Consider the following 576,716-nt stretch of genomic DNA (forward strand, 5'->3'; position numbering starts at 1 on the left):
GTGTGTGTTGCTCGGAGATGCGACTGAGGCTTGTTTGGACTGTTTTTGCTGTTGGAGCGAATTTTTTATTTTCTCAAACCTTTTGTTTATCGAACTGTTTTAAACAAGCAATATCACACGATCATGTTGTTACAAATGTCAGTCGTCGCTTGAAATAAGATCTAATATGTTGAAATGTAAGTAAAACATGATCAAAAGTGTGGATGCTAAGACAGATTTCAGCTATGAACCAATGATCCCCTCCATCAGAGTCAGCGGTGGAGGTTCTGCAATAAACAACCGTTCATCCACATGATTAATAGCCGTGTAGAGCGGCACTGCTGCTTTTATGTGTTTTCTAGGACTTCCATGTTATGATCTTTTAGTTTGTCCCTTTCTTGACCTTGTTGAAATTAATTCTCCTGAAAAAATAAAATAAAATCAGTGTGATATGGCAAAGAAGTGAGGAGGGAAACCTAGAGAAGATATATCATACAGAAAATATAGATTGTATACAATACAAAGAAGTATACAGCTAAAGGATTTTTTTTTTAAATAACCTGTTTACTGAAGGATTTAATAAGCCCAGTCCCTGAAGATTACAGAGATTAAAATCTCATTTATATTTGATAAACTCTGACAGAACTGAACCTCTAGTCTCGAGTCTCATCATACTGGATCTGAAAATGGCAAGTCTTAAGAGTGGGCAGTGCGACTTCAGTGCAATATTTCAAGTCTAATGAAGCTTTAAGAGAGCTTTGTGAATAATAGACTGAATTAGTACGTTTTTATTCACTAAAATTCTTAGCTCTGCTTGGCACGTTCAAGAGAAATCGCAATGTCTGTAAAATATAATTTATAGTCACATGGACTACTCTTATTAATATTTTAATGCATCCTTTTTAAAAACTTATACATTGTGTGTGTGTGTGTGTGTGTGTTTGTGTGTTTGTGTGTGTGTGTGTGTGTGTGTGTGTGTGTGTGTGTTCCATTGTAGAAAGAACTTCATACATGATTGATATGTCACAATCAATGGTGAACTATACCTTTAAATCTTTGTATGCAAATATTATGATGTCCATCTCAGCCACAGAAAGCAAATTTAAAGTGCTGGCCGCTCCAATAATACCTTTCCCATTATTTATTCTTCTCTGAGTGTTGCTCTCTCAGTGGAAAGGGGCGAGACTGGAGCAGTGCCCCGTATATTACATGGCCTCGTGACGAAGCTCTTGCAGGTCTTTTCATAAATAATGCCACTCATTTCCAACATAGAACACATCGTATAAAATATTTAACACCATTTGGGAGCCGTAAAGCAGTGATGGAGAGGCAGTAAACTCCTGAGGACCCTCTCTCTACTGTTGTCATGTTCAGTTTGTGAGTTTGTAAGTGCATTATGCTGGTATAATCATTATTCCCGGCCAGGAGTTTAAAATGTTAGCCAAAAATGAAAGTTTTAATCACTCTTGCATCATTCCAACCCAATATTGTTTTCATTCTTCCATCAATAACAAAGTGAAATCATAAGCAGAAAGTCTGAACTTCTGTTGACATCTAAAGTGGATGCTGATTCATACTGCCAATCTCTTAAAATCAAAAAAGATCCATTAAAATATCATAAAAGTGGTCCATATGAAGTCATCTGAAGTCATCTGAAGTCAAACAATCACAGTTTAAGATGTAAAACCACTTTTGTTTATAATTTATTTTTATGTTTTTATTCATTTAAAATTGTACTTATTACATCAGAGTGCAGATCACTCTTTGATTTGCCTGAGCAGTTGTTACAATTAACGAACTATTAATAATTTAGAGGTTGGGAAGGTTTCGCAGAAATGCACTTCCTCCATCTCATTAACCATTGCCCATTTAACATTCAAAGATCACATTCTCTAAAGCAATAGAGAGAGAAAGAGAGAGAGCAACACTAAATTATACATTTATACATGAGCACTTGACTAACAGTGGCTTAATATTTAGTTTAGTTTTTCTCTTTTCATTATTTAAAAAAAAATTGTTTAATTGTTTTCAGTATTCAAATGAAGATAAATAATGCAAATGACAAATGCACATTTAAAAATTATTTAATATAACAAACTAAAATAGACGTAAAAATGAACACACACACACACACACACACACACACATATATATATATATATATATATATATATATATATATATATATATATATATATAAACTAAATCAGAATATTATTGCTTAATTAATTAAATATAATATTTTTGTTGTGTACTCGTGCTGCACTCCAAACCTAATGTGAACTGACTTATTGAAACCGTTCGTTTGTCTTTGCCCTGTTTTTTGTTCGTTTTCCTGTGTCTTTGGAGAGGGACGCTGTTCTGCCCGAATGTCTCTGGACTCCTGCTATGTTTAAATATGTGTCTTTGGTTGTGAAATTCAGTTAAAGAAAGCACCATCTGTTTAGCGAGCTCTTAGAGTGCTGATGTTTCGACTGAGAGCAAAGGGAGGGATCTACCGTACTCAGGTATGATTTTAAAAAAGCAGTCTCCAGATTCAGAAATAGTTATCATGCATCTGTTTTCTACCAAGGTTTTAAATATTATGCATGTAAATATTTTATTGTGTTCAAATATGGCTAAATACTTTAACCTTGAACACACAAACTAACCCCTAATCTGCATTTTTGCAATTAAAAAGGTAGCAACTGATTACATGTAATCTGGGTTACATAATCAGATTCCAAAATTAAGTATTTTGTGCCAAGCAACTAGACCATGAATGAAACAAATAATTATTCAAGTTACTAAACACTCTGTGACCTTCACTAACTGCTGATTCTGGAAGTTTGGACAAAAATATTTGAAACCCCGGAAGGCTTTGGGTAAATAATGTCATTGCTACTTTCATGTGTACTAATGTCTGTTCATATAATGTATTGTTTAATGCATTTTATGATATTGGTATAAAAATGTTAAATATTTTCTTTGCTCTTTTATGCCAATTTGGTGCATTTAAAACAAGTCTGATAAAATAGTAATCTAAAAGTAATCTAAAAAGTAGTCAGATTACATTACCTAAAATGAGTTACCTATACGTTGCTATCTACAGTTTTCATCATATAATCAGTAACAGACTACAATTTGTCAGTAATCTACTGTAAATCTAAAGATTTTAAAGTATCTGTAGATATTCGTTGTCAACGAATATTTTCAACACCACTGGCCATTTTATTTTGTTTTATTTTACCCATGTTCCAGCAAGGAACACATTGCAAACATGTTGCTAGCAAGTTTCTAACATATTCTGGTTAGTTTCTAATGTTTTAACACAGCGTGTTTCTAACATTTTAGTACGTTTATGGCATGTTTTAGCATTGCTAGCACGTGTTAGCACATTTTTCTAGAATGTTTGAACATGTTGCTTGCATGTATTTAACAGACAAATTTGACCATTTCATGTTTTTTACTGTATTATTTCTACATGTTTCATTCATCATGTTTTATCATCTTGCTACCATGCTTTAACACATTGCTGACATTTTCGAGCATATTTTGAACATATTTACTAGCACATTTGTGGCATATTTTAATATGTTAATATCATGATTTGTAGTATGATTTTGGCATGATTCAATATGTTGCTAGCATTTTTCTATCAGATTTTAACATGTTGCTATCATGTATGTAGCATGTTTTAACATTTTATAATATTTTTTTATGTTTTAATACATGCTTTACAATGTTAACATGTTTTGACATTACTATCATATATTTCTAGTGTTTTAGCTTGTTGCTAGCATTTTGGCACATTGCTGGCATATTTTAACATATTGCTAGCATTATTTATTTATTATTACATGATGCTAGAATGTTAGACAAAATATAGCACACAAAGACAGTCAAGAGTCTGAAGTATGTTGGCTTTTCCAGAGCAGAATAATTATGAAATAATTTTTTGTAACAATGTTTCATAGTGTAACCAGGTGATGGTTGAGGTGATTTAAATACTTAAATTCGCGTAGTATATATTTGCAGAGAATGTAGTGAGAGGTTCCTTTAAGAAATGAGCATGCGCGCAATGAGGAAGTCACAGAGTTATGCTGTGCGTGTCCACGATTGCTGTTCGTGTGTAATTTAAATAGCATGCAGGTACGGATATCTTTGTATAACGCTTTTATAAAAGTGTATAATTGCTGTCGACTGGAAGATTGCCTCGAATGTTGATTTATATTCAGAGGGAGTTTGGGGTGAACAATTTGATGTGTAATCCAAGGATATTTTTGACATTGCATTTTGATTTGTTCTGGGTTTTCTGTCCCAAATACTTAAATGAAACTAAATAGAAACTCCTAACCAATTATAAGGAATAAAAATACGAACCTCACTCATATTTGTTGGTCCTGTGTATCATTTTCCTGTGGCCACAATAGTATAAAATGCAAGTTTTTTTTTTTTTTTTTTAAATAATCTTTCACCATGTTCTCTTGGCCATTATCCACTGCTTATGTGGTCTGAAGGGGTTCTCAAGCATCCTGCCGTCTTCAAGTCATTAAAAACTTCAAGCTGAATTTGCATATTTGTTGCTTAATCAGAAGAATTATAAAAGGTCCAGTAAGATCTGTAAATGTCTTGGGTTTACACAGAGGTGAAGAGTGTAATTGCTTCGCCAGATACATGCAGAGGTAAACATAAGTAAGCCGTGTTTGAAATTTCATTATGTTGGCACTTTACCTAGACCTAAAGCTGAAGTGTGAGAGTAATTTGCACATGCTAACTCTATGCTGTAAATTCAAAACAGGCCTGTGAATAGAAAACAGAGCTGTTCAGTCATGACCTCGATTTGTAGGCCAATCAGGAGCGCTTGCTCAACACGAGTTGCCTTGGGAAATCTCAAATGGTGTGTTTTATTTTTGAGAGTTTTGTTATACACTCATACCTAACTTGAATTTTAAAGGTTTACATTTATAAATTGTTAGCAAGTTGCTAGATAAAGAAAACAATGGTTCTCTGATTATGCCTTTGTGGTATTTGTAGTTTATGTAGAAACTAAACTTTATTTACAGCATTAGGTCTGCATCATGAACGAATCATTCTTTTAAATTGATTCTTTTTAGTGAACTAGTTGAATCAGTTTACCAAATTGGACTTTACCTTCTGGAACAGTTCTCGGCCCGAGCAGCACGGATATACAAATTACTCAATCAAAGAAATAATGGAAATAATGTTCAGTTTCTTGAACAGACTGATCATTAAACAATTCATTTGCAAATTGGACTGATTCGATTTCAGCTGTTTTTGAGTCAACAACTCAATCCAAGTTAACATTTTCCTGAATTGCTTTTGTCTGACTCAAATTAATTCCACCAAGTCTTTTCAAGAAATTTTAGGTATTTAAAAAAAAATACCTTTAGGTTGTTTGAACTTCTTAAGAGATCACATGATAGAAAATGATAATTATCTTCTGGGCTGTACAGTAGTACTTCAAACTGAACATCTCTATTGAAATGTAAACCACTATCGACAACTACTCCTTGAAGTGCATCATTTCATCCTATCAGGAACAGAGATTTATTAGGTGAAACAAGAGGAAAGGCAAAACAATGGCATTGTGTCGTTGCTTTCAGATTCACTTGTTGTTAACTAATTGTGTTCATCCATCAAGAGCACAGTGGTTCCCTGTAGTCCATCCACTTCTCATTATAGGTGCAACTGCACATCTCTTCGCTGACCCACCACGCTGCTGCTCATTTCTGTGATTGATTAGTAGTCAAATTATCTTTAAGCCATAATGGAGACAATCAGAGTTGGTCCGTCTAAAGCTTGTTACACACAGCTCACCTAAGCAACACATTTATTTGGGCATCCATAATAACAGGTTACAGCATTTCCATTGCACATGTAAGTGCTGTGTAACTGCAATTGGAAGATTGGCTTTTTTTAATTTAGAACCAAGGAACTGATTTCAGTTCAGTTTCAGTCTCATGTCTCTCGTGTCACTCTCTTCATGATTGCTTTAGATTTCTGAGGAGCATTCAGACAAATGATGCAGTGTTCCTACAGTAGCCAAATTGGGTGTTGGCCATTATGAATTTTGGTGTAAATTCTGTTTTTTGCAAATGCAAAGTACTTGGGGTCAGAGCCACCTAGTGGTCAAACATGACAAAATGTTTAAAAATATATATATAATTTCATACAATCCCATATGAACTTACACGGCCCACTAATGGATAGGTTCAGGTATAAGGCTAGGGGTGGACATTCATACTCACTTTTTTTCTAAAAATCTATACGAATTGCATAGTACAAATTTTTATACAAAACCTCATGGTCTGCCATAGTGCATGTTCTTTATTTGGAACGTCATTGAAACTGTACTTTTTAAACTCCTTCAACAGTGGTCAACGGATCTTAACCTCAAATCAGTTTTGCGGATCAAAAGTTATCAAAGGTGCTGTATGTAATTTCTTTGACTGCACTAAAGCATAAACATACCATTGTATGTCTGCAGATATTTAGGAAAAATGCTAATTTCACATACTTGTTTTTCTGAAAAACAAAGCTACAGCCAGTTATTCTGCTTTGAACTGAGCGTTCAGTGTCTGAATGTCTGTTTTTGTTTTGGTATGTGTGACTCCGCCCACTGCCAGTTTACCCAATAGGATTTTGACACACTGGGTTGCCAGTTGGAGGGAAACACAGAGTATTGTAGCCATGGAAGCAAGCAAACAAACAGAGCTTACAGTGTAAGGCTTGTTGCTTTCCATTGTTAGATGCACTCGTTCTGCTGCATGTCCTCAATCCAGAAACCGGCGTGAGTGCTGAGTCTGAGAAAGAGGAAGGAGAAACAGCTCTCTCCAAGACACTCTCAATGCTTCACAGTCCTAAACCACTTCGTTTCAACATTTCATTTTTTTATTCATATGCTGTTTAATGTTTGATGACCGCGTTATTTAACATATCCATCTGCTTTCATTCACGATTGCTTGTTTCTGCTGCTTCTTCGCCTGTGTTCGATCCAGACTTTGACATGATGTTTAATAGCGCCTCCTACTGTATAACAGGGAAAATATGGAAAGCCAGAAAATTCCATCAGTGGCACGGAAAGAGTTAATGTAGCTGTCTTTGTGGTCCATCCTCACAAATATAAAGTTTGCTGGAAGGTCACATGACTTCTGCTCCCTGAGCATGATGTGGAACCCAATCTATCATTATATCCTCTCAAACCAGGACAGCTCCTTTGGTTGTGTCCATCACACACACACACACACACACAAATATCTCTGTGGGTATTGCTTCACCTGTACAAAAATGTCACAACAAAGTTTAAGATCCCAGGGGGGTTTGCAAGCAGCGTCAGCGAGCAACAGGAACATACATGAACATACAGGTGTCAGATCTGAGCCCATGTGGGATCTGTCAGATTGAGGAGATGTCACATCTCGCTCAGGCACTGATGCCACCTGCCACTTTAAGTCTGTGTGCCGTTCTTCAGTGTTGCTTATACATTTGGAGATATCTTTTTTTTTCTCTTCATGTCATACAGGAAGTTACCCATACTTGCTAACATTGAGTCCCAGGGGAAAGAGACTGACGCACAACCAAGGATTTCATCTTAATCTGCTTAATCTTAAAGATAGTAGAAGGATGACACATTTCTTCAGAGATTTATCTCTTGTTTTTGGTGTCACGTCTATACTGTGGCTCTTTCTCTTTGTGTGTATTTCGTCAGTATGTTGCTTGACAAGGGATTAATGACTTTATTTCCTCAAAATGGCATATTCTTGCATCATCGCAGTTTTTATCTCCTCAAACCAGACAGTAGCCGTTGTTGTGAATCTGTTGTGAACATAGATAGGACGACAATGCCAAAAGAGTCTTTTTTTAATGTTCAATTCATTCTAACCTACATAAATACAGGCTAAAATCATGCACACACTCTAAGTGTCACTGCGTATCTCACAAATATGTTTTATTGACATTTCACTTTGTTACTGGGTGAACATCGAAGGTTATTATCTGTCTATATGCCTTTGTTTTCCTCTGTCTCTCTCGTTTTGGACACCAATGGCTTGCAAGGTGGGACAATCCCCGCTTCCCACCTGCCACGCGATCAATATCCAGCTTGAGAATTAAAGGATGCTGAAGTCAGTATTGATCTTGCGCTGTAGTGTCCCTGTGCCGCAGACAGGCCCTTTTGATTCCCTGAAGCACATTAAGACCTCTGAGAGATCTTGAGAAGATGTGGGTGGGTGATCTGCAAGAAGCCATTAGGAACCAATAAGCAAAGCCATGTGAATGTGAGCCGTTTCCTGCAGATGTAATGAGTCACACACACACTATGGAGGTAAGGGAAGATGATCTCACAACGTCCGATCATGCTGAAGGTCTGCATTGGCAACATGCATTAGTAGATTTATTAGTCTCACATTCTGAATATTTCTAACCGGCTAAAATGCTTTCATCATTTATTCAAGTTTTTTTTTAACCTGAATATAGTTAATTTATTTGTTTAAAATTCATTTTATTTAAATAATTTAATATTATTCTAAAACTGTAAATGTAAAATGGATTAACAATAAAAAATTGCATGTAACAGTATATAAGGGCATGTTAGCCGTTCTGTAATTGAGTCAAATGTTGACAGTTTTGTAGTTCCAGGAGAAGTAAATGTGTCTCCAATTGTATTTGGATTGTTATTGTTTGTGACTATGTCTCTTCTGCCTTTATTTGATAAAAAAAATACAGCAAAAACAGTAATGTTGTCAAATATTATTTCTATTTTAAATAATTGTTTTCTATTTTATTATATTTAAGTTTTTTAATATAAATATTTAATTTTAATTACATTTATTATACATAATTAATGAAATTGAATTGTGCTGCTTAATATTTTGTGAATATCTATATAATTTTTAATTCTTTTATAGAATTCTTCAAAAGTTCAAAATAAAAACATATATTTGAAATTGAGCTCTTTTGTAACAATATAAAAATTGTAATGTCACTTTTGATTAGTGCATCCTTGCTGAATTAAAGTATTCATTTTTTTACAGGCAAAAAAAAAAACATATGACTTATACATAGAAGAAGGGTCCTTAGTATTTCATTCACGTGCATCATTTCTGTAGTACTGCGAGTAAGTAATTTCTAGTAAAAGTAGTAACTGCTGTAGTATGCAACTCACCCATCTTAATGTTTTAGATCATGTCAAAAACAATTTGTATTATTTTATTTATATTTTTTCTATTCCTTGTTTGCTGGAGCTTTCGTTCCACCGGAATGGAAAGCCTTCTGAAACTACAGTAAGTGCATTATTTTGAACAGACTGTACTGCTATACTGAACAGTCTTGTTTTCTGGTGTTTAAATAAACATGGCATTTATTCTGACTGAAGCGTGGTAAAACATGTGAGTTTGATATAGATGATAACATCTTGACAGTGATTGCAGCTACATTCTAATGGATTCATCCTCTTCCAGAAAATATTACCTGAAACATCTCGTAGCCAAACATTTGATTTACTCTTTTAATTCCAAACAGAATGTTTCTCAAGGGTTTGCTGTAATAAGACATAAGAGAGACATCCTGTCTAATCCACACTGAACAGAGTAACACGCAGAGCGTTCCGTTCATGAAGCGCACATCTAATTAAGCTTCAGCTCAAGTTTTTCATATTTAGAGTATATGAACATGAATGGGGTTTAGAGGGGTTTTGGTAATTAAATGTGGAAGACGCATTCGAGGGAATAGATGTTCTCTGTTGCAGGTGGGAAGATTTCTTCGCTTTTGAAATTGCTTTCATGTCTTCTTTCCGACCATGAGATTATTCAGCAGGAGTCTGAGAGGGAGTGAGTAGGTTAGCAGGAATGGATGATTTAAGGAGATCTGGCTGCTAACTTAACCCTGGATTTCCAAAGCGACTGTGTTAACCTGTGCTGAGGATACTGAGCTGGTTTTAGGAGGTGAATGGTGGTATTCTGTCCAAGAGACCCTCTTTATTCCTACAATAAATCTTCAGACACAGCACTGATGGAGAGGTTCACTAAATGCACCCACCATTAGTGCTTTTTTTTTGCATGCACTTTATGTTGCATTGATTCAGCACCTGCACCACTAAAGAAATAATGCAAACCAAGTAACAAATGGCCCACAAAATTGTGAGTGCAATTTGTAGAACGCAATTCTTATGAGTGAAATATCTCTGAATCCTGCAGCTTCTTATCAGTTTAGTAATCATGGAGATGTTAGGATTCCATTTAGAATTCTCAGAACTTAAGATTCTCTCTCTCTCTCTCTCTCTCTCTCTCTCTCTGTATCATATTTAAAGTATATTTTTAATATGTATCTTCATGTACATGTTGTCATTTGTACAACCAATCAGTATTAGAGATCTCTCACATCTCCACTGAAGGTAACAATGTAAAGCACTGATGCTCACGAGAAGGCTAATAACCAGAGACCTCAGGCAGTAAAACACAGTCCTCCACTGTAAGTGCATTGCTGTGAATACGTTTGTTGCTTGGTTTTACAAACGGAGGGCAGAAACTATTGAACAACAGCATGTCACAGATGCTGAAGATTGAGATTGTATGTGCTATAGCCGGATGCAAACGAAGCAAATACATGGTTCATACGGCTAAAATGTGAAAGTGTGTTTCAGATTAAATGAAATCTGTTTCCAGTGATTCACACTTAAGTAATGCTGATTGAGCAGATGTCCATTGTAATTTACAGTAGAAAGACCATATTTGAAATGTACTCACCATTTTACACTGAACTCTTGTGTTATGTTATCATTCTTTATCATTCTTTACTTGCCTTCTACAGCTTTCAAATATTGAAGTAATTAGGTCGCTCAAAGTTTGGATATATGTGTCATCTCCTTTGATGATTTGATATCAGTATCATGCAATCATAAGATTATTATTTATCAATTTAGACAGCATGATTGTCTAAAGGTTTTTTTTTTTAAGAAGAAGAAGAAGAAATCTATTCTGCTAACCAGTGCTACAATTATTAAATTAAATAAAAAAAAATCTATTGAGTGAGAATGCTATCCTTTTTTACGTTTAATCTTTATATATTTTTTTAAAACAGAAATCTTTTGTAACATTATAAATATCTTTACTGTCACTTTTAATCAATGTAATTCACCCTTGCAGTACAAAAATATTATATAAAAAAAATAATAATAAGAAGAAGAAAATCTTACTGTTAACCATTCAGTTATATTTACAACTTAATTGAGTCATTTACTGTTGAATTAGTGGTTCGCAGAGACAGATGTTACATTCATAACTCTTTTGATAAATAAGTGTATAAATAAGGCAAGCGATAATTGTATATTTTAAATAACACTGCATGAAATGCTCTGTGATGAGAATGAATTTTGAATTGATGTTTAGTTTAGTAGAGACAATAGATTTATGAAATTAAAAGAATTGTTAGTTTGCGCACCGATTCTCACTATTAACTTTGCCTCAATAAACTTAATTAATAGTTAGTTAGCTAGTTGTTAAGTTAAGGATTAAGGGATCTAGTGTATGGTAATGATATGTGCATTAATATGTGCTTTATAAGCACAAATAAAAAGTATGCCTAATAAAGCAATATGCTAGTAAAATGCATGTTAGTAAGCAACAAGTTAAAAGTAGAATTGTTCCTTAAAATAAAGTTTTGTCCTTAAAAGTATTATTATGTTTAATTAAAACCACATATAAACTGACCCGTTTGGTATTTCATAAGATGGCTAATTGTTATGGCTCTCCAAAGTCTCTGATTTCGTACATGCTATTCTCTCTCTGTTGATTTTCTCTCTTCAGTGGTTCTGCCGTCTCAGTCTTTCTCCATTTGGTTTTCTGTAAATTGCTTTGACAGTGTTGAAGTCAGGAGCAGGTGAGCATGCGATGGCTGCCGTTCATCTCAGGGCTGTTTTTAACACTGCAGCTGTGTTTGGCACCTCAAATAAACTTTTAGTTTTTTATGCAGCTGCTTGCAAGCCACTTACCTGCAGGGTGATTTCAAGATTGTTGGTTAAGTGAAATCACTAATAATGGAAATTGACCCAAGCTATCTGAATCTGACCCTTATATATCCCCACCAAATTTCTTTCTCAAAATGTTTATTCCATCCGAGTGTTCAGTGCCATGTGAACTCCAAATATCCATACCCCACTGAGATTTCACCATTTGTAATCAATAGTAGAATGACACTCAGAAACCTGATTTGTGTTTGACACTATCCTATAGGCTTATTATGTACTTGCAACATACTATAAAACACACACACAAAACAGTTTAGCATTGTCCTGACGAGCACCCACAATGCACTACCTTCATCTTGGTGAATTTTGCACACTTCACATTTTCTCCTAAAAATCCAGTTTTCATGCAATTTTTCAGACAAAAAATCTACAGGCCAGTGGTTTTCCATCAGAATGCATTAGGTTTAAAATCAAGACACTGCTCCTCTTGTAAGTTCTCATCCAGTGTCATTCTGACCCCTGTCCTTGCATTTAATAGCAAGACGGTTTATAGAGAATGTGGCACTCTTCGTGTCAGCTCGAGCTTGACACCGCTGGCAGAAGTAGTGTCTGCCGTGAACCGCTCTTGATTTCTGTGCTTGGTAAATGGCAGTGCTCATGAGGGAGTGATTCGACTCGAGCACAAGGCATCAAATGTAAGAGCTGGCCTGGCAGATGATTCCATCAAGGTTTAAAGGTGTCATTCTCCTTTATAATCCCATAACCCCTGCAGGGCCCTGAATGTGGCGATGCAGAGCTGACTTTTACTCTCTTACTCCACTCGTTTAGGGTACTTGTGGATATCACAGAAGCACCATTAGAGGCATTGAGCTGGCTATGTGCTTGCATAGCAGATGAGATCCAAAGAATGGTTTCGAATCTCCACAGTGGTGTATCAATGTCTATTTTTGGCACGCTGGGATTGCAGCAACTGTTTAGATCTGTGCCGCTTTCAGAGATCAATTGAATTCATCCTCTCTGACCGCTTTTGGTTTCAGGTGTACTTCTTGGCATGAATATGTGTCTAGATTTTCATTTGTCTGTTCAAGTGAGACGTTGCACAGTTGGAAACAATGATAACCATCACTCCATTTTTTTTTCATTTTGCATGCCAGTAGAACAAAATATCAATTTTGGCTGAAGGCTATTCAACACCATCTCCATTATGAAAGAACTGAGATGGTGGTGAATATATGCACTATTTAAAATAAAGGTTTTCTATTTTAATGTACCTTACTATATCATTTATGTCTGTGATCAAAGCCGAATTTTCAGCAGCATTACTCCAGTCTTCAGTGTCTCAACGACTAGCTATTATGTGATTTCAAATCATATCTACTATGAACTTCTGACTGAACTAGAAAGTAGACTCTCCCTCACTATCACACGTCTAAGTATGCCAGCATTGTGAACTCGGGTGTATGAGTCAGTAAAAGTGCTCTGACAATAGACACAATGCATGTGTGAATAGGAGCTGATTTCGTAGCTGTCAGCACTTCTAGGTCTTACTGTTTAGATGCTACAGCATCCGGACGTAGCCAACATCTTACTGAGGCAGCTGCTTGATGAGGCAAACGGATCAATAAACACTCCACTCGCTCTTTCTCACCGTCTCTCTCTCTTCTGTCTCCTTCATTCTGCCTCCGTTGCTGTTTCTATTCTAGTTTGTGAACCTGTCCACACAGGCATAACCTACAAAGAAAGTGCTTAAACCACAATTGTGAGTTATAAACAGGGGCAGACTTAACCAATAAGAAAGGTAGAGCCTTGGGGAATCATGGAGCCCCATCTGATATTGGAGAAACATGTTTGGCAAACGCTGCAGTGTGTATTTGTGTTCTGGAGAGCGTCAAATGTTTATATTTACTGAGTGTTTTGCAGCATTGAGGAATATAACCAATCACAGACACATCTGTTGATTTTCTGAATGTTTTTGTCCAGTGTTGAGCTCAGCATACTCATGAATCATCATTAAAAGTGTAGATATGATGTAAATAAGAGATCCGTTGTGCAGTGTAGAGAGCTTCATTGATTAATAGGACGTCGTGAGATTGCGATGAACTGAAGTGAGTTGCAGCTTTTAGAGACGGCTTTCCAATGCATGAACTACCATGCACTCAAATAAATGCGATGACTGCTTAATTATAGAATTAAAAAAAATATATTTACATCTGAAGGGCTTTATAAACTATAAACTATGAAAGAGAAAGTGAGCAAAATAACCAGCAACTACTAAGTTGTCCCTGGCAATAATTTTGATCAAACAGTTAAATATACGGTATGTGCATGCACTGATGTTGTAATTTCAGCCGCATCTAAGAAGGCAGCAGATGCATGGATGACGTTAGTAAATAAATAAATTAGTAAACTGTCATAAGTTCATCTGAGCACTTGAATTGGTCAACAAGATTAATTACTGAGCTTCTTCAAATCACTGTGCATCAAGACCTAATAGGTTACGTAAAAACCTGTTAGTATTGTTGTATTGAACCTGTTGTTTCAACTAGTTGCTTATTAGCATGCATATTATAAGCTTATTGGCTGTTTATTAGTATTTATAAAGCACATATTAATGCATGACTTCATTCTAGAACCCTTAATCCAACCCCATATCTAAACTCAAGAACTACCCTATTAAGCAGTAAATTAGGAGTTTATTGAGTGAAAAGTCGTAGTTTAAAGTGAATTAGTGTTCCCTATACTAAAGTGTTACCAAATATTGTAGCATAGCTTAATTAAAATTAATTTACAGCGTTTACATTCCTCAAAACTCATGCCTCAAAAGACCTGACCTTTATGGCGCTCTCATGGTGCTTTTTTGTCCCTTTTGCAGTTTTACAGTGTCTCACTTTCATTGTATGGAAAAGAGCAGCATTAACATTGTTCTAAATATGTCATTTTGTGTTGTACAGAAGAAAGAAGGACATACAAGTTTGGAACAACATGATGGTGAGCAAATGATTGTGGTATATTCATTTGTGGGTTAACTATTCCTCTCAGAGAAAGAGATAAGGAGACTTACAGTGCTTACAACATCTTTTTCAGACATGTTTCACAACGAACAGAGTTTTTTACACCACAGCATTCCGTCAAGTTCAGGATGTTGGATCTGGTTTTGTTGAAGAACGTTGTGGTTTCATCATTGACATTTTTGTGCATTCGGCTGGAAAATGCACTTGTGTCTTGATTTTGTTTTGCTTGCATTGTAAACGCCGGCCTTCTGTTGTGCAGCCATGTTTTTTTGCTTGCCCATTCCTACGGATAGGATATACTCGCTGAGTCGGCATCTTGTCAAGGTGGTTCTCAGGTTTCTTTCTGTCACAGTGGACAAATCTCCTGCCACCGTATACTTGTGACTCAGATAGCATTGCATACGCGCTTTTTCCACAAAGTTATATGTTGTGCTTCAGTAAATATATTGTTGTTAAATGCTACAATCAACATCTCAATTTGAAGATCTCAGTTTCATTTTGCTGAATTATTGAACGCATCATATATATAATATATATATTATATATATAATTCAAAGTGCTTTACATAAAAGAAAAGAAAATACATTGACATTGATTAAAACATTGATTAACCATGTCCCCCTTGTTACCTCGTTATCTTGTTTGACCTGTGTATAAAGCTGTGTGTCTCTCATTCTGTCTTTGTCGGTTGTTGTGGATGTTACCCCGTTTTCCTTCATGGATTTTTTGTTCCCCTGCTTGGTTTTGTTTTGGACTGATAGCCTGTGTTTTGTCCCCTGTGTTTGGATTACCCTTTAAATAAACTGCTGCATTTGTATCCTCTCCCTTGCCTGCTCTTTGCCTGTCTAGCATCCAATCATAACACCATTCTTCATGCAATCCAGAAAGACAGCACAGTGAGTGAAGTGACATTCAGCCAAGTGTGGTGACCCATACTCAGAATTTGTGCTCTGCATTTAACCCATCCGAAATGCACACACACAGAGCAGTGAACACACACACACACTGTGAGCACACACCCGGAGCAGTGGGCATCATTTATGCTGCGGCGCCCGGGGAGCAGTTGGGGGTTCGATGCCTTGCTCAAGGGCACCTAAGTCGTGGTATTGAAGGTGGAGAGAGAACTGTACATGCACTCCCCCCACCCACAATTCCTGCCGGCCCGGGACTCGAACTCACAACCTTTCGATTGGGAGTCCGACTCTCTAACCATTAGGCCACGACCTCCCCAGGAAGAGATTCACTGTTCCCGCGCAGTTGAAAGCTGAAAGCTTTGTTTGAGTTGTGTCTTCTACTGTACTAATTTACATTCCCTTCAGCCTGAGGCTTCTTCCTTTTACTTTGATGTAAAGGGGCTTTTACATTTGCCAAAAATAGAACTTTTTTTATATTAAAAAGCAAGCCCAGCAAGATTTAAAAAAGTAACGCAACACAATTGTTTCCATAAAAAGAAACACGATATTGCAATGCATTACTTTTAAAAGTAGCTTTCCCCAGCACTGCTGCCCAGTGATTTGATAATATTCAAGTCCGGTGATTTGTCTGGCGAGGCCAGATGTTCATCTTGGTGCTCAAAAAAGGTTTTTTAATCGTGAAACCATCTTTCATATTTTAGAACTGGTGTCTGTGATTACAGATTTAGCGATTGCAGCTCTTTCATAGCTTTAAGAACCAGTTTTAAATTGATCAAAAGTGACGGTTTTCACATTTAATATTGATTGATTCAAATAAATGATGAATTACATATATGTTGTGTCCACACACAGTCATAATCGTAAAGACTGTTGTTCTTAAAACACCAAATAATTGGGCTGTTAAAGTTACAGACGCTCCAGCTAAATTGGCTCCATGAATTGTTGTTTTTGGAAGACTGATAGGTCATTAATTTAATCTGAAAAGATGAAAGACAATTGCAATGTATCTTTTTTCACTAGTCTGCAAAAAGTAACTGTTAACTCAGTACCATGGTATATCAAAGAACCACTGATACATTTAAATGGAGATCTGAGAGCAGCTCATCATCATTGAGCACCAAAGATCACAAGCACATGGCGTCACTTCTGCAGGTGCATAATGTCTCTGTATTAAACCCATTTGGAAGCATGTTCTTATTACATGAAATTCAGTTATCATTGATGTATGAACAGACGGCTGCTCTGTGAAAGTACATAGGAAGTATTCGATTAAGTCCTGTCAGTTTCCATTTGCATGCAATGTTTTCATTAGACAGGCTGGAGCTATTTCTGCTTCTGTCTGGAGCATCAAGGTTCTAGTCCAGATTCAACCACTCTTTACAACTGAAACATAGCGAGAACATTTGTTTTGCACTTTCACATTCAGCTCGTTCACACGTTTAACAAGATTTCTGAATGTGGGGATATTACACATTTTTGAAACAAAGTTGATTGGAATTACTTCTGACTAATCCTTGTCTTACATCTAAAAGAAAACCATTTCCTTTTTTTTTTTTTTTAGGACAACAACAATAATAGTGATCAAACTTTCATATAAACAGCTTTTTCATCCTCAAGGATTTGTCAGATTAAACAAAGTTTTGCAGCAATGCTACTAGGTTAGAAACACTCAGGCACTAACTCTTTGAGTTATGACAGAAAGAGCAGCTTTAGTTAGATTCAAACTAATTTCTTATGTGACACGCAAAGGCCAAACTTAGTAGCTGTGACTGTGAGAAGCCAGACTGTAAAACACTTGTCACCCCTAGAATAGGCCCGAGTGTAATTTTGCACTTGTGACAGTGGTGGAATTTGTAAAATGCCACACAACTTGAAAAATCCCAAGATGCAAATAGATAGTTATGATCTGAAAGCAAACAAAACGCTAAAAAGATTGCAAAAGGCCCTACATTTTTAAACATATTGAAATAGAAAACTCTTATTTTAATTTGAATTCATATTTCACAATATTAATGTGTTGGTGTAGCTATTTTTCATCAAAATAAACTGGTGAGCACAAGATAGTTCTTTTAAAAACGTGAAAAAATCTTACTGACCCAAAGTTTAGTTGTGTACATCAGTGACTTTCACAAATGAACCTGGTGAAATGTAGTTTAACCACAATGTTCTCCAAAAAGTACTGTAGATAGTATGATCCAAACTACATTCACATGCTGGAAACACAATTTATGAAAACCATGTCATTTAATCTACATGTCTATCATGGACAGTTCTCAAAGCTGCAGTGTGGACCAGACTTAATGCTGATAGTCCTAAATCTAGATATGTTATACAGTCTCAGAAAAAAAAAGGTACAAAAGCTGTCACTGAGGCGGTACCTTTTCAAAAAGTAGACTTTTGTAACATTTAGGTACCATTATATACACTTTAAGTACTTATATGTACCTTTAAGGTACCAATATGGACTCTTTAGGACAGGTACAAAGGTGTGCTTATTGAAAAGGTACCACCCCAGTGACAGCTTTTGTACCTTTTTTCTAAGAGTGTTTTAAGAGATAAACAAATGAAAAAAAAAACAAAAAAACAAACAATCTACATCTATAACTTGCATTATTAAGGAGAAATTGGGTCCACTTTGCCCTGTAGATTAAAAACATTAAGAAGAAAAGCCCAATTTTTTTTTTATGAACACATCTAGCTGTTCCTGTGAAAATGAAAGCGTTATGAACCACATGGAATTTGGTCGCTTTCCCAGATGCAGCAAATCGTGTTAGCGAGAAACACATGGTGTGGTAATATTTTTCTGTTATCCTGTGATATGTCATCAACAGGATTCATTTTGCACTTCTGAATCACTGTCATGTATGACGCTGTTTTACTGTTTGAGTGATTAATTCATGAACATCAGGGCATGAATACATGCTGAAACATCTCAAACGTGTGGGCGACTGCAATAGCTCACAGCCTTTTTGAGACACACATTGTCTTGCGCATATAAGCCTTTTTTCATATTCAAACAAGGTTTGGGCCCTTAAGGTTAAAAACAGCTCTTCAGGCAAGAATCTGAGAAAACTGCTTATGTTTTTCATTTATGTCAGCTTGAATAACCGGCAACAATACAAGAGACATTTAAACAGAAATTATAACACTTTATAATAAGGTTTGATTCTTTAACATTAATTTATGTGTTAGGTATCATGAAATAACAATGAATAACATTTGTATTAATTTTGGTTACTGTTAATTTATATATACAGTATATGCTATTGTGCATTTGTTTCTTACAAACATGCAAAGTGGTGTGGATTATTGTGATGTTTTTATCAGCTGTTTGGACTCTCATTCTGACGGCACCCATTTACTGCAGAGCATCCATTGATGAGACACTGATGCATTTCTCCAAATCTGCTCCAATGAAGAAACAAACTTCTTGGATGGCCTGGGTAATTTTTCATCATAACTGAATTTTTTCGGGTGAACAATTTGTTTAAAATGTCCAAAAAAAGGTATTCCGCTGTTGTTATAAAGCATTTTATTATACATGTAAACATATTCAGCGTATTCAAAAGTCTCTCAGCTGAAAGCTTCTCTTTGTAAGTGTAAATCTTTCTACATGAGCTGTTAAGGAAACACAAACATCCACATGCTACTGCATCTGTTTGCTTCAGCACGTACAGTAGCACATTATTCTGCTTCTGTGTGCGTGACTTTAGATTAGCATTACACCAGATTATGACTAACAAATTGCAAATATTTGCAATAGTGAGATGAGTGTGAGCAAAGCAAACAATGAGTTTCTGTGTCAGCTGCAGTGTTTAAACTGAATGTCTCATTTCAATAAAACCTCGGCACTTATTTATCAGTGTTTCTGTAATAAATACACTTTTTGTCACATCTTATAAAGGATACAAATGAGTGATGGGTGACATTTAAAGGGATAGTTGACCTAAAAATAAAGTCATTTACTCACTCTCATGTCGCTCCAAACTTGCATTACTGTCTTGCCTTGGAACACAAAAAGAGATGTTTAGCAGAATGTTCACGCTGCTCTTTTACATAAAGTAAATAAAGACAAGAGCCACTGAATCTAAAAACAAAGCTCCATAAACGTGACTCATGAACTTTATTTCAAGTCACTCGTCACTTGCTCAGCAGTGGATGCTCTGCAGTAAATGGGTGCCGTCAGAATGAGAGTCCAAACAGCTGATAAAAACATCACTTATCAGCTGATAAGTAACCCACAGCACTCCAGTCCATCAATTATTGTTTTCTTTTTTTCTTTTTATGTTGCTTCCGGTCAAAATACTAATTAAAAATCTCACAAAAACAGTTGTTTACTTACTACATCAAGTAAATAAAGACTAGAACCATTGCAGCAACAAAAAAAGTAATATAAAAGTATGTTTCGTGAACAGTAGTTCAAGTCATCTGAAGCCATACAGTACTAAAATGTAAATGATTACTCACTGAAAATCTTCCCTGACGTGCACAGATCTCAAATATCATTCATATTCAAATATGTTGCTTCAGGACACCAGATTTGCCAGATTTGACATCGATGACACAAAAAAACGATGCCGCAAAGCTTAGCTGGACGGCCGTAACCTTTCATTTTCACTGTATGGAAAAGATTGACTCAGACAGGGCTGAGATTATATATTACTGGACACATTTAAAGAAATCTCTTGGAGTTTCCAGACAAATATGAGCACTCAAATCCTTAGTGTCTTCTAAATAGAATCCCAGTGTTTCTCTAATGATGCTCTGCCCTGAGGAAATGTTTTCAGTCACCATCTGGGAAGAAGTCTTGCTTGCTGAACACTGATTAGACTTCCTCTGTTCACATCTCAGACTGTTTGCTGTGCGTGATGAGAGGTCGGATGTCGAGGTCAGAGAGAGTTAATGAGGCCGAGCTGCTGAAGATGTTCAGGGATTTCGCAGAGAATGAAACAATCTGATATCCACGACTCTAATTAAAATTCAATTAACTCAGCATGCGTGAGGAACAGCTAATGCATGAGATATTGGCACACACTTTTGGCCTTTTTTTTACTTATCTTAAAGAACTCTTCAAGGTCCAATGCAAGTAAAAGGAAAAGTTTTAACAAAAAAAAAATATATATAATAATAACATTCAGATTATTTACTCAGTTTATTTATTTATTTTTTTCAAAATCATTATGCAGCTTTTTCTATACAATGATGGTTAAGTTTCTGTCGAGCCACAGAAAGGGAAAAATAATCAGAAAACGTTTTTGTTTTTTTTTGTTTTTTTTTTCCGTAAAAAAAATATCTTATGCAAAATAATTTTGAGAAAGATGTCACAAGGAAAAAAACACAAGAAAGTGCTGTGAAAGTCAAATATTACACTTGAAAAATACAGAAAAAGTGTTGAAGATGACAGAGACCAGAAAAATGATGGCGCTCAAGATGGCGATGCAAAGATTTCCACTTCTCGTACAGAAATTAAGCAATGATTCAAGAAACTATCTTCACAATCAACTCTTGAGTTTTCTACCCCACGTTCTGATCTTAAAGAAGACATGTCTGATTTCCAACAGAGAATCAGGAATGATATCGGAAATGATTTAATGATTTTCTTCAAATAAAAAATCAACCGAAAGCTTAACGAGGCGACAAAATCTCAACAATTACCATCTGAAAGAGCGGAATTTGTGGATCACCCTGAAAATGCAAGAGGATATGCAAGCAAAGTTAACTGAACTGGAAAGCCAAACGCGATTAAAGGGATGTGAAGGAAGAAATGTGACCGAAATCATCAAGTCTGAACTAAGCTCATTACAGGACACCGATCTTCAAATACAGACAGCTCACAGAGCATTTGTTCCTAAACCACCACAGGAAATATCACTGGTAATCTGCTTTCAGGAATATCAAGGATATGGTATTACGAGCCGCTTGGAACAAGAAAGAGATACACTATCAAGAACGAAAAGGATTATTGTGTGTTTGTTTGTGTTTTTACCACAGCGGAAGCCCGTGTTTCAAAAGAACTAGTTTTTCATAATAAATAGTTCAGCAGAGGTTCTGGTTTCAGATTTCATTGTTGTAGCTTTCATGTGTGCATATTAGAAGACATATACAGTAAGATATCAGGAATATAAAATAATGTCACTCGATGTCAACGGGTTGCATACAGTAATGTGGTGAAAAGGAGAAGAGAAATACTTAAAAAATGGGTTTACTTTTGTTTCATCACATGGATCAGGTAGAAAACGAGGGGAAGACAATTCCTAATTCACAAACACAAACTTTAATTTATATCTGAAATTAGAGATGAAGAAGGGAGATTTAAAATGGTTAAGGGGAAAACTGGATTTAAAAAAAGTTACATTGTTCAACATTTATGCTCCCCCTGGCAGTGATAAAAATTTTGGGGAAATATATGGTACTTTGATATGTGGAGGAGATTTAAACATCCGTCTCAGACCCAAATTAGATGTGTCTACTACAAAAAATAAAAGCGATACAACTCCACAGGCCTTAACGGTGCCAAAATTGTTACAAGAATTAGGATTACGTGATTTCTAGAGGAAATTAAACCTTAGACATAAACAATATACTTACTATTCAGCCTCTCACTCAGTAAACTCTCAGATAGATTACTTTTCTCTTTTAAATCAGACCTACATCGTGTTAATATAGTAGTAACACATAAATCAGATCATGTTGGGGTTTATTTAAAATTACACTTGGATAACATACTAAAAGATAGAATTTACTTCAGACAAGTATATAAAAGTTTGAGCAGTTTTGGCATTATAATGATAATGGACAGGTTTCACCTCGTGCCTTTATACGGGAAACTTATCTTCTTGACCTCGTTAGGGAAAAAGGAGAAACAAAAGAAGCTGGTAGATTTGCAATATAAACTTAAAGGTTTAGAAGATAGAAAAGAGGATTCACAGCTGCTGAAGCAGATTAAAAAGGTGAACGAAAAAAATTCTAATAAAATATATGAAGACGATGTAGAAAAACAGACCAAATTCACAAAACAGAGATTCTAGAGCAATGAACGCCTTTGTAAACAACAAACAAAGAATTTAGTGAAGAATATAAAACATCCATCCACAGGGAAGATAATTGGCAATATAGAAGATATCCTAAACTCTTTTGAAAATTATTACAGATCCCTTTATTCTCAACCATCCAAATAAAATGTGTCATTGATCTGACATTAAAAAAGTAAATCGAAAAAGCAGTCAAATTGCAATACCTAAAATGAGTAACCTATAGATTTCCTTACGTACTAGTTTTCATCATGTTTATGCTGCACACTTTGATTTGTAATGATCTTATACGATTGTTGAAATTGCAGAGGAATCTGTAGAAGACCGCTTCCAATGCAAACGATCAAGTTCACATTAAGTTGTTTCTTTATTTGGATTAAATGCTTTACATTTTTGAGCATATGATGCATGTGCTATTTTTGTTGGCTTTTTATAGATACCAAACAAATTTGATTAGCATTTAATAACTATTTTGGAGACATGAAGCTAGCTGGTCTGATAAAGCAAATTTATTGCATAATTTAATCATTATGAACTTCATGGCTGGTTGATGAGGGAGAGAGAAAAATGTTGAAATGTGCTGACTTTGGTTTGATTGGCACTCGGCAGTACAGTTTATTTTGGCATCGCTGATCCGTGGGAAATACTGCAAGGGGTCTGTTTCATTAACACAAGAGAGGAAAATCAATTCACAGCTGCTGTTTCTCCTGTTAATTCAGCTCTTGTTCCTGTGTAGAAACATGTCTGTACACGAATGGTTATTGTTTCTTTTAGATTCTCAGAATTATGTGCTGTGTTTTAATCCCCCTGTGTTGTTCGAACGCTGTTCGTCGTCTTTTGAGGTTTAGCCTTCCAATGGGAAATGATTCTATATAGTGGCTGGCCTCAAAACTATTTTCCATTTTCACAAACAAAATAGCATGCGTTGTGTCTTTATATTCCAACAAAGCAGCAGGGAAGAACATCAATGCATCCTCTGCGTGACAACACTCTTAGAAAAAAGAGTTCATTGGGGTTCTATATAGAACCATAGGGTTCTTTACTCAACTCCAAAGAACCTTTAATGCTAAAAAGGTTCTATAATGACAAGAAAGAACCCTTTTGGCACAAAGGTTCTTTAGGCTATTATTCATTCATATATTACATTATTTTGCAATATTTTGTATTTGTAATTAAATTACAAGCTGAATATGCAGCTGAATATTTAATTCGACATAAAGCCTCACTGAACAGACAAACTGTGAGTAATCACTCATATCCATTGCAACATATTATCTCTACAGTTAGTGGTGCAAAAATTATATGGGACAGGCATCAAAAGCCAAAGGGAATCTTTGGTGTGCACTTAAACATACGCAGTTTATTACCAAAACTTGATGAGATAAAGACACTGCTAACAGGTTCAAATCTACATCTCTTAGGCCTTACTGAAACCTGGCTTAATGGTAAAATTAATACTAGTTTTTTGGATGTTCCTGGTTATAGTTGTTTTCGAAAAGATAGAAAGACGAAGAAAGGTGGAGGGGTCCTAATCTATGTGCGCAACTCTTTGAAATGTATAGAAGTAACAATTGACTGTGATGTCCAAATAGAATACCTATGTGTTGACATTTCTCTCTCTCCCAGAATGCATTTTCTTATTCTGCTGTTGTATAACCCGCCATCCACTAATGATGTTCAATTTTGAAAATTGAAAATGAAAATTCAATTTTGTAATGAATTAGAGAAACTGTTGAAAGTAATATCACATAAATCCGAAATTATTGTCATGGGCGATTTTAACATTGACTGGTTTAACAAAAGTAAAAAGAGAAAATTAAAAATGTTAATGACCAAATTTGATTTTACGCAGCATGTGAAAGGGGCTACAAGAATTACAAAATCCAGTAAGACGCAAATCAATTTAAGTTTTACAAACAAAGAAGAACGAATTCTGAAATCTTATAACTTTTTGACTGGAATGTCAGATCATAATATGACCCTGATGGTGAGAAAATTATCTAATAAACGCTTTGTAAAACTCAAAAAGCCTAACTACAACTCACTAATAATTCCTAAAAATGATGTTCCCAAATTGGACAATGAGTTCAAAGAAATTAATTGGACTAATATGGCGTGGGATGAGGTGAACAGTTGTAGGCAAGTCATGAATAAAATAGATGGAATTGTGTCTAAATATCTAAAAAAGAGGAAAAGTGGTAAACAGAGATCCCTACCCTGGATAAATGACTCTATTAAAAAACTTATGAAGCAGCGAGACCAAATTCTAAAACAAGCAATTAAAAGCAAGCTTAATACTGATATGGTTTTATATAAAAGCCTTAGAAATTGCGTGACAAAAGATATGAGACTTGCTAAAAGCAACTTCTATATCACAGCAATTACCGAGGCAAGAGGAAATCCATCAGTAATGTGGAAAACAATTAACAACATTTTGAAACCTAAAGGAAAGCAACCCCATATGTGTGAACTTAAAATCGGGGATGAGTTTGTAAATGATAGTAAGCGTATCGCCCAGGAACTTAATGATTATTTTATTTCGTCGGTTCAGGAAGTGTCGGATTGCTATGATTTGAACAACAGGGTGGAGCATCACCAACCAAATAATTTAATTGACGCACTTTTCCTTGAACAAACAACTGAGCAAGAGGTGCTAGCTGTCAGTGAAAAAGTAAAAAATAGTCATGCCAAAGATCTTTTCAACATTGACACTTCCTTTCTAAAAAGAAATAAAGAAATACTGGTAAAACCTTTAACTCAATTGGTAAATCTCTCTTTTAAAAATGGAGAATTTCCAAATGATTGGAAACAATCCAGGGTTATACCTATATATAAATCCGGAAAGGTAGATCTACCATGTAATTATAGACCAATTAGCATTTTACCAATTTTTTCTAAGGTACTGGAAAAAATTGTAGCCAATCAGCTAATGTCTTTCATACAGTACAATAACATACTGCATCCTCTACAATTTGGATTCCGGCCCCAATATTCGACGGAAACGGCCAATTGCTATTTTATTGAACAACTTAAACTAGCAATTGACAAAGGCCAAATAGTTGGAGCAGTTTTCATGGATATAAAAAAAAGCCTTCGACGCACTTAATCATAATGTACTTTTACAGAAATTATCCCAGTTGAACTTTGACAAAACAACTTTACAGTGGTTCAAGACATATTTGAAACATAGACAACAATGTGTAATAATTAATAATGAAAAGTCATCCTTCACAACACTGAAAACAGGTGTCCCCCAGGGATCAATTCTTGGGCCTCTGCTTTTCACATTGTACATAAATGATTTACCAAACATCTGTCCGGGTGCAGGTTTCCAAATGTATGCAGAAGATACAGTCGCTTATGTGAGTGGCAAAAGTGTTGAGGCCATTACTGCGCAGTTGCAGCAACACATCAACTCAATGTCAGTATGGTTTCAAAACTCAGGACTAACCCTAAATCTGAGTAAGACTGTGTCAGTTTGTTTTGTTGTGGAAGTCATGTTAAAAAGATCACCAGAACAGCCAGGGCAAACTTGCACAGTTTTAGAATCATACGGGACTGTTTACCATTTCATGCGGCAAATACATTTGTGCATGCAATGATTTTCTCCCACCTTAGTTATTGTATAACCTCCTGGTCACAGGCAACAGCTACAACAATCAGGCCTTTAAGACTGATTTATAACAGAGCACTAAAAATATTAGATAAAACATCTGTCAGAACACACCATTGTGGAGTATTGCAGAGGTTAAACTTTTTAAATTTTGAAATTTTTATTAAATTTTGTAACTTGAAATTAATGTATAAATGTCTGCACAATCAAGCCCCTGATGTTCTTAGACGACTCATTGTCCCACTTCGATCACTTCCATCACATGAGGAGCTGCTGATGGAAATGTGAAGGTGCCTGTTAGAAAAAAGACCTTCGGTCAGTCGGCCTTTACTGTCCAGGGTGCGAAACTCTGGAACTCCTTGTCTATCGAGCTGAAACAGGACTTAGATCTGGGGGCTTTTAAAAGTGAACTAAAGTGTATTTTAAAACGAGATCAAGTGTGCAATCATTTTTAGTCTGCGCTCAAATGCACATTCTTTATGTAATGTGAGAATTAAGTAATGTTACTGTAAATGTAAATGAATTTTTTATTGTACCTTTTGTATGTATGTGAAAAGCCCTTCTAGGGACGGACATTGCAAATTAGCCTTGGCTATAAATGTTGTAGTGTGGTACAGGTTTATTGTTCACACATGTCCCTATTAAATAAAATTAAAATAAATAAATAAAATAAATAAATTATTGTTTGTAGTAACTTAATATCACATTTTAATCATGCTGATTTATGGAGAAAAACTGAAATGGCACTCTTCGTGTCATTGATTACCTACATAAAATGATATAAATATATACATTTTCTAAGCCCCATATCTTGAATTATGTGATCATTCACATGCATTCATGAATCCATTTGAATACACCGAATAATGCAGTAAAAGAACACACTCAAAATGCACACGAAAACTAATATGACTTCCTCATGTAACTTTACATTAGTCTAGATTTGTGCACTTTTTAGGTACGATTTGTTTAGTTTTTGAATATACTTGATACTGTTAAAAGCCACATAATTAAAAATATATATATAAGTTCACATATCACACCTAAACACGCGTGGAAAACGTAATTAGCACTAGCTACTAAATTAGTTTAAAATGCCTATCCATATACAGCTATGATTCGCGAACCCCAAACTGATTCAAATGATTCGCGAACCTGCTCCAAACTTCCAAACTGACTCAAATGATTCGCGAACCCGCTCCGAACTCTCGCACTGATTCAAATGATCCGCGAAGCCGCTCCGAACTCCCAAACTGACTCAAATGATTCACGAACCCGCTACGAACTCACGAGATGATTCAAATGATTCGCGATCCCGCTCCGAACTCCCTAACCGACTTAAATGATTCGCGAACCCCAAACTGACTCAAATGACTTTGACTTCAAAAGCATCTTCAAATGCTTTTGAAGACAAGAAAAAATAAACTAAATTACAATGTCACTTGCAATCGCTACTTGCACTCTCTGCTACCTGCGACACTTGCAATCGACACAAATCGTGCGTGTTGCCAATGGAGACAAGACGCTGTGGTGGTGATTAACGATTAAACCTAATTTATTTCTATAACATACAGGGTCCTGCAAGAAAAAGACCGGCAAATCCGTGGCCAGAACACCAGAATATGAACGCAATGCACAAAGTCTCTCACTAAGCGTTTTCCTCCCATAGAAAAACATAAACACTTAACATGGCTTGATGTATTAAGATGCTATATCAAATTAAATATAAAGTTCATTTTTTTAATGAATATGCATATAGTATTTTCCTCACATACCGCAAAATGTGGCATAATGGACTAAGATGATAAAGGCCAAACTCAATATGCTTCTCTACATTATTAAAATACATAACTAATATGTACAGGCAAGCAGGTGATCAGAATAAACGCAACACGCAAAGTTTCGCATTAAGCATTTTTCCAGAATAAACTGTCTCGTTTATTTCACCGTCTTTGTCCATTAAGCTACATTATGTGTTTTATTTATAATGATTTTCTATAGGAGGAAAACGTTTAATGTACAATTTAAGCTGTCCATCACTGTCACATGCAGGTCATAGTTTGTGGAGAACACTGTAGAAAGGCCTTCTGAATATATTTAAATGAAAAAATGGAACTCTCAAAGAGCCTTAAGCGAAAAGTTGATTCAGAGAACCGTAGTTTTAATGAAGAATTGACTGATAAGCAGTGTTGGGGAGTAACTAGTTACATGTAATGGCGTTACGTAATTTAATTACAAAATTATTGTAACTGTAATTAGTTACAGTTACTAAGAAAAAATGAGTAATTAAGTTACAGTTACTTATGAAATTTTTAACGATTACAAAGGGGATTACATTTGAATATTTACACGCATCCACATACAGATTTAACTGATTTCTTTCCCAAATTGCACTGACTATTCTGAGACATACCGCCCTAATAATTTCCGGGATGCGGAAACACAGTCTGGTTCATAGAATCCAGTCATAAAACCGAAATGCCTAACGCGGACGGACGGAATATGCCACATTTTGGATGACTAAATCAAAAGTAGGTCAGTACACTTGAATCAAAACATGACATCGACTAGTGTCTGTGAATATAAAGCCCCAAAAATGCAATATAGGACTCCTGCACGTTCTGCGTGTCTGTGGAAATCAGGCGCGGACTGGACACCGGGAGAACCGGGACAATTCCCGGTGGCCTGGCAGATGATTTTGCCCCACTATTTAATATCATTATTGTATAATTGCCTGCCGAATGTACTAAAGCGATCATTTGCGAATCCGCCATTTGATAATTAAATCTCTAATAAATCATGAATTGTTAGTCATGACGCGCGCGCTCTCCGCGCCTCCGCCAAACGGTTTGGATCAGTCAGAGTAATCAATGCGAGAGAGAGAGAGATAGAGAGAGAGAGAGAGAGAGACAGAGAGAGAGAGAGAGAGAGAGAGAGAGAGAGAGAGAGAGAGAGAGAGAGACAGAGAGAGAGAGAGAGAGAGAGAGAGAGAGAGAGAGAGAGAGAGAGAATAGAGTGGAGTGTGGAAGCGCACAGCTGGAGCAGAGAAGCAGAACTATACTGTTCAGGGTTTCAGGTCAGTTTCATCTGTAAAGATGCTTTTTTGTCTTTGTTTTTTTATTTATTTAATCAAGCAGCAGCACGTTGCTCATCAGTCATCACTCAAAATACTATATAAAGGACATCATTATTATCTGTTGTAATGTTACAGTAGTAATTTAGCTGAAAAATAATTCCGATTATTTTTTTATAGGTTTAGGGGGAGCTACGACAGACAACAACACAACCCTTACGAAAATTAACATTTTAATATTTAACTATAAATCCAGAGAAAATGGTTACTATTGTTTAACTGTGATAACCAAAAATGTAAAATTATTTTACAAATGTATTTATTTAAAAATAAATACAAATCCATTTGCAAAAAAAAAAAAAAAAACAAGGTTATTTTACTTTTATATAGGCTAATAAAAGCATGGTAATTTTTTGTAAGGGAAAAACATGACTCGTGTACAGTATTAGGATTTTTCTATAAAGATATTGTAGCATTGTAGAGTATTGTATTGTAAAGTATAGTTTTGTTCAATCTTGAGTATTAAAGTCATGAGAGAGATGGATGACAGGGCAAAATAAAGAGACTGAAGAGAAAAATGGAAGTGAAGGTGCAGTTCAGGAGAGAACTTTTAATTATTTTGCATGTCCCCAAATTAAAGATTTAAAATAGATAAAAAAATAGTTTTGTCCATGAATTTGTTTGTATGAGTTTGAATTTTCCAGTCTGAATTTTTTTCCCAGTCCGCCCCTCCTGTAAATTAATGGCAAAGACATGGTTTCATTTACTACACATAGGCCTACTGAAGCTCGCAGTGTTTTCAACCTCTGCTGCCTCAATATAGGAGTACACGAGCACATAAACATAATTTCTAGAACTGTTCTGTGTCACTTCATGTGCATTTTACTTATTTTGAGAAAACTATCATCATATACAGAGACAGCAGTTTAAAAAAAACACCAGTGTTTCAGGAGTTTAGTACACAGAATACGTCACATGCTTATTAGATAACTGTATTTAAGTTGATGTATATGCTTTTATTTATTATTCTTTAATTTTCACAAATTTAGAAAAGTAATCAAAAAGTACTCAAAAGTAATTAGTTACATTACTTTAATAAAGTAATTGAAAAAGTTACACTACTATTAAATTTTAAACAGGGTAACTTGTAATCTGTAACCTATTACATAACCTTCCCAACACTGCTGATAAGTACGTATTCATAGTGCCTGTTAGAAATGCTGTACCTGTGTGCAGAGCCGGCCAAGCCACTAAGCGACCCTTGCAATTGCAAAGGGCCCCGTAGCCAGCAGAGGGCCCCCTAGAGTCACTCTAAAAATAATTGTTTCTGCAAGTATTCTCGTAAACACAGTCGGTTATGTTTTAAGTGAACGTTTACAGTGGGCTGCTGCTCAGAGAAATTCGCTGTACCGGATAAATCTCTCTCTCTCTCTCTGTAAAATAGACGACGTTAAAGGGGGTGTGTTTCAAAATACGCAGTGGAGTAGACCAAACTAAACAGGGAGGGAGGGCAAAACACTCATGCAGTCCAAACATATCGGCCACGGCCGCGCGATCGACTCACTCATCCAGATGGCCAGTCCGCCCCTGAGCGCTTTGGAAAGAAAGTGTGTGTGTGTGTGTGTGTGTGTGTGTGTGTGTGTGTGTGTGTGTGTGTGTGTGTGTGAACTCACTGGGCGCGTTGACACCATAGACAGTAAAAGAAATACAGCGACCCCATCGGATTCAATGGAGACAAGTGAAGTCGTTATCTCTTTATTCCTGGGACAACTTTGCCATCGGAAAGGGTGTGTCTGCCACGGGCTGTCCACAGGCTGCGCTCCAGACTGACCACACATCGTGACATGTTACATTTCTTAAATAAAAATTGAAAAAAGAAATTATCGCGGCCGAAAAAATTATCGAGCTCATTTTTTTATAGTGCGATTAAATGATTTATCGACTATCACGACAGGCCTACTATTTACATCATTAAATTAAAGTTTACGGAAACTCGTTTTTCCTCGTCGATCATTCTCCATTCATAAACGTTATTCAAAAAGGGCGCGTCTCGTGCACGGTAAAACTCTCTCCAATATATCATATTATATATTTACATTATAATGCTTGATCTCTAGATAAAAGGCTGTGGATTTGTATAAAATGACTTTATTTTGTGTATTTGTATTTTATGTTTGTTGCTGTTTTTAAACGACTCGCTACCGTCTGCCTGTTAGATCACACACATCACAAGGAGTATGAATCGGCATCAAACGCACAATAACTGGAATTTAAAACTGTGAAGAAACAAATGATCAATAAACTGTTGGACAGATATACATTAGGATTTGTGCGCTCGACATTTCTTCGCTTTGTGCCGTGAACTTTTAAATGCGCACTTGAGCAGCGCAGCGCTGCACACTGTGACTCCATGTTGCTTTGAGCACATCATTCTGCACAAATATGGATTTTAATAGTTCTATTAAATATTACCTATTAATATTACATGTTGCCACATAAGAACAAAATAATTACTTAGGACCAGCAGCGTAAAAAAGATAATTAACATACAGCATACATAGAATAATTTAAACATAATTTAATAGACTAAATTTTTTTTAAATAACATAGTAGATATAATATGTACAGTATAGTTATAAGGTAGTCATTGCTTTTCTTTAGTCCTTACTTAAAACGGTCAAAGGGGCCTCCAACCGAATTTTGCTTAGGGCCCCCAAAGGTCTAGGGCCGGCTCTGCCTGTGTGCCTCATTTGCTTTTTTTTCTCGTTAGATTTAAAAATAAATAAATATGGAACGGACCCGAATATTCGTTCGGTGGGTTGGTATTCGATTTGAAAATTTGACATTCGAATATTATTATTATTATTTTTATTTTTTTTCACACCTGGGATCCCCCGCGAAAAGGTTCTCATTCCCCCTTGAATAAGGCCGGCGACACACTGGCTGTGTGAGCGTCTCAGCTGCGTGGCGTGTCCGTTTTTATTTCGGCTCCCATTTAACAGGTTGGAGTTTGCACACTGAGACACACGTCTCAGGCACTCGAGCCACGCAGAAAACGCATGCATGCTAGAAATAGAACCACGCTGTTCCAGCAACAGTGTTCTCTGGCTAGAGCGCAGAACAGCGGAGTTTGTATGGACCGAAGTGCATGTCTGAGCTTGTGTTTTGTTGCTTTGACATTGTGGAAAATAGAATAATAGAAACAAATTGTATTAGCATTTTTACCCGTTATTATTAATCTAAATTAATCTCGTTTTTAATTTAACTTAATTTCGTTTTGTTCTTTATTTAAATTTCGTTTTTTCTTTATTTAAATTTCGTTTCTTCTTTATTTAAATTTCGTTTTTTATTTAATTTAAATTTCGTTTTTTCTAATTTAAATTTCGTTTTTTCTAACTTAAATTTCGTTTTTTCTTTAATTTAAATTTCGTTTTTTCTAATTTAAATTTCGTTTCTTCTTTATTTAAATTTCGTTTTTTATAATTTAAATTTCGTTTTTTCTAATTTAAATTTCGTTTTTTTCTTTAATTTAAATTTCGTTTTTTCTAATTTAAATTTCGTTTCTTCTTTATTTAAATTTCGTTTTTTATTTAATTTAAATTTCGTTTTTTCTAATTTAAATTTCGTTTTTTCTAATTTAAATTTCGTTTTTTCTTTAATTTAAATTTCGTTTTTTCTAATTTAAATTTCGTTTCTTCTTTATTTAAATTTCGTTTTTTATTTAATTTAAATTTCGTTTTTTCTAATTTAAATTTCGTTTTTTCTAATTTAAATTTCGTTTTTTCTTTATTTAAATTTCGTTTTTTCTTTATTTAAATTTCGTTTATTTATTTATTTTAAATTTCGTTTTTTTCTAATTTAAATTTCGTTTTTTCTTTAATTTAAATTTCGTTTTTTCTAATTTAAATTTCGTTTCTTCTTTATTTAAATTTCGTTTTTTATAATTTAAATTTCGTTTTTTCTAATTTAAATTTCGTTTTTTTCTTTAATTTAAATTTCGTTTTTTCTAATTTAAATTTCGTTTCTTCTTTATTTAAATTTCGTTTTTTATTTAATTTAAATTTCGTTTTTTCTAATTTAAATTTCGTTTTTTCTAATTTAAATTTCGTTTTTTCTTTAATTTAAATTTCGTTTTTTCTAATTTAAATTTCGTTTCTTCTTTATTTAAATTTCGTTTTTTATTTAATTTAAATTTCGTTTTTTCTAATTTAAATTTCGTTTTTTCTAATTTAAATTTCGTTTTTTCTTTATTTAAATTTCGTTTTTTCTTTATTTAAATTTCGTTTATTTATTTATTTTAAATTTCGTTTTTTTCTAATTTAAATTTCGTTTTTTTTTCTTTAAATTTAGTTTTTTCTTTAATTTAAATTTCGTTTTTCTTTATTTAAATTTCGTTTTTTCTTTATTTAAATTTCGTTTTAAATTTCATTTTTTCTTTATTTAAATTTCCCTTTTCTTTATTTAAATCTACCCTTACTGTGCCAATTTGTTAGTCAGAAAAATATTAGACTAGCTATGTGCGGCAGTCATGGTGAGTCAAGGCGAGAGCAACACGAGTTTCTCAAAGTGGAAATATGCTCATTATTTCACTTTAGTTGAGCATAAAGACAAAAACCTTTTAGTCAAATGTAAGCTGTGTCTTTCTGGTTCGAATTTCCAATCCGTGCGCTCAGGTTTTGTAAACCGTACCCTCGGTTTTTGAATCTGTACCCACAAATTCATAATCTGCGCGCACACTTTCACAATCCGTTCCCATGGATTTGTAAACTGTAGCCTACTCACGGATTCATGCAGCAAGCTCCTACGTGTTAACATACAGTTTTAATGAATATTATTATGTGGAATGGGTCTACAGCAAAGTGTCTTAAGTGATTCTCTGAATGTTTTTCTCATACAGGTGAAACATTGTTGAAAACATGCAGCCTGTCTCTACTGTGGAGTCGCCGGCTTTCAGTCAGCTCCTTAGCATGATAACAGAGATTTCATTTTTAAACAGCATTTATATATATATATATATATATATATATATATATATATATATATATATATGTATATGTGTGTGTGTGTGTGTGTGTGTGTGTGTGTGTATGTATGTATGTATGTTTCTCGAAATTGATTCTGAATAATTCAGATTGCTTTCATTTATTTATTTCAAAATATTTTGTGTTAAGTTGTCCATTGTTGATAGTTTTCATACTTAAGCTGTGAAAGGAACATTTTTAAGGGCTCAACACGACAGCTTTTATGATGCAGAAGCCACTTTAGTTTTTGATTCTGAATATATTATTCAGGTGTTTTGTTATTTATTTCAGAAATCCTTGTGATATACAATATTCAGTTTGTGCTGGTCTGACTCAATCAAAATAGTGTTTAAAAATTACTTTCTGTTTTACTTAGTGTTTGTATAGACCATGCAACGTCAACTGGCGGCCCGCGGGCCAAATCCGGCCCCCAGAATAATACTGAATTCAGGAATAGCCTTGTGAGAGGAAAAAGTTTAGGGCTGGTCCGAATACCATTTTTTGAGCTTCGAAGCTTCGGTAGTAATTAACATATTTTTCTCTCTAATAAAGGCAGGAATCTGTGTCTGTGTGTCCGTTTGCATTTTTATTATTTCGAGAACCGTTCATCCAATCGACTTCATAAGGGAGTGCAATGTCGCATTTGGTGCAATATAGATGGACACGCTAGACGCAACACATTCAGAATTAACTAACTTTTAGTAAACTAGTCACTCAGAACAGCGCGGGCGGGAAGCGGCGCACCTCACGCGGGCAGGGCTTATGCTCCATAACGGACACTGCACTAGTGATATAAAACGCACACACACAGGTCTATTAAATTAAGCAATACTTTTAAGGTAGCCTACTTGAAAAAACGGAAACACGCCCACAGTGCGTCTTCGTGTTTACAGTGGTTGGCATCCACCAATCCTACAATGCGTCGCTGCTGCAAACAGGTTAGGCTGCACTTCAGTCAAAATTAATTAATTAAAAAAAAACAAAAGACAAAGCACCATATGGTAACGGTAACGGAGTTCATTTATTTAAAAAGGAATGCTTAACTGTATTAGTTACTGTCAAAAGTAACTGCGTTACAGTAACGCGTTACTATGTTACTGCCCAACACTGGACGTGAATATCAATTATTTGTGTGATATTGAGTTAAGTCTGTGTTTGCTGGAGTTCAGCGTGCATCAAACAGAAAGTTCAGAGCTAACATTCAGATTGTAAAATGCTGATAATTGTGTACTGTATGTGACTGACACTTAAACATAATCAGATTAAGTGTTTATTTATTTATTTATTTTTGTATTAGCCATAGTTTTGTTGTTGAAAATATACTTTATAAGTTGTTTTTTTTTTTTCAAGAAGTTATTTTCATCAAAGAAGCATTCAATTGATCATAATTGACAGTAAAAACATTTATAATGTTACTGCATGAGCTGTAAATCAGAATATTAGAATGATTTCTGAAGATAACGTGACACTGAAGACTGGAGGAATGATGCTGGAAATACAGCTGAACATCACAGAAATAATTAAGTTAATTACATTAACTTATATTCACATAGAAAACAGTTGTTTTAAATTCTAATTTGATCAAATAAATGCATGCCTTTCTGAGCATATTAGAAATTTCGTTTTAAAAACAAAACAATCTTAACAAACCAACATTTTTAAACAGTAGTGTAGCCTTTTCTTCTTCAAAAACATAGTTTTTTGATAATGTCAGTTATTATATTTTTGTTATGCTTTAAAAAAATTTAAACAGGCATGCAAATATTACAGCTAACCCATGGAGGTGTGATTTATTCACACCGTCCTCTAATTGACTGTAGTTGTAAATGAACAGGAAGCGTTGATGAAAACACTCATCACTGCCAGCATGTCCTTTCCACTTGTTCTCTATCAGCCTCTTCGTCTTCCACATTCTTTGGGTTTTGTCATCAGCCTGCATCTCTCTGGTTATCTTTCATCTGCCTCTTATGCTTGGTTCAATGATGCTGTATGACCTGCACCTGAAGAAAACTAAAGCATTTTTGCAAGAACCATCTAAGAGTCAACCTACCTTTCATAGCATGTCTCTTGTATGTAAAAGCATTCTGCAAATAAACACACTGTGGCTTTCCAGACACTCGGCGTCCTCCCACACAGCTTCTGTTTGCTTGTCGAGAGCAGCTAGTAAACAAACAGCTTGATCGTTACCTTGCAATACTACAAGCGTGGCACATTTGTACGATTTTTGAGAGTTGTGTATCTTAACATAATGACTGCACAATGAATAGAAATGCACTGAACACTTTGTTTTAGATGTGACAGGGAACTTATTATTAGATAACACAACTGCTGATCAATGTCTTCATCACTCTTTTATGTTGAATCGAATGCAATGAATATGTACTTGGAGATGAGGCGAACACACTGAAATAAAATGAAATGTGTCACACTAAGAGTAGTCAATCTTTTACAACAGCATCTGTGATGTTCTACAGCTCGAGAAAGACTCAAAGAGAGCTGCTTTTGGGTTTAAAGCTATGCTCAGACTTCCTAATTCAGTTTGAGACTGATTCATAGTTTTGATTTTTTTAATAGTATATATTATATACAGTACCCTCCAGAAGTATTGGAACAGTAAAGACAAAATTGCTTTCTTTACTGTAGAGTCAATTAATTGATTAAAAGCGACAAAACTACAGAATGTCACATTTTATTATTAGGTCTTTCACACACACATTTTACCAAATAAAAAGGACAACACTTTTAGAGTTCGTCCCACTGTTTGATGTGAGCAGAAGTATTGGAACAGTTGAATTTAAGGCAAAAGATTTAAAGCTAATATTTAGTTGCAGATCCCTTGCATGCAATCAGATCAGTGAGTCTGAACCCATAGACATCACCAGACTCTTGGTCTTATGCTTTGAAATGCTTTTCCCCAGCCTTTAATGCAGCCAATTCCAACTGTTGCTCAGTTTGGGGAGTTTCTGTCTTTAGTCTCCTCTTCAGCTGCTGAAATCGGACTTAAATCTGGAGATTGATTTGGGTAATCTAAGACTTCACAAGTCCTTGACTGAACTGGCAGAATGTTTCGGGTCATTGTCTCGATCCAATATGAAGTGCTTTCTAATGATTTTGGTGGCATTTTCTTGAATATTGGTAGCCAAGATGATTTTGTACCCTTCCAAATTCATTCTGCTACTGCCATCATACATGAAGTCATCATTAAAATGAAGAGGTCCTGTTCTGGAGACAGCCATGCATGCCCATGCCATGACAACATCTCCACCAAGCTTTACAGATGAGCTTGTGTGCTTAGGATCATTTGCAGATCCCTTTTTTCTCCTCACCTTTGCTTTCCAATCACTTAGATAAAGGTTAATCTTTGTCTTATCGGTCCATCAACTCAGTTCCACAACTCTACTGGCTCACATTTGTGAAGATTCTTGCCTTTCTATTTTTGGTGCTGATCAGAGGTTTATATCTTGCTGTGAATCTTCTGTTATTCTGTGTCAAGTTCGCCTGCATGCAGACTAGATTGACAGAGCATCACCCCAGCTTTCTGGAGCTTGTTGGTGATTTTACAGACACGTGGGGTTCATTTTCACAGCTTTTATGATTAGTTTTTCCTGTAGTTCTAATTGACTTCCTCTTTTGTTTTAGCGTCCAAATTGCTTGCTTTTCTTTCAGAGTCAGTCTCCTTTTCTTCATCCTGGTTTGTGTGTGTGTCATCGTCGAATGCAAGACTTAGAATGCAGAAGCAATGGATATATGGATAAGAAACATTGCCTGCTTTTAATATCTGAAGAATAAATGCAACAGGACACAGCTGAACACTTAGAAAGACCTGGTCCAATACTTATGCTCAAATCAGATAGGGAGATGAAACTCTAAAAGTGCCGATCTTCTTCGCTGGTAAAACACCTTTGTGTTGAATCACCCAATAATAATATGTGACATTCATATTCATCTTTTAATCATATTTACAGATTTCTTGACTCCACAGCAAACAGAACAATTTTGTCTTTCATGTTCCAAGACTTATGGAGAGAACTGTACACATATATATATATGTGTGTGTGTGTGAGTGTGTGTGCGTGTGTATTTCTCTGTGTGTGTGTGTGTGTGTGTGTGTGTGTGTGTGTTTGTAAAATGTATACATTATATTAAATGCATTTTAAATTGTAAAAATTATACGGGATTTAAATTCTTATATATTAAAAAAAAAAGGGATTTAAATTCTAATGTTAATTTTAAATAATATATACTGTATATATAAAAAAATTAAATGTAATACATTTTAAATGTAATCATTTAAATGCAATAATACATTTTAACTTAAAAAGTCAAGTTTGAATTACAATACATTAACAATATAATGATACGCATATAAATGTAATAAAAGGCAAATGTAATAATAATTTTTTAATGTAGTAAAACATTTTACATTAAAATATTAAATTTGAATAATACATAACAAAATTATACTATTTAAATTTATTCACAGTTCATATACACACACACACACACACACATATATATATATATATATTGATTCAAATTAAATTTCTAATTCTAATTTTAATTTTTACATTCAAAGTCACATTTCAACTCAAATTATCTCAGTCCAATATGATTAATATTTAATATAGACATATTGGACACATTAAAGCACAATTGTGGTGCAAAAATTTTGCTAAAAATCGAATGTATCTAATCTTTCAGTTTGAGCAGAATCACATGCATGTTCCTGGAGACAAATTTAGTTTTTAAGTCTTTTAACTTTAATGAAATTGCATCACCTTTATCATTGTTTAAAGGCTTTAACATGTTGAAAACAGCATTGATTAAAAAAATGAATTTTAGGATTATAAAAAAATCAATATCAGATTGCTAAGATTAAAAGCTCAATTAAACAGAAGTTGATTATTTCCTGACCCAGTAGATGTCAGAGTGCTGGAGCACCTGCCACACGAGTGTCTTAATTCACACTTTCTGTGATTAATCATCAGTTAATGAAAGACCTGAGCCCTGCTCAAAGCTCCCATCATCCACAGCTCTCTGCGTTTTACTACAGATGTTAATTGCTCAGCCAACACTCTGATTTATTAATAACTCCTCTCGTTCATCACAGATAGTGATATCTCTGATATCTGTCCACACACTCACAATCATTAGAGGGTACCTCCATTTAAACAAGCTCAGCATGTCTGCAAGCTCCCCTTTCAGAAAGTGCCACTGCTGTGTGTGTTTGTACTTTTCTGCCTGGCTTAAATTCACCTAAAGGTAATCTTTAAAATGGTAACAATTTAATAACATTGATAAATGTTGTTCTTTAGCAAATCAAATCAAAATTGACATTTTTCATACTGTACATTATATCATTGAGATGCCTCACTTGTTGCATTTAAAATAATTGATTTAATTTTTTTAGAAAATATATATGGAATATTAATAAGTCATGAGTCAATCAAATTGAATACTAAAATAGACCATAATTAATATAAATTATTCAAACTTCAAAATGAATTTAAGACACACACACATATATATATGCATACACTTAAAGAGACTTCATACATCTTGAGATCCGTTTGTTTAAATTTTAATGCAAAAACTACTCAGAAAAAGTCATTTTCTTCCCTCCCTGCGTCTGTAGCTGGACTGAGACTGAGCATTACAGATTGTGTCGTCCTTCATGTCAGGTCTCTGATGAGGTGAAATGATTGTGAACCAGCTCACCTGGTTAGGTAACCAACAGGCTATTCACTTTTCTTTATCAGGCTCTTTCTCCTCATTTTTCTGAGTTATTTCTCCATTTTGATTCGTTTATGAAGTACATCGGCTCCTACTCAAAGCACCTAGACACCAGCGCAGAGGGCCATTAGATGAACACACACACACACACACACACACACACACACACACACCTCATAAAACGAGTTATTGAGAGATGCTTGTATCCAGCCCTCACACACCAGAGCTTCCTGTTTGCCGGGGGACTCTGGTGTAAACAATCTTTTCCTTGAAGAACTGTATCCTACACACAGCACATGCACAGCATCTCTTCCTCTGGATGTTTAGTCTGTGATTTTCTGCTTCTGTACCTCAGGCTGATATTTTCCCCCACACACTGGCTTCCTGAAACAGCACAAAGTTTTCATATCTTTATCAACAGCCCTGCATGTTTACATGAGAGATATGTTGTGATGTTGCACTGTAGTCCATATGTTTCTGAGCAATGACCGTGCACTGTAAAAATGTATTTTCTGTTGTTCTATATTGTGTTCTGGTTAAATACATATTAATATTGTTTGGAATTGCACTGATTGGAATTTATGAAATGCTCGAAGCATTTCGAAGCAATGTCGAAATTTTAAAATGATTATTATTATTTTTTTTGACTCTTTGGTAATGAGACAACAAAAAAAGTTTGAGTTTTAACACCTTACACAACTTTGCTTCTCAATCACTGTAAATGCATCTTTGATTTAATGATGTTTAAAATATATATATATATTTTTTTTTTTCTGGTGCCATAAAATGTAAAATTCATGAAATATGCATACATTTCAAGACACAAGATTTAAGATTTGTATTCGTCACATACACAATTATATAGAGCATATATAACCAGCAGTGAAATGTGTGTCAGGTCCGCTCCATGGACAGTGCAATTATTAAAGAATAAAACACAAAAAATATAAAAATATACATAAATATAGCTATGAACGATAGCTATGTATACTGTAGACTTAAATATAGAATAGAAAAGAAAATAATAGAAAAAATAGAAAAATAATTATTTTATGCTCCCACTTTTTAATGATACTGAGTCATCTGAATTGGTTTGAAGATGAATCGTCTGCTGTTCGTGAATAGTCCAGCCTCCCAGTGCAGTATTGTCCGTGGAGTTTGTCTGACAAATGAGGATAATAGTTTGTGTGAGTCTTTGTGCTTCCAAATTTCCCATTCCTCCTATTGCTTTATTCAATCTGTCTCTCTAGCCTTGTGCTTTTACACCGTAAATCTCAGAGAAACCTGTGGGTTAAAAGACACGTCACAAAGCGTAAAAGGGTTCTTCTGCAGAACATCTGCTTATAGAAGAACACTATTGTTCTTGTAGATTATCATCTTTGATGTGCGAGCTGTTGTCAAAGAGAGAATGCATTAAAGTATAAAGACATGTAGAAATAATATTTTTTCAGCCTTTAAAGTCCATGACGAAGAATAAAACAGTGGGATTTATGTACTGTTTTGCAGCAGCTAAAGGAATAAGGATCACAGGAGAGCAATAAATCACGAGGGGTGTGATCTGTTGAAGACGTGCAGAGCTTTTTCTCGTTGGCCTTGTGCTCTATTTCAGAGCTACATTGGATTCATTGTGTTTATGGTTTATGGTCACAGCAGCAAAGAATACCAGGATAAGCTGTGTTTATGTGTGCTGCTCAATGTAGGAATACCTCACTGATCATTTGCAATCACTTGAAATAAAAAATCGACCTTACTAATATGCATTCATGGTTCATCATTGCATGTTATATATACAATTTTTTTTAATCAAAATATAATAACTTCTTCTTGTTCTTGTAATGATCCTACTAATGGAACTGTGAAACTACAGATACAGTCTGTGCCGGTGAGGAATATAACCAACAGCCGAAGAGGTAATCATTGTTTTGTGCTGCTGCTGCAGGTAATAGCTTTTCTCTTTTATTATGGAAGACAATCTGCAACTTTCCTTAGTTGTTCCTTCATACTAAAATGTTGTCTGTTAAAGAAATAGTAGATGTAGATGAGTTTGTTTCTTCATCAGATTTGGAGAAATGTAGCATTGCATCAGTGTCTCAGCTATGGATGCTCTGCAGTGAATGGGTGCCGTCAGATTGAGAGGCCAAACAGCTGATAAAAACATCACAATAATCCACACCACTCCAGTCCAATTAATATCAATTCATATCTTGTGTTTATTTATTTATTTATTTTAAATAATAATAATAAAAAAATTGTTGTTGTTTTTTTGTTATTTTAGCACATCAAGTTCAATTAAATGAAAATGATTGGTTTTGGTTTTATCACATGAGTACGATTGAACGGAACAGACATTCTTGCTGGAGAAACGAAACCTTCAGTGTAAGTTTGAATCTTCTTTCCCTCCAGGTTAAAGAGATCTTTGATCATAATAATTGCAATCTTATATGCATTTTTGGATAATTACACAAAATCATGGATGCTCAGCTGACAATAGACTGTATTAGAATTTTAATTATAGATCAATCAAACTCAGAAGTGATTTGTCAAAGGAAGCCTTAATCAAGGACAAAATTGTTTCATTAGGAAAGAGAACACAAATTGATTCAGCGCTTGTCTAATTATCAATACTGAGTTTCTCAGAGTACACTAGTGTACAAGACTGAATGTGTGGATCATATCTAATTAATGCATTTAATTAAAGTATATTTGTATTCATTTTAATGAATACAAATGTATTGTATGTTTATTGTCTTTTGTGATCCGTCAGTATTACACAACACACTCCTTTACATAATCTTTATAAAAAAATATTTCACAGAATACCATGGTGTGACCATAGTGTTATGCCAAAATAAAAACGCTTGTCATTTTTACCCCCTGTAGATGTCGCTGTGTGCTTCCCCGCGTGCATAAAAGCAGGTTGCTCCTCCAGATTCCCATAATGCCCGGTGTTTACCTCCTCTCCCCGGCTCTGACAGCAGTGATTCTGCTCACTGGCTCTTCGGGTGTCCCGCTGGAGCATCACCGTGCACCGGACAAACCCAGCACAGTCTGGAGGCTGGAGCGTGTTCATGTTTGCTCTTCATCTGAGGTGAGCGCGCATATCAACTCGCATGCACAGAGATGCTTCTCATGCACTGCAGCCTATGTTCATGGCTTTCCATGCACTGCGCATTTAAACACTTTAACATGTGTCGCGTTGCCATAATGTGTACAGTCTTTATTATTTATTATTCTTTTGTGACAGTATCTTAATGTTTCTTGGCAATTTAAACGTTATCTTAAAAAAATATTATTAATATTATTCAACTTTAAAATGCTTTATATGGTAACTTTGGTCACTGTTATTAAAATATTACATGAATTAGATATCATATTCATTAACATTTTAGAAAAGAACACTTGTTATAGTTATTGGTGTGAAATGTGGTTACATGAATGATAACAGTGCTGCATGCTAAACGTTTGTTACGTCACCTTCCTGATGAGAAGCGATATAAATGATTCGCGAAACGAATTGTTCGTTTGAGTCGGATCTTTTTAGTGAATCCTTTGTACCGGTCTGAACGACTCGTTCGCGAATGATTCGTTCAGAAACCGTGACAGGTGTTTGATTCGTAATGGGTTTTTTTATTTATTTATTATTATTTTTTTAATAATAATGTCCTGAGAACCGATGAGCGAAATGGTTGCTTTTTATCAAAGTTCGGAAAATGATTTGATTTAATAAATTACTTTTTATTAAACCGTCCACACATGAGGTTTATTAGTATTTCTTTAGTAATCGTTATTAAATAATTAATAATTGCTATTTGCACTTTGTATTTAGTAATATAACGTTACATAACTTTGAGTTAAATCATGACTAGCAAACTGAACTGGCACACATGCAGTTAAAATAAACTTCCATAAAAACAATAGAAACCATCACAGAATTTGCAATGATTTTACTCGTTATATTGGGAATTGTATTGGTTTTAAGGTCTAAATATTATTATTTATTTTTTTCAGGTATTTAAACTTTCCATGGGGAAATACACACACACAACACACACACACACACACATATATATATATATATATATATATATATATACACAAAATATTCTTATTTTTTTTACACACATAATATAGAAATATAGGAATTTCTTATTACTCAAATTGGCAGATTTCATATGTGTTAGTTCTTTTCTTTCTTTCTTTCTTTCTTTCTTTCTTTCTTTGTATTAATTTGAACTATGCTGAAAATATTATAGCAGCACAACTACAGTATAATGTCAACATTTCATTCTCACTTCATATTTGTCAGATTTGCTTCAGTTAATTTAGTCTTATCAATGTTCTTGTTGATGTTGACTGTCAAACTGAGTTATTAGAAAGTAATTCTGAATCATTTGTTGAATAGTGTGGTATGACTGCCGACAGTTAAGCACTAAGATATTTGGGTGAATGTTCACAGTAAAGTGATGTGATGCGTTTAAACTGTTGCTGTAAGATCATTTTAATATACACACCAGGTGTGCTTGTAGAAATGGGCTCTTGCTGGAGCAATAATTGAATGGTTCCCGGTCTTGTTTTTCTCTGTGTTCTGCCGTGTATTATAGGTTTTCCAATAACACATGTGTAGTGAATCACATGTAAAGCTTTGTATCCTAGCAACACGAGAAATGCATAACCACATGCGTGTATCGGTGCATGACAGCTATAGGGCTCGTCAATAAGATGATGAGAGAAATGTTTGGGTTGTTTAGACTCAGAAGTGCTCAGTGGGAAGCTGTTTGTTTGTTAGTTTTTTAATGCATATTATTGCGGAATTTGAACTTGTGTCGTGTTTTCAGGTGATACATTTATTTATTTCCAGATTCCAATGTTCCTGTTTTTATTTTTTTCTGGATTCCATTTTTTTCCCTTTGCGTTTAAATTTTTGTGTACTCCGTTTTAATGTTTAAATTCAGTTTTATTAATTAAAAAGCATGTGCAATTAATCGAAATCATGAAATTTATACAATTTAACAGCAAAGTTTTATTAAATGTATTAATTTAATTAATTGAATTTTTAGGGGCCTATGAAATAGTTTTTTTCTTTTTTTACGTATTTACCCATCCAATTTTTGTGTTTTTAATTTAATTTTATATTCTGGAATCCATTTTAATTGTTTAATTCAATTTAATTTATACTTAATCTGTACTTAATTTCAATCCATACATTCATTCCCCGAGTGTGTTATGTATTTACGTTTTTGTGGTAATCAGCCGAAGGAATAAAACATTAATTTGACTAATCTTTAAGCAAGTAATATTGACCTCTTTATTTGAGTTTCATGCACCATTATTAGACAGAAAATGGCATTTCTGTATTTTGCATTTTGAAAGAATAGGCGCATTTCTCATCGTATCCCATTAAATACACTCACATACTAGTCTCTAAATGAAGCACATTCACACAACTCAAAGGTTGGAGCGTGAAGTCAAGGGCAGAGCGTCCATTAACACTTGTGTGGCTTCTCTGTTTGTTTTGTTGGTTTATGTTGTATTGATTTGTCATTGAGAGATAGCAGGTGTCATTTAAATATCCTTTCAAGCAGAAATGCACTGTGACAAAGCTGACTCCTCTCTCTCTGCACAGAAATAGAAATGAGCGAGCGTTTCTCTTTGACTGTGATAAGGTAATCAATGAACCATAGCTGGTCACTGAGTGGAAGGTGTGTGTGTGTTTAATACTTAAAGCTTCCTGTCACTTCATTCATTCATTGCATGAATTTGCTGTTCCTCGTTTCATTGAAGAAGCTCTTATGGGAATATTTTTGACAGTTTAATTTAACATTTTATAGACTTGAATTGCTGGATGGAATCACTAATGAGTTGTCCATAATGATCAACAACCATTTAGATCAAACATGTTTATTAGATTTAACCACAGACAGAAATTTACATTTTTGTATTATAAATCTAAAACTACTGTCCAGTAGCACACTTCTGAAGCTAAATGTAAATATTTCGTGCAAAGGTAGTTACAAAAACTTAAGAAAATCAAGTCTTAAAACAGCTTGCATGCCTGAAAAATAACTTTGAAGAGTCTCAAAATAATTGTCTGATGGAGAGAAGACGTGAACACTGACCTGCTGCTGAGCAACAGCATATGTAACAATACAGCATATGCAAAAACAAAAAAAAAAAGCAAATGACATTTCAAGAAGTAACTGTTCAGTGGACCTGCTTTACTTCTTTTAATTGAAGTTTGGTTTGCTGTTGATAGCTGCAGTGATAAATTCATAAATTCTGTCAGATGCTTTAATTCTGATTCATCTGATTATTATTATTCAGCATGATTGTGACTGTGTGGATTTAATAAGACGTGAATAGTACAGAATCCCAAGGTGCATTTTTAAAAGTTGAATTTCTTTTACCTTGACTGTCTCAAAAATGTGGCCATCCTGCAAGAGATGCTAGAAAGTAATACAGCAGAATGGTCAAAGATGTCTGTCTAGTGCATGTAAAAAAAAAAAAAAAAAAAAAAAAAAAAAAAAGTGTGCAAGAAAACTTTGTATGATATTTATCATGAACATTATATTGACTATTGCTATAAAAGGAGGGAAGAAGCGCTTCCAATCATTGTGTTCTTGTTAGCAATGGCTACCTCCAAAGAAACACGTGCAGTCATCACTGCTTTGCATCAAAATGGCCTCACATGTGAGAAAACTGATACAAAGAATATTGCACCTGAAAATGACCATTTACCGGATCATCAAGAACTTCAAGGAGAGCGGTTTGACTGCAGCGAAGAAGTCTTCAGGACGTCCCAGAGTGTGCAGCAAGGACAGCAGAAGAATGGTGCAAAGTTATTTTCTCTGATGAAGCTCCCTTCCGACTGTTTGGGACATCTGGAAAATTTATTGTTCAGAGAAGAGAAGGTGAACGCTAGCATGAGTCCTGTGTTGTGCTAAGAGTGAAGCTTCCTGAGACCAATCATGTGTGCGGTTGCTTTTCAACCAAGGGAGTAGGCTCTCTCATAATTCTGCCCAAAAACACTGCCATGAATAAAGAATGGCATCAAAATGTCCTGCAAGAGCCACTTCTTCCAACGACCCATGAGCAATTTGGTGATGATCCTTGCATTTTCCAGCATGATGGAGCACCATGTCACAAAGAAAGAGTGATGAAGTTGCTCGAGATCATTACATTTAAATTTATGGTTCATTAAGGAGAGCTCCAGGCAGGAAGCACCCCACAGTACTGGAGATCTCTTAGCACCTGTGTCACCTCAAGACCTCAGGAGGGACCCACCTGATGCCACCCCAGGGAGCCACCCCCACCCTGCGAGGGAACAGATCAATTGGCCCAAGATGAGCGATAACAAAGAGTGGTACCAACTAGACCAAGACCTTGACAAAGTGCTAGAAGCCACACTAGCAGGGACGGCTGAGCAGAAAGTCAATACTCTCACAACAATAACCTATAACCTGGCAAGGGAGCGTTTTGGAATTCAGGAGAAGAAAATCAACATCAAGTCTGCACATCAGCCAAACAGAAGAGAGAGAGAAATTCATCGACTAAGGGGAGAAATCAAGACTCTCACCAAGCAGTTCAAAAGAGCCCTTGCTGATGAAAGGGAAGGCATCAAGGACCTGACGAGTCAACTCCGGGAGCGCCTCTGCAGACTCCGGAAAGCAGAAAGCACTCGGAAGAAGAGGAAAGATAGGGAGAACAAAAGATCTCAGTTCACCAAAGACCCTTTCAGATTCACCAGAACACTGTTGGGTGAAGCAAAATCTGGAAAGCTGACCAGCCCCAAAGGAGATGTGGAGGCGTTCTTGAGGGAGACCCACAATGACACCTCCAGAAACCAGGCCCTGCACGCCAACCCAAGCATCAGCAGTATAAAGATCCCAGAAAAAGAGCTCAACGTCAGTGAACCATCCTGGAGGGAAGTCCAAGAGGTGGTGAAGAAGGCCAGAACAGGGTCTGCCCCCGGCCCAAGCTGTATACCCTACAAGGTATATAAGAAATGTCCAATGCTTCTCCGGAGGCTGTGGAAGCTGTTCCGGAGGATCTGGAGAAAAGGTACCATTCCATCAGGCTGGAAGAAGGCAGAGGGCTGTTTTGTGCCAAAGGAAGAGAACTCCTCAACCATTGACCAATTCAGAACAATCTCACTGCTAAGTGTAGAAGGCAAGATATTCTTCTCTGTATTGGCCAAGAGGATGACCTCGTACATGACAGAGAATGGATACATCAACACTGCCATCCAGAAAGGTGGAATTCCAGGCTTCTCTGGATGCCTGGAACACACCGGAGTTCTCAGTCAGATGATCCGTGAGGCTAAAGCCAGCAAGGGCAACCTGACTGTTGTCTGGTTGGATTTGGCCAATGCCTATGGATCAATCCCGCACGCCCTCATCCATACAGCATTAGACCATTACCACATCCCGCAGCACATCAAAAGAATGATCACCAGCTACTTTGGTGGAATCCAGCTACGATTCAAGGCGGCCAATTTTACAACTCAGTGGCAAAGCCTGGAAAAAGGTAACTGGCTGTACAATCTCCCCTATCCTCTTCATCATGGGAATGAACCTCCTAATAACAGCTGCGGAGAAGGAAGCACGGGGTCCTAAAATGGAGTCAGGAATCCGACAACCCCCAATAAGAGGTTACATGGACGACCTTACCGTGACAACCACAACCCATGTGGAGGCGAGGTGGGTGCTACCTGTTCTGGGCCACATGGCAACGTGGGCCAGAATGAAGTTTAAGCCAAAGAAATCCAGGAGTTTGGTGATCAGGAACGGGAAGTTGACCAACAGGTTCAAGATGCATGTGCAAGGGGAAGTGATTCCATCAATAGAGGAGAATCCAATCAAGTGCCTCGGAAAGTGGTTCGATGACTCACTTACTGACAGGAATAACATAGCCAGTACGGAAAAGCAGATGGAGGAATTGCTGAGGAGGATCGAAAAATCAGGGCTCCCTGGGAAGTTTAAAGCTTGGCTCTATCAACACGGACTGTTGCCAAGAATCATGTGGTTGCTGACTGTGTATGAGGACCTGGAAGAGGAAGGACGAAGATCAAGGGCAGTGGACCTAGCTTCTCAAGGGGCCTGGACCAGATGGGATCTTCCCAAGAGGAAGATTACCTGGGCGGACCTATGGTGACTGGAACCGTTCCGAATCTCCTTCCTGCTGAGGTCAGTGTATGACACACTCCCAACCCCAACAAACTTGCACAAGTGGGGCATGAGAGAGGACCCATTGTGCAAGCTTTGTGGGGAGAGGGGCACCATGGCACACATCCTGGCCGGGTGTAAAAAAGCACTCACCCAGGGAAGGTACAGGTGGCGCCACGATAGGGTGCTCACGACACTCGCCCACACCTTAGAGCAGGAGAGGAAAAAGAAACGCCAGCCTCTTCGGAAAACAACTTCAATCCAGTTTGTAAGAGAGGGGGAAAAGCCACCAACCACAGCAACAACAAGAACCAGTCTGCTACAAAAGGCCCAGTCATGGGAAATGAAGGTCAATCTGAGAGGAAGGCTGCAATTCCCCCAGTTTGTCCAGACAACCCTGAGGCCAGATGTGGTACTGTGGTCTGAAGAGGGAAAAAAGATCATCCTCATAGAACTTACAGTCCCATTGGGAAGTGGGATGTGAACAGGCCTTTGAAAGAAAGAACGCCAAATACCAAGACCTGCTGCACGACTGCAGGGGGAAAGGATGGCAGGCTTGGCTGTTCCCGGTCGAGGTTGGCTATAGAGGATTCCCTGCTCAGTCAGTGTGGAGAATGCTAACAGCCATTGGAATAACAGGGAAGGAGAGAAAGGCAGCAGCTCGCAGGATGGGGGAGGCAGCAGAAAGAGCCTCTTGCTGGTTATGGAGCAAGAGGGAGGTGTTGAGCTGGAAGCCAGGAGGGGAAGATGGGCAGTGACTTGGCCACCACTGCCGACCCACCATCTGGAGGGTGTTGCGGATAAGGGTCGAAACACCCAATGAACGATGGGTACCGCCTGATGACATCAACCCCTCCTGGCCAAGGCTACATTCACTTAAGGTGAATGAAGGGGAGAAGCATTTTCGAATGTATTTGTAGCTTGGATCCGTGGCCAGGCAACTCCGCGGATCTCAATCCCATAGAGAACCTGTGGTCAGTCCTCATGAAGCGAGTGGACAAGCAGAAGCCCACAAATTGTGATCAACACCGAGAACTAATAAAGCAAGACTGGATCGCCATCAATCAGGATTTGGCCCAGAGGCTAATATCCAGCATGCCAGAGCCAATTGCAGAGGTTATGAAGAACAAGGGTCTACTCACTCAATATGTTGTACAATACATTATATCTTTTTTTTTGACAATAATAGCCTTTAAAACTTATGCTTATCATTGTTTTTCAGTATACCGTAAAAACGAGAAAAAATAATCTTCAAATACTTAAGCAGTAAGTGTTGCAAAACAAGCTTTTATAAAATTTGTTACTGCCAAAAGTTTTGGCCATGACTGTACACATGTAAAGTGGACAATTAACAATTTCAAATGATGTATTACACTTATATGTAAAAAAAATAATAATAATGTTATCAGGACAAAATGTAAGTGCTCCCCATTGGCGCATTTGCCAACCCCAGGCAGTTAATATTGAGTGAGTTGCATTGAAATGACAATTTATTTTATTTTTTTTTTTTTCTGTTTCGCCAATGTAAATGGTTCCAAAGTAAGAGGAGAACATTTGTGCATCTCAGAGCAACGATGGATGGTTTCGTTCAGCGCATTTTGCAGTGGATGATGAACGTTTCCTGTGAGAGTAGCCTACAATGCCGGTGTCTGTTTCTATAAAGTGGGGCAGGTCCAGCTTACGAAGACAGTCTGGCGCTTCTGACTCACAGTCTGTAAGTACATTTTCATATTTAAAGAATTTGCCACAGATGATTCAAACATGAGTTTTGAGCAGTGTAGAGTAGCTCTTGTTGTTTGTCATTTCTCCAAATGCAGACATGGTGTTATGTTTATGTGGCACGATATGCAACGTGTAAAAAGACCGTATAAGTCATTATAATCAAAGTAATTATGTCCCCACTGGATGCAACAAATGCCTCGTTTGTAATGGGATTTTATTGTTTTTGTCTTGTCGTGCTAGGACACACGTCATCAAAGTATGATGAGGGGCGTAACATTTCCGTCACACGCTTGAGGTATTCAGCCAATCACAATGCACTGGATAGCTGGCCAATCAGAGCACACCTCGCTTTTCAGATCGATGAGGTTTGTAAAAATGTATGCATTTCAGAAAGGCGGGGCATAGAGGACCAACAATAATGTAAAGTTTATGGACAAAAATGTCTTTTTTGAACCGCATTGCATTACACCAAATACACCAAATAGTAATATTTTTAGCAACATCATGTGACCCCTTTAATGAAAGCAGAGGTTTAGGCGAGATGACACTGATCTCTGAGACGAGACATTCAACTAATTAAACTCCTTAAACACATGAATCTAAAGACATCCTGCTGCTACTCTGTTCGTTTTGGCCTGATCCTGGATTGACCCTTTTTGACTGGTTAAAGTAAATGCTGGGCTGTCATTTCTAATATTTGTGAAACGGTATAGGGCTCACAGAGGTTGAGTTTGTGTCGCGTCAAAACTCACTTAGTTCATGGATTTGTGTTTTTAAGTGGGGATTCCTAATTGCAATTGAAAACATTACAGTTTGTTCCGTACTGTTGAAGATTTATGCTGTCGGTCTGATTAAATTATGCATTGTGTCTATGTGTAATCAAGACTATTTAAATCAACTGATTTGCGCAGTGTTGCATTTTTAAGGATTTATCCCAACTGTGAGCTGATATCATGCTACGCCTTCATTTAGAGCAAACTAGATATTACACAAGTGAGACTGGAATTGGCCTAGTTTTATGATGAATGTTTCCTCCTCTTCTAAAGTTTATTTTTTTCATACATTATCGCTGCCAAAGTGCAAACAAGAGTTTGAGAAAATGTTGAAAAGCTAACTAGGAAATATTGACAAAAGTGTGCCTTCTAGTGGAAGTGCTGATCCCTGATGAAACCCCATTCTTGCTACAAGTAATGCAAGAAATTCTGTCAGATGCTTTTGATCTTTCGTGGTTACTGGATATAGCTGAGAGTACATTTCAGCGATTTATTACCGAGTCATTCCATGTCAACTAAGCAACAGCTCCAACTTTTCATTTGTAATTATTTTATCTGCCAAAAGAAACACATAAATGAAGAAAAGAACCAGGATATTGAATGTCACAGATGTATATTTATGGTTTAATTCACTTTTTTTGTAGAGGAGGGTCAAAATGACATTTTTCACCTGAGATTCTGAGGCAGATTACAGGATGGTAAAAATGACTTTAGAAAGATGGCAGCAACATAATGTTATTTATACACATAGATTGGTAAGTCTATTAGTAAAATCTGTTGACTTTATCAATCTGTGTTGCATTGTGCCAAAGGTGACCGTTCAAAAAAGGGATAAAGCACTTAAAACAAGATTTTTTTATTTTTATTATTTTTTATCCAAAGTTTGCATGCCTGTAACTCAAGAAGTATATTAACTCAAAAAAAAAATTCTAAATAATGTTGACGTTTTTCAGTGGGGTATATATCACATCACTAGGCATTTAATATCCATTTAAGAGAAAACCAATGCAAAATAACACTGATTTATATGAATTGTTTTCAGGATAAATACCCACCGGGTAAATAAGCTTAATTAATCGAGAGAAGAAGATGATTCAAATACGATTTATATGCAGCTCTAACATTTTTGGCCTGAAATTTACTTTACGCACTAACTCACATTAGTATGCACGACAAGATGGCACATGAATGCGTTGGCCAAGCATTTGCATTTCTACGCTTGCACAGAGTATTTCTGGCCTTCGTTCAAGAGTATGACCGTTCAAGCAGACAAAATAAAAATAAAAATCACATAAAATCAGTGGGTGGAATAATGTGATGAGGATCCTTACTGCAGAACATATGTGGTTGGTGGATTTTTAGAAGTATTTCCCCCGCAGACCTGTCCTCTTTTTAAAGCTGCATTTTCCTCCCATGATGGTTTTGACGTCACTTCCATTACATCCAGTGAGTGTCAGAGCCGAGGGATTTCAGATGCCTTAATCTCATCCATATGAAAGCAGTGCCATGAGAGGGTTTCTTCCTTTAGTTTGAGACATGCACTATTTTGAATAATATAAACTGTTGATCTTTTAAATGTTGTTAGAGGACAGCGGGGCTTTGCCAAAGTGGGACATCTTATAAAGATGGACTTCTTATAAAGGTAAAATAAAGTGTGTATCATATATATATATATATATATATATATATATATATATATATATATATATATATATATATATATATATATATACACGTTTTAACTTCAAACCATTGCTTCTGGACAAAATATGGAGTCCATAATAATGCTTGCTCCAGTGAAAAGTCATCTGGTCTGAATCAGGAGAGAAATATGCACAGATCAAACACCATTTACGAGTTAAAACAGTTCAAAACAGCTCTAAACGAATGGAGTGGTGTGTATTACTTGTGGATTATTGTGATGTTTTTATCAGCTGTGTGGACTCTCATTTTGACGGCACCCATTCACTGCAGAGGAGCAGATGCTGAGCAAGTGATGCAATGCTACATTTCTCCAAATCCTCATCTACATCTTGGATGCCCTGATTACGAGTACATTTTCAGCAAATGTTCATTTTTGGGTGAACTATTATTTTAAATCAGATCTCTCAATAAAATATATCACATAACACCCATATCTCCTCAACAAGCTACTTGATTCCAGATATCATTCATGTTTGTGCAAGAACAGTTACATGCCAAAATATAATCGGGTTAGAGGTTTGTTCAAATCCCTTGTGAGCAGTGCTAAGAGTGATGCTTTTATAATAAATGTTACTGCTGGATTTTATTGGGAAATAATAGATCTAACGCAGTTTTAATTATATTTACCATGTTTAATTCCTCATTCTCAGCCTTCAGGGTTTCTCGTGGGTTTTTAGTGATTGTGGGGTGGTGTTGAGTTGCTGTGAGATTGCTTTCAGTGTTGTTGAAGTTCCTGACGGGTGAAAACATCACACCCTGACCTCAGTGGAACGTGTTTTGAAAGCCTCGGGCCACACATGCTGTCCTTTCCAGACACCGCTATAATGTCGAAACAATAGCCCCATTTAGCAGTCATTTGTTTTCTCTCTCGCCTGGTGTTTTATTTGTTCATCTTGTAGAAGGGCCAGTAGTGTCTCTCGTCACAATAGATTGCTGACCCTCAAGGGCAGTTAGAAAATAAGAGAGATGTAGATGGGAATTGATGTCAGCGTCACCAATCAATAGGGCCTTTTGGTAGTCTTCATCTGCCCATCAGAACAGGCTTTGCCTTTGATAAATTTACTCTTTGTCACTTATATCACTTTTATACCATTTTTAAGAAAAGTTTCCATTGAATTACTCTTGAAAATGACAAGGTTAAGTAAAAACAGTTGTGTTACCAAGACACTTACAACTTTATTCCCCCCTCAAAAACTAAAAGATGAATTTTAATACAGAAATTAATGACATCACTTGCTCAGCAATGGATGCTCTGCAGTGAATGGGTGCCGTCAGAATGAGTCCAAACAGCTGATAACAACATCATAAGTACTTCACACTGCTCCAGTCAATCAGTAAACATCTAGAGAAGACAAAAAGTGCATGTTTTGAAGAAACAAATCCATCATTACAACATTTTGACATTGTTTCTGGACAAAATAAGAGTCCACAATCTAAAATAACACTTCCTCCAGTGAAAATCCACCAAATCTCTCCTGATTCAGGTGAGATATTATAGAAAGAGGACTTGTATTTTAGCCCGAAACACAACTTCACCAGAAATTAACTGATGGACTGGAGTGGTGTAGATTACATGTGGAATATAGTGATGTTTTTGACAGCTGTTTGGACTCTCATTCTGACGGCACCCATTCATTGCACAGCATCCGTCGGTGAGCATGAAATGCAATGCTACACTTCTCCAAATCTGATGAAGAAACAAACTCATCTACATTTTGGGTGGCCTGGCTGTTTAATCAGGGATCTCTCCCTGAAGAGGGCCTGATCATTTATGTGTTTTAGTCATTCATCCGCAATAATCCTTATCAGGGTCTCAGAGAATCACTTCCTGTCGTCTCAAGCGAGAGCTCCATGCTCTAATTGGCCTCCCAGTGTTTATTGCAGAGGCGGTGTGATTGAGCAACAGAGCGATGGCTATCCCACTGGTCTTTAAGCCACAGCTCCTGGAAACCCGAGCGGTCAGGTAGCGCCATTATATTCACTTCACGAAATTCATTAGAGTTCATCCTCGGCCGGAATTGAATCGTGCAATTTATCTCATACTCATTCGGACATCTATCTAAAGTTTCACAAGTCACAGTGTTCATGCTTGATGAGATTGGATGAACATCACAACCTTTTTTATTTATTTTTTCAAGGCACAATGTCACAGACTTGAAATAATAAGCTTTGTGTGCATGAAATGGCAATCTGCATAAATCTCTCCACCGATGCAGATGTCTTTGCACACAAGTCGTTCTGATTTGTTTGCATTGGCACTGTGGAAATAATATGTTTGTGTGCAGATAAAGACGTTTATCCTGCATTGGGCTTTAATGGCTCGCTCTCGTTCAGCGTCATGCTCCAGTCAGTCTGTGTACGCTCTTCTGAAACGCCTTTCAGATCCTCTTCAACTTGAACATAGATACACTTTTCTATTGCGTGAAATGGGACTGTGGAAAGTGACTGTTGTCGATCTCTGGAGAGATATAAATATAGCAACATTAAAAGACTCATTCTGTCGAACCCTGAAGGAGAAGTTGTGCACGTGTGGGTGCCTTTGCTATTTTGAACAATGTCATTTGAATCACAGGCCTATATCTTCATACTTGGAAATGAATGTCTTGACTGACCTGAGTTAAAAAAAAAAAAGTGTTTTGCATATTTTAGCAATCATCATAAATTAGATATAATTTGAAAATCTTACTAATTCATAAATAATTTCGAAAAAAGGAATTTAAAAAAAAAAAAATTTTAACCACTGTTTTCAGTTTGGTTCAGTTCTGGTGGCTTGGCACAACAAACTAACACAAAAAAACCTCCTGTTCACTAGAAAAAACCCCCCATGGATTATCATATGTCTACTTTAGGTTAAACTGCTGTTACTTGTCTGTATGCTAACATTATCTTTGCCTGTATGTTGATATTATCAATACATTGCTTATGTCATTAGTGAGCTGGTGTTGATTCTTGTTGTTGTTGCTATGCATAGCGTAACTTTTAAGTGGATGCTGAATTTATTTATTTTTTGTTTTGGGATAGAAATACATGTTTTAGGTATAGCATAAATTTAAATGTTGTTTAGAGCATGAATGCATTATGTATAGATTATTCTTTTTTTATATTTTTAGGGTGACAATGTTACATCAATCCAGGGACTGCAGATGTAAAATAGCTTTCTGGCTAATTCTGACACATTGTGCATTTATGTATTATTGATATGCATTGTCCCCGTCAAATAAAACCTGAATATTAAAAATAATAAAAATGACTTCTGAGAGAAGTGTTATTTTTCTTATTTTTTTTGTTCAATCCAAAATAGGATTGATTGTCCATTTTATTGAACCGTATGAACACATGAGCCATTTTTCAGTATGCGTTCTTGTCTGTACTTGTCTGTGTTTTTGTGACTTGTGAAAAGCCATCATTTGTTGCCCAAGTACTGTTTCCAATTCAAAGTCAACATCTAGCCAAGTACAGTTCAAACCCCTTCTTGTGTTCTTGCTCTGCACCTTTTATCGATGATTAATCAAGAGCACTGTGTCTGAAATTGCATACTTCTCTATTATATAGCATGTGAAAAAGTAGTGTTTTTTTTGTGTGTGTGTGTGTGTGTGTGTGTGTGTGTGTGTGTGTGTGTGTTTTTGAAGTATGTGAGGCGAGTAGTATGTCCGAGACTTTGTGTTCCATCATGAGTCTAATTTCTTAAAGTACTAGTTCATCCAAAATTGAAAATTCTGCCTTCCTTTATTCATCCTCATGTGTCTCCAAAGCTGTGTTTTTCTAAGAATGTTGTTTCGGATCAGTCTTGCGATGTTGGATGGAAGAACAGTGTGTGCCTCCAGTGGTTCAGATCACAGTGAAAAACTGAAAAGTTATCTGAGTTATCCAGCAAGCTTTAGAGATAAAGGTCGAAACACCAGCTTGTGGAAAATCTAGAGGCAGAGTGCTGAAACCATACGATTCCCTGACTGAGGTTTAGGGATTTCAGGTAGGCATTGGTTTATTTATAAGGAAAGCCAAATGAAAGAGTTCGAGCTCTGTGGGGACAGGTGCCGTTATTACCATTTCTTACTTTTTAACAAAGTCTGTTTATGAGTTATATGAGCATGTGTCATTTTTCTGCTCTATAATTAATATCTTTATTGTATTTTTTTTAATCTTTAAAGCTTTGCTAATATGTCAGCTTATCATAAGCTTATCATAAACAAAATAAGTTTTTTTCGGTTTAAGACACGGTGACATCAGCCCGCAGAGTTCATTTCAGTTCGAAAATTGAATTAGCAGCCTGCTCCCAACATGATTGAGAGGCTGTCTGAACTCCCCCACCCATAAACAACACATATTTCTCATGGACAGTAAATCAATGTGAATATAAGTCACTGAGGGATCCAGACCATTATTTTGGTGATGAATTCTGAATGCAGTGACATGAAGCAACTATGATGACAAACACCTGGTTTTCTCCCTCGGCCTGCTTCTTTTAACATCTTGTCACGTGATGTGGAACAAAACTGAATCAACACAACTGTGATAATCTTTCAGCTAAGCTTCTGAAGCTCAGTGCTCTTCAAAACACCTGGAAAATCAAATGTAGACAGATAGGAGGTTATCTTTAGCCCCTGCAGACCGAACAGCTGGCTTCATTATCACATTCACAGGGGACTTTTATCAGCCCAGTGTTCATGTGAAGTGAGAGACAAATAAATATATATATATATATATATAAATATACAGTCGTGGCCAAAAGTTTTGAGAATTACATAAATATTAGTTTTCAAAAGGTTTGCTGCTAAACTGCTTTTAGATCTTTGTTTCAGTTGTTTCTGTGATGTACTGAAATATAATTACAAGCACTTCATACTTTTCAAAGGCTTTTATCGACAATTACATGACATTTATGCAAAGAGTCAGTATTTGCAGTGTTGGCCCTTCTTTTTCAGGACCTCTGCAATTCGACTGGGCATGCTCTCGATCAACTTCTGGGCCAAATCCTGACTGATAGCAACCCATTCTTTCATAATCACTTCTTGGAGTTTGTCAGAATTAGTGGGTTTTTGTTTGTCCACCCGCCTCTTGAGGATTGACCACAAGTTCTCAATGGGATTAAGATCTGGGGAGTTTCCAGGCCATGGACCCCAAATTTCAACATTCTGGTCCCAGAGCCACTTAGTTATCACTTTTGCCTTATGGCATGGTGCTCCATCATGCTGGAAAATGCATTGTTCTTCACCAAACTGTTGTTGGATTGTTGGAAGAAGTTGCTGTTGGAGGGTGTTTTGGTACCATTCTTTATTCATGGCTGTGTTTTTGGGCAAAATTGTGAGTGAGCCCACTCCCTTGGATGAGAAGCAACCCCACACATGAATGGTGTCAGGATGCTTTACTGTTGGCATGACACAGGACTGATGGTAGCGCTCCCCTTTTCTTGTCCGGACAAGCCTTTTTCCAGATGCCCCAAACAATCGGAAAGGGGCTTCATCGGAGAATATGACTTTTCCCCAGTCCTCAACAGTCCATTCACTATACTTTCTGCAGAAGATCAATCTGTCCCTGATGTTTTTTTTGGAGAGAAGTGGCTTCTTTGCTGCCCTTCTTGACACCAGGCCATCTTCCAGAAGTCTTGGCCTCACTGTGCGTGCAGATGCGCTCACACCTGCCTGCTGCCATTCCTGAGCAAGCTCTGCACTGGTGCCACTCCGATCCCGCAGCTGAATCCTCTTTAGGAGACGATCCTGGCGCTTGCTGGACTTTCTTGGACACCCTGAAGCCATCTTTACAAGAATTGAACCTCTTTCCTTGAAGTTCTTGATGATCCTCTAAATTGTTGATTTAGGTGCAATCTTAGTAGCCACAATATCCTTGCCTGTGAAACCATTTTTATGCAACGCAATGATGGCTGCACGCGTTTCTTTGCAGGTCACCATGTTTAACAATGGAAGAACAATGATTTCAAGCATCACCCTCTTTTTAACATGTCAAGTCTGCCATTCTAACCCAATCAGCCTGACATAATGATCTCCAGCCTTGTGCTCGTCAACATTCTCACCTGAGTTAACAAGACGATTACTGAAATGATCTCAGCAGGTCCTTTAATGACAGCAATGAAATGCAGTGGAAAGGTTTTTTTGGGATTAAGTTAATTTTCATGGCAAAGAAGGACTATACAATTCATCTGATCACTCTTCATAACATTCTGGAGTACATGAAAATTGCTATTATAAAAACTTAAGCAGCAACTTTTCCAATTTCCAATATTTATGTAATTCTCAAAACTTTTGGCCACGACAAAAGAAAATGCTTAATCCTGTGTTCTGAAGTTTTGTGAACTCCCCCCTTTTAATGGTTTTGGATTCCATGTTTTCCCATTTTTAATTTTCTGGTCTCTGTTTTAATGGTTGAATTACATTTGGTATGTTATCAAAAAGCAATTCTAATTAATTGAAATCACGAATCAAATGAAGATTAAAAAAATATATATAAAAAAAATAATAAGTAGGTTAAACATTCATTCACACGCAGAACATGCAGGATTCATATTTATTTTTTCAATGTAATATTCAAAGGCATATTCATATTGCAATTTGATTTTAATGTACCCACCTATTTGTAATTTATTTATTCAAAATTTGACAAATTCTGTGACATTCCGCGTTATGCAATTAATTATTCCATCGGTGTTTTCCACATTGCAGAATTCATAGGGCCCTAAATGTAGCATCATTTGGGTTCGAACAACATGAGGATGATTGAATTGTGACACAATTTATTTCTTAATTTTTTTTCCTTAAAGGCAGAGTAGGCGAGGTTAGTAATAGCTTTGAAAACATAAGATCCCACCCTCCCTGCAAATCACTCTCCAAAGCCACGGCTCCATCAAAACACATGCATGTGCACCGACAGAGCAGAGGCTAACCGGTAACCAGAGGTGGGTAGTAACGAGTTACATTTACTTGGTTACATTTACTTGAGTAATTTTTTGGGTAACTAATACTTTTCGGAGTATATTTAAAGATGGGTACTTTATACTCTTACTTTAGTAAATTTTTGGGGGAAAATCTGTACTTTTACTTCGTTACTGTGGGCGACGCTCCTCTTGTTACTTTACTTGTTACAAGCGGGAACCCAGTGTGCCTGTAGCTTTCTCTATTTCAGTTTTATCACGTGATAGAAAGTCTAAGGCCATCTCAAGCCGAAGGGCAAACTCATCTAATCTGCAGCCTATTATGCATCAAACTAAAATTGATGTAAAGACACAAAGCACAGCCATCAAGTTAGCATCTTTAAACATTAGCTCACTAAAAAATAAATCATTTCTAATCAATGACTTTATAACCACAAACAATCTGGATTTTATGTTTCTAAACGAAACATGGCTAGAAGACAGCTGCAATGCAACAGTCCTTAATGAAGCAGCCCCTCCTAACTTCACTTACATGAGTGTCTGCAGGACTGTTAGGAGAGGTGGGGGTGTAGCTGATATATTTAAAGATGTCTATCAATGCAAGCAAGTGTCATTTGGTCAGTACTTGTCTTTTGAATATCTAGGGATTGTGCTGAAAGGTGCTCCACGCATTCTGTTTATTATTATTTACAGGCCTCCAAAATACTCTCCAGCCTTTGTTGAAGAGGTCACAGAAATGTTATCAATGATTTCCTCAGAGTTTGACTGTTTTGCTATTGCAGGGGATTTTAATATTCACATAGATAATTCAGAAAACAAAACTACAAAAGAAATGAAAACGGTTCTAAACACTTTTGACTTGACTCAGCATGTGCATGGACCCACACACAAAGGTGGACACACTCTAGACTTAATCATCAGTAGGGGTCTAAACATTTCATCCATTGTTATTAAGGACATAGCACTATCGGATCACTTCTGTATTTTCTTTGATATTTTGATGTCTACTACTACTGAATCTAGATCGGTCTCTGTCAGAAGGAGATGCATTAACGAGAACACAAGTGTACTATTTATGGAGGCTATATCTTTAACACCAAGCATTTCTGCAGACTCTGTTGATACTCTCCTTGATTCATTCAACTCAAAAGTTTAGAATGTTATTGATGATATTGCTCCAATAATAATCAGTAAGAAAACAAACAGACAGAAATCAGTTTGGAGAAGATCAACAGCAGTTCAGACTATGAAAAGACAATGCAGAAAATCAGAGTGGATGTGGCGGAAGACAAAACTTGAAATTCACTATAGCATCTACAAAGACAGCCTTCATGCTTTTAATGTGAAACTAGCCACAGCTAGACAGAATTTCTTCTCAAGCCTTATAAACAGTAACTTAAATAACACTCGTACTCTTTTTGCCACTGTTGAGAGACTGACAACCCCCCCAAGTCAGATTCCCAGTGAAATGCTATCAGACAGCAAATGCAATGAGTTTGCATCCTTCTTTTCTGAGAAGATCATCAATATCAGGAAGGCGATTAGCACATCCTCAAGTAATGCAGAGGTCAGACAGATTAGGCCACAATATCAAAAAGATACTATGTCTATTTTTAAAGCAATTGATAGCAAAATTCTGGAAGACATAGTGCAGCACCTAAAATCGTCAACCTGCTGTCTTGACACACTTCCCACATCTTTTTTCAAAAGTGTGCTTAACTGCTTAGAAGCAGATCTTTTAGAAGTGGTGAACGCCTCACTTCTTTCTGGGACATTTCCAAACTCCTTAAAAACTGCAGTTGTTAAGCCCCTCCTGAAAAAGAGCAATCTTGATAACACCATTTTGAGCAATTTTAGACCAATATCTAATCTTCCTTTTATAGGTAAAATTATAGAAAAGGTAGTTTTTAATCAGCTGAACAAATACTTAAACTCAAATGGATACCTGGACAATTTTCAATCTGGTTTTCGACCGCATCACAGCACAGAGACAGCACTCATTAAGATAATAAATGATATTCGCTTAAATTGTGACTCTGGCAAAATATCGGTGCTGGTATTGCTAGATCTCAGTGCAGCGTTTGACACTGTCGATTATAACATACTACTAGAGAGACTGGAAAACTGGGTCGGGCTTTCTGGGATGGTACTCAAATGGTTCAGGTCATACTTAGAAGGGAGAGGTTATTATTGAGTCTAGGAGAGCATAAGTCTAAGTGGACGTCCATGACATGCGGAGTCCCACAAGGCTCAATTCTCGCACTGCTCTTGTTTAGCCTGTATATGCTTCCACTAAGTCAAATAATGAGAAAGAACCAAATTGCCTATCACAGCTATGCTGATTATACCCAGATTTACCTAGCCTTATCTCCAAATGACTACAGCCCAATTGACTCCCTCTGCCAATGCATTGATGAAATTAATAGTTGGATGTGCCAGAACTTTCTTTAGTTAAACAAGGAAAAAACTGAAGTCATTACATTTGGAAACAAAGATGAAGTGTTCAAGGTGAATGCATACCTTAACTCTAGGGGTCAAACGACTAAAAATCAAGTCAGGAATCTTGGTGTGATTCTGGAGACAGACCTTAGTTTCAATAGTCATGTCAAAGCAGTAACTAAATCAGCATACTATCATTTAAAAAACATTGCAAGAATTAGATCTTTTGTTTCCAGCCAAGACTTGGAGAAACTTGTTCATGCCTTCATCACCAGCAGGGTGGACTATTGTAATGGGCTCCTCACCGGCCTTCCCAAAAAGACCATTAGACAGCTGCAGCTCATCAAGAACACTGCTGCCAGGATTCTGACTAGAACCAGAAAATCTGAGCATATTACACCAGTCCTCAGGTCCTTACACTGGCTTCCAGTTACATTTAGGATTGATTTTTACCTTTTACTTTTACTCGTATATAAGTCACTAAATGACCTAGGACCGAAATATATTGCAGATATGCTCACTGAATATAAACCTAACAGAGCACTCAGATCATTAGGATCGAGTCAGTTAGAAATACCAAGGGTTCACACAAAACAAGGGGAGTCCTCCTTTAGTTACTATGCCGCCCGCAGTTGGAATCAGCTTCCAGAAGAGATCAGATGTGCTAAAACAGTAGTCACATTTAAATCTAGACTTAAAACTCATCTGTTTAGCTGTGCATTTATTGAATGAGCACTGTGCAATGTCCGAACTGATTGCAATATATATTTTCACTGTTTTTTTATTTCTTTTTATGTAAAATCATTTTCTAACTGTTTTAAATTAATTTTAAATAAGTACAGTTTTAATAATTTTAAAAGTTTTAAAATTGATTGTTTTATTCTTGTTATTATTTTTCTTCATTATTATTTTACTTTCTTTTATGTAAAGCACTTTGAATTACCATTGTGTACAAAATGTGCTATATAAATAAACTTGCCTTGCCTTTATCTTAATGCAATAAATGTTATAAATGCTTCAGTTTATTCCAAACGCGCCGTCTACTTTTCTCTGGGCAATGAGCGATGCCCATTCGCGAATGATTCATTCTTTTGAGTCAATTCTGTTCAAAGGCTTGATCAAACCAATTGGCAAACGAGTGAATTGGTTCATGAATCAGTTTGAATGAGTCGTTCAGTTCCCTGCCGCACGCGCTGAGAGTCTGAAGTGGTTCACTCGGAGTTGTAACGTTTAAGAACAGAAAGAGCGTTGAAAACGTGGCTGGAACTGCACTGAATTGAAAGCAAATCTACAAAGGCTATTATCTGCTATCGATGGAGATCCTTATTAGATGAACACCGCGTGTGCTGTCTACTGTTTAACAGGTAATAACTTGGGCTACATTCGATTACAGTACACGATACCACTGTGACATTAGTTTGTTGTACGTGTGTGGCTCATAAAAGAGGGGAGTCAAGTTGAATGCAGCTTCCAAAAGACAAAAAATAGCAGATTAAGATTTTATTAATTTTAATAAAATCACACGCATTATAACCAATCACACATGATTCTTTGGGGCTTATTAAAGCATTGGCCAATCAGAGGTGTTCAGATGAGTCATCGCTCAAATGCCGGTGCTTCCTTCACTCGCTCACTGACTGAATACCTCTTTCTGGCGAATTCTCTCGTCAGAAACAACAAAGTGCAGATGTGTGTACGAATCTTTAATTAAGATATTGATTTCACAGTGTTAACAGTTTAAGTGATTTTAATGGGAGTTTCTGAGAGTGATTGAAATCTAGACTGTCAGTGAAAATGATCTTTAATAATGTAAATGTTATTTGCTCTCTTTCTGAACAATGAAAGATTAGTAGCAATATTTATATCACATTAACTTTCAATGTTAAATTCACATTTAATATAAAGTCAGTCGTATTAAAAATATGTTATGGCATGACACCTGTTACTTAAGTAAACAGACTGGGTTTTATAATAAATTACATAAATTGGAGTAAAGGCTGATGAAATATATACATTTATACACACACACATACATTACATACATTTTATCTATATATCTAAATAAAAATAGGCTCAGTATATATGACCCAAAGTAACTAGTAACTAACTACTTGAGTAGATTTTTATCCGATACTCTTTTACTCTTACTCAAGTAACTATTCAAGACTAGTACTTTTACTTTTACTTGAGTAAATATTTCTAGAAGTACTTTTACTTTTACTTGAGTACAGTTTTTGGGTACTCTACCCACCGCTGCCGGTAACACGATGAGAGGCGTCAGATGACCTCACGTCTCATTCACCGGGGGATAAAACTTTACAGTACCAAGCACTAATATTACAGTAATAATGCCTTCCATCTCTGTGCTCTGTATTTCTGTGTATTTTAGTATGCCACTTATCAAACTCCTGCAGCTAAACATTATCTATTAGTGGCATCAAGTTAGATTTAGTTTTTTTTTACAAAACAGTATTTTGATTTTCAGTCTTCAATCCTTGATTGAAAAAAACAGGTCAATTTGGCAAAAAAATTGCTCTTGCATATCCACAGACTCTTATTACTTATGCAAAATCTGTTAGTCTGACACGTTTTAAATGTATTCACCCCTCACCCATATGTGAGGATTTATTGGATGCATGTGTGGTCATCTGTAATGGCCTCGTATGGCTGGTACTGTTGTCTCCGAGGGGCTAACTAATAGCGGCTGGGATCAGAGCTGAGGGACGGGGGATTGGGGTGATTTAGAGACGTCTCATTTTGCTCTGCTCTCCACAATGACTCCCTAAACTTTCTTGGATTAAATGGCTTGGGTTAAAAGCCCTGAAAAAGTAATTTAGCTATTTTCTGCAGGCCGTGTGTTCTTGGGTCAGGAAGAATGTTCTTGTCAAACCATTTTTATTATGGCAGCTGTTTTCTGTATTATTTAAACTTGGCTTGCGCACATTGCTGGAGATTTTATTTTGAATCTATACAGTGCCAGTGAACTAAGCAAACTTTGTGTGCAAAATTAAAACCACCTTCCTAATTTTGTCTAGGTCCCCCTGGTACTGCCAAAACAGCTCTGGAGCGTTGAGGATGGGGTCCAGCAGGTTGTGAGGTGGGGACTCCTTGGATTCGATTTGAGCCCTTAGAGATCTGGAGAATTTGGAGGCCAAGACAACACCTTGAACACTTTGTCATGCTCCATCTTTAAAAGTTTGGGATCAGTCTTTTTATTTTTCTTTCTTTTCTTTTAAACATCAAGGATGTGTGAAATTGATAAATAGTAAAGACTTATATTGTCTTGATTTTAACCACTTTCTATTCAGCAGAGAAATATTAAGCAGCAAAACTGTTTCCAACAATGAAAATAAATCAGCATGTTAGAATGATTTCTGAAGATCATGTGACCCTGACGACTGGAGGAATGATGCTGAAATTCTGTTTACATCACCAAAAATAAATTATATTTTAAAGCACATTAAAATAGAAAAACTATATATTTTTTACATTATAATAATATTTCACAGTATTACTATTTTTACTCTATTTCTGATCAAATAAATGCAGCCAATCATACTGAGCAGAAGAGACTTTAAAAACATATATATATATATATGTACATACATGCATGTATACTAATCTACTTATATACTTGGATGTCTCTGGAAAACATGCAGATTTAAAACGGTACAACACATTGAATTTACTGTGCTTTCAACCCACACAGCCTCTTTTCCATCTGCATTAAAATATGCTGTTGACTCTACAGTCTATTATTAAATGTATAGTTTATATATGTTACAGTATGCAAACGGTTAACTGCAGCAGCTGTAGTGGTCCATTTAACCTGCTATAGGGTGGCAGGCACACTAAAGGTAAATTGAAGGGCTGGAGCCGTTCCTTGTAAATCAACACACAGTAATCAATGTTGAACCTTTAGATTTGATCCTTGGCATAAATGAACAGTGATTGCATAGTAGCTTCACAGGCGTGTGTGGAAAATATTAGCTGCTCTGCTAAGATCTTACCTTAGCATTGTCTCATTAAACTAGTGTCAGTCTGATATTAATGTGAGTGTAATTAGGGCCATGGCTAGATTCTCTTAAGTCGTAAATGATCGACACCAGAATGTGCATAGTTACTGTTTTTTTTTCTGATGCAAGTTTTTCAGGCCCAATACATTTTGATTAACAGGCTTGCATAAAAATGAAAATCCTGGAGCCTCTTTAAATGCACTTAGAAAACATAAGCATGGCCATTAATGCCTTTCTCATTATTTTGCCTGTAATAAATCCATGGCGTATGTGTTAGCAGGCTATCGAACCCCATTACATTACAGCCCTCAGTGCTAATTAATTAGCATTTCCTTGGGAGAATTTGTTTGTTGGGGCACACCCGGTGTGCATTTTCTCCCCTCCTGAGTCACATGTGCATAACTTTGGGATTCATTTGCTCAAGTGCTTATTTTCAAAGAGAAGTGTTGTTTTTTTCTTGCCTCTGGCTTATTATGAAGTATGCATATAAAACTCACCAGCGCTGAAGCTCCAGGAAGTTTTTCACAGTGAAACGTGAGAGAAGCGTTTGAAAGACAAGTGTAATATCCCAGCAGACTCAGCAGTGCTTCACACTAGTAAATTGTGAATAGTTTTTCCTGACACTGAGCTTGTTCAGCAAGCAGGCTGAAACTTATTTCAAATCTTCGTTTATGAAATTTCTCAAGTTTCTGAAATTGCATTTCCACATCACTTGTAATTGTGATTGTCTTTCCTATCCAATTTGTCTAAGCGTTTTGTCTAATATCTGCTGTTTTTGCTGTGTAGTATTCAGTACTTGATTGCAATCTTAACCATACTTTAACTGATGTATTTTTAATTAAGCTCATATGATAATTTTAAGCGATTGGGGAAATAAATTAATCGTCAGACTGACAGACAGCTACATTCATTAAAGGAGTATCATTTGTGTCAGTGGCATTTAATGAAGTGCACTTAACACAGAAATTAAGTGTTTGCAAGCTTAAGAATATTGTGAAATCATTATGAATGCATTCTATAAAAAACGTTATGTGTTAATGATGTATTTATATTTAAAATATTTCTTTAAACATGTATTAACACCAAAACTTGAACATATTGGATTTTCCTGTTCTCACTTGAATCAAGTATTAATTTGAATCAAAACAGAATAATTCATGTGTCTGTGAGTTGTAATTCTCTTGTTAATGATATGAGGCATAACCTTGAAATCAGGGAGAGTTTTAGCTTGAAATGGCATTTAATATCAAAATGGCATGAAAAATGCAATTATTAATCAATTAATAAATGTTTGTCTAATAGAATGGTTCAAACATTTACTTGTAATTGATAAATATTTAAAGGCATCATGTTGAGAAGGCTACGTGTTTTATTTCAGGTAACATTTCGATTAATGTTCAGTTCAACTGCATGATAACATTTTACTACAATCTTACTGTACAAATTAGAAATGACTAGCTAATGTGAAATTAAAGTATTAAATGCATACAGTGCTATAATATGAAAGCTTGTTTCCGCCACTTGAATAAAAAATGAACTTTTTTTTCTTTTTGAGAATTGCGAGTTTACATCATTCTGACCTTTTCCTCAGAATTACTTGATAAAAAAAATCAAGTTTATATATCGCAATTCCGACTTTTTTTTCAAAATAAAATTTCTCACAGCTGTGAGTTTATGTCCTGCAATTCTGACTTTTTTCTTGCAACTGAAGGCTTATATTAATATTACTTTTTCTCAGAATTGTTAGAAAAAACTTAAAAGTCAGAATTGCATGATCTAAAGTTGCAATTGCATGTTATGCATGTCTGAATTGCAATATATAAACCCACAATTCTGAGAACTAAAGTCAGAATTAAATTGTAATAATTTTTTTATAGGCCTATATATATATATATATATTCAGTGGTGAAATGGGTTTCCATGGTAAATATGACCTTTGGTTCAGGTGGGAAGGAATAAAAAAGCCCAGTTGTCCTTTGATAATAGATGTTAATTTCTCATATCTGCACTATATGGTGTTTTAAAACATCCAAAGAGTTGAGAAGCGATAGTAAATTGCTTCTTGCTGCATGATTCATTCATAATGCTGAATTGTGTGTGGGTTATTTCAGGAAGCCCCTGTCCTCTAGTTCAGTTTTTTCTTCAACACATCTATGCACAGAGTATTACAATATGCAGAATAATTACTCCTGCTGCCAACAGATATACTATCAACACACACACACACACACATGCAGATTAGCCCACTATATGTGTGAACACTAAAGAAGCTCTTTTGTGCTAATATAGGCCAGCATTGTGAGTTTGTGTGTTATAGTGAAGACAGCACATTAATTATGCTCTACCTTTACCTCTATTTAGTGTTGTAGCCAATTGGAGCTGAAGAATAAAGTCCTGTGTCGGGCATGCAAATTGCTGATTAAAACCGTATTATAAGGAAATGCACAGAGACTTCAATTATCTATTGTATTAAATATAGCCATTATTAATGTTCTTCAACAGATGTTGCACAAATTATCCCTAATGTCTATTCAAGTTTAGAGGTATTGCTCATTTGCGTTGTATCCAATAATCTGTTGATGATCAATGCACTGTGTCGTACAATCCCTCATTCCGACCGCATTTCATTGCTGTATGTGTCACGCTTTCTGGCAGGTCATTTATATAAAAGTTGTCGATGACAAGTAATGCTACTTTTTACTATTAACACAAAAAATGTTTCTGCCGAACAGAACAAGCAGTTTAATTGCATGCTGTCATTGTTTACCAGCCTCCGGTTTCCTCTCCGGCTAAAAATAAGTTGTTCTAAGAATTATTCAAGAAAGTTGGCTGTTGAATAACCTCAAGTGTTATTACCTGAATTACTACAGGAGAGAGGAGAGACATTTCCCCTAGTGTATAATAAAGTATTTCCCAAGCGATATTTACAGTCCAGAATATCAGAGAGATTTGCATAGCAATGTGTTAAATTGCACAACAACATCCTGCATTTTTCCCACATTTACCAGTTTTTATGGTTTTATATTTTGGCACATCTAAGAATGTTGTCTTGATGATGTCTCTGTAGTATCTGATTACATGTATTCTGGATTACATAATCATATTCCAAAAATTAAGTGCTTGTAATTAGATTAGATGACATGTGAAAAAACTACAGCTACTTTTTTGATTAGATGGTTAAATATTGTTCACACAATAATACATTAATTAATGTGTGTTTTCTGAATATTTCAACATTGCATCACCTGATGAAGCTATACTTACACAGAAAATTAAGACTACTAGTGTTAATTGTGACAGCTGTTTTTAATTTGGTATTACTTGTTTTGCACATTTTCATCATATTTTCATCTTGCTGTATAATGTTTACAATTATAAAAACTAATATTATGCTCAATTTTAATCCCAATGATTGCTGTCATTTGGGAAATTTATTTTTACATTTGATCAGAAGTTGCTCTTTCACTAATAAGCACAAATCAATAAAATACCAACTCGAATGCATGGCTTATTTCACCTCATCTAAGATTGTTTAACAGGATATCAATCAGAGACTGAATAAACACCAGACTTCAGATATACACTCGCCCTGTCTACGTTATGAAAAAACGTGTGTAACAAAGACCTACTCTCAAATATTATAACAGAGAAATTCCTAATAGTAATTCCATTCATTCCAGATTGTTTTTTTTTTGTCTTTTAAAACAACTTCACGAAGACTTGCATTTTTATTATTATTATTATTATTATTATTATTATTATTATTATTATTAACAAGTTAGGGTTAAAAGTAATCAGAAAGTAGTCAGATTACTTTACCTAAAATGTGCACTGTAATGGATTACATTACTAACTGCAGCTTTGTCATGTAATTTGTAATCGGTAACGAATTACCATTTTCTACAAGCACTGTCCGCTCTGCTGTAATCAGTAATCGACAGGCTCAATCAGTCTCAAATGTTTGGCTCGTTTCAATTAGACAGTGTTTGATTGCTTTTTCAATGCAGTTCACGTTCAAGAGGATTACAATTAAAGTTGTCAGTCAGGAGCCAAACAGCTTTGTTTACTGAGATTAACATTAGGGTCCTGTCTGAGCCCGTGTTAGACAAACCATTCTGAACATGAATCTGTGCTTGTGGGTGTCTCGGAAGCTTAATGGCATTAAGGGTATCAGGCTAAAAACAAGAGGGACACAAACCAGCCGGACAGTGTAAGGTATTAGTAACATGCTCTGAATAGTTCTCTCTTTTACACAAGCAGATGACCAAACAGCTGTTCTTATGACTCACAATGACATGCAGCGTTTGACAGGAGAAAGACTGATGTGTGCTTCCACAACATGCTTGTTCATTTGGCCAAGAGAACGGAAAGACATCAATCATTTGTTTAAGTTCTGAGCACAAAGAAAGGCATGTTGTCTGAATCTAGAAAGTGTAGACCCATAAATGCAAATCGTAAAGGTCAACTTACCATACAATTTTGCATAGTTAAAATAACAAAAACAATTTGAGTCAGTTTGGGGATCGCGAATCATTTGAGTCAGTTTGGCAGTTCGGAGCGTGAATCATTGAGTCAGTTCGGGAGTTCGGAGCGTGAATCATTTGAGTCAGTTCGGGAGTTCGGAGCTGATTCGCGAATCATTTGAGTCAGTTTGGGGATGGCGAATCATTTGAGTCAGTTCGGGAGTTCGGAGCGTGAATCATTTGAGTCTCTTCGGGAGCTCGGAGCGGAATCGCGAATCATTTGATTCAGTTTGGGGTTCGCAAATCATTTGAGTCAGTTCAGGAGTTCAAGGCGGGTTCGCGAATCATTTGAGTCAGTTTAGGAGTTCGGAGCGTGAATCATTTGAGTCATTTCGGGAGTTCGGAGCGTGAATTATGTGAGTCATTTCGGGAGTCAGAAGCTAGTTCGCGAATCATTTGAGACAGTTTGGGGTTCGCGAATCATTTGAGTCAGTTTGGCAGTTCGGAGCGTGAATCATTTGAGTCTGTTCGGGAGCTCTGAGCGTGAATCATTTGAGTCAGTTCGGGAGTTCGGAGTTCGAAGCGGGATCGCGAATCATTTGAGTCAGTTTGGGGATCGCGAATCATTTGAGTCAGTTCGGGAGTTCGGAGCGGGATCGCGAATCATTTGAGTCAGTTTGGGGATCGCGAATCATTTGAGTCAGTTCGGGAGTTCGGAGCGGGATCGCGAATCATTTGAGTCAGTGTGGGAGTCAGGCGGGCAGGAAGTCGACCGGAAGTTGAAGTCGGCCGCGTGCCGCCATCTTGTAGCAGAGCTTCACTTGCGTTAGCCTCCCATTGACTCCCATTCATTTTGGCGTCACTTTGACAGCGAATAACTTTACATTTGAGCCGTTTAAAGACTCCATTTGTCCATTATTTATTTCTAAAGATACACGAGAAATTACTGTACAGACAGGAGGAGAAGCTCGCAGGCAATCGGGGAGACGTCAAGAGAGAAGCCCATAGATACAAGCCCTGGCGTTACATTTTAAAATACTATACAAAATAATTAATCAGAATACTTACTCCTGCTCACTCACGCCAAAGAACCCCCCGCTCAAGCTCGCCGTCTCTGCAAGATTAACCATGGCAGTTTGCACGCACAGAAGATTACTAAGATTACTAGAAGATTTACATCTGTCAGACAGGTTGCTGACGTCATCAAGCTTAGTTTGAGTCTGCATGTCAGAAACATAAGTGCTAAAAAACGCTAAAAATGGGCTTCACTTGTCTCAATTTAGTTCCAATGGGGTCGCTGTGTCCATTTCTTTACTGTCTATGGTGGGAGTTCGTAGCGTGAATCATTTGAGTCAGTTTGGCGGTTCGGAGCGGGATCGCGAATCATTTGTGTGTGTGTGCAAAAACAAATGCTACTTGGTAAAATGGCCAATATTAATATCATATTTTGCACTGTGTTTGTCATGTTTGATCCAGTTTTATACTAAATTTTAGTATAACCTTCCTATTCAGTTATTCTTTTACATTTATATTTCATTTTTGGACTTTTTTGGTTGTTAATTTTGAGTGTCGTCCCAATATTTAAATTCTCTCAGGTAAGTTAATTATTTTCATGTAATGACCGAAAAAAAAGTATTTGATTTTAGAATTTTATTTAAATAAGTAATAAAGCAATAAACATAAAAACATGGTACAAAATAATGTAGATATCATAGACTATTAAAATGCTGTATTAAAAATGCATACTCCTTTTGAGATTTGAGAAAATATCATTTGTATGCACAGAGCAGAACTCATGAAACCTGAACAATTAATATCCAAATATCGATTATTAATCCAATTAAATAGTATTTTAAAAAAAGAAATGAAATGGTACCAATACATTGTGCATCTCTTTAAGAAATCGGCTTCTGTGTTGGGTCCACATTTAATATCCAGTGTAATGTCTGGTTTCAGAAGCTTTAAACCAACAAATGTCTTGTCTCCAGCGCTTCCTGTCACTGCTGTCTTTTTTCGTCAGACTTTTAGCTGTTTCAACAACAGAAAGCAAGCCAAGATTTCATTTGTGTGCACAAAGAGAAACTCATAAAAAGATGTCAGCCCGGCAGAATGCATTTCTGGTTTGTTGACAGCTGATCTCCTTCTTCAAAGTGTCTTAGTCGTGCTGCACTTTTCTGTAAAGGTGCATGGCACATGTAACCAATGTATGAAACGCTTTTGCTCATTTAAAGTGAAATAAAGAATAAGGTCACCACTGCGTCCATTAGTGCTTGTCTTTATTCACGGCTCATAGGTAGCGCCAGCCTCTTTTGGAGTGCAGGCTCCGGCTTGCCAGCAGTAATTTATTGTCAGGGGTATAAATAGGATGTCAGGATTGTTGAGGCAGGTGGTTTAATCTGCAAACTCAGCTCGCTGATCCCGGCGTGCTACAGAGGTTGCCTGGAGTCTCAGTATCTCCAGTGAAAGCTGGAGAAAGTGGTCCACAGGAAGGGGGCTGAGTGTGTCATGTGGCTCTCCTAGTTAGTTTGCATGTCATTTTTCAGTCGTGAGAATATGTCTCGCTATTCCCACAATTTAGTGCACCAAATCATTTTTTATTTTTTAAATCTCGTTAAATTATTCAGGTGATTCTGACTAGTTCAGACCCATTCATCTGTAAAGAACTGTTCTATGAATACTGCAGGCTTTCTTCATAAAGCGTCAGCACATGAATGTGATAACTGCTTGTCAGTGTTGGATGATACAGTTTGGTGGCTACTGATGAGTTGTCAGTTTGTCTGTGCTAAACTCTCTGTGTAGTCACCATTAATTGATTGCCGTGCCTGTTGTATACCTGAATCTCACTTTGAAGTTGTTACTATTGCTATAACAGATGTGTGAATGACAAAACTGGAGCACAGTCTGTAGGTTGTTTCAAAGTAACTTTTCAAAGATACTGTGTGCTTATTGAAGTTATGAACAACATCTGCAACTCATTGTACTTCCAGAACACATTTCCAAATGAATGTTAAGCAGGAAGAAATGGAGCAGATTTAATTAGGGGTTCATTGATTTTAAAGTTGAATATTTCTTTTTTCTTTCTTTTTTTTTTCTTTTTAATAAATAATAGTTTTAAATGCTACAAGTGAGTTGTATCGGAGGATGAAAGCATGGTTTGGGGTTCGCAAGTAGGTATGCATTATTTTATCGGACTGATATCGGAATCAGCCGATAATGGCTTAAAATGCAAATATCGGTATTGACCGAAATTAAAAATTATACAATAAAAGGATTAACTCCCACATGCTCAGGCTGTGGAAGTGATTGGATCACATCAGTAGTGTTTTTGTTAAAAACTAACCAAAATTAAAAATAATTTGTTTCTAATTTCTGCACAGGAGAGACTTGGTGTGGTTTCAAAACAAAAGGAAATATATCAGCATCGACTGTCGGCCAAAATTAGTTGAAATATATCGGCAAAATCCAATATCATGCATGAAGAAAAAAATTATATTATCCCATGATCAATATCTTTGAAGTTCAATCTACTAAAGATAACATTGTTAAATGTTGCAAAACTATAAGTGTTTTTAAAGATAAACTTTAGGTGGATGCTACTTGATGCCAACAAACAAACAAAAGTATTAATATCTGCAAGTAACCAATATGGTACCAATATGTTGTTTAGATTGGTTGTTTGTTGTTGTGAAAATCAGGCGTCCCATCCAAAGTGAATATATTTGGAAGCCAGGCCTTGCAAAGGGTATCCAGAGTAAAAAAAACAGATCCTATTGGTGAGAGCTAATGATTGAGCAACATAAATCAAGCCTATCATATGTGCCTAAGTCTCCACCTACTCGCTGTGCAAGTGTTTGTGAATGAGGGTGGCTGGCCGGTGCTTTCCAGCAGAGCACTGGCTGCTAATCACACTGGGAGCAGCCAGCAGCAAAGAGAGGGCCAGGAGAGCATCACAGACTACAGAGGAGTTGTTTATCTTGGGAGGCAGGGCCTCTCTCCATCATCCTGCCAATAAAGACAGTAGAGTCGAGCACGTTCCTCAGCAAGATAAGGTGCCCAGACACTGCCGGCCCTGACAGCCTACAGCTTAGACAGGACACCAGGAGGAAGGTGAGGTGCTTGGCCTTTTGCTACTGCAGTTTTCTACCTATGCTGATGTTTACACATGGAAAGTGCTGGCTAATGTAATCTGGATTACGTAAGAAGATACCAAGTACTCGTAATTGCATTTTAAACTGCATAATCAGATTACGGTTACATTTTATGGATTACATGATTACATTATTATTCACACAATGGCAGCAAATTATTCAGAATTTATAGATTTATTTTCCCTAATTCGTCTTTTTTTCTCTCTTTTACAGTTTCATTTCTAAACATTCTGATATCCTATCATTTAACTTTGATAACTCTGGATGTGTAATGTCATTGCTGTTTTCATGTTCATTATTCATGTTTGTTCAAGTAATGTAAGGATTACTAAACTTTTTTTTTTTTTTTTTCAGCCAAACCCATTTGACTTAAAATATTTAGTTTTTTTATAAGTTTTTTTTTAAGTGTTCAATTGTTTTGTTTTTATTTTAAAATAATGTATTTACATTTTTATGATTTAAATAATTCTGTTTTTATCAACTCAATAAAACCCACTGATCGATTCAATTTAATTTGCAGTTCTTACATTAACCTCAGTTTTGAAAACCCTGGAGCAATGTCATTTGTCATGCATTTCATGATGTTTACATCAGCAAATGAAATGTATATCATTAAAACGAGTAACCTAGATTACGTTAATTTACTACAAAATCTTGTCGTGTAATTTGTAATCAGTAACGAACTCAAATTTGTAAGTAATCTACCCTGCTCTGCACATGGCTCACGTCTAGTGAAATAATGTTTGTTAGTCGCTGCATTGGTAATGTAATGGGTGTCTTTATTTCAGTACCTTGGAGAAAGGACGAGTCCGTCTCTGCAGATTTGGTCTTGCTAAATTTGACTGTTTTGTTATGTTTCTTGACAGCAATTTTTTGGAACGGTTGTGCTTTTTGCATCTTAGACAGTGATTTGGCTCTGTGTTAGCCCAACCATGACAGTCTCCTTAAAGCACAGACATCTGGAAAATATCTGGGTCAGCCAGACTCTCTTCATAAATAAAAAGAGAAATATTATTTTATTATACAGAGGTGTGAGAGTGAATAATGTGCAGATCATTGAAAAGATTTTCTTCAGTTCCCAATCAGCTCCTCTCAGTGTTCAGATCATGTTATCAGTCTCCTCTTTTGGGAATGTTGTCCATCAGGAGATGAGTCCTTGCTTAAGAGTTATCCAGAGTACAGTAGGCTGATTTAGTGTCTTTGTCTGTTGATCTTGTGCTCATCTGTTGTCTTGTATGTTAAGTAGAAGATCCAAATATTATGATACTAAAGATGCAGTGGCCGCTTTCTTTCTTACATCGCCCTGGGCCGACATCAGAAAAGAATTGGAATATATGGAATATTATGCACTCATTGGCCACTTTATTAGGTTCACCTTGCTAGTACTGGGTTGGACTGCCTTTTACTGCCTTAATTCTTCGTGGCAGAGATTCAACAAGGTGTTGGAAACATTCCTCAGAGATTTTGCTCCATATTGACATGATAGCATCATGCAGTTTCTGCAGATTTGTCGGCTGCACATCCATGATGTGAATCTCCTGTTCCAGCACATCCCAAAACTGCTCTATTGGATTGAGATCTGGTGACTGTGGAGGTCATCTGAGTAAAGGGAACTCATTCAAGAGTCATGTTCAAGAAACCAGTCTGAGATGATTTGAGCTTTGTGACATGGTGCATTATCCTGCTGGAAGTGTGGTGGCTTCTGCCAGTGCTGTAAGAAATCAATCTTCCAGTCTTGGGGTTTTGATGCCAGAAGATAGACTTTATTCATCAGATGAAGCCGAGAGACACTCTGCAGAGTAAATTTCCTGAATACTTTTTGTCTGTATTCTCTTAAATACAGGTTTGTTTGTTTTTTCCCTAGACGAGTTCAATAGATTTCATTCATAATTGTTATGGGATCACGATGCGGTCATAAGGCCTTAGTGTTATGTTCTGTGGAAATAAGGGCCCTATTGTGTGCCATCATGTGCTTCACCATATGTCTGCACATTCCATTCTCATACAGATTCCCGAATGCGATTACACATGATTCCAATATTAGAATAATGTAACATAAATGGCTATATTCTCATTGATTATACATGAAAAATTTATATTTTGATTAATACAAATCTACCACAAAAGTCGCCATCAGAAGATGGGAACACTGTAGTCATAAAAGGATGGATATGGTCAGTAACAATACTCAGGCTGTCTGTGGTGTTTAAATGATGCTCAAATGGTACTAAGGGGCCCAAAGTGTGCCAAGAAAATATCCCCCACACCATTACACCAGCACCATCCTGAACCATTGAGGCAAGGCAGGATGGATCCATGCGTTCACGTTCTTCACGCCAAATTCTGACCCTATCATCTGAATGTCGCAGCAGAAATTGAGACTCGTCAGACCAGGCAATGTTTTTCCAATCTTCTATTGTCCAGTTTTGGTGAGCCTGTGTGAATTGTAGCCTGTTTCCTGTTCCTGTTCCTGTCTGGTGTGGTCTTCTGCTGCTGTAGCTCATCTGTTTCAGGGTTCGATGTGTTGTGTGTTCAGAGATGGTATTCTTCATACTTTGGTTGTAACGAGTTATTTGAGTCACTGTTTTCTTTCTATCATCTCTAACCAGTCTGTCCATTCTCCTCTGACCTCTGACATCAACAAGACATTTTCATCCACACAACTGCTGCTTACTAGATATTTTCTCTTTTTCGGACCATTCTCTGTAAAACCTAAATCCCCTTTCTTCCTCATTCTGATACTCGGTTTGAACTTCAGCAAGTCGTCCTCACCACATCTAGATGCCTAAATGCATTGAGTTGCTGCCATGTGATTGGCTGATTAGCAATTTATGTTACCAAGCAATTGAACAGGTGCACATAATAAACTGGCTGGTGAGTGTATATGATATTATTGTTATTGTTGTGCTGTTGTTGGGAAAGTTGTGGCCTAGTGGTTGTTAGAGAGTTTGACCTTGAGCAAGGCACTGAACCCCCAACTGCTCCCTGGGTGCCGCAGCATAAATGGCTGTGGTGTGGCTAAGTGTGTGTTCATTATGTGTGTGTGTGTGTGTGTGTGTGTTTACTGCTGTGTGTGTGCACTTTGGACGGGTTAAATGCAGAGCACGAATTCTGAGTATGGGTCACCATACTTGACTGTATGTCACGTCACTTTCCCTTTTTTTTCACTTTCACTTATCCGTAATATTATTTCTAGTATTATTATTATTATTACTAATACTAGTTAATTATTCATCATTGTTATTGCTATATTGGTATTAATATCATTATTATTATTATTATAAAGAATAAGAAAGATGGCAAAGGCAAACTGACATATTTGACATTTCATTCATTCTGCAATCGTCAGAAATCATGAAATCACACAGTATTCTATTCTATTCTATTCTACTAATGACAGATATACAATAAATAAATAAATGCATGTATGCATGCATGAATAAACAAATAAATAAATCTTCTAAAGATATCAAACTCTTCAGTGCCTGTGTTTTGGCGTTCATGATGAATCCCAGAGTTGCAGTGAACTCTTTTGGCATTGGATGCAAATTTATCCTCGGTAAATTAACGGCTGCAACAGCTAATCTGAGAAATCTGTTGCCCTGTCCTGCTGAAGTTTCATTTATTCATTTTTGTATATACCGATAAGACATAACAGTGCTGGCTTGTGCATCTATAGTGAGACTGCTTTCATTATTGGTTTTTTATTTACTGCTTATATGTCACTTGAGTGTTTTTTCCCACAGGAAATTAACTTAGTCACAGTGTTATGGGACAATAGTGGGCAGAAATGGCTGATCCAATTGCACTCACCCAGAGTGAGTGAAAGTGCTGGAAAAATCATCTCGGACGCCTCACAGGCATAGACATAACAGAGCCATCTCACGTTAATTTGGTAATAAACATGTAATGCACAACACTATCTATACATTGATTTATTTAACACACATAACTTGTTTTACATTTTCTTTACACAAATACTATCTATTGTCTACATTGTGTATTTTTTTGCACAACAAATTTATCCTATGTGTAAAAACACATGGAAATAAAGATCTTTCTGAATATGATTCTGATCTTGGATGGCCTTAAAGTGAATATATATATTTTTTCAATTTCATTTTTCTTTTTTTGGGGGGGTGGGGGGGTGAGCTATTCCTTTAAAAAGGCCATTTTACTAGCAGACAGCAAATGCATCATCTTTAAAGCGAATGTACGTTTCAAAGCACGGCCAAGCTGTTTCTGTGACCTTCCTAAAGTTAGGCAGCTCTTGCACCTGCTGTCTGGCTTGATTCCTGAGGGAACATCTGCACAGCTGGAGGGATATAAATTGCAACAGAGGTTATTGTTCTAGCAGTATTTAACCTGAAAAGCTTCAGTTTTCAGGCAGCTTATATCTTTTAGCAGTGTTATTGTTATGCCCTAGATGTCCAGGCCATTGGGGAATATTTGATTTCATTTATTGCACTGCTATTTCAGGTAATAATTTCAGTGTTGCCATGGCACCTTGTGGGGGAACGGGGCCATCGTGAATGCACCTCGTGAATGTTTCCTTTTCACCGGAGCGAAAGCCATAATTCATGTTTTTCACAGAGTGAAGGAGTAAAATGAATAATAAATGGAAGAAGTGCGCAATGTAATTTCCCTCTGCCCCTCATCTGGCCAGCAGAGGTTTAGATGGAGCGGCTAACAGGTCAGCATCCTTCGCCGGTCATTTACATTCGTAAGCACGTCACCGGGGATGAAGCTAATGACCTTAGGTGCCGCAATCAGCATTGATGGTGGTGCCCTGCAATATGAAGGATTTGGTATTCACTGTGTCCGCCCGAAAACAATGAATTATTAATGCAGAGATTCAAGCAAACGCTCTATTCTCTGAAGACACAGGAAGGACAGCTATGGGGTAAATGGTGGAGAGAGAATTGAATATAGAGGCGTCATGAAACCGGTCAGGGGTGAGAACTTTAACTTTGCCTCACAGTTAGCCCACCTATATTCATTGGAGAGTTTTTTTAGTTTTTTTTGAGTTTCTGCTTTGCATCAAACTTCTGAGAGACGCAGGTTTATTTTTCTTGCCGCTTTTAAAGTTCAGCATGCATAATTTGGGTCTGGTGGTGCGTTTGATCGATTGCTCCACACTGAAGTCTACCCCGGTGTGGTTTTTCAAGTTTGTTTTCTTGTCCGGCTTCGATTGAGATGTATTTATTTTCTCCGTTGCAGTTAAGATTGTTGCCAGGTTCTCAACCTGCCAGAATCTGCAGATGAGCCATCAGAGACAGCTGTGAATGATTTCTCCATATCGGCACATTTTCCTGCCCAACATGTGTCCACAGCTGTAAAATGAAGCACCTTTGGCTTTCTGCCTGGATATTCATAACCCGTCACATCTAGAGGAAGCGGGGCATTTTAGTGCCAGTTCTCCATTCGCCAGTCTTAAGATTTCACTGAAACCAAAACTTAAATATCAAATTGGAATGCAAATTTATTTGAGGGGTTATTATGTAGTGATTTGTTGACTTATTTAATACTTTTATTCAGCATGGACCAAAAGTGACAGTAAAGATGTTTATAATGTCTATTTAAAATAAACACCGTTTATTTGAACATTCTATTGAGTAAAGAATCCTGAAAATGTATAAAATTTTCACTAAAACATTGAGAACAATCATAAATCTTTCTTGATCATATCAGAATGATTTCTGAAGATCATGTGACACTGAAGCCTGGAGTAATGATGCTGAAATTACAGATTTGATCACAGAAATAAAGTACATTTTACAATATATTCACATAGAAAACCGCTATTTTGAATCGTAATAATATTTCAGAATTTAACTGTATTTTTGATTAAATAAATGCAGCTTGGTGAGCAGAAGAAACTTGATTGATTTTTACATTCTTATAACCTTCATTTAAACAAAAACAAGACACTGTTAAATCTCAAAATATATGTATTTTTCCAGTGCTTTCTTCCATCTGTCCAGTCTGGACCTTCCTAACAGATGAAAGCGAACAGATGCCCCGGCTAGTTTTGGAGGCCAGGGGATAATTGATTTGCTGGTTACCCTCCATTGAGAGCTAATGTTTCCTAAAATGGCTTTCATAGAGCCATGTCCCCTGTGGGGGGCCTTTACGTGAAGCATGTCACGGCACAAACGCCATCACTCAGGAAAGCAGATATGATCAACACGTCTGGAGTCCCACAGGGCTGGATTCAGTTGACCGCAGTTCAATGAAAGATGGAGGCTAATTTACTGTCCGAGTGGCAGAACTGGTGACTTGGCCAGTGTTGTAGTTTCCGATTCAATTATAATTGAAAAGGATTGGTAAAAATATATATATATATATATTTAACTGCATTTGTAGATCCTACTGGCTGTGAAATGTTCTCCTTTTCAAAATGAAATCTCCTAATTTGCTGCGCTAGAAACATTACTGATTATGATCAATGTTAAAGTTGAGCTGCTTTATATGTTTTGAACCTTTCAGGAGTCTTCAATGAATAAAAAGTTAAATAGAACAGCATTTATTCAAAACAGTTTTTTTTTTTTTGTGAACTACCGTTCAAAAGTTTGGGGTTGGTACTTTTTTTTTTTTTTTTTTACAAAAAGTGATAAGTAAAGATTTTCTAAAGATTTCATGTTATGATTTCTGAAGGATGAAACACTGGAGTAATGATGCTGAAAATACAGTTTTGATAACCGGAATAAATTATATTTTATATTTGCATTTATAATCTTACTGATCCCCAACATCTGAATTAGCAATCATTCCTTATAAATGAGTTTTTCAATTCGGATTGACTTCAGCATGTTCTAAAATCCTAATTAGTTTGATTTAGTTTGCGCTGCTGTTACAGTCTTAGCATTATCTTTGATTACTGCTATAGTCTCAGGAGTCATATTACTGCAGGCTGAATATCTCCCTCTTCACCATCAGTTTTGTTTTCATCTGGTTCTTCAGTCCTGTTTTGTAGTCATGTTAATTGGCTAATATTTGTTCTTTTAATAGAAACACAAAACAAAACCCATTTAACAACACAAATGGTGTTGACTTTATGGTTGTGGCCGGACTGAAAATCACATTCATTTAAGCTCCTGAAGATAGTTATGCTTGTGCGAAACCCGCTTTACAATATTTGTGGTTTTTTTTTAAGAAAGGTATGCAGCTTCAGATTTTTCTGTAATTTAATGCAAAGTGGAATGAATTATGGTAATCCTCACTTGAACACTGAACATTGGCTCTGAACTGTATGTGTTGAGATCAGGTCAGTCTCTAGAGACGTCTTTCCTTCCACACAGTTGGAAAGCACATTGCAGGTGATAATCGGCGCTCTAAACAATATTCTGATACTCCGCGTGACCTTTCTGTCACTGTGCTGTGTTGTTTCTATGACAGTGACATATGAGGATAATAACTGCAGATAAAAAGGCCGTTTTGGAGGCACTTTCACATCAGAGGCCAAGCCGCGGGTTGTTTGGTAACAATGCTGCAGAGAATCGAGCACCAGTTCTGTTAAAATAATGCTCATCATTATAATGATTTGTTCTGGAGGCAAATCACTTTTCATCAATGTACAACCCGAATTCCGGAAAAGTTGGGACGTTTTTAAAATTTTAATAAAATGAAAACTAAAAGACTTTCAAATCACATGAGCCAATATTTTATTCACAATAGAACATAGATAACATAGCAAATGTTTAAACTGAGAAAGTTTACAATTTTATGCACAAAATGAGCTCATTTCAATTTTGATTTCTGCTACAGGTCTCAAAATAGTTGGGACGGGGCATGTTTACCATGGTGTAGCATCTCCTTTTCTTTTCAAAACAGTTTGAAGACGTCTGGGCATTGAGGCTATGAGTTGCTGGAGTTTTGCTGTTGGAATTTGGTCCCATTCTTGCCTTATATAGATTTCCAGCTGCTGAAGAGTTCGTGGTCGTCTTTGACGTATTTTTCGTTTAATGATGCGCCAAATGTTCTCTATAGGTGAAAGATCTGGACTGCAGGCAGGCCAGGTTAGCACCCGGACTCTTCTACGACGAAGCCATGCTGTTGTTATAGCTGCAGTATGTGGTTTTGCATTGTCCTGCTGAAATAAACAAGGCCTTCCCTGAAATAGACGTTGTTTGGAGGGAAGCATATGTTGCTCTAAAACCTTTATATACCTTTCAGCATTCACAGAGCCTTCCAAAACATGCAAGCTGCCCATACCGTATGCACTTATGCACCCCCATACCATCAGAGATGCTGGCTTTTGAACTGAACGCTGATAACATGCTGGAAGGTCTCCCTCCTCTTTAGCCCGGAGGACACGGCGTCCGTGATTTCCAACAAGAATGTCAAATTTGGACTCGTCTGACCATAAAACACTATTCCACTTTGAAATAGTCCATTTTAAATGAGCCTTGGCCCACAGGACACGACGGCGCTTCTGGAACATGTTCACATATGGCTTCCTTTTTGCATGATAGAGCTTTAGTTGGCATCTGCTGATGGCACGGCGGATTGTGTTTACCGACAGTGGTTTCTGAAAGTATTCCTGGGCCCATTTAGTAATGTCATTGACACAATCATGCCGATGAGTGATGCAGTGTCGTCTGAGAGCCCGAAGACCACGGGCATCCAATAAAGGTCTCCGGCCTTGTCCCTTACGCACAGAGATTTCTCCAGTTTCTCTGAATCTTTTGATGATGTTATGCACTGTAGATGATGAGATTTGCAAAGCCTTTGCAATTTGACGTTGAGGAACATTGTTTTTAAAGTTTTCCACAATTTTTTTACGCAGTCTTTCACAGATTGGAGAGCCTCTGCCCATCTTTACTTCTGAGAGACTCTGCTTCTCTAAGACAAAGCTTTTACAGCTAATCATGTTACAGACCTGATATCAATTAACTTAATTAATCACTAGATGTTCTCCCAGCTGAATCTTTTCAAAACTGCTTGCTTTTTTAGCCATTTGTTGCCCCCGTGCCAACTTTTTTGAGACCTGTAGCAGGCATTAAATTTTAAATGAGCTAATTAAGTGGATAAAAGTGTAAAATTTCTCAGTTTAAACATTTACTATGTTATCTATGTTCTATTGTGAATAAAATATTGGCTCATGTGACTTGAAATTCCTTTAGTTTTCATTTTATTAAAATTAAAAAAAACATCCCAACTTTTCCGGAATTCGGGTTGTAGCATTCATACATGTTTTTTTTTTCAAATGCAATATAAAGAATTGCACCTCTAACTACCATGTAATGTTTGAATAGGCCCAGTTTATTCAGAAGATTAAACCTTATAATGTCAAGTGTTTTTGTTTGGATTCTGCTGTATGTTAGCTGATCTTCACAAGCAGTGGATCTGGTGGTTGTTTTGAGCTGTACCTCATGTCGTGGGGGAGATGAATAGGGTTAGATGGGCTGATTGGTAATCTCCTCATCTCCTGACAGCGCTGTGTTGACTGTCTGATAAGGCCGTGTTGATCAGAGGAGGTCCACCGATCCGATGCCATCTGTGGAGTCTCAGGAATAAAAATAAGAAATCACACAGTCTCATAGTTTGAAAAGTGGTAAAAATAACTATTTTGAAGAATTTCCTCGCCACTGTTTTTCACACAACAAACTATAAAGTGACTTTCAAGCTTGAAAGGAAAAAAGAAAAGTCATGTGGGATTTAAATATGACTCACGCACTATATTTCATGTCTTCTAAAAGTCAAATATCAGCTTTTTGCAAAGAACCAATTGGAATTTAAAGGGATAGTGCACCCAAAAATGAAAACTGTGTTATCATTTAATCCCAAAGTATAGGCCTGCTTAATTTTTGTACATGTACGCTATCATAGAACAAAGTATTCTACGTTTGATTAGTATCGTCTTAGTATAAAGCATTTCTGGCTTCTGTTAAAGGCCATTAAGAGTTTATTTATTTTCCTAGTGAAAGAATTAGTTGTGTGATATAAATAGTTCTAGAAGTTCTCCAAACGTTAGCCAGAAGTGTGTGCTCTTAACCGGGATCCCCTCTCAATTAAAAAAAAAAAGTTTGTGTGGCTTAGCCACTTGCATCAGTATGCTGTTTTTCCAATTTTTCAAATACGTAACTTTGTTTGGGAGAAATCAGGAGGAAGTGCACAGGCACGTCCTTCATCCTGAGGCTTATCATTTCACTTTTGGTGTGAAAGGGCCATTACAGTTTCCAAAAATATCAATTTTGGGTTTTTCGTTCATAAAAATAAATAAGCAAGCCCAATCAAGGTGACAAAAAGTGACACAAAAGTAATGTAATGAATTACTTTTCATAAAAAGTAACTTGAGTTACACAATTAGTCACTTTTATGTTTTTTATGAAGAAATGCAATGCATTACTTTTCAAAGTAACTTTCCCCAACACTGGTGAACAGTCCCTTTAAGTCATTGATCATCTTCCCTGTGGTGTAGCTTTCAAATCTAAAGGAAAAGCTTTTCATTGAACGCCTTAATGTGGCATCAGAAGACTTGAAATTGCATGCAAGCTTTTTGTTTGTCGTATTTTATGCAACTTTATAGCACTTTGGCACTGAATTATTTTGTAGAATGGTTAACAGAGATTTGGCCACTCTTCAAAATCTCCCTCTTTTTGTGTTGCGAGGAAGAAAGACAATTCTGACTGGTTTGGAAGGACATGAGGGTGAGGAAATAATGACAGTGTTTTCATTCTTGGGTGAACCAATCCTTAAAAATCCCAGAATTCCACTGTAAACACGACTCTTTCACTCATTTTAGCCTGCAGTTCTTTCTGATCCTTTTTGAAGCTTGCAATTTGAAAGCCATTTAATTCGTTCTCATGCCATTGTAAGCCTATCCCATAAAACACAAATGCAAGCACCACTTAGAGACATTACTTCCAGCAACACTTTCCTGAAATGAATGTTTGCGCAAAGCTAAAAGCTGTCTTTTCTTCACATTACAGAGGAAAAGTCATTGAAAAAGCTTCCAGCCTTGCAGTTAAAAGCCTCAAATGTCTGTTCTCTTTGGTTCTGGAGACCAAGCAGGCATTTGAGAGTTGGTCTTTATGCAGCATTTGGTACGTCTGGCCCACATTTTATGGTGTCTGCTCAGACCGTGAATGTGTAGTATGATAATTTGCCTCTCTCGGTGGAGAACAGGAGATTGTCTTCAGCTCCCGAGCCAGGATTTCTTCAGGACAGAGAGAATAAGCATTTAACAGACTTGGCCCAAAGTTCAACTTCTCTGCATTTTCTGTCTTGGCACTGCAAATAGGGAGAGCGTTCAGTTGAAGAAGATGGCAACGGTCACTTTTTAGACGTTTACAAGTGATAGATTTAATAGACGATTCATTTATCTCTGTGCTCCATGTGTATTGCGTTTGTCTGGTGAGTTATTGAACATTGTATGTAGAGATGGTCCCTTGTCATGTCCAGAAAACTTGATCTCAAATGAGCTGTATTACTGGGAAATATAAGACATTAATCTATTCAGACAACTAATCAGTTTTCTTGCTTCTAATAATGGAGGGCAAAGCGTTTGTGTATTCATAGCAGTAGCAGTGCATCAGGATGACAATTATCAGTGCATGAATCAAACCCACTCTGACTGCAGTCAATTTCTGTCTTTTTATATACAGTATATATATATATATATATATATATTTTTTATTATATACCATATGTGGGAAGTGAAATAACATACTCTTCTTTTTTCTCTTGCTTACAGTCAGCTACGGTTGCTACCCTCTGGAAGACACATTTTGTTGGCCGTATACTTCTTTATCTAGTTTTGGAAAAGTAATCATTGTAAAATTAACTGTCATTCCTCTTGATTCATAAATTGCTCTAATTTCTTTCTTTCTTTGTGTAGCAGGCAGACTTGGACGCAGTCTTTCTGAGCCACACACAATTTGGTATGCATCCTGGGCTGTGTTTATCCATTTGTGGTATGACGTTGGAAGGGCTTGCTAATATTCAGGTGGGTAAACTATTGATTTAATGGAGGAATATCCACGAAAAGACTTGTTGGCTATATAGTGTTCCCCTTTGTTTTAGTTGTAGGGGTCAAGAGCTGGTAATATCTCCGCATGATTACAGCGAGCTGACTGGGACCGCTACTGGGCTTCCCCTTCCTGTTTGGTCTTTGTCTTTGTGTTTCGAGTACCTTCCATAGACAGTAAAAGAAATGGACACAGCGACCCCATTGGAACTCAATTGAGACAAGTGAAGCCCATTTTTAGTGATTTTTAGCACTTCCGTTTCTGACGCGCAGACTCAAACTAAGCTTGATGACGTCAGCAACCTGTCTGACAGATGTAAATCTTCTAGTAGCTGTGCGTGAAAACTGCCATGGTTAATCTTGCAGAGACGGCGAGCTTGAGCGGGGAGTTCTTTGGCGTGAGTGAGCAGGAGTAAGTATTCTGATTAATTATTTTGTATAGTATTTTAAAATGTAACGCCAGGGCTTGTATCTATGGGCTTCTCTCTTGACGTCTCCCCGATTGCCTGCGAGCTTCTCCTCCTGTCTGTACGGTAATTTCTCTACTGTGCGACAGAGAGTCGAGTGGTTATGACGCAATCGTTAGCCTATTTTTACAAAAACTACGGGGCCATAATGTAACATAGAAGGTAATGGAGCCCTTTATACATTGTCGTCTATCTTTAGAAATAAATAATGGACAAACGGAGTCTTTAAACGCCTCAGATGTAAAGTTATTCGCTGTCAAAGTGACGCCAAAATGAATGGGAGTCAATGGGATGCTAACGCAAGTGAAGTTCTGCTACAAGATGGCGGCACGCGGCCGACTTCCTTCCCGCCTGGTACCTTCGCACTGTTGCGCGTGGCCGCGACGTTCCGCCTTGCCTCATTCGCGCCTGCTTGACCAGTCTACATCCAGTGAACTTGACGTCTGGAGATTGTGAGACCCGAGTTTAGTCCGCGTGGCCGTTTGGTCACCTTCACACTGTTTCAACTGGGAGAATGTGTTTGTGGGGTTGTATGGTATACTTGGGTTGTTGTGTGAATGAATTCATAGCTTGATGCAAGTTGTGTGAGTGTGTTCGTTTATTATTGGAAGTGTGTGTGCGTGAGAAATAAGTATTAATGGTTGTGATGTTAATTTGTATATTTTTTGTTGGATTGGCTAGGAAGGAGTGCTGACCACTCTAGGTCCAAGTTAATGGGTACCCTTGTTCACTGAGTGATTTAATTCTTCTTAATTTTCCGTCACCTGAATGCACGTGTGCTTGTGGTGCAGTATGTCAGTGTACGTTTGAAGTGTGTAATGAAGTGGAGTTGGGTAGGTTTGTTCTTTCTCCTCGCCATCTGACAAGTTACTTTTTGGATTGTATGATTTTGTTTATTTTCTTTTAGTTTTGATTTGAGCCATATTAACCCCTTGTGTACTGAAGTGTGTGTGGAGTTTTAGTTAGCCATAATAAAGTGTTATTATTTTCTATATTCACGTCTCTGCTCTATCTTTGTGGGAACGAACCTGTGTCCTTACTGGACCATTATTTCCCTGGGTGAAATTCCCAGGGTGGTGTAGTCGGTGTTGTAATTAATTGAGTCTTGAACAACGAAACCCACCACTTGGGTGCCACATTTTGAATGTTACTGTTACTTTTCTAAAATAAAGCAGCCTTGATTCTCGAGTTTCTGCTGAATTAAAAAAAAAATGTTTTGAATGTTAATAACCAAACCGTTTCTGGTCCCCTTTGACTTCCATAGTATTTTTATTTGCATTGCATTGCACTGGGGAGCCTTGCCTATATTGAAATCTCATAGGTACAAATTTCTGCTCTACGTATACATCAGACACTCTTATTGGCAGTTTTCTCTTTTGTTTTGTTTGTGGGCACTTGCATTATTCTCAATGAAAATACTTTAATGTTGATGGTTTCCTCAATATTCTATTATGCTGCAATTTTTTTTTCTTTTTTTTTATAATAAATGTCTCGCTTTGACTTAAGCGACTTCTCTGACCTTAGCTAGACAGCACTTTTGGAAATCATTGGCATGAAATGCGCTAATGATTCGCCATGGTTTTGAGACACAGCCATTGTGGGATCATTAGTGCTTCCATAACAAGAACCTGTAAGTGGAAATCCCAGCTTCTGTTCCACAGTAGATGGCATGTGAAGTGATTTATTAAATTGTGTATTTATTGTCTTCCCTATGCAGTTGTACTGAACGTGGGTCAATATGTGTTATGTCTCATTTATTCAAGCAATTCCAGTGTTGTTGACTAAATATACCCTCATTTGAAATGTATCTTTTGCTTGATGTGAGGGAAGATGATGTCTGTTTCATGCTGGCCAGTGCCATTACTGAATCATTTTCATTGGACCACTAACTGAAATCTAACCTCCAAATGCATTTTTAATGTCCATTTTGCCCAAATGCGGTTTTATATGCCTCATGGGTTCAAACACATTGCTAACAGCCCTGCAAGCTACAGTCGAGTTTGAGGAATAGACCTTATATAGTGTTGTTCATCACGAGGAAGGATTTTTTGCTAACGTTTTTCTGTCAGATGTGATGGCTGCATCCATTCAAGTTCCTCTCCCTCCAGGCTCAACCTCAGACTAAAGACTGAACCATACCCGCTTGTTTTACACACTTGACTACACTTAGCCACAAGATCAAATGCACAGATTTATTAGAGCACCGATAAAGGTGCTGCAAGCAATTTCAACTAGACTTCCACTACACTTAGCCACTACGAAAAGGAATGTAACATTTATGGCTCTGTTCACTAATGATCTAGTTTTAATTAGCAAGTTTTTTTTTTTACTGGCATGAAAATATGCCCCATCTACTTCTTTAAATGCACATTTTAGATCTTGCTTTGAACAGTTCATCCATGCATGTGTTTAATTTTTAGGCTGTGTGTTCTACAAAGCTTTTTTAACCAGCTGAAAATGCAAGGCACCCTGCTGAGATCTAAAAGTTGTGCATCATACCTGACTCTTAGATGAACTCTTTACAGTTGGTTTTGTGACTGTAAGTTCCTGCCCGTTTACATGTGGGTCAGAAATACTAACCTCAGTGAGCGGCTATTCTTGGGAGTCTCTGCTTTTCATAATCCATAAAAAGTTAATGTCTTAAATATTTTAACTGATATAACAGTCTTAATTATCATTTTATAAAGTCTTGAATTTTGGGACAAGAATTGCAATATGGCCTAATGATTATAACACTTCAGAAGCCTGTGATGTAAGGAAATTAATGGTTTCGCTGTGGGTTTAAAGTCAAATAGCTGTTCTGTTGCACATTCTTCAAGCTTGTGGTTTCAGAGCAGTTTGCAGTCATTGAATAATGTGCAATTTTGCCAAACGATTGCTCTGATCAAGTATTGATGAATTTGATTTTTTAATTATTGTAATGTGCTGTGGATGGCTGTTAAATTGCATCTTTTTGAATGAGTAGCTGGGTGTGATAAAGCAGAGACACTGGAAAGTCCTAATGTATTCAGGCTTGTTTATAATCAAGTCCCATATTATGCATAAAATCTATTTTGGTTACACGATAAATTTGGATTTTAATTCAGTGTAAACTCTTGTAGCTTCTTGTCATGGGAAGGAAAGACTAAGAACTGTGTTGAATATATTCACAGTATATAGACTTTTAGTATTGGTGCAATAAACTTGTTTTAAAAACAGACATTATTAGGTGAACCCAATACTAAATCATGGAGTTATTAGTTATTATTTTGAAAATGGATATGACCAGGTTGTGTATATAAAGATGTCGAACTTCTCATTCAAGGCTCACTCATTCATAAGCTGTTTTTAATTTATGCAAGGATTTCTTGTGTAAAACATATTTTAATAGAATTTATCCAAATTTTATCCAAAGCGACTTACAGATTACGAAAAGAGCAATGATATATAAGTGCTATAACAAGTCTCAGTTAGGTTAACACAGTACATATTGCATGGGATTTTAAATAATATAATATAAAGAAAACCGATAGAATAAAAAAAAGAATAGAGCAAGCTAGTGTTAGAGGTCTTTACACATGCACACACACATACAATTGCATAATTAATGAAAAGAAAATAGAATACAAAAAGATTAGAAAGGTAGTTAGATTTTTTTTAAAGAATAGAATTAGAATAGTGAGTGTTAAAGTTAGAGGGTCAAATAAAGATGGAAGAGATGTGTTTTAAGCCGATTTTTGAAGATGGCTAAGGACTCAGCTGTCCGGATTGAATTGGGGAGGTCATTCCACCAGGAGGTAACATTTAATTTAAAAGTCCGTAAAAGTGACTTTGTGCTTCTTTGGGATGGCACAATCAAGCGACGTTCACTTGCAGAACGCAAGCTTCTAGATGGCACATAAGTCTGAAGTAACAAATTTAGATAAAGGGGTGCAGAGCCAGTGGTAGTTTTGAAGGCAAACATCAATGCCATGAAATTTTATATGAGCAGCTATTGGAAGCCAGTGCAAATTGATAAACAGAGGTGTGACGTGTTTTCTTTTTGGCTCATTAAAAATTAATCTTGCTGCCGCGTTCTGAATTAATTGTAATGGTTTCATGGAATTGGCTGGAAGACCTGCCAAGAGAGCATTGCAATAGTCCAGCCTGGACAGAACAAGAGCTTGAACAAGGAGTTGTGCAGCATGATCCGAAAGAAAGGGCTTGATCTTCTTGAAGTTGAATAAAGCAAATCTGCAGGATCGGACAGTTTTAGCAATGTGGTCTGAGAAAGTCAGCTGATCATCAATCATAACTCCAAGGATTCTAGCTGTTTTTGAAGGAGTTATGGTTGATGTGCCTAACTTGATGGTGAAATTGTGATGAAACGATGGGTTGGCTGGAATCACAAGCAGTTCTGTCTTGGCAAGGTTGAGTTGAAGGTGATGTTCCATCATCCAGGAAGAAATGTCTGTTAGACAAGCTGAGATGCGAATAGCTACCGTCGGATCATCAGGATGGAATGAGAGGTAGAGTTGAGTGTCATCAGCATAGCAGTGGTATGAAAAGCCATGTTTCTGAATGACAGAACCTAATGATACCATGTAGACAGAGAAGAGAAGTGGTCCAAGAACTGAGCCCTGAGGCACCCCAGTAGTTAGATGTTGTGACTTGGACACCTCACCTCTCCAAGATACTTTGAAGGACCTATCTGATAGGTAAGACTCAAACCATTGAAGTGTGGTTCCTGAGATGCCTTTTGCCAGTAAGGTTGATAGGAGGATCTGGTGGTTAACCGTGTCAAAAGCAGCGGACAGATCAAGCAGGATAAGTACTGAAGATTTGGATTCCCGCTCTTGCCAGTCTTAGAGCTTCAACAACTGGGCAGTCTCAGTTGAATGTCCACTTCTGAAGCCAGATTGGTTACTGTCAAGGAGGTTGTTGTGTGTGTGAAATGTAGAGACTTGGTTGAACACAGCTCGTTCAAGTGTTTTTGCAATGAAAGGAAGAAGGGAAACTGGTCTGTAGTTCTCTAAAAGAGATGGGTTGAGGTTGGGTTTCTTAAATAGTGGAGTTATACGTGCCTGTCTAAATGATGAGGGAAAAACACCAGTGTGGAGGGATGTGTTGTTGATGTGAGTGAGTGCAGGTACAACTGCAGGAGAAATGGCTTGTAGGAGATGAGATGGATTAGGATCAAGCGGGCAAGTTGTAGGGTGATTAGAAAGGATGAGTTTTGAGACTTCTGCCTCAGAGAGTGAAGAGAAGGATGTAAATGAGTGTAAGATTGCTGGTGATATGAGCTTGACTGATTGTGGTGTGGAAAATTGTGCACTAATGTGTTTAATTTTATCAATGAAAAACGTTGCAAAGTCGTCAGCTATTAGAGATGAAGCAGGAGGGGGAGGAGGAGGACAAAGAAGTGAGGAAAATGTTTTAAAAACAAGCGAGAGTTAGATGAATTGTTAATTTTGTTATGGTAGTATGTCATTTTAGCAGTGGAGACATTAGCAGAGAAAGAAGATAGGAGTGACTGATACACATTAAGGTCAGTAGTATTTCTGGATTTGCACCACACCCTTTCAGCAGCTCTAAGCTTAGAACGGTGTTCGCGTAGAACATCAGATAAACAAGGGGCAGAAGGGGTGTTACGGGCTGGCCTGGAAGACAAGGGGCAAACAGTGTCTAAACAAGATGTAAGAGTGGAGCAGAAAGTATCAGTAGCACTGTTAGCATCAAAAGATTCAAACAGTTTAGGGGAAGGAAGTGAAGATGAAACCATTGCAGGTAGCCGGGAGGGTAAAAGAGTATGCGAAGGTTACGTCAAAAGATGACATGTGGAGGGGTAAGTGAAGTGTCAGGAACCATGTTGAGGTTAAGAGTGAGGAGGAAGTGATCCGACGTGTGCAGTGGAGTAACCAGAACATGATCAGTAGAGCAGTGTCGTGTATAAATAAGGTCCAGTTGGTTGCCTGATTTGTGAGTAGCAGTAGTTGACACTCGGTTGAGATCAAAAGAGGCAAGCAGAGTGTGGAAATCAGCAAACAGAGGTTTATCTAGATGGATGTTGAAATCTCCAAGCATAACTAGGGGAGTACCATCCTCAGAAAAGGTTGAGAGCAACACATCTAATTCATCCAAAAAGTTACCCAGTGGTCCTGGGGGTCGATAGACAACTACAAAATGTATTTTAAAAGGGTAGGTAACAGTAACTGAATGAGATTCAAAGGAGCTGTTGATACCCAAAGATGGTAAAGAATTAAATTTCCAATCATTAGAGATGAGCAGTCCAGTACCTCCACCTCTTCCAGTCAAACGGGGGGAGTGGGAAAATGAGAAATTATTGGAGAGTGCTGCAGGTGTAGCAGTGTCCTCTGGTTTGATCCAGGTCTCTGTTAGGGCCATGAGATTAAGCTATGAATGACTAATAATAGAAGTAATGAAATCGGCTTTGTTTACAGCAGACTGGCAATTCCAGAGACCAATAGAAAAAGAAAGTAGTGTATTAGCAGATATAGGCAAAGTGTGCAGGTTGTTAAGATTGCGCTGTCTACATTGTGTGATGTGTGGTTTCCGAGTGGTAGTGAGAGTAGGGATCTGGAAACACATAGTAATTTGATTATAAACAAAAAACAACTGAAACAGGAATGAAACAAGGAGTAGGAAAAAGAGATTAATCGAAACAATACTTATATTCCCTGCCGATGTCCCTGCCTGGTGGAGTCGCACGGTAGAGTCGATGGTCTTTACAGTCTCCGAACCTTCAACAAGTTAGTTTGTCTTTAACTTTAACTGCAATATTTCATGGTTTAAATGTAAGTTGCTTGTGCTATTGGAAAATAAAAACAGATCAGCTTGGTTTTATGTGCCTTATGACAATTTACTTTTGAGTGTAATTTACCATCAGGGAGCCAGATTCATAAAAATCCTTTACAAATAAATTCTTATAACAAAGTGCACTTCTTGAAAAATTCCGCAAGTTCTCTATTATTTTCTTTAGAACATCTTATGTTTAGATGAAAATGACAGGTGTTGTCTGATTGTATGGCAGTTTTGGCCAAAAATCAACCTAATAAACAATCTGCAGTTTATGTAATAATCAAAATGGCTTGCAAACAAGTCTGTTTAAGATGGAGCGGCTTGTTTTATTCATTTACACTCTGTCTTTGTACTCCGAAATGCATCCTGTACAGTATATTTGTGTCAATGGACGCTCTTATAATACTGCGAAAAATCATGATTTAATTATAAAATAAAAAAATGCTATTTAACTCTTGATTGATGAGTATACAGTACTTTCATAAGTTGCTGTATGTTATTGATCAGTGGCGTGACTTCAGAGTGCTCCTGAGCACTTATAATATGTATTAGGCTACATGTAGTTAGCGTTATGTTGCAATGCTTAATATTTTAAAAAACCCAATAAATTAAATAAACATCTTACCTTTAGGCAGAGCTGGGCAGATTACTTACAGATTATATTCTGTTACTGATTCCAAATGACATGACAGAAATTATAGTCAGTAACGTAATCCATTACATTACACATTTTTGATTTTTTTTTTGATCTCATTCGTTTATCACATTGATTTATATATATAAAAAATATATATATATTGTTCCATATTGATATATAAATGCAAAGAGAATGAAAATATATTCCATTAATTTGTTGTTAAACAGGAATTGCATTAAATATCGCATTGCATTAGGGTTTCCTTAACTGCGGTTAGTAAGTTTAATGAAAAGCTTATAATTAATGAAATCATAAAATATATAAAATAAAAATAAACCATTTTAAAACCAGTTAAAATAAAACACTTGCAAAAAAAATGAAAAAAAGATTTGTTTTCCTACATGTCATGTGACCATTAACCAACGACAGAGAACCAAGAACATGTTAATGTGTTGCTTAATTATTAACTTATTACCTTAAAATCTCAGGGCTTCTTCAAATAGCCTTGGGATGAGAATGCGTTAAAATATCAGGTGAAAGAAGAAAAAAAAGTTAATGAATGAAAAAGAATGTGAATTTGTGCATTTTAATGTGTTTAAAGACAAAAGCCTTCCAAAGACATAGTAATAACCCACTGGGTTATAAATCAAATAAAAATGAATAGTATTTGATGCGATGTTGAAATGTTCAGAGAACACTTTATTAAACTGAAATGATTTTTATAAATCCAGTGTTTCAAATGCTGTGATGTTTCATTTTTCTGTGTAATTAAAGCCATCTGACTAGTCAGTGGCGCAAAAAGTGTGTATGCGCTATATGCGCCGCACCATGGGGGGCGCCAAAGCGATGGTTAATTTTTTTTTTAATAATAAAAAATAACAATTTATATTAAAAGTTATATATAGTTATATAGAAAAGCAGATGGCATGTCAAGGGATGAGACAGCAGCTAAATAAGTGAATGGTGAAAGGCAACAGGTAGGATTTAAAATGTGACGTCTATGCTTGGAGGCTTGTTATTCCTGTTAACAGACTAGCTAGAGTTTGCTAACACTAAGAATGTAGCGGACAGAATATGTAGCTAGCTTAGAATATGCAAAACTGGAAAATGAGCTGACATTTATTCCATCATCACCCGGGTGCTGATAGCGCGCAGTGAGAAGATTTGTGCATGCGCTCATCTGAAGCGCGCAAACCCGCGCCTCAGAACGCGTGCAAAAATAAACTCTGTCTGAAGTATTGTATTTAAATGGACAAATTCAGACATAAATTATGTCAAAATGTCCATCTTGGTACGTAGCCCTACTGGATCAGTGCATTCTCTTAAAGTGACAGTCTTTATATTAATCGAACAGCAACAACAAATAAACCACTCACTGCTCTTGATTAAAAAGCTTTTGTAACTTTTATAAAGAACAATCTTTAATTTATACAGTCAAATATGCTATGCTGTTTTACATTTAATTACTTTATTCAATTTCCGTACCTAATAACTATAATACTAGACCTCCCTAAAAAAAAATCTATTTTTTTTCTTTACTCTATTGTATTTATTTTTGCTGTTGCTCGTAGTTAGATTTTTTTTTTAATTATAGTTTCTCCATAAACCTAGCACATACCGAAATGTACCGAAACGTGACTCTTGAACCGTGAAACAAACCGAACTGTGAAAATTTGAACTGTGCCACCCCTAATAATATATATATATTATACAATTATTTATTTAGAAGTGGGGGGGGGGGGTGCAAAATGTTTTGCTGCATACCCCTCTTACACTGGATAGTTGCGCCCCTGTGACTAGTGACTGATCTCTGTGTGAAACTAAAAGAGCTTCTGAAGATATATAAGCAATGAGCTACAGTATTTCAGAAAGGGAGATTTAAAAGAAGAAAAATAAAAGAGCTAGTGAGAAACCATAAATTATTCATAATTTATAGCTATTGTGTGAATGATATTTCATCAATAAAAAAGTAACTATAATCTGATTATGAGTATTTTAAAATGTATTATAATCAAAATAAAAGTATACTTAATTTTTGGAATCGATTGATTATGTAAGAATACATGTGATCAGTAAATAGCAGTTAAGATTAAGAATAATTAGATTTTGTGAATCCAGTTCCAAATGGGAAAAGATCTCCAGAACACCATTTGGCAACACAAATTGTGCAATGCCCCTCACATTAAGCTACAGACGCCAAAATATTAGGCACAGAATGATAATGCTTCCTCACAGTTATTATGACAGGAGCTGTTTTACTGAAAGACTGAGACTGGCCGTTATTTGAGTGACACGTTGACCTGCGCAGACACGAAAAAGCAGCTAGATAATTCCATTGTCACAAGGTACAAAAAATATAAAATTGCAAAATGCAGTTTCAGTCCCAGTGAATAAGCTCGGCTCATCCGCTGTCAGTTTAGGACTCCGGCTGTTCTTGAATCAGATGATTCCCAGGCAACTTTAACCATTAAACTGCTGTGCATTATGGATGTTTTGGATTTATTTGGATATTTGTTTCTGGCTGAATTTAGATTGCCTTCTCCAAGATGTTTACCGTGCTGATGGAAAGCCATCTGTGGTTCTATGCTCACAAGGCTGTTTCATAGAGATACCTCAGTCATTTTAACATCCAAACACAGCTAAGCCTGTATTGTCTTCTTAACAGGGTGCCGTCACCAGGAGATTGAGCGTCTGCTGAACACATGATGTTCAAGGACTACAGATCTGCTCGAGCTGTAGGTGAGTTGATATGCATTCTTCTGTCTGCTTGATGTACCATCAGAGACCCTTTAAGCTTCTAGATCTCACGGCAGAGAAAGGATTTGTTGGCTAGATCTCTGCTGCACACCTGATAAGGCTGTCAATGTGTCCCCACGAGAGGCTGCTTCTCAATAATAAGAGCTTTCTTTGGCATTTATTCTGTCACGGACAGGTGGAAACGTCTGCTGGATCACCTCCATCACTTTTCGCTTCTAGTTTGCGCTTTCTAAATGAGAGGAAGTTTAGATTGCAATCTTTTTATCAAGTTGTGAGAGATGAAGCTTGTAAGATGAGGCTGATGCTGTTTCACATGGGTTTTGTGAGCCAAGAGGAAAGTATAGGGTCTAGTCTGATATTAGAGCGTATAAATAGCCAGGGTTTCTGTATGAAATGCCAGATGGACATTTTGTTCAATGTCTTGTGTAAACACTATCTTTTAAAGATTTTTCTGTGAGGTAAAAGCTTTGTGCTTGTTAAACTGACTTGTTTAGTTGTTGTTTTTTTTTAAAAATGCTAAATACTTTCCAAACCATCTTAACTCTGTTTTGACATCTGACATTCAGCGTGACAGACAGGTCTTCAATCGCACAGAGGAGTGAGTGTTAGAAATCAAATCCTGACAGGAGGATTGAGCCAAAGGCTTTAATTTCTCTAAGGTGTGTGGAAGATGAGCGTGTCCTTTCTTATTAGGCTCTGTGTGGGCCGTGCCGGTCGGCTGGTTTCTGTTGAATCACACGACTCTGCCCTCCACACAGCTGTATGGGGCAGAGAGCTTCATTTACAATACGTTCCTCTTATCTAGCCCAGCGCACAGCAACAGAGTTGACTGATGACTTCCTCCTTTCCACAATCAAGGACCGCCGATCCAGGAGTGCTTTTAGTGCTCGCTCATAAGGTAATGGCAACTAAATGCCAGTCACAAAAAGAGAACTGACAGCACAGACTGAAATCTGAGGTCTGAAATCTGAGTTATATTTATTGCACATACTGTGAACATTCTGGTTCGTGTTATTGCATATCATCGTAATATTTTCGTAAGTTTTTGAAAACATCTGTCCTTTTTCTGCTGATATGGGCTGATGGATATTGTTAGCCAATAGCTAAGTACCGATTTATGCAATCTTTCATCCATTTGACTCCTTTTAATCAGTTTTGGATGGACAAAAGTCATTTTCAGTCAAAGTCAGCTTTGCATCGCATAAATAAAATTAATTTTCAAATATTTTATAATTTAAACAGTTATTTTAAATTGTAATAATATTCCACAATATTGCTGTATTTTGGTCAAATAAATGCAGCCTTGTTGAGCATAACAAACTTATTTAAAAATGAATAAATAAATGAATAAACTTGCTGACCCCAAACTTTTGAACAATATTTGAGCAATATTCTGTGTAACTAAATTATTTTTGACAGTCTTTCACCTCGGTGCCACTGCGAACGGTTCTGGCAACTTCGAAAGAACTTTGTCTTTCACACCAATATATTACTAATTCAGTGAGGTTGCCTGTAAGCTGAATGCACATACTGTAGCTCAGCTTTCTGCTCTCACAGCTCTGTTGCTTTATTATAAATGGACATTTTGCTATTGCCTTATACTTAAATAATGGAGATGCCAGAGGCTGAAGAGTTCGACTTCACACCTAGTTAATTGGTTTTGTGTGAAGAATTGCAGGACTCGTGTTGGCTGTGAGGTGAAGGGTGCTGAAGGTGAAACGCCTGCATCAATCAGTCACCATAATGAATCTGGAGGTCTCATTGAACTGTGTCATACAACACAAGCAGAACAATTACAAATTTTAGATTTGGTTTGCATTATTCTGTTGCATCTTTGAAGGCCTGCAGTTAGTTAACTGCTTCTTCCATCCAGATGTAGGTGAGTGACTTTCTTCAGCAGAACAGTAAAGACGATTTTTAGCTGAAACTGTGGTCTTTGGTGATTCATAAAATATAAGTCTTGAGAATTAAAAAATCATATCAAGAAACACAAAATTAGTGGCTCCTGACGATATATCGAGGTCTTACTGGGGAAGTCGTGGCCTGGTGGTTAGAGAATCGGACTCCCAATCGAAGGGTTGTGGGTTCGAGTCCCGGGCCGGCAGGAATTGTGGGTGGGGGGAGTGCATGTACAGTTCTCTCACTGCCCTCAATACCACGACTGAGGTGCTCTTGAGCAAGGCACTGAACCCCCAACTGCTCCCCCCAACTGCTCCCCGGGCGCCGCAGCATAAATGGCTGCCCACTGCTCCGGGTGTGTGTTCACAGTGTGTGTGTGTGTTCACTGCTCTGTGTGTGTGCACTTCGGATGGGTTAAATGCAGAGCACAAATTCTGAGTATGGGTCACCATACTTGGCCGAATGTCACTTCACTTCACTTCACTTCACTTATGAAGAGAAATGATCGGTCTGTGCAAGAAACTGAACTCTATTTGCAATATTATTACCTGTAATCCAGAGATTTAGACAATAGGACAATATGATTATTTTCTGTGAAATGGTTCTTTAGGACAGTTCGTTTCAATGAACTGGTTCAATTCACTAGTTCATTTTAGGTAATCACGCAATGATGTCACGTTTACGCAATTCAGTTATTAAAGCACCTAATAATGATATGTAATGTGGATGTTTTACGTGTCTAAAGCATATAAAGTGAATAAACTAGTCTTCATCGGCTCACCATAAACAATACGAAACCATAAAAACCTTAATTTGGCCCTTCATTCATGTGTTTGGTTCACTCATGTGATTATCCTCGGCTCGTCGGTCCGAGTCAAACTGTTTCTTCAGTTCAGTGACTGTTGGAGGAACTGAAGCACCGAATGGTTCATTGATCACAGGATCATATATGGCACTATTTTGGCTCATTTCCAGTTGGAGTGACTGTCAGGCACCTGTAAGTGAGTTTTGGTTGAGTAACTTGTAGATCTGTGCTCCTCAAGCTGTGATCTGCAAACCCAACAAGTTCACTAAAAAGAACCGGTTCAAAAGAATGTCTCATTCATGAACCAGAGTTCACTCCGGACTGTTTGTCTGAGGCTCTGGATTTCAGGTAATAATAAACTTGAGAACGAATACTCTAAATTAAATCAGTTTCCAACCACATGATTTGAAAATGACGCTGGATTTGCAGGGGACTGAGATTAAAAAGCAATGCTTTGCTTCTATACTATATCAATGTCAAACTTAAACTTACTTTCCTTTTTTTCATTCGTCTTTTAAATATATATATATATATATATATATATATATATATATATATATATATATATATATATATATATATATATATATAAGAACATTCAACTAGGAGTAGAATTGAGTATTTAGGGAAATTATGAACCTGATATATTCAGTTGCCAGTTTGATATGGATGTACACATTTCGGTAAGAAAATGGAAAAGAGGTTTTTATGATGACAGTTCATTTGTTTGTTTGTTTTTAACCTTTGTATGTAGTTTAATAACCCAGTCATTTTTGCTTTTTATTTATGTTTTACATTTATGCCTTTTGACAGACACTTTTATTCAGCTTAGAGTGCATCAGTCCATGCAATCCCTGGGAATCAAACCCATGACCTTGGCGTTGTAGTGTCACGCTTCACTGTTGGAGCTGCTTGAATGCCTGATTGCCTGTATTTTGTATGATTTCTATGCAGTAAATTGTTCTGAACATAGTTGAAATTCTCTCTTTGTCTGATTTTCAAGGCCTTCAGGATTTATATTTAGGTGCATCGCTCTTGTGATATGAGTTGGGCCAAATGATGGGCAGAATTCCAGTTTAGCGCTTGGGATTTTAATTGCATTCGTGACCCAATGATTGAGGCTTTAGCCATTTTTTTTCTTTATTGCAGCAGATTTTTCCCCAATTTTTTTCTCAGTGAAAGGAAGACATCCTAATGCAAAGAAATGTATGGTTTCCTTTTAATTTGACCATTAAGGCAATATGTTCCAGAACATCGGACATATAGAAAATTGCATTTTAGGTAATTAACTCCCATCTAATGGAAAAAAAAAATTTTTGGCCAATAAAATAAATAAATAATTGTTTAAAAGTAAAAAAGGAGTATAGTCAGTCCCTCAACTAGGCATGAATTAAATAAGAGTGCAGACCAGCTTTTATTCATTCTCTGTGAGGTGAGAGGAAACTTTAGACACTGTTTTTATTGTGTTCAAGTTATTAAAACATGAATGTGTGTGACTAACCGGAAATGTGTGATGAACAAACACCTTTCAAAAGACCAGAGGAAACCCATCTGTGTCACACAAGTCACATCATTGTGGGGAATCAGGATGAAAATGCATCTTACTGTATTTGCTGTTTTTCAGCCAAAGGCAAACTGCTCCAGCCAGGGGCATTGCTGGCGTCCATGAGAGAAGAGATCTAGCTCACCTTTGTGAAGGTGAATCATCTGTCAAACACCTACAGCTTCATTACCACCATATAAATGATAGCCACAGATGTGAACGGGGCAGGATGGTTATATCTTCTTTGCTGTCCCTTTCCTAAAGTTTGAATTTTAACAGAAATGCTGGATGCTGTCAAATTATTAGTGTTAACTGTACCTGTTGGCTGTTTAATATTTGATGTAGTACACTGAAATTTGAAGGAAAATGTCTCTTCGATTAGAGTAAATGAAAGGAAAGTGCACTGCTCAAACAGACTTTGATTGCTCTTTTATTGCGTTAATTTACAGATAAGAGCCGTGACATGCAAGAAAGCTCTTATGTGCTACCCTCCCTTTAAAGAACTGTTGTTTTTCACTTAAGCTTCATAACATTATAGTAACATATCAAAGTCCAGGTTTCCAGTGCTTTTAATGTGTCACTTTGAAGCTGTGATATGTAATTGCCTCGTAGCACAAATGACTCCGGCACAGCTTTTGAATATTTCTACGCCACCAAAACAGCGCCATGCACATTTATTTCCCTAATTGCATGAAAACTGTTTAAAATAAGTGCCGAAAACATAAGAATGCTCACTTTACCTCTGAAAAATCTTCTTGGCAGCTGTTTGTATCCCCTTCAGCTTTGGAATATTCAGAGCTAATTGTTAAAAAAAAGCTAAATAAACAGTTCATAATGAATATGACAATGTTTGCATCCATGCACATCAAAAGAATTCCAAAGGAAACCGGCTGATGCCAAAAATGATGGCTAGTGTTGACATCCATGAAAACCTTGGGCAAGGTGCCAAAACAAGCTAATTATATTTGCATCTAACTTCTAAGTATATAAATAGACTCCTGAGCAGTACACTTGATCTACTGTAGATATTTCAACCCCATTATTTACATTCTAGAATTTGCTTCAGTATGCTATGCACACAAATTCTATAAAGTTTTGATATTCTCTTTCCCCTGAGGATCTTGGTCTGCAGCGTTCATCAGGTTTGAGATAAATACAGCAGCTGTAGCAGGCTGCGGTTTCCACCCACACTCTTATCATGCTTTTATGAGACCGTTGTAATATCAAATGTTGTGCTCACCACACTGCTCTCCTAACCACGAAGCATGGTAGAACTGTGAATTCCTGCCGAATGTGTTAAGACCTCTGTTAAATGTTCTTAGCTCTGAAAGTAACCCTGACTATGCCATGCAGCTCTGGCCAGAGATATGGAGCTGTAAACATGGAGGTGTTAAAGTTCATCTGAGATTCTGGCAAGCCAAAGGATTATTTAACCCTTGTACATCAATTTAGTAAAAGTTATACAGAGAGGTCCTTATGCTGTGTTCACACCAAGCGTGATTTGAGCATCTGCGTGTCAGTTGCGTGGCGGCTGCATCGTGTTTTCTGTGTCTTTACACACCAGAATCGTGCCTGACGCGGCACTGGTGCTGCTGCTACTGTAGATGACATAGAGGGAGGCCGCCGACAGACCAGGCTCTTATCTTCATGACAACAATATCTATACTTCATGTTAAGCATATATATAAAGCCTACTGATAAAGGACGGCAAAATAGATTGTTTGACAGGTGCAATATGTGAAAATCGATAATTATTTATTTATTTTTTTAATTACATTTATATCTGAATTTAAGTCAACCTATAGACTTTCAAACATCAAAATGTCATTAATTAATATGTATTTGTGTACAAAATGACATAAACATTTTCCTATTCTTTTTTGCCTGGAAAAGCTTCCAACACGCTTGCGTGTCACGTGAAAAATAGGCGTCGGTTCTATTTCTAGCATGCACGCGTTTTCGCGCGACTCACGCAGGCAGTCTGCAAGCTCTAACCTGTTAACATGGGAGCCGAATTAAAAACGGAAACGCCACGCAGCTGAGATGCGAATTCGCCTCATTTGCGTGTTTAGTTCGCGTGAATGATGCAAATTGACGCGCGAATTGAGCGTTTCGAGCGATACGTGCATTAAGCACGAATTGTGCTTTTTGTGCATTTAAGCATTTGACGCGAATTCGCGTCTGCTGCCCGAGTTAAAAAAATTTGAACTTTGGCGTCAATTCGCGTCGCGTTAACCAGTCAGGAGCCTGCTAGGAGTCACTCATTCAACATGGAGGAATGACTGATGTTGTCAGTGAGCAGTCAACCGGAGCTATATGACAGAAGTTCATATTTCTATAGAGACAGGAATAAAAAGGACCTGTATATATAAAACATATTAATAGATTAATTGAATAAAGGCCAAAGATAAGAAACGTTTCGTTTTACCCCAAATTATATTTTATCTTGAACCACTAAAGAAACTTCAGAGCCAGCGGTGTCAGAAGGTCTAGCCGAGGTGAGGCTGCTCTCGGCGGACACATGATCACGGAGCTCCCGCTGATCGCATGGAGCTCATCACCAAAATCGGCGAAACACATTTTTTAAATATACGCTGTCATTATAAATAAACCGCATATTTGAGTTTAAAACAACTACATTCTCGCCTGAAATATTTTTAAACCACATTTCATGACACGATAAAAGTAATATTTTGAAAATTATCCGAATAAAAATGGTGGTTGAAAATGCTGCGTGAACTCAGCTGGCAGAAGCCCACCATGACGCGAATTCATGTCTGTTGTGAAGTTAATTTCACACGCGAATGAAGCGAATTTCACGCGCGAATGATCTCAAAATGTTCAAGCGTTCGACGCAAATTTCACGCTCTTTTCGCGTTTGGTGTGAACACAGCATTAGAGGAAAAAAAATTTAAAAAGTCAGTTACAAAAAAACTGGCATAAAATATTAGAATAATAATTTTGAAACCTTCTCAACATGGGAAAAAGCTGTTAACAAAGAATGCATGATTTTATGTGTAATTGACTGAGATTAAATATAACATTTTTAATGGGTTTCAGTGGGGGTTATTTTTTTTCCTTACGGTCCTGTGTAGGCCATAAAGTTCTAATCAAAATACCCACTTCTGCCAAATTTTATGCTGTTTGCATTAACACAGCCAGAATTATCAATGGCGGTCATGTGTGCTGCTCATAACACTTTGTTGCACTCAAATTGTTCTTAGAAAATTGAAAACCACATTCAAGAACAGCAGCTCAGGTGTTATTCAGATCATATGTTCCAGTTGGCAACATTGCTTAGTGGTTATTTTATGTCATTTTAATGTTAAAAAAAGGGGGGGGGGGTTGGGGTAAAAGTAAATCTGGTCAAATTTGAAGACATGGCTCACCAAAAATTAAAATTCTGTCATTACATGCTTTGGTATCCCTTTACATTCCAATGAAATGTGCTTCCTTTGAATCCTGGATATGCATTTGTTCTGACAGAACAACAGATTAGTTTAGCAGTTGTACATACTTGTGTGTCATTTAAGAGGCTTTGGTGTTTTTAGTGTAGAGCCTGTTGTAGTTTATATGGCAATTAACCTTTCTTGCTCTACTCCCTCTACTGGTACACATCCTCACACAACCAATATACAGATGCACTTTACAGTGTTAAAAAACGCATATAAGGATCCCTTATTATACACAGATATGTGTTATTGCATGTAGGCTATTTTAACATGGCAACTAGAGTTTTCTGCAAAATATATGTAAGTGTATATATATATATATATATATATATATATATATATATACACACACACACAAACACGCAGGTATTTTAGAAGGGCAGTAAGTAAGGCTAATAAGCTATATTTTGCATTTTACCAAATAAATAAAAATAATACCAAGTCCTAATAACTTACCAACTTGTCGGCGTTTTAAAGCCTCGATAGACACATTTCACCTTGCATTTCAGTCTATGACAGACAGCGATAAAAATGAGCGTTTTTTTGAATGGGTTTCTCGCGCACAGCAAATCAATGTGAGTAACGGTCGACTGCTTTCAAAAGAGTCAACCGTCAATAACTGACAATCAAGCGCGAGATGTCGTTCGCGTTCAAGGTTAATTATAAAAAAGCGTAGTGGTTTCGTAGCATCGCTGACTGTGTAGTCGTTATGTTGAGCGTGAATGTGGTTCCTCTCTCTCTCTCTCTCTCTCTTTCTGTGCTCTGCTCACTTTAAAGCCGTTATAAGCGCAGCGGACCCACAGACCCCAGCAGCAAAGCTCCTAGCGCGGAATAACGGAATAAACGTTCACTATCAGAGCTCTACGGGACTTTAACTGGCGTCTTTTTCAACCGAATCCTCAGGACGATGTTCCTTGTGCAGTACACAGGTATGATGTCTTCAGTTTAACTTTATTTGATAGATTAGAGACAATAAATGCGATAAGTCCCGTGTACGAGGTCTATAGTAGCTACAGAATAGGGAGCCGCCCGGTAAGAACGGACACACGGATAGAAAAATGAATGAAAACTCTGATAAGAATCAGCATAGCATACGGAACACACCGGGGTTCCCTCACGAATCACTTTAGTGACTGGAATACCATTGCGCTTCACTTTGAATACACATCTTAGCGATGCCGTTATATCAGCCGGATCATAAAACCTAGTGAGCTGTCTACAAAGACAACACGGGCGCGTGCAGCCTTTGAGAGAGCCATAGCCGCGAGTTTACTCGGACTGCCCCACAAATGCTGTTTAGATTAGCATTGGGTGAGATTGAGACACATTAGAGCGCAGTCACTGACAGCTCCGGTGATTAAAACTGTTATGCTATAATGACATTGCAATTAACTATATTTGCTTGCCTGTGTTCCTGCGTGTGGTTACTGTTCCCTGCAACATCTTGCCACATGCTCGTGTAATGCATCGAGCCATTACTGTGGGAAGTGGAAACCTGATCTACATGTCCACTGGAGTGAATTGCCATATACAAATATTTTGGCTTGATGTTTGCTGACCAGTGTCATTTATTACTTGATTTGTAAGGAATTATTCCAAGTTAGAGCTCAGAATAGCTACTGTAAGGTAAGTTGTCTGTTTCAACGTTACAAAGCATGACTCAAATCTTAGTAGATGTAAAGGTGCTGACAAGATCAATGATTGCACAAGTTAGTCTTGATATGTAGCATATAGTGAGAAAATAAGGAAAAATCATAGACTGAGGGTAGAATAAACTTTGTTTATTCAAATACTCTTGGGTCCTTGGGTGACACTTTAATACAGTTCAATACAATTATATGAATTAATTTATTAGGTGTCATGAATTTAAGTATATTTTTACAGCATTCACTAATCTTAATGATCAGATATTAAAATTGCTAGTTTGTGTTAATGTTAAAATGTTAAATATGTGTTCATTAACAAGATGAACTCTGTTCTTACTTTGTTTACTATTGTGTTCACTAATGTTAACAAAGTATACAACTTTATAGCGAGTGTTATATTACAGTGTTATATACTGTAAATATCTGGTAAAAAGTATCCAGCACCATATTTGAAATTATCATAACAAAGAAAATTCGGTAACACTATAAAATAAGGTTCAGTTAGTTAATATAAGTTAATGTATTAACTAACATGGATGAACATTAAACCATACATTTATTACAGTGTTTATTAATCTTTGTTCATGTTGATTAATGAAAATACAGTCTTTCATTTTTAGTTCAGTGTTAATGTACAGTGCATTAACTAATATTAACAAGCACAATTTAGTAAATGTTGACATTAACATGAACTATGATTAATAAATGTTGTAGAAGTATTGCTCATTCTTAGTTCATGTTAATTAAAGAAGTTAACTAATGTTAACCAATGAACCTTATTGATACCGAACATTCCCAAGCATATTACTTACATGCGATTTATTATGATGCTTGTGTCCTTGATAGATGTCTTTTTTGATTGCATGAATACCTCATTATCAGAGAGAGAACTGAAACTATTGTCAATCTATCTTTTTACTCAATGACACAGCAGAGCTTAATTGTCAAAATAATAAAAAATGAATGCATCAATCAAGGGTGCATGTGATTATATTGTGTGTGGAAAAGATACTAATATATTTATATAGTTAGTTCTCTTTTCCTCCCCTATATGCCTATTTACTGGGAAAGGCGTCTGGCATTTGTCAGAGTAAACCTATTCACCCTAACCCTCAAGTGTGATGGAAAAAGCCTCTTATTGCTCTGTGACAGCCATGAACTTTCTCACACGTAGCTCTTTTGGTGGATAGGGAGTGGCCATTTAAATTGCACATAATGGATAGTCTCTGGGCTTTCATAAAAGCAGAAGCTGCAAAATGAAAAAAGGGGAGGGCGGCACTGAAGAAGTGTAAAATGCATTTGTGACAGAGGTTACTTATGTAAAATGAAGCAAGAAAAGGCTTTTTTTTCTTAATCGAAAAAGACTCGAGTGATATAAATAGTTTGTGGACAGATGTCTGTGGTTTGGTGATTCAGTGACTGTCCCATAAGAGTTTCCAAGAGGATTTAATACACAGAAAAATACTTAATAAATAAATGACAATCCAGCACTGTATAAATCTGATAAACTCTAAAGTACTACAGTAGTTGTGATTGTTTGGTTCAACATCTGTGATTAAAATGCCACACGTCCTTGTCCAATAGATTGAAATTCTAATAAATTAGAACTGTAATGTAATGGACTCTCAGATTAGTTTCAATGTTAAGAGAAAAGTAAAAGATAAAGCAGCTGAAGTATGATGTTTTCGGAGATATTGTAAACAATTGGGTTAAATGGAGTAGTTTTGAAAAGGTGGCCCAGAATTATAGATTGGTCTTTCAAGGATGTTAAAATTGTTTCAGTCTTAAATATTACCATGGACACATAAATAATAGAGTGCTCTGGCAAACTTGTTGCTTTGTACAACCAATGTTTGCCATTTATTTTCAACCCTTGTGGGATCTTCGGTCATTTCTGACCAGATAATTTTACATTTTGAATTTTTAAAAGTCGTAGCTTCACCAGAATGGTACGGAACTTGATGACATCAAAAATGACAGACCACACACCAACACACCACCTATTACACACACACACACACACCTATGAACTGATGTGACTGGAACACTGAAACTATGTAAAATCAAATCAATAATTCAACAAAATTACAGTAAAAAAGTGGACAGCAAGGAAGGGGTTACACTCTGAAACATCAAGAGTGTAAAACAGATACATCCCCTCACATACACTTACTTAAACACACTCCCAGAAACACACATACAGAATTATACATACGGAAATGAATTGGTATGCTATAACCAAATAGCCAAAATGAGTCAAAAGACTGAAATAAGAGGAGAAAATCAGATCAGACCCAGAGGGATTAAGATATGATAAAGCATTCATGGTAATTTGTTAAATTTTTGTAGAATTTTAATGTGTTTGTGTAACAAAATGTTTTCTGTGTTCAGGTTTGTATGTAATAATAATGCTAAAAACCTAAACTTCAAATCAACATTTAGCTAAACCATTTTAAAATAAAAACCTTGACAAAAAGTAGTCTTTGAGAATGCCTTAATATACATTTAAATCCACAACCTAATAAAAGTAAACATTTATGTATAAAAACAACTAGGTAATTCACAAGCCTCTCTATAGAGTCCTATACAGGGGTTTCTTTTTTCTTTATGCTCTATTCTGCCTTCAAAAAAAAAAAGGATTTTAAAGGCCTAGTCTCTATTTTAATCTGAAATACTGCATTAACTGAATAATCATTTAAATATATATATATATATATATATATATATATATATATTTATAGATATATATATATATTTATATATATATATATATATATATATAAAACTATTTTCAATGGAATAACTGATCATAATTATTGCATACATTTTAATGAGTACCATAAAAGTTGCTAAAAATACAAATATTATTGAACAAAATATATATTAGATTGATTTTACAGAAGAAAAGAAAAGATACATTTCAGGTGTCCAGTCATGTTTGACCGTGAAAACCATGAGTGTGACCTTCAAATGAGGAGCACACAAGGCTTAATTGGAGGTTTTTATTTCTGGATGCTCTCTGTGAAGTGTTTGCTATAATACTTTGTGTGAATCATCTTGGTTTGTCCTTGTGCGTCTTTATAGAATCTTCCTGTATAGAGCAGATACATGTTTACCAGACAGCATTTAATCATTTTCCTTGAAGATAAGTGGTATTAAAACTGTAGAGAGCATGCCAATAGTGCATTTAAAAAAGTGCATTTTGGTCTAGATATTTTGAAAAACATTAGTTGAAGTTTTTTATTTTTAATGAGCAAAAATGAGTTAAAGCAATTTTTAACGATATGATCTGCAACAACAATAAAGTTGAGAAAAGTTTAACGTTTATGCTAATTTGCTGCAACATACCAGTGGAAGTGAAGAGAGTGGAGCTCACACGATCCATCTTCTGTGAGATACTGTAGTTGAGGGTAGGCAAGACTTCACTCTTTGATTTCACTCTTCTATATAATTTGTCTCTGAATAGAGTGATACAATAAAATAAAAAAATGATGTATGGAAAAGCTTGTCAGAAATTGTTGGAATTCTGAGTGAGTTTGATTTGTTCATTGTTAATCAATCACCGTTCATGATATAATGCATTATTCACTGCTGCAGGTTTATGTACAAGTGTTTTCCCGTCCAGAAACTGATGACTTGTCAAAATAAATTGACATCAGTGACATTATATATACAGCCAGTTGCACAGCCCACTACTAGCATTAGGCTATCTAGATGCCTAGCAATCAACAATACAGTGAACATTTCTCTCTGTGGAATAATAAATCCAGATGGTCTGAATTATCGTTATACTGCATAATTGACGCAAATACATAATCATATTGTGAATATGTAATCATATTGTGAATATGTAATCATATTGTAAATGCATAATCATATTATTTTCCAAGGAAAACAGGAACTTCAGGATCTTCTATTTTCAAAGTCGCTTGATGATTGAAAACAGTATGATTTATTATTTGTATTTTTGCCATAATTGAGTTTGTTGTACTCATGGTTCTCCACATGGCAGTTACTCCAGCTGTTTGCACAGATCTGCGTCTTTCTGTGCTTTGCTAATTAAAAGCCATGGTATTTTGTGCTAAGGAACGGTGTACCTAATGATTGACACGGCAACAAATGCTCCTGTGTTTTGGATAATGAAGTGCCACTGCCACATTGTGCTGAGTCCTGCTGGGCAAGCGTTTTCAGCACTATTTTTATTTAGTGTATTTTCCCTTTCATTACAAGAAACCTATATAAATTTAAGTTAGATCTGATTTAATAGTGTTAAACTGGCCACTTTTTTACTTTAAGCAAAATGAAAATTATCCTGAAGGATCACACGAAGACATAGTTTTGAAACTTGTTTAAATGACATCCATAGAAGTGCTCCAGCCATCTCAAATCCTAATGAGAAATGCATATGAGATTTTTTATTTCTTTTTTCTTTTTTTAAGCCTAATTGTTGTTTATGAGGCCCTTTGCGTATGTGTTTGGCTCTCTCCTCTCAGACGTGCCAGAGCACAACAAGGCGGTTGGGTCTCTCTCCATCTGCTAATGCTAAACATTCTGTCCCAACACATTTTAATTGTCCAACAATTCATTCTTGCTAAATCTGTTCCTTCTGTAATCATGTATTGGTAACATTTAATTGGTAGTTCATTTGTATACCGTGTCATTGTTTTCTACACCACTTTAAAATGTGAATTTGAGTTTGCATTCTGTATTGGATGTGATGCAACAAAAAGATATGTCTAATGCACTATACAAATCATGAAGAAATTACTCTTATGAGCCATTTCTTTTAGTGAACAGTATAGACCAGTTATGAATAGTACTGTTACTGGTTTGAGTCTATCAGTGCAGTTAATGAATCAATATTTGACTCACATGCTGAACAGCTAGTTATGTTAAAGATACACAATTATGACATATTTAATAGCAGAGCCCCTGTCCATCCTGGACTTTATAGAGGAATCATTTGAATATTTTTTTTACTCAAATTGGATGTTTGTAAATTTGTGAAGGACCACTTTGATCATTCAGGCAGTGGGTCAAAAAAACCCTTATATAAACAAACAGGCTCCAGGGCTCTCAAGCAGGGGAGAGGGTTCAGGTTTAAGTGTCTGTGACAGCCGATCCTCTCACTCAAATGTTTCCAGAAGTGGAAGTGTGATAGTAAGCAAGAAGATTCAGCTCAAACCCCCAGCTACTAACAAGGTCTTATCATTTCTAGTTTAAGGAAGCGGGCATAATGGCCGAGAGGATCCGCTCTCCCCTTGCAGTAATAAATAATGGCCTTGAATCTGGCAGAAGTTGTGTTCAGAGGGCCTAAAAAAACGAATAAAGTGAGACCGCAAGAACAAGCTCACTGTTCATTATTGACAACCATCTTTTGGAACACAGGAGGCATCTAATTTAACCTCTTGGTTCAGAAACAGGAGCAAGATACCATGTTTCTGTGTGGCTCAAGGTTTTCCTCACTGAGCTCTGGCAGCAGAGCATGCTGGAGGGCCAAACGCAGCCACTGGAGAAGCACTAAGCCTCGGTCTGCCTCCCAGTTTGTGATGGCGCAGATTGGTGGCTTAAGGGTCTCTGCTGAGATGACAGAGCCAAAATGGTGAGCTCTTCTTCTGAGGCACTAGTAATATTTTTACATCGCTGCTTTAACACACAACGGTGTGAGAGATAAAGCGAACCCAAGTTTTTGTTGTCACTATTGCATTTTTTTTCTTCTTCCTTGCCTGCGCTGCCAGGAAAAACAATTGGAAGCAGCACGGCATATACCATGATGGATCGTCCAGAAGATGCAGGATACTACATCTCTCAAGTGTGCCTGTGTTTGCTAGGGCCCCTGAGAATGTGCCAAGATGCAACCGCTAGCTCACTGTAGATAATGGAAAAAATCACGTTCCTACTATTTTTCATCTAATACTATAAATCTGCACTGAAATTGCTTTTTCGTTTAAGCCTGAGTCACTAGGTAACTCATATAATGCACGTCCTCAAGTAATGAACTTTCCTTTTCATGCACTTCTCACTGGAACCTTCCTTCACCTCGTGCCCTTGTTTCACTGAACTCTGAAGAACTGTGGATTTTCCTTTTTTTTTTCTGTTTTCAGTGTGGATCAGTTAGTCTAGTTTACTCCAGTTCTGACTCAGTGATTTTCCGCTTTCAATGTGGTTTTTGGGTTGGAGCTCATCAGCTGCTATTTTTGCATAAACTCACAAACCACTAAGAACACCTCCTTTCATTAGGACTCTAAAACACTTTAAAGAAAGCTCAATTGCAACCAACAATTTGTAGAATGAATGAACGGCTCAGTGTATGATTTGAGGTCAGGCATCAAAGAAAAAGGCTGTAACTGTTACAGGGCTCCAGACTAACATTTGAGAGCAGTGGCACCAGCACCAGCCACTAAGTTCTACAGATGGTGCGCCAGGAGCACATTTGGTAGCGCTGGGGGTGGTGTGTGGGGGTATTTAAAATAAAGATAATTTAATCATAAGATTACTATTGTTTTGCATTAATAAGTGCAGTTACTAATAATATTTCATGTTCATTTCTTGTTTATTTTTTATACAGATTTGAAAGTAAAGCACTAAATTTGAGTTAAGATGCATACAAAACAGTAACAGGTGCAAAACCTACTTTTTATATACAGAAAATGTATATATTCCACTCTTATTAAATGTACCATTATTCTTCTAGCATACGGAACTGACTAACTTCAGTGATTATGTGTAATTTATTAGCAAATTGAAGAAAAGTTTTGAATTTTCTTACCTCATACACAAATTTTTTTTACAATTCTGACAAAATCTGATTTCTTGATGATTTGATATTTTATAGTGATTTTATCATTTCAAAATATAGAGGAAAAAGTATAAATGAATGACTAATAAGTGAATAAGTGCTCCTCTGCTGCTGTCTACTGGTTACAATTTCAATTTTACATAAGTGTTTGTTTACCACAAAGAATATTTTGAATGTTATTATAAAAATAACATTCAAACTGGATCATTTTAGAGCATTAAAGTGCTGTGAAATGCTTTAAAGTCATTGAAAAGTGCTCGAATTTCTCTCTCAAAAGGTTTTACAAACCCTGAAATGAATGATATAATGCCTTCGACTATTTCTACCACAACATCACGGTTACAGTTACCGTCACTGCTTCTGGTTTCCTGACATATGTCAGTGCTGTTTATAACAGAGAATTCTGTGCAGAATTTGAATGATTGTCACTAGATCTCGCAGTAACCTTATCATTGTGCAGCAAATTCAAACTCTTCTCACTGGATCTCGCAGCACTGTTGCATCTGTGCTGTAACAGTGACATAAAATCAGCTTTGGCTCCCGAGTAAAGCTGTTCTGAGCTTGGACAAGTTTGCTTGCGGTACGCTCCACGCTGCGCTGCTGAAATGTAACGCGGTATAGTTTCACTTTTGTTTTGTCTGCCGTTTGATGTTTCTTAAATGCAACAGAAATAGCGGTGGTTGCACCAGTGCGACCGCTCACAAATTTAGTCGCACCGGCAGAAAAAATGGTCGCAGTCTGGAGCCCTGTGTTACTTGTCGAGCGTTGCCACCAACCAGCCTCCATGGAGCTAAATCAAGATTGCTCAACCCTTTTTTTTTTTCTTTTTCATAAAAACTGAGTTTTGTCTGTTTCCAGTCCCGAGGATTGGCTTTGCACATTAAAAGACAACATATCACAAGGTGGGATGATTTACCTCTGGTTTTGTCACTAACTTTATTGCTATCTCTATTTTTACCGTAGGAATGCATGCTGTGGCTTTGACCCAGTAAATCTCACTACGCTTGTAAGGGAGGTCAGCGTTGGCTTACAGCTTGAGATATCTCATTAAATTTTTGTATGTGTTTTGACCTTTTCTCAACCTTCATGCTCCACAGTGCTACAAATCTGCACACTTTCAAAACCACATTCTGTTTATTTAGCGAGTTAAGCTCTTTAGTTTGTTCACAGGGGAAATTTAATGGAATATAATTGTTTACGTTTGATACTAAGCATTTTGTGCTTCTGTTTGTCTTTTTATCTGAAAAGTTCACAAGACCTTTAGAGGTGAACCAGGGTTTGACCGTAGTCACTCAATTTGTAGTGTCCCAAAGAATCGGTTGCTTTCAAAATTAATTTGACAAAACTTCAGCTTCATTATTCATCCCTGTTCCTTTATCAAACTACTAAAACACTTTAAATGTTACTTTATAAAGACTGTGTAAAACAAGATTACCAGATTGTTTTAATATCATGGCCTCGTTCTGTATATGCAGTTCTATTGATAGTAACAAAACCTCTTGAGGGTACAGAGTAACCAAAAACATCTCTACCTCATGTTAAGAACATTCACCTATATATGATGTCTAATATCATTTAGGAATGGGGTATTGTTTGCTATGAACATCTGCCTCTTCATGAAGTTTAATTAATTGAATTTTGATTTTGGCAATAAAATACACTCCAGCTCTCAGTATTCTCGCAGTGTTAAAATGCCTCGGCGAGACTTAAAACAGCCAGCTTGCTCTCATATTCATGCAGTGGTATGTGGCTATTCACAGTCAGTAGCTTCACACCAGCAGGAAGAAGGTGGCAGCACCAGTGTTTTAGAGGGGACACACCTGGTGTTAAGATGTGCAGCGGCTGTGATTGGTTTACTTTGGCCTGCCAGTTTGGCTCTCGCACAAGCCAGGACCACCGCTGGCCCTAAAGATAATCCATCTCTCAGCACCTGTCAGCTGGCTCCCCTGTGCCCCTGTACCCACATGGCCGTGTTGATGGGGATTCAGCATGCATCTGGGTTACATTACTGAGGGCCACTCAACTGAATCCACTGCAGGTGTAAGCAGCCCCTCTTTGATAAATGTAGAATGTCAATGGCGTTCTTGAGCTAATGACAAAATGACTGACCTCATCATCCAGGAGTTGAACGCACATGATGGGTGCTTTTCTTGGGGCACTGAAACGGTGACCACTGAGGTCAGTGACGAGCAGGAAACTAAGGAGCTGCCAACGATTGACTGAACATCATGGCACTGAACATTACAGCCATTACAGAAAGAAAGTAATTGGATCCACAAATCAGCAGATGGGTACAGGTTTATAGTGGCACACAGCTTTATTGCCTTATATTTCAGGGCTTGGAAGGAGAACGTCACAGCTGTTTTGACATTGTGAGTAGCTTTTGACAGTGGACAGCACACTCATACTTCTTAGCCCTCAAGGGCCTTGTTGGCTAGAAGATGGAATTTCACCTTAGTCAACATAAAGGGCATGAATGGCACAACTGTGTTCTGATTTGATTCGAAGTGTGGATTTCTTTTGTCTATACATGAATTGAACAGATCAGTGAAGTTCTTAGGGGCCATTCACAGAGAACACATTTTGCCATTTTAAAGTGATACTTTTCCATCGGTTTTCTATGTAAACGTGCTAGATGGACGTGTATGAACGTTGCACTCACATCATGTGTCTTTCACATGAGCGTTGCATTTTTAAGATGCCATGTCAAGATAAAAGAATTTCAACTTTTACATGCCGTGTCACTCATCAATGTCAGTTCCAAAACAGTGGACCAATTAAAAGACCCTGGAGGTGGAGCAAGCATTGCTATGTTTAAAGTAGCACGTTGGCATGGAAACTGTTTTATTTGATGGCAACATGCAGAAGGGACTATTCTGCACTGTGCTTTAAAAAAAAACATTCAACACACATTCTGTGTGAATGGCTCCTTAGCATTAAATATTTTGATATTTTATTCTACTTTTTTATTCTAATGTTTTTCTGATTGTTTGATCCTTTAGTTTCATGAAAAATGGTGACTATATGACTATGAAGATTTTGGGAAGGAGTCAAAACAAAAGTGATCTTGGTGATGTCAGCCAGGAAAGAAAGTTATTTTAGAGGTGAAGTAAGTTATCCCAAAGACTATTTTTCCCATTAGAGCATACGGAGCCATTTGTAAATGTAATGGCTTCCGGTATCATCCGCCTCCGGCTATTTTTAGCTGTACAAAATAGTTCATTTTGCTGCTTGATATTGCAGACTGGTGTTTCTTACCATAAAAATTTAATCTGTTGTCTTAATTCTAAACATATTGGTTTGTAGCACAAACAATTTTACTATTAATTGCACTTTGTTATTCTTGTTATTTTACCGCGGTTACAGCTGGTTGCTATAGAAACAGTTAAGATTCTCAGACGCACACTTAGGACTGCACATGCTTTTTTAAACACTGTTTGAGCAGAAGATACAACATTTACGAGACAGTGGTTGTCAGATTTCATTGGTGATTTCAAATATGAAATTTAATTGTTAGCTCAAAGAATAGTTTTGGAGAATTTGATGTTTCCCATTCAAAGAGATAGGAACTGCATTTGTATGCCCGAGAGGCATTTCAAAGATGGCCGCCGAGTGACATGACTTGTCTTAAAAGGACTTTGGTTTTGCTCACAGAGAGGTCTTCGATTTGAGTCTCCGCTGAGGCAGGGGCCCTTTCTGTGGAGTTTGCAAATTCTTCTCGTGTTAGCATGGGTTTACTCCGGGCACTTAGAAAAAGGATCTGTGCAATGTAGGACAATCCATTTGAAGTATAAATAAATGTTTGAATTGTTTTGGGAATAATTTGCATCAACCATGAGTATAAGCACTATAAGTAACTACAGTTTTGATTTGATATTGATTCAGTAGTGTTAGCTGATGGCATTAGCTTGGTTTGGTATGAATAAGGATTAATTTTCCCTCTGTAAATGCGCTGCTGTACGAGGTGATTCATGTATTCCACATTGAGTACTGAGATATGCCATTTCCTGGAGGTAATTTTTTCTCCTGTTCTTGGTGTTATTTGTGTGTTTGTTTATAGCAGAGCAGTGAGTCTCCTCCATACACTCAGCCAGGGAAAGTAGGAAGGGTTAGGGGAAGGTCAGTAATGTGACTTAAAAGCAGAAACACGTCAGCACACCATCTTCAGTCAATTTTTATAACTCTTGCATCTCTCTCTCTCTCTCTCTCTCTTTGCCCCTGCCCTTTCTCTCTTGTTGCCCCTTGTTCTGCACCATTGTCACTGAGATAAAGGGAAAAGGTAGATTAATTGTTTTCTACAGGTAAGAGAGGCATCTCTGACGGTCTGCTTATTTCAATCACGGCGAGGTCCCATATGCTCTGCAAAATCTGTTCCTCTTCTCCGCGAGTGTTAGCGTGTTCAGTGAAGCGACACTGCATTAAGACAGGCCTGGGCTGGCTTCCAGGAATACCGCGGTACCACCAGCTGATCCTCAGCATCCACAACACATTCATCTTGTATGTGGAGCTGTGTCTAAAATACCTTCCCCGGTGAGACTTTCTGTGCCCTTGGCCATAGGGTTTGTTCCTTATGTAATTAAAAGTCAGAGAAAAAGAATGAATCCCAAGACCATCTTTACGAGTTCCACAAACATTCAGCTTCTGTGTTTATGCTTTTGTCCCTGAAGAAAGATTGAGGTAATGTTGGTGCCAGTGCACTTTAGAATTCTTTAATAAATATTTTTGTTACTTTCTTTCTTTGAAGCTTTTATTTCAAGATAGCCAGATTTGCAAAGTCTATGGGAAGGTGAAGCCCAACCCAGTCAGTATTTCCTGGTTTCTGCTTATTTTGAAGCATCTTGCCTGTGAATGTATAGTAGTCAACTGGAAATACTCAAAAAAAGAAAAATAAAGGATTTCTTGCTTCAAGATTCTCATCCTAAAGAAATTATGTTCTCTCAATGAAATGAGCATGTCACACTTACTTGTGAGTTTAATCCTAAAAATCCAATCCTGTGAAGTCAGTGTTTGTTGTTTGGCCTAAGCGCAGTGATTTATCATGGGTTGGTTGAATTACGGAGCTGTTCTTTGACAATTGTCGCCAACTCACACTGACAGATGTCTGAGGTTGATGAGGTTGTCTGGTGGGTTTGTCAGATCGGAGGGGTGAGAAGACGGATGAAAACATCACATAGAGAAATGCTTAGTGAATTTAGTCAGGTTTTCTCTGTGTGTGAATCTTAAACACTAGTTTAAAACTTCAATATAGAGCAATCTGAATGAAGCTCTTGTTTGTTTTCACATATTTTTACAGAGCAGAATTTCATGTAGCAGAATGCATGTGTAGCAGTACCTATCATATCCATATCTTGACTGATTTTTCTGGTAGTACTTAGCCAGTTTTTGCAGATTTATTTATTTATTTTCTTTAAGTCTAAGTGAATCAGGGAGTGCATTAAAGATACTGTCTTTACACTTTGGTCTGATTAGTTCTTAACTACATGGATCTGTTGCACCCGAGACCATTTTCCATCATGGTTGGGTAACATTTAGTCAGTAATGGACACTGTAATTATGTGTTTTAGGAGTGGGACATTAACATAAATAAGCCATGTTTTTCCTTTAATGAAAAAATTGTAGAAGAGCCAGTTTAAAACGGGAAGACTTGGAGGTGAAAGTAAGGGTAAACATTTTTTTTTCTCAGGCTTCTGTGTGATTGACATTGCTCGTATCTCTGGGGTGTCATTAGCTGTGTCATTGACTGATCCATTTTTCCTTTCACCTGCTGTGTAGGTTGGGATATCTTGTGGATGCTGAACAAGTTGCCTGTGGAGTTGAGTGCCTCAATCAATTCAGTTCTTTTTGTCTAGTCGGGAACTGTTGCTCACTAGATGCCTGTGAGCTTCTTGCTATTGTTATCCATGTATCTATGTGTGGAGAAATTTGCCAGAAAAGTTGCCGTTTTAATCTCTCACTAATTGTATTTTCTTAGTAATACCTGCTAACCATGTTTCTTAAAAAAAAAAAAAGAAAAAAAAAAAAAAATATATATATATATATATATTATCTTACACTGAAATTCAAAGTACTTGGTCACTAGAAGATTTTGAATTTTCGTCTTCTAATGTTTTTTTTTTTTTTTTTTTCAAGCATGTCACCATATTCTGTTACAGCAAATATACAAAACAATGAACTTTAAAAAAGCATCATATGACCCCTTTAAAGAAATGGCTTGTAGTTTTTGCATCAACCACAGCTGCCACTTGTCATTGACCAATCAGAGATCGTTCACACCCAATCAAATCGTTTACAATATCTTTTATGCAGGGTTTAATACATGCCATTGGACCCAAACTTAATGTAATTTTATTGTTTTCTTTTAATATGGTTATTTTTATTAGCCTCTTCTTCCTTGCAACACACAATATTTATACAATAACTGCGTCATATGAGCAGGTGTTAATGCCATGTTTGTCTGTTACTACGGCAAGAAAAAGTTTTTGCGTACTTTGAAGAATACTCTTTAAAGTCATTAGTTTGTGAATAAGGTTTGTTTTTGCATGTATACAATGAAGGCAACTCAAACAAAGATGTTTTGACTTACCCCGACCTTTTATATATTTTCCCTTATTCAATTCATACTGCAGTTCTTCACACCATGCCGCTGTTGATTCAGTAGCAGCGCAGTGCCGCTGCTTAATTGTGTTTCAGAAAAAACTGATATGAGTATAACCTAGTCTCTAGAATATCATTTGTTGATTTATTTATTTTATTTATTTCACAAGTCTTCATGTGCTCGCTGTCCTGCGGTAACCAGAATGCAACAAATAACCTCTGAACAATTGATCTCACAGTTTGCATCTTGGGGGGAGGCAGATGACCTTCAGGCGTTTCTCTGTGTGTACGTGTGGGCGACTTCAAGCGCAAGCAGACTGTTTGTGAATATAAACTGCTGAAGCAATGACAGCCCCACATCAATCTCTCTGCCTCCAGTCAAATGTTTGCTTTAGCTCACTTTGAGGGATTAAAATCTAATAGTAGTGAGCGGCGAAGCCCCTGAAGATATTTCCTTCATTCTCATCAGCCTGGAAACCATGTGAGGGGGCTACTAAACAGACAGCAGTAGATAGGAGTGTGTTTCTTGGTTGGATGTCCATCCCCCACTGCACGCACAGCTGCCCACTCCTCGCACTGAAGAAAAAGAAGAATGAGGAAGGAAACGAGCAAGCTATGTCAGTACTCAAGTGACGTTGACCCATGCCATGTGCATTAGTCTTCCTGTTCTGTTTACTTTGGATGGGTAATTATAGTTGTGAGGCCTGGCAGTGTTGCAGTGTTGTTTTCCGTTCACTTTTTATACCGTGTCTTAATCATCTTGTAACGCCAGATAATTAATAGCGGGTCAGCAGGGGAGCCTGTGGTTGTCATGTTAATGGATCGGATTCAGATTGTTCAGATTTTGTGAATTGAAATTCGACAACTGATTGTCTATTGACTGATGACTAGTATAGAAATAAAAATGTGTCTAGTAACAAAATAATTGCATTATCTTTTATCCTGGATCAACGTATGTGCAGTTGTTTGTTGGTGCCATGACCCAGTTGTTTTTTTCGCTGTTGTCGTGTTGTAGTAAACTAGAAATGTTTTTCTAGTGCATTTTTTTTTATCACAGTCAGCTGTGCATCAAATAAATTATTGAGTCAGATTAGTTATTGAAGGTTTTAGTTTTGAGCAGGATTGGCTTGCTTTTATGGATGTATTGTTTAGAATCACCCAATACAGTGGCAATGCAGTTTTCTCTTGCAGGAAAATCTAGTCTTTGGCTACAAACTTGTTTGCTTCACCTTTGATGTGCAAAAGTTGGCATTTTGTCCAAAGGTATAAGACTCACAGTCAGATTTAAGGGATATACCATGCATCTATTGGTCAGCGCAGGGTGTGATGCTTAAAAAGCCCTTAGGCACACTTAAAAAGGTCCTTCACGATCTGTCACATATAGGCACAAAGCCAGACCTTCATTAACTCACAGCAGTGAAGCCAGATTGAGGAAAAGGATTTAGGTCCACTGTTCATTCAAGGTCCAGTCTACTGAATGTTATAGAAGTAAAGGAGTTTTGTTTTGCTGAGAGAAGAAAAGAGCCAAGTGCACAAGTGCATTAGTGTTGCTTAGCGGTTGCCAAACTACTGTATGTGCTTTTCATTGTGAAAACAAAACTCAAAATGCTCCTTAAAACCTCTTGTATGAGTGGGAGGTATGACCAAAATCTTATATCAAGTTATGAGTCAGACTTTATACAGTAATGCTATATTTCACAATATAGTTATTTTTGCAAAAACATTCAAGAAGAAATAATAATATATAAAATAATATAAATAATATAATACATATCAATGTGGTGTAATACAAATTTGTGCACCTTCCAGTAAAAAAAGAAAAAAAAAAAGTTAGATGTTGTTATCATTTTTGTAATAATTTTGCTTTTTAATGTGAACTTGAAAGATTGCAAACCAAAAGATCAGCTTGTTTATAACAGATCACTGATATACAGTATCTGGCCGTTACCAAAAACAGCTTCATGTTATGTAAGACATCAGTTGAACACTGTTGAATTCTATATTAATGAGACGAGTTATGTTGCTCAGAAACTGTAAACAACTAAACTCACATTCATTATGTTAATGACAAGTTCTACCTCATCTGGATTTGTTTGTGACATTTCTCACTGTGTTTTTGCATTATTCCACGATTCATCATTGCTCTTGTATATAATTTCAGTGAGAGTATTAACCGGTTACTGCATTCACACTGCTCCCTTTTTGTTTTTCCCTCAGAAGAAAGACTTTTATGAAACATTAACTTACCACAAACACTTCTTATTCAGGAAATCTGATTCCAGACTGATTTAAACAATTTATATTGGTTAGAGGTATAGATGCTGTTCCATTTATATTATAATTACCATTACATATAAATGTGATCATCCTCCTCATGCCAATTTCATTTCATAGCAATCAAGTTTGTAATACTTCTCAATGGCCATCTCAAGATTTGCTAAGAACTTCTCAATGCAGTAACTGAAAAATCACATTATTTTCTATATAGAGCCAAAGGTGTGTTGTGTCAATGTGAAAGTGTTGTCTTCCCCGTCTGTCATCACAGTTACGCCGCTCATGCCCTGCAGATGCTGTATGTGTGAAACAGACTTCAAATGAGATAATGCTGAAAAAAGCAATAAAACATCACAGACTGTTTTTGATTGGCTGATGAATCTTCACACTTTGGATGCTGCTAACTTTGCTTATGAAACCTTTTCACTCGAAATGTTCCTGTTGCAACACTTATTTGTCTTTTTGCTGTAATTTTCCGTGACTTTAACCAAAGCGCCCCACTATGTATGCAGAAAACACGTCATCGTGGATTGAGACTAGAAGGTGACGGGCTAGTCGGTATTTCATTAAACAGATTTCCTGTTTACTTGATGAACTTTCTGTGGCATCTTCTATTTTTACAAAATTTTTGTCATTGAATCAGAATCAGAATCAGAATGAGCTTTATTGCCAGGTATGTTCACACATACGAGGAATTTGTTTTCGTGACAGAGCTCCGCAGTGCAACATAACAGCGACAGAACAAAAAACACAATAAGGAATAGTACAGTTCTTGAATAGATGGGAGGGTTGTACCGATAATTCGCTCAGCAGTCCGGACTACCCTCTGTAGTCTTCTGAGGTCCGATTTAGAAGCTGAGCTGAACCAGACAGTTACTGAAGTGCAGAGGATGGATTCGATGATGGTGGAGTAGAACTGTTTCAGCAGATCCTGTGGCAGGTTAAACTTCCTCAGCTGGCGAAGGAAGTACAACCTCTGCTGGGCCTTTTTCACAATGGAGTCAATGTGAATGTCCCACTTCAGGTCCTGAGAGATAGTGGTGCCCAGGAACCTGAATGACTCCACTGCAGTCACAGTGCTGTTCATGATGGTGAGTGGGGGGAGTGCAGGGGGGTTTCTCCTGAAGTCCACGATCATCTCCACTGTTTTGAGCGTGTTAAGCTCCAGGTTGTTGAGACTGCACCAGACAGCCAGCTCTTTAACCTCCTGTCTGTAAGCAGACTCGTCACCGTCCTGAATGAGGGCGATGAGTGTGGTGTCATCTGCAAACTTCAGGAGCTTGACAGAGGGGTCCTTAGATGTGCAGTCATTAGTGTACAGGGAGAAGAGCAGTGGGGAGAGGACACAGCCCTGGGGAGCTCCGGTGCTGATTGTACGGGTGCTGGATGTGTATTTTCCCAGTCTCACTAGCTGCTGCCTGTCTGTCAGGAAGCTGTTGATCCACTGACAGACGGAGGTGGGCACGGAGAGCTGAGTTAGTTTGGGCAGGAGGAGGTTTGGCATGATCGTGTTGAAGGCAGAGCTGAAGTCCACAAACAGGATCCTCACATAGGTTCCCGGTCTGTCTAGGTGTTGCAGAACATAATGCAGTCCGATGTTAATTATTCTATTAATTAATATTAATTATTAATTATTGCTAATTATTCTATTTTAGCCTCATTGTCACTACTGAGGAGCAGGAAACGAGGACTTGACGCTAACTGCTACCGTTTCCTTCTTTTGTCACAACAGGCTCCAGGGCCCAAGGCAGACTTTTGTCCATTGGCTTTATCTTCAAATTGAGTTATCTTGTCTGAATCCGGTCATTGCACTTTTGGCTCTTAAACAAAAAGAGAAGCTTATTCTGATTGGGCCCAGCTGGAAACAGTTCTTCTTCAGTAGTCAACAATAATACATTAGGTTTCTATTCTTAAGCTGATGGCCAAATGAAATCTTTTCTCTTGATTTCCGTCATTTAGCCGACTCATAATGCTTATAACCACCTGTGGTGTTGATGTGCTGAGTTTTCTAGGATTTATGCTATCTCATGGATTCACCCATTCATTTGAATGGCCTTTACCAGGCAGATTGGCAGGCAATTTCAATTCTGCTTTTGTAATTGACTCTAATGATGGAGTCCTGAAATAGATGTGTTTTATAGTCAGAGTTAAGTAATATTCCATGACATAGACTGAGGATAAGCTTGTCTTACTGTTCCCGAAATAGAAAGTTAGAGTTCCAGGAGGCCCAGAACCAGCACTGGGGAAATCGATTAAAAGCCCTTTGTAAACTATATTTTAATGCAGTATTTATTTCCTCATAGAGCATCTATTGCAAAGGTGGATGTCCGCCTGGTGTTACGATACAATATCAGTGTAATCCTGTTCCATGAGTCATGTCATATGTTCATTTGCGTTTATTTACTGATGCATTTGCTGGGTGTCTATTTCCCACGGTGATTGTCTGCTAAATCATTTTTTTATTTTTTATTTTTTTTACCATCGTATGAGAGATAAAAAACCTGTAAGACTAGCTGTCAGCACCATTTAAAAGTCGGTTTTTCTTTTTTTATTTCCTTTATTAATGTGACGGATATATTAATTTTGTTACAAAAGATTTGTTTCTAAAATAAGTGCAGTTCACCCAACTTTAAAATTTCTATTCATCAAAGAATCCTGAAAAAAGGATTGCATTATCAATAACATAATAATAATAATAATAATAATGCATTGTATTTGATGGTGCCTTTCTAAACACCTAAGGTCAACTTACAGAGTGTGCCAGAAATACAAAGTTCAACAGCACAACTTCATACATGCATAATAAATATGGTTGAGGCTTAATAAGAACAGCTCATAAAAGAGCCTGGGTAAAGAGTTTTAAGACTAGATTAAAAAGTATGCAGACTGTCATTGTTGTGTACTTTCAGAGTGAGTTCATAGGTAAAGGACTGCAAAACTAAAAGTTCTTTCTCCCAGGGTGCTTAAGTTTATACGTGGCGATGCAAGATAAATCGAGAATGAGGATCTGAGAGTGTGCGAAGGAGTGTAGATGTGGAGAAGGTCAACTAAGAATGGAGGGGCAAGGTTGTGAAGTGCCTTAAATGTGAGAAGCAAAATTTAAAAATCAATGCGATACTTTACTGGTAGCCGGCTTAGACATGGAGAACTGGAAAATGTGCTCAAAAGATGAAATCCTTGAAAGAGCACGAGCTGCCGAGTTCTGAACTTACTGGAGTTTATGGAGAAGTTTAGAAGCAAGGCCAGTAAGGAGAGCATTAAAATAATCTATACATGAGGTAACCAGTGCATGAATAAGAACTGCAGTATTATTCGTTGTGAGATTATTAATATTACACAGGTGGAATTATGCAAATAAATTCAGCCTTGTTGAAGAGAAGAGACTTGGGTAACACTTTACAATAATGTGTCATTTGTTATCATTAGTTAATGTATTAACTCACATGAACTAACAATGAACAATACATTTGTTAAAGTATTTATTTATAGTTTTATTCATTGTTTGTTCATGGTATTTCTCACTTTCCTTTGATAGCACAACTTTTGATTTTACTAATGCATTAGTAAATGTTGAAATTAACAGTGTTACAAAGACTTCTTTGAAAAACATTTTAAGTAAATCAATCAAGGAAAAATGCAGAGTCCAGGAAAAAAAAACTATTTTATAAGCCTCATTTTAATTAATTCCTCCCCTGATCTGACAAGGTAATGTAAGTCTAAGATATAGAATAATTATGGAAAATTGCACACATATTCAATAAAATAAGTGCATCTGATAGAGCGGAGTGCATCTGTGGCAGACCTTGTTGAGTGAATATGTTGACTATGTTATACAAGTTGTCTAAAGAGTTTTCGAAGTTGTGAATGCGGGCTTCAGTCTGTTCATGGGAGCATCGACTGTGTGGGTGGATTTGTTGTAATTTAACAGGGATTAACCTTTCTAGCATTGCCTACTGAAGAGAAATGTGCAAACCTCAGCCCAGCTGTTAGCATACATTGTGATAAGAGGATTTTTAGAGACATGTGGTGAAGTTCTTGCCCTAACAATGTAAGCCATTTTGAATTTAGATTTATTCCTTCATTTGATTTTGGGCGAGGTGTGTTTTCAGCTAACGGTTGTCTTGATATTACATCCTCATCTCTGATTTACACTTCGATAGTTTCACGCTGTATAATGCAGTTGATTTGAATTGCAGTTTTAGCACGTGCTTATGTGAATCAAATCATTCATATTGTCTCATACGCTACATAAATGAAAAGTGAAGTTAAGAAAACGTCTTCACACGTTGAATGATTTTTGCAAGACTTCTCAAATTATTTTAAACAATTAGCTTGTTGTTTATTGCGTGTACAAAGGTGGACATAAGAGATGAACATGACACATTGGCTTACATCAGTGCTGTTGGTACAATGATACTTTAACTAAGTTTGTTTCGCACTAATGCAATTGTGATGTCTGAAGGGGCCCGGTCTACCATTATATGTTATTAGTGTGATCTTATGGACTGTTGTCTTGGATTCATTTCAGAGAATTGCTCAATTGTAATCCATAGCCAGACTAATTGCCCCCATCCTTTATGGTCTTAATGGCCTGTGTGACCTTATTGTTTCCTCTGTCTGAAAGGTTTGTTTGCTGGGGTCTAAAGAGAGGCTTTCAAGTGGGACCACTGGGTAGAGATTATATGTGGCACATGTTAACTCACTTTAATATATTTATATTATCTGCACTTAAGTTCATGAAGCAAAAATGAGTGAAACGTCAGAAATGGAGATCTGAACACAGTCCAATGTTAATCATACAACCCAGTGTTACTGTCGCTCTTCATTAGTGATGCATTGCTCTGTGAGATTCTGGAGGAATAAATGTGTTCTCCAAGAAATAGCAGCCCACCAATTACCGAGCATGCTTCCGGATCTGAACCACTCAGACAGAAAGAGCTGAAAATGGATCCTTGTTCTGATTCGTGTTCTCTAAGGAATGCATAGTGTTTTGTGGTACACATATTGCATCAAACTTCATGAGGAATCTTATTCATCTTATTCATGAATACATCTTACAGTAGTATTGTTAAATTGTGATTATTGAGAATCCAGAAAAATTAGGCGTTTTTGCCAGCAGCAGTACCATTACTTGAAACTCAAGTCATCTGCAGTGCATACAATAGAGATTGTGTAAAAGCAGTTTTAGGCCCCAATCACACAGAATGCTTTTTTTTTTTTGCAGTGAGAGGCGCCTTTTTTAATTGCATTCTATTGGCAGTAAGTTTTTTGCGTGCTGTTTATGAAACCTCGCGTTTTTGACATTTGTTTGCGCACTGTACTGAACATGAACTGCTTGGTTGAAACCAGGCTTATATAGGTCTAATCATTATGACTCAACATCTTTTAAATGCTCTGATTTCTGAATGCTAGCGCTCGGGATTTGTGGCACATCGCCTCTCTCGAGCTGGATTGGGGGAAGATTGCTTCAAATTAGAATTAGCGATAAACATTTCACACAGGTATAAGAGAGTACGAGTTAGCCCTATACAATAGTTCTTATCAAATCTTGATTGGATCTCAATCTGTTCCGTAAACAGAACATAGCTTTTAATATCAAATCCTACCAAAATCTTTTAATGAAACAGATGATACTTTTCCATTGTTGCCTTCTTTAGTTCTTGCCCTCTTTTTCTTCTTCTTCTGCTTTTGCATCTTTTTCCTCCTTGTATTCTTGTCCTCTTTCGTCTTGTTCTCCTTCATCATCAGCTTCACCGTTGTGATTTTTTTTTTCTTCTCACGTGTCTTGTTCCTTTTTTTCTTATATGCTTTTGTCCTTTTTCATCTTTTACTTCATCTTCATTATTGTTCCTCTTCTTGGTTTTCATCTTTTTCTTTCTGTTCTTCAACATCATCATCAACATCTGTTACTTTTGCGATTATTAATTAAAATTAAAAATCTAAGTAACATCAGTGAAGTTAATAGCTGGGTTTCCAACCAAAGTTTTTTGGCTTCACTTCCATCACTTGTTTCTAATGTGGTACTTCAAAATGTGCATAAAACATAGCTACTGTAATATGTGTATATTTATTATATTACTATTATTATATTTATTATGAGTGTTTCCTTAAAAACACAATTATGTGAGTAATGATTAGTAATGATTTAATATTTGGTCCATAACCACATGATTTTGCAGAAGTTGTCAGTTCTTAGTATACAGAAACAAAGTCTACAGCCCACGTTCACTTAAAACTTTAACACTATTCGTTTTCTGCCTTTTTCTTCCCTATTTCCTGCAATTAATAATCAGTGAAGTCTTGTGATTGTATATTTTAGAAAAATAATATAATAAATAAATAAATAAATAAATAAACTCTCTCCTTGGTTGCTTTATTCTTATGTGCTTTTCAGAAGCGATGCTGCCCATTTTTTCCCCTAGATTAAAGCATTTTTATCAGAAAGACTTTCTCTGCTCTTTATGTTGGGTTCTTTTCCAAAGTGTGAGTATGAAGCTGAAAAACACAATCTCTTCCCAGTGTTGTATAAGTAAGTTAGTGTAATCTCACTATGAAGTCTTCATCTCTTCTGCTGTTTTGTTTTATCGTTTTCTATCCAGTTGATTTGTCATTTCTCTATAAATCCTTGTCAGTCTGTTCTGTTGGACGCGATCATAGTCAGTCCTCTGGACCAGCTAGCTGTGTCTCTCTGACATGTGGCGCTGTGAAAGAGTAAAGCTGATTAGGCCCAAACCAAAGATTCATTAGTTGTATTTAATGAAATAGAAATGAGTAGTGGGGATATTTGAATATATTAACCTTCACAGCTTCCCTGGAGGCCGGAGGGAAACGACTGTACAGAAGGGGCGAGGATTTATTTTTCCTTAGCCACTGATATGATAAGTTGATTTCATTATTGTTGCATGGGATGTGTAGACTTTTAACCCTGCCCACAGGAAGCAGCTGGTTGCACAGCATGATGTGGGCAAATGAAGTAAGTTTTCATGAAATGCACTACGGCATTGTGAATTATTGGTTTTAGCTGTCATTTTAACTTCTAGAGACAAATACAAGCACATAGCTTTATACTTCTCTGTGTGATTGCTTGGCGATGCTATCCGCAGGCTCAGCGTTCATCAGTATGCAGGTCAGGTGAAGTATAATCGCAGTGCCTCTCTGTCTCTGAATCCTCTTCAGTACAGGAAGAAGAGAAAGCGGTTAGTGGCGATGGGGGGAGAATTGCACGCTCAGGATTTTCCACATTACCTGGACCAATGCATATTCTTGTCTGTCTGTTCAGGGAGTCTCACAGTCTTGCTGTCTCATCCTGTTCTTGCCGCACATTCACTTCAGTGTAATCCTGATCCTCCCGACACACTGCCACGAGCTCACCTTAACTCGCCGTGGATCATCAGACATCAGGAGCTCTGGATGAAGAGGACTCTCCTTACCTCTCCACAGGCTCCTTCTCTTCATGGATGTTAAAAGGCTTTACACTTCCAGGTTAAGCGATTCAACTTAAGGAGGCAATAAACTCAAGAAGTGCCCGTAATAAAAGTTTCAGACATCATTCAGAATAGTGTAAGGTAGCACTGTGGAAGCACTGAAGAAGAACTGTGAACACTGTGAACGCCTGCTGCCTTTGTGGTGTAAAGACAGTAACTTACAGTGACTTGTCTGGCATAGTCTGAAGATTAGCACAACAGTGCAGTGTGAGAAATATCCATTTTTTTAGTGAGCAAATGTCAGATTTTCTAGTGGGAATACATTAACTTTTACTGGACCCCACTGGAGCAGTTGTCTTTTGGCGATCTGCATAACATTGACCTTCATTAGGGGCTGATTTAGGGAAGTGAGTTGTGTGCAGTTTGAAATGAAGATGTGTAATTGAATGGTGTTTCTGCATGGACTGTGCTGTGCTCGTGCTATACGCTGTGGGCTCAGGTGTGTTTGACAGGTACATGTGAGCTCTGGGCACAGCCTCAGGGGTGAACCTGTGTGTGCAATCACATGACCAAACACACAACCAATTCAACAGCCATTCCTGGCACATAAACCTCAACATCTGGTGAACTATCTACCTAGACGCCATTCCTGCTGCATTTGAAAATGCTGTTCCATTATTTGAATACTAGTGGTCAACTACTATTATTTTGTGTTTTAGAGTGTCTTATGCTGAACAAGACTGCATTTATTAGATTTTATATAATAATTAACTATTAAATATGTTTTATATTTAATGTTTAAAATTACATTCAGTAAGATTTTTATGTTTTTGAAATATTAAATATGGCAAAACATTATTGTTGATTATTATTAAAACTGTTTTCTAGTTTAATTTTGAAATGTAATTTATTTCTGTGATGCGCAGATGAATTTTCAGCATCGTTACTTCAGTCTTCAGTGTCACATGATCTTCAGAAACCACTGTAATATGCTCAGTTATTGTCAGTTATTATTGATGCTTAGTTTTTTAATAATGATGTTTTTTAATGAAAAAATACAGAATAAAGAAAAAAAAATAATAAAAAAAATTAAACATTTTGTAATATTAATAAGTTAATATTATAAATTTAAATTGCCTTGCTGAATAACATTTATATATATATATAATTGTACTTTCCCGAAACATTTGAATGGTAGGTTATCAGGGTTTGCACACTAAGCAGCTGGACTACTTTTAGTTTTAGTGATAATATGAAATGTTTCTTGAGCAGCAAATCAAATTAGAAAGGTTTCTGATATTTATAATATTTTTAAATAAAACAGTTCTTCTATTGTAGAAATAGCTAACGGTATCACTGTTTTACTGTATCTTTAATTAGATTTAATTTAAAATCTTTCCCATGCCTACATTTTAAAATATTCAAATAGAAAACCGTTATTTCACAATATGATTGTTTTTACTAAATATATTTTTCATCAAATAAACGTATCATCGGTGAGCATAGGAAACTTCCAAACCTTTGACCAGTCGTGTATGTCTGTATTTGTTCATGACGCAAGCAATTTCTCTGTCTCTGTGTGTTTCTTTCCTCTTGTGAACGTCCTGTTCTCCTGAGCGTGTGTTGAGGAGGGGAAATTACTAATACTACGGTCCAGTCTGTGTGCTGCGAGTCTGATGGTGGATGGTTTCGTTCCAGGCCCCCTGCAGACACCCGCTGGGTTTTAAAATCTAAAGATGACAAGTCTTCCAGCTGAGACGCTCAAGCTCAGCTATTAGACCGGTGTTGAGAAAAACAACAGCTCACATAGAAACCGGTGTGGGTTCAGCACACTGGAAGAGTGATTAAAACACTGCACTGTAAGAGCAACCGTTTGTTTCATCATGTTGGGAAATGTATTGACGCATACAATGAAATCTTGTTGATCCAAAACATCATATCACTGTAAAGACACTCTCATGGATATTTTACACTTTTAGGTAAATAGTGTTCATTATATTCCTCAAGGATTACTTAAAAATGTACAAAGCTTTCCACAAAACAATGAAAAAATGTTTCTTGAGCAGCAAATCAGCACATTAGAATGATTTCTGAAGATCATGTGACACTGAAGTCTGGGGTAATAATGCATTACAAGATCAAATGACATTTGAGAACACTGAAATAAATGAATTTTTAAAATAACTAGTTAGTTGATTAGTTAGTAGTAGTCTTGTAATACGTAGGAGTAATGATCATTATTGCAAAATACTCTGTTTTGCCGGTCTAATTACCTATTAAATATGTTCTCATTGTAAGTGATGTCCACTTTGTGCAACATTGCAGTATTGACAGTATTGAAATGTGCCAGCTTGACACTGGACACTTGTCATGCTGTGTCTAATGAGAAGAAGGTGCATCATAAAGTGGTATGTTTTTGTTTTGTCGTCTGCTGGTGTTTTCATGTTTGATTGAAGTTCAGCAGAGCACAGATGGTTATTCAGGGTCTAATGTCTAAACGGTTGTTAAGAAGCTGTACACTGTGCCAACAAAAAGCCACAGTGCGTTGGGCTGTCATCAGACAGAGAAGTTGTGCTTGACCCGTAATGAGCGCTGAAACTTTTGGGAATGTAATTAACTGGAGAAGATTAGCAGTCTGACGTCAGTATTTCAGCCTCTATGGGCTCCTCTGTGCATCCACACATAGAGATCCATCTGTGCTGCTAGCCCAAGTTTGTGTTTATTTGTGTGTTCATGCAAGTTTTTAAAGCCGTCCCTCCACCCGCCGGAGCAGTCTTTCATGTGTGCACCAGGGCCAGGTGTAGGAAACACACACTGTACGCCATTGATGAGAGCGCCCTTTGAGCTTCGCCACTCACCAAACAGCCAATAAAGGGACTGCTGTGCTGGACACGCTCTGCTAAAAGCACGTTTACATCAATGTTTACACGCCGTGCATGCCTCCAGCACCTTTAATTGATGTGTTCACATCTCGGCCGTGATTCACACTTCTATGAGGGAACTGTTTTCACCCTCAGAGGTCAGAGGCAAGGACAGTCTACCCGCAGCAACCACTGGTTTAGAAACTGGCCATCTGGTTCAACTAGGGCTGTGACGGTGGCTGATTTTTACCACCGCGGTAGTCATGGACCAACAACCGCCGGTGGCGCGGTGTTTGAAAAAAAAAAAAAAATTATATATATATTAGTGTCAAAATTTGCTCATTAACCAAGGCGATAATTTTTTTCCAGTTTAACTTATTCAAATTATTTTACGTAGGGGCGGGGATGGCCACCCACTCACAACTGCTGCTTCTGTCACTTTTTCTCATGACAAGAAGTGAATTTATTCAGTCGCAGACTCGCAGAATGACTGAACAGGAAACGTTTCAGACACGCGCTCCACTTCACTTTATTATCAGGTGCAAGTTAAGCGAGCGCGGACGGTCCTGTGCTCAAAGGCGGTGCGCGCTTCCTTTGTGCGTATCCTTTCATATCAAACTGTGAAATAAACTATGTGCAAGCAGTGTCGTGGTCAGTTAATTCATGGAATTACCAAAAAAGGTGATTAAAGCTGACTTAAACTGTGCATGCATGTTATATATTTTATATATATTATATACAGGATATATTTATATGCACGTCTAGAAATCAGCCCAGCACTGTCTCAATCATCTAACACATCCTATTTAACTTGTCAGTTAGTGTTTATTTGAGCACTTCTGTCAGTGAACGCTGCCTGCAAAACACTAAAATAAATATCAAAGAAATAATGTTTATTTAGGCTACAAGAAAGTAGCCTAAATAAGAAAGTTAAATACACCCTAACGGACGCGAGCGACGCAACACGAGAAAATACTCATTATAATCAGTGATGCTACACTGGATGCAGCACAACACGACATGATAAATCCCCGTCCGGTCTGTGATGTAGGCTACTGACACTGAGTTCAAATGTCCTGTATAGACACTAGCAGTGTTGGGAAGGTTACTTTGGAAATGTAATAGGTTACAGATTACAAGTTACCTTCTTTAAAATGTAATAGTAGTGTAACTTTTTCAATTACTTTATTAAAGTAATGTAACTAATTACTTTTGAGTACTTTTTGATTACTTTTCTAAATTTGTGAAAATTAAAGAATAATAAATAAAAGCATATACATCAACTTAAATACAGTTATCTAATAAGCATGTGACGTATTCTGTGTACTAAACTCCTGAAACACTGGTGTTTTTTTGAAACTGCTGTCTCTGTATATGATGATAGTTTTCTCAAAATAAGTAAAATGCACATGAAGTGACACAGAACAGTTCTAGAAATTATGTTTATGTGCTCGTGTACTCCTATATTGAGGCAGCAGAGGTTGAAAACACTGCGAGCTTCAGTAGGCCTATGTGTAGTAAATGAAACCATGTCTTTGCCATTAATTTACAGGAGGGAAGGACTGGGAAAAAAATTCAGACTGGAAAATTCTAACTCATACAAACAAATTCATGGACAAAACTATTTTTTTGTATGGACCTGACATAAAAGAAAAGGTTTAAATCTTTAATTTGGGGACATGCAAAATAATTAAAAGTTCTCTCCTGAACTGCACCTTCACTTCCATTTTTCTCTTCTGTCTCTTTATTTTGCCGTTATCCATCTCTCTCATGACTTTAATACTCAAGATTGAACAAAACTATACTTTACAATAAAATACTATACAATGCTACAATATCTTTATAGAAAAATCCTAATACTGTACACGAGTCATGTTTTTCCCTTACAAAAGTTAAACATGCTTTTATTAGAAAAATAAACTTTTTTTTTTATAATTTATTTTTTATTTTTAAATAAATACATTTGTAAAATAATTTTACATTTTTGGTTACCACAGTTAAACAATAGTAACCATTTTCTCTGGATTTATAGTTAAATATTAAAATGTTAATTTTCGTAAGGGTTGTGTTGTTGTCTGTCGTAGCTCCCCCTAAACCTATTAAAAAAAATCGGATTTTTTTTCAGCTAAATTACTACTGTAACATTACAACTGATAATAATGATGTCCTTTATATAGTATTTTGAGTGATGACTGATGAGCAACGTGCTGCTGCTTGATTAAAAAAACAAAGACAAAAAAGCATCTTTACAGATGAAACTGACCTGAAACCCTGAACAGTATAGTTCTGCTTCTCTGCTCCAGCTTTGCGCTTCCACACTCCACTCTATTCTCTCTCTCTCTCTCTCTCTCTCTCTCTCTCTCTCTCTCTCTCTCTCTCTCTCTGTCTCTCTCTCTCTCTGTCTCTCTCTCTCTGTCTCTCTCTCTCTCTCTCTCTCTCTCTCTCTCTCTCTCTCTCTCTCTCTCTCGCATTGATTACTCTGAGTCTGATCCAAACCGTTTGGCGGAGGCGCGGAGAGCGCGCGAGTCACGACTAACACTTCATGACTTATTAGAGATTTAATTATCAAATGGCGGATTCACAAATGATCGCTTTAGTACATTCGGCAGGCAATTATACAATAATGATATTAAATAGCGGGCCAAATCGGCTGCCAGGCCACCGGGAATTGTCCCGGTTCTCCCGGTGTCCAGTCCGTGCCTGATTTCCAACACGCAGAACGTGCAGGAGTCATATATTGCATTTGTGGGGCTTACTATTCACAGACACTAGTCGATGTCATGTTTTGATTCAAGTGTACAGACCTACTTTTGATTTAGTCATCCAAAATGTAGTATATTCCGTCCGCATTAGGCATTCCGTTTTTATGACTGGATTCTACGAACCAGACTGTGTTTCCGCATCCCGGAAATTATTAGGGTGGTATGTCTCAGAATAGTCAGTGCAATTTGGGAAAGATATCAGTTAAATCTGTATGTGTGTAAATATTCAAATGTAATCCCCTTTGTTATCGTTAAAAATTTCATAAGTAACTGTAATTTAATTACTCATTTTTTCTTAGTAACTGTAACTAATTACAGTTACAATAATTTTGTAATTAAATTACGTAACGCCGTTACATGTAACTAGTTACTCCCCAACACTGGACACTAGACAGACTAAACCTGTCGCAACGCGGTTGTTGCGTCTGGTTTACTTTTCCGCCACCAAGCAAGCTCAGTAACTCCTCATCTGCACGTGCTCTCTTTGAAATAGGAATCGTTGCCATATTTCTTTTTACCATCTTTTATTTATCGCTGTCTCGTTTGTATTTGGCCAGTTTGAAGAAAGCCTCACCAAACCTTACCAGCCAGCGTTTGCGATCACGAGAACTTGTGTAAACGCTGATGGGTGACATGAATGCAGATGACTCCAGATCGGTGAGGTGGTATTTGCTTTCCCAACAAGATCCATTGCCCAACACTAAATTAATTTGTTGAATGTATAAACTGTTTTTTCCCGCGCTCAAATCTGCCAATCTAAAGGAAATGCTGTGTTTGAGGTAATTTGTTAATTACCATAGACTTAGAATTTGCAACTATTACAGTTATTACACTTATATACAAAACTTTGTATTATGTTTGTGACATCACGTGCACTACCGCCGGTGGCAGTAGACAACCGCGGTAGCAACCGACCACCGCGGTGACGCGGTTGTCACGGCAACCGTCACAGCCCTAGGTTCAACATAGTTTTATATGTGTGGGATATTTGGATTTAAGCTTACTTTTTTAGGTTTCTGCATATCTACTGTACTAATATATTGCACTACCAGAAGTAAATTGCCACTGTATCACCATTTTCCAGGACTATATAAACTCTAAACTTAAAAATAAGCCTGAACTTGTGTGCAGAGATATGGTGCAGTTTAGCTTTGTAGTGTGCAAACCCGATTAGAAATTCATTTGTCACTTCATATAAACCACAGAATAGCTGCGGAACAAGTGCATAAAGGATTTAGTTGTGGAATAGTAGCAGGATGTTAATACTTTATGATTTTGCTTTGGGATTTGAGCAAGGCACAAGGATTAGGGCCTTTTTGTGTCCTTTTCTTCTGTTTGTCCTTTCGTTTGTAACCTAAGGTATTGATTTTGTCAGGATACTGCAGTATCAGAGCCTGATATCGTACCAAAGCCAAACTTCTGGTATTGATCCAGCTCTAAGACACAGAATAATTCCTCACACGACTGACGACCTTTCTGTGAGCTGGGTCAGTCAGGCACATTTTTTATTCATCCGGCCAACATTGCAGTTGATCTCACGCAGTCAACGTGTATATTTGTTAATACGTTAGATATTCGGCTAGGAATAGCCACACGTCCTATTCGTCGTACACCTCTGATCTACATTCCAACGCCCATCCTGAGTGTCTCTTGTAGACCTTGTGACGAATTATCATCACCACTCTCAGGGGCATAAGTGGAATAGTGCTTGCTTAAAGCTAATTTTGGATCTGGTTCTCTGAGCTGTCCACATTCAGTGCAACAATAGGGAGGCAAGGACCAACTGGCAGTCAACCTTGAGAAATTACAGCCCTCCCTACTCATCATTATTTATTTCACAACATCTGCTGGCCAGCACGATGCTGCCCGTTGTGAATCTGACCGCTTCAGTGCATCAAGAATGTAACCCTTGTACAATTATATTAGTGCATTGTTGGCTAAGCAGCACAATGTGACCTCTGTATGGACTGCAACTGAGTGCCTTCTTCCCCAGGGCAGCTGTTCAAGTACATACTCCCAAGACTCAGATGGGTTGCTGGAGAGCCAACACAGATATTTCTAGGGCTTTAGTTTTCAAAACCAAACAGTGTTGGGGAAAATGACTTTTAAAAGTAGTGCATTACGATATTGCGATACCACCTAAAAAAAGTTATAAATAAATACTTAGTTATTTTTTATGGAAAGTAATGTGTTATGTTACCTTTGCATTACTTTACTTGTCATTAGGGTTGCTTGTTTGTTTTTAAAATACATATTCAGTTTTTGGCAAATGTAAAAACCCTTTCATGCCAAAAGTGAAATGAATAATCCTCAAGCTGAAGGAAATGTGCAAACTCAAAGAAACATTCAGGATTGCATGGAGAATATGATGCAAGAGAAGAAAGTTCAACACTTTCTTCTCAATAACCCCCCAAAAAGTTGTTTATCTAGTCTCTTTTGCTTATTATTATGGTTGATTTGGATCACTGAAGGTCATCAACAAAGACACTAGTTAATTTTTTATGTTGACATTTAATTGTTGCAGGTTTGCTTCATATTCCAAGTTAGCATTTCAAAGTTTTTATTCATTTTGAGGAATACTGAATCTGTTTTTTTGTGAGATGAGTAAATGCATGTTAGTCTAGATCTACAGTAGCATCATGTTCACACAGCGCACACAATGCATCTGAACTCACTCCTGATCTCTCTCAACATGAGGACAGGAGAGCTGTCAGTCAATTCATGAGAAAACAAATAACTGGCTTTGCTTATCTGAAAAAGGAACTTGGATATTTTCCCACAAACTAAAAAAGTAATGCATTGCTTTACTAGTTACTTTAAAAATAAAATAATCTGAAAATATGTAAAGATGGAAATCTAAGGTCAGTGTGTAGCATTATTAAATTGTGACATTGAATCCCTTCAGTGCAGAATTCGGGTGCCTTAGTGGCATGTTATCCCATTTTTGCCATGTCAGAGAGAATGAAAAAAAGCAGGAAAATTCCGGATACATTTGTTAGGGTCGGTGACATTGATGCTCTGCGACATACATTTGCCCCCCTCTCTTTCTCTCAGGCAGACAGACAGACAGAGTCTGATCTCTCAGTTAAGTTGTTTTTATACGCTTTCAGAAGATTAATGGCTCGCCCTGTGCCCTGCAGACCAGCAGGAAGAGGCTCCTCCATTCCCTGGACTCTGCTGTTTGAATGGACTTGATGGAAGCATTTCTGCTTTTGAATAAATCATTTATGAGGCATTGCCTCAGCTGGTATTAATAACATCTGTTTTGTAAAAAGGAAGATGGCTGTGAAGGAACAGCACATTAGAACATTGAAAGCAGCTGCAGCCGAGTGAAACCAGGACTCGGAAACTTTGAGGATCTTTAACAGCTCTGTTTCCAGTAAGGAGCTACATGTGTTCTCCTGCATGCTTTAGCACTCGGCTGTAGAGCGGTCTCGAAAGGCTTCTGGCCTTCTGTAGCACTAGACTTCTCGCTCAGTGTAACAGAAGTTTAATGTCGTTTTAGACCTTTGGGAACTGAAAGCCTGAATTACTGCTGTTTTGGAGGAGGCAGTTGTTCAGTTCAGTTGATTAAATTGCCAGCAGGTTTTAGGAGGTTGTGATGCAAGTATCTTAACAAGCTTCCCCACTGTTCACTTAGTTTAATGAGAGAGAGTTCATGAAGACCAATCACTTACTAATTATCTAATTTATTGTTCTTATTTAAAGAAGTGGTGTATAGTTCTTCAGGCTTATCCTTTGATTAGGTGCTTGCTCAAGGTTCATGGCTCAATCCCTGGGATTTAAACCTATTTTATCTTAACCTCTTACAAGCCCAGATTTTTTTGTGAATATTTTTTTTTAAAATATTGATACTATATCCGGATTCTTTGAAAAGCATGTTACAAAGTACAGCTTTTATTTGAAATAGAAATATTTTGTAACATTGCAAATTTCTTTTTATCAGTTTAATGCGTCCTCGTTCAATAAAAGTATTCTTTTTTTATTTATTTATGTGTGTGTGTGTGTGTGTGTACATACCATTTCATTCTAATTTGTAAAGATGGTTGTGAAATGATTAATCACAGATTCAATGTATTCTCTTAACCGATTACAATTTGTTAGAGAAATTGTTGCTATTTTTGTATGCGATATACAGAAAGCCAGAGAACTGACTGTGGGCTGTCCAGAAACTCATCGTCTCAGGGAATAAACTTCACCTTGCTTTCATCATTCTTAAGTTTGGTCCGGCATGCTGTCTCCATTCTAACCCTGAGATCTGTAGTGAAACTCTCACCTTGAGCCTTTGGTTTACCTCCTCAGCACTTAAAAGACCTGAATGGCATGATTCCATAGTACAGGTTCTCTGAGACCTTTCTCAGTTCCTGCAGGCGTCCTTCAGGCAGCATCCCAACAGAGAGACCGGTCCTGCCGACTTTGCCTTTGATACGGTGAGCCTGAGAATATGCAGCTTCTCTCCAACCCCTGATGTGTACACAGCAGCATGCACAGACCACAGTACACCGACTGTCATCGCGAATCAGTTTCATCACCAGAACACCAGAGATGTTATTATCTGCACTGCTGCATTGATCCAACTAATTTGCCAGCATCTTTGGCATGTGTTGTGCTCATAACACAGCTCACCACACCAGGAGGTGCTAAATCCAAGACTGTAGGAGTGTGATTTGTGTTCATTCATGCGATACAACAGAACTTCTGGCATCCGTTGTGTTGAAAAGCCTAAGAGTGCACGACAAGACACATTCCACTGCTTTACTAATGCAGTCTTTAGCTTGAGAGATGAGACCTCAGTCAGCCCTGCTGGTGTTGTCATTACTATTATTGATTCTCATTTATTCCAGCTGTGAATACTGCGGCGTCGCCCATTGGCTGGTGTTAAACGACTCAAATGCTTCACAGCTGAGGCGACTGTCAACTTCAGCTCAGCGTGGATGGGATCAATGAAGCACTGAGAGAAAGATGAGCTGGCATGAGAGACTGGACATGTGATGTTCCAGAGGAAATGAGATTGACTTAATTTGCCTTTTGTTTGTTTTTTTGCGGCGAGGAAACGTTCCTCATCTGGACTCTTTCATGAGGGCAATTAAGTTTAATTTACATTTCCTGTAGAGTACAGAATCATTTTCCGGTATGTTTAGTCTGTCATCTTGTTTGTTGTATCTTGGAAATTAGTTTTTCGTCTTATTTCATGTCATGCATCCTGTGTTTTGGAATCCATATCTGATTTCTTTCAGCAGCTCTTGTAGTCGTTCGCACCCGTATCTTATGCCGGCTGTCCTTTTGTGTTCAACCTCCAAATCCCCTTCTGCCTCCAGCCTGCTGTTGTTTGTTTTCACAGGCATCATGGGAGTGATATTCTTCCTTAATATTTTCTCATAAGAGGAGAAGTGGGTTTCTGACCAGATGTTAAACACCGTTTTAGCAGCTCATCCATCTATTTACAAATAGAGGACCTGGGGATAAAGTGCTGACTTACCCATGTGGTCGTTCTCCCCAGCCCTTAGAAGGTTTAAAAGACTTTTTCTTAATAAATCTGCTCAGTTTGTTTCTTTATGCTCATTCTCCATCTCTCTATCGCTGGAGACCCTCAGAATGAATTGATCTCTAAACCAAGCCTAATTAAACAGGCTGGTATAAATATAGCATCTGCTCTCAGTTTAAAAGGATCTGGTTTACAAGAATGATTGAAAAGTTTTTCATGCCTGAAAAGAAGTTCAGCAGCGAAAGTCCAGTCAGATGGAGAGACAGGGTGGGATGTGGACACGGTGTGTGCCGAATTGATGCACTTGATCTGGACAAGCCATCCTGTGGTCCAGAGTGTTATTATGAACTCCATAAGACCGTAGGGTCTTACATTTACTTAAATGTACATGCAGAGATTATTTGCTGCATTAACTGTGGTCCGAGCTGCTCTGAGATGCTGAAAACACAGACTCTTGAGCTGCTCGTGTGTAAATGAACACAGTGCTACCTTTCACTCTGAAACATGCATTACAACAGTCTATACTTTTAGTAATTAAATCTCAGCATTTTGCATTATGATAAATGCACTAAGCCATGTCAGGATGCCAGTCCACATAATTAATGGGTGATGAAAATATGAATAATAATACAAGTACATTTTAAACAATTAATAAAACAATTGAATAGGCACAACATTCAGCTTCCTCTATGGGAAACAAACATCAATAATACTTGGCATTGTGATAGTTTCGCTGATAGCCTACCACAAGATGTTATAAAGGTATCATGACAGCTTCTGATACAGTTCACAGTAACTTGTGCAACATCCCCGTGAGGGGAAACACAAAGAATTGCTTTATTTGATGTATCCACTCAAGTCAGAGGTTTTGGTCCCTGATGCGCTCTGAGTCTTTGTGTGAAATTGTAAGGGAGACCGTAAACGGAATAAAGAAGGAAACGTTCTCCTCTTTACACAGTGACATTTCCCTGTTGCATTGTGGGTAGAAGAGCGCAAAGGCGATTATTTTCCTCCTTCAAACAGTTTGTCATGTCTTGTTTATAAGCACACACCGGTCCTCTCCCAAACCAAGACCTGGAGGCCCGATGGGGAGTCGCGAACACATTGTGTATAAATCACAGTGGGACATTTTAATGGTAATGTGATTGAGAAGCGAAGAATGAGCTGTTTCATCACGCCACACCTGATGTGAAGCCTCTGGATGCTGTGAGACTTTTAAAATTCCTCTGTAAACACATTAGCGCATCACTTGTCTTGGGTTACAGATAGAGACACATCCATCAAATCAGTTGCATCTACACATCCATGAATGCATGAGTCTCGTTCGGTGTCAGAGACCGCCGGCTGCCTGCGCGTACCCAACTCAGAATTACTCGAGATTCTGCATGCTAGAAAGTCAACCGCCCCCCGTCACATCTATCGCTCCTCATCTTCCACTTCATCTCTCTCTCCCTCTCTTTCAAAGATAAGAGAGTGTTGTGCAAGTCCTCCTGCTGCTGCGCTGAGACTGTGATCTGCATCCGTCTTTCTCCTCTGTGGACGTCAGGAGCAGGAACAGTAATACTCATTTAAATCTCATCAGCAGCTCTATTGAAGCATTTCCATCAGCAGCAAGAGAACAGTGTCAGAGCCAGAAAGCAACCTAATTCCTTTTCTGTCTGCCTGTCCTAATCAATTATTTTTGGGATGCTGCTTGCGATCAGGTATTCAGATCTTCAGACTGAATTTAGCTTCTCCTACCTTTCACTCTTACTCAGCAGAACTGGATGTTCTTTCATTTATTAACTTTTCCCTTCTTTTTCCAGAATATATATATCCCTTGCCCGCACTGTTAGTGTTTATGCGCCCCGCTCTGTCATGGATGGTAATTTCCTCTTGGTGCGTACAAAAAAAAAGAAAAGAAAAAAAGTCCAACACGGGCAGAAGAAACATTTATAAGATATATATATATATATATATATATATATATATATATATATATATATATATATATATGTATATGCATTATGCGCCTGGAGAGCTGTCGGGGGTCATTTACAATGCATAATTATAATAATTATAACAGCTGAAGAAGTGTTAAAAGATTTTTGATCTTGTAATGTTTTTGAAAGCCTTTTCTGCTCACCAAGGTTGCATTTATTTGATCAAAAACATTATTTAGATTTAAAATAACTTTTACTTATACTAAGAAAACATAGAAAATAACGTTTCCTTTTTTACTATGTTCTTGTTTCGATGCTGAATATTCAGCATCATTCCTCCAGTCTTCAGTGTCACATGATCTCTCAGAAATCATTCTAATATGATGATTTACTGCTCATCAAAGTTGAAAGTTTTAAGTTTTTGGGTAAACTGTTATTGGTTTTGAACATAAAGCATTTATTTGAAATAGAAATATTTTAAATATTATACAGTAAGTGTATTTTCTGTCACTTTCTTTTCACTTTTTATCAATGCATCCTTGTTGAGTCTTATTCACCACAAACTTTTGAACAGTGGTAAATTATACTTTTTCTACAATTAATTTGCTTTGTGACTCCTAAGTGTTCATGGTGACTTTTTGACTTTCATAATTTTTTTTTAAATCAATCTGTGAACACCTACTGTATGAGTGATGATGCAAATCAATGTCTGAATCAAAAGCAACCGATCAGAGAAAACCGATCAGAGTAACTGAATCTAACTCCCTAAATCTGTGACTGAAATCATCACCAAAATGTCATATTCAGTATTAGCAGCTGATGTCACTGACAGGCTTGATCTGGACTGAATAAATCATTACAGAACATCCTCATCTTATTTCATTTACAGCTCGTTACATGCCAAGGACTTCTCGCTCCTGCAGTCACACATGCAGCATCAGCCGGAGCGAGAGAGAGTTTGGATGGGCTGTTCGGCACTGTTTAAATTAGTCTACAGCCACACATATTTTTTTCTGTCTCTTCTCATTCTTTCATTCTGCAGCGCTGCTCTTCTGTCACAGATTTCATATCCAACTTTACTTTTTTGCTTTTTTTACACTTTGCCTCCTCCTCCGATTAGATCCTGTTTGGTATCTCATGCACATAAGCAGTGTGATGTTGGAAAGGTTTCGCGCTGCAGAGGGCAGATGTGGCAGATTATGGTGCTATGAGTTTTGAACCATGCTCTCTGAACTCAGAAGTCTGTTTTTGTGTCTCTCTCTGTATCTCTCTCCTCATATGGGATATGCAATGACAGCCCCCCAGCCCCACACTTCTGTATCCTTCAGGCAAATAATGCAGAGCAAAACTATGTAAACCGAAAGGCTTTATGAATATTTCATGAAAACAGCCCAGCATGCATATCTCAGACATCACTCTGTATTCCAGACAGCACGTAATCCACGCTGCTGAAGTTACCAACATACTAGAAACTTTTAAGAACTTATTTTGTAAGATGGACACTGAAAAACTACATTTAAAGAATTGAAAATGTTTGCTCTCATTATAATCTATTTATTATATCATATTGTTGAATGTTTAATCTGTATCTGCCATGTAATAGCTGGGAAAAGCTGATAATGCAATCGATTTAAATCATACATCTTTAGGATATTTGCAATCTTGTCATTTTTATTATCGAACCCATCTCTTGGTGGATAGTTTTGTCTTTTTTGTTGTCTTTCTCATCATGTCTAGAATGAAAATAGAGGGAGTCCTTAGGTATTGATTGCAGTCTCAAGTACATTTCCTAATTTGGCATCAGAACCTGCAGTCGATTTCTGTAATGGAATTCACAAAGGGGTTAATAAAGAATGAGTGTGTGTGTGTGTGTGTGTGTGTGTGTGTGTGTGTGTGTGTGTGTGTGTGTGTGTGTGTGCGTGCATGGATAATCCTGTCTTTGTGGCTTTCAGAGCAGAAATATGCAGTCTTTGAAATGAAGCTGCACCATTAAATTAGTCTTAAAGGGCCATTTCTGTCCTCACTTTATGAATCATTCTCTAGCAGGCCAGACAGAAACATAGGAAACTTTTTAATCAGTTCTCACTCACTTTAGCTTCGTTTAGTCACTGTTTCGGTCTGTTAGCGCTCTGACTGTTCCTTGACCATACACAGCTAATGCATAGTGCACATTAAAACACCAGGAGCGCTCTTAAGAAAAGGGAAAATAATTCTGAGCAAATTTCTCTGCTGCTTAAATAGGCTCACATTTAAGGAGGGTTATTATTTAGTAATTATAAGCTGATTTATCCCTGATTTTTCCCTCATGAGAATCAGAGGAAAAAATCTTGTTGAGGACCTTTGGCGCAGATTATGTGAAGTGAAGTGACATTCAGCCAAGTATGGTTACCATACTCAGAATTCGTGCTCTGCATTTAACCCATCCAAAGTGCACAGACAGCAGTGAACACACACACACACACACACACACACACTGTGAACACACACCCAGAGCAGTGGGCAGACATTTATGCTGCGGCGCCCGGGGAGCAGTTGGGGGTTTCTATGCCTTGCTCAAGGGCACCTAAGTCGTGGTATTGAAGGTGGAGAGAGAACTGTACATGCACTCCCCGACCCACAATTCCTGCCAGCCCGGGACTCGAACTCACAACCTTTCGATTGCGAGTCCGACTCTCTAACCATTAGGCCCCAATCATATTTAACGTTTGATATTTTAAGATTTTAAATCAGGATGATGACAGATATGAGTACGTCAACAAAACATGCTGCTATAGTGGCCCGTCAGATAGAGGAGATGGAGAAACTGCTTGTGGAAGTTTCGCAATAATGCCACTGTCTGAATAATGTGTTGAAAATGTACCACAACCGTAAGGCCAAAGACTGTAGATAGCTGCTAGCATGCTTGCTTACATATGTAAACATTAGTTTCTGAAAGGTCTGTGATGATCTGCTGCGTGAAATCACGAGAGGTGCTCCATCAGGGATGATGATCTTAATAAAATCTTGTAGTGTGTGATGCATCTCGATTTTCAGATCTTGTAGTGTGTGCGTGTTTAAGATTTAATAAAGAAAATCTGCAGAGATTCTCCTCATGTGTGTGCTACAACCAGATTTCATAATGGTTAGGATTGTTAAACTCCTGTAATCTGAACTCGGCTTAAGATATGCATGAGGCTTTGTAGTAACTAGTAAACATCTAAGATGTAGTAGAACAAGGGTTTTTACATTTTTGTTGCCAAGGGGCCTTAAATATGTGAGGCACCTCCTTCTTTAAATGCAATGACAGGCACATGATTTAAAGACCCATTTTTAAACAACATATATAACAAATAGACACTGTAATCAGAAGTTTTTATTATTTATTTTTTTAATATTTTTATGTTTTCAAGTAGGACATATTAAAAAAATATATAATTTTTTTATTTAATTATTTAAAGGGTACATAACATACACAGTTTCACCTAATCTCATGTTAATCTTGTGTACCTATAGAGTAGTACTGCATCCTTCATATATCCAAAAAGTCTTTGGTTTCTTTTTCTTCGATTCTTTCCGGAAAACCAAGCTCCTGGAGGCGTGCCGTGAGCCGAGCTATAATACTGGTTTCATGTTGTTTCCATTAACATATATTCACTTATGTGCTGATTTCCAACAAAAGACAGAAATCTGATGCAGTTGTACTTACATGAATGGGGTCTTTTATCACAGGGACAGCTCCATGTGCAAATCCAGTGTCGACTTGGGCCTCGTTTATAAAACATTCGTCACTCAAATGACCAGAACACACAAAGGCACTTGATACACTCCGCTGCCCCGGAAAATCAAACTGCATCCACTGTTCATGTAACGCTGGGTTCTTGGGGAAGCTGAACACGGTAAACTTTCCCTCACATCCAAAAACAAACTTATTTGGAGGCATTCTCGAACAAATACTATGCAGCGCTGCCGACGATTTTGAAGCGCGTTGATGTGCGCGGTCTCGCTCTCCTCTGGTCAATGTGTGTGCACGGGCACGCTTTCCCGAAAGAAATGCTCATATAAGTAGTTCCACCATCATCTACGTCATTAGATCCACGATCGGAAAAAAAACAGCCGAAACTTGTACCAATCCGGAAGTAAGATTTTAATTCTTCAGGCCATCCTTAAAAATATTTTGGTTTGCAGTAACAGTAATTTTTTTTAAAAAAAGGGTCGGTAGGTCGGTCTATTTTTTTTTTTCAAGTTTCAATGTAAAAACAAAAAGTAACTTTTTGTGATCTGATGACGTCGGTATGAATTTAAACAAATTAGCATATCGTGACGTCACTGACTGGGTCTTCAACCCGTGCCCTCGGGCGCATCATTGCAAACCTCATTTTGATGCAGGCTATATAGACCACAAACAAATTTAAATCTTTGTCAAAAACATGTTTAATGCATGAATTTCAGGTGAGGAAAAAAATGAGGTACTGTTTTACTTGCATCCACCGCTACGTATTAATACAACCAACAAATGAGAGAACGTTTACTTTGCTTTCTTGGGTTGTCACTTTTGTGAAAAAAATCCTGTTTGATTTGAGTGACGAGTGTTCATTAAATCGATTGTAAAATCGATTTTGCATGTCTAAAGTTTTATACGGCAAATAACACCAAATATAGGTAAATCCACGGACAACAGGCAGGAGGAATGTAAAGATTCAGTATATTGGTAAAGACCAATATTTCTGATGATTTATTGGCGTGAAGTTACGTGCAAAATGACAAACAGGAGTGCAACATTTTCGTGGACTGCCATAATGCAAAACATTTACTGCAGGCTTCAACATGGCTGTGTTTACGATTAAATTTCAACAACAACAACAAAAATCACATAGGCGATTTTCTTAGGCTATCAAAAAAAATATTTTTTCGAATATTCGTCGAATTTAAAATAAAAATCCACATTCGAATGCGCATATGAATTTTATGTGTGCATTAAGGAAGCTGCCTTATGAGCCCCGGTACGTGTTCCATTCCATCTCGCCGCGCACAGCTGTGTCTACACAACTTTCAAAGGCGGACGAGCTCGACACGCAGTATCTGCTTTCTCATCTTTCACCTCGTGTACACGCACGAGATGCGATGACAATATATGTGAATAAAAAAAATAAAAAAAATCAATGTGGAGAAGATCTTGTTTACATCAAAACTGAAACCAAGCCGTTCACACAGAACGCATATTTCGCGCATCTCATGTTTTTAAATGAAAAAATGTATCCTGTGTGACTGGTTTTCCGCCCTTTTTATTTATTTAAAAATGCATGCATACATGATGCTGTTTTGTTTATAGTTCTTTAAGCAACTTAATTAATAATAATTGGTTCATAAACATTATTTTAAATATTGTGTTTTTTTCACAGTCATGTATTCTAATGCTTTGAATTAACATGCAGTAATATTTTGCTCGATGCGTTATCTTGAGCCTCAGAAGAGAAGCAAAAAGCTTTTCTTCACCCTAACTGAAATTATGCATTTAAAATTCGAACACAATTCGAATTTTGATCATATTTAAGTAAAAAATTTGAATTTAGTTTTTTTCAGCTATTTTGACAGCCCTAGGCGATTCAAGCCCGAAACTGAATGAGACTGAATACCGGCTGAATTCACATTTCTGTTGTAAAAAGAGAAACATCGTGCAGAAGTATTATTTTCTGTTATGCGTGTTTGTCCGAAGCTGCAGTTGCTGTGTGACGCCTGTTCAAAAACAAACAAAAAACCTGGACGCGCTCCGAGAAAAGTTCGTTAAAATCATTTTCTTATTTTCGTTTTCGAAACTTGTGTTGGTTGATTCGTGCAATAGATTTTCGAACATAAAGTGACAGTCGACACGGTCACGGTTTTAGACTAGAGAGGAGAATGGATGGGAAAAGATCTAGGCACAGTTTTTCCAGAACTTCGTGCCAAGTTAAAGCGGTGTCGAGCTATTTTAATGCATTTTTTTAGATGTATTATGGTGCCCGAACCCGTATGACTTTGAACAGTGACCGCGAACATTTAATTTACTGCAGCCGCAGCCATCATTACCAAGCGCGAACCGTTGACTCTGACAGTGAGTGAGAGTATGAGACGAAGCGAACGAACAGGCCACAGTGTGACATCCGTGTAAACACAGATGACGTCAAGGTTTTTTTTTTAATTAAAGAAGATAGCCTTCATTTATATGTAGGCCAAGGCAATTTATATATTTACAATACTTACTTAAATATGATTAATAGTATATTTATTGCGTTTGTATTAGTTGTTTGAAGAGTAAAAAAATAATTGGTCGGTCTTAACGCAAATTTACAATCGGCAAGTCGGTCGGACTAAAAGCAAAAGCAAAAAAAAAAAATTGAGTCGGTGCTAAATTGACAGGGTCGGTCAGGTTACGGCAAACAAGAATATTTTTAAGGATGGCCTCAGTCATTCTTCTAAATTATCTTTTACAAGTTTGGCCATGTTTAGCATGAGAATCCATCTCTTTAACACTGTGAACAACTCTGAATACACGAAACACCATTGTACCCCCCTTTAAATTGATGAACGAATATATACATTCAACATGTTCCAAAAATTAAATATGGCTTTTATATTTTTATTATTGCTTTTTATATTTGTGTATATATAAATATAAAATTTTCAAGTAGAGCCATCAGTAGACTGAAATAACTAATTAATCACATGCTTTCTGACCTGTCTATAAAATAATGTTAGTAATAATAATTATACATTTTGTAAATACATTTAGTTATATAACATTACATTTTACATTTAATAAAACACTCATATCTTCCCATAAATAAAAACACCAAAAAAATTGGTCATATTCCACATCTGTCAGGCAGATTTTCCGTCTTCCTTGACTAGAATAGGTATCTATATAAACTCTTGAGACTATGGTCACAGAACATGCAGACTTAACCTTGATCTGTTCTTTCCCTCTGCAGGTCTGAATCCGCTGTCCTTTGACCCTGCCACAAACAACGAACCCCTGCAATTCAACAGCTCCAATGGTCCTCTGGGCTCTGACTGTCCTCTGGAAAACGGAACAGAAAACAGCAAAAAGAGGAAGAGACCCAACCTTCCTCCAGGTACACTTAATGATTTCCTCTCGCCTCAGACCACGCTCTTCAGTCGTTAACTGCACTCACATCATTATTTCTGCCATTGCGCTTTTCCTGACCTTTGAATGTGGGAGGTGAATACCTGGAGGTCCTGCATTCTGAGAGACGCTCGCTTCAAATCATTGCCTTCATTAAAACCTCAGAACCGAAACCTCGGGTTATTTCCTCTTTTCTAGTAGCTTTGATCTCATAATTTGACATAAACATTGAGGTTAACAGAATACAATCTAATTAAAATATGCATTCTTTTTCCTGTTTAGCATTTTAAAATCTTTATTTATGACCACATGACTCAAGGCTGGTGGATTTCATATGACAATCACCTGCATAATGATGGTTCAACTATTTTTTTTTTATGTGGGTTTTGAATCTGCAACCTTCTGGGTCTGTCAGCCGCTTAATAATTGTACATTTCAGCCATCACGTGTTTCCGGACATGTTGTTCTATGTAAATATTGTCTCCATTTGAAGTCTGCCACTCTTGCTCTGATCTCCAGGCCCTTGATGGTCACTGCCGCCATTCATGACTTGAAGTGACTCTGATTAGGGATAAATGGCAGCAAGTGATGGTGAGCAGAGCTTCTCGTTGTCGTATATGCTCAGAGAATTGATGCAAATGGAAGTGAAATGGGCTCATATTGTGTTCTGGTCATGGTGAAGAGCTGCTTGTGCAGATCAAAGCTAGCCAGCGAGCTTTAGATCAAAGCGTCCTAGTGCTAATCTAATCTGCCCATTTCAGAACACTTTTTACTTTAGTGCAAGGACGTCATTTGAGAAAGGCTTAGATGAGCTGCATTCACCATACATCGAATATTTAGACACTGCGGAGTCCGGCTGCTGAAATGGATGAAATTAAAATGTTATATTGTTCTGCTGAGGTTGAAGAAGAGCTTTTAAGATATTGTAGTACTGTGGTGCTCATTCAGATGACATGGGTTTGAATCCAACATTCTGTAAAACGTTGTAGGACATCGTAGTCTCAATTTGATTTTAATCTGGCTCGCAACATTCCCTGATCTTGCCTCTTGCTTTCTTATTACTCTCTCTAGCCTCCTCTAAATAAAATGAAAAGACTAAAAACAGGACACTCTAGTAAGTCATGAGTCACGGCTTTATAGAAAGCTGAGGTGCTCATTCAGACAATTTGAGTTCTAATCTGGCTCGCAGTATTCCCAGATCTTGTTCCTCTTATGATTCTCCTTAAAATAAAAATAGCAAAATGATAAAAAAATAGGACGTTATAGAATGTTGGAGCCATGGCTTAAGAAAAGCCATTCCCTGATCTTTCTCCTCTTATTACTTTCTCTACTGCCCTTTAAATGAAAAAAATGCATTTGCATTTTCAGCAAGCCTTTCTGCTGTTTTTGTTCAGACCAATTGGAAAATCGATCCATATTTTTACGAAGCAAATTTTTACGCAGGATCGACAATAAGCTAATGCAAATGCGTTATAAAAATCGAAACATTTAAGACACTAAGATATATTAATGTTATTAGATTAATATCATACTTGTTTGATAATAATAGTTTAAATTAATGTAATTGATACTTTTGATCCTTTTCTTAAAACTAGTTTAAAGGCTGAAATGTAAAGTTTATAATTTTATAAAACTTTCTGTTTTTGTGAAAACCTGTATCTGAACTGTAAATCAAGCATTTTACAGTTATTTAACGGTTTAATATGTTACCATAGAAGTGGTTTAAAAAGGAAGGTGCTCTTGCAGTTTGAGTTTTAATCTGGCTTGCAACATCTCCTATTATTGCTGTTATTATTATTATCATCATTATATTGTCCTCTAAATAAAAGCACCAAAAGTACCAAAAATAAGACTTTTGTAGTATGAGAACACTAATATTAGTTCAACTCATTGGGAAGCATGCAGTTTGCTTCTCAGTTACACAGTGCAATTAGCACCTGTCTGATTTGTTATCCTGGCTGAATCACATGACTGTTGTCTCGAATCTTACATTGCCTTACAATCGCTTCGCAGCTGCTCTAAATAGTTGTACTGTACATGTCTGCTTAGCAACTGGGAGCTGCCTAATGGGGTTTCTTTTTGAACAGTGCCAGCAGTTTTCCTTCCCGGCCTGTCATTATGCCATGCTCTTATCCACCGTGACCGTGCCTGATCAATCCGCTCCCTGATGGAAACACATCTAAATGATGAAAATATGCAGCATCTGGAGCATAATGCATTCAGCCGCTCTGATGTCCTCTGGCAACACAAGACAGAGTCGCTCCTCTGAGGAGTGGAGCTAATGCAGGGGCGTGGACTAATTACCAGCCATGCAGATTTACTCTCGTTAAAGCACTATAATGGATAGATTCATCTCATTAGCGCTGGCACTCCATTAGACGTCCAACCCCCACCACTAGTGTTGATGTTACTGGATAACGAATGCACTGCAGAGAGCGAGTGGGTGAGAATCAACACGCTCGTACAGGACAGTAAGCCGGTTGTTTAAAGCACGACCTGAACTCTTCGTCGCTGTAATCGGGAGATATTTAACTGGTACCCCGTAGCTGATTCAAGTGTTTAATGAACTAAATAGTTTCAATTGATTTGATACTGTCAAAACCTCCTAGGGTTGTGAATACATCCGATGTTGTTGTTTTTTTGTGAAAAAAAATGACACCGCAATTTAATAGCTAAATATAACCCATCAAAAAAGGTTGGGAACCACACTAAATGATAACCCAATGCTACCTCTATTCTGTGATGCAACTACTTACCTCTGATATATATCAGTGGGTAATAAACCAGCTCTGTGTAGCAATTTATTCTCTTTTCAGTATTGCTAATGACTTGCCACAATGGAAGACATTTCCTTCTCCAGCAGTATGTGGTACAGGTTTGAGTCTGTTAGTCACCGCTGCTTTATACAGTAGCTGAGAACGGCTGTCAGATGCAGAGGTTTATATGTGCTGCTGCTGCTGGAGACACTCAAGTCATGGTGTTGTCAGGTGCTTTCACACACACAGACACACACAGACACACACAGACACACACACACACACACACACACACACACTGTTCTTGCAGTTGTATTAGCAGTGTTAAATTCAGAAGAGAAAGAGCATGAGCCAGTTAAGCAAATTTGCACTGAACAGATTCTAATTATCTGTCCTTCTTAATTAGTGTTGTTCAGGTTGATTAAAATAGCTAGGAAAAAGAGAATGTGTGTGTGTGTGTGGTCTTTTTGCAATTTTTATCCATAAACATCTGCAGGTAATTGTGAGTAGAATAACAGAGTAGGGCTGTCACTTTTAGTTCGAAAATCGATTGCACAATCGATCGGACCAACCAAAAAAAGAAAGTTTCGAAAATGAAAATAGGGAATCGATTTTAACCAAATATGTACACTTTTAATTTTAAAAGAATTAAACAATTAAAAAATATAGATGTAACAAGACTCACAAACAAGCAGAAAAAGAAAATAAAGTATTCCGAAAGTGCAGTATGCGTTGCGAAAGCTAGACAGAAAATACCAGCAGTTTTACTCGCCTATAAGACCCAGTGACGTCGAAAGCAACCTCTTATGCTGCGTTCACACCAAACGCGAATAGAGCGTCTGTCGCGAATGATTTCAATGTAAAGTCAATGTAAAGACACGTTTAGACGCGTCTGGAGGTCTCGCGGCACAGTAGAGGCGAATTCGGCTCATTCGCGCATCTAGTTACAGGAGACTCTGAGTTATGAAAAGGACCATTGCAAGCTGACAGCGACCGGCTTTTGTGATGGAAAATTGGCAGTAATACCCCCACCTTGCGCAGCTGTACCTGAGTGTCCCTGGGACATCAGCGCGGTCGGAGCGTGTCTTCTCAACAGCTGGACATATAGTGAATAAAAAACGCTCTGATCTGGACCCCGAAAATGTTGATCGACTTGTTTTCCTGTCCAATAAATTTGTAATGGCCCTAGCCTTTTTGCGCATTTCATTATGCCTGCCTAGTGCCGCCTAGCCTAAGTTTCGGTTACGTTCAATAATAAACACACATGGCCTGTTCTCAAGTCCATTTAAAGTTTCATTTTGTGAAGAGTTGTTTGAAATGGATTGAATCATTATTTAAAATAATCTTGGAGATTTTTGAATTGCCTAAATCATAAATGCAGCCGGGTTGAAGCCTGCAGTGATGTTTTTCTTTTGTTATGGCAGTCGTCCCCTCTGCATATATATTTTTTCGAGAATGTTGCACTCCCGTTGCTGTTTGTTATTCTGCACGAAACTTCATGCCAATAAATAAGAAATATCGCTGACTTGTGCATTTCCAGCGCTCTCTTTACGTCCATCCGTTATTTGACGTTGAAAAAGGAAACGTCTTTTTTTAGACATGGAAAATCGATTTTACAATCGATTCAATGAACACTTATGTCTTAAAAATTGAAAATGATTTTTTCACAAAAGTGACAGCCCTATAACAGAGAATATTATCTGGAACAGTGTAATTTTAGTAGTATTTTAGTATTATTTATTATTTATATTGTAATTCATCTTGTATGGTATTTATTAATAATTAATCTGGATTTATCTGGAAATGATGCATTTTGGTCCCTAATTATTTTAGAAAACAAAAACGACCACAATAAATAACTGATATATATAAAGTACAGACCAAAAGTTTGGAAACATTACTATTTTTAATGTTTTTGAAAGAAGTTACAGCCTGCATTTATTTGATCAAAAATACAAAAAAACAGTAATATTGTGAAATATTATTATAACTTAAAATAATAGTTTTCTATTTGAATATACTTAAAAATAATAATGTATTCCTGTGAAGCAAAGCTGAATTTTCAGCATCATTACTCCAGCCTTCAGTGTTACATGTAACATCAGTCTATCACATGATCATTTAGAAATCATTCCAATATTCTGATTTATTATGAGTGTTGAAACAGTTCTGCTGTCTAATATATTTGATCAATAAAATGTTAAAAAGAACTACTATATTTTCTTTACTATCACTTTTTATTCATTTAACACATTCTTGCTGAATAAAAGTATTGATTTTATCTAAAAAAAAAAAGAAAGAAAATAAAAATGACTGACCCCAAATAACTGACCAGTAGTGTATATTGTTATTACAAAATATTTATATTTTAAAAACATAGCTTTTTTTTTTTTTTAAAGGATCATGTGATAATGATCCTAAACATTCAGCTTTGCATCACAGAAATAAATGATAATTTAAAATATAATAAATTTAAAAACAATTATTTTAAATTGTAATAATATATCACAATATTAAATTTTTTTCTGTATTTTTGATCAAATAAATGCAGGCTTGATGAGCAGAAGAAACTTCTTTCAAAAACATTAAAAATAGTAATGTTTCCAAACTTTTGGTCTGTACTGTATATATATATATATATATATATATATATATATATATATATATATATATATATATATATATATATATATATATATATATATATATATATATATATAAATGTGTGTGTGTACAATTATTTTATTGCAATTTACATATCAATCAAAAATATTCTTAAATATGACAGGCCAACCTTTTGACCTTTAGTAATATTTTTTAGTTGTTTAGAATTTAAATTGGGATATAAATATTTGCTTATATCACCCACTCCTACATTATGCACGAGCTGCTTGGCCACAGCTCTGATAAACTGAAATGTTTTGACTGTAAAAGATTTCATGCCTCAGAGATCTTTTTAGGAATATATTGAAAATTCTTTTTTTTTTTTTACCTCAAAGTATTTTCTTCAGGCCAGTAGACATAAATCAGGGGTTATATTAGGAGGCAAATGTTTTTATTTTTATGTTTGAGGATGTAGCAAGTGGCATGATATATGCAGTGAGTCACGCTGCTTTGCTGTAACCCTTCGGCACCATTAGCCCACAGTAAGTGGTGCTTGAGAAGTGCACAGTGAACCTCTATTGATTGCTGTTGAGGAGGGGAGGTGCAGATGAGCTGCTGCTTCTCACCCAAACATGATTGAGACAAAAGACAAGGGAAGCAGCACTACAGTCAGTAACGTGTGTGGGAGTCGTGCTCGGCAAAGGTTAGCAGCCCCTATTGTTCTGGCTTATTGTTCCAGTTTGTGTGTGTGTGTGTGTGTGTGTGTGTGTGTGTGTGTGTGTGTGCGTGTGTGCGTGCGTGTCCGTTGTGGATGAGAACAGATCTCTCTGTCTGTGATTTTACTGATGGGCTGTCTTGAGTGCCTGTGCGGAGGTGTTTGTGGGTAGGATGGGCATCTGTGTGTGTGTGTGTGTGTGTGTGTGTGTGGATGCTGGTGTTGTTGGTTTATCAGAGAGGTGTTCACAGCACCACTGATGACCCCCACTGTTGTCTCTCAGCAGTTTTGTCTTGTGTTTACAAAAGTAATTATAGTAATGTAGATATATTTTAAGATATATGTTTATGACAGTGAAACTGAACGTGAAGTGACTTAGCTAAGTATGGTGTCCCGTACTTGGAATTTGTGCTCTGCATTTTTCCCCTTCTAAGTGCATACACCCTAAGCAATATTTTTTTTAGTTTCGCACATTTTTGCACACTCCTCCGGCTGTGTGTGTGTGTGCACTTGGATAGGTGAAATTCTAATTCTAAGCATAAAGCCTACTAAATATTGTTATATTCAAGCTTAAAAGAAGAAATGCAATAAAGTTGATTCAGGATATATTCTCTGAAAACATCTTATAACATTTTGCAAATGGCAAATTTGAGGACAAGGACTAATAGATTTGATCACACCGTAACTATGACACTCTCCAGCTGTTGACAGTACAGCTATTCTAACAAACCATTCAATTATAGATATACAGCATTACTGTTGATTCTGATATTTTCACCATATAGGCCATAATGGGGTCTCCCGCAGAGGAAGCTGTGTGTGTGACTCAGTTCAGATGAGTTCTAGCACGAGCCGCTCACTGACAGCAGTTCAATCAATCAGTCTGGTTCCTGAAGCTCACACACTGCATCTCAAGACGTTCTGCCCGCAGGGAGCGCCAGTATTGATCTCAAACGCCGCTGTCATTTCTTTTCTGCATGTTTGTTTGGCTTGTTTATGTAGTGGTGGGTGATTGGGACGTGATGAAAGTCTGTGTGTCTGAAGGAATCCCACCCTGTGGTGACGGGGACTCTGCTCTCAGCTGTCTCTGTTCAGCGTGCCACATGAAAGAAGTCAATGATTCAATCTACATAACAAGCCTTTATCAGGACATCAATCAGCGCTGTCCTTTGCATCACATTTAATCTTGTTTTGATGTGTACGCATTACATGTACGTCTGATTCGTGATGTCTTCCCAGCAGTTAACACAGTGTTTATGGTGGCTAATGTAAATCTAATAAAAGTTACTGCAGTAGGAGCAAATAATGATCAATTAGAAAAAGAAATGTTGCTATTGGGACACGTCAAGATGCTCCAAAGGTGAACTTTAGCCACTTTTCATTAGTCAAAAAGATTATAAAGGATTAAATTCAATCACACGTTTACGGCCCAATGGTCATTTTATTAATTCTCAAATTTGTTTTATTTCTCTTATTAATCAGAATGGATTAAATCAGATAAATACATTTATTTTAATCATAATAGTGTCCTTTAAAATGTAAACTTTCTTTATTTTTATTTTTATTTTTTTGCTAATCCTGATATTCTTTTGCCTTAAAACTTTGTTTTAATTTTTTTTCTGGATTTTATCATTTAATACAAATGTATTATTAAAACAGTGATATTCAAATTAATGCACAAAACTGTAACAATTTAATTCATCTTTTAAACATAATCAATTTCAATTTAAACAACCCTCTTTTTGGGAAACAAAGTGCTGCACAACAGAGGTTAACTTTTCAAATTATGTGAACATTCTGTGAATGAAAAACCGTAATATTTTCTGATATTCCTAAAAAAACACAGTTATTAATATTAACCTGTATAAATATTATTATTATATTTATAATATAAATATTATTTAATATAAATATTAAAAAAACCTTCACTCTTGATCAATGTGAATGATTTATGCTGGAATATGAGCAGTCATTTATTCTGTCATCATCCGGGTGCTGAAGGCGCGCGCACACAGATGAGACCTGGACAGCACACGTTAATATGTATTTAAACTAAACTCATTGAAGCTTTGTCAGTTTAAACCAAAGACTGTATAAAAACAAGAGCCAGAGGACGCGAGCTCGCGCGCGCAGTGAGAAGATTTGTGCATGCGCTCATCCGAAGCGCGCAAACCCGCGCATCAGAACGCGCGCAAATATTAAGCTCTCTCTGAAGTATTGTGTTTAAATGGACAAATTCAGAGAAAAATTATGTCAAAATGCCCGTCTTGGTAAGTATCCTACAGCAGACATAGCCGTCTTTATATTAATAGAAACAGCAACAAAGAAATCACTCACTGCTCCTGATTAAAAAGCTTTTATAACTTTAATAAAGAATTATCTATAATTTATATAGTCCAATATGCAATGCTGTTTTACATTTGATTACTTTATTCAATTTCTGTACCTAAAAACTTATGCTAGACCTGCCAAAAAAAAACAAAAACTGAAAATCACTGTTTATTGTTTGTATCTTTACTCTATTGTATTTATGTGTGCTGCTGCTTGTAATTGGATAGAATATTCTTCTTCTTTTTTTTTATTAGAAAGTATAGTTTTTCCATAAACATAGGACATACTGAACTGTACCGAAAACCGTGACTCTAAAACCGTGAAACAAACCGAATCATTAAAAGGTTGAACCATGCCACCCCTAGTATTTGATGATAGTTTTTCTCAAATTATACGGTGAGATGGTGGTGAAGTGATTCTCAGAGCAGCTCTGGAGATGACGCATACCTGGTCATGTCTTCATATCGTGAGAAAACACCAGGAGCGTCACGCGTGCTTCAGTTTGTGTGTAGTAAACGGAACTGCTTTATTCATTCAAACAAAGACATGCAGAACATGCAACTTTATATTTAAGACTTTCTGTGGTTTAATATACAATAAATTCGTACTCCCTCCTCGTTTTCCGCATTGCCGAACTCATAAGACCCTACATGCTCAGTTTTATGTTGACTTTAAATCTTCATTCAAGGCCAAGAGTCAATTAGTCATGGCAGCTCTTCAGAAGTGTGAAGTCTTTATGGAAATACTTCACGTGGGTGTTGTGGATTGATAGCGTTCCATTGCCACCTCTTCCTGTAACTATTCTAACTGTAGTACTTTGAGCACATTCATGCAGATAGCATTGATGTCTCGCTTTCATTATTATATAGTAGTTGTCTATCATCGTAAGATCATTTTTTTCTTGCATGTAAATCAGTAACATGTAATGTTTTCCAGCACTCGTCAGTATCAGAGTATCAGAATAAACGTCATCAGCACCGACCTGATGCCTGATGTCTAGATCATATGGGATTTCCTTTTATCCTCATCTGACTTTTCTGCTGCACTACACTTGCATTTCAGACGCATTCATCAATGGTACTTTAATGAGAGTCCTTCTATCTCTTCCGTTCTTTGATTCTCAGGTTTTCATAATCTCGCAGGGTAAAATAACTAATCTAGATATTCTGGAATGTGTGCATCTGTGATCTGAGAGAGCTCAACAAGTTATGTCTGACAGAATTAAATGCTTTTCTGACTTTCTCCTTATCTGTCCAGTAGGCGCTTTCTGTATATATAAAATCTAGTAGCATATTATTTTTCTCCTTATAAACACTTCTGCAGCTTTATAACTATTTGAAAAGACAATTTTTGACCTGAGCTTGAGAAAAATGAGAGCGATTGAGCTGCTAGACTGGGACCAAAAGCCTCTGGCTATTGTAGGTCTTTTATAGATTGAAATTGCAGCGATCAGATTTGACTGTCTGTTTCCTATTGAAGTTGTTAAGCTGCAGTTTTGTCCTAATACTATTCATTAAGTGTACATGGATGGCGGCAGCTCTTCCACTTCTCTGTGATGCTATCAGAAGTCCATTAGCATTCCTCTTTCTGATAGGCTGATGGGTTTCAATGGCCTTAGTCAAGGACTTCCTACTAAAGTGCTTTGCATTTGCAGACCATTTGGTTCCCAAAAGCAAGAATATCCGCAAGCTTTTGCAACTCCCATCCCCACCACTGATAAAGCTTCTGATCAAGTCTAATTGGAGACAACATTTTGAAAAAGTTAGTTTAATTGATGGCATACATTGATTTGAGCAGGTTTCTCTTCCGTAGTGAGCCTCTCAGGATGTGAACCCTCAACTCTTCAATATGTGTGTGAGTCGAGCAGATTTCAGGTGGGCTTTAACTAGAGTTGATTAACTAGCATGCTGGGTTTACTATAGATCTGATGCGTGTCCGTATTCAGTGTCAAGGCTCAATCTATTGATGGGGATGTGCAGTGACGCTGCTGTCAATTACTCCTGCATCCAGATTTTCAGTAGATTGCTTCAATTGAACTAGGGGTTGACATTTTATTGATCGTGAAAGTATAGAGGACAGGAAATGATAGAGAGAAATCAGGCATAGAGAGACTGGTGCACAGCAAAGTCATTCAACCCCAACCCCCCAGTAATTGTGGGGAAGCTGTAGCTTATTGGTTAGAAATTCAGACTTGTAATCCTTAGGTTGGGTAGTTTGAGTCTCGGGCAAGCAGGGATTGTAGGTTGGGGCTCTTTAGAAATGTGGGAACCCTTCTACACAAACAAAGAAAAGAGAACTCTCAGAACAACCCAATAAAAACACAAATGTTCATTTTCTGATTGCTCTCCTTCGATGTGGCAATGGCACTCTTTTTCTTTTACAGACGCAATGATCTGTGAGAGTGAATTGTACAGCTGAGCAAATGGTAAATGTCATCCTCATCTGTAATATCTGTGCCCCATCTCTTGCCTGGCAAAGGATTATTCCATTTGCATCAGTCATCATTGCACATCCAGACGTCTCATCAGCATGCAGCTTGAGGCCTACACATACATATTAAATAATCGTTCTGTACAGCTGGCGAACAGACTCTCATCTAGAACCGTGAATTGCCACTGGTTAGGAATTAGAACACTTGTGCTAACATGTAGCGCTGAAATGTCTTTTTATCACTCTGTCTGGCAGAATTTCTGCTTACATTTGGAGTGTGATTTTTTTTTTTTCCATTACCGTGAGATTGCTGTTTTTGCCTCCCATGTATTTAATTTTTATGCATGCAAACTGAGATGCACAGGCTGCTTGGCTCTGTATTAGTTCCTTTATAGACTCTGAGCCGCTGCTGTGAAATCGCATGTCTGCTAGGTGTCCTGGACCAGAGCAAACTCATTAGCCCATTTTTAAGATGCCCTCCTTCTCTGAGAATTTCTCAGGAGTGAGTCTCAACGGCCGCTGACTGATGGGCCTGGATGCAGGGGTTCAACTGTCCAGTCACTTTCTCAATAGCTGCTGTCACATGTGGCCCCTATTTTGGACAAGTGAATTGCAAGCTAGGATTGCTTTCCTCTTTCTGTCAGAGCTTTGCCGAGTGTCGCTGCTAACCCGCATTGGGCAGACACCTCACACGGGCTGTCATGACAGCTACTAGACTCTCACCTGTGAGGAATCATCCGTTTCCAGTCAGACACATCGAGAAGGAAACGATGGATCACCCTTCACTGACTGCCTCGGCCTTCGGAGCTCATGCTCATTAATGTGTGTCTTCCTGTCCACTTGCAGCTGCGCTCAGCTTGTCACACCAGCTTGTGTCCCTCTTCACATTCCTCACTAGTACATACTGTGTTACTGTAATCCCCTGCATTGGTGAAGTATATAATGGGGGGGGTGGGTGTCAATCCTATGCTGAAATGCATGACGTCTGATCTATTTTCAACTGTTTCTGGCAAGAATCCACCCACTTAAACAGGAAGTTGTTTAATTGGAATATAGTGCATACAGTTGTGACAAATATTTTGCTTTATTTTGTGTGCAGTATGCATCAGTATTATGTAGTTTTTGATTTAGTACTTATTTCTATTTTATCTTTAGTTTATCTTTTCAATTTAGGTTTCTTTATTTTCTGATTTATTATGTACTAGGCCTATGTGGGTTTTTTTTTTTCATTTCTTTCAGTTTTATTTATTCATAAATTAAGTTATTTTAGTTTAGTGTTTTAGGGCTGTCAAAATGTTTTTATTCAAAGCGGGTGGTTTGTAAGGTTTAACCCTCTCGAGTCGATTAACGCGGATACGCATTTTGAGTCATTTTCTCCCGATAACCCCGAAAAGAACTTAAATTACACTTTCAGTTTTAATCGTACATATAAGAGCAATACATCAATCTAAATCTGTAAAGGGTCTACTTTTTTTGCAGGCCTTTGTCTTCTCAGGTGTAAATCACAATGATATTCATGGTAGTTGACGCCTACTCGCATATGACTTTTACCAACAAAAAGTGTCTTAGAAAATTTAAATCAATATATTGTTTTCTGTGAGTGAGTAAACAAGATGATTTTCACATCATTTAGAAAGAAAAATTCTAGGCTACAAGCTCCAGTTCTCAAAAGTCCCGGGAACCATTGTTCTTTATGTGTTTTTTTGCCTTATTCAAGTGTTTTAACATTTTTAGTTTTTCACTAACCACGCGTAATATTTTTTTTCTCAAAAACACAATCATGAACATACATGCATTTCATATATTATTACAGCCCAGTTTGTGCTGATTACAGTGAGATTAGACTTTACCCATTTAGATATTTATAAGAAACTGAAAAAAGCACAAATGTCAGGGCATGACAAAACTTCTCCAGGCCCCAAAAATACCCTTAGACTCCAGAGGGTTAAAGTTAAATAGTACACCATGCACTAAAAACAAAAACTAATTTGAGACTATTTTCATTTTACTCACTTTTGGAGTCCTGAAAATTTTATTTTAACGTAGTTTCATATTTTCCCAGCTATATTTGTTTTTAGGTCTTCAAGCATAAAGTGAAAAAGGTAAAAATGGCCATAAATTTACAACATCAACCATGTCAACTTCAACCACAAGTGTCTTATATCACTTTTTTTTTTTTGTATTTTCGTTTTACCTACTAATGCAGGCTAGTCCTAGGTCATTCACCCAATCAGAAGCATTGATCCAACTGACTTGAAAACTGTAATACAGTGTCTTTGTCAAAGGTGCCATCATTGTGTATCTGGAAAAACATGGCCACTCTTTTTCTTGCACATGTGCATTTAAAAATCTCAAAGCACTTGAACCCAAGTCAATGTCTAGTCAAATAGTTGTTCACTTCTTCCAGGTGACTACTGAAGCTACAATGCAGATATCTAGCCGTAATACTAGTATATAAAGCTAGTTACAGCACCCCAGACACATCAACATTTAATTAGTTTCTTTAAAAATGCTTATTGATCCACTATGGTGGGAACAGTGAGGCAGAACATTAAAGTGTTATCAAAAAACTTCAATTGGTTTGTAAATCATGTTCCCAGCGCTGAGAAAAAGAGGGGAGAGAAATGTCTCTGAGAGCACATAGGACCAAATCTCTGGATCAGGCTGGATTGTGCAGTTTTGGGCCGGGATCGGTGGTGTGTATTGTGGGATAAGCCACATGTGGCAGCAGGAGTCCTGGATCCGTTGAGTACAGTTGTGTATGTGTACTAAGGAAGATTTGCTGTTTATTTCCAAAGATAATGGTTTACATAGCCATGATGAGACCATTATATCTCAGCCATTGTTCATCCTTTCAGATGATCATGACAAATGTGTCACACACCAGCTCTCGTTAGTTTTAATTGGCAATTGCACTGCGGTTCACCTTCAACCAGATGTAGTGTCTTTGTCGATGATTGTGCACGATCTCTGGGAGGGGCCACAGACCCCACCGGCGGGAAGCTGTTTGAGAATGTAGGAAGACAGACTCCCTGTCTGACCTTCCCAACTTCAGATGCTATTTGCAGGCCTCCCTTAATGATTCATGGCACTAGAGGTGTTGTTTGTTCCCAGACAGGATATCTAGCCTGTTTTTCCCAGCTGTGTTTCTCTCCTCCTGCCCATTATCTATCAGCTTGGAAGCTTCATCCTCTTTGCGTTTGTCTGGACGTTTCCTCTAAGGCCACACCTCCCTGTCTCTCATGTCTGCTCTCACTGTCCCATATCCTAGTGCTCTGTTTTTGCCTCTCTGAATCATTCTGCAGATGAATAAAACATAACGAAAGACTTTAATGGAACACACGTGTGTGTGTGTGTGTGTGTGTGTGTGTGTGTGTGTGTGTGAGTGTGTGTGTGTGTGTGTGTGTGTGTGTGTGTGTGTGTGTGTGTGTGTGTGTGTGTGTGTGTGTGTGTGTGTGTGTGTGTGTGTGTGTGTGTGTGTGTGTTATTATGCTCTGCGTTGTGTGTTGGGCAGAACTCATGGTTGCTGAGTGAGTGAGAGAATTGTAATGTAAATCGCTGCCCATTGTAAACACTGTTCTGTCTAGTTCAATATACTGTCTCCCAAATAAAATATCCCTAATATTTAGACTGAATTTATCTTCATGGGTTTTTAATGAATAGCTGAGCAGTTATGGGTACTACAGTGATGCTCACAATGAGCTGTTCAAACAGTGGGATGGATGGATGGATGGATGGATGGATAAATTGATGGATGGATGGATGGATGGATAAATGGACAGATGGATGGATAAATGGATGGATGGATAGATGGATGGATGGATAAATGGATGGATGGATGGATGGATGGACAGTTAGATGGATAAATGGATGGATGGACGGATGGATGGACAGTTAGATGGATAAATGGATGGATAAATGGATGGATGGACGGATGGATGGATAAATGGATGGATGGATGGACAGTTAGATGGATAAATGGATGGATAAATGGATGGATGGATTGATGGATGGACGGATGGATAAATGGATGGATGGGTGGTTGGGTGGGTGGGTGCTTTGACAGATGGATGATAGATTGATCGATCACCACAAAAAGCTATTGTCCCCCTGCTGATTTTCTAGGCTGTAAAGTCGTGAATGCACATACCTTTGAGGAGATCAAAGAAACAGAGCGGTGTATCTAACATCGCTCCTCTTTGAACAGGATGTTGCCATAGCAGTGGCATGACAGCATCTCTGTTAGCATTCCCACCTTTGTGCCTGTTCAGTCCCTCAGGCATTCAAGTATTACAATTTCCTTTTCTTTCCCCTCCTTTCAGAGGTCTGCAATTCAACCTTCAATGTGTCCCAGAAGGGATTTGTGTGGCACAAAAGGGACTCGAGTCTCTGAAAAGACACGTAAACATGCTGGTCAAGTGCTGCTCAAAACAGATGTTTCTTTTGCCTCTCATCACTTAAGTAAAAACATGTAACAGTTACCTTAATCAAATGCTCCACTGTAGAAATGTTGTGGCTATTCATAACTTAATTATTTTTTTTTTGTATTTACTGGAAACTTAAAATGTGTGGTCAGCAAGCAAGGCCCAAGTTTATGATAGTCGACTAATATATATTTGTATTATGCAACAGTTTGTTCTGGTCCTCAAATTTAATTTGGCTGAGAGGAATTCCCAGAGGGTCTGTGTTTGCTAGCAGTGGTTTATTGAAAACAAAACATCTTTTTGTTTGTTGTAAGTTGTACGTATGAGGTCTTTAACACTTTCTTCTGATTTGAGCTACCTATTAGATATCAGTCTGTCAGTAAGTCACAGCGCTGGACCTGAAAACCTGTCATGCCTGAGAGAGATGGGCGATTAGAGATGTGTCAACCATCCAACTATCCTCATTCCTCATTTAAGAATCGCTGTCTCTCTCTCAGGCTCTCTGCTGGTCTCATCACGTGACTCTGATATGAGCCACGCTTGGCTCCATTCCTCAAAATCAGGTGGACTGAAAAAGCTTTGCTCTTCTGTTTCTGCTGGAAACGCTGTATGCTTTTATCTCTGTGAGCCGATGAGTGGCTAGAGAGGGTGGAATGTCAGTCAGGGTTGTGTCGCATCTCCGTCAAGCTTAATTTTAAGTGATGTGGCAGAACTAGGTCTGAGCCCTTTGCCTCCGACAGCCACTTGACCGATCTCTGCGTCAAATGCCCCATCATTGCTCAATAGCTCTCGCAAGAGCGCCTTTGTCATTCACAGGCAGAGGCTCTGCGATCTGCATCTCTGCTTTTATACTTTCCCTCGTGTGCAGATATCCTCAAACTCAGCTGGACAGACCATTAACACACGCTAATGAGTGTTTGTCACCGCATCCTCGAGCTCCTGGAACGGCTATCTGTCCACGGTGAAGAAAGGGATCATTGACTCCAGCGCTGATGGACAGATAGCGTGCTGAGACGACCCTTATCTCTGCTGCTTGATGGGGACTGAGAGAACTAAAGTTACCTGCCTTTTTTTTTTTTTTTTTTAGGGTCCACTGAAATAATTTTTTCTCAAATTCTGTGTCTCTGTTAAAAAAAAGATTCAATTTAAATAGATTAATTACATCTGAATAATAAAAAAAAAACATTAAAAAAACTTAACTTAATAATTTCTTTCTTTCTTTCTTTCTTTCCCAAAAATCTACTTTGTGTGTTATAATTCTTCTGGATTTAAAATTTAATACATATTTATGTGTCCAAAAAATAAATAAGAAATAAAATGAAAATTAAACGGTTTTGTCACTAATTGCACTAATTTGTCTTTGATTCTGGGTTTTCTAAAGAATTGTACTTCTCTCAAGCAAAGAGGGTTTGGTCTGTGTGGTGAATGAGACGGAGGAGACACGTGATTCTTGAGGACAGATAAGATGAGCTGGAGGTTACGGAGTTGCTGACATTTCCTTAACGCAGCTCACCTCTTCCTTTATAATTGGCTGCTATTGATAAGATCCTGGTGGCAGCAGCTCTCAGATGGCGATAATCCCAGCTTCAGAACATCAGTCGATAGAACAAGCTGCAGGAAACTGGAAGTGGACACATTTCCTGCCATCATCACCAGAGCTGAGACTGACAAACGGATCTTTTGGTCAGCGTAAGGGCGGCCTTTAGAACTTGATATTGATAACAAGCATGGAGCTTGTGCTCGACTAAAGGCTAAAGACTCTTCAAATACCAGAATAGATTTTCTGTCTTGAAGTGCAACTCTCTGCTTCATTCAGCTCAGTACACAAACCCTCTTTCATTTCTGCCCACCCCAGTTTAGCCTACTCTAGAACTCTGGAACCCCAAAACACTGTATTCAGCACAAACTGGGCTACAATAATATGTTAATAGCATGTATGTAGATGATGATGTACATGACACGTTTATGCGTGGTTAGTGAAAAACAAAAAAATTTAAGTCACTGAAATAATGTCATAAAACACATACAGAACATTTGACCAGAGGGTTAAAGAAGATTTGACATGCAACATTCAAAAACAAGTTATGCTTGACCCACCAGCATATATATATATATATATATATATATATATATATATATATATAATTTATTTTATCAATGTACACTACTGTTCCCGTCTTCAGTGTTACCCGATCCTTCAGAAATCATTTTAATATGCTGATTGTTGCTCAAGAAATATTAATTTTTATCGATGTGTAAAGAATCAATAGTTGTGATTTCTTTATATTTTTGTGGAAACCATTATTTAGGATTCTTAGATTAATTAAAAGTTCAAAAGACTTTTGAGCAATTTAATGCACATAAATTTCCTTTAATTATATTGATATATATTTTTTTAAATGCATACACACTTACATACACACATTTTCAATGATAATACATAGTAAATTATGCAGTTATAGTTTACATCAGTAACATCTCTACTGTACATTCTTAAGAAAAATGTGCTGGAAAAAAATTGCATATATTGATTTGTTTATAAACTACTTTGTAACAAATGCCTCCAAGAGTGTCACAATCTCTCTATCCATTTTAAGACACCTTGTTGACACATTTAAGTGAGAATTCACATCAGCAATGTTCAATACTTACATAACTGTTCATCAAAATCTTTAGTGACAGTTCTGTCATCTCTCACATGAGAAACTCTCACATTGATTTTGATCACCTCTCACATTTTCTTCATTGTTTTATTCTAAAAAGTGTGGTTACTTTGACATATTGGCATCATCCAATCAGCAGCCGGAAATAAAGTGTCTCTGTGAAATGAGCTGTAATAGCTGTGTAACAGATAGCTGTTGTTTTCATGTAACAAGATGATAAGCTTTCAGCACTGACCTTTATTCGTCATTTTTCATCATTAAAAAGATGAAAAGAATAGGACTTATTGTGCTGCTTTTCAGTGGCTACAGTATTTTCATCTCTTGTTCTCTCTCTCTCTCTCTCTCTCTCTCTCTCTCTCTCTCTCTCTCTCTCTCTCTCTCTCTCTCTCTCTCTCTCTCTCTCTCTCTCTCTCTCTCTCTCTCTCTCTCTCTCTCTCTCTCTCTCTCTCTCTCTCTCTCTCTCTCTCTCTCTCTCTCTCTCTCTCTCTCTCTCTGATGCTTTCCAGGCTCCACACTCAGTTAAGAGGTATTTTTGCATCCACTTTCTTTTGTCTGTTTTTCTTTTTCATTTCCTTCAGATGTTCCATGGGCTTAATTTATTTTTTTTTTTTTTTTTTTTTTTAAATAGATCCACCTCAAATTATTATCACTTTCTATCCTTACCCTATCTGATGACTGCATGATGACTGATGGTTTGTTTCCTTCTCAAGCGGAGTCATTGTCAGTGCATACGTTCTACGAATCATCTTATGTCAGGAAAACATTAGCCAAGCAGGCTTGTGTTGTTGTGAAGAGTGTGTACATTTGTCTGCAGCAAACAGTTGCTGTGGTGTAATGGTGCAAGGAGCAGCCATTCGCTCTGACACAATGCGTTTCTATCAAAACATCTCATCCGACACATTAAACCAACCCAGCTTAATGGATCTGCTGTTTCATCACACTATTGTCTCTGTCAATGACCGCCACATGTGTTCAATCACAACAATCACAAGTGATTTTTTTATCTTTTAATTTATAGCAAAATGTTCTTTGAGGAACTACTTTAGATTCCTCAAAGAACCTCTCAATGAACTGTTCTTAAAGAATACTCTTGCAGCGTGTATTCAAGCGGTGTGGCGCAATGCATTAAAATACTATTGAACCGATTATTATAAGTGATATACACTGGATGCAGTGCGGTGATGCGACAAATCCCAGACAGTAAACTACTGCCTAGTTCTATTTATGACGTACTGACACAAAGTTCATGGTTGAGTTCTGTAAGCTTCTGTGTGGAACCCAAAATAGGTGTTCTATGGACGTTAAAGGCTCTTCATGGAACCATTGTAAGTAGTGAGTCAGTAAGCACCTGATGTTATTTGCCAAGAATGAAGGTGTCACTTTTCATCTTCTTCCTTCGGGTTTAAGTGATATGTCTTTAAAAAGCACGATGGGAGGGCACATCCTTTGAAGGGATTTATACCAAGGCCAATTCTAAATTAAACCAGAAAGTTAATTGAACGTGGAATGACCTAATTTCCATATTAACACTTACTGTCAACCCAAATTGCCACTATACACTTTAAATGGTGAAATAATTTAGCATGTCCAAGATTTGATGGGTTACGCCATGATGATGTTTGTTTTATTAAATTCCTGTCATTGAATGCATAATATATGGGCTGTCATATGATTAGAAGAAGTCTTGTGTCAAGACAGGAAGCAGGTGCTCTAATTAGAGGCTTCAGATATGTGTTGACATTTGTTTCAAGTGCAAAGTTTGAAAGAGCCTCCTGACAGGTGCAACTTCAAAATGAAAAAAAAAAAACCCACGAATTAAGTAGTGTTTCTTTCTCCAAGGAACATGCCAACAGACTGCCAAAAAACAATCATAAAAACAATAATGCCTTTTTTTCTCCTGGTTCCTGATTTGCATACAATGCTGCCTTTTGTTGAATTTGCTCACTTGTGCCTGTGTCATTGTACTCTTTCACATTCATTCACCTTTGTATGTTTTGCCACTTTTTTATTAGTAGCTGTCAGCACTTTGATTGCTCCCAGTGATTTAAATAGTTTAAATCTGTTTAACCAAAGAAGAGTCACTCAATCATTTGTTCAGTGACCCTGGCTGTTAACCTAAAATGACTAATTAACTGCAAGCAAATAGCCTTTCTTTGTGCAAGGTAAGCTTGTAGGCAACCATTTTTTTTCTGCCGGTGCATTAGCTGTGCAGTCCGGACCGTTTATCAGCTCAGAACAGGTTTACTCGGGAACCAGTGTTGCAATAAGTTGCAGAGGAGCACTTATTGGCTTAGTCATTCATCTACTTTTTGCTTTATATATTGAAATGATAAAATCACTCGTTTGATCAAAAAATAAAAATTTGTCAACGTGTTGCTTTTTTTTGTGTGTGTATGATGTAAGAAAAATAATAGAAATAGGCATGGTTACTGATTTATGCAAATAATGTCCTAATAGCCAAATATTGGCAGACTTATTAGTTTTGTCTATACATCTGTCTGTCACTAGTCTATTAATCAGAATATATGTTGAAGAGTGAGTGTGTGAACCACTGCGCCAGAACAGATTTTTGACATTCACTAGCAAAGACAAACTTCCTTGAAGCAAACCAGACCCGTAATGAAAGGATTTGTTTCTTTAAATCTCCTGCATATGGAATACATTAAAGCATATATTCTGTCTGCTGCTTTCTATTATTTCTCTCATCATTCTCCATGTCTGTCTCTTCTATATTTCATGGCCTTTTACTTTGTTTAAGGCCTTTTTCAGAGAATGTGAATAAGAATTTGTTCTATCTGTATTTTTGTACATATCAAGTTGCACTATGCCTGTTATGAGTTTCACTGCACAGACTTTAACATTTAAACTAATTGGAGTTTTATTTGAGATTATCTTTGTGTACAGAGCAAAGGCATTTAAATCATATGCAAACATTGTAAGCAAATACTTCCTACGTTAGAGACAATTAAAAATCAGTTAGTTCAGAGATTCTTCTGCGTGCAGTATTTGGCTTGAACTTGTCAAAACAGCACACCTTTTATAGTCAGTTTCACAAAAAAGTGTGCAAACAGTAAAATGCATTATACAAATAAAAAAATATGCTGATCATCAGCACTTGCTCCACTAAAATGCAGCAATTTGTTGCCGTCTGGTATAAATTTCTGTGGTAATCCGTCAAGCACAGAACAAAGAAATTGAAAGCCAGTTGGCTGACATGGAAGCAGTCTGTGCCCTCTAGTGCTAAACAGTTTGAGCTGCCAGCAGGATCAAACATCTTATTAATTCTCTCATTTCTTAGGGTTTCTATGAGTCTATTCACTCTTTAGAGGGTTTCGTTCAATACGCTTGACAGCAGTACTTTTCTGGAGTCTTAAACCTTAAAATTACTTACAGTTTATTTCTTGGAAATACATTATGGAAGGTTTTTGCCAGATATGAAACTTTCTAAGGCAATTTCAGTACACTCGTTACTAGCAATAATATCATTATTGTTTATTTCCGTTTACTGAATTTGATTTTTTTTATTCAATTTAATTACAAATGTAAATAATACTGAAGAATAAAGGGACTGAAATGATGTGTGATCCATGTGTGATTTTATTTTTATTTTATTTATTTATTTATTGAGATATATAGCTTTAAATGCAAGATATTTTCATATTGTTTGTTACATGTCTTGTGTATTGAACTTGCCACATACCAGTGACTTTACAGGCTATTCAAACTATTAGGACATAAAAGAAAAAAAAATCCATTATCAAGTAAGTTTCTTAAATAATGAATTGTCCCTCTTAATTGATATAACTAGTCATATCATATATAGGGCTGTCACTTTTAGTTCGAAAATCGATTGCACATTCGATCGGACCAACCAAAAAAAAGTTTCGAAAATGAAAATAGGGAATCGATTTTAACCAAATATGTACACTATTAATTTTAAAATAATTAAACAATTAAAAAATATAGATGTAACAAGGCTCACAAACAAGCAGAAAAAGTATTCCGAAAGTGCAGTATGCGTTGCGAAAGCTAGACAGAAAATACCAGCAGTTTTACTCGCCTATAAGACCCAGTGACGTCGAAAGCAACCTCTTATGCTGCGTTCACACCAAACGCGAATAGAGCGTCTGTCGCGAATGATTTCAATGTAAAGTCAATGTAAAGACACGTTTAGACGCGTCTGGAGGTCTCGCGGCACAGTAGAGGCGAATTCGGCTCATTCGCGCATCTAGTTACAGGAGACTCTGAGTTATGAAAAGGACCATTGCAAGCTGACAGCGACCGGCTTTTGTGATGGAAAATTGGCAGTAATACCCCCACCTTGCGCAGCTGTACCTGAGTGTCCCTGGGACATCAGTTGTTTGAAATGGATTGAATCATTGTTTAAAATAATCTTAGATATTTTTGAATTGCCTAAATCATAAATGCAGCCGGGTTGAAGCCTGCAGTGATGTTTTTCTTTTGTTATGGCAGTCGTCCCCTCTGCATATATATTTTTTCGAGAATGTTGCACTCCCGTTGCTGTTTGTTATTCTGCACGAAACTTCATGCCAATAAATAAGAAATATCGCTGACTTGTGCGTTTCCAGTGCTCTTTTTACGTTCGTCCGTTATTTGGCGTTGAAAAAGGAAACGTCTTTTTTTTTTAGACATGGAAAATCGATTTTACAATCGATTCAGTGAACACTTATGTCTTAAAAATCAAAAATGATTTTTTCACAAAAGTGACAGCCCTAATCATATACCATATACCTACTTTCTACAAAATGACCAAGCATCATCATCACCAGCATCTGGTTTCAGTGCAAGCAATGCATTTGAGAATTCAGGTTTCTCCACAGAGGCCCTCCATTTCCTCCTCGGGAATAATTAAGCTCTGTTAATTAATTTGGTGTGATTAATTAAAGTTAATAGGGGAAAGACTGCAGAAAGAGGAGCACCTCTGGTGGGTAAACAAACAGCATGACAGTGTGTCAGTAAACTCTTAACTCATTTCCCGCCCCACTCATTTGTTCATTAACTAAGCATTAACATCCTCATCTGCCAGTTCTGATTCTGCACAGAAAAAGGAAAACAAGTGTTTTTCCTCTCCACAGATGAACCCATTTAGGATCTGCATTCATGTGTCTGTGACATATGTTATTGGTTTTGAATGTAGACAGATAAAGGATAAATAGAGGATGTGTCTGGTGCATTTAGATTCAGAGATTTTCATGCATTCTTCGATGCTCCAACCTACTTCCCTATCCCTTCCATTGAGTATTCCGGTTTACTCTGAAACGCATTCCCATTACAAAAGTAAAATGGGTTGGAAATGGTGTTTCATTTCAGGGCAATGGCCCTTCTCTGTGTGAATATGTCAGACATCTCTGAACAGTAACAAAGGCACATCCCCTGGGCAAGCTGGAGGGAAAAACGGTATATATGTATATACAGTTTTGAGAAATAAAAATAAATAAAACGTGGACATGAAATCCCTATAAATCCCCCAAAAAGTAGCAGTGTGTATTTTTATTTATTTCTTTTTTTACAAACACAGCGGATACATTCAACTCAGAGAAGAAAGTACATGGATTGGATTTTGTGTTGCATTATTAATTCATATTGATTTCTGTCAGCTATAACTGAGAGAGTCAAGAGTGAAGTGTGGCACTAATAGTCTTTCATAAATACGCAGTCATATATTTTTTAAATAATGCATGGATAAACACATATACGACACGCGTCACATGAGACCATTCAGTGAAACGTTTGCGTCTTTAAAAAAAAAAACTTCATGCTGGTCGAAGTCCACTAGCTGCAACGACTGATAAGAATAATCAAGACGAAACAGTTATTTCAATAAAACACTTTTAAAATATGAGCTGTCAAACAGAGAATTCTGGGAATGTCAGTTTACATTTTTTCATTGTACATTTTAAGATGACTTGTTCTTTTTCCACTTCCAAAAACTGTATATTTTGCCAGTATTTTACCTTAAAATTACAGTCCAGTACAGTTTTTCACTATATAGAGTAAGAGAGCTTACCATTATCCAAAAAAGAGGTTTTTACAATAGTATAGGTCTTTTACCATTAAAATTGCTTCTTCTATTTTTTCCACAGTGTAGTCTTTCCATTTCACTGCTGTAACACAATGTCTAACTCTTAACATGTATATCTGAACTCCTCCTGACTCGTCACTTTCTGTGCAGCACTTTTAATGTTGAGTCAATAAATGGCTCTTTTTTTTTCTTTGTAACAAACTTCACAAAGAAATGAAAGTCACATTTTAATTAGGTCTTGTCCTAGAACGCTGTTCAGGTTGGAAAAAACGTATCTCTTTTTGAACCCTTTATGCAGACATCGGTACGAGTAAAGAGGTTGTTTCTGTCCGTAACAATTCCAGATCAAACACCGACCAGTTAAAGGAAACGACACACTGTTCATTTAGTCAAACGAGCTTCAATCTCACATGGATTTGGTCTTTAGGCAGCATGGACTATTACTTCAAAGATGGCCATGAGCTCTGCTGTGCCTGTAATTACATAATTAATGCAGAAGTATTTGAAGTCATTATAAATCAAGCAATCATTCTGCTCTCCAACAGATCTTGAGATTTTAACCGCTGTCCAGCCATGCACAGCCAGACCCACTGTTGAACCATTTATATGGCTTTAAATGTGGTTTTAGGGTTTTATATATACATTGTACTAGGTGCTTGAAGTACTTATTGGACTTTTTGAAACTTAAGTCCTGGAAAACCCTTGAAAACAGCCATATTTTTGAGAAGGTACTTGGAAAAGTACTTGAATTTTTAAAGGGCAGTATATATGAAATAAGTGTTGTTATTTTTTTTATCCTATATAAAACAATATTTTAACGCAAAATAAATGATGCAGTGCATCTGATATAAATACAGAGCCGTTTCTCCTGACTTTAATCAGCGCACGAGATCTCGCAATATTACTGCTTGAGGTGAAAAGTGGTCTCGCGATATTAGTATAAGTTGTGTTTGTGGTGAAACTTTGGATGGTGCTTGCATTATATTGTTCGGTCTTAAATTGCATGTGCTGTTCATTTGGGTTTCATTTGGGAATGCAAATAAAGTCACGTTTTGTGTTGCACTGTTATCATTTACAAGTGTGGAGTGCATCTCCATCTCAGCAACTCAGGACACAAACTCTTCCTGTAGCTTAACATTCTTTTGCGAAAACAGTGCATGTTATCTCACTAGATTTGTAAGGTAAATCATTTATAAACCTATGCCAACACAGGAGAATTCATCAACATATTTCTAAGTACGCGATTTGTTGTACATCGCGATTACAAATTAAAGTTCAAACCCTCGCTCTGAGATTGCAGGTGGGCAAATATTAAAATTACATGGATATGTAGGCCTATTTTATCAGGATTGTTCAATAAAACCATGTAATAACTTGGTTTTGATACTTTATTTGAAACAGTAATTATTGCCTCATCGTTAGTTTATATATAAATAGTTGTACTAATGGTTACCAAAATAATGATTAGTCACGGCCCTTGATTAGTTAAAACATTTCAAAATACAACTGTATTGTTTTGATTTGTGTGACTCTTCATTTGTGCCATTTTGTTTGATAAGTGGATCCTCTGATTTTAGTCCTGATGAAAAGTCCTGAATTTTCATTTGTATGAACCCTATATATATATATATATATATATATATATATATATATATATATATATATATATATATATATGTGTGTGTATATATATATATATATATATATATATATATATATATATATATATATATATATATATATATATATATATATATATATATATATATATATATATGTGTGTGTGTGTGTGTGTGTGCAGAGGTGGGTAGTAACGAGTTACATTTACTTCGTTACATTTACTTGAGTAATTTTTTGGGGTAACTAATACTTTTCGGAGTATATTTAAAGATGAGTACTTTATACTCTTACTTGAGTAAATTTTTGGGGAAAAATCTGTACTTTTACTTCGTTACTGTGGGCGACGCTCCTCTCGTTACTTTATCTTAATGCAATAAATGTTATAAATGCTTCAGTTCCAAACGCGCCGTCTACTTTTCTCTGTGCAATGAGCGATGCCCATTCGCGAATGATTCATTCTTTTGAGTCAACTCTGTTCAAAGGCTTGATCAAACCAATTGGCTAACGAGTGAATTGGTTCATGAATCAGTTTGAATGATTCGTTCAGTTCCCTGCCGCATGAGGTGAGTGTCTGAAGCGGTTCACTCAGAGTTGTAACGTTTAAGAACAGAAAGAGCGTTGAAAACGTGGCTATGGAACTGCACTGAATTGAAAGCAAATATGCAAAGGCTATTATTAGCTACGTGTGTGGCTTATAACAGAGGGGAGTCAAGTTGAATGCAGCTTCCAAAAGACAAAAAATAGCCGATTAAGATTTTATTAATTTTAATACAATCACACCAGTGCGAGTATGTTGAGCAAGTCTTATCTTCAGCTGCTAAATTAAGATCTGTGATCGCTTGCTGGCGCTGAGCCAGAGATAGATGCGTTTATACAGCACTGCGCATTATAACCAATCACACATGATTCTTTTGAGCTTATTAAAGCATTGGCCAATCAGAGGTGTTCAGATGAGTCATCGCTCAAATGCCGGTGCTTCCTTCACTCGCTCACTGACTGAATACCTCTTTCTGGCGAATTCTCTCGTCAGAAACAACAAAGTGCAGATGTGTGTACGAATCTTTAATTAAGATATTGATTTCACAGTGTTAACAGTTTCAGTGATTTTAATGGGAGTTTCTGAGAGTGATTTAAATCTAGACTGTCAGTGAAAATGATCTTTAATAATGTAAATGTTATTTGCTCTCTTTCTGAACAATGAAAGATTAGTAGCAATATTTATATCACATTAACTTTCAATGTTAAATTCACATTTAATATAAAGTCAGTCGTATTAAAAATATGTTATGGCATGACACCTGTTACTTTAGTAAACAGACAGGGTTTTATAATAAATTACATAAATTGGAGTAAAGGCTGATGAAATATATACATTTATACACACACACATATATTACATACATTTTATCTATATATCTAAATAAAAATAGGCTCAGTATATATGACCCAAAGTAACTAGTAACTAACTACTTGAGTAGATTTTTTATCTGATACTCTTTTACTCTTACTCAAGTAACTATTCAAGACTAGTACTTTTACTTTTACTTGAGTAAATATTTCTAGAAGTACTTTTACTTTTACTTGAGTACAGTTTTTGGGTACTCTACCCACCTCTGTGTGTGTGTATATATATATACACATATACACATATATATATATAGTTGTATATGTGTATATAGACGGTTTCAACGGTAACAACATAAACAAATGTTACTGCGCATGCGCGCTTTTGCGGACCTAACTTAACTTCCGGTAGACTTCCAAATAGAATCAATAACAACAGCCAAGTCCCTCTAGAGTAGATATTTTTTTATAACAAACAAAATATGTTTGCTGCGTGGATCAGGAGGGCTTAATGAAAATGCTAATTCATTCTTTGCCAGCAGGAGATGTTTTAAAGCATAGACATAAAGCGTGAGAAATAGAGGTTTCCCCAGTAACAGCTGTAAACAAAGCAGAGCTGGTACGCTCACACGCTGCTTTATCAGGCATATAACACGCAAGTCTTCCTTCAGAAATACAGCGATATAAAAACACCCGTGCCTCGTTTTGATATTTAAACATATAAATGTACGGAATTGTTATGATTAAACGTGCAGTACATAACGTTACTCATGTTTATTCAACGAAGCCTTTTTGAAAATCGATCAGTTTTAAAATTGTGGCGAGTCTCCAAAAATAAATAAATGTATGGGAAACACATCCCACAGCACAACCTCCTGAGCCCAACTTCAGTCTACTCATCACCTTGACTTTAACTGCGTTTGTAGACGGCACCGCTAGGCAGAAGACCGATATACACAACACAGACCGGAAGTTAACTTAGGTCCAGGCGCGTGCGCCCGATGAAACAGTCTATATATATATATATATATATATATATATATATATATATATATATGTGTGTGTGTGTGTGTGTGTGTGTGTGTGTGTGTGTGTATATGTGAAGAGTTTGGTTCCAAAATGTGATAAACTCCATTTCCGTCAAAATCAGTATTGTATCTGGTTAATATTGAAAAGTCCATTTTTAATTTTACGCAAAATGCGATATTCGCAGAGTTATTAGGTCATGTTTTCTCCCTTTTTTTTCCAAACCGTGACAATTCCAGTCTCCATTTTTTTTGTAGAATGCAATATATTCGCTCAACCAATCACAGCACACCATTCCACGCACTCTAGACAGTAATGGTGCTCTGATCACTGACAAGCTATGCTATATCACGCTCATTAAATGAATCACATTCGATTATGAACGCGATATTATGTAGCTTGTCAGTGTTAGAGTTTTAATTAATGCCATTTATGTTTTTGTTAATACAGCACATAGCACTAGTCAACTAAATGAATGTAACATGGCAAAGATGAATTTGGAAGTTGAATGTAAGGGAAATATCATTTTGGAATTTCTGTGGTCTAATGTGATATTGTTCATGTTCATGATGAAATTTTATTTTATTGCTGTAATTAATTTATATCATTAACAAGCTGACCCGCTGATTCATTTTGAAAGCAATGACTGATGGATGTATTTTTAGTCCTGTGCCTGTTTATAAGACTAGTATTGACCAAGATTAGAGGCTGTCAGATGTGGATCAACTTACTCTGTTGTGTATTTTCACCAGTTTCAATATGAAAAATTACTTTCATATTGATTTCAATGGATTTATTGCCTTTTGGGGAGAAAAAAAAAAAGTAATAAATCTTGGAAAATCAAAACCTGGATTTGGTTATTATAACCTAAAAATGCTATGTGAAAGTTTGAAACAGAAAAAAGGGGTTTTCATCTTGCCACAACACATTTTTACTCAAATTAATCAGAATGGATTTATTGTGTTTTGGAACCAAACTCTTCATATATATATATATATATATATATATATATATATATATATATATATTAGGGCTGTGAATCTTTGGCAAGGCAGCGATTCGATTCGATTCAAGAACAATTTTTGCAAATTTAGAACGATTCAATTCGATTCAATTCACAATTAAATTCGATTCGATTATAACGATTCGATTCTGCATTCTTTAAGTGCATTCACGGGATTATTTAAATGCTTCTACTAAATTCTTTAAATGCTTAGTCAGGGGGCAAATTACAGTAGCATTTATGGTTAGAGAACCATAGGTTATAAAGAAAAAAACCTTTTGTCCATTGTTAAATGCTAGTTTAATGATACGACATGGCATACGTAAAAATGTATGTAAGCCAAGTTTTTAAAAAAAGAGCTTAAAGAGTATTATGTATAAGCTAACATTTTGTCACACCAGGGGCATAGCCATAATTTCAGAAGTGACAGAAATGTCAAATACAATCATTTTATGTATGTAGCCCATATAATATTAATAATAATAATTATTATTATTTTTTATTTTTTTACAAGGAATTATCTTCTTTTTTAATTACTTTTAATTAGCTGTAATAAATCAAATACACTGCTGGACAATAATCAATCATTTGTAATCGATATTTTTTTCCTAATGGCAATTTTATGATTGTTTTATATACTAGGCTACATTTAATTAGCAATTATTTAAATTTTCTGCACAGAATAAGGTAGAAAATATACTTTATAGTTTCTGTACTGTAATAAATGTCAATTAGCACTGCATCATTCATAAATTGTTTGTGGGTTTTTTTTAGTTTCATCAGTTCATTCTGCTTTTATTCAGTTTAGCTGCAGATATAGCCTGGCACGTCTATGAGAGCAAGATCGCTTCTCTTTCAGTGTGAAAACGTCTTCATCTCTATTGAACTTTTCCTCTCCATCAGCGAATGATTCTGAGAGAAAACGCGCCAGATGTCTGTTTGCTAATGAAACAAACGCTAGGCTACTTTCATGCATATTATCAGATAAATCTTGCGTTCTTATTTCAAGGTCGTTGTTAATGCTGTGGTTAATTTTAAAAGTTTCCTTCGTATATTGGGTTCATCCGCATTGTTTAAAAACATTTATCATTCAATGGATCTGTGCGTATGATTTAGACACTTACATTTCTGCTCCATCCATGCAATAAACACAGCTGTTGACGGCTCCGGTAACTCCGTCGGTAAGATGCAGAGAGCCATTGACAAACTACAGAAAAGTAAAACTACTTCACGTTAGCATTACTGGCCACGAGTCCTATAGATCGCACGTCAGCTGCGTCAGAGACGAACGGAGCGCGAGCGCAATCCTGTGACAGTCTCAGTCGGTAAACAGTGGAGCGCGTGAAGGACAGATAAGAGGATTCACGAACACTCTTCAAGGTCTCCATTAATTCGTGCGTGTAGTAATTTAATGTGTATACATTTTGAAAGTATTGAATCGCTATAGAAATCGCGATTCATTCGATTCTTAGCATTTTGAATCGATTGCGGTCCAAGATCGGTGATTCACGATCATGTTTCAAGATCGATGCATATGAATCGACAGGGTTTGTAATCGATGCATCGAGAGAATCGATACACCCCTAATATATATTATATATATATTTTTTTTTTTATTGTTTATTTACAATAATAATAGGTGCAGGATGGCAAGCCGGGAGTGGTGGAGGAAGTACTTAAGTTCAGTACTTAAGTATATATTTTGCAGGGTAGTTGTACTTTTACTTAAGTAAAAGTATAATTACTACATCAACATCTTACTTAAGTAAAAGTCATAAGTACATACTTTTAAATTTACTTTAAAGTATTTTTTTAAGTAAAAGTACAATCAGTTGTCTCAATGTCTGGGCTGTTCAATTGTAACAATCACAAACAATATCTATTGTGTACTGGAAAGAGTTGTTGTGCAATACTGACACTGTAAAAATCTGGTTATTTACTTATTACTCATTAAATAATAATTAAGCTAAGCCAATTATGACATACAATTTATTTTATTTTTACTATACTATTAAGAGCAGTAAAAAAAACTCAAAAGTACACAGGTGAGTGTTATTCTGAACACTTTAATCAAATTTGTATGACCAGTTTATTCTGCTCAACAACAGTTGCTTTAGTCCTTTACCTTGGCCTGCATGGGGAAAACGTAGCTAAAACTGCATTTGAGGCTTATACTCCATTGATTACAGAAAATCCAAAAGCATTAGGCTAATAATGTAGAACACATTAGAATGAGAAAAAAAAATGAGTGAGTGCTTCTCTTAAAACATGCAAGCAATATTGCTATTTAGAACTCTGATCAACCTAACATTAACAGGACAAAAAAAACAGAACCTATGTGAAAAACAATGAAGTCAATATAAAGACAGATGTTACGATTGATGAGCAGAAGAAACTTCTGTCAAAAACATTAAAAATAGTAATGTGTCCAAACTTTTGGCCTGTACTGTGTGTGTGTATATATATATATATATATATATATATAGAGATATGTTTGCAAATTCTAAAAAATGTCATGATATTGACGAAAAACAACTGTCATAGTGCAAAATTGTTCACAATCGAATCAAACCAAGATATAGTTTTGCCTGCATGCTTACTTGTGAATGTCAACTAAATACCCAATGTTGAATGGTAAAGAAGCTAGGGGCCGACGCCGTATAAAAAGTTTGAACATTTTTTCATCAAGTCAAAACAAACAGCTATTTTAGCCAACTACGAATGTACAGATATAGCAGTAGTTTGCTCATCTCCAAAAATGTAACGTACTAGCAAGCTATCGTCCCTGCTGTGCTAATAACCAGCTAAAGAAGTTGCCCTGTTAGGGTACCACTCACTTACGTCAAACAAATATTATACTGGTGTGATATTTTTGTTATGTTGACATCCGTTTTTCTATAACAGTCATAGCACCATGTCATAGCAAGTTTGTAACTTAAATATTAATAACTAGCATTGCATGTCTTACCTCTATATGTTTCTTCAAATTTGAAGGGGAGTTTTTAAATGCCAACAGTTCTTGCGTTGAGGTAGGCACTTGACACATTGAAAACGCCAGGAGTCATTCTTTAAACCTTTAAATTCAAATAACTTGCTTAAATAAGGCCAGGGATGTCTCTCAGAATCAGAGCTGCAGGGCACAGGCTAAAGCTCAGTCGACGTTGTTGGCTCTTCGTCCATGTTTGATATTTGGTGTCCACCGTGTCCTTTTCCTCGATTTACATCAGTTCCGCTTGTGTTGTTTCAAAACGCACGCTGAGCGTGTGAGTTCTTTGACCAATCAGATCTCCGATCTGTTTCAACGTGCATTGGCCAGCAACACCAAAACGTCAGTCGACCAACATTTTTTTTATGCAAGATTCGGAAGGATGTAATGACACGCAAAAATCTACTTGAGTAAAAGTATAAGTATGCATTATTTTTGTTTTACTTAAGTAAAGTATAGATACGTAAAAATTTACTTAAGTACAGTAACGAAGTTCAAATACTTCGTTACATTCCACCACTGCAAGCCGGTGCGTGGAGGCTGGTGCTCACGGTGCTCTTCAGTGCTCAATCCAAGTGAAAGTGGTTGTCCAAATGTGCTCCAAAGTGGTTGGGCTGTCGGTCACTCACTGCTTTCTGGAGAGAAATGAGAGAAAGGGTTAATCCAGCTTGCCTTCGGCTCGAGACAAGTGTCTGTCTTGTCTGCTCAGCATGTGCTGCTAAAGAGCCTTGTTCTGATGAGATGCAGCTGTGACCGATCAGCCAGCAGTAAGGACGTGCAGGTGTATGCCGTTGGTTGCCAGGGCGACGCTGATTCCTCCTAGGACGCTCGTCACAATTTATGCTTTTAGCAGACGCTTTTATCATTCAGGCTATCAATTTTTACCTATCATGTGTTCCCGGGGGGAATCGAACCCCCAACCTTACGCTTGATAACGCAATGCTCTACCAATTGAGCTACAGGAACACTATATATATATATATTACTGAGTCTGCGTTCTTACAGTATGAACGATGCACAATAGGAATCAGTGACTGGACCTGAGAGCGCGAGACGATGATGATCCTGTGTTTGAGCTGCTGATATGAGATTCAGAGCAGCTTATCGGGATGGCTGACCCTTGTGTTTGAGCATTAGCTGAAGTGCTGCTGCTTTCATGTCATTCTCACAGTGTCACACTGGGGTTTGCTCAGGCACATCGCAGTCTCTCCAGATCCCTGCAGTTCAGAGCAGCACGGCATGGATATTAATGTAATACACGTCAGTGTGTGTGAGTTCATCAAGTTTGCTCACTAGTGTTATGAATTAATGTGCAAAGCCAAGTGGTGCTTTTGACTGTTATCAGTTTTAAGATGCGCACACTAAAATAACAGCAAAGTGCTTAAAAACAGTCTGCAATAAATGTTATAATGATAATAGGTTTTTAATCATATACATGCAGTAATAATAATCTTCCAATTAATACAGTGTAATTCATTAGCGAATTGAAGGTCTTTTTATTAATACAGAAATTATCTTATCTGTAGGCATTTGAGCTTCTTTAGTGCACCGCTACATTTTGGAAATACCCAAGACAGAGTGAGGTTTTGGCCAATATCAGCATAACTCCTGATCACTTTGTGATTAATTTGCCTTTATAAGGAACGATGCAAACTATGAAAACATACAAATTTAAAATAGGGAAGAAAAATTTTTTAATTTAGAACATTTAATTGTTATTTTTTCATTATATTATTTTTTGTTTAGCTTATCCCCTGTGACTTGAAAAAAAATCAGAAATGTTTCTTGAGCAGTAAATCATCATATTATTCTGATTTCTGATGATCATGTGACACTGAAGACTGGAGGAATGATGCTGAAAATACAGCTGCACATCACAGAAATAACCAACATTTTACTATATATACAGTTCAATTAATATGTATAATATTTCACAATATTAATGTTTTAAAGTGTTTTTGACCAAGTAAATGCAGCCTTGGTGGCCATAATTGACTTGTGTGTGTTTATTTTTCTTGTTTTCTTGACTTAATTTTCTAACAGTCTGAACCTGTTACTCACTGTTTCTCTGGTCAGCTGCTAAATATTTAGTCTGCATCTGTCAAGCATACATTTATATCCATTTATATCCCATCTTCTATATGTTGGCTGACAATACATTTGACCAAATGAGTCACTGTAGTCTCTTCTACAGCCAGCTGTAGGCTCTTTCTGAAGTGTCTGAAAACACGGATGTGGAAGTGCTCGATCACTAGAGCTCTTTTAACTTCAGTAAAACACTGATCAACCGTGATGCAGCCGTATAAAACAGACATGGCTTTTGTTACCTCCAGACCAAAAGAAAACTGCTTGTGTTTTGTTGAGATCACATGACAATGCATGACTTCTCAAGGCTTCCATATCTCAACGTTCTCAGCAGTCGAGCATGTAGATGTTGTACCGGGGTGGTCTGCACACCTGAGTGCATGTCTCGAGAGCAAGGTGAAATGTTAGGTAATCATGAGTCTCTATTGATGGCTGCTGTCTATTAAACTCCTCAGGTCTTAGAGCTCAGATGTGCTGCTCCAGCAGTGCTGTCAGACCTCGTTTCCTTCTCAAATGGCTCAAATAGTGCACATCCTCAATCGTGCATTTGGGGAATGAATGTGGAGCAGTGAGGGAAATGTCACCGCCACTGAGCTGGAGCGCCAAACTAATTATTCCCTAAATCCAGCCAGGAGAAATACAGAGAAATAAATAATTTGTGTAAACACACAGACGTGAGATCACAGCGCTAGTCGCATCGTTAGAAAGACCTTGTTGCTGTCATGTTTGTGAGCGTCTGGCTGGAACGGGTCCGGGGCGTTTGACCCACGACAGGAGTTAATTTGAATCCACTTCCCTAGTTACACCGTCCACATTATAACAAGTCTCTTTTAAAGGCCGAAACCGTGAGCTGCGCCCAAAGCCGCTTGCACAGGAGCCAGAGAAAGCGAGCCAAGAGTCAACAATGTCTGTTTCAACTTAACAGACTCACTTTTGCTGGTGTAAAACAATACTCAGAGGGGAACAAAAGCATCCTCACTTTGTGATGTTTCTCTCATTGCTGTTTTGCTCTTAAACTCCATTCAAGGCCTAGAATTGTGAACGTGAATTAAATTATATCTGATAGTAGAATAGTATGGCCTTGAGTGCTTTTTAGATTTGATAAACGGTTAGTGTCTAAATATATTGTCAGATGTAATTTATTTCTGTGATGCACAGCTGAATTTTCAACATCATTACTCCAGTCTTCAGTGTCACATGACCTTTAGAAACCATTGTAATGTTCAAGAAAGTTAAATTTTTTCTGTTATTATCAGAGTTGAAGTTGTGCTGCTTATTATTTTTGTGGAAACCATTCTATATATTTTTCAGGATTCTTTGGCGAATGGAAGAAATCCAAAACATTTCTGGAACCAAAATTTTGAATAGTAGTAAATACATAGTATAGAGTGATAAACATAGTGGATATTCTATATTTTGTGTGTTTCAACTAAACTGGACTCTGGACCGATTGACTGATCAGCAAGTCGATACTGATTTACACATAAACAAAACACAAGTGCTGTACTACAAATCACTTTAATCAGATGGAAACCTCAGACATTTCATTTGCGTTCAGTAGGAAAATCGAAAGTGTTGAAAGTGTAATTACTCATTCATTAAGACATGGGCAATCCATAGATGTATGAATGAAGACTGCATTCAATAAGGCTCTGGAGATGCATGAGCACTCTCATTGAAGTGTTTGTTTTGTGAAATGATTACGCTTATCGCTTGATAGCCTTTCGTATGGTCTCAGCAGGAGGGCTCTCAACATGTTTGATGTGTAAAGCTGGAACACCTGATATCTAGTGTTTCAGAGAGATCTCGATCTCAAGGACTGGCTGTCTCGGACCTACACGGCCTGAACCCTGTAAGAGTGATCCATGGGATCAGATGGAGGTGTTTTCTGCTTGGCGTTTGACACTTGAGTTTAAAGCAACGATATTTTGTTGTTAGCTGGCTTAACTTGTCTTTTCAAGGTGATCCAAAAGGCTGATTGAAATCGTGATGGTTTGACATAATGAGGTTTGCAATTGTGGTGCTTCCCTAAAGAGTTTGTTCAAATACTAGTCTGCCGTCTCCGGCCTAAAAAATATCTCCAGAGAGGATTCAGTCTTGATTATGAAGTGAGAAAGTAATCTACACATGGCTTTCCAATGAGAAAGATGCAACGTTGTATTTTAGAACATACTTATCTGATTGTGTTTGATCAACACAATACTTGACAGTTTAGCAATTGCTTTGGGGCTAAATTATGCAGTGTAGAACAAATCAGAATATCATGATAAATGTCAGATTAAGAGCTGTTTAGACAGTTAATGTTTTGTGATGATACATTGCACATATGTTCACTTTCACAAGAGGAATAAATATGGACAGGTATGCTATTAAAATAATCTATATATATATATTGATCTAGATTATTTTAATACTATGAATTTTGTTCTTATTTTACAGTTTTTTTTCGATTGCTAAATGACAGTGAGCACAACTGAAGCTACATGTGCAAAAACTCTAACTACAGTCTGCACTAGCAACAGTCACCTGAGCTAAACAGTTCACATCAGCTGCAAAACGCATTCCAAGCAACACAACTCTTAACACATGGCTCAAAACAGACTTAGTGCAGCCAAACACTACACACAACCCTCACTGAGATAACACACAACGGCACTCAGAACACACCGAGAGGAGAAACACTACACACAACCCTCGCTGAGATAACACACACCGTCACTCAGAACACACCGAGAGGAGAAACACCACACACAACCCTCACTGAGATAACACACACCGTCACTCAGAACACACCGAGAGGAGAAACACCACACACAACCCTCACTGACATAACACACACCGTCACTCAGAACACACCGAGAGGAGAAACACCACACACAACCCTCACTGAGATAACACACACCGTCACTCAGAATACACCGAGAGGAGAAACACCACACACAACCCTCACTGAGATAACACACACCGTCACTCAGAACACACAGAGAGGAGAAACACCACACACAACCCTCACTGAGATAACACACACCGTCACTCAGAACACACCGAGAGGAGAAACACCACACACAACCCTCGCTGAGATAACACACACCGTCACTCAGAATACACCGAGAGGAGAAACACCACACACAACCCTCACTGAGATAACACACACCGTCACTCAGAACACACCGAGAGGAGAAACACCACACACAACCCTCACTGAGATAACACACACCGTCACTCAGAACACACCGAGAGGAGAAACACCACACACAACCCTCGCTGAGATAACACACACCGTCACTCAGAACACACCGAGAGGAGAAACACCACACACAACCCTCGCTGAGATAACACACACCGTCACTCAGAACACACCGAGAGGAGAAACACCACACACAACCCTCACTGAGATAACACACACCGTCACTCGGAACACACCGAGAGGAGAAACACTACACACAACCCTCACTGAGATAACACACACAGTCACTCAGAACACACCGAGAGGAAAACACTACACACGACCCTCACTGAGATAACACACACCGTCACTCAGAACACACCAAGAGGAAAACACTACACACGACCCTCACTGAGATAACACACACCGTCACTCAGAACACACCGAGAGGAGAAACACTACACACGACCCTCACTGAGATAACACACACCGTCACTCAGAACACACCGAGAGGAAAACACTACACACAACCCTCACTGAGATAACACACACCGTCACTCAGAACACACCGAGAGGAAAACACTACACACGACCCTCACTGAGATAACACACACCGTCACTCAGAACACACCAAGAGGAAAACACTACACACGACCCTCACTGAGATAACACACACCGTCACTCAGAACACACCGAGAGGAGAAACACTACACACGACCCTCACTGAGATAACACACACCGTCACTCAGAACACACCGAGAGGAAAACACTACACACAACCCTCACTGAGATAACACACACCGTCACTCAGAACACACCGAGAGGAAAACACTACACACAACCCTCACTGAGATAACACACACCGTCACTCAGAACACACCGAGAGGAAAACACCACACACGACCCTCGCTGAGATAACACACACAGTCACTCAGAACACACCGAGAGGAGAAACACTACACACGACCCTCGCTGAGATAACACACACCGCCACTCAGAACACACCGAGAGGAGAAACACCACACACGACCCTCGCTCAGATAACACACACCGTCACTCAGAACACACCGAGAGGAGAAACACCACACACAACCCTCGCTGAGATAACACACACCGTCACTCAGAACACACCGAGAGGAGAAACACCACACACACAATCCTCGCTGAGATAACACACACCGTCACTCAGAACACACCGAGAGGAGAAACACTACACACACAACCCTCACTGAGATAACAAACACCGTCACTCAGAACACACCGAGAGGAGAAACACTACACACAACCCTCACTGAGATAACACACACCGTCACTCAGAACACACCGAGAGGAGAAACACTACACACAACCCTCACTGAGATAACACACACAGTCACTCGGAACACACCGAGAGGAGAAACACTACACACGACCCTCGCTGAGATAACACACACAGTCACTCAGAACACACCGAGAGGAGAAACACCACACACAACCCTCGCTGAGATAACACACACCGTCACTCAGAACACACCGAGAGGAAAAACACCACACACGACCCTCACTGAGATAACACACACCGTCACTCGGAATACACCGAGAGGAGAAACACTACACACAACCCTCGCTGAGATAACACACACCGTCACTCAGAACACACCGAGAGGAGAAACACCACACACAACCCTCACTGAGATAACACACACTGTCACTCAGAACACACCGAGAGGAGAAACACTACACACAACCCTCACTGAGATAACACACACCGTCACTCAGAACACACCGAGAGGAGAAACACTACACACTAGAGCCCGACCAATATATCGGCCGGCCGATATTATCGGCCGATATAAGCTAATTGCATTTAAATCTGCATCGGCATTTATAACGGCCGATGAAACATGAGAAACAGAGTCTCATGCTTCACTCATGTTATGAGTGTTGCATAGTGTGCCCACCAGAGGGAGCTCTGCAGCTCCAGAGTTAACAACAGCGCCAGAAGTCCACTACAGAAGAAAGCGATCAACTGTTTTGATGGTGAGTCTGTCGTTCGTCATGTGAAATGATTGTAGATTTAGTTCATACCCTGTATATAAAAACTGTGTGGTAGTTCTAGCTAACGGTCCTATCATTATTACTTCTAAATATTCTGTAACATCACTTACAGCCGCTAATGCATTGCTATATTAGATTAGCCACAAAGCTAATACCATGTTTATCAGTGGAAGAGCGCGAACGTTAATAGGAGGTCAAACTATAACGTTAGCGTTTAACTTATTCTTATTCTATTGCGGTGTGTTTCCCACATAATGACCGCGTAATTGGGCCTTTCACACAGTACGCGGTATGCACGGCGCTTGCCGCTGGGCTCAGCGTTGCCCTTCAGATACAACGCGATTTGCGCTGCGCTATGGCGTAGGCGGAGTTTTAAAAACGTTTAGCGGGAGCTCTTTCATAGTCTGTTCCTCCTCCTTTCGGTCAGCAGCAAACCTGTATCTGTCCCGTTGTAAGAAGCGAGTGATAGCGCTAGTCCTGCTGATGAGAATTAAGAGAGAAGCAAGGAAGAAGAGGCTACCCTCAGGTCCAGAGAACAATTTGGTGAATTCAGGCTGGTTACGTTACTCTAACGCTAATAGCTTCCTTTTTAGCAGGCCCCTTAAATGCTTGCTATTAACTTGTTTGAAGGTGGTTCTTCTCAAAATTGACAGCGGTGTGTTCATGACACTAACGTTAACCATTCAACTTCGAATTGATTCCGTAATCTTCCGGTAATAGTAGGCAAGACGATGTGTTGATTCAGACTGCACAAAGAGAAGAGGAGAAGATATACGGGTCTGTTGTGAATGTGTCTGTGAGAGCAAATATAGTGTAGTTACAGTAACTACAGTAGGTGCGTCAGAAATGATTAAACCAGAGGGGACATGTAAATAAATGTGAGCTGAACAAGCGCTTTTTTTTTTTTTACATATTGTTTCAAAGCAGCTTTACATACATAACAGGAAAATGTTGAAATAATATTGTTAAATATAAGTAGGTAATACCTATTGCTTGACAAATAAAAATATATATATATATTTCTAATTTTTGCCTACGTAGGAGATCCCAGTTTATTATTCTTATAATTCTAATGATGACATGAGTAATGATACATGGTGATATTATTAATACACATGCTTATTCTTTCTCCGTCTCTCTTTCTGCCTACAGATGGCTGAAAAAGGTGAATGCTGTAGCAGCAAAGTGTGGGACTACTTCTGCAAATACTTTAACTTTAGTATTATAATTTATTTACAGTAAACACACAGACTGTTAAAACCAGCTTCAACTGGAAGAAAGTAAAAGTGTTAAATGTTTAAAACCAGACTGTTTTTTGATCATTAAAAAATATATACTTTTGATGTGCAATTGTTTAGTCATTGAGACTGTAATCTAAGGCATTTTTTTTTAACATAGTCCATTCTGGAAAATGGTTTATACAGCCCACATACATAGAACAGGCAGATATTTTGCTATTGAATGTTGTGTAAGTGCAGTTTATAGGAAATGGGTCTTATATCCAGATTATTTTTAAAATCAAAATATCGGCTTATAAATCGGCTCTTTTCGAGTTAATATCGGCATCGGCCCCCAAAAATCCATATCGGTCGGGCTCTACTACACACAACCCTCGCTGAGATAACACACACCGTCACTCAGAACACACCGAGAGGGGAAACACTAGCATCAAACACCAATACAGAAAATACTCACTTTTCATCTTTACAGTTTGAACAATTTCTGTGACTTTATACAAAGTAATATTTTCTTCAAAGAAAGGAGTGACATTCTTTCACATGATTTATTTACATTTTTACAACAACTCTTTAAAGTAAATGAAAATTAGCAGTTTGCTTCAATAGTCTGCAGTAAATTACGGAATTACAGTAATGAGAAAAAAAGGTAGAAACTAAAAGTACATACTGTAATTTGAACAAATAATTTTCATGGCTTATCCTGAAATTGCAATCAGCAGTGTTTGAAATCTCTTCTGTTTTGAATGTGTGCTTCACAGTTTTGACAGCAGTGTGTTAGCATTTGAACAAAGTGCTGTAAATCCACAGTGTTGTGCAGGTTGTGGTTAAAGTCGTGGGATAAGTTTGTAGAGTTTTGAAAACTGTGTTCAAGCAATGAAAAACGAACTAGAGTTTGGTCCACATGAACTGCTGCTCTGAAGACTGTAGTTAGAGTTTTGCACATGTGACTTCAGTTGTGCTCACTGTCGTTTAGCAATCGAAAAAAACTGTAATATTACCTGTGGCTTTTGTGTATTGATTGATTTTTCACAATGACAACTTAAAAGGGTAGTTTACATAAAAATGTAAAATTCAGTCATCATTTGCTCACCCCCATGTCATTCCAAAACATATCCCAAATTTGTGAATCTTCCATGCAACTCTTCATGACCCTTTAACTTCCTGCTAAAGTTGTCCCCGTTGCTGAAAAGCAAGTAATTGTCCATCTAGCTGTTAAGACCTTGTAGATCGTAAAATAAATTTCTCTGAGATTTTCTTGGTCTTCTGAGGGAGATTTGGGCAGTGAGTATGGACAGTTTTATTGAGGAAGTTTTGTGACCACACAGTGGCAAAGGTGTGTGTGTGTGTGAGACAGAAAGAGAGCTGTAGATGAAGAAAAACATGCCTGTGGGGACCCTTTCCCCATCCATCCTCTGTGACTTTCAAACAGCCTTTTTTTCTAATTGCTCTCTCTCTCTGGAGTTTAAGAAAGGTGACTTAGAGACCCAAAGGACATTTAAACCTAAAGAGATTAAACTGTCCCCAGGGAAGTAAATTCCTCCCAAAGTGGGTTAATTTAGATTTTAATTATTGAAAATATTAAATGTAATTTAAGTTATTTTGTTATTTTTGTTGTTTTTGTAATTTTTATTAATCTTTGTTGTTTTTAAAAATGTTTATATAGTTTTTATTAAATTCAGTTTTAGTAATGAAAATGAGAAGTAGAACCTAGCTGAAATCAAATAAGTTTATGATTTTTATATTTGATTTTATTTCAGTTTTTCAAATGTTTTTTTTTTTTTTTCATGGATTAAGTTTTATTTACCTATAATAACCCTGTTTGCATTTTGGTTTAGAATTATGGCATGTACTATGAACAATTTTTTAGAAAATTTTCTAAACAACTAGCCAACTAGCCAAAAATAAACAAATAAATAAATAAATACAATTTTAGATGAACGAGTCAGTGTCATTGTTGTTGGGCAATTGACCTATCAGTAAGCCCCTCCCCTCGAACACAGATGAGCCAATGGCGGCAAAGTATCAGTTGCATGGGAAATGGAACTCGGACATTTGTAGGTTTCAGCACCATAGAGAAGCATTGGAAAATCCGAAACTCAACATCGTTTTTGTGGGGTTTATGCTTAAAAAATGGAAAAACAATGTGCCTGGGGTACTTGTAACACTGATTCCCGGTATCCTGAGAGGATAGGCAATGGAATTATTTTTATTCTATTTCCTAAACCCAAACAAAATGGAGTAAAATTTTCCCTACAGCTGTCTCCTTATTGAATTCTGCCCACTGAGCCCCATCCCAAACCCCCACCCCCCACCTTCACATTTGTAACATATTGTAGCCACTGTGTATCCTGTACTTACTGCTTATTGCACTTCTGGTTTGATGTTAGCTGCATTTTGTTGCCTTGTACCTTACATGTGCAATGACAATAAAGTTGAATCCAATCTAATCTAATCAAAGCATTTACCCCCAATCCCAATTAATAACATTTGTTTGATTTTTCTGGTTGTCATACCAGGGTTTCCCACACATTGATTTATTTGTGGAGGGCCTCAAGCAGAACGTTTAATGTCATCTTGTGCTTTAGTAAGGTATCTCTGGCTAAAACTGATTCACATCATGGATGTGCAGCCGACAAATCTGCAGAAACTGCATGATGCTATCATGTCAATATGGAGCAAAATCTCTGAGGAAATGTTTCCAACACCTTGTTGAATCTCTGCCACAAAAAATGAAGGCAGTTCTGAAGGCAAAAGGGGGTCCAACCTGATACTAGCAAGGTGTACCTAATAAAGTGGCCAGTGAGAGTATATATATTTATGTGTGTGTGTGTGTGTGTGTGTATGTATGTGTATATATATACCATGTTAAAACTTTTAAGTCCTGAGTTTGTTCAGGTCATTTTACTCTTTTTTTACTCTTTGATTGTGCGCTGTCATCAGTTTCATTCTGGCTAGACAATTGGCCTCTTCAGGTTTGGCAGAGGCGGCGATTGGTCCAACAAACATCCTGTGCGGTTATTGAGTAATCTTTACATTTTTTCGCTTGCGAGTGAAAGAGCTTTTAATGAGTTCTAGTTCTTGAACAAACAAACCTCATATCCTCAGCTTGTATACAAGACTTGCTTCTTTTCATCAGAAAGTGAAGTATGGGCTTACATTATCCAAAGCAATCTTAAACACTTACACAGTGTGATGCTTTGATGGCTGTGTGTTTACACCAGATAAGGCTTTTGTAATGATCTTCTAGCCTGATCTGAGTGAGTGAGCGCTACGGACTGGACCATGTTTTTTAAGCTGTTAATGGACTGTTAGCCATCAGACTGAAAGAGAGAAGGTTGTAATGATTAAAACTGACTTATTTAAATGTATTTATTCATCAAAAGTTTTTGGTGTCATTAGAAATTTTTATTTATTTATTTTTATTCTTAGCATGGATGCATTAGATTGGTCAAAAGTGACAGTCTAGAGTCTAGACACTTAAATGTTCCAAAAGATTTTATTTCAAGTAAATATTCTTTTATTATTTATCAAGGATTCTGACAAGAAAATGTGCAGCTGTTTTAAGCATTAACAATTGAAATAATATTTCAAAATGTTATTGTTCATAATGTATTTTTGATAAGATAAATACAGCGTTGAGGCGCATATAAGAAAGTTCTTTCAAAAACATTGTTTAAAAAAATGTATTTAGTTTTGGAGTAAAGTTTCTGTAACCAATGAGTGGGAAGTGATTGAGGAGCGTAAAATGGAAAATCCGGCTAGGATTTGGAACGACGTGATTACAGACAGCTCTCAGTGTGGAGGGAAATTGCCAGTCGCTCCAATCCACTCACATCAATGACGCTGATACAGATGCTTTCACTTAAAACCCAGGACCTCTGCACTCTGTTTTGGATGACTGAGAGGAAGATTGCTGAAAAGAAGACATCTAAGACATGAGAATCTCCAGAAGATCAACCACACACACTTCCTGAAGCATCTGCTAAATCCAAAACCAGGATGGTATTGGTGAAATATGACTTTGAATTCACTCTGATGTCATGTCAGAGTGTTTTTGAGTTTCCAAATGTTAACGACGGTCCATGTCTATGTCCATTTCAAGCAATGAAATGGCTGGCCTTTGACATTTAAAAGTACAAACACGATTCCAAAAAAGTACAAATTGTGTACAAATTGTGAATAAAAACAGAATGCAATGATGATGGAGTTTCAAATTTCAATATTCAATTCAGAATACAACATAGATGACATATCAAATGTTTAAACCGAGAAAATTTATCATTTTAAGGGAAAAATTAGTTGATTTTAAATTTCAAGGCATCAACACATCTCAAAAAAGTTGGGACAAGGCCATGTGTACCACTGTGTGGACTGAGGAGACAAGTTGCTCAAGTTTAGGAATAGTATAGTTATCCCATTCTTGTCTAATACAGACTTCTACCTGCTCAACTGTCTTTGGTCTTCTTTGTCACATCTTTCTCATTATGATGCGCTAAATGTTTTCTATGGGTGAAAGATCTGGACTGCAGGCTGACCATTTCAGTACCCATATCCTTCTTCTACACAGCCATGATGTTGTAATTGATGCAATATGTGGTCTGGCATTTTCATGTTGGAAAATGCAAGGTCTTCCCTGAAAGAGACGACGTCTGGATGGGAGCATATGTTGTCCTTGAATATGGATATACCTGTCAGCATTGATGGTGCCTTTCCAGATGTGTAAGCTGCCCATGCCACACGCACTCATGCAACCCCATAGAGATGCAGGCTTCTGAACTGAGCGCTGATAACAACTTGGGTTGTCCTTGTCCTCTTTAGTCCAGATGACATAGCATCCCAGTTTTCCAAAAAGAACTTCACATTTTTATTCGTTTGACCACAGAACAGTTTTACACTTTGCCACAGTACATTTTAAATGAGCCTTGGCCCAGAGAAAACGGCTGCGCTTCTGGAGCATGTTTAGATATGGCTTCTTTTTTGACCTATAGAGTTTTAGCCGGCAACAGCGAATGGCATAGTGGATTGTGTTCACCGACAATGTGTTCTGGAAGTATTTCTGAGCCCATGTTGTGATTTCCATTACAGTGTGATGCAGTGCCATCTAAAGGCCGAAGATCACGGGCATCTAGTGTGGTTTTCCAGCCTTGACCCTTACGCACAGAGATTGTTCCAGATTAATTGAATCTTTGGATGATATTATGCACTGTAGATGATGATAACTTCAAACTCTTTGCAATTTTCCTTTCTGATATTGCTCCACTATTTTTCGCCACAGCATTGGGGGGAATTGGTGATCCTCTGCCCATCTTGACTTCTGAGAGACACTGGCACTCTGAGAGGCTCTATTTCAGGGGTGCCCAACCCTGTTCCTGGCGATCGACTGTCCTGCAAAGCTTGGCCCCAAACCTAATCAAACACACCTGCCTTTAATTTTTAAGTGAGCCTGAAGACCTTAATTAGTTGCTTCAGGTGTGTTTGATTAGGATCGGAGCTAAACTTTGCAGGACAGTCGATTGCCAGGAGCAGGGTTGGGCACCCCTGCTCTATTTATACCCAATCATGTTGCCAATTGACCTAATAAGTTGCAAATTGTTCCTCCAATTCTTTATATGTACATTTTAAATTTTCCGGCTTCTTATTGCTATCTCTCCCAATTTTTTTGGAATGTATAGCTCTCATGAATTCCAAAATGAGCCAATATTTGGCATGACATTTCTAAATGTCTCACTTTCAACATTTGATATGTTATCTATATTCTATTGTGAATAAAATATAAGTTTATGAGATTTGTAAATTATGCCATTCCTTTTTTACTCACAATTTGTACAGCGTCCCATCTTTTTTGGAATCGGGTTTGTAGTTCTGTACATCATTCTGGTTCCTGCTTCATATTTCAGTTTGAAAAGTCACTTTATTATAGCCAGTGTTACCTGGTTCACTTTATTTTTCAGTGTTTTTCAAAGAAGTTTAGAGGTGAATAAATAAAAATTAATTAACAACAACAAAGCCGCACATGGATCCATGTTGGCACTATGAGTGTTGCCATAGAGACGAATCATTTCAGAGAGCGACTACGTGAACAGCTGAGAGCAGAATCAGAGTTGTTGACGTATAATCATGCTAATTCAGACGTGACATGATGCTATTTAAATGTTTAAAGATCCCGTAAACCCTTGAGGGGTGTTTTATCTTCAAATAAATAAATGAAGCATGAAGTCACATGTCGGGAAGGTCATATTTGTTTTTCTGTTCTAAATAAATGTGCTTTTTTTTAGATGTTTTGACCAAAACCTCCTTTGATATCCCTTTGGAAAACCTGAAAACTAATAATCACTGCTGTTTTTCATTAACTCTGACCAACCACAAAACACGTTGACATTTTCTCAGTAGTCAGACACTGTAAACCCAGAGGTTATACCTCAGATATGGGAACTTTCTGAGCTCTGTTTCTCTGTTTATAGCGTTCATTCTTTCGGTGGGCGATACTGAAGTATGTCAATGTCAATGTCACCTTTATTTATATAGCGCTTTAAACAAAATACATTGCGTCAAAGCAACTGAACAACATTCATTAGGAAAACAGTGTCAATAATGCAAAGATGATAGTTAAAGGCAGTTCATCATTGGATTCAGTTATGTCATCTCTGTTCAGTTAAATAGTGTCTGTCCATTTATTTGCAATCAAGTCAACGATATCGCTGTAGATGAAGTGTCCCCAACTAAGCAAGCCAGAGGCGACAGCGGCAAGGAACCGAAACTCCATCGGTGACAGAATGGAGAAAAAAACCTTGGGAGAAACCAGGCTCAGTTGGGGGGCCAGTTCTCCTCTGACCAGACGAAACCAGTAGTTCAATTCCAGGCTGCAGCAAAGTCAGATTGTGCAGAAGAATCATCTGTTTCCTGTGGTCTTGTCCTGGTGCTCCTCTGAGACAAGGTCTTTACAGGGGATCTGTATCTGGGGCTCTAGTTGTCCTGGTCTCCGCTGTCTTTCAGGGATGTAGAGGTCCTTTCTAGGTGCTGATCCAGCATCTGGTCTGGATACGTACTGGATCCGGGTGACTGCAGTGACCCTCTGATCTGGACACAGACTGGATCTGGTGGCCACGGTGACCTCGGAACAAGAGAGAAACAGACAAATATTAGCGTAGATGCCATTCTTCTAATGATGTAGCAAGTACATAGGTTGTTATGGGAAGTGTTTCCGGTTCCGGTTTACCTAATTAATGCAGCCTAAAAATCCTTTAACGGATTTGGATAATAAAAGCATATTAGTATGTTATGTGTATGCCAGGTTAAAGAGATGGGTCTTTAATCTAGATTTAAACTGCAAGAGTGTGTCTGCCTCCCGAACAATGTTAGGTAGGTTATTCCAGAGTTTGGGCGCCAAATAGGAAAAGGATCTGCCGCCTGCAGTTGATTTTGATATTCTAGGTATTATCAAATTGCCTGAGTTTTGAGAACGTAGCGGACGTAGAGGATTATAATGTAAAAGGAGCTCATTCAAATACTGAGGTGCTAAACCATTCAGGGCTTTATAAATAATAAGCAATATTTTAAAATCTATGCGATGCTTGATAGGGAGCCAGTGCAGTGTTGACAGGACCGGGCTAATATGGTCATACTTCCTGGTTCTAGTAAGAACTCTTGCTGCTGCATTTTGGACTAGCTGTAGTTTGTTTACTAAGCGTGCAGAACAACCACCCAATAAAGCATTACAATAATCTAACCTTGAGGTCATAAATGCATGGATTAACATTTCTGCATTTGACATTGAGAGCATAGGCCGTAATTTAGATATATTTTTGAGATGGAAAAATGCAGTTTTACAAATGCTAGAAACGTGGCTTTCTAAGGAAAGATTGCGATCAAGTAGCACACCTAGGTTCCTAACTGATGACGAAGAATTGACAGAGCAACCATCAAGTCTTAGACAATGTTCTAGGTTATTACAAGCAGAGTTTTTAGGTCCTATAATTAACACCTCTGTTTTTTCAGAATTTAGCAGTAAGAAATTACTCGTCATCCAGTTTTTTATATCGACTATGCAATCCATTAGTTTTTCAAATTGGTGTGTTTCACCGGGCTGCGAAGAAATATAGAGCTGAGTATCATCAGCATAACAGTGAAAGCTAACACCATGTTTCCTGATGATATCTCCCAAGGGTAACATATAAAGCGTGAAGAGTAGCGGCCCTAGTACTGAGCCTTGAGGTACTCCATACTGCACTTGTGATCGATAGGATACATCTTCATTCACTGCTACGAACTGATGGCGGTCATATAAGTACGATTTAAACCATGCTAATGCACTTCCACTGATGCCAACAAAGTATTCAAGTCTATGCAAAAGAATGTTGTGGTCAATTGTGTCAAACGCAGCACTAAGATCCAATAAAACTAATAGAGAGATACACCCACGATCAGATGATAAGAGCAGATCATTTGTAACTCTAAGAAGAGCAGTCTCAGTACTATGATACGGTCTAAATCCTGACTGGAAATCCTCACATATACCTTTTTTCTCTAAGAAGGAATATAATTGTGTGGATACCACCTTTTCTAGTATCTTGGACAGAAAAGGGAGATTCGAGATTGGTCTATAATTAACTAGTTCTTTGGGGTCAAGTTGTGGTTTTTTGATGAGAGGCTTAATAACAGCCAGTTTGAAGGTTTTGGGGACATGTCCTAATGACAATGAGGAATTAATAATAGTCAGAAGAGGATCTATGACTTCTGGAAGCACCTCTTTCAGGAGCTTAGATGGTATAGGGTCTAACATACATGTTGTTGGTTTAGATGATTTAACAAGTTTATACAATTCTTCCTCTCCTATGGTAGAGAATGAGTGGAACTGTTCCTCAGGGGGTCTATAGTGCACTGTCTGATGTGATACTGTAGCTGACGGCTGAATGGTTGCAATTTTATCTCTAATAGTATCGATTTTAGAAGTAAAGTAGTTCATAAACTCATTACTGCTGTGGTGTTGGGAAATGTCAACACTTGTTGAGGCTTTATTTTTCGTTAATTTAGCCACTGTATTGAATAAATACCTGGGGTTATGTTTGTTTTCTTCTAAAAGAGAAGAAAAGTAATCGGATCTAGCAGTTTTTAATGCTTTTCTGTAGGATATGTTACTTTCCCGCCAAGCAATACGAAATACCTCTAGTTTTGTTTTCCTCCAGCTGCGCTCCATTTTTCGGGCTGCTCTCTTTAGGGTGCGAGTATGCTCATTATACCATGGTGTCAAACTGTTTTCCTTAACCTTCCTTAAGCGTAAAGGAGCAACTTTATTTAAAGTGCTAGAAAAGAGAGAGTCCATAGTTTCTGTTACATCATCAAGTTGTTCTGAGGTTTTGGATATGCTAAGGAATTTGGATACATCAGGAAGATAACTTAAAAAGCAGTCTTTTGTGTTAGAAATGATGGTTCTTCCATACATGTAACAAGAAGTAGAATTTACAATTTTGGCTATATGAATTTTGCAAAGAACTAAATAATGATCTGAGATATCATCACTTGGCTGAATAATTTCAACACCATCAACATCAATTCCATGTGACAGTATTAAATCTAGAGTATGATTTCGACAATGAGTAGGTCCTGAAACGTGTTGTCTAACACCAATAGAGTTCAGAATGTCTATAAATGCTGATCCCAATGCATCGTTTTCATTATCAACATGGATATTAAAATCACCAACTATTAAAACTTTATCTGCAGCCAGAACTAACTCAGATGTAAAATCACCAAACTCTTTAATAAAGTCTGTATGGTGCCCTGGTGGCCTGTATACAGTAGCCAGTACAAACATAACAGGGGATTTATAATCCCCTGTTATGTATCCGTATCCCCCTGTTATGTATAAGTATCAGACGTCTGGCAGTAGTTATGCCTTAAAAAAGGCCGTCTGTTTTCTCTGAAGTGATGGTGAATTAGTATATAAATTAGTTCTCAGAAGAAGTTCCCAATTTATCATAATAAAACACGTTATATGTGTTAAGCTTATGAAGACATCATTCTTCTCCCAATTCAAACATTTTATTATGTTTCAGTCCTCAGCTCAGTCTTTTAAATCCTGTCAATAACAGTAAATCAATAAATGTAACTATGAATGTGCTTTTTGGGGTCAGAAACAAATTAATGGTTTTATTCAGCAAGAACATGTTAATTCAAAGTGACAGTAAAGACTTTTACATTGTTACAAAATATTTCTCATTCAAATAAATGCTGGTATTGAATTTTCTATTCATCAGGGAATCCTGCATAATAAAATGAACCAGCACAACTGTTTTCAACATTGATAATAATCAGAAATGTTTCTTGAGCAGCAAATCATCATATTAGAGTGATCATGTGACAGTGAAGACTGGAGGAATGATGCTGAAAATACAGCTGTACATCACAGAAATAAAGTACATTTTAACATGTATTCAAATGTTCCTTTAAATTGAAATAATGCAAAATAGAAAGGAATTTTTTTATTTTTTTTGGTGAGCATAAGAGATTTTTTTCCAAAACATCAGAATATTTCACTGTCTCCAAACTTTTGATCTTCTACCCTTTGCTCATAAATGTGGACTAAACGGGTTTATTGAGTAATAAATTCTTCCCTGAGATCTCCGGTCACTCAAATTCCAGTGAGAGGCAAACACTTTTAAATATAAACACAGATTATGTTTTTCTCTCTCTTTCAGAGGGGCTCAGAAACATTGGCATGGACTCCAACTCTTTAGTCATGCCCATGTCGGACCCTAATGCTTGGGCGACTGCCATGAACAACCTCGGGATGGCCCCCATGAACATGACTGGACAACCCATCATGTCAGGTAAGCTACAAGTCATCAACTCACCATACTTTATATATATATATATATATACTTTTTTACTGGTAGACTTCCACTTTTTTATCCAGAGATATCTGTGGAAAAGTCTGTTCTTATTAGTTTTAGATGGATAGAAATTTGGAACATTATCCCATTCATTTTCTGCTAATGTCAGTGTTATTTTAGTATTATATTTTATACTTGATAATTTTAAATACCTTTTATTTTTTATATTTTCAGTTTTATTTTATTTTCATTTTATTGAATTTTATCAAGTGTATTTGTCATTATTATTATTATTAGTATAATCATTATTATTAGCTTTAATATTTCTACTTAGCTTAATTTTTATTTAGAGTTTTAGTTAAACATACTTTATTACGCTGCTGACTCAATATTTCTTCATCAGTTATCGAAATAGTTTTTAATATGTTTAGTTTGTTTTCAACTCTGGCCTGTACTACCATGGAAACGGCAGTGTCATTATTTGAATCAGTGATACTTTGTTTCACACGCTTTGTTTTGCTGTCAGATTTCAGATATACTCACCCCATAATCATCTTATGAAGAAAGAACAGTAGACTTGGTTGTATTATGTTCCGGTTCTGTCTAAATGACCTGTTTTGGGATCAAATAAGCTGCAGTATGGACCACACTGCAAAAGATCTCTGTATGTTTGCTGGTCTGCCTCCCTTCGCTGCAGTATTAGCCAGAGACTGAGGCTGATGCATCCTGTGGGCCAGAAGCAGAGCGCTCGACTGAGTCAGCAATAGTGTGAAAGTACCAGTGTGAAAACTTCAAACAAATTCCCACAGTGCCGTCAGAGTGGCCAATTAGTTTCAGGGCTTTTTCATCTCATTGGTTAGTCGGCAGCACAATGTGAAGGAATGGTGGTTAGTCGGCAGCACAATGTGAAGGAATGGCTGTGTGACGCTGGGAGCCGAGGCTGTGTAAAGCCAGCTGGATGGAGCTGCAGAACATCTCTGCTGGTGCGCATGAGTCACTTAAACCTACACATCCACAGCACACATTTCAGAGCTCATTTCTTATTTGCACTGCATCGTTTATTAGTGAGCGCAAAAGGTGAACGATCCAAAATGCCATTGAAGCGTCGATTTAATTCCAAAGAGATTAGAATGAAATGCAACTGCAAGACGGATGGATTTTCATTACGCTGAAATGAAAACACTAGAGGGTCATCCAGCAGGCAGCAAACATCTAATTTTTGTTCTTTCTCCAATATCATTCAAAATGATGGGCTATATGTATCAGTGAAGACAACGGGTGCAGTTTATACGTGCATGTGTCTTTTTTCTTCTCAGGTTTTAGAGTCCATTCTCTGTGGAGTTTGGTAAATCACCTCCTTCATCTTATTTAAAGTCACATTTGCAGCTGCGCAGGCGCAGATATATATGCGCAAGTGTGGCTCACTATAGGCGCATGTTTCAAATGAAGTGGGCCGTGGGGATGCTCTAGCCACCTACACTATTTTCCTATCAAATTTGATTTGCACTGTTTACGTGGCCACCACACAAACCATTTGCCAAGATCACTGCCTGAGAGCAAAATATGGAGTTTGTCTAGCGGTTTATAGACATTGGGAGAAGAGAAATGCGGATGGCAATTTTATTTTAAGACTATGGAGCCTTGATCTGCGAGCCATGCAATGAGCTAAAATGAAATAGCTCTTAGTGCTGTTAATGTGTCCTGGCTCCATCAGTACTGTGGGTCTTTTATTCCAAACAGTCCCGCCACCGGGATTTCTGAGAGACTTTTTGCCTCCTCTTGGTTCTGGCAGAGACTCGAAGAATACAGATGAAGGCCTTGAATCAGGGTGTCACAGCGTATAGATATTTCTCGACTTTCCTTGTCTCGATTTCTTTCCTTGATTGCCATAGGTTGCTTAGCAGGAGGCAATATAAAGTACACAGCCTTTGATCTGAGCTTTCTGCTGACCCGTCCTTTCCACCGTGCTGCAGGGAGAACTGGGTCTGTGTGATGTTGTTATGCTCTGTTCAGTCGGCATTGGCTCAGGCTGTATTTTGATTGGAGGTGGAGGGAAGAGCAGGACTGTCTGCCTCGAGTCGGACCTCATTAATCACACAGAGGGAGCAGCTGTTACCTCCAACGTCCTAACAGTCCGCCAAACTAAACTCACCACAAACTCCATTCTGTTCCTGAACTTTGCTGCAGCAAGTTGTGTGGAGTTATACAGTACAGACCAAAAGTTTGGACACACCTTCTCATTCAAAGAGTTTTCTTTATTTTTATGACTATGAAAATTGTAGATTCACACTGAAGGCATCAAAACTATGAATTAACACATGTGGAATTATATATGGAATTACAACCCGAATTCCGGAAAAGTTGGGACGTTTTTTAAATTTTAATAAAATGAAAACTAAAGGAATTTCAAATCACATGAGCCAATATTTTATTCACAATAGAACATAGATAACGTAGCAAATGTTTAAGCTGAGAAATTTTACACTTTTATCCACTTAATTAGCTCATTTAAAATTTAATGCCTGCTACAGGTCTCAAAAAAGTTGGCACGGGGGCAACAAATGGCTAAAAAAGCAAGCAGTTTTGAAAAGATTCAGCTGGGAGAACATCTAGTGATTAATTAAGTTAATTGATATCAGTTCTGTAACATGATTAGCTATAAAAGCTTTGTCTTAGAGAAGCAGAGTCTCTCAGAAGTAAAGATGGGCAGAGGCTCTCCAATCTGTGAAAGACTGCGTAAAAAAATTGTGGAAAACTTTAAAAACAATGTTCCTCAACGTCAAATTGCAAAGGCTTTGCAAATCTCATCATCTACAGTGCATAACATCATCAAAAGATTCAGAGAAACTGGAGAAATCTCTGTGCGTAAGGGACAAGGCCGGAGACCTTTATTGGATGCCCGTGGTCTTCGGGCTCTCAGACGACACTGCATCACTCATCGGCATGATTGTGTCAATGACATTACTAAATGGGCCCAGGAATACTTTCAGAAACCACTGTCGGTAAACACAATCCGCCGTGCCATCAGCAGATGCCAACTAAAGCTCTATCATGCAAAAAGGAAGCCATATGTGAACATGGTCCAGAAGCGCCGTCGTGTCCTGTGGGCCAAGGCTCATTTAAAATGGACTATTTCAAAGTGGAATAGTGTTTTATGGTCAGACGAGTCCAAATTTGACATTCTTGTTGGAAATCACGGACGCCGTGTCCTCCGGGCTAAAGAGGAGGGAGACCTTCCAGCATGTTATCAGCATTCAGTTCAAAAGCCAGCATCTCTAATGGTATGGGGGTGCATAAGTGCATACGGTATGGGCAGCTTGCATGTTTTGGAAGGCTCTGTGAATGCTGAAAGGTATATAAAGGTTTTAGAGCAACATATGCTTCCCTCCAAACAACGTCTATTTCAGGGAAGGCCTTGTTTATTTCAGCAGGACAATGCAAAACCACATACTGCACTTATAACAACAGCATGGCTTCGTCGTAGAAGAGTCCGGGTGCTAACCTGGCCTGCCTGCAGTCCAGATCTTTCACCTATAGAGAACATTTGGCGCATCATTAAACGAAAAATACGTCAAAGATGACCACGAACTCTTCAGCAGCTGGAAATCTATATAAGGCAAGAATGGGACCAAATTCCAACAGCAAAACTCCAGCAACTCATAGCCTCAATGCCCAGACGTCTTCAAACTGTTTTGAAAAGAAAAGGAGATGCTACATCATGGTAAACATGCCCCGTCCCAACTATTTTGAGACCTGTAGCAGAAATCAAAATTGAAATGAGCTCATTTTGTGCATAAAATTGTAAACTTTCTCAGTTTAAACATTTTCTATGTTATCTATGTTCTATTGTGAATAAAATATTGGCTCATGTGATTTGAAAGTCTTTTAGTTTTCATTTTATTAAAATTTAAAAAACGTCCCAACTTTTCCGGAATTCGGGTTGTATATACATAACAAAAAAGTGTGAAACAACTGAAAATATGTCATATTGTAGGTTCTTCAAAGTAGCCACCTTTTGCTTTGATTACTGCTTTGCATGCTCTTGGCATTCTCTTGATGAGCTTCAAGAGGTAGTCACTTGAAATGGTCTTCCAACAGTCTTGAAGGAGTTCCCCGAGAGATGCTTAGCACTTGTTGGCCCTTTTGCCTTCTGTCTGCGGTCCAGCTCACCCCTAAACCATCTGGATTGGGTTCAGGTCCGGTGACTGTGGAGGCCAGGTCATCTGGCGCAGCACCCCATCACTCTCCTTCTTGCTCAAATAGCCCTTGATGCCTTCAGTGTGACTCTACAATTTTCATAGTCATGAAAATAAAGAAAACTCTTTGAATGAGAAGGTGTGTCCAAACTTTTGGTCTGTACTGTACTGTACGTTTATGAATATGACACTGAGCAGTCCATTCAGCCAATGGTCTAATAAATCCTGCCTCCATTACCCACAGCTGATGCCATGATCAACAGAGAGATGAAGTGAGACTCTTTTAAAATACAGAGTGCAAACTTATAATGAGCAACTACAAGGATTGTCCAATTATATCTAAAGAAATTATACCTTCCATTGAAGGTATTGTTTTTTTTTTCAGTAAATTAAAAATTCTTACTTAGACGAGTACACAGTACTGTGTCTGGCTTGCACTTCACTCTGATTAATTATTCAGAATCTCTGACCTGCTGTTCTCGAGCAGGGGAATAGCGTCTTCAGTCCTCTCATGCCGCAGACAGCATCTGCACACCGCACCATTTTGAGCTGCATGGTTTTGGATTACGGCATTGGGGATGTTGGTATTTCTAATTGGCTGGGCTCTCATGAGCCATAAGAAGGGCTTTCGTAAACCCTAGCTATGTCATCGGATTGTGTTACAGTAAATTTAAGAACAACATGAAACCTCCCCACTTCTGTTGACTCTCCATTCACAGGAATATACTGTAGTATGGACACTGGAAAACTCACTTCTTAACTTAGCTCACTTTTGCTCACTTCCCTAGTATTAAAAAGAGACTCCTGTGTCTTTGTAAATATTTTCCTCCACATCCTCTGTTATTCTAGACTTTATTATTTAGCATTTACCCCTCTTTCTACCCTCCAAAGCAGGTTTCTCAGCTTCTGCTGTTGCACAGATCTCACTTCATGGGGACCTGTGGGCTGAGTCAAGTGTAGCAGCTCTTAACTCTTCATTCTTCAGCATAAATAAGACTTCTGCTGTGAATGCATCAAAGAGATATGTGTTATTGCTCTTTGGGGGGGGGGGGTCCACAGGCTTAACCGCAGCATATTTTTATGCCACTCTATATTTCCGCTCTCCTTAGACAGGGAATGTGGGTCTGTTGTGTGATACATTATACTTGCCCAGCTCTGCAGGATTCATGGAGAGCTCATATCATGATCAATGTCATCAGGAAAGACAGCTAATTGGAACAGACTCCAGCTGAACTCTCTTTTATGATCGTGATTTAAAGCCACAATTACATGTTCCTCCACATGGCAGTCAAATCTATCTGTCTGTCTGTCTGTCTTTCTATACATCTGTCCGTCCGTCCATCTATCAATCTATCTATCTATCTATCTATCTATCTATCTATCTATCTATCTATCCATCTGTCCGTCCGTCTGTCTAGCTACCTCTTTAATTTCTCTGTTCATCTGAACAGAGTTTCTGTCCGTCTTTTCACTGGACACTTAATCTATTTGTATGTTCTTGAATCATAATTATTTGCAACCATTTGGCCATTTGCAAAATCAATGAATCTTTTACTAGAAATAAAAGAACTGAGACCGGATTATTTCCCATTTCTTCAGACCAGTATTTCACAAAATGTGAATGCCTCCAGTTTTGTAGATTATAATAGATTATATTAGTTTTATGTTGTGTTGCAGAGCGCATATTGAGAATCGACTGCTTGCTTCTTGTGAGCTAAATGTTTTTTGCATCATGCTTCAGCTGTATGAATTTACAGTTTTTCTCAGTGACTTTGGTGCATTTCTCAAATCAGACATGAAATTCTCTAAACTACTTGTGCAACCTCCACATAATCTAGTCATTTATACACATCATAAAACCAGTTTCTCATTCTTTTGAACAAGTTGCGATTGCTTTTGTACATTCATGCAATTGATTACGCACATTTATCTGCGGTTTCCTACATTATCAGTTGCTAATCTCATGTCGCTCAAAATGTATTATATAGTTTTCTGTGCGATAGTCTTATCCCTCAAAACATCTAGTCTTTAGTTCATCATATAAATCTTTAAATGCAAAATGGTTAATCTAGTTGTCATAAGCTGCCAAGCGCACTTTTTTTATTTTTACACATTATTATTTGATTTTTTGTAAATTTGGCATAAATTGTGCAAGTGAATCTTGACTAATGAAGAGAATGTAGATGATAAACCAATGATCAACCATTTCTCTAAAAAAGCTCAAAGGTTCATCTCATGAGTCTTCAGTTGGAAAGCTTATACTGTACAGACAGAGGACAACACAAGAGTTACACATTCTGACAATTGACTTCTTTTCATCTTTGTGGCCATATTTCTTTTTCCTTTTCTATATCACAATGACATTGTAAAGGTTTTTTTTATAATTATTTTTTTGGTCAAACCACTAGTAAAAGTGTAACTGGGAATTCGATCCAGTCTCTTTCAATCAATATCCCACATACAGTAATGTGTAAATGTGTACTTTTGAAATGGATATATGGCATAAATAAGCATATGGCATACTGTTCTATACAGTGTCATCCAAAATGTTGCCATAGTTTACATCAGAACATCCCTCCAGAGTACACTGTTATATTGACAACATGACTAAGTGATTTGACTGTCTTATCCATAAACTATGACACAAGGACTTGTCATTCGATGGCACTGACATGTTCATTGACACAGATATTTATTTTTGAGAGACGAACTAAGGATTTTTAGCAAGAGACTGGCTTTAGCAGGTAATCCATTGGCATTCAGTTTAACACAGTTCTTGAAACTGGGCATTGTTTGACTCTATTTACCAAATCTCACCATTGTACTAGTGAACTTCTGGTTAAAAAAAAAAATATATATATATATAGTGAATGCATTGTTTTTGTACATGTGGAGCTGCTATATTCACATCTGGTGTTTGGAAAGAGCTGTGTGGCTGTTAAATCCCTTCCCAATCTCAGTGAAATGATGAAAATGTTGGTTATACAGGCCAAAATCTTATCTGTCAGCGCAGATCTTTGCACAGCTTAGGCTCTATACTCTGGTTTAGTGGGTTGAAGTGATTTCCAGGCTCCAGAATTCCTGCCAGTGTCAGGGGTGAATTGCAGTGTGAAACGGCAGATCTTAAGTTGCAGATTCCCCACAGAGACACGCTGACTTATTTCAATGGGAGATGGTTTGCATGCCTCATTTGAGAATAGCCAACATGCCTCACGGCGTCTTACTGTGTCATTCTTCAGTGGTGCTTCTGAGGGGGGCGTTTGCGGAGGAAGGCGGCCAAGCTGACTCTCTTGCTCTTTTGATTGATGGCTGCCTTTTAATGCAGCTGCCCAAAGCGAATCTAAGTTTTAGAAGCATTGCATATTATTAGTGGAATATCCAGCATGCATACCAATACAGCATCAATATTTAAAGTGTTCAAAGTAATCCCACAATAAATAATTGAAAAGCTGTTCTTGCGTTTTGCCATAAATTTTATTGGTTGTTTTTCTGTTTCTCTTGCATAATTTGAGGAGATGTCACTGTTATATATTCAGCAGAACACTACATACAACTACACAAGTTGTTCCAAACCTGTATTCCTTACTTTTGTCTGTGGAACACAAAAAAAACATTTATATATATAGAAAATCTTCTTGAAAAATCCATTCACGCTGAAAGTGAAAATGATGTGTGCAGATGTGCCGATGTTTTGTAATAGAGTAATGAACATGCACAGCATTGTTATTGTGGGATTTTTATAATGCACCATAGCTTCTTTTCCATCAAGTGTTTCAAATTTATAACGTTTCACTGCGTAATGGACTGAGAAAGCAAATTGACTCTCTGACAGTAGGTGGCGCTTATAGAAAAGCAAAAATAGCCTGATTTCCCCCGGTACACAAAATGCTTTGCAGATCGCTTTTCAAATAGCCATTTAGAGTTTTGTATTCACTATTTCTAACTCCAAATACTTAAAAATTATTAGTGTTTTTAGACATAAATTTAAATTTTAATCTGGATTAAAACATACCTTCTCAGAAAAGATATCTAGATATTGTTTGAAAATATTCTGATTATTTATTATAATTATTCATAGTTGTGCTCTTTTCCCCCAGTGTTCCTTAGTTCCATGTGAATTTATATTGCTTTGTTTGCTTTGTTACAAACATGATAAAAGATTCAGCAATTGATCCTTCGCAAAAACCCACCCCTTAGTTACCGTTGCTAAGTCCCACAAGCCATGGTGCTCTCTTGCCATACATCATGCTCTCACGCAGTGTAAAATACTTCGTGGAGCAAAGAGGATGCTGACAGAGCAGGTTACTTTTGGTATGAAACAAAGTCTCAGCTTTCAAATGTTGTCATTTGTAAGAAATTCATACAATTAACACCATTGTGTGGCTCTTTACAGGGGTTGGCCAACTGATCCAGTGTATTGTGATTGGCCGAACACTGCAAGCACTCGTCGGAAATGTAATGCCCCTTTCTATAATCGCGAACTTCATCTTTTAATAAGTTAATAATGTCCTTAACTTTACCATCAGTTCAAGCCTGAAAGAGGAACAGAGTGGTGTGACAGACACAGTGATGAAGACACTGTGATACATACACAGTGTTACAGTTGCAAATACTTTAAATAATAACAAAACATACTTACAGCTGATTCAGAAGCGCCAGATTGTCGTATCAAAGTCAGAATTACCTCCTCTCCAAGGTTCACGAAACGGTCATCTATAAAATGCGTTGCTGTTCTGTTGTAAGTAATCTTAAAGCTTCTTAAATGCATCTACTTTGGAAGACCAAATAAAGTCCTTTTGCTTACTCCTAGATACAGACACATCTCCCTGACATGACTGCTTCAACACTAACTGTGTTACTGAAACCATGCCTTCTTTCTTTGCGTGAACATTTGGGTGGCATAACGCAAATATTTAAACATAGTAGACGTGGGGGCATGTTAGAATAAGGCATTTTAGGGGTGTATGGCAGAATCTCAACTTTTATAAAGCATATCTCTGTGGATTTGGGACTTTAGTCTTTGCAACTTTACAGATCTTATTCACACTTTGAATTACCATTGTGTACGAAATGTGCTATATAAATAAACTTGCCTTGCCTTGCCTTGCCTATTCATGCAACAAGAGCTTGTAACACTCCAAAGAGAAAGGAAAACTTGAAATCGCATCATATGACCCCTTTAATGTGTGGTGACCGATCAATGTAGTGCCCCAGTTCAAGCGGCACACAAATTCTTCCTCTGTTCAAGTAATAACACTAAATAAACATTATAAATGAACATCAGAAGGTATCTTGTTTCAAACACGGAAAGACATCAGTAAATGCCATTTTTCACGTTCAAGTCCACCGATGTTGTTCTACTCCCCTGTCTGGTTTGTTTGTCAACTAAAATGGCAGATTCTGTGTTATGATTGGTCAGATTGCCTGTCAATCAAACTCCCGGTAAAGGGTCAGTTATTGTGATGTGAAAATTTGATATCACATGACTGGATGTGTGACAGCCCATCAGAACATCGTTTCGTCATATGTAAAAGCAGGGATAGATGGTCATATGTTAATGCTTTCTTGGTTGTGATGACTTCTGAATGAAACACGTTTGCAGCTTGGTTTTAATAAGTGATATGTGTGGACAGAAGAGGAAGCTAGTGTTGTGATTGAGAGTGTGTTGACACAGTTCACCCATATATCATCCCCCTTAAGTCAAGCTTATCTATTTAAAGGGTATTGCATATCTTCTCATTTAAGAGACTACTCAGAGTCTCTAAAGTTGTTAGTTTTCTTCTGGAGTAGATGTTAACAGAGCTGAGACAAGAAAACATGGGTGTACTTTCCACATCTATTATTCCTCAGGCTTGAGAAAATCCTTCCTGGGTTTGCTCTGAGAACAAATGTAAATAATCTCAGTTAAGATTTACTGCCCGAGGGTATTCCCCTGCCTTTCCTCAATCTACACCATCCTGAGGATCCAGCGGTGGGAAACTGTGTATTTGATCAATCTACTTTTGAGTAAACTAGGTTAGGTTCTAAACAAATGTATTGTTTTATTTATCTGGAGAGGCCTTTTGTTTGTGAGGATCATCTGTCTTATAGGTGCCATGAATAAATATATTTTCCAGCTCTAATTTTTTAACAGGCTGCATCTCCTGGAGAACAGGCCTGTAATTTCTCAGCCTGCTTAATGTGCTGCGTGCCAGCCGATCCCATAATTCATCAGTCCAGCGCCTATTACCTCAGTGCCAGAGCACAAGCAGACCTGCACCTGCTGCCGTGAGGCACATTAAAGACCCCAACAGAGGCCTACGTCCATCCCGCCCAACACAGAACCGTCACACATTACTCTTAAACTGCTAAGAGAGCCTGATTCAACACTACAGACTCACACTACAGACTTAAAGGTGAAGGTCTTTAATGTCAAAAACCTTCTCTTAACCCAGTTTATTGTTCATTGACTATTATTAGTCATGGTATTCATGGGTGTATCAAACGTTGAGTCTTCCAGGCACCATTGAAACGTTTAGCGTGTTCCACACATTTAGTTATGTACAGGGAAGATGGTGCCACAAACTCTGAAACTGAGTTTGTGGGAGGCTGTATGATGTCAGATCGGCCTTGCTGTTTTTCAGAAACCCAACCCGAACTCTATAGCTTCCTGTACTTATTTCGACTTTTGGTCGAAAGCAGATTTCCACTGCATGTAGTATCTTTCAGTGCGGTCAAGCAGCGTTATTTTTGTCTCTTCCATGGAGAACACATTGCTGCAGCAGTCCTGATCTTAATCTTGACATGATCTTCTGCTGCACTCATGGATCTCGTTTTTGAGAGCAGGGGCTGCTTCTTTCCTGACTTTTCATGTAGGGCAGAGCCTCTTTAGGATGAGCATTTTGACACAACCTGAGGCAAGACTTACAAGACTTACTAAAGGATGTCCTGTCCTAGATAGATTGCCAGCATTTGAAATGTTCTGTATTCGTAGACGGTCTTTTTTGATTTTTCCACACAACTCAAGTTTCTCTCTAACAGTGCTCTAATCTGGTTTGGCGCACCTGATTCTAATTTTAGATACTGCAGCGATAAAAGTATCGGTTTAGATTTTCCACATGTTGACGTCATATCTCCTTTGATTTGGGTTCAGATGAGGGAGTTGGGTTTTTTATGCACGTCTCTCTTCATTTGTTAACACGATGATCCGGTTTCCTTCTGTCTAACCCTTTTATAGTGTATGAATGCTGTTTTTCACTACTCCTCCTCACATCCTTCTCATTCTTTCCATATTTTTATCTGGTTAGCATTGGCCCATCAGCCCCTGATTATAGATGTCATAAAACATCTTCAGTGACGATTCAAATATGTACACTACCATTCAGAAATCTGGGGTGTGTAAATTTTTGAATGTTTTTGAAAGGGTCTCCTATGCTCTACAAGGCTGCATTTATTTGATAAAAAAAAAAAGTTAAATACTGAATTATTTTTACAATTGAACAGTTTAATGCATCCTTGCTGAAAGTAATAATTTCTCAGTAACAAATCTTAAAGACCCCATATGATTTTATATAAGATTGCTATTATTTAGAGCTATTTTTTAAAAAGTTGCTTGTAATTTGACTTGAAAAGAACTCTTAATGTATAATTAAAAATAAAAGTATAACTATGGTTATTGCTTTCACAAAAGTACTTTAAAATATTGGCCAGCAGAACAACCCCTTATTATTGACCCTTATTAAGTCGCTTTGGATAAAAGCGTCTGTTAAATGATTAAATGTAAATGTTTTTACAGACGATTTGCTTATTATTCCTTAGATTATACGATTTTCTTCCACACAGTAGAAATAAAGGAATCAGGCTGAAAATGATGCAAGTCTTTCTCAGCAGTGCATTGAAAACCTTGAGCTGTACCTCTTCTTTATTCTCATTTTATCTCCTTTGCTTGGTCACACTGGACATACAACTTCACAAGGATTGCTCCTGGTTGTTTTCTATGTGGGATCGAAAGCTGCAACGGTGAAAGTTTTTCACAGTCTGCTGTGTTCCTTTGGCTGTGATTAATATTTCCCTTTCAAAACCATATCATTTGAAAAATCCTTTTTTTACCCTTCAGATTTTAATAGCATATGATTATAAGGGGTTTTCCTCTTCATCCACACACATGAACTTTGTTGATTGTACTGTATATCTGCAATTACTGCATTTGATTTGTTAATTATGTTTACATAAAATATGAGTTATTCATCATCCAAGCATGACGAGTCTTTTACATTCAGCACAGAATTCTCTACATTTAATTGGTGTGATTAAAACTACCTCAATATAATTAAGACCTTATTTATTTACAGCTAGTTAAAATATTCAGACTGAGTAGACCACTACTGAGGCGAGAATGTGTTTCTAATGAGAATATTTGTTTCCTGCTTTTTCACAGATATTGTTTTCCTTTGATAAGACTCTTTTAATGATTTAACTCATATCTTGTAACATCTGAAATCAAACAAGGCATGTTTTCGTAATCTAGAGAACAACAGTTGTGCTAAAAATGAAGCTGACTTTCTTGTTTCTAATAGATTATTTAAAAGAATAGTTCACTCAAAAATAAAATTAGTTGGAAATGTACTCACCCTCAGGCCATCCAAGATGTAGATGAGTTTGATTCTTCATCAGATTTGGAGAAATGTAGCATTGCATCACTTGATCAGTAATGGATGCTCTGCAGTGAATGAGAGTGCCGTCAGAATGAGACAGCTGATAAAAACATCACAGTAATCCACAGCACTACGGTCCATCAGTTAACACGTGTGTTCGTAATAAAGAAATTAATCATTAGGATGGTTTTAGACTCTCATTCTGTAGGCACCCATTCACTGCAGAGCATCCACTGCTGAGACACTGATGTGATGCTACATTTCTCCAAATCTGTTTAAGGTGTTTAATCCGTAAAATCTAACTTTTTAGTTTTTTGACCATTGATTTACACAACAATGGCATTATGAATGCTTGAAAATGCTAAATTTAGCGTAAAATGTCAGTTTTTGAAAACAATACAGTTAATGTCTCCGTATAAACTACAAAAACGCAAATTAGTGAAAATGGTGACATTATGCACATGCCTATTGCATGTTAAGTCTATAGGAACACGTATGTGCGCAGACGGCTAGTGTTTCTTTACAAAGAAACATCTAAAAACTCCTCTACATCTTGGATGGCCTGACAGTGAGTACATTTTCAGCAAATTTTCATTTTAGGTGAACTATTCTTTAACAAATCCCTGATATTTCTGTCAATATAACAGTTACATTTACTAAAACAAAACCATGATCATACATAATTTAATGTGGTTTGGCAGGCTGCAGTTTTGCATTGTGTGAAAAATTGGCCATGCAGTAAAAGCCCTAATTATGTGGTTCGGATTTAGACCTGCTGTCCAGGAATACACAGCAGGAGCTGTGGCATCCATACCACTGTGGACCATCTTATCTTCTGCCTCCATTAGTGGCAGAGAGACAGAAATATCAATACTAACAGAGTCATTAAGGCAGGCGATGTGGCGGTCAGCTCCTCTGCATGTACAGGCTGCACTTCCTGTCCCGGTTCTGTTAATGCTTCTCCTAGAGAGGCCGTGCTCCGGCCCTGTCACCCTCACAGCTCAGACACATCTGCCCGTTCAGAGTTTATCCTCACGCTCCAGTCCCAGCATCCTGTGGGACGGCTTCATGTACAGCTGCTCTTACAGACCATCATGAAAGCGTTCGTGTTTGCAAATTAGATTTTCCTGTGTCAGTTAGCATCTGCTACTATCCTCTAATAGATTTTCTTAACACTAAATTAAGCTTCCTGATGTAATAGAGTTGCCCTCAAGTGTTGGATCATATGAAAGCATTTTATAGATGAGATCACAGGGCTCCAGACTAACATTTGAGAGCAGTGGCACCAGGGCCAGTTAACTCTACAGATGGTGCGCCAGAAGCTGACTTGGTGACACTGGGTGTTGGGTGGTATTAAAATAAAGATAATTGAATCATAAAATTACTATTTTGTTTACATTACTAAGTGCAGTTACTAACGATAATACATGTTTATTTCTTGCTAATGCACATTCGAAAGTAAAGTCACGTGGTCAAAAGCATACAAAATGTACTTTTATTAACAAAAGTAACGTGCACAATTTTTATATAAAAAATGTGTATATTCTACTAATTTTAAATGTACCATTATTCTTCTATAGTATTACTGAACCGACTGACAGCATAAGTGATTATAAAAGGAGTGCTCTTTACTTGCTTTGTTTGTTTTTCAAGGTACTTTCAAGTAACAAATTTGATTTATTGATGATTTGATATTTTATAATATTGATTTTATAATTTCATAATATAAAGCAAAAAGTAAAAAAGAAAAAAAGACTAAAGGCAATAAGTCTCCTCTGCTGCATCTACTGGTTATAGTGGTAATTTTATGTATTTTTTCATTTTAAATAAATGAAGTATACTAAGTATACTTTGGTCATCCCATTAAAAATAACATTTAAATTTGATAATTTTTAGAGCTTTGAAGTGCTGGAAATAGTTGAATAGTTTCAAATGCTTGAAAGTCATTAAAAAGTACTTGTCTATCTCTTTCAAAAGTTTGTAGAAACCCTGATAAACGGTCCGCACTGCGCAGCCCAAACGAGTAGTGGGATTTTGTTACACTTTTGTTTCATTTGCAGTTTGATGTTTCTCACATGCGACAGAAATGGCAGCGCTTATGAGTCGCGGTTCACACCAGTGCAACTGCACATAATATTTATTCGCACCGGCAGAAAAAATGGTCGCAAAATTCGATCATTTGGTCGCAGTATGGAGCCATGGTTCAGTGGATTCTGGGCTTAGGTTTAGGTTAGCTTCTAGATTTCTCTGTCCTTTTATCATGTTTCATAAAATGGAAGTTTTCTTTTCAGGCATGTTTTTTAAAACATGTCAAAAACATGCTAACAACATGCTAATCAGAGTGTTTAAGCTGTCTGTCACTAGCAAAGCATAATGACTATCCTAGAACAACATGTTAAATCATCCTAGCAACATACTAAAACATGTTACAAATGTACCATTCATGTCATCAACAACATACTACCAACATGCTAACACGTTAATTATGCTAGCAAAATGATAATCATGCTAGCAACGTGTTAAAAACATACTAATGTTACCAACATACAACATGCTAATCAAGATGATAATCTAAACTTTCAAACTTCAAGCTTTTTAAAGTTGCTTCAAACTTTCAGGCTAGGCTTTCTCAAGCCAACTTCAAAGTTTGTTTATTTTGTTATTTTATTTTATTTTATAATATTAAATATTTATTTTATTATTTGTATATGGAGATATTAGGCTTTGCATATGAACCCTGAAACGTGTTCTTGCATTATTTACTTAAATTATGGCGTGTTTATTTATAGTGTGATTTACATTTCATAGATTAGATCTTTACTCTCAGAAAGTTTTTGCTATTTTTCCCCCAGTGCCAGGAGGCAGAGCTTGTTTTTGTGATGTGGCTGCAAATAAGGGAAATATTTGAAGTGTGTGAGTTGAGTGCTCTTAGTAAGGTTAGACAGACGTGTAAACTCTCCACAGGTGCAGGATAGAGCGTAGAGAGCTTTGTTATTTCCATTTCAAAGAGCTCCACGCTGTCATGCAGCTGTAGTCTGAACCAATACCTGTAAATGAAAGCCAGTGTTCACTTTTTTTGCCCACAGATGGACCGCTTGCACATAGTAACAAGCCAAAGCAAACAGCTTGGGGAATGAGTCAGTAAAAACCTATTCATTAGGAAACGCATTTAAATATGTATTAGACTTAGACTATTTATCTTTGAGGCAGAGAGTTTAGCTCTCATTGCTTTAATTTTTGCAACAACAGAATGGCACCAGCATGTAGACTAAAGCTGCTTTTATTCACTCAGTCCTCTCTTCTGTTTTTACAGATTTTGACCCCAGCCTCGGCATGATGACTGGAATTGCACCAATGAATCCCATGATGCCCGGGCTTGGGCTTGTGCCCCCGCCAGTTTCCCAAGACATGCCCATAGTGAAGGAAATCATCCACTGCAAGAGCTGCACGCTTTTTCCGCCCAACCCCAGTGAGCTTCTCTCTTTCTCTCTCTGCTGCGTTCCAAACCTAATGAACTGACTCCACATGCAGCAATTTTTAAGGCAACCTAAGAGGCATTGTTTTAGCCAAATACAAAGGCAGAGTTGCATGAATCCTTCGCTGAGAAGACAATCTCAGAATATATTGCAACAACCTCAGTTATATTGATTATGAATAACTTTTATGCAATAATGCAATGTTGAAAATGATCATTACAGATTAGTAGAGTGTTAGGTTTAGGGTTAGTAGAATAAGTTGTCAAGTACATGCAAAGTTGTTAGACCATCAAAATAGAAGTTAGCAAATATTAAGGTCACAGTCTACTAGGGATGGGTACCGAGAACCAGTATTTATTTTGGACCGGTACATAATTGGGTCGGGTACAAACTGGGTACAAACTATAATGTTATCAATACTTAAGTTGTTTTATCTCCCTATACTTCAATGTTAACGATGAATTAAAGCTGCTGCTTGTCATATCCCTTCACTGAAATATGTGGCCGACGTTTGCTTCACATGCATTTTATATGTGTGTGTGTGTGCGTGCGTGCGTGCGTGCGTGCAGTGAGTCATCGCAGTGAAACGTTTGAAATTGTGGGCTCTCGTTACAAAACTAAGTGACATCAGTGTCAGATGCAGTAGTGTAGAGACCAGCAACTGTTTAGTTTTCCACATTCTTCAAAATAACTGATTGTGTTTAACAGAAGAAGAAACTCATTCAGGTTTAAAAGAACTTGAGAGTGAGTAAATGATGACACAGTTTTCATTTTTGGGTGAACTATTCCTTTAGAAAAATATCTCACTGCTCTTGACTGAAAAACATTAAAACAGTTGCTAAAGTTCAGCAGTAATAAAATAAGTTGTAAAATTCTTTTTGAAGCTGAACTGAGCAGCTGGTTACTCGCGCTTGTGCTCGGTGCGCAGAAGAGAGACGCAGTTTAAACAAACAGAAAAATATGCGAAAGAGCTCAATTCAGCACCGTGGTGTTCTGGTGTTCAGGGCGCACGCAGAGACGTGTCTCAAAGTCTTCTTGCTTTTGTACTGACAAATACATACAAAATATGTCAAAATACCCATCTTGGAAAGTGTGTTCGAAAAAATCTGTGGTTATGTCTTAAGTCAGGAGTAGGCAAGTTCAGTCCCAGAGAGCCCCGGACCTGCAGAGTTCAGCTTCAACCCTAATCAAACACACCTGAACAAGCTCATCAATCCATTCAGGATTACTAAGGTACAGGCAGGTGAGGTTTTTTTTTTCAGGGTTGGAGCTGTGCAGGACTGCGGCTCTCTAGGACCGAACTTAAGTGAAAGTGAAGAGTTGAGAAAGAAATCGGATGTGTATCATTATAATGGATGCATTGTCTCTTAAAGTGACTGCGCCTAATTTACTAGCTCTGCTGTCAGTGTCTTTAATGTATGAAAATGAAGGTAAATCACTCACTGCTCTTGACTGAATTACTTTGTAGTTTTAACAAGAATTTATCCACAGTCAATCCAAAAATCAGATATAATTGATTATATTTACTAGTGGTTGCAGGACACTAGTTCATTCATGTAAGTGAGTATAGCAAAATACAGCGAACTGTGAAATACTATACCCAAAAATTCTTCATACTGTAGGCTACCAGTGACATTGCTTGCTTTGTAACTGTTCAACAAAGTATTGATAGTTGTGTAAATATTGTCATACTGACAGTTGCCTGAAGTTTTGCTTGATTCCATTACATATCTTTCTACCAAAATTATCTGACATTATCAAGAGGAATTTGTTCTGACACAGTTTAACTCTGAGTTCTAGTCATATTTTATTATCAATTTCTAAACTATAGCAAATAAACTGTGATAATGTGAGAAATGTTGAAGGTGTCTGAATACATTTTGGTTTGACTGCATAGTCTTCACTGTAAAATAAAATACACAGTGCTATTTTAAATTAGTTTCTGGACACCTACAAACTTAAAAAACGTAACCATTGTGTAAATAACACAAATAAATAAATAGAACGAACACACAGTAAAAATTAAACCATTTCAGACAGGGTCCACTGTACAGCCCGCACCAGGGCCCCTCTAACCCCCGCTGCGGCCCTGGGTTAAGGTACCAAGACAGAGCAATGCACTGTGTGTACTGTAAGAAATAAAACAAGAAGGCATGTGGTTTAAAAGATGGCAAGTAAAATAAAAAGCACATCTGTATGCAATACAGTTTCATTATTGTTCATTATTATCCAGAGCGGCTTACTATAAATAATTTGTGCGACCAAATCATGTTTTGCGCCAGTAACTGAAAAAGTTAGTAGCGCAAGTGCCACCAGTGGAAAAAGTTAGTGTAGTTCCCTGATATAGTTAGTGCAATGTCTAAAGAGGACTATCAAAATAAAGTTTTGTGAAATATGGCATAATAGGATGCTTTTTGTGTAACCTTGTAAAAAATAAGTGTGCTTGATTGTATTGAATGGGAACTTGTAGCACTTGTTGATGATATTTATAAAAACGTCTTATGTTATCATGTATTTTACACACAAATTGTGTTGCTCCATCAATATTCACTAAAAATAAATATTTTTCTCAATGAAAACAGAAGAATGCTTAATTGATTAAATGTGCACTTGTAGTGTACTTTAAATCTTAAGTATATATATTTTTTTATTTACTTAAAGATTATATAACTTTTAAGGTCACTTAAGTGCCCTTAAAGAGAGTACACTTTCATAAAGATGTTTCTTAACACCCTTAAGTACACTTTGTACGCTTAAGTATAATAATAACACACACACACACGAAATTAAAAGTTTTACTTTAAAGTGCATTTTAAATAATTGTTTTAATAATCTTTTGTTTTCCTTTAAAGAAGTACATTTGTTGTTAGAACACACTAAACATGTAAAATACTTAAATTGTATTATTATTATGATCGAGTAATTGCAAATATATGTAAACACATTTGAGTTTTGATATAAATAAAAGGGTATTTTAGCGTATAAGATCTAAGCACATTTGGAAGTACACTTTAACCACATTTCAAAGACAATGGAAGTAATTATGCAATTACATATAAAGATATACTCGAGTCCTACTGAAGTGGGACACAAAAGCACTCTCAACTAGAGTTCTTTTCATTGTAATTACATTCATTTTATTGTAATTAACTTGCATTTTAGTGTCTGAAAACATTTAATTCAGTTTTCCCTTTAGATGTATTGTTTTAAACTGTTATTTTATTTTTTAGTAAGTATTCTTTTTAAAAGTATGCTAAAGAGTACTTCTTTTTCACAAGTGTTTTTTCTGAAATTGGTCAGGATGCAGACAGCAAGGCAGCTCACTAGGTTTGAGAACAGATCTTACATCTCACTCCATGTAACATGCATGCAATAATAAGCAGTGTTTGTAATCCTCATGCATTTTAAATGATATTATTGACTTGAGCGATATGATCTGAAATGCTGACGTGAAGAAAAGCCTGATTTAACCATGAGCTACTATGCAGCCCGTATATGATTTAATATTATAATTCTATAAATATTTCGATCTGCACAGCCTAGCAGCGCAGGATTTTAAAAGTCAGCTGCCAATCAAAGCATCAGACTGACGCTTGATAGAAAGGCTGTGTTTTTATTTGAGAGAGGAGCTGTCATGCGTTCTTTCATATTTACCCTTATATCCCCTCATTCCACCAGCTGAATAAGCTCATCTGAATTCCTCTCCTGTCATAGAGAAAGAGGTCGGGCAGAAGAATGAAACAGGAGGGGGCTGTCCGGGGGGACGGGGGTGAAACTCTGACTGTAATTGGACAGTTGACCTCTAAGGAGACTGAGGTATTCTGGCATGTAAAATATGCCACACAGCAAGAGGAGGGTCAGAGGAGACCGTGATTACCTGAGAGAGTCAGTGTCCTTCACACAGCTGAGCGTTCTGCCTGCCGATCATGCACAGCATGCACATCTGTAATCACAGGCTAGGAGCTAGCATAATGCTACGGTCAGCCTCACTCACAAAGTGTCCAAACCCTCCTGCCTAAAAGAGAGTGACGGACTGACACGCCTGCTCTAATACGCAAACAAACGATGTGAGACATTGATTGATGCCAAAGCGGGACGTACGAGAGGAGAATTCAAAAGCCAGCAAAACAATCCTTACCTGGCCTCAAGTCAAACAATAAAGAAATCAGCTTGAAGAAAGTTTGCAAAAAAACAAAGACTGAACAACAAATAGAGGCTTTGTTATAAAACCAAGTAAACTGCCTCGGGAGGCAGCGTTTTAAGATATGTGCTGTCTCTAAATTTAAGGCTGCAACACATGATTCCTTTGTGGTCGAGGTAAAGGAAACCCTGGAATGCATTGTGGTAGACTCAGATAGTATCTGGCCTAATATGCTGTTCATGCAGAATATAATATTGTGCTGTTGGCAATGTGCTAATGCCAAAAATCAAGTCAAGTTAAAGAGAAAAGTCAAGTCAAGAATTACAGAGAAAACAGAATAAGATACTTAAATACTCAAAGTTATATTAACATTTCCTTGTGATGTTTATGCAGATTGAAACTAGTTTGAGTTTGCAAGAGTGTGTTGTGGTGTTTGTTGTTACTTCTAATTCAGCTAAACTGGACAGAACTGTGGCTATGTTTCAAGTGTGTAATGTTGTGAAGCCTCAGTTCAAGCTGAAAAAATGTTTTGAAAAAATGTTTGATCTTCTGTAAAGGCCCCTTTATTTCTTTAGCAATGTGGCCTTGTCATCATTCACCAGGATCAATTCTTCAATTGACAACAGAAGCAGCTCACTGTATATTGATCCTAGAATCACAGCACAACAACATGAAAAGCACCGCTCATGTTCCCTCTGCAGATTAGAAATGAATGAAGTCTGGTCACTCCTTCCTTTCCTTCTGGACTGATGAAGCAGCACACGGGCAATGATGGAAAGATCGTACAGGAGAAAGAGATGCAGAACAAAGACCCACGTGATTCTGGGGCGTCAGATTCATTAATGATGAGAAACTTGAAAGAGATGGCCATCACGATGAACGCAGTGAACACTGTCTGATGAGATTTGGGCGTATCTATAAACCCGAGCATCTCCTCTCATCTCGTTCAGACAGAGCAGGCTATCATTGCACATATCTCGCATTGTTACGAGTCTCTTTTTTTCCGCACCAGTCCGTGCAGGAGTGGATTTAATAGCTGGTGACAGCTGTGCTCTCCTCACTGCGACATACAGTAATGCGGAGCAATCATTCATGGTTATTCTCACCTCAGTTGCCAGAAAAAATTACATAAGTCCTTTTCCCAAGGGCCCACAATGGCTCATGCCATTTAACATGAAATTTTACAAACCGGAGCAGCTCTCTTTTTAGTTGTAGGAATCTCTTTTCCTGGTTAGCCTATTTCCATTGCTTGTAGTCCCTTCCTTCACTATCTTTGTCAAAGTCGTCCATCTTTTCTCTCTGTCTGCTCTCATGCCCTTCAAGGCACAATATGATGGGATATATCAGCGTTTATACCATATGTCATTCATCTGTACGTTTTAAAGGGCAGCGCGTTCGTTGGCTTTGATTGGAGCTGTATTAAAAACACACAGGCTTATTGCTGTCAGCCTCACCCTTTGTTATATATTAGACCTGACCGATGGGGATATTTGAAACCTCTGTGTTTTATTCAACTGGTGTGGTCTCGGTGGATCAGTGCAGAGCTAAGCTTAAATTGTTCCTCGCCTAACTTAATAATAAGGACAAAGACTGCTCCTCTTGCAATTATGCAGATTTTTGCTTTGTGTTTCTGTCACAGTCACATATTGTACTTTTTTATTGTATTCAGTGGTCCTAAAAATGTGTTTGGTACTTGAGTCACACTTAAGAAATATGTGGAAGTCATTGCATTAGATAGAAAAAATATATATCAAACATATGATGTTGGAGCCTTTTTAACTTGACTTTTCATTTAAATAACTGTTTTTGGTGATTATTCACACTGGAAGTGGCTCCAAAGCTACATATTTCTCTTCAAGGACAGCTATAATTTTTTTAGAGGTTGGTCAGTTATAAACTTGAATGTTTTGAAGTCTTGAAAGTTATAACACGGGAATTCGCGTGAGTGAAAACTTTGAGGCCTACTCAAATATAGAACGTGCTATTTATATTGTTATTTTTAATAAAATTTTTAGTAATACATACTTTTACGATACGCTCTTACCCAAATATGTGGTATTAACCAAGTTCAGTGTGTGTCCTTAATATTCATATCCATTTCTTATAAGCTGTCAGTATGCTTTAGGCTTTGTAAATTACTTGTGATTAAGCTCCATTTTTGTAGTTGATCGAGAGAAATGTGAATTATGTGTTGGATTTTAACTACTTGTTAGGCTAAGTAAGAATCTCAAAATGTATTTATGTAGAGCTGAAATTTGTTCATAGAGATTAATTAAAAAAATTAAAAGGTTTGTCTTAACCAAGGTGAACATGCTGAGCGTTCATAATATTTTTATTAGGCCGAATATTGAAGATGTCAGTATGTTTTGTGTATTTAATGTGTCTATAGTTCCATTTCTGTAACTGTGGAAATAAGTGAAAATAAATAAAAAGGCATAAGTTTGTCAAGTCAATCGTAAGTGAATCGTAAGTGTGCAATATTTAGTGCTGCGTGCTGAATCTAATTAATCTGTATGAATTAGTGTTTTCACGGTACCAAAATGTCAGTATTCGGTACCGATACCAGTGAAAATCCACGGTTCTCGGTACCAACTTCGGTACCAAAGCGAAACACAAAAATATACTATTTAAAAATCACACACTTTTTATCACTAAAAATAAAACCAATGCCATTCTTTATACTTATTTACAATTGTGTTTAAAGTTTTTCTACAAGGAATATAATTATGAAAAACAGTAAACATGTTTCACCCAAATTTAATTTGTCTTTTAATTAATGAAATTTTTACATAAAATTTTTTGGTAAATAAAAGGGATTTGCTATTAAAATTTAAACATGGAAAAAATATTGTGTGATTTATTTCTTTAAAAAATTAAGTTTTATAAATTTTTTCAACAGCAGTAGCAGTATCACATACATTCTACTAAATAATAGTAATATTTCTAGCACAATGCGTTTATGTAAAAAGGAACTTTTATTTTGACACTGGTGTTACTCAAATGAAACAGTTAAATGCTTGTGAAGTGACTCAGAACAGTTCTGGAGATGTTGTTTATGTATTTATGTCCATATTATTACTGCAAGCGTCACATGCTTCAGTCTATGTAGTAAACAAACCATTCATTCATTCACTCAGAGAACATGCAGGATTCATATTTCAACCAACTTTTGCGGCTTAACATTTACAGATGCTGGTCCATATGGAGATTTGATTTGATTCATTTATGCTAACTTTGACAAATTCGGTGACTGTCCATATTAAAATGTAAGTTTCATTTTCATGACGGGATTTTGATATTCCGTCCGCGTTTTCTGCTTCGCGGAAATCATAGCGCTGTATGCGTCAAGAACCAGGTTGACCGGGTCCTCGATACCACCGGTACTTACAGAAACCTGGTACCATCACATTTTCCTTTTTTCAGTCCAGACTTGGTACCGAAGTACCGGGTCTTTTGACAACACTAGTCTGGGTGATATATTAGTCTATCTCTAGTTATTTTGAACTGAACCTCCATAGTTCCAACAAACAGATTCTTTTTATTTATATTATTATTTAGGCAGCTTAACAAACTAAAGGTGTCTGTTATTGATGGTGGACTGTAGACTCCAGCAGACAGACTGAATCTCCTCCGGCCTGGATCTCTGTCCCGCAGCTCCAGCACATCTTCCCGACCCATCAGTCTTATTCTGCAGCTCTACACAGCTCCAGCTTGACGTAACTCTCTCTGCATCACCACCGCCACCTCATTCTAGTCTACTGTGCTTAATAAATGGCCATCGACTGCCTTTCACTCACTGCCGTTTAAAAGGCCTGGCTCTCTGAAGGACATTGAGTTCTTGGAGAGAGAGAGACCAAGCATGACAAATATCATCTGTTTTCTCTGTAGAGCCTGGAAACACACAGAGTGCATGAAAAGATAGCAGTGATTCAGTGCCCAGTTTTGGATGCACCTTCACCGTCAGGTCAGCCTGCATACGCTGCCTTTCACTGCCTTCTGAACCTCCAGTGTGCCCTGGCTCTGTGCCTGAGACTGACCTTTATATCAGGCAGAGCTCTCTTCTTCTATGAGCCGAGAGGGCCGTGCCACTGCGGTTCTGCTTCTGGAAGACTCAGTTTGCCGAGGGCTCTGTCAGTCTGGCCTGTTTCCTCACTTCAGGCCACTCATGACACACATCACCCACACCTTGCTGCAGAGGCCTTTAACCTCACTTATACACACAGCTGCCTAAAATACCTACTGGCTATGTCTGAGATAGCGGCTTTGGTTCCTTAGAATCAGTATAAGAATTATTTACTTAAATAGGATTTAATAATATTTTCAATTTGCTTTTATTTTTTCAGTTTTCATTTTAATTTTAATAATTGTGTGATGTGCCTGCTGTCTTTTTATTACTTTCTTTTAATATTTTTTTCTTTCTTGTTTTCAGTTTTCATTTTAACACTTAAAGTTTCTTTAACACTTAAACTATTTCAGTTAGTTTCAGTTCATATATATAGTTTTTTTTTTTGCAAGGTTATTAATTTTTATTTTTATTTTTTTATGTCTAATGCTATTTTCATAGGAGCCTGGTAAAAAAAAAAATTATTTAAAAGAAAAATCTCAGACAGACTTTGAGGTTCTCAGAGGTTTTTGCACAATGTGATTACACAATGTGTGTGTGTGTGTGTGTGTGTGTATATATATATACACACACACACACTTACATGGACTGAGAGAGCATTATTGGGCATAACAGCTGGTGTTTTTAAATGGCATTAATTTTATGAGGTTGGCACGTTCAAATCTATACTCAATTCTGGGCATTTTAGATATTTAAATTGCTTAGTGTTTACTTCATAATTAGAATTTATAGGTGTGTGTTCAGATCAAACATAGACACAATTGTTGAGAATCATAAATATGTTTAAATGTTTCACTCAAAGACACTTTCAAGTCAATCTCAACAGTATTTCTGGGTTTCGTGGGCATGTGTGAATGCTTGGATCAAACCTACACTTCATATTTGGTCGTTGTGAACTTGTTCAAATGTTCAAACCAAACATCTTTAAACATCTTTGAGCATCATAGATGTTTATAAATCAATTTGAAAAGTATTTTAAATCATCAGACTTCTTTGAATCAAAACTAAACAAAAAGATGGTGTGACTGAATGTGGCTTTCACTGGCTGTTCAACCTGACCCTCAACAGCATTCCTGGATTTCAGAACGTTTGAATGCTTGAATCAAACATAGACACTTTTATGCATCGCAGACTATTCAAACGAAACATCTTTGGACATCATAGGTATATTTGTTTCAAACTAAGTATTTTGAGACAACCTTGACAAAACATGTGGCTCAGCAGGTGTTCAGAAAGCAATTATGTCTGATAACAAGATCCACAGTACCATCACTGCAGATTTGATTGCTAAGCTCTATAATGAATAAAAATAGAGAAAAGAAAGAAAGAAGTGGGAAAATATATAGTGATCATGTATACCTCTCCTGTGGAGAAAAGCCTGTTTAAGGTGCTTGTGATCGCCACAGGCTTCCTACAGAGACACTGTACTGCTTTCCTCTTTCAGGAGGGACAATATGCAGCAGGTAGACGGCTGTCAAGCTGAGTAAAGACTGGCTTTTGAGAAGTCAGTTCATCTTATCTGCAGTCGCACTCTCCACATCCCACTCGAGCAAACAAAAGACCCAGGACTCACCAACACAAGTCAGGCTTCAGTGCAGTTCTGGAGGTCTGTGACTAAAACACGTCTGGGGTTTCACTGGGCAATATGCATGTTAACGTGTGTGTGTGTGTGTGTGTGTGTGTGTGTGTGTGTGTGTGTGTGTGTGTGTGTGTGTGTGTGTGTGTGTGTGTGTGTGTGTGTGTGTGTGTGTGTGTGTGTGTGTGTGTGTGTGTGTGTGAGAGAGAGACCCTGTAGCACAAATATTTGTAGCAATAGACAAAAATACATCGTATGGGATTTTTATTTTATGCCAAAAATCCTTAGAATATTGAGCAAAGATCATGTTCCATGAAGATATTTTTTACATTTCCTATAGTAAATATATTAAGACTTAGTTTTTGATTAGTAAAATGCATTGTTAAGAATGCGTATTTGAAAAACTTTAAAGGCGATTTTCTCAATATTTAGATTTATTTGCACCCTCAGATTCCAGATTTTCAAATAGTTGTATCTCAGCCAAATATTGTCCTCCTAACAAACCATACATCAATGGAAAACCTATTTATTCAGCTTTCAGATTATGTATAAATCTCAATTTAAAGAAATGTACCCTTATGACTGGTTTTGTGGTCAAGGGTCTCACACACACACACACACACACATATATATATATATATCTGGGTGGTGCATCCTGGTGTGACTGAGGTCTTCAGTGAGGGTGGCATAACTAGGCATTTTCAGTTCTTCTGCCTCACTCGTTCCACAAATATTCCTGCATCCCACGTTCCTATCAACTTCTGTCTGCGGTACGGTTGTCATCTCCATCGTCTACGTGTATTTGAGCGTGTGCGAGACAGAGATACACCTGCGGCTGTCTTCATTTGAGCCGATTAGCGTTAAGCTTGTTGACGACTGTCTCTCGGTCGAGCGCTCGCAGTGCTGGAGGTCCACAGTACCCTCCTGAATTTATGTCCCAGACCCTCCTGTGTCATCTTCACTCACTGTTCAAAGAAGCGCCTTTGACGGCACAGGATATTTAGCCATGGAGCCGTGGGAAGATCATTGGTTTGTGAAATAATAGGCTTTGATTTCATCGCTGTGCAGTTTCCACTTTGAGACGTCGTAGTTATTGCAGAAACGCTCTAAAGCTATCTCAGACATCTCCGATCTGATGCAGTGTTGTGTGTAATTTTGTATCGCCCTCTTGGGTTACAATGGAAACAAATCAGCCACCGGCTGCATGCTGAAACTCATGAAATTATATACTTTGCTCTGCTTTCTTCCCACAGTGTGAATATGAAAACAAAAAGTGGGTGTATTTGATTTAGAAAAGTTCAGACGTATCTGATACGTTCTTGTGTAGATCCTCTGTTCCTCATAAAGCAAACATCTACTCTGTGTTTTTATTGCTTGCTCAAAGTTTTAACTTTCATGAGACTGCTAATGTCAAACTGAAATGTTTCATGTGCATTTGACAAAGTAAACATTTGTTCACCTGGGCCAGCAACCAGCATTTAATGGAGCGCAGCGCGAGATGTGACGGAAGATGAAAACAAAACTACTTGCCCCTTTTGAGATCCTCAGTGATTGTTCTTAAACTACAGTACAGCCTCAAGTCTCTCATTCTGTACTCAAAATGAGAAAATATTTTGCATTCGTGTACCATACATTATGGCCATTTTGGGTTGTCTTGAATATTTACTCTATTAGTTCATGCATTTGAAGTTTTCTTAAACAGGTGTTAAACTACAGTGATGGCGGGATTTTCAAAGTTCTTGCTCCATAAAAAGTAGACAACATAATAACCATGTTTGTTTCAAACAATGAGAGGTGAACCATTGCAGCATGAGGTATTTCAGTTGTGTTGCCAAGTCCACGGTTTTACTGCAGGATTGTGCTATGCAGGTTATTCTTTTAGTTCTTCTTGATTTTGACTGAGCTGGAACCCATTGGAAGGAGGGTTTTAAGTACCAGTTGGGCTGGTTTTGTTATATAGACCTGGCAACCCTGTATTTCAGCACAAAACCATACATGCATCTTAGAATGTGGTTGCATATGTGGAACTTCACAAGTGTAATTTTGCAGTCAAAGTAGTGCCATTTTCCATAGTCAGTATCATAGTGATTCATGAAGCACAGCTTACTCAAGGCCAATTCCAGACTAAGCAGTTTTATATCAGGAAATGCAGATTCTGTCATGAAAAGATGAAGAAACCTGAATCCAATGTGAATTTTTTTACTTCACGTGTCCTACCATAAGCAGATGCTATATATGTCATACAGAGCTGTTCCATGCGTATTACAATTCAGTGTCAAATCCTTTCAATGCAATCGAGGCTCCTTATAGAATGAATCAGACTCACATACATTGGCTAAAACAGTTGACATTGTGCTTTGAAAGCAAAAACATGACACTATTAAAACATTAACAGGATCTTATTTAAGATGAATGTTTATGTACCTTTTTCTAGTGATCGGGACAACCATAAAGAATAATCTTCGGCTTTGTAAAGAGTCGATTCATGAGGCTCAGAAGAGTGTATCAAATCATGGTATTTAGTCTTCCAGATCCAGTCAAAGTGTGAATTGCTATCAGCACTAATTTTGTTGCCATATTTGCACCAGTGTATGATTTGCATAATTCCAATAATTTCCAATTTCAATTAATGCAAGCAAATAAACGAAATCCTCAAGCGACTTCAGCAATGATAAGACAGACAAGTTATTTTAATTACACAGCATGTCATCCAAAGTCCATGACTGACATCTGAAATCGTTTTGTCCCACATGCTCACATTCTTTGCCTATAGTGTTGTATTGAAGCTGTATGCATACTGTATGTTGTATCCTCTAGTCAGTGAAGTATTATGTTCTTTCCACTGACATGAGCTGACATTTATATATGAAGCTCATCATGAGCCGCCACAATACACAGGAGTTAGTGTGATGTTGGTGATGATGGATGGCGAGTGTTAGGGGCCAAAGAGACTTACTTATTTGTAGTGACTGGCTTACAGCCAAACATGCCTGAAATGCTTTGCATCCTACTCTGTTTGGACCCCCGATTGGGCACGCAGTCCCCTCTGAGTCCCAGCAGGTGCTTCCTTCAACTGCATTCCCATAGCTTGTTAAGAACATCTCTTCAGTCCTGATGGAAAGCACAGATCATCACCAGATCGTCTGCACAGCATCGCTGAGGAATCAGCTAACACCAGAACAGGCCAGTTCTGTATGGCAGGTTTTGCACTTGTAATCCAGTCATGTAACAGGTGCCGGGTTTCATTGACTATTCCCTCTCAGCCGGGTTTCTCAATGCATCTTATTCATGGTTGAATTGGTTTATCAAGAAGAGATTAGCTTTGTGAACCTGGAGGTTCTAGTGCCGTGTTCTGCAAATTAAACCAGTCAAGAGAAAGATCCAGTGACGTGTTGAGTTTGAGTGCTCTCTATACTAAGACTATCAAATAAAAGTGACAAAAGGCCAAAAATAGGTCACTCTGATGATTTGGCACGTTGACGTTTTTAATGATCTTCCAGGTCTTTTAGATTAGAATTAGATAATGAATCATTTTAATGTCAAGGTTGTAAAAAAACAAAACGTGATTGATTTTGCATGTTTTTATCTCTTTCATACATGGCATGTATTCCATAATGAGATATGGACTTAATGTGGTGGAAAATAGAGATCAATATCTAGATTTAAAAAAAAGTGTTAAAGATTCTGGTAGTTTAATATTATTGTGTGCTTGTCTTCAAAGACCTGCCTCCCCCTGCCACCAGAGAGAGACCGCCCGGCTGTAAGACGGTGTTTGTGGGCGGTTTGCCAGAGAACGCCACAGAGCAGCTGATTGTGGAGGTGTTCGAACAGTGCGGGAGTATCATCGCCATCCGCAAGAGCAAGAAGAACTTCTGTCACATCCGCTTCACTGAGGAGCACACAGTGGACAAGGCCCTCTTCCTGTCAGGTGCATGATCGGAGGATTTTCTTGTGCCACTGCAACACTCTCTGCACATATCTCTGCAGGCCTTTCCATAAATAATAGTGTTCATTCCTAACGTGAACACATTTCATAAAATATTTATCAGCGTCCCGGGGCTGTAAATCGGTGATAGAGAGGCGGAAGCAAACCGTAAAGCTCTTTCTCTCATATCTGTTGACACGGCCGTCTGTGAATATATCCATTCTCCTTAAAAACACTTTTCCGCCTCTCCGTAATGTACTTGGAGCATCCTACGATTCATAATTCACTGGAGCCTCTTTCGCGTACCGCTTGGCCATTTGTCAAGATCATTTTCCAAGCTATTTTCTTTTTTTGCTGAAATATATAAAGCTTAATATAAAATCACTTTCTTTTTTCATCCCTATCACAAGCCAGATTATTCTCATCCCTCATGACTTGTCTGGGTTCTGGCTTCGATTTCCTCATCTGTGTGTGACATTTGGGGCTTTTTAGATTTCATACAGAATAAACAAATATGCATGGTTTGGCCTTAATATGTCAGCAAGCACATGTTAAAAGTGCAGATTAAGCAGCAGAGAGAGTGTGTCAGAGATTGTGGGAGTCACTTCATGAATCATTGTTGCTGTCATGGTGTTTTTCTCAATACATTCGTGAGGTTTGTTAAGGCTCAAGGTCTTTCTGCTGCTCTCATTTTCTCATCTTCCTTGATTACCTTCTTGCACTCAACTTTTCTTTTCCTTTACTTTATCTTTCCTTTCCACTCTTTTCTTGTCCTGTCCTGTCCTTTGCTATAATTCCATTTGTCCTTCCCTTCCCTTTCTTTTCATTTTCTCTTTTTTATTGCTCTTCCCTCTTTCCTCATTCTGTTCTTTACTACCCTTTAACATCTTTTCCTCATTTCCATTATTAAGCTGGCTTGAGAAACTTACTGAAATCCTATTTAAACTTATTATTATTCTTCTTCTTTTTCTTTTTTTCCTGACCCAAAATTTTGCAACTCTAACTCCTCCTAGAGCTTTAACTCTACAAACTCCAAACTCGGGTCAGACTTAACTTCCGCCACTTAATATGTTCGTTTGGAAACACAAAAATGTACCTATGTTCCACATAGGGCTGTCACGATATTCGATTTTTCATATCACGGTTATTGTGGCCATAAGAATTCACGATATCGATATATCGTGATATCTATAGAAACCTTGGAGGGGAAAAGATAAGTCAAATGATTTTTTACTTTGTTTATTGAGTTTTTCTTTTTCACCCAACGAACATAATAATATTGATACTGATAAATGCAGGGCACAAGACTCTGGCTTTCTCTGTCTTCTTTGCAGCTCCTATAAAATAACAAGAGAGAAAATACTGTCAAGTTCAACAGTATAATGAATAAATATTAATGGTAACACTTTACAATAAGATGTCATTTATTAACAATAATGTATTAACATGAATGAACAACGATCAATACATTACACAATTTATTAATCTTTGTTAATGTTAATAAAAATTGAGTAATTGTTCATGTAAGTTCACAGTGCATTGATGTTTACAAACACAACTTGCGATTTTAATAATTCATTAGAAAATGCTGAAACTAACATGATCTAAGATTAATAAATGCTGTGGAAATATTGTTTATTATTAATGTTATTTATATATGTTAACTAATGTAATTAACTAATGTTAACTAATGAACCTAATTGAAGAATGACCGCAGATGAGGCATTCAGTGCATGGCACTGCGACCAACTTAACATGTTATAGAGTTTAATGCAGCAAGATCAGTTTTAATCGTGTAACTGTTAATAGATTTGAACAAAGAAAAAAAATGTGACTACGCACAGACCATATTGATTGCAAATACAAAAACTAGACGAGTAAAGAAAATGCGTTACTTATTAAAATAATCACCCTTTAATCAAATATATGAACACAGAAAATTGCTGTTTACAGGTTAATATAACGTTTCCCATGTTATATTATATGACCAGTAAAATAATGGCAACTTACTCTGATGAACACGGATCTCCTCTGAGTAGCACTAGCAGCGAGCGCTGTGTCTCCTTCTTGTGTGACAGTGTCAGCGTTAAGGCACAGTACTGCCACCTGGGAGCTCAACCAGGTACTGGCACTGGAGTATTTACATGTGGTGTTATCTTAAGAGAACTGTTCATTTTAAATATTGCGGTTATTGCTAATACCGGTATATCATCACGCACTAAATTAACACGATATCTATAATTGTTGCTTTGAATATCATGGTTATCGCCAATACCGGTATATCGCGACACCCCTAGTTCCACACACAAAATATTTCATTCGGTCATTCGGTACACACGTGCACCGTACAGAAAGCCCTGTACCGAAACGGTCCGGTACGAATACACGTACCGTTACACCCCTATTGCTAATCATGCTAGAAACATACTAGCAACATGATAGCAGCATGCTATGCTAGCGACATGCTAGCAACATGCTAATTATGCTAGCAACATGCTAATCATGCTAGAAACATGCTAGCGACATGCTTATCATGCTAGAAACATGCTAGCAACATGCTAATCATGCTAGAAACATGCTAGCGACATGCTTATCATGCTAGAAACATGCTAGCAACATGCTAATCATGCTAGCAACATGCTAGTCGCATGCATTCTTTCTGTCAAACTAATCTATCTATCATTCTTTCGTTTGAACTAATCTATATCATTCTTTCTAACTAATATATCTTTCTTTCAACTAATCTATCAATCTAACTTTAAACTATAAACTTCTAACTTCTTTAAACTTCTTCAAACTTTCTGGTCAGGCTTTCTCAAGCCAACCATTTACCATGGCTTTACTCCGTTTCCCCATCCACTTCCACTTACTTTTCCTTATTTTCCATTCTCTTTCCTTTTCCTGTGTAATTGTCCATTTCCATGTCTCTGTCCTGTAGGTTACAGGGTCAGGCTGGGATCAAGCACAGATAAGAAGGACACAGGCCGGCTGCATGTAGATTTCGCTCAGGCTCGAGATGACCTGTACGAGTGGGAGTGCAGACAGCGCATGCTGGCGCGGGAAGAGAGACACCGGCGCAGGATAGAAGAGGACCGCCTGCGTCCCCCCTCGCCGCCCCCCATCGTCCATTTCTCTGAGCACGAGTGCAGCCAGCTCGGAGAAAAGCTCAAAGGTGAGACACGTGACGTGCCACACTTCTGTCAAAGTAATTTAATTGCTTTTGTCTGTCACACCTCTGTTGTTTCCTGATGCTTGTGAAGAGGCTTCTAGTCGGTGTGTCTGTTGGCTGGATGCATCTAAAAGCTATTTGTCTCTGAGTTTGATGTTCCATGCGGTTTAATAGAAACCATCTGTTTCTCTGTCTGAGAGACAAAAGTGTTTATAGGGAAATTTTTTTGGATTAAATCAATTGAAATTAGCCATGTTTATTAGCCACTTTTCCATATGTAATGGTTTTTATGCAGTGGGAATGCAGTTCAGCTCACTTTTCTCAGGTAATAGATGAAGGGACGAGGACAGAATGATTTTGCTTTCTGTTTGCTGGAGAAAATCTCAACGGCAATGATAATTATTATGTTTTTCTTTTTGTTGTTTTGTAAAGTCAGTCAACTTCTGTGTGCATCTGTTGCCCAGTTAACTCCAAACAGCTCCGCAAATCTCTGCCAAACTGTTCTTTTTGATTTGTTTTTTTGTTTTCAATTTGCAGATTTTAAATAAACTCAACAACATTAAGAATAATAGATTTCTGGAAGAGGCTCCCTGTGGCATTCATTACAGTGATTTTCAGTTTCCTGTTTCGCATCACATTCCCAGCTGAAAGTTGTAAGCCAAAGCTTTGTAGTCCGGAGCAATCAGCTTGAGTGTTTTCCGTTCTCCTGCAAACATACACACACACACACACCTGTGTGTCTCAGGACTTTATGAACAACTGAATCAATTGTCTAAGTAATATCACTTCTTTTAACAGAAACACAATAATACCCATAAATTATGATTGACCAGGTTTGATCGTTGCATGCTGTCGATGTCCTCTTGTCCTCTCCTAAATGACCTCTACTTCACTAGTGTGCATTTGCTGTCTTTTTTGGCCCAGTAAACATGTCTTGCAAATACGTCTTGACACTAGAAGGTCCCAGATGAGAAGTGTTCCTCTCCAACATCGTACTCCACTCTCGTCCAACCATCTGTTTTTGTCCCCCACCGTATTTCCTTTCTCCACTCAGACGACTCCAAGTTTGCCGAAGCCGTGCGAGTCCTTCTGACCTGGGTGGACCGAGGGGAGGTAAACCGCAGAAACGCCAACAACTTCTATTCAATGATCCAGTCCTCCAACAGCCACATCCGCCGGCTGATGAACGAGAAAGCCGCGCATGAGAAGGAGATGGAGGAGGCCAAGGAGAAGTTTAAGAGTGCTCTCGCTGGGATTTTAGTACAATGTGAGTGTTCCTTTACAGATGTTTGTTCTGTCTTAAAACCTAGCAAACTGCTTACCCAGACAGCATTTTCCGGCATCATGAGCACATCTAGGGTTGGAGAAATATTAAATTACTGATGATAAAATGACTGTTTACTACTAATAATACTAATAATACTTTCAGGCACTCAGAGACACAAAAGATTTTTAAATAGAACTGGAAATGATTTAAAAATGATTTCCATCATTATTGGTGGTGGATTTTGCATTAATTATGATGCTGTAATAAGACCCAGTTGAGCCAGTCACAGCTGGTGGATGTAGATGTGCATTTCTCTGAGGCATTGCACAAACCCTGAAATGATTTCACCTTTCAGAGCACACGAAAGGACAAATACATGACCACTGACTAACACAGAGATCTTAGGCCAGATAACACATTCCACACATCTTCGGGTGATTGTTTTAACTTTATACGCCACAATACACATTTAAAACAGTTGGGCTTTATTTATGAAATTGTGTGATCAATAGCTTTATAAACAGTACCATTCAAAAGTTTGGAGTCTGTACGACTTCTTGAATTATTTAGAGGAAATCTCTTCTGCTCTTTGCATTCATTCACAAAACAGCTGTATTTTCAGCATCATTACTCCAGTCTTCAGTGTCACATCATTTTAATATGCTGATTTGCTGCTCAAGAAACATTTCTGATTACTAGCAATATTTAGAAACCAAACCTTTTGATGAATAGAAAAACGGTATTTACTTGAATAGAAATCTTTTGAAACATTAGAAATGACTTTACTGTCAACTTTTTTCAAGAATCGAATGCATCTTTAAGTATTTTCGACCCCAATTTTTGAATGGTCCGACTAATTCAAATACTGAATATCCTCACAATTGGTTTTGTTGATTGTTCAGGAACAACTTGTGCATATTTCTTCCCTATAAACCATCGATATCACTTTATAAGAACTTTTATTACACTTAGTGAGCATTATCACATGATGTAATTTTTAACAGATCATTAGAACTGCAGAGCAGCTCACATCAGGACTAAAAGCTTGTCTGAAGAGCCCATAAGTGCCTGCTGTGTGACGTCAACACAGTTTCATCCATACTATCAGACACAAAAGGAAGCATTGGGTAAATGGGTGCTGACAGCTACCGCATGATTACTCTTCACTTCCTGCCATCATGATAGTGCGCTCAACACAGCAGTTCTTTGTACTTGATTGATCCAATGCCCAGAGAAATGGAGCTACCACTCACACACACATCGTTTACTTGATGCATTTCCAGCCGTAATGTTCAGTGTGCTTTTGATTCAATATATGAGAGGTTTGTCGGCATATATAGTTAGAATATCTCATTAAAATGCAACTGGGGTACAAGAAATGAAACAAAAATGAATACAGACTTAAAGAAGGGTCAAGGCAGAGAAAACCTTGCCTTGAAATTTAGCAGTTTATTAAAGAAAAAAGTGAGTGTATTTGAAAATCATACATATGCATCTGTTGAAGAAAGTTTAGTTAAATGTACCAGCATGGTGTATATTTACTGACGCACCAGCTGGAGGCATTCAAACGTATTTATTTAGAAAGCTACTCTTTTGAATCTAATGGCAAAGGTTGTTTTACCGTCTCTAAGAAAATCTGTTGAGCTTTTCCATGACTGGGTGTTCTAGTGTACACGCTTTGATCTGAGATCAGTGTGGACCAGAGGTAAGTTCTCCAGAGGCTTCTACCACTTTGAGCTGAATGCAGAAGAAGGTAGAGTATGTGAAGCGTTAGCGAACGGCTGCAGACCTGTCATCTGTAACCTATCAGGCATGAGAAGATCATTTAGCTGCTTAGTCTCTGGACAGCACACCTGATGACCCTTCATAGATTAAAAGTAAGTAACCCCAATCACTAGATTGTCATGACTAGCTTGACTGATTGCTCACTCAACCTTGCCTTGAGCTCAACAACACACATACACTTTTAACTGTTCCATAACACTTTTTGTGAAACCCGTAGGTTTGATGCATGATAAAGCTATTCATAATTCCTTATAATGCACGAGGGGGTGTGCAGCGAAGCCTTTTTCTTCATACACTACCCTTGAGATGTTTGGGGTCTTTCTTTGGAAAGTAATACATGGACATATATATTGTAAAAAAAAATGGCAGTAAAGAAATGTATACTGTTATAAAATACTTGTATTTTAAACAAATGCTGTTCTTTTGCACAGCAAATGATTCTTCAAATAATATTGAAAATCAAATGTATTAGTTTCCATGAAAATATGAAGCTGTTTTCAACATTGATGATCATCAGAAATGTTTCTTGAGCAGTAAATCATATTAGAAAGCTTACTGAAGATCATGTGACACTGAAGACTGGAGGAATGATGCTGAAAATACAGCGGAGCATCACAGGAATAAATTACATTTTAACTTATATAAAAATAAAAATAAACTTTATTTTAAGCTGTGATAAGTATTTTACAAAATTATTAGTTTTTATTGTATTTTTGATTAAATAAATGCAGCATTGGTGAGCAGAAGAGAGCCAAAAAGCCCATTTTAGGTGTAACAATATTCCATTTATAGTTCCTTGTTAATAGAAAATATATGATGAAAAATTAATTGAATTGAATTAATTGAACTATGCTAAAAGTATGGTGAACAAAGGGCAAAAAAGAGTTGTACAACTCTGCACAAAAAAATCACTTCTTTTTCTTTGCAGGTGAATTTTAAAGTTCACACAGTCATGAAATTAGTCATACTGGCTTTGCAGACTTGCCAGAAAAATCCTTTATCTTTGTGTTTGTTGAATAAAAAGAGAATACTCTGTTTATATATATATATATATGTATATATATATATATTATTCAGTAGAATACCTCATTTGAGTCTTTCCCTATAATACACTATAAAACATTATAATACTTTAAAGAGCAAATGCACATGAAACGCATGAAGTTTACATTATAAGGTATTATATCTGCATCAATATACAGGCTTCATAGAAAGTGTTACTTCTATACTGACCTGCCTGCTATTATTATTGATATGATTGGAGTACCTGGTCTAGTATTGGTTCTCTGTCCCATAAACATGAAGATCAGGAACAATGCTTGATTCATCAGTGATGTCTTGCAGTAATTTGACCTCATTTAAAAGTCATGGTAAGTTTAAATCCCTTCACAGTCATCTCTGATGTCTGTCTGTCAGAGTATTATGCCATATACTGTAGTCGCATCCATCCTGATGTCATATAGAGAAGGAGTTTTACAAGCATCCACAGGCATAAACATATTTACAAATACGACTCTTCTCTAGTGACAGGTTGAAAGTGTTTTATTGTTTTAAAGAGAGAAAATATCACCTTCCCAGATATACAGACTTCATCTGCCAGTCTTTTCTGTTTGTCTGCTTGTTTGTGTTCTGTCTTATAGATATTTCCTTCTGAAGCCTGTCAGGTTATTCTAATGGCTTTAGAGCGTCTGCTTGAGGAAATAGTGACAGTACTGATTTGCCAGCTCGAGCTGTCTTTCAGAGTTATCTTCTATCAGGAAACCTAGCTACAGATGTCTCATCAGAAAGGTTATGTCACCTTAAAAAAGCACCTACTAGTAGCTTCCCTTGGTATATAACACTGTCCAGCCTTTTATCTGCAAGCAGCAGATTCATAAACAACAACAAAAACAGAAGTATCTGGCACTCTAGTGATGTCTGGTCTGTCGTGCGGTAGAGGAGAGAAAGCATTGGTACAGTGGAGCATCTGTCTTATCTGAACGCAGACAGAGCACACAGCAAAATAAATAATGAAATGCATGATACAGCTGAAAGCTTGCTGGGGTTGCAGCCCTGCAGGAGGATAGAGCAGCAGGTGGGACGGTGACAGGGGAATTCTGGGTAAGACTTTTTCAGCTTAAGACGCTGGATTCCGGCTGAGGCGGCAGACGGGTGCTGTCACAGACAAAATCTGTGCTTGCCCATCTAATGGATGTTTTCTAGTAAAAGTGTTAATGTTTCTGTAAACAGCCTCGCAAAAACAGCTTTCTTATTATTACACAAATATGGGAGACGACAAGTCAATATTTTCATGCATTGGACAATATTATACATCCGTAGTATTTTTTGTAAACAAACTCTCTAATTAACAGTATAACTTTGCTTAATGTCAAATATATATTTGATCTGAAAACCTCATATATTTTGGAGTCATATTAGTAAAAGCAAAACATTTTTTTAATAAAGCGCTAAATCTTTGCTGCAATCTGTCATTATTCCTATAAGATACTGCTAAATTATATCTTATAATTAAAAATTAACCTTGGATCAGCAGAAATAAACATTTAGGTACATACAACATCAGGCGATATGGTATCAGTAATAACAAAACCAGCTTACAGTGAAAGGCATGCTCTACCTTTCAAACGTGTTGAGTATGATTAGTATTTCTTTCTTTCTTTCTTTCTTTCTTTCTTTCTTTCTTTCTTTACTTTATTGAAGTCTCTTATGCGCTCGAAAACTGCATTTATTTGACTAAAATAGTAAAAACAGTATTGTTTTTATTATTAATATATTTTATTATTATATAGCTGAAATATCACTATTATTAAAATTAACCATTTTCAATTTTAATATATTTTAAAGTAATTAATTTCTGTGATGCACAGCTGTATTTTCAGCATCATTCCTCCAGTTTTCAGCGTCACATGATCTTCAGAAATCATTCTGATATTCTGATTTGCTGCTCAAGAAACATTTCTGATTATTATCAATGTCGAAAACAGTTGTGCGGCTTAATATTTTTGTGAAAATTAATAACTTTTCCAGGATTTTTTGATGAATAGGAAGTTTAAAACAACATTTATTTTAAACTAATTTAGAATTGTTTGTAGCATCATTAAAGTTTTACACTAGTTTTACAATATTTGTTTGGAAATTTGAGGCAATATAAATGCAGACAAAGGCCAGAAACATATTCAACATGTTCAAATGGAGAATGCATTGCAAGTAAGTGGTAGCTAAGCATCATAGAAAGGCACTAGTAATGCTGAGATCGTGATTTCTTTTCCCAGGGAATGCATGGACATAGAAATGGAAATGTATGCCTAGAATGCAGCGTAAGTCACTTTGGATAAAAGCATAAATGTAAATGTGCCATATGTATCATGTTTCGTGTCATAGCCCAGTACTCAAGGGGCTGATAGAGTTATCTTCAAACATCTGTGCCATTAAATCAACGTGCTGAGCAGGATTCCTTTCAGACTGTTGATCTGCCATGACAGTTGAAAACTGACTGTAGAACAGACCATAATGATAGCTGGCCTTGTGGCAGTGCTGAGAACTAACATGTACTTGATTTGCATTATGAACTTGTGAGTACAGTCCGACACATTTCGTAATGATGCATGAAATCAAGCCTGCACAGCTTGAGGCTGTTGTTTTGGCCTAAATCAGACACAAGTTTAACTTTTACTGCACAATTTTTATTTGTGAATAGTGAACATGCAAAACGACTTACACTTTGTCATGAGTGGGTTGCTGCACATCAGACTGAAAACATAGTGCACACTTACACACACCTACACAATCTCAGACGTGCATACACTCAGGCACATGCTCTCCATCCTGGCTTTGCCATCGATCTCTTCCACCATATTAAAGGATGCTGAAGTCACTATCGATCCAGCCTCTCTCACTCTTGAGTATGCTGTTGCCGCAGACAGATGTGTTTGGCAGCCTTCCTGACTCCCCAGGGTTTATTAACCCCCTCACGGAGAGAGAAATGGGATCTCTGAGTGAATCTGCATAGGTCACGTTATACCATCAGTAATGATGTCATGCATCCATTAAGCCGCTGGCAACATATGTTTTTGTCTCTCAGTCCTGCAGTTACATCACTTAGGCTGATGGATGTTTTGATGTCATTTCCCAGACACTTTTTTTTGGATCCATGATGCATTGCACATGGAGAAACTCTTTGAAATAGGATATGATAGTCTCAAATGATCTAGTCATGAGAGTAGCTAGTTTAAAGACCTATCAGATTTCACTAAAAGTAACAGGCATGCTGAGATTTAAAGTAATAGTACTGCTGATGAAGTGTAGAGGACAAAACCTTCCAGTCTGTTTCCTTCTGAAGGGCCGTTCACACTGACAGTGTTAAATAGTCATAACCCAAGCTGAAGTCATTTGGGTTCAACAAGAATTGGCCATTTCCAGTGATATATGGGATACAGTAAAGGTTGCGATGCAACAAAATTATGGAATCTTGGGCAAAGTAACTGGAACATACCCACCTTTGTGTTAGTTTTTTGCTAAGTTAAGACCAAGATATAATTAACCAACACAAAAAATGCATCACAATCATAAAACAGTTGGTAAAGTCATTCTTTGCACTGATGTATTTTACTGATATTTCTCAAAATTTAACATAAAACACTACCTTTCAAAAGTTGATGTTTTTAAGATTTGTTCATGTTTTTGAAACCAGTCTCTTCTGCTCATCAAGGCTGCATTTATTTTAATAAAAAATACAATAGGAACAGTAATATTGTGAAATGATATTATGATCTTAAAAAGCTGCTATATTTTAATGTTTTATTTTAATTGATTCTGGAGTTGCAAAGCTGCATTTTCAGCATCATTACTCCAGTCTTCAGTGTAACACGATCCTTCATTCTAATAAGCTGATTGGCTGTTTAAGCAATTATCACATTTTTGAACGAAAGTGTATGTTTTGCCTTGTTCACCATGATTTTTTTCTGTATAATTAGGTCGCCTGCTTATTGGTTCAGCTATCATGTCATTAGCGCACTGATGTTAACTTAAAACACTGTCTAATTTTTGGAACAGAGTTTATGTCATTGATGTCAGAGCAGCACATTCTATTAGCAGCTATGATTCTCAGCAGCTGTTCCCCTTTCGTCCTGCGCCTTCCTCCTGTCTTGCATTGTCACAGGAAATTGCTGCCATGCGTCTCGAACATCCAAAGCACTCATGCCCCCAAAATAGTTGATTGACTGCCTCGTCTCTTAATTCTGAACAGATGACTATTTCTGGTGCTTTAATGAGTTTGCATAAGTGAGACGTCCTCTTTAATTTGTACGCACTGAAGTAATGAGCCCAACCTGTCATCGATGAAACATTCATATCATTAGGCTTCCACCTGATGTACAGGAGATGCTTTGACTATCCGGCCAGCAGAGTCGATGAAGGTGAGAGGTGTGTTGTAATTGAGAAGGAGGAACAGTTAATTTCAGGTAACGCTATAGGGAATTAATTATTCTGCTGTTTAATCTTCCCAAGAGAGTCTAAAAATCTGTCATTATTGACTCACCATCATGTCATTCAATCCCCATAGGATTTTCTTTCCTCCACAGACCACAAAAGGAGATTTTAGACAGAATATTCCAGCTGCTGTTTTATTACATACAACAGTCCATAACTAACACAGAAGTTAAAAGGATAGTTTGTCCAAAAATGAATATGAATATTGTTTACTCAACCTCATTTCATTCCAAGCCTGTATGTATTTCTGTATGTATATCTTCATGAAATGAAGATATTTTGAAAAAAAAAATGTCTCTGTGTTCCATAGAATGAAAGTCAGTGGGGTCTAATGTTGTTTGGACCCCAACGTCTTTCACATTATATTTTGTGCTCTACTGAAAAATACCGGTTCGGAACGACATGAGGGTGAGTAATTGATGACCGAATATTCATTTTTGTGTGGACTCTCCTTTTAACATGATTTATTTCTTTTTTTAAAGAAGAGACAGAAATGTAATCTCATTCAGATCTCATCCCTGTAGATACACCAGTCACCCCAGCTCAGTGTTTAAGCTGTATAGAGGGGGGTAGGGGAAAAGAACATCACTTCCTTCCAACCTGACACAAAGTTTTTCCACTCCTCTGCACCTTCCCAATCGCCCCTCTTTCTCTTTCTTTCTTTGGACGCCCATACTGGCCCCTGCATCCCCTACCACAGTTGAGCAGATTGTGTCTGTATTCCACGCTGCGTCCAAACAAAAGGCATGGGACCATTTCTCCAAAGCCCAACGCAAGAACCTGGACATGTGGCGAAAGCAAGCAGAGGTTGGTGTTTTCTTTTTTTAAGTGAATGTGTTCATGCTTCACATCATCATAATTAATTATGCAGTATCTTACTGTCAGATATTAGTATTTTCCATTACCCCTGTCCCCTTCCCTGCAAGCTCCCCATATGAACTTTAACTATCCTGAAGTCCATGTATTTTTTTTAGTTGGATGTTAATGGTATGATAACCTTAATGCTCAGCTCTCCCTGGTAGTAAAATGTGACCCGAGTCTGACCCTGAGATTTCAGCGGTCCACAACCAGCAGGTAACATTGAGTCTTTCCTGATAGAAACAATAGAAATGCCAATATCTCAAACCACTGATACTCCAAAAACCCCAACGCACAGTAAAATATATATTTATTCTCTATTAGTGGAAACTGGAGACCGATACTGTGAGCTAATTAATGAAACCACATGTTTGTTTTGAAATGTTTTCTTTTCTCTTTCCTGTTTTCTGTGGTCATTAGGTAAGTTTTAAGACATCACTCTGATTATTAGTGCACAAAGACCCAATCTGGTGTCTAATTAGCACGTAAATTTACATTGGTGGCAACATTAAAACACTGTTTTACATGGATCAGAGGGTTGATATTGTTTACATCTAATAAAACTGAGAACTCGTGCTCAGCAAATGATGAGTGTGAAATCAACCGAGGAGTGGACTGTCTATGAGTCTTAAAAACAAGTTCCTAGAAGCTTACAGAAATCTGTCACGGAACAGAGAGAGAGAGAACCCAGGAGACGAATGGCAGGTTAATCTTCTTTTAATAGAAATAAAGCGAAGCCGCAACGGCCGATAAACAAAGGCAGATTTCAAGGATAATTCCTGGTCGAGACAATGAAGCCTAAGTGGCTGGTCCGGGGAGCTTGTGTGCAGCGAGACCAAGGAAACTGGTGAGGCGTCGGACCCTTTGTTACTCCTCACGGCAGAAAACTGGGCGGAGAACAAAACAGGTAACAAACAGCCAACAATAGATTCTCCAATCGACTAGACAAAACTGGACAGGACAGAACAGGACTTATGGTCTGTAGATAAAGCACAAAAACGTCAGAAACATCCAATGTGGTTAGTAATAATCCAACAGGGAATGGAAAGAGACAGAGCTAGAAATAGAGAGCCTAATGATAGGAGATAGAGAGCAGGTGAGAGGATGAGAACGAGGAACAGCTGAAGATGATGAGAGTAGAGATAAGTGAGCGCAAAGAAAAAGGAAAGAACCAGCAGATGGAGACAGAGATAGAAAAGAGAAAGAACCGGGAAAGAACCCCTCCTTAACGTGCGCACCCTGGCGCACCCAAGGAGGAGGACTGGCGGGAGCGGTAAAAGTCGTCAATGAGCGAGCGGTCCAGGACGTCCCGGGCGGGGATCCAGATCCTCTCCTCAGGGCCATACCCTTCCCAGTCACCGAGAAACTGCTGACCACACCCTCGGGGACGAACATCAAGGAGTCTACGGACTTGATAGACAGGTGAACCCTCAATGTGGATGGGAGAGGAGACAGGACGGGGAGGAGGGCGGACTACAGGTTTAAGACAAGAAACATGAAACACAGGATGGACGCGACGAAGATTAGACGGCAACCTAAGTCTTACCGAGACTGGACTGAGGACCCTAACAACGCGGTACAATCCAGTAAACTTGGGGTCCAATTTTCGAGATGAGAACTGGAGTGGCAGATTCTGAGTCGATAACCACACCCTTTGACCACGAACATAACGAAGACTCTTGACACGGCGCTTGTCAGCAGCCCGGTGAGTGATAGAGGGAGCCTTACACAGGGCGGATCTAACTGCTCTCCAAGTTCGTCTGCAACGTTGGACAAATGTCTGGACCGATGGGACGTTAGACTCGGGGTTGGAGGAGGGGAAGAGGGGAGGTTGGTACCCCAGACAGCATTGAAAAGGTGACAGCCCGGTGGCAGAAGAGGGGGCGGAATTATGAGCATATTCTGCCCACGGGAGTTGCTCAGACCACGAAGCGGGGTTGCGGAAAGCGAGACTGCGTAAAATGCGTCCAATGGTCTGGTTAGTGCCCTCAGCTTGTCCATTGGTCTGGGGGAGATAACCTCCTGAAGGAGGAAGCCCTGTAATAAAATCGAGAGCAATCTGAGACCACGGACGCGACGGAACAGGTAAAGGTCTGAGGAGACCCGCGGGAGGTCTGTTGCTGACCTTAGTCTGAGCGCAAACGGAACAGGATGCTACAAAACGACGGATATCATGTTCTCGAGTGGGCCACCAGAATCTCTGTGAAACAGAGGCGATAGTACCTCTAACACCTGGATGCGCAAACAGTTTAGAGGAGTGACCCCACTGGAGAACTGCGCGACGTGCGGAAGAGGGTACGAACAGTAATCCCCTGGGACAGAGACAAGGCGTAATAGAATGGGCAAGGGCGCGCTTAACAATTCGTTCAATACCCCAGACAGCCGCACCCACCACCAATCCTTGAGGCAGAATCCTCTCATCAGTGGGTTCGGATTCAGGAGAGGTGAACTGGTGAGAGAGCGCGTCAGGCTTTTGATTCTTGGAGCCGGGGCGGTAGGAAATAGTGAAATCAAAACGCGCAAAGAAAAGAGACCAACGTGCCTGACGAGCGCGCAAGATGAATGGCCAAAAGCTCGCAGTTACCCACATCATAATTACGCTCGGATGGAGACAGGCGGTGTGAAAAGAACGCGCAAGGGTGGATCCTCTCATCAGCGGGTGACCGCTGGGAGAGGATAGCCCCCACTCCCACCTCCAAGGCGTCGACCTCCACAATAAATTGTCTAGACACGTCAGGAGAGATGAGAATAGATGCGGAAGAAAACAAAAACTTAAGACGATCAAAAGCCTTCTGCGCAACGTCACTCCAAACAAAACGTATCTTGATAGAAGTAAGCGCGGTGAGGGGAGCTACCACCTGACTAAAGTTCAACATAAACCGGCGATAGAAATTGGCGAAACCTAAGAAACGCTGAAGCGCGACGCGAGAGTCAGGAATAGGCCAGTCCGTGACCGCCCGGACCTTAGCGGGGTCCATACTAATCCCCTGGGCGGAGATAATGGAACCAAGGAAAGTGACAGACTGGGCGTGAAAAGTGCATTTCTCGGCCTTGACGAACAATTTGTTCTCCAAAAGTCGTTGAAGGACCTGACGAACGTGCAACACATGAACTTGGAGAGAAGGCGAAAAAATTAGGATATCGTTGAGATAAACGAAAACAAAAACGTTAAGCATGTCACGGAGAACATCGTTGACTAGAACTTGAAAAATGGCGGGGGCGTTGACCAGGCCGAAGGGTAAAACCCGGTATTCAAAGTGACATCAAACACTAAACATGACAAGAAAGATTCCATGAAAGGATGGAGCCCTTAGGCCAGTTAATTTGGGGATTATGCTCAACGAGCCAAGGATGGCCCAAAACAACGGGGGTATTAGGGGAGTGAAAAACTAAAAAAGAAATAGTCTCACGGTGATTGCCGGAAACGGTGAGACTCAAGGGGACAGTAGCACGGCGAACCCTGGCGAGAACCCGGCCATCCAAGGCAAAGACAGCGGAGGGATCTTGAAGATCGAAGAGAGGAATACGGTGCTCAAGAGCCCATGCTTCGTCCACAAAATTCCCCTCAGAACCGGAGTCTAAGAGGGCTTGACAGGAGTAGGAGGAGTTGGACCAGCGAAGGTGTACCGGAAAGGTAGTGCGTGGGCGTGATGGAGGGTCCAGAGAGGAAGCGCTCACTAGTAACCCTCTCTCTACTGGTGAGCTTTGGCTTTTAACTGACAGCCGGTAACAAAGTGATTGTCAGCGCCACAGTAAAGGCAGAGCCGATTGATGATGCGGTGCTGGCGCTCGGCAGCCGACATGCGGATCCTGCCAAACTGCAAGGGCTCCGGGACTGCCACCGAAGCGGAGGAAGAATTGGTCTCAGGAGGTAGGAGGTGTGGGCTCTGTGTTGCAAGCGCGTCATCGCAGCTTGAAACGCTTCTCAACACGCAACGCCAAGTCGATGAGGGGATCGAGGCATGAAGGAGTCTCGCGGGCCAGAACCTCATCCTTGATCTCAGCATTCAGACTCTCGGTGAAACGCGCCACGAGCGCGGGCTCATTCCATCCACAGGAGGTGGAGAGAGTACGGAACTCCACAGAAAAATCCACAACCGAACGTCTTCCTTAGCAGAGGGTGGGACAGCAAGCGTGAGGCCTCGGGACCATGAACGAATCGGTCAAAAACCTGTAACATCTCCTCCTTAAAACGGGTGTACTGGCTAACACAGTCTCCATCGGCATTCCAAACGGCCGTTCCCCACTCACGAGCCCTTGCCTTGAGCAGAGAGAAGATGTAGGCTATACGAGTACAGGCTGAGTTCATGCGGAAAAGATGGAACTGTCTGGTAAGGTCGACCATCTGGGCGGCTAGGGTATCGACAGCTTGACGAGCAGCGGAAAGTTCCTCCTCGTGCTTGCCCAGCATGACTCCCTGGATCTCCACCGCGGCCTGGACAGGATGCTCATTCGCCGGATTCATGTTGGTTGGATTATTCTGTCATGGAACAGAGAGAGAGAGAACCCAGGAGGCGAATGGCAGGTTAAGCTTCTTTTAATAGAAATAAAGCGAAGCCGCAACGGCCGATATACAAAGGCAGATTTCAAGGATAATTCCTGGTCGAGACAATGAAGCCTAAGTGGCTGGTCCGGGGAGCTTGTGTGCAGCGAGACCAAGGAAACTGGTGAGGCGTCGGACCCTTTGTTACTCCTCACGGCAGAAAACTGGGCGGAGAACAAAACAGGTAACAAACAGCCAACAATAGATTCTCCAATCGACTAGACAAAACTGGACAGGACCGAACAGGACTAATGGTCTGTAGATAAAGCACAAAAACGTCAGAAACATCTGAGGTGGTTAGTAATAATCCAACAGGGAATGGAAAGAGACAGAGCTAGAAATAGAGAGCCTAATGATAGGAGATAGAGAGCAGGTGAGAGGATGAGAACGAGGAACAGCTGAAGATGATGAGAGTAGAGATACGTGAGCGCAAAAAAAAAAGGAAAGAACCAGCAAATGGAGACAGAGATAGAAAAAAGAAAGAACCTGGATCATGACAGTAATTAATTCTCATGGCTGTAAATTCAACATGAATTTTTATCTATTGAACATGATTAATCAAAAAAACTAATAATGTTTGTCTGCATAATAGTACATGCTAAAGGATTAAAGGGGTCATATGATGGTTTTTTAAAGATCATTATTTTGTGTATTTGTTGTAACAGAATATGTTGACATGCTTAAATGTTCTAAAAACAAATTATTTTTCAAATACTGTACATTATTGTAGGTCCTCTATGCCCCGTCTCTCTCAAATGCATAATTTTCTACAAAGTCCCTCCTTCCGACAAGAGCAGTCTGCTCTGATTGTCCAACTGACCCAGTGCATTGTGATTGGCCAATCACCGAAAGCACTCATCGAAAATTTAACGCCCCTTTCCATTATTGCGAGCTTCAACTTTCAAAATAAATGTAAAGACATTTAATAATGTCCTCAGTTTTACCATCAGTTCAAGCCCGAAAAGGGAACAGAGTGGCGTGACAGACACAGTGATGAAGCTCTTATGTGTTTACAGTACACAAGCCACGCCTTCTTTCTTTGCGTGAACATTTGGGTGGCATTACGCAAATATTTCCACATAGTGACATAGACATGTGGGGGTTTGTTTGAATGAGCCACCTTGGGGGGCGTGGCAGAGTCTTAACTTTGATAAAGAATATCTCTTTGAATTTGAGACTTTAGTCTTTGCAACTTTACAGATCTTCTTCATGCACCAAGAGCTTGTAAAACTTGCATCATATGACCCCTTTAAAAAAAGAAGCAAGATTAATCAACATGTTCTAGTGGGTAAACCTGACCTTCAGGCTCCTTAAAGTGTGTGTTGGAGAAGGGTAGTAATCAACAACAAACTTGCATTCAGGTCTGACTTTGTTCTAGTATGTAAACGCCACTTTTAATGATCTGATCAAATCACAAGCTGAAGCCCCGTCCTTTTTCTAGTTGAATTTTGTGTTTTATTACGGATGGCTTGCTAATGTTGTTTCATGAAGTTGAAGCCATTGGAACAGCTTAAAGATGCAGGTACTGTAAACGCTGAAAGAGACTCCTCACTGTTTAAGGTAGGTGTTTAAAATAAGTTGTTTAAATATGTCCCAAATAATCCTTTATAGTTTCCTATCTCATAGTTTTAATTAATTTTCACTCATTCATTTCTGATATACTTCAGAAACACCACACATGTCCAGCCCACTGTGAATCACATTAAGAAAATTTGCTATTACTGCCAGTTAGTGCTTTGTTAAATTCATTAATTAAATTCAAAATTATAAATTAAATTTTATCTAATTTATCTCCAAATTAAATATTTACATATAGAGTTCATTTAACACTGTTCTTCATTTCTGTGAAAGGAGCTTATTAATGCTGCAGTAAGTGTGTCCTTATTGAGCTTTCTCTTTTATTGAGTTCCTCTTATTTCACCTCTTTCATTTCTCCCATCAGATGACAAGAAAGTCTATGCAACAACCCTAATATTCCTTGCTCATTTCAAGAAGCTGATGTAGTCTTCACTTGGTGTTTTCCTCCTCCAATCCCTCATTTGCCCTAATCTTGGACCACTTGACTTAAGTTGAATATGTTTAGACTCTGATATGAGCTTCTCCTCACTCCCGGGTTGCCATTCTGCTTTTAGCTTCACTGTGGCTATGACAGCAAGCTCTCTATGCTGTCACAATGAGGCGAAGCCTCAATTGAGAAGAAGAGAGAGTTAGCGGGCCTCTCTTACCTTTTACATTATGTATTGAGAAGAGCCGCCCTCAAAACTGTCGGAATCACTCTAGTATGACAATGCAGGGCTTCAGGGATATGGCAAGCTTTCACAAGCCTTTGAACCTCACACTTGAAATGTTTATGTTATAAAAGAGCCCATTAGTGCCATTTAAACATCCTTTGCTGTAGGAGGAAGTTGCTTCACTCCTCAATCTGGTTAGTTTTATCTGGAACAGGTGACAGTAAGTGATAGTTAATAGATGACACACTATTAAACTATGTTTACTTTGCTTCTCACCCTTGGAGCTGTTTGGACCCTTAGTGTGCTTCTCTCGTAAATGTGATGGTAAGATGGCGGCGGAGGATGAGTTGTTGACTCAGAGCTATATTCAGGCTTAGCCGAATTTAGAGGATTTTCATACTCATTTTCTTGAGCTACCCTGCAAGTTTTTCTGGCTATTTCTAGCATAAACAAAGCTTCAGTAAGTGTTGGTTTTGAGACAGAAATATGTCCAGTCAGTACTGGGGGTTGTCCTCGTTTCAAGCTGATTGTTATCCCAAGCAAATGGCTATTTGCTGTTGCCTAGATGACCTTAATCCAGTCACAGACCATTTATACAGTAGGCAGCTAGATGTCCTGTGTTAAAGTTTGGAGAAAAGTTTAAAGCGCCCCACATCATCTATCCCTCTCCTGATTAGGCAGATGGGCCTGTTTGCTTTCGCACTACCTGCTCGACCTCTGTAATTCTCAGTGAGATCATGTGTTGCTGTGCTTGACAGATGGTAATGTTTCTGCCAGGCTTTTTGTTTGTTGTCAGAGAGTAAGTCTCTCTCTCCCTGTGGTGGTCATGTTGTGTCTTTGCACAGCCTTATCTGATTGCTGTGTGCATGCCTCATTAGGCAGAGAACTCCCCCATCAGGAGTGCCCACAGGGCAGCGCCCATGCCTAGACATCTGCTTCATCTGCCCCTGCCCAGACCTGCCGATCTGTGGCTGTGCAATCACTTTCTGCCACTTTTAAGCCCCACTAGCAGCCATTATAACACATTAAGAGTTCTTGTGTAATGTTTGACTGCGCGCATAGACAAGGTCGGTCAACATCAGGTGCCTCTCTGCACCGATACCATTGAGTCCAATCTCTTTTTTACAATCTGATTGAATGGCTTATTACATTTCCGGCTCATATATTTCATGTGTTAATCAAATGTGAGAGAACATTCAGCAGTGGTTGGGATTATAAACTCTATTTATCTCATTCACAGGAGATCAGAAACATCCACAATGAAGAGCTGATGGGTATTCGGAGGGAGGAGGAAATGGAGATGTCGGATGATGACATGGAGGACGCCCTGGAAAGCAAGGATTCGGATGATTCAGGTATCCACCATTCCAGATTGACAGTCTACAAGTAAAAGATAGGAATTTTTCTTAAAGCAGCACAATCTGAATTCTTCATTGTCTTAAATAGGCTTCGGTGCACCAACTGCATATAGATTGAATCCACTGGTGATTCATCAGTTTTATAAGGAACCTTTTCTCAGATCACACAGTGCTGATACATTTGCAGATAGAAGCAATAACCAGGCAATTTTCACAGTATAAATGAAGAGCGAAAAAAAGAAATGAGCTTCATGGAAAGCTCCAACTGTTTAATGACCCTTGATATATATCTGGATTCAGACTGTGTAACTGGCACTTTTCTCCAACTTTTTCTTGTTTTTTTCAATAAACATCCCCTAAGGAACTAATGAAGCTCATATTATTTGCCTTTCCTGTGAGACCTCAAAGTGGTTTTGAATCTTTTTGTATCAGAAAACTATTTTGATATAAATATCAATTACTAAATGAGGCTTTTTTTCTCACAGCATATCCAGACCTGGGAATTCTTAAATCTTGAGTTTAAAACTTATGTATGCAAATATATTTATTCATATGTGCACCACCCACATGAGCAATGGGTCACAGTTCCAACACCAGCATGTTATATTAGTGATTTTACTTTCTCATGTGAGCAGATTAAATCAAATCTGTCTGTGGGCATCCAATTAAATCGTGGAGGAACAGTGTAATTTTTGTATTACTATTCCCATAACCCCCTGTGGTTTCCTTAATGTGGTTCTGCCGAGCTGAGCAATAGTCTGCCAGCTGTTCTTCCAGTTCTTTTCTGGTTACCTGTCACAAAAAAACTACTTTTAGAGAACTTTACTTTTTTTTTTCGATTAATCGTTTTTTTTTTAAATGACGCTGATTCGATATCAATTTTCAAAAGCTGTGAATCGATCTTTTCCGATATTTATTTCAGCAAACATTTAAAAGAAGTTGTGAATCTTTTCATTAGTCTTCTCCACTAGATGTCTCCCTCTTATTTACCTTGCTCAATGTTACAACAGAAAGCCTGTCAATCATTCAGAGCTCATCATGGCGGAGATATTGTTGACAAGAACCAAGAACAAAGCGTGATTTGCAATGCTCAGGTAAAATTCTATAGTAATACTACAAATCTTTGGAAGAATTTGACATCACGCATAGGACGCCATAATTTCTGCAATGAATGAATGAAAGAATGGCGGATGGTGCAATGCTCAGTCTTGTTTACACAAGCGTGGACAACGCTTGCGGTGTTTTCAGCCTCTGTCGTCTCACTATGATGATATGAATACACAAATTTCATTCCCAGCTGCTCTGAGAGTTATTTCATTAGCATTTTATTGTTTGATTTGACAAAACTACCCTCATATCACATACACAGTGGCTGCAAGTTCCTCAAGGCAATTTTGCATTTAAACATGAAGAAACTGTCAAAAATATATTACTATTTAGCAGTCTTAAGACTCAATGTAACAACAATGCTACTAATAAATATTAATAATTCTTTATTTTTAAAGGAATAATCCCTTTTTTTCTTCTTTTTTTAAAATTACCATTTACCTCTGTTGTGCAGCACTTTGTTTGCCAAAAAATAGACTTTTTTTTTACATTTAATTAGGATAAATTAAATTGTTTTATGCCTTCATCTGATTACCAGAAAAATTGAAGAAGAACATTTTATATGGCCCTATTATTGTTTAAAAAAGGCCTATAAAAAAAAATTAAAAAAGGTTTAAAATACAGGCCTGTGGCTCTTAATTTCTTTTTATAAATTCACCATTTGTAAACATGTTTATTGTTCATTTTTTAGAAATTTCAATAGCATTTGTATAAAAACTATATTCACTGAATGTAATAAAAAAATTACATAAAAAATCGAGAATCGAATTGAGAACTTGTGAATTGAAATTGAGTCATATCGTGAGCATGTGAATCGAAATCGAATCGAATCGGGACATCTGATTCGATACCCAGTCCTACTGCTCAGGACAGAGAATCATGGGATAGCATAAAATGATCACTGCGGGACGCCATTGAATTTTTTGTCATCTTGAGACTAATTAGCTCACACACAGTCCCTCACACACCCTCTTTACAGACAATTTTAAGTGAGACCCTTTTTGGCTCCACATATGTGCCACTTAACTCATGAAATTTGAATATAACTATTAGAGATTCTCCAGTGTAACAGAGAGTCCCTCATTAGTATGAAAATATATGCAAATGGAATCATACATTTTACCAGGTTTGATTCCTGCATCTTCTCTACTGCGACCTGAGTTATTAGAAAACAATGATAACAATAATTGTCAGTGGGTTGTCAGATATCTGAAAGGATGTCACAGGATAGAAAGGCCAGGAGATCCACACGGTTAATGAAGAAGGTAATTCAACACCCACCATGTTCATGAAAACAAATATGCCATACCTGCCAGTAAAATGAGCAACCTCTGTAAAGAAGGGGAGTGGCTCATTCTAATCTCAGTGTGAGTTTAAGCCATATTAACTTGAAGCAGATTCACCTCCATCTTCAATGTATCCCAACATGTTTGCTTTTATTTTCCCCCAGAGTTAATCAATGATAACGGGCAAGTGTCCTCTGACAATAGCTGTAGTACAGTTTGCAAACGGGAGCAGCTTTCTTTACTGTCAGCACCCCTGGGCAGCACAGGTCGATAGAGCTGCCTGCCATGTTGGGGAAGGTGAACCGGACGGTTATGAAGACAGCTGCTTAATGTGACAAATCAATAAAAATTGCTAGCTTTCCTCCCTTTCTTTCTGTGTCTCTGTCTCACTCTTGTTCTCTGTCTCTCAATTTCTTTCCCTCACCAAACATGCTTCCAGACAAAACACAGAATTGGTAACACGGCAGCTACCTTCATAAAGGATGTGTTCTTGCATCCTGTGTGAATTGCCATTCCATTGGGCTCGGTCTAGTGCAAGAGAATGGCCACTGTGAAAACTTCACGGATCTCTAGAGCCATTTCTCAAAGATAAACTAACTTTACTTGCTAATAGCATAGTAAAAATGTTGTACTTTTGCTGTAAGATATGTTTATATAGACAAGCGATTAAAAAATAAGTCAAAGTGAATGATTCAGATGCAACTCTGAATGTTGACTTCAACACTTGACTTCAGAGACTTGACGTAGTTGATTCCAATAAAGTCACTTTCTGGTGGCAAAATTCTGGTGAAATTTTGCGGGGCAAAAAAAAGTTAAGTCTGTTGTCAATGGTGTAGCGATAAATGATCACACAGAAGTCACAACATCAACTTTCTTTTGGTCAACACAGCAAATTTGTGTGACCAACCTAAGCCAAAATCTGCATTGGGAAATCTTTTGTCCTTTCACGCTCCAGAGTGCTTGGATTCCTGTTGGATTAGATCCTTTGCAAAGACCCGCCCTGCCTTAGTTACTGTTGCTACATCTGACAAGCCATGGGGCACTCTCACCACAAATAGTGTTCTTACACAGTGAAAAGAGGACACTGACAACATGGCAATGCCAACTTTTGGTTGAAACAATGAATCAATGTCTCAGCTTTCAAAATGTTTTCTTTTTTTTTTTTAGAAATTAAAACAAATAATACCATTTTTTGGCTCTTTAAGGTGTGATAAGACATATCTCTGTAGCGCCTCAATTCCAGCAACACATGAATCGATCATCTCTTCCTCTTTCCTAGTTATAGCATGAAATAAACATGAAGGAACATCAGAAGATTTTTTTGTTTCACGGGCGGAAAGACGTCAGTACACGCCTTTTTTTTTCAATCAAGTTAATTTACTCTCCTGTTTGTTTGTTGTTTTTATTTTCTGACAAAATGGCAGATTTGGCATTATTATTGGTCAGATCACCTGTCAATCAAATTCCTAGCAAAGGGTGAATCCCGTGCAAAAGCTTTCAGAGTTTGTTGTAAGCTTGTTGCCAAGCTAACAACATGATGCTCTAAGCATGAAAAAATAGTAAGCTCATTCAGATGATCTGAAAGATATTTATTATGAAACTATATTTATCAGTACTTCTAAGTATTGAATGAAATGCCAGTATCTTTACAGTCAATATTTCTCATACCCTCCACATTGGATCCAAATTCAGAGATTGTATTCTTCATGAGGGATGGATTCATTGTTCCCCTTTGAATTCGACTAAAACAGTTAACTTAAAATGCAGAATACCATTGCTGCCTACCTTTTGGGACATTTAAAATGCAGTCTAGGTAGGCAGCTCGCTCGGTTTTGGACCAGAGCTGGAACAGGTAATGATGTGTGTTCCCTGCAGACTTTCGGCAGAGTTCATAGCTCAACCTGGCTTTCCTTATCTTTCACCCACGTCACTCAGTCGCTCAACCTCTCCCTCTTCAGAGCCGCATAAGCAAAGATCCTTCATCAGCCTCGCGATCAGGAGCCCGGCTGTTCCCCCTCTCCCCGCCAAATCTAAGAGGCACACGCTTCTCGGCATAACCCTGTTATCTCCTTCCTCTAGATGCGGAGCAGAGGTGGCGTCTCTGATCATCAGGATGTTAAGAATGACGGAATGTCTCGGTGTAAAGAACCCTTTTGCGTCTGTTTTAATTACAATCGTTTGATAACAATGCCCATGGTACATTAAGTCAAGCATTAAGTAATACACTTTCTCTCCATTTAATCCTCTCTAATTAGCCTCTGAAAGCAAAAGGAACGCAGCAGTGGTACTGAGGGTCCTTTCATCTCGGTCCATCAGCAGAATTCCCTAAGCAGCTTTTGAGGAACACTGTTTCCTTCTTTCATTTTACCCTTTCCAGACCTTGCCGTGACTTATTACTCTTCACACAACTCTTATTATGCACTACTTCGATTTCTGTTCCATTATTGGTTTTCACCCCTGCGTCCTTCGCATGTGTGTCTCTGTCTGCTTATTTCCCTTTCCTGTCGCCAGTGCAATTGTCATTTTTCATATTTCTCCTACTCTCTCTTTGGCCTTTTCAGGGCCGCTGGCTCAGGTGGAGGCTCTGAAAGAAGAGAACGACAGTCTGCGGTGTCAGCTGGACGCCTACAGGAATGAGGTGGAGCTTCTGAAACAGGAGCAGGGTAAAGCACAGCCCCAGCGCAGCGAGGAGGACACCACCCGCCAGCAGCAGCTCAGCTTCCTGCAGCAGGCTCTGCAGGGCATGCAGAAGGTACGCACACACAGAAAATCATTTGTGTTCAGTGTTTTTGTCTCGTTTCCAGTAAAATGGTCTAGAAATCCTTAAAATAAGGTCAATGAATTTGATATTATAAACAATGAATTAGATTCTATCTTTCTTTCTTTTTTTCTTAAAAAATGAATTCACCTTTTAGTTAAAATATAACTCAGACTTCTGGCTGGCTGTTGCAATCTTACAATCAATTGCATTTTTGGATTAAAATGCAATAAACTCAGTAATATTGTGAAATGTTCTTAATATTATAACTGTTTTCTATTTTGAATATTTTTTTATATAATTAGTCTTCAGTGTCACATGATCTTTCAGAAATCATTCTAATATGCTGATTTTGTTCTTAGTTACTATAAGTTAATATGGGCGCTAAGTTATTAATAATGTGTCTTATTATTATCAATATCTTGATGCTTCATATTTTAGTGAAAACTTTGATACATTTGTTTCAGGATTTTTTGATGAGTAGAAAGTTCAAAAGAGCTGTATTTATTTGATATATAAATCTTATGTAACATTGTAAATGTCTTAGCTGACAATTTCGATTCCTTGCTGAATATTAATATTTATTTCTCTTTGCTTAAAAAAAAATCTTACCCCAAACCTTTGAACAGTAGTGTGTCGTGGTTTCCACAAAATATTAACTGTTTTCAACTTTAATAATAATAATAAATATTTACTGGCAAGCAAATCAACATGTTAGAATAATTTTTAAAGGATCATGTTAAACCACAGTTATAATATGTTATAGAAAGTATAATGCATTAAAATACATGACAAACAAATCTTCCAATATTATAATGAATTTTAACTTTGGATACAATTATTTATGAATGCATTAGACATTAAGGCTTCAATAATGTGTTATCGTGATATTATAAAAAAATAAAACAGTTTTTTCCCCCTCTTATAGGCCTAGTCTTAGGTTGTTTAGATACTTTCACTGAGAAAAAAATTATATTATATAAAAAATATATAAAAATATTTTTTGTGGTGTTGAACTCCATGCTGAGATTCTGGAGGTTTTTGAAGTCATGGGCGGATGCTTGTCGTGGTTTGGCACAAAAAAAGACCAGTGCCAGTATTAAAACCAGCATGGGATCTGTGTGTTTACAGTCTCACACACCTACTGTTTCCTCACTTTGGTGAATGCTGTGTTGTTATGTGTGAACAGTTTAACCGCAGGGGAGCCCTGAGCCAAAACACCTCATTTCTACAGATCATCCAGGTCATCAATCACACACACACACACACACACACACAAACACAATAATAAACACGAGATGCTGAAAATGGAAATTTCGTCTGCCCACATGGGCACAAACAGTAGACGTCTCCCACCCATAAAGCACTTTCATCTCTTTTATCAAACGTTATTTTATCTTCTCTTGAGGACTGGCGCTATTTTTAGAACAGTCTTCCGCTATCGTCCTCCATTGTTCTTCACCGCTCAGAGTGACCTAGAGATCTGAGGGTGATTTTCAGCTAGATTTGTTTTCCCAAATGGTGCATTCACACAATCCAAACTCACATGGGCTGGGTCAAATCTGTCCCATGTTCTGTCTATATTTGTATCTGTCTTTACTGTATCTATCAATAGAATACAGAGAATCCTGGTCAGCCTTGTTTTCGTCCTGTAAGCACAGCACATGCAGATGTTCCACACGGCTTTGTCCTTGCCATGTAAGCGTCATTAGGCCATGAAGGAGACCCTTTCTGAGAGGGGCGTTTGTCTCACTTTGAAGGTGCGCACCTGCCGCTAATGATCCATGATGGGATTCTGCGTATTGAACTTTGCTGTGGCATGAGATGAGCTTACTGAACGGGTCACATCTGAGGCATACACTCAGCGATTTGTTCGAGTTAGACACGGGAGTTATCTCTGATCTCTGGCGAGCGCCTGAAGAAGGCATATTATTCTGTCACATGAAGTGAACAGAGCAGGCCATTTCTCCAAGTTGAATCACTCTCAAATGGCATGCGAGGCTGTGGAGACGTTCTCGCTCCTGCACTCAGAGCGTGTTAAACTCACCCTCATCTGATTTATTCATGAGGAACAGGCCATGAAGGCAAACAAAAAGGTTACATCACCACAGTTTATGTAGCTCAGATCGCTCCTGGCTTCTGAATGCTGAGCAGGATCAGTAATGAGAAAGCGGAGCAGTCTTCAGCACCTCGTGGCTTCTGATTTATTAAGTTTGTCAACAAATTAGCATGCTTGGAAATAAGGTTTGGGGAAGGAAACGAGGAATGAGAAAAGTTGTTACATTACGTGCTACCTGAGTAAATCATGTTCTGTTTATTTATTTATTTACTTTCCTGAAAATGTCTATTTCTCTCATTTAAAAAAAAAATCGAAGAAAGAAATCATTACACTCAATTACTTTTTGTTACATTAACTGCTGTTCAAAGGACGTCTGATCTGCCCACCAGAGCTATATTTATTTGCTGCTTAAACACATTTCTTATCATCAGTGTTGAGAACATTGGTATTTAATATTACAGTAATTACTTTAGTAATAGTGTAGAAAGTTAAAAAGAACAACATTTATTTTAAATAGAACTTTACCATCTCTCTTTGATCAATTCAGTAAGTTAAAAAAAATCTTACAGACCCCAATATTTTGAATGGTAGTGTATATTTGTATAACATCAAATGTATTATTTTACTGTTTTTTATTTTTTCCATTTACCAGGCAAAAAGTAATTTGCCATCTGTATTTCCATCTGAAGCACATTGTTATTATATTACATTAGATTAGATTCGATTCGATTCAACTTTATTGTCATTATGCAGAGTACAAGTACAGAGCTAATGAAATGCAGTTAGCATCTTACCAGAAGTGCAAGAATATAGTGTTTTATATACATAAAAGTGTAGAGTAAGTGAAGCTATGATATACATAATGTACAGTGGGGTTGCAATATACAGTATTGAGCAGTGTATATACAGAATATAAATAGGAATGTAATGTAGGGATCATATGTACATTATGAACAGAGCAATGTAGGATTATATATGTATTATGAACAGCAGTAACATAAAAACAGTGATAATAAATACAGTTGGGTGAGTGTTCAAAAGGATTGTTAAACAATGTATTCTATGCAAAATAACAGCAGTGCAATGATATTTTTATAGAAATAGTTTACTGTGGTTTGTACAGTAACAACTTTAGACAGTTTACAGTGTAATAGCTTGAACAATGTACAGTCTGTGCATACGGAGCAGTTGCTGGACCATACTGAGATGCAGTTTGTGAGTATGCTCTCAATGGAGAATACAGCGGTAGAATTCAGCAAGGATCCTGGAACTCAGGTGAACTTTCTTAAGGCTCCGTAAGAAGTAAAGGCACTGCTGTGACCTTTTGACCAGGTTGGAGGTGTTATGGGACCAGGTGAGGTCATTAGAGATGTGAATGCCAAAGAACTTGAAACTGAACACACACTCCACTACAGCTCTGTTGATGTAGATGGGTGTGTGTGCATGACTCCTAGTCTGCCTGAAGTCCACAATGATCTCCTTAGTCTTCTGGTTGTTTAGTTCCATATTTTAGGTGGCACACGACACAGCCAGGTGCTGCACCTCATCCCTATAGGTGGACTCATCATCATCTTTGATCGGACCTACCACCATGGTGTCTTCTGAAAATTTGATTATGGTGTTGGAGCCATAAACAGGAATGCAGTCATTGGTGAATAGGGAATACAGGAGAGGGCTCAGTACAGAGCCCTGTGGCATGCCAGTGTTCAGGGTGATGGAGGATGAGAGGTTATCTAACTTAACAGACTGAGGTCTGTTAGTCAGAAAATCTAGAATCCAGTTGCAGATGGGTGTGCTGATTCCAAGCTGGCTGAGCTTGGAGGGAATTACTGTATTAAATGCAGACCTGAAATCAATGAACAGCATTCTCACATGTATCATAGGCACGTCAAAATTCTGTGAATAATAATTTATTATTCTGATTTTTAGAATGCCTTTTAAGAATACTTTTCCCATCATCTGGTTAAAAAGCACAACAGTGCTGTATTACTGTGTTGAATAGGCACTCACACACTGATGTAAACAAGCACATTCAGTCTCTGAAAGCAGATGGCGCTGAAGGAACAGCAAAAATAAAGCCACTGGAAGGCAAGCCTGCTACCTTTCAAGCAGGGATAGCTGCAGGCGGGAGCAGTGGCGAAAGATAGGGCTGTGGATAAAGGTCTTTCTAATTAGTTAGGGTTAGGGGTTAGTTTCTGTTGTAGCATTCACCTTTTGTCATGCCACCTCTTGCTACACCCATTACTCCGACCTGCAGCTACCCCGTCTCCAACCTTTGCATTAACTAACATTTACTAATTAGACCTTTTTGACAGAGACATGGATATATATATTAATTTACATAGATTCAGTGGGCACACACTACTCTGTTGCTGAGACTGGATGTGTGTGTGTGTGTGTGTGTGTGTGTGTGTGTGTGTGTGTGTGTGTGTGTGTGTGTGTGTGTGTGTGTGTGTGTGTGTGTGTGTGTGTGTGTGTGTGTGTGTGTGTGTGTGTGTGCGCTCTTGTGACATATCAGGACACAACTCTGTATAATGACATGGGTATGACACAGGTATGACAAGGAGAGGGTGACTTATGAGGACATAACCCATGTCCCCATTTTTCAAAACGCTTATAAATCATACAGAATGAGTTTTTTTGAGAAAGTAAAAATGCACAAAGTTTCCTGTGAGGGTTAGGGTTAGGTGTAGGGTTGGTGTAGGGCCATAGAATATACAGTTTGTACAGTATAAAAACCATTACACCTATGGGATGTCCCCACTGTCCCCAAAAACAAACGTGTGTGTGTGTGTGTGTGTGTGTGTGTGTGTGTGTGTGTGTGTGTGTGTGTGTGTGTGTGTGTGTGTCCAGCTTTGGATTTAATCAGTTCCTCATCTGAGCCGCTACAGTCATCCTCAAGGCACAAAATCTATTTACTTGTCTCTAACTGAAATGCACACTGTCCAAATATTTTCCCTCCTGTTTCTGAATGTCACTTGGCAAAGTACCTCCAGAGGTCAAGGAACATCTGTCATATCAGGTGCATACTGGTGAAATGTCTTTATGAGCTAGAGGTAATCAAATGAAGTCATATTCAACAGAGACATGACACCTCTGACACATCAAATTGAGTGATCTGATAGCAAGACGTCTCAAACCCTGGTGAGCAGTCCAAAGAAAGCATATTTGGGTATCAAAGGCTTGTCTTGGTCAAGGATGTCTACATAATACTCATCTCAATAGCAGTTATTCAGTTGGCACAGGATGTAGTTGCAGTCACATTAGTCCAGATAAATTAAAAAACACATTTTTCTGTTGTGGCCTTTCATCCACACTGAGATGGCATTTTGTCCAGCAAAAACTGAGGCTTTTAAAGACACAGTGGAAATGGAGACATTTGAAAACAGTTTCTGTGTGGCGATGGCTGTGAAAACAGAGGTTCATGAAGACAATGACATGTTTAGTCATGTGATACGAATTGTATCGATAGATATCAATGTCAGTATTTCAAATATGAATGTAGATGTACTGTACTTTGAAACAAATTCAGAGATTACTTGTAAATTTCACAATTACAAAGAAACAGCAAGTAATTTACAGTAAAAATATTTTTTTCTTTTATAAAACATACTTCAAAAAGTTTTATTTATAAGAGCAAATTTTTTTTTTACTCTGTATATGATGTACATGAGCCAATAAAATTGCATCTGTCTTCTTTACTTTTTTTTTTTTGTAATTTCAATAACCCATGTCTCTCACAATCAACAGTAATCACCCTATCATTCAATTACAATGGCAGTTCCACATGAATTCACTGGCCAACTGGCAAGTAACTCCACTTTTGGTGGGTTTTATTTACCCACCAAAGCCCATGTTAAATCTCATTTGGCACTTAGAGAGTGTTCATTTTGGATCCAGCACCTAGCTGTGATATCAAAGGCAGCTGACATTGAAAATACATTTCATGCTTTTAAGAGCCCTGTAAAAAATACAAAAATAAATTATAATAAAAAAATATCTATATATACATTGGGCACTGCTTGCATACAGTACACCAGTATGCCATCAATGCCTTTTGGGTTTAGAATGGGATAGTTACTACATCAACTAGCAGCAGCTAACTAGTCCATTCTAACCAGCCATATCTTGACCTATTGGAACAAGTAGACATCTCACTAAGTTTTGAACAAAAGCCATTGATGTTCACACATCCTTTCACTCAGTATAGTGAAGCAGCCCAAACTGGCATCAAAGAGATGATGCACGGCGTGTTCACTTTAAAAACAGATGAACTGATCTGCATGCAGCATCAGGCCTTTTGAGCTTCCTATAAAGCGTGTCTCTTTTTATGTGTTTTTAATGTCGTCCATTTTCTTTTGTGCCGTTTCTCTAGCAACTGCTCAAACTTCGCGAGGATCTGAAACAGAGAGAGACGGAGCTGGAGAAGAACTCGGAGGAAAAACAACAGCTGGAAAGCCAGATCCAGAGTCTGAAAGATCGGATTCAAGCTTTCCCCACATCACACGCTCTGCCCGTGAGTTACAGATGGCTGTCCCGTCTGTGCTTGTGTTGTGTCTTTGTTATTTTAACTCTGTCTGGATTTGCTGTGTTTTGTCTGATGAGGAGGACGAGGTGAGACGGCTGTCAGTGTGAGGATGGCGTGTATTAATGAGTCTGTCCTACTGAACGCTCTCCGGGGATTCAGATCAGAACGGGAATATTTCTGATTCCCTGCGCTCTAATTAAAATAACATGAGCTCAGGATGAGTCCCGGTGTTCGAAACAGAGAAAAACAGTGTGAAATTCTTGCATTAGACTCCCGTTTACAAGCACGCAAACATTTTAATGCTTTCATATTAATGCGTAAACATAACAGGCATAATTTCAGAGATAATATGGAAATGATGCAGTGGGGATGTTTTTAAAATAATGCAGGTAATGTGTTTAAAACAGTGGTTCACGACCTCTGTCTTATCGATCTGTGCTGATATGAAAATAGCCATAGATGCTAACACAGCAATGAAAATAAATAACTACTACTACTGTAATATGAACATCTGGTACTTTTAAATAGCCCGGGATAAATTCAACACATATGGATGGATGGATGTATAAACTAAAATAAAAGAATATATATTAGTTTAATGTTGTAGATCTTTCATATTAGAGTTTTTTTAGCATTATGTCAATAATTAAAATTATTATATTATATTATTATAACAATTTTAAATGCAAAATTCAAAAACTTTAAATGTTATAATTTTATTAAAAAAAAATATATATATATATTTTTTTTTTTAAACCCATCCAATTAAAACCACAGGTTTAGAATGTATATTAGAATGGCACAATTTTATTTATATTAACATAATTTAGAAAAAAAAACCTCTAAAAATGATGTTAATATAACTCAAATTAAATTGTTCTAATATTTTCTTTTTTTTTTATTCTACAATTTTATAATATTTTTTTATTTTATCCATTTTAAATATTTATTAAACCCACCCAATTAAAACAGCTGTTTTAGAATATTTTTTGGCGGATTTCATCCTCCCTCTTGAGCTGATCATCTTCATAATTATAGTCATAAAGAGTTTTGAATCATCTTTCTAATAATATTTCACACTTTAATGTCATCTCTTTTTTTTTAGTTCTGATCGTTAATGGTCTATTAACACTGCATTCAATTCGTGCTGACATGCATTTGCAATCTCACACTGGTGTGTTGTGCTCTTGTTGTATATCATGCAATCTTGAAGTGAGGAAAAAAACACTCCTTGCAAAATCGTGCACCTTCCACACCATTGGCATGTAGCTTCTGTTGATGAGCAAGCCCATGTGGAATCCGCAACACATTTTGAAAGATTTTTCCATGAAATGCAAAACAATCTTCCGTTTGGTTCTATTGAAACGTTCAGGTCTTATTCAGGAAAACCTGGTGACTGTGCTGCCTAGGGGACCGTTCCCAACAAACGTGCGAAAAACAGCTCATTCGTGTATGAAACTCAGGAAAAGTGACATTTAAATCAGATTGAGTTTCAAATTTAACTTATGACAATTTGAGAAGGCTAAATGATGCATGCCCTTAATTTGATAGCATGTTATCTTGTACAGACAGATGTTGTTATCTCACTTTTTTTCGTATCTGGTACCGTAGAGCGGATCGTTTTAGGTTAAGTTTGGGCTTTATCACCTCCAAGACTAATCATTTTGGAAATGGTTGATCAGCTACTCGTCAATCACAGCAGGAAGAGAGGAATAAACGTCTGCATGTGTTTGCAGCAGGTCAGGTTTGATTGGCAGTCTTCGCTGGAGTTTATCTCAGCACCGCTGATCCATGCTGAAGGAGGGTTCGAGGCATCAGCGTGTGCATTGATGAATCACCTGAGACAGACTCATTAATTGAAGAAATGAAAATCAATTTTAACGCAGCCATTCCTCCTATAGATCTGTTTCCTTCGCTTGCGAGAGCTGTTTATTGTTTTCTGCTGGATGAATGTGTTGTGTATGTCATACATCAGTCTGTACGTGTGTGTCTCAGTGTTTGCTCTTCCATCTCTTGCTGTGATAAACTTCATTTATATTTGTTCTAGAGTCCTAGAATATCTGTCATAAGAGTTTCCAAATCTGCTCAATGCATTAAAAAGCTCCAAACCACGAGAGGCCTTTTACTTAACGGAAATATGATTAAAGTTGCAAATGTTCAGTAAATAACTACAATGTATTAAGAGTAGTAGTAGTAGTAGTTGTTAAATATTTAGATAATTATTTATTCTTTTTTTGTACTAGGACCCCCTTAAACAACAAATTGTTATTATTCGAATTATTATTTATTAAATATTTATATATTTATTTATTATCTGTGTATATTAGGACCCATGTATTTAGTAATTAAAATTATGTATTAATTACAAGAATAAAAAAAATCCACAGTAATGTCGTTTTATAGCTTAATTTTTATTTTATGTTATTTTAATTATACAAATATAGAATTAAACTGATGTGGTCACAGGTGCACATACTATATATTGACTATTTCAAAGTAGATTTAAATGGGATAGCTGAACGTATCCGCTTTATTATACAAATGGTTTATATCTTCTGAAGAAATGATTCTTACATGATTTTTTTAAATTATATTCTGGAGCCCCTCAGTATGCTGCCATGAGTCATAAAAAAGCCAGAAAGAGCCTTTAATATTCTGGTATCTAGATGTGGCTTAGGTCTTTCATCAGATTTATTCACCTGTTTTATCATAGCTAGACCAAAATCACAAATCAGATGAGTCAGAAAAGTAATAACACGCCTCTCCTCGACAAGCCGTGTGATTTGAGATAGCGTTCATGCATGTAGCCCAGATGGTGCTAATCCAAAGTGTAATACATGGATCTGTGGTTTGTTCAGATCCCTAACCATAAAGCATGAGCAATAACAATAGTGATGCTTGTCTAAATATTCCGTCAGCATCAGTTTGCGTTACTAATCTCAGCCGAGCGGCTTGAAATGGCTTCCTTCACTCTGCATTTACGCTGCGCTTCATTAGAGTTTCACTGAGCAGGACAAATGCTTTGGAGCTTTGCTGCTTATTTGGCATTTAGAGAAATCCATTTGCAAGCGTGACCTTTGGCTCTCAGCGTGTCAGGCCTGTGATTCGGCTCCCTGCCCCGCGGTGTGTCCTGCGTCCTTTAGTTTCCCCGTGTGAAGGCGTATGTGAGCGTGAGCCTGTGACATATTACTCGCTGACAGCTCTCTCATTCTTTTAATTGTCTAGCTGGAGAAGGCCGAGTGTGAGGACAGAGGAGATGAAAGCACCAATCACGCCAGCGTAAGTCTCTGACTCTCATCCACATCCTCATCACACCTCGTACAGGTGAAAAAAAAATAGTCAGATGTCTTTAGTTCTCTTTTAAAATTGTGAATTTGGCTTGTCACCATCAGGGTTTTTTTGTATTTAAAATTCGAAATTAATTTACATTTAAAACTCTCTATATATATGCAATTTAAAATAACAGTTTTCAATGTTTTTTTCTCTGTATTTTAAGCATCATTACTCCAGTCTCCAGTGTCACATGATCCTTCAGCAATCATTCTAATATGCTTGTAAACCATAGTCAATTTATTTTTATATTAAATTTATATAATGCAATTTATTCAATTTTTTATATAACGAATTGTGATTTTATTCTCTACAATTAAATTTGGTGTTATTTAATGTTTAATGATAGAAAATCACAAAAATATGATTTAAAATTGTTTTAGACATGCCACTGACACCATGCTGAACCATGGTGAAGCACCTCCTTTCACTGACTATTCATTGATAAAACAAATTATAATAATAATTCTGCTCCAGCCTTTTGTTCCTTCCACTCTTTCTCTCCGCATTTTCCTGTCTGTGCATCACCCTACACCCAGCTCTGTTGTCCCACTTCCCCTCCTCCATCCTCTCGCAGAACATGACAGATCATTACAGGCCAATCGAGCGCGGGAGAACTTTATTTGTCGCAGGATAAATCACTCTGACACAACTGGGCGAGGAGACTGCAGCCCGATCAGAGGGCCGGGGTAATGAGGGGGGGGGACATAGGGCCTGTGAGAAGAAAACAACTTTCTCTTGTGTTGTTATTTCCTGCTGTAGGAGGCGGCGGTGGCTGTGGTGTCCTGCAGCCAGGAGAAGGAGAACCTGCCGGAGAAAGGCCCCCCCAGCCCCGTGAAATCAGAACGAGAGGCTCTGCTCGTGGGTAAGCGTCAAGGAAGGCACAACGGGCAACTGGAAGTTCTTCACATTTTATCTAATAAGACACAAGACTGTAAAAAAATAAAAAACCTGTTCTCATTATTTTCATCATCCACAGCTATGTCTACTAGGGTGCAGGTGTTAATTGCCCGACCAAATGAGCCTCAAATGAGTCACCTCGGATGCTTTTTAATGAGGAACTTTAACATGTCATCCACAGCACAGCTGGAGAGTGTGTGTGTGTGTGTGTGTGTGTGTGTGTGTGTGTGTGTGTGTGTGTGTGTGTGTGTGTGTGTGTGTGTGCGCGCGCATAAGAGGGAGGCTGCCAAAATCTATGGCCAAAATTTCTGCCTAGGTGGACAGCTCGCTATATTTTGAGAAACAGCCAGAAAGGAAGAAATAATTGACTCTGGACTGCTGAATTATTAAAAACAAATGCACACCCTGAGGTGGTACTGTGGCCACACAGTGAAGAGGCGCTAAAAGATCCCTGAGTCAATTTGTTTACGCGAAAACATTTTTCAAGCTTTCGGAATGAAAAATTGATTGTCACGGCATAAGAGGAAGATATAATGCAGATGTGGAGGCGTGTAGTAAAGAACCTTCGGCATTCTCTGCCTGTGTAATTGGCTTGGCATGGCATGTTTGCCAGGGATTTATTTGTATTTTATTTGGCTTATTTTCCAGTCCAGTGACCGGAAAGATTGCTGACCGAGCTGTTGTCCAGCACATTGCTCTCTGGTGAAGAAAGCAGCCTCAGTAAGCTCTAGCTCCTCCGTCAGCCTCTTTCCTTCCGTCAGATCTCTTTTAACTCATGCTGTGTTTGAGGAGGAGCTCCTGTCAGAACTAACAGGGGAATATACCATGCCCACATCCAGATATAACAGAGTCCAAATGTGCGTTGTGATAGTGCACAAATGTAGAGCATGCAACAGCGTCTGAGCTCTTCTAATCTTGATATCCTTCACTCTATATGTGCGTGCTAATGCCACAGTATAGTGAGGCTGGTGATGAAAGACGTGGTAATCCAAACACACTGCAATGAAACCATTTATAATATATAGACTATATCTATAGTCCATCAAGACTAATGGAGTATTGACTGTGCGGCACCTGTGTGCTTCTCTCTGGAGATCTGCCTTGCTTTCCTGATCAGACCATGATGCGTTTAGAATAATTGAGTTATCAGCGCACACCTATCGCATTAAATGTCAGAAGTGATAATAGCAGCCGTTATTATTAGTCCATATGTTTGAGTGTGTGAATGAAGCACTCGGAAGGCCGAAGAACAGCCTTGATTACGGCAAACAGCTTAAAAACTGCAATTAAACACTCATAATCATTTAGAAAGTTCAAGAGGCAGAGTTAGCCGATGAGGATGAGGAATCATCATCATTCGCTGATGCAGAAGTGCTCTGCTCCAAAACCAAGCGAGCCACCTACTTAAACCGCATTTAGACACTGTCTTCTTAAGATACTTCAATTGGGCTGAGATCAATGCAACTAGAATAAATGTATCCAAGCTGGAGGAAATGTCAGTACTTGCTATGTTTTGAAAAATAGTATGTTTTGAAATAGACTGAACTCCTAATTTATGTTACTAAATACGTATATAAGTAATGTTAACATCAAATCTGACTTAACCGATTCAATGTATATTTATTAATAAAATATTTATATTTTAAATAAATATACAAATGCATACTAATTTAGATATTTAGCTGTGTTTATGTCTATAAATATACTTTATTCTAAATAAAGTCATTTGTTATTTTATTACGTGTATGTGTGTTATATTTTAATCAGTCGTTTAAGAGCTTCAGAAAGGTTTTGGAGCATATTTTATATTTATACTGTACTGGAAAATCTGTCAGTGATTCATCTTTGGCTTTTCTTCCACAGGAATCATCTCAACGTTTCTTCACGTCCATCCTTTTGGAGCCAGCATTGAATATATCTGCTCCTATTTACAGCGGCTGGACACAAAAGTATGAAACACACTCCTTTTATTTTTACTTCTCATTTTCAGTTAGTTATAATGATGCAATTTTATTTATTTCGCTTCACTAGTTTTCTTCTTTATAGCAGCTGTTCAATCTTACTATGATGACAGATACTACACTTTGTCGAACAAACTGCAGCCTAAAACAACAATATCTTTGAAGTTTATGTTCAGAGTTTTATTTGTGGCAATTATAAGAACGCAGCTGCAGTGCTTACTGATGATTAAATGTGCTGTAAATGTGTCAGATTTAGCAGTAAATTGGCATCATCACTCTGGCGTCTCCGGGGTCTTTCTGAATCAGTGTCTTGAGTCATGAGGCCCACACAAGAGAACAACTAATCGCTGGATTCAACGAAGTTTGTGCTGTTCATGACAAAATGTTTGGATTATATGCAAGTGTTTCTTGTGAGGCAGTTGAGATCATCTTAAGTAGCCTCTTAATTCTTTGTTGTTGTTTGGATGAAGCACACAAATCAGATCCTAGTGAAATATGACTTGTTTTCAGTTTTATGAGTAAAAGGAAAAAGAGAAAAGAAACATTTGATTTTAATGCACTTAAGTATCAAAAGTAATTAGTATCGATGGATGAACCCTATGTGTTATTAGACATCAGCTAGTAGCTAGTCATTAGTCAACACTAGGAAAGATTAGTGGATAAATGCAATATGTATTGATCTGCAAATAAGCTAAAAAAAAAAAATATTACCAAAACTTTCAATACACTTCTAAAACACCAAACTGCAATGTACTAAAATATCAATTTAAGCTAATGATAATTCAAGCTTGCAAATATGTATGTCATATAGCATTTAAAAAATAATAATATGTCATGTAGTATTTAAAAAATGAAGAAAATGAACATTGGTGTAAATACGTGGTTTTGTATCATTTGAAACAGCTACAGATGCATGGGCAGTAATAACCAAAAATAAGCAACCCCTTGATAGTGACACACAAATGCAGATTTAGTACACAAATAACTGAACCTAAATATGATTTTCGTTCATTGGACAGTAATCAGTATTTAAATTTGGCATTATTGACTTACTTTTTGCACCATCGCTCACACGTACTGTAGATTCAAGCTCAGACTGTGGCTCATTTTGCCCACATGATTGAGTCATTGAGTTGCAACAGTGAATCGTTTAGATTGATTCATGAATCAATTCAACTGACTTATTGAAAAGAATCAGCATTTTTTAAAAATGGGCCAGAATGCCAGGGTTTTTCTCCCATCACCTGCGGAAAAATCCCAGACTGAATTATCCACAGTTTTTTGACAAACTCCAAGGTGGTCTTGTAATTTAACTGGCGTTCGAATCAATAAGAAGAAATCGATTCAAAATTCAATGTTTAAATCCTTTTTTAACCAATGCTGAACACCATACTGTAAGTGTCTTTCTCTGTAATTTGTGTGCATATTTAGAAAAAATAAATAAATAAAAATGTAATGCTGGAAAGTATTTACAAGAACAATATTATATAATAGTCTCCACTACTATTAAGCTGTTCAGAACAAAAAGAAGAAATAGAAGGAAAGCACAAGATCATTATAATGGCAGCGACAGGTATGCAATACAATTTCAAAATGTATTATATAGGCCTACAGTTATGTCACGACTCGGCTCAAAGCCGTGGCAAATGAAATGGAGGACACAGTGACTGGATTGCAAGAAATAAACATTTATTAACACAAATAAAATAATATATATCTAAACAAGAATATGTGGTCATCTGTAATGTCTGTCAGGTGCATGGGTGTAAATGTAATAGCCACAGAAACAAAATACTAAATCAAATAACAAACCAGAGCCTAAAGCAAACACAAAATAAACCCAGAGAAAGTCCCACTCCTACACTAGCCAGCCTAAACTTTTTATAGAGGGATGAACAGGTGGACATCCTTCCATTGACGAGTCTCCTAGCCACGCCCACTAACCAGCTGTAGCAAGAAGAGTAGAGAGACTCGTCACAGTTACATACTGTAAAAATATAAACCAAGCAGCTTTATGTTTACCTTATGTAAATAAGAGGTTGCATTGTTATTTCTACTAATCTCCACATTTTTAATGACATCCATCATTTTGAGAGATAAAATGCAAGACAGAAAACCATTTCAACTATAGTGCATCTGTTGTCCTGTTTTTAAACTGTAGATTTAAATAATCAAATAATAAATAGGATATTATTTAAATATGAATTTATTCTTATTCCATGCATATGATATTTTGTTTACAGTAGACAATCATGCGACAGGCCACATGAGCAGTGTGTTCCCGGGCTCACAGGATCACTTCTCCACTGCCAATAAATCAAGTTTTATCACCGAGGTGTCATGGGAATTTATTTTTAAAGACATTCACATAAGAAACAATTACCGTCTGAATAGGGCTTTAGAGGGGATTGTGTTTTTTTCTGTTTGAAATGGCTGGGAATAATATGTTTTTATGAAGTGTTATGCTCTCTGAAATGTTATGAAGTAAATTATTCCCAAATTAAAAATACTTTGATAAAGCACATACAGTATACAAAAAAGAAATGTCCACCATTGCCTGTGATTGGTTGTTTTACAGCAGACACACACACACATACTCTATATATACACTGAAGAAGAATTATAAACGCAATACTTTTGTTTTTGCCCCATTTTTCATGAGCTTGAACTCAAAGATCTAAGAGTTTTTCTATGTACACAAAAGGCCTATTTCTCTCAAATATTGTTCACAGATCTGTCTAAATCTGTGTTAGTGAGCACTTCTGCTTTGCTGAGATAATCCATCCACCTCACAGGTGTGGCTTATCAAGATCCTGATTAGACAGCAGGATTATTGCACAGGTGTGCTTTAGGCTGGCCAACATAAAAGGACACTCTAAAATGTGCATTTTTATCACACAGCACAATGCCACAGATGTCGCAAGTTTTAAGGGAGCGTACAATTGTCATGCTGACTGCAGGAATGTCCAAATACATTTCAGAGAATTTTGCAGTAGATCCAACTGGCCTCACAACCGCAGACAACATGTAACCACACCAGCCCAGGACCTCCACATCCAGCATCTTCACCTCCAAGATCGTCTGACACATGGACAGCTGCTGCAACAAACGCTTTGCATAACCAAAGAATTTTCACACAAACTGTCAGAAAACGTCGCAGGGAAGCTCATCGTCCTCAACGAGGTCTCAACTTAACTGCAGTTCGTTTGTTGTAACCGACTTGAGTGGGCAAATGCTCACATTCGATGGCGTCTGGCACTTTGGAGAGGTGTTCTCTTCAAGGATGAATCCCGTTTTCACTGTACAGGGCAGATGGCACGCAGCATGTATGGCGTTGTGTGGTGAGCGGTTTGCTGATGTCAGCTATGTGGATCAAGTGGCCCATGGTGGCGGTGGGGTTATGGTATGGGCAGGTGTATGTTATGGACAAAGACCACAGGTGCATTTCATTGATGGCATTTTGAATGAACAGAGATACTGTGATGAGATCCTGAGGCCCAGTGTTGTGCCATTCATCCACGATCATCACCTAATGTTGCAGCATGATAATGCAAGGCCTCATGTTGCAAGGATCTAAACACAATTCCTAGAAGCTGAAAACATCCCAGTTCTTGCATGGCCAGCATACTCACCGGACATGTCACCCATTGAGCATGTTTGGGATGCTCTGGATGGGTGTATACAACAGAGTGTTCCAGTTCCTGCCAATATCCAGCAACTTCACACAGCCATTGAAGAGGAGTGGACCAACAATGGTGGTCACACCACATACTGACTGGAATTGGACCCCCCTCGGACTCCCCAATACAGTAAAACTGCACATTTTAGAGAGGCCTTTTATTGTGGCCAGCCTTAAACACACCTGTGCAATAATCCTGCTGTCTAATCAGCATCTTGATAAGCCACACCTGTGAGGTGGATGGATTATCTCAGCAAAGCAGAAGTGCTCACTAACACAGATTTAGACAGATCTGTGAACAATATTTGAGAGAAATAGGCCTTTTGTGTACATAGAAAAAGCCTTAGATCTTCGAGTTCAGCTCATGAAAAATGGGGCAAAACAAGACAAGTGTTGTGTTTATAATTTAGTTCATTGTATGTATGTATGTATGTATGTATGTATATATATATATATATATATATATATATATATATAAATGTTTACTTGTTTCCATCTACATACATTTTTTTATTTGTGATTATAACATTTACACACACACACGCACATACACACTCTTTACTTACTCTGACTGAACATATTTACTGCTGCACACACACACACACACACACACACACACACACTGAAAGTATGACGGTCTGCCTGCCATTCTAATGTTCTGCTGAGTAAACAGCCCTTGAGCAGACCGAGAGAGCACAGCTCTCACTCTCACAGCAGGACCACACACACAGATTTCCCACGTGTGTGTGTGTGTTTTCATCTTCCTGTTCTCAAATATATTCCTTAAGCTTTTCCTGCCAAAATGTTTAATGCTGAAATAAAACGCTCATCTCACTATAGTGTTGATTACTCTTTATTTTCCATCTTCTCTCAGGCTTTATCTCGCTTTCTCGCTCTGCTTTTGCTGTCACACAGTGACTAATTTACACTTACAGATGGAGGGTGAAAATGAGCCTCCATATCTTTTCTGATTTGAGTTGAAGCCCTCCGGCTGTGGATGCCCACGCTCTTGCTCTCCGCAGCACACACATGCCTTCATATCTTCATCAACACTCCCGCTTGTTTTCACTAAAAACAATGCGCTCCAGTGGGAGGCTTTAATTGATAAAGATAAATAACACACAATTCACATCATGTTTGTTCTGAGATTCATGGTGTGCTTATATACAGTGGGGTTAAAATAATCTGAAACCACATCAAAAATTCAAACCTGGGAAGTTTTAGTCAAATGCAAGGCAAATATTAAATGAAAATGGAATGTATACGATTCTGCAATATTTCTAGGTCAGATGTGACATGTGGCTTGATTATGAGTATCAAAGGAGTAATTCAGGTTGTATATAAATTAAGCACTTAAAAACTGATTTATAATTACACAAATAATGCGTACATAATTTCTACTTATGCCTAATTTTATTAAAAACAAACAGTCAGGGAGGGGAAGAAAATGGGTCCATATAAGGAAGCATATAATTTTATGAAAGCGCTTACATTAATTGTTCTGTAATTATTGTTTAACAGTTTGAGCTGTGAATTTGCAGTCACTTTGGGGTTTTGAGTGTTGCGACGGCAATGCAAAAAAAAAAAAAGTAAAACACTTTTTTCACTCTTAATTTATGTGAGCATGCACATTGTTCACATCTTGTGGCTGTACTATTGAAACAGTGAGTTTACAGGGTTTCTACTGGTTTGATGAAAGTAAATTTAAGACATTTTAAGACCCATTTACAGATTTAAAAAATAAATAATTTACCAATTTACAGATAGGCCTCACTCACTTCAGTTATAATTGCCTCATTCTAACCCAGATTTTTGCTTTAATAAAAAAAGGGCAAGTCGTAGTTAATATTTGTGGTCATCAGCATTGTGCCATTTAACTTGAATTTTACCCTCAACCAGCCACCAATAGATGGACTTAAAAGATTGCAATCATTACAATCACAAGCTATATCAACTGCCACAGTAATGTGTTGAAGTATAGTATCATATCATATCATTATAACAGAATGTGTGACTGTAGTACAGTATCACAGAGCTGATTTAATACAGTCTGTATCATTAAACCATGCATGTCCAGTAAAGCTGCTTTCAAACCATCTGTGATGTGATTTACAAATGACATGAATTGAATATTCACTAGTAGTCGCGTGATTGGTTTGTATGGGTCTAATGGTCGATGTTCTCATTGTTTCAGATCAGCACAACAGAGGTGGAGACTCTTTTGGGTCGGCTGCCCTGCACGTTCAAGCAGGAGTTGACGGGAGTCGGGGCGAGTTTGGAGAAACGCTGGAAGTTCTGTGGGTTTGATGGCATTAAGACGGCATAGAGACACGGGTTTGGGTTCCTGCTAGAAAAACAAAAATGGGTGATGGACCCGGAGGGGTCTCAACCAATCACCTGCCAGCTCCCCGCATCCATCTGGCCACCCCATTGGGATACTATTGTGGAAATCTCAGAAAACACTCAAGACCTGGAGTTGTGTGTGTAGTATGTTTTAATACGTGCAGCACGTGAACAGACCGTTCACTTGTACCACACAACGGAAAACTCATCGGGTAAAAATGAGGGTTTGCTGAACCGAGGACTTGAACTGTCAACATACATTTTCTTGTTTCACTTCTGATTTGTAAAAAAAAAAAGGAAAAAAAACACTTTTTCTTTTATCTTCTGTATAGGCAGCAGAAAACAGTTGCATTGAAACTTTTGTTCACATATCCTGTAAATGTAAATTTGAAAAAATTGCTATTTTTAAATAAAAAAAAGACTAAACGAAATCAGCAAGCAGGCTAATTTAATAGTTTAACGATCTAGGTTTGTGCTTCTAAAATCTTCAAAAGTTCCACTCTGTGCACCTCTGAACCTAATTAAGAGGAATCGTGGGATAGAGATACGAGATTTCCTCTCGCTTCGGCTGCATTTATGCCACACACGTCCGTTCAAACCTTCAGGCTTTTCCTGCTTTAGCTGGTGACCATAGAAGCACTTTCCGCTCTTCCCCACGTGATCTGAGCCGGTCTGCAGAGTTTCCCATCTCTAATGGTTTGTTCTTTCATATGAATCTTCTTTATATATGGTATTTTGCTGTGTACTGGCTGTGTCTGAACACGTCGAGCAGCCGTGCTGTTTTTGCGCATAGCTTGTGAAGTCTAATTAACAATCAGAGCGCTGTATGTATGTGTGGGTGTTTGTCTGTTAGTCAGCAGCAAACGTCTCGTCTCGTCTCCAGAAGACTCTTCCGGCGGCACAGTCAAGCATCCCTAATGCTCTTCTGTTGTGCAATTTGTAAGGTTATTTTTTCACTTATTGCTGAGGGGAACTTAAGCTTTATTACACATGATTGGTTCCCACTGCCCCTTTTCCATTTTCTTGGGCCATGTTTATGAAAGATTAGTTTCAAATGCTTGTCAGACATTTGGCCTCTCAAACATGAATTAATAATGGCTAATGATTGTTTCTTCCATCGTAAAACAAGCCTTAATTCATTATTATGTCTTTTTGTCATGCATTTTTAATATAGACACTCCAGATGGACTGAAATATAAGTGAACAGAAGATGAACAAGTAGAGCATTTTTTACAAAGAGGATTCTCTCTTAAATATGAATATTTCAGTGGTCTCTTTTAAATGCCCCATCATTCCAACTTAAAAGAAGTTTAATCAACAACATTTGTGGAATACCACTAAAATGTTTTTTTAACTCGTCAAATCAAATCAAAGAAATACAAATCAGAATTTTGGTGAGGCACTTAAAAGTTAATGGGGCCCATTTTTGAAGGATTTAATTGAAGCTGATAATTTTATAAAGTCACTTAATAATACTGTTGTGTGAGCTTTAAAGTTTTCATGTTTTAAGGTTGTTGTGTGTGTGTGTGTGTGTGTGTGTGTGTGTGTGTGTGTGTGTGTGTGTGTGTGTGTGTGTGTGTGTGTGTGTGTGTGTGTGTGTGTGTGTGTGTGTGTGTGTGTGTTTATGGTATCATTAGTTGGCCCCATTTACTTCCAATTTTTTTTTTTACTTTTATTTTTTATTCCTGCAAAAAAAGGTATCACAGGTTCCAAAAAAAAAAATGTAAAAAATAAGCCGTAGATATTAATAATATATTAATAAGCCGTCCAATATTAATAATAAATCAGTATAATATAATGATTTCTGAAGATCATGTGACAGTGAAGACTGGAGGAATGATGCTGAATATACAGCTTTGATCACAGGAATAAATTACATTTTACAATATATTCACATAGAAACAGTTATTTTAAATTGCTCTAATATTTCACATTATTACAGTTTTTTTCAGTATTTTTGAGCAAATAAATGCAGCTTTGATGAGCATAACAGACTTCTTTAAAGGGGTCATGAACTGCCTTTTTTTATTATTTTGTACTGTTAGCTGAGGTCCACTGAAGATTTTTACATCAAACACCATCATAATTTAGAAGTAATAAAATAAATCTGCTCTTTCCTAATGTTGGGATCAGAAGGAAGGCAATGAAGGAAACGGCTTTGCACTGAAACAGCGTCTTGTTGTTTTCAGAGCATCTTTATTGTTTGGTTTCTGCGTAGCTCTGCATATGCCTCTCTCGTTATTTACACTATATGTGTGAATCGGTGGGCGGGGCTAAACAGGCAGTGATGTAGAAGCAGGTGTTGATCATCTTCTGTGGAGGCGGGGTTTAGCCACACTATTACGTCATAAAGTGGCTCATTCCACAACCTGTCATTTTGGCAGATTGGCTTCAATATAAGCTGAACCCAGAATATTCCTTTAAATGCATCAGATCTATTAAAAGCAAACCTCAAGTCCCTCTTCAAGAATATGTTCTTCAGCGCACTCTCATCCAGCTATTACCGGATTAGAGGTTTTTAAACTTGGACGAGGCAAACAACACATGCGCAGATGCAGGGGCAGCGAAAGGTAATGCGGCGAGCGTACGTGTCCTATTTTCCTTTCCTCGTTCCTCTATTTTGGGAAGCTCCAGCCGCTCCATCAGAGCACTTAGCCGGAGAGCCGTGTGCATCAGTTCACCAGCATTTATGTGGACTCCATCACATCATTTTTCTGACAAATGGCTGTGGTTTTCACCTCGACAAGCACAGATATTTTACCATTATTTTGTGTTGCTGTGATTTTTATGTACTTCTGTTCCCTGGTAGATTTTATTTACCCCCGTCAGGAATCCTCCATTTTTTTCAGATGTTCTGAACATCACAGAAAACCCTAAACAGACTAATTAGATCTCTCTGTGGAGCCCTGGAGATGTGTCTCATTCGGCTGCCTTCTTTATGCAACACCACAGAGTCCTGAATTCAATTCTGAAGCAAAGACTCTTCCTCTGGAAGCTGGAGTGTCCTTCAGCACCTGGCCTTGTTTTTGAGCTCGCCTAAAGAGATAGCAGCTCTGAATCCAAAGGGCAGCGGTGTCAAATCGTAAAAACACCCAAGAGTCTGGCTCATAACCCATAATCCCCTGAATGCCATGCTTCTCACATCCTTGGATGTAATTGGATATGGAGTGATCCAGCTTCTGTGGATCTCTTTTTGGGGGGCCGTATCTTAATGCTTTGGCTAATTAATTCACTCTTACCTGACTTCCTCCATTTAAAGTGAATCCAGGCAATTAGAAAGAGCGACTCCCTGGAGCGATGATATGAGAGGGAGGTGATTGGCTCGTAAGGAGAGCGAATGTTCCCGTGCAAAAGAAAGCTCCTCATTACTCCACAGACGTGTCCATCTGGTTTAAGGAGGAACCCGTGGAGGTTACAGAGGGTCGTCACTTCCATAATAATGCTTATGGATAATAGATCAGAGCCGATACATGGAGCACAGCAGTTCATGAGCTCCCTCTTCTGGAAAGAATTAGAGACGCCACAGTGAAATAAATGTCTTTTGGAGAGCAGATTTCAGTAATGTCTGTGATATTAAGAGATCAGCTCAAGCAGGAACCGCTGATTAGCTTGAACTAGGCTATATAACTGTCCGAATAAAAAGTGCTGGTTATTTCAAATCTATTTTGGTGTTTTAAAGGGATTATTCACCCCAAAATTAAAATTCTGTCACTTTTTACTGTTTACTCTCCCACTGTTTATGCATTTCTATAATATGGAGGGAAAAAAATGGCTACCATGAACTGTTTGGTTATCAACATTCTTCAAAATATATTCTTTTGTGTTCAACAAAAGAAAGAAACTCATACAGGTTTGGAAAACATCATGGTAATATGTAATAATATTTATAAGATACTGTTTAAAATTGTGGGGGCAGTAAGATATTTTATTTGATTTATTTATTTATTTATTTATTTATTAATTATTTTCTTTTTTGGACGAAGTCGCTTCTGAAAGCCAAGGCTGCATTTAATGATTCAAAAACATAGTAAAAACAGTGAAATATTATTACAATTTAAAATACATACCCATTTTATATTTTAACATATTTAAAAAAAATATATATATATATATATATATATATATATTCCTGTGGTGGAAAGTGATATTTTCAGCATCTTTACTCCAATCAAGTGCTTGCAGTGATGTCAGCTGCCCTTGGCCTTTTAGTTTAATTTCAGGTCCTGATGTGTTTGATTTGAAATGTCAGCGGTCGTGATACCTTTGAGTAATGAACTACTGTCACAATCATCTTCATTACGCCGCTGACCTTTCAAAAACAAATGGAGAAATAGATTGCCTCAGTGCCAGTGATTGAGTGAGTTCACAACTATTTCTAAACATGAAAATAACTTCGTTTTCAACAAAGTGACGCTTTGTTTTCGCTCCCAAAAGCACCTCTTGTTTTTCCTCTTTACTAAACATGTTTAAATCAAACTTTCTCCTTGTGTTTACTGGGAAAATTGAGCTGCGTGCCTTTAAATAGATCTTATTTGTCATCAGCTGTTTCACGAAGTATTTGAATAAAGCAGAACGTCAGAACTCTCTCCTAAAAATAATGAGTGGCTTGTTTCCCACCAGTGTTTTACTAAAAGCCTGTCATCTCGCACTAACAGCATGTAAAAAAAGTAAAACAGACTCTATTAATTAGATAGCTTCGCACTTTTACTCATGTCTCCTCTCCTCACTCGAGCACTGGATTTGCTGTAGAGGTGATGAACAAATAATATCATAAAGAGTGCAACAGCAGGTCTAAAGCTGCAGAGCTGCATATTTATGAGCGAACAAAAGTTCAGTCTTGTTTGTTCTGCCACCCATGAAACCTGCGGCATGTAGAACAACTGTCACTTCCACAAAAACTTTGACACCGTTCAAATGCACTCATGTTTTAGCGTGCATGTCTTAATGAGGAAGTCACATTGACTTAGTTCACTTTGTATAACAGTGTTGCCCTTAAGTCACATTTATTAAATCTAAATTAGCGAGGACTTTGCTTAATGAGTTTTGATTTGTGACCACATGGCCCTACAAATATCTTAAGGATATGCAAAGACGAAATTGTCTGTGACTGTCACTTTATGCTTGAGTGACTAAGAGCTGGTTACTCGCTTCTGCCCATAGAGTCTGTTCACCTCCAGTCAGTCCTCGTCCTTCAGATACACACTGTCTGAATCTTTAAATGAGACTTTTGACTTCCAAACAAGTTAAGCTTTATTGACTGTGACACTAATGCCGACTCGTTCCTCCGTTAAATAGTCAAACCAAAATTGTGTTTGCAGTAATGCACTTACAGCAAAGTTTCTGGCACATTCTAGAGGTTTAAAACAGCAACGTAGAGCCTGTTCAGACATTTGATGATTAGACCTAAACTCTGTCATGATGAAGACGAAAGCCTCATTAAAAGAAGGAAAAGAAAACTTTAATGTAGTGTTTTTGTTTATATAAAATAAAATGATGTCAATATGTGAGACATTAAATATACATACATACATACATACACATACTTTGAAAATGGTGTTAAAGTTTGGTATAAAACATAATTCAAACATATAAATACGAATACAAATAGACAAAATAGTATATTTCTAAGAACTTGCCACATTGTTTTTTCTCTCTCTCTATAATGATTAGTATTGTGGCTGCAGACTTCCACTGTAAAAGTGCATGACGGAAAACAAAGTTTGATTTTTAACATTTATTTTTTCAAACTTTGGGGACAGGTCGAAATAATTCTCGGAGCATGCCACAGATTATATGTACAGCTGAATTTATATTGAACTAGAACATTCCTTCAAGCTCACACAGAAAACTTCCTACTGCAATATAAACTGTTGCCATTATCTTCTCTAAGCGCGTGCTCGAATCTGTCCAGCCTCTGTGTGAGTTACACTGTATTTCCCAGACAGTCTTTTCAGTACTGTGTACAAAAAGGGGTAAAAGACAAGAAAGAGACATCTATTTTGAGACTGGATTTGGTTTCGGAGGCATATTTCCTTCTCTCTGTTGATAGCGGCTGTGGCCCGGCCACGCTGTGATGGGAATAGACAGATAAAGGCTTTAGTCTGTGGAGCGATGGGATGACACTGGTCCTCTGTTCTCTCTGACCTCTGACCTCATGCTGCAGGAGCGATGGGATGCACAGCAGGTCAGAGAGGACGGCGCTCTGCATTGTAATGTGCATCAGCTGTGACACTTCTCTACATCACCCGCTCTCACCGAAAAACAGGAAGAGATGGTGATAATGAAAAACTCTAATATTGGCACCAAAATAAATATGTGCTGTGGTGTGAAACAGGCTTGAAACACGCTGCTGGAGATCCTGCATTGTTTTTCTGACTTTGCACAAGGCCAGTTTCACTTACTTTTGACATGCTGGTATTTTATGTTCAATAATATTTAATGAACTTGGGTATTAAAGGGATAGTTCACCCAAAAATGAAAATTATGTCATTAACTCACTCAATTATGTCATAACTCACCTTCATGTTGTTCCAAACCAGTAAGACCTCCATTTATCTTCTGAACACGGTTTAAGATATTTTAGATTTAGTCAGAGAGCTCTCAGTCCCTCCATTGAAGCTGTGTGTACGGTCTACTGTCCATGTCCAGAAAGGTAAGAAAAACATCATCAAAGTAGTCCATGTGACATCAGAGGGTCAGTTAGAATTTTTTGAAGCATCGAAAATACATTTTGGTCCAAAAATAGCAAAAACTACGACTTTATTCAGCATTGTCTTCTCTTCCGTGTCTGTTGTGAGAGAGAGTTCAAATCAAAGCAGTTTGTCATATCCGGTTCGCGAACGAATCATTCGATGTAACCGGATCTTCTTGAACCAGTTCACCAAATTGAACTGAATCGTTTTAAACGGTTCGCATCTCTAATACGCATTAATCCACAAATGACTTAAACTGTTAACTTTTTTAATGTGGCTGACACTCCCTCTGAGTTAAAACAAACCAATATCCCGGAGTAAGTCTTCAGTTCTCTCTTCACAGCAGTTCAGTCAGTGTACTGTTTGAGTGCATGCATTACTCCGGGATATTGGTTTGTTTGAACTTTTGAGGGAGTGTCAGCACCATTAAAAAAGTTAACAGCTTAAATCATTTGTGGATTAAAGCGTATTAGAGATGCGAACCGTTTAAAACGATTCAGTTCGATTTGGTGAACTGGTTCAAAAAGATCTGGTTACATCGAGTGATTCGTTCACAAACCGGATATGACAAACTGCTTTGTTTTGAACTCTCTCACACAACAGACACGGAAGAGAAGATGTCACATGGACTACTCTGATGATGTTTTTCTTACTTTTCTGGACATGGACAGTAGACCGTACACACAGCTTCAATGGAGGGACTGAGAGCTCTCGGACTAAATCTAAAATATCTTAAACTGTGTTCAGAAGATAAATGGAGGTCTTACTGGTTTGGAACGACATGAGGGTGAGTCATTAATGACCTAATTTTTGGGTGAACTAACCCTTTAATTAAGATTATTTGGCTGTTCATCAGTGTATCCATTCATGGTTCTAAACAGTGAGTTGCTGTAGACGTATGTCTTACGAAGGAAACTGATAGGGAGGATGCACTTCATTGATTGCCTGCGTTCAGTCGATTTCCCTGCTCGGGAAAGTGAAACCATCTAAGTGAGTGATATCTGGACTGTTAATGTAAGACTCTTAGCAGGGTAACATACAGCAGCGGACAAGCTTCATAACTACATTAAGGTGAGTGAGTGGCCTTAAATATATGACTCTCTTTAACCATAGAAAAACTGAGCTCTCCATATGCAATACAGACAAGGAGCTGTAACTGATTACATTTAATCTGGATTACAAAATCAGATTCCAAAAATTAAGTACTTGTAATTATATTATATTACATTTTAATCAGATAAATTTAATTATGGATTACATAATTACATATTCACGCAAAGCCAGTTAATTATTCATAATTGAAATAAATGGGATAAACAGGTCAGAAGTAATCAAAAAGTTGTTTAAAATACATTACCTAAAATGTATTATCTAATAGATTACGTTAATAACTAACATTTTCATCATATAATTTGTAATCAAGTAATCCCAGCACTGTTTAAATACTTTATATTTATTCATTTTTGAAGCCTATTTTTACCACTTTTTTTTTCATCAAGTAATTTTCATGAAAAAACATTTGCCTAACTTTTCAGGAATGTTATGCAGAAGAAGAAAAAGTATTTAAAATTGTGAAATAATATGATAGTTTGGAGGCAAAATTGTGAAAATAAAAACGCTACAAATTCTTCATACAGAATTATTTTGACATTGAGCTGAAATGTGACACAAGTTTTGTGAAATTCACACAAAACCCAAAAACAAAATGTAGATTATGCAAATGAAACTTTTTTTCCTTTTCAGGTCCCCACACTTTTGATTGAAATAATATTAATAATAATAATACAGACCAATTTTTGCATCGCTATGACCAATTCATTGAAACAATCTAAGGAAACGCATCTTTTTGACTTGAATGCAAGTTTACGCACATGATGAGTAAATGAAATATTTTAAAGCAGAGCGAAACTATTCCTTATCTGGAAAACATTTCAGAAACATTGCACAGCTTTAGGCAATTCTCATGTTAACAGTGTGTTAGATGCCAACAGAGGTCACTGCAGCACTTGTAATTGTATGACACAACCTGAGAGTGGAGAACTGCAGTTCAATCACAGCACTGTATAAAACCTGTGTGCTTGACTGTAAATGGGTGTCTTTACTTGTTGCATTACAGTAAATGTAAATTTCATAGCAAACACCAACTAAAAGTACTTCAAACTACTTTTATCCAATTGTTTTATAAGTGTCTTACAGTGTTAATTACCTCATATTAATTGAATGAACATGAAATATTTGAACTTGTTGAACTACAAAACAGCTAAAAGGTTTTTTAAAAGTGTTGCAAAACTTGTTGAACTAGCATAACCTTAAGTAACTTAAAATATTTGTGTTGTAATAAGTTGATGTTTATTTGTCAAGTATTGCAGTGTTTAATTATCTTTTACAGCATGTACCGGACTCTTGTACTGCAGAGAGCCCTCTATGTTACTTAGAAATCAACTTGCTACCATTTGACGTACATCATATGTCAACAGAGCCCAAGGTCATGACTTTTACATTATCCAAAGCATTACTGAGGTAGTAACCTAATCATCTACTTTATTAAACAAAGTAATTAAGGCTATCCTGAGTGTCAACGTGTAAATATTAATAATACAACTCTACAAAATATTTAACTTTCTGTAAATGGACTCTCTTTTTTTGACAAACGTTTTATGAGAAACTCCTTTAAGGTTGGATCCAATCCTCCATCAAAATGGCTTAAACCTCATTGTATACCTTGGCATGTTATTTGGATATTACCATATAAACATGTTATTTCTAATAAAGTAAAAGAAGTACTTTACAAAATTATTCACAGATGTGATCCTGTAAATGCAGCTGTTAGCAGATATATTCATAGTGTTTGGGATACATTTACTTTTTGTAACATATCAGTTGAAGATATTGAATATTTATTTTTCAATTGCCCTTTTTCCATTTCATTTTGGGTTGACTTTAAAATAGATATATAAAATATATAGATATATAAATATACAAAAGAAACCATCATATATTACATTTTGTAACACTGATCTTGAAACCTTTTCTAATACAAGATCAAAAAATAAGAAGCTTATAAAAACTAAACAAATTCTAAAGCTTTTCAGATTTAGATAAAACTGCTTTTGATATGGTGAACCACCAGATTCTCCGGTCAACCCTGTTTGAAACAGGCATCTCAGGAAACGCATGCCAGTGGTTTGAGTCTTACCTCTCAGATGGGTCCTTCAAGGTGTGTTGAAGAGGTAAGGTGTCCAGGTCGCAACACTAGCTACTGGGGTGCCTCAGGGCTCAGTTCTTGGACCACTTCTCTTCTCTGTCTACATGGCATCATAGGTTCTGTCATTCAGAAACATGGCTTATCATATTACTGCTATGCTGATGACTAGGGGTCCGCCGAAAATTTTCGGCAGAAATGGCATTATCGGTTTCGGGCCGAAATAAAAAAAACAGCCGAAAACGTAAACCGAAAATGAATGTCACCCGCCCCTCCAATCCGTGAGCAAGCGCTTAGGTTTCACTCAGGGTCGAGCTGTTATCACGCGTCTGCCTATCAAAGATTAAGCATGTCAAAGGGCTGTCACAATCAAAAAAGGCTTGTCACAAAAGCTGCACAATCGATCGGACCAACCAACACAAGTTTCGAAAACGAAAACAGGGAATCGATTTTAACGGCCTTCTCTCGGAGCGCGTCCAGCTCGTCACTATACGCTCGCAGCGAACGCGCGTCACACAGCAACTGCAGGTTCTGACACACACACACACACACACACACACACACAGAGCCTATTAGTGCATAATATCAATGTAGCCTTCAGTAATGTTTTTCATTGATGTTATGGCAGTCCACATTGCTGACTTGTGCGCGTCTCAAGCGCCCTCTTTACGTTCGCCCTAATGCCTGTTTAGTTGTCAGTGGATTTGCCTATATTTGGCGTTGAAAAATGGATCAACGCCAAATATAGGCAATTTACTAACGATTCAATGAACACTTTGCCTATGTCTCAAAAATCGAACAGGATTTTTTTTCACAAAAGTGACAGCCCTATACGAGAGGACACCAAAGTTGCAATATGTAACATTTGTTCTGCAAAAATCTCCAAAATTGTGGATTTTTTTGGCACAATTTTTAAAAAACTATTTTATTTGATGGAACATAAAACTTGAAGAATAATTATTATTTATATTTATTGTAAAAAATATTTTATGTTTTGTTATGTAACTGTTAATAAAAGTTTGATTATTATATTGTGATTTTTCAATTCAGATCCATTAAATCCAAGCAATATATATATATACGTTTTTAAAAGAAGCCATTTTCGGCTTCAGTTTCGGTTTTCGGCCAAGTGCATCCTAAATTTTCGGTTTCGGCGCAGAATTTTCATTTCGGTGCATCACTGATGACACTCAACTCTACCTGTCATTCCCTCCTTACGATTCAATGATAGCTGCTCGCATCTCAACATGTCTAACAGACATTTCTTGCTGGATGACGGACCATCACCTTCAGCTCAACCTGGCTAAGACAGAACTGCTTGTGGTTTCAACAAACCCATCACTTTATAAAGCTTGCACCATCCAGTTAGGCTCATCAACCATAACTCCTTCTAAAACAGCTAGTAACCTTGGAGTTATGATTGATGATAAGCTGAATTTCTCAGACCACACTGCTAAAACTGTCCGGTCCTGCAGAATACACCATTAGGAAGATCAGGCCCTTTCATTAAGAACATGCTCTTTATTCAAGCTCTTTTTCTGTCCAGGCTGGACTATTGTAATTCTCTCTTGGCAGGTCTTCCAGCCAGTTCTATCAATCTTCTACACCTAATCCAAAATGCCACTGCAAGATTACTCTTTAATGAGCCAAAAAGAACGCACGTCACACCTCTGTTCATCAATTTGCACCAATTTTATGCTGCTCGCATAAAATTTAGGTCATTAATGTTTGCCTGCACCCCTTTACCTAAATTCATTACTTCAGACTTAACTTGCATTCTGTAAGGGAATAACGCATTATTGTGCATTTCAAAGAGGCACAAAATCACTTTCACTGACTTTTTCATTAACTGTTCCCTCCTGGTGGAACGACCTGCCCAACTCAATCAGAGCAGCTGAGTCCTTAGCCATCTTCAAGAAATGACTAAGAACACATTTGTTCCATCTTTATTTGACCCTCTAACTCTACCACTTTCTATTCTATTTTAATTCTACTTTATCAATTTTTTATATTTTAAAAAGCAACAAAAATAAAACACTTGCTTTCTATATTTTCTATTCTATCTACTTGTTTTTACTTTGTGTGTGTATGTAATTATATAAAAATAAATAAATAAATAAAAATAAAAAACCTTTCTACGTGTAGGCATTAGGCTAACCGAGAATTGTCATTAGCACTTACATATTGTTGCTCTTTTGGTCATTTTTGATTGCTTCTATTGTCCTCATTTTTCAGTTGCTTTGGATAAAAGCGTCTGCTAAATGACTTAAAGGGGCTGTAAGTAGGAATTACTCCCATCTAGTGGTGAAATTGTATTTTGCATTCAAACTAATTTTGCTCTCCAGCGCCTCGCTTTTTCAAATGCGCGTTGCATCTACGGTAGGCGATATGTACCGAAAAGCTTTGACAGGATGTCTTCTAATAGCACTTCGTTTTGGCGACGATGTTTTCTTCTCCTGTGGTGCGGCATATGTATGGTCCATAATAAGAATGCAATCCAGACTTTTAAACTTGCCGGTGCAGTTTCAAGCGCCTCTCACTGCTCTGCACCTGCGTTTCTGGCTCTGACCGAAAACGCGTTGTGGAAACGCGTTGGCTTAGTACTTTTTGTCCCTCTCTGCTATTATAGTTTTGCAAGATGGCGGAACTACATGGAAGCCTCCGTCGACCTACCCGTCCCATGTATATAAAGATAATACATTCTTCATTTACGAGGATTAGTTTAAACATTGGCATAGGTATTTGTACACCATTGAGGGCATATTTATGAATAAAAATATTGATTTTAGATAATAAAATACCTAAAAAGTTACTTATTGTCCCTTTAATGTAAATGTACCTGCCCTTGTAACACCTTTTTTTTAATCCAGGTATTTATTTATTTATTTTTCTTAGTGCTGTCCAAAATGTATTGTGATAATAAATATACACAGTACACACATACACACACACAAAAAAATTATGTATATATAAATACACACACACAGTATATATTTAGAAAATATTAGCATGTATATAATTATATTCAGATAATTTATATTATATATAAATATATTTAATATATAAACATAACATATTTTCCTATACATGCATGTTTATTAATATATACATAATAAATATACACCGTACACACACATATATTGTGTAGGCCTGAACAAAAACTTTTATTTTGGATGCAATTAATCGCAATAAATAATTTGACAGCACTACTTTTTTATATGTTTGTTCATTTTATGTTGTTTGTTGTTGTTATTATTCTGTTTCACATGCATTGACTTATATTTGCCTTGTACTTGTATCTGATGGTCTCCATCAGCCTGAAGGGGTTTATTCTGCGAGAACGACTGGCTGGGTGTACATTATCCTGCTTATTACACGGCTACTTGCCACATAAGTAAATAATTAGATGCAACATATTGATTTGAGTTGAAATATTTGAACGCAAAGCTTCCGTGAAGACAGCAGCTAGGAGCAAGCGGCAAATTCAAACTAAACGGACATTTAAGGGAAACAACTTATTACACATCATTTCACCACAAGAAATAAAATAAAATAAGGCAATAAAATAATTAAGACGAAAATGTTTTAAAACCTTACCAGTTTGTTAGTTCTATTATAATCAATTACAGCGTGCAAAACAATCGTAGCAAAATGGCAGCAGCTGGGTTTGTATGAAACCAGAACAAGTCTGCAATACCAGGATGACAGAATTAGGCATCATTTTTCTTCATTGGTCAGGGGAGGTTTACATTTTTGATTAAAGATAATGAATGCACATGAATTAAAAAATAATAATAGCAATGAAGGGCATGGGTAAGTTATTTAGAATAAATACTACAGTATTCCATTTAAAAAATAAGACTTGTCAATTTTGATTTCATGCCGACTTTAAAGAATTATCATTACGTAATATAATTTTTCAGGAACGTTAAAATTCACAGGAACGCGGAGAATTCCGTCACACTGCGCGCTCTACGTCACGTTTCATAAACATTCCGCAACTGCTAGCTACTATAAAAATAATAATAATAATAAATAAATAAAGTGTTTGTTGACAAACAACACTCGTCTTCTTCCATATGCAGCAATGCTCTTCAGATGTCCGGCCCAAAATAGTCTGTTAATCTTTCTGCGAGCTGTTGCAAAGATCACCACGTGCGCTTTCCTTCCCTTACAGGTCCGTTTACCGTAGCAGCGGCCAAGCAAATCCCCGATTGGCTGCTCAGGCGTGACGCAGGATACATTTAGGGAATTCCGTCAGCTGTGCGGAGGCGTGCTTCAAAACGCCGCGCGGGTCGAGCTGTGCGTCAAACTCTCCGCTGCGCCTCTTTTGAACGCGGTGAAACTTTTCCACCAGATCAGATTAACGTTACGAGCTGTTTAAGAAGATGTGTCACGTTCAGCGAGGGACACAGAGAGCGCTGGCTTTCTGAATAAATCATTTAATTACCTTTGGGAACATCCTGAAGCTGAAAGTGTTTGAAATGTAAGTGACCTTCTTCAAACTCCAACTTCACACTATATATTTAACATTTGTTTTGTGTTGCTTTTACAGTAAAAACACCTTAAATAGTGGAAAGTAAATATCCATGCTCATTATTGATTTGATCATGATTTGAGATAAAGGTAGAGTTCTAATAATCCATAAAATGTCCCATATGAGAATCCCATTGGAGAACATCTCCAGAAATGGCAGGGAACACAGAATTCTTGCTGGCCGGATCATGAACAGGAAGAAACAGAGAGGGCAAAGATGGGAAAAGTGAGCCGGTGTAATGCACAATTTTTTTTATTCTACAGTTTTTAGTTATTAAAGGTCATTTATTTCCACTGGATCGAGTCTGGGCTCAATGATGGTGGTAAATGATATTATTATGGCTTTGCTTTCCTTTCAAACTGTGTGCAAATGGACAAATATTCATAGTAGCCTGAAACTTAAGGTAAACATGAACAATGCACCTTAAATAAGCCCAAAATTTGTAAAATTGTTTGTGTGCCTATTGAAATGGGGTCATGTATGGAACGTTACCTAAAAATGAAAATGTTTTTCCTAATCTGACTAACATTAGATGATTTAGTCATTAAATTCAGAACCAGATTAGTCTGATTCATGAATGAAACATTGCATTTGTGTTGCTCAATACAGTTTTTGAGTATATGCCGATACTGATGTCAAATCCATACCAGGGCCGTTTTTTTATTTTTTTCTTAATCAGTTTAGAAAATCTACACCTTATTACCATGCTACACCGCTCCTTAATAAATACAGAAAAAAACATGACTAGGTAACACTTCACAATAAGATTCATTAGTTAACTACTTTAGTTACAACACAAACTAAGAATGAACAACACTTCTACAGCATTTATTACCTTTAGTTAGTTTCAACATTTACTTATGTATTATTAAAATCAAAAGTTTTGCTAGTTAGCATTAGTTAACCAACATTAAATACTGTAACAAATATATTGTTCATTGTTTGTTCATGCTAGTTAATACATCAATTAACATTAACTAATGTAACCTTATTATAAAGTGTTACCCGTGACTGTATATACCTGATCAACAAAAATGGTTAATGTCATCATGAATACCCCAAGGACAGCAAGAGTCAGTTTTCAATAAATAATGACCTAAATTTCAACATAATAATCATCACAATCACAGATCTTTTTCTGAAACGTTTATGGTGGTTGTGTGCTTTTAAAAAAAAAATCTCTGTTCATTATAATTGCACGAATAGCAAGAAGAGTTCCTTAATATTCTGAAATAAAGCCACACCGGTTTGGAATGACTAATAATGACCGAATTCTCATTTCTGTGTGAACTAGGGCCTATCCCTTTAAAATTATAAAGCATTTGCATTATCATTGTTCACATTCATAGTCTCCTATTGCCTTGGTGATTTTTACCGAACGCAGGCTCTTTCTTGTACAGAGTGTAAATAATGAAAGTATGTGCTTATCTTTTATTATCTGACGTACACCGAGCAGATACAGAGAGTCACGGTGTTGCTGGATTTACCTTATCGTGTCTCATGCCCCTGATGGATCAGTGACAGGGTCAACACACACACACACACGGCCAGCTCGAATGTCCTCCGTCTCAGTATCCACGAGCCTTGAGGCCACCCGCGGGCGACTTTAAATAGATAAACACTTGAACTTTGCAGCCATAGCGATAGAGGAAGGTTTGTGTCACTGCACTAATATTAGTCAGCAGATTCAGACATTCCCAGTGCTGGGAGTCGTGAGCATGGATGGGAGCTCATCCCAAGTGTCTGACAGTATTTTGTAGCTTTAGAAGTGTTGTTGAGTGTTTTTCTGTTTGTTAGAGACAGGTATGTTCTCCGATGCTTTGGAGGCCGTAGGAAGGGTGGAGGGGTTGACGCTGTCTCCTCCACAGAGTCTCCCAGACCCCGATGATGAGGTGGAACTGGGCACCGAAATAAAAAGACGAGGCAGATATCGCCATAGCTTACAAATACTCAAGCCCTTTCGGATCACGCACAAGTAAGTTCTCCTGGATGCAGCTGTTATAACCATATTCATATATTTTTTTAAAGGTATGTGTATATTTTAGGGAATGTGACGGGTTACCACTTTTATTTATTAATTATCTGAAACGAGACAAATGATAGTTACCTCTATCTTTGAGGACAATACATTTGCTTTTAGTTTCAAAATAAAGCACTGTACAAATAAAGGTGACTTAACCTTTAATGAACGTTAAAATGAAGCTACGAGCTGCTTTTATCATCCTTCTCTTAATTAATTAAAAATTGTTTATGTACATCACTGCAAATTTAACTCGCATTAAACATGACAATGAGTCGTTGACACAATTGCTTCAAGCCTATATTGTAAAAGCTTGTGTTGATAAAATAAATTTATAGTGTATTTTAAAATGTTCTGTGTTAAGTTCAGTGTGGAAAAACTTAACTTACACACCTACCACACTGCTTACACAGACCTGTTAATATGGAGCCAAAACAAACATATGCACCGAAAAACATTTGTGTGAGGTGTGAAACAGGCCTCAGGAGATGTTTGTTTCATTGCCAGTTGGACTCAAGTGACAGTCAATGAGGTCCTGATAAGAACGCTCTTATCCTTTTCTCACAGACGGCTCGATTTTTAACATGCTGACTGATAAAGAGCCGCTGAATTTTTTCACTGCTTTGTAAGAGTTCTGAGAGGGACGTGCAAACTGCTGTTCAAACACAAATGTGTGATTCATCTACTGTTTGGCTACAGCGAGTAAAGATTTTCTCTCGTGTTCAAGGTCACGCCGTTCTCAGACATAGCACATAGCGCCTAGATGACTGATACCAGCCAAACTCTTCCATTTTCACCCCCAGACATCAGCACCCGGTGGACAATGCAGGATTTTTCTCCTTCATGACCCTGCAGTGGCTGTCCCCTCTGGCATGGAGGGCCCACAAAGAGTCCAGTCTCAAGATTGAAGACGTTTGGGGTCTGTCTTGCCATGAGGCCTCAGAAACGAACTGCCAAAGGTTAGCTACTGGTGCAAACCTTCCGATTCGTCATCAAGGATTGTCTACTGTAAAGCTGTGTTTGTCTGAATGCAAATATCCAGGAGTAGGACTGCGCGATTTGCGGAAAATTTGGGCTGAAAAGGACTGAGTGTGCATTAATAAGCACTAAACACATGTAATAGGCTACCTGTTTCATTAAAACTGCATGCTAGAGGGCGCCCTTGCGCAGAAACTCCAAATAAGCATCACAGAAGTCATAGAACTCATGACATTACAGGAAATCCCTTATATGGACAAAGTTTGCTGCAAAATAAAAAGAAGTTATGAACGTGTGATTAAACATGACGCAAGTAAACACACAACGTGATAATATAGGGTTTATCGGTGTTCCTCAAGCCATCTTGGATATTTTAAGTCTATAATCCAGTGCTGCTAATAGACATAGCTTTTATTACAGTATAGAACGTAATTTATCCTCATTCTGTGATTAAAAAGCAACATCAGATCAGAAAATGAAGTTATTTCAAACACTTGCTTGATGCATTTTATTAAATATTCTCTTTTGTTGGAAAACAGGTTCATAAATGCTTCTCATTAGTTTGGGAGGTTGTTTAGCGCATCTTGTCTTTTCAGATGCATGTTATAGACCTTACCCAGATAGAACAGATACGTCTGCAAGACGTCTGTTAAAGATCGCTTCTTCTGGAAATCATCTGCTTTGTACAAACATACATATGATGATGATAGATGTCAATACATTAAAATATATTCTATATCATAAACATCTTAAAGGTCTTTTTGACATCTGATAGGAAATGTCCTATATGTCTAGCAGATGTAAATGCAGACGTCAAATAGACATCTCCGTGATGTACGTGAGCTATCAGGTGATGTAGCTCCGCCCCTTTTCAGCGCTACACTCGTATACTTCCATTTGTATTTCCACAGCGTGAAATTAAGATCGTGAAAATTAATAAATAAACCACTCGTTTTAAAATCTACTGACATTTATTATGACATCCCGTCGAACATTACAATGCTCATGATAAGTAAGTAATCATAGTAAGTAATCTTTAACAGCGATGCTACAGAGCTCAAAAACTAAATACTAAAGTTGGCAACATGCTTGTTTCTCTGGCACATAAACACTACTTAAATATACGTTATAGAGAAGTGAGATTTAAAATAAAAAATCGCATTCAATAATCACGCCAAGCCAAATCGTGATTTCGGTTTGATTTTGATTAATCCTGGGGCCAAGCACAAATTAGGAATCTGTGATATGTGCCAATGCTGAGCTGTGAACAAACAGAACTATTAGAAAACACCTCCGGTGCCAAGGTCTCACACAGTTGACGTCTTGATAACAAGGGCTGGTGTGGGTATCCCTCGAGTCACGGTGGGGAACGAATGATAGATGCTCACACAGCCCAGAGAGTTATGGCAGGTGGGTGTTATTCATAGCAAGGATTAGACTTCAGAGAGAGAGCCAGTCTGCACCTTTCCTGCAGGACGGTTATGTCATTAACACGTCAGATCCCAGCCCGTGTCCTTTTCAACTAAGCCGGCTCAATGAAAGAGCTCAAAGTGTTTCTCAGGGACACGGGAACATGGAAAAACAGCTATAATCTGTAACTGTGATTCGCCCACACTCAGTGAATGAATTAGATCAGGCTTTCTTTTGCTGCAATCGATGATGGTGTGTTAAAAACAGGCACCTGTATCTGCTTGTGTGTTCCTCAGTGGCTCTGTAAGAAGCGGTGTCAGTTTTCAGAGTTTGACCTCAGGGTCTGTGACTCCTGTTACTGGATCCGTTTCAGAGATAGCATGGACACATTAAAGGCATGTGTACTTGTGTGTGTGTGTGTGTGTGTGTGTGAGGGGTGGAGATTTTATGGGGTCTGGAACACTTTGTTTGTTTGTTTTTAAATAAGTTACAGTTCACCCTTGTGAAAGATAAAAGCTGTGAGTGGATTTATTTATTTATGTTTGTAGGTCTTTGGCATGGGAACTGAAAGCTCGAAGCTTTGGTCCTTCAGATTGATTGTTCATTCTGAGAGTGAATTTCAATGTTTTCAATGAGACTCTCCCTGAATGCTTCAAGATTTTGCATTACAATATTTATGAGAATTTGAACATCATTTATGATTTATAATAAACGTGTGGATGTTTGGCTAAATGTGCGCCCAAAACAAGTTTTACTACCCGAAGACAAGAAAAATATGATGCGCCCTTGAGTTTAAAATACCTCACCTTTATTAATTTAGATCTGAGGTCAGGGATTATATCCAGTCAACTTGCAAAAAGACCCAACAAGGTGCTGAGGCATCTTATATCATTCAGAAGTGGTTCATACATGACATGCATTATGAGCTGAGGTCATTTTATTATGTGAGAAGGATGAAACAGTAGAGTGATATAAAATAGATTCCTGAAACCAAAACAGCTATGTAGGAAATAGGAAAATAGGAAATTATACAGTTCAGCATCATCATCCAAAAACAGTCGAGCACAGGATTCTGCTATTGGCCAATCAGAATCAAGCATGGCAGAGAGCTGTCTAATAAAGTGACAAATGCATTTGTGATATTGCACATTTAATTTTGGTTAGGTCTAACAATTTGGCCAGTATTAATTTAATTTCTTAAAGTTGCAATGAATTGGAAGTTGCAACCGACCCTTTTATGCTTTGTTTGTAACACACAAAAAATGAAATCCTGCAAACATCACAGATCCAGTTACGAGATTCTGATTAATCATTACAGACATCTGATTTTCACGATAAGATCTATAATGTGCATTTAGCAACTCATTTGGGTGAGTTTTCATTTCATGCTGACTTTAATTTAGACTTAAACAGGAATTAAAAAGACTTGAATAGAAACATTAAAACTCAAGTTAAAGAAATAGTTAATCCATTATTTACTTACCTGTAAGTTGTACAAACCTGTATGAGTGTGTTTTTTTTGTTTTTTTTTCACCCATTGACTTCCGTAGTATTTTATTTCTTCCATCATATATTGGTCACTGGGTACCACCAACTGTTTGGTTACCAACATTTTTCAAAATATCTTCTTTTGCATTCGGCAGCTAAAAAATGTTTACATTTTTGGCTGAGGTATCCCTGAAAATTCTGTCATTGATCACTCACCCTCATGTTGTTCCAAACCCACAAGAATGTCGTTCATCTTCAGAAAACAAGTTAAGATATTTTTGATGAAATCCGAGAGCTTTCTGATCCGGCATAAACAGCAAGGCAACTGAAACGTTCAAGGCTCAGAAAATGCACGTGTCGTGAATGGTGGTGGACAGTGACAAGAAAGAGAGGAACTGTTGAATACAGTCATTATTTTAGCTTTCTTTTCTGTTGTTCTTTGGCGATGCATGGTTCAGACTGGAGTGGCTGTGGCACGAGGAGCTCAAGCGGCGAGGAAAGGACACGGCGTCTCTGTCTCGGGTGTTCTGGAGGTTCTGTCAGACCCGAATGCTGGTGGCCATCTTCTCTCTGCTCATCACCATGGTGGCTGGATTTGTTGGACCTGTAAGTTGTTGGGTTGCATTCTGACCTTTGTCCTGCTTTCTTTATCTAGACAACAGGAGAATGTTGACATTTTTGTTTTTTCTCATACCATTTGTGACCCTTGAGCACAAAACCAGTTTTAAGTCTCTGGGGTATATTTAAATTTTAAATTAAATTTTTTTTAAATAAATTTTAAATTTAAAAAAAGAAAAAAAGACTTACAGTGCATTCATGCTATCAATTCTTACCTATCATGTGTTCCCAGGGACTCCCAACCTTGCGCTTGATAACACAATGCTCTACCACTTGAGCTACAGGAACACTATATTATATAGGGTATATTTGTAGCAATAGCCAAAAAAAAAAGACATGCATGGGTCAAAATTATCGATTTTTCTTTTATGCCAAAAATCAAAGGTTATGTTCCATGAAGATATTTAGTAAATTTCGTACCGTAAATATATCAAAACTTAATTTTTAATTAGTAATATGCATTGCTAAAAACTTCATTTGGATAACTTTAAAGGTGATTTTCTCAGTATTTTGATTTTTTTGCACCCTCAGATTCCAGATTTTCCAAAAGTTGCATCTCGGCAAAATATTATTTGTTCCTAATAAACCTTACATTAATGGAAAGATGATTTATTCAGCTTTCAGATGATGTATAAATCTAAATTCCGAAAAAGTACACACAAGTCACACTTTTCATAATGATCACAGACAAAAATCATTATTTAAGTATCATTGAATAGTCATAATGATGTGTGTATTAAATTTATTAATCTATAATTACTATATTAATTTACTATAACTACTCTAAAAAAACTAAAAAAAATTACTAACAGCCAGTGACCATTATGACTCATTGCTAAATGAAAGAAAGTGTTTGGGTGTGTGTTCCACGGAAGAAATCAAGTCGAACGTGTCTGAGCTGAATTTTGGGTCCAAGATAACTGTGCATGTTAATGGAAGAGCGTCCATGAAAACTCTTCATGATAAACAGACCTGCACATGTTTATGAACAGTTTTATATTCAAGGGATCAATAGAGAGGTTATACCCTGTTTGCAAACTCAAAATGAAATTCCTTCTCGTACTTCAGACTAGGATTAATCAACGGTATTGTGGCATGTTTCTGGATTTTCCGTGCATGGTCCAGGAGGCATACTATTCATATTATTCACGTTATTGCCTACTGCTTTATTTCTGTTGCCAAATGAGCTTAGATCTTTACTCAGCAAGAGTGATTTAGAGTTTGGATTTTTTTTTAAAAAACACATTTTTGATCTTATTAGTTTCACTATGAGGGGATTTATTTTGGTGTAGCTGGGAGTTTCTTACTGAAATGCTGTTGGGAATGCAGCTGTTAGTTTTATTTCCCTACACAAGTCCGCACATGCCCCTGACAGCACTCGCTTAATAGCATTATCAGGGATTACATGTTACAAAATAGCACACTTATTTCCCTGCATTGATTTGCTTAGTGTTGCATGGGTCAGCCATTGTCTCAGCAGCTTGTGTATTTATTTGCTGTACATTTTAGTGCTATTTTAAAGCCAGAAATTAAATTAAATTAAACTTTTTGTAAGTCCCTGATGTTCACCAATACTGCTTTATTTGATTGAAAACAGGGTCAATGTTTTAAAATATTATAACAATTTAAATTACTGTTTTATTATTTGAATGTGTTTTAAAATGTATTTTATGTGTGTGTGATGGCAAAGCTTGGGTGATCAAGAAATATTTCTTATTATTATCAATGACACGTTTTGTTTTTCAGTGCTCCCTGATGAGTAGAGAGTTCACAGCAACAGCGTTTATTTAAAATAAATATTTTATAAATGTCTTTTAGGATCACTTTTAATCAATTTAATGGGCCCTTACTGAATAAAACTATTTATCGTTTTTAAAAATACGTATTTGGTCAGATGCTACCATTTGAAAAGTGAGGATGAAAAGTTTTTTTTCAGTTTCATTTCTTTTAAATACATTTTTTCAGAACAGTTCAGAACAACATTTATTTAAAATATATACTTTTTATAAATTTAGTTTACCATCATTAAAAAAAAAAATGAATTGTCCTTCCTGAATTATTATTATTATTATTATTATTATTTTTAATTAAACTTATTTGGTCAGGCATAAGATCAATTTGAAAAGTGATTGAGGACAACAATTTCATTATTTTTTAATGAATTGAGAGAATAACATTTATTTAAAATATATAATTTTTATAAATCTCTTTTACCGTCACTTTTACAACTTCAAACAACTTAATGTGTCTTTACAGAATAAAAAAGGCTGATCTGTTTCAGAAAAAAAAAATTGTCAGAGTCATAAGATCAATTTGAAAAGTGAGTGAGGAAGAAAAACTTATTTTTCCTTTTCTGTTAAGTTTTTATAAATTTCTTTATTTATGAATTACATTTTTCAGCAATGCAATTCACAGGACACCGGTCCTGACCAATGAGCATCCAGAACCAGATCTGCCCGATAATTAGAATGAGAATATTTTGAGACAGAGTCAAAGACTCAGTGTTTTCCTGAGCAGCTCTTGATCTCACGATCCCAGCGCAAGTCAGAGGATGTTCTGATGCCATTAAACCTCAAAGCTCATCTCTCAATCCCACCTTGTGTAAATTTTATTCTATTCAAAAAAGAAAAAAACCCTGTGCAAACTTTTGAAAGTGAAGTGACATTCAGCCAAGTATGGTGACCCATACTCAGAATTTGTGCTCTGCATTTAACCCATCCGAAATGCACACACACAGAGCAGTGAACACACACACACACTGTGAGCACACACCCGGAGCAGTGGGCATCATTTATGCTGCAGCGCCCGGGGAGCAGTTGGGGGTTCAATGCCTTGCTCAAGGGCACCTAAGTCGTGGTATTGAAGGTGGAGAGAGAACTGTACATGCACTCCCCCCACCCACAATTCCTGCCGGCCCGGGACTCGAACTCACAACCTTTCGATTGGGAGTCCGACTCTCTAACCATTAGGCCACGACTTCCCCTTTGTGCAGCTGTCTCCTCCCTCAGCATCATCCAGATTGTGTGCTGTTGTTCTCAGGCTCTGCTGATCCGAGCCCTGCTGGAGTACTCTCAGTGTGAAGAGGTGAAGCTGCTGTACGGCTTAGCTCTGGTCGGTGGGATTTTCCTCATGGAGCTGACACGCTCCTGGTCTCTGGCTTTCATGTGGGCTGTCAGCTACCGCACGGCCGCACGCCTCCGGGGAGCTGCGCTCACTTTCGCCTTCCAGAAGATCCTGCGTCTGCGCAGCACTAAAGACATCAGCACTGGAGAGGTGACCTGTGTGTTAATACTCTAAACTATTCATTAGGAGCAGCACTTTTGTAAACAAGCTTCGATTGGCTAGTCATGTCATGCCTTATTTACTTAGAATAACATCTTCATGGGCGAGTTTAAGCCCACTCTTTATGATCAATTTGGGCTTGTGTTTGTGAGTGCCAGCACTGATGTTTAAGTTTCTATGATGACTCTTTCAGCTGGTAAACATCTGCTCCAGTGATGGACAGCGTCTGTACGAGGCCGTCTCGGTGGGCTGTCTGCTGGCCGGAGGGCCTCTCGTTGGGATTTTGGGTCTGTCATACACCATCTATTTCTTTGGACCGACTGCACTCGTGGGATCGGCCATTTTTGTCATCTTCTATCCCACCATGGTAAGATTAGCACATCTAATCTTTTTGTTAATAAGAAGAATATTTACAGCCACTACAAAGGCCAAGTTCACACTTCTGTTGAGTCACCTAAATCTTTTGTTTCAATTTTTTCTCAAAAGACATTGAGAAAAGATTTATTTTGATCTGAGACATGTATGTGGCAATAAGTGTGATATTATGCAATTGTGTTTTGTAATGTGACTTCAGTTTCAATAGTAATGTCAGAATTCATGTGATTTCTAGGACAATCAAACTCATAAATGCGTGAATTGAATCATAGGCATGAAAAATTTACTTATTTATGATTTGCATAGAATATGCCATTTCATATGTGCTTGAGTGTGTGTGTGTGTGTGTGTGTGTGTGTGTGTGTGTGTGTGTGTGTGTGTGTGTGTGTGTGAGCAACCCTTGCTTAAACCAGCCTTAACTTGATTTAAAACCAGCCTAGCTAGACCAGACACCAACTTTTTGTGTAATTTTTTAGGGCTGCTTCGATCACAATCAGCCGATCGTTATGCGCATCTCGTCAGTAAAGCCGGTTCTCTAACAACGGCTCTGTGCAGTAACAGCTGCTCTATGTGAAATCACGCACCTGAGGGAATTTACCACTGATTAGAGAACCGGCTTTACTGACGAGATGCGCATAACGATCGGCTGATCGTGATCGGAGCAGCCCTAAATTTCTTCAGTAAGGAACAGAAGGTAAAATATGAGTACTTCTGCACAAAGGTTTTAAGACCTTAAAGGTCATGTAACATGATCAAAAAATACAATGTCAGATTCGTTTATAGGCCTACTATGAATTATGGTGATGTTATTACAGGGTTTCCTTGGGTCCTAAATTTAACTGTATCATATTTAAGGCTATTATGATTTCAAGAGGTCTTAAGTTTTAAAGACGGAAAGACAAGAATTGCGATATGGCTTAATGTGACAATTAAACTTTAAAAAGCTGTAATGTTTTTCAGATGCTGCTGCACTGCTTTGTGTAGTGATGTGTCCGCGTTATTTCTGCCATTCTGGCAGAGAATGAAAATGCATTTTCAGTAAGCCCGTCTGCTGTTTTTGTTCAGATCACTGCGAAAATCGAAACGAAACATAGCAGGGATTTTTTTTTTCTTTTATCTGTAACCGTAGTATTTAGCACACGCACCTCTAATGACTCAAACCTGTGTCCTGTTTTCTGAGTAACATTAAGTATATCTCTATATATTTTTTCGACACCACTACCAATCAGACGGGCTTATGCTTATAACAGTAGCCTGGCGGAGTATACTCTTTAAGACCAAAATAATAATTTAAGCTAGGTTTCAGTAAGGCAGATACTGTATCATTTCACCTTGAATTTGGTAACACTTTAGATTAGGGAGCACATGGTATTCACTATCAACTAAAAATGTTCCCTCAATAAACTCAACAATAAACTAAACAACTGATTTTTTGTTTATTGATAGTAAGTATAAGGTATTTGTTGTAGTAATTATTTTTAGGTTTTGGGTAGGGTTAAGGGATCTAGAATATGGTCATTTATTAATATGTGCTTTATAAGTACTAATAAACAGCCAGTGTGCTAGTAATATGCATGCTATAACTAATGAATAGTGTTCCCTAATCTAAATTGTTACCTAAAATGTATATACTTTTAAGTACAAATGCTTGCCTCGTCAGTTTTGCTCATGGGGTTTCCCTTTGAGGCAGAACACACTGTAGCCTTGTGTCTGAGTATGCTTCACATTTGAATTATTTCCTGCAGATGCTGGCTTCCCGCTTGACAGCATATTTCCGTAAAAGGTGTGTGGCTGTTACAGACCGGCGCGTCCGACTGATGAACGAGATCCTGGGCTGTATTAAGTTCATTAAGATGTACTGCTGGGAGATGCCGTTTGCCAGCAACATCCAAAGTAAGACAGTTCTACAACCACTCAAACAGCAGCACTGACTCAGCCAAACAGGAAGTGAGCGTATAATGATGATGCTTAGATGTCATAGTCTCCATGGAAATCAAAGGATCATCTCTGTGGCTTTGCACTGCATGTAAAGGAACAATCTCAAGTTTCCTAATCCGCTGTCTTGACTCTTTCCTTCCTCATTCCTCCGTCGCTGAAATGTCCCGAAAGTCCCTGAGCTTCCAGATTAACTTACAAAGCATTTAGATCTCTTTCTTTCATAATACCTTTGGACAGTTTGACTTTGTTGAATGTTAAATAAGTACAATTTAGGCGACGTGATTCTATACTACCATTCAAAATTTTGCAGTATTTTTATTTTTTTATTTATTTTTTTATTAATTAATGCTTTTATTCAGCATGAGCGTATTAAATTGATCAGACGCGACAGTAAAGATATTTGGAATGTTACAAAGAGTTCCATTTCAAATAAATGTTGTTCTTTTTAACATTCTATTCATCAAAGAATTCTACAAAAAAATGTGTCATGGTTTCCTCAATTAATACTGTTTTCAACATTGATAATTAGAAGTTTCTTTTGCACCAAATCAGCATGTTATAAATAAATGCAACCTTGGAGGTGCTTTCAAACACATTAAAAAATCTGTAACACTTTACAGTAAGGTTCCATTTGTTAACATTAGTTAGCTACATTAGTTAACATAAACTAATAATGAAAAATACTTCTAAAGCATTTATTTATCTTAGTTAATGGTGATTCCAACATTTACTATTGCATTATGAAAATCAAAAGGTTGATCTAACATGGACTTACTATGAACAGCTGTATTTTTATTAACTAACATTAAAAAAGTTGAATTAATAATATAGCAAATGTGTTGCTCATTGTTAGTTAATGTTAGTTGATGCATTAAATATAGTTACCAAATGGAACCTTATAGTAAAATCTTACCAATCCCAGAATTTGAATGGAAGAGTTTCCTCATAGTACTTAAATCACCCTTAAAAATATAGGACTTTTATTGCATAGGAAGCAGAATATAAAATCTAGTGCAGTAATCATGATGACATAAACCAACATTTTGATCAGTATATTTAATCATCAGTTTTTAATTCAAAACCTCTTTTGCTTGGAAAAGGCGCTTGTACTATCCTTTCTTTAACGTCATAGGAAATATCTAGCCAAGTACCATGTAAGTTGTGTCTTAAATGTTCAAAAACTTTAAGGATGCTGTATATGGAGAAAACTGATCATTTAACCCTTTTAACTGGGATACGCTGCTCCAGTAATCCATTTTATGTAGCTTAGCAGTAAATGAGCAGTAAAATCTTCCGTTTATACCTTTTTTTTTTGCATGCACTTATAAATAATATATCACAAGCTGCATAGATCAACATCTTCTAAATATGAATTATGTAGATCAAGCAAAGTTTTCAGAGATAACGTCCAGCGCTTCTGGTTGTTTAGACCAGCAGCAAAACACTTTGGCTGTAAGCCAGAGAGCAGCGCTGAATTAATGTGCCAGCTTGCGGACAGTTGGGAGTCAAATATTAGTGCAGCAGAGGGAGAGGAAATGAGACACTTGGACACCAGCCAGCGTCTCAGCATCCCCATCTACTGCAACATCCCATTAATGATTATGATCTCTCTTCCATTACAGTTGCACTTCTCAGTGTAGCTGCCGGATTGAACATAGTAAGGCTCCTGTAACTTAGAAACTGTGTTGTAGGATGGAAACACAATTCACACAGCAGGTTTTCCATCTTATTTGGAGCGCTAAATATGGTTCTGTTCATGCATATTTAAGTTTTAAAAGAGAATAATAATACATTATAAAAGTTGCACGCTTAAATCTTCAGAAGTCACAATTATATTTTGATAGTGTTGTTGTCTATAATTTAACCGAGATGCTGGTGTATGGAGTGATGAAATAAATGACATTCATCAATTAAATGTTTTGCAAATTTGTAAAGTTGATAATTAACATGAAAAATGCAAAATGAACCATGAATGTGTTATATAAAGTGGTCCACATAACAAGTTTTCTGAATGCTTCTGGTCACAGGGTTTTTTTTAGATTGATGCCAGTGCTTTTTAGGTCGGGTTGAATCTGTGGTTTCTGATTTTTTTTCGCTTGCTGGCTTCAATGGCTGCAGTATGCTGTGTTGTCCTGGCAACCCGGGGAGTTGAAATCCTATTGGGTAAACTGTCAATGGGCGGAGTCTCTCAGACCAAAACAAAAACAGACATTCCGACACTGAACGCATATTTCAATGTAGAATAACTGACTGTAGCATTGTTTTTCAGAGAAACAAGTGTGAACTTGGCATGTTTCCTAAATATCTGCAAAAAATGTACATATAGCACCTTTTGTTAAAAGCTAGTCTGACCAGTTAGATTATGTTTGCCACGGTGTAATCTGTCTTACTTTTCAGATTCAACAAACTGGATGACTAACTTGTAAGACTAGTCTAAGTATTTCATGCAACTGGACATTTAGAGTCTCACCTGTTAGTTGTAAAGCTCTCAGTCTCAAACACTGACTGTGGACATAGTGATTGAACATGAAAACATCAGTTGGTTATTTATCGAGTCCTGTGTGTGTCTCCAGGGGTCCGGTCTGAAGAGAGGAGGGTCCTGGAGCGAGCGGGCTGTGTTCAGAGCCTGACGGTGGGTGTAGCTCCAGTGGTGGTGGTGATAGCCAGCGTGTGCACCTTCACTCTTCACATGGCTCTGGGCTATGATCTCACCGCAGCACAGGTAAAGCCATGCTAGTGCTGTTTGCTTTCTGCCTGAGGCTCGTAAACAACTGGGGGCTCGGACTCACAGAGACCTGTTTTAATTTCTGTCACACCTTGCAGGCATTCACCGTCGTTGCTGTTTTCAACTCAATGACCTTTGCTCTAAAGGTCACGCCTTTGGCGGTGCGTGCTTTATCCGAAGGCTCCGTGGCCGTGAAAAGATTTCAGGTCAAAAACACACCCACATCCACAAATCAACCAAAAATTACTGTTCTGCCATCATTTTCTAACCGTCATGTTTTTTAGTAGAGTGCAAAAGGAGAAAATCTGAAGAATGTCCATGCAGCTCTTTTCCAATATAGCTCCAAAAAAGACAAAAAGCACCATAAATGCATCATAAAAGTGGACCTTGTATAAGTTTCCTGTAGCTGTGTGATAGTATAACACCAAAAATGTATACCATGTCAAGTCCTCTAAATAAGCAAAAGGCCTATTAGTATAATTCAGTTTTCTGGACAAGGGTCATGTGTCTTTCATGTTTTAAATCATTACTGATTTTTATAAAGTAAATACATTTATATATGTATATTTTTAGTAATATTTCAAGATGAACATTTACTGAGATCTTATTAAAGATATCACAATATGCTGATGATGATCTGACTTATCAAAACTTGCAAACAAAAGCTATGCTCCGCCTCCGGTTCTTCTGATTGGTCCACTGTTTTGGAACTGACATTGATGAATGGCACTGACTGTAGTAGTTAAATTTTGTATAACTTGTCATGCCGCAAATGACATACAGGTCTTTCCGCTGCATTTACATAGCAATAAAATGGAAAAATAGTGCACTGGAATTAAAAAACGAGTTCTGTGTGAACGGCCCCTTACTCACACTCAAGTGGTTTCAATCCTGTTTCTTTCATCTATCGAACATAAAATAAGATATTTTGAAGAATGCTGTTGAACAGACCGTTAATGATCCCCATTGACTTCCATGCAATTGTTTTTTCAAGGCAACGAGGACCATAAACAGTCCAAGTCCTCATTCACTTTTATTATAATTAAGATATGGATATTCTGCAGTATGTCTCCTTATGTGTTCACAGAAAGTCATTCATGTTTGTAATGACAGCATGGAGAGTAAATGATGACAGAACCTTTACATCAAAGTGTTTACTAAACAAGTTTGGGATTCCCTGATTTAAAGGGATAGTTCACCCTCATATTGTGTTTCAAACCTTGTATTAGTTTCCTTGCTCTGGTGGAAACCATTCAGGACCCCTCTGACTTCCAAACTATGGAAAAATAATACTGTGGAAGTCAATGGGGACTAGCAACTGTTTGGTTTGAAACAACATGAGGGTGAGTAAATAAAGGCAATTTCTGGGTGAACCATCCCTTTAATGCCTCTTATTGCCCCCACAGAAGCTCTTCTTGATGGAGGACAGGGAGCTGATCTCAAACAAAACGGAAGATCCCTATAATGCGGTGGAGTTTAAAGACGCCACACTGGCCTGGGAGAAGATCTGCGGCTCGCCAAAAAAAAGACGAGCCCAGCAAAAAAGAGGAGGTATGAAGAGAGTCCTGAAGAGGGAGAAACTGAGCTTGTACATCACCACAGAGAATAGCAAAGAGGAGAGCGAGGAAGCCAACGCAGAGCACCTCCTCACACACATGGAGCAGGAGAGCCCACAGAGCACCATCTCCTCCACACAGAGCATCCGACCTCCGCTGCACAAAACCCTGCACCGCATACACCTCTGCATCCGGAAGGTACTGCCATACATTATTACCAGTCCATGTGTGGATTTACTGATTACAGTATCAACGATCAGATGGGTTTTCAACATCTCTCTTCATATATTCAGACAAAAACTAGGTTTTCATGGGAAGCCCAAGTGTTGCATGCAGCAAACAGTACATGAATACAGTATTTATGAACAGAACGTATCTGTGACGTAATTTGCTGGCCTGTTTTCTGCACTGTGCAACCAGGGGTCACTGCTTGGGGTTTGTGGAGGAGTCGGCAGTGGAAAGAGCTCGCTGCTATCTGCTCTACTGGGACAGGTGAGGAATTACATGCACTACTGTTCACAAGATTGGGGTCAGAGGGAATGCTGTGTGTTTTGTTTGTGTGTTTGTTTGAAGAAAGAAAGTAAGAAAGATATCGATACTTACATCTAGCGAGGATGCATTGCATTGGTCAAAAATGACAGTAAAATAATTTAAAAGTTTTTATATAACTTTTTTTCTATTTCAAATAAATGCTGCTCTTTTGAATTTCTATTGATCGAAGAATGCTTAAAAAAAAGTATCAGTTTTCAAAAAAATATTAAGCAGTTGAACTGTTTTCAACATGAATAATAATTGAAATGTTTGTAAAACAGCAGAGAAAGTTCTGAAAATTCAGTTTTGATCACAGCAGTAAATTACAGAAAATGGTTTTAAATTATAATAATAATATTTCATAATATTACTGTTTTTATTGTATTTTTTAATCAAATAAACATCCTTTGTAAGCATAAAGACTTGTTTATTAAAAAATAATAATTTTGCAACCATAATCTTTCAATGGTTAAAGCTTTTATCTATGCAAAAATGCTCTGTTTTATGTATTTATATATTTAAGGCTGTAATCACAAAAGTCATCAATGAATAATGCCTTAACTTTCAGTCTGTTTTTCACAAAAAAAGTGACTATGACTTTGGAAGACTTGCATACAAGTCATATGGTACAGTGTTACAGTATTTGTTGTCTTTGGAGCTCGACAGCTGTTGTTTTATAGAAAGGATGAGTGTTTCTCTTTATGAGTTCCACTGAGAGAATAACAACATATGGGTTTGGCACAAAATTAGAGTAAATAATGAAAAACCTTGATTTTTTTATAACCCCCCTTTAACCATCATAAAGGAGCCTGGACATAAAGCAGCTGGTGCTCTCAGCAGATGTAAAGGTCTGATTCTCCTCCTTCTGTCTAGATGACCCTTCTTGGCGGCTCAGTGGCTGTAAACGGAGACTTCGCATATGTTGCTCAACAGGCCTGGATCCTCAACGATTCCCTCCGGGAGAACATCCTGTTTGGAAAAAAATACATTGAGGAGAAGTAGGGAGCGTATTCATGCATATATGAGTCCTGCATAAAAATGACTTTAGCCTTTCTTTGAAAACTAAACTAGTTTTGTGCTCATCTCTCACCAGGTACAACGCAGTTCTGGAAGCCTGCTGTTTATTTCCTGATATTATTGAGCTGCCATACGGTGATATGACTGAGGTATCTGCATTATAACACTCATAATATGTGACTAGCTTTAGGTCTCTGGGGTATATTTGTAGCAATAGCCAACAATACATTGTACGTGTCAAAATTATCGATTTTTCTTTTATGCCAAAAATCGTTTGGATATTAAGTAAAGATCATGTTCCATGAAGATATTATATAAATGTCATATCATAAATATATCAAAACTTAATTTTTAATTAGCAATATGCATTGCTAAGAATTCATTTGGACAACTTTAAAGGTGATTTTCTCAATATTTAGATTTTTTTGCACCCTCAGATTCCAGATTTTCAAATAGTTGCATCTCTGCCAAATATTGTCTGATCCTAGCAAATTATGCATCAATGGAAAGCTTATTTTATATGGCTTTGTGCTCCAGGGTCACCTATAATCTCTGATCTCGACAAACACAATCAAAGCACAAGGTCGTTCAAATCTCACTCGTATGCTATCTCTGTTTAAAAAAACCACAGTGTGATGATTACTGTGTCTGAAGTGAATGATCTGCTGTAGATAGGAGAGAGAGGAGCTAACCTGAGCGGTGGCCAGCGGCAGAGAGTGAGTCTGGCTCGAGCGCTGTACAGCGAGAGACCCGTCCTTCTGCTCGATGACCCCCTGAGCGCCGTCGACGCTCGTGTGGGATCACACATATTCCACAGCGCCATCCGCCGCATGGCCAAGAGCAGGACCGTCATCTTTGTCACGCACCAGCTGCAGGCAAGAGGCTATGAATGCATGTGATGTAGTGCACAGACACAGCACAGACTGGGACAGGGGACACTGTACTGTACACATCCATTACAGTCTGTGGATTGAATACGGTTTGCATGAGATGAGCCGTGTTTTATAGCAAAGGCTTGTTGTTAGCAGTCCCTTCAGCCATGACTATAACACAGCATGGCTTTAAATGCTTTAATGCACTTACCAAATATTCTTAAAACTGTAGGCCAATACGCCAAATACACATTTAGTGTTATACTGTTTAATTATTTTTGTAGATGTTATATTGAAATTTCTTTTATTATAAGACCTTATTATACTTTATAAGCTTGTATTTTCATTTTGGTTTAAGTTTAAGTAATTTTGTCACTTGCTTTTGTCTTTTTTATCTATTTATTTATTATATTATTATTATTATTATTTAACTTTTAGCAGTTTTTGTACTTCAACTTCAACTTAATTTGCCCTTTTAATTTTCATATAAGTTTTTTTAATTGTTTGAGTTTTTCATTTATTAATTAACATTTATATTATTTAAGCTTTTTTCCAATTAACAAAACGTTTTAAATAGTTAACAGTAAATTTTCTGGTAAATGGCAGATGAAAATTCTATTCTGTTATCTCTGAATTTATAATTTTATATATATATATATATATATATATATATATATATATATATATATATATATATATATATATATATATATATATATATATATAAATAAATATATATATACATACACACATACACACACACACACACACACATGCAGTACAGACCAAAATTTGGACACACCTTCTCATTCAAAGAGTTTTCTTAATTTCATGATTGTAGATTAACACTGAAGGAATCAAAACTATGAATTAACACATGTGGAATTATATATGGAATTATATACATAACAAAAAAGTGTGAAACAACTGAAAATATGTCATATTGTAGGTTCTTCAAAGTAGCCACCTTTTGCTTTGATTACTGCTTTGCACGCTCTTGGCATTCTCTTGATGAGCTTCAAGAGGTAGTCACCTGAAATGGTCTTCCAACAGTCTTGAAGGAGTTCCCCGAGAGATGCTTAGCACTTGTTGGCCCTTTTGCCTTCAGTCTGCGGTCCAGCTCACCCCTAAACCATCTCGATTGGGTTCAGGTCAGTGACTGTGGAGGCCAGGTCATCTGGCACAGCACCCCATCACTCTCCTTCTTGGTCAAATAGCCCTTGATGCCTTCAGTGTGACTCTACAATTTTCATAGTCATGAAAATAAAGAAAACTCTTTGAATGAGAAAGTGTGTCCAAACTTTTGATCTGTATGCCATATCATTATAATAAGCATTATATATATATTTATATATTATATATTATATATTTTATTTGTTAACAACATACTTTTCGTACCTTTATTTCAGTAAATGTTATGAAATTAGAGAACTAAGCCAATCTTGATTTGGATGGGAACTTCGGATTGTGAATCATTTGAGTCAGTTTGGGAGTTCAAAGCGGGTTTGCAAATCATTTGAATCAGTTTCGGAGTTCGGAGCAGGTTCGCGAATCATTTGAGTCAGTTTGGGGATCGCGAATCATTTGAGTCAGTTTGGGAGTTCGGAGCGGGTTCGCGGATCATTTGAGTCAGTTCGGGAGTTCGGAGCGGGTTCGCGGATCATTTGAGTCAGTTCGGAGTTCGGCGCATGAATCATTTGAGTCAGTTCGGGAGTTCGGAGCGCGAATCATTTGAGTCCGTTGAGGAGCCGGGAGCGGGATCGCGAATCATTTGAATCAGTTTGGGGATCGTGAATAATTTGAATCAGTTTGGGATCGCGTATCATTTGAGTCAGTTTGGGAGTTCGGAGTGCGAATCATTTTAATCAGCACGGGATCTCGGAGCGCGATTGCGAATCATTTGAGTCAGTTTGGGTATTGCGAATCATTTTAATCAGCTCGGGAGTTCGTAGCGGGTTCGCGAATCATTTGAGTCAGTTCTGGAGTTCGGAGCGGGATCGCAAATCATTTGAGTTAGTTCGGGAGTTCGGAGCGGGATCGCGAATCATTTGAATCAGTTCGGGAGTTCGGAGCGACTTCGAGGACCATTTGAATCAGTTCGAGAGTTCGAAACGGGTTAGCGATTCATTTGAGTCAGTTCGGGAGTTCGGAGCGGGTTCGCGAATCATTTGAGTCAGTTTGGGGATCGCGAATCATTTGAGTCAGTTTGGGAGGACGGAGCGTCTTCGCGGATCATTTGAATCAGTTCGAGAGTTTGGAGCGGGATCGCGAATCATTTGACTCAGTTCGGTTCGGAGCGACTTCGAGGATTATTTGAATCAATTTGGGGTTCGCGAATCATTTGAGTCAGTTTGAGGATCGTGAATCATTGAGTCAGTTTGGGAGTTCGGAGCGTCTTCACGGATCATTTGAATCAGTTCGAGAGTTCGGAGTGGGATAGCAAATCATTTTAATCAGTTCGGCAGTTCGAAGCGGGTTCGCGATTCATTTGAGTCAGTTCGGGAGCTCGGAGTGGGATTGCGAATCATTTTAATCAGTTCGGCATTTCGAAGCGGGTTCGCGAATCATTTGAGTCAGTTTGGGGTTCGCGAATCATTTGAGTCGGTTCGAGAGTTCGGAGCGAGAGCAACACGAGTTTCTCAAAGTGGAAATATGCTCATTATTTCACTTTAGTTGAGCATAAAGACAAAAACCTTTTAGTCAAATGTAAGCTGTGTCTTTCTGGTTCGAATGTCCTATCCACATGGATTTGTAAACTGTAGCCTACACACGGATTCATGCAGCAAGCTCCTACGTGTTAACATACAGTTTTAATGAATATTATTAAGTGGAATGGGTCTACAGCAAAGTGTCTTAAGTGATTCTCTGTATGTTTTTCTCATACAGGTGAAACATTGTTGAAAACATGCAGCCTGTCTCTACTGTGGAGTCGCCGGCTTTCAGTCAGCTCCTTAGCATGATAACGTACTCGGTTACTAACGTAACCTCGGTTCTCTGAGATGAGGGAACGAGTACTGCGTAAGCTAGCTTACGCTATGGGAAAAGGTCCCCTTTTCTCGAGAATATGAAGCCAAAAATTATCCATAATTTTTAATAATGTAAAACGCAGTGCTGCAGCACAGCAGACCTAAGCGAAGCGGCTCGTGCGCTTATTGGCTGTGCTGTGGCAACTGCAGCAACCTATGGTGAGGCGGCGGAGAGGAACGAACCAATGGGGGCGCTTCACGCCCATTGGACGTCAGAGCGCGCCAAAATAGGCGTGGCTGGAACTATATAAGCCGCCGCTTTGCCATAGGGATCAGGTTTTAAATCGACTGAAGCGATCACCCGATCCGAGCACATAGCACGGCAGGTTACGCAGTACTCGTTCCCTCATCTCAGGGAACCGAGGTTACGTTAGTAACCGAGTACGTTCCCTTTCGAGAGTACTCTCGTACTGCGTAAGCTAGCTTACGCTATGGGAACACAATGTAAAACGCCGTGCGTGCTCGGGAACTTCGACCTGTCACAGCCCGAGGCGAGAGCCCGGGGCTTTATAGCAGGACAAATCCCAGTCCCAACAGCCAACCTTAGTGAGCTTTATATAGGGAACGAAAAAAGGGGGACGTGATAAGGCTTAGCACGTCTATATAGAAAGTACCCTGGCCTGCAGGGCAGGGACTTGCAGATTATAGAATCTAATAAATGTGGACGGAGAGGCCCAGCCTGCCGCCGCACAGATATCATCCAGTGGTATCCCGCAGGACCACGCCCATGATGAGGCCATACCTCGGGTGGAATGGGCTCTGATGCCGAATGGGCAGCGAAGGCCCTTAGATTTGTAAGACAGCGAGATAGTGTCTACTATCCATCGCGATAGGCTTTGCTTCGTGGTGGCGAGACCTCGGGTGCGCCCACCAAAGCATATGAAGAGCTGGTCCGACCTCCTGAATGAGGCGGAGCGCGCAATATAGGTTTTGAGAGCCCTGACGGGGCAGATGAAGCTCGTGTTGCTTTCGTCGCTTTGTGAGGAAAGGGCTGACCGCGAGATGAACTGTGCTCTGAACGGTGTTGAGAGCACCTTGGGGACATAGCCGTGTCTTGGTCTGAGAATGACTCTGGAGTCATTAGGCCCAAATTCGAGACAGTCAGCGCTTACAGATAGCGCATGTAAATCTCCCACTCGCTTGCCTGAGGCCAGAGCCAGTAGAAAAGCGGTTTTGAACGAAAGAAGCTTCATGTCGACAGACTGAAGCGGTTCAAAAGGGGGGCCCTTTAAGGCCTCTAGGACCATAGACAGGTCCCAGGAAGGGATTGAAGGGGGTCGGGGAGGGTTCATCCGACGAGCTCCCTTAAGGAAACGAATGACCAGTTCGTTTTTTCCCAGTGATAGGCCGGCCACCGGAGCATGAGAAGCTGCAATGGCTGCCACATACACTTTGAGCGTAGACGGGGATCTGCCCGCATCTAAACGCTCCTGTAGGAAGAAGAGTATCTCCGTCACATCACATAAGTGAGGGTCTAGGTTCCGTGTCCCGCACCAGGTGGAGAACACTGACCATTTCTGCGCGTAAAGGCGCCTGGTTGAGGGCGCTCTGGCTTCCGTAATGGTCTTTAACACTCCCTCAGGGAGGTTCCCGGGTACCCGTTGAGGGGCCATACATGAAGGGCCCAAAGTTCGGGGTGGGGATGCCAGAGCGCGCCCTTCAGCTGCGTGAGGAGATCTTTCCGCAGCGGTATTGGCCATGGGGCTGTACTGGACAGCTGCATCAGCTCGGAGAACCAAGGTTGGGTCGTCCAGAGTGGGGCTACTAGCAGCATAGCACATCTGTTCTTCCTGACCCGATCGATGACCTGCGGTAGCATCGCGACCGGTGGGAAGGCATAAAGCGGGCGTCTAGGCCAATCGAGGGCCAGCGCGTCCCTGCTCTTTGAAAAATATATTGGGCAATGAGCGTTGTCTTCTGAGGCGAAGAGGTCAACCTCTGCCCTGCCGAAGATGCTCCACATCAACTGAACCGTTTGTGGGTGAAGAGACCACTCCCCAGGGGGAACATTCGCCCTGGAAAGCATGTCCGGGCCCCGGTTCAGGATGCCAGGTACATGCGCTGCCTTTAGCGAGCGCAGGTTGTAATGTGCCCATGTCAGAAGACGTTCGGTCAGGGTGTGCAAGGTTTTTGACCTGACACCACCCTGGCGATTTATGTAGGCCACCACTGACATGTTGTCTGATCTGACCAGAACGTGGTGGCCCTTTAAAAATGGGAGGAAAGCTTTCAGGGTTAGTTCGACCGCTATCATCTCCAGACAGTTTATGTGTAACAGTCACTCCGGGCTCGACCAGAGGCCGGAGGCAGACCTGCCCTTGTACAGGGCGCCCCAACCGAGGTTGGATGCATCTGTCGAGACTACTTTCCATTTCGAGACAGCGCCCGTGCTTACGCCTAACTGATACCAGTTGGCTATTTTCCAAGGGGCCAGAGCTGTGATGCAGCCGTGTGATGCACCTTTTAAGAGTTCGGAGCGGGATCGCGAATCATTTGAATCAGTTCGGGAGTTCGGAGCGACTTCGAGGACCATTTGAATCAGTTCGAGAGTTCGAAACGGGTTAGCGATTCATTTGAGTCAGTTTGAGGATCGTGAATCATTGAGTCAGTTTGGGAGTTCGGAGCGTCTTCACGGATCATTTGAATCAGTTTGAGAGTTCGGAGTGGGATAGCAAATCATTTTAATCAGTTCGGCAGTTCGAAGCGGGTTCGCGATTCATTTGAGTCAGTTCGGGAGCTCGGAGTGGGATTGCGAATCATTTTAATCAGTTCGGCAGTTCGAAGCGGGTTCGCGATTCATTTGAGTCAGTTTGGAGTTCGGAGCGCGAATCATTTGAGTCCGTTGAGGAGCCGGGAGCGGGATCGCGAATCATTTGAATCAGTTTGGGGATCGTGAATAATTTGAATCAGTTTGGGATCGCGTATCATTTGAGTCAGTTTGGGAGTTCGGAGTGCGAATCATTTTAATCAGCACGGGATCTCGGAGCGCGATTGCGAATCATTTGAGTCAGTTTGGGGATTGCGAATCATTTTAATCAGCTCGGGAGTTCGTAGCGGGTTCGCGAATCATTTGAGTCAGTTCTGGAGTTCGGAGCGGGATCGCAAATCATTTGAGTTAGTTCGGGAGTTCGGAGCGGGATCGCGAATCATTTGAATCAGTTCGGGAGTTCGGAGCGACTTCGAGGACCATTTGAATCAGTTCGAGAGTTCGAAACGGGTTAGCGATTCATTTGAGTCAGTTTGGGAGTTCGGAGTGCGAATCATTTTAATCAGCACGGGATCTCGGAGCGCGATTGCGAATCATTTGAGTCAGTTTGGGGATTGCGAATCATTTTAATCAGCTCGGGAGTTCGTAGCGGGTTCGCGAATCATTTCAGTCAGTTCTGGAGTTCGGAGCGGGATCGCAAATCATTTGAGTTAGTTCGGGAGTTCGGAGCGGGATCGCGAATCATTTGAATCAGTTCGGGAGTTCGGAGCGACTTCGAGGACCATTTGAATCAGTTCGAGAGTTCGAAACGGGTTAGCGATTCATTTGAGTCAGTTCGGGAGTTCGGAGCGGGATCGCGAATCATTTGAATCAGTTCGGGAGTTCATAGCGGGTTCGCGAATCATTTGAGTCAGGTTGGGGTTCGCGAATCATTTGAGTCAGTTTGGGGATCGCGAATCATTTGAGTCAGTTTGGGAGGACGGAGCGTCTTCGCGGATCATTTGAATCAGTTCGAGAGTTTGGAGCGGGATCGCGAATCATTTGACTCAGTTCGGTTCGGAGCGACTTCGAGGATTATTTGAATCAATTTGGGGTTCGCGAATCATTTGAGTCAGTTTGAGGATCGTGAATCATTGAGTCAGTTTGGGAGTTCGGAGCGTCTTCACGGATCATTTGAATCAGTTCGAGAGTTCGGAGTGGGATAGCAAATCATTTTAATCAGTTCGGCAGTTCGAAGCGGGTTCGCGATTCATTTGAGTCAGTTCGGGAGCTCGGAGTGGGATTGCGAATCATTTTAATCAGTTCGGCAGTTCGAAGCGGGTTCGCGAATCATTTGAGTCAGTTTGGGGTTCGCGAATCATTTGAGTCGGTTCGAGAGTTCGGAGCGAGAGCAACACGAGTTTCTCAAAGTGGAAATATGCTCATTATTTCACTTTAGTTGAGCATAAAGACAAAAACCTTTTAGTCAAATGTAAGCTGTGTCTTTCTGGTTCGAATGTCCTATCCACATGGATTTGTAAACTGTAGCCTACACACGGATTCATGCAGCAAGCTCCTACGTGTTAACATACAGTTTTAATGAATATTATTAAGTGGAATGGGTCTACAGCAAAGTGTCTTAAGTGATTCTCTGTATGTTTTTCTCATACAGGTGAAACATTGTTGAAAACATGCAGCCTGTCTCTACTGTGGAGTCGCCGGCTTTCAGTCAGCTCCTTAGCATGATAACGTACTCGGTTACTAACGTAACCTCGGTTCTCTGAGATGAGGGAACGAGTACTGCGTAAGCTAGCTTACGCTATGGGAAAAGGTCCCCTTTTCTCGAGAATATGAAGCCAAAAATTATCCATAATTTTTAATAATGTAAAACGCAGTGCTGCAGCACAGCAGACCTAAGCGAAGCGGCTCGTGCGCTTATTGGCTGTGCTGTGGCAACTGCAGCAACCTATGGTGAGGCGGCGGAGAGGAACGAACCAATGGGGGCGCTTCGCGCCCATTGGACGTCAGAGCGCGCCAAAATAGGCGTGGCTGGAACTATATAAGCCGCCGCTTTGCCATAGGGATCAGGTTTTAAATCGACTGAAGCGATCACCCGATCCGAGCACATAGCACGGCAGGTTACGCAGTACTCGTTCCCTCATCTCAGGGAACCGAGGTTACGTTAGTAACCGAGTACGTTCCCTTTCGAGAGTACTCTCGTACTGCGTAAGCTAGCTTACGCTATGGGAACACAATGTAAAACGCCGTGCGTGCTCGGGAACTTCGACCTGTCACAGCCCGAGGCGAGAGCCCGGGGCTTTATAGCAGGAGAAATCCCAGTCCCAACAGCCAACCTTAGTGAGCTTTATATAGGGAACGAAAAAAGGGGGACGTGATAAGGCTTAGCACGTCTATATAGAAAGTACCCTGGCCTGCAGGGCAGGGACTTGCAGATTATAGAATCTAATAAATGTGGACAGAGAGGCCCAGCCTGCCGCCGCACAGATATCATCCAGTGGTATCCCGCAGGACCACGCCCATGATGAGGCCATACCTCGGGTGGAATGGGCTCTGATGCCGAACGGGCAGCGAAGGCCCTTAGATTTGTAAGCCAGCGAGATAGTGTCTACTATCCATCGCGATAGGCTTTGCTTCGTGGTGGCGAGACCTCGGGTGCGCCCACCAAAGCATATGAAGAGCTGGTCCGACCTCCTGAATGAGGCGGAGCGCGCAATATAGGTTTTGAGAGCCCTGACGGGGCAGATGAAGCTCGTGTTGCTTTCGTCGCTTTGCGAGGAAAGGGCTGACCGCGAGATGAACTGTGCTCTGAACGGTGTTGAGAGCACCTTGGGGACATAGCCGTGTCTTGGTCTGAGAATGACTCTGGAGTCATTAGGCCCAAATTCGAGACAGTCAGCGCTTACAGATAGCGCATGTAAATCTCCCACTCGCTTGACTGAGGCCAGAGCCAGTAGAAAAGCGGTTTTGAACGAAAGAAGCTTCATGTCGACAGACTGAAGCGGTTCAAAAGGGGGGCCCTTTAAGGCCTCTAGGACCATAGACAGGTCCCAGGAAGGGATTGAAGGGGGTCGGGGAGGGTTCATCCGACGAGCTCCCTTAAGGAAACGAATGACCAGTTCGTTTTTTCCCAGTGATAGGCCGGCCACCGGAGCATGAGAAGCTGCAATGGCTGCCACATACACTTTGAGCGTAGACGGGGATCTGCCCGCATCTAAACGCTCCTGTAGGAAGAAGAGTATCTCCGTCACATCACATAAGTGAGGGTCTAGGTTCCGTGTCCCGCACCAGGTGGAGAACACTGACCATTTCTGCGCGTAAAGGCGCCTGGTTGAGGGCGCTCTGGCTTCCGTAATGGTCTTTAACACTCCCTCAGGGAGGTTCCCGGGTACCCGTTGAGGGGCCATACATGAAGGGCCCAAAGTTCGGGGTGGGGATGCCAGAGCGCGCCCTTCAGCTGCGTGAGGAGATCTTTCCGCAGCGGTATTGGCCATGGGGCTGTACTGGACAGCTGCATCAGCTCGGAGAACCAAGGTTGGGTCGTCCAGAGTGGGGCTACTAGCAGCATAGCACATCTGTTCTTCCTGACCCGATCGATGACCTGCGGTAGCATCGCGACCGGTGGGAAGGCATAAAGCGGGCGTCTAGGCCAATCGAGGGCCAGCGCGTCCCTGCTCTTTGAAAAATATATTGGGCAATGAGCGTTGTCTTCTGAGGCGAAGAGGTCAACCTCTGCCCTGCCGAAGATGCTCCACATCAACTGAACCGTTTGTGGGTGAAGAGACCACTCCCCAGGGGGAACATTCGCCCTGGAAAGCATGTCCGGGCCCCGGTTCAGGATGCCAGGTACATGCGCTGCCTTTAGCGAGCGCAGGTTGTAATGTGCCCATGTCAGAAGACGTTCGGTCAGGGTGTGCAAGGTTTTTGACCTGACACCACCCTGGCGATTTATGTAGGCCACCACTGACATGTTGTCTGATCTGACCAGAACGTGGTGGCCCTTTAAAAATGGGAGGAAAGCTTTCAGGGTTAGTTCGACCGCTATCATCTCCAGACAGTTTATGTGTAACAGTCGCTCCGGGCTCGACCAGAGGCCGGAGGCAGACCTGCCCTCGTACAGGGCGCCCCAACCGAGGTTGGATGCATCTGTCGAGACTACTTTCCATTTCGAGACAGCGCCCGTGCTTACGCCTAACTGATACCAGTTGGCTATTTTCCAAGGGGCCAGAGCTGTGATGCAGCCGTGGGTCACCTTGATGCGCGCGCGGCCGGAAATCCAGGCACGCGCTGGAACACGGTCTCTCAGCCAGCGTTGTAGTGGGCGCATGCGCAGCAGGCCCAGTTTGAGAACCGCAGAGGCTGATGCCATCAGACCTAGCATTTCTTGAAATCGTTTGAGCGGGTAAAGAGACCCGGCTTTGAACGACACGGCTAGATGCTGAATAGTGAGAGCGCGCTGTGACGTCAGACGCGCTGTACATGTCACAGAGTCTATGTCTATCCCCAAAAAGGAAATCCTCTGGCTGGGAGACAGAGCGCTCTTGACAGTGTTGATCGTGAGACCCAGGCATTCTAAATGGCTGATGATCCAGGATCTGTGTGTCGTCAGTAGTTCCTCGGAATGGGCTAAAACTAGCCAGTCGTCGAGGTAGTTCAATACTCGCACTCCCCACATTCTCAGGGGTGCGAGAGCGGCATCCATGCACCGTGTAAACGTACGGGGCGCTACGGAGAGGCCGAATGGAAGAACCATGTACTGATAAGTCTGCCCCTCGAAGGCGAATCTCAGGAATGGCCTGTGATGAGGTGCTATTTGAATGTGAAAGTAAGCGTCTTTCAGATCCACTGAGAAAAACCAATCCCTCGGGCGAATTTGCGCGAGTATTTTTTTGGTAGTTAACATTTTGAACGATCGCGTCATAAGCGCTTTGTTCAAACGTCTGAGATCTAGGATGGGTCTGAGACCGCCATCCTTTTTTGGTAAGAGGAAGTAGCGGCTGTAAAAGCCTGACTCGCGCTGCGCAGGGGGGACAGTTTCTATCGCCCCTTTTGCAAGAAGGTTTATCAGTTCGGCGCGAAGGACGTGTGTCATTTCGCTTTTCACTTTCGTTTCGACCACGGCGCGAAAGCGCGGCGGTCTGCGAGCGAACTGGAGCGAGTAACCTCGTTTTATTATATTCAAAACCCAATTTGATATGCCGGGGATGGCCTGCCATGCAGCGGCTCGTGCGGCTATGGGTTGAATGTGCTTCGGGCACTGGCCGCCTGTTATGAGGGGACCAGTAGCTCGAGTATGCTGTGCTTCGGACACTGTGGTGAAAGCGCTTATTTGTAGGGTTGCGCACTGAGAAGTGGGCACGCGCGCTACATTTAGAGCACCTCCGGCGCAAGCGGGAAGGTGGGCATGAAAGGGGACCCGAGTGTGTTTTTGTGACACTTGGGGGAGTGTGTATACATGTAGGGGTGCGTACTGTGTAGTGGGCACACTGCCTACATAGAAAAAGCTCTTTTTGTGCTTTATTGAGGTCGCCGTGAAAGCGGCGTTTGTGTGCAGGCGTGCGTGCATTGTAACAGGCTCGTTTACTGCAGTATAGACATCTCCAACCGCCTTTAGTGAGGGGATTGGAGGAAGTATGTGAGGTTTCTTGTGTGGTGGTCCGGCCGCAGCGGGACTTAACCGCGGTCTTTTCAGCACGAAGGTCAGGAGGGCTTCGGAGGCTCGGGGTTCAGCACAATCCTGGGCCGAGGTCCCCGTCTCTCTGGCAGTTTGCGGCTCGTAGAGCGAGAGCGGTGCTGGGTTTTGGTCGCTGGGCGAGACTGTAAGTCTGGCTGCGATGGCTTCGAGGTCTGAGGGGGCGGCGCATTTCTACGGCGTCCCGCAGCAGAGCTAGAGCGTTTCGGCAGGAAGTGTCTCATTGCTTGTGACGTCTTCTGAGCCTCAGTGAAGCGTTCAGCGAAACCCTTAACCGACTGGCCAAAGAGGCCGGAAGGAGAGATAGGAGAGTCAAGAAAGGCGGATTTGTCGGCGTCTTTCATCTCCGTGAGCGTGAGCCAGAGGTGTCGCTCTAAAACAGCGAGGCTTGCCATGCTTCGGCCGATCGCTTGTGCTGTGGTCTTTGTCGCACGCAGGGCTAGATCAGTAGCGCTGCGGAGATCTTTAAAATCATAGGTATCTGGGGCAGACTCGTCCAGGTTACGGAGAAGTCTGGCCTGAAAAACCTGAAGCACAGCCATGGTGTGTAGAGCCGAAGCAGCTTGACCAGCGGAGGTGTATGCTCGGCCAGCGAGAGCTGAGGTGGTGCGGCACGGTTTGGATGGATGCACGGGCTTCGACCGCCATCCTGCGGCTGAGGGCGGGCAGAGGTGTGCAGCAATTGCCTCCTCGAGAGGGGGGAGGCTCTCGTAACCGTGGTCTCGGGCACCGTCGACAGAGGAGAGCGCTGACGAGACAGAAGTTTTCAAACGTGCGGAGAATGGGGCTTTCCACGACTTCGTGAGTTCATCGTGAACTTCCGGGAAGAAGGGGGCGTTTCTTTGCGGAGGGGCCGAAGGGCGCCCCTGCAAGAACCATTCGTCCAGCCTGCTTTTAGCGGGCTCGTCTGGAGGAGACCAGTCGAGCTGAAGGTCGCTGAGAGCCCTTGTAAGCACGCGAGTAAGCTCCGCGTCGATATCAGCGCGTTGTCCGGTGCAGCTGGGGGCTGTAGAGGGGGGGGGGGGGTCCGCAATGGAGCCCGACCATTCCTCACTACTGGACGCGGCGAGAGAAAGGCTGTCGTGTCTGTCTTCTTCCGCCTCAGGCGCTCCGAAGGAGAAGGGGGCGCTGGTGAGCAGAGACTGGCGCTGCTCGTCCACGAAGAGGACAGGCGAAGGAGAGAGAGCGGGCGAGGCACGCGGGGAGTGTTCCGGCGTGAGCTCGCGTGTAGCAGTGTGCTCAGGCATTCTCTGATCGCGGCGTTTTACGCGGCACTTGAGAGAGAAGAGGCGGAGCGGGTGGAGCGTCGTGGCTGGTTTGAGCTAATCGAGCCCGCAGGGTCGATATAGCCATGTTGTCGCACTCAGGGCAGCCGCCCTTGGAGAGTGCATTCTCAGCATGCTCGCGGCCCAGGCAGGAGACACAGAGGATGTGGCGGTCCTTGCTGGGCAGAGGGCCTCGGCAGGAAGCGCAGGCCCGAGGCATTTGAAACAACGCCTCGAAATTTGCTCTTTTGCGAAAAAGTGTGATGCAGCGGCAAACACACTTAGCTTTTTAAAGGATATAGTCACGCCGGATGGCGCAGCAGGAAGCGAATGCTGAAGGCGGCGTCGGGATGAAGCACGAGCCGACGTCCTCAGATCTGCGTTGCAGTGCTATCCCGCTGAGAGGCTTTTCGACGGCGTGTAGAGGCTTCTCCGGAGAAGACAGCGAAGTGCAGGTGAGATCGCTGAAGGAGATGAAATCTGATCCCTATGGCAAAGCGGCGGCTTATATAGTTCCAGCCACGCCTATTTTGGCGCGCTCTGACGTCCAATGGGCGCGAAGCGGCCCCATTGGTTCATTCCTCTCCGCCGCCTCACCATAGGTTGCTGCAGTTGCCACAGCACAGCCAATAAGCGCGCGAGCCGCTTCGCTTAGGTCTGCTGTGCTGCAGCACTGCGTTTTACATTATTAAAAATTAAGGATAATTTTTGGCTTCATATTCTCGAGAAAAGGAGACCTTTTCCCATAGCGTAAGCTAGCTTACGCAGCACGAGAGTACTCTCGAAAGGGAACATAGATTTCACTTTTAAACAGCATTTATATATATATGTTTCTCGAAATTGATTTTGAATAATTCAAATTGCTTTCATTTATTTATTTCAAAATGTTGTGTTATGTTATCCATTGTTGATAGTTTTCATACTTAAGCTGTGAAAGGAACATTTTTAAGGGATCAACATGACAGCTTTTATGATGCAGAAGCCACTTTAGTTTTTGATTCTGAATATATTATTCAGGTGTTTTGTTATTTATTTCAGAAATCCTTGTGATATACAATATTCAGTTTGTGCTGGTCTGACTCAATCAAAATAGTGTTTAAAAATTACTTTCTGTTTTACTTTGTGTTTGTATAGACCATAACGCATAAAAGCGCATTAATGGGAACATTAAAGAAAGTTCTTTATAAAATAAAAACAAATAAAAACATTCAAAATATATATAATGAAATATATCCAATATATTCCAAAAAATCTTAATTGGAAAAAAATGCATTACTGATGGCATGTCATGCATCTCTTTAAATGAGCAAATGACATTTCTAACGTGATATTAATGGGTTAATGTAACATAAGGTCTCCTGCTGTATTTTCTGACACTCTTCTGTCCCTTCCTCGGGGTGTGTTTAATCTGCAGTTCTTGCCTGAGTGTGATGAGGTGGTGTTAATGAAGGACGGTCAGATAGCAGAGCACGGCTCACACGTCCAGCTGATGGAGAAAGGCAGAGACTACGCTGCCCTTTTCAACAGCGTGCAGCAAGAGGTGCGATACACTGCCCGATGGGAAAACACCAGGGTCGCACGGTCAAAAAACATCCTACATCTCCCACTGCAAAATTCATGAACCACGGGCTGCACAGCCATTTGTTGTGGATTTGAAATGTTAATTCATGCCGTGCTTTTGTAATTTATACGTGCATTGATCTGTAGGGGTAACTGCCGAGGGACATTGTCACTGATCTCTGTATTAATGACCCAGCAGCCTTTGTTCTGGCTGATTTAAACAGTTGCGGGTTGCTCTTTACCAGGTCTCGCTCATTCTCTTTCTCTTCATCCTTCATCCAGAACCTAGTGACGAAGAACCTAAAAAACAAGCTAGGGGTCGAGGACGAGAGCAGCCCGCAGTCCCTTCATGTCAGCCCTGCAGCCAAACCACATACTGAGAGCAAGAAAGGAGGTGAGGATGGTTTAGTCCAGTGCTTCTCCTCTGCTTTTTTCTAAAGGACTTCAATTCTGTTTTGAATGACTGTGGAGATTTATTACTATAACTATTAACATGCTACCCAAAAAAACCAAGCAAACAAAACATTGAATATTGAGTGTTGTTTGTACATGTTCAGATTGTCATGTTTTGTGATGATGCATTTGTGTTAATTTATTAATATTTATAAATACATTCCAGCTATATTATAATGTAATTCATAAGCATGTTATCGTAACATTATTAACATACAATTTTCAAAATTATACATTTTTACATTTTATGTTCATGTTTTGTTTATGCATTTTTAAAGAAATTTATATATATATATATATATATATGACTATATTCATATTATAATGTATTTAATTAGCATGTCATGTTAACATTAACAAATAAAATAAATTGTATAAAATTATACATTTTTGTATATTCAGTTTCTATGTTCATGTGTTGTGAGTTTTGGGCATTTTTGATAATTGATCAATTTATAATCAGCTACAAATGAATAATTTGCAATCAACATATTCATATAAAAATGTGTGTGCGTGTATGTATGTGTTTATAATGTCAATATATCATGCTGCATTAAATTATAGTGTTTTATCAGTTATTAGTTGCAAATACACATTGTATTTGGCACAGTCGTTGGTTTCCATTGAACTCTTTTGTGAGGTCAAGAAGATGAGTCACTTCTTTGTTGTTCTTCTCTCTCTCTGTTGTCTGATGTGGCCCTCACAGATCAGCTCATGCAGGCAGAGGAAAAGGGGAGCGGTGCCGTGGCCTGGCAAGTGTACTCTTCTTACATCAAGGCTGCCGGAGGACCTCTGGTCTTCATCGTGAACATCCTCCTCTTCCTCTTCACCACCGGCAGCATCGCCTTCAGCAACTGGTGGCTCAGTCACTGGATCAGACAGGGCAGCGGGGTAAGACAAAGGGAGGATTCAGCCAACAATAACAGCTGAACTCACTTTATCTTCCGTGGAAAACAAAAGGAGAAATTCTGATCAGTATGAACGAATCATTGAATGAATCATTCCCGTCATCCAATTCACTGGCATGATCTAACTCAAAATAATCATTTGTTTCCTCACTGCTTGCTCATGATCTCATGATCATGAGAATTAGGGTGGATTTCAATTATTTTGTGAAGGGCTAGTTCACCGCAAAATTAAAATTGTTCATGTAACAATGTTAACAGCATCAAAGTTGCATTTAGATTTTCAAATACATCGGAATTCGATAATGAAAGGCTCTTTTGAACTGGTTTTGAACTGAATGATCAAAGTTTAGTTTGAATCAATCGGAGTTCCGCTTTTCACTCCTTTAGCTATTTTCACACGACACTGTCAGCGCTACTACTGGGTTACATCACTAGTTTTATGAGATTAACTTACATGAGATAAAAAAAAGTATGATGTTTACAAATAAAACATCAAAACCTGGCAACCCCGCTCTTCTGAAGACTTTGATTAAACTGCTCAGTTACTGTGGATTTATTCGTTTGGTCTCTTTACAAACATTTTGAAGCCTTTTTGAATCTTAGAGCGAGATTTGATTAAAACAATCTTCATTTGTGTTACGAAATTGAACTACAAGAGGGTGGGTGGCCTAAATGATGACAGAATTTACATTTTAGAGTAAAATAACCTTTTAAAATTAATCACTTAAACACTTTTTTTGTGTTCTTCTTTTTGAAGCTTGAAAGCTTCATTTCACATTCGCTATACCTGCAAGGATAACAGAAACAGGTCAGAATCTCTCATTTTGGGTTTCACAAATTTGGAAACGACCAAAAAATGATGCAAGTTGTTATTTAGGGTGAATTATTCCTTTAAGGCGACAGATCACCAGCTTTAATTGCAGAGTTTTGATGCTTAGCCAAAACGAACATCAATCCCGAAACTAATTAGAAGTGCCAGACTCCACACAATTTACTCAGAGGGACAATCACAGCAACAGATGTTGCAGTTAACTCGCATTCTGCAAAATAATTGAGACTGGGACTAGTTACACGCAGTTCAGCTGGTTTGTTGGGAATCTCCAGGGATGGATCACGTTTTCAAGGTGATGTTGCTTTGTCCCTGTAGAATTCCTCAGTGCTGCTTGGGAACGAGACTGCCGAGAGTGACAGCATGCGACTGAATCCACACATGCAGTACTACTCCAGGGTGTACGTCCTATCCATGGGGGCGGCGCTGTTCCTGAAGACGGTGCGAGGGCTGGTGTTCGTCAAGGTAATCTGAAGTTTATTTGTCATTGCATGAGATTCCTCAGTCCAGGCTTCCTGTCTCCATTACACACTGCTGAATTTTTCATCAAAGATTTAAGTCCTTAGGCAGATGCATTTCTTCTTTGCTCATGCACTATTCATCACTGCCTGAATCTACCTGAGAGTAGCAGGTTAATCTGTCAAGGGGGCTTCGCAATTAATTCGTTTCTCCCACAGCGGTGTAATCTGGGACACGGCATGCTCATAGCACAGAGTAGGGATTTGTGAAAAGTACTAAAATAATATATATCTCGATATGTTTTAGGATTTTTTCGGGTACCAATAATTAAACTATGTTTTGCTTAGTGTGTGGTAATTTCAGTGTTGTGGGGTAATGTGAGTTGCATAATCAGATTACTTTTTAAAGTAACTATTAAAGTAATGCATTTAAAATGCACAAAAACAGATTCAGCATTCCTCAAAATGAATAAAAATTATGCAAACTCATATGACGCAAACTTGCATTAATTAAAAGAAAATATGTATATATATATATAAATAAAATATCCTTTATGTATTTAATCCATTTTATTCAATGTCTTTGCTGCTGATTTTCGATTATCCAATTCAATCATGCTAGTAAGCATGACTTCAGATAAACATAATATTTGTGTTTATTTATTTTATCGCTGGAGAATGTTGAACTTTCTTCTCTTGCATCCTTTTCTTCATGCAATCCAGAAAGGCTGCACAGCTGAGAGGTTTGTTTGAGCTGCGCCCTCAACTATTCAGACGTGAATTTACAAATTTACATTTCCTTCAAACTGAGGTGTCTTCATTTACCCTTTGATGTGAAAGGGCTTTTACATTTGTCGAAAATAGTACTTTTTATATTGAAAACAAACAGGCAAGCCTAGCCCAGTTTTAAAAAAACTTTCCAATAAAAGTAATGTTGTTAGTTTATTTTTAGGAAGTAAAAAAGTAACTTTTTCCAACACTGGGTACTTAGATAAGCCCAACACTAAAACCACCAGTAGGTGGCAGCAAGTCCCTGTCTTAAAGAGTGATTCATTGAATCATTCATTCAAACAATTCATTCAAAACGGGTGATTTATTTAGAAACAAAGCGAGGGACTGTTTTAATGAATGGATCGTTGAGTCATTGATTCAAATGATTAGTTCAAAAACACATTCATTCAGAAACGAAACACCGCAGAGTTTCTCTGAGATGCACAAATGTTGCGCTCCGGCTTTTATTGAAACTACATTCATTGGCGAAATAGAGACAAAAGAGACAAACTGACAATATTGTGTCTAATGTGTTACCCGATATTAACTTCTTGTTTGTTGAAATATAAAATCAGTATCACATTGGCCCTCACGCACTGATGTGGCACTCTTGTATGTTTTATTATAACTTAACCGTATTGTATATTACTGTATAAATATATTCTTTGTTTTCATAACTTGAATTATAGGGTTATTTTAACTCCATCCTAATAGGCTTCATCACACAGTCAATGCTCTCAAGACATGTTATTTGTTAGTTTTTTTTGCAAAGTGAGTGACACACTCGATAATGTAAGCTCGCATATCATTAAAACAATTACGATATTATCGTACATGAGAAATACTGCACATACTTCAGTTTCAGTTTAGTTTCCACACCGAATCCTTGCTCTGCAGTTCATAACATACTGTCTGCTTTCCTCTCTCTTTTTTATGCTCTTTAATTGAAATTGCCTGCAGGCTAAATCCATTTATCTGTCCAGTGTCTTGACTTTCAGCTGGAGGGGTTGAGTATACATGTCCCCTCAGGACCCCGTGCCCTCTTCTCCATTAAGCAGAGCTGACAGCACATTAGAGAGGTTATGTGTCTGTGTAATTGTCTGCCACTTGTATTCACTAATTCCTCTGTGATGGCTAATCTTTTTTGTTTTACCCAGAGGTAAGATTGCAAATTTGGGAACTCTACATAATCCATTAATGGAATGAATTTGTCCTCTTGTGCCAGAAAGCATCCAATCCAAATGGTAACATGTTCTCCCATGAGCATAACATGAGGAATTTTGTTATGAAGGCATGTCTGGTGTATTCTCAATAGTCTCCCGACACATATTTGAGAATATTTGTACTTATGTAACTGTGTGTTCATATGAGCTGCTGTAGTGATGACGTTCACGTTAAAGTGCTAAGAGTGACATCTTGTTGTCTATGCTGGTACGGTCTGTGCATTAGGCCAAAATTAGATCGCTTAACGATTAATTAAATTAATGAAGTTGTTCACATTGGAAGTGCTTGGCCTGTCTGAATGTGCCTACTGTTCACAATGCTTTTTTTCTATTTCTAATGCACTGCACAGCAATCCCAGTCACGTAACTTTTCCTTGCATCTCTTAAAACTTCATATTTTTGTGGAAACATTTTATTTTTCAGGATTTTTTGATGAATAGAATGTTCAAAAGAACAGCATTTATTAGAAATATGAATTTTTGTATCATTATCCATGTCTTTTACTTTCACTTCTGACTTTAATAAATCCTCACTAAATGAAAATATTAATTTCTTTGGGAAGAAAAAATACTTGATAACACAATACTAAACCAATGCACTTGTATGTATTCATATTGAACTAATATTAAAACAGATTCAGTATTCCTCAAAATGAATAAAAAATATGAAATACAAACTCTGAATATTACACAAACCAGGCTTTTTCATTTGCCAAAAATAACTTTTTTATATTAAAAACAAACAAGCAAGCCCAACCTAGACGAGAAAAAGTAACGCAAAAGTGATGTAATGCATTGCTTTCCATAAAATGAACATGATTAGTTACTTTTTTCATTGAGTAATGCAATAAAGTTATGCAACACTTTTAAAAGTAACTTTCGTCAACACTGATATTAAATGTTATATGTGTTCGATAACTTTCATTTGCACCAAAAAAGCTGGTGACGTGGTCTCTGTCCTCCATCATCTATTGTTTCTAACCAGATGTATCAGGAGGGAACAACTGTGAACGTTGTTTGAGCTCTTTTGCTATTCTGAAAAGGGCCGTCCAAAACCGATATTCCAGTGAATATCGGTTATCAAAGAATGAAATTCACCTATTTTCCTGAGGATGTGTGTGATGTCTCATGCAGGGCCTTACAGAGCAGAAGCATTCCTGTATATGTGCAAAGGTTTTCCCCCGTATAAATCTAGCTATTATGGCTGTGTAAATGTTTGTGTAACCTAACTAAAGAATTGTATAGGGTTGTTTAAATCAGCGGCTCATTTATTAGCATTTGTGGCGTCTGGGTGCATGCATTATTAACAGTGTTGTGTGTGTGTGTGTGTGTGTGTTGTTTTGTTGTTGTTTTTGCAGTGCACTGTGCGGGCAGCCTCGGTTCTGCATGATAAACTATTCAAGACTCTACTTCTGAGCCCCATGCGCTTTTTCGACACAACACCGCTGGGACGCATTCTCAACCGGTTCTCCAGGGACATGGATGAGGGTGAGCAACCTCTCTTTATCTCTTTTCACAAATCCTTTCACATGCAGGATGACGGGAAGCGTTTTGATGTCTCTGTTCTTCCTCTGTGTGTAGTTGACGTGCGTCTGGCGATGCAAGCCGAAATGCTGCTCCAGAACGTGACATTAGTACTGTTCTGTCTGGGCATGGTGGGCGCTGTCTTCCCCTGGTTCCTGTTCTCCATCATTCCTTTAGGGCTGTTCCTCTTCATCGTCAACCGCATCTCCAGGTTCGGTCTTACAGATTTATTGGGTCGAACACTTGAGCTGTGTCACTGTAAAAAGTACAAGTAGAACCAAATCTATGGGTCAGGCTGATTAATCAACAAATATGTGTGTTCAAAATCTGCCAGAAACATTATAGACATTATGGATAATAAACATTATCTCTATATTCTCTATGTATAACATGATTGCGTTGTTTTACAATGTTAGGGTATTGCAGAATGTTTTTATTGATTGACTTGATTTCAGTTTTCTACCTTTAAATGTAATGTTTACTGAAAAAATTATTGCCATTTGTTTGTAATTGCAAAGAATTTCTAGAATAATTTTGTAATATTATAAATAATTTTAAATAAGCAATTATAATAGAAAAAACATATATATTTTTATTATTATTATTATTATTATTAAATATGTCTGAAAAGACAACAGAACCACCCTTATACATGTATTCTCATAGTATTTGTCTTTTCAAGGGCAGGTTTGTCCTCCTTCGCTTGGGCACTTTTTAACAAAAGTATGTTTTATTAACATTATTCACAAGCAATGCATTTTTCATATGTGCACTTACAGTTCTCATCAATACTGGCCTGGCTCTGCCTGACACTGCTGACGTGTCACAGACCCCATAAAGCCCCGTATAAATCAGTTCAGAAGCCAGAAATGACTGCAGCTCGGCCAGGAAGATCCCCTCAGTCTCACTTTTATTGAGCCACTAACTGTCACATCACAGACAGCTCTGTGAGCCGCACAGATAAGCAGATGAGATGAGCCAGAGCTTTGATCAAAACTCAGCCTTATATCGCCGCTCGTATTCTCAGACTGGCTGACTTTTTGTCAGGGCCTGAAAAATATATATATAAATATACTTTTCCGGTTGTCCTTTTTACCCAAAGGGTTCTCATTCGTGAGCTGAAGCGCCTGGAGAACATCAGCCAATCCCCTTTCACCTCTCATATCACCAGCAGTCTGCAAGGCCTGTCCACGATCTATGCTTACGGCAGGGGGGCTGACTTCATACACAGGTAATATTCACACTACAGGATGCCCTCCATGACTTTTCTCTGGGGTCTGTATATACACTGGCCTCAGAAAGTTTGCACAAAGTTCAAACAGTGCATAGATGCCACACTCACAAATGGCATTGCATCAGAAAATCATAAAAAAATGACAAACCTAGTGCCTTTTCAAGAAAGCATTTCACAAATAGAGGTTTGTTAGGTTTTAAAAAGCAATAAGCCCCAAGAAGCCATGGATTTATAACAGCAAACAGGCATTGTTAGGTACGACGTGAAGCGGATTGCCTTTAAACCCCTTATTATTAGCTGTTATAAATTTACTATAAACCACGGCTACACAGGGTTTATTGATTTTATAAAATGGATATTCCATATACGTAGTAAGGTTTCACAAAATAAAACAGAGCAAATACAGTATATATAATGATATTAATAAAAAAAGTATTCTTCCACCAAACAATGTAGTTGCTCAGAATCAGCTGTGGTTGCAACAAGTGGTTGCCAAGCAACAAACAAACAAACGTAAACGTAAACAAACGTGAACATGGCTCAGCCAATCAGACTCAAGGACGGAACTCTCAGTTTTATGAATAAAAATCTAATAATGAAATAAAAAATATTATTAAATTAAATGAAATCCTATTATATCAAATATAAGCATCTTGTGTGTATGGGTATATATATATATATATACAGTCGTGGCCAAAAGTTTTGAGAATTACATAAATATTGGAAATTGGAAAAGTTGCTGCTTAAGTTTTTATAATAGCAATTTGCATATACTCCAGAATGTTATGAAGAGTGATCAGATGAATTGCATAGTCCTTCTTTGCCATGAAAATTAACTTAATCCCAAAAAAACCTTTCCACTGCATTTCATTGCTGTCATTAAAGGACCTGCTGAGATCATTTCAGTAATCGTCTTGTTAACTCAGGTGAGAATGTTGACGAGCACAAGGCTGGAGATCATTATGTCAGGCTGATTGGGTTAGAATGGCAGACTTGACATGTTAAAAGGAGCGTGATCCTTGAAATCATTGTTCTTCCATTGTTAACCATGGTGACCTGCAAAGAAACGCGTGCAGCCATCATTGCGTTGCATAAAAATGGCTTCACAGGCAAGGATATTGTGGCTACTAAGATTGCACCTAAATCAACAATTTATAGGATCATCAATAACTTCAAGGAAAGAGGTTCAATTCTTGTAGAGAAGGCTTCAGGGCGTCCAAGAAAGTTCAGCAAGTGCCAGGATCGTCTCCTAAAGAGGATTCAGCTGCGGGATCGGAGTGCCACCAGTGCAGAGCTTGCTCAGGAATGGCAGCAGGCAGGTGTGAGCGCATCTGCACGCACAGTGAGGCCAAGACTTTTGGAAGATGGCCTGGTGTCAAGAAGGCAACAAAGAAGCCACTTCCAACTCCCCAGATCTTAATCCCACTGAGAACTTGTGGTCAATCCTCAAGAGGCGGGTGGACAAACAAAAACCCACTAATTCTGACAAACTCCATGAAGTGATTATGAAAGAATGGGTTGCTATCAGTCAGGATTTGGCCCAGAAGTTGATTGAGAGCATGCCCAGTCGAATTGCAGAGGTCCTGAAAAAGAAGGGCCAACACTGCAAATACTGACTCTTTGCATAAATGTCATGTAATAGTCGATAAAAGCCTTTGAAACGTATGAAGTGCTTGTAATTATATTTCAGTACATCACAGAAACAACTGAAACAAAGATCTAAAAGCAGTTTAGCAGCAAACTTTTTGAAAACTAATATTTATGTAATTCTCAAAACTTTTGGCCACGACTGTATATAGATAGATACAAGATGCTTATAAACTTACAAAAAAAAGTACTTTGGCTAAATATTGGATATATTCCACCAGGAATCAAGCCCTGCTGGACACAAACCAAGCGTGTCACTATCTGTTCAGCTGTGCTATGCGCTGGCTGGCTGTGCGTCTGGACCTCATCAGCATTACTCTCATCACCACCGTCGCGCTCCTCATCGTCTTCATGCACGGCCGCATTCCTCCCGCTTACGCCGGTCTGGCCATCTCCTACGCCGTACAGGTGCGCCACTCTCACACACTGTCTATACGACTGGGGACGCTTGTCAGGAAGTACTGTTACTGTGCCGTTATTAATTCTCATTGCTTAATATTTCTCAGTTGTTATTTACTCCCTGTTTTATTTCCCTTCCCACATGCAGCTAACCGGCCTGTTTCAGTTCACCGTGAGGCTGCTTTCTGAAACCGAAGCCCGTTTTACATCAGTGGAGCGGATCAATCATTACATAAAGGTAGAAGCTTCTGTGACACATGTGTGCTGGTTGTGTCAATGGCAAATAGAATGGGACGGACCGTTTGTTATTCAGTTGACACAGCAGCGCACAAAAGACATCAGCTCTTTACTTTTTGCACAGGTGGCTGAGCCCAGCGGTTAGCGCTGCATAGTGAGCCTGCTACATCACGCTCAGCAGGCTTCATGGCACAAGTTTATTGCCAAACAGAGCATCTAGTGAATGACACAGCTTGTTTCAGGAGGCTCTTATCAAAGCAGAACAGTACAGCTGTCTTAGCTCCCGCCCAAGTGGCAGAGAGCATTTTACAGTGATTAATGAAGCCAATAATGCTCCGACTGAGTTCTGAAGGACAAGCTATCCAACTTATTTAGCAATGCAAAAGAACGTTTTTCTGTGAGACTACAAAATTAATTAGCTGCTATAGGTGAATAACTAGAAGAATAAAGAATTGCAGTAAAACTATTTGATCCATTTGAAATAGCTTGCTTAATTTATGAATCAAATCCCATACTGAACACAGCTGAAAATAGTCTACAGACTTGCCTTGAATTATGATAATTGTATATTAAACCTAAAGGGATTTTGGGATCTCGAAAATTGGCTATTAATTTACTCACTTTAAGGCAATCAAAGTGGTAGGTGACCACTTTTTTCTTCAGTAGAACAGTAAAGAAGATTTTTAGCTGAAACTGTGGTCCTTGGTGATTCATAAAATGCAATACAAATGCAATTCAGCGACTGCTCATTTTTGAGAATAAAAAAAGTGTATTATCTTTATTAAATTAACACTTGTGGCTCCTGATGATGTACTGAGGTCTTATGAAGAGAAACGATCAGTATGTGCAAGAAACTGAACATTATTTGCAATATTATTACCTGTAACCCAGAGACTCAGACAATCGGCCTGGAGTGATGTCTGGTTCACAAACGAATCATTCATTTGGTTCTTTTTGAGGAACTGCTTGAACCTGTTTACTAAAACCACACTCTGGAGAGTTTAATAACATATACAAGTTTGCGATATCAAGCAGCATAACAGACTATTTTGTACAGCTGAATGACACCGGAAGCCTCGCATGTTCAAGTTACTTATGCCTGCAGCTGCTCTTACATTAAAAATAATAATTATTCACTCAGAACCTGGAAAGCGAAGGTCCTCGAAAGATCTGTGGCTCCTCCGCTCCTGCTTCCAGCTGGCCAGAAGAAGGACGAATCACCTTCCAGAATGTGGAAATGCGATATCGGGATGAACTTCCTCTGGTTCTGAAGAATCTCTCCTTTAGTGTACTTCCAGAAGAGACCATTGGGATAGTTGGCAGAACAGGTTCAGGTACACCTGTCTACTTGGTGACTTTATCCTATCAGATGTCGTTTGTGTTGGTTTCTACTGTGGGTCGTATTACTGGTGGAGTAAATAGATTGTGAGACAGGTTGGTTGTTTCTTCAGGGAAATCTTCACTGGGCATCGCACTCTTCAGACTAGTGGAGCTCAGCCGGGGATCAATCATCATTGATGGTGTCGACATCGCTCACATTGGTCTGGAGGACTTGAGGAGCAAGCTGTCAGTCATCCCCCAAGAGCCGGTTCTTTTCATTGGCTCTGTCAGGTACGGTCCACGTCACTTTACTAAGACTAGCCATGTGTTATCATTCCTGGAGTCACAATGATATTAAAATTTTACATAACATTTTTAACCCAAAAGTTAGGTTTTTTCAAATTTGACCCAAAGTTGGGTTGCAATAACCCAGCAATTAAGCAGCAAAGTGCAGTTTTTGCTGCTTAATATTTGTTTGGAAACTTTGATATTTTTACAGGATTCTTTGATTAGATAAAAAAAAAGAATAGAAAATATAGAAATTCTTTGTGACAATATACATGAGTGTTTAAAAGTTTATCTATAATTTTTAATGTTTTTTTTATGTATAGTTTTACTCCGCAAGGATATGTTAAATTGATTAGAAGTGAAAGTAAAGAGTTATACTGTTACAAAAGATTTCTATTTTTAAAAAATGCTGTTCGTTTGCACTTCCTATTCATCAAAGAATCTTGAAAAAAGCATCACAGTTTCCAAAGAAATCACAACTGTTCTCAACACTGATGATAAATCAGCATATCAGAATGATTTCAGAAGGTAGACAAACATTTGTTTCGCCTTAAAGATAACTTCTTGATGAAGCATGTGCAGAAAGACTAGGGTCAGTTTATGCTGACTAAGTTACTTATAAATCCAACAGATCAAATCTGGATCCCTGGGATCAATATACAGATGCACAGATCTGGGAAGCACTGGAGAAAACGCACATTAAGGACATGGTAAGTGAGTCTGACTCAGTATTACCATTTTAAAATTGGCTTTGGAGTAGCTGTGCCTGAGAGCTTGTCACGTGCTGATTTATTTTCAGGTAAGCCAGCTTCCTAATTCACTGCATTCAGAGGTGACGGATAGCGGAGAGAACTTCTCTGTTGGAGAGAGACAGCTGCTGTGTGTGGCCAGAGCTCTTCTCAGACACAGCAAGGTAATGGTTGAGATCACATACGCTCTCCAGCGCTTCTTCTCAAACCATTGTTCTGGCAAAAGTAAACCCCTAACTTGACTAGCTTCTATCAAGAGAAATTGTGCCAAAATCTCATCAACAGCTACACCTTTAAAACAGATGAACTGGTTTTTAGCTGCTTTGATTATATGGTATGATGCAGTGTGTAAAATGGTGAAACATTGCCACCACTTGGCAGACAGTGTACAACTATTGAAAAATCACAAGTATTAGCGTTCTTTCCAAAGTCTTCTCTCTTGCGGATAATGTAAACATTTGCACACCATCTGTAATGATATGAGAACGTGACATGATGTAACAGTTTACATAAAGCACAGGAGTTTCGTCAGAGACACTGGGTTATCATTGATAAATGATTCCTCTGTTCTCAGCATTTTGTCTCCCAAGGACCCACATTGTGCACAAGAATATTAAAAGGCTACTAATCCTAGCTTTGTTTTTTTTTAAATCTATAGTTTCTGTAAAATATGTCACTAAAAATAAACCAATAATTCTGCATGATTTTTTTTTTTTTTTTGTGGTTTATGCATTTTAGCAGACGCTTTTATCCAAAGCGACTTACATTGCATTCAATCTAACATGTTTTCCTAGGGATTCGAACCCCCAACCTTGCGCTTGCTAACGCAATGCTATACCACTTGAGCTACAGGAACAATTAAAAATATTACAGATATTTTACTCATAGTATCTACTCTAATTTACAGCATGGCGTAACTAGAGTAATGTGTTTTCGTTATTAATAATATGGGGTTTGTTTGTTCTTAAAACAATGAATTAAATTAAATAAGAAATATTTGAGAGGTCACTGAGAGACCCCTGGTCCAGAGCCATCAATTTATACAACTTAAAAAATTAATAATCATATATCTATACTGAATAATTTGTGTGTTTACTTGATCAACAATCATCATAGACTATTGGCTATTTTTAAAATGACTAGACAAGCCATTCAGTTTATCAGTTTCAGCTAGACATATGTCACAAACACACACACACACACACACACACAAAGAGCATGCTCTAAAAAACATTACAGTGCTGGAGAAATGACTGGCCATTGAACAGATTTTGATGAAGACGTTCATGATCCTAGGTTTGTGCTGGATGTAATCTTGTGATGTGTGTTTCAGATCCTGCTGTTAGACGAGGCAACAGCTGCTATTGACACAGAGACAGACCGCCTCATCCAGGACACCATTCGCACCTCGTTCAGTGGCTGCAGTACTCTAGTGATCGCCCATCGCCTTAACACTGTGCTCAACTGTGACCGCATCATGGTCCTGGACCAGGGACAGGTGGGTCTCCACCTAAGAATACTGTGACCCCAAAGACTGAAAACACTCCTATAGCGTCTTATCATTCTAAATAATACATTGATTAACCGTAAGATTAAGCTTACATCTAATAAGATTAGAACAAAACCTTACAAAGGTAAAAATGTCCATAAAGATCGATTTAAAGGGATAGTTCACCCAAAAATGAATCCACTCACCCTCAAGCCATCCTAGGTGTATGACTTTCTCCTTCTTTTAGACGAATACAATCAGAGTTATATTAATTAATATCCAGGCTAATCCATGCTTTATATTGGGAGTGGATGGTAGCTCAAAATTTGAAGTTCAAAAAATGACACCCATCCATTATAAAAGAAGTCCACACGGCTCTAGGAGGTTAATAAAACCATTCTGAAGCGAAGCTATGCATTTGTGTAAGAAAAATATCCATATTTACAACTTTATACACCTTAAGTACCAGCATAAAAACACACTTGTCTTGTTATCGATAGATCAACAAAATCTCCAAAATTACTGAAATCATTTTTTTGTCAGTATTGCTCACCCATATGCTTTAAGTTTCAGTGCATAGACAAAACAAAACAAAAACAAACATAAAACCAAGTGACATTTATGAGAAAAAGATCAAGCATCCACAAAAGAAAACATAGATATAACATTCAAAATCAAGATATTTGGAGATATTTGAAGCCAAAGTCATTGTTCAGGTTCATAATTTAATGTGATAATCAAACTCAAAGGTTAAGTCTGTAGAAATCTCACAGAGCATAATGAATCTTACGTGTCAGATTAGATGTGAATGTGAAAACATAATTCTATAAATGCAGTGTATGGTATATACATAGAGAGAGCTGTCAAATTAACATTAACACATGAAATTAAAATTACATGCTAATGCATTTATCGTATGTATTCTTTCTATAACTCCGACTCGGAGCAGTAAAATCATAATGTCTCACTTGTTTAGAGATTGCACTTTGGTTTGATATTTTGTAACAGTATGAACTGCATGTACACTAATATGTCAAAGTCATGCTGATGTGACATCTTCTCATCTTTGAAATAGATTTTGGAGTTTGACACCCCTTCAAAACTGCTGGCCAATGAAAACTCACATTTTCGTGGCATGATGCTGGCAGCAGAAGAAACACTTAGTCACACCGAAGAAGTAAGCACTCAACAGCACATCCAGAGATCCTGAGAAGATTGAAATCCTTGACGCTGCTCAAACTGAGATTGTCCGTTTGTTTGTTGTACTTTAACACAACGATCATATTGTTATTAGCACACAGAGAGATTCAGAGTTTATATAGTGGAAGATGTCAGGAAGAAGAGCTTTCCGATGGGAACGCTCCCATTGATGGCACTTTATTTGTGTTTGCTGGCTGAAGTTTGCACACTGATAATCTATTTGTTTTAGCATTTATTTGCTTTGTAAAAGTATAAGATATGTAACCGACTGATTTGCCTTATTTGTATCTGAAGTTGTCAAACCAAAAAGATGACGTTCAGATCAGTCACAGATATCAATCATTCCAGAAATCAGCACATTTTGTGAAATATTTTATTAGACTTATTTTGCATTATCTACTTGTGTTTTTGTTGTTATGTATACTGTGTAAGTTTTGTGCCTCTGCTGATATATATTTTGGCAGATTTCTGTCAAACGCATTGTGCAAATAGTGTTTTAGTGCCGAAAATATGCAATGTGAATGCTATGCAATAATTCAATAATACAATTTTTTTTTTTACAACTTGCATTGATTGCCATTATGCTGCATGGGTTGATTATATCCTGGGAATCCAAAGAGACTTTACTTCATGTTTGAAATCAAGGTAGTTTTAATGCACATGTAAAGGCTGGGAAGAATTGAATGCTAAATATCTCATTCGTTCTTGAGGAGTGACTGTACTGCTTCATATCAAGACTTCACTTTATGATCTCTTCAGAAATGGATGACTTGGTTGTTTTTATTTTCCAGGCTGGAAATTGCACAGTGAAAATGTATGTACCTGAAACATGCAAGGCCTTTAAGGGTCTATTTATATTTTTGTATAACTATATATGGTACACTGTGCAGTATCTGTTTAGATGTTAATCTAGGAAATATCAAGATAAAGAGAAATTGGTTCAAAAGCTTAGATACAGTTTGCTAATCATTAAGAGTTGCCTTGTTCTTTATGATTCAGAGATTATGGTTTTGGGGTTGTTTCATGAACACTTGTTTTATGATTGTTATAAAAAATGCTTTATTGAATAAAGATTATATTTATACATTTAACTGTTTTGTGTGTGTGTCTAGTTCAGGTAAACCATAGTATTTTATTTATTACATTTTTTGACCTTGTGGAAACCGTTTATAAATCATATTAAGTCATGTTTTTTATGTAAAAATACAAACAATCAGTCAATACATTAAGGGGATAGAATATACAGTTTGCACAGTAAAAATCATTGTTTATTGAAAGTCACCATAAAATATGGAAACCCAGTGTGTGTGTGTGTGTGTGTGTGTGTGTGTGTGTGTGTGTGTGTGTGTGTGTGTGTGTGTGTGTGTGTGTGTTAATATCTTTTGTCAATTTTCATGTCATTTCAAATTATGCATTATTTTTAGAATGTCAAATTATTAATCGTGAATAATCACATCCAAAGGTTTAGTTTACATGATATAGGTGTGTTTACTATGTATATTTTTTATGTATGTACAGTATATATAAATACACGCATGCATGTATATATTTCAGTTTTTTTTTTTGACAAACGTAATATAAACTTTATGTACTATGAATAATTATTGATGATTCCATGGCACTCCCTTAGGACTTTTGTCTTCCTAAATATTATACATGAAAAGCATTTTTAATTGGCCTAATTTGATCATTCATCAAAAACACAAGACAAAACAAATTAACCACAACGACGCTGTGAGAAAGCATCAAAGGATCTCCATTTGTTGTACTGGAGGGACTTTTATGTTGTCTCGTGTTTACCCATCATTCTCGCCGGAGCGGAAGCAGCGGTGAAGCGGCGGAGCTCTAGCCGCAGAAGGAGCGCTCAAGGTCGGCCACACACCGGCTGACATGCCGCGGGGATGATGGCTGCCTTCGGCGTTCTGAGCTACGAACACAGGCCTCTTAAACGGCCCAGACTCGGTCCTCCGGATGTTTATCCACAGGACCCGAAGCAAAAAGAGGTTAGACGACTTTATCCTATTCTCTGTAGCGACATTTAATATTTAAATAGCGATTTAAAGCGTGTTTTGAGACCAGGCCCTGCTTTCAGCTAACGGTCAATAACAATGAAACCAACGGCTCGCTTAAATTACCAGAAAGAACATAATTTAAGTCTCAAATGATTTCGGTCTTCATCTTTGGTTGCTGTTACAGATGGTTAGAGAAACAAAAAAGGTCATTTTATTGGTTTAACTCCGCTTTGAAATCTATTTATCGAGCTTTTTATTTAAAGCTGCTTTCTTCATCGCTCCAGTGTCATTAAAAAGGGCCTCATTAAATCTCCAACCGTTAATCTCATTACTTTATGTATTGTAAGAAAGCAATAAAGCAGTTAAATGCAAATAAATAACGTTATTTGAGATGTAAACACTCCTAATAGCCTGTTAACTGCTGTGTTTGTTGACAACTTCTATTGAATCTGTTTATCATGGATGCGTTTTAAAACCTTACAAGCTGTCTATCTAGGCAACATTTCTAGGCATCATCTGGGTTTCTTTAGCATTTTGTACATTGATGATGATCTATGCATGCCAAATATAAAGGTTCATATGATGCCTACAATGCCTGTCAAGCTAGAAACAGTCTCAGTTGTCAGCAAATTGAAGAAAACAAAAAATGCATATGAAAGTATATCTGAATATCTCTTTCATTTATTATGTGAAGTGCATCATAAGTCTTATTATTTATTAGCATGTGACGTCTCATAATTGAACCTGCAGGTTTTGTTCTGGCTGAATGCAAGTGTTTGTCTTCTTGATGCATTTTGGAAACTCGTTAAAGTGATTGTCGTTTCTCTGGTTTTGAAATGAAATGAAAATCAGATATGCATGCATGCATGAGTTATTTAGTAACCGAAACTATGTCTCTCTTGGTTAGGATGAGTTGACAGCATTGAACGTTAAGCAAGGATTTAACAACCAGCCGGCTGTTTCAGGCGATGAGCATGGCAGCGCTAAAAATGTTAATTTCAACCCATCAAAGGTAAGATGATCAGTTTATCTGCATGCATGTGTTTTATCAGTCAAATCCTCACTCTTTTACAGATTGTCGGAAACGCAGAACTGTGTCTGTATTTGTTGGATATCTGGACATTGTGGACGAATGGACGCTTGTTCCCAAAACTGAAAAGTGTTTATGTACCACCCTCAGATTTAAAAAAACTTCCATAGTATCCCACATCATCAAGTCAACAAATGCCAAAGAGAACAAGAGCAATGGATCAAAACTAAAATTGTATGCAATTGACATTACTGTGGGTAAAATCATTTACATACACAGCTGTGGAAATTTTTTCAGAGACCACTTGAAAGTTCTCAGTTTCTCAAACACAATTATAATGATGTGTTTGAGAAACACATTTTTTGTTTTATTTCTGTTGACGACTAAAGACATTTTAAATAAAAATGTTGTCATTTACAGCATGAAAACAAAAAGATGCCATGTTTTCAGACATGTTTGTGTAAATTTTTAGACAACACTATACTCATTTTTTTTTACTTCAGAAGAGTTAAGAAATCAGTATGTACTGGAATAACCCTGATTTTCAATCAAAACAAATGGAAAAAAAAAAAGTTATTTTGACCAATTGTCATTTTCTGAAAAAAAGTAAAAACACAGACAACGTCCTTTTAAAAACCAACATCCAACCTTGAAATTGAGATATTCTCTTACATATTTGCTTGTGAAGACAAATAACCACAATAAGATTAGACAACAATGGAAAATAATACAAAAATAGAATAATATAAATGACTAAGCAGTGAATGAATTAATAAAACAAGTATATAAATGGTTTAAATCGGCTGATTATAGTAAGTGATTATATGATTAAATGGAACAATAAAGTGAATAAATGATTATGAATGAATGGATTAGTGTATATAAAAGAAACTAAGTAAGGTCTCAAGATCAAATGAATATCCACCGTGCTGAATTAACTTCTCTTCTTATAAATTAATTACTCCTCAAACACTTGAAGGCAGAATCAACCATGTATGCACTTTTGTTGTTTTTAAATTGCTCTTTTATACCGTTTCAACTTGTTACTCACCATGAGAATAGCCAAGGAAGCTGGCATGGCATTAAAACATTAACCACCCAAACCTCATTTGTTTAATCGGTTGCCTTCTGCTTTTCAGATCAGCTCAAACTTCAGCAGCATCATTGCGGAGAAGTTACGCTGCAACACTTTTCCAGACACTGGCAAGAGAAAGCCGCAGGTCAATCAGAAGGACAACTTCTGGCTCGTCACAGCGCGCTCGCAGAGCTCCATTAATAACTGGTTCACAGACTTAGCCGGCACCAAACCCTTGACTCAGCTCGCTAAAAAGGTTCGCTTTTGCCATGCTGCGGTTTAGAAACTCTGAACAGAGCGCTTGTGTAGATCCAGTACATAACACAAGCCTTTACTGACGGTCAAATGGTTTGTAATCTTAAAAGGATTAGTTCACTTCCAGAATAAAAGCATGAGATGTTTGTCTTTCTGTCCTCAGTCGCAAAGATATTAAAGTTTTTGAGGAAAACATTCCATTTTTTTTCTCCATATAATGGACTTCAAAGGAGACCAATGGGCTGAAGGTCCAAAATGCAGTTTCAAAAGGGCTCTACACGATCCCAGCCGAGGAATAAGACTCTTATCTAACAAAACCATCGCTCTAAATTCCATCCCCTTGGAATTATCTGCACTCAGAGAAGTTTTGAGACAGTGAACTTCAAAGTTTTTGACTGTGTAGATGGATCCTTTTTGTATTTTAAATAAAAAGTCCCGAAATGTACGCAACGTTATCTCATGATGTAAATAGCTTGTCATATGTGAATAACTCAATTTTGACAAAAAATGTCAGAAAGAACGTTATAAATTCAAGAGGACCGTTTATATACTTTATAACCACAAATGCACATCATGCACTAGATTGGCTTCATGCATTACTTAATCATGCTGGAAAGGTCACAGAAGTACAAGACCCAGTGTTTACAATGTGAATGTGCAAAGAAAGCCAAATGTCCTTTATAAAAAAAATATATAAAACAACGATGTTGGATGATTTTGACGTGATTATGTAATGTGGAGCTAGTGCAAGATGTGCATTTGTCGTTTAAAAAGTGTGTGTATATATATATATATATATAATTTTTTTTATAGAAACAAGCAATGGTTTTGTTAGATAAGTCTTATTCCTCGGCTGGGATCATGTAGAGCCCTTTTGAAGCTGCACTGAAACTGGACCTTCAGCCCATTGGTCTCCATTGAAGTCCATTATATGGAAATTCAAAAACCTTAATATCTTTGCGACTGAAGACCGAAAGACATGAATATCCCCGATGACATGGGATTGAGTAAATGATCAGGATTTTTTCTGGAAGTGAACTTATTCTTTAGCTTTTGCTTTAGTCTCATTGCTGTATGTGTGCACTAGGTTCCCATCTTCAGCAAGAAAGAGGAAGTGTTTGGCTATCTTGCCAAGTACTGTGTGCCGGTGATGCGATCCGCTTGGATGATTAAAATGACGTGTGCGTATCACGCTGCTATAACTGAAACCAAGGTGAAGAAGCGGCACGTCATTGACCCCTGCATAGGTTAGTATGGTTATTGTGCATCGCTCTATATATCGAGCATGCAACATTGTCCTTGTTTAATCTGGGAATGAAGATCTCTGTTGTTGTGCTGTGTGCTGCAATGCCTCACTGGCTTTATCTGGCTTCTGCAGAATGGACTCAGATCATAACGAAGTACCTGTGGGAGCAGCTGCAGAAGGTGGCAGAGTTTTACAGACAGTTTCCCAGCCAGGGCTGTGGGTCTCCTCTTCCTGCTCCTCCTGCTGAGGTGGAGACCGCCATGAAACAGTGGGAGTACAACGAGAAGCTGGCCATGTTCATGTTTCAGGTGCGTGCTGTGCTGCTGTCAGTTTGCAAGGGAAAGCAACTAGAAACATGGAATTATGTCCCACAAAGATGACGTTTTTAAAGGGATAGTTCACCCAAAAATGAAAATTCTCATTGCAAACGCATAACTTGGTTTAATTTTGGAACACAAATGAAGATATTATTTTCATGGATTCATTAAAAGTCACTTTACCGTTTATATATACACCACCGTGTAAAAGTTTGGGGTTGGTAAGATTTTTTTTTTTTTTTTTTTTTTTTTTTATTATTATTATTTTTTTTAGCTCACCGAGGCTGCATTTATTTGATCAAAAATACAGCAGTTTTGTGAAATATTATTATAATTTAAAATAACTGTTTACTATTGTAATATATTTTAGAATACAATTTATTTCTGTGATTCACAGCTGAATTTTCGGCATCATTACTCCAGTCTTCAGAAATCATTCTAATATCACGATTAACTGCTCAAAACACATTTATTTATGGAAACTGTGATACTTTTTTTCTGGATTCTTTGAAAAGACAGTTTAAATGAACAGCATTTATTTGAAACGCAAATCTTTTATAACATTATAAATGTCTTCACTGTTGCTTTTGATCAATTTAATGCATCCTTGCCAAATGAAATGGTCAACTTTAAAGGCGATTTTCTCAATATTTCCAGATTTTCAAATAGTTGTATCTCGTCCAAATATTGTCCGATCCTAATAAACCATACATCAATGGAAAACTTATTTACTTAGCTTTTAGATGATATATGAAACTCAATTTTTCTAAATTGACACTGGTTTTATAGTCCAGGGTCACATATGTCATACTGGCCACTGTTGCATTTCTAATTCTTGAGCAGAAGAGGAGTGTTTTTGTTGTATGTGTTGATGGGATTGTTAATCGTGTGTGACAGGACGGCATGTTAGACAGACACGAGTTCCTCACCTGGGTGCTGGAGTGTTTTGAGAAGATCAGACCTGGAGAGGACGAGCTTCTGCGGTTCCTGCTGCCGCTCCTGTTACAGGTGTGTTAACACAGCACATCTGCACATTCACTGTCCCTTGCAGCTTCCATTCATTACAAATGACAACTACATTTAGACAATTCAAAAAGTGTTTTTTGGACTGATCGTTTAGTATCAATAGTATGCTAGTTTATTAAAAATATCTTGATTTTTATTTTATATATATATATTTTTTTTTTTTTGTTATTTTAGTACTTAAAAATTTGAATTAGTATTATATGCATAATAGTTTTAAATGTGTTTGTTTTATCAGAGGTCAAATTATTGATTTTGTTAATATTTTTATGGTAAAAGCAATACATGAAGAAAAAAAAATCCCAAATATAAAATGTCACGGATGTATATTTACAGTAAAATCCACTGTTTTGTAGAGCAGGGTCAAAATGACAATTTTCACCAGATTCAGAGGCAAATCACAGGAGGGTAAAAATGATTTCATACGGATGGCAGCATCATTATATTACTTTGACACAGAGATTGGTCAAAATCTGTTGACTTCAGCAATCGTTGTTGTATTATGTGCCAGTGATGCCATTTCAAAAAGCACCATTTTTTTTTTTTTTTCTCCAAAGTTTGCATGTCTGTGACTCCAGAAGTAAATTCTGGAGTAAAGAAAGCCCTTTTAGATTTTGGATCTCAATAAACTTTTTCTTTTATCAACTTAATTTTTTAAGGCCCTCTGTGGTTCCTTTCCAGCGATGTTGGAGTCTCTGTCTTCAGGAGTAAATTGTACACCTCTTCAGTGGCCAAAAAAAACAAAGTTTAACTTTGCATTCACCTGATGTGTTTTTCTTTTAAAGAGGAATGTCTGAAGAATAAATACTTTGGAGAATAGAAATGCATCTTGTTTCACCTCTATCAAAACATATGCATTGGACATACTTGTGCCTAGTATGCCATAAATATTCATTTTCCAAATTTTAAAAGTAGTATGTCCACTATGTTGAATTGGATCAATTTTCAGTAGTTGAAAACTAAATGTGCTCACATTTTAACCTGGTTTTACCCTAAGATTTCTGCAGATTTGTCTCCCAGAATCAGCACCCAAAAGCCTTAAAGGATTGAGCGTGTCTTGACATGGTGGTTATCCGAATGCAGTGTGCTTATTTTGACCCAGTCTTTATTTATTTTAGTACTCGGGAGAGTTTGTGCAGTCAGCGTATTTATCGAGACGGCTGGCGTATTTCTGCACACGCCGGCTCAATCTGCTGCTGAGCGATGGCAGTCTCGGACCAGGTCCAGGCGGACACCCTTCACACGGCATTTCGGCACAGCAAGGGAACGCTCTACCCCCCACCCCGACCTCCCAGCCTGCAGGGGGCAACCCGCCACAAACCCCCTTCACAGACTTCTACATCTGCCCCCAGCACAGACCCGTGGTGTTTGGACTCAGCTGCATGCTGCAGGTTCTGCCACAGATCTGTGCTGTGTTTCTCTGATCCCTGACATTGAGTTTCTCTTGACACCGTGTTCGTTCTGTTTGTAGAGTATCGTGTTGTGTTGTCCCAGCGCTCTGGTCTGGCACTACTCTCTGACCGATAGCCGAAATAAGACCGGCTCGCCATTAGACCTCTTGCCGATTGCGCCATCTAATCTTCCCATGCCTGGGGACAACAGCAGCTTTAACCAGCAGGTTCGTTTTCACTGGATTCCACACTGGCTTTTCATCTAATCAGAGCATTGAATCTAAAGCAATGCGATGCTTCTCAGGTGCGTGTCAAAGTGAGGGAGATTGAAGAGCAGATCAAAGAGAGAGGACAGGCGGTGGAGTTTCGCTGGTCTTTCGATAAGTGTCAGGAGACGACCGCAGGTGGGCATGAAGGAGCTCTTCAGCATCACTCTGGATTTATTCTGTCCTGGGTAAGACTGTATGATATATGATTATAGGTTTCACCATCAGCCGGGTTCTGCATACGCTGGAGGTTTTGGATAACCACAGCTTTGAGAAGTCTGACTTCAGCAATTCCCTCGATTCGCTGTATAACCGCATCTTCGGCTCGGGACAGAGCAAAGACGGACACGAGGTAAAGACAACGGTGTTTTTATTTTCGCTCTTATGGAATTTTAGAGGATCAGACACTTTTAGAATGTTACAAAAAATTTATATTTTAAATACATCATTGAGTCCTGAAAAAGACTTACAGTTTGATAATAATCAGAAATGGTTCTTGAGCATCAAATCTGCATATTAAAATGATTTCTGAAGGGTCATGTGACACTGAAGACTGGAGTAATGATGTTGACAATACAGCTGTGCATCACAGGAATAAATTACACTTTAACATATGACCACAAAACCAGTCATAAGGGTCTATTTTTCTAAATTGAGATTTATACATCACCTGAAAGCTGTATAAATCATCTTTCCATTGATGCATGGTTTTGTTACGATATAACAATATTTGGATGAGTTACAACTATTTAAAAAATATGGAATCTGAGGGTGCAAAAAAAATCAAAATATTGAGAAAATCGCCTTTAAAGTTGTCCAAATTAATTCTCAGCAATGCATATTAATAATCCAAAATTAACTTTTGATATAGTTACGGTAGGAAATTTACAAAATATCTTCATGGAACATGATCTTTACTTAATACGCTAATGATTTTTAACATAAAAGAAAAATCAATCATTTTTTATTTCAATACAATGTTTTTTTTTTTTTTTGGCTATTGCTACAAATATACCCCAGCGACTTAAATTAGGTCACATTATATTAAATTAGAAAAGTTTTTAATTATTTCAATTCATAGTTATACTGTTTTTACTGTAATTTACATGCAGCCTTAGTGAGCACAAACTAAACAAAAAAAAAAACTAAACTAATAACAATGTAATTAATGTGTAATAACTATGTAGTACTAATTATATAACACTGAGATGTTTTCGCTTGATCTGATGTTTGATGTGTAATGTCACTGTAGATGAGTCCAGATGATGATGCGGTGGTGACCCTGCTGTGTGAGTGGGCTGTTTCCTGTAAAAGGTCGGGGCCGCACAGAGCCATGGTGGTGGCCAAACTCCTGGAGAAGAGGCAGACGGAGATTGAGGCCGAGGTGCTGCCGGAAACATTATTTTCCATTATGAAAATGGTGTGGTAATGTCCAGCTGCGCAGTTTTCACAGTGATATGTTCCTGTGTGTTTTTAGCGGTGTGGAGAGTCGGAGGTCGTGGATGAGAAGGGCTCGGTGTCCTCAGGGTCTCTGTCTGCTGCCACTCTCCCTGTTTTCCAGGACGTCCTGCTTCAGTTCCTGGACACACAAGCACCTGTGCTCAGTAAGTTCATGTTTTAGCATCTGTATGGGTTTCTTTCCAGTTCCATTAACCACTTTAGAGAAGGTTTATGCTTTTAAAAAAGGTATGCACTGTTGCTCAAAAGTTGGGGATCAGAATGATTTGTATTGCTTTTTTAAAAGAAGTTTCTTATGCTCATCAAGATTGCATTTATTTGATAAAAAATACAGAATTATTGTGAAATATTATTGCCGTTGAAAATAACAGCTTTCTATCTTAATATGCGTTAAAATATAATTTATTTAATTGATGCAAGTTTTCCAGTCTTCAGTTTCACATGATCCTTCAGAAATGATACATTTTGAAAGCAGTTGTGCCGCTCAATATTTTTAATTTTTGGGAACCTGTGACATTTTTGTCAAGATTTTTTTAATGAATAAAACGTTAAAAAGAACAGCATTTATTTAAAATGGAAGCATTTTGTAACAATAGAAGTCTTAACTATCACTTTGTATAAATTTCCCACATCCTTGCTGAATAAAAGTATTAATTTCTAAAAAAAAAAAAAAAAAGGAAGAAATTTACAGATCCCAAACTTTTGAACTACAGTGTATATTGTTACAAAATATTTATATTTTAAATAAATGCTGTTCTTTTTTACTTTTTATTCATAAAAAAATCCTGACAAAAGTGTCACAGGTTCCAAAAAAAATAAAATATTTGAAAAATATTTATGAATTGGCATGTTAGAATAATTTCTGAAGACATTGTGGCTGCAGTAATGATGCTGAAAATTCAGCTGTTCATCACAGAAATAAATTTGAATTTAAAGTATAATAAGACAATAAACTGTTATTTAAAATTGCAATACTATTTCACAATATTACAGATTTTTCAGTATTTTTCATCAAATGTATAAAGCATTTATGAGCAGAAGAAGCATCTTTTAAAAAAACAATAAAAATCCTACTGACCCCAAACGTTTCGGCGATAGTGCATATGAGGTAAAGCTTTGTCTCTGTGTCTGTAAAGCTGAGCCCGGGAATGAGAGCGAGCGAGTGGAGTTCTCCAATCTCGTGCTCCTCTTCTGCGAGCTCATCCGTCATGACGTCTTCTCACACAACATCTACATGTGCACCCTCATCTCACGAGGCGACCTGGCCTCCGACTCCCATCTGCCCCGCCCACGCTCCCCCAGCGACGAGCCCTCCGACGAATCAGAGCACAAAGAGCAGGACACAGGAAGCAGAGTAAAAATGGAGGCAAGAAGCTTTTTTTCCCCAAGTGGAAAATGATTGGTTGGATGAAGTCATACCTCAATGCTAACATTTTTTATTTTTTTTAGGATACTGGTATGTCCGAGTCAATGGAAATCGATCACAACTCGAGTGCGAACTTTGATGAGGTCGGAGAAAGCATTTCACTTAAACTTGTGTGACTTCTGTAATAGTGATGGTAGCTGATGTTTGCTGATCCTCCAGCAGATGTTTTCTCCTTCGATCCACTGTGAGTCAAAGGGAAGCCCTTCCCCGGAGAAACCTGCCCCAGATCAGGAAAGCAAAAACACTGCCTTCCCGCTGGTTTACGAGCAGCCCCGTCACATACAGTACGCCACACACTTCCCCATTCCTCAGGTGAGCTTGAGGTTTTAGATAAGTTAATAAGATCACACTTTAGATTCTCACGATGAACTGAGACTCCGAATTTGCTGCTTAGTAATAGTTACTGTAGTAAGGTAGTTGTTAAGTTTAGGTATGGGGTTGCATTAAAGTATCTAGAATACAGAATAAGGCATTAATATGTAAGTAAATAAGTAATTATATGTAATTATATAAATATGTAATTATAAGTACACTGTAAAAAAGCGTATGTGATTTTAATGGTAAAAAAACAGTAAAAATGCTACAGAAAAAACGGGAAAAAACGTAAACTGACGTTCCCAGAATTCTATGCATTGCATTTCAAATTTAGTTTGAATTTGATGTTTTTTCTTTGAAATAACGGTTTCTTCATTTCTTATCTGTTATGTTTATTGGGGTTGTGTGTTACATATAATGTCGTTAAATTAATGTTTATCGCGTATTTCAGTTTAATGAGTCTCACCTTGATGGTGTTTAGTGCTTGTGTGAATGACACTGTGCATCTTCTATGCATGTTATTATTTAAAAGCTACTTGTGATGGGCTTTCTTTCATCACCACCTGCTTTTGGTGGATAGCAGTGTATTACAAAGGTATAAGGAAGATTTGAGTACTTCCAATAAGTTAGTGTATATAAACATTATATCAGTTAAGGAAATTACAGTATTTAACTGTAAATTTAAGATAAAACCACAAAATCTATTTTTTTTATATAGTGTACAGCCAAATATGCTTGTAGTATGCATGCTAATAAGCAACGACTTAATAGTGAGCATTGGTATATAAACTTAAGTGTTGCAGTATATGATATAAAAATGGTCTCTTTCTTCAAAATAGTAAAGATTGTCATTTTCTCCTTTTGTTATTTTAAATACTCGTCAAAAATGTATCAAGGTTTGCACAAACTTAATTGTTTGCAACATTAACAGTAATAATAATATTGTTTCTTAAGCACCAACATATTATAGACATATAAAACATATTATAGTTATTTCTGAAAGATCATTGGATTAAAATGCTAAAAAAATACACATTTTAAATTAAAATGGTTGTTTTAAATTGGAATACTATTTGGCAATAAAACTGATTTTACTGTATTTCTGATTAAATTCATGCAGGCTGGTTGAGTTTTTAAAACGTTTAAATAAACGCTCCGCTCCCAGAGTCTTTAATGGTGGTTTATATGACTGTAATCGTGACTAAACGTATTTTTGTTCAGGAGGAGAGCGCAAGTCATGAGTGTAACCAGCGTCTGGTGGTTCTCTATGGGGTTGGCAAACAGCGAGATGAAGCTCGCCACGCCATCAAGAAGATCACCAAAGACATCCTGAAGGTCCTCAACCGCAAGAGTACAGCAGAGACAGGTGCGACAATCTCAATCTGACAAACTCAATCTGAAAACTGAACTGCAATGATTATTAAAGGAGTAGTACACTCAAAGAAGCCATTTATTCATCCTGTCATTTAATATTCATAGATCTAGACCCATTGACTTTGTCTTTTGTTTTCTTTCCTCAGGAGGTGAGGAAGCTCAGAAGAGGAAGAGGAGTAAACCCGAGGCCTTTCCCACCGCTGAAGACATTTTCTCTAAATTTCAGCACCTTTCACACTTTGACCAGCACCAGGTCACTTCTCAGGTCAGCCTGACTTTTATCAATGAACTGCAGTGACCTGCTTTATTTTTTGTTGTTGAGTTAAACCATAATATACTTTTCACCATTTTGCAAACACTGCACGTGATTGTAATTTTCTATTACGTTTCCACGAATCTTACTCTATGCATAAAGTTGCTTAAATCACTAATTAATAGTGAGTAATTTATTAACATTAATCAAGGGAAATAAATATGAAGTAAAATCATGGCAGTTGTTCTTGACAGCTAATGAAATAAATATAATATCATCGAGTGAAAGCTTTGTAACATGCTACAGTGCCTTTTTAAGTTTTCATCGTTAAAGTTGTATTTTTAAAATAGGTACGATTATTGATGGTGGAGTCATTGTTGTTTTCAGGTTAAAAGCAGGGCTGTCTCTTTAAACCTAATGCAGGTCTGACACACATCAGAACTCTTTAAAGTCATTTAGGACTTAACTCATTTAAGACTGTTTTTAAAGTCGCCCCTCAAAAACAGACGTTTTGTGTGTTTTTGTCCATGAAAGAGAGCTCAATGCACTACTTGCGAACTGTATGAATCAGCTTTCCATTTCTTAACACAAGCGAAATCTGTTTGGTGAAAAGATTTGGCCTCACAATGGATATCCCAATCTCATGGATTCCTACTGAAATGACTGGACTCGGATTTGGCAAATTATGGATGTGATTACACCTCATCAGTCAAGAATCTGTGCCCATCATTGCATTGTTTTCTGCAAAATAAGTCCATTCAATCTTCCTAATTCCTGTAGACTGGCTCTAAATTTTCCAGCATCCAGACTGTAAATCTGGGCAAACTTTGTGCAGCGTATCCAAACCTACTGATTTAAATTCCCTGTAAATCCTGACTTTGTCCAAATTTTATTAGCGTTCAGCTGTGATTCAGATGGTGTGTTTGGGTTCTCACAGGTGTCCAGGAATGTTATGGAACAGATCGCCAGCTTTGCCTTAGGGATGTCCTACCACCTCCCACTGGTCCAACACATCCAGTTCATCTTCGACCTCATGGAGTATTCGCTCAATATAAGTGGCCTCATTGACTTCGCTATACAGGTATGACAGCTGATCCCATAATATCTTCTCTGACTCTCTGTTTGGGGTCGTATGAGTTAGGGATGTAAAAGAAGTCACATTTCATTACGTACCTCAGTTTTGAGGTCACTGTTCCATATGATTTTGGATTTCGGTACTTAAATATTCTTTATATGGCGTTTAAGAGTAAAAGACTATGCCATTGAAACATTTCTGAAGATTCAATCAGTTCCTTATACATTCTTATAAATCTCAACATATTTTTCTTTTATTACAAAAAGTGAGCTTGAATCGTGTTTTCTCCTCTTTACAGACTTTATAAACATTACCCACAAATTACATTTTGGGAAATGATTGCAATGTGGTTTGTGTGCAGTTCTGGAATAGAGATCAGCCAAAATAAAACTACAAACCGGTTCCAATTTATAAATGTTCTCCCTCACTTCGTACATGCTTATAAAAAAAAAAAATGCATTATTAGGTTGTCCATCAGTGATTAGCTTGAGCGTGTGTTGTGTCATGTAGCTGCTGAATGAGTTGAGTTTGGTGGAAGCAGAACTCTTGCTGAAGTCCTCTAACCTAGCGGGAAGTTACACTACAGGTCTCTGTCTGTGTATCGTGGCCGTTCTGCGGAGATACCACTCCTGCCTCATCCTCAACCCTGACCAGAACGCACAGGTCTTTGATGGGTATGTCATATTCATGTCTGCAACTTGATAGGACAATGAAATCACAGCTTTTGGAATGAAGTTAAAGGGAAAGTTCACCAAAAAATTACAATTGGCTGTTAATTTAAAAAAAGATTTATGGCTGAAATCGTGGTCCTTGGTGATGCATAAAATACAATTCAGGGGATGCCCGTTTTTTTATTTTTTTTATTAAAAAGCATATCAAAGGACACCAAATGAATCCCTGTGGCTCCTGATGATATACTGAGGTCTTATGAAGAGAAACGGTCAGTCTGTGCAAGAAACTAAACATTATTTAAAACATTATTACCTGAAACAAGTGATGTCTGGTTCACAAACGAATCTTTCTTTTGAACCTGTTCTTTTTAGTGAATTTATTGAACCATTGCATGATTATGTAAATTAACCAGTGAATTTAATCAGTTCATTGAAACATTTACATTTACATTTATTCATTTAGCTGACGCTTTTATCCAAAGCGACTTACAATTGCTATATATGTCAGAGGTCGCACGCCTCTGGAGCAACTAGGGGTTAAGTGTCTTGCTCACGAAAACGAACTGTCCGAAAGAACCAGTTTGCTAAAAATAATCGTATTCCCATTTTGTGAAGCTCTTGGTTACAAGTAATAACCAATGGTAATAATGTTATAAATAATGTTCAGTTTCTTGCACAGACTGATCGTTTTGCTTCATAAGACCTCAATATATCGCCAGGAGCCACAAGTGTTAATTTAGTTTTTCTTTATATGCTTGTTTTGGACATGCATTTTATGAATCAACAAGGACCACAGTTTCTGCTAAAAAACTTCTATCCTGTCCTGCTGAGGAGAAAAGTCACCTACATCTTGGATGACTTGAGGATGAGTAAATTAACAGCAAATTTTCATTTTAGGGTGAGCTATTTTTTTTTTGGACAGTGACGAATATATAGTATCATTCTCTGCAGGCTGAGGATTGTTGTCAAGTCTGGCGTGAACCCAGCAGATTGTTCCTCAACCGAACGCTGTATCCTGGCCTATTTCTACGACCTCTATACCTCCTGCAGTCACCTGAAGAGCAAGTTTGGAGAGATTTTCAGGTAAGAGCAACAAATCCGTTCTTCTGTTTAAAGGTCCCGTTCTTCGTGATCCCATGTTTTAAACTTTAGTTCGAGTGTAATGTTGTTGTTAGAGTATATCTAATATACTAATATCTGTACAATTCTAAAGCTCAAAGTTCAATGCCAAGCGAGATATTTTATTTAACAGAATTCGCCTACAACGAACGACCTGTTTGGACTACATCCCTCTAGTTCCTGCAGTAATGACATCACTAGAACAGTTTTTTGACTAACCTCCGCCCACAAAAAGGGGGCGTGGTCTTGTTGCGCTCCAACGGAGAAGAGGAAGAGCTGTGTTTGTTGCCATGTCGTCGAAACACTGTTATTTTCATCTCGGAGTCCAATCACCTTTGTTTGGCGTTCCCAGGGACGCTGTACTTGGAGATTAATGGTTACAATTTATGTTTAACTCAGTTCCCGAAACTTATAATCCACATGTAAAACTATGTGCAGCACATTTTTCTGAGGACAACTTCCTCAATCTCAATCAGTTTAATGCCAGATTCGCACAAAGATTATTCTTGAAAGATGGAGCAGTTCCCTCTTTGTCTGGAGAAGGCGTTGTTTATGGACCACAACCGGTAAGTGTATTTTATTATTTAAGTTGGTGCGTTTAACAGTTTCTGTAACTTATTACACTAAGGGCAACGCTGTTTAGCTTTGTTAACTAGATGTTAGGGCTGTGCAAAAAAATCGAATGCGATTTTCATGTGCATCTCGTCAGTAAAAACGCTCCAGTGATTATAAGTACATCTCCAGCACATGCTCCTGCCCACTTGCTTCTCAAAACTAGCCCAATCGCATTTCCAGGAGGGCAGTGTGTGCTCAGCTGCTGTCGAATTACAACATAGGAACCGCTGGCACAATCACAACTCGTCACGTATTTCTGAAGAAGGGACTTTATAGAACAAGGAAGTCATCACCCCGTTTTTATGACCGTGAAAACAGTGGTATACAGATGTGAATTGTGTGAAAAATACTGTGTTTTTTTACACGTGAAACATTAACACATGTTATATTGCACACTGTAAACCCAATCAAAGCTTAAAAAAAGCATGAAAAACGGGACCTTTAAGTGTTTGCCCATATTCCTGGTCTCTAATAGTGTCTGGATTTGTGTGAATTCCCACAGTGAGTTCTGCTCAAAGGTGAAGAACTCCATCTACTATAACATTGACCCATCAGACTCTAACATGCTGTGGGATCAGATGTTCATGATCGACGCTATCGCTAATCCTACCGCGCACAACCTCAACCACTCCATGGTGGGAAAGATCCTCAATGACAGCCCAGCTAACCGATACAGCTTTGTGTGTAACGTGCTAATGGATGTGTGCGTGGACCACCGTGATCCCGAGAGGTGAGCATCTGATTCTGTCGATTTATGTTTTCATCAGGTACATTATGAAAGATTAAAAACATCTAATAGTTGAAATAAGATTTAAGTATTAGACGAAAATTTGAAATGTTGTACTTAAATTAAAACTAAGCCCCAGTATACAATTAAATTAGTTTATTTATAAAGTGCTTTTCACAATACAAATCGTCGCAAAGCAACTGTTCGTAAAATTAACTGCCTACAATATATTTAGTAGTAAAATAGTAATTAAAAATTGACAAATGCACATTAAACAAGTTAAAACTGAAAATAGGCTACTAAAATAATAATATAACTAAACGAAATAACTAAAAATAAAATATAATTCGGAATATGAATATACATTTATATAACATTGTTAACCCTTAAAGACCTAGAACATTTTTGGGGCGCCTGACACACCTGCACTCTTCTTTGTTTTTCAGACCTATTCTAGCAGTCAGCATCAAGTGCCATATATCATTATAAACAGGAGGACTTACAGTTTAAGTTTAACTAATTCAAAGTCTCAATTTTACTTTCGTTTTCTCAAAGAATGAATGAAATTACCGAATTTTAAGAAAAATGCAAGCAACAGTTGGGTGTTTTTTACTGTGTACTCAAACAGAAACTCCTAAAGTTTGGGTATTTTTCTTTAGAAAGTTGTGTCTGGGTGTTTTACACTTCCAAAAATGTTTTTTGTTTAAATATACCATTCCCCAAGCAAATTATAGCCATTTATTACAATTGTTATCTGCGCTTTTAAGTAAAAAACAGGCCTATTTTGTTAACTAACAATAGATATGTGTCCAAAAACATTTTAATGAGAAAGAAAATGGAAAGAGTGTTATTTGATTATAAAACCAAACAAAACAAGGTTTTTTCTTCTTCTGAGAAATATATTTGCAATCTGAGTATGAACTATAAAAACAAACTATATATGCAGCATAGGTTATAGTATAACAATTGCACAAATTGTCTTCAATAATACAGTGCAAGTATACAGTGCTTTATCAAATATGTACCACTGTTTCATCCTTGGTTTTGATTTGTTTTATCTCAAAAGTTCTCTTGTGAGTTTTTTTGTGCTTTTTCAGAGTTTTCTCATGCAAATGTGTTAGTTTGTGTTTGTATCCATGCACTCGCGACAGACTTCACTTTCACTTTGTGTTCGTTCATATTTCAAAAGCAATATGTTAAGTTGTAGTTCAAATGACTACTTATTGGTTGAATATGGTACAGTTTGAACCAATCTGGGCTCGGGGGTGGGACTACGCGTCAACAATCATTTATGTTTGGCTCAGAGGAACGAAAGCATTGGTTTCTTCTGACGAATCAATGTTGTCAAAATGTGATGACGTAATCACGTGCACTACGGCGCCTCTGAATATCCAATAAATAAATGGGATATCTCCGAAACATGGAGAATCTCTGCTTTACATCACTGCTTTTTACATCAGCATTCAGATTGGATTAGCGGTTCAAAAGTTATTAAACATTAAAAAACAACAGTTATTTTTAGCCGCGGGCGGCTATATCGGTCTTTGAGGGTTAATATAAATAACTTTTTTGATAAAAAAAAGCAATGTAAGAAAACCTACAGTTAAAAATGATCGGTTAATTGTAATAATCAAACTGTGAAATATTCCAGTTAATTAGCCTGAAGGCAGTTTACGGTAGCAGTAAACAATTAAAGATAATTTTATTTTTACCATTTTACTATCAAAGTTTAAATCGTAGAATAGATTAACATCTGTCTTTAACACTTCAAGACAAAAAGTATGTAACTAGTCTTTAGTTAAACCTCATGGCTAAATAAAAAGATAAACGTTCAAGCTTTTTCAACTCATGAGAATCACGCGTTTCGCGCATGAAAAAATGCTCTAAACTTTCAATCCGCGCCGCGTCATTCACGCGAATCGCATCGTAGGTTGTCTATTCGCGTCTTTCCATTGACTTAACATGGTAATCACTCGCTTAATGCTTCTGGTCTGAACGCACCATGAGTTTCCATAAACATCTTCAGTAATAGCAGAACATCTGCATGGCATCCGTAGCTGCCCTGCTCTCCTGCGGTGAGGAACTGTTGTGTGGTTTGTTTCAGGGTGAATGATATCGGGATCCTGTGTGCCGAGCTGACGGCGTACTGTCGCTCTCTCAGCGCCGAGTGGTTGGGAGTGCTCAAGGCTCTCTGCTGCTCCTCCAACAACGGCAACTGTGGCTTCAACGATCTGCTCTGCAACGTTGACGTGAGTCCGATTTCATCTGTTGCATTGACTGCTTACATGTTGTAGCCGTTTGATCTCATTTCGTGTTTTAAGCATACTTGTGCAGATGTCTAAAACATGTTTAGATCGATTTTTGTGGATTATCAAGGTTGACGTAGAATGACTAGAAGAGTTACTCTTCAGCTAGAAGTCGATGGATGAGTGGTGAAATGTGTAGATGATTTAACCCTCAGGCCATCCAAGATGTTGGCGACCTTTTGTTTTCTTCAGTAGAATAGTAAAGAAGATTTTTAGTTGAAACGGTGGTACCTTGTGATTCATGAAATGCAATTCCGCATATCAAGTAACACAAAATTAACTCTTGTGGCTCCTGATGAAATATTGAAGTCTGATGAAGCGAAATGATCAGTCTGTGCAAGAAACTGAACATTATTTACAGCATCATTACCTGTAACCCAGAGACTCTGTCCAGAGTGATGTCTGGTTCACAAATGAATCATTCGTTTGAACTGGTTCTTTTTAGTGAATTAATTGAATTGGTTGGGGGTTCAATTCCCAGGGAACACATGTTAGGTAAAAAATGTTACCCTGAATGCACTTTAAGTCGCTTTGGATAAAATCGTCTGCTAAATGCATAAATTTTAATGTTGAATGTTAAACATCCACATCATTATTGGGTGCTTTAATAATATAATGGTGTATACGCGATGTAATTGCATGATAACATTAACAAATTAGTGAATTTAACCAGTTCATTGAAACAAACTGTCTGAAAGAACCAGTTCGCAGAAACAAATTGTATTCCCGTTTGTCCGAGTCTCTGGATAAGGTAGTAATGTTATAAATAATGCTCAGTTTCTTGCACAGACCGGTCATTTCTCTTCATAAGACCTCGATATATCTTCAGGAACCATGTGTGTTCATTGATATGTAGTTGAGTAGCAGTACATTTTCATTTCTGGTGAACTGTCCCTTTAAATAGCTGTTCGAGATGTTCCTGGTGGTAATTGAATACGTTTTCTCTTTGGCAGGTGAGTGATCTGTCTTTCCACGACTCGCTGGCGACATTCGTTGCCATCCTGATAGCTCGTCAGTGTTTGTTGCTGGAGGATCTGGTGCGCTGTGTGGCCATTCCCTCCCTTCTGAACGCAGGTACAGATCCTTCAGTATTCCTGCCATACAGACACTCAGTCACTGCATACCTCACTCTTGGAGTCGTTCAGTTTTTCACAGTTACCTGAGAGAGTTCAGAGAAATCAGACAGACGTCAGTACTAACTGCCAGCCTGTTTGATGTCTCCACATTTCACACCGGGCAGCTCCATCTTTAGCTTTGTCCTGCGGCCAGAGAGCTGCTTCTGCCGCCCACAGTCTCTCTCTCTGTCTCCGATTGGCTCAACACACAAGGAGCTATTCAGGGCAGCAGTGAAAGATGGTGTTCAGAAGTGCATATTTAGAGAGAGAGCTGTGGGAAAACATGTAAATGTTGGGAAAAAATACTTTGTCATTAATTTTTTTTATGTTTATTTAATCAATGCATATTGGTAATACATAAGGTCAATATAAGATGTGCCAAATTTAGACAGACTGAATCTGAAGTCCTAGAGCAGGATGATGTTCTAAAAAAAAAGATGACACTTTACTTAAAGCCTTTATATATAATTAATTATAAATGTAGTTTAAATGCATTTATCATGCCTTGTAATGCGCCTTATATTTTGTATGATCTCATTAATAATTGAAACCACAGTTGTTATAAATTATAATACTTAGTTATTCATTGTTAGAAAGGATAATGCATTAAAACTGGTGATCAAATATTGTTAATGCATTTTAACTTGGGTTACAGTTATTTATGAAAATATGAAGCATTACAAGCTTCATTATTACTATTTGTATAATGCATTGTACATATAGGCTTTACCAAGAGTTACCAAGAAATCAATACATAAATATTAAATTTAAACTCCCTATAAATGTTTAAAATTTAGAGCTGGCAATTTCTTTTTCTTTTTTTTTGAAAAACCATACATTTCTACATATTTTAATACTGGTGGGATTCTGTTCCTAAAGCAAATGATATTCTACTAAAAGTACTTCTGTTCAATGACATATTACAAGCTCACATTGCAACAATTCTTGAGTTTCTTCCTGTTATTTGATTTAAAACATTTACATTTTAATTAAAATTTTAATTGATTACTCAATCATCATATCATTCCAGTTTTTCCCCCCACAATAAAAACTTGAGCTGCTGAACTACAAAATTAGCAAAATTCATTCAGAAAAGCCCAATAACTTTGCGTAATAATTTAAAGTGATAGTTCACCCAGGAATGAAAATTAATTTACTCACCCTCATGTTATTTCACACCAAAAGACTTCTGTACACCTTTGAAACACAAATTAAGGTGTTTTTACTATTCTCTAAACATTTTTGTCCAACCATCAAATGTTTCACTCATAAACATTGATCAACACACACACAGAGCTCAGTAAAAATTATAAATGGATGCTCAAACTTGCTTGACATGCTGGAATCAGTGAGGTTGGTTCTCATCACAAACATGTTCACCTTCTGTTTAAATTATTTCAACATTTCTGTCATTCAGTTTGGAACAACATACATGACCCTGGACAACAAAACCAGTCATAAGTGCCAATTTTTGAAATTGAGATCTATACCTCATCTGAAAGCTGAATAAATAAGCTTTCCATTGATGTATGGTTTGTTAGGATCGGACAATATTTGAAAATCTGGAATCTTAGGGTGCAAAAAAATCGAAATATTGAGAAAATTGGCTTTTAAATGTTGTCCAAATGAATTCTTAGCAGTGCATATTAATAATCAAAAATTACGTTTCGATATATCTATGATAGGAAACTTACTAAATATCTTCATGGAACATGATATTTACTTAATATCCTAATGATTTTTGGCATAAAAGAAAAATCTATAATTTTGACCCATACAATGTATTTTGGCTATTGCTACAAAAATACCCCAGCGACTTCAGACTGGTTTTTTTGGTCCAGAGTCACATATGGTTTAGCAATTTATGGCAAAATGTGTGTTTGGTTGAACCAACACCTTAAATCAAGTCTGAGGATCATTCTGGGAACTTCATAGGATTCTTATGCCTGGGTGTTTATTTATGTTCGTTTGAGTCATAGGAGTCATATTCTGAGGCCAGTGCCTTTTAATAGAAGACACTTGAGGTGACGTGTGTGTGTGTGTGTGTGTGTGTGTGTTCAGCCTGTAGTGAGCAGGATTCTGAATCTGGAGCCAGACTTACCTGTCGGATCCTGCTTCATCTGTTCAGAACCCCACAGCGCAACCCCTGTCCTCAAGACGGCACCAAATCAGGTTACAGCTCCCTCCAAATCAACTCGAACTCTCTTTTTCACATCAGACCGACTCTAGATGAACCCATAAAGCTGAGAATAATGCTTCTGTCCACAGACAAATCCACAGTGGGCATCCGATCGTCCTGCGACAGACATCTGCTGGCTGCCTCTCAGAACAGCATTGTGGTGGGAGCCGTGTTTGCCGTGTTAAAGGCTGTTTTCATGCTCGGTGAGACTTTGAGACTTTAACAGGGGACTCAAACAGGGAGGTTAAAGACATAGTTCACCCAAAAATGACAATTTGCTAAAAAATGCATTCACCGTCAGGCCATCCGAGATTTAGATGTGTTTGTTTCTTCATCAGATTTGCAGAAATGAAGCTTTGCATTATTTTCTCACCAATGGATGCTCTGCAGTAAATGGGTGCCGTCAGAATGTGAATCCAAACAGCTGATTAAAAACTAATATTTTAAAATATAAAACCACATTAATCCATCAATTATTGTCTTTTTAACATTCATTTCCAGCTAAATACCATAATCCGTAATACCAGTGAAAACGCCGTCTCGTCTGAAATCAGGAAGGAAATATGCACAGATCATGCACTTGTTTAAAAAAAAACAAATAAATGAGTGGTTTGATTTTGATGTGAGAGGACAACAGGTTTATTGAGGTTTAATATGGATGTTGTTCTGGGATTTTGGCCAAAAGCAACCGATCAAAGCTTAGAGGAGTTTGGGAGATGGAGATGAGACGCAGTTTATGCATTCAGAATTGATTGGTCCCTAAAAACGGTGACTTCTGTGTGTATTTCTCCAGGAGATGCTGAGCTGAAGGGTTCAGGCTTCTCCCACTCCGCTGGATTGGATGACATCGGAGAGGATGACATGGGCTCCAAAAAATCCGGAGGACGTAATGTCTCGATTGAAACGGCCAGTCTGGTGGTTTACGCCAAGTATGTGCTGAAGAGCATCTGCCAACAGGTGAGGGTTTCAAGAGGATCAGATTGTCCTACTTAGAGTAATTTTAGCTGTTATAATACCAGTATAGACTGAAATTGTGGAAATATGTGACCCTGGACCACAAAACCAGTCATGAGGCTAATTTTTTTTTATTTTTTTTTTATTTTTTTTACTGATCCGAAAATCACCTTTAAAGTTGTCCAAATGAATTCTTAGCGATGCATATTACTACTCAAGATATATTTACGGTAGGAAATTTACTAAATATTTTAATGGAACATAATCTTTTCTTAAAATCCTAATGAATTTAAGCATAAAATAAAAATGTCTAAATTTGACCCATACAATGTGTTTTTAGCTATTGCTACAAATATACCCCAGAGACTTCAGACTGGTTTTGTGCTCCAGGGTCACATATTTTCACATTTTTCACATCCTAACCACTGGCTAGATAATGATGATGTGATCATCCAAATCTTGTGGGAATGCATTTTGTCTGTGGTTCAGGAGTGGGTGGGTGAGCGGTGTCTGAAGTCTCTGTCGGAGGACAGCAGTGCTCTGCAGGATCCAGTGCTGGTAAACATCCAAGCTCAGCGCTTACTGCAGCTCATCTGTTATCCGCACAGGCATCTGGACAGTGAGGAGGGCGAGAATCCTCAGAGACAGCGCATCAAACGCATCCTGCAGGTCACACGCTCTCACTTGACCCCATCTGAACATCTGCTCCTGAGTCGACGGAGCTTTTTATAGTAGTATAGTCAATTTTTAGATTTTCACATTACATCGAAATCATTAAGTTAAGATACATTTGAATATTACTTTAAACTAGGGCTGGGACAACGCGTCGAGGTCATCGATGACGTCGACGCAAAAAATACGTTTACCTTATGTGCGCTGAATATACGCGATGGCCGGATCAACATTCTGTCCAACGTTATATAACCAATCCAGGGGTTTTTCTGCATTGATCTTTTTTTTGGCGGCTGTCAAAGCCTTATTTGATCGGTGAGTGACAGTGACAGGGCGCGTACGAGAGAGAGCCCCGGCTGCGCGCGCACTCACAGTCTTCAAACAACACGAGCGCTTCTTGCTCTCTCCCTCCCTTGTGCATATTAATCAAAATCATTAAACACGATAGAAAAAGGGCGAAACACCAAAGTTTCACGTGGAGCATTCGGAGATTTTTTTTTCTCCATGACAGGCTGCTGGCTCCCACTGTTAATTTTTTTTGTAAAAGCACTCTCTGTATTAGCTTAAAGCCCTCAAGTTTACATTTACATACTGTATTCTTTCAATTGCTCTAAACAAGTATTTTGGGTGAACTTTTTTATTGAATACTAGACATCAAGTTGTTGTTATTTTCATCTGAAAGAACTTCTTTTTTCAGTAAGCTAGACCCTATGTGTTCAGTAAGCTTGTTTCAGTAAGCTATGTGTTTTCAAGGTTTTTTTGAATGCTGTCTCTATACAAGTGCAAAGTAATGCATTCTTAGTAATTTTTTTATTTTGTAATTTTAAGAGCAATAAACATATATTGCAATGTTAAGGAATTGATGTTTTTTTTCATTCAGATATGTAAATCAACATGTATAAATTGTTAGTAGTCAATTAATGGGGAGATAATCGAAATCAAATCGGTCTGAAAAATTAATCGTTAGATTAATCGATGCATCGAAAAAATAATCGCTAGATTAATCGTTTAAAAAATAATCGTTTATCCCAGCCCTACTTTAAACATTACAGTGTTTCCCATACCGTAATCTATCCTGCCAGTTCCATACAGAACCAAAAATATATTTTCACCTACAATAACAAAAGTGTTTTGTGCTGTTGCTTTGGCAAAGTATCTGTCTTTCGAATTAAAATCCAAATTTGCAAATTATCATCGTGCATTTAGGAAAAGGCTGTAATTTAATTAAGCAGGCTATATATTCTAATGCTTTGTGTTTCAGCACGTATGGTTCACAGTAAATGCAGAAAACCTACTCTCTGCTTATGCTGATATATGGATATTTTTATGCATTTGGGAGCACAATGTGCACCAGGTTCACTTTATTTTCCGTTGCATGAATTTGAAAATGTTGTGGACATGTTTACATTGTTTCTCAAGGTTAGTAATGAGAAGTGTTTGTATACCTGCTGTCATGGAAATATAAGGCCTGGTTGCAGATTACCACCAAAATTAAAGCTCCAGGGCCTAGCACTTGTGAAGAAATTAAGACACACCATGTATTTTATATACAGCTATTAGGGGTGTAACAGTACGCAAAAATTCGGTACAGTAAGGGAAAGAAATGCAAACATTAAACTGCAGGTTGTTTATTACTATAACATTTTTTTAACAATTTGTTTACACTTTTTTTTTTCTTATTTTTTTTTTAATTTTAATAAAATATATATAAAAAAATAAAAAATTAAGAAATAAAATACTGCTGACAAGTTCTCCACTAAATAAAATACTCTGTCTCAAACCAACATCATATAATAAAATATAATGAAAAATATAAATAAATAACTATGATTACAGTGCAGCATTACCAATCCCAGCTTGTAGGCCTGCTCATATTTAAAAATATATAACTTTTCCAAAGTGCAGCATCAACAGTTTCAGTTTTTAGAGCTGCTCAGATTTCGTTATTGCGTTGGACCGATCTGAATTAAGAGCAAAGGTCTGTTTAAATGCAGACGGGAGCTGCGTTTGAATTACAATCATTTTTTCCTAGTTGTAGTGATGTTCACACTCGCGTGATGCCTTTTAAAAACCTTAGGCCGGTGACACACTGGCATATTGCACCTGTCAAACATAGTCTATTTTGCCGTCAATACTGTTGATGGTGTCCTTTATCAGTAGGCTTTATATTTATGCTCAACATGAATTATAGATATTGTTGTCGTGAAGACAAGATCCTGGTCTGTCGGCGGTCTCCCTCTATGTCACCTACAGCAGCAGCATGGCGCCAGCGCCGCGTCAGGCACGATTCTGGTGTGTAAAGACACAGAAAACGCGAAGCAGCCGTCACGCAACTGACACGCAGCAGAAACGCCACACGCACGCCACGCAGCAGAAACGCCACGCAGCAGTGTGACGTTGGCCTTAGAATCAGCTGCGGGATTTGCGCTAAAAGCGGAGACTTCCGCCACTTAATATGTTTGTTTGGAAAAACGAAAATGTACCCATGTTCCGCACACAAAATATTTCATTCGGTCATTCGGTACACACGTGCACCGTACCAAAAGCCCTGTACCGAAACGGTCCAGTACGAATACACGTACCGTTACACCCCTTACAGCTATGGAAAAAAATAAGAAGCCACCTGAATATTTTCAGTTTCTTTAGATTTACTAGGTATGGGTTTGAGAAAAATGTAAATATGTTTATATTCTAAGAAGGTCTGGTAACATTTTTCAAATTTCAAATAAAAAGTCTTGTAAATCTTTTTTTTTTTTTTTTTGCGGGTTATTCCACCAAATATTGACTTCTTAACTCTTCTGAAGTTAAAACATTGGTATTTTGTTGTCTAAAAATGAATCTAAACGTCTGAAAACACGGCATATTTTTGTTATCTCGACCAATTGTCATTGCATGCTCTTAGTGACAACATTTTGGAAGAGAGAAATGTCATCAGTAGTTAACAGAATAAAATAAAAATTTTATTTTATTCAAACACACAACTAAAAATTAGATAAATCCAGAGAAACTGAGTATTTTCAAGCAGTCTGTAAATTTTTATATATTCCTTTTTTTCTTTTCTTTTTTACCTATTATTAAATATCTTTTTTTTTTTTTACAGTGCAGTTGTTTTACAATAGTAATAGATTTGTCTTAATAGTTATAATAGTAATTTTTCATTATCTTTATTGTTATTTTTAATTAGTTTGGCTTCCTAAAAATACCAGTGTGTCACTGTCACAACAAAATAGTTTTTTAGTCCACTTTAAAGTCCTGGTACAAATCAATGCAGACTGAAAAGAGGTTAGATTTCTTAATTTTTCCTTTACTTATATATGTAGAATCTTTTCTAGATGGTTAGGTGTCCACTCACCATAGTCTCACAGAGTCCTGGGGAAACACTGTAATATACCATCTTATAAACATTTGCCGAGGAGTTTTCTGGAAACCTGTTTGAAAACAGTCATTGATTTTGCAAATCCATTTGGTGATGCTGTCAGTGCAAAGAAATGCGACTTTCAGCTTTTAAACCCTGTAGAATAGAATGAACAGAGAGTCATTTCCCTGAGTTTAATTATTAATTTCACACCCTTTAGCCATGAATGATTTATGTGGGTCTCACAGCAGCTCATTATTCTGGATTAGTTTTCATAGACAATTAACCTCCAGCTGGGGCTCTTAAGCTCTGCTTTGATTGCTTTAAAAGCATTCTTTCCATATTTCGTCTGCTTACAGAACATGGACCAGTGGACCATGAGACAGTCGTCTCTCGAGCTGCAGCTCATGATCAAACAAAGCTCAAACAACGTAAGCCGAAGCTTGTTTGCTGAGTTCATCACCGTTCGATGATTTCTCGTCTTTTCTTAAGGTTTGTACATCTGAACCCATCCTTAACAGGAGCTGTATTCTCTTCTGGAGAACATAGCCAAGGCCACCATTGAGGTTTTCCAGAAGTCTGCTGAGATGAACTCTAGTAACCCCACCATGAATGGCTCTGCGGTTTCCAGCAGCTCCGTCTCCAATACCAACAGTGCCAGCAAACCCAAACCTGTGCTCAGGTCGGTGACCCCAATCATTGCTCACTTTGATGGAGTGGATGGACTGGCCTTCTCTTCTCCAGAAAGCTGTGCTGTGCAGCTCATGCCCTGCATGTTTGTGTTTCCTCCAGTTCCTCCGAGCGTTCAGGGGTCTGGTTAGTGGCTCCTCTGATTGGGAAGCTGCCCACCTCAGTGCAGGGTCACGTGCTGAAGGCTGCGGGTGAAGAGCTGGAGAAGGGACAGCATCTGGGACCCTCCTCGAGGAAAGAAAGAGATCGGCAGAAACAAAAAAGGTATTCGACTTAACACACAGGTTTATTTACACTGTTGCCTTTCTCCTGATGCTAAGTGCCTCAAATGTGCCTAGATATTCTGCTTAAAGTCGTTATAAACGATAAGAAACTAAATCATACTGCCCTCCGAGATGCGTTTCTATGACCGTGTCGCATGATCCTTCAGAAATCATTTTAATATGCTGATTTCTTATCATTATCGATGTTGAAAGCAGTTGTGCTGCTTATTGTTGTGGAAACTGATTTATTTATTTATTAATTTTTTTGTATTCTTTGATGAATATGTTCAAAAGAACAGGGATTCTTTACAATTTGAATATTTTAAAACATTTTGAATGTCTTTGTTGTCCCTTTTTGAGCAATTGAATCTGTCCTTGTTGAATTAAAGATTAAGTTCTTACAAAAAAAAAAAAATATATATATATATATATACATATATATATATATATTAATAAATGTATTTATTTTGAATGCCTCTGGAATCCCAGGTTGCTTTTTGAAGGAGCTTTTGCTCAAACTCTTACTGACCCCAAACTTGTGTACAGTAGTGTAAGTTTGATTCTAAACAACAACACTCTAAAATAATATAGAGTTCAAGCTAATTAAAAACGGTGCTTGTTGTTTTGTGCTTACAGTCTAGGCATGATCAGTAATATGGTATATATCACAATAATGAACATGAGCAGCTGTATTATCAAGAATCACCATTTCCTCCGTTTTCTTTTCTCTCTCAGTATGTCTCTCCTGAGCCAGCAGCCTTTCCTCTCTCTGGTGCTGACGTGTCTCAAGGGACAAGATGAGCAGAGAGAGGGTCTCCTGACTTCCCTTTACAGCCAAGTCCAGCAGGTACCTCATCAACACACACACCCAGTGACTGTCAGTCAATGCTTCTCATCTCTCAAGACTGATGTGGTGTGTTCCTCGTCAGATTGTGACTAACTGGCGAGAGGACCAGTACCAGGACGACTGCAAAGCCAAGCAGATGATGCACGAGGCCTTGAAGCTGCGACTCAATCTGGTGCGCAACCGTCATCTGTTTCTCATACATCATCTGTCTGACCTAAGAAGCACAATCTGTGTGTTGATCTGCCTCTCATCGATCTCATTTCCTTGTATTGCATGCACCGAGGTTAAACTCTGCCTAGAAGACAAATGAATGTCACTGAGATTCGGTTAAATTACACTGAGCTCAGTTCTTGTTTGGTGTCTCGTGGTCTGTAGGTGGGAGGGATGTTTGATACGGTGCAGCGCAGCACACAGCAGACGACGGAGTGGGCGGTGCTTCTGCTGGACATCATCAGCAGTGGCACAGTGGACATGCAGTCTAACAAGTGAGATCCGACACAGTCTCTGATCAACCTTTGCCATACTCTCTTAATTTGATAATGATGTTTGTTGTTTTCCATTAGTGAGCTCTTCACGACGGTGTTAGACATGCTGAGCGTGTTGATTAACGGCACTCTGGCGGCTGACATGTCCAGCATCTCTCAAGGCAGCATGGAGGAGAATAAGAGGGCCTACATGAACCTGGTCAAGAAGCTCAGGGTGAGACCGAGAAATACTTATTTACGTCAGAAAATGAGATGGAGTCCACTTCAGACTTTGTTTTTAATGTGAAATACATATGAGGAATGAAAGGTTGGACACTACAGACGTTTTGTTTTTTTTGCGGAGTAGGTGAAATTGTCACATTAATTCTAGTTCATGTTATTTAAGCTTGTTCAAGATTACGATGCGTAATCCAATATCGCTACGACTTTATTTTAAAAGTACTGTGACTTTAATCTCAGTGCTATGACTTTGCTCTTAAAATATCACGACTTTATTCTCAAAATATTACAGCTTTAATCTTATATTGCTATGACTTCTTTCAAAAAAATATTTTGACTTTATTCTATAAATTTAATCTCAATGCTGTGACTTTATTCCTAAAATATTACGACATTTATTCTCAAAATATTGGCTTTAATCTCATATTGCTATGACTTTATTTTCTTAAAATATCACGACATTATTCTCAAAGTACTACAGATTTAATCTCAGTGCTGTGACTTTATTCTTAAAACATTACGACTTTATTCTCAAAATATTATGACTTAATTTTATTTACTTTATTTTACTACAACTGAAGACTGGAGTTATGATGCTGTAAATTCAGCTTCACATCACAGGAATAAATTACATTTGAAGCTATATTCAAATAGAAATATAATTTTTTTTAACTGCATTTTTGATCAAATAAATGCAGCCTTGGTGAGACTTCTTTCAAAAAACAAAATGAAAAAATCAAACCAATCCCAATTTAGTTTTAAGCCAGTAGCAACTGTGATCAGCAACACTATATCATCACGGCAGTGATTTTGTGCATTTGCACAGACATGTGCCACTCACTTTTCTTCTGGAAATGTAAGACTTTTGTTTGTTTTGCCCTGCAGAAAGAGCTCGGTGACCGTCAGTCCGAGAGCTTGGAGAAAGTGCGGCAGTTGCTGCCTCTGCCCAAGCAGACGCGTGATGTCATCACCTGTGAGCCCCAGGGGTCACTCATTGACACAAAGGGCAACAAAATTGCCGGATTTGAAAAAGAGGTACGTTGGTACGTATGGTAGCGCTACTTGGCTTCTGGACATTCGCTGACCTTTGCATCGTGGTTTCTCACACACAGGGTCTTCAGGTGTCGACTAAGCAGAAGATCTCTCCTTGGGACGTGTTCGAGGGCCTGAAGCACTCGGCTCCGCTGTCCTGGGGCTGGTTTGGGACTGTGCGGGTTGATCGCAAAGTCACCAAGTATGAAGAGCAGCAGAGGCTCCTGCTTTACCACACCCACATAAAGCCCAAACCACGCAGTTACTATCTGGCACCTCTCAACCTGCCCCAAGAGGAGGAAGAGCTACCCACACCTGTGCCTCCTGAGCCGGACAAGAAGGTGGATCCTGGGAAGCCGGAGAAGAGCGTCAATAGTGTCACAGCTGACCCCAGTAAGAAGAAAAAGAAAAAGAAGCCGACATCCGCAAATAAACAAGAGGTAAAAATGACAAAAGAAGCAAAAAGGGCTTGACTTGGAGTTAAATATCAAGTTTTCTTTTAAAATCTAAATTGCAACTGTTTCCTGTGGTCTAGGACTACAAGGCGCACAACCCAGTCTTGCAGTACGCGCCAAGCATGGCTCCTGATCTGTTGATGAACCAGTCAAACATGACTTTCCGAATGGGCTACCAGACTCCAATAAGCATGTATGGCCAAAACCAGCCTCTGCCACCAGGTCAGTGCATGCATTTTAACCTCTTTTCCTTTTGAACTTTTTAAAAATCCAGTTGCTTCAGTAATTTTAGCATCGTGGGATGCATGTAGGACATCTTCTGCTTTGTTTTTTAGTTGTCTTTTATCTCATTGTATTTTCCCCCGTAAGGGGGTCCCGGTTTAGAGCCCAATTTCCGTTCCAGGGCTCCTATGGGCAAAATTCCTCAGCGTCCCACCTACAGCATAACTAATATGCCGGGTGCTAGCATGGGCACCATGATGGGAATGGACAAGCAGTTCCAGATGGGCTACAAGCCTCCACCGAGCATGCATCAGGGGCAGCTTATCCGTCATCAGCTACCGGTCAGACTGGTGAGTCTGGTTTAACTGGTCAAGAACCCAGACCAAAAACACACATTGGATGCATTTAGACTGGCACAAAAAATCTGATTTTATTGCTCACACAGTTTGGAATTTGTTGCAGATGTGTAAACACATGTGTAAAACCAAATGTGGTTTTAAATCGGATACATATCCGATATCTGGACATCTGACCGACATCTAAACAGAAATATCTGATTCCTTGCAGAACTCCCAATCCAACATTTGCCCATAAAGATTGTGTTTTAATGCTGGTGTGCTGTATTGCGCTCGCATTTTATTAAAAGATGGAAACTTTATACGAGTTAGAAATTGTATATTCAGGAGCTGGTTTTCAGCCTCTGCCCTGTGAGTTTTATAAATACAACAGCGAAAAATTATATTATATTTCTCATCAATGAGGTGATAACTTAGTAGTTTGGGTAATTAAACCAACAAGCTTCACAATCACTTGCTCGTTTTCTCTCTCGCTCTTTAATTAATTCAAATTCATTCCAATAAATATCATCTTGGCGCTACTTTATTACACTAAAGAATTCTACTGTAGATAAAATAGCATAACAAATGCAAAGTACTGTTATTTTCTGTTATTTAGCCGTTCAGTCCGTATTTGTGCTGGAGAACATCCATGACAGCGTTGTCCATGCTGTCAAATAATAATGGCCACTCAACGTGAATTATATACATTTCAATAGCACGGTCATTCAAAACTTGAAGTGCAAAGTAAAGCAATATCTGCAGACATTCCTTTAAGGTGGGATATCAGATACAGATATCAGATACCAGTCATGTCCAAAGTTAGTGAAGGTGTGCCTAAAAATCGGATATGGTTAAAAGATCGGTTCTGTGCATTAAGATTTGCAATGTAAATGCAGCTATGGTTTCCTTGAAATCTCACTTAGACAGTGATGCATTTCTGAATCATTGAAAAATTGGTGTTTGAGACATCTTGAGCCTTTAATGTGTCTGTGAGTTTTTTTTTTTAAGTTTTGGGGCGTGCTGTAAATTGTGTTTATAAATGACTGGTGAGATGGTATTCTCACTTAAAAAAAAAAAAAAAAGAGTAGACTGAGCTAGGACTGGGAAACCAAACCAGTAGATGTGTGGTTAAAGCCCAGACTTGGCAACAAGTATTATTATGGCTTGACTTGATTGCATTTAAATGGTTGTCTATATATAGAGTATATGGTCATGGCTATTTTAAATAAAAAAAAATGGAATTGGGATTTATCTCACAAGTTGTCTTTTCTCAGAATTGCATGATATAAACGCACAATTGATGCAAGTTTATATCTTGCGATTCTGATTTTATTTCCCAGAATCGCATGTTTATGTCACAATTCTAACATTATTTCTTGAAATTGCTTATTTATGCATCACAATTCTGACTTCATAACACACAATTTTGAGAAAACGTCAGAATTGTAAGACAAAGTCGTGGTTACTTTTTTATTTTATTCAGTGGCAGGATCAAGCTTCCATATATCTGACCCTGGACAACAGAAGTCTTAAGCGTTGATTTTTTCGAAATTGAGATTTATACATCATCTGAAAGCTGAATAAATAAGCTTTTCATTGATGTATGGTTTATTAGGATCAGACGATATTTGGCTGAGATACACCTATTTAAAAAAAAATCTGAAATCTGAGGGTGCAAAAAAATCTAAATATTGAGGAAAGCACCTTTAAAGTTGTTCAAATGAATTCTTAGCAATCCATATTACTAATCAAAAATCACGTTTTGATATATTAACGGTAGGAAATGTACAAAATATCTTCATGTAACTTGATCTTTACTTAATATCCTAATGATTTTTGTCATAAAAGAAAAATCTATAATTTTAACGCATAAAATGTATTTTTGACTAGGGCTGCAACTAACGATTATTTTGATAATCGATTAATCTGTCGATTATTTTTACGATTAATCTTTATGTACTTATATTTTAGTTCTGCCCATTTTTTCCAATTTAATTATTAACAAAGGGTCTTTATCATTCAAGATAGACTTTTAGAGATTTTAACCGTTTTGCATTGTCATATCCTCATCAAAAATATACCTGGAGTTGTTTTATTATGTGTTAGTGATCCTTTGTCAAACTCTTCTGCAATCAAAACACTGACCCATACTCTAGCAAATTTCACAAGATTTCAAATAATGTTTTCACCATGGCAGTCCTTAGAGCTCCTAAAGTAGTTTAACATCCCGAACAAAGCTTAAGGAATCTTTCAGAAAATATTTTCACGAAGAATAAAACAGAATAAATTTGCAATACATTGCATTTTATTTTTTTTTCCTGTAAACACAACTTATACCTGGGAAACAGCTTTATAGCTTATGCTGTGAAATTGTAAACAATCCTTCGAATAAAGTGCCAGTGGCATGAAACCTGAATGGAACTCACAATTTAAAGTAAAATCCATCAGAAGGTTGTCCAGAAAAAATAAAATTTGACACACAAAAAAACTGCTGTGTGAAAAAGAGCAGTGAATACTTAGAAAAAAAGTGCACTTCAAATACATTTAAACATTTACCTCTCTCATTCAGTCATAATTAGGCTGCACGACTGAAGTATGAACTGGTAAACGACAAACTGATCACAGAACATGTTTGTAAATCTTTAAATGTTAACTGTTAAAAAGCAATGTTATCAGCTTTTACGACTAACGTTAAACATTTGCAAACAACATTGTACTGGAGAATCTGCACAAATAAAAGTCTTAAACAGTTCAGTAGTGCAGAGTTTACAGGTTACTCTTCTTTTTTGAAGGCTCAAAGTAAAGTTCTCCCACATTTTGGATGACTATTGCTACAAATATACCCCAGAGACTTAAGACTGCTTTTGTGCTCCAGCGTCACATATGGGTCACTTCGATTTAAAAAGGAAACTATGGTAACTCTTAAATTTGACGTAGACCAAAGGATATGGAAATGGAAAGCATTCGTGTTTTTTATGCTCTGTTTGCACTTCTCTAGAATCATAATCATTTACTTGGACAAGCGCAGATTAGACAAGTGGCACCTAATCAACAATATCCATCGATGCAACCGACACAGGCACGTACAGGCAAATTTGCATCGTTGATATATTCAGCATTTGCTGAAACCCGGTGATGACAGCCCATGCTTCTCTCTCTCTTCAGAACATCTCCCAGGGCTACACCACATACGACTCACACTTGGGGATGCAGCCGCACCCCTCTCAGCCCGGAGGAATAGGTCCTGCCTCGTATGGCAACCAGGGCTTCCAGGGAGGACATCCTGGCACAAACCCAGCCATGGTGGACCCTCTTAGGCAAATGCAGCCGAGACCTAGCGGCTACGTCCATCAACAGGCTCCTGGAGCATACGCACACACAGTGCCAAACCCACAAAGGTCAGTCACAGACACAAGTGCTTGGATTTTTCCTGTTAATTTGGTAATTTTTTTTTGTCTTGTGCAATGTTTATTTATGATTAGTCAAGTTTTAGTTAACTAAAAGTTTGCCAGTTTTAGTAAAATTTTAGTCATGCTTCTCTTATGGTTCAACTGATGATTATTTTGCTCAAAAAGTATAATCGTGTTTACTGATCATGATTGATGTAATTTAAGATAAATATCATTATTATTATTGCACCTATAAACAAATCAATAGACAGTCAATTCTAACCCATGATTTATTTGACCTCATTTAGTTTCCTGATTATTTATTTCCTTTGCAAGTTAACCAATGTTATTGCATTTATAGTTAATCGGAAATGAAAGTGTTTAACATTCAACCCGTTCTTTTTCATCAGAAGTATAATTTTTTTATTTGAATTTTGTTAACGGAGTTCCTCTTTTGCTGTGTTATAAGCCGGGCTTTCACTTTTGAATTCGCGATCTTGTCACATTTTACAAGAAAATATGTTTTGATGTCTGTTTTGCTTACATGCATCTACATACCTTTCACTTTTTAAGACTAAAACAAAAGATGGATTCATTGTTATTCTTAATTAAGAAGCACAACAATTAAATAAGATGCAATCAAACTTTTTTTTGTCCTTCATTAAATCTGAATTTGTTTTACTCAAGATGCCTTCAATGGAGCTACCAAAGATGATTATATCACATGCTGTCTAATATAGCTGATATCTAATATATAGCATGTATTGCAACATTATTCACCATTAACTAGTTGCGTATTAACTTAAATATTGGCTTTTTAGTACTTATAAAGCACATATTAATGCCTTATTCTGCATGAGTATTTTTTTAGATCACTTATCCTTACCCTAAACCTAAATATAACTATATAGTAACTACCTTACTTTCCTTAATTAATAAGCAGCAAATTAGGAGTTTGAGGACTCCTAGCTAATTGAATGTGTTTCGTAAAGGTGTTATAAGTACATTTTTGAATGTGCCAAATCATAAAATTACAGATATTTAGGAAACATGCTAAGTTTACACTTGTTTCTCCGAAAAACAATACCAGAGCATGTTATTCTGCTTTGAAATGTGTGTTCAGTGTCAGAATGTCTGTTTTTGTTATGGTATGTGACTCCACCCACTGACAGTTCACCCAATAGCATTATATCGCAGATTCTCCTGACCTAAAAAGCATCAGCATTCTTCTAAAAAAAAACTGTATGACCAGAGGAAGAAACAAGAATAAATCAACTCATTAGCTTACAATATAAAGCTTGTCTCCTTGCATTCTTGTATTGCACAACCCAACTTAGAAGGAGTGTAAAACATCTGTCTCAGGTTTTCCCATCAGTCCATGCAACAGACTCCTATGATGCACAGCCACTTGGGAGCACAAGCCATGCACCCCAACATGAGGACCAATCAGATGATGGACCAGCAGCAGCAACAGCAACAACAACAGCAGCAAGCCCAGCAGCAACAGCAGCAGCTGATCAGACCACATCCAGCTCTCAGAGTACGTAAACCACACACCCCAATGCATTGTGGGATACTGTGCATTTCACACATTGCCTACATTTCAACAATTCACCAACAATTCACCTTCTGCTCCCTCTCGTGAAATCAACAAGTTGGGGCGTTCACACCAGATGCGACTATAGTTCGGGCATAGTTGGACGCTTGAACATTTTGTGTTTACTCGCTACATTCGCGCGTGAAACTCACTTCACACGCCCGTGAAACTCACTTCACAACAGACGTAAATTCGCATCATGGGAGGGGCTTCTGCCAGTTGAGTTAATGCAGCATTGTGATTTCAACCATTTATTCGGACAATTTCAAAAATATTACTGTTATCGTGTCATGAAATGTAGTTTTCAAAGTATTTCAGTCGAGAATGTAGTTGTTTTAAACTCAAATCTACTGTTTATTTATATTTAAATTATTTTATAATTCCTCCATTGTTGTTTCAGATTTTGGCTCAGCTTGCTACATCGTAATCATGTCACTACTAGAGCAAGCTCCCGATTGTTTAACGTGGCACGAATTTTGGTCAAAGTTTAGATTTTTCAACTCGCGCGAATCACTCGGTTCGTGCATCAAAAAAAAAGAAACGCTCAATTCACTTCACGTCATTCGTGCGAATCGCACCGCAGGATGTCTATTCAAAGGATGTCTTTGCATTGACGTAACCATAAAACTGCAATTCATCAACTGGCCACTAGAGGCTGGCTCCAAAAGGGAGTCAATCTCATAGACTCCTCATGTTAAAATGCCCTACTTTACAGCAGAAAAAAACAGCCCGTTTACAGCCTGGTACAAAAATTATTTTGGTCTATATAGTCTATAGAGGGGGATGAATATTACTGTTAGGGTGTCATGAAATTTAATTTTTAAAGTATTTCAGTTGAGAATGTAGTTGTTTTAAACTCAAATATGTGGTTTATTTATAAAGACGGCGCCTATTTAAAAATGTGTATCGCCGATTTCGGCGACGATCAGCTCCACGCAATCAGCGAGAGCTCAGTGATCATGTTACCGACGAAAGCAGTCTCGACTTGGTTCGACGCTGCAACTTCTGATGTCTCTTTTGGGGTTAAACATAAAATATAATTCCTCCATTGTCATTTCGGATTTTGGCTCAGCTTGCTACATCGTAATCTCGTCACTACTAGAGCAAGCTCCTGATTGGTTAACGTGGCGCAAATTTTCGCCAAAGTTCAGATTTTCCAACTTCATCGACTGGCCACTAGAGGCTGGCTCCTAAAGGGAGTCAAACCTATAGACTCCCCATGTTAAAATTCCCAAATTCACTGCAGAACGTTTACAGCCTGATACAAAAATTATTTTGGTCTATATATTTAATTTTGCCCTTCGTGACAACTCTGAGGGTTAATATTTTTTATAACTCATCCGTTTGAATTATATGAAGCCTTAAAGTTCTGCATAATTAAGGGCGTGGCCAATTGACTGACAGGTGGATTGCCGCTGCTGTTGAGTTAGGTGGGCGTGGTTTCAGCAACCAGCTCTTGGCCCATTTTCGATTACCCGGGAGTGACGCTTGGTGACGTGCTGCCAAGTTGGCGATGCCCACTTTTACCTTCAAAAGCACTCGTCGGAAACCAATGGGGTGACGTCACGGACACTCTGTCCAAATTGATTCACCTATAATATGATGGTAGGGGTGTAACAGTACGCAAAAATCACGGTTCGGTACGTACCTCGGTTTTAAAGTAACGGTTCGGTACATTTTCGGTACAGTAAGGGAAAGAAATGCAAACATTAAACTGCAGGTCGTTTATTACTATAAATTTTTTTAACAATTTGTTTACACTTTTAAAAAAAATACTTTTTAATAAAAGAAATAATAAAATATAATTTATAATAAAATAAAAAAAGAATAAGAAATAAAATACTGCTGCAAAGTTCTACACTAAATAAAATACTCTGTCTCAAACCAATATCATATAATAAAATATAATGAAAAATATAAATAAATAACTATGATTACAGTGCAGCATTACCAATCCCAGCTTGTAGGCCTGCTCATATTTAAAAAATATATAACTTTTCCAAAGTGTGAAGTGCAGCATCAACAGTTTCAGTTTTTAGACCTGCTCAGATTTCGTTATTGCGTTGGACCGATCTGAATTAAGAGCAAAGGTCTGTTTAAATGCCGACGGTAGCTGAGCTGCGTTTGAATAACAACTGTTTTTTCCTAGTTGTAGTGATGTTCACACTCACGTGATGCCTTTTGAAAACCTTAGGCCGGTGACACACTGGCATATTGCACCTGTCAAACATAGTCTATTTTGCCGTCAATACTGTTGACGGTGTCCTTTATCAGTAGGCTTTATATTTATGCTCAACATGAATTATAGATATTGTTGTCGTGAAGACAAGATCCTGGTCTGTCGGCGGTCTCCCTCTATGTCACCTAAAGCAGCAGCATGGCGCCAGCGCCGCGTCAGGCACGATTCTGGTGTGTAAAGACACAGAAAACGCGAAGCAGCTGTCACGCAACTGACACGCAGCAGAAATGCCACACGCACGCCACGCATCCAGTGTATCGCCGGCCTTAAAATCAGCTGCAGGGCGGGATTTGCGCTGAATGCGGAGACTTCCGCCACTTAATATGTTTGTTTGGAAATACGAAAATGTACCTATGTTCCGCACACAAAATATTTCATTTGGTACACACGTGCACCGTACCGAAAGCCCTGTACCGAAACGGTCCAGTACGAATACACGTACCGTTACACCCCTATGTGATGGTGTCTGTGTGTTTGTCTTACAGCAGCAGCAGGTGCAGCAACAAGTGCAACAGCAGCAGCAGGTTCAGCCCCAGCAGGTGCCGCAGCAGCAGGTTCAACAGCAGCCGGTGGCAGCCGCCCAGACTCCCACCCAGACCCTGGGAATGCAGCCCATGGTGAGACCCCAAACCACCTACACATCTTTCAATCATGTACTTTTAAAATGCATCATGCAATGACACACAAAGCGGTGGAAAATCAGTCAGATAGACATTTATTAAAACCGTTCTAGAAGCGTATGTGGCTTGCTGCTTTACTTTTTTTGATTATTCCGACTGTGTTTTCTCTCAGTTCCCACGCCAAGGCATGCAGCAAGGCATGCAGCAGACCCAGCAGCAGCAGCAGACCGCAGCGCTGGTCAGACAGCTCCAGCAGCAGCTCTCAAGTATGCTTGAATCCTTATATCACTCCGTTTCTAAAAGCCACGATGCACTACTGTGTTTTTGCATGAAATACATTGCCCTCAAAACCTCTTCAAATGCTCATAGCAAGAGCAATATCAACAAAAATCCTTATTTCCTGTAGGGCTGCCCCCCTTAATAGTCAATGGTAGTCGACCTAAATTAGTCGGTAAAACTGTCCAGGCAGATCGTTAACAGCAGGTCCTTGAGCTAATTACTGTATATCAGGCAGGAAATCCAAACATTCAATCATTCATCGACATTAAATCTGAAAGTCTAACATAAACGGGTGGGAAGTATGAACAAAATTATGTTTCATGGTGACTATATATGCTATATATTTCATGATAGTTATTCATATGTAGTTATTAGTAAGGGCTTGAAATAAAAAAGAAACTAAAATACTTCAGAAATGAAAAGTACTCCACCCCGTTTGTTTTTTCGTAAATTGAAGCCCTTGTATTTTTTTAAACGGTATATTCTAAATTCATGCATTTTGTATTTATTTTCATTCTCAGTGCTGTTCTTTATCAAAATGCAACGTCAGCGATATTTTAAATATACCGTTTTTCCTTCCTTAGGTACTCAACCTGGACAGAACACCAACTCCTATTTCTAAAAGAGCGTCTGAATGCATTTCATCAGTGGTGTAAAGAGTAGTTTTAGCGGATTTTCTGCTTCACGCAGCTTTCTGAAAGAAGAGGATCCCAAAAGTAGAGTCAAACATTGTTTTCAGAGGTGAACCACGGAAGAGTTTATGTATAAAGAAGTACAGGAAATTATGAGAGTATTGCGACTTATTTTATTTCAATTTGTACAATTTTTTCAGTTTTGTTGTGTATTTCTCATTAAAAAAAAACATGTCTGTTTTTATGCCTTGTTGTATATTTGTATAAAGCGTCACTGAACCCCAACACCATCCATCACTATCTTTTATTAAATCATATTCATATAACTATTCATTAAGATTTTCCTTCGTCTTGTGTTGTTTCCATTTTGGGAGTCTTCTTTTTCACCGGGCTCCTCTCTAGACGACTAAACAACACTCCCAAATCAGGACCCAGCACTCTTCCTTCCAGTCCACAGTCTCCTCCTTCATATCTCTTCAGGAAGTTAAGACAATCCCAGCTCCTCTCTTCAAACGCGACTCCCAACCTAGATAATATTTTATCGGCAAGCCCTGGCACCACAGGTTGCAGGAGTATCCCATACACCCTGAGGCACTCTAAAGACACGTGAAGGATGGTGTCAAGCCATTCCCGGTCTTCCCTCCGGTCCAGCTTCCACGGAGCATGTCTTTGGACGAAGCCGTTCGTGAGCCGCACGCATGCACTAATGGCCTCTAGTCCTTTATAGATGTTTAGATTCTCAAAGTGCTGCTCTATTAAACCCGGAAGCGTTGAAACGGCCTCCACCATTCTGTAATCCTCCGAAACGGCTTTTCCACAAAGCTGTTCCTTTGGGAAGCAAGCGTCGGAGAAGCGAGGATACACCTGTGAGGGGTTGAGCGAGGGTGCGGTGCAACGGTTTAATAGTCCTCCTAACGCATCCGCTAACTCGCTGTTGCACATCTTCACCACTTTATCGTCGTAATAGTCACAGTCCGAATCCGGAACACCTTGCCTGAGAAGAAAGTATCTCATAGCATCCACACCGAACTTCTCGACGGCGTCCAACGGGTTGATCACGTTTCCGAGACTCTTGGACATCTTCCGTCCCTCCACCGTCCAGTGCGAGTGAACGTATATCGTCTGAGGAAGAGGCAAGCCCGCAGCCATGAGGAACGCCGGCCAGTATACAGCGTGGAACTTGAGGATGTCTTTACCCACGATGTGACGCACCGCCGTCCACCAGTGAGCGTGACTCTCGGGGTACCCCACCACCGTCAGGTAGTTCACCAGAGCGTCCAGCCACACGTAGACGGTTTGTTCGGGATCCCCCGGGACTGGGATTCCCCACCGGAGCCGGCTCTTCTGCCGGGACACTGACAGATCTGGGATATCGTCCTCCAGCCACTGGAGAACCAAGTCCTGAAACTTCACCGGCTGGATCACCTTCGGGTTCGATCGAAGCCAGCGAAGCAACTCAGTGCGAAACTCTGATAGACGAAACATGTAATTGTCCTCCTTCATCCACTCCACCTGTCAAAGAGATGGAGAAGTTATCTTCCCTGATTTGGTCTTGCATGTTAATATAATCACACATCAGTCAACCAGATGCCATGGACCCCCAAATATAACCATCCTCATGCAATGGACCCACATTATAAAATGTAAAAGGCAACTAACTACACACTTCAACATTTCATGCTAGTTGTACTTTAAATAAAGAATATACTATATAATATACCAATGTAAAAAATGATTTGATGAAATGATTACTTACAGGTTTTTTTTACTCTCTTTAGGACTGTACTGTTAGTGGCAAGTTCATTTATTTTAATTTAATAATTTATTTTTAATATAATTTGTTTATTTGTATTTAGTCTCCTTAAAAAAATCTAGTTCTTAATTTATTTGAATCATCTTTGTTTTCTGTTTTTCTCATTTTTAGTTTACTTATATTTTAATCTAAGCACTTTCCAAATAATTTATTTTAATATTTATATATTTTAGTTTGATTTTTTATTTTAAATATTTTTAAATGTAAGTGTACTTATTTTAATCAATTTTTTGTTTATTTGTATTTAGTCTCCTTTAAATAAAAAAAATATCGAATTATTTTTATTTTTACTATATTTTAATCTAAGCACTTTCCAAATAATTGTTTAATAATTATTTATATATTTTATGGTTTCATTTTTTATTTGAAATATTTTAAAATTTAATTGTACTTATTTTAATCAATTTTATTGGTCGCTTAAGTATATAATTTTTCTTTCTAATTTTTTGTTTACTTCTAGATTTAATCTTTTTTTTATCTAATTTTATTTGATAATTTTTTTTTTTTTCTAATTTAAATCTTAATTAGATGTACCTTATGTCCGCTCTCGCTGGAGACTTTAACCCTTCGTCCTTCTGCGTCTGTGCTGTCCGTGACCTGAGCTGCTGTGAGAAAACTCTCATCTGGAGTGGAGTACCAGCCTTCATACGTGCCTTTATAGAGGAAGCCCTGGCTCTGGAGGACCATCCAGAAGTCTTCGACGGCCTGTCTGTGCCTCTGCTCTGTTGTTCGGATGTAGTCAGTGTATGAAATGCCACATCTCTGGAAAACATGCTTGAAAGTCTCTGAGATCTCGGTGCAGAAGCTCAGAGGCTCTTTCCCAGCATTACTAGCTGCCTGCTGGATCTTGAGACCGTGTTCATCTGTACCTGCAGATACATACAAACTCATATAACACTGATCTAAAATTACTGTTATATTATAAGAGTATCAAACTGTACATACCTGTTGCAAATCTGGAGGTGTATCCCTTTAAGAGTTTGTATCTGTGCAGGCAGTCAGCAGTGACCGCGGAATGCACGTGACCGATGTGCGGAGGCGCGTTCACGTAGAAGACGGGAGTCGTGATGTAATATGGTTTCGAGGATTGCGAAGCAAGACGGTGAGGGAAACTGTAGACGCGCGGAAGAATTCCGCGGAGAGCGTGACTGGATAAACTTACCGTTGCTTTGAAACGAGTGAAAATAAGACACCGAGAGCTCATCACGAGACCGCTGCTGCCAGACGCGTGAGAGGGAACATCCGGGTCACGCTTAAAAACAAAAGTCCAACAAATAGTCCGTATTTTGAGATGAATTTGTCACGCGCTTTCGGTTTTAGTTTCGTGTAAAATACACTTATATATATATACATATATATATATATATGTGTGTGTGTGTGTGTGTATATATATATATATGTATGTATATATATATATATGTATGTGCGTATAAACGTAAAAATTTAAAAACATTTTATGCATACTAATATATTTACATTGACATAATAGTTAATAGCCGCTCGTAATGACTACAAAAAATACATTTAATGTTTTTGAATTATTAAAAATATTTAAGATGCCTTCACTACCCAATAATTTGATTCTGTTTTAATTCTGATCTAGATTAATGATCATTATATTATAATATATTATATTATTGCGCATTATAACAGTAGTATTTGAAGTGGATCAAAAACTTTCATCAAAGTTGTCCTAAAACAAAATGCGTTCTTGTCTTAAGACAACCTTGATGAACTTTTTGAGCCACTTTAATTGTTAACTACTAATCTAATTTTTATAAGCAATTTGGTAGCAACTTAAAACAAAGGCTTTAAAAAAATCATGTTTGAGTTGAGAAATTAATGTTTGCCTTATGCCTTGTTTTAATCTCCAGTGGGCGTCAAATTCAAAGAGATTCAGAGAGGAAGTTTTGTGTTGGACCTTTTAGCTCCGTCTTGAACCGGAAACGGTCGTGTTGTCTGTCTCTCGGTCGGCGTTTTATTATCCGCAGCCTCATTCCTCCCTGAAGTTAGAGTGGAATAATGAATTAAACTCTTATTTACTCTTTCACATTCTATAGATCGACCGTCTAATCCCCCTTTGGGCTCGGGTTCCTAGTGTTCGCGGATCTCGCTGTTGTTGACATGTCAGTGGTGGGCTTTGACGTGGGCTTTTTGAGCTGCTATGTAGCGGTCGCTCGAGGCGGAGGAATCGAGACCGCGGCTAATGAGTACAGCGACCGCAGCACACCGTGAGTCCTCCGCGTGCACAACTCTGAGCGAGTACTGACTGTATACATCCGCCGTCTACTCGAATAATATAGTGCTACAGGAAAACACACTAGCACTGTCGGAAAATCATGCTTTAAGAAACAGAACTGATAGTTAACACACCAACTCTTAGCCATTTATTTATTTTAATTTATTTTTTATATATTAGAATACTCAGACTTAAATCTTGCATTTATTCAGATACAATTTATTATTATTACTATTATTTATAATAAGTGTAAATGTTCCACTTGGTAGGATTTTATAATATAATATAATTTTATAATCTGTTATTATTGTATATAATAAAAAAAATATCTGTTTATATATACACACACTAGTTTTCAAAAGTTTTTTTATTTATTTTTATACTTTTTTCAGGATTCTTTGATGAATAAAGTTAAAAGAACAGCATTTTAACAATTTAAGTTTTAATTATTACTTTAATCAATTTAACACTTTGTCCTCCTTGCTGAATAAAAGCATTAATCTCTTTTTTAAAAAACGTTTTCTATTTTTAATAAATGCTGTACTTTTTAACCTTTTATTCATCAAAGAATCCTGAAAAAAAAGTATCAAAGGCTCCAAAAAAAAAAAAAAAAAGAAATTCAGCAAAATAAATCATCGTATTAGAATGATTTCTGAAGGGGTCACGTGACACTGAAGACTGAAGTAATGATGCTGAAAAAAAATACAGCTTTGATCACAGATATAAATTATATTTAAAAGTATATTGAAATAAAAAAAAACATTAATATGCAATAACGTTTCACAATATAACTATTTTTGATCAAATAAATTCATCCTTGATGAGCAGAAGAGACTTCTTTAAAACACACTTCAAATCTTAATAAACCCAAACTTTTGAACGTCAGTGTGTCTATATATAATGTGTGTGCGTGCATGTATGCTCTATTAATTATTGATTATACCTGTACAGTTATTTGTCGTAATGTTTTTACATCTGTGTTTGTTGTTTCAGAGCATGTGTGTCTTTTGGGCCACGAAATCGCTCTATTGGAGCGGCAGCTAAAAGCCAGGTATGTGATGTTTAGATATCAGATGCTGGTTTAATGAAGTGTTCACGCATGATCTTACTCATGTTTTCTTTGTCTCAACTGAAACACAGATGGTCACCAATTGCAAAAACACCGTCCAAGGATTCAAGCGTTTCCACGGCCGGGCGTTCTCTGATCCGTTTGTCCAGAATCTAAAGTCCAGTCTGGTTTATGAGCTGTCACAGATGCCTTCGGGAAGGACGGGAATAAAGGTGAGGAGCTCGGAGTGAGGCGTCCAGGCAGTGAGTTTTGTTCCGAGGTCTAGTTTTAGCAGCAGATTTAGTTTTAGTTCTGTTGTGCTGTGAACGTGAGAGCGGATGTGAGCTGTGTGTGTGTTGGATGTTGCAGGTGATGTACCTGGAGGAGGAGAAGGTGTTCAGCATTGAACAGATCACTGCGATGCTCCTCACCAAACTGAAGGAGACCGCTGAGAGCGCCCTCAAGAAGCCCGTCGCTGATTGTGTCATCTCTGTGAGTGTAAACATGATCATCCCTGATGATGTTGCATGTGTTCGCTGGGTGCTGAACTCTTCAGGTGACTTGTGCATCAGCACTTAATTCGTTCGGTTCTCCTTTATTGTCTCCAGTTCAACACACAACAAGTACATAAACAAGAACACCATACATTAATCATCACATGATACTAATATTACACTAAAGACTGCTTCGGTTTGTGATCAGTGATTAGCACACAGATATGATATGTTGTAAGAATGGAAATTATTTTATATCCTTTATAAGGATTCGAAGGAGACGCCTGCTTTAGTAAACATTAAGTATTTTGGGCTGGTTTATAAATAAGTCACGTAGTATGTTTATTCTTTTTTTCCTCTGGTTATTATTTGCTTCTGTATATATATATATGTATATGTCAGGGTTATTATAGTTAACTAAAACTATTTAAAATAATGAAATAAAGATTAATGTAAACTGAAATTATATTAATATAAACTAATATTTTCATTTAGTTTAACCTGATACGCTGAACTAAAACAATTTTTTTTCAAAATACAAATTACAGACAGGTTTAAAAACAACTAAATCCAATAAAAATGACAAAAACAGGACAAAATTACTAAAATGAAAGCAGAAAATATAAAACTTCTAAAATTCAAAATATTAATAAAATAAAAATAGTAATAAAATATATATCACTCGTATGGCAAAATCTGTGTGCACACTATGTGTGTGTGTGTGTGTGTGTGTGTGTGTGTGTGTGTGTATGTATATATATATATATATATGTATATATGTATGTATGTATGTATGTATATATATATATATATATATATATATATGTATGTATGAATGTATGTATATATATATGTATATATATATATATATGTATGTATGTATGTATGTATGTATATATATATATATATATATATATATGTATGTATGTATGTATGTATGTATATATATATATATATATATATATATATATGTATGTATATATATATGTATGTATGTATATATATATGTATGTATATATATGTATGTATATGTATGTATATATATATATATATATATATATATATATATATATATATATTAGGGCTGGCACGGTTAGCTGAAAAAAAACCCGTAGCTTTCGGTTCACCACACACGCTTCGGTAAGCGCTGGGACCGCGGTTCAACTTAAATCCAAAGCATCTGTAATATGGTTAGCAGTTAATATATGTTTCTGTTGATGGATGCTCATTCTGGATTCCCAGACATTACAACAAATGCGATGAGGAAAAAAAAAACCTGGACAAACCTTCACTCTTGATCAATGTGAATGATTTATGCTGGAATATGAGCAGTCATTTATTCTGTCATCATCCGGGTGCTGAAGGCGCGCGCACACAGATGAGACCTGGACAGCACACGTTAATATGTATTTAAACTAAACTCATTGAAGCTTTGTCAGTTTAAACATTTAAGAGCCAGAGGACGCGAGCTTGCGCGCGCAGTGAGAAGATTTGTGCATGCGCTCATCCGAAGCGCGCAAACCCGCGCATCAGAACGCGCGCAAATATTAAGCTCTCTCTGAAGTATTGTGTTTAAATGGACAAATTCAGAGAAAAATTATGTCAAAATGCCCGTCTTGGTAAGTATCCTACAGCAGACATAGCCGTCTTTATATTAATAGAAACAGCAACAAAGAAATCACTCACTGCTCCTGATTAAAAAGCTTTTATAACTTTAATAAAGAATTATCTATAATTTATATAGTCCAATATGCAATGCTGTTTTACATTTGATTACTTTATTCAATTTCTGTACCTAAAAACTTATGCTAGACCTGCCAAAAAAAAACAAAAACTGAAAATCACTGTTTATTGTTTGTATCTTTACTCTATTGTATTTATGTGTGCTGCTGCTTGTAGTTGGATAGAATATTCTTCTTCTTTTTTTTTATTAGGAAGTATAGTTTTTCCATAAATATAGGACATACTGAACTGTACCGAAAACAGTGACTCTAAAACCGAACTGTGAAAAAGTTGAACCATGCCACCCCTAATATATATATATATATATATATATATATATATATATATATATATATATAAACCTATTGTCTTATTTGTATTTTTATAAATGAGATGTTTTTGCATGATAATGTCTCGCTGTATCCCTATATTAAGGAAAAACACATTATTTCCTCATATTTCCATTGCACCTCTAAAGTTTCTAAATGCACTCCTACATTTTCTCATCTTAGGACCGCATTTGCTCTTTAGGGAAAAGTAAGCATCAAGCCCTGCATGAACGTTTCCCCATCGGCCGTGAATGAGTACCTGGACACAGAAGTCCACCGTAGATTCTCTGAATACTCTGAAATCTGAATACTCTGTTTTCAATCCCAAGGTCCCCTGCTTCTACACCGATGCTGAGAGGAGATCTGTCATCGATGCGGCTCAGATCGCAGGACTCAACTGTCTGAGGCTCATGAATGAAACCACCGCAGGTGAAAAGTAACACTGTTTCAGTACTAACACATCCACTTTCCATCCTCGAGTGACATCCGTGTTTTTGTTGTTGCATGCAGTGGCTCTGGCGTACGGGATCTACAAACAGGATCTTCCCGCTCATGAAGAAAAGCCAAGGACAGTGGTGTTTGTGGACATCGGCCATTCAAGCTACCAGGTCTCTGTGTGTGCCTTTAATAAAGGCAAGCTCAAGGTGTGTGCCGATGACATTTATTCCTCTTAAATGTGTTCTTAACAATTATGTGGAAATATAAACAAATCGCTTTTTCCACCCACACAGATTCTTGCTACGGCCTTTGACCCTGAAATGGGAGGAAAAGACTTCGATGAGCGGCTGGTCAGACATTTTTGTGAGGAGTTTGCGGTCAAGTACAAGCTGGATGTGAAGTCCAAGCCCCGAGCGTTGGTCCGACTCTATCAGGAATGTGAGAAGCTGAAGAAGCTGATGAGCGCCAACTCCTCAGACCTGCCCCTGAACATCGAGTGCTTCATGAATGATATCGACGTCTCAAGCAAACTCAACAGGTTAATGAAACCAGCACTTGCAATCATGTTCTCAATTCGTGTTGTTGCATGTTTCTAGAAACAAAAAAAGCAGGATTTTTGGATGGGTTTACAAGCTGCTCTTTTTCTTTGGTCAAGGAATGTGTTCTCAGGGTTACAAAACCTCATTAAAGTCCAGTAATCCATGATTTGTGCACTGCATTACAAGTCTTTAAAGAATAGTGCACTCAAAAATTAAAATAATTTACAGGGTTTCTGTGGGTCTCAAAAAGTTTTAAATTTAGTTGCATTAAATTTAATCAATAAAGGGTTTTAAATCGTATAAGAAAGTCTTAATTATGATTTCAAGAGGTTTTAAATTTGACGAAAAGACAAGAATTGAGGTTTATGATTAAACTTCAAAAGACTGAACACATTATTTCTGCTTTTCTGAAAGCGCCTCCTGCTGGCAGAGGATGACTTTGCATTTTCAATCATCTGTTTTTGTTCAGAATGGTGTAAAAATGTATCCATATTGTTACGCAGTTGTAAATATGAACCAGTGGATCGAATAGAAGCCGATGCATTATACAAATCTAAACATTTTAGACACTTAATATATATTTGTTTTCAACTTAATCTGATCGATTGATGATAATTGTTTAAATTAATATACAGTAAGTGATACTTTTAGGGCTGCAACTAACGATTATTTTGATAATCGATTAATATGTCGATTATTTTTACGATTAATCGATTAATCGGTTTATGTATTTATATTTTAGTTTTTTCCATTTTCCCCCCCAAGTAAATTATTAATAAAGGGTCTTTATCATTCAGCATAGATTTTTAAGAGATTTTAACCATTTTGCATTGTCATATCCTCATCAAAAATATACCTGGAGTTGTTTTATTATGTGTTAGTGATCCCTTGTCAAACTCTTCTGCAATCAAAACACTGACCCATACTCTAGCAAATTTCACAAGGAGATTTCAAATAATGTTTTCACCATGGCAGTCCTTAGAGCTCCTAAAGTAGTTTAACATCCCGAACAAAGCTTAAGGAACATATTTTCATGAAGAATAAGGATAAAACAGAATAAGATTGCAGTGCATTGTATTTTATTATTTACTGGGAAACAGCTTTATAGCTTATGCTGTGAAATTGTAAACAATCCTTCGAATAAAGTGCCAATGGCATGAAACCTGAATGGGACTCACAATTTATAGTAAAATACATCAGAAGGTTGTCCAGAAAAAAAAAATTCGGACACACACAAAAAACCTGCTGTGTGAAAAAGAGCAGTGAATACTTAGAAAAAAAAGGGCATTTCAAATATCTTTAAACATTTACCTCTCTCATTCAGTCATAATTAGGCTGCACGACTGAATTTTGAACTGGTAAACGACAAACTGATCACAGAACATGTTTGTAAAGCTTTAAATGTTAACTGTTTAAAAGCAATGTTATCAGCTTTTACGACTAAACATTTGCAAACAACATTGTACTGGAGAATCTGCACAAATAAAAGTCTTAGGGGCCGTTCACATATTGCGCCTAAAAACGCGTGGAAAACGCTAGGCGCGCCGCTTTCTCCTCCTTTCCAAAGCGCTCGTGCAGAAGATCCCCTGAGGCGTCTGCCTTTGCTAAGCAACCATGACGTGCTCTCTCCTTGAAGACGCGGAAATTTCAGCAAAGGATAAATGGATTTGCAGCTCTAAAAATCGCTTGCAGTAGCTCTGATACTAAATTTATTTTAAAATGGAAATCCATATACAGCTATGATCAGCTGTTCCTTCATCTTGGCTGAGCTTTTAACGTTGTTACGGGAAAGGATGAAGCTGATTATTAAGTTCTTGTCACATGACCCGTGGTGCGCGTCGCGACCGCGTCGCTTCCATTATGAGCGCGCATACTGCGCGCCTACATTGGAAATAACGAACATGAGCACGCAAAAGACGCGATATGTGAACGGCCCCTTAAACAGTTCAGTAGTGCAGAGTTTACAGGTTAATCTTCTTTTTTGAAGGCTCAAAGTAAAGTACTCCCACATCCCACTGAATGCTGCAGAGACGCTGTTTCGGGAAGCACGTGACATAAAACAAGGCCAGCTATTGGCTATACGCTACTTCTCCTGCTGTACTGGCTGAATAAAACCTCCGGTGGCTCATTACTGCCACACTTTGGTCACCGCAGATTTGAAATATGCACGAAATGAACCGCTTACAAATAAGTTATTTAGCCATGAATCGATGACTAAATTAGTTGACAACTATTTTAATAATCGATTTTAATCAATTAAATCGATTCGTTGTTTCAGCTCTAGATACTTTTGACTCATCCCTTTTCTTAAAAATGGTTTAAAGGCTGTTTATAATTTATAAAACCTTTTTTTTTTTTTTTTGTGAAAACCTGTATCTGAACCAGTTTAAAATGTTACCATAGACTCCGCTTACATGGTATTAATTTTATTTGTCTTAAAAAAAAAAAAAAGTAGGGAGAGATATGTCTCCGGTTTAATAAAAAACATATCTTCATTTGTGTTTTGGTGATGAATGAAAATCTGGTTTGGAGTGAACATGAAGCGAACATTTTTGGGTGCGCTGTCCCTTTAAGAAGATCATTAAAAATCCTGAGTCACGCCCGTCACTCTTATCTCATTTGCATATTCATTCTTGCGCCTAAATCAACAGTATGCAAATGAGATCAGAGTGCCACAGTGATTCTAGGGTATGAATTGACAATGAATGCATTCATCGACTGCAATCATCCTGACAGTAGTTAGTTTTGAGCGTCTGTGTTGTTTTATATAACAGGGCTCAGTTTGAAGAGATGTGTGCTGATGTTTTAGCCCGAGTGGAGCCTCCGCTGCGCAGTCTGTTGGAGCAAACTCGTGAGTAATGACCCTTCCTCGGATAATAAAGCTATATAGAAATGATTAATTCAACCGTCTGTCACCTGCTCCTCTGCAGATCTGAAGAAAGATGACATCCATGCTGTAGAAATAGTGGGCGGAGCCTCTAGAATGCCGGCCATCAAAGAAAGAATCAACAAGTTCTTTGGGAAGGAGCCGAGCACGACGCTGAACGCAGATGAGGCTGTGGCCAGAGGATGTGCTCTTCAGGTCAGGACACATTTCTTCAAGCCATGCTCATAGTTTAACAAAACTGATTTATTTCCATTTGAAACCAATCGGAGAATCTCAGAATCAGTGTGCTTTTTTCCTGCTTAAACATTCGTGGTGATATCCGATCTGTGCCACATGCGAGGAAGAATCAGAATTGAGTCACTTGAACAATGTTATTTTTCCCCGCCTTATTTCCTCTGTCTCCCGATCCCACAGTGTGCTATCCTCTCGCCTGCTTTTAAAGTGCGTGAGTTTTCCGTAACGGACGTGGTTCCGTTTCCCATCTCTCTGAAGTGGAATTCTGCAGCTGAAGATGGAGTCAGGTACGAACATGTAACATTCGGTCGCCGCGCTTGATACTGCTCTGTTTTTATTCACACTGCTCTTTGATTTTTCGTTTCAGCGACTGTGAGGTCTTCCCGAAGAACCATGCTTCACCTTTCTCCAAAGTGCTGACATTTTACAGGAGAGAGCCTTTCTCTTTGGAAGCGTATTACAACTGTCCTAAAGAGCTCCCTTATCCAGATCCCACAATAGGTACACACACACACACACACACGAACACTTACATACACACACTTACATACAAACACTTATATACACACACACACTCACACAAACACTTAGAAACACTTACATACACACACACACACAAACACATACACACACAATAATGGTGCAAAAGTAATACTCACCAAGTGCCATTTGTGTGTAAAAATGGCTTTTAATTAATGTTACTGTTACTGTAGAGTTACTGGCCTTTTTTTATCTCAAAATAAAGAACATTGTCTACAGAACCAGTCATTAAATGCATACACCAGAAATAAAAGGCGGTCAGAATGAGATCAGTGCTTAAACTACAAATAACGTGAAATAAATCTTGATGTTGGGAAAAGACATATATTCCATTTTGAAGTCATTTACACATTTTTACAATTAACAAATATCTTATTTAGTTTTAATTTTAGATAACTAAACCCAGCTTTCGTCATAAACATAGTAACAGAAGCTGGCATTGCATTAAAAAGGTGTAGGTGTGTGTGTGTGTGTGGGGGGGGGGGGGTCATGCATGATTTAATTTGCAGTGTAACCACAATAGTCTGATCCTCTGTTTTATTTATTGTTCATAACTTTTTAATCTGGCATTAATGTCAGTATGAAATGAAACCTCAACCATTGTATATTGTCAGAGCACGTTCTTGTGAACAAATCATTTTTTTTTTTTCTTAAACAGTTAGACCTTGTAATTTAGAATCGAAATGTCTCAACTGAATCTTCTGGAAAAACCACCAGACTGCTCTTTTATGAAGTTTGCAGGACTTTAACTATTAGCATCCACTATTGAGCGCAACATCAACATCTGATTCATAGAAACAAGTCCCATCCTGCATTTTTTTCTTAAATGTACATAATAATATGCAATAAGATCTATTGCCGTTTCAATTTCATCTTTTAACTAATTAAACAATTCTAAGAGATACAGATGGACTGCACAGATTTTACCTGAAGTGTCGTTCTCTCATACTGACGTAACTCCAGTCTTATTTCAAAAACCGAGAAACATTGAACTACTGAAATGAAAATACGAGAAGCAAAATCACAATGTCTTCTTACAGAGAGAGAGTTCATGGGTGATACAATGACCTGAGAGAAAAAATTAAAAATCAGGTAAACACATGATGGCAAATATTCCGGGCCCTGCACGTGCTCTTTTCTTATCATGCCATATTTTCACTGCACAGTCTTTGTCATGGATGCATTCTGTTGTAAACCTGTACGATCAAACTCTCACGCAGGCCAGTACGTGATCCAGAAGGTGATCCCCCAGGCCTCAGGCGAGAGTTCAAAGGTGAAGGTGAAGGTGCGAGTCAATCTCCACGGGATCTTCAGTGTGTCCAGTGCTTCACTAGTGGAGGTGCAGAAATCTGAGGAAGAAGAGGAGAGCATGGACACAGAGCAGAGCACAGAGAAAGAGAATGAGGTGTTGCTGCAGGACACTACTGTTCACGTGAACTTTAGCTTTAGCGTCTGTTTTGGCATGTTATTAATGAGGCGTTCTGGTGAAGTTACAGCCATGTGTGTTTCCAATCATTCACAGAGCAAAATGCAGGTTGATCCAGATGAACAAAAGACTCCAGCGCCCGGAGAACAGGAAAATGGAGAGAAAAAAGCTGGAACAGAGGAAATGGAGGTATAGCACTTATTTAATGACCCATTTGATTTTGGATTTTGTTGATAACCATCCAAATAAGGGGTGTGCCATATTTATTGTCTGCGATAATATAGTACTTTTTGTTTTTAGTATATGCAAGCTGCTATTATCTGATACGCCACTCATTTCGCAAACACACATCTTTAAAGTCTAAAATCTTGATAGAAAGCATGCGATTATTTATTTTATACAACCGTTCAAACAACTAGTTAATATTAAATGAGTTACAATTTTAGATGCAACAGTGTGTGTGGTTTTTTTTTTTTTTTTCGTTTCGCCAATGAAAATAGTTCAAATCGAAGCCGGATCTGAACTTTTGTGTGTCTCAGAGCAGCACTGCACTGGGTCTGTGTTTGTCAATGATTCAATGATCCATTCATGAAGACTAAATGAATCGGCTATTTTGAATGAATGTTTAAATTAATAAAATTGAAAATAACCCCATGATTTACTCTCCCTCGAGCCATCTTGGATGTATATGACTTTCTTCCTCTTTCAGAGAAATTATTTTCTTACACAATCACATCGATTCACTTCGGAAGACCTTTATTAACCCCTCGGAGCCGTTTGGGGCACTTTTCATGATGGATTGATGCATTTTTTTTTTGCATCAAAATCTAAGCCAATGTCTATCTATCTCTGGATTCACTGTCGTTATAAAGCTTGAAAGAGTCAAGACATTTTTTTATATTACTTTAACTCTATTTGTCTGAAAGAGTAAAGTCATATACACCTAGGATGGGGTAACTTTCATTTTGGGGTGAACTATCCCTTTAAGACAAGGGACAGTTTTAGTGTTACATTTATTTATCTATGAGAGGCCCTAAACAGGCCAAGTTACCAGCACAAAAACACACTCCCCTGCTTCATACGCCCTAATTGTTCCCTCCATGGATTGTGATTTGTTCAGACATCAGTAGAGGAAGGCAAACAGGAGAAGAAATCAGATCAGCCTCCACAAGCCAAAAAGGCCAAAGTGAAAACTAAGGTCCTGGAGCTGCCCATCGAGAACAACCCACAGTGGCAGCTTGCTTATGACATGCTCAACCTGTTCGTGGAGAGCGAGGTATGCTTTCTGTGCAGATGAGAACTGGGGAAACGTCTTCAACAGTTAAGAGTTAAATCCAGTGTGAAATTCTCTCCTCAGGGTAAGATGATCATGCAGGACAAGCTTGAGAAGGAGAGGAACGATGCCAAGAACTATGTGGAGGAGTACGTGTACGAGATGAGGGACAAACTGCACGGGATATTCGAGAAGTTCGTCGACGAGAGCGTGAGAGCAGTCACGTGGCTTAAAATATAAATTAGGGAGGTGTCTTAAAATCTTGAAGCAGTTTATTTAAATGAAGTAAAAGAAATAGCTCTCATCAGTGAAATATCTGCATGAAAGGATTGTGAAATCCTGGTCTAGTCTTCAAAAAAAGACTGGAAAATTTCTAGACATTCATTGTTCAGAAAGTGTTTTATATCACTATTAAATCTAAAGACCTCAGACATTTATTGTTATTGTGCAGGTATTAAAAATGGATTAACTTGATCCATGCTCTGTTTAATTGAATGAACTACAATAACAAACCTGACTTAATAAAAATAATTGTAAAAATGACAAAAACGCAACAAAAAGACGAACTTAAAATAGAAAATATTAAAAACACTGATTTAAAAAAACGACTACAAATTGATCTCAGTGCATGAGTATTATTTTAGTATTATGTATATGTTATCATAGTATTAATAAAAACTTTTCTTGCTTTTATTTTTATATATTACATTTTTATTTCCAGTTTAAATAATTTTGCTTTTGTTAATTTTATTCTTTATATAAATGTGTGTGTGTGTGTGTATATATGTATATATGTATATATGTATATATATATATATATATATATATATATATATATATATATATAGTATATATATATATATATATAGTATATAATATAGCTTTAGTTTAATTTTGGTTTAACTTATTTCATTTAGCAGCATTTCTGCTTTTCATTTAAGTTTTTCATCTACTATGCATATTTTATTTCAGGTGTATTTAAATGAACAAAAATTATTTTAATAGTTAGCGTTAACTTCAGCGGTGCCTGACTGCCGTCTGCTCTCTCTTCCAGGACAGAGATGCTCTCTCATTAAAACTGGAGGACACTGAGGTCTGGCTGTACGAGGACGGTGAAGACCAGCCTAAACAAGTATACATTGACAAACTAGTTGATCTGAAGGTACTAAACATCTTTTGAGGTCTATAATTTATGATGTATATAGCTCACCATGCCAGTTACACACAAAACAAACAGCACTCTAGCACAAAATGACTTCCACTAAGTACAGGTTCTTTTGACATTTCTAATTATACTTACATTATGCATTTAGAAAGAAGACTTAATTTGGGCTTGTTAACATATTAAAAATGTTCTTGCAGAGTCTCGGCCAACCTATTCAAGACAGATACACAGAGTTTGAGGAGAGACCCAAAGCTTTCGATGAGTTGGGCAGACAGCTGCAGCAATACATGAAGATTGTAGAGGCCTACAAAACCAAGGTGAGGTTGTGCTAGATTAATGTTACATAAGGTGGCTTCACATGTCTTTCTGAATCACAGGAAGAGCAGTATGACCATCTGGAGGAGGCGGAGGTTCAGAAGGTGGACAGGATGGTGAACGACGTCATGATCTGGATGAACAGTAAAATGAACCAGCAGAGTAAACAGAGTCTCGCCTTGGAGCCTGTGGTGAAAACGACAGAGATTCAGGCCAAAACACGGGTCAGTCACAGTACTTTACTGTATATATCGTCACCACGGTATAAGTGTCTCTCCTTAAAAATGTTGCTATATTGTTTATTTTTTGTAATGCATATATTTCGTAAAAGTTACATACACCTGATCTAAGAGTGATAAAGAAACATGCATGAAAGAGAGGGATGTGCATGATGTTAAATAGAGTTATTAAAAGCAATAAGCAGTTGACAACTCAATGCATGGAACGCAATCACAAATTCAAGACGTGCATGATGTTTAATAAAGTTATTAAGCACAATAAACTGTGAAAAACAACTCTAATCTGCATCGCTGACATACAGCCGAAGCATGCGAACAGAACGCACTTCTCTCAGTGTGTGATCGCAAATTCAGTTCTCTTTCACATCTTATTGCGCTTGAATGATCAATAGACACACATATGTCAGTATGCCGTCGTGTAGTCGATTATGGCTTAAATCAATGTAAGCAATTGTGTTAAAACTGGATGTGTTTCAGTGTATTGGATCTGTGCATTCTGTCTTAAAGGGACAGCAGCCTAATTTACCTGCTGCTGTCTGTCATTAAAGTTAACCAAACAACAAAAGAGGGAGAAAATCACTCACTGTTCTTGACTGAATCTCTTTTGGATCTTTACAAAGAATCGGTTAATATATGATTCATAAAGTAAAGACTATGCAGTGTTTTTGTTCTACAGTTTTCTGTAGGATTTTTTACAAAATAAATGTTCCGCTGCTAAAAAACTTAGAATTTAAAAAAAATGTAGGGTAAGGGTTCTTTGGGAATTTTGTACATTTCATTAATTTGTATTTTTGTTCTATTGTGTTTGTAATTTGCTTCTTTGTTCTTATTTTTAATAACAAAAATAAAATTGTGTAGCTGCATTGAGAGTGTCAAAAATACAATTTCTCATAACGTGATTTTGGTCACATTGTGCATCCCTCTGATGCATTAACTTGTATCAGAATAATACGTTCATTATTCAATCTCTTCGCATTTTCCACAGGAGCTGTTCTCCACTTGCAATCCCATTGTGTCCAAACCAAAACCCAAAGTGGACCTGCCAAAAGAGGAGAACCCCTCAGATCCGAACGGCCCGGTCAATACACAAGAAAACCCTGAAGCCCAGTCCGGCGGCACAGAGCAAGCGACTGCAGACACAGCAGAAACCAAGCCAGACATGGACCTCGATTAACCACGCTGTGTAATGTTATGTTAACGTTACACGTTATGTTATGCAACATAATGTTTTGTTAATGTTAACTTGTGTTTCCTGTGAACGCTAAATCATCTTCCTCACAGCGGGGTGACTCTCCCAAGCAGAGAACCAGTGGCTACATTTGCATGTCCTTTTATATTAAGAAAAACATCAATCAAAATGCTGTGACTTTGATTGCCTACGATCCAGTTTCTGTAATATGCTGGTTCTGTCAACTGTTGTTTCAATAAATATAGATTGAAACATACACGTGCACGCTTCTATTGTGGAATTATTGTAACACAATGTGAGATGCAGTTTGATTCGCCTGTTGATTTCTGAATGCATTTACACATGATACTGGTTGGCTTCAGCCTGTAGGTCAGATCAGGTGAATGTAAATGAAGTGTGTCACAATGTTTGTCAGGTTTAGCTATGTGACCAGTGCCGCAAATAATCTATAAATGCTTTATTTCATATTCAATGTCTTATCTTTGCGCTAGTGTTAATTTCGTCACCTATTTTTAATTTAGTCTTAGTCTTAGTCTTGTGCCAAATGTCCTTGTTAGTTTTAGTCATATTTAGTCATTCACATATCTTTTTTTGTCAGTCAAGTTTTAGTCGACTAAAAGTCTCGTCATTTTAGTATAGTTTTAGTCAAAAGAAAACTCAAGGTATCTTAGTCGACTAAAAGTCTTTTAATTTTAGTCTAGTTTTAGTCAAAAAATGTTAGTGTTTTTTTTTAATAACACATTATTACTGATAAACATTTCAGTAAAAAAAGTGTTTCTCATATCTCAAACATTGGTTAAATGTCATAATTACCTGACAAAATACACTTGTTGAATGATTTCTGTTGGATGCAAATGTTAAATGTGTCTGGTTTTCAAATTCTGATTTAGGAGACACATTCACAAATGATTAACCTGATCACAATTTTTTACTTTATTGATACTGCTTTTAATCGTAATGCAAAGACCGGTCATCGGGACATAAGCGGTCATATACAATAAAAGAGCCTGCGCAGCAACAGGAAATATAATTTAACACAAAAAGCCTGCCTAGACGGAGGACTTGCGCTCAGGAATTTTATTTTTGTTTTGTATTTTTTGAGCGGCGTGTGGACAATTTTTTTTTTACGCACAAACTATTTTATTTCTTGATAACAGACCGCTGCTAACTATAACACACAAATATCGAGCCTCTTCCTTCGACCTAGCATGTCGTCGGCGCTCGTTCATCACTCTTGTTCGCTTTGGGTGTTGTGCGTTCAGCAGTTTTGTGTTGCAGCCACAGGTGTGTGTGTGTGTTACAGCTCGATATTCCACAATAAATCTATCTATTATACACACACACACACACACACACACACACACATATATATATATATATATATATCTACAAAACAAAACAATACCTAAACTACTACGCTAAATTACGCATCATGGTGTAATTTAATTTGAAAAGAATCATGAACTTCTCTAAACAACATGTTTCGAAAGTAAAGACCTCATTTCACAGAACATTTGTTGAACATTAAAATATGTTTCTTCTAGGGTTGCAGTGCACATTCTGCGTGGAAAGGGGCTCAGATACATTGGATGGATGGATGAGCGATTTTAAAGTGTATACATTGTTTCCAAATCATTCCTAAAATTCTTTTTTTGATGACGCAATGTGTTCTACCCACAAACACCGTGAAAAGTGCAACATTTCGTCTCGATCACAACATGATCGTGTTCCTCTGACACAAACATATGATCTGGTAAGTATTTTTATGATTTTATTATATATATATATATATATATATATATATATATATATATATATATATATATATATATATATATATATATATATATATATATTAATTTCAGTGTCATCGCGATTTACTAGTACTTTTGTAACTCAGAAAATGCACACAGTGTCAGGAATTTGAAGCCAACATCAAAGCTGCTGGAGGAATCAACTTTGAACTTTGACCTGTGAGTGCCACCATTAAACATACTGGCTTGTAATCGTGTTGCAGGTATTGGACCTGATGGCCACATCGTGTTCAATGAGCCTGGATCCAGTCTGGTGTCCCGAACGCGTGTGAACACCCTGGCTATGGACCCCATTCTAACGCTCGTTTCATTGATCGCGATCTCTCTAAAGGGGATGCTTTAGGTTAGAGTTGGCACAGTGATGGATGCTCGAGAGGTACAAATGTTCACCCTAGACCACAAAAACAGTCAATTTTTCCAAATTGTGATTTATACAGCATCTGAAAGCTGAGTTAATAAGATTTTCATTGATTATTGGGATCTGACAATATTTGGCTGAGATACAACTATTTGAAAATCTGGAATCTGAGGGAGCAAAAAAAAAACGAAATATTGAGAAAATCATCTTTAAAGTTGTCCAAATTAAGTTCTTAGCAATGCATATTACTAATAACATTTTTTTATATATTTACACTAGGGAATTTACTAAATATTTTCATGAAACATGATCTTTACTTAATGTTTTAATGATTTTTGGCATAAAATAAAAATCGATAATTTTTTACCCTCTAAAATGTATTTTTGGCTATTACTACAGAGACTTAAGACTGTTTTGTGCTCCAGGTTCACATTTGTGCTTTTCCTAATCTATCTTAATGACTTCTATAAATGTCAGCCCCTCCTTCTGCTTCTCAGATGACTCAGCTTTTATTGCCAAACTAATTTAATATTTCTCCAGCTAAATTCTGCCTTCAAAAATTTGTTGTAAGCTAGTTATATGCGAAAATAACTGCATACTAAAGTCAGCATTTTATTTACAGTATTTTAAAGTATCAGTTTATTTATATAAATTAAAATGAATTTAACAATAATATATAATAATAATAATATGCAGGATTAATTTAGGTTTCTCAGAAGAAGTCAGCATAGTTGGGTGAACTATAGTGGTGACTGAAAATGATAACAAATAAGTTTTGCATTGTCAATGATTATGATTGGTATATGTGATAAATCCTGCCTCTTGTGTTTGTGTGAGGTCACGAATCAGTCTGAATAAACAATTAAATGGTGTTAATGGGAAGACTAATTAAATCACACAATTATGTATCACCACATTTGATCTTCAGGGTTTTTTAGTGAGCAGTCAGATCATTGAGATGAAATCTCTCCATCTGTGAACACTATTTATTTATCTTCGATCACTGATGATCTGAAAATAAGTTTATTATTTAAAAAAACAGCGGAACATCAGGTCATAAATAAAATATAATTTTTTTTACATTTTTACTGCCTTGAGTTATTATTTTGGAATAAATAAAAAATCCTTAAAAATAAAAACACTAAACTGATGAGATTTATACTTGGTTTTAATAAATAGAATAGCATGGAAATAAATAATAAAATTATTTTCCGTAAGTATGAGTAATGTTTATTTAACCACAAAAGAATAAAAAAATGACTGGAACATGCATTAAATAAAAATAAAAAAAAATCCAAAAGAAGAAAGTTCAACACTCTTCAGCAATAAAATAACATAAAAAAACACCCACAAATATTTTATGTTTATCTAAAGTCATTTTTGCTTATTAGTACACTTGAATTGGATCATCAAAATGGGATTTGCATAATTTATATTTCTGTTAATTAACATTTCATTAATGCACTTTGCTTCATATTCTGAGTTTGCATTTGACTGTTTTTATTCATTTTGAGGAATATTAAAATAAAGAGTTTTGCTTGTAATTTTAAAAGTCATGCATTACTAGTTACTCGAAAAAAGTCTAATATGATTGCATAACTCGTGTTAGTGATCATAGTTTGTGAAAATCATCCATTCATGGCATCAGCAGTTGTGGACTGATCTGAAACAATACGATGATCGCTAACATGATTAAAGAACCGTAGACTGATGAAGAGAATGGACACACAACAGAAAAACAATTGTACTCCTTTTTCTATTATTTTTTATATGACATTTCATTTATTTTATTAAACCTCTCAGTACGTGATGTATTGAATCCAAATGTGTTTATACTGTATAATAATAATATTCGACTAGGAAATCTAAGTCTTTAAATAAATCACAAGTTTATGTTTCACAGATGAGGTTTAAACCTAGTCTCAGACTAAAAGAAAAAAATTTGCACTGATAAATCTTAAAATATGTAAGTGTCTCAAGATGCACACCAGTAACATTTCTTTCTAAGGCACGTTTAAGACTACTTGGATATATATATATAGTTTTACATTTTTTAAACATTTTCATGTAGTTTTTCTTTTATTTCATCATATTTCAGTTAACAATGACGACACTTGTGGAAGACAGAAAGGACATCTATTATATTTTTTAATTGTGTGAAACTATTAGACTAAAGAGCTATTCCCTTCATGTGGTTAAAAAGTCAAAATAGGCAGTTCAGTGTAATCAAGTTCATACATGACTGACTGAGCAACAATAACTTAGTGATTCACAAGGGTTGGGAATCATACGCCCTCCAGAATCAAATATCACAGCCTCACTACACTTAGCCTACAGTGATTATTACTGTACTGCGACTGAATAGCCTACTCTTGACACTAATCTCTCTAGGCACTGTAAAGACAAGAGAACGTATAAAGGTACAAAGATACTTTTAGTTCAACAGTTTACTAATGGAAACTCATGTAACTGGTTACATAACAATACTCTTTGCACTGACAATAAATACACCCATGGGCTTTGTTTCAAATCGTAGTGAGCTGCCTGGTTATACAGCAGAGCGGAGTGCGCCTCTAGCGGCTGAAAGCGGTCTAGACAGGCAGCACACTACGCTTTGTGACCGAGCCTGCGCCGAAGCAGACTGAGCATGCGCAGTCGCCATTGTTCACACTATAACGTTAGATTAGCCGAGTACCGTCAATCTCTCCTCAGACGAGAATCTGTTCACCGTTTGTGATTTTAAATCAAAGATACGTCAAACTAGTGATTACTGCTCGTGTGTGTGATTAAGTGAAGATAATGACGGATCAGAGGAGTGGATATCAGCAGGTAACGAACATGATCGAGCTCGTTTGGTTTTCTGAGGTGATTTTCTGTGATCTCGGGTGTTTTATGGACATGTGTCGAGTCGATGAGGTTTTGATAATCATTTATCGGACTCTAAACTGTAATGTTTTGAGGATAAAGGCCGATGGATTAATTAGCTGGTTAGCCGCGGCCTTCAGTTCGCGGTGACAACAAACCGGAAAACATCAACGAACACAAACAAACGGTGTTTAATCAACATCTGAGCTTTCATTCTGATCAAGTGTTGTTTGATCTCAGGGTAAAATTGTCGAAAGAAAGACGTGATCTGGTTTAGTTGTGTGAATGATCATACAATCTAGGTAACGATTAGATTATTATCTTAACATATAATACTTCTATATTATATAAAGTACTCGACGGGAACATCGGAAAATAGACTACAAACACATAACGTACAAAGAGAAAGCTTGAGAAAACGTTTGCGTGATTTGACTGTGTGTATATATATATATATATATATATATATATATATATATATATATATATATATATATATATACATGTATGTATGTATACACATACATGTTTATGTACACACACGTTATATATATATATAAAGTTATTTCTCATTCTATTGTTTTATCGCTTGTTCCGTATTAAAATGGTACATCTTATATTAAAAATAATATTTTCCACAAAATCTGATGTATATCATTATGTATACTTTATATTATAAAAATATATATGTATTTGTGTGTGAAAAAATATATATACACGTGAGAGTGTGTATATATATATATATATATATATATATATATATATATATATATATATATATATATATATATATATATATAAATTGTGTGTATAACGTATGATTTTATTATTTTATATATATACATAAAATGTGTGTGTTTTTTAATACAGTACAGACCAAAAGTTTGGAAACATTACTATTTTTAATGTTTTTGAAAGAAGTTTCTTCTGCTCATCAAGCCTGCATTTATTTGATCAAAAATACAGAAAAAATGTAATATTGTGAAATATTATTACAATTTAAAATAATTGTTTTTAAATGTATTATACTTTAAATTATCATTTATTTCTGTGATGCAAAGCTGAATTTTTAGGATCATTATCACATGATCCTTTAGAAATCATTCTAATATGATGATTCATTATCAAAGTTGGAAACAGTTCTTCTGCTTGATATTTTTTCAGAACATGTGATACTTTTTTAGGATACTTTGATGAATAAAAAGTAAAAAAAAAAAAAAAAAAAGAAGCTATGTTTTTAAAATATAAATATTTTGTAATAACAATATACAATTGTATATACAAATATACACTACTGGTCAGTAATTTGGGGTCAGTAATTTTTTTTTCTTTTCTTTTTATAAAATCAATACTTTTATTCAGCAAGAATGTGTTAAATTGATAAAAAGTGATAGTACAGAATATATATTATTAGAATTTTTTTTTTGAATAAATGCAGTTCTTTTTAACCTTTTATTGATCAAATATATTAGACAGCAGAACTGTTTCAACACTCATAATAAATCAGAATATTAGAATGATTTCTAAATGATCATGTGATAGACTGATGTTACATGTGACACTGAAGGCTGGAGTAATGATGCTGAAAATTCAGCTTTGCTTCACGGGAAATTTTTTTTTTTTTTAAGTATATTCAAATAGAAACTATTATTTTAAATTGTATATATTTTTTCTGTATTTTTGATCAAATAAATGCAGGCTTGATGAGCAGAAGAAACTTCTTTCAAAAACATTAAAAATAGTAATGTTTCCAAACTTTTGGTCTGTACTGTATGTGTGTGTGTGCGTGTGTGTGTGTAATACACATGAATCCTTATTTTATAGTTTGCTTTGTAAAAAAGTTACATACATTTTATACACACACATGTTCTTATGTATATAATTATGTATATTTTATCAATCAACCTTTTATTACAGACTCAAGATTCCAAAATATATGTAAAAAAGACTATATATATATATATATATGAGAGAGAGATATGCATATAAATACATGCATTCATATTATATGAAATGCATCTTATATGAAATCTAATATTGTTGTAATATGAAAGCTGTGTTTTGTGTTGTTGTGTAGTTGAATACTGACGAGTCGTCGTCTGTGGAGGTGTTTGAAGAAGCCTCTGACGCACCTCCTCCGTACAGCAGCATCACAGCGAGTGACGCAGGTAACACAGAGTCTGCACACACACCACTGCAGACACACACAACTCACTCCTAACCCTTCACTGTCTGTCTGATAGCTTTCTTTGAGTATAAGGAGGACGAGGTTTACCCCAAACCTCCGTCGTACAATGTTGCCACGTCACTGCCGTCATACGACGAGGCCGAGAGGAGCAAAGTGGAGGCCAGCGTTCCTCTCGTCACCGACAGGGTGAGCCTTTCTGAACGTTTTAGGGGTAGTTACAGTTAATTATGCAGTCTTTGACTCATCTGTTTTTGTGCTACAGGATGAGGACTTCATTGCTAGAGACAGCTTCGAAGATACGGATCAACTGCGTGTTGGGAATGATGGGATATTCATGCTTACGTTTTTCAGTAAGAGTGCTCCGTACTCACCAACACAATGTTTGTTCTTTCTGTTTAAGATGCACTTTGATAGACTGCTGTGTATTTTGGACGGGTGAATAAGTGAGCTGATGGTAAGGTAGTAGGGATTCAATGATTCACTCAACTCAAGATTCGATTCACGATTTTATTTACTACTTTAAACTAAATGAGATTTAAGATGAATTATAAATTATTTGACAATGCTGCACATTTCTGTGTGAAATTGAAATATAACTATAATAATATACTAATATAGGACTTCATATAAACAAAATAAGGCAGCCACTGCATTTTAATCATGATGCAAACAAAGATGCTGCATACATGCAACATGAGCAGTTTTTAATCTAAAATAGATTTTGAAATTATGAAGCAAAAACAGAATGCTTTGACTTAGTTTGTGAAATTATACATAAAAAGAAATGCATTAAACAGCAGACAAGCTGAACGAGACGCAGGTTCCCTCTCTGCCAGCAGGTGGAGCTTAAAGCCTTTCCTTCATTTCTGCTTTTAACAAAACAGCACTGCCTTTTTTGTTTTGTTTTTTTGGTTTTGAACAATGCTGCTCATATGCATTTAATATGCATTAAACAGAGGCTAGATGAAAATAAAAAATAGCATATAAACTCTTATAAAAAGACAGTAAGTTCCACTCAGACATAAAATCATATAAACTCTTTTCCCTAAATGAATCACAACTTGTTTAGCATCTCGACCGATTTGAATCTCGACTGAATTTTCAATGTACCACCAGCACAAGAACATGCCCAGCAAAATATTATCATAATACCCATATATCATGTCTATATCGCAGTACTAGCTGATGGCTAGATGTGTAAATGGCTCTTCATTTCTTTGCCTCATCAGTGGCGTTCCTCTTTAACTGGATTGGCTTCTTCCTGTCCTTCTGTCTGACCACGTCTGCGGCGGGACGCTATGGAGCCATCTCTGGGTTTGGACTGTCTCTGGTCAAGTGGGTCCTGATTGTCAGGGTATGACAAGACGTTAAATATTACATCATAATAAACCGTAGCAGTGGATTCGTTTTTATTGGGTATTTATATTATACTGCTAAATATTAGAGAATTAACACTGCTCACCCTTTCCTTTCTGTGATTGAACAGTTTTCTACCTACTTCCCTGGATATTTTGATGGCCAGTACTGGCTGTGGTGGGTTTTCCTTGTTGTAGGTGAGTGTATATTTTTTTTTTTTCCGCATTACATTCATTGATTAAAAATGTATCAGATTTGCTGAAAATGTGCTCACCCTCAGGCCATCCAAGATTTTTTGGAACAGATTTGGAGAAATGTAGCATTGCATCACTTGCTCAGCAAAGAATGCTCTGCAGTGAATGGGTGCCGTCGGAATGAGAGTCCAAACAGCTGATAAAAACACCACAATAATCCACAGCACTCCAGTCCATCAGTTACCATCAACACAACAAATATGTGGTTGGATTTTGACATGAGAGACAACAGGAGATGATCTTTTTAACTGGAGGAAACTTTATTATGGATTATGGAATTTGGATTTGGCCAAAATCCTTAATGGGTTTGTTTATTATAAACGAACAGCTTTTGTCTTTTCCAGATGTTAACTGATGGACTGGAGTTTACTTGTGGAGTACTTGTGGATTATTGTGATGTTTTTATCAGCTGTTTGGACTCTCATTCTGATGGCACCCATTCACTGCAGAGCATTCTTTGCTTAGCAATTGATGCAATGCTACATTTCTCCAAATCTGATCTGATTATTAAATTTTATTTGTATTTTTTTTTGTTACACCAGGATTCCTGCTGTTCTTCCGGGGATTTGTTAACTATTCCAGAGTGCGCAACATGGCAGATCACTCCATGTCTACTCTTCCTCGAACCCGAGTTCTTTTTATCTATTAGGTAAATAGTTTTTTTTTTAGATCGGTTTATGTGTGTGCATTGCATTAGGGGAAAATCGATTAAAAGACAACCTTTCAGTGATTTTGAAATAATTGTGATCATGATATTAAATTGAAGGATAAGTGTTTTCTCTTTTTTTGACTTTGTAAAATAAATTATAAAATAAATTATAATCTCAGGATAATTGCAAAATGAACAAAACGGAAAATAAAAGAGAAACGCCTACAGCTTTTTTTTTTAATCTTCAGGACATAAACAACAAAAGTGCAAAGAACACGTCTGCTTCAGACGCCCTTGTTTGCATAATGCAACTAATTACATTGGCATTTTGACTAACTGCTTTCCAGTTCCTCCAACCATTAATCAGTGCTTAATTCAGTCTTACAGTATACTTTCATTATGCAGTTAAAAACTACTTACATTTGCATGTGCTTCATCAATAATCTGCTTTTGTAAAATTCCCAGTCACCGTTTGTTTCTGTGGGTTTTCACTTAATTTGTGGGAAGGTTGTAAATTTACTTTGAGTAAACCTAGTGAGCTAGAACAAGAGTATGTATATACAGTATACGACAAGAGAGATATTAAATGTTATAAACATGCACTTTCAAGATATAAAAAGAATAAGATCCTTGTAAAGCCAAAAGCATATTAAGGCAACGTTTATTCAAGAATATGTCGGTTTGTTTTAAGTTACTGTCACAAAATGGACCAAAATAGACTTATTGTATAATAGATTATCTTAGACTGATAGCAGTTCAATATATGGTTCAGAATTAAAGCACACCTGGTTATGTAATGCGCTTAATCAATCAGTATGAGTTACAGAATATCTTATGATGCCAAATGTAGCAGTTCATTGATCTTTTCATTTTTATTTGTATTGAAGGCTTCAGTGTGGGATAGTGCTTCACGATGTGTTTGTGATTTGTATGTTTTACACTTGTCCTGTAACTTTTAATAAATGTAACATCTATGGCAGCACCACACATCACTCGTGCATTTGTCATTATTATACACTAGCACTATCAGTTTGTGGTTCGGAAGATTTAAGTCTTTTATTCTCATCATTGTAATGTTGTGAAGTATTATTTAGGGTTAGATTTTTTTTATTAATTACATGATGTGCCAATTCATTAACCAAATTAATCGTGCATCAATTTTTGCCAAGATATTATCCCTTAAATAATCATTTCACTGTTAGATGAGAAAAGTAAAAATGGACATAGTATGGAGCTTTAGAAAGGTTTTTTTTTTTTTTTTATGAATACTGAAATTTGAAATTATCATAAAAAAAAAAAGCCACAACAGTTGAATTTATTTTTTCATTGAGCAAAACCAGACAATATTGTGTCTGAAATTGAATGTCATATTAACTTTGTTTATTGAACTATTGTATAAAATCAATATCACATTTGCAATTGTTCAGATATTTGGGTGGGAACTGTAAACTATTGTTTGATATAAATAAATTTGATGCTGGACCATCAATACCAGTCATAAGGGTTAAAATTTAAAATGTATATATTCAGATGTAATTCTATATATTCAGATTTACACATACATACAGTTGCACTTCTATATATTTGTCTCTATATAATGAGATTAACGTTCATATATTCAGATTTACATTTATAAATTCAGCTTTACATGTATATATATAGATGTAGTTTCATATATTCAGATATTTCTAAGTATTCAAATCCACCCAGTGTTTTTTATATATATATATATATATATATATATATATATATATATATATACTAAAATCTTTACCCCTTTCTCAAATTGAGCCGATCTCAGATGCCGGTCTGTGTGACATCACGAAAACAGGCCCCTCCCACGATGGTTTGATTGACAGTAGCATTTCAGCACAGGCTGGTGTCTTACCTTAGACCCGTCCTTAGTGAGCGTTCTTCAGTCCACCACAGTGTTGCCAAGTCTGTGGTTTCCCATGGAATTGGGCTACTTTAACACTTTCTTATGAAAACCTGGCAACCATGGTCCATTGTTTCACCACAGATGTAGACAAGAATGTCTCCTAAACGACTGAGGAGTTTTGTTGTTGGATGTAATAATGAACATAGCAGTCGTCATTTACTCCCGACATATGAGCCGCTGAAGACACAGTGGATTATGTTGAAGGGAATGTACCCCCTATCGAAATACGTCTATCTTGGAGCGAATCATTCATGGTCCAGCTTCATCTTCAGAAGAGGTGAGTATAAAGGGTTTTAACGAATCATTGCAAATTGCTTTTACTAATAATGTACTAATTAGCAAGTTTCAAAATGAATTTACTTAAGCACAGTCTCTCTGAGTGGCTTGGAAGAGAGGGGCGGAGTCAGCAGAGCTCATTAACATTTAAAGGAAAATGCTACAAAACGGCTCACACTGAAAGAGCAGTTTTTGACAAGGTGTTTTTGACACTACCATTGAGACATTTTAACCAAACTATGTTACAGACTTTTCATTAAGACCCTAGTAAATCATATCAACTTGTGGATAATGGGCATCCGATGAACATTTTTTTTTTTGCTCCATTGGAACGAGATGACACTAGAGCTGAGATCATGTCAATTTTGACAACACAGCAACATGTTCAAATGACTGAATCATTCCACTCGATCCTTTACCATGCATTTGACTTCTGATAACATGACAGGCCACTCCTGACACACAGGGTTTAAGAGAACATTTTATTAGACATGTTGCAAAAGTGCATGTAAATACATCTGTTTATTTATATCATATATATCTTTAGGACTCGGAAGAGCAAAGTGAAAAGCGCTGCTCATATATGGATTATAGTTTGAAAATGAGTGTTGTTCGCTAAATCAATGCAATGCTAAAATATCATCAGATTTTTATTCGTATATTAAACATGATGCATTAAGCTTTTAATGTTTTTCCCTCTCTTGAACAGATACACCTTTGACAACTGTTAAGACGAGCACAGTTTTAGTTTGTACAAATTGAATGCAATATATGTTTGGCACAGAAATAAAAGATTGCAACAATACTGGTGAGTAGAAATTCCCAGAGAGTTAAAACCCTGCTCCTGCACCACAATTTGACTGTTTTAACCAAGACAGATCAATGTTAGTTTAATATGGATTAGTGTGGACCTGATAAAAAAACAAAAAAAATTAACACAGTTTTACATGATCTAGAGTTTAAAAAGTACTGCAAAATATAAATGTAGTGGGCCTGAGTTGATGTTTGGTGTCGCTAAGTGTGATTGTACTGTATCTTACAATTAAAATCATGTTTGGATGAATCCAGAACATTATAGGAAATGTAATCTGCATTCATTGTTTTGGTTGTATACTGTGGCATTACTATGTAAGCCAAGGAACAAAGACGACAAACATAAAACAAAAAAACAGACATGTTTCACATTGCATAATTCCTATATGAATTAACAGGTGGATTTCATAATAAATGGCTTTTTTTTTCTTTCTTTTTTTGACACAAATACACTTTTTCTGCAAAGCAAATCTAAACCAGCCCCTTTAAAGTATTTACAAGGAGTGAAAGTGCTCGATTTGCATTTCTCCACTGATATCAGCGTAAATAATCGCCGGACTCATCGATAAGGATCACTTTTTTTTTTTTAAGTTCACACTAATGATTACAAAGCTGGCAAAAATAAAATAAAATAAAAAGCGCTGTTTTTTGAAATTACAAGTGCAAGTGGGTATAAAAGTACAATCGACTATAATGAAGTAGTTCTGGATGTCTGGTTGTAAACGAGTCAAGGAAACGGCTAAAAGAGTAAAGCTAAAAATAAAAAGGCACATATTTTCCCTTTTTCTGTATATATATATGTAACTGTTAATGAGTTGTTTTAAAACAATGTAGATATGGTGTCATACAAAATGCATTTCATTTTCAAACCAAGCCGAAGCCAATATCTCTGCATATTATTGACATGATTATTTCAAAGTGTTATCATCTGAAGTTACAAAGTAGGATACTCCGATTTGACTATATGATCTGCGCATACTGAACTGTAAGTGTTGCATCTGCTCCAAAAATAAGAGACATGTTGAACTCTACCTAATAAGAGACCTTAGACAATAAGCTTTCATCTACTAACAGTTGATGCTGGGAGTCAACCACCTGAGACGACATGTATGGGGTAATCTATCAACGAGATTCGCGGATACGTCATTTCAACATCGCTTTTTACCACCTCTAGATACCCGTCTCTTCCTCCGAGTCCACTTTACTGTGGTCAATCTTGGAGTAGTGTGCTGGGTTGCATATGGTCCTGGCTCTCAGCGCTCTCACACGCCTCTGTTGTCCCGCTGGGGTGGACATTTAAGGCATCGTGTCCTGCTGCTGGGAGGAGGATCGTCACTTCTGGTGAAAGAGCAGCGATTTGACACTCCCAGCTTTGAATTTTGGTAACTGGTTGCTGATGATCTCCGCTAGCATTTCGGGAAACTCCACACTGAGGGATTTATTCACAAAGGTGTAGAAGCAGAAGTTCAGGAGTCCACCCACCATCTGAAGAGACACAGAGGGGTTAAGAGATATTAAACCGCATTTGACTTTCGAGTGAACCCCAAACATAGGGCGAGACGAAGTTAGGCTATCCACACATATTCTCCGTTTCATTAAAAGTAAAGGAAGTTCATGCATTTGGAAAAAGAACATACACTGCCATTCAAAAGCTTGGGGTCAGTAACATTTATTAATTTGATTCAGCAAGGTTGCATTAAATTGATCAATCCATAAATTGAGGTTTCAAATAAATGCTGTTCTTTTAGACTGTGTATTCATCAAATATGAAGCAGCACAAATGCTTTCAACATTGATCATAATAATGCACGTTCCTTGCAGGAAATCTGCATATTAGAATGATTTCTGAAAGATCATGTGACATTGAAGACTGTAAGTTTCAGTAATGATGCTGAAAATACAGCTGTGCATCACAGGAAGGAATTACATTATAAAATATTTTACAATTATAATAACTGTAGAAAATATTTCACAATATTTCTGTATTCTTGATCAAATAAATGCAGCCTTGTTGTGCATAAGGAGTCTTCTTTCAAAACATACAAATAAATAAATAAAATAAATCAGGCCTGTCTTTTGTCTTTTAACTACAATAATAATTTATGCAACAAAAAGACGACCCATTTATATTTGATCTGATCTAAAATCTTAGTGAACTGCCACAACAGTCAGCATCATTTATACACTTCTGAGGTGAAGGCTGTTCTCAAAAGATAAACATCAAAATGATATGCTGGCTAATATAAGATACCTAGTTTTGGCAAAGCATTGTTTGCTTCGCTGTGCTTTGCAGTGAAATAAATCCCAGTAGGAATTACAATTATTAGATAGCAATTAAAAATATATAATTTAAATGAATAAAGACACTTCACTCACATGTAAAAAAGTGTGCTTGCCAGTGTGGGAGATTTTTTGATTTCATTACAAAGGTTATTTTTGTGCACATTTGTATACTTATGGTTACAAACTCTCTTTCCACACTTGTATTTTGAGTGTGATTTATTGGCCAACAACAATATATATATATATATAAATAGGTAAGGTAAAACATTTTAGCCTGAATGCAGTGTAAGTCACTTTGGATAAAAGCTAAATTCATAACTTTAATTTAATTTATATGTTGGCTTGAATTCTTATGGCCACAATAATCCTGCAGTGAACATCTGGGGCCATTGCATTAATTGCTTAGACTTAAAAGTTACTCATTACATTTTTTTCTGCAAGACTGGTCATAACTTTTCAAAATCAGTTACAAAAAAAGTAAGTCTGATTACTATTGGATTAGGTAGTAGTTGTAGTAACTAGTTAGTCAAACACAGCCTGTTTATGCAACTGATGGTGAGCTTAGTGCCACGTGTTTCATGCTTATTGGAGTATTGAGTCTTTAGCTTAGGGACATACAAAACTCTACTGGGATCAATTGTTGATTTGAGTCTCTATTTGAGTCTTTACTAAGGTTTGGAGCAGAGCCATAGTTTTCCAAGAGCATTGTTTAGGATAAAAGTCCTTACATCATGCATGGAGTCCAGTAGCTTAGTGAGCTGATAGAATCGTTGCCAGTTCTTGCTGGAGTTCTCCTCTCTCTTCACAATAGCCTTGCCCAGCTCTTTAATGTAAGACATCCGTAGCTCATCAAACACTGACTGGCTCTTCAAACCATCCTTCGGCACTGAGAAAGCACAACAACACACAAAGGTTAAGTTACAGTCCTCTTTAAAATGAAGACCTCAAATTAATTCATCTGGATTCTCAGGGAACCTCAAGCATCAATGGCTTCTAAAGAAGTCACCTGTGCTGAGGAGCAGAAGGACTTTCATGCACAGGTACTCCTCGTTGGACACTTGCAGTCTCACAAACTCACTGGAGATCTTCAGCATCTGTTCACACTGATCATTCATGTAGGGCAACCTCATCCGCTCTCTGCAGACGGACACACAAGACTCTTATTTAGGCTTTTATGGGCAGCTTAAGCAACATTTTTCCTAAAAATTAAAATTTGCTCACTCTAAGGTCATCAGATACAGATATGAGTTTGTTTGGTGATTGGAAGAGATTTGGATAAATTTAGCATTGCTTCACTTTCTTGCAAATGGATCCTCTGCAGTGAATGGGTGCCGTCAGAACGAAGTAGAGGAAGTGTTATTATGGACTGGTATTTTGTACCAGAAGCTTTTGTCTTCTCAAGACATTAACTGATGGACTGGAGTATGTTTTCATCATCTGTTTGGATTCTTATTCTGACGGCACCCATTCACTGCAGAGCATCCACTGCTGATCAAGTGATGCAATGCTATATTTTTTTTCCAAATCTGATGAAGAAACAAACTCATCTACATCTTGGATGGCCAGAGAGTGAGCACATTTTTACCAGACATTAAATGTTCTTTTTATAATGAGTGCATGCTGCAGATTTGTTGTCTACTGCTTTTCTTTATAGCTGGGTGGATTTTGTTTGACTGTCCGTGTGTTTTTTTGTTCATCAGCTAGAAAAAAATGGTTCTGAAAGTGATTCCAAAAATTCTCATAGAATTAGTATGATTATTTAACCCTTTACAGTTATCGTTATCATCATAGTTTCCACTGTGTGAGTGCGTTTAAACTGCCAGAGAGATTATTAAAGCAAATAGCATGTTAAATGAGATACATACTCATTGATGACCAGATCTGGTGCGAAACACAGCATGTTTCCATTACACTGCTGGTATGACCTCCAGCCCAGTCCGAAGGACATGAGGAAGAGCCAGGAGCATTGCAGGAGGGTCATCTGATCATCCAGGTGCAGGTTCCTAAACCCTAAAAACAGCAAAATTGAGATTTTAGTACATGCTGCGGCTGAAGATCTTCCACGTGGCTTTTTGAAGACGTCACTCGACAATCTTTGTTTTTTTACAAAATGGGATGTAAATGAAGATTCTATAATTTCACTTTCAGCTTGTGAAAATACACTGCACTGCATAAATAAAATTAAAAAAGCAAATTCACTCTCTGACAGCAGGTGGCGCTTATGGAACAGCAGCGATGCATCATTTCCAGCTTATAAGCACTGCTTTAATATGAATTATGCAAAGGTGAGATGAAAATACATTTAATTGTTTCTGAAGACGGTCAGTTCCTCTCAGAGATAAACTCATATAAACCTCCAGCCTCAAATGTCTCGCGGTTTGTTTTAACATTTCATACTTTTATCAGCTTGCGGTGCATCATTACATCCCTAGTCTCAAGTTGTACCTGGCAGAGCTTTGGCCCATTTGACTGCGGAGATGACCTGCCGGCCGCCCAGCCGGTTCAGAGTGGTCATAATGCGGGTGGAGGTGTCCGGTATGGTGCTGTCGTATCCGGCGTAGATGGTGTCCGGCTCGATGGCCTTCAGCAGTGACAGCATGGTGGGCACCACCTGGGGCATGGGTTTGGGCACCAGTGCCCGTGGCTCAGGCAGCGGAGGAAGACTGTGCTCTGGAACCGACGGCTGCTGGATTACCTTTCCGGTTTGATTCCCCCTCTTGGTTTTACGAGCTGAGCGGTGAATGAGCAAAGTTTACGACAGTCAGTTTTCAAGCTATATGCATTTCCCTTGTTTGAATTTAAGTTTTGTTATACTGACATAATAACTGACATTTAGGGATTGTAATTATGTAACAGGTGCAGCATGTTACCCTCTAGGTTCATCCCTGCCATGAGGCATTTGCGGTAACGACAAGCAGGGCAGTTCTTCCGGCGGATTTTGTCAATGATGCAATCGTTCCGTCCAGCGCACAGGTAATTGTGTTGCCCTACGAGAATCAAGAATAGTGTGGATCAGACAGGATGTTTCAGACATGTCAAAAACTTTCCTGAAACAAATTGCATTGCTAATTTTTAAATGCAGAGCAATAGTTTGTATAGTTAAAATATATGCATTTAAAATAAACACTAATTAGCTGTAAAATCCTATTCAGGTGACCTGTCTGCATTAGAGTGATGTTATCAGAATACATTTCCTCTGTCAGGCACAGATGCATTTCAACACCAACAGAATAAAAAGCATTTTGATTAGATGCAGTGTAAAAGTCAAGTCACACTCGAAGGATGTGTCTCTAAATCTACCTAATGGCCAATAAACACTTTTAGTTTTTTAGCAAAAACCACACATTGCGCCAGATGTTCGACAGGGCACAAAATGTGTCAGAACTTTCTTACCTTCAACTGCTCTCTTAAAGAAGACTTTACAGCTTCCGCAGGTGAGGACTCCATAATGGCAGCCTGAAGCATCATCAGAGCACACAAGACAGCTTTTGTGTGTGCCAGACTTCCCCGCAGCTGAGGTTGTGGCCGTGCGGTCTTCAGGTCTGAAAACACACAAACAAAGGGATGCGTGTATAAGATTTTGAATAATAATTAATATTGCTCAGCAGGAATAACAAGAACTCAGCTCTTTTCATCTTCATCTTTTACTAACATAGTAATATTAGAAGTTTCAGCACGCTCCTATGCCAATGCAATGATTACGTAACATGACGATGAGGATGTGAGAATAGCCACCAGGGGGCGACGGCTGAACGATGGCCTAAACGTTTATCATTGCTCCACCACCACAATGAGCCACATTTGCAACACTTACACATGAATTCAGCGTGAGAGAAAGACTATGAGATGCATGCAAATCCATCCAGTGAAGCAGAGTGAAACAGAGGACAGTTGCATATTCTCTTTAGAAAACATGAGTAAGTTTCCCTCTAACAGATAGCAAATGCCAGACAAATAGCTGTCAAATCATTTTAATTTTCAGTCTAAACTTCATTTTCTGAAAACGATGCAGGCTGTAAGTACATGGAAACAGCTATGATTCAACTGGTTGAGATTTTCCTGTATCATTTGTAATAAAGTAAGTACATCGGCATGACTATCAGCAGACAGGACTGCTTTACTGTATTCACATGTGAGGGAAACAAAGAAACGGAGTAGCCTGAAAATACGGAGTGAGACGTGTTGCAAACAAGTCTAAACATGACAGGTCTTGTTAGGCACAAAACAAGCATCACAACTAGCAAGATCCAGATGATATGAGTTTATTATTGGTTTTACTTCACACTAATGTTTAGACTCACGTGTTACAAAATGTGAAGTTGTTTTTGCTCAGATGCATGATTTATTGCTTCGTTATCAATAATCTTTTGGTCTGCATTCATCAAGTTCCAAAATAAATAATTTTATGAGATACCCATCATTTGTGGTAGTTATTTTTATGGATATTACTAGACACAGGGTTATGCATTATATATAAAAGTACACGCTCATCTACCACTTATTGTCACGGCATGCATTTTATTGCCCTTTAAAACAGAAACCACAAAATATCTTGTTTATAAAGACCTGTAAAAGAAGCAACCTGTGCATGCACACTTGAAGTTTTAATAGCATCATGTCATACCTTTCAAGCTCAACCTGATCTCTATTACTTACAAAACATTTTAATAATAGTCTTAGTCTGTTCCAGAGCTTTTCAACTGTTGACCCGCAGGCCAAATGTGGCCCTGAGATTAGAAGAGCCCTGCTCTATTAAAAGCGAGAGCATTATGCATCAGAAAACACAACAGCTGTGTCAAACCTGTAACAGAAATGATGAGAAGACGTAGGACTCTAAGGGGTAACTAGGGCTGTGAATATCAAATTGATTAAAACCAAAGATTATTAGAATGATTAACTGATTAATAAGTAGTCTCTGAACGATTATTCCACTTTTGCAAATTGTTAAAATACTCAAATTCTAAACATACTCATAAAAAGCTGCCTTTTAGCAGAAAATCAAGTTGTAATTCTAACTGAAAGCAACACTGTTTTTGCATGCTTAATATTGTCAAGCTGCTTGCTTTATAGAAGTCTATTCCTTAAAGTGTCATATGAATAAACATGACGTAACTTTACTTTAGTGCCGATTGCAGAGCTGGTGCACACATTCACATATCTTCAATCAGATGCTTTCTTAACTGCTGCTTTTCCACCTCTGTCATTTGATTTGTGTTTATTTTGTCATTGAGAGGAAAGCACGCAGCATATACTTACACATTCATCTCATCAGCGTCAGGATGATCGCTAACAGTAAAGTAGTGATGACCGGTTTCGAAACACTGCTTCATGAAGCTTCGAAACCATTGGGAATCATTTAACAGTGGTTTGGAGCGCGTATAAAAGTCATGTGATTTTAGTAAAAAAAAGGTTTGTTACGTTATAAATGTTTTGAAATTTCAATAATTTGCCTTTGGAGGGGGCGATCTCTGTGAACCCTGATCTCTGTGAGTGTTTTTATATGATCTTGGATCAGTTTGATCAATTTGTAGACATTTTTAATGAGACATTTGTGTAATTAAAAGGATGAGTAGTAGTTAATGATCTCTAACTGGCCTGTTTAGAGAAGATTTTCATAAAACAAACAAAACAAGCACTTGCAAATTAATGATAATAAGCCTATTTTAAAGATGCATATTATACAGACACTTCAATTTAATTTAATTTTATAATTTGGATTGCATTTAATACATTTTATTCTCAAGAAAGCATTGCTTTAGGTTTGTAAAAGCTGTTCTTTTTCATTGCATTTACACAGAGTGCTTCGAAACAGTGAATCATTTTGCAAAGCAATTGATTCAAAGCTTCAAAATGGTTCATTTCTCCCATCACTACAGTAAAGTGCTGCTTGTGTATATTGAACTTATTTTTACCCCTAACGGAAGAAAATAAAAGAATTTGCTGTCCGTATATGTGACATTACGTCACATGAGATCAGGCAACTATTCAAAAACATTATTATTTGTCATCAATTCTTTTATTGTCGACATTGTTAATAATCCCAACAAATTGTTTCAGCTCTAGAACCTAAATTAGAAAGTTACGGGGGAAAAAAATGGCATTTTAAATAAAACTTTTGATGTCATTTTTTAAAATGAGACATGCATGGATTAATTTTTCACAATGAGATCTATGACATGCATTTAGAAAATAGATGGGATGAATTCTCTTCTCATGCTGACTTTAAATATAAATCGGCCTGACTTTGCAATGAAGAAGAGGAGTATGGGTTTCGAAAATGAAGAAACACCAGCGGCCAAAATCCGACTCTATCCATCTTCTGTTTACCTATTTATAGACTGCATTTGATAGCCACAAAAGCACGTGACTTCCTCCACATTACGCATCCATCTGCTATCTATTGATCACAGTGGACTGAAAATCTCACATTTTAGTTGTCAGATGCTAGATTAGTCTATTTGTTTTAATAGCTTCATTATACCTTAAAAGGCACATAGTGACATTTTGCAAAAGGTGGTGGGCTCTTAACATCGTCATTTTGACAGAAATGTCTAATTCGTGGCTGAAGTCTTCAGTCTCCCAGGATCGGAGAGCAAAAGCAGCAATAAAAAAAAGGAAATAGCACCTACCCTGAGGAGAAACACATGAAAACAGAAAGAGGAAGTTGAGCATGCCATCTCTGTGTCTAATATTTTTGCCTTGCCATAAGACATATCCTCTTAAATCAGGCCGCAAGTACAAACACACTACATTTTACACAACAATTCTTAAAACTATAAATTGTTCCATGAATATATAATCAAAACACGAGAAGTTCTTTCTTTCCTTTTTGACTCACAGATGACTCACCATATAAAAAAAAAAAAAAGGAAAATGTGGGTCACATTTACTTTCCAACCAGTCTAACCACACGGGTTTGCTCAACCCGAAATACAGTAACATTATCTGCATTCTTCTCAATGGAAAGTCACAAGGTTCAGACAGCAATCATTAGTGCATTACAGATGATTAAGGATATTAATCGACAGTTTGTTGTTTCACACAAATGCACACAGACTTTCACACACTACATAGGCTACTCCTGCATGTTGAAAATACATTTTCACATTGGTCTGAACAAAAACAGCAGACAGGCACATTAATTCTCTGCCAGTAGATGGCACCTTTGGAAAGGCAGAAATACAGAGGTGTCCCTGGCAACAACTGTACACAAAGCAGCTCTGAGCTCATTATAAGTTGGTATAATAACATTAAAATACCAATGATATTACTCTGAATAATGTCTGTTTCCTTCAGAGACACACATAAAATATAAATCTGAGTGAGCGCTGCACATTTCAGTGAAATCATAGCCTTTTAAAGTTTATTAAAGCCATATCATGATTCTTGTATGAGTTTTGGACAAATTTGTGCAAATCTATTTGTGGTGGTCAATGCTGATATTGTGGCAGGCCGCCACTAATAAATCAATGTATAGAAAACACTATGGGCCAGATTTACAAACAGCTTGTGCCACTGCAAACTCTCTTTTGGCGTTAAAATACTACTGTCAGGATTTACTGGAAGGAAGACACGCAGTGAATAATTAATGCTGAAAAGGCGTGGACAGTTATTTTTGCGCCTGACCTAACTGAATATGCATTTATAGGAGTTTTCCTTTCAGATGCAACATTTATGGGAGTATTAAAATGAATAGTGAAATACTAATTTTTGTGCTCATCAAATTACTGGTATTTGCACCATTATTTAACAAAAAAATAAAATGCATCTCTTAAAACAGATGCTAATTTGCATTGCACTTGGTAGATTTTGTTGATTGTTATGAAAATGATCATTTTCTTTCATTTGGTCATTGTTTGTAAAATCACCCACACAAAAGTCCACTCCCATTAGCACTTTGTGGGAATTAATGCGCTCACGCTAATTTGCTCTGTTTAGTAAATCTCAAGTGTCTTATTCGTTCATCATAATTTGATTTGTCCTCCAGGACTCAGACTGCTTCATTAGTTATGACTGAGGTGTTTTAGTTGTGTTGTGTCGCGCCGCCGGCCTGCAGTGTATACACATGGGATAATCTCTGCTCGGCCCAGATGGGAAAGTAGGTCAAACAAATGGCACTCATACCATTTCAGGCAGCTTGATCTCCGTGTTCTAAAGCAGAGGTGATTTACATCCATTATTTACTTCTGCTGACTGTCAAGATTTTTGCTCTACAGGAACCGAACCAAGACGATAGTGAGAAAGTGAGAGAAAGAAGGAAGTAAAAGAAACAGAGGGCGAGAGCGAAAGCGAGAGAGAGAGAGACTGCCCTCTTTAATGGCTGTTGTTAAACCCAGGTTGGCTGTTTTGTCAAATATACACGATGACTAACTGGCCTGATATTCTTAATGCCGAGATGCTGTGAAACAGCTTCCCAGTAGCTGAAATAGCTTCTAGTGTAGAGGTCTAGGAAGTTGGATTTTGATAACAGAAAACAGTCAAAGGGGTTACTATATGTGTCCATGTGGCCATGGACACAATCTGGAATCTGTAGGTGCAACAAAAAAAATCTAGTTGGAAGAACAATGATTTCAAGCATCACCCTCCTTTTAACATGTCAAGTCTGCCATTCTAACCCAATCAGCCTGACATAATGATCTCCAGCCTTGTGCTCGTCAACATTCTCACCTGAGTTAACAAGACGATTACTGAAATGATCTCAGCAGGTCCTTTAATGACAGCAATGAAATGCAGTGGAAAGGTTTTTTTGGGATTAAGTTAATTTTCATGGCAAAGAAGGACTATGCAATTCATCTGATCACTCTTCATAACATTCTGGAGTATATGCAAATTGCTATTATAAAAACTTTATTTCCAATTTCCAATATTTATGTAATTCTCAAAACTTTTGGCCACGACTGTACAATGCACTATGAATTAATGAGCTGCTGGGTTCATGAATATTAATCACGTTGATGCGTTCGGTCAAAATGATTTGAGAGAACTCTGAAGCTCAGATGCTGAAATGAATGCAAGCGTCATGCGCTTCAGTCTATGTAGTAAACAAACCCGCACGTCTCTGCCATTCACGGATTCATATTTCAAACAACTTTTGCGGCTAAACATTTACAGATACTGGTCCATATGGAGATTTGAATTTATGCTAACTTTGACAAATTCCATGACTGTCCATATTAAAATGTAGGTTTCATTTTCATGACTGGATTTTGAGATTCCGTCCTCGTTTTCTGCTTCGCGGAAATCATAGCGCTGAACCGGGTTTGAACGGGACCTCGGTACTACCGGTACTTAAAGAAACCTGGTACCGTCACATTTACATTTTTTTTAGTACCGACTTGGTACCGAAGTACCGGGTCTTTTGACAACACTAGTCACATATTGTATTTTTAGCACACTTGATAATGTTGTATTGACTAGACAGCATTCAGGACTGAAAAGATAAATTTTTATACTTTTTAATTACTAATAAAATTGGCATTAATTTATGTATTATGTTATTTAATGTGAAAGGAGAAACTACTGACCAGTATGAAAGATACTGTACATCTCATTACAGCTTTAAGAGCATTACATTTTTTTTCTTTCCAACAATGTAAGAGCCTTGTAATTTTTGATCATTTTTATGTGTCCTCAAACTTTTGAATGGTTGTGTAATTCAACATGATCAATCATACTATTAAAAAGGGATTTATTTCAATTACGAAATTTAAAAACCAAACACAATCAATGCTGTGGGTAAAAAAAAAACATTTTGTAAAATACGGAGTGTGTTATTTTCCAATGGCATCTGGAGCATCTCTATGTTTGGCATTTGGAATGGAGTCTATGGTCAGCTACAAGTGTAATCCAAGCAAAATGCATCTGGCCAATGGAAATAAAAGCAACTGCGTGTTTGCATTGTAGTAGCAGAGCTGCTTTTCTGCTTTAAATAAATGCCGTCTGTTTTTGGATAAACCATATATACAGTGTTTGCAGAACAGCGTGACAGTCTCCATACATTTCAAAGATCAGCCTCAGGGCTTTTTTTCTTTTTTTAGAAAACCTATATTTCACTATAAAGGTCCTCATTGTGGGACTGGTTATGCAGAGTTAAAAATATTCGGTTGGTGATTGCTAGAGGGAGGAGAGGAGAGAGAGAAAACAAGCTACTTATTCACAGCTGTCTAAGAGCGGTCCATGTTGGTTGAGTCATATAAAGCCGAGAACGATTCGAGCAAAGCTTTCAGGAAGAATTTCTGAGTCACTACTAATTAAAAGGGTTTGCCTCAATTAAATCTTCATTCATTAAGGACAGAGTCACACAGGAGTGGAGATATAAAAAGTAAAAAAATGTAAAAAACATGCAGCAAAGTAAAAGGGGTGTGAACCGATTTCATGTTTGCGTGAGAAACGGTGCACCACTGACACGATACCAACTATTTTTCCTGCATAGCATGCACACGACAAAGACAGCGAGAGAAACAGCTCCTGTCTAAGCTGGATGCAAGCCACTAAATGTCACACAGGTTGAGACGCTGTCACAAATAATCCTGACTCCCACTCAAAACCTGCAGACCACAAAGGCCTGATAATTGAGCCCAAATGTAAATTAAAGATGAAACCTCTCTTGTGTTTCACCATCTGTTCCTGCTCTCAGTGACTGAACCACAAACTGACTGCTTTTCTATCCACAACCACCAGCTATTTAGATGATTTTATGCTGCACTTTAAAGTTATTGCTGTTTCCCATAAAACATCTGACTATGTAGTAGGCCAGATTTTCAGTCAGTACCCTGTGATGTATTTGGCAAATAAACATTGTTTAGAGCCAAGATGAAACCGCATCTATTTTAATTCCGTTTGACAAAAATCTGAGTAAAACAGGATGTACAATGAGACAAAAAAAATGGTTTTATCCATCGGGAACTGATAGGATTGTAGGAATGGAGCCAGATGTGGTCCAGATGTGTTTTGACCAAAAGGTTGAAGGTCAAGATCAACCTTGAGAGGTTAACATCTTAAAGGTCCCGTTTTTCATGTTTTTTTGAAGCTTTGATTGTGTTTACAGTGTGCAATATAACGTGTTCACGTTCACAGTATTTATCACACAATTCACCTATCTGTACACCGCTGTTTTCACGGTCATAAAAACGGGCCGATGACTTCCTTGTTCTATAAAGTCCCTTCTTCAGAAATACGTAACGAGCTCTGATTGTGCCAGCGGTTCCTGTGTTGTGATTCGACAGCAGCTGAGCACACGCTGGCCTCCTGGAAACATAATTGGGCTAGTTTTGAGAAGCAAGTGGGCAGGATTTGTTTTGAAAACCTGGCAATCCTGATCTGAACGCATGTGCTGGAGATGTACTTATAATCACTGGAGCGTTTTTACTGACGAGATGCACATGAAAATCGCATTCGATTTTTTTTGCACAGCCCTAGCATCTAGTCAACAAAGCTAAACAGTGTTGCCCTTGGTGTAATAAGTTACAGAAACTGTTAAACGCACCAACTTAAATAATAAAATACACTTACCGGTTGTGGTCCATAAACAACGCCTTCTCCAGACAAAGAAGGAACTGCTCCATCTTTCAAGAATAATCTTTGTGCGAATCTGGCATTAAACTGATTGAGATTGAGGAAGCTGTCCTCAGCAAAATGTGCTGCACATAGTTTTACATGTGCATTATAATTTTCGGGAACCGAGTTAAACATAAATTGTAACCATTAATCTCCACGTACAGCGTCCCTGGGAACGCCAAACAAAGGTGATTGGACTCCGAGATGAAAATAACAGTGTTTCGACGACATGGCAACAAACACAAACGTAACTCTTCCTCTTCTCCGTTGGAGCGCAACAAGACCACGCCCCCTTTTTGTGTATTCATAGCTTTAGAATTGTACAGATATTATTTATTCTCTAACAACAACATTACACACTAACTAAAGTTTAAAACATGGGATCACAAAGAATGGGACCTTTAACATCTATTTTACGAAGCTAAAGTTATTTGCAGTTTTTGTTAAACCTTGCTCCAGAAGAGCCACTTCCAACAGAGTTTAGCTCCTTTAATCAAACACCTGAACCAGCTAATCAAGGTTTAATTCAGGATCACGAGAAACTTCTTAGCAGGTGTGTTGGAGCTAAACTGGCTTTCCAGTTGTGAAAGTGGAGCAGGATTGAACCAGTGTTATTCATATACTATTATGGTACTTATTAATATTTAATTAATGTGATTTCATTCTTAAGCCGCTTTCACACTGCACATTGATTCTGGAAAACTGATCCCGGGAACCATGCCAGAATGGGCACCTAGTAACACATGGTGATTAGGGCTGGGATAAACGATTATTTTTTAAACGATTAATCTAGCGATTATTTTTTCGATGCATCGATTAATCTAACGATGAATTTTTCGGGCCGATTCGATTTCGATTATCTCCCCATTAATTGACTACTAACAATTTATACATGTTGATTTACATATCTGAATGAAAAAAACATGAATTCCTTAACATTGCAATATATGTTTATTGCTCTTAAAATTACAAAATAAAAGACTGACTAAGAATGCATTACTTTATAGAGACAGCATTCAATAAAACCTTGAAGCCTTGAAGACACATAGCTTACTGAAACAAGCTTACTGAACACATAGGGCCTAGCTTACTGAAAAAAAGTTCTTCTTTCATATGAAAATAACAACAACTTGATGTCTAGCATTCAATAAAAAAGTTCACCCAAAATACTTGTTTAGAGCAATTGAAAGAATACAGTAACCAATGTAAACTTTAGGGCTTTAAGCTAATACAGAGAGTGCTTTTCCAAAATAAAAATAAAAAATTTAACAGTGGGAGCCAGCAGCCTGTCATGGAGAAAAAAAAATCTCCGATTGCTCCACGTGAAACTTTGGCGTTCCGCCCTTTTTCTATCGTGTCTAATGATTTTGGTTAATATTCACGAGGGGTGGGGGAAGAGAGAGAGAGAGCGCTCGTGTAGTTTGAAGACTGTGAGTGAAACTGCGCGTGAAACTTTGGTGTTTCGCCCTTTTTCTATCGTGTTTAATGATTTTGGTTAATATGCACAAGGGAGGGAGAGAGCAAGAAGCGCTCGTGTAGTTTGAAGACTGTGAGTGCGCGCGCAGCCGGGGCTCTCTCTCGTACGCGACCTGTCACTGTCACTCACCGATCAAATAAGGCTTTGACAGCCACCAAAAAAAAGATCAATGCAGAAAAACCCCTGGATTGGTTATATAACGTTGGACAGAATGTTGATCCGGCCATCGCGTATATTCAGCGCACATAAGGTAAACGTTTTGCAAACGTTTTTTAGAGAAATAAAAACAGGTCGACGAATCGATGCGCATATTTTGCGTCGACGTATTTTTTGCGTCGACGTCATCGATGACCTCGACGCGTTGTCCCAGCCCTAATGGTGATGTCACGTGTCTTTACGGGATGTGTGTGAACCAAAATCCAATGATCCCGGGGCACATTATAAGTGTATTTTCCGAAATCTCTATGTGAAAGGAGCTTTTTAATTTCAGTTTTCATTTTAAGTCTAGATTAAGTTTTAATAATTTTTTATGTGCTTTAGACATTATTATTAGTGTTTTGTTATCAGTCTGTAAGTGTGTCTGTACACACACACACACACACACACACACACACACACAGACACACACACACACACACACACATATATATACATATAAGCTTTAGTTTTTTAATATCTTTATTTTATTACTATTGATTTGATTTCTATTTAGCTGTAAATTATTTTTATTTTGGATTTAGTTTCAGTAAATTTATTTTATTTATAGACGGTTTCAACGGCAACAACATAAACAAACATTACTTTGCATGCGCGCTTTTGTGGACCTAACTTAACTTCCGGTAGACTTCCAAATAGAATCAATAACAACAGCCAAGTCCCTCTAGAGTAGATATTTTTTGATAAACAAACAAAATATGTTTGCCGTGTGGATCAGGCGGACTTAATGAAAATGCTAATTCATTCTTTGCCAGCAGGAGATGTTTTAAAACACAGACATAAAGTGCGAGAAACAGAGGTTTCCCCAGTAACAGCTGTAAACAAAGCAGAGCTGGTACGCTCACACGCTGCTTTATCAGTAGAGCCCGACCGATATATCGGCCGGCCGATATTATCGGCCGATATAAGCTAATTGCATTTAAATCGGCATCGGCATTTATAACAGCCGATGAAACATGAGAAACAGAGTCTCATGCTTCACTCATGTCATGAGTGTTGCATAGTGTGCCCACCAGAGGGAGCTCTGCAGCTCCAGAGTTAACAACAGCGCCAGAAGTCCACTACAGAAGAAAGCGATCAACTGTTTTGACGGTGAGTCTGTCGTTCGTCATGTGAAATAATTGTAGATTTAGTTCATACCCTGTATATAAAAACTGTGTGGTAGTTCTAGCTAACGGTCCTATCATTATCACTTCTAAATATTCTGTAACATCACTTACAGCCGCTAATGCATTGCTATATTAGATTAGCCACAAAGCTAATACCATGTTTATCAGTGGAAGAGCGCGAACGTTAATAGGAGGTCAAACTATAATGTTAGCGTTTAACTTATTCTTATTCTATTGCGGTGTGTTTCCCACATAATGACCGCGTAATTGGGCCTTTCACACAGGACGCGGTATGCACGGCGCTTGCCGCTGGGCTCAGCGTTGCCCTTCAGATACAACGCTATTTGCGCTGCGCTATGGCTGCGCTATCGCTATAACTGCGCGGAGTTTTAAAAACGTTTAGCGGGAGCTCTTTCATAGTCTGTTCCTCCTCCTTTCGGTCAGCAGCAAACATGTATCTGTCCCGTTGTAAGAAGCGAGCGATAGCGCTAGTCCTGCTGATGAGAATTAAGAGAGAAGCAAGGAAGAAGAGGCTACCCTCAGGTCCAGAGAACAATTTGGTGAATTCAGGCTGGTTACGTTACTCTAACGCTAATAGCTTCCTTTTTAGCAGGCCCCTTAAATGCTTGCTATTAACTTGTTTGAAGGTGGTTCTTCTCAAAATTGACAGCGGTGTGTTCATGACACTAACGTTAACCATTCAACTTCGAATTGATTCCGTATTCTTCCGGTAAAAGTAGGCAAGACGATGTTTTGATTCAGACTGCACAAAGAGAAGAGGAGAAGATATACGGGTCTGTTGTGAATGTGTCTGTGAGAGCAAATATAGTGTAGTTACAGTAACTACAGTAGGTGCGTCAGAAATGATTAAACCAGAGGGGACATGTAAATAAATGTGAGCTGAACAAGCGCTTTTTTTTTTTTTTACATATTGTTTCAAAGCAGCTTTACAGACATAACAGGAAAATGTTGAAATAATATTGTTAAATATAAGTAGGTAATACCTATTGCTTGACAAATAAAAAAATATATATACATTTCTAATTTTTGCCTATGTAGGAGATCCCAGTTTATTATTCTTATAATTCTAATGATGACATGAGTAATGATACATGGTGATATTATTAATACACATGCTTATTCTTTCTCCGTCTCTCTTGCTGCCTACAGATGGCTGAAAAAGGTGAATGCTGTAGCAGCAAAGTGTGGGACTACTTCTGCAAATACTTTAACTTTAGTATTATAATTTATTTACAGTAAACACACAGACTGTTAAAACCAGCTTCAACTGGAAGAAAGTAAAAGTGTTAAATGTTTAAAACCAGACTGTTTTTTGATCATTAAAAAATATATACTTTTGATGTGCAATTGTTTAGTCATTGAGACTGTAATCTAAGGCTTTTTTTTTTAACATAGTCCATTCTGGAAAATGGTTTATACAGCCCACATACATAGAACAGGCAGATATTTTGCTATTGAATGTTGTGTAAATGCAGTTTATAGGAAATGGGTCTAATATCCAGATTATTTTTAAAATCAAAATATCGGCTTATAAATCGGCTCTTTTCGAGTTAATATCGGCATCGGCCCCCAAAAATCCATATCGGTCGGGCTCTATTTATCAGGCATATAACATGCAAGTCTTCCTTCAGAAATACAGCGATATAAAAACACCTGTGCCTCGTTTTGATATTTAAACATATAAATGTAAGGAATTATTATTATTAAACGTGCAGTAAATAACGTTACTCATGTTTATCCAACGAAGCCTTTTTGAAAATCGATCAGTTTTAAAATTGTGGCGAGTCTCCAAAAATAAATAAATGTATGGGAAACACATCCCACAGCACAACCACCTGAGCCCAACTTCAGTCTACTCATCACCTTGACTTTAACTGCGTTTGTAGACGGCACCGCTAGGCAGAAGACCGATATACACAACACAGACCGGAAGTTAACTTAGGTCCAGGCGCGTGCGCCCGATGAAACCGTCTATATTAAATGTTAATTCTATTTTTATATTATTTATATTTGATTATAATTAATTCTTATTTCAGCTTTAGTTTTGGTAATTCTATTTTAATAATTTTGTTTCTATTTAGCTGTTATTTATTTGTATTTCAGCTATTTTATTTTATTTCTATCAATTTATTTTTATTTTGCTGTAATTAATTTTTATATAGCTTTGGTTTCAGTAATTTTTGTATTTTACCTTAAACCTTTTTTTATTTCAGTTAGTTGCCAAGGCTGCTTGTACAAACTTCAACTTGCACATTTTTTTTTAATTGCAAATTTCAGTTTAAGTTTACATCTATATTTTATTTTAGCTTTATTTTAATTCACTTTTTTTTTCGGTTAACAATAACAACACTGGACTGGACACTTCTGTAAGCATTCATTAATGTTATCTGACATTAAAATACTGTGTAAACTATTGCCAAGATTATATAAAGCAGGGCTGCAGACTGTGAAAAAAATTCTGCCTGTGCGAATAAATGATGCCAACTCATAAGCGTTGGTATATCTGTTGCATATGAGAAATATCAAACGGAAAACGAAACTGAATGCATAAAGAAACTGCGCTACTCGTTTGAACTGTGCAGCGCGAGTAGAGCCTGGTTTTTACTCGCCGCGTCAGCACGAGCGTGAAAATTCGCGCAGCAAAAATGATACCAATAGAGGAAATGATAGATGGTTTTCAAGCTAAAGAAGCTTCTTTAACTTCTTAAACCAGAGAGGGTGAACATGTTGCTATTCATGTGGGGAAAAAACATGCAAGCACCATCATGGACATCAAGTTTAGTTTTACTTTTCTTTTTAAAAAGTCTCACGATTACCTCACGTTACGCTATGGAGGCTCTTTTATTTTTTATTTTATTCCTCAATGTTTGTTAAACGTTTTGTAATGCATTAGTCAGTTGCTATATAATACAGCATGTGGTGTATACAATTCCTCATCTTATTGGTGGTGTTGGCGCAGTAGATAAGACACATGCCTTTGGTGTGAGAGACCCGGGTTCGAATCCACTGTGAGACACCAATGTGTCCCTGAGCAAGACACTTAACCCCTAGTTGCTCCAGAGGCATGCGACCTCTGACATATATAGCAATTGTAAGTCACTTTTGATAAAAGCGTCAGCTAAATGAATAAATGTAAATATTTGTTTTTGTTAATAAACGTTTTTTAAGTTAGTTTTTCTGTGTCATGTTAAGGTTTTATTGTTGTTGTGCTTTTTAATTAAGAATAACAATGAATCTATCTTTTGTTTTAGTCTTTAAAAATGAAAGGTGTATGTAAGCAAAATAGACAATTATATTTTCTTGTAATAAGTAACAAGATCACAAATAACAGGCTACTTATGTAAAAGAACGGGTTAAATGTTAACCACTGTCGTTTCCAAATAGCTAACTATAAACTATGATAAAGCATGCAATTTATTAATATTGTAGTGCAATATATATATATATATATATATATATATATATATATATATATATAATATTATGTTGCGACCAAAACGTGCTTGTGCGACCAACTGAGAAAATTTGTTGCAAAAGAGCGACCAGTGGGAAGAATGAGTCTGGAGCCCTGTAAAGGCTTCTTCACATACAATAATAGTCAGCAAACAATGGCTAAATAGTTATTTGATTACTGGTTAACATTAAACAGTAGTAGCATGTCATTTCAGATGCAGAGCCAGTTTATATATATATATATATATATTGCTGAAAAATTACAAGGAGATTGATTTAGTTTAAATATTCGTAATTAAGTTGCTTTGTAATGATTTGTATTGTAAAAGGCGCTATACAAATAAACTTGAATTGAATTGAATATAACAACTTCAGTTTCCATGATGACATGCACTCATGAAATTATCATAAAAAGACCAGGTAAACACGGCTGATTTCAATTTCTTGTTGACTTTGAGTAAGATTGCGTAATGTTATCTGTGCTCTAATTCCTGAAACAAGAAGTGAGGTCACTGGCATCTGATCTGAACTCAACGACTCTGACATTTGAAAAATTATCTTGTGTTTATTTTAAGCATCGAGCAAAAGCTGGTTAAGGTGCGTGAGTCGCCAGTGGCCTGTTTAAATGACAAATATGCAGACACTTCCTCAAAGCCTGTATGCTTGACGCGACATTAACAATCCATCAAACCGTAGCAGTTTTGGAAAAGCAGGTTTCGGGTCGAGCTGATCAGATACTGTATGTTTGTCACTTACATAACTCATAAGTACATAAGTATAGGCTTCTTCAGACTTACAGTAAAAACAAAACCGTTTTTAAAGTTACAAAAGAGGCACATTAACAGATTACTTCCACAGAAATTCTGCCTTACTGTCTGTCATGCTGTCTCTCAGCACATTTTCATACGATTTCTGCTCACACAGGGTTTGTCAGGGTTTGCAAATAGGTGAAGAGAGATAGCAGTAAAACATGATGGGGCATGAATGTGAAGAGGAAAACGGAGCGTTACCGTCTGAAAGTTCAGGCAACATCACAGACATTACTGAATCTTTAACTAGTTGAATTCTGTGGGTAAAAGGGTAAAATATCCATAATGGTGCAGCACATTTTTAGACTTATTAAGGTTGCAGTGCTGTCTTTAAAACTGATTTCATCTGATCTGAACTTCATTTCCTGTCTGTTCCTTACTGGAGGAAATGCATGGCATGATTGTTCCCAGAACAGATATGCTTGAAATTTTAACTCTTTTTCTCTTTAATAAATATATTTTTGTGTCACAACTGCTAAAATCTGATTTATTTCTGAGATAGCAATGCTAAAACTTTCCCCACACTTTTTTATTAATAGCTACAGCGTGAATCTATTAAAAACATTTATAGTTATTGGAATAAATAAAATATAAACAAAAAATAGAAATTGGCTTAAGCGGAAGCATAAAATGATGCTACTAACTGAAAATAAATAAATAAAAGCTAAAACTGAGATTAAAAAAATACTTAAACTTAAAAAAGGGTAATATCTGTTTTTTTTATTAAAAATAATTAAAATTATGAAAGCACAACAACTAAAACATTACAATAAAATGAAAATAAAAACTGAAAATGTTCCTATCTTAAAATATTAATAAAAACTATTATAACACTGCCAAGCTTTTGACCAATGAATGAGTTTTGAAAGTGATTACTGGAATTCTAAAAATGAAACTGAAAAAAAAAAATGTGAAATTGAAATGCCATTGAAAGGTGTTTTAGATCTTAGCACAACAACAAAAAAGATTTATAACCAATGCAAACATTTCTATGGTTTTTCCAAAAAATTCTAAAGATATAAGTAATTTCCCTGACTCTTCCAGGCCTAATTTTGAAATTCCCTGGAATTTTGTAGGAACAAAATCACAGACCACCACTGCTCACCTGGCATAGGGGCTTGCGTAGTTTTTGGAAAAGCATTCGCTGGCCCTCTGTTGCATTACACTTGCATTCCCAAAGCCCTGGCCCCGGCCCCAGCTCTCTTCTGTAGAGGTCACAGGGGTGAACATGTTAAAGACAGACTTCTGGTCTTTCTTCTGGCTGACAGCAGCTGTGGATGGTCCAGTGCCAAAGAGGAAACTCTGTCCACTTGAAGTGGTGACTCCGCAAATGTTAATAGGTGTGCTGTGCAGACTCCTCTGACAGTAGTTAGTCCCACCGTTGTTCTCCTGTTTGATGACCCCAGGAGTGCACAGCTGGATTATAGAGTCCTTCTCCACCTTCACGGTAGGCAAGATGATGCTGGTGGTGACCGTGTTGATGCTGGAGGGACTGGAAATGGTGCTAGTCGTGCCGTTGCTCATCGAGACTCCGGCTTTCAAATCACTCTCCGTATTTGTCGGCATGTCTCCGAGCAGAGCATCGTCACCTATGGTGGAGAGGAACGCGTCATCCTCCACATAGAAATCAGAGGGTGATCCGTCCAACTCAAAGTCCTGCAGGAGGTCCAGAGTGTTGTCACTAAAGAGCTTATGATTGCCAACATCGACATCTTTCCCAATAGGCCCAAAGGAATCATTTTCAAGGTCCATATCGCCTTTATCCAATGGAGAAAACTCTGTTTTTATAGGAAAGAGATTGGGGTCGAATCCACCAATCAGGGAGTCCGCTGAAGGGGAGGTGTTGTTGAGGTCTGCGATGCTGGCCTCCAGACTTGAGAAGCTGTCTCCCAAAGTGAAAGCTCCCAGGGTTTGGTGTTGATGGGGTCTCTGCTCCTTCCCACCCACTTTGAGCTCTGTATCTTCCTCAAAGATGCCAAAGGTGGAGGACACGGAAGTGGAGTGCTCCTCAAGAGTAGGCGAGTTGCTCATGCCATTGGGAAGATCCCCAGAAGCCGGCTGCATCAGCGGATTGGGCGGAGGAACCAGCGAGGTGGGGGCGACAGACATGACGCTTTGGAGTCCGCTTTGAAAAACTCCCTCGACTGGGCTGTTGCTGTAATCCAACGTCTTCAGATGATCATCTCTCTTGGCGCCGGTCTTCAGTCCTCCTTGATCCATCTTGCATTGCTGTGATAAAACAGAACAAAACAATTATAGTTTCTGAAACACCATCAACAACATGCCTGAGAAACCTAGTTTACTGTAGGTAACGTGAAAACGAAACATTGAGTTAGTAAACGCCAAAAAAAAGTTTGGAAACATTACTATTTTTAATGTTTTTGAAAGAAGTTTCTTCTGCTCATCAAGCCTGCATTTATTTGATCAAAAATACAGAAAAAACTGTAATATTGTTTTATATAAAATAATTTATTCCTGTGAAGCAAAGCTGAATTTTCAGCATCATTACTCCAGCCTTCAGTGTCACATGTAACATCAGTCGATCACATGATCATTTAGAAATCATTCCAATATTCTGATTTATTATGAGTGTTGGAAACAGTTCTGCTGTCTAATATATTTGATCAATAAAAGGTTAAAAAGAACTGCATTTATTCAAAAAACATAAATAAATCTAACAATATATATTCTAATAAAACATTTTCTTAACTATCACTTTTTATCAATTTAACACATCCTTGCTGAATAAAAGTATTGATTTTATTTAAAAAGAAGAAAAGAAAAATTACTGACCCCAAATAACTGACCAGTAGTGTATATTGTTATTACAAAATATTTTTTATTTTAAAAACATAGCTTCTTTTTTACTTTTTATTCATCAAAGTATCCTAAAAAACGTATCACATGTTCTGAAAAAATATTAAGCAGCAGAACTGTTTCCAGCTTTGATAATGAATCATCATATTAGAATGATTTCTAAAGGATCATGTGATAATGATCCTAAAAATTCAGCTTTACATCACAGAAATAAATGATAATTTAAAGTATAATACATTTAAAAACAATTATTTTAAATTGTAATAATATTTCACAATATTACATTTTTTTCTGTATTTTTGATCAAATAAATGCAGGCTTGATGAGCAGAAGAAACTTCTTTCAAAAACATTAAAATTGGTCTGTACTGTATATATATATGCATTTTTTGGTGCAATTTTGTTTGGACTTATATATATATATATATTAAATATGTTGACCCTACCTCCAAAATAAAAGATTCAGCAAATATATATATATATATATATATATATATATATATATATATATATATATATATATATATATATAGTATTTGTACATGTTTAGTTCATGTTAACTACTATAACTAATTACTGTTAATGGTCCTTATTGTGATGTGTTGTAAACAAACAACTGGTAAATCAGTATTAGCCTCAATAACAGCTATAAAAAGGGATAAATTAAACAAACTAAGCTTCTTATAATAATTAATGAAACGTTAGATTCAATATTAATTGATTTTGCTGTACTGCAACTATGGTATTTTGTAGGATTGGATTTATGAACTGTTTTGCATACACATTAAATTTTTATGTATACAAGTATGATTTATACGTTTTTAATTATGCGTTTAGATGTGTTATCTATATTTTAATGTGTTAAAATAACACACAAGACCGTTATCTAAACATGTCACTCACTCAATCACATGCGCACTCTTGACTGAAGTTGAATGTCTCATAAAAATGGCTTAATCTTTAACACCACAAACTCTATTTTGTCCAAAAGCTGCAGCTTAATCCATGATGATTTACTCCTTCTAATGTTCCTCGATTAATATTAAAATAAACGAATAAAATTCGCAAATCTGGCTCTGGCGAGCTCCCGGATCGGACACACGCACTGAGGCCTAGTTGCTACTGCTAATGCTAATCCACAGCAAACATACGAGAAAATCATTACACGTTTAGATTATAAAACGGTAAATAACGTGTAACACCTACGAAACAACAACACAGCACAAATGATTCAACGACAAACCGTGAAAAAACAAAACAAAAAAAACGAGTTCAGTCGACGAAAGTATCCGATTGTGTTTTTACGATAGCAACGGCAATATTTGTAACGTACTCAGGTGAGCAGTTAACACGAAACAAAAAAATTGTTTGAAGGTCGAAATAACGTACGTACCTGTTGATATATAAGTTCCCGTTTTGATTTGTTGCATCATTTGGCATTGTTTTGTTTAGACGTTGCGCTGTTAGCGATTAGCAACAACAACAGAAGCAGTAGCGAAAGCCTCCGGTCGCTTCACAAGAAAACTCCGCAGCTCGGATATCGTCCGTTGTTTTAGTCCGGATTCATAACACCCCCTGTGTAATCCAGGCAATTTACTCGTTTCCAGCCATGAGAAAGGAGGCGTGCCATAAAACCCCAAACCATAAAAACATTCAAAATGGAGATTACAGTTACTGTCTATGCGATAAACCCCTGTTTACATCGTGCAACGCCACCTACTGGCTGCACAGAGTTATTACATCCCCTCTTTTATTACAGTACACTAGACTAGGCGCTGCACAGAATGATCACTGTATGACATCAAAGTACCGCGAGAGCGATAAGAGAGCACACGGATCCAATGCATTCGAATCGCTCTCGCGGTACTTTGATGTCGTACAGTGAAAATTCTGTGCAGCGCTGCTTCAAGTCGAACGCGCCTAGTGACTTCATTGATGTGAGTAACCTCGTGACATCACCATAAATCTAATCCTACTGCCTTCTCTCTCTCTGTTTGCCCTTATTCAAATGAATTCCCACTTGCTTTAGTGGCATGACTGTAAAAAAAATACAATATTGCCAAAAGCTTATGCGGAGAAACATATTAACCAGTGTAGGGCGGTACTAGTTACAGTAATAAAATTACTTTTTGCAGTAGGCTAACTAGTGTAACTAATTACTAAATTAGATTTCAGTATTAATAATTATTATTACTTTTGATGATATAATTATTACTTTTGATGGAAAGTAATGTGTTACATTACTTTTGTGTTGTTTTCTCATCTGCCTTGGCCTCATTTTTCTCTTTCTCAAATGTTATGTTTATCTAAAGTAATTTGTTTTGCTTATGGTTGTTCATCGAAGGTCATTACATTAAATGTGTGCACATCCACACATATCTCACAGCCAGTGCTTCTGTCTGTCCCTCTCCTTTTTAATTGTTCCTCTTCAGTCATGGCTGTAGAGTTCTTTATGATGTTTGTGAATTTGTTAAAGTATAGGTCATTTATTGATTTAATTTGTAACAGTGAAGTAAAAGTGCGTCTCTGTCTCGATCGTTCATGTCTTCAGTCTACTCTTATTCTGACTACCTTGTTCATACACTTCCAAATGCTTAATTTCATTTATAACAAACATTATTACATGCATGCATATTAATTAACTAATGTTTGTATATCAAGTAAATCTGCTGTTTGTTCCACTTTGACATGCAGCTCTTGGTTGAACATATTTTATTTTGCAGTGCATCCAAAACAATAGATTTATTTATTTTATTTTTTGTAAAACATTATTTTTTTCTTTCTTGTAGTGTTGCAAAAAAGGAAGTTTATGATAACACTTTTACAGTATCTTTGTTACACATTGCATACTACTATAGTAATACGGGAAATTATGTATAATTACACGCCATAAACCTAACCCTATTGAAAGCTGGCTACATTTTGTTAATTGATTTTACTTAGTTCTTTAATCTACAATTATAAATTTTAATCTTAAATTTAAATAAAAAAATTGTTAAAATGTAAGTGTTTTTCCAGAGACTAAGAAATAATAGACAACAAAGATAAAACATAAAATATTCCATTTCAAACTTTTTTGAAATACAAAAAGAGTGTAAAGGTGTTCAGGATAAATATTAACATTAGTCCATGTAAGCTTATAAAATCTACAATCAGGAACTGAGAATGCAAAACAATTTTCCAAACGTTTCATTTTCAAACAGGCCTTTAACTAATGGTCACAACAAACAAACGGGTTTAATGTATATTCAAAATCACTTTTAATTTTCAGATGTGGCAGTTCATTGTCAACAATCAACCAGAACTACATCAGTGGCCTTTGTTATCAGTAATTACATTATTAATTACATTACAATTTTTAAATGAATAAAAGGTAAACTGATTTTTTGTTGTTGTTGTTAGTTAAAAAAAACATTTTCTAGCATAAAACTTTCTAATTAATCCGAATATACATTTTCTTCTATTCTTGTAGTGTTCATTTCATGTATAATGGCTAATAATCACTGCTATTATAGTAATTATACAAATTAACAGACCATTATACGGGTGACAACACTTCCACCTAGCGGATGTTTTTGTTTCATAGGTAGGCTTTGGAGTAGAAATATCTTAAAAGTACTTTTGGTGAGTTTGATGAATTAGAAACACTCAATAAAGCACACTTGCTCTTACTACATTTGCATATTTTAATTTTACTGATGTCATTCATGGTTTCTGCACTGGCTTTGTGTCCATACTATATATTACACATGCATCAACATTCTTAACACTGTGCATTAATAATGCATAGTGCTTCACAAAATTATTTTGAGCTTTACAATATTGATTGTGATTTTTACTTACTTGATGCAGAGCGTGCAACAAAGAAAAACAGATGCATAAATTGAGTGGAGGTGTACATAAACAATTTATATGTGTTGATTTTCCAAACCATCGGGAATAATGAAACCATTAGAAATCACTAGGCGATGTGTTTACTTTAGGGAACAGGATCAAATCCTTATACTCAATAAATAATTGCAATAATGGCACTCTTCTGGTTCCATTAAGCATGAAAGCACCCCCACAGCCCTCCGAATGCAGAAACATCCAAATCCACATAAATGGCTCCTCTCTGAGGCAGGGGTGGCTGAAATCCAGAGAATACTGCAAATCTAGGTCAACGTATTGCTGCACAGCTATGATGAATCCCTTTTTCAAAGTGTACGTGTTATGCTTATGGATCATAAAAACCACTCAGTCTGACCAGTAACTGAAGTAATAAAAAGATAACATGCATTTATACACGTATTATCTTCAATGCAACATGCGTGCTTTGCATTAATCTGTGGATGAATGGGGTAATGCTATTTTTTATAACACTGCATTTGTTACACTTTATACATTTTCCAGTGATCAGACAGGGCTGAACGAGTGGTAGATGTGCACCTGAAGAGCTGTAATTCATTATTCAAGTGTTTAAAGGCAGTGGCTGCAGGCATGTCTTAATTTTGCATGGAGTATTACCTGCTTTAAAATGAAGACTGAATGAAATCAAATAGTAATAATTCATATCTTCTTCTGAGAATCATGAGAGGGAACAAACATCAGCTTGAATTCTAAAGATATCATAATGTTCATGTATTACTGAAGGTATTAATGCAAAAACTTTAAGTCTATATAATGAAATGTTATTGCAGATAAAAAAGAAAACAGCAGAGCATTTGCCTTCTGAATCCCACTCACAGTTTCTCCTTTCGGTGCCTAGCAACACTTTTTCAGCAGAAAACACAAAATTAGCAGGGTAAGGGTGACCACAGACTTAAAGCCAACGCTCTGTGAAGCCTAACTCACAGATTCCTTGAAACAGGATCAGCACACAATGCCAAAGGTTTGCATACTAAAATAAATATGTTCTCTAACTCAAAGCATCCTCTGGGTGCACACAATCTTGTGAGGGTTTCTCTAGATGAAAGTCAATGAAATGCTATTAAATCTGTGATGTCAATTCAGAGTGGAATTCATAAAATGTTCGAGTTTTAGTAGTTTCAAGAGATATGTATTAGACAAAGCCGATGCACTATCAAACATTATGTAATACTCAAATTACTGTGAAATATATGTTAGCTCAGTCAAGTAAAGGCAGTCAAATGCAGCCAAGTTTGTGAGGAACTGTCCGTGGTCCTGAAACCATAGCACACCCTCAAATCGCCCAAAACTTTCCAAAGGTAATCTCAGGAAACATGGATTTGAGCTCAACCATGGTTAAAGGAATAGTTCACCCAAAAAATGAAAAACTTGATTACAATTTACATACAAAATGTTGATGAGTTTGTTTGTTCATCAACTCAGATTTGGAGAAACGTAGCATTGCATCACTTAACCACTGTTGGAAGCATTATTGTGGATTATAAACATGTAGGCAAATTCACAATTTCTTACAAACATGCAGTTTTTGCTTCACATGATGTTGATTGATGAACTGGAGTGGCGTGGATTACTTGTGGATTATTGTGATGTTTTTATCAGCTGTTTGGACTCTTATTCATATGGCACCCATTGCAGAGCATCCATTGGTGAGCAAGTGACGGAATGCTAAATTTTCCAAATCTATATGAAAATGTATATTGCAGCCTAACTAATTCATCTCTAGCATTTTAATTGCAAAAGTATATTTGGAAATCTGGAGAAGCAGGGTGAAATGCTTGTGTGTTTCCAGCTGTCATTTTCCTTTAAGATGATGTAAGGCTCATCTCCCTAAGAATGGTCTCCCTCCCCCGTCCAAAGCCTTTCTCTGCACGCTGCATCCATTCGCACAACGTTGCTGATGCTCAGGAGAGTCGGGATGCACAAACTTCACAACGCACCCTCCTTTTCAACTACAGATCCTTTTACTGAAATGCTGGGTCGGTGCCAGGTACATGAAGACTAACTGTTCTGGACAGACTAGCATTCCTGGGAGAGAAACACTCCTCTTCTAAAGGAAGTTGAAGCTGTCTTGGTTGGTGCAGTTTTTCATTTTTTATAAGCAGAACTTATTTTTGGATTCTCGGCTGGAGGTTACATGAGCTGCATAATTGGTTCCCTTGGGTGAGGGCTCTTCTATTTCTACATTATTTCAAATAGCAGGGAGATGCCTTTTCAGATTTATCATCTGGTAATAGACGCCCAGCTACATTAGTTGAAAAGCCTAATCTTAAAATGACATTTTGATGCATATATATGTCTATAAACACTTTGCATGTCTCAAAGATGCAGTACATAACACAATAGACTATGAATGTCTATTAAAGCACGTGCAGGTTATGTTCCTTTTGACTTTTTGCTCACTAAAGACGAATCAAAAACTTTTGCGTATTCGTTTTTTGTTGTTGTTGTTGTTGTTTTTGAAGCGTGCAACGCACTAAAATGGCTCTGATTGAGAATTGCAGGACTTATCAGACGCCCAAGGACAGTGGATGTGCTCAGAGTTGCTCTGGTGATGTGGTTGAGCTCAATGTTGGTGGACAGGTGTATTACACTCGCCATGCAACCCTCACCAGCGTGCCAAACTCACTGCTGGGGAAACTGTTCTTAGCTAAAAAAGACGTTTCCAACGACCTCGCGCAGGACATCAAGGGACGCATCTTCATCGACAGGGACGGATTCCTGTTTCGATATGTGTTGGACTATCTCCGCGATAAGAGCGTCGTCCTGCCGGATTATTTCCCGGAGAAAGGGAGACTCAAACGCGAGGCTGAGTTCTTCCAGCTGCCTGAGCTTGTCAAAATCCTGACGGCTGATGAAAACATCCACGGTGATTTCGACGAAGCGTCCCAGGGAAGCGATCAGAGGTTGTTGCCGGCGTCTTACCTGGACGCGCGCGATAGGCGCTACGGCTTCATCACGGTGGGATACAAGAGCTCGTGCGCCTTCGGAAGGGACGCGGATCCCAAAGCGCGAGGAACACCCAAAATCTTCATCTGCGGAAGGGTCGGTCTGGCCAAAGAAGTTTTTGGGGACACCCTAAACGAGAGCCGGGATCCCGACAGGACAGCCGAGCGATACACCTCTCAGTTTTACCTGAAGTTTCTCCACCTGGAGCGCGCGTTTGATCTGCTCGCGGAGAGCGGCTTCCACATCGTCGCGTGCAATTCATCGCTCACCGCTTCTCCGCACAACAGACGCACTGATGACAGATACTGGTCCAATAACGCAGAGTACGTCTTCTACCGTGAGTACAGTTTATTTCACTACAATGTACAGCCAGTCGGTAATAATCGACAAATCATGAAATTGGTTTATCGATTGTTCCCTTAAATCTGCATCTATTTTATTATTATAATTTTTTTCGAGTGTTTGCTCATCTGCAATACGTCTATAGAACGTTTAGATGTATTTAAGATGTTTATAATTTAGAATGCATGTAAAACTGACGTCTGAAAGACGTCTATCAGATGTTTGTACACAGCAGATGCTTCCCGGATGCATCTTGCAGACGAACTGTGATATCTGGGTTGTCAATTAGGCCATTACATAAACTAGTTTGGGTTAAAAACTATAGCCACATCAGAAAGATGCTTAGCGAAACTACTTAAAGTATGCTGATCCCGGTTTTAATATTTCCCTTGTGGCCAGTATTGTGAAAAACATGAGAATAAAGGGATTTCGCGTTAAACAGGTTGTTTTTGAAAATCGGTGCATGAAATAAAACTACTATTTTTTTTTCATTACATGCCTATAATTAATTGCATAAATTTATAGACCTGTTAAAAAAAGTTAACATTTTCAATGAGGTGTCAGCTAGCCTAAACTTTCATTGTCTTCGCAGTGCGTCTCTCTCTCTCTCTCTCTCTCTCTCTCTCTCTCTCTCGCTCAATCTCTTTTTGTTTAAATACATGTGCACCTTGGATACACAATTGTTCTCCAGCGTCTGCCGTCAGTAGTGGTTCAAGACTCGCCTTTGTCTTAAATGAGAGAGATGTTGCAGCATATGGCCAGTAAAAAAATCACTTTGTGCTTAATTGCCCTTGGAAAAACTATAAGTAGTAAACTACTTCTGGAGGACAGTCACGAGATTTGGGGCAAATGGACATATGGCTGCTTAATGATTTGTTCTCTGTCACCAGTGTAATTACTGAAGCATTCAGCCCTGCCCATTGCCCACATAATGGAAAAAAATGACACATCAAGATAAGGAGTAATGCTATATTGTAAGTTGATTTTCAGACCAACACAGTTTTTTCTAATTAGTTGTTCCTTTATAATTGTGTATCAGATGGGACGATCTAGTAGTACACTTTTATTTAACATTAAAGTAGACCTGGCTTTAAGTCCCAACCTATTACTTTTGTTAAATAAACCAAACAAATGAACTTGACAGTTATAATCATCATGCACTTTCATTGAAGCAGCTCTGACATTTCTTCCACAGGAAAGAAAATCTTATGGATATGCAGAGACATGAGGATGTTAAAGCAAAAGGTTTATTATGCAACATAGTTCAAAAGATGCACATTATAATATTTTTTGCATTTAAAGTTGTATTAAAAAACCACTTGGCTCAAAAAAGATAACACATCAGATAACAAAATTAAATTATAACGTAGTTATTTGCATTCACTTAATGGTTGAAATGTTTTATCTCAACTTAACGCTGCACATTTCAGTTTACAGCATGATTGGTAGATTCTTGTTTCTCTTCTGAATTTATTTGCTCTTGAATCCCCTGGTGAAATGAACCAGTTGCTTTATACAGGCCTCACTGCCTTCTCTTGTGCTGTTACTTCTCAGAACATCACCCACATGACACATTTTACCAATTTAGACCACGCAGGAGACTGGTGATATATCATTTGCGGTCCTTCTTATGTGCTTCATCACTTAACATGCCATCTCTGCCCATTCTTGCGGTTAAAAATGTGCTGCAGGTTGCTCTCAACTTTTTTTTTTTCCGTACCAACTGGTCAGTTTTGTCTCTGCATTAATTAATGGCCAAAGATTACAGCCACATTGATGTTTGCTTGGCAGAAAAATAAATTGCATGGGCTTCATGCGATTCATAAACGTCTCACACATTTCAGATCTGTATTCAGACAGAACTCAATGACTTACTGATATTTTCCGCTTTTTATTTATTTGACCCAAAATCTCGACCTGTTGTCAAGCAGAGCCTTATATTATATTTAAAATCCTAAGCACCATTCACTTTGATGACGAACAGCCCAAAATGTGTAAAATAAGGCATGTTTCTTTTCCTGAAAGTGAATACAATAAGAATTTTTTTAAGTCTCTTTTTAAGTTTAGCTTATCAGTAACAAACCCTCTTCAAATGGACAAGCCTTATTCTTTTGATCATTAAGGACCAAAACAGTATAGCTAATTATAAAAATCACAAGCCAACTTGAAAGTTTTCCAATTAAAAATCTATTAGATCTTTCTTAAGGTCACCTTCTCTGTTGCCCAAGAATACTGATGATCTACGGCATGTTTTTGCATCACAAAGCAGAAACGTCCAGTGAAGTTGATGCTGCGTACATAATTATCTCATTCAAATCCTAGAATCTAGCCCACGCTATATAATTTTGCATTTAATGTATTGCAACATCACGACTCAGCCTGTCACATTGTTTCCAGGCCAGTGCAGATTATACAGTAGGGTGTGGGCTAATCAAATGTGCTTCAAGTAGTGTATTAGGCCCACAGCACTTGAAACACGAGCTAGGAAACTAAGCTTGTCAAAATACACCATGGATAGACAGAGATTATTCTGGCCATATCCTCTAACAATGTCAAGTGAATATGCAGTTTCGATTATTCCTTTGAACACTAGTGATTTACAGCCATTATTGAACTGGCACAGGAAATAAGTCCAGTGTCCACTGAGGGAGTTGAGATACAACTACAGAAAGAGCCACTCCATGTAAGATGGAAAGTAAATGGAGAAGAGCAAGAAAGCAGTGCAAGTGATTTTCCAACAGAACCGGTCATATCCAGTGTTAAAAATTTCTGCCAAAATAAAAGCTTGCTTTAGGTTTGAAAATGCTGATAATTCTTCCAAAAATATTTAAATAAATAAATAAAAGAAAATGTAAATATTAGGAATTTTTTTAAGTGCACTATAAAATAATTGTATTTTTATTTAATACTCGCTTTTTTATTTTACAATATAATTGCACTATTATTTATTATTTTATCTAAATAAATAAAGTGCAATAAAAGCTATCATTAATATGATTAATTATTTTATTCTTTATAGTTATATTTAAAGTCTTATATTTAAATGACCTTATTTCAGTGATTTCCATCTGTTCCTCCACTAAAAGTCCAGGTGATTAAAATAGAAAAAGTAAAGGTCATACAGACATCATAAAATGAATTCATATGAACTGAGTGGGTTAATTCAAGTCTTGTGAAGAGATACAATCAGAAATTTTATTAAGGCTTTTATTTACATCTAAATGATCGACACTACACATAAAATGCATCTAACACTACCTAACAAACTCACACTAACAAAACCTCATTGGTTCATGAACTTCTGGGTTTTTGGGATCATTAAGTTTTAGTTACCTGGACGTTCAACCTCTCAGGATTAATTAAAAATATCCTAATTTGAGAGTTATGGATTTAGATGACATGAGGTTTATGATAATGACACACTTTACATTTTTGGGTGAACTATGTGTTTGTCATGTGGCTGTAACTGGGTACATCAGTACATGCAATACAGTAGAGAGTGTCTATGCTCAGATAAAATATTGCTACCAACTGTTTTCATTTGAAATTGAATATGAAAATATGTAAAATAAGCTTTGAAGTATGAAAATGCGATTTCTCAATCAAACAGGAGAGTGGATTTAATAATGACGGAAATAGAGAAACATCTGGAGTTATTTCCATAAATAAAATCAAAGCTAAACAAGACATGTATTATTATATTTAATGGGATCTTTGTTGTAAATGTTAAATAAAAATAGTAGTTTAATATATGTAAATGTATTCAAACATAATATATGCCATTATACTAATATGTACACAGGTTTTAATATATTAATATTAACTTTAAATAAACTAATATGTACCATTTAGGGGTAAATAATGCACAAAGATGTACCTCTGTCTTAGATTAGCTCTTGTACTGTAGGGTAAAGACCCAGTGTCAGCTTTTTACTTGTTTTTAGTTAGGAACTTGTGCAATAAGACATTTGGTTAATTCTTTTCTTATTTTTACGTTTAATGGATGGATTGAACCAGATAAGGAAGTAAAAATTACTGTTTAAAAGCATGAAATGAAGTTGGTGTTTATACCGTACATTGCAAGCATTAAAAGTGTTGTATACTCTCACCTAAAGAAGCCTCCAGATAACATTACAATGTGAATTTTACAACAATGGCTCTTCTTTAGTATTTAAATATTCCTGTCCTTTCTCTATGATGCTGTGTAATTTGTCTTTCTCCACGTCTCAAAAGAAACCGATGTAGTAATGACAGGTTCTGTTGGTCTTATTAGAGCCCATCAGCGCTTTGAGAGGGGTCACGACTACAATGAGATGATCTGGGCTCTCCGATCTGTCTGTCAGATGCTTCTTTCCCTCAGATGAACATGGATGCCTTTAACAAAAGAAGGAGATTGCAGCTTGTGTCAACATCATTCAGAAGATGAAAAGTCACATTGTCTGTAATCTTCCAGCACAAAGACTCTGAGACTGGGATTGGTGTTACTCGTCCTTGGATTAGGACAATGAGTGTTTATTAAGTCCAACCCATTTAGACGCTACTGTCACCCAGCTTTAATTCCCATGATGCATCAGCTCTTTTTAAATTGGGACACCTCATTAGTATCATTATCAGCATAGTTTGGGTTTTCACAGCTTAATATTTCAAGTAAAATGTTTGTGCTTCTTAGATACAAGCTTTTTTATTTGCAAAGATTAGTTTTCTATATGACTGCTCCCCCGCAAGGACAAAATTGGCCTACTTTGTACATTAACAAGCACAAGCACATACACACTCAAACCTCAGGCGAAGCTCAAAAACCATAACAGAAGGACTTTAATCAGACATAGACACTATACATATTTACACAGAGCTCTTGTACTGATCTAACCCTGAGATGCCCAAACAGTTGATCAACATCATGCACGAGTAATTGAATTGATTTTGATCTGCAGTTTTTCGTAGGATGAAAATATGGCACAGACCCCCAGTATTCAGGATCAGTATCAGTAGTCCCGTTTTCATTAACAAGCCTCAAGTGTGCAGTTTACCTTGCTAATTTCTCCTATAAAAAAAATCTGTTGAAAAAAAAGAGGTTTTTTTCTGTCTTTACGAAGATCTGAAGTCAGAGCTACAAAATCTGAGGCTGCAGAAAGACCTGTACCTGCAGAAAGACTTTTATTATCATCTCAATAAAATTGATGGTTATGATTGTATTGTGCAAACTGAGGCCCGTATGCATGAGTGCGTGTGTGTGTGTGTGGAAATAGCTCCAATCCAGAGATGTCTGCAGGTTTGTGGTAAGTATGATTGGTTGACTTTCCTGGCATACCAAAACAGACGGCTTGACTCAATCATTTTTCAAGAATTGAGAATATTTATTTTTTTCCCTTTGCTGTTTGTAGATAGACCATATATTTGGGAGCTGGATGGTTTTGGATCCAAACAGTCCAAAAGAAAATGTTTTTTTCTGACTTTTATAGGATATTTGATTACAACATCATTCACAGATTTGAAATATAATTGACACAAATGAGCATATTGTTGACCTATAGTTACAGAGTGCTGCAGTGATGATGTATTTTTTCAGGCCAGCCTGGAAATTAGCACCACCCTATAGTCTCAGTCTCAGATGTTACACCCACAGACCACTGAACATCTGATGCATAACCCACACAAAATGTGTTATCAGGATCAACTAAACACTGTAAAGTTCACGGCATAGACTCTTGGCAACTGAAAATGATATCCTGAATGAATGATGCATTTGCATGTCACTCTGTTTGTAGGGACATCGACATATTTTTTTACACCCCTAGAAAAATGCCTTTGAAAAAAAAATACAGTATGTAATTGGCTGTTTACATGTCAGTCAAACGGTGGCCAATAAAAGCTGCTATGCAGTGGGCAGAAGTAAAAAGCTCAAGTTAGGATTTATGTAAATGCATGGTCACATGATTTTATAATCACCACTATTAAGCTTCCAACAGCTCTTACAGGCTCTACTGGAAATCTAAAAGTTGGAAATAGAGTTAGAATAGTGTAGTTGAAATTTAAACATGTAATACATGTAGCAACTTTCCATGGCTGCTCACATTAATGTCAGATAAATGTGTGCTTATAGGCTCATATTCAAGTATTTATTGCATGACTGCATGACATGGAGGCGACATGTTTTCTGGTACTTGTAGAAACAACTTAAAATACACAGTCCATTTTTGCTTGTACAGAAAAGAGAAATAGATCATATAGAACTGTAAACGTCTACTTGTGTTTGTGTACATTCACAATATCAACAAAACGTTGTGCTTTTGTAAAATAAAGAACACAAACAGGATGCACTTTCTGCCGTTCTGTCTCTGTGAACTGGAGCTCTTCACAATGATGAAGCATATAGGCAATAGTCTACTTGCCTCATGGTTCTGAGAAATATATGAATAGAAAGCTTGAAATGTCTACTTTTAAACAACCACTTCAAATCGAACACAAAATCCACATAAAATGTGCATTTCTCTCACTGTACTGCAGAAATGGTGAGTCAGCATTATTAGCTTCATCTTTGCAGCCAACACTGACTCAGAAAATTAATTAATAAATAATAAAAAATGTCTCCTTGCTATTTTTTCCCGACACATTCATAGTCATTTTTCCGTTGCTTTGCGCCAAGCTTCTGCGTCAATAGACTATTAAAGGCTCCAGGTTTTTTTTTTCATCTTGAACGAATTTCATTAGAAAATATTGCATTTATATTAATGAACAGAGTAGACATGAGATTTTCATAGTCTTTTCTAGATCTCGATGTTCTCAATTTAATCTCATTAGTCTTTTTCCTACGGAAGAGGAAATCAAGTGAAGTAAAGAAGTAAGTAATGGGTCTGCATTCCTTGTAATTTTTCAGTATACATAATCCATAATTAATTAATTTCTTACCATTCTAACAGTTAAACATCTTTGCAAACTTTAATACACAGATACACAGGAAGCAACAAATACATTAGTTGCCGCCCATATGATTAACCCATAGCATCGGCTGCTTCATGTGGGCATTAGAAGATTGAGTGTTAATTAAAAATGCATAGATGTGCGTCACACTATTTTTAGGAAATTGCTGTCTGACCTCTATTGTAGTGCTAGGAAACACATTACGCCGAGCACGCCGCTCAGGAGAATTGTGATCGGAAGCACTCTCAGACATTTACGTAGATGCAATGAATTGTGGGTAGACTCTGGTGGGTGGGTGCCCCTTGTGATGAGATTGTCTCTGCTCGAGCTGCATCTCTCAGGCTTGTGTAATTCACCAGAAGGCACTCACATACGGTAACTGATTTAGCTCTGCAGACAAGCCCCAAACATAATGGGCCTGCAATATGATCCGTGCAGCCGTAAACGCAGCTCTGTAGTCACTCTGAGATCAGAAGACAGCAAAATGCATAAAATTTCTTGTCTGAAAGAAACTGCTGCAATAAGCTTGGTAAGTATTAATGGTAAACAGCACCAGATTACCCTAATGTCCCGTTGACCAAGGCAAGGTTGATATTTACTGCTTACAGTAATACCAATAAGCAATGACCAAGGAATGCACTGTCTCTGGGAAATGCAAGCTTCCATATAAATATGCCATCTGAGGACAACAGCAAGTTGAGGAGCATTTCCAACCCAGCTTATTAATTTTTATGGCAGAGTTATAGCTGATCGCCTCACTTCTGGACTTGTGGTCCCATCAGGCTGCAGTAGAAGCCTCTCTATTCACCCTTCATCTACTCCAGGCAAAGGGAAGCAAAGATGAGAGATGGACAAAGAGGATAATTGGGTGCCGAGGAAAGAGGAGAACCTGAGAACCTCCCATTAGAAAGCCACTAGCAATCACACCGCCTTCAATTAGCCTGTTATTGCATTCAGTAAAATTTATTTGAAAGTCAAGTTGAATGATTTTGTTATTAATCAGGATAAATTAGCTTCTTCGGAGACAAAATGAACACAAATTATTGGTTCTGAGTTTCGTGTTTAGCTAATAACGATACTCAGATGTAAATAGCATTCCTCTATGCAGATGTCGTCTCATTGGTGATCATTCTTTTTAATAGTATGTCAAGCTGATGGTGAAAGGGTTGAAATTCTATACATGAGTGAAAGAAAGAGGAATACCAATAACAGGAAGATGGAGATACAGTGACCCCTGGGGAGAAAACGTCTGACTTATTTTATCGAGCCTCTATAAAGCTATAGGTTCTGCGTTTTATGTTCTTGAAAGCACAGTTGCAATTCATGGGGACAGGATTGAGAAAATGTAGCAACGATTATATACACACAACAAAAGTGCAAGATCATCCACACACTGTGATTTGGGTGGTTGATGTCCACTCATTTTTCATCTCCAAATTATAGGAACAAATTACATATAAAGAAATAAGTCATTTTTTTCAATGACATTGTTACATTTAAGCATATTTTTCAACTAAATTATCGTAATGCAAAACCATTTAAATTCCTATTACTGTAAAGGAAAAGTTTGTTTTATGTTTTAAAGCCAAAATCAGTATTATATAAATGCACGGAAACAAGCAACACCATGATGTATAAATGCCTTTCAAATTATTTATTTATTTAGGAGATTTTAAAAAGCAACGCATCATTTATGCACAACGTATAAAATCTTTACTATTTTTTTATGCATTTATTTATTTAATTTTGTAATGAGAATTTAAATGGTCTTGGAAAAATATTAATTTTAATACTTGATTTATAATTCATCCATTCATTTATATTTTCATTTTGCATGAAAATGAAGAGAATTTTAAAGGTCTTTAACTATTGCTTCCTTTTTAATTACACAATATTTAAATTATTTACTTGTTTATTATTTATGCATGCACTTTATTTATTTAAATTTTTATCACAATAATATTTTTATGGCCCATAAATGACCATCTACCATGACAGATAAATTCATAACCATTTATATATATATATATATTATACAGTAAAGATAATTTATTGGTCTTAACTAATGATTCATTTTAATACCATGACAAATAAAGTCTTTACTACTTACATTTATTTATTACACTAACGATAATTTAATTGTGAGAACTAAAGATTTTTAATTTGATACCATTTTGTATAAATTCTTTACTACTTTACTACTTTAGTTTACTTATGCATTACAGCATTGAGAATTTCAATGGTCTTGAATTTTATTTTCTTTATACAAAATACTTTTTTTTGCCTTTATCTGGACATGAAATATGACCCAGACATGTTCAAGGAGTTTTTCCTCCAGGATCCCTGGAGTGGGAGGTGATTTGTGTCCATGAACTGAATAAGACACCTGCAGGGCCGGTGATACATGGGGCCAGACCAGGCCTGCCAGGAAACACAATAACTGGTTTCAGAGGTTGGTTTGCAGTCTGCCTGTGAAGGTGGACGGGATGTCATCCATTTACAGTTTCACAAAGTGCTTCAAAGTTTTATTTTCAGACATTTCAATTTAGTTTTAAACAATGCATTTTCACTAATCCTGTTTTTAGAGCTCAGACTCTGCACCTCTATCGCACTCAAGGATTATATGAAAATATGAATATGTAAATGTATTTGAAGGTGTTTTGTCCTTTGATTCAGCTGATACTTTGATGTTGGGAGATTTCTCTACAGTCATAGTCTATTTTGATGTTGTATGCATATGTCCATCAGATAACAAAAGGGATTGATGCACATGGTTATCTTTTTGAGACAAGGACTCAGCCTTTTTGTGGTTTTAGCAAAGTTCTTTGTGCAAAAAACAAAACAGATCGATACATATAGTTCAGATGGTGATTTAAATGTGGATTCTTTATGTCCTTGATAAGGTCAACTTGATAAGGTCAAACTGCTCAATGTCAAGCGACTTGCTTGCACTTGTACATATTAATGTTTTTCACTGTTTGCACGTGCACTGATGCTTTTTTATTTTCAAGTTGGTGAGTTTAATTTCCTTTTGATTAAATTATGCATTTTAAACGGGCTTCATAAAGGGTGGTATGAGTATCGACTGTCTGTGCCATTAGAGGAGCATTTGTCTTGGTTGAACTGCTGTATTATAAAGGGAAATGAAGAATATCTTTGTTCACCTCAGTTCTTTCACCTTTATTATCAGGTTTCACACATCCTGATTCCTGAACGGACCGTTTTGCAATCCGATATCTAAAACAAAATCACACTGACTTCCGAAAATGACTCCCATTGCGACTTCTGTTATCATTTGGGCTGTATGTGCTTTGATGACATCTGTGGGTTTTGTGGCTTTGTGTTTTTAAGGTGGCCCATCCGGATGGTCTTCTTCTCACTGCGACTGCTGCTGCAAGAGCCACAAGAGCGAGCACGAGGGTGAAAGTGGCACTTCCCTAAACGAGCTCTCCACTTCCTGTTCCGAGACCCAATCGGAAGCCAGCTCTCCGCAGGAAACGGTCATCGTGCGTCCAGTCACCCGCCAACCCAACATCCAGACTTTGGACCGTCCAGTGAAGAAGGGTCCGACCCCAATTCCAAGGAGAACTGATCTGCTCCGCGTTCGAACCGCCGGGACGCGTGACGTCATGGCAGGGAAGAGGAAACCGGCCAAGGAGAAGATGACGCCGGAGCAGGAGCTGGAGAAATGCATCCGGGACTTCCGGCGGATTCAAATTCCAGAGCGTTTTCCGGAGAGGAAGTACATGTGGCAGTCGGAGCTCTTGAAAAAATATCAGCTCTGAAATGATTTCCTTTGGGCTCGCTGAGCCTATTAGTGCAACACAACAGAGCTCTCAGCACATAAGATGACATCATAATTCTTCTCTGCTTGGGCTTAATTGGCTCGTCTGTGTAATCATGCGGTAAGATACACAAGTAACAATTCAGTGAACCTCAAGTGACTCCTATGGCACCGGTCCTGTTTTGCTACTGGGCACAATGGCATTAAAGTCTAAACCAATTTTCACAGCGTCTATACAAGCCTCTCAAATAAAAACAGATTGTATATATATTCAAAATAATCACAAGTGTTTATTACCCGGTGATGATCAAAGTATACACACGGACTGCACAGCACTTTTATACGGCGTTCCTCTTGTAAATGCAATGCACATATGAGAACTGCAGGATTGGTATGTGAATGTTGTGTTGCATTATCCAATTCAGTGTTTAGCTGATGGAGAGTTTTAAAGGACTAGTTTAACCCAAAATATTAATTTCCTGAAAACATTATCACACTCAAGCCATCCAAGATGTAGATGAGTTTGTTTCTTCATCAGAGTTGGAGCATTGCATCAGTGTCTCAGCAATGGATGCTCTGCAGTGAATGGGTGCCGTCAGAATGAGACTCCAAACAGCTTATAAAAACATCACAATAATCCGATGAAGAAACAATCTCATCTACATTTTGGATGGCTCGAGGGTGATTACGTTTTCAGGAAATTAATATTTTGGGGTAAACTATTCCTTTACCACAAATTTACCCCTTTATTTAAAGCGTTTAAACAGCACAAGTGAGTATGTTTCTGCGGTAGACAGAAGACAATGCATGTTATGTCACTCATAAAGAGTAATGGCTCATATCAATGAATGCATTTAATTTGTGATGTGATCTACATTATTCACCAAACATCATTCACCAGTCATGCAAACCCAGTGGAAATTCATCAACAGGATCGGACTCAAATACTAAGCTGTTTCTTTTTGTCATTGTGAATGTTTGCACTGAGACTTTTGTGGATTTCGCTTGTGGGTACACAAGGATGTTTTGTTCTGAATGTGCAATGAATCATTAAATGAACTGGGTTTAAAATACAATTTGTTCATTGCGATGTTGCACCTTTTGTGGTTCGCATTAGAGTAGGCACAGCATTTAAACTGGATTCTTGACAGAAAAATCAAGAGCTGCTTGTTTCTTATTTGTGTTAAATGAATGCAAATCAGATGGCAGATGACCTTACCCATCTCTCTGAATTGAACAGATTATGAGCTTTGCTGAATCTAATACTAAACCGCCAGACAAATCTCTGTGCAATACCCCTTACAATATTCAGCTGATTTCAGATGCACGGTGGTGTAATCCTGCATTCTGCCGTCTGATATATTAGTTTTCTCTTTTTCTGTCACTGTGAAGGAAAATTGTTGATAAACACATGCATCACAAGTACCATTTTTAACATACTATTTTTAGCCATTAGATTCTGCAGTGTTGATACGTTTAATCTAAAACAGAGAAGCTTTGGGGCTGAAGAAGCGTGACAGACTTGGAAAAGTTTATGCATTTATTAAAGACAAATCAGAAATCTATGGAAGCCTGTTCTGCCACTGTTTTGTTTACTTTTTCCCACCACAGTTCTGACTTTTGCTCAGAGTTGCATGATATGAACTCACAATTGCGACTTATAAAGATATATAATATATATAACTAGACATAAAGCAATTGTGAGAAAAAAGTCTGAATTAAAACTGCATGAAAAAAAAAGTTTCTATGCAAAAAGTTTGTGCAAGTTTCTGTGCAATTCTGACATTCAACTGTGACTTTATAACCAACAATTCTGAATTTATAGCTTGCAACTGCGAATTTATATCATGCAATTCTGGAAAGAAAATAAGTAAGTCAGAACTGTGATATATATATCGAAATTACCTTTTTTTTTTAAGTGATAAAAACAGACTTCCATTCATATCTGCTAGAAAACATCTTAGAAAGTTAATACTCAAATATTCTATCATTCAGTGATTAAAATCTAAGTTTTTTATGCTGAAGAAACATGATTCACTTTGTAACCCCGGGAAGCCAGGAGGTTTAGATATGTGAGGTTTCCGGCAGAATTTTTTTGTGTTGTGCTATTATCACATTATGATCCTCAGCTAACTGTACTTTTTTCATCTAATGCATTAAACATCTAGTTTCCTGGTCATTATTTATGCTAGTGGGAGACTCACAGTAGACTATTGTCTCCTCTAAACAGTTGTGTGCTCAGCTTCTCAGTTCAAACCTAACATGCATATTAACCATATAACTTCAAGACACATTTAATTGATTTTGCAGTTGAAATATTTCAATCAGCATCAAAGGCATTTGTCATCTTCATCCTCTTTTGATCCTGCTTCTGTCTTGTCTACTTGTGCCATGTGATCAAAAACTGAAATGACCCCTCCATGTATTCCTTGTGCCCATATTATACTCCTAAACAGATCAATGAAAGGGCATGGGAAGGATCCAACATTTGGCCCTGTGCACTGACACACTGCTCTCTTTGAGAGCATGTATACAATATATAGTCTAATATGCCATAATATGTAATCAGTGACATCAGTGGTTTAACTTCAACTCACAAAAAATATCTTAATTAGTGTTCTGAAGATGAAGGAAGGTCTTCTGAAGATGAAGGAATGACACTAGGGTGAGTAATTAATGACTGAATTAAGTTTTTGGGTGGGTCTATGGGGAAAATTTATAAAAAAAAAACATGTAAAAATTGTCAGGCACGAATGCACTGAAATGCAGCAGAGATAAAACACCACACATAGCTGTGAACAGTCTCAGGATTTATTTATTTATTTTTATTTAGAAAATGCGCAGTTGACAGACATGACAGAAACACATTGATGCCAGGAACAATGTCTCAAAAAAAAAAGAAGAAAAAAAAAGTTAGGCTTAGGCTGAGGAACGCTCTACTTGCAGATTTCACTTGGTTTGATATTTGTTTTTTTTTAATGCATTGCACTTCATACATTTTTAAGTCTTGTTTCAGTCTCTAAAAACCTTTTGGGGTCACTGTATAATATTACGGTATACATCAACCAGGCTTCATTTAATACAGTAGCTCAAAGTAGGAAATAATCTCAACCAAAAGGGGCTAAAAAAACATGTTCCTTTTCTCTATCACAGTACTGATGCTTTTTCAGCGCATTAATGGCATGCTGTCTAAAATGATGCATTACAGGACGTCAAGGTCTATTCTAGCATGTAAAAGTGTGTTATGTAATATTTTATTTTATCTGCAGGATCTCGGTGTGAAGCACAGAAGATCCAGCCTCATAGCAACACTCCTAGAGTCACTGAATAAATGATATGGTTTAGCTGGGGTCTTCTGGGCACTGTTGAGATTCATGATTGTGCTGATTCCTCCAGCTGAGCCGAATTATCATCACCCCTTTGGGTCTCAGTTGAAAAGCTGTGTGTGTTTGCTCACAGTAGTCTTTCATTAAATGAAGAAAATACTCTTTTTTATATAAATGGTTTATTGTAGGTTTCTGCTTGGAGTTCAAGTTTTAAGTTAAAGGTTTACTTACTGACCCAAAACTAGTATTGGATGTCTATGAACTTGTATCTGTAGGAATGTTTGAGTTGGTCATAATCTGAGGAAAGCAGGTTTCTTTTCTCTTTTTCAGCCCAAAAGCACTCGGATCCTCAAAGAATTCAATGGCTCTGTACAAAGCTTTTTCAAGCATGTATATAAAGGTTGGAAAGCATCAAGGCATGTCCAAACCCAGTATTTATATAACATCTTTTCATATGTGATCTGTCAACAACTGACAGATTTTTTTTTAAACCTGTACAGATCCTTCACTGTCTTTAATATCCTCAAATCCTGGCTGCGTGGTTGAATGGTTGGTTGAAAGAAGAAAAGGGTAACCTGACAGACTGCTTAAAAGAAATATGTTCATTTATAAATGTCCATTTGTTATCATTTCCTTTAATTCATGTTAACATTTGTACTACAAAATATGTAAATGTTTTCTTAAAGGGTTAGTGCACCCAGTGTTTTACTCACCCTCGAGGCATCCTATATGACTTTCTTAATTCAGATGAATCCAGTCTGAGTTATATTACATTATCCTGGCTATTCCGAGCTCTATCATTGCAGTCAGCGGGTGTTGCAGTTGAACAGTCCACATGTCGTCAAATAAAGTGTGCACATCCATAATAAAAAGTGCCTCACACAGCTCCAGGGGGTGAATAAAGGCCTCCTGTAGCAAATCCATGCGAAAAATATCCATATTTCAAACGTAATAAACACTTCTCTCTCACTTACGTTATCTTCATGCCGGAACGCCTTCTTAGTTTTGGCAGAAGGTAAAATCTCATCACGTTATATTTTATGCAGTATGCATTAACAATAAAATGAGCAGTTTTCCCATTGTAATTGGAACGTTATTTTAAAGGGAAAAAAAACTAGTTTCTTGGAATGTTCATCAATTACAAATAACATCATAAGGATTTTCACAGAATGTTAATTGCAGCACTTTTTGAGAACATTTATTTTTTTCACTTTATGTATGGGTATTTGCATCGCTTTGACTGTTTTCTGTAGCTCCCATCTTCTCAGATGCCACGACTGGTCAATTATGTACAAAGCCTGAAAGCTATTGGGCTGCTTTCCATACACAGTCTTCAGCAAGTATTCAGCAAATTTTGTCTGAAGTGCTTGATTTAAAGTCTTGGTTCCTCATGAAGTGTATTCTTATCGTCTTAGAGAATGTTCCTTGCCACTGTCATTTTTCACAACACTGCTAGACTGTATTCTGAATGGCTCTAAAAAATAAATTGAGTTGACCGACTGGTCAGCGAAGCAGCAAGGCTGCTGCTTTCGATTTCAGACCAACAAAACGTCCTTCCATCAGCTACACAGTGTGGTAGGAAAGAAGCGGCCCCTTATTCAATCCAGGGAGAGCTTCCACACTCTTCTCCGTGTGGTTTCTATTTTCTCTGTGCTGAGCAGCGCAGCTCTGACTCTTATCCGTGACTCTCTGTGTCGTCCCCAGAGAGCCAGGCGCCAGCACTGCAGGTGAGCAGCCCTTAATGAGAGAGGTGCCTTTGGCTCCCGCAGAAGCAACTGCTGGGAAGCGATGCAGGCCTTGTAAAAATCTGATGCTCATCTGTGTTACCCCTCTCTTGGCTCTAACTATAGTTTAAAGCTGAGATAAGATACATTTAAACAGCTTACCCTGGAGTCAGCGAGCTCTGTCGACTTCGACAGCATCACAGTCGGCTGGTGACTGCTCACAAACCTGTTCTCATTCACGCTGTTCCCGCGCTTGGCTAGAGGAGGAGAGATTTACTGCAGCAGCTTGTCATTTTCCCCCTCATTACCTAATCTTCTCTTAAGGACTGCCTCCAAATTTACAGGAAGTCAATTAAGGCGTTCTGACCAGCAATCCCAGTGGTTATTAATCATTTCCCAGGGTTACTAATCAGGCCTGCCACAGGGCAGTACAAATGGGGCCTGCTTTCAAAAGAGGGCGAAATTTATGGCACACCGTAAAGAGGATTACAAAGACAAATAAAATATGCTGATACAAGGCGCCATATGTTTGGATATAACCCGGAGTCTCACTGGCCTTGTAATATTAACACTCATGCCTAAATTTACACATTAGCACACTTAAGAAATTGTTAATTACCAAAATACCAAGTTCTATAAATAATTACATATTGGAGTATAACCCAGTTATCTATTATAAGAACGTTTTGCTAATGTTGCCTGAATGTTCTTTGAACATTTAAAACATCCAGTTTTTTTAATGTTTAAAAAAAGATCCTTGGTTACGTGAACTTTAACAGAACATTCCATTTTATCAGTTTGCAAACATTAATGGAATGTCCATTTTAAATGTTCTCTGATCATTCTGAAATAAGTTGTAACATTTAAAAAAATTAACTAAAATGTTTCAGAAAAAACTGTTCAATGAATGATGCATAAATTATATTTTTGTGCTAATTGTAACGTTCTGCAGAGGGACACAAAGATTGAAGATAAAAAAAGCTGTTTATTACAAAGCTGGAGTCCATAAACAGGCATAAGATCATAAACAGGGTAGTCAGTAGTCACTTTCAAGACTAAACAATGAATGAATGTAAAACCAGGATTTAAATATGGTGAGACTGATGGTGTGATGAGATACAGGTGATTGCAATGGGTGCTAAGTCTGGGCAAAAGATTATGGTAAATGTAGTATTGTAGCAGAATATAAACAAAATGTGTTTTAGTGTTTCCCACCTAGAAAACCATTAACACTTAATATGGCTTAATGCATTAAGACAGTGATATTAAAAGACCAAATCTGACATACAGTTTATTAATAAAATGTATTGTAAAGCAAGTAGATGGCCAGAATACGAACAAAGCATGCAATGTGTTTTCCTCCCAAACCACAAAACACTTAATGTGGAAAAAACGGACTAAGATGATAAAGACCAAATTCAGTATATATCTTATTGTTGATGCAAACTATATACAGATTTAAAAAAAACCCACCTATTTTCATCATGTTTTGCAATACATTGCAATTTAGTAAAATTTAGTCTCCTTCCTGTGACTTTCATTTAAATTTCATCCCAAGTTCTTTCCATCTCTAGATATGACTCAGGTCACCTTTCAGTACAAAGTGATTTTGTTCATCTGTTTTATGATCCACCAGGCGTAAAATCACAAGTTTGTTCACCAAGAAAAATAATAGCACACTTCTCTTCAACAAGCCACATGATATGAAGTACCCTTCATGTCTTTAGTGCAAACTTCTTAAAGGGATAGTTCACATAAAAATCTAAATTTGCCATAATTTTTTTCACCCTCAGGCCATCCAAGATGTAAATGAGTTTTTTCCTTAATCAGAAAAGAGTTAGAGAAATGTAACATCCCATCACTTGCTCATCAATGGATCCTCAGCAGTGAATGGGTGCCGTCAGAATGAGATTCCAAACAGCTGATAAAAACATCACAAAAATCCACAAAATGTGTTCTGAATTTTAAATTTTGGGTGATTTTTTTCCTTTAATACTTTATTCAATGCCCTATACGACTAAAGCTATATGTATCTTGGAGACATTTTTTCATTTTAAGTCTGACTGAAGGTTAATATGTATTCTTGAGGTGGCACAAGCACAGAGAAGTTCTCATCAGGACCAGCCCATGTCTGACACATTCATCAGTTTGCTGCTAAAATGATTTCATGGACAGAAGTGTGGGTTATCGGCACAGTCACCTCACATGTATCAGTGCCCGGGAATTGAATTTTAGAAATCGTATGCCATTTTTGATCTCCAATGCCGTTGGTTGATGATCGGTATGGGAGAAGACATGGACATGTGTAGCATATGGTTTTCACTCACAATTAAAAATCTATTCATGCATCATTGCTTCTTATTTGCTCAACTCAACAAAGTGCTATCACCTTGTCATTTTGAAACAATGAACATGTGCATCATATAAAAAACAGCTACAGTGACTCATAAACTGTGTTGGCTGCATCACAACAAGGCCCACCGCTGAACACTGAACTATAAATATAAGATTGATGCATCATAGTCTTAATATTTTATGGGCCAATTACAGAAGTCACCTAAGTCTAACGTTCTTCTCGGTTGTAAAGGAATGTTTTGCATTCAAAATTTAAGCTGATATGCTGTCATTTACCTAGATAATATTTTCTACTTATCCCACAGTACTGCATTGAAGTCTACAGTGCAAGACATTTGTTTTTGGGATGTAAAGCAATCTAAAAGTACAGTATGGATGTAAAACTCAGTTAAATTAAAGTTAAATTAAATTAAAATTACGAGCACACACAGTAATATAAAGTGAAATGTTTATGACTTCTATTTGCTTGCAAGTAAAATGGATTTCATCAGGATACATGCATGGGGTTCTTTTAAATGGCCATCAAGGGAGAAACAGGCTTTTACAGCGTAATAGTGTAGTTATGACATCTACCAGCAGGGGACCATGCTATCTAAGTGGACAATGCTGACCTGCCACATTGTGATCCCTTACTTAAAACAATCTGTTTCATCAGCAAAAGTTAACTTTGTGTAACAGCTGTTGTGAAAAAGAAGTGTGCTTAATTGCATTGAAGGTGCACTTGAAGTGTAAATAAAAGGCAAACTAAGTGAACATGCTTTAAAAGTGCACTTTATGATAATGTCACATGAAAACTTTTGTTTAAAGTACATTTTAAATCATTATATTTTAATAAGCTTTTGTAATACTTTAAAAGGTACCCTTATTTTGAAGTGTTGACTAACGTATAAAGCTGATATCACAATTAATTGTAATATATTTTAATTGCACCTTCATCATTACAAATGTGTAAATACAAATATGACTTATCAGCTTCCATATAAATTACAGTAAATATATTTTATTTACCATGAATACATGTACATTCAGCAATACACTTTAACCACATTTCAAAGAAAACAAATAAAAAATAAAATAAAAATTACATATAAAGATGTGCTTGAGTTTTCCTCAATACAATTTATGAAAATAGCATGCAATAAAGGGTCCAAAAACATAAAGACAGTTTGCACTTAAGTATATTATTTTAAATGATCTTATTCAGTACTAAGTACTCCTTTGAAAAGTATGCTGAAATACTTGTTTCTCACAGAGGAGAAGATTGTATCTAACTTTGCATGGACAAGACAAGTGATTTTATCACGATTATTTATACATATTTATAATGAGTAAGTCTTGGTCAAATAATGTGTTTTGTAATTTCTATTTCAGTTTAATGTCTTTCCATTGTACTGAAAACAACCTTGTTTCTTACAAAATGATTACCTGGGTAATTGACAGCCTGTCGTAGGGTTTAACGTCTTTTAATGAACTTAATATTTTCACCTCAGGCTAATCAGTTCAGTCTTCTATCACTGTTATAGGTTTCATTCTCCAAAAGTGTGTTCAGAATTACTACTTGAGCTCATTTCTTCTTGCAGTGCACTACTAAATTAACTGATTTATCACAATATGTTATGTGTCTGCTCATACATATCTGCTAAAAGGTGTTTAAATGAGCCCATGCATGTTCCCTGAGGTTAGTATTTGGCGCTCACTCCTTTAGATGAGGAAAGCAGATCTTTCATGATGTGAGCAATTCCCCTGCTGTGATAAAAGATGCATGCTAGAATGATAGCTAAAGGTGTAAATGCTTTTTTAAGCACTGCTAATTAGCTCAGAGAATTTCCCCCTTCCAGTATGTACGCTGATAAATTGTTGGGTTTGGAGGTAAATTCTGCACTTTTTAAACATTGTCTTGAGAGAAACAGTCTTCTGCCAATACTGCTGAACCAGCCCTAAATCTGAAAGGAAATGTAAAATCTCTGTCTGTAAGGCATACTGACCACTTCATTTGGACTTAATTTGGAAACATTGATTGACTCTGTATTAATTGAATAAATCCTTCTTTTGTGGATCATGTTGTATTTATAGTTAGTTGTTTACTAGCAAGCACTTTAGTAATCTAGAAAGCATAAGATAATTAGGTTATTCGTTTGTTTTTTGTTCCACCGTGGCATTTATATTGAACAGTATTTGTATTTTGGATTATTAATATGTCAGTGCAGGAATCTTCCCTCAATGTTTTGAGAAAATGCACAAGCTGTCACAGTCATCAACCGCAACATATGGGTTCATTAACTTCTGTGCATGTGCACATCAATTGAGCTGTGCATTACACTGGCAGAAAGAGACGGCTGTTAGTGCAGTATGTGAGGGTGGGAAAGTAATTGGATTCATTATAAAGCAATTAATTGTGAGGTAAAAATTCACAACTGGCATAGTTATTATTTTGTGGCGGGAACAAAAAAGCATCAACAGAATTTTGAGATGTAAACTCAGAATTCCGAGAAAAAAAGTCAGAATTGTGATGCGTACACTTGGAATTTTGAGAAAGCATGTCAGAATTCTACGTTTCTAAGAAAGTCTGTTGGATACAAAAAATAAAATAAAATCTGCATTACCTTTTTAGATTTTTTATTCCATGGTGGAAAAATGTGTTGCATACACTACAGTGAAGTACGCTGAATTCACTGTGGTAGATATTACTGTTGTAATATATTATAAAACTACATGTGTGTTTGTTGCTGCTGTAAAGCAAGCCATAGAAAAAAAGTTGACATCATAATTATTTAGCATGAAAAACATCTGTACATGTTTACAGTAATTTATGCCAAAAGTAAAATAAAAATTGTAACATTACATGCATGGCATTTAAACAAAATTTTTAATGATGCTAACTTGATATGTTATCAAGAGGAATACCCTGTGGCACCTAATCAGGTGATGAGATTTGTGTTGAGCTGCTTCATAAACACTCTCACATTTATCTCCATTGCTGTGAGTGTCAAGGGCTAGAAAGGCAGAGTAATTTGCTCCTCCTTTTCCCGGTGAGTTTCATTTAGCCTCCTGATGTGAGTTATTATCTACTCATCAGAAAACAGGGCCAGAACAGATGATGTTTACCTCCTTGATGGTGTTGTGGGGGGCAGAGAGAGATCATTTGTCATAAAAGCTTGCACTTTTCCTCCTTTAAGTGATCTGTTCGGACCACTCTTTAAAAGAGGAGCCACACACAGCATGCAGGTCTTCTGTGAAAGAACTTCTATTTATTAGCTGTGTACGCTCTGCTAAGCATCATATTTATTATTGCTCATACTTAGGGTTAAAGGTTGGTTCTTGGTCAGGTCTTTTATTTCGAGCCTAGTATATCACAAAATCAGAGCAACATTTCAACAGACCAGAGCAGTGTCTGAAATCACATTCTGCCTGGTTTAAAACTTGCTTCACAAGCATTAAAAAAAATATAGAGGTAGTATCAGGGAAATCATCCAGGTACTTTTTGCCTTCCGTTTCTAGAATATTATGAATTTGGATATACCGTATTTTCCGGACTATAAGTCGCACTTTTTTTCATAGTTTGGCTGGTCCTGCGACTTATAGCCAGGTGCGACTTATTTATCAAAATTAATTTGACGTGAACCAAGAGAAATGAACTAAGAAACATGAACCAAGAGAAAACATTACCGTCTCCAGTCGCCAGAGGGCGCTCTATGCTGCTCAGTGCTCCTGTAGTCTACACTGAAAACAGAGCGCCCACTCGTGGCTGTAGACGGTAATGTTTTCTCTTGGTTCTAAATAAATGCGACTTATAGTACATTGCGACTTATAGTATATGTTTTTTTCCTCATCATGACGTATTTTTGGACTGATGCGACTTATACTCAGGTGCGACTTATAGTCCGAAAAATACGGTACTTTTCTTCAGGCGTACGGCTTATACTATATATTATATAAGTTTTTCTTTATTCTGGCGTACTGTTTTTTGCACATTCTCACATTTAGACATACTGGTCTTTCACATGCTGTTTTTTTTTGGTTCTATGAATTCAGTAATGCTACTCTTTTTTCATATTGTCACATACTACAAATTTGAACATTAAGACATACCACTTTTGGCATATTCTTATATACACTAAACATACTGCTGTTCTTGATTAATCAGCCAAAAATGATCAGTTTATCAATCTCTAGTAACCAAATACTTCATTATTAATTAAGACTAAAATGCTGCACCTCTGGAATATTGTTTTCCACATACTATGAATTCGGACATACTTGGTTTTCACAATCCACAACAGTAAGAAAATGTCAGTACATCGGAAACAGTTTGCTTTGCGTATTACTCTTGCTCTTTTAATCTATTGCTATGGATAACATGAATACTGCTCCATCTGTCCAAAGAATCCCTGACTCATCAAATCAAGGCACTACAGTCATTATGTTGCAAGGTGAGCCTGGAGAGAGTCTATGAGTCCCGCTGGACTTAATGAACTCCAGTTAAATCTATAGTCTGACCCCAGGCCTGGCTGACTTGTTTTGACTCAGGCTGTTTCTCAGATGCAGATTTTTCTCAATAGCTCCGAACAGAGACGTGAGCCACAGGGCGCCGAGGGTAAACAAGAAGAAAACTGATGATCTGAAGGAAGCATTTAAGAGGAAAGAAATATACGTGACCTCAAAACGAAATCAGGTTCTAAATGGCACCAGACTGGAGTATTTGTCGAGCATGTTGCAGAGAGGGCGAGCTGTCGCCGCTGAAAAATGAACACAGAATAGCCTGGCTCTGTTTGTTTGCCGTGATGATGGGGTGGTTTGTGACCCATGAGAGACACTCAGGAATGCCTCGGGGTGCAGGCGACATTTTATTCATGCTATTTCGCCACACTGTGAATACGTGGTTTATTTGCAGCCATGGCCTGCATGGGCTTGGTTCTCTTTCTCTGTCACTTTTCCTCATGTGCCATGCATATCAAGCCTGGCTTCTTCAGCCGCTCTCAATGAAGACGTGTCATCACTCTGTCAGCATTAAGCAGAATCACAGTCGTGTGAGAGTCAGGGTGCTAATTTGTAAGAATGAGTTCAAAAAATCAAGCCTCTGTGCTATGTATGTACAATATAATAAATAAATAAAAATCATGGGGCACTTCAGCCATGTCCAATTGTGCTTTAATGAAAATTAACCCTTTTTCACAGGGAGAACTTTAGCATTTTCATGACAAATATGCATCTCTATTCTTTCTATTCTTAATAGCCCACTAATGGGGGAACAATATTATTGAAATTGTAAAGTACAGTTGTACTGTAGGTATACATCATACGTGACATATACCTAAAATTCTCTGTCATTCTGTGCATCTGTGGTGGAGATTTTACAGTGACTGTTTCTGCAGGTTACAACATTATGTCAAAAGGCAGTAACAACTGACTATAGTTATGAGTGAGTCATTTGAATCATTCATTCATCTGATACGTTCAAAAGCAAGGAGTCATTCAGGGACAAAACAAGTGACTGAGTGCGTCATATACATTTGAATAATTCATATAATGTATATAACGTTATTTTAATCTAAAAAGAAACAAATTTGTACAAAAGAATATAGATAAAGATTTATAAAAAATATTATTGTTATTTATTTCTTCTACATCAATGCTTTAATAAGTGGTAGAAATGCACCAACATTTTTTTTAAATGCCATAAAACCAAGTAGAAGAAGAAAGAAAATGAGTGAATCACTGAATCATTCACACAACCGATTTGTTCAAAAATACAGATTGATTAAAGAATGCTTCTACTGTGGGTTGCTTTCAGATGCTCAGCCATTCTTCATTGGCTTAATTTTGGCAGAATTGTTCAAACAACACAATTGTCAATGAGCCGTTTTACTTAATTATTTTGATTACAAAAATATACACCATGGTAGTATTGTTTCAGGCTTTGTGAGATTTTAAAAACAGATATAAAACAGATCAGCACATGACAGAACTGTTACAATAATACATTTTCAGTGCATGCACTGATCTCATACAGCAGCTGTATAAGAAGGTTAAGCTCGCAAGCATTTAATAAAAGGACAAAAACTCTGGGGACTTGTGGAATAAAATTTCAAGCCAAAGGACTGTGTCTAGATCCTTTGCCAAGTTCAGAAATGAAATCTTTGTATGGAATTGGAATTAGATACAGACAAACACATCAAAGCCACGATTGCTGAGCTGGTTTGTTTCCCAGCAGATAAGTGTGGGAACGGCAGCCAGTATAATTTAAGATGTGAATTAGTTTCATCATTTACAAACATGTGGGAAGCTATGTAATCATGTTACCAGTTTCACTTTGAAACCGAACAGCCGATTGCACCGTATCTGGGGAAATAATAAAAGGGGGCTGTTTGTTTCACACAAGCTGCATAAACAGAACTCAAAAAGAAGTTTTCTTTTTTTGTGTGCTGTGCCTCGCTCTCCTTGTTTATGAATAGCCATGCTATAATAAATAAAGATCTTATAAGTTCACTAAGCATTCAGACAGACTCTTTTTGTGTGCACTGATGTTAAATGTGGCCTTATTTCCCTTCTTGCATTCTTATTCACAAGTGATGGAATTCTCCTTGAGGCCCAATTGCACTCATTGGAAATCAATGGGAATAAAGCATGAAGGAATTGAAGGAGATCAATTATTTTAAAAAATGCTTTTGGTGTGAGGCCATTGAGGTTGGTTTTCTAATTTTGCAGGTTAATCTGCCTTAGGGTGCAGAGAAGGAGAGTCTGGCTGTATGTTGTAGTCAACCTCCTCTCTCGCTCGTTTTTTTCATTGTCAGTGAAAATAGAGCGTTCTTCTCAGTGAGGACAAACAGGGAGGCAGCTGGCGTGCATGCATGTTTGTGTGTGTGCGTCCTATATTTAGGTCCTTTGCTTGTTCTGACAGCTGTTTGTGTTCATCAATTAAAATACGGTTTCAGTATAGACCAAGCCTTATGCAAGTGCCACAGTTAAAAAATTTTAAAATAAAAAAACAGTGAAAATGATATCTTACGCTTTATATTTCAATCCAGGAAAATACATTTGCATATCGTCACATTTGAAGAAAAACTGAATTTGTTGTCTGTAACACATATGAACATATTAACACATTTATATAAAATTCAGTTATTAGTATTATTATTAAAACATTGTTAATTAAGTTAATGTGATATCTTGGCTATTCCATCCACATTTGTATTTAGCCTAAATGTAGGGTACTGTAAGATTGGAAATGTCTTTTCTTGGTCCTGAAATGCAATTTGTAATATATTTTGGTGTGTGTGTGGGTTGAAACTAAATATATTTTCTATTTCAAAAATATATATCATTGAGCCTCATCATATTTATTTATTTATTTATTTTTTTGCTTTATACGATATATCAGAAAATTTTTCTGCAAAATGAACATAATGTCCTCTGTAATGTGAGCGCTTGAGGTTTATTTCTGATGAAGGCCCGTCAGGTCCAGAAGGCAATCAGGACCTTAGACGGCTCGCCTAGAGGTCAAGCAGAATGTCACAACATCACAGATGCCACACTGATGACAGGCCGCTCTTAATGGACGTGCACAACAGTACAAGGTCACCACCGAACCGAGGCGAGCTGAAGTGGCTTGATGCTGGAGAATCAGCGTCCAGTGGCGTGTTCACTCATTAATTCAATCATGTTCAGTGGTTTCTTGTGTTATAGTGTCACCCAGAGCTGAGAGGGACAATGCATTTCTCAATAGAAAATGACACGGGACATATATAATAACCTGTCGAACCAGAGCAGAAGCAGGATGAGAGCGCAGGTGTGCTGCAGATGGATAGTAAAGATATTTGTCAGGGGACCACCTGCTACCGAAACAGCTAACATTTGGTTTCCAAATTAGATTCAAGACATTCAGACAGGCATAATTAAGTTGATCCAATGTGACAGATTTTCAACTTTGTTTCCGTAGCGGGGGGTGCATCCCTTGTATTTGTCACAAATATTTTGATCTTCAGATTTGTCTGTACATCTTTTTTCTCTGGTTGCAATAATATGAACATAAGATAACATCTATGAGCAATATAATACATGCACAATAGAATTTTGCGAGTCATATACTGTATCTTTCTATAAACAATGACAGATTTCTTTCATTTTTTTTGTAAATCTTTTTCTCTGGTTGCATTGCTATGAATTATATACGAGAAATATAATACAAGCAAAGTGTATATTAAAAACACATGAAGCTTGTTTAGTCATATATCTATAAAATTATTGATTTTAATACTGTGAACTGCATATTGTTTAAAGGGTGTATCATATTCCTATCTGTCTGTCTGTCTTCATCAGATTCCTGGAGCTGTGTGAAGTCCCCTCCTGCTTCAAATGCTCCACCATCATCCCTTTACCCAAGAAACCTAAAATCACAGGACTTAATGACTACAGACCTGTTGCTTTAACATCTGTGGTCATGAAGTCATTTGAGAGACTGGTGCTGGGCTACTTGAAGGACATCACTGGACCCTTGCTGGACCCCCTGCAGTTTGCTTACAGAGCAAACATGTCTGTGGATGATGCAGTCAATATGGGATTTAACTACTGTATATCCTCTGACATCTGGACAAACCAGGGACTTATGCAAGAATCTTGTTTGTGGACTTCAGCTCCGCTTTCAACACCATCATCCCGGACACCCTTCAGAATAAATTCACACAGCTCTCTGTATCCATCTTCATCTGTCAGTGGATCACCAGTTTCCTGACAGACAGGCAGCAGTGAGGCTGGGAAAACTTGCATCCAACACCTGCACCTTCAGCACCGGAGATCCTCAAGGCTATGTTCTCTCCCCACTGCTATTCTCCCTTTACACTAATGACTGCACCTCTAAAGACGCCTCTGTCAAGCTCCTGAAGTTTGCAGATGACACAACAGGCATCGGTCTCATCCATGATGGTGATGAGTCTTCCTACAGATGAGAGGTTGATCAGCTGGCTGTCTGGTCACAGCAACCTGGAGCTGAAGACTCTCAAAACTGTGGAGTCCATCCTGGATTTCAGGAGAAACCCTCCACTCACCATCATGAACAGCACTGTGGCTGCAGTGGAGTCATTCAGGTTCATGGGCACCACTGTCTCTCAGGACCTGACGTGGGACACTCACATTGAAAAGCGTTAGCACTCGTAAAGCGTTAGCACTCGTTAGCTTGTCATTAGCGTCTTCATTCGAACCTATCGCTGTTTTCTTTTCTCCTCTCCCTCACTCCAGTTTTTCACAAGTTCATCAAACAACCGCAGTAAGAAGTTTCATCAAGCACGGTGAGTAATGGCTTCTCCCGTCATTGTTTCTTGCACCTCTTGCCACATGTACAGTTTATCTATCTCTGTCGCTGATGAGGGATTCACATGTGAAAAATGCAGGGAAATAGTTAGGCTGACAGAGAAGATTTCAGAATTAGAGACACGCATCCAAACTTTAATTGAGGACAGTAAGAATGTTAGGGCTCTAGATACGGCTTTGGATGCGTCTAGCTCAGGGATTCCTGTACATTGTTCGGTTCCGGAAACAGAGCCCCAGCAGCAGGGCAACTGGGTGACGGTGAGGCAGCGTAGTCGTGGGTCAAAACACCGCTCTTCTGTTCCGATCAAAACATTAAACAGGTTCTCCCCACTCAGTGATGCACCCACTGAGAAACCTGATGAAAGTGCTCTAGTTATTGGTGATTCTATTGTACGGAACGTGAATATAGAGACACCAGCCACCATAGTCAAATGTTTACCGGGAGCCAGAGCACCTGACATCTTGGCAAATTTAAAAGTGCTGGCTAATGCTAAACGTAAATACAGTAAGATTGTTATTCATGCCGGCGCTAATGATGTTCGACTTCGCCAGTCGGAGATCACTAAAAATAACATTAAAGAGGTGTGTGAACTTGCAAGCACGATGTCAGACACTGTAATATGCTCTGGTCCCCTCCCTGCTTACCGTGGTGATGAGATGCATAGCAGATTGTCATCACTCAATGGCTGGATGTCTAAGTGGTGCCCACAGAATAACATAGGTTTCATAGACAATTGGACGAGCTTTTGGGGCAGACCTGACCTGTTTAAAAGAGATGGTCTTCATCCCTCCTGGGGTGGCGCCACTCTTCTCTCTAGAAATATGGCAAATAGTCTTAGTGTTTATACTTGACTAACTGGGGCCCAGGTCAGGAAGCAGACAGACTGGCTAAACCGACCGTCTGCTAGCCGCCTCCCGTCACAGAGGTCAGTTAATTCTCAGCACATAGAGACTTTTTCACCTAGATATCACACTATAGAGACTGTGTCTGTTCCCCGAACTAGAAAAACAAAAAACGTCCAAACCAAGTTAAGATTAACAATTTAATTGAGGTTCAACAAATAAAAAACAGAAGCAATATGGATAAACAAATGATAAAGCTTGGCTTATTGAATATCAGATCCCTTTCTACGAAAACACTTTTTGTAAATAATATGATCACTGATCATAATATAGATGTACTCTGTTTGACAGAAACCTGGCTAAAACCTGATGATAACATTATTTTAAATGAGTCCACCCCCCAAGATTACTGTTATAAACATGAGCCACGTCTAAAAGGCAAAGGTGGAGGTGTTGCTTCAATTTATAACAACGTTTTCAGGATTTCTCAGAGGGCAGGCTACAAGTATAACTCGTTTGAAGTAATGGTACTTCATATAACATTATCCAGAGAAACAAATGTTAATGATAAATCCCCTGTTATGTTTGTACTGGCTACTGTATACAGGCCACCAGGGCACCATACAGACTTTATTAAAGAGTTTGGTGATTTTACATCCGAGTTAGTTCTGGCTGCAGATAAAGTTTTAATAGTTGGTGATTTTAATATCCATGTTGATAATGAAAACGATGCATTGGGATCAGCATTTATAGACATTCTGAACTCTATTGGTGTTAGACAACACGTTTCAGGACCTACTCATTGTCGAAATCATACTCTAGATTTAATACTGTCACATGGAATTGATGTTGATGGTGTTGAAATTATTCAGCCAAGTGATGATATCTCAGATCATTATTTAGTTCTTTGCAAAATTCATATAGCCAAAATTGTAAATTCTACTTCTTGTTACAAGTATGGAAGAACCATCACTTCTAACACAAAAGACTGCTTTTTAAGTTATCTTCCTGATGTATCCAAATTCCTTAGCATATCCAAAACCTCAGAACAACTTGATGATGTAACAGAAACTATGGACTCTCTCTTTTCTAGCACTTTAAATAAAGTTGCTCCTTTACGCTTAAGGAAGGTTAAGGAAAACAGTTTGACACCATGGTATAATGAGCATACTCGCACCCTAAAGAGAGCAGCCCGAAAAATGGAGCGCAGCTGGAGGAAAACAAAACTAGAGGTATTTCGTATTGCTTGGCGGGAAAGTAACATATCCTACAGAAAAGCATTAAAAACTGCTAGATCCGATTACTTTTCTTCTTTTTTAGAAGAAAACAAACATAACCCCAGGTATTTATTCAATACAGTGGCTAAATTAACGAAAAATAAAGCCTCAACAAGTGTTGACATTTCCCAACACCACAGCAGTAATGAGTTTATGAACTACTTTACTTCTAAAATCGATACTATTAGAGATAAAATTGCAACCATTCAGCCGTCAGCTACAGTATCACATCAGACAGTGCACTATAGACCCCCTGAGGAACAGTTCCACTCATTCTCTACTATAGGAGAGGAAGAATTGTATAAACTTGTTAAATCATCTAAACCAACAACATGTATGTTAGACCCTATACCATCTAAGCTCCTGAAAGAGGTGCTTCCAGAAGTCATAGATCCTCTTCTGACTATTATTAATTCCTCATTGTCATTAGGATATGTCCCCAAAACCTTCAAACTGGCTGTTATTAAGCCTCTCATCAAAAAACCACAACTTGACCCCAAAGAACTAGTTAATTATAGACCAATCTCGAATCTCCCTTTTCTGTCCAAGATACTAGAAAAGGTGGTATCCACACAATTATATTCCTTCTTAGAGAAAAATGGTATATGTGAGGATTTCCAGTCAGGATTTAGACCGTATCATAGTACTGAGACTGCTCTTCTTAGAGTTACAAATGATCTGCTCTTATCATCTGATCGTGGGTGTATCTCTCTATTAGTTTTATTGGATCTTAGTGCTGCGTTTGACACAATTGACCACAACATTCTTTTGCATAGACTTGAATACTTTGTTGGCATCAGTGGAAGTGCATTAGCATGGTTTAAATCGTACTTATATGACCGCCATCAGTTCGTAGCAGTGAATGAAGATGTATCCTATCGATCACAAGTGCAGTATGGAGTACCTCAAGGCTCAGTACTAGGGCCGCTACTCTTCACGCTTTATATGTTACCCTTGGGAGATATCATCAGGAAACATGGTGTTAGCTTTCACTGTTATGCTGATGATACTCAGCTCTATATTTCTTCGCAGCCCGGTGAAACACACCAATTTGAAAAACTAATGGATTGCATAGTCGATATAAAAAACTGGATGACGAGTAATTTCTTACTGCTAAATTCTGAAAAAACAGAGGTGTTAATTATAGGACCTAAAAACTCTGCTTGTAATAACCTAGAACACTGTCTAAGACTTGATGGTTGCTCTGTCAATTCTTCACCATCAGTTAGGAACCTAGGTGTGCTACTTGATCGCAATCTTTCCTTAGAAAGCCACGTTTCTAGCATTTGTAAAACTGCATTTTTCCATCTCAAAAATATATCTAAATTACGGCCTATGCTCTCAATGTCAAATGCAGAAATGTTAATCCATGCATTTATGACCTCAAGGTTAGATTATTGTGATGCTTTATTGGGTGGTTGTTCTGCACGCTTAGTAAACAAACTACAGCTAGTCCAAAATGCAGCAGCAAGAGTTCTTACTAGAACCAGGAAGTATGACCATATTAGCCCGGTCCTGTCAACACTGCACTGGCTCCCTATCAAGCATCGCATAGATTTTAAAATATTGCTTATTACTTATAAAGCCCTGAATGGTTTAGCACCTCAGTATTTGAATGAGCTCCTTTTACATTATAATCCTCTACGTCCGCTACGTTCTCAAAACTCAGGCAATTTGATAATACCTAGAATATCAAAATCAACTGCAGGCGGCAGATCCTTTTCCTATTTGGCGCCCAAACTCTGGAATAACCTACCTAACATTGTTCGGGAGGCAGACACACTCTTGCAGTTTAAATCTAGATTAAAGACCCATCTCTTTAACCTGGCATACACATAACATACTAATATGCTTTTATTATCCAAATCCGTTAAAGGATTTTTAGGCTGCATTAATTAGGTAAACCGGAACCGGAAACACTTCCCATAACAACCTATGTACTTGCTACATCATTAGAAGAATGGCATCTACGCTAATATTTGTCTGTTTCTCTCTTGTTCCGAGGTCACCGTGGCCACCAGATCCAGTCTGTGTCCAGATCAGAGGGTCACTGCAGTCACCCGGATCCAGTACGTATCCAGACCAGATGCTGGATCAGCACCTAGAAAGGACCTCTACATCCCTGAAAGACAGCGGAGACCAGGACAACTAGAGCCCCAGATACAGATCCCCTGTAAAGACCTTGTCTCAGAGGAGCACCAGGACAAGACCACAGGAAACAGATGATTCTTCTGCACAAACGGGGAAGTCGTGGCCTAATGGTTAGAGAGTCGGACTCCCAATCGAAAGGTTGTGAGTTTGAGTCCCGGGCCGGCAGGAATTGTGGGTGGGGGGAGTGCATGTACAGTTCTCTCTCCACCTTCAATACCACGACTTAGGTACCCTTGAGCAAGGCATCGAACCCCCAACTGCTCCCCGGGCGCCGCAGCATAAATGGCTGCCCACTGCTCCGGGTGTGTGCTCACAGTGTGTGTGTGTTCACTGCTCTGTGTGTGTGCATTTCGGATGGGTTAAATGCAGAGCACAAATTCTGAGTATGGGTCACCATACTTGGCTGAATGTCACTTCACTTCACTTCACTTCACTTCAATCTGACTTTGCTGCAGACTGGAATTGAACTACTGGTTTCGTCTGGTCAGAGGAGAACTGGCCCCCCAACTGAGCCTGGTTTCTCCCAAGGTTTTTTTCTCCATTCTGTCACCGATGGAGTTTCGGTTCCTTGCCGCTGTCGCCTCTGGCTTGCTTAGTTGGGGACACTTCATCTACAGCGATATCGTTGACTTGATTGCAAATAAATGCACAGACACTATTTAACTGAACAGAGATGACATAACTGAATCCAATGATGAACTGCCCTTAACTATCATTTTTGCATTATTGACACTGTTTTCCTAATGAATGTTGTTCAGTTGCTTTGACGCAATGTATTTTGTTTAAAGCGCTATATAAATAACGGTGACATTGACATTGACATTGACCCCATTGTGAAAAAGGCCCAGCAGAGGTTGTACTTCCTTCGCCGGCTGAAAAAGCTCAACCTGCCACAGGCACAGATGACACAGTTTTACTTGGCTATTACCGAGTCTGTTCTGCAACAGACTGTTAGGAAGGCAGAAAGGATCATTGGTGTGCACCAGCCCAGTCTTCAGGACTGCTCGCGAGTGAATAAACAGGCAGGTAATGTCATCACAGACCCTTCTCACCCCGGACACAACCTGTGTGCACTTCTCCCCTCAGACAGACGCTACAGATCTCTGTGCACTAAAACGTCTAGACATATAAAAACTATTTTTCCCCCCATGCAATCTCCAGCTCATTTCCATAAATCATTCTACATCTTTAATACAGTTTTTCTCAGTTGCTTTGGTACAATTCTCGAATCATCCTTGACATTTGCAAAACAGTAAGTGCATTTCTCAAAACAATTCGTACAAATTACAAAACACAATGGATTACCTGCTAAAGCCAGTCTCTTGCTAAAAATCCTTAGTTCGTCTCTCAAAAATAAATATCTGTGTCAATGAACATGTCAGTGCCATCGAATGACAAGTCCTTGTGTCATAGGTTACGGATAAGACAGTCAGATCGCTTAGTCATGTTGTCAATATAACAGTGTACTCTGGAGGGATGTTCTGATGTAAACTATGGCAACATTTTGGATGACACTGTATAGAACAGTATGCCATATGCTTATTTATGCCATATATCCATTTCAAAAGTACACATTTACACATTACTGTATGTGGGATATTGATTGAAAGAGACTGGATCGAATTCCCAGTTACACTTTTACTAGTGGTCCGGAAAAAGAAATATGAGCACAAAGATGAAAAGAAGTCAATTGTCAGAATGTGTAACTCTTGTGTTGTCCTCTGTCTGTACAGTATAAGCTTTCCAACTGAAGACTCATGAGATGAACCTTTGAGCTATTTTAGAGAAATGGTTGATCATTGGTTTATCATCTACATTCTCTTCATTAGTCAAGATTCACTTGCACAATTTATGCCAAATTGCCAAAAAGTCTAATAATAATGTGTAAAAATAAAAAAAGTGCGCTTGGCAGCTTATGACAACTAGATTAACCATTTTGCATTTAATGATTTGTACGATGAACTGAAGACTAGATATTTTGAGGGGTAAGACTATCGCACAGAAAACTATATAATACATTTTGAGCGACATGAGATTAGCAACTGATAATGTAGGAAACCGCAGATAAATGTGCGTAATCAATTGCATGAATGTACAAAAGCAATCGCAACTTGTTCAAAAGAATGAGAAGCTGGTTTTATGATGTGTATAAATGACTAGATGATGTGGAGGTTGTACAAGTAGTTTAGAGAATTTCATTTCTGATTTGAGAAATGCACCAAAGTCACTGAGAAAAACTTATTGTGTAAATTGTGCATCGTCCAAAGTGGCAGGTTTTTCATTTTTCAAGAGTAAACCTGTGCAATTTGATTTCTGGGAACTTAACCTTTTGTGTCAAACACAAATGTGGCTTTTAACCTTAAAAAAAACAATGTTGTTGTTCAGGTTGGTCTTGTGCAGCCGGCTCTTCGTTAAAGATTTACGCGACCTGCATAAGCACACATGTTGCACATATGGATATGAGCATAATTAACACAACATCAGAAGCAGGACAAACAGAAGAAGCTGTAGTATCCCAGAAATGGCAACGAGGACGATACAAACAGAAATAATAGCAGGAACCATGAATATAACCATGAATAATTGATGGTGTGTAATGGAAGCCTGTAAACACCCATAGACTCATTCCCACAGAACTCAGATGACCAGATTACAACCCGAATTCCGGAAAAGTTGGGACGTTTTTTAAATTTTAATAAAATGAAAACTAAAAGACTTTCAAATCACATGAGCCAATATTTTATTCACAATAGAACATAGATAACATAGCAAATGTTTAAACTGAGAAAGTTTACAATTTTATGCACAAAATGAGCTAATTTCAATTTTGATTTCTGCTACAGGTCTCAAAATAGTTGGGACGGGGCATGTTTACCATGGTGTAGCATCTCCTTTTCTTTTCAAAACAGTTTGAAGACGTCTGGGCATTGAGGCTATGAGTTGCTGGAGTTTTGCTGTTGGAATTTGGTCCCATTCTTGCCTTATATAGATTTCCAGCTGCTGAAGAGTTCGTGGTCGTCTTTGACGTATTTTTCGTTTAATGATGCGCCAAATGTTCTCTATAGGTGAAAGATCTGGACTGCAGGCAGGCCAGGTTAGCACCCGGACTCTTCTACGACGAAGCCATGCTGTTGTTATAGCTGCAGTATGTGGTTTTGCATTGTCCTGCTGAAATAAACAAGGCCTTTCCTGAAATAGACGTTGTTTGGAGGGAAGCATATGTTGCTCTAAAACCTTTATATACCTTTCAGCATTCACAGAGCCTTCCAAAACATGCAAGCTGCCCATACCGTATGCACTTATGCACCCCCATACCATCAGAGATGCTGGCTTTTGAACTGAACGCTGATAACATGCTGGAAGGTCTCCCTCCTCTTTAGCCCGGAGGACACGGCGTCCGTGATTTCCAACAAGAATGTCAAATTTGGACTCGTCTGACCATAAAACACTATTCCACTTTGAAATAGTCCATTTTAAATGAGCCTTGGCCCACAGGACACGACGGCGCTTCTGGAACATGTTCACATATGGCTTCCTTTTTGCATGATAGAGCTTTAGTTGGCATCTGCTGATGGCACGGCGGATTGTGTTTACCGACAGTGGTTTCTGAAAGTATTCCTGGGCCCATTTAGTAATGTCATTGACACAATCATGCCGATGAGTGATGCAGTGTCGTCTGAGAGCCCGAAGACCACGGGCATCCAATAAAGGTCAATAAAGGCCACGGGCATCCACTGTAGATGATGAGATTTGCAAAGCCTTTGCAATTTGACGTTGAGGAACATTGTTTTTAAAGTTTTCCACAATTTTTTTACGCAGTCTTTCACAGATTGGAGAGCCTCTGCCCATCTTTACTTCTGAGAGACTCTGCTTCTCTAAGACAAAGCTTTTATAGCTAATCATGTTACAGACCTGATATCAATTAACTTAATTAATTAACTAGATGTTCTCCCAGCTGAATCTTTTCAAAACTGCTTGCTTTTTTAGCCATTTGTTGCCCCCGTGCCAACTTTTTTGAGACCTGTAGCAGGCATTAAATTTTAAATGAGCTAATTAAGTGGATAAAAGTGTAAAATTTCTCAGTTTAAACATTTGCTACGTTATCTATGTTCTATTGTGAATAAAATATTGGCTCATGTGATTTGAAATTCCTTTAGTTTTCATTTTATTAAAATTTAAAAAACGTCCCAACTTTTCCGGAATTCGGGTTGTACTTCAAACTGCAGAGAAAGCACAAATCTGAGAGGATGATCGAAAACAAACAAAGAAACCAGTCGAATGAGAAATGGAATGAGAAAAGTAATGGATCTCCGTTATTAAGACTTTGTGAAAAAAGAGGAAACACTTCAAATTTGAGAAAAGGCTTATCAGCTGGTTTTATGTTGCGATACAAACTGCGCCCTCTGCTGGCCAGATCTTTCATTCTTCTGCCCATTAAAGCTTTTGCAATTACTCTTTTGCTTTTTGCAATTACGCAGCCAAAGGCTCATACTGAGTTCTGTCAGGTCCTTAACCTAACAAACTAATTACTAGAAAAGCATGCATGAAGCACTTCAATGAGCACCGAAAACCACTAGGAGATCGCAAACATAAAAAAATAATCAAGCTTTCTTTTAAAGAATCTCTAAAAAAAAAAAAACTCCCATATTGCGCTGACTTACAAAACAGATAAAAAATGCACGCGCCCTTAAAAAATTCAAATGAATGTCCTGAACTTGTGCAGAACGCAGAACCAATATTAATGAATAATTGAGCCGTGAGATGTTAACGGGACTTTGGGGTTTAAGGCATGTGTGAAATCGAAATGCCGTGGGTTTAAAACAGATGTGTGGATTGTTTCATTGCAGGGTAAAGTAGGAGATGATTTATGCGCTGACTAAGGCTGCAGTCACCGTCAGATCTCCCTCGTCAGATTTATCTGTTTATGCCTAATATATATATATATATATATATATATATATATATATATATATATATATATATATATATATATATATATATATATATATATATATATAATAAACATAAGTTCACCGATGTGGTTGTTTTTTTTTTTAAAGGCGATACTATATTTTTCACCACTAGAGGGCGCCAGTATTACTTTAAAATGAACTTGGACTTTGCAATTTTCTATGTAACTCATTCAGCTATGGATCTCTTTATTGTGTGTGTCTTATTTATAGTGTATGGCACTTACATTCGTATGGCATTCCCCAATTATGGTAAACTTAGTACTGGAACAAATCCAGTTTTTTTGTAGGATTTATTTGATAAACAATCATCTAAAATAATTCTACCCAAATGTTAAAAAAAGCTAGCTGTCAAAACATCAAATCTGTGTCTTCATCCTTAGATTTCGGCCTGTCCCACCTCAGAGGTGGATCCCAACAATAAATCAAAATAAAATAAAATCATGTCATAATTGTCTATAGGCTATGTCATGATCTTGATATTTTAATTATCTGTTTAATTTATATTCACTAAATCACAGCCTGATGGAAACACAAGTAAATAATCTCTTAATTGTTTTCCATTCAAACCATTCCTTTCAACAAAAAAAAAAAAAAAAAAACAGGCTATAAGTTGATCAGTAACTACAAAAAAAACATTTTGGCACCAAACTAACTAACGGCTTAAAAACAGCCCTGTTCCTCATTCTTAAATAGTTATTTTATAAATATTTCACAAATTTGTCTATTTCATTTGATTGTTTATTTAATCTTTACTGTAAATTTTAATACGTTTCAAAATCACACAAAACTGAATTTGGCCAAATTTTGCTAACAGGATAAATAAAACAAAATAAATAAAATAAAAAAAGGCACAGAAAATAAATCAGCTCAAATAATATTTTCTAAAGCTTAAGCACCAGAAAAAAAATGCATTTGTTTACATGTCATTAATATAAACATGTCTCTCTAGTTCTGATTTAATTAACCTGTTTAATCACCAAAAAATGTCCCAGATATGGAAATATCCAAATGAAATAATCATTGTAATTATTGTTTTGCATTTTTTTTGTTAATTTTTTTTTTTAAGTGTGTGTAAAATTGTGTTTTATGTTCGGTCACATAATGTGTGTACTGAAATAACTTATTTCTGCAGTCATAAAAATGGTTAGATATCTTAGCCCAGCTATTTTAAACCATTTTATCACATTTTAGGGTTATTATTATGCATAAAAAAAAACTTATGCAACATTGATAGGAACAATGAGAAAAAAATTTAAATAAAAAACATTCACCAACACAGCATTTCAAAATTTTTACTTTTTTTAAATATATATTTTTATATATAAATCATTATTGTGCATTCTTTGTAACATTTGAATTTTTAATTAAGTGCAATATTTTGTCATTGTAACATTTTATTGTCATTTTCACTAAGAACTGCCATTGGATTTATATTGTATACCTAAGTTCAATGTTGTGACCATCAATATGTCTACTCATTCAGTGACCACACTCAACAAAACTAAATATATGTGAATGCATATACTAATACTAGACACCCTAAAGATCACGTGTAGCAAAAATCTTTGTCATATATTTATTAAGACACTTTACTAGTTTGGGAGCTTTGATGCAGCCATCATCTTTTTTTTTTTTTGCTAAACTTGTACAAACTTACAAAACAAGGAAGCGAGACATAAATACACTCCAACAAGAAGCAATCATAAATAATAATAATAATAATATTCTGGATTTGCATGTCAAATTATAGTATTATAGATACATAAAAGTGCAAAAATAACTTTACATTCCTTTGGAAAAGTTGTCATAATGCAGGTGAAACAGGAAATAAGCTGCTCTGGTCATGTGACAATTTGCACTAATCATGTGAAACTGTACAAATGTAATAGAAACCCTTTATTTTCTTAATATATACAGGAAGTTTTATTTACAATAAGATTTTTAGAGCTAAAACCTTTTTTATACAGTCACTATTGTGACCTGTGGGACTAACTTCTACAGGTGTGCGGTTGCAATACGAACCTTATTTGTGACTTCAGAGGTGTTTTCCGTCACATTTCTGCGCTGAATCTCAGTGACGATGAGCTGTAAGATGACACCTGACCGCAAACATCCAGTTCAGAGCGGCTCTCTCAATCTCCTGCGCCCTTTCCACTCCTCTCCCACTCTCCCGTGTCAGCAGGTATGTGAATATTTAACTGTAAATGAGTACAATGTTCAGTTTTATACCAAGGCTATAACCTCGGTTTCGCTGCGAAGCTGTTTTCGTGTCGCAGGTAGACGACGTGACGTCACTCCGCGGCTCGTCAGATCTTGATTTAAAAAAAGAATGCTTTTATTTCCCTCGGAATTATAACAACAGCACAAATGGATTTGACATGTAACGTCCATAAGAGTCAGATAAGCTTATGTACAAATGCGTGTTCGCACCTAGGATATATTATAATAATGAACAGGTGTTGACGGAAGTGCATAGGCTACATAGCTCTCGCGCTGTTACAAACAGGTTTACAGTGAGAACTCATGATAGAGTAAGATGCACACTCTGTGTTTTTCTCTCAAGTAGCTCTGAATATGTTATAAAAGGCTGTGTGTGATGGAGGACCTGGCTGTTCTGGACCTGTTGGAGTGTCCTCTGTGTATGGAGCCCTTGGAGGAGTCTGCCAAGGTCTTACCGTGCCAGCACACCTTCTGTATGCCATGCCTCCAGCAGCACGAGGCTTCACACCCTTATCAGATGTGCTGTCCGGAGTGCAGATCTGCTGTTCCAGGATCAGTGCATGAGCTCCCGACCAACCCTTTACTGCTGAGACTCCTCCAGAGCCTCCAGGAGCGGGGTCCACTGTTCACACCGAGGGACAGATCCGTCAGATATATCAGCTCTGCAGTCCAGGAGGAGCTTTATAGCAGCTACATTCAAGATCTGCCCAAAGCGGTGCAGTACACGCAGGGGGTAAGTGCTTTTGTTGCATTAGAGCGTGAAATGAATAACGATTTGTAATGCACATGCTTAGAAGCAGTCTTCTGTTTTTGTGTTTTGTGACATGCACTTTGATTAGGCTTGTGTGCTTTTCTTTCAGAATTAAAAGCTTTAATCTTTCTGGGGTCGTGATGTGAATACCATTTAGTATTATTCGGATATAGGATATGAATATTTTCCAAACTTTCTCCGGTGTGTATCATATTACACCGTGTGTGTTGTCGTGCCATATCAAACACATCGAACGTGATGTTTGTTTTTTGACAGAACTTTAATCCTGTGCATATTTAAATATATTAGTGTTTTTGTCTTGTCTGGGAGGTCAGTTTTCTTAAGAGCCGTATTATGTCTGTTGAAACCCACTGGGCCTTGGTTTGGTTTAAGTAGGTCGGTGGACTTGTATTTCAGTTGGGAAAAATGCCATTGCATTTGCAGCCACAAAGAGTAACGCTGTTTAAAAAAGGGGATGCTTTTGTGCTCTGGGGAAACTTTTCCTCTTTTCCCACTGCATCTCTCATGCCTCTTCTATATAGTATGCATGCATTTGAAGTACTGGAGAGATAATATACTGTTAATAATGTTCATGTTAAATGTTATTTGCAGAGGTCAGTAGTCCTTTAATTCTATATTTTTTTCATTAAAAAAAAATATATATATATATTATATAATATATTTTTTCATTAATGTTTCACTTTTCTAATATCTATTTAGCTATTCAATTTAACATTTTTATGATTAAAAAGAGCTTAAATTAAAAACAATGCAGCAGGTATACCATAATGCATTCTTCAACTGTACTTTCAGATCTGTTTTACCAGGGGTCTTAAACTTATTTTATGATATGTTTTGCACAGAATTCAATTTACTTTTATTTATAGTCATATATATATATATATATATATATATATATATATATATATATATATATATATATATATATATATATATAAGGGGCAAAGAAGATTACACACAAAAGTGGTTTTATATGTGTAGAAAGCATATTAAATGCAAATAAAGTGTCTACTTTAATGTTTAGAATAACATTGTCAAAATAAGAGTGAAATAATTTTCCATCTTCATTGCGTTTAACAGAAACTGTATATTTATATAAAAATGAAACAACATACTTATTCTTACCTGTACTTATTAAAATATATAAAAGAGTAAGTGATCATACTAAGATTTAAAATGATTTAGAAATGAATTAGTTTTTGGGGGCTAAACTATGATCCTTAAATGAAGTCTTTTAATGTCATCTATCGATTCTTGTTCTTAATCTGCCTGACGATATTTTTTGGTATATGAACTATTGTTAAACTGAATGACATTATAGTGGGTGTCTGCTGTAAATCAAGAAAAACTATCTTTGTCTCAGAAAACAAATTAATTCTACAGAATGCATTCAAAGTTTTAGTGAAAAAAATTAAAGCTGTTTATGGTTTTTGATTTTTTTAAAAAACCCCTTCGTTTGCTTTGCCAAAAACCAGTATATCAAATTCGTAATTTTTATAATAATTCAAGTGATATCTTTTTTTTTTTGTGTGTGCATTGCAGTAAGTAGAATTGGATGTATTTAATTGTCATGAAAGTAATGTCACAATGTAAAAAATATAATGGTCCTAGAATGGCTTCATTCTTTTTTGAGTTATGATCCGGATAAGTTTTTGACTGCATTTTTTTGATTCGTTTCAGGTCCAAGCTCAAGCGTTATATGATTTCCAGGGTAATGCACCTGGAGAGCTGACGATGAAGTCAGGGGACATGGTTTATCTGCGCTGGAGAGTAGATGATAACTGGTATTATGGTGAAGGTAAAGAGAGCAGTGGTCTGGTTCCAGTCAATGTGCTGCGGGTCATTAGTGAGCAGCCACAGGCCCTGGCCCTCTGCAGAGCACTTTATGACTTCAATGCTAACAATCTGGATCCGGACAACAGCAAGGAATGCTTAACCTTCTTCAAGGTTCGTCTCTGTGCTTTAATGATTTGATTTCTTCTTCTCTGATCAATGTACCACCATAATTCAACCACCAAAAGTGTTTGGACACTTAAGCGATCAAAAATGTGTTTGCATTAACAAAACATCAAAGCAAGTGCTAAATAACGCTAGACTGCACTTTTTTGTGAAGACCTTTGCAACTACTTTAACAGCCATAAAATATGAATATGAACAGCCACAGAATAAAAAATCTAGCTCCGACAAAGAGCTCAGTTGGGAGAGCGTTAGACTGAAGATCTAAAGGTCTCTGGTTCGATCCCGGGTTTCGGCAACATCTCCCACTCTTTGGGGAGGTCGTGGCCTAATGGTTAGAGAGTCAGACTCCCAATCGAAAGGTTGTGAGTTTGAGTCCCGGGCCGGCAGGAATTGTGGGTGGGGGGAGTGCATGTACAGTTCTCTCTCCACCTTCAATACCACGACTTAGGTACCCTTGAGCAAGGCATCGAACCCCCAACTGCTCCCCGGGCGCCGCAGCATAAATGATGCCCACTGCTCCGGGTGTGTGCTCACAGTGTGTGTGTGTGTTCACTGCTCTGTGTGTGTGCATTTCGGATGGGTTAAATGCAGAGCACAAATTCTGAGTATGGGTCACCATACTTGGCTGAATGTCACGTCACTTTCACTTATAAATAAAAAACGTAATTTAAGTTTTTCTAACAATTCAAAGTTTTTATCTCGCAATTCAAACCTTGTTTCTCGTAATTCAGAAAAAGAAGTCAGAATTGTGGGATTTTAAATTCAGAATTGTAAAAATGTTTTCGGAATTCTGAGTTTTCTGTTCATTTTTAAATTTAATCGTGACTTTTAGAGAAAAATTCTGAAGTGTGAGATTTAAAAAATTTACATTATTATTTTAATTCCAAAACAGAAACATAATTTCTAATATATATATATATATATATATATATATATATATATATATATATATATATATCCTCATGAGACCCAGGAAAAGAAGGTTTTGTGAATTTTTATTTATTTAATTTTTTTCCTCCTGTCGTTACATTGTTTGGAGCATAAGGAACAAATGGGATTATTTTTATTAGTAAATTTATTTAGTGCCACTTCAATCATGTTCCTAGATTTTTATTTGTTCGTGAAATACTTTTTCTGGCCATTGTATGTGGAACATTTTATGTCGTCTTATTTGTGTGATTCAGTGTTGAACCCGGGAAGCACATAAAGTTCTTCTTTAGGCTCTGTGATGGAGCAGTATTGTTAGTCACACCGCAGGACTTGAATTATATAACAGTTCTGACTCGGGCATAGAATCCATTAAAGGACATTTTCCTGCAGTGTTTTTATTTTTTCCTGAGAGCAGATGGTCCAGAAGCGTCTGGAGCTGTGTTAAGGGTGTAATGGGCCTGAGGCTTAGACTGATTCAAGCCGAGGAAACATCTTCAGGGACATCCTGCACCCACAGCTGCCTAACACATGCCTTTCTCTTTCCCCCCCGCAGGGAGACAGCATTACTCTTATCAAACAAGTGAATGAAAATTGGGTTGAGGGGAAACTTGGAGATAAAGTTGGGATTTTTCCTTTGCAGCTCACAGAGGTAAGACAACAGGCTTTTATTATCCATTTCAAAACACGGTGAATCTCCAGATCTTATTTAACACCAATAATCATAAAATAATAAGACGGGAAATAAAATTTAGCATGAAGTAAAAAGTATATTTTTACATTTTCACAGCATTGCAAAAATATTGGACTTTTTTATTGAAATGTTAAAATGAACAAAAAAACAAAACAAAACTGTGCAATCAAAATGCATACTTTAAACTGTACATTCAAATCTGTTTAGCAGTTTAATATAATATAATAGCTTGCACAAAGTGTACAATATTACTGTATTTACATCAGTGTTATTTTAGTATCAATGAGATACTATTTAGTTTTTTCATTAATACTGAATATTAGATTTTGTTTTTTAAATATTTTTGTTAAAATTATTTTTTATTAGCTTTTGTTGTTGTAGTTTTTTATTATTATTTCAGTTTTAGTTATTTTAGTACATCAAGTTGAAGACTTGAAATGTAAATGAAAATGAAGCTGAAATAAATTGTTAAATAAGTTGTTTTATATTTTATATTTTATTGCACTTATTTCAAGTAACAAAAATGTTTTTTAATGGTTTTGGTTAACTAAAATAACCCTGATTTACTTACTTTGTTGTGATGCTTACATTACATTGAAAATGCCTGAAATATTTATTATTGATGTGCATATAGTTGTACATAACATTTTGAGTTTACAAATAAATTGTAATAAATCCATTAATAAAATAAATAATCCCAACAATGTAAGGATTAAATGTAAAAGTCAACTCCTGAACTTTAGTTTCAGCTTTGGCTGAAGTTAACTTAATATAGCTTATTGCATACACTGTAAAAAATGATGCAGGGGGGTGTTAAATACAACCTGTGCAAATCAGTTATATTTTACTTAAGTATATTAGTTAGTAAGTAAAATATATAAAAATGGGTACATTTTAACTGCACTACCTATTTGTTAACAGTAATATCTGCATCATTAAAAAATGAGTAAAAAATACCCCAATATATTAGTTCAGTCATTGCAAATTGCGCATGCGTCAACTTCAACATCCAGGCGGGAATCGCGGATTTCAAATTTAACGTCTTCCAGAGGGACCACGAAGTGTTGAGCTCCAGGTAAGATTTTTGTTGTTGTTGTTTATCATGTTGATATCATATAACCCAAATATTAACTCATCAAAAGATTTGTAATTTGCTCGCTTCTGTTATATTGTCGGTGCTACAGCCAAGCTGACAGGTTGGAATTTGAGGTTGGTCGATTTAGCTTACTGATAGTGGCCTACACACTGGGTCTTATACCGGCAAATGCGAGTAAAATTCTATATTGCTAATTAAAATATTAGCTGCCATTAGTTTCATGTACATTGCTGAAATTAGTGAACAGCTTAGCGAAGGTGCAGCGCATGTGACTGTGTGATTTGTTCAGGCCAACGGCGTTTTTATTTGAGACACGGTTGACGTCGACGATGTCCTGAGGTGATCAAGGCCGAGAAAGTAAAAACAATAGCAGTAAAGCTGTTAATAAGGCAGGCTGGATAATTAATGTTACATTTTCTTGCATTTATATAATGATCTGCAGTGTTCTGTGTTAGAAGGGATCAAATCATAAAGTTGTCCTAATTTTATTATTGTTATTATTACGGATTTATATTAATCTGTCCATTTATGTGGGGTTCATTAATGTAATGTATGTTAAAACTGGTTTGGGTTTTATAATGGACATTATTTTACAAATCATGAGTTATATATTTGGGCGTTTATGCGTGTTTTCGTATGCCTTCGCAGGGAGCTTGATTGACAGGCGATCTAACCAATCATAATCCGCCATCCCCCATTTTGTCCGACAAAGCAGTCAGGAGAGATAGCAGATGGGAGGATTTGAACTTGAAAAACGGAATGTACTGACGCCTTTCCGCGGTTTAAAACCTTCCTTCTTATGTTCATTCATGTTTATTTGATGCTATAAATGAACTAGAAGGAAGAGATGATCGGTTCACGAGCAGCTTTAACTGATGGTCTACTACAGCGATATGTCAGACACATTTAAGAGCCACAAAACGGTATAAATCGTTTAAATTTCTTTTAAAAAATGACCAAATTTGACAGGTGAGACTTTGTTTACTATGTTTAATATCAAAAGTAACCGAAAAGTAACCTGGTCTGTCCTGTCTGTCAGCGTGTTGTCAGTCTCCTCTTTGATATGCGATGTATTTCTCACTGAGTGAGAACATGGTGTGGCGTGAGAGCAGCGTAAGTTAGCTTTACGGACATATCGACAGTAACTAAGGGGGGCGGGTCTTTGCGAACGGTCAATTCGTTATAAATATCCTGCTTTACAAATATTTTACGTGCACAAATTGTTCACAACAAGTTCGCAATTCTGTATAATTGTGTTTCTCGGTGCATACAGTAAGTACATCAGCCCCAGAGCACATGAGTAAGTATTAAAATAGCCTATATCACACTAGCATGAAAGTGCAGTGATGAGCATGTGTTTTTGTCACACCGACAAAAAGTAAAAGATAGAACACATGTAATGTTTTTATGTTCCTTTTGTGATCATTAATATATAAATTCTATGATTTTAGTCTATTTTGTGCCAATTCACTTTAATTGAGTTATGTTAGGCTTAGGCTATGTTTTTTTTAGTGAACTTCGGTTTGTAGATTGCACAAGTGTAGTTATTGTAATTATTTTCCAAAATATGTGGATTAAACTTTAAGGGAATTTTAAACCTATATCATTTGCGTTTATGTAAATGCAACATATATGAATATAAATTATGTGCAATATTAAAATCAGGTTGTAGTAAATTATTAAATAGTCAGTATACAAATGTGGTGTTATAAATTATATTTAAAGGTGTGTCTAATGTTCATGAATATGGGATTCTTTTATTTTTTTCTTAATTAGCTTGTCTTGGTCTATTTGCATGTTTTCTTAAATTGTAGCACTTTGACCTGAAATTGAGTTCAAAGGGCCACTGTATTTGTCTCTAAAATGAATCTCCTTTTAGTTACAGAGTGTTGAGAAAAAAAGGGATGCAGTTGTCTGTTGCCTCATTGAGTACCTTGGGGAAAACCAAGAAGAGCTCTTCCAAGACTGCCAGGTATATTATAAAATGACTGATCAATGTTTTGACATTCATTGTCGTAATTTTGACTTTATTCACAAAATATTACGAGTTTATTCTCGTAATGTTTCCACATTATATTCGTAACTTTGACTTTATGCTCAAAATATTATGACTTTAATCTTGTATCGCTACAGCTTTATTATCGTAATCTAAGTTGTTTTTTTTTAGGAATGAAATATGATCAATAAGAGAAAAACACTGTTAATAAGTAGATGAGTACTGGACTTGATTGGGAATAGGCTTGCTGCGATAGTCAGTGTTACCGGTGTTCAGCCGCAACACCGGTTACATCACTTTCCCACCGCGACTTTCAAATGAGTGATTTAAAAGTGAGGTGCAAACCCCCCCAATCAGAATGCACAGTTAGATATATATTTATAAGAACATTTCAGCAGGTTCAAGATAATTCATGAGATAATTAGAGCAATAATTAATGTTGATGACAATGTTGACAGTTGATGGTAGCCATTACCTTCCATAGTAGGGAACAAATACAATAGAATTCAATGAGTACCATCAAATGGGTTTAACAGAAGAAAGAAACTCATACAAGTTTGGAACAACTTGAAGGCGAGTAAATGATTACATAATTTTCATTTTGAATGAACTAACCCTACAATACTTATGTGTGAGCATTTATTATGCTTAACTAAATTATGCTTAATATTATTAAAATATATTGAACGGGATGTTGACATTTATTTCCTTTTTAGTTTTTACTTGTATAATTGTTTAATATTAAGCATTTCACATTTTATCTGGAACATTGGCAAGTTAATGTTTGTTCATGAAAGATACAGATAAGGGACATTTAATTATGAAAATCTAAATGTTCACCTATATAATCAGGTAGTAGCAACTCTGTTATCCCTTTGTTCTATGGTGACATTTATTTCCTGAATGTTCCAGGATGACCATCTATTCCAATCCTTACAAGATAATTCCATCTAAAGTAAAGGATTAGATTGGTAATTGTTTTATTATGGGATACTGGGGTCAAGAATTCAAGTATTGCTTTCGATATTTATTTTTTTATTTTTTTTATTTTTTTACCTGTTGAAATTGAAGTGCTGATTTGAAACCCTGCTTTGTCTTGAAATAAATGACGTGACCAAAAAGAAAACTGTTTTGGAACAAAATGTGGTTAATATGCTTAAACTAACTTGAAAAAATTATTTTCTTTTTCTTTTTAACAGGAGGACGAACTTGAGGGCAACACAAACCAAATAATGAAAGTTTTGGTGATTCATAATCCCACAGCCGAGGAGGACCCATCAGATGTGTGGGTTGTTATAGAGGGCAACAAAGTACTGACTGGATGTGGAAACAAAACCACAGCATGCATTCTGTTGATGGGGCTGATGTATGCCCTCAACCTGGAGTACCCCAAAACCCTTAAATACACTTTTGACGTGTTCCAAAAACTTTTTTTGGAACTTGATGCAGCAAAACCACTCAAAAAGGTTCAAAGCCTCAAGTGCAAATTAATGGAATGAGCTGTTGTACTGACACAGACTGTTTCATCCCATGGAGACCTGTTTATAATTAGAAGTTTAAAGTTGTTAGTGATTTAGGCATGATTCCTCTTTTTGGTGGGAATTCTATTTTTCCCAATTTTCGGTTTCACTTTTAAGGTGTGGCCTTGCGTTCCCTCTGCAGTGGTTCAAACAAAGTTTACAGACTCAAGGCTGCAGTTCGTGTCTGCTGTTAAAGTGGGGGAGTGAGAATGTGTGAAGACAAGTAAGGGTTCTTTATTTGCATGATTTTGAAGACCATGATTAATAAGAGTCTCAGACCATCAGCAGAACGACCACAGTTGGTCAACAGATTTGTCTTTGTTTTTTTTGTTTTTTGTATTAGTTTTAAGAATTGTAAATTATTTGTTGTCAATTGAAATTAATGAAATGAGTTGTACTGGCAAAGACTGTTTCATCCCCTGGAAACCAGTTTATTTTTTAATTAGAAGTTAAGAAGTTGTTAGTGATTTGTTATGTCTTTTGAAGTGAAATGTACCTTATGCATTAAAGGTATAGTTAATCCAAAATGAAAATTATGTAATCATTTACTCACCCTCATGTTGTTCCAAACCTGTATGAGTTTCTCTGTTCTATTGAACACAAAAGATGATATTTTGAACAATGTTGGTAACCAAACAGTGATGGTAGCCATTGACTTCCATAGTAGGAAAAAATACTATGTAAATCAATGAGTACCATCAACTGTTTCATTAGCAACATTGTTCAAAATATCATCTTTTGTGTTCAATAGAACAGAGAAACTCATACAGGTTTGGAACAACATGAGGGTGAGTAAATGATTACATAATTTTCATTTTGGATGAACTATACCTTTAATATTTTAATAAATTAAATGTTTTAATCCATAATATTTGGTCAATAAAGAGTAATTTGACCAATAAATTACTGTGTCCCATGTCTGGCCATTTTTAGGTAAATTTAACCATCTCTGAAAAAGTAATGTTTAAATATTTATATTTACTGCTTATTATTAATAATAATTAAGTAGATTAACTGTTTTCTGCTAATAATAGAGTAATTATTACTCAATTTTTATAAGTAATTAGCTGTGTAATGTATTGAGAAATATTAGGTAGATTTTACCTAATTTCGTTTAGTATATCATAGCTGTTAAAGTCAGGTACTCCTTACTCAAAAATATAGGATGAAATCTACCCAAACAAAATGAGTGCAAATTGTTACCTCACTTTTATTGAGTAGATTCTATAGGTTTGTTTTTACAGTGTATTTTCATATTTTCCTTAACCAAAAGTTCAGATCAAACAGTAATTGGCGGACCCCTGCAGTGCCGCCACAGACCGAAGACCCCTGATTTAATGAGAAAATGATTACACGATTGAGAAAAGAGGATATTTGCTTAATTGTCATGGAAATAATGTCACAGCTAAAAATTTAATGATCTTAAAAATAGACTTTTTGTGCAAAATATCATTCTTTTGATTTCGGAAATAAACAAAACCCAGATTTTTCTTTTTGTCTTTTATATTTAGCATTATGCCTAAATGCGAAATGAATCAAAGTGTGACGTGACATCTTTGTCATCGCTTTTCAAGTCCCCTACTCTTTCCTCCCGTTTAATGTCACGGTTAACTTCAGAACAGTAGGCCCTTATCACTAAGTGCTGATGGTGGCGGGAGCGTGGTAACGAGCTTTTAGTGAGCTTGCTATCTGTGACTGACTCATGCTGCTGGTCGAGTGAACTTCATGTGCCAGCGGATAATTAAGCTCCAGATAGGAATGCTATATCTGAGGTTAGTCCGATAAAACAGCCAGCCTCGCTCTCAACGCCGGTCGAGCCGAGCCTGAAGGCACAATAATGCTTTCTTTTACTCCGGTGGCAGAGCAGCACATTAGGGAACAGAGAGAGGGAGCGTCACTCCTCCTGCCCTCTCCTGCACTAGTCCATCTTAACACCACACTCCTCAGATCAGCAGCTCCAGCTGCCGCTTACACAGGACGTTAAGAGCGAGCAGGTGGGATTAACGGCACTTTTCTTTCTGATAGACTCAGACGCAGCAGGTGGAGTGGCTTATGCAACCCAGCATGGCTTTATCGTGCATCTCTGCTTCTTTTTAAATGTCTTTGTGTTTTCCCGTTGCAGCCGAATCCGGCGGCGTACGAGCTTCTGGAAAAACGCAGAAGGAGGGACTCGGTGGAATCACACCCACGGAGCAGCGGCAGGGTCAACGGCGATGCTTGCGTCCCCAGGCGGATCACTGGAGCATCTCACAAGCCGTCCAGGCCTCCGAATGTGAGTCTCCTGAACAGCCTGAACTATCCTCCCCTCAGCCAGAGCCAGCAGCCGCCTCACATCAGCTCCAGCGCACAGCCGTCCTCCGGGAAGACGCCACAACTCACCACACTTAACAAGCCACGTTTGAGGAGCTCACGTAGAAACTTGCCTTCTAAGGTCAGCAGCCCCTGATTCGCAATTATGATTGGCTGTTTGTTTTCATTGCAGACATGCGATAAGCTAGCCATGCACTTGTTGTTGTTGTTGTTTTTTAACCATGCATGCATTTTTTCATTTTGTTTCATTTGAGTTTAACATGCGATTCGGATTCACAAGAGAGGTGATGAGTCAAGAGATAGACAATGAACTAGTATTATAATATCTTAATGTGTCTGTGATGCAGATGTGCCTGCTTCAGTCGGTGACACACATTTGATTTTATTAGAAACAATGCACTGAAATCACCTCATATGAGCTGTTCCTTCTTGCATTTTCTTGACTTTCCCTCAAAAACGGGGGTAAATATTTCTCTCCTCTGTCGGCATGAGATGTTTTCCTGTGGGAGAGGAAGCCAGTGTGTTTGAGAGCTAAAAACGCCCCATTCTCTGTTGCTGCTTTGCAAGCTCATGACTCATAGGGTTACATAACACTCTCTTCTTATCTGGGTGAAAGGCTCACTCTCTCCTCCTGTCATCAGCTGTGTCATTAATAGATTTACTCATCGCCGGTGCAAACCCATCATGAGCGTCTTAGTGAGTGGAATAAAAAAAAGAAGATTTAGTAGAATTTGTTGGCTGCTACATACAATTAAACTGTATTGAGATTGAGTGTTTAGGCTTGTTATGGATAAATATGATGCAAAAAACTGCCAGCAGGTGGCAATAAGTTCCTATCTTATTGATTGATTCATTGAATCATTCTTCTTCAAAAAAAAAAAAAAAAACTCAAAACAGCTGATTCATTTTAAAAAACTACTCAAGTCTTTACAAATAAATCATTGATTTGTTCACAAACATATTCATTTGGGAAGGAAACACTCTGAGATGCACAAGTGTTCTGATCCGGCTTCGATTGAAACTATTTTTGTTGGCGAAACAGAAAAACAACAAAAAAACATGGACAATAATGTGTCTAGAATGTTACTCACTCAATTAAATTCATGCTTGTTGAACGGTTGTGTAAAATGACTATCACATTTTGTGATTTGCTCAAGAGTTAATATATATATATATTCAAAAACTTTTTTCAAAAGTTATTATTTTTTTAAATTGAGAGTTATGCATCCAATTAACCTAAATAAGCTTTTCATTGATGTAAGGTTTGTTAGAATATGACGATCTTATAGGGTGCAAATAAAACAAAATATTGAGAAAATCATCTTTAAAGTTGTGCAATTGACGTTCTTAGCAATGCATCTTACTAATCAAAAATACGTTTTGATATATTTATGGAATATATTTGATATATTCATGATCTTTACTTAATATCCTAATTATTTTTGGCATAAAAGACATTTGGCTTTTTTTTTTTTTTTTTTTTTGCTATTGCTAAAAATACATCTCTGCAATTTAAGACTGGTTTAGTGCTCCAGGTTCACATAACATAATGTAACAGACGAACAAACAAGTTTAATGTAAGATTAAAGATAAATAGAGCAAATAATTAGATAAAAGATTAGATCAAGTTTTTTTTTTATTGTCTATTTCCATGATAAGAACAGGGTAAAAATCAATACAAAAACAGGTGTATAAACAAATGAATAAACATTTAAAGACAGATTAAGAACAGAAAAATGTATTTAATATAAATATAATAATAAGACGACAAATGAAAACCGAAGTACGGTTATAAAAACAAAACAGAAAAAAATAAAAAAAGTAATCACACAGTAAATGTTTGTTTATGTATGTGAAATTTAGCTAGCAGGCAACACAAATTAAGTTTTTATTTCCTACGCTCTAATAAACGTTAGGTTGTATACTGTACCCAATAGCTGGGTTAAACATTAAAGTTAATTCAGTTATTTATATAAAAACTTAACCAGTTTAATTAACATTCTGCATTAAAACGGTCGACCAGTGCAACAGAGACAGAAGATACAGTGGCAAGTTAATATACCTGTTGTACTTATCTAGTAGTTGTAACATGCAATTTGGATCGCAGCACTTCTTATGTTACCGCCTCTCTAAGATGAATCACTTATGCTGTATTTCTCCTTTGTAATTCGCTTTAAATAAAACGTGTTAATGTATAACTCTAGGTCTTCTGTGTCCTCTGTGGCAGTGCTGATGTAACTAAGCTGTAATCACCTGCTCTCTCTGAGATAATTATGGCACGTACTGTAGGTGTAAGTGATTAAGAGAGGAATACTAAAGAGAGAAGATACTAATATTAGACTGGAGGAAGACTCATGACTCAACTGCTCAGACACTCTTCCACGAGCCCATTAATTGTTGGATATCAGTGCTTCGGAAAAGTCTGTCTGAGGCTGTTTTCTGTCTGAGCCTGCTCTGTAAATCATATCAGAGATGTTTCTTTTGCTGTTATGTGAGAGAACTACTCAAACCGACTCCTGAATTAGACTAACATTGACATTTTTACAACAACCTTAAAATGCGACCCTGGAGCACAAAAGCAGTCTTAAGTCTCTGGGGTATATTTGAAGCAATAGCCAAAATAAAACATTGTATGGGTCAAAATTATAAATATTTTCTTTTATGCCAAAAATCATTAGGATATTAAGTAAAGATCATGTTCCATGAAGATATTTTGTACATTTCCTACCGTAAATATATCAAAACTTAATTTGTTATTAGTAATATGCATTGCTAAGAATTCATTTGGACAACATTTAAAGGCAATTTTCTCAGTATTTAGATTTTTTTGCACCCTCAGATTCCAGATTTTCAAATAGTTGTATCTCAGCCAAATATTGTCCGATCCTAACAAACCATACATCAATGGAAAGATGATTTATTCAGCTTTCAGATGTATAAATCTCATTATGACTGGTTCCACAAGTCCAGGGTCACAAATGTCCATTCATAAGCAATCAGCCAAGATTCAAAATATTTAGTGAGCAAATGTTCCTTATAGTCCTTTGTGTTACAGTCTTGTTTATTTAGTTTTTACTTATCCTGTTTTTTTGTATTTGTTTAATGTTGTTTTTAGTCTTTTTTGTTTGTTTGTTTTTATGTTTGCTTATTTTTTGTGTTCTCTTTTTATTTAGTTTTTACCTTTTGCCTTTTTGTTTTTAGTCTTGTCTTTTTGTTTAACTTAGTCTTTCTTGTTTTAGCTTGATTTGTTTTGCTTTGTTTTTCACCTTTTTTAGTCTCTGTTTATTTTGATGTTGCTCATTTTGTGTTGTTTTTATTCGTGTGTTTTATCTAGTTTTTGCTTATGTTTTTTTATTCCGTTTTTGTTTTTTGTCCTGCTTTGTTTTTGCCCTTTGTTTAGTCTTGTTTTTTCATCTTGTCTTACTTTTGTCTCTTTGTTTTGTTAATTAGTTATCATAAAGTTATGGAAAACTTTACTGCTATTATTCAACATATGTTATCAGGATGTTTGGTGTTCAACAAATCTGTTCCACACTTGTACTGAAGCGACTGCACTGCTGTCAATGTCTGCACAAAGATAAGTAAATTACCAGTAACTTTCTGACTATTACAGAGAGACAGAACAATGAATGGTGAGAGTCCACCAGCCATCACCATGGCACTGATTAACCCTCAAGCGTCCCCTTTGCCTTCAGAGAGCAAGATGTCTGCCACCCAGCAGCTCTCCATCAGTGTGTAAGTGTTTCTGACATCAGATGCATCTTTGTGTTTTTTTTTTTTTTTTTTTTAAATAAATCTCAACAAATTTAAATATGTGTATGTATACGTAAACATGTTTCTGAAGAATATTTAAAATAAAAAATCAAATTCTCATGGATTAAATTATGGGCTTGCTTGAGTAACAATAAAAATGTTTTAACTACTTCTTAAACCTGTTGATATGTTTAGGTGTGCGGCGCTTTATTCCTACACGCCTCATCACTCTGAGGAGCTGGAACTGAGGAAGGGGGAAATGGTGGGGGTTTATGGGAAATTCAAAGAGGGCTGGCTGCGTGGACTGTCTCTCAGAACAGGCAAAGTAGGGATCCTGCCGGCTAACTATGTTACACCTGTGCTCAGGTGAGCAGAAGTACAGTTCACAGTACAGATGGGCTACATACAGTTACAGCAACACCTCTACAAAACATGCTAACTCTACTTTGCTTGTGCACTTAATCTCCTTACTAGCGGTGTGCAATATTGACAAAAAATATATATATCTTGAAATTTATTGGAATATTTTGCTAACAATAAATGTTTTTTGAGCTGGTTTAAGGTTATGGATAATTTGACACTAAAACTGCCAGTAGGTGGCAGCAAGTCTCTTTCTTAATGATTCATTCATTCAAATGATTTGTTCAAAACAGCTTACTCATTTACAACCCGAATTTCGGAAAAGTTGGGACGTTTTTTAAATTTTAATAAAATGAAAACTAAAGGAATTTCAAATCACATGAGCCAATATTTTATTCACAATAGAACATAGATAACGCAGCAAATGTTTAAACTGAGAAATTTTACACTTTTATCCACTTAATTAGCTCATTTAAAATGTAATGCCTGCTACAGGTCTCAAAAAAGTTGGCACGGGGGCAACAAATGGCTAAAAAAGCAAGCAGTTTTGAAAAGATTCAGCTGGGAGAACATCTAGTGATTAATTAAGTTAATTGATATCAGGTCTGTAACATGATTAGCTATAAAAGCTTTGTCTTAGAGAAGCAGAGTCTCTCAGAAGTAAAGATGGGCAGAGGCTCTCCAATCTGTGAAAGACTGCGTAAAAAAATTGTGGAAAACTTTAAAAACAATGTTCCTCAACGTCAAATTGCAAAGGCTTTGCAAATCTCATCATCTACAGTGCATAACATCATCAAAAGATTCAGAGAAACTGGAGAAATCTCTGTGCGTAAGGGACAAGGCTGGAGACCTTTATTGGATGCCCGTGGTCTTCGGGCTCTCAGACGACACTGCATCACTCATCGGCATGATTGTGTCAATGACATTATTAAATGGGCCCAGGAATACTTTCAGAAACCACTGTCGGTAAACACAATCCGCCGTGCCATCAGCAGATGCCAACTAAAGCTCTATCATGCAAAAAGGAAGCCATATGTGAACATGGTCCAGAAGTGTCCTGTGGGCCACGGCTCATTTAAAATGGACTATTTCAAAGTGGAATAGTGTTTTATGGTCAGACGAGTCCAAATTTGACATTCTTGTTGGAAATCACGGACGCCGTGTCCTCCGGGCTAAAGAGGAGGGAGACCTTCCAGCATGTTATCAGCGTTCAGTTCAAAAGCCAGCATCTCTGATGGTATGGGGGTGCATAAGTGCATACGGTATGGGCAGCTTGCATGTTTTGGAAGGCTCTGTGAATGCTGAAAGGTATATAAAGGTTTTAGAGCAACATATGCTTCCCTCCAAACAACGTCTATTTCAGGGAAGGCCTTGTTTATTTCAGCAGGACAATGCAAAACCACATACTGCAGCTATAACAACAGCATGGCTTCGTCGTAGAAGAGTCCGGGTGCTAACCTGGCCTGCCTGCAGTCCAGATCTTTCACCTATAGAGAACATTTGGCGCATCATTAAACGAAAAATACGTCAAAGACGACCACAAACTCTTCAGCAGCTGGAAATCTATATAAGGCAAGAATGGGACCAAATTCCAACAGCAAAACTCCAGCAACTCATAGCCTCAATGCCCAGACGTCTTCAAACTGTTTTGAAAAGAAAAGGAGATGCTACGCCATGGTAAACATGCCCCGTCCCAACTATTTTGAGACCTGTAGCAGAAATCAAAATTGAAATGAGCTCACTTTGTGCATAAAATTGTAAACTTTCTCAGTTTAAACATTTGCTACGTTATCTATGTTCTATTGTGAATAAAATATTGGCTCATGTGATTTGAAATTCCTTTAGTTTTCATTTTATTAAAATTTAAAAAAACGTCCCAACTTTTCCGGAATTCGGGTTGTAGAAACAAAGCAAGTGTTTATTATAATATTTTATTTTATTTTTTTTGAATGGGTCATTGACTCGTCTAAAAACATTTAAAACTCACAAATGTTTTGCTCCGGCTTTGTTCGGAACCATTTCCGTTGCCGAAACAGAAAAAAAAAACTTGATAATAACTAAGCCATAAAGGAATGTTTTTTGCTTTCAGAACTTGAATTATAGGGTATTTTTAAGTTCATTCTAATAGGCTTCATCATGCAGCGAATGCTTTTGTACTTTCAAGATATGTTTTTTGTTTTTTGCTAAATGAGTGATACACTCATAGTGCCAGCTCACATTGTCCTTTCGTTAAAACAACTATTATGATATTATCGCAGACGATAAATATCGCACACCCCTATTCTGTACATAATTTGATATCACTGTTAAAAATATTGACAGGCTTTTCAGGTGCATGGGTTCTTTAATGTAGTTCACACTCCCTTTTAGGTCTAATTAGAACCGTTTTAGATTTACAAGCACAATTTGAGTTTCTTGATGATCAAGTTTACAGTAATATACTGACTTTCCCACAGAACATCTGCAAGGTTTCTTGAACAAACCAAACCTGCCGTTCCTAATACGAGCACAGTATCAACAAAGCGGCACACCCCACACAAGCCGCAGGCTGTTGTCCTTGCCCTAGACAAAGTAAACGCAGACACTCCTTCAGCTACAATGGCTGTGATGTCATCATCTGGTCCTGGGAGAGCGCCGCAGCAGGGCGGAAAACAGGGATGGAGCACAATGAGACGCACCCACCACGCCACACACAGGGGTGAGAGCCAACGAGCCCCGACACGCCGGGACAAAATAAATCAACTTTAAGCTGTTGCACTTGCAACTGTTATACATTAAAAAAACTAGTCGAACATGTTTTATTTATACATTTTGTCATTTTAAGCCAATACACACAATGTTTTTTTTATGTATCTCTCCTGTCACCGAGGCTGATGGAAAAAATGCATTAAATTTGTGAATTATTTTTACAATTTAAAATGACTGTATTATATTTGAATTTATTTAAAAATTGAATTTATTCCTGCGATGCAAAGCTGAATTACTCCAGTCTCCAGAGTCCTTCAGAAATTATTCTAAGCAGCTCAGCTTTTTTTGCTGCTTAATATTTTTATGAAAAACATTTACCATTTAAAAGTTTAGGGGAAAAAATATTTTTATTCAGCAAGAGCACAATAGATTGATCAAATGTGACAGGTAACACATTTATAATGTTTCAGAATGTTTCTTTTAAGATAAAGTGTCATGGTTTCCACAAAAATATGAGGCAGCACATAATACATTATATTTTTTAATATAATCAGAGGATCATGTGACACTGAAGACTGAAGTAATGATGCTGAAACTTCAGCTTTGATCACAGCAATAAATTAAATTTTAAATACAGGAGAAATGTTAGTTTATAAACTTTGACTATTACTGTTTTTACAGTGTTTCGGATCAAATAAATGCAGCCTTGGTGAGCAAGAGAGACTTCTTTCAGTCTAAAAATGTGCACAATCGGTTTCAGATAAATATATGGTCATTATTCTCTCTTCATGTATTTTTAGGTTTTAGCCGACACAGAAATTGGCTTATGCAACAAATATGTTGTTCATGCTGATACATTTCTGCTCTACCTTTTGGTTTAGGCTTGCCTCATCATGGAAACTACAATTCAAACTCTACCGTAAGCCTTCAGCCTCCACCTCAGGATTTGGGACAGATCTATACACTCGGTCGTTCACCTGTTCTTCCCAAAAAGAGAAACGGTTTGTTCTCAAACCCCATCAAGGTGCAGCATTGGGCGTATGAGACGACAGCTCCCTCTGCTGGAGGATATCAAGCGGTCAGCAGGGACCATGTCCAGAAAGAGGCCACCGCAGCGCCTCAGTCCATTCTGGTCAAACCAGACGCTCATAAGCACAACACAGACAAGGTAAAACAGCTCCTACAAGCGTTTTAGGATTAAAAGAGTTCTAGGATTTAATAAGTTCACTCTCAAGTGCTCAGAAGTATTCAAAGCGGCTTGTTTTGTTGTTCTTCTTTTAGCAGGTAAAGTCAGTGCGGTTCCTGACTCATGATGCTCCTCAGACATCCACCACATCTCCAGGACAAATCTATAATTCCCAACATGGTCTTTCGGCTCTGGACCACTGGAACCCTTCAGCTATCTTGGGTCGGGATGGAAGTGCATTAGTTCTTAAAGACCCCAAAACACTCGCACCCAGAAAGAGCGCAGCCCCGGATCATGCTTCTATGGAGTGCCTCTCGCTAAATATGAAGCCGGTGCTGATCAACAACCAGCCCGGCTCTAACAGGTGGGTTTTCTTGCATGTGTCTTTAAAAGAAAGCATTGCAGTATCTGATCTCATGGCTCCTGTGTTGCGAGCTAGCTAGAAACGAGTGGCAGATATCTTTTTTTTCCCTTTTTAGCAGATATAGTATATTTACGAGATAACTGTTATAACAGAAAAACATTTCCTGTCAGAATCATTTATCACATCCTGGCGCTTTGCGCTCGGTGCATTCTGACCGGTGCATTCTTTTCTGATTTCTTCAGATATCGAGTAATGAGAGGTTACAACGCTAAAACGGATGCAGAGCTCACGCTGACGGAAGGAGAAACAGTCGTCGTTCAGAGGCCTCGAGCGGACGGAAGGCTTTTCGTGACACAAGAGATCAGTGGAAAAACTGGACTTTTTCACAGCAGCGTTCTGGAAATCCTTGACAAAGTCCTTTGAGTGCGTCCAGAGCTGTTTATAGTCACACCGTTTGAGCCTGTTGGTTCATTAATCAAATTTAAAAGCAATATCGTGTGTATACTTATCTATGACAAATCACGTCATGTTTCATGCACAAAAACTTGTAGGTTTTCACTTCATCGTTCTGACAGATAAACGTGCCTTTTTGTATGTTGAACACAGTTTGCACTTTTATAGATGCATAGGGGGAGAGGTCGGGAAGTTTGTTAATTCTGTAGGAAACTAATGATTATCTGTGACTGTTGGATAAAGGGAAGCCTATTGATGACGCACTTACTTGACGCACACAATCCTGTTGTTTCAGTACAGTAATGGTGGATTTGTTTTGTTGTATAAAACGTCATAGCATCTATATCCTGACGATGCAATTCTTTAACGTTCCTGTTCTCAGTCCCTTTTTTGGGGGGAATTTTGGGAAGATGGTTAAATAATAATAAACAAAAAAGACCTGACCAGTTTTCTACTGATGGGGTTTTTGCCTTTTATTGAACTGAATTTGGTAAGACTGTTGTTATTGTTTACATTAAAAAAATCAAAAAAATGTCTCCTTTTACACATAAAAAAGAGTGATATCCACATCAGTCGATTGGCATATCAGAGAATACAGACTGAGGCAGAATAATAATAATAATAATTCCATGATAATGGGATAACATTGATTATATTAAACATTTCAGAAAAAAAACGGATGGTAAGAATACAAAGCAAATGATTTTTAAGGTGGTTATTTTATTTTTTTTTACATGTAATCTGGATGACTTAAATTCTAAAAATACTTGTAAATAGATTATATTACATTTTAAAATACTCGTTATCAGACTACAGTTACTTCTTTATTACATGATTACATACACAAGTCATTGCCTTTGGAAGGCTTTTTTTAGAAACATTTTAAAATTCATGTTACTTCTTTTTTAGCTACATGTAATACAAGCATCCTTTTGTCAGCCGAACTTTACCTAATAAATTCACCTAAATTTCCTTTAAGGTTGCTATATGCTGTAGGTTGCATGTCTTCTTTTTTAAATCTGTTTTGATTTGTAGGATTGAAGTTATTTAATATAATAAAACCTTTTTTGAATACAATATTTCATGGTTAGAACATAACGCAAACCATAATAAACTGATATCCATAGATATCTGACATCGGGAGCGTGCATTACCGCGCGTGCACGATAAACGCAGCGGCGCGCAGGTTTGGGATGCGCGCTTGAGCTGGAAAAACATCATCCACCCGAATGAGCTCATCGATCCTCATTTCAGACGAAACCTCGTTTATTTAGGTTCTAATAAAGAGCCATATATCCGATTCTGAAGATGCCGGTAATACTCTTATCTTCATTAATCGCTGTGTGATGTGTGTCTTTACGCCCCACCTCCTGATCGTTCCTTCGCTTTGCAACCGGAATCTCATCACAAACGGTTATTTGACAGCGTTTTGTACCGAGCGTTTGCCGTTATTGATCAATTTTATGATGTATTTAATTGTTATGCGATGCTTTTGTCCTTTGAATGACTATGAATGGCTGTTTTGTGCACATCAAGCTAGCTGCTAGTTATTAGCTTCATGGTAATCTTAACGATATTATGATCTCAAGTTATTGAGATTCATGAGAAATAATGTTAGGACCGCTTACAACAGATGACTAGTTATGTTCTGGATCTAAATATTACTCTGTTTTTATTGTTATGTGTTAATGTAGCTCTTAGCTTGAAACAGGCCGAGCCAATATCCGCTGCTAAGCAACAGCGTCATCTATCATATACTGTCATTATATAATGACCTTTATAATATCATCACGCACCAAAAGATCACGCATGAAAAAAAGCCATAATTTTATGTTTTTTTTTATGAGCACTTTTAGTTTGGTGTTCTGTGACTTTAAGAACATAAACTCGCTATAAAACGCTTAATAATTTCACTAGATATGAATGGGGGGAAAAAATAAAAATAAAAGTTATTATTATTTTATTTTTTGTCACATGTCAAGTCATCCTTCATCATGAGGTGGAAATAACAATTGAAACATTTCTGGAGTACGCCAAATTAAATTAAGGCTTTATTATTATTATTATTTATTTATTTATTTTACATAATTTAACAAAGTTTCGTTGGGATTGACAATAATCATACAGAGTAAAATATTCTGCTCATTTGCATATTCTTTTTTGTAAACATACACTGCCTGGGATCAGTAAGATATTTAATGTGTTTTAAAGAAGTATCTTCTGCTCATCAAGGCTCAAAAATACAGTAATATTCTGAAAAATAATTACAATTTAAAATAATGGTTTTCTATTTTAATATACTTTTAAAATGTAATTTATTTATGTGTTCAAAGATGTATTTTCAGCATCATTCCTCCAGTCTTCAGTGTCGCATGGTCTTCAGAAATCATTCTGATATGCAGATTTACATTACATTACATTTATTCATTTAGCAGACGCTTTTATCCAAAGTGACTTAGACATGAGGACAATGGAGGCAATCAAAAACAACAAAAAGAGCAATGATATATAAGTGCTATAATATATATATTTATATCTATATATATGATAGATAAAAATTGATAGCCTGAATGCCCTGTAAGTCGCTTTGGATAAAAGCATCTGCTAAATGCATACATTTAATTTAATTTCTAGAACAAGTCTCAGTCTCAAAAATCGAATAGAGCAAGCTAGTGTTAGAGGTCTTTACACACACACACACACACACACACACTCATACACAATTGCATAATAAATGAAAAGAAAATAGAATACAAAAAGATTAGAAAGGTAGTTAGATTTTTTTTTTTAAGAATAGAATTAGAATAGTGAGTTAGAATAGAGTTAGAGGGTCAAATAAAGATGGAAGAGATTCTTGAAGTTTGGCTAAGGACTCAGCTGTCCGGATAGAGTTGGGGAGGTCATTCCACCAGGAGGGAACATTTAATTTAAAAGTCTGTAAAAGTGATTTTGTGCTTCTTTGGGATGGCACAATCAAGCGACGTTCACTTGCAGAACGCAAGCTTCTAGATGGCACATAAGTCTGAAGTAACAAATTTAGATAAAGGGGTGCAGAGCCAGTGGTGGTTTTGTAGGCAAACATTAATGCCTTGAATTTTATATGAGCAGCTATTGGAAGCCAGTGCAAATTGATAAACAGAGGTGTGACGTGTTTTCTTTTTGGCTCTTTAAAAATTAATCTTGCTGCCGCGTTCTGAATTAATTGTAAAGGATGATTGATTTATTTAATAGCAATATTGAAAAAGTTTTGCTGCTTAATTATTTTTTTTAACATTTTTTTGGAACCTGGGATGCTTTCAGGATTATTTGATGAATAAAGTAAAAAAAAAGAACAGCATTTATTAAAAAATCTAATCTTTTGTAACTATACACTACTGTTCAAAAGTTTTTGGTTAGTATTTTTTATTTAAGAAATAAATACTTATACTAAGAAAGGATGTGTTAAATAGACAAAAAGAGATAGTAAAGAAGACTGTTTAAATAAACACTGTTCTTTTTAACTTAATTTATCAAAGAATCCTGAAAAGCAAAGTATCACAGGTTCCAAAAAATTATGAAGCAGCACTATTTCCAATATTTATAATGATTTCTGTGACACTGAAGACTGGAGTAAAGATGCTGAAAATGAAGCTGTGCATCACAGAAATAAATTATATTTTAAACTATATTAAAATAGAAAAACATTACTTTAAATAGTAATAATATTTCACAATATTACTTTTTTCTTCTGTGTTTCCAATCAAATAAATGCAGCCTTAATGAACAGAAGAGACTTCTTTAATAAACATAAAAAATCGTACTGATCCCAAACTTTTAAACAGCAGTGTATTAAACGACAAAAATGTTTTTTTTTTTTTCAGATTTACTTGTATATTGTATATTCCCTGTTAGTTGTATATTTTAGTGATGGATTTTCAACCTTTTTTCAAACTGTTTTCTGTTTGTGCAGAGTAATAAGCTTGATAAACCAGAGAAGGTGGAGGTGAGTGATAACGTGAAGGTGGTGGTGAGATGTCGACCCCTCAATGAGAAAGAGAGGATGATGGGACACAAGCAGGCCGTCGCTGTAGACGAGATCCGGGGAACGATTACTGTGAACAAACTTGATATGAGCAGTGATCCGCCAAAGACGTTCACCTTCGACACAGTGTTCGGTCCAGACAGCAAACAGCTGGATGTGTATAATTTAACAGCTCGACCAATTATTGACTCAGTGTTAGAGGGCTACAATGGTAAGTCAATAGAGAGATTTAATGCATCTATTTCCACCTCTTATCTATTTGGCTGTTTTTGCAAGTTTAAAATGTTGATGATTGCATTTTTATAATTTCTTATTTTATTTCCAGGAACCATTTTTGCATACGGACAGACAGGCACGGGGAAGACGTTCACTATGGAGGGCGTCAGGGCAGTGCCTGAGCTCCGAGGAATCATCCCAAATTCATTCGCTCATGTTTTTGGCCACATTGCAAAAGCAGAAGGAGACACCAGGTGAGAATGGGGATTGTTTTTGAGCGCTGTGCTGTGTCAGTGTGTTTAAAAAAAAATGATTTCCCATGATTAATCATGAAGATGCTTATCATTCGTCATGTGTTTCTTGATACAAGAGACGTGCAGGGTGTTACGATAAACTCTGTTATGTCACAGGTTTCTGGTGAGAGTTTCATATTTGGAAATATACAATGAGGAGGTGAGAGACCTGTTGGGAAAGGACCAGATGCAGAGGCTGGAGGTGAGAAACCATCATCTTTCAGTTGAACGCTTCTCCATTCCCCATCAATGCACTTTTTTTTTAGGCGTGTCATTAATTGGACACTCCAATATAGGTCATGAAGCATTTGACTAATGCATACATCCGCATGCTGTCTGCACCCACAGAATTCGACTGAAAACTATACCAGTTTCTGTAGAATTTCAACACATCAAACACAATTACATCATTCAGAAATTCCACATCTCACACTCTTAGTAAGATTGTTTTGTTAATAGTTATGTGTATGTGATAATGCTTGCAGCTGCAAATTGGAATGTAGTTCTTTCATCTTTATCACATTTGACTGTATTTAGTTTATTGAATACTGGGGATGGGAGCCTATTTCTATAATATCTTTTTAAAACATAATTTATTTCTGTGATGCGCAGCTGTATTTTCAGCAGCATTACTCCAGTCTTCAGTGTCACATGATCTTCAGAAATCATTCTGATATGCTGATTTGCTGCCTAAGAAAAATATTGAAAACCATTTAATATTTATGCTTAATATTTTTGTGGAAACTGTGTTTTTTTTTCTCTTTCTCAAGATTCTTTGATGAATAGAAGAAAAATGTAAATATAATTATTTTCTAACATTGTAAATGTCGGTTTGGTGTCGCTATTAATCCGTTTAATCTGTCCTCCCTGAAAAAAAGTCTTTATAAAAAAACAAAAAAGAAGAGTAAGAAATCTTACTGACCCCAGTCCTTTGAATTTACAGCCTTATAAGATTCATTTTAGTTTTATTGTTATTGAGGAAGTCTAAAGCTTGGATCACTGACATAAGGCAATTCCATCTTGAATTTGGAAATTAAAAAGGCACATTTCTGCAAATGATGATTAAAACTAAACTCAAAATACAGGTCAAGGAGAGACCTGATGTAGGAGTTTACATCAAGGATCTTTCTGGATATGTGGTAAACAATGCTGACGATATGGACCGGATTATGACCCTCGGACACAAAAACCGTGAGTATTTTGAATTATTATTATTATTAGTGTGGTTAAGGCATGCAGAGTAATGTGGTTTGAATATTCCTGTTTTGTCATGAACACGGATGACTGCTTTATTTCTATTCTGATATTTTAGTCGGTAATTATGTGTGAGAATATTAGTGCAGACATGAAGCTCTAAGTGTTTGTGCTTGTGTTTATTTGTTCTTGTCCAGGTTCTGTGGGTGCGACTAATATGAACGAGCACAGCTCTCGTTCTCATGCTATCTTCACCATAACTATCGAGTGCAGTGAGAAGGGTGTAGATGGAAATCAACATGTGCGCATGGGAAAGCTACACTTGGTGGATCTTGCGGTAAGCCGCCAATGCCAACTTTACATCGTCTTGGTTTTCTCTCCATTACTGAAGGGGATGTCTTGTTGCTCAGGGCTCTGAAAGACAGGGAAAAACGGGCGCCACAGGTCAGCGTCTTAAAGAGGCTACAAAAATCAACCTGTCCCTGTCCACGCTGGGAAATGTTATCTCTGCACTAGTGGATGGGAAAAGCACCCATGTGCCCTACAGGAACTCAAAACTCACCCGACTCTTACAGGACTCTCTAGGAGGAAACTCAAAGACCATGATGGTCAGTGTGCAAACACATACAAGCCATGGCTTAAATAGTTTCCCTATTGTTGGTTAAACACTTTTTATTACAATTCTGCAGAAATGAATCCGAGAACTAGTGCAGACAGTATATCGCTTTCTTTTATTTTGCAGTGTGCAAACATCGGCCCGGCAGATTACAATTATGATGAAACCATCAGTACGCTCCGTTATGCCAACCGTGCCAAAAACATCAAGAACAAGGCCAGGATTAATGAGGACCCCAAGGATGCACTGCTGCGCCAGTTTCAGAAGGAAATTGAAGATCTCAAGAGAAAACTTGAAGAAGGTACAGTACGCCACACGTCAGTTTCAGCTGTGTCATGTGTTTGTCAGGGCTGCTCTTTAGAATCTGACTCATCGACTCCACTCTGGAGGACTGCCATTTGACGACATCTAAATAGTTTCAAGAAATGTCATCAATGTTTGAGTGTGAGAAGTAGCAGCAAAAATGTATTAAAAAAATAAAAATCATGTTTTCTGTTTTCCTTTTTTTTTTTTTTTTAAAGGTTCAAAAGGTTTGGGGTCGCCAATGTTATTGTTAGTGTTTTTTAAAGTAGTCTCTAATGCTCATCAATGCTGCATTTATTTGATAAAGTACAGTAAAGTAATATTGCGAAATATTATGAATTTTTTTTAAAATAGTTATTTTTTTAAATATATTTTAATTAAGCAAAGCTGAATTTTACTCCAGTTTTCAGTGTCACATGATCCTTCAGAAATCATTCTAACATGCAGATTTGCTGCTCAGGAAACTGTTTATTATATTTCTGATTATTAAATTGTAAAATATAATTAAAAAAGCCTTATCTGATAGTTTTAATAAATTTAATGCATCCTTGCTGAATACAAGTATTAATATCTTGCAAAAACGAAAAAGTCTTTCTGACCCCAAACTTTTAAACGGCAGTGTGTGTTTTCTATGCTATTTTTAATAAGCTTATATCACAAAGCTTGACATTTATTAAATTAAATCATTGCACATGATTTTGCTTTAAAATTTGACCTATTATTGTATCTTTTTTAAAATATTTTTTCTGCTTTTCTTTGGTAAGTGCATCTATTTGTTTGGGTTCAGAGCCAGAGTGTTTATACGTGTTTAGTACCGAGACACAATCCAGTTTTTATACTTTATTATTAATCAGGTGAGGAGATCTCTGGCTCTGATGGCAGTGGATCAGATGATATGGATGAAGGAGAACATGAAGGAGGCGAGACACGAAGGAAACGAAGAGGTATGAATCTAATGTTCCCATTTATGACTAGACAAAATTAGTCAGAGAGATCTCTTTAGAAAGATGATGCAAACCGTGGTTTTGGCTTTTGACCTCAAGAACTGCTTTATATGATCATCTACAGAGACAGGAGCTTTGACCTCATTAGATACATGAGCAAAACATCCATATGTTAAACTTTCATTCAAGATTATTTATAAAAACTTTCAAAATGTGTAGCTATAAAGCATCTGCAGGTAACCTGATGTCATATAGGTTTGGAAATCAGAGTATCAGTGATAGAAGAAACGATGTGGCTTTTGGTTTGCTTGTCTAGACCATCAGATCAAATATATGAAGTTTCATTGTGCTTCATGAGAGCAAATGTTTAATGCCTGGCAATGACTCTCTTGTAGTTTGTCTCTGTTCCCACATACTCTCAAACAGTCTGGGACCACCAGTGAAAATGCAAGTTAATGCAGTTTTTATCATAATAAAGTATATTATGACTTGTAGCTTAAGCTTCATAAATTCCAATCAGATAGAGCTTTCTCTGCATACATGAGATTTGTCTTGGTGACAAATGCAGAAAACTACATACATGCAATAAAATTTTAATATAATACAATATGATACCAAAGTTATTTTATATACTTAGAAAGCATATTACATGCAACTGTCTGTTTTATGTTTCAAATAAAAAGTAATGTTTCATCATCATTCAGCATTTACATAAAAATGAAACAACATACTTATTTTGACCTGTACTTATTAAAATATATATAAATGAATATAAATGATCCTATTAAATTTCATTATGTTTTGAATGATTAATGATTCTTAGATGAAACCTAATGGTTTGAAGGATAGTGGTACAAATTGGTAAAGTTTTGAAATGATAATGAATTAGTTTTTGGGGGCTCCTTAAATAGAGATTTATAATGTAATTTAAGAGTTTTTGGGAGATGAACTATTGTTTCACTGAATGATATTAAAGTGGGTGTATGCTATAAATCAAGGAAAACATGTATGATAGTCATTATGTTTCTGATCAAAAAAATAAATAAACAGAAATTGAACTGAGAAATTGAATTAAACTTATTGTTTTCAATGCTCGAAAACCTCTTTTAGTCTTCGACCCACGTATAGATTCTATAAATGTAATGTGTAAAAAGCATATCATTTATTTCAGTATCTGGGTTTTTCTCTGAATCTCTGTCTCTGAACATTGGTTGATAGTCTTTTCAGTCTCTCTCTCTCTTGTTATTTAGCGCAGCACTTTGAGAAGAGATCTCAGACTAGTGAGTCAAAGCAGCAGATGGATAATGTGAATTATCCCTATCTCTTGTGCTCCCTTAATCACCTTCTTTCCCAAATACACAATCCCTCTTGCACCCAGACATCAGCCCACTCCAATGATCATGTAAATATACAGGTGCTTCTCAATAAATTAGAATGTCGAAGAAAAGTTCATTTTATTTTAGTAATTCAACTCAAATTATGAAACTCATGTATTAAATAAATTCAATGCACACAGACTGAAGTAGTTTAAGTTGTTGGTTCTATTAATTGTGATGATTTTTGGCTCATATTTAACAAAAACCTACCAATTCACGATCTCAACAAATTAGAATATGGTGACAAGCCAACTCAAAACACCTGCAAAGGTTTCCTGAGCCTTCAAAATTATCTCTGAAAATTCAATTCAATTAAATTCAAGTTTATTTGTATAGCGCTTTTTACAATACAAATCGTTACAAAGCAACTTTACAGAAAATTATGTTTCTACAATATTTAGTAGTAGCTAGTAGTTTGTGCATGTTTGACAGGTTTTTCGAAAAATAATAATAATAATAATACAAGACGTAGTCAGCTAGATGATGAACTATCAATATTATTAATTAATAGTAATTATATGATGCAGTCACACATGTAGCAATAATTGTTAGTTCTGTTGTTGATTCAAGGTTAGGATCATCTGGGGTCCTCTGAGGGTCAGCATCATCTCTTCTCAGGTGTTCTGGATCCAGACTGGAGCTTGTGTAAATCCTAGTTACCACGGGATGTAAATCCCATGGCAAAACATAGAAACAAAATAGAGACATCATTAGCATAGCTGCTGATCCAACAAAGTAAAATTAGTTTAACCCAAGCTAAAGAATAAAAATGCAGATGCAACTACACTCACAATTTAAGAGATACATTATTTGAATGCTTGGCGAAAGAGATGCGTTTTTAATCTAGATTTAAACAGAGAGAGTGTGTCTGAACCCCGAACATTATCAGGAAGGCTATTTCAGAGTTTGGGAGCCAAATGTGAAAAAGCTCTAATTCCTTTAGTGGACTTTGCTATCCTAGGAACTACCAAAAGTCCAGCGTTTTGTGACCTTAGGGTGCGTGATGGGTTGTAGCGTGGTAGAAGGCTAGTTAGGTATGCAGGAGCTAAACCATTTAGGGCCTTATAGGTAAGTAATGGTAATTTGTAACTGATACGGAACTTAATAGGTAGCCAGTGCAGAGACTGTAAAATTGGGGTAATATGATCATATTTTCTTGACCTGGTAAGGACTCTAGCTGCTGCATTTTGGACTACCTGTAGCTTGTTTATTGACGAAGCAGGACAACCACCTAGAAGTGCATTACAATAGTCCAGTCTAGAGGTCATGAATGCATGAACTAGCTTTTCTGCATCAGAAACAGATAACATGTTTCGTAGCTTGGCAATGTTTCTAAGATGGAAGAATGCAGTTTTTGTAACATTGGAAATATGATTTTCAAAAGACAAATTGCTGTCCAATATAACACCCAGATTTCTGACTGTAGAGGAAGTAACAGTACATCCGTCTAGTTGCAGATTGTAATCTACAAGATTCTGTGTGGTGTTTTTTGGTCCAATAATTAATATCGCTGTCTTATCCGAATTTAATTGGAGAAAATTATTTGTCATCCAATCTTTTACATTTTTAACACACTCTGTTAGCTTAGATAATTGGGAAGTTTCATCTGGTCTCGTTGAGATGTATAGCTGAGTATCATCAGCATAACAGTGGAAGCTAATTCCGTATTTTCTAATAATATTACCAAGGGGCAACATGTATATTGAAAATAGAAGGGGACCTAGGACGGATCCTTGTGGCACTCCATATTTTACTGATGATAAATGAGATGACACCCCATTTAAGTAAACAAAATGGTAGTGATCTGACAGGTAGGATCTAAACCATCTTAGAGCCTGCCCTTGAATACCTGTATAGTTTTGTAATCGATCTATGAGTATGTCATGATCTATGGTGTCGAACGCAGCACTAAGATCAAGTAAGACTAGAAATGAGATGCAGCCTTGATCTGACGCAAGAAGCAGGTCATTTGTAATTTTAACAAGTGCAGTTTCTGTGCTATGGTGGGGCCTAAAACCTGACTGAAATTCTTCATACAGATCATTTTTATGCAGGAAGGTGCTCAATTGAGCAGACACAACTTTTTCTAAAATTTTAGACATAAATGGAAGATTTGAAATAGGCCTATAATTTGCCAGTACACTAGGATCTAGTTTTGGTTTCTTAATAAGAGGCTTGATAACCGCCAGCTTGAACGGTTTTGGGACGTGACCTAAAGATAACGACGAGTTAATGATATTGAGAAGCGGTTCTTCGGCTACAGGTAACAGCTCTTTTAGTAATTTAGTGGGTACAGGATCTAATAAACATGTTGTTGGTTTAGATACAGTGATAAGTTTATTTAGCTCTTCCTGTCCTATATTTGTAAAGCACTGCAGTTTATCTTTGGGTGCGATGGATGAAACTGAAGTGTTAGACGCTGTAGAATCTACATTCGCTATTGTATTTCTAATGTTATCTATTTTATCAGTGAAGAAATTCATAAAGTCATTACTATTTAACGTTGGTGGAATATTTGAATCAGGTGGCGTCTGGTAATTTGTTAATTTAGCCACTGTGCTAAATAAAAACCTTGGATTGTTTTGGTTATTTTCTATGAGTTTGTGGATATGCTCTGCCCTAGCAGTTTTTAGAGCCTGTCTATAGCTGGACATACTGATTTTCCATGCAATTCTAAAAACTTCCAAGTTAGTTTTTCTCCATTTGCATTCAAGACTATGAGTTACTTTCTTGAGAGAGTGAGTATTACTGTTATACCATGGCACAGTACGTTTTTCTCTAACCTTTTTCAATTTGATGGGGGCAGCAGCTTCTAATGTATTAGAGAAAATAGTGCCCATGTTGTCAGTAATTTTGTCTAATTCATGTGTATTTTTACAAATAGCAGTTGAGATAGATCAGGCAGGTTATTTGCGAATCTTTCTTTGGTGGCTGGAACAATAGTTCTGCCCAGACGGTAACGCTTACTGCCCAGCAGTAAGATCGATTCCATGCGATATAATTAGATCTAGTGTATGATTAAAACGATGAGTGGGCCCGGTGACATTTTGCTTGACTCCAAAGGAGTTTATTAGGTCAGTAAACGCAAGTCCTAATGTATCATTTGCATTATCAACGTGAATATTAAAATCTCCCATGATTAGTGCCTTATCAACTGTAACTAGAAGGTCTGAGAGGAAATCTGCAAATTCTTTTAGGAATTCTGTATACGGCCCTGGTGATCTATACACAGTAGCCAGAGCAAGAGATACATTAGACTTCTTTTGCATGTCTGACAGTGTAACATTTAGCAGAAGTATTTCAAAAGAGTTAAACCTGTATCCTGTTTTCTGGGTAACATTGAGAATATCACTATATATTGCTGCAACACCTCCGCCACGACCAGTCTGACGGGGCTCATGCTTATAACAGTAGTTTGGTGGAGTAGACTCATTTAGACCAAAATAATCATTTGGTTTTAGCTAGGTTTCAGTCAAGCAGAGTACATCAAAACTATTTTCTGTGATCATTTCATTTACAATAACTGCTTTGGGTGTGAGTGATCTAATATTTATGAGCCCAAACTTTAAAAATAGTTTTTGTTCATTTACTTTACATTTTTCTGGTTTAATTACGATAAGATTTTTTCTAGATCCTATATTATATTTTGACCTCACTATTCGGGGAACAGACACAGTCTTAATAGTTTTTACAGCGCAAGTACTTTTATCATTTAAGCGGGTGGAACAAAACTCATCATAATAGTTATTAGAGAATTGTCTTACTAGTCACATGGAGCGAAGTGTCCTGGAGATGTTGTCAGAGAGCAGCTCCGCTCCGATTCTGCTGGGGTGTAATCCATCAGCGCGAAACAGCCTAGGACGCTCCCAGAAAAGATTCCAGTTATTAACAAATAGCAGTTTCTGTTCTTTACACCATGACAACAACCATTCATTTAAAGCAAAAAGTCTACTGAACCTTTCGTGTCCTCGTCGATACGTGGGCAGTGGTCCTGACACGATGATCGTCGCCGCGGGCGTCGTGCTGCGAACCGTCTCGATCAGGCTGCTGAAGTCCCTCTTCAGCGTCTCCGTCTGCCGCAGCGTGGTGTCGTTAACCCCGGCATGAAGCACGACCGCTCTGGGGCTCTCGTCGGCCTTCAGGATAGCGGGTATCTGCGCAGAAACATCGAGAACACGAGCACCAGGCAAACAATGAGTGTGCACTTTACCTTCGGCTAACGTAGCACTTACGTGTCGGACGATGGAGTCTCCGATGATCACAGCGTCGCCTCCTGTCTCGCGGAGGGGAGCGAAGCGGTTCCGGATGGAGATGTCGAAGGCAGGAGGGGGAGAAGTCGTCGCCCGGGACCCGGCTCGCGTCCTCTGCTGTGGATGCACCCAGGGTCCGTGGTGTCCCGGCGTCGCAGTGAAGGACATCTGGGAAGATCGCGTCCTGGGTGCACCGGGCCTGTGCAGAGAAACACACGGAGTAGACGTGGTGGGACTATTAGCAGATCGCTGTATACTTACCCCGGACTTGTGAGCGTCAGCCCGGGATGATTCCAGCGCGGCTCTCCGCTCTCTCAGCTGGGCCTGCCTCACCTCCAGGTCGCGAATCTTCTTTCCCACGGCCTCGAGCTCGAGCTGCACAGAGTGGAGACATTCATCCGCCATTAAAGCAAGTAACAGTGAGTACAGCAGTGGTAATGTGTGTGAATAGAGTATTAGCAATGTAAGCGCAGTTAGCTGCAACCACGCCGCTGATGCTAACGGGCTAAAAGCTAATAGCGGACCCGGGAGATCAAAATAAAACTAGTGATAGCGAGGCGCTCTGATTGTTTTTGTTGTAGAATACAATAGAGGATATATTCACACGTTATATAAATGGAAACGATGATGTATAAAATTGATTTTTGAGTTAAAAATAGTCAATGAAAACGCCTAATGATCAGTGACTGCGGTTTTATTTTACACAGACCCAAATGGCAAATCTGATTCCCCTTTAAAAGTCATGATGTTATCATGATATGATATATGCTTCTGTTTTCTCACTTCTTGTGCAATGTGCTGGCCACGTGACTTCTCTGCTCTAATTTCAAGACCCAAGAGGTCGATGTTACAATCTCCTCATCAGCCCAATCCTCCGTCACCTCCAAACCCTAGAAATGTGCTTTGATTTATCCTGAGTTTTACTGTCCCACAAATGAGATGGTCAGACAGGCAAAGTCTTCAAATCAGGTGTGAATTACAATTTTTTGACCGAGTTGAAGCATAACAATATTAGTATAGTTTGCCGATATTTAGGAAACTTTTTTCTCTGAAAAACAATGCTACAGTCAGTTATTCTACATTGAAATGTACGTTCAGTGTCAGAATGTCTATTTTTGTTTTGGTCTGTGTGACTCAACAGTTGCAAATTTAATACCATTCGGCGAAAAACACAGCATATTGCAGCCAAGGAAGCCAGTAGAAAAAATTAGTCAGAAATTGCAGATTCAGTGCAACCTAAAAAGCCTCGGCATCCATTTAAACAGCTCTATGGCCAGATGAATATTAAATGCGAATAAATCAACTCATCAACTTATTGTCTTATTGACTTTTTTGTGTGTGTGCACATTCCTGTTGCATGTGTCCTCAATCTGGCAACCCGTGTGAGTCTGAGGAGGAGGGGACAAGAGAAATAACTCTTCAATATTTTGAATTTGGACTTCAGTAGCTGTCAATACTGCACCTTTAATTCAATCACTGACAGTGGACGTTTACATCAGGCGTCTCTTTACAAATTGACCATAGACACTGTATGCAACCATCTTGTGGAAAATGATTTGTCATCTTATTTTCCTGCCTCAAATGCTCTGAGATCATTAAAGATTCTTGCTGACCATCCAAAATGATCCTTTTGGGTTTTAATTGAAAATCTGTTTGAGTTTGAGAAACAAGGGTAAGGTGAGACAGAAATGATGAGTACTGTATTTTTACAGAGTTTCTTAAATTAGGATTTGTGAGGGAAATGCAGAGGGTATGCGAGCTGATGGAAAGCTCAGAATGAATTGAGTCATTTAAATGTAAAAATTAAACAAATAAATAACTGTACAATAAAAATAAAACACTTACTAAAAATATATTTTATGTGTTTACCTGCACGTCACCAGCAACCTACATCAGAGAATGGTGAACATCCAAATCTTTTGTTAAATTGTTGAAATATTAACTTAAAGTTTTCATGAATCCGTGCTGTTTAATTCTGAGGCTTTTATCTGTTTTTATATTTTTGTCATGGTAAGGGAGGAAGAAGGTGTCTCCTGACAAGATGGTGGAGATGCAAGCTAAGATCGATGAGGAACGGAAAGCACTGGAGGCCAAACTAGACATGGAGGAGGAAGAGAGGAACAAAGCGCGTGCAGAGCTTGAGAAGAGAGAGAAGGACCTTCTCAAAGCCCAGTGAGCCATTGAATCTGTCCACCAAAACTCTGTGTAGAGTATAATTTCAGGAGTATAACGGTTTCATGCTTTGTGCTGTTTCCTGTATATCAGACAAGAACATCACTTATTACTCGAGAAGCTGTCTGCTCTGGAGAAGAGGGTTATTGTTGGAGGAGTTGATTTACTGGCTAAAGCTGAGGAGCAGGAGAAGCTTCTAGAAGAATCCAACAATGAACTGGAGGAGAGGAGGAAGAGGGCCGAGCAGCTCCGGAGAGAACTAGAAGAAAAGGAGGTAGAGCTGAGCGGGTTCATGCTTGACCGACATTCTTGTATAAGTTTATCACAACATAGTGATTCATGTTTGCAAATGTCTTTGAAACAGCAAGAACGCTTGGACATCGAGGAGAAATACACCAGTTTACAGGAAGAAGCTCAAGGCAAGACCAAGAAACTGAAGAAAGTCTGGACGATGTTGATGGCAGCAAAATCTGAGGTGCGGTAACTTTCATGTAGCTTTCAAATAGCAGAATACACTTAAGGGTTGTCAAAAGTACCAGTACTTCAGAACCAGGTCAATACATAAATAAAAAAATTTAAGGATACCAGCCTTTCTGCAGTACAGGTAGACTGCTTTCAAACATTCCCAAATTTGTGTGAGCGCTCTGTGAAGATCATCAAAGGTTTCTATTTACAGCATGTTCTTGCAGCATTGAGCATTGTAGGCAATCACAGGCATGTTTGTTGAACGCATTAACCTAATGGCCAGTCAGAGGCTTTTAAGTCAGAGTTTGCTCAACAGAGCACAACATTTGGCTTCCATTTGTAAAAACTCCATTCATTATCTCCATAAGGAAATTCATTTTTGACAATAAACATTTAAAGAGAGACCTGTTGTGAGCTCTGAGGTTGTTAATCAATTTTATGTGCTTTTGTTTGTTTTTTGCATTCATTAAACATATTTTTTAAATAACTGATTAATAGTAGAATTTGTGGTGAAAACTACATTACCCATAATGCTGTACAGAAAATTCCACCAGAGAGTCACAATGAGGAAAGTGCACCAAAAGATATCTGTGGCTCCGCCCACTCCCATGAAGTACTGCAAATGACATAATGAAAATAAATAGCAGTTGAATACAATAGTGCTGTTATTTTTTGAACCTTTATTCATTTGAACCTTTAATATAACAGTAATGTACCAAATGAGAAGGTTCCCAAAATAGTTTACAGCATTAGTTTTTGAAAGAAAGAGAAAAATAAATCCAAACTAAGAAATCCAAACTATCGGTTTCGGCAGATATCATTCTGAATAATCGGCTATCAGTATCGGTGGAGAAATGCAGTATCGCTGCATCTCTAGTTTTAACAGATTATGTACTTTTAATCATTAATAGAATATTAACATTTTCAAAAAGTTACATTTAAAAAAATATATATATATTAAAATGATTACAATAGTATTTGCAGTGGCACCGAAGTGATACAGAGAAGTGTTGAGTTTAACATTTGGTATCGCAACCGTTCACAATATTGGTCCTCTGCTAAGAATGACTGTTGTGTTTCAGATGGCTGATCTGCAGCAAGAGCATCACCGAGAGATCGAAGGTCTGCTGGAAAACATCCGGCAGCTGAGCAGAGAGCTGCGGCTACAGATGCTCATCATTGATAACTTTATTCCTCAGGAATATCAGGTCTACATTTATACTCAATTACATGCACTGTCACATGCAAAATCGACGAACCTCCTCATTCTTTATTGTTGACATGATTTAGAATAACAGTGACGTTATCGAATAATAACTACAGAGCTGCAGGAATTATATACAGGATCCGTACAAGGTGCTTGAATTTGACTTTTTGAAATTTAAGTCCTGGAAAACCCTTGAAAACATCCATTTTTTTAGAAGGTACTTGAAACGTACTTGATTTTTTTAAAGGGCAATATATATGAAATAAGTATTTTTTTCCCTTGATGAAACCATTTTTTTTACGCAAAATAAATGCAGCATGTTTGGTATAAATGCAGAACCGTTTCTCCTAGCTTTAAGCATAATTGTTAGTTTTTATGTAAATAGACATACTAAAGCCTGACTTAGGTCTGTTTGTATTACAAAAAAATATATTACTCAATTGTCAAAATAATCAGTAGGGCTGCTCTGTTCACGATCGGAGCAGCCCTAATAATCAGTACATTACTTTATTACCAAAACAACTATTAGTTATAGCCCTAGATTATTTAAAATATTAAAAAAATACAACTTGCATTGCTTTGATTTGTGTGATTAAAGTCAAATACTTTGTCATTAAAAAAAACAAAAAAACCTAAAAAGTATCATCACACACACAAGTGCTGATAAATGGTGATATAGCTCATAATTTCCCAAGTGTATGACACAGCTTTCATTCTTCGGGTCAATCATATATTCATGAAAAAAAATCAGTTTGAATAAGGAAAGCGATAACTTTGCCATAATATCCTTTCAAATGTTAAAGTTGCCACATTCACTGCATGCTTTTGTGCTGCACTTTATTTGTGTCATTTTACTTTTATTAGTTTATTAGAACTTGAAAGATAATAAGAAAATACTTTGATAAGTGAGATGATTTTAGTCCTTAAAAACCAAAAAAGTAGTGCTTAAAGTCCTTAAAAGTCCTGGAATTTCATTTTGCAGTTTCTGTATGAACCCTATATATAGTGATCAAAACATCTTGTTGTTGATAAAGATCTCATGCTTCAGCTTCACTAAACCACCCTTTTCTAGATCACAGGAAAACCCTCCCATATTTTTTAAATCTTTGTCTGACGTGCATTTTATACTGGATTGTGTGATAATTTTTTATCCTCGGAGATAATAGTTTTATGCTTTTGAAACATTTTTATTCAAGTTAATCTAAATTTTGTTTTAGACTTCTTAGGAAAATATCTTATGTTTTTAAGAAGTCTTAAATATCTTATATCTATCTTAGTTTGTATTTTATACTTTACAGGGTTTCCTCTGAACTTTAACAGACCCTAATTCGCACTTTCACAAAAAAAGAATATATTAAAAATATTCAATGCAGAAAGTCTTAAATTCTTAAATTCATAAATTTATAGTCTTTTGGTTATTTTAGTTGTGATGATTTTGGCTCACATTTAACAAAAACCATCTCAACAAAATAGAATACTTCATAAGCAGGCCAATACATTTTTTTTTTTTGCTTTACTGCCTCAATTCAGCGTGGCATGGAGGTGATCAGTTTGTGGCACTGCTGAGGTGGTGTGGAAGCACAGGTTTCTTTGACAGTGGCCTTCAGTTCATCTGCATAGTTTGGTCTCTTGTTTCTCATCTTCCTCTTGACAATAGCCCATATATTCTCTCTGGGGTTCAGGTCTGGTGAGTTTGCTGGCCAGTCAAGCACACCAACACCATGGTCATTTAATCAACTTTTGGTGCTTTTGGCAGTGTGGGCAGGTGCCAAATACTGCTGGAAAATGAAATCAGCATCTTCAAAAAGTTGGTTAGGAAGCATGAAGTGCTCCAACATTTCTTGGTAAACGGGTGCAGTGACTTTGGTTTTCAAAAAACACAATGGCCTAACCCCAGCAGATGACATTGCACCCCAAATCATTAAGGACTGTGAAAACTTAACACTGGACTTCAAGCAACTTGGGCTATGAGCTTCTCCACCCTTCCTCCAGACTCTAGGACCTTGGTTTCCAAATTAAATACAAAACTTGCTCTCATCTGAAAAGAGGACTTTGGACCACTGGGTAACAGTCCAGTTCTTCTTCTTCTGAGCCCAGGTAAGACGCCTCTGACGTTGTCTGTGGTTCAGCAAATTCCTTGACACATCTGTGTGTGGTGGCTCTTGATGCCTTGACCCCAGCCTCTGTCCATTCCTTGTGAAGTTCACTCAAATTCTTGAATCGATTTTGCTTGACAATCCTCATAAGGCTGCGGTTCTCTCGTTTGGTTGTGCATCTTTTTCTTCCACTCAACTTTCTGTTAACATGCTTGGATACAGCACTCTGTGAACAGCCAGTTTCTTTGGCAAAGAATGTTTGTGGCTCCTTGTGAAGGGTGTCAATGATTGTCTTCTGGACAACTGTCAGAGCAGCTGATCAGTCTTCCCCATGATTGTGAACCAAACTGAGAGAACATTTTGAAGGCTCAGGAAACCTTTGCAAGTGTTTTGAGTTGATTAGCTGAATGGCATGTCACCATGTTCTAATTTGTTGAGAAAGTGAATTGGTGGGTTTTTCTGAAATGTGGGCCAAAATCATCACAATTAATAGAACCAACAACTTAAACTACTTCAGTCTGTGTGCATTGAATTTATCTAATACACAAGTTTCACAGTTTGAGTTGAATTACTGAAATAAATGAACTTTTCCACTACATTTGCACTGAAAACAAAGACAGAAATACTGAGGAAAAACATCACTATTTTTACAGTTTGATCAGGAGGTACTGTATCAGAAGATATTGTCATGATCAACAGCAAAGCTATTCAAGCATTAAGATATTCCTTTTACATTTCATTTTTAATTTCAATATAAAATATATATCTTTTTTTATTAATTTCAAAGTAATGGATCTAGATTGGAACTTGTATTTTTAAACTTTGATGTGTTGCTAATACAATTTCTTTTACTCCCAGGACATTTACATTAAGAAAACATATTAATGTATTCCATTCATTGCTTACATTTTCTTTACATGGTCTTAAAAAAATCTTACATTTACATTCATTTAATTTGAAGAAACCCTGTTATAATTTCCCCTGCACTTACACAGAACTTCAGGATGTAGCACTTGCATAAATAATCGTGCAAATCTTTTTTTGCTTTTTCCACGTTGTCAGGATTTTATGAATCTGATATCCTTTGCTGATAATATAATGTGTGAAATGCTGCACTGCAAAACTGAGCCGGCAAATAAACTGTACAGAAGGTCTAAAAGAGAGATTTCACCCCAAACATGATTCTTCAGTCATCATTTACTCTCGTAATGTCATTCAAACAAGTATTAATTACTTTATTCTGTGAAACATACAAGATATCAAGTGTTTTGTTTTGTTTTTGGGGTTTTTTTTTGGTCAGTAAAATGAAAATCAGTGGTAGCCAAAGTTGTTTAAAATATATTATTTTTTTATTTTATTTTTTTACTCCTACAGGTTTGAAGCAAGACTTTTCATTTTTGAGTGAACTTTCCCTTGAAAAATAGAATATGTGACCCTGGAGCGTAAAAAAAACAGTCTTAAGTCGCTGGGGTATATTTGTAGTAATAGGCAAAAAATAAATTGTACGGGTCAAAATGATCGACTTTTCGTTTATGCCAAAAATCATTAGGATATTAAGTAAAGATCATGTTCCATGAAGATGTTTTGTAAATTTCCTACCGCAAATATATCAAAACTTAATTTTTGATTAGTAATATGTATTGCCAAAATCTAATTTAATCTAATTTCCAAATAGTTGTATCTCAGCCAAATATTGTTTAATCCTAACAAGTCATACATCCATGGAAAGCATATTTATTCTCAATTTCGAAGAATTGACACGTAAGACTTGTTTTGTGGTCCAGGGTCACATATTTTAAATGCAATTTAATTTAATAATGAGCTTTTTTTAACTAGCTTTGCTTATTTACTCTTAGTTTTCAACACGAATTTCAAAAGTCCTAATATCTAAACTTAATATTTATTCAACATTTCAGTTGCACAATTGAAAACATGCAAACAACATCTTTTTTGCTTGTGTTGTGTACAGGAGATGATTGAGAACTATGTGCACTGGAACGAGGACATTGGAGAATGGCAGCTGGTGAGCTTCTTCAACACTTTTCATTCTGCACATCTCAGATCTACAGCTGATCTATTTGCTGTTTTTATTTCTAGAAATGTGTGGCCTACACAGGGAACAACATGAGAAAACAGACACCTGTGCCGGACAAGAAAGAAAAAGATGTAAGTGTGAGTTCAGAACAAATGAGGCACACGTGATGCCTGCTGCTCCCTTTACAGGTTTAATATTTGTCCTCTGTCCCTCTTTTGTGATGCAGCCATTTGAAGTGGACCTGTCCCATGTTTATCTGGCCTACACTGAGGAGAGCATGAGACAGTCCCTAATGAAACTAGAAAGGCCTCGGACATCAAAGAGTGCAAGGTCCAGACCTAAAACTGCTCGTAGGTGAGGTGTGATGCTTTTTTTTTTTTTTGATTTTCTGGTTCCCGCCTTTGTACACAAGAATGCATTTGACTGTTACAACTAGTTACAGTTAAATAATCCTTCAGTTTGGTTTATTACATGATGCATTAATAAGTTGTATGGTTTTAGATGTTATTTAAAGATATTGTCTGTAATTGCTGAAATGGGCACTATAAGCATATATCACTATATTCTGTCCATAATTTTACATTGTTATATACAGTATAGCTATAGAAAAGCAATATTTTTTGTTTGGATTATGTAATTTAATAACAAAGCATGTCTCTTTGGAGTAGAACATAATTGATCCAGAGTCAAATGTTTCATCATTTCTTTGCACAGTTTAAATTTTTTGCATGATCCTTTAGAAATCACTCTAATATGCTGACTTGCTTCTCAAGAAACATTTCTGATTATTATCAATGTTGAAAACAGTTGTGCTGCATAATGTTTTTTTGGAAACCGTGGTACATTTTACATTCTTTCAGGATTCTATGATGAATCCAAAGTTGAAAAGAAAGAAACCGTATTTATTTGAAACAGAAATCTATCACTTCTGAGCAATTTCAGGAGTTAAGAATGAATTTGTTAATGCAAACATCTGTCAATAATCTAAATAACACATCTAAATGTCTGTTTTTCCCCAATCACATTGTTTTTAGGAAACGTTCCTCCAAACCAGAAGCTGCGATGGAATCCTTGCTGCAGTGAGCCTTTTGTGAAATGAAGACCACCATATTTTGTGCATTTTCAAGGCCAGTCCAGTATATGTCTTAGGAAATACTGTTACTTGTGATGTTAAGGCATTTTGACATAAGTGTCGATGAAAGTAAATCATGTGTTAATATGCAGGAACTCCAGAGCTGCTCCAACACTGGGTTTAGGTGAGGATAGTTTGCTGTAAAATGTCTGTTAACAATAGCACTCCAAAAGGCACATTTCCCCTTTAACACAAACACTGTTACTGTATATTCTGCTTGACACTGATGGCTTTGCTTGCTTGAAACAAGCAGGTTATTGATGCAACACGTGAGATGAGCTTGACGAATCTAATCTTAATGTTTTACACAGTTGGCAGCGTGCAATTGCTTTAGCTCAATGTACACAAGCTATGCTACTTAATTTGTTTTATAATGTGAATGTGCATGCCATGTTCCCCTGGCTGTGGTACCATTTTACTCTAATTGCAATGTATTTCCACTGTGCACTGTAGTAAAACCATTAGTCTTATGTAAAAATGTTTACATTTTACTGTTTTTTTTCTTTCCTGTACTCTTTAAATTATTAAATTATTTTACAAGGTAAAACATAGTGTTTTTTTGGTAGTTTCTTTTTTTATAATGAATATTTTTCAAATTCCAAAAACAACAACCAAAAAAATCTGTTCAGAAAACATTTATTCATAAATACAATAAATATATACGATAGAAAACATTTAATAAAAAAAGAATTGAATATTAAATGTAATACAAAAATATAGTATTGTGTTCATAAGCAGTAAGTCTAGAGTCAATTCACTTGTTTCTTCTCATCTGGTTGCTTTAAGAGTTTAGAGTATTGTTCTTTGCAGCAATCTTTGATTTTTTCGAGGAAAACATGCATTCTGTGTTCTTCTGAAGCTGTAACGTTGCATTGAAGGTGCTGTGGGAAAACACACATTCAGCTCTATTAGAAAACATTGAACTTCTTACATTAAGCCGTCAAAAATGAGTCTATATATCTACAGTTTTATGCAAAGCTAATTCGCTTAAACTGTAAAACTGATGTGGTTAAACTGATTATTAAAAACCATATTGTGTTTTTTCCACTGCATGTGCCATTGTTAGGTCTGTAGACCTGCGTTAAACCTTAGTTAAGTCAGTTGTTAGCCAAGTTTAATTAAGTCAGTCATTAGTTAAGCTTAGTTAAGTCAAGCTTGGTTAAGTCAGTTGTATGTTAATTAGGTTAAGCTTAATTAAGTTGGTCATGAGTTAAACTAAGTTAAGCCAATCTTAAATCAGTTGTTTGTTAATTAAGTTGAGGTTAAGTCAATCATTAGTTAAGCTTAGTTAAGTCAAGCTTGGTTAAGTCAGTCGTTTGTTAATTAGGTTAAGCTTAATTAAGTCAATCATTAGTTAAGCTTGGTTAAGTCAGTCGTTTGTTAATTAGGTTAAGCTTAATTAAGTCGGTCATGAGTTAAACTAAGTTAAGCCAAGCTTAAATCAGTCGTTTGTTAATTAAGTTGAGGTTAAGTCGGTCATTAGTTAAGCTTAGTTAAGTCAAGCTTTTGTCAGTCGTTAGGCTAACCTTAGTTAAGTCAGTTGTTTGTTAATTAATGCCGATTTCACAGACGGGGCTTAGACTAAACCAGGATTAGATCATAGTTAAATTTAGACATTTAAGCAATTTTATGAATGTGCTTGGAAAAAATAAACATTACTGGTGTGCATCTTGAGACAAAACAAAGGCACCAATATATTTTAAGATCAATCAGTGCAAGTTTCTATCATTTGAAACAGCCCAGACTTGCATTTTAGTCTAAGATTTGACTTAAGCCTGGTCTGTGAAACCAGGGGGTAAGTTAGCTTAAGTCAGTCATCAGTTAAGTCAAGTTATGTTAACCTTAGTTAAGTCAGTCATTAAGTTAGGCTTAGTCAAGTTAGTCTTTAGTTAAATCCGTCATTAGTTAAGTTAAGCTTAGTTAAGTCAGTCATTCAGACAAGCAGTGCTGTTTAATTTGGTGCTACTAATTGGGGCAAGTAGAACCAATATCAGCTCATAGCACTGGTTTGTGCACAGAATGATACTCTAATAATATAGACACTATAGTAATCATGTTGTTTATCATCTAATTCAACAAATGAATATTGTGTGATGACTTACCCCTGAATAATTAGCATAGGCAAACAGTCGTCTGTGTAGCATGCTGTAGCTTAGCTCTGTGTCCATCATGACCATTGCTGCTTGGCAAATGTGTTCCTCCTGTGTAATCATATGTAATTAATGATAATGAAGTCAAGTATCAGGAATGTTCTCAAATACTGTGAAAATTCAACTTACCGAGCAGCCCACTGGAGGAAATACATCTCTTACAAATTGGTTGAGATTCTGTGAAAGAAAGTTCGAAGGTTGTGAGACTTAAGTCTTTGCCAATAAACCAGATGAAATGATAAATTGCACTTCTTACCATCGCTGAACTTTGATTCAAGATCTTCTTCACATCATCTATGATTTCCATTAGGAGAATTGGTCCCGCTTTATGTTTCAACCCAGTAACGGCTACAATCGCCAGCACCAAGAGCATGAAAGTCCTCATGTTGGTCATGTTGATGCCTATTAAGATCTCCAGATGTAGAGATGGTCTTCATTGCTTCGGCACTAATCAGTATTCTTTATAGTGCTGACAGAGGAAGTGACATCCTATCATACACAGCCTTGATTCTGTTGATTACACGTCAAAGAAAAAAATCCCGAAATGCTTACACACCCCCATAATCACTATTAGATTCCAGAGAATCGAAGTAATATTGAGAATCCCCTTGAAATGGCATTATTGGCTCACTTTGATTTAACTCAAAGACTGCAGGGACCATCAGGAGTTACTTAAGCCTATGAAGGGAATCACCCTAACTGCTGCAGTCACTATTCTTGTCTTAAATTAGACACTTATTCTGTCACTAATTCTGTTGCAGCAATAGGTTCCACTAATACAACATGAGCGCAGATTGTCTCAGATAATTTGCCAGACGGCTTCATCACCAGTTGGTTTCCCACATCCCTTTGACCTTCTTTCATTTTTAAGCAGATGGACAGACAGACATTGGGTGATGTACAGTGATGTAAATGAACCTTTGAAGCTTTGATTCTCTCATCTTTTGAAGACACCACACAGCCACAACAAATGATTGTTTAATGCCACAAACATCGCATGTCAGCACTTTTATTTAGGTCAGATTTGGCATCATGGGAAAATAAAATGAGAGGTGACCTTTATATTCAGATGAAGCCATTTTTTAAATTTGTTTGCTTTCAGTGAAAATGGGAAACTAAAAACTAATTCAAAATATTAAGAAATGCTATATTAGTATAATAACACTTGTTTAGGGCTTTGAATGGTGTTCCTGTGGCTCAGTGGTAGAGCATTGGGTTAGCAGCGCAAGGGGTCATGGGTCCGATTCCCAGTGAACACACATACTGGTAAAAAAAAGAAAAAAAAATGTATAGTCTGAATGCACTGTAAGTCAACTAAATGCATAAATGAAAATGTAGGGCAAATATTTAACCCTGTAAGTGCATCATCTCTTAAAGGGTAGAGGTTGTGTGTGTGTAATGATTGTGTATGATTTATGCATAAAAATAAGCTCACAGTTCTTCCAAATCCAACTTTATTTATATTATTTTAAACTAAATTTTTACAAATAATTTATTCGGTACTTCAAGCTTTTCAGAATTAGAATTTTCATCTTCAGAATTTTTGCATCATTCATAGAAGAGGTACTCAATGCAGAGTCAAATGACTTCCAGCTCCACCTCTCTGGACGTTAGACTCTATAGGCACAAATCACATTCGCTCCTCCTTGATGGATGTCTAGACCTTATCAGTTCTTTTCTATAACATGAAAATAATTATCAACTCGTTAGTTTTGGTCGGAATTTGAATACGAGTGCAGCCAGTGACAGACACTGAGAAACATTCTATCCTCTTGTGTAGGCATATGATCCATTAAAAGATTGTTATGACAAAAAATAATAATAAAAGCAGTGCTGTAGATGATGGTGTATCTGCAGAGGGTGCTGTCGCTCTACGATCGCTTCACGATGTACAGTTTGACACCTGCTGTCACACATCCTAGAGCTTCATGACACATGCCATTACCTGTGAAAATGAAGAACCAGAATTGTCACGTATCATTACTACGTTCATCGAAGCACACTAAAGATAAGCGTTACACTTAAAAAAAGGCTTGCAGTTGCTAATTCAAACCTAGAGTTTCTGTAAAAGGTTTTTTTTTGTAAATGTGTGATGATACATTTACATGCATTTTACGTTATCATTGATGTTTTTGTTTTAACCCTTAAACTTGAGGAAAGTCATCGGTTAAACTTTTTTCAATAGTCCACGGCTAACTATAGATCAACTAACTCTTATTAGTGTTAGGTTAAGGGTTAGTAGAATAAATTGACCTGAACTCGCAAAGTTTTATAGAAAGTTATTTATGGAGCATCAAAATAAAGTGTTTGTGGATATTAAAGCAATCTACTAACATTTTAATGACTGGTAGGTGACGTGTTGCAAAGCTACTTATAGTTGGTAGATTGTCACAAAGGTACAAGTTTAAGTAATGCACCATTTGATGAAACCTGTATCTCTCACCTTCAGGACTTAACTAGATCTTATCTGTTAAAACGAGCACAGATAAAAAAATACTTGTATTTTCTTTTTCATTTATGAAATTTGTTGAGTGGAAAAAATTACTGTATGTATTTAATAATAGTCAATGCAATCATGCTTCAGCATTTTTTAGTCAGCAGCGTAGTACAGTTCTTGCTCAGATGTGGCTTTGCATTATGATTACTATCTCTGTTTCTAGAAATGCTCCGTGCAGTTTCCTGTGAGATCAATGCACTGCTGACTTTGCTCTTGGCCTAATAGCTCTTAACATAACCCTTCATGTTGATTTATTTAATCATAATTTATCCCAAGCAATTCAAATTTAAGATGGTCAGAATAAATAAAAACTACTTTAGGAATAAATCTTCCCAAGCAAAAACAAGCTAAAAGAGAGTGCTGCTGACTTGAAATCCGCCTTGCATCTGTGTAACCCACAAATGTGAATATGGTATCAATTTTGTCCTGGCCTGGATTTCTAAAATGTCCAGATTTGGACTCTTTTGGTCCAACTGCTTTTAAGTCATTATGAAAACAATAAGAAAACAAAGCCAAATGTAGGCGATTTAAATTATATTTATACATTATATATATTTATTCTTTAGTAGTTTTTATTTATAGATCCACACAAAAAATGACCTTACCCATAGATTGTGGTTGATTGTGTCACTGTGTGAGAAAGCGAGTGTGTTTCGTGAAAACAATGTCATTCTCGCGCTGAATGTGTGAGAGTTGACAGCCACAATCTATCAAACCAAGTGGAATTTATATAAAGAAATATAACTCAAGTGCATTTTAAAACAGTGTTTTGCATGACCTTATGAGTCATGTTCATAGGTATAAATAAGTATACTATGACACCTGTGGGCTTTTGAAGGGAAATAACGTCCTACACTAAAAATTATATGCAGATTATTTGGTTAAAAAAGTCAAGAGACTAAAAAAATAATGACAGTTCAGACAATTTGTCTTTAGATGCCATTTGGTTTGATATTTGTAATGTAGTGACAATCAAGCATGCATTTTTAAGTGCATTAATGAGTGCAATGCAACAGCTTTGCTTGCATCATCCACTCTCTCTACAGATTTAGTAGCAGTGAGAGTGAACTGCATTAGTCTTCATGGCTACAGTGCTCTCTTGTGGCACACGTGGAGAAGACCTGCTGCAAGAAACTACATTAGTTATCAAACTAACAATGAAAAATACTTCTGAAGCATTTATTAATCTCATTTCATGTTGATTCAAACATCGAATAAGACATTAAATCAAAAGTTGTATCTATTAAAGTTATTTATTGGATCTGAGCTATATGAACTAACGTTAATAAAGATTAATAAAAACTGTAACAATGTATTGCTCATTATAATATTATTTAATGAACCTGAGCTAACATGCTTTAAAAATTAACAGTTAATTATCCCAACATAACTAATAGTGACATTTACTAGCATTTTCTGAGTGAAAATAGTTTTTACCCTTTTTGTTTGTGATAATGCAGTAACTATATATATATATATATATATATATATAGTGCTGTCAAATGATTCATCGTTTAATCGCATCCAAAATGTGTGTGTACTGACACGCATGCATGCATATATTTAAGATATTTAATATTTTTATGTATAATATAAATTATATAAATATAAATATATGCGTGTAAATATTATATGTAAATATTTTCAAAATATATTCTGTATGTGTATTTATATATACATAATAAATATACACAATATATAATATATATATATATATATTACATTTAATATTATATATATATTATAGTAATATATATATATATTATATATTACTATATTACATAAACATGTATGTTATCCATTGTACATATATATATATATATATATATATATATATATATATATATATATATATATATATATATATACATATATATACATATATATATATATATACATTCAGTCTAAAATTCAATCTCTCTGTCATTTGAATTATTAATTTGGCATAAAAATAGATTCTGAAAATACAATCTAGATAAAAAAATGTGGCTTTCTAGATGCTTTAAGATGACAACATTTGCATTTTCATTAGACTCTTTGATCCTGAGCGATTTATAAGTGAAGAATAATGCATTGCAAGCGATTTAAGCATTGAGAAAGCTTCAACCTCTGAAAGCCAAGCGTTTTGAAACAGGTAAAAACACTGACGGGAGCAATTCTGAGTTTCCGGAATGAGTGTGTCTTAATACAGATGGGTTTGGTTCAGATGCTCGCTGAAGAGAAAGCTACAGTTTTATGTAATCTGTGATTTGCATGAAACATCTAGATCATCATTCCTCCCCTGAAGGCCAGTGGAAGTCAAAGGCTAAGTCATTTTAGGCCTGACTGTAATGGTCCCACTTAGTGTTAGTCAGTCCCAAACCAGTCATGAAGGAACATTAATTTGCGTCAGAGAGTTTCAGTGAAATGATGATGTTACGCATTCCATGCATCGGCTAAAACTAATCATGTTTGCAGTAATCACGTACTCATAAGGCCCACTAAATCCATTAGTAATGCAATATATTCCCCTACTCTTCTATGAATTATTTTAGTATATATATTAGAAAATGTGCCTGAGAGTTTAGTGAAAACCTGAAAAGCATGCATTTTAGTAAAAAATGCTTTCCAGGTATCTCCTCTCTCTTCTTTTCTTCAGTAAGACACTGTAGGGATGTCATTGTGCGAAGGACTGCGCGCTCAAAGTTCATTTCTTTATGCGCTGTCATGTAATTTGTGTTGTATAATACACCGAGAAATGCACATGGATCATTGCTGATGTGATAAACTCTTGTTCATTTCAGATAACAAGAGTCAAAATAAATAAATAAATAGGTAAACGTTCATACAACTCACTGCACTGACGGATACTTTTATTAGCTTTATTTGAGAAAATATTATGCATTAGCATATTATCTTCATCAAAAATGAAGACAATGATAAATTGAAGTGGTTTTGTTTTACATGTGACTGCATTCTTTCACGTTCCTGAACGTTTACCTCATCTGTAAGATATTGCTTGTAGGCCTTCTTGTGTTACTGGGAGGTTTATTTTATTATTTCATTAATTTATTGTCTTTTGTTATTATTTTACTAGTTTGTACTGAGTGAGTGAGTGAGTGAGTGAGTGAGTGAGTGAGTGAGTGAGTGAGTGAGTGAGTGAGTGATTATTTAAAACAATATCTCAAGTTATTAATCGCTTAATGACATTTTGATGCAAAATTTTTATCAAATTTGTATAGCCTGTAAATTTATGTGAAATAAGCATTTATTTAAATATAAATTTATTAGTAGTGTCAAACGATTAATCGCGATTAATCACATCCAAATTAAACATTTTTGTTTACATAATGTGTGTATACTGTTTATTTATTATGTATATATTATCTTCTATAAATATATTTAACAAATATTTTTCTCAAATATATACATGCATGTGTTTGTATGTACATATACATAATAAATAAACACAGTACACACGCATATATTATGTAATTGAAAACATTTATTATCACTAATGAATTTATATAAAATTGCTGTTGTCTAATGAAAACCCATGTCTACAAGATGTAATTTGAAGAGCATTTCATCAGAAGAACATCTGTTTAATGAAAACCTCAGATAAACATCTTTTAAAAGATAGTTTTACATACCTTCTGGATCATCTAAACATCTTAAAAACGTCTTCTTAATGTCTATGTGATGTACGTGTGCTATCAGGGAACCATTATTTGTATGCATGCTTAGGGTCAGTGATGCTACACTATTATGGGAAGTAAAATGCAGAGCTAAATATGCTCAGTTCACAACCTATTAATAACATCAGACAACAGATGAGAGAGCTGTGCATGAATGTCAGCAGCAGGCTACTAAGATGAACAAGTCAGGTATTAAAGAGTTTAAGCTGATCATCTGATTGAGAGCTATCATGTTGTGTACACCAAATTCTGACCTGATCCTAAATTTGCAGCAGATATCGAACCTCATCAGACCAGACAACCTTCTGTTGTCCAATTTTAGTGAGACCGTGTGAATGCAGCCTCAGTTTCCTATTCTTAGCTGTAGTCTTAGTTTCCTGTGGCCCTTCTGCTTCTGTTATGTGTTCAGAGAAGCAAATCTTGGTTTTAGTAAGTGGTTATTTAAATCAGCTTGAACCAGTCTGGCTGTTCACCTCTATACAGCAAACAGCCATATTCACCCACACATCTGACACTTTTGACCACGTCTAAATGTCTAAACGCATTGAGTTGTGCTGATAGTGTGTGTGTGGGTCTATATATATTTAGATTTTTTGTTTTAAAGTACAGTAGTTTATTTTTATTTTAAATTTGTATGACTGATTAATTATTAGCTTTTCATCAACTCACAAACCCTTACATTAAGCCCTGGTTCTTTATATATATATATATATATATATATAATGAAGAATGTATTATTTCTTAAAATAAAAAAATATAAAAAATCCCTTTTAAAAATAAAAATGGAATAAGCTTTTTCATGGAATAAGTACTTGTCTTATGGAATGTCCATGGTTTGTACAAAATATCATGTTCTAAAATATGAGTCATAGTTTTTCGTCCGTGTTAAGGGCTCTGGTAAACTTTTTTTTCTCCCTTGCGGAGAAGCAGCGCAATGGCAGAACATGGGGTTGAAGCTAACACGTCTCTCGTATCACTCACCATCTCTGTTTAATATGCAGAAATGCATGTCCTCCCTCCAAAATTCACAAGCACAGTGTCAACCGCTGCATTCAGTGACACTCACGCTAATGTTGTCACGGCCCACAAAGTCTCCCTGGACTGGAGCAAATCAACCTGGGGAAGTTCGGCTGGGACGGATGAGTCTGATTATTTTTTTTTAAGTATATGATCTATTGGTTTCACAGAACACAATATCACAACCCAAGTGTCAGGAAGCCCACTGACTTGACAATAAACCTTTAATGAACGATGAAACTGCGGTGAAAGAGCACTAGACGACTGTGCTGAACAACACAACTCAAGTCAAGTTAATTACTCTATATGCAGATAGTTATATAAAATATCAAATAGTTTGTGTAATCATAACCTGTTATAAGTCTGATCACTAGGGCAGAACCAGACAAGGTGAATTCCTCTAAATAAACACTGTGGGCAGACAAACCTTTTTTTTAAGCAGCTGATGGTGTTAAGAGACAAGACAAGCAGTGAAATGTAGACTCATCAAATTGATCACCTGAAATGAGTCACTCCTCTTCTCAGATTCATGTGAAGCTCATAAATGTGCAACTTTGCAAAAAAAAAAAAAAAAAAAAAAAAAAACTTGCTGACACTTGGTTGTTTATAATTTTTTTTTCATATATATAAATGAAATTAATGTACTATATTTTAGGATGATAATGTTTTTTGTATTTTGTGTTTTTGTATTTTTAGCATATTTTATGGTTCTAAATTACATTTATGGAGTAGTGTTAATCAACTTATTACCTGTAACCCACTTTTTGAGCATTGACCTAAAAATGAAATTTCCAATTTAATTGTGATAACACTTGAATGCATTAGAGCACAGACTTAAGTTTGGTCTCTTTTTAACTAACATACTTGGCAGATTATTGCTGATGTGAAACAAACAAACAAACAAAAAGTTATAGATGTTTACATTTATTAATATGAAAAATGCAGTAAAATATTATTTTGAAATGTTATAGGAAATATAATATATGAAAACCAAAGCCATAACTCTAAACAAGCTCTGCTCCAAATTTGAGGTTGAAGTTTCAAACAATACAAGTGTGACTATTTTTTTTTTCAGGACCATTGAACCTTTTCAATCATGTCCATGATTGTGTATGTGTAGGTGTGTGTGTGTGTGTGTGTGTGTGTGTCTTTGTAGGTGGGGGGATTCACATAACAATTACCAAAACCTTTACCAAATTTTGTACCATTCTGATAAATTAAAAAAATAAGTAAAAAAAAATTAATTATATATAAAAAATAATATATATAGCTAAAAAACTAATCTTAAAATCTCTTTGGTCAAAGATGACCAAATAACACCAGAGAATAATATATATATATATATATATATATATTCATTTAGGGGTAGGAGTTTATATGATTGTATGTCTGAAGGGATCTTACTGTCTTTAGAAGAGTTTAGATGGTATTTTTTTCTTTTCATCTTGTCTCTGTATAATGCATATTAAAGTTCATAAGTGAAGCGCTTCAAGCGATGCCTGCTGCGGTGTTCATAAGTGCTTTGTTTACAGCGGTAACCAAGGAGATGCTTTAAGCCCCGCCTGCTGCGGTGTTCATAAGTGCTTTGTTTACAGCGGTAACCAAGGAGATGCTTTAAGCCCCGCCTGCTGCGGTGTTCATAAGTGCTTTGTTTACAGCGGTAACCAAGGAGATGCTTTAAGCCCCGCCTGCTGCGGTGTTCATAAGTGCTTTGTTTACAGCGGTAACCAAGCGGTAACCAAGGAGACGCTTTAAGCGCCACCTGCTGCGGTGTTCATAAGTGCTTTGTTTACGGCGGTAACCAAGGAGATGCTTTAAGCTCCACCTGCTGCGGTATTCATAAGTGCTTTGTTTACGGCGGTAACCAAGGAGACGCTTTAAGCGCCACCTGCTGCGGTGTTCATAAGTGCTTTGTTTACGGCGGTAACCAAGGAGATGCTTTAAGCTCCACCTGCTGCGGTATTCATAAGTGCTTTGTTTACGGCGGTAACCAAGGAGACGCTTTAAGCGCCACCTGCTGCGGTGTTCATAAGTGCTTTGTTTACGGCGGTAACCAAGGAGATGCTTTAAGCTCCACCTGCTGCGGTGTTCGTAAGTGCTTTGTTTACAGCGGTAACCAAGCGGTAACCAAGGAGACGCTTTAAGCGCCACCTGCTGCGGTGTTCATAAGTGCTTTGTTTACGGCGGTAACCAAGGAGACACTTTAAGCTCCACCTGCTGCGGTGTTCATAATTGCTTTGTTTACAGCGGTAACCAAGGAGATGCTTTAAGCCCCGCCTGCTGCGGTGTTCATAAGTGCTTTGTTTACAGCGGTAACCATGCGGTAACCAAGGAGACGCTTTAAGCGCCACCTGCTGCGGTGTTCATAAGTGCTTTGTTTACGGCGGTAACCAAGGAGACGCTTTAAGCTCCACCTGCTGCGGTATTCATAAGTGCTTTGTTTACGGCGGTAACCAAGGAGACGCTTTAAGCGCCACCTGTTGCGGTGTTCATAAGTGCTTTGTTTACGGCGGTAACCAAGGAGATGCTTTAATCTCCACCTGCTGCGGTGTTCGTAAGTGCTTTGTTTACAGCGGTAAAAAAAGAAAACGCTTTAAGCTCCACCTGCTGCAGTGTTCATAAGTGCTTTGTTTACAGCAGTAACCAGGGAAACGCTTTAAGCGCCGCCTGCTGCGGTGTTCATAATTGCTTTGTTTACAGCGGTAACCAGGGAAACGCTTTAAGCTCCACCTGCTGCGGTGTTCATAAGTGCTTTGTTTACAGCGGTAACCAAGGAGACGCTTTAAGCTCCACCTGCTGGCAGAGAGTGAATCTGTGGCTCATTCAGCTTGTTTCATGTTTCTGTTTCATGCTGATTTTTATGTATAGTTTCACAAAACTGATAATTTCTTTGTTACTTATTTAATTGATTTGGGGCTTTTTTTTATTTTACTTTTGTTTTGTTACTTACATTTAAATTCTGTTTAAAATGTAACATTTAGCAGTCACTTTTATCCAAAGTGACTTACAAATGAGGACAACAGAAGCAATCAAAACCAACAAAAGAGCAATAATATGCAAGTGCTATACAGTAGTAGTATATTATTATAGTTATATTTCAGTTTCACAGAGAAATATACAGCATTTGGTCCAAGCAATAATAAAAGGACACATTTAATTCGTTAAAAAAAAAAGTGAATCGAATCTTGAGTTGAGTGAATCGTTACATATATGACACAGTCATAATATTATTATCTAAGTGACATTCAAATTGACATATTGTACATTCTAACATAGCATGTTTCGTCAAATATAGCATTTTAAACTACAAAACTTTGGAAATAGGTTTCAAAGTGCAAGATTTGATAATCGTTATTGTCTGAGTAAACTACAAAAAGGCGAATTTGTGAAAAGGTGCATACATACATGCAGTGTTGGGAAGGTTACTTTGGAAATGTAATAGGTTACAGATTACAAGTTACCCTATTTAAAATGTAATAGTAGTGTAACTTTTTTAATTACTTTAATAAAGTAATGTAACTAATTACTTTTGAGTACATTTTGATTACTTTTATAAATTTCTAATGAATGTTAATTTGCAACTGTAAATCATCTTCAACCATTTTACACCATGCAGGTTTAACCTTACAGTAGTGCTCAATACTGTCAGACTTTCACCATCCTTCATCACTTAAATTAAGATGATCACATTTGAACACATCCACCACACAATCAGACTTTACTTAGAGATTGATCTGAAGTTCAAAGCAGATTTAAAATCAAAAGAAATAGTTTATAGATACTGTTTTTGAAACCAAATCTTTGCATAACTACAGGCATCTAACTGCATCTAACAATGGTTTGGGGAAAAATAGTTAATAAAAAAAATAAAAGCATATACATCAACTCAAATACGGTTATCTAATAAGCATGTGTCCTATTTTGTGTACTAAACTCCTGAAACATTGGTGTCTTTTTGAAACACTGCTGTCTCTTTGTATATGATATGATGATAGTTTCTCAAAATAAGTAAAAAATGCTCTTGAAGTGACTGTTCTAGAGATTAATTTCCATGAGGGGCGGACTGGGGAAAAAAATAGGCTGGGAAATCTCACACTCATAAACCCACAACCCATTCTGAAACATGGACAACCCTATTTTTTTTTTGGACCTGACATGAAAAAGATTTGAATCCTTAGGTTGGGGGACTTGCAACGTAATTAAGAGTTCTCTCCTGAACTGCACCTTCACTTCCATTATACACCCATCTCTCTCATGACTTTAATACTGAAGATTTTTATTTGACTTTTACCATGTTTTGTAAGTGCAATTTTGTTTTTTTGGCAAATGAATTACCACTTGTATTTATTTTTACTCCAAATTTCATAATTAAACCACGGTTAGTGCCATACCATAGGCTACATTAATTTTCTTAAGGGTTGTGTTTTTGTATCCACTAGCTCCCCCTAAACCTATGATAAAATATGATGATTTGTCTGCTAACTTACTACTGTAACATTACAAAAGATAATAATGACGTCGTTTATACAGTATTTTGAGTGAGTGTGAGCAATGTGCTGCTGCTGCTTGACTAAGTAAACAAAGACAAAACTACATTAGCATCTTTACAGATGAAACTGACCTGTACCTGAAACCCTGAACAGAAGTGTCGCTTCTCTGCTCCAGCTGTGCGCTTACACAGTTCACTCCGGTCTCTCTCTCTCGCATAGATTACTCGGAGTCTGATCCAAACCGTTCGGCGGAGGCCTAACCGATTCATGATTTATTAGAAATTTAATTATCGAATGGCGGATTCGGAAATAATCGCTTTAGTATATTCGGCCTGCAATTATACAATAACAATATTAAAGTAGAAGGCCAAATCGTCTGCCAGGCCACCGGGAATAGTCCCGGTTCTCCCGATGTTCAGTCAGCGCCTGATTTCCACAGACACGCAGAACGTGCAGGATTCATATTCAGTCTTTTTGCGGCTTAATATTCACAGACATCAGTCCAAATCGGGTTTTGATTCAAGTGTACTGACCTAATTTTGATTTATTCGTCCAAAATGTGGCATATTGCGTCCGCGTTATAGACTGAATTCCATTTTTATGACTGGATTCTACGAATGTGTTTTCCGCGTCTCGGAGATTATGGGCCATATGTCTTAGTGCAATTTGGGAAAGAAATAAGCTGTATGTGGATGTGTGTAAATATTCAAATGTAATCCTCTTTGTAATCGTTACAATTTTCATAAGTAACTGTAATTTAATTACTCATTTTTTCTTAGTAACTGTAACTGATTACTGTTACATTTATTTTGTAATTAAATTACGTAACGCCGTTACATGTAACTAGTTACTCCCCAACACTGCATACATGCTTTAGCCATGCTGAGTGTTTGTTTTCACTGCTCTGTAAAAAAAAGCATTTGTGCACATCAATTTAAATAAGCTCAATAAACTGTGGCATGAATGAGAAGCTTTGAGTCCACATTCCTTAATTATGCTAAACTTTTAATAGAATATGATGAAAATCCATCCTGAATATTGAAGAAACACATTAAACACTGAATTGGATGTTGTATTTAATTTATTATTACTATTATGAGTGTTTTGTACATCAGTGTTTGGTAAGAGTGTTCAATAGAAAACATTTCAGACAGCAAATATGACACTGATGAGTAATGAATTTGCACTACTGAGTAAGTTGCTATTATTTACAGCTTGTGAAGGTGGAGCCTATATTAATTATTATATCGTCATCAATGGACTTCCCTCAAAATCTACAGAAACTCACTGGCCCACCTCTTCCGGAGCTTTGAAATGAAGTGTGAGTAAGTTCCTCATATTAGACATCACTAATATATAAATATATCTCTACTATGATCTTTTAAATACTAAAGTAAACCGTGTCAGCGACACAAAAAATGTATACAGAAACCCATGACACTCTCTGCTTAATGAGATTAAATTTTTCTGTGAAATATGAAATTTGAAATTCTTGGCCAATGTTATATTAACCTAAATCTGCAGTTTCAGTGTTTCAACATTGCTGATTTAAACATCGTTCATGACCCACAAATTAACATTTTATAAAAATGCATTCACTCTCAGGCCATCCAAGATGCAGATGAGTTTGTTTCTTCATCAGATTTGGAGAAATGTAGCATTGCATCAGTGTCTCAGCTATGGATGCTCTGCAGTGAATGGGTGCCGTCAGAATGAGAGTCCAAACAGCTGATAAAAACATTACAATAATCCACACCACTCCAGTCCATCAGTTAATGTCTTGTGAAGCTAAAAGCTGTGCGTTTGTAAGAAACAAATCCATCATTAAGATAGATTTATAGGCGGGGCTTAAAGCGGACTGGCCATCGGGAACACCGGGACATTTCCCGGCTGCCGCTGTGCAGTTGATCAGACTGACGTGCAATAGGCTGGTATGCAACTGCGAATTAATTGACGGTCTTATGAATGTACGAATCAGGCGATCGCGGAGTGAAAATGACACCACCACACGACCAAACATCAGGCGGCAAGGAAGCCGACCGGAAGTTGAAGTCGGCCGCGTGCCGCCATCTTGTAGCAGAACTTCACTTGCATTAGCATTTCCGTTGACTCCCATTCATTTTGGCGTCACTTTGACAGCGAATAACTTTACATCTGAGGCATTTAAAGACTCCGTTTGTCCATTATTTATTTCTAAAGATACACGACAATGTATAAAGGGCTCCATTACCTTCTATGTTACATTATGGCCCCATAGAAACAGTTTTTGTAAAAATAGGCTAACGATTGCGTCATAACCACTCGACTCTCTGTCGCATTACCGTACAGACAGGAGGAGAAGCTCGCAGTGGCAATGAGTTCCAATGGGGTCGCTGTGTCTATTTCTTTTACTGTCTATGCCAAACATCAGCGAAGCACTGCCCAATTGGCTATATTCAGAGGCAGGCTTTATCTTAGAAAATCGCGCAAAAAAAATGGAGCGTAAACGCAAAAGAAGGAGCAGAGACGGAACAAATATAAAAAGGAGAAAAGCCCTGGCCACAGACGCAGCAAGTTGCTGCAAAATCCCAGCCATGTTCGCCAGTAAGGGAGCAGGTCGGTCAGAATGACATTTATATTTAGTATGGTTCACTGAAAAAAACGAACTGTTCTGTTCACCACACACGGTTCGACACGCGCTGAGACCGCTGTTCAACTTAAATCTGACAAAGCATCTGTAATATGGTTTACTATAAATAACACGTAAAACAAACAGGGTTCAAATAATATATGTTTCTGTTGATGCATGCGCATTCTGGATTCCCAGACATTACAACAACAGCGATGAAAAATACCTCTACAAATCATTCACTCTTGTTCAGTACTAATACGAACACTGTATCAGTGCATTCTCTTAAAGTGACAGTCTTTATATTAATCGAACAGCAACAACAAAGAAATCACTCACTGCTCTTGATTAAAAAGCTTTTTTACTTTAATAAAGAATAATCTTTAATTTATAGTCCAAAATGCAATGCTGTTTTACATTTGATTACTTTAATTTCTGTACCTAAAAACTAATGCACGACCTACCTAAAAAAAAAAAACTGGAAGTCCGTTTATTTTATTTGTATCTTTACTCTATTGTATTTATTTGTGCTGTTGCTTGTTGATAGAATATTCTTAATAATATGATAATATATGTATTTTTTGAAAGTATAGTTTTTCCATAAACATAGCACATACAACGGTACCGAAACCTTGACTCTAAAACCGTGAAACAAACCGAACTGTGAAAAAGTTTAACTGTTTCACCCTAATATTTACATAATCATTTGGTAGATGGACGCTTTCATTCAAAGCGACTTACAATAGATAAAAATCTATTAAAAAACAAATTCAGTTCAGCTTTTGAGTCAGAGTAGGAACCTTCAGGTAAAGTTTCAGCTATAAGCAAAACTAAACATGGTTTAGTTTAACTATACTCTTTATATAGACTTATATATATATAGACTTTTTTTTACTCACATAAAAATATGTGCTTTTATGATTTCTAAGGTCATCAGTAGTAGGATTGTGATCATTGGAACATACAATTGATGGCTGCATAATTAATAAAGATTATTGAAAGTGCTTATTTCATATTGCAGAGAAACTCAATGTGCAGAGTGAGAGAGAGGGGGATTAAGGGAAAGATGATAGAGACAGTGAATGCCTTGATACTTCTTGATACTTCATTTGATTATTTTACCCGTCCACAGTCTAAGGATTTTGATTTATTTTTTAAGTATAACACAATTCAAACAACTGAAAGAGCCAAAGAGTTTAGCAGTCTGGTGGACACATGAATTGGGCGGTGACTGCAGCAACAGAGGTGGCCTGGGGTGGAGTCAAATTCCCGGCCTGATTTACTGTCCCAGTCCGCCATTGGGCTGAAATATGAGTGCTCTGGCCAATATGGAGTGGTGTGGAGTACTTGTGGATTATGGTCACGTTTTTATCAGCTGTTTGGACTCTCATTCTGACTGCACTCTCATTCACTGCAGAGGACCAATGGTGAGCAAGTGATGTGATGCTACATTTCTCCAAATCTGATAATAATTGGCTGCCCACTGCTCCGGGTGTGTGTTCACAGTGTGTGTGTGTTCACTGCTGTCTGTGTGCACTTTGGATGGATTAAATGCAGAGCACAAGTTTTTAGTGTGGGTCACCATAGTTGGCTGTATTTCACGTCACTTGAGATGTGATCATTTGAACTCGACTGAATCGATTCAATGCGCACATTTTTATTTTGCAGAGCTCTTTAAGAGAGCCTTTTTGTGAACTTCACTAAACAAATGTGCATGTACCATGCAAACCAGCAAAAGATAAAGATGCAAACATATAGGCCAAGTAGAAAATGTATCTGTATCTAAGTTGATTATTAGCCTACTCTTGAGAGAGAACTGGTTTGGTTTTTGAGAGACTGAGGTGCAAAACACGGCTGTTCGATTGGTGAGAGCGCCGTGCTTATCGGTCTTTGTCAGTCACGTGCGTTTATTATGTGTGACGTCACCGAGAAGCCATTTTGAAAGTATCGGTGAATTGAGCAGTGAACTGAAAGTCTACAGATTAGTCTGTAGAAGTCTCCGATTAAATCGTCATACTGGAGAAACAGATGCAAATCAAGTAGATACGGTACCGAGATAATTCAGTTTTGTAACGTTATTTTATTAAATTACTTAACAAGCTGTCTGTTTAAAGAAAGCAGTGTTAACAAGCTGATGCACAGCATCTGATATAATAAATAATTAAAGAAGTAATGTATCCACCTTATTTTGCATTGCGGAAGTAGATACGAAGATGTATTTCCTAATAATGTGTTAAACTTCTGTTTCGCTCGCCCTTAGGGCATACACACAGAACACTGTTAAACAACGTGATGGTAAATATTTACCACATCAGCGATGTATGACACTGAGTGGGAGGATGAAATGAAGAAGTGGCCTGCAATAACTTTTTTAACTTTTTAAATATTTAGTTTTGTTGCTTGGAGTAGACGGGTTTTCGATGTGGAATTATAAACGCACTGAGGCATTTATGTAACGTAACCTGCACAGCAGAAAAGTCGGCCGAGTGCTGGTACATGAAACAGAAAGCGAATTTGTGTCATTTTATATAAATAAAATAATTTTTATAACATGGTGTAGCCACTGGATGCCTGTGGCCTATCCCTTTTGTTATTTCATTTGTATTTATTTATTTATTTATTTATTTTTGTTTGTTTTGGTTTTCACATGGCAAGTGCCACAAAAGTCTTTACGTTCCAACACATTCCAATAAAGTAAATAATAATAATAATAACCATATTTTTCATATTTTTGTCGCATGAATCTCTGGGTTCTTCCAGATGCTGGCTTTTACAAGTAAGATCTTCCAGGAACCACTTTAATGTTAACCGATCTTACCCTTTTTTTAATGTGAGTTCCTCCAGGAACCTCCAGAGCACTCCAGAGTACAGGGATATAAATAAATAAACATGATGCATGGATCAAGGTCTCTGAGATTGTTGGTGTTCCTAGCGAGTCGCTGATGTGCTAATGATATAAACTAATGATATCATAAATAATAGTATTATAGTCCCAGTTCACTTTTAAACCTTTAAATACATTTTCTTGATTATACTTGCATTAAGTAATGTTTATATCTGATTATACTTAAGTAACATTTTCAATGCAGGACTTTTACTTGTATCAGTATTTTTACAGCGTGGTATCCATTATTTGGTAAAGCATCTTAATACTTCGTCCACAACAATATTTAATGAGTTTACCTTATAACTTTCCCCTCATTGTAGTTAGACTGCACAAGATCAACAAGCTTGTTTGTTTTGCGGCCTCTTTAAATAGAAGATAAGCATTCGATCTACGTCAGAGTGCTCACGTTGTTAGCAGCACGTACAGAACGATTTTTGACGCTCTCGACGGCGGTGTGAACGAACAGTTAATGCAGAATAAGATCATTATCTCTAGAAAGCATCCCTGCGAACAACAACATGAAAGTGCTAGTTCTTCTTATGACACTGTTTGCTCTTAGCTATGCAAACACGGACAAAGTCAAGGCTAAAACCTTTAGCGAACTTCTGAACAGGCTCGAAAGTCTTAAGAAGCATGGGTTCGAGGTAAGCAGATTATTTTTACATTAAGACATAATAGAAGTGAATTAGTTCTTTAAAATAGTCAAACACCGAGTCTAATTTGAGAAGTGTTCGTTTGGCTTAACATACGTTCTGTATAACATTAAGTACTAATATGTTGCACACATCAACTGACTTGTGTTTAATTTTTTAATTTCTAGGATATCAATAAATCAGTACAAATCCAAACACCTGGAGAAATAGAGAATTTTGTGAGTATTTTGTGTAATTTTCTCTGTATTACAGAACATTGAAACAATTGCGTTAAATATATTTTTAAGTTGCATTGATGGATTCTTATGGGGACTTTTTTTTTAACCACAGTGTGAGTGTGAGGACTTATTTGCAGAACACCTGAAGCAATTTATGAGGTCAGTTAAAACTGCAGTGCCCTCAGGGCAGTATAGGCACATTCTCAGCAACGTGAAGATACTGCAGAAATATGCATCCAAGGTAAGACTTTTGTTTTGAATTATTTTCACCATCCATTGTTTAACCCCAGAGACACCTCATCACGAACCGTTAAACAATCTTATATCGTTTTAACATCTGTGTTCAACTAAAGAAACAGTTCTATGTCTTAAGCAGCGTAGAAAGATGAGATAGATTATCATTTAAATTAATTTAATGCATGTATTTTGTTCTTTGATTTTTTCAGAAGGGGTCAAATGTCAACTGTACCTTCACAACACATAACCTCTCAAGAGTTACATCCAACAATATCAAGCCTTTGATTCAGGATAACATTCATTTCATCCAAAACTGGAATACTATCTGCTAACCATAACAAAAGTAACTAAACGGACGTCCTGCTAAGGAGATGTGGATTACATTATTCATTTGAAATGTCTTTTTTTTATTTTATTAATCTTCGGGGTTCCCACACCTTGATTAGCTTTAACTTTCAAGGACTTTCCAGGTCCCTCAAATTCAAGGACTTAATGTGGGGACACAGTTCAAGTGAGAGCGAGGTTACATCATGTTATCTTGTAAGATACATTGGTACAGTTTTAATCTGTCAAAAACAACTATGCAAAAAAGCTTCTCTTTTTTTCCCATTTGTTTTTGGCCATATCACCTGATCTGATATTCTCTGTATTTCTGTTTTGCATAAAACTGAAAAATATTCGGTACATCCTACCCTTCTAAAATGATCTGATATTAACTTTTGCATGGGTTTTACTGATAAAAGCTTAGACTCATGTAACCAGAAGTTTTAAGATATGTGAATATGCTTTTAAGTTTTTCTTGCCTTATGGGTTTACATTATCTTAACAAGTAAAGCAATTCAACATTAATTTCCGGGTGTGTCTGTGAAACATTGAGGTACCATCCTAGTAGTTTTGTGCATGCATGAACGCCATGTAGGGTGTAGGGCTGGTCCGAATACCTTTTTTTTTTGAGCTTCGAAGCTTCAGTAGTAATCAACATTGAATATTCAAAGCTTTGGAGGGAGGGGCTGAACATTTTCTCTCTTATAAAGTCAGGAATCTCTGTGTGTCTGTCTGTCTTTTTTATGTCGAGAACCATTCATCCAACCGACTTCTCGAGTGGCGGGTGTGTGACTGCGGACCCAAGGAAGTGCAGTGTTGCATTTTGGTGCAATATGAACACGCAAAATGTTCCGAACTAATCAACTTTAATAAACTACAGAACAGCGTGAGCCAGAAGTTACGCACCTCACGAGGGCAGGGCTTATATGCTCTGAGAACAGACACTGCACTAGTGATACAAAACACACAGGTCTGTTAAGAGCAATACTTTTAAATATAAACAAATTATTATTAGGCTCGGGTACTGTACGTTTTTGAGAATTTAAATAGAAGGTTACGACAGGTATAATATCAATAAGCGCAAATGTTTCCTCCGCACACCAAACTGTCTCGGATATTTTTTTCTTTTTTATATTGAACGGAGCGTAGCGGTTTACATGGCTGTTTTATTAAATAGCGTGCTTCCGCTTTGCCAGCTATGGAGAAACTGGTAGCCAGGCAATTATTCTGCCTATTTTAGATTATTTGTATTTCAAAATTTAAAATCGAATGCCGACCCACCAAACGATTATTCGAATAATCGAATATTTTGGTCCAGCCGTAGTAAGGTGAATATATTTTAGTTTTCCAAAAACAGAACAGTGGGTGTGGGTGGGGTGGGGGGCTTGGGTGTGGTTGGTTGGTGGTTAAAGTAGGGTGACCAGTGGACAGTCCAAGCTTTTGGTGTCCCCGGCTGGAGTTGTCCCCGGAAATGTCCCCATTTTACAGCATGTTTAAACAGTTCGCAAGTACACTGGAAAAGCCCGACCAATTTCAATATTATTAATCTGCAGAGTCGGAGCCTGAGCCTGCTGCATCTACAGTCCCATACCCAGAGTCCCGCATTCTTACCCACCTCATAAAATACGTACGAATTGGTCAATTTATCTAAACCCCTGTATCGGTTAGGTTTAGGAGCGGGGTTAGGTGTAGGTAATTCGTACAAATTCATACGAATTGTGCAACTCGTAAAGTACGTATGATTTGGCAAAAATCGTATGAATTTGTGATTGTGGTCATACGAATTAGCCACCTCCTAAAATATGTATGAATTGAATCTTGCAGAGAAGGCGAGCGTGAAGAGGAGCAAATTTTGGTAAGTATTCTGATTAATTATCTCCCTTGAACTTTATGCCTCCATGTCCGCCCGATTGCCTCATAGACAGTAAAAAGATTGCCTGCGAGCTTCTCCTCCTGGCCATACAGTAATTTCTCTACTGTGCGACAGAGAGTCGCTGGTTATGACGCAATCGTTAGCCAATTTTTTACAAAAACTGCTTCTACGGGACCATAACGTAAGATACAAGGTAATGGAGCCTTTTATATATTTTTGTGTTTCTTTAGAAATAATTAATGGAGAAATGGAGTCTTTAAACGCCTCAGATGTAAAGTTATTCGCTGTCAAAGTGACGCCAAAATGAATGGGAGTCAATGGAATGCTAACAACAGGTGGGGGTCCGCTAGCCAATGGCGGAGCCCAGGGGTGCTTCAATAAAATATGAAACCCTGCCCCCCTGGCTATATCAGAGCCAGCCAAAGTAGCTTTAATCAAACCACGTATCCGTGATAAGTTTTGTGATCCGTCTCGCCACTAGTGTAGTAGCACTGATCACTTTGAGGGGGGATAAAAATAATTAAGCAGAGGCAGGGATACATTGACCAGAAAGGGGGAAATCCCATGCCAGATGTTGTTGCATGCTGTGTGGTGCTCCGGTCAGCGTGATTTTGCCAAGTAAGACATGTTCCTGGATCAACACAACTTTCCAAAAATACAGATTTAACCCAATGCCTACCCCTAAATCTAACCTTACCCATAATTTATTCATAAAATCAGAGGGAAATGATAACTGATTAACAAGAGTGTAGCAGCACTTTACCCTGATTGTAAACCTAAAACAGATATTTCCTGAAAAGTTATCTCTCAATTCTGATTGGTTGATTGGAATGTTGTTCATGGATCAACAAGGATGTTGATGCAGGAACATGTTGTACTTGGTGAAATCACGTTTACGGTGGCGCTCCACAACCTCACACTTCTTAATGGAGACATTGTTGATCCAGAAGTTGTGGAGGATCATGACGATGATACACTGGAACACCTAAACACAGAATCCAGCACAGGAGCATGTGCGGGACAATATGGCCACAGGTGTGTCCACACCAGACAACCGTGTGCCAGCTCTTCAAGAGCATGATTATTTGTAGGACAATTGAACAGGTTAAGACTCTGCAAATCAGTTCATGTTCTCATATTACTATTGTTTAAGCTTGTCCAAGTTAGTTAAACCGGTCATATGATGCGATTTCAATTGTTCTTTTCTCTTTGGAGTGTTACAAACTCTTGGTGGATAAAGAAGATCTGTAAAGTTGCAAAAACTAAAGTCTCAAACCCAAAGAGATATTCTTTATAAAAGTTGAGACTCGTTCATGCCCTCCTGAAACGGCTCATTGTAACATGTCCCATCTCTTCGTCACTATGTGGGAAGATTTGCATTACGCCACCCGGATGTTCATGCAAAGAAAGAAGGCGTACCTTTTATTCTCGTTGTATAATTGTTATTGCCGCCACTTTGCATGGTGGATCGCCCGATTCAGGTTTCACCGTGTATGAAGTGGAGTCCAGCCCGGAGTCTTCACATGTGGTTGACCTAAGCACTGCACCACTCTCAAGCCGCCTGCCTCTGCTTACTCAATCCAGCCGTGGCTGGTGTGTGACATTGTTCTGTTGCAAAAGCGAAACTTATTTTTTTTGCCTTCCAAAAGAAAACACGACTAGAAATCATGTTTATATCACGTTTATAACGGGTTTTATGTTTTTGTCTCATTGCTACGGCCTGACCTAGCATCACAATATGTTAAAAGACGTAACATTTCAGACCGTTCTCATCCCAAGGCGTCATATACTGACCCTTTTGACATTTCGTCAACATCCTACGCACATGGCACCCTCTAGCGTCAATATTAGAAGCAGATAAAAATGGGCCAGAAGGCGCCTCCTAGCGGTCTAACCCTAACCCTTACCCTAACCCTAACCTTAACCCATAATCTGTGTCTCATATTGACGCTAGAGGGTGCCATGTCAAGAGGGTCAGTATATGACGCCTTGGGATGAGAATGCGTTAAACATTTCTATCACACGCTTGAGGCATGGGGCTAATCACAATGCACTGGATATCTGGCCAATCACAGCACACCTCGCTTTTCAGAGAGATGAGCCTTGTGAAAATCTACACATTTCAGAAGGTGGGACATAGAGGAGAAACAATGATGTACAGTAAATTTTTTATCAAAATATCAACACTAGTAAAATAGAAATTAAATCGATTTAATTACTTAAAGTTTTGTAACTTTATTTCATTAAATGACTTAACGAGTGGTCTGTTTAAAGAAAGCAGCCTTTCTTTCGTTTATTCAACGAAACCTTTTTGAAAATCAATCAGTTTTAAAATTGTGGTGAGTCTCCAAAAATAAATAAATGTATGGGAAACACATCCCACAGCACAACCACCTGAGGCCAACTTCAGTCTACTCATCACCTTGACTTTAACTGCGTTTGTAGGCACCGCAGCCAGACCGATATACACAACACAGACCGGAAGTTAACTTAGGTCCAGGCGCGTGCGCCCGATGAAACCGTCTATATAAAGGTTCTTCCAGAATCTGGTTTTTATAAGTAAGATCTTCCAGGAACCACTTTAAAGTTAACAGATCTTACAATAACCCTTTTTTATGTGAATTCCTCCAGGTACCTCCAGAGCACTTTGAGGTCTCAGTGCACTGAAGGGTGACTCAGAAGTGTAACCAAAGAGCTTCAAGGATCCCATGAGTTCCTGTATGAACTGCAAAGACTATTATGAGAAAAAGAGCTTTGAGGCTCTTAAAATAAAATTTTAAGTTCCTAGAGTACTCAAAAGGATACCTGAGGCACCTTTAGTTTTTTTAGAGTGTGGTATTCGTTTCCTGCTTTACGGTGCGTATAAAAGGGTTAGAGTGCAGAATAAGATCATTATCTCTAGAAAACATCCCTGCGAACAAGAACATGAAACTGCTAGTTCTTCTTATGACACTGTTTGCTCTTAACTATGCAAACTCGCACAAAGTCATTGCTAAAATCTTTAGTGAACTTCTAAACAGGCCTGAGAAGTGTGAGTTCAAGGTAAGCAGATTATTTTTGAATTAGGGTGTAAGAGAAATGATTTAGCTCTTAAAAATAGTTGAACACCAAGTCTAATATGAGAAGTGTTTGTTTGGCTTAACATACACTCTGTATTAGTATAAGTACTAATATGGACTAATTGTTGCACACATCAACTGACCTGTGTTTTTTTTATTTCTAGGATGTCAATAAATCAGTACAAATCAAACTTTTGGATTTGTAGAAATGGCGATTATAATATTTGGAAATCTTTTTACCGAAACTTTGTAGGGAAAAAAGAAAAAGGTCTGGATGAAGTCATGAAAACAGTGTGAACAAGAACATGCTCGCCCGTTGTGACCGGATGGACTGGACTTTCAAAAACAATGTTTGAAGGGGGGGATTAACTGGAAAGCATGATAGAAATGGTCCTCTTGGAAGACTTTCTAAAATAGCAGCTTTAAAACGCAAAGGTGATTACCAACGGTTTGTCCATCCTGACCATGGTTGCTGCTCACTTCCAGTTAACGTTAGGAAAAACACATCCTTCTTCTCTTAGTTTGTTTGTTTATTTATTTAATGCATTGATTATACAATATAAATGTATATGATGTGTACCACTGTTATGTAATAATATAATATGTAATAAAAGTTTCAGAAAATGTAAGGGATGCATGAATGAGTTTCACTCATTTAAGGTCCAGTAAAATCAATAATGACTGCTTTTTGAGTTAAAAGTTAGTTCATGTTGAACTAGTGCACACAACAATAAGGTTCACAAATTCCCTTAGTAAATGATTTATTAATGGTGAGTCATGTAAACTCTTTAACAGTCTACAAATGTTAGTTAAACATTAGTTGTTGTCGGACTAGTGCACACATTACAGTAAGGTTAAAAAATTCCCTTAGTAAACGGTTTGTTAATGGTAAGTAATTTAAATAAATAGTCTACAAATGTTAGTAAAACAAGACGGGAATAAAAAGGGTGAGTAATGATCTAAAATAGGTTAGTTAAAATGTTAGTTAAACATTTGTAGGGTCAAAAATTATTAAAGACTTCTGCTTTCCTGTACCAAACATATCTTGAGCAGCAAAAGAGCCACTTGGCATTCCTGAAGGCACAGAAGTGCTGATATCGATCAATGCCTGTAGGCCAACATGTGTATACGTCGGGGGTCAGCTAATTGTCACACATTTTGCACAGTGGGTGAAGCTGTAATCTGCTGATTGGTCCGTTGGAATGTCTCACATTTGGTTTTTAGTCACATGGTCAAGGAAGGGATAAAATAAGACTGTAACTGTTGCTCTGTCTCTTTCTCTCTGCTGGTTTTTTCTTTGCTTGCTCTTTTCTTCGCTGGCGCTCTGTTCTTGGGCCCCTGCCTGCTCTCTCTCTCTGTCTTTCTCTATCTCTATATATCTCTAAAACTTTGAAGTGCTAACTGTTGCAATACTATATATTCACATAATAGCAACGCTCCCCCACATATTTAGCTATTCTAACTGTGCCTATTTCCATCATTGGTACAAGTGGCAGTGGGAGGTAATAGACTAGAAATGTACAGTTGTAAATGTTATTAAACTAATAAATGCTTAGTTTATACACAGCTTTTTGAGATGAAAAAAAAATCTTGGCAGGATGGGAAGTACTACCTCTCTGTCAAGGCGTTTGTTTATGTCATGTCCTGGTCTGTCTGGAGAACATGGCTGTCAGTTGGTTTGTTTGCCATTTGTTCTATTGTCTGTTGTTACCCCACCCCTTTGGTTACCTTATTATCTGATTAAGGTTACACCTGTTTTAGATCATTACTCACCCTTTATATTCCCAGATTGCCAGATTGAGTCTCTGTTTCGCTGAATTAACCTGGCTCTTGTCTCTGTTGATTGATCTTGTACCTGCTGCTGTCTAGCCTAGCCTAGCCTAGCCTTGTTTGGTTTCCTTTGCATTTATTTTATACCTTTTTGATATTAGGGGTTTTCTTTTGATTTAGTTTAGTTCTATCTAGTTCCTTGTTTTTTGAGCTCCTGCCTTTTAATTTAGTTGTTTTTTTAGTTTAGTTGTTTCTTTTACTCCCCCAGCTCCCCCTTCGCCTCTGGCTGTTGGACTCCCATCTGCCTGCTTTTTCCCTCCCATCCCTTGCTGTTCTCGGCCCCCTGGTGTTCATTGGAGAGCTGGACTGTCTTGTTGCTCTTGGACTGTTACTCTCTGCCATTCACTCAGGAACTCCTTCCCTAGATGCCTCCTGTTAAGCTGACATTCACCTTCATGGAATTGGCTGGAATCTCTTCTGGTTATCCTCTCGGACTGTAGCTTAGTTCCTGTTTTGTGTTTGCAGCTCAAATCTTTATTATCCCTGCAACTGATTCCTCTTCCGTTACCACCCTGAGACTCTCTCAGTGTTCGGTAGGATTGAAACAGTGAGAATGGATGTTACCAAGACTTGTGTTCCTATATCAATCCCTACCGGTTTGGCTTCTACTCCCAGCATTTAACAAACTAGAAAATATTATTTCTTTGGCAAAACAAAAGGACAAGAATAAGACTTAAAATGCTTATGTCAAAGATTACGGATGATATTGTTTGTTGGGCTGTATGTGTCATTACTACTTACAACTGAAACACATCTCACCATTGCTCTCAAAGCTAGAAGTTCAGTGGAGTTTGAGGTTGTTAAAGGTCCACACTCTTGAAAAGGATACAGACACAAAACATAAAGGAATCTTGCAAACACAAAACCCATATGTAACTTAATCACAAAAAAAATTACCATATGCATGTGGCAAATTCCACTCGTGATCATTTGGGTATATTTTTTTATATACATTTCTTTACATTTCTTTTCTTTTTTTTCAGTATTTTGTAAATTGTTTTTGCAGTTCTGCACTCTATATAGCTACACTGTCTAAACCAAAGAGGATGGAACAAAATTTGTTGAATTTTTGAAAGCGTTTTCAAAAATGTTTTTCTTATTTTTTTTTATGTAGTTCTGCACTGTATGTAGCTACACCATCTGAGCTAAAGAGAAAAAACATATTGCTACACCCTTCCCTACCACGCAACTGAAGGATACTGACTGTAAAATGGCAATCATAGGAGGAGGGCTCAGTGTGATGACAGAAGATGGAATAGACATGTGCCAGTGCACCAGCCTTTGATAAAGCCTTCATAACAGCCTTCTGTATGTATTTTGCTTTCAACATTGCATATCCAACACACCTGAGAAAGACACTGACTTTCCTTCAGAGGCACATTGTCAATATTAGAGGATGGAGATAAGCACTGCCAGTAACTTTACTCTGAATGATTAGCCTTTTGTATTAGATCCTCATGCCTCAACTGTACCATTTCCCAAAGTGTACTCGAAGGACATTCACTCTTTTGAAGTTAATAATAATAATAATAATAATAATAATAATAATTCATTACATTTATATAGCGCTTTTCTAGGCACTCAAAGCGCTTTACATAGTCTGGGGGTATCTCCTCATCCACCACCAGTGTGCAGCATCCACCTGGATGATGCGACGGCAGCCATAGTGCGCCAGAACGCCCACCACACACCAGCTTACTGGTGGAGAGGAGACAGAGTGATGAAGCCAATCAGCAGATATGGGGATTGTTAGGAGTCCATGATGGTCAGAGGCCAATGGGCGAATTTAGCCAGGATGCCGAGGTCACACCTCTACTCTTTTCGAAAGACATCCTGGGATTTTTAATGACCACAGAGAGTCAGGACCTCGGTTTAACGTCTCATCCGAAGGACGGTGCTTGTTGACAGTATAGTGTCCCCATCACTACACTGGGGCGCTAGGACCCACACAGACCACAGGGTGAGCACCCCCTGCTGGCCTAACTAGCACCTCTTCCAGCAGCAACCTAGTTTTCTCAGGAGGTCTCCCATCCAGGTACTGACTAGGCTCAGCCCTGCTTAGCTTCAGTGGGAAACCGGTCTTGGGCTCCAGGGTGATATGGCTGCCGGCCATATCCAACATGTTGGAGTTGTACATGCATATGAACCAAATATTAGTATAACCTGTGGTATAGATGAGAGCCAATCACCTTTTTAGTGATTCCACTCTTTAAAAAAAACACGCACAGGAAGCATACTGTATGTACTTTTGGTAACAAAAAGTACTGTCTCAGTGAAGAGTCAGCAGTACAGTTGTATTATAATATAATGAAGAAGGGTCTGGCTGCAGACTCGCACTCTCAGACACTTGCGCTTCTGCTAGTGACAATACTTGCAGTCTTTTTTATTTTAGATTTAGTTCTACTTACTTACTTTTTGTTTGAATCTCTCAACATTTTTTTTTTCTTGTGTAGGTATCGTTGACTGGAAGGTAAACAAAACTTGGCGGCAAAGTAACATACTGTATCCTACAGAAAGGCATTAAAAAGCAGTAATGACTTTATGAACTACTTTACTTCTTAAATCAATACTATAAGAGATAAAATTGTAACCATGCAGCCGTCAGACACAGGACTCACATCAGACAGTGCACTATAGACCCCCTGAGGAACAGTTCCACTCATTCTCTACTATAGGAGAGGAAGAATTGTATAAACTTGTTAAATCATCTAAACCAACAACATGTACTGTATGTTAGACCCTATTCCATCTGAGATCCTAAAAGGGGTGCTTCCAGAAGTCATAGATCCTCTTCTGACTAATATTAACTCCTCATTGTTATTAGAATATGTCCCCAAAACTAAAAGCCTCTCATCAAAAAACCACAGCTTGATCCCAAAGAACTAGTTAATTATAGACCGATCTCAAATCTCCCTTTTCTGTCCAAGATACTAGAAAAGGTAGTATCCACACAATTATATTCCTTTTTAGAGAAAAATGGTATATGTGAGGATTTCCAGTCAGGATTTAGACCGTATCATAGTACTGAGACTGCTCTCCTTAGAGTTACAAATGACCTGCTCTTATCATCTGATCGTGGTTGTATCTCTCTATTAGTTTTATTGGATCGTAGTGCTGCGTTCGACACAATTGACCACAACATTCTTTTGCATAGACTTGAACACTTTATTGGCATTAATGGAAGTGCATTAGCATGGTTTAAATCATAATTTTATTACCGCCATCAATTCGTAGCAGTGAATGAAGATGTATCATATCAATCACAAGTGCAGTAAGGAGTACCTCAAGGCTCAGTACTAGGGCTGTTACTCTTCACACTTTACATGTAACCCTTGGGAGATATCATCAGGAAACACGGTGTTCACTTTCACTGTAATGCTGATGATACTCAGCTCTATATTTCTTTGTGGCCCAGAGAAACATACCAATTTGAAAAACTAATGGAATGCATAGTCGATATAAATGGATGATGAGTAATTTCTTACTGCTAAATTCTACTAAGACATTACTTATAGGACCTAAAAACTTGATGGCTGCTCTGTCAGTTTTTCGTCATCAGTTAAGAACCTAGGTGTGCTATTTGTTAGCAATCTTTCCTTAGAAAGCCACATCTCTAGCATTGTAAAAACTGCATTTTTCCCTCTACGCTAATATTAGTCTGTTTCTCTCTTATTCAAGGATCCAGTACGCATCCAGACCAGATGGTGGATCAGCACCTAGAAAGGACCTCTACTGCCCTGAAAGACAGCGGAGACCAGGACAACTAGAGCCCCAGATACAGATCCCCTGTAAAGACCTTGTCTCAGAGGAGCACCAGGACAAGACCACAGGAAACAGATGATTCTTCTGCACAATCTGACTTTGCTGCAGCCTGGAATTGAACTACTGGTTTCGTCTGGTCAGAGGAGAACTGGCCCCCCAACTGAGCCTGGTTTCTCCCAAGGTTTTTTTCTCCATTCTGTCACCGATGGAGTTTCGGTTCCTTGCCGCTGTCGCCTCTGGCTTGCTTAGTTGGGGACACTTCATCTACAGCGATATCGTTGACTTGATTGCAAATAATTGAGATGGAGATGAAGACATGACCAAATTCAATGATGACCTGCCTTAAACTGTCATTTTGCATTATTGACGCACTGTTTTCCTAATGAATGTTGTTCAGTTGCTTTGACGTTGTTCAGTTTTGCTTTTTTGTTTAAAGCGCTATATAAATAAAGGTGACTTGACTTGACTGCTACTACAGAATGAATGAATGAGTGGTCTATCTATCCTTTTTTTTTTACTTGAATTTGCAACTGAAACTGAAAGCTAAATAAATGTTTTATCGGATAAAGCTGTGTCTGTTTGCTTATGTCACTTAACATAAGGTTACTAAACTCTTCTAAATTTTTAAATTGTATAATTTAGTATTTTTGTCAATTATATATTTTTCTCTATCAGGCAAAATATAGTTTTCTAGGGTAAAACATTACAATAAGGATTCATTTCTTGACAGTAATGTATTAACTAACATTAACTATGAGCAATACATTTGATACATTATTTATTAAACTTTGTTAGTTAATAAAATAAATACATCTGTTTGTTGTTTGTTCTTGTTAATTCACTTCACAGTGCATCAACTAATGTTAACAAATACAAATTTTGACTTTAACTTAAGAACAGCTAGTGCGACTAACCATGTTAAAAGAAGTTTGTATTCTTGAAAAAGGAGGAGTTTGCTCCGAACTTGCTTGGAATTAATTGTTTCGAAATCATTGGCCATTTGACTCTAATATTAAATGTATATTCTGAGAAAATTACAATGTTTTTTGACCTTAGATGCATTTAAACCTGTTGTAGGGGACTCCTACACAATATTAGGACACTTTAAAATACCATATGACCTGCTCTTTAAGAGGCGTAACATTTTCATCACACGCTTGAGGCATTCGGCCAATCACAACACGCTGGATAGCTGGCCAATCACAGCACACCTCGCTTTCAGGAAGTTGAGATTTGTGAAAATTAATGCGTTTTAGAAAAGCGGGGCATAGAGGAGAAACAATAATGTACAGTATGTGAAGAATAACATATTTTTTTTACCTTAAGGCGGGCGTACACGGTGCGATTTTTGCTGTCGTACGAGTTCGCATGCGATTTTTTTCAAATATGTGGAAATCGTGTATGCTCGTATGGTCACGGTCATCTCGTCTGTACGATTTTCAGATAAACTGACTCGTGCCGTGTGACTCATCCGAATTCGCACAGTGTACGCCCGCCTTTATTCTGCATAAACACATTTCATCACAACAAATACACAAAAATTATGTGCTTTTTACCAACATCATATGACCCATTTAAACTTTTTCTTGCAATTGATGCAAGAAAACGTGTTTAAGTGAATTAAGTGACAACATAATGCTATTGAAAGTATTCTGTTCACATATGTAAAGTACTATTACAGTTTTCTCATAAATTACACTGTATGTCAATTAGTATGTTGAACATTAAACTTCACAGAGTTCATAATGCAAGAGCCGGTGATGAAAATTTCAACAATAAGTCTTATTGGAGTATACTGTAATAGGAAGTATATCTAAGATTAGAAGAAATATACATTTCAAATGCAATAGTGCATATAGTATATATTATAGACTAAATACATTAACAAATGTAATTTTAGAGGACACACTTAAAGTGATAGTTCACCCAAAAATGAAAATTATGTCATTAATGACTCACCCTCATGTCATTCCAAACCCGTGAGACCTCCGGAGCACCGTTTTAGATATTTTAGATTTAGCTTTCTGCCCCTCCATTGAAGCTGAGTGTACGGTATACTGTCCATGTCCAGAAAGGTAAGAAAAACATCATCAAAGTAGTCCATGTGTCATCAGAGGGTCATTTAGAATTTTTTGAAGCATCGAAAATACATTTTGGTACAAAAATAGCAAAAACTATGACTTTATTCAGCATTATCTTCTCTTCCGTGTCTGTTGTGAGAGAGTTCAAAACTAAGCAGTTTGTGATATCAGGTTGGGGAACGAATCATTCGATGTAACCGGATCTTCTCGAACCAGTTCACCAAATCGAACTGAATCGTTTTAAATAGTTATGCTCCAATACGCAGTAATCCACAAATGACTTAAGCTGTTAACTTTTTTAATGTGGCTGACACTCCCTCTAAGTTCAAACAAACCAATATCCCGGAGTAATGCATGCACTCAAACAGTACACTGACTGAACTGCTGAGAAGAGAGAACTGAAGATGAACACCGAGCCGAGCCAGATAACGAACAATAGACTGACTCGTTCACGAGTCAAGAACCGTTTGCATCGGTTTTCGGATCACTATTAGTGATGGGAAGTTCGGTTCTTTTCCGCAAACTGGTTCTTTTGGACAGTTCGATTCAATAAATCGGTTGAAGAAAACGGTTCACCAGTTCTTTTGCGCTCGACGTAATGACATCATTGGCGATGATTGCCCTTGATTCAAGCCTTCGGTTTACCCGCGCTCATAATACTAGCACAGAATCAGTTCAGAATCAATCACCAAAAGAATCAGTTCGGTTCAGACGCTCTGTAGGTGTTTCTCAATGTCAAGGAAGGATCCTTGGAAGCCAGTATTTCGAGGATGCTACGTCATCGACATCCGTCGAAGGACTGTTCCAATGTCGAGGATCCTCGAAATTTCAACCAAGGACTGAGTCCTTCGTTCGAATAATATCCCATACACAGGAAAGGATGCATATGTGTATCCTTCGTGCTCTTCGTGCTCTCAAATCACCCACAATCCTATGCGTGCAGCTTTGCTATCTTTTTCAAAAATTCAAAAATGTCGAACGTTAGCGGAGTCGGAGCGTTAACGGTTTTTATTTATGTTACCAAACATTTGTTATAACTGTAGTAAATATAAGTAAAGTTTAACGTTTAAATGGCAGTACAAATTACTACCATATTGATATCGTAAATAATACAAATACAAATGGTTAACTGAAGCGGACCTGTCATTTAACAACTGTTAGCGTGCTTGCGTCATCGGCATTTCTTTTATAAATAACTAGTTAAGTTGTCCAAAGTAATTTAACGATACCATTCACAGCGTTATTCAAACGTACCTTTTCACTGACGTGATGACACAATTACGTGCACTTGCTAGCCTGTTCCATTTACGTGTTCTCCGAATGCTAAAGAGGAGTCTCACCTAGCCTCTGAAGGAAGTGACTTGGAAGGACCAGTCCTGCCAAGGAAGTATCCTTGACATTGAGAAACACCCTGTGTGTCGGTCTGCTTCACGCTGAATCACACATGCGCAGTATCATCAGCTCCTCGGTTCTCGAATCGGACGCGTCTGACAGAAACGGATCTTGACTCGTGAACAAGTCAATCGTTCGTTCGTTCTCTGGCTCGGCTCGGTGTTCATCTTCAGTTCTCTCTTCTCAGCAGTTCAGTCAGTGTACTGTTTGAGTGCATGCATTACTCCGGGATATTGGTTTGTTTTAACTCAGAGGGAGTGTCAGCCACATTAATAAAGTTAACAGCTTAAGTCATTTGTGGATTAATGCGTATTGGAGACGCGAACCGTTTCAAACGATTCAGTTCAATTCTGTGAACTGGTTCAAGAAGATCCGGTTACATCGAATGATTCGTTCGCGAACCGGATATGACAAACTGCTTTGATTTGAACTCTCTCTCACAACAGACACGGAAGAGAAGACAATGATGAATGAAGTCATAGGTTTTGTTATTCTTGGACCAAAATGTATTTTCGATGCTTCAAAAAATTCTAACTGACCCTCTGATGTCACATGGAGGTCTTACTGGTTTGGAACAACATGAGGGCGAGTTATTAATTACATAATTTTCATTTTTGGGTCAACTATCCCTTTAAGTTGAAATTAAAATAAATTATTTTACATGTGCTTTAGTATACTGATAAATATATCAAAATACGTGTACTTATTTAAAACACAATAAAATATAAGTAATTAGAAATAGTAATTATGCAAAATATATGTTTAAATAATAATTAATTAGACATTATTATAAAGTGCATTTTTAAAAAGTACACTTAAGTATGTTAAGACCTATTGTCATTAAAGTGGACTTTCTTTAAATACACTTAAGTGGCCTTTAATTTAAATTATATTATAATATCTGCCTGTGCACTTTTTATAAAATATACTTTTAATAATTGAAGAAGACAAGTGAAAGTGGCTAAGTATGATAACCCATACTCAGAATTGGTGCTTTGCATTTAACCCATCCAAGTGCAAACACACAGCAGTGAGAAGTGAACACACTGTGAACACACACCCGGAGCAGTGGGCAGCTATATATCCAGCACCCGGGGATTCAGTGCTCAAGGGCACTCCAGCCATAGGTATTGATGAAAGCGCTGTTCATTCACTCCCCCCCGCTTACAACTTACAACCTTCAGGTTATAAGTCCAACTCTCTAACCATTAAGCCACAGATGCTCCCTAAATATTACCCAGTGTTTAGAGAGCACAGAATCAGTGGCTTAGCAGAGCGCGCCACTCAGCCGATACACACAAAAAGTACACTTTTACTGCAGTTAAGCACACTTAGATAGATAGATAGATAGATAGATAGATAGATAGATAGATAGATAGATAGATAGATAGATAGATAGATAGTGAAGAATGTGCAATATATTATCTCTTTAAATTATAATAAAAAAAATCCCTTTTAAAAATAAAAATGGAATAAGCTTTTTCATGGAATAAGTACTTGTCTTATGGAATGTCCATGGTTTGTACAAAATATCATGTTCTAAAATATGACTCATAGTTTTTCGTCCGTGTAAAGGGCTCTGGTAAACTTTTTTTTCTCCCTTGCGGAGAAGCAGCGCAATGGCAGAACATGGGGTTGAAGCTAACACGTCTCTCGTATCACTCACCATCTCTGTTAAATATGCAGAAATGCATGTCCTCCCTCCAAAATTCACAAGCACAGTGTCAACCGCTGCATTCAGTGACACTCACGCTAATGTTGTCACGGCCCACAAAGTCTCCCTGGACTGGAGCAAATCAACCTGGGGAAGTTCGGCTGGGACGGATGAGTCTGATTATTTTTTTTTAAGTATATGATCTATTGGTTTCACAGACCACAATATCACAACCCAAGTGTCAAGAAGCCCACTGACTTGACAATAAACCTTTAATGAACAATGATGAAACGGCGGTGAAAGAGCACTAGACGACTGTGCTGAACAACACAACTCAAGTCAAGTTAATTACTCTATATATAATATGTATATAAAATATCAAATAGGGCATCAAATAGATAGTCTCATCACTAGGGCGGAACCAGACAAGGTGAATTCCTCTAAATAAACACTGTGAGCAGACAAACCTTTTTTTTAAGCAGCTGATGGTGTTAAGAGACAAGACAAGCAGTGAAATGTAGACTCATCAAATTGATCACCTGAAATGAGTCACTCCTCTTCTCAGATTCATGTGAAGCTCATAAATGTGCAACTTTGCAAAAAAAAAAAAATGTGCTGACACTTGGCTGTTTTTTATTTCTTTTTTTTTTTTTTTATATGAAATTAATGTACCATATTTTAGTTTTTTTTTATATATATATTTTGTAATTTAACTATAATTTCTGGTACTAAATTATATTGATCTTTTGGTCAAGAATACGCTTGGCAGATTATTGCTGATGTGAAAAAAAAGTTATAGATGTTTCAATTTATTAATATGAAAAATGCACAAAAATATACATTTTTAAAATGTTGCAAACAATACAAGTGTGACCATTTTTTTAGGACCATTATTCCATTTTTAATCATTTCCATGGCCATCACGGCCACCTAATGTTTAACGTATCACAGCACTGTGTTTAACTTCTTTTGTTTTTGTTTGATATGTTACCAGAATATTCTATTTCCCGTCTTGTACTCGCCCTTTCACATCTATGTGAGAAGAGTATGCTGTGCAAACGACTGTAAAGGCTCGTGGAACAACTTTCTGATCATCTTCTGATCGAGTTTTCTTCTTTTGCCTTCTGTTTCATCCGGGTAGACTCGACCTCTCTGGTAGAGCTGGCATGAATGAGAAGCTTTGAGTCCACATTCCTTAATTATGCTAAACTTTTAATAGAATGTAATGTTAATCTGTCCTGAATATTGAAGAAACACATTAAACACTGAATTGGATGTTGTATTTAATTTATTATTACTATTATGAGTGTTTTGTACATCAGTGTTTGGTAAGAGTGTTCAATAGAAAACATTTCAGACAGCAAATATGACACTGATGAGTAATGAATTTGCACTTCTGAGTAAGTTGCTATTATTTACAGCTTGTGAAGGTGGAGCCTATATTAATTATTATATCGTCATCAATGGACTTCCCTCAAAATCTACAGAAACTCACTGGCCCACCTCTTCCGGAGCTTTGAAATGAAGTGTGAGTAAGTTCCTCATATTAGACATCACTAATATATAAATATATCTCTACTATGACCTTTTAAATACTAAAGTAAACCGTTTCAGCGACACAAAAATTTATACAGAAACCCACGACACCCACATGAACTCTCTGCTTAGTGAGATTAAATTTTTCTGTGAAATATGAAATGTGAAATTCTTGGCCACTGTTATGTTGACCTAAATTTGCAGCTTCAGTGTTTCATTTAAACATCGTTGAAATCAGGAAATGATATTCCTGTGTGACCCACAAATTAAAATTTTATAAAAAATACATTCATTCTTTGGCCATCCAAGATGCAGATGAGTTTGTTTCTTCATCAGATTTGGAGAAATGTGGCATTGCATCAGTGTCTCAGCTATGGATGCTCTGCAGTGAATGGGTGCCGTCAGAATGAGAGTCCAAACAGCTGATAAAAACATCACAATAATCCACACCACTCCAGTCCATCAGTTAATGTCTTGTGAAGCTAAAAGCTGTGCGTTTGTAAGAAACAAATCCATCATTAAAATAGATTTGAGATAACTTCAAACCATCGCTTCCGGCTGAAATATGAGTCCTACAGGGGATGGACTTTTTCACGTTATCATTAAACCACATCATGCTGGTCTTGTCCGGCCAGTGGAGATCTATCCCTCCGATTGAGCCTGGTTTCTCCCAAACTCTCCATTTCTGGCACTGACGGAGTTTTAGTTCCTTGTCACTGTCACCGTTGGCTTGCTTAATTTCTGGCAGTACTTTCGGCTTGATTGCACGGATACTACTGGAAGAAAGCTGAACTGGATGATGACATCACTGATTCAACAATTAACTGACTTTAACTGAAAAACTGACTTCTTATCCTCTTGCATCATTGAAAAACTATTTTCTTAAATTTGCAGCTTTTTGCTTCTCCAGATGTTAACTGATGGACTGGAGTGCTGTGGATTATTGTGATGTTTTTATCAGCTGTTTGGACTCTCATTCTGACGGCACCCATTCACTGCAGAGGATCCATTGATGAGCGAATGATGAAATGCTACATTTCTCCAAATCTAATGAAGAAACAAACTCATCTACATCTTGGATGGCCTGAGGATGAGTACATTTTCAGCAACGTTTCAGGTGAGTAGTCTTTAACTATCACGTCCACTTGTCTTTCTAAGAGATGTTTAGTCCAGCTTCATATTTTCCTTATAAACCTATCAGGATTGTTCATTATATATATATATATATATATATATATATATATATATATATATATATATATATATATATATATAACATTTGCATTTCAGCATTATATGCACAGTATTATCATATAACAACAAAAATTAAACATTTAATATAATAAAATGAACCTTTTCACAGTTCATATGTATTCAGTGTGTGATGATTTTCCTATGTAGGCAGTATAGCATTCTTAATGAAACCCCAGTATTTTTCCCTTTAACCATTGAAACTGTTTACATCACGGCGATATTTTTGGTGCTCATACGTGGTATTCGTTTCCTGCTTTACGGTGCATATATAAGCGCTAGAGTGCAGAATACGATCATTATCTCTAGAAAGCATCCCTGCGAACAACAACATGAAAGTGCTAGTTCTTCTTATGACACTGTTTGCTCTTAGCTATGCAAACACGGACAAAGTCAAGGCTAAAACCTTTAGCGAACTTCTGAACAGGCTCGAAAGTCTTAAGAAGCATGGGTTCGAGGTAAGCAGATTATTTTTACATTAAGGCATAATAGAAGTGAATTAGTTCTTTAAAATAGTCAAACACCAAGTCAAATTTGAGAAGTGTTCGTTTGGCTTAACATACGTTCTGTATAAGTATTAATATGGACTAATATGTTGCACACATCAACTGACTTGTGTTTTATTTTTTAATTTCTAGGATCTCAATAAATCAGTACAAATCCAAACACCTGGAGAAATAGAGAATGTAGTGAGTTTTTTTTGGTGTAATTTTCTCTGTATTACAGAACATTGAAAAAATTGCGTTAAATATATTTTTAAGTTGCATTGATGGATTCTTATGGGGACTTTTTTTTTAACCACAGTGTGAGTGTGAGGACTTATTTGCAGAACACCTGAAGCAATTTATGAGGTCAGTTAAAACTGCAGTGCCCTCAGGGCAGTATAGGAACATTCTCAGCAACGTGAAGATACTGCAGAAATATGCATCCAAGGTAAGACTTTTGTTTTGAATTATTTTCACCATCCATTGTTTAACCCCAGAGACACCTCATCACGAACCGTTAAACATTCTCATATTGTTTTAACATCTCTGTTCAACTAAAGAAATAATTATATGTCTTAAGCAGCATAGAAACATGAGCTAAATTATAATTTTAATTAATGTAATGCATGTATTTTGTTCTTTGTTTTTTTTTCAGAAGGGGTCAAATGTCAACTGTACCTTCACAACACATAACCTCTCAAGAGTTACATCCAACAATATCAAGCCTTTGATTCAGGATAACATTCATTTCATCCAAAACTGGAATACTATCTGCTAACCATAACAAAAGTAACTAAACGGACGTCCTGCTAAGGAGATGTGGATTACATATTTATACATTCGAAATGTCTATTTTTTTTTTTACTTAATATTTATCTATTTATTTATTTTGCACTATTTATTTATTTATTTTGACCAGTGTGTGTTGGTTGTTCTCTATCCTCGAACTTGTTTGTAAAATGAAATGCATCTATTTAAAAAAAAAGTGAATGTTATAATCTTCATCACAGGAAGAAAAATGATCAACACTATACTTTATTCTTTAAAGTTTGTTATTGTATTGTAACAATACGAACATCATGGGACATCCACAGTTTTATAAAGAAACTGAATTCTGAATAAAAATAATTTTTAAGATCGACTTTTTTCTGTCGGCTCATTAATGTCTTGTCTGTAATGCACTGTACATAGGGTTGGAAAACAAGAATCTGTTGAAAAACGGAAAAGGTGATTTTCTGACAGGACACTTTTTGTTAATTTTATGGACTTTCCTTTAAACCTACAGCATGATGCAGAAGTCAAAATATAGGGAAAACACCTGTGAAAAATCAACATGGAAATTCCTTCGTATTTCCACAGTATACATAAGACCCTGTTTTTACAGACTTTTTTTATCTGCTAAATGCATTTCACTCTCTTTAGTGCATGACAATTATACATGCTAAACTGATACAAATATCTCCCTTTTAGTTGCATGTATACTCAGCACATCTGTATTTCTGAAGTAGTGATGTAGTCCATTAAACTTCACTCACTTGTACCTGACAAGGCAGTGCATTTGTTTATCTTCCCTTGGCTTTACTGATGGGATGAGCTGCATCTTAAAGGAGGCCATGTGTACAACATTAAGTCTGATGGATGGAAACAGACAGTCCCGCAGCTGTTGGCAGCGTCCTGACGAGATGGAGCATCCCTAAAAACACAGCAAAGTCCGTTATCCCAGGAATTGGACTTCCTCTGTAAGAAGACTTCAAGATCAATCAGTTCACGGGTCTTCCTCTGAATAAGGCGCACTTTTATGTCGCATTAGTTATTTTTTTGTAGACTAGAGGCACATATCCTTAAAGGTGAGAACTATTAGAACTCTTATCTAAACATAATATAAATGTAGCATTTAAAGTAGCTATTTTTAAACACCAAAATTCTGAATACTCCTTAAAATATTGAATTTTTTTTGTCTTTTTTTTTTTTTTTTTTTACCAGCAACTTATCTAGACTCTGTCCACAGAGGGAGCCATCAACTGCACTGCAATTACTTTATTTATAAACCCCATCTGGTTAGAACTGGACTAGTCAGAGACACAGACAAGACACGATCCAGTCACACAACACACTACATAACCCACATTTTGTGGGTGTTATTACATCACTGAAATGCATTCTATGGAAATTGCATGCATAACACAGTTTAGCCGGTTACTTCCCTATAGTGTTTTTTTTTTTGTGGTTGTAATTTCAGCTTATCATCTCAGAAAATATATTTTTGACAGACAAAAAGTTCCATTTAAAAGTACCAAAACATTTGATAAGATCCTATCTTGACAGTCATGTGAGTATTGTGAGGAGGAGTGTGGGGAAGAGACAGGTTTTGCTGGTTTCCTGCACCAAAAAAAAAAATGTATTATCTACCAATACTTTCTGATTTGTTGCTTCAGACAAACTAGTCAGACAGTGATGACTGATAAGTCAGATAATGATTTTGTAACTGCAAGAACAAGAGCTGCTGGAGGTGGTGTAAAAGCTCTATACCTTTTATGGTCAGCTTATACACTTTACCAATCACATTGGTTAACGATTTGAATATTTCTTATAGTAAACCTAATTAGTAATATTTCCTCTAAAACATGTTGTTGTTGTTTCTTTTTGAGTCTAATAATCAGTATTCAGGAAGCAGAAACTTTGGTTCTTGTGAAATAGATCTTTTTCAGGTTTCAGTGACTGATGTGATTTTACAGTAGTAATATAATTATTAAATGCTCACATTTAATGATGCCTATACCAATGAATATAAATATGCACAAGGATCAATATTTAAAATACTGCATGCATGCTTATTAAAAAATGTAAAGCTTTTAAAATGCATTGGCTGTTATGAGAATGTGGCATCAAAAATGCATTGTCTCAATAAAAAGCAAAAAAGTAATTTAAGGAAAAGCATATTTATCGGTAAAGAGAATGTATGATTTTTCTGGCAACCAATGCTCGGTTTGAGTCTTTCAAAGCACTGCAAGATGAGCCAAGTTGTTGCATAAAATTACACACAAAATATAATTTTATAGCCCATTATATATCTAATGCATGTCTTCTCTTTTAAAAGAGACCTGTACAAGGTGTCTTTATCATCGCAAAAGTTTCTCTCACACAGTTCCTCCAAATTTCAGGTTTGATCTGATTTACAGTGAAAATAAAGAAAAAAATATTTTAAAAAAAAATTTCATATAAGTTTTTAATCCTTCTTTTCCCACTCTCCTCATAACAGTGTTTACTCAACTTTAAATTTTTTTTTAGAAAAAATAATATTTATCATTATTGAAAAAGTGCTTCTTGCTGTTGTTTAAATTTACCAGAAATTTTGTGTTAAAATCTGAAGACATGTATGTAGAACATCTGAACTCATATCTAAACAATAACAATAATACAATCATAAAAACTTTACGACCAATAACAGTGTGTAAGCTGCTTTCTATGAAACAGTCAAAATACATGCTGCTCTTCAGTATGACTCACTACTTAAAGGCACTTTACTGTAACAATGACTAATTAAGTGATTAAACCTGCAGTAGTAGGCTAACCCTTTGATCTGATAAGCTCATTAGTTAAACATATGCATCAGAGAGGAAATATGCTGTGCTGAATTATTGCATTCAGTAACTTTATATGCAGAAATAGCATTTTAATAACGAACAGGACTCCTAACAAGATATCAAAAACAGAAAGCATGTTTGCTTTCTCGTTTGGTTAGGACTCCCCATTAGGTGGCCTCGTTGACTTGATTAACATCTGACCATCCAAATCTGTGAGGTTTACGACGCATTTCCTTATTTCAGGTATCATCAAGATTAACATCAACAGTGAAAATCTGCAACACTCGAGTGAATAAGAAATTCATTCATAAAGCAGCCTACTGAAGAGGAAAAAAGTAGGCTATAACAGCGATCATGAAACGCAGTCATGCAATTCACAGAATGAGCATAAAATAAAGCTTTAATTAAAATGAACGCATCATCGTGAATTATTCAGTCGTGATACAATCGCAACATTAGAGCGCGTTAGAGCTCCACTGTGACTCAGGGGTTTTCCCTTTTTTTTTTTAAATTCAGCATCAACTCTAAAACCGCTTGACCTACTGTTAGAGTAAATCCTCCAGCCCCTGCGCATCTCGGTGTGAAGTGCGTTTGTTATGTCACGCGCCGTCGAGTCTCACCGATCGCGCGAACGACGCGCATTGCTCACGCGCTCAGAAACAACACTCGTTTCGATGAAGAAAGGAAGGTGTGCTGGAGTCATTCAGTGATGACGGACACGAGTTCTCTTTCCTGTTAATCAAATGAATCGCTGTAAGGACAGGACGGTTCAAAAGGCAAACCGTGCAACATTTATTCGGATAAATACCAAACGGAACGCCTCAGTATCATCTAACAGGTCAGTTTAACCTTATTTGCTTGTTACTATACATAATATAGTCGGTGACGTGTGTATCTATTCTCTTAATATTAGTTTTATCCCCTTTTAGACACACAGAAATACAGGAACAGGTTTTGCTCACTGGAATCTGAAACATGTCTTTTATGGTATAAGGACCCCTGCATGATCAGCACTAATGAAACTCTGGATGGTTGAGTCAAAACTGTGTGCAGAGTAGTCAATTGAACTTTGTTTTGATGGATGGAGGACTGATGCTACTACGAGATGTTTCTCTGATTGGCATGCCAGTATAACTGGACACTGGAATGCAGGACAGTGTTTTGTGTAATGAAATATGAATGTTTCACAGTCAACGTTACCTGAGGCGTCTCTAAGATGGAGTGTTTGAACACTTTTTAATGATGCAGTGAGATATCAGATGCACAGGATAATGGCAGTGTTGGATTTGAACTTGACGACAGTCATTGACAGCGGATTCATGGAAAGGGACCGCTCCATGCGGGTTCTGACCGGTTGCTTTCTGTCTGTTCTAATCCTCTCCACTTTGCTCGGGAACACACTGGTTTGTGCAGCTGTCACAAAGTTTCGCCACCTGCGCTCTAAAGTCACCAACTTTTTTGTCATCTCGCTGGCCGTGTCAGATCTGCTGGTGGCTGTTCTGGTCATGCCCTGGAAGGCTGTGACAGAGGTTGCAGGCTTCTGGCCCTTTGGTGCGTTTTGTGACATTTGGGTGGCTTTCGATATCATGTGCTCCACGGCGTCTATCCTGAACCTCTGTGTTATTAGCGTGGACCGATACTGGGCCATTTCCAGCCCGTTCCGCTATGAGAGGAAGATGACTCCTAGAGTGGCCTTTGTGATGATCAGCGGGGCTTGGACTCTATCCGTTCTCATCTCCTTCATCCCGGTGCAGCTCAAATGGCACAAGGCTCAGCCGATAGGCTTTCTGGAGGTCAATGCATCTCGCAGGGCTCTGCCGACGGACAACTGCGACTCCAGCCTCAACCGAACATATGCCATTTCGTCCTCCCTCATCAGCTTCTACATTCCCGTCGCCATCATGATCGTAACATACACTCAGATTTACCGGATCGCCCAGAAGCAGATCCGACGTATCTCAGCTCTGGAAAGGGCCGCGGAGAGCGCCAAGATCCGCCACGACAGCATGGGCAGCGGCTCCAACATGGATTTGGAAAGCTCCTTCAAACTGTCCTTCAAAAGAGAGACGAAAGTCTTAAAAACGCTGTCTGTTATAATGGGGGTTTTCGTGTGCTGCTGGTTGCCCTTCTTCATCTTGAACTGCATTGTGCCATTTTGTAAGCACACATCGAACAGTCTCCCCTGCATCAGTCCAACAACCTTTGATGTTTTTGTCTGGTTCGGATGGGCCAATTCGTCTCTCAACCCAATCATATATGCCTTCAATGCCGACTTTCGCAGAGCTTTTGCCATCCTTTTGGGATGCCAGAGATTCTGTCCGGGAAGCATTAGCATGGAAACACCTAGTCTGAACAAGAACTGAAAAGCAATGTCACACCAATCCTTTGCCAAGGAAAGCAGGGGGGAAACTGATTTGGGATTAAGACTCTGGGAAGAGAGCCCTCCCGCTGTGCTGGAGAGCAGGGGAAGCAGTTGCAACATCCCATAAATGAAGCTAATCTCTATAAAAAGCTATACGTCCCCAAAGAATGACACAAGTGTGTTCCCAGTGTCTTTTTCAGACAGTCAACACAGACAACTGAATCTTGACAAGTGACTTGCAGAAGTCATATGAGCAATGTTTTATAAAATGAAATGTAGATATTTCTCTGAATGTTTTGTGGAGGTCTTGTTTATTTTAAAGAGGCTGTACGGTAATAAAGTTAAAGCACTGGGCAAAACTGCAATTGTGTATTTACTGCAAATGAGTGGAGGATATGTACATCATTCCATAAATATCTGAAATATCACTAAATGAATTAGCATTCCTTTCATTTCCAATTAAATTCAGTGTAATCCGGATCTAATACATCACTGCCTGATAAATATCTAGCTCATCCTCTCCACTCTCATTACATTTCCTTTACGTCTTTCCGTATTCATGAGACTTCACGTTTTTTTTTCCAAAACAAGAGGGCAGATGGTCAATCATGAGATGGCTGTCCCATTATTGGCATAATGAACATGTATATTGTTCTGTGGTACTTGTTCTCATCAAAGCCTCTGATTCATTATTAAACTGTGAAAGCTAAACACCACGACTAGCAGAACAGATGGCTGTGAAATAAAAATGCAGATGTGGCAGAGCGCTCATTTACGGTCATCAAGTAATAGATACGTTATTGTTGAGATTGTAATTATGTTCTGAAAGCGTATGGGATCCTCGGTCTCGGTACAAGACAGCACTGGATGTGATGCAATGTGTCATGTGATAATGTGGAAAAAAAATGAAACGTTTAGAACATCTGCGGCGAACTGAATGTAATTAATTGTGATGCCTCTAATTATGTGGTCAGTTTTATATTATTTATGTGGCAGAGATATTTTCATACTTTCACAACACAGAATTTGGTGCTGTTACTTGTGTTTCAGAGAGTACTGCATTTATTGTTGTTTAGACAAAGACACCGATTCAGTGATTTAGCATTACAATGTTGAAGTAGAATTAAATGATATTTAACTTATTTGACAACTGGTGAGAAAGTACATATGTGACCCTGGAGCATAAAAACAGTCTGAAGTCTCTGGGGTATATTTGTAGCAATAGCCAAAAATAACATTGTATGGGTCAAAATTATAGACTTTTCTTTTATGCCAAAAATCATTAGGATATTAAGATCATGTTCCATGGAGATATTTAGTAAATTTCATACAGTAAATATACCGAAACTAATTTTTTGATTAGTAATATGCATTGCTAAGAACTTGATTTGAACAACTTTAAAGATGATTTTCTCAATATTTAGATTTTTTTGCACCCTCAAATTCCAGATTTTCAAATAGTTGTATCTCAGCCAAATAAAATTGTACGATCCTAACAAACCATACATCACAGGAAAGCTTATTTATCCAACTTTATGACTGGTTTTGTGGTCCAGGGTCACATATGTAAAGCACACATTAGGATTCATTGTGTTGTTTGTACTTTCTTTGTGTACACCGTGTTTGTTAAACTATGCAAAACATGGTCTAGAGAAAACATCTGTGGATTATTTAATTCTCCAGCACTCAAGCACTTACTCTTCACTTGATGAAACTTGAATAGGAAGCGATAACAGACAGCAGGAACTGGCTCTCAGCCTCTTAAACTTTCATTTGTTACCGTCAAGCTGTCTTGACGCTGTGCAAAGCTGGCATAAATAGAGATAATAAGCTCAGAGGAACTGGGGAGTCAAATTGTTTTTGTTTGCCAGCCTCCATGAATGTGTAAAAGTCAAGCCCTCGCAGCAGGGCCCTCAAAACTGACATCCCCACTCAGCCTCAAATACAACACTCTCATATCAAACACAATGGGAAGCATATTGGATGAGTTATTAAACAGTAGACGCTGTGCTTAAGATCCAGAAACAGCAGTGCATGAGTCATCACTGTCATTTGTTTCAGTTGTGTTTGGTCTATGTCAGCCGACAGGAAACAGAGGGGCCACTGGGTAATTAGTGGAATGAAGAGCATTAGTATTGTAAAGCGTACTTGTGCATACTTAATAGATGTGAACATTCAATTTACCATCCATACTGAAATAAAGCCACACACTGGTGTAAAGCTATTAAATCTTTATTAAATCTTAAAATTATGGTGGTGCCATGAAACCAAAAATGAGGGATAGTTCACCCAAAAATGAAAATTTTAATTTCGTCCAAGATCTAGGTGACTTCGTTTCTGCAGTAGAACACAAACACAACATTTTTTTTTTTTTTTTTTACTCAAACCGATGCAGTCTGTCAGTCATATAATGGAAGTGAAAGGGAACAAACCAATATTTTTAGTAGTATTTAATAATAGTATGTGGCATTGAGAAACTCGCTCGAAGCTATTTACAGACTCATATATCTACCGGTGTTGTTGAAAGCGAGAATCAGATACTTAAAAAGTATTAATAAAAATAAGATTGGATGCCACTGGTCTAAAAAAGTCTGATGCTCAGTTAAAATTATTGAAGCAACCTTATAGTTACAACACCGGAGCAAGCTAAATGTAACGCTAAGGTTAACATTGTTTATAATGTTAAGAAGTGCAGGCATCTGGACACTTAGGCCACACTGAAAAAAAATGCATGAATGTTACTACATTAGAAATACATCATCAAAGATATGGTGTCTGGAAATAATGCAAGAATGAAGCTAGACCTTTTTTAAGAACTCACTAATTTTAGCTTTGACATAAATCAACTGACGTCACGGTTTGTTTGTAGTCGACCAAGTCATTTCTCCTCTAGTTTGGACAGGTGTCCTGTCAAGCAGAGTAACCACAGGTGAATCAAGTTAACTACGAACACTATCCACCAATGGTTTATAGCCAAGAAGTGTCCGGATATGTTTTTGAATTCATTTTGTACAGTATATCTATTGTTTCAAACCTAACTTTTATGTAAAGTCTGTTTGGGGAAATCCCTCTTGCTTTTGTCATCTAATGCCACAACCTTCATACAAAAACAACGTACATAAACGTACATAAACACAACGGTGCTGTAATGCGTCAACAGATCTTCAAAAGATGTCAAAGGCTACAGTGACTGTTGTACATACTGATGTGTTAATGCTAGCACACCAGTGAGTGATGTTTTTGTTTTCGCACAGCTGTTTAACCTGTCACTCAACCTTCACCTTGTTACACGAGAAGCATTGGATTCGTAAGTTGGAAACAGCATTATCCAACCTCATTACAACGTAAAGATGAGTGGGTGCGGCCTGCTGGGAGCAATAACACATTGTACTGCTAAAATAAATCTCAGCAGCCATCAGTAAACTCTGCATTAATCCACACTAATCCTTGCAGTCCATTCACATGTCAGGGCCAAATGGTGCACCATCCCTGCCTCTGCTAAATCCTTTTTTATTGGAGTGTCTATTAACACTAAATGGAAATATCCCGCCTTGTTGGCAATGAAAATAAACAGATATCAGCCTCAGTGGTGCATATGACAAAACGTGTGATGTACTTATGTTGATGTGATTGACCCGGGTTCCAAACTTCCAATCCGCCTTTTGGCAAACTTTTTTCTCCGTTTTCAAATTTCAAATCAAATCAGAAAAGCATTTATTTTCAATGATTAATTAATTATTCAATGGAAATAATTAAAACAATTTTAAAAATAAAGTATCGGGTAGGGTTAGGGTAGGTGTAGGGAGGGCTTTATTTTCCCAATGAGGTGACATCCATTTAATAAATTGAATTAAAATAAAAATGTACACTCATGAGTTTATTTATAATGTTCTGCAATACTGAGGTGAAGATAATTGCCACTATTTGCAGTAAGTAGTATAAATAGCAGAAAATCCTGTTATTTTAACATAGGGTAAATAGAATCTATAGCTATCCGCATTTAGTGTAAATAGCATATCTATAAACAATGATGCTATTTGCACTTAGTGTAAATATCGTCTATCGCTGAAAAATATGCTATTTTCACTAAGTGTAAATAGCATCTAATATTATACTTAGTGTAAATATACTTAGTGTAAACAGCATATATTGCTATTTGCACTTAGTGTTTGCACTTAGTGCAAATAGCCACTTCAATTATTTTGTATCTCCAGTGGGGAGATCTGAATCAAATGAATCAAGTCCCGATCTGAATCAAATGAATCAAGTCCCGATCTGAATCAAATGAATCAAGTCCCGATCTGAATCAAGTGAATCAAGTCCCGATCTGAATCAAATGAATCAAGTCCCGATCTGAATCAAGTGAATCAAGTCCTGATCTGAATCAAATGATTCGCGATACGCGATCTGATTGGAGCACTTCAAAACAGTGAATCGTTTTGCAACGCAATCAAGAGATTCAGAGTTTCAAAAGCTTCGCTGATACTGTAAATCACTTTCTTATATGATTTATTAGTTGTTTGAATAACTGTGTAAATTAAATATTTAATCGGCCTAAAGTTTTTATTAAATAGTGATCGGGTTAATTAGCCTACGGTTTCCGTCGTATCTAATACCTCTCATGACACACATTATCTGGAACTTGCCTAAAAAAAAGGGTTTATGATTTGCTTTGTTAACAGATTACACTTACATTGGGTTACTTTAAAGCCTTACTCTGGAGCATAGACTGTATAAAAAGAGAGTTGGTTCAAGCTCCATCTATGGAGAGATAAAAAGTTTTCAAAATCACCCCCACTCACAAATCGCACTCTGCAATAATCTATTATACTTTTAAAAACATGAATTAACCCAAAGAGTTCAGAAGGACTATAGCTTTACAGGACCAACCATTTTTTACCTGTATAATGAAATTCGGATGTTCAAGTGCTGGGGTGAGATTTTTTGCCATCTAGTGGTTAAGTAAGTTAATTAATGAAAACACCTTTTACTCTGGTGTCCCTTTAAAAGCAGTAGTTCACTCTAGACCAAAAAAAACACCTTTCCTGAAAATGCACTTACCCTCAGGTCATCCAAGATATAGCCAAGTTTGTTTCTTATTAAATTTAAATTAAATTTAAATTTATGCATTTAGCAGACGCTTTTATCCAAAGCGACTTACAGTGCATTCAGGCTATCAATTTTTGCCTATCATGTGTTTCTTCATTGCTTTATTATGAATATATATTTTTGCCTTAACCAACAGTTTAAGTGATATTGTTTTTCACTTCACAAGATTTGAACTGTTGGATTGGATTATTGTGATGTTTTTATCAGCTGTTTGGACTCTCATTCTGACGGCACCCATTCACTGCAGAGCATCCATTGGTGAGCAAATGCTACATTTCTTCAAATCTGATGAAGAAACAAACTCTTCTACGTCTTGGATGGCCTGAGGGTAAATACATTTTGAGCATATTTAATTTTGGGGTGAACTTTTCCTTTAGCCCCACTGTCTGCTATGATTTTGTGAGTTAGACCAGAAATCTTAAATAGCAGTATTTTAACATCCGTTGCTGAACTATGACCTACTTGATACGGTTTGTGAAAGCAACATGTTAAAGTGTGAGAAATAGAGAATGAAGCCAGGCATAATGAACGTAATGTAGATTAGAGTTTGATGGTTTGGCCTTTCCAAAATAAGATTTCACATTGAAGGACGGAGTCAGGGGAAGCTGTGTCATGTTTGAATGGATGCAATGCTAATGCACAACCCTTTAGGCCTGTTTTTGAAGTGTGGCCTGTACAATCTGACTAATCTCATCACATCACTGCCATTCGTGGACAGATGCCCTCTATCAACAAAACAAGACTCCCGCACTGATAGGATGAGAGACTGAAGGACTTAGGTAGATAAAAGAGAGGGAGAAATTTTGTTTTCTTTGCATTCACCTCAGAAAAACACAAACTGGCAACATAGATACAAGCGTAACTGAAGAGTAGCACCTCAGTGGTAAACGGTGATAATTGGCAGATTGTAAAAGACAACGTTACCTCTGGAGTGGTTTGGATGCCATTCAAAAGCACAGTGCGCAATTAAGCATGACTGAAATTCCTGTTCACTGCCAACAATTAGACCTCCAACAAGGACATCCAGCTCTCAAATGATGCTGCGGTGCTTGCTTCACGTCCGATTTACCTAAGAGAGCTCCTGAAATCCACAGCTGCATGAGTCATGGACAACAAAACACTGATGCACAAGCAACACATGCTTACAGAGTTAAACAATTCCCGCTGCTTATAAGTGCATTGAGCCTTTCTGTTTCTAACCAAAAGAATAAAGCTGAGACTTTTAGTCTGGCCTTTCCAAAGAAGCACAAGCGGTTCAGCATTCAACAAACCAGCTTTAAATGAAAGTGCACTGGTGCCCACGTCGACGTAGAAATTCTAGATTCACAAAGGAAACAGCAAATAGCAGGCTAAATATGGCCCTGTAAAAAAAAAGTTTGTGTCAAATGGGTTCCTGGGAGCCAGCCGACCCTCTCTGAAAAGGAAGAGTCACATAAACTCAGCCACAGCTGTGAAGGGTTTTTACATCCTTAATATTTCATATACAGTGTAATCCAGAAAACTATTTTGTAAACAACAAGAACTTTTAGTCTTTCTCAGTCTTCCCCTTTTTAAATAGTTATTTTAAGCAAGTCTAAAAATCAAAAGGTTGTGCTTTAATTGAAGGTGCCTTTAATACAGTGTAATTATACAGTTAATTACCGAGTTATGATAATTAAATACTTACTTTAGGGTTAGGATTAGGGTTTGGTTTCTTGTTAGTCACTTTTAATCATGAATAATTGACTGTTATTAGTATAGTAAAGTATGTGTAACAAGGACACTGTGAAATAAAGTGTTTTCACTTTAATTATAAATGTAAAGTTATTTTTAGTATTATTTATATAGTATTAAAAATTATTCATATTTTTAATTTAGTCTTATATTTTCTGTTTTCGTTTTTGCTTACTTTTTTGTACTTTTGTCATGTGCTTTTGCCATTTTTATTTTAATTAATTTCTCGATTGTTTGTTTTTTAAAATATTGAGACTTAATTTTTTATTCAGTTTTAGTTTTTAATTTTAATATTCAAATTCTACTTATTTCAGGTGGTATCCACAACACCATTTCTAATTGTCATTTAGTTTCTCATATAGTATTTATATTTTATTTCAGCTTTATTCTGAATAACAAAGATGTTTTTAATAGTTTTGTTAAGAATAATGATTAATGTGCTGGAAAAGTATTGTTGACATACTGAAAATTAAAAATGAAACATTTTATTATTATTATTATTGTGATAATCAAATACAGTTTTAATGATGAGTAAAATATGAAACAGTCAAGATTTTTATTGTGTTTTATCATCAAGTTCCTACTGAGAATCATGATAAAAAGGTGATTCTTTTTTCTTTTCTTTTTTTCTAGGTGCAGATGTAAACTTAAACTGCAAAATTCTCACCAAAGCAACTTTATTCCAAAATGATCACTAACCTAAATCTCATAATGTGCTGTTTTCCGCTATTATGTTTTAAAAGCCATTGAGTCTCTGAACTTGTAACACAGATTAAGTGATTTAAACAGTGCTATAAACATCTAGTCTTCATCCACAACATTTTAGTTTTTGTTCGACAAACTTAAAAGCACAATCCAATCCCTTGCTCTTTGATAAAAGTGAGTAAAGAGGACGTATCTTCACGTCACATGCACCCTACATACACCCGACTGAGAAACTGATGACTCACTCCAAACAAGAGCAACGGCTACCAGAAGAGAATAAATAAATGAATATAAAACTGAAAACAGCTGCATGAACCTCGCTCAGTTCATGCAACAGCAAAGCAAACATCTTTA

General features: G+C 37.4%; 13 protein-coding genes, 1 long non-coding RNA gene and 1 pseudogene across 21 annotated transcripts; 10 read left to right on the forward strand and 5 right to left on the reverse strand.

Moving 5' to 3' along the window:
* The first annotated feature begins 43,278 nt into the window (after positions 1-43,278).
* Positions 43,279-49,490, forward strand: LOC132114105 (uncharacterized). The gene is made up of 3 exons (XM_059522243.1): positions 43,279-43,428; positions 47,540-48,863; positions 48,925-49,490. Exons 1-3 carry the CDS (start codon positions 43,279-43,281, stop codon positions 49,488-49,490), a joined length of 2,040 nt encoding a protein of 679 aa, XP_059378226.1.
* Positions 43,279-277,192, forward strand: LOC132113485 (ecto-NOX disulfide-thiol exchanger 2-like). Of its 3 annotated transcripts, XM_059521264.1 has the most exons (16): positions 43,280-43,427; positions 98,167-98,240; positions 150,669-150,812; positions 201,989-202,120; positions 218,266-218,421; positions 231,990-232,196; positions 235,132-235,365; positions 236,417-236,629; positions 244,602-244,708; positions 252,774-252,888; positions 257,846-258,036; positions 264,477-264,617; positions 267,855-267,908; positions 268,722-268,824; positions 270,723-270,808; positions 276,694-277,192. In XM_059521264.1, the coding sequence occupies exons 2-16, from the start codon at positions 98,204-98,206 to the stop codon at positions 276,823-276,825; spliced, it is 2,052 nt and encodes a 683-aa protein (XP_059377247.1). In that variant the 5' UTR covers positions 43,280-43,427; positions 98,167-98,203; the 3' UTR covers positions 276,826-277,192. The 3 variants fall into 3 exon arrangements, with proteins under 3 accessions (XP_059377249.1, XP_059377247.1, XP_059377248.1); XM_059521266.1 differs by lacking the exon at positions 231,990-232,196 and having other exon boundaries at positions 43,279-43,427; XM_059521265.1 differs by lacking the exons at positions 43,280-43,427; positions 98,167-98,240 and adding an exon at positions 106,729-106,886.
* A 13,826-nt stretch (positions 277,193-291,018) lies between these two features.
* LOC132113484 (ATP-binding cassette sub-family C member 5-like) lies at positions 291,019-340,149 on the forward strand. Its single transcript, XM_059521263.1, has 29 exons — positions 291,019-291,222; positions 293,071-293,248; positions 294,097-294,252; positions 297,628-297,775; positions 300,827-301,060; positions 301,263-301,436; positions 303,190-303,337; positions 305,956-306,104; positions 306,206-306,313; positions 307,514-307,861; positions 308,084-308,155; positions 309,068-309,192; positions 309,288-309,360; positions 309,883-310,086; positions 324,185-324,310; positions 324,613-324,724; positions 325,490-325,674; positions 326,839-326,985; positions 330,330-330,459; positions 330,553-330,706; positions 331,598-331,726; positions 333,598-333,784; positions 333,924-334,013; positions 335,154-335,346; positions 335,464-335,623; positions 336,252-336,330; positions 336,420-336,533; positions 337,703-337,867; positions 338,934-340,149. Exons 2-29 carry the CDS (start codon positions 293,079-293,081, stop codon positions 339,066-339,068), a joined length of 4,215 nt encoding a protein of 1,404 aa, XP_059377246.1. The 5' UTR covers positions 291,019-291,222; positions 293,071-293,078; the 3' UTR covers positions 339,069-340,149.
* A 685-nt stretch (positions 340,150-340,834) lies between these two features.
* Positions 340,835-380,931, forward strand: LOC132113487 (mediator of RNA polymerase II transcription subunit 12-like). The gene is made up of 44 exons (XM_059521268.1): positions 340,835-341,061; positions 341,978-342,082; positions 343,240-343,431; positions 344,518-344,677; positions 344,809-344,984; positions 345,891-346,001; positions 347,135-347,407; positions 347,488-347,634; positions 347,712-347,811; positions 347,889-348,025; positions 348,926-349,057; positions 349,151-349,277; positions 350,268-350,497; positions 350,581-350,640; positions 350,720-350,869; positions 352,094-352,238; positions 352,393-352,511; positions 353,437-353,580; positions 354,085-354,248; positions 355,197-355,328; positions 356,482-356,709; positions 358,811-358,955; positions 359,966-360,086; positions 362,189-362,299; positions 362,396-362,509; positions 363,100-363,263; positions 363,750-363,929; positions 367,647-367,718; positions 367,809-367,969; positions 368,080-368,241; positions 368,976-369,087; positions 369,170-369,259; positions 369,463-369,572; positions 369,651-369,786; positions 370,677-370,826; positions 370,904-371,263; positions 371,359-371,500; positions 371,648-371,841; positions 374,837-374,917; positions 375,004-375,236; positions 376,590-376,767; positions 379,549-379,680; positions 379,856-379,949; positions 380,547-380,931. Exons 1-44 carry the CDS (start codon positions 340,960-340,962, stop codon positions 380,582-380,584), a joined length of 6,414 nt encoding a protein of 2,137 aa, XP_059377251.1. The 5' UTR covers positions 340,835-340,959; the 3' UTR covers positions 380,585-380,931.
* mars2 (methionyl-tRNA synthetase 2, mitochondrial) lies at positions 380,745-383,637 on the reverse strand. The gene is made up of 3 exons (XM_059521267.1): positions 383,353-383,637; positions 382,942-383,276; positions 380,745-382,106 (listed from the first exon to the last, which is right to left on the reverse strand). The coding sequence occupies exons 1-3, from the start codon at positions 383,609-383,611 to the stop codon at positions 380,928-380,930; spliced, it is 1,773 nt and encodes a 590-aa protein (XP_059377250.1). The 5' UTR covers positions 383,612-383,637; the 3' UTR covers positions 380,745-380,927.
* A 716-nt stretch (positions 383,638-384,353) lies between these two features.
* Positions 384,354-398,740, forward strand: LOC132113488 (heat shock 70 kDa protein 4-like). The gene is made up of 19 exons (XM_059521269.1): positions 384,354-384,638; positions 385,640-385,697; positions 385,787-385,927; positions 386,064-386,186; positions 388,569-388,668; positions 388,750-388,883; positions 388,971-389,215; positions 391,991-392,067; positions 392,147-392,298; positions 392,518-392,624; positions 392,705-392,838; positions 394,098-394,282; positions 394,400-394,492; positions 395,424-395,579; positions 395,661-395,786; positions 396,631-396,738; positions 396,939-397,058; positions 397,119-397,280; positions 398,281-398,740. Exons 1-19 carry the CDS (start codon positions 384,532-384,534, stop codon positions 398,467-398,469), a joined length of 2,517 nt encoding a protein of 838 aa, XP_059377252.1. The 5' UTR covers positions 384,354-384,531; the 3' UTR covers positions 398,470-398,740.
* A 4,565-nt stretch (positions 398,741-403,305) lies between these two features.
* On the forward strand, positions 403,306-408,955 carry LOC132113490 (NEDD4 family-interacting protein 1-like). Its single transcript, XM_059521270.1, has 7 exons — positions 403,306-403,485; positions 405,599-405,689; positions 405,765-405,895; positions 405,972-406,059; positions 406,939-407,063; positions 407,196-407,262; positions 407,862-408,955. The coding sequence occupies exons 1-7, from the start codon at positions 403,456-403,458 to the stop codon at positions 407,966-407,968; spliced, it is 639 nt and encodes a 212-aa protein (XP_059377253.1). The 5' UTR covers positions 403,306-403,455; the 3' UTR covers positions 407,969-408,955.
* Positions 408,956-411,292: 2,337 nt separating this feature from the next.
* On the reverse strand, positions 411,293-436,424 carry LOC132113491 (glucocorticoid receptor-like). Its single transcript, XM_059521271.1, has 9 exons — positions 436,130-436,424; positions 433,026-434,149; positions 416,673-416,821; positions 416,150-416,266; positions 415,725-416,009; positions 415,145-415,289; positions 414,286-414,416; positions 414,008-414,165; positions 411,293-412,481 (listed from the first exon to the last, which is right to left on the reverse strand). Exons 2-9 carry the CDS (start codon positions 434,138-434,140, stop codon positions 412,329-412,331), a joined length of 2,253 nt encoding a protein of 750 aa, XP_059377254.1. The 5' UTR covers positions 434,141-434,149; positions 436,130-436,424; the 3' UTR covers positions 411,293-412,328.
* Positions 436,425-440,534: 4,110 nt separating this feature from the next.
* kctd16a (potassium channel tetramerization domain containing 16a) lies at positions 440,535-453,134 on the forward strand. Its single transcript, XM_059521278.1, has 2 exons — positions 440,535-441,928; positions 452,206-453,134. The coding sequence occupies exons 1-2, from the start codon at positions 441,124-441,126 to the stop codon at positions 452,637-452,639; spliced, it is 1,239 nt and encodes a 412-aa protein (XP_059377261.1). The 5' UTR covers positions 440,535-441,123; the 3' UTR covers positions 452,640-453,134.
* A 27,519-nt stretch (positions 453,135-480,653) lies between these two features.
* sh3rf2 (SH3 domain containing ring finger 2) lies at positions 480,654-501,369 on the forward strand. 5 transcript variants are annotated; one of them, XM_059521277.1, is made up of 12 exons: positions 480,655-480,772; positions 481,157-481,543; positions 483,263-483,529; positions 485,025-485,120; positions 491,897-492,205; positions 495,698-495,819; positions 496,033-496,203; positions 498,654-498,895; positions 499,767-499,804; positions 499,910-500,053; positions 500,167-500,435; positions 500,678-501,369. In XM_059521277.1, exons 2-12 carry the CDS (start codon positions 481,187-481,189, stop codon positions 500,856-500,858), a joined length of 2,196 nt encoding a protein of 731 aa, XP_059377260.1. In that variant the 5' UTR covers positions 480,655-480,772; positions 481,157-481,186; the 3' UTR covers positions 500,859-501,369. The 5 variants fall into 5 exon arrangements, with proteins under 5 accessions (XP_059377256.1, XP_059377260.1, XP_059377255.1 ...); XM_059521273.1 differs by having other exon boundaries at positions 480,654-480,772; positions 481,154-481,543; positions 499,767-500,053; XM_059521272.1 differs by having other exon boundaries at positions 499,767-500,053.
* LOC132113494 (uncharacterized) lies at positions 480,766-492,645 on the reverse strand. Its single transcript, XR_009425173.1, has 3 exons — positions 492,494-492,645; positions 481,266-481,432; positions 480,766-480,902 (listed from the first exon to the last, which is right to left on the reverse strand). It is a non-coding gene; the product is annotated as an uncharacterized LOC132113494 (long non-coding RNA).
* A 667-nt stretch (positions 501,370-502,036) lies between the features above and the next one.
* Positions 502,037-523,489, forward strand: LOC132113495 (kinesin-like protein KIF3A). Of its 2 annotated transcripts, none has more exons than XM_059521280.1 (17): positions 502,037-502,202; positions 504,838-505,120; positions 505,235-505,379; positions 505,536-505,620; positions 506,504-506,609; positions 506,810-506,949; positions 507,023-507,220; positions 507,355-507,529; positions 508,386-508,475; positions 516,117-516,273; positions 516,367-516,547; positions 516,638-516,748; positions 517,821-517,946; positions 522,011-522,064; positions 522,139-522,207; positions 522,303-522,435; positions 523,111-523,489. In XM_059521280.1, exons 1-16 carry the CDS (start codon positions 502,197-502,199, stop codon positions 522,432-522,434), a joined length of 2,058 nt encoding a protein of 685 aa, XP_059377263.1. In that variant the 5' UTR covers positions 502,037-502,196; the 3' UTR covers position 522,435; positions 523,111-523,489. The 2 variants fall into 2 exon arrangements, with proteins under 2 accessions (XP_059377263.1, XP_059377262.1); XM_059521279.1 differs by having other exon boundaries at positions 522,303-522,430.
* Positions 523,490-523,828: 339 nt separating this feature from the next.
* Positions 523,829-526,082, reverse strand: il4 (interleukin 4). The gene is made up of 4 exons (XM_059521281.1): positions 525,615-526,082; positions 525,488-525,535; positions 525,311-525,409; positions 523,829-524,089 (listed from the first exon to the last, which is right to left on the reverse strand). The coding sequence occupies exons 1-4, from the start codon at positions 525,750-525,752 to the stop codon at positions 523,958-523,960; spliced, it is 417 nt and encodes a 138-aa protein (XP_059377264.1). The 5' UTR covers positions 525,753-526,082; the 3' UTR covers positions 523,829-523,957.
* A 26,639-nt stretch (positions 526,083-552,721) lies between these two features.
* Positions 552,722-552,838, reverse strand: LOC132114385 (5S ribosomal RNA; annotated as a pseudogene).
* Positions 552,839-567,152: 14,314 nt separating this feature from the next.
* Positions 567,153-569,020, forward strand: LOC132113497 (D(1) dopamine receptor). The gene has a single exon (XM_059521282.1). The coding sequence runs from the start codon at positions 567,733-567,735 to the stop codon at positions 568,834-568,836; it is 1,104 nt and encodes a 367-aa protein (XP_059377265.1). The 5' UTR covers positions 567,153-567,732; the 3' UTR covers positions 568,837-569,020.
* The last annotated feature ends 7,696 nt before the right edge of the window (positions 569,021-576,716 follow it).

The sequence above is a fragment of the Carassius carassius genome, chromosome 33 (assembly GCF_963082965.1).
Source record: "Carassius carassius chromosome 33, fCarCar2.1, whole genome shotgun sequence".
In the NCBI taxonomy this organism is placed as follows: Eukaryota; Metazoa; Chordata; class Actinopteri; order Cypriniformes; family Cyprinidae; genus Carassius; species Carassius carassius.

Coding starts and splice junctions, on each gene's coding strand:
- mars2 (XM_059521267.1), bottom strand. CDS start 383,611: ATGAGCTCTCGGTGTCTTATTTTCACTCGTTTCAAAGCAACGGTAAGT. Junction 383,277..383,352: donor CACCTCCAGATTTGCAACAG/GTATGTACAGTT, acceptor ATGTATCTGCAG/GTACAGATGAACACGGTCTC. Junction 382,107..382,941: donor CCAGCGAGAGCGGACATAAG/GTACATCTAATT, acceptor TCTCTTTGACAG/GTGGAGTGGATGAAGGAGGA.
- kctd16a (XM_059521278.1), top strand. CDS start 441,124: ATGGCTCTGATTGAGAATTGCAGGACTTATCAGACGCCCAAGGACAGT. Junction 441,929..452,205: donor CGCAGAGTACGTCTTCTACC/GTGAGTACAGTT, acceptor TGTGTTTTTAAG/GTGGCCCATCCGGATGGTCT.
- LOC132113485 (XM_059521264.1), top strand. CDS start 98,204: ATGATGTTCAAGGACTACAGATCTGCTCGAGCTGTAG. Junction 98,241..150,668: donor CAGATCTGCTCGAGCTGTAG/GTGAGTTGATAT, acceptor TTCCCTCTGCAG/GTCTGAATCCGCTGTCCTTT. Junction 236,630..244,601: donor CGCTGGGATTTTAGTACAAT/GTGAGTGTTCCT, acceptor CCCCTACCACAG/TTGAGCAGATTGTGTCTGTA.
- LOC132113484 (XM_059521263.1), top strand. CDS start 293,079: ATGTTCTCCGATGCTTTGGAGGCCGTAGGAAGGGTGGAGGGGTTGACG. Junction 301,061..301,262: donor AAGACATCAGCACTGGAGAG/GTGACCTGTGTG, acceptor TGACTCTTTCAG/CTGGTAAACATCTGCTCCAG. Junction 301,437..303,189: donor TCATCTTCTATCCCACCATG/GTAAGATTAGCA, acceptor TATTTCCTGCAG/ATGCTGGCTTCCCGCTTGAC.
- LOC132114105 (XM_059522243.1), top strand. CDS start 43,279: ATGCCCGGTGTTTACCTCCTCTCCCCGGCTCTGACAGCAGTGATTCTG. Junction 43,429..47,539: donor ATGTTTGCTCTTCATCTGAG/GTGAGCGCGCAT, acceptor TGGTTCATTAAG/GAGAGCTCCAGGCAGGAAGC. Junction 48,864..48,924: donor GTGGCAAAGCCTGGAAAAAG/GTAACTGGCTGT, acceptor TCCTAATAACAG/CTGCGGAGAAGGAAGCACGG.
- LOC132113491 (XM_059521271.1), bottom strand. CDS start 434,140: ATGGATCAAGGAGGACTGAAGACCGGCGCCAAGAGAGATGATCATCTG. Junction 416,822..433,025: donor TACGCAAGCCCCTATGCCAG/GTGAGCAGTGGT, acceptor GTGTGTTTTCAG/ACCTGAAGACCGCACGGCCA. Junction 415,290..415,724: donor ATGGGCCAAAGCTCTGCCAG/GTACAACTTGAG, acceptor TGCTGTTTTTAG/GGTTTAGGAACCTGCACCTG.
- LOC132113487 (XM_059521268.1), top strand. CDS start 340,960: ATGATGGCTGCCTTCGGCGTTCTGAGCTACGAACACAGGCCTCTTAAA. Junction 354,249..355,196: donor AACGCACAGGTCTTTGATGG/GTATGTCATATT, acceptor CATTCTCTGCAG/GCTGAGGATTGTTGTCAAGT. Junction 375,237..376,589: donor ACAGTGCCAAACCCACAAAG/GTCAGTCACAGA, acceptor CATCTGTCTCAG/GTTTTCCCATCAGTCCATGC.
- il4 (XM_059521281.1), bottom strand. CDS start 525,752: ATGACCAACATGAGGACTTTCATGCTCTTGGTGCTGGCGATTGTAGCC. Junction 525,536..525,614: donor TGAATCAAAGTTCAGCGATG/GTAAGAAGTGCA, acceptor TTTCTTTCACAG/AATCTCAACCAATTTGTAAG. Junction 525,410..525,487: donor TTCCTCCAGTGGGCTGCTCG/GTAAGTTGAATT, acceptor ATGATTACACAG/GAGGAACACATTTGCCAAGC.
- sh3rf2 (XM_059521273.1), top strand. CDS start 481,187: ATGGAGGACCTGGCTGTTCTGGACCTGTTGGAGTGTCCTCTGTGTATG. Junction 495,820..496,032: donor CAGCAGCTCTCCATCAGTGT/GTAAGTGTTTCT, acceptor TGATATGTTTAG/GTGTGCGGCGCTTTATTCCT. Junction 500,436..500,677: donor AACCAGCCCGGCTCTAACAG/GTGGGTTTTCTT, acceptor TGATTTCTTCAG/ATATCGAGTAATGAGAGGTT.
- LOC132113490 (XM_059521270.1), top strand. CDS start 403,456: ATGACGGATCAGAGGAGTGGATATCAGCAG. Junction 407,064..407,195: donor AGTGGGTCCTGATTGTCAGG/GTATGACAAGAC, acceptor GTGATTGAACAG/TTTTCTACCTACTTCCCTGG. Junction 407,263..407,861: donor GTGGGTTTTCCTTGTTGTAG/GTGAGTGTATAT, acceptor TTGTTACACCAG/GATTCCTGCTGTTCTTCCGG.
- LOC132113495 (XM_059521279.1), top strand. Junction 506,950..507,022: donor TACACTTGGTGGATCTTGCG/GTAAGCCGCCAA, acceptor CTTGTTGCTCAG/GGCTCTGAAAGACAGGGAAA. Junction 516,749..517,820: donor TGATGGCAGCAAAATCTGAG/GTGCGGTAACTT, acceptor GTTGTGTTTCAG/ATGGCTGATCTGCAGCAAGA.
- LOC132113488 (XM_059521269.1), top strand. CDS start 384,532: ATGTCAGTGGTGGGCTTTGACGTGGGCTTTTTGAGCTGCTATGTAGCG. Junction 386,187..388,568: donor TCGCTGATTGTGTCATCTCT/GTGAGTGTAAAC, acceptor TTCAATCCCAAG/GTCCCCTGCTTCTACACCGA. Junction 396,739..396,938: donor ACAAACTAGTTGATCTGAAG/GTACTAAACATC, acceptor ATGTTCTTGCAG/AGTCTCGGCCAACCTATTCA.
- LOC132113497 (XM_059521282.1), top strand. CDS start 567,733: ATGCACAGGATAATGGCAGTGTTGGATTTGAACTTGACGACAGTCATT.